This window comes from Atractosteus spatula, chromosome 15 (genome assembly GCF_055471065.1).
Source record: "Atractosteus spatula isolate fAtrSpa1 chromosome 15, fAtrSpa1.hap1, whole genome shotgun sequence".
NCBI lineage: Eukaryota > Metazoa > Chordata > Actinopteri > Semionotiformes > Lepisosteidae > Atractosteus > Atractosteus spatula.
This window is the reverse complement of record NC_142720.1, coordinates 9193227-9769942: the sequence shown is the minus strand read 5'-3', so window position 1 is coordinate 9769942 and position 576716 is coordinate 9193227. Positions and strand designations below refer to the sequence as shown.

Genomic DNA, 576716 nt, shown 5'->3' with positions numbered 1-576716 from the left:
AATGCCTGAGCAAAAGGAAACTGATATTTGAAATCTTTTTTTTTCTGCCAGTAGAACGAAAGGGAGGCCTTTACCCAACAGTCCTTTACAGTACAATCGTGCAAAACAGTCAGAAGGAGAATGTGACACATACGAAGCATTTTAAGAAGTGAAAAGCAGGAAATTATGACTTGCGGTCACAAATTTCCTGAAGCCTAGACAGCAGTGTGGGTGTTTTGAGACAGCAGACCAAAGGACCTCCAGACCCTGAAGCTCAGTGGTGTCTACACAGTAATTTGGGGCGAAAGGGGTTATTTGGGAGATTTTCTTCAGTAGGTGTTTTTGGTCTAAAACTTCACAGGTTGTAATTCCCTCACCAGAATTCAGCGCGAAACCTTCCTGTGAACAAACTTCCCAGTGAGATGTTTACGAGGAATGACAGCAGCCGAAAGCTTGGGAGAAATTAGTATCGTTTATTGGGATGTAGAGATTTGACGTATCCCGCTTGGCTGAGGGCCAACCTCCCGGCCGTTGGACGGGGAGGATAGGACCCCCATGAAACCAATTGGGTAGCTGCAAAGGTGGAGAGGGGGTGGAGGAGGGATGCAGAAAACAAACGAGGAAGAGGAGAGGGTGACGTTTGATATATATGGAGACCGGTTGCTTACGTCAGGATTAGTGAGAATTGCGGCAGCTATGTCAAATGAGCACGGCTGCCTTCATTCCTCCCGAACTTTCATTAAAAACTCCATTAATGCCTGGAGAAGTGTCTAGACCACTTGGCCCCCGAACCAGAGAATGCCTTGAGACTCTCCTCTAAACATCAAATTAATTAACACTGGAAATCAGTGAATTGCTTGAGCTGCTTCAGTGAATAAATGTAATTGTTCTGATTTACTTGTATTAATCCCTTTCTTGGGAACAAGTGTAGAACTCCCTATGCAAGTTACCATTCATACTGTATATCAGACCTGGCTCCGAGAAAAATGTTTTTTTGTAGTTTCTTCACCTGATTAGGATGGTGTCAATCTTCTAGATAATAATTAATAATAATTAATAATAAATAATAAAACGATTTATGATCTTATAAATATAAAGCGAGCAATCATGTCCACATAAGCATGAGGTTTATAGGAAGTGCATATTGCTTCACCATTCAGTATGCAATATCTCCTTCCATATTTCCCAGGCCTTAAAACCAAGGTCATGATGGATACACATTAGGCCACAACAAACTTGAGAATAATCTTTTTGTTTTGGATGCTGTGTTGATTTTTCAAACTCTCCAAAATAAATAAGAACAACCCATTTTGGCATACCTCTAAGAACCCTACTCTTTTTAACCATCATTGTGTACCATGTATCGCCTGATTGATACATGTCAAAATTGCAAAAGAAATGTACTTCATATGTAAATCTTGGGCTTTCCCTTTACCATCAACAAACTTTTCTGCCACGTTGTAAGTTTTCAGTGGTGAGAGAATGCTTTTCTTTTTCAACAGTTAAGCGGGTTCTTTATCGGCTTTTTCCGAAAGTGTTATGAGGTCCTTAAAATACCTAATGCAGGGGCCTCCAGTGACGTATTGTGACCTTAACCACAATAAATATGGGGAATTACAGTGTGTACTAAAGCTGTATGACTGTTCTGGAGTCAAAACGAAAATGCAGTTTCACTTCAAAACCACCAGACAGGAAGGACAAGAGCCAGCTTTGGAGGAGGAGAAAAAAGTTTCAAAAGTATTGCTCAGAACTGTTTGAAGTTCAGGGGATGCAAATAAAGATATTTTATCACTGTGGCCATGAAGCTCTCAGTACTTTCCCAGTTCTTACTGACTCATTCAGGATTATGGCTTATTTTTTCGTCTCTACACAAAGAGAGTGTACTACATGCCTCACCTTGTTTTCTCCATATAGAGGAGAGAGGTCCTAATTTGTTTGCCTAACTTGAACATCAGTTCACAAATGTAGTATGGCCACCAGCACTGAGGATTTTGGGTACATAATCTAATTAAATTTATTATAAATCTAAAGTGTAAAGCTCATCAGTTGCTTTTAGAATTATCTTAATTTCAATCTAAAGGCTGTTAAGGATTGTAGAGGTATTGCAATCTGTTTCTGTTTGTGAATTTACAATATGTGTGCATTGACAGATCCACAAAACTAAATGTGCTCAGGCTTCATGGATGTGATATATCCTATAGATGTTTCTGTGTAGAAGTAGTTTTTATTTATCCTTAAAATATTATAAAAGGTGCATCTTCAGAGAGTCAGAGGTTGCTGATGTCTTACGCAGAAAGTACGATTTTTCTTAATATGTACTGTTGTGGATCTTTTATCTTGCATCTGTGCCACTTCGCAGTTCTAAGTGGTTTCAATGTTTGTTTTTTCCTGTAAGTGCAATCACAAGTAAGGGGATTTCTTCTGAATAAGCATTCAAGTCCTCCAAGTGAGCCCAAAGGCAACCTGTATGAGAAGTGGAATGCTGGAGATTGCTCCTAGTAAATCATAAAATAGACTGCTAAAGATAAAACGGACAGCTGTTGTCCATTTGGGAGGTTCCTATAGGCTGACACGCCAAGACAAGTTTCATCAAGTTATCTGAACTGTCTCTTGCTTGTTCTCAGCTGCATACAGTATACTTCATTCCTTGATGTAGGGTATGGCCAGCTCCAAGAGCAATCCTCTTGGTCACAAACTCACACAAGGCATGTCATTTACCTTCTGAAGTTTTCTTTAGATTTAAGATGAGTAATTTACTAGGGCTCATTGCTCAAAAACATTGAGAGCCTGGTGGAGCTGGTTACTTTTCTGCACTGAACTTGAGTGGTCCAAAAATAAGTGAGCTGCCCCCTTAAACCCCTTGCTGACGTTATAAATGTCCTTTTGGGAATGATCGACCATGCAAATATGATCAATGGACACTTCAGCAACTCATGCATGTCGGTGCACAATACTGCAGTTTCAGTTAGGCCTTCCTGCATTTAAGCCTTGAGAAATTGCACAATAAAACCAGTACAGTGGCAGCCAAACCACAAACTACTTACAGTTAATGCCAAGGGATTGTTCAAAATTAACGTATGCTTCTGTATAAACAAAACAACTTGGCTGTGCAGAAACATGCAAATGGTCTGTGACCTGTGAAACATGAAAGAACTTTCTTTAAATTGAAAGAGATGCTTTGACTAACAGAAAACCGTGCTGAATAAGTCAGAAAAAAAAAGTTTTTGCTTCTTCGAAATGCGTGCTTGCATATGTGACAAGTACAACTTGCGACAACAAGCACTGACATGAAGTGGTTTACGATTTTGATTATGTACACTGACTGGGTACATGGAGTCTTCTTCTAGACATAGACTTGTATATGAACTTTTTGTCCCTGGATCTCTTTCTGCCTTGTGCTCCCTTCTATTATCATTTCAGATATGAGAGGTAATTTTACTGACAACTCGTTGCTCATTGCAATCTCTCAGATTCTCTCTGTATTGTCTTTACACTCGGCATTTGAGCATTTGTATACAGTACTGTACTACATCCTGACTCACTTCACCTTGCTCAACTCTGCCGATCTTTACTTCTCTTAAACAAACACATGCTCTTTATTGGCCAGGACTTTTGCCCAACACAGCGAGCAGGCCTTGTCTTCAGGAACTCTCTCAGCTGATCCTGTCGGGCCAGGGATGCCTCTCTGTAACAAACCCTTGCATCCCTGACACAGCAGCAGCTGGGTTTGCTGTTACTTTAAGCCCCTCTCAGTCTGAGACTGCCTGTCCCTCTGCTGTTTTGAAGACACGGGGAGAACCTGGAACTCTTATCTTGACTCCTCTCTCATTGTCGGTCCAGTGGAATCCCACTCACTCACCACTCAGACCAGTTATGCCTCATTCTGCAGCTTGTCTCATATAATAGTTGGCCATACTGGCTCAAGGCCACACCATGGTTTTCAACTTTTAGCCAAGATGGTGGCTTCCTTAAAAAAGCCAGCACTCACTGCATCACTATTGGATTTTTTTAAACATTATTGTTGATTTACAAGAAAAAGAGAAAGACGTCCTAAGGCAAGCCAAAGTACTGGTAAAGTACTGTTAACCAGCTGACGTATTACTTTTTTTTTCACATCTTCAGCCTCTCCAGACTGCCAAAGAATGATTGCAATATGTGCTGTCTGCCTGTTTCATTTCAAACTGCAAATTAAGGCACCATGGTGCAAAAGTTAAAATAATCAGCTTCACCCCTGTGTGAAAACTAAGTCAGAACGATATTGTAAGTAAAACTGGCAGGATAAATTGCTAAACCATCCGAGCCCTTGCTTCCTTGCTTACTTGTTCCCTTCACTGTCAGGGAACATTTTACGTGACACAACAAGCGGCGAAGTCACACTATCACATGTCAGACTGCCACAGAGGGCAGGAGCAGTCATCTTGTGATTTAATCATGGTGGGGAAGTTTGTCATCAACTAAAATTAGATTGGTAATACCCAGATGAAAACTGTAACTAGCAGCAAACTATGGAGTTTCAGCAGCAAACTACTTTCTTTTTATTCACCTCAGTGATACATCTTTTCCGGATAAAGATGCTGAGCAGCTTTTTTAGATTTCAAAGTGTTCATTACCAAATACTGTACACAGCCAGAGATTTAGGATTTTAAAAATGTGCCTAGATATGTAGCTTTGATTAGATTAGTGCTCCTCACTAAAGCTTTTAGCAGGATTCATTATTACCAGTAGGTATCATTCTGGAGGCCACTGTTTTAGGCAAACACCCCGATTTTGTTTCCATGGAAACAAAGTGTATAGGGCAATGGCAAAGACATTGCACTCTAAAATTCTTCTGGTTGTCATGGAGACTTCTGTAGCTTACATAAGTGTCAATTTTTACATTGTGTCTGCTGTATTGGAGCTTGTAATTACCGCATAGAGTTCCTTCTCTGCCAGAATTATAACAATGTCATATCAAGTGCCAAGCATAGTGACACTAATGTCTATCTTGACGCAGCCTAGCTAATCTGCTTTGCAATTAATTTCTGCGTGTACAAATAACAGTAGGCCTTTTTCCTTATCCAAGGTGACACTGCATCAATGTGCTTTTATTGTTTTAATCCATTCAGATCACATGCAATATACATGACTCCAAGCAAAAATATATATGCAGTTTTCAGATGAAAAACAATATGATTTACTGTCTCTTATTGTCTGTCTACATTAAGACCAGTAATTACACACGTGTGCTGTCTTTGCCTCTCAGGGATACTTGCATTTAAAGCAGGTCTCCAACAACAAAGTCCTCATGCATGAAACAAGATTATCATCTGATTGACAAAATGAAGTGTGCTCAAAAACATGTCTGAGTGGCTGGTTTCCTTTGAAAAGTTTTCTTTTAAAAACACCATCTATCCATTTCAATGGACTGATGTGTGCTGAAATGCTCACCTCCAGCTTCTATGACTGCTTTTGTTTTTAAAATAGAAACAGCCACTGGAGGATTTGTTGTTAAATTCTGGGAATAATGCACTTCTTTGCCTCTGATTCACTGTCTTAACATGAATGCTGCATTGAACTTATCACCCGCCACAAGCACATTCTGTTGTAATGGTTTAACCCCATTTTGTATGGTTTCGACTAATTTTTTTGTCATCACACATCTACTGCCTCCATCCACATATTCCATCCGAAACCCAGAAGGCAGGATCTGTGAGATGCAGTTTTTTCATGGGAAGTATCCAACCCAGAGCCCAATTAAAACGATGACTAAAGGTCCTGGATCGACCAATCGTAGCTTTTGGCTTACTTCAGCTAAAAATAAGAAGACATGCATCACCTCCTTGCTAAGAGATTAAACATTGCATTGCCTTACTCAGCAGAGCTGTGTTAATCCATCACGGTTTCACTAGTGTCCTCTACAGAGTAACAGACTCCCTTTGCTACATCCAGCCACACACATACACACACAGTCACACGCACAATTTGCAGCCAGCACCACGGTCTGTCAAGTATGTGCTATGCATTTGTCATGATGCGCCATTCTTGGGATTCCGTAACAACAGGGCGCTTTGTCATTTTCAGCCTGCCTTGTTAACAGCGTTGTCTTTTGTGAGCTCTGCAGAAAAGGCCAAAAAAACTAGGCCTCAGCATAACAGAAGCCATGTGCTATTATTCACTCACTGCAGCGTGTGGTGGTTTTTACTACAGCGTAAGGAACTGTTAAAAAAATTCTGTTATAAACCACAGCATGACAAAAGTTGTGCTAACAACATTGTCATATGATTGAACAGGAAGTGGCGGCTGGGCCTGGTGAGTGATGTGGCATATTTCCCCTCGAGCAGGCTTCAAATTTATATTAACATGCTATTTTTGCTTTGTTGTTTTTTTTTTAACCCTTGCACTGTGAAGTGTCACTCACAGACTCAGAGTTCGAAGGCAAAAAATAGCTACAGCTGTTTTTTCTTCAATAGCTATGCAGTTGTTTACCTCACCAAGCAAAAGCAGGTGTGAAAGGGATGATTTCGTCATTTTCTGGGCATGATAACACCCTTTACTAAAAAGTGTATTACCACCAAACTGAGTGCTGCACAGTATGTATTTCAGCACAACAGTGGTGGAGCTCATAGACGCCTGCTTCTTCTTGACAACTTCTTTTAATCAGGAGCTCAAATGGCAGGACGACAAAATAGCAAATTAAAAGCCGTCATCCCTAATTTTCTATCGTCTCTCTGACTGTAAAGCTGGCTTGAGCTGAACACTGAGTCCCCCTCAGTTTTATCTAAGGAATCTGGGAGTCAGAAGTGGAACCCAGGCCACTTTGTTCAGTGTTACTGTTACTGTATTCCATGATAGCATTAATCTTCACTGACAGGTGTGTGAGCACAATCTTGCAAAGGCGTTGGAATGGTAACTTAAAGGAACAGGTTTGCCAGGAAGATATAATTGCCAAGAAGATCATGCACAACTGAACAGATAAAAAACTCTAAAAGATCTTGTCCTGTGCTGGCCACTTATGCATCTACCAAATGCACAGACTATTAGCAAGTATTTGTTAATAAGGCGCCTTGTGCTGCAGGCTAGCTGGCATCTTTAGAGCAAGTTCAGTTTCCTCTGAGTGATGGAAACAACATGCCAGTTCTTTCAATCCACACCCTGCGTACACAGAACTGCCAGGACCCCACTCAGTTCAGTTAAACTGTCACTGTCTGCTTGTGTTTCCCATGATTAGATACACGTTGTACAGGTTCAGGAAGTTCTTTCATTTCCCCTCACACTTTCATTTCTATCTCTTTTTTTTTTTGCCTAAAGCACTGCCTTCAGAAAGTTGCTAAACTCTTTGTTATGTTTGGGAAAAATCCAACATGTTTTTTTTTTTTAAAGAATAAGTTGCAACACCCACATTTTCATTCTGCTTTCCGCAGGGGAGAGCTTTTCAACGAAGTACAGTCACAAAAGTAAATTTGCCAGCCTTGGTTTTCTTTTATAAATATATCCAAAGAATTGTGCATGATGTCCTCTGTCCAAACAGGAGTAGCACAGAGGGTGATAAGTGATTCTAAAACAGGATGTTTTGAAAAACAGATAAAAACATTATTAATTATCTACACAAATTTAATGATGTATTAAAAAATAATTCAATTTCTTCTGTAGTCTCTCAAACCAAGAATGCTATCTATATGATCTGCTATTGTTGTTGCCTCTCACTGTGTTATATTCCTCTGTTATGCAACGTGAAGAAGCCAGCACAATGATTCTGGCCTGATGGTATTTGCACAAAGGTGTCAACAAAATATTTCCCAGGCAATCCCCAAACTGCTATGACAACAGTGTTGATGTGCTTATCTACAGAAACGCCTGAGGGGTCACAGGGCATGTATCCTAAAAGGCACTGTGTGCTACAGAGACGAACTTTTGGCTTTAGGCCTAGGTGTACTCCTGTCTCTTCCCAGGGAAATGATGTCACCTTGTAATTGAATTTAAAACCAAATCCACCCCTTAGGACTGACATTTACTTAGAAAATAAACGGTTACATGTAAGTAAATTACGTTAGGGAAGAAATGGACTGCTTGTTAAGATTTTGATGCCAGCTTAACAACACTTTGCATTGCGTTCATTTTTTCTCCCCCAACATGATGTATGGGAGTGTTTCCATTAATATTATCAGCTATAGGATTTCTGTTTTAGCTGAAGCCTACTTTTAGCTTACATTGGGTTTTTTTTAATTGACTCATCATAATAAAGTAGTTCAGGTGGGTAGCTGAAGAAGGCTCCACGGCCGAAACGTTGTGTTCTCTTTCTTCTTTTTTTCAGCATGGAATAAACCTATTACTTGTTCCTCATCATAATAAAGACATGTTATTTAAAACATAAAAACTTCATTAAACACTGCATGGCCTACATACGATGTGTATATCCTATATAGATATGTGAACTTCTAGTGGAATCAACGCAGAAACATCCTGCAGCTGTGCTTGGTGCTGGGGGGAAGACCTACTCCTACTTCCCAGTTAGGGGCTTACTGGGAAGACATACTGTATTAAAAACAAGTCATGGCTGCAGAACAGAACAGAGATGTAGGAGGTAACAGTTTAAAAAAATATCAACAGGCCAGGCAGTGGATATTGAACACTGTGATTCATTTCCTAGACGCGTGTGAACTAGGCTAAATTGTCGACCATTGTTTTTTGACTTTCCAATGTTTTTGTTCTTCAGCTCGCATGTATGATGTCATGAAACTTTTCCACATGTCCAGCAGTTGCTACGACACCCCACCCTGGAGAGCAGACTTAAGGTCTCCGGTGGTGATTCTTTTATAAACCCTCGTACTCCGACAAGTACGTGTGTGGTGTTCGTTTTGTCTTCCAGTGTCAAACATCAGTAGTTCCCTCGCCATGCTGTTCTGAGACCTTTCATTGTGTCGGCACAGATTGGTTAACAATTTCTATTATTGAAGAGACAGGGATAAAAACTGGCACTGAAACACATTGGACCTCATTCACAAAAAGTTAGAAGTAGGTAAGAAACATGTCAACATCATCCAATAATGTGTTTAACTACTTATATAATGGTAAATCAGTTATAGAGGTTTGTGCTATGGAGGTCATTAGAGTATCTATAACGGAGCAACACACACCATATTTTAAGGTGCGCACCAACAGTTAGCAGAGCTCATATTGCGCTCCTGAAAACAAGGTCTTTTCCATGATGAGTGACATATTCTTGTGGTAAAAAGAAGTTTATTAGAAGGATCTCTGTTCATATCATCTGCATTCCAGAAGTGCTACATAAGCACATAATTTAAGGTATACCTTATGGTTAGCATGATTTAGTGATTACCATGTGCATATCATTTTCCTCATTAGTACTATCTTTCTTCACCATTTGCATATATTATCATGCATTTTGTAAGCTCAGCGGATGCTAATGAGCCCATCAACGTATTTTTCAAACTGAGTGTGTTAACGTGTCCTATGCTTTAAGACGTGTCTTATCCTGGTTGATGAAAATAGTGTTTGAAGAAATGCACACTTTATCCTTGGATAAGACGTGCCTTATCACATAAGAGCCTTTTAGTGAATGAGGCCCAGTTTTTTGCTGGTCTGTGTGATTATGTGGGGGTGTGTTAGTTTGTGGTATTGTGCAATGTGTCTGGCCATATTTAACAGGGCTGTGAACCAAGGAAATGAGAAATGAAAGTAATGAAAATAACATCAACCTGCCCTTCTTACACAGATGTTTTTTGATGTCCCAATCTTTTATGCAAAACCGAATGATGTAAATTGAGATCCAAAAGTCAACTTGATTTCAGAAGAAATCCCATTTCGTAGCTCATAAAAACAAAAAGAGAGATCGGGTTAGCAGTTTAAGGAGCCCATTGTGCTACTTATCCTGAAGCACGTACCATTTATGTCAGCTTGGCAGAATCAAACTTACTTTCACTGAACAGCAATGGCTCTTTCGAATCTACCCAGCATATAATTGCTTCAAGGTGGTACACCTGTTAAATAGCGACTTTTAAAATAAGTCTGAGAACACGGAAGTGCTCAGTCTCATCCTTTCGCAGCAAATTCACCTCTGCTGCTGCCAGCAATTAACTGCAAGACAAACGGGTAGCTATGGTGGAGAGCGTTGTGCAAGCAGGGGACAGCGATGGTGAAACTGCCAGCAAAAGAAAAATATAAAACCTGATAAGAAAGGAGTGAATAATTTACTTTGCTGAGATTTGTACTTGAGATCCTGTGTTGCCTCCAGCAACATAGTTCACTTACATGCGTATTCCGAGCCGTGACCGAGCAGAATTGCGGCCATGGCAGCACATTCTCAGGATTCTCTCTCGGTGATGGAATTTCTTGTGCGCTATTATTCTTGATAACAGGGACGTTGCCTCATGTGCAGGCTCACAGATCAGGCTCTGCCCAGACAGCATACCGACAAGAGGCAGCAGAATTCCAGTTCTGTTCGTTACACCCGAGTGAAGCTCAACTCAAATACCTCCTGAAGTTCTATTCCAGGTGCGCTGTAAAGGGAGTCTATGGAGATCTCCAGTGCAGTGTAGTATTCTCTCAGGTGGGCTGTGCTGGCAACGTGGTAGTCTTACAAACTGCAGTTGACATTAAAATGAGGTGGCTGTTTTTTTCAATTCCATGTATCATACTTAGCTGCAAAGGCAATGTCTGTTCAATTTGTTTAACTGAAGTCATTGCAATATTAGGAAGAGGCAAATTTATCTCGAACATGAGATGTTTGCGTTCTAGTTTTAATATGAAAAATCTGGTCTTTTCAGATCAGTTGGCTTTAACCCTGACCTCATTACTACATGTGATCCCATTAAGTTTCGTCTCTGCCACTGAGCCACAGGGAGCCACTTTCAGTTTAAAAGTAGTTCCCATTAACACCTTAAACATCTTAAAATAAAGTAGATGTTTCAGGTTTCACAATACCATTTTCAACTACCTTCCACGTACAGAAAAAGGATGAACACATACTGACATTTAAAGATCTTTTTTTAACCAAGTAATATTATTTTTAAGGTTCCATTTGGGTTTGTTCAATTTCCTTTCCTTTTTTTGTGTGTGTGGTTTTCCAACACACGCAAAGAAAAAAAAGTGTTGTGTTTTTTTTCCCGTGCGTTGTTTTTTTAAACTTTTGCAAGTGAGGCACTTGTATCGGGAGGATTCTTCCTACCGTGAATCACAGAGGTGCTTTGTGTTTGGTGCATAAAGAAGATGATTGACCGTCCATTTCTGGACACGTCTGCAGGGGAAGGTTAATGTGTTATGTCAGTGTTATGTTTAGCTTTGCACTTTATGGAAAACCTTTGGTCTGTGAGCTGACATCACTGGCTTCTTTTATCCACCCTCCTTTAAGTCTGCCCAGCCGCACTGTTTGAAAAACATGTTTACTCCATGGGTTTTCATGACAATTAAGCAGATGGCTGAATTTTCCACTGCAGCTCTTTCCTACTGTATAATGTTAGCGAGCAGACCTCTCTTAATGGATTCAGCACACTTTACTCCCTCGGAGGCATCACCCCCAGGTTGTTCCTGGGCGTCTCGGATCCATTTATTGCTGCGGTTTTGGCTCGAACGTTCCCACATCCCATTGCATACTACTGGAAAATCTAAATTGTTGTGAAGAGGGGGGGTTGGCTCACGTGGGTGAACCATGCCAGCAAGCAGGCTCAGGCAGTACATTCTGTGCCCTCGCCCTTAATAGTGTTTGCCTGCCTGTCAAGACTGCACGTTGATACCAACAAACAAATGTGCAGCAGCAGGACTGTCTGAGCAGCATCTGGCCGAGTTCGTCTGTCATGTGTGTTGAATGGCAACACCTTAGTAATTGATGCTTTGGATTCTCTGAGCTCTTGGACAGTAAGCTAATTGACCACTAGCCATTCCAGAAAAAAGAATCAGATACCAGCCTAATGCTAAGTATGTATTCTATTTGACAACTTTGGTTGTTACATTTGTCTTTAAAAAAAGCTATTTGACAACTTCATTTTAATATTTACTTATTATAAAATAACTTTCGATGTTGTTTAAGAAGGTGTCTTCTTCTGTATTACTGACATTCAATATTTCTTCCATGTAATGACAAATAAACACCTTGTATATTCATTTTGCTGTTGCTGAAAAACTAAAACATTAGTTGATTTGCTGCTGATGGGATTTTTTTTTCTACCATCTGGGTACCAGCACAGTTTGACAGCACCCAGGAAAAACAAAGATTTTCCATTCTTCTGAAAGGCAGCACTTCACTGTCAAAATTGTCAGCACAGTGCACATTCACCATGAAACACGCAGATAAATTGGACTCAAAAGTAAAATGTACAGTGATTAATCAGTCTTTGGTGTATCAGACATCCCTCAGTATAATAACACTTCTTGCTTTTATTTTTTTGTATTCAAAGAAAGATAAAGAAAAGTTTTAATACTTGACCACTGTCAGTGTATCTGAAGGCTGTGAGCTTCATTATAGTCAGGCAAAGGATAACATATCAAGTGTACCCTTACTTTTGCACCTACAATCAAGCAAACAGGCCAAGCACACTGTGTTTTTGCAGTCTTTTTTAATATTTTGTTTAGCACTCGCATATAATTTCAGAGGGAACTTGTCCTTGAACACAGAAACGGTAACAAAATGAATAATAGAATGCAAAAAACAGTTATCAATTAGTAGACTTTCATGGAAATCTGATTTAATTTTTTACCCCTGGATTCATCGGCTTTTGAAGTGTCCTTTTCTAGCATGCTTGGGGGGAAAAAAATCACCATTCCCATTGACACACCTTCCTTGCTCCCAAAACCAATTACGAAAGAAGCCAAGATTGACCCACACCTTTCCCTGCAAAACTCTGCGGAGTTTTTTTTTTAAATCAAAACTTTCACGCACTAAAGAAAAGAAAAGGGCATCGATCACCATGCCTCTTCCGTGAGCCGGTTCAAACCGCCCAGAGGAGTTCTGTCTCTGATAACACTTTTGTTTAATCTGCTTTGGCTCTGCAGTAGCTTTCCTGCCCAGCCCTCCTCAGTGATGATGAAACGGTAGAATACTATTCAAAGGTTAGACAGGCTTTCATCTTGCACCTCGAGAGCGTGTCAGAGCATCTCCCATTGCTTAGCACCACCCTAGGGTTTGTGTGCCAAGATTCTCAAGCAGACACTGATGTCATCTCCCTGCAAGGCCCCACCAAAGCACACTTCCTGCCATTGCAGACACTGTACTTTCTGACTGCTCACCAGAGATAGGCCAGCGTTCAACATGGAAACTGTACGAGACCCATTGAACGTCAGCAGATATCAACCGGAGATTTTTTTTGTGTGTTTTTAAGGATAAAGACTGTGCACTTGCTGGTGATTAGTTCATGTTTACGGGGTAACCATGAAAGAGAAGAGGATGATTGCACGTAGAATCACAAGAGCGACTCAGGACTCAGTTCATAGTGTCTCTTCCACTGTCCTACCTATTTGTGTTTCCTTCTCTGTCATGCAAATGTGGAGTTTGGAGAGAATCTGTTGATTCGTAAACTGTTCAAACTTCCCAACTCCACACTGACGAGAGATCATGGCTGCCTGGAGTGGTAATGTTTACACAGCGGACTTACGGCGATGAGCCCTAAGCCCATTACACACATGGTAGGGACAAACAGCGCACTGGGTTCGCACCACTGCATCAACTCCGCAAGGGCTGCAGTTTGTCACCTGTGGCCGGGTGTCCTTGCCTGCTGGCATGTACAGTCAACAGAACTGGCAGGAACAACCAAGCTATTTACAACAAGGTCACGGCCCAATTACCCGCAGCTTATCTGCGGCCGGTCAGGGCAAAGCCTGCCTGAGCACCTCAGTCGATTAAATACCGTCACATGGCACAGCTGTTCCCTGCACTTCCATCGAAAGAGGGGGAGGAGTGGGAGGGACCGGCCTTTGACACCCTTTCCCGGCACTTAGTAAAACAAAGTCCAGTTCTGTGACTGATAGCCTGGGCTAATCTGAACCCACTCCCCAGCCAACGCCTGGGACAGCTCCTCACATGACACCATTAAACATGTTACTTCACTCTTCACTGCCCCTCCTGTCGGTGTAATTTGTAACCTTCATAATGATAAGCAATGTGGAACTTCAGCAACTGGAGCCACTTAAGCCCTCGGTCAGCCTGATGCCAAAGTTCCATGGCGCGGCTCAAAATAGACGCAGGACACATGGACTTTATTATTGCAGAAGCTGTTGGGCAGTAGGGCTTTCAAGCATGGAAGCCTGTAGTGATTGTAGGATTTTTTCCTACAAGTGTGAACTGCGGTCCTATATTGAGTTGCCAAGCAATTTCAAACCATACAAGTGTACTGGGACAGATAGGCTATTTTATTCCTGACCAAAATTGTGGTGGGGAGACAATCAAGATGGCCTGTCCTGTGTTTCCGAAAACAATTTGGAAATTTTCACCCTGCGAACCATTATACCTGCTGAATTTGAACAATTAGACCAATTAACTTCAAATTAGTAAATTATTATTATTCAAAAGACCAAACAATTAACATATGAGGTCCTATTTTACCTCAAGCATGGATTGAATTGAAACTTGGAGTGTAGTTTTTCCCCATTAACACCAACGGTGTCTCTGTTTTCCTTTATCAACTACTTGGCTAAAACTTAAATAACCAGATAACATGGGAACAAACGTCATGGGACAATGCAACTAAAATTTAGTGAAATGCGACTTGAACCACAAACTACTCTTGTTCAAAAACTGTTCTGCCAGTTAACTGCAGACTCAACTAACATCCGTTTTATAGCCATTTAACTTTGCTTAACAGTAGTACAGTAGTTTTCATTAGAGACGTGAGACATTTCAGAGAAACCTAAAAGTCATCTAAAGGTTATTTTTGTAGCGGTATCAGTTTAGTGAAGACAAATATCTTGTCTATTCTTTCTTTCCTACTAACAGCCACTCCTTAACCATATTGGCACATTGCTTAACTATAGTATTTTATGATAATGGAAATTACTTGGAAGTCATCAAAACAGCTTGCAATTACAGTCCTTGTTGATGTTTTCATTTCCTGCTGTTTGTGTTTTGTTTTTGATTTACTTCAAAGCCGGTGTCTGGATGTTCAAAAATTCATTTGGCAGGGTGTTATCAGAAAGTATCTGAACTCTGTCAGGCAGCTTTATTTTCCTGGGAGGATGACCTGATTTCTATTTCTCACTTTGTATGAAAGCATCACAAGAGACCAAGCTGAATTTTGAATGAAACAGCATTGTAAAGAGGAGTTGAACAACACGTCTGTTTTAATCTTGAGATGTTTCACGGATGAAAAGGGAAGCTGAAACTAGGAGTTACAGTTGATTTTTAGGTTCCTTTGTCTTATAGTTTTCTAAGTTATATTTAGTCTTCCCTCCTGTTTTCCGTGCTCTTCTGAGCAATTGAACACACAAGGCACGCTGGGAGATCTACTTTTCTCTTTTTACAAGCAGCTAACTCCAATGCTCTTAAGTGGATCTTAGTTCCCCCAGATCCTCTTAGAGTTCCAGTTCAGGGCCAGAGATGTTTTTCTCCCTGAAAGGCATTTTTAGATAACAAAAACCCAGGGTGCATTGGAGCAGAGGTTAATATTTTGAGCAAAACTCATTCATTGTCTGTATGTGGGACGACAGATTAAAATCAGGATAAGACCTGAAGCTTTAAAGAGACAAGGAGAAGCTTGCAGGATAATTTATGTTCGTTGTGAATTTGCAGGTTAATCTCTAGGATAGAGGAGTTCTGGGTGGAACACCAGATAGCAGGGTTGAAGTCATGGAGATAGAACAAATCACAATTATTGAATGGTACAATTTCAGTGTACTCTTGTTACCTTCATCAAAATGTGGATGCTGTCCCTAATTACAGTGAGTTTGCACGTGAAGTTATTCTTTCTGTAGCACAATATGTAAAATGAAACAAAGGAAACACCAGTGTGTGTTCCGCACTGTAGGTAAATCAGAGACACCTGCAGTGAGCTGGTTTCTCTCACTGTAAAACGCAATTTACCCACTGCACCACACTACACCCAACCCCAGCAACTAAGGTGTGGTACGTAATTAGGAATGTATCATATCATACCATCACGTTTTCTTCCTTACATTTTCTCGCAGTCATGCATACAGACAAACGTATTCTCTTCTTGTGAAGAGCTGGTGTATTCTGCCAGCCATGAGATAAAAGAGAAGCCAGGTTAGAGAAGCCTCTTCTATTCTCGCCACCTTTTGTCACAAAACAATCTTTTCTTCCCCTTACTCCAGCTGCTGTTTTTGAAAGATTTCAGAAAGTAGGACACATGAAAAATAAGCAAAGGTGATATATAACTTATATACAGACACATCTTTAGGATCTGTATTACAACTGGAGTGCCGGATATTTCAGCAGTAACATTTAAAAAAAATAAAATCCTTAAACTGTGTACACACTGTATTGAGCTCTCAGTACATGAGCTTACAGTCGCTTAATATTAATGATATGCACATTGTAAGTTTACTCACAAAATTTTATTTTTGTTTAAAAAAATGGAAATTTGTCTGACACAAATTTATTTCATCAACATAATAGGTATACTGAATCGTTGATGGATGAAACTATTGTATTATTATTATTATTAGCAGTATCATTAAAGCAGTATTATTAAAATATTCTATTCATTATATTAGCCAGCATCCTGCAACTCACAACTGGAAATCCACTGAACCTAAGGCTAAGGGAAAAACTAAGGCTGAAAATCTCAATTATACAATTTCAAATGTAAAATACCCTCTTAAAGAGCTGTACAGTATATATTATATACTTTATGTGTGTAGGAATTAATGGAGAGGTCTTACAGTATGTCCTATTGAATTTAGTCTGTTCTTAGGCATTTAATTTGAAATGGGTTGTACATTGCGTAGAAAAGTGTACCTTTTGATCTAGGCAATAAAGAGTGGATGAAATAAAAAAGAAAACTACTATTTGAGTGCCAGGGCATTTTGTCACAAATGCGAGAAGCAGAAGATGCTTTCTGCTAGCTTAGTAAATACAAACCTCTTATCTACCCCAGCAGGAAGGCTGCACTCACAAGATTTAATGTCACCGATGTAGGCAAAGATATAAAGAAGCCTGCAAACTGAATTGACACAGCTTTGCACAGGCACCCAGGGAAAACCACGTGCTCCCACAGGCTTATAGCTCTACAATCAGCTATTGGTTACCGAATGCCAGATTCATGGTAAATGTAATCACTGTGAAAACTGGTTTAAGGGGAAATCTTAAAAAGGGCAATCTAGAGAGACATAGGCTTGTTTGTCACTTTCACTGTCTGCATTGCCAACATCTCAAAGATAACTAAGTAGCTTTGATGCCTTTTTACAGCACAGAGGGTATTTTGAAGACTTCAACAATGACCAGACTCCAGATAAATAGATATATAACACCCAGTTAACACAGCATTTACTACAGTACAAGCAGAAGAAGAATCCAGTGGTTTCATTGGAGAAGCCCTAGAACTGTATCCCACTATTTTTGCATTCCCTCACTCCCAGGGAGAATGGCCCACGAAGCTCGGTCAGTCACTCTCCAATCGCTGGATAAGTCCTATTGCAGTGACTTGTTTCTTTTTGGCTTATTTTGCACTTCAACAGTGGTCAACAGAGCCATGCAGCTGAGGCCTGACTTTTCTTACCTTTGCTTGATTCCAGACTTAACCTCTGAGAGGCTGAAAATCCAGAGAAGGTGGTAATCAACAACCAGATAAACTGTTCAGGTTCCTTCAGCACTTCATTTCAAATGCAGGCTCTACTCGTAGCTGATACATTTTAACCACTTGCTATAGAACAGAAACAAACTAACGGGCAATTTTAAGGCTCACATATGCAAAAATGACCATATTTTGAAAATCATAGCAGAAAATACATTTCTCAAATCATGAAATAGCCAAATAGTACTAAAACACTAAGGAACTTGCAACAATTTAATCAGGACTGACCTGGAGATACTACAGCCAGCAACAGTGCCCAAGGCTGTTTCTCTTTGAGTTAGAAGGGGAGATAGTCTTTCACACCTCTTGTTAGGTTCTGAAGTGGGAATTTGTTTTAAGGGTAAAGTCACTGGATCCTCAAAGAATTTTTCTTCTCTGCAACACAGGTTTCTTCCATTGTTGACATTTAATTAGAATGATTTCATATTCCCCAAGAGCATCGCAGAATGAACATCAAAATCTCTATTCACTGAAATGAGGTTCACTTCAGCAGCAGCCAGGCCTCGGGTACAGCCTGAGTTCTGGCTCCTGTTCCTCTTTCCAGTTAGATAACCGAAGCAGTGAACAGGTGAATTTCAAGCAGTAAACGGGTTAACATCTTTGTGGTTGTGCTATATGATGGGGTTATACTCCTGAAAACCACTCATTTGTGACTCTTGTGAGAAGCAAATATTAATGCCTCTCTTTTTCTTATTTTTATTTTTACTTTCTGTATGAATGTCACAAAAACATGCTTGTACCACCAGCAATGTCATAAAAGCCCAACATATGTATAAATGTAATTTCTGAGAGCAATTCCCTGCAGCTCAGTCAGGCTGTCACCCAGAACGCTAGGATAGAAGGATATTAAAGAGCTATAATAAAAAAAACACTGCAATTTTATTATTTTGTTTTAGTGTGTTGATATAAACATCGCTGTCTTTTTTCAGCAGTAGCCTCATCAAGTTCAGTTGACCATTTTATATCTATAGTTTATTTTACTCCTACTTGCATATAATAATCTGCATTTTTCTACATGAAATGTCATCTGCCAGGTGTTTGCTCAGTCTTAGATTTTGAATTTTATCTAAATCTTTTTTGAAGCTCTTACAATATTTGATAATACTCCTAGTTTGCTATTTGAGAACTTGCCTGATTTACTGGCTCTACCAGAATCTAGATAATTGAATTACAACAATGTTACTAATACTAACAATGTTCCTAATACAGATCCTTGTGGTACTCCACTAAGTGCATTCACCCCTTATCTGTACTCTCTTCTTCAATAACCAGATTTTAATCTCGAGACATGCATTACGTGAAATAGAAGGGTTTGATTTATAAGTGAAAGACCAACATTATTCCTAAAATGTCAGAAACTAAGTGAGCTGATGCTGACTTCATCCAGCGTGCTGAACTGAGAAGTATAAGATGCACATTTCTGCCTAGAATCTGGATTCCTAATATGCACACCCAGGGGACAGGTTAAGAGAAGGTAATCCCACAGTGACAAGACTGCCACCTGATCTGTCAACACTGCAAAACCTACACTATATCAGCTGTATGCAAGTTTGTTTCAAGAGCATAAATAATAATAAACTATTTTATATAGCACTTTGAAAAGCGGCTTCTCAAAGCACTTTACAGAAAATACAAATGAAAAGCTGTACAATTTTGTGAATATTATTTCAGACAAGTCAGATGATCTTCAGAGATGGTATGATTAGCACAGTATCACAATAGGCTTTTGACACCTTGAGGTGCTTTTCAGTTCAGTGGAACACTGCTCTCCCAAAGGTGCCCCTTTCTTTTGTGACCAATGACTGTGAGCATCTGTTTATATTAAACTGTGCTTGAAGCAGCAAATGCTAAGATATCAAAAGATTAAAATTTGCTTTCCTGCCAAATCCGAGAGTGCACAGCCTTTCAGAAGCACTGAACAAATCTAAATGATAAGCACTTAGACACAAATGGTGTGCTGTGGTTGGCAATACAGTCCATCAATATGTTTGCTTAGCTGCAGTGCCAAGTGAAGAGAACAGGGGCTGTCTCACTAATGCCCTGCAGAGGACAAGAGAAAACTTTGCTCAAAACAGCTTCAAAAAAGACAGCCACCAGGATGCTGAAGGTTACACAAATATTATATTTAATTTTCTTAATTTAATTTACATACTTTTTAAGCTTTTAGAAAATGTATTTAAATTAATATTTTTTTCCCAAAAAAATGTTGTACACAATCTGTTGGTTTGTCCCAAATGTCCACAACTTTAGCAACACATGTCCTGTGAGGTTTGGGGAAGTTATCTGATTTCACTGTCTTGTCAATGAAAACAAGTAGGTCTGCACATCAAGAAAAAGAAGGTGTCTTAGTTTGCAATATGATGAATTGTTGTCTAAATCATTGCTGAATTTGCTTAATTAGCAAACATCAAGATACTTTCTGTTATATTAAATATTTTAATGTCTTCTTTTATTGGTCTCAGAAAACAACCAAAATGATGCATGTCAGTACGGGCCAATACAATTTCATTTCAACATCCTGACTGAATGTGAGGTCTGGAAGGTTTTTTAGGGGTGACGTTTCTCTCCTATGCTTCTATGAAAGCAGGGATTTGCGATTTGTCCCAGATTGATCCCAGCGGTTCCCAGGGGAGAGCACATCATTCCATGTTTCCACAACAATCCAGGAGAACTGGCAACCGTAATGTCAACATGTATTCAATCTTTCACAGCTTGTGTGTTTTAATGTCTAACTTTCCTCAGTTCCCTCCCAATTCACACTCCTCTCCATGAGGTCATTCATGACTACGTATCAAACGGGAAGTAGGAATAAGATACACATTTTGCAGAAAAATAATCAGTTCCTCTTCTTTATCAGTCACAACACACAGTGTTCAGTCCATAAAGGTCAAATCCCACTTTCATTTGTAAAATTAAGTTTCTACTCTCTCCGATGCATTTTGAATGCCACATACAGCAGAACAGCTTGGTAAGAAAAAAGAAAATAAATAATAAAACATTGCAGCTATAATAACAGTGGGAATTTCTTCCAAATTAGGTCAAATATTGCTTTATACTTACTGCAATTTCAGTGAGTCATATGTTTAGACAATCTGTCTCTCTGGACTGAGAAACGGCTTCTCCAACTGAAGGCAACATCAACAAACACACACCCCTTATACTGCTGTGTGTACCAGTGAGCTGGCAAACATGAGGTAGCATTACTTATCAGGATTTCTGTTTGGAGAAGCAAACTTGAAAAGAAAATGAAAATGAGGAAAGTAAAGAAGGCTATATAGTTTTAAAGGGCAATGTTACAGTCTCCTTTTACAGTTAACGAAAAAATTACACTTTTAAGCCTGAAAGCGATGCCTCTGTTAATGATCCTAACAAAAATGATGCCCTTTTTTCAAAACACCTATGTCAATACAACCAAGCCAGCGCACAGCAGTCATTGGCAGATTGTATGCAGGTGCACTTTTCTCACAAGTACACGTCTGTCTCTGAAAAAAAAGACAGAGCGGGAGGCAGTTTTATCTTCCTTATGCAGAAAAGAAAAGGTCACAAAAGCTAGCTCCAAAAATGAACTCAGGGAGATGTTTGAGCACAAACAGCTTGGGTTGCCATAGAGCTCTCTGTTCTCTGCAGAGATGCCTGTCTATTTTAGGTAGGTCCCACTTCTCATTCCACTGCTTTCACTGTTTGTTTCTGGTCAGCCTTGAGGTGGTATCACTCTGAGCACTCGAGTTTCAGCTTCAGGCTTTATTCCTGGAAAAGCACTGGGCACCAGTGTCTCGGACTCCTGTGTCCCTGACAAGTCTCCTGCCAGAAGACAGCTCCTTCACTCTCTGTGTGCATTTGAGCTCGTTTGAAAATGCCTATTAGATTAAACGCCCTCGGATAAACTCGGATTTCAGAACAAGTCAAGATTTTTTTGGCCCTGGATGGCAAATTTATTTTTCAAGAGCCAGAAGAAAAAAAAAAATATTTTAATGAAACGGCTGATAAAATGCCCATCTTCCATTTTGTTTTTTAATTAAAGTGACTTTTGCTCTTTTTGTTGAGGTGGTTTGTTTTTACCTAAGGCAAGTTGTTTTATCAAGTTGTTGGTATCATGTATAAATCAAGAAGTCATCAATCAAGTGGCAGAGAATTTTTCCAAGCAACTTTAAAGGCTGCTGTCCAATACTTCAGTTACATTAAATTTTGAATACAAGACCACAGAAAGAGGCAAAGGAGAGGAGTCCAGTTGGCCCATTTATATTTCCTTGTAACAATAAACGTCTTGATCTAAGACCCTTCTCAGTCCTCTCTTTGAAAGAATCCTGGTAAATCATGTTAAAAAGTTTTTTAAAAAAAAGACCACAAAGCTAATAATTATCTAATCAGTCAAGTCACTGTCTTTATAAGGCATTTCCTTGCTTTAAAGACATAAGTGAATTCTTTCCCAAGCAGAAGAACTGTGTTAGCCAACTATTTTATGATACAAAATATTTTAGTTATCCATCTCTGATGTCAGTATCTGTGAGGAATCATCATGTGACTGAAACTTTCTGTACTATATGAGCAGAAACATGTCAATACATTACGTAAGACATTTTCTTCATTCCTTAGTCAGTGACCAATGGCAAAATAGTTGAACAGGTTTGAAAAAAGTGAGTATGAAGAGTTGAAAAGAGATTCCAACTTCTGTGGTCTTTTGTAAGACAGATAAGTGAAAAATGAAATGCTGCAGTTTCATTTTTTTTACATGTTTTTAGCTTGAGCTGTTCAAGAGTTCTGTCATCTTCTCTGACCAGAGATACGTTTCATTTCAACAGTGTGGAAAACTAGTGGAAGCTATTGAACATGCAGTTTGAACCTAAATCCCATTACCCTCAGCACAGCCTGCACGAAAAATGAGACTGGGACTGGGGTAAAGATATTGCACAATCTTGTGGTACACATGCTGTGCCCTTTTCAAGCTGGCCTTACTGTGCATGTTATTCAGTGGGGAGGCTCTAATATCTTGGCTAGTGAGTAGATCAACCATGTACACTTAGATGTTTATGAAAAGTGCACCAGTCAACAGCCATCAAGAAATTAATGTCTGACTCCACCAGCACTCCCTTTCATAAATGCAGATTAGAAAGGCTGTTTTCATACCATGGCCACTGTTTTTACAGAGATGGTTTGTTTATTGTCACCGACTTTAATTAAAGCTATGTGGGAGAGCAAACTAAAAAAAGGCATCTAGTTCTGGGCATATTAGGACGGCATTAATCAGGCAAATGATTAATTCCTCAAAATCATTTTCTCTCCTTTAGGAAATCAGAGCATTGAAAGGCCAATGTATTATTTAAAAAAAACATTGAAGACAGACGGAAATGAGAAAAGGTGTACCACAGAGAAACTAGTGGACAGTCAATATCAGAAGCCTTGAAAGGATTTTCTGTGCATCAAAGCAATACCTTTAAACCAAGCTATGTGTCTGTGATCAAACATCAGGGAAAACCAAATGTTACAGTACAGGTTTAATTTACAGCTCATTCCTTAGTACTTAAAACTTGTAAAATGAGTGATACCAAAGCTTTTTCAGAAGGTAAAGCCTGCATAACAGTCCTCACACTCTCACTGTTTAAACAGAGAAAGAGAGCACTTGAACAGCTCATGAAATAAACTGTAGAACAATGAAATCAAAAAGGTTTAGTGTTTGTACTTGTACCCACCTGGACACCCCACCCAAACATCTCCAACACATCTTTTCAGTGAAACCCTAAGAACTCTGCTGCCATCACAGACCACACACCTTGGTTTAGGGTCTTGCTTGCTAATAGAGCCACCCTTTTCTATTATGTGCAGGTGGATCTTGTTATTAACTTGTCAAGCATACACCTGTGCTTACTGTAGACTGGAGGGAGAATACCACACTTTAATGAAGCAACCTTTGTGCTTTTCCTCTGAACTCTGCCCGGCTGTAATTATTGGACAGCACTTCTGCTACACAGTAACTACACTTTTCCTGTGGATTTCATATGAAGTCAACACTAATTAAAACTGTGCTCCAAGCCAGACGCTGATCGATTGATTCATCTTCAGCCTTAAGTCGTAACCATGGGGGTGTGGCACAAGCTGATCTTTACTTCCTGTAAGTAATTGTACTAATTCATATTTATTCTGACAACAGCAGAGCTGTGACAAAAAAAAAAGCTTTTTTCAAAATGAAAACAGAATTCCGTTTTTACAAAAAAAAACGATTTAGCTTCAGCGACAGTTTGTTCAGAATCAAGCACAGGTGTCAACCCTTTCCCCCTCTCCCGCTGCAGCATCAAGTTGTTTTTCAGCTCCTCGCCGAGACTCACTGAACACCCCTGTGACACAGAGCTAGCACGTGGTCTAACCCGTCGGCTGACTTCTGCTCTCACACATGCTGACCCGTCGTTTCTTTCAGTCCCATTTAGAAGACACGGAATATTTCCAGGAACACTCGCCTGGTGACTTCTCGGGTTTCGTTCCAGCTTCTGCAGCTCCCCTGCTATTTTAAATGGGGAACCGCGTGAGAATGTGTCTCTCTGCTTTCTGTAGAGTAAACTCTGCATTCTGGCAGAGAGAAAGTTTGAAGGCAGTTAGGGAAGCTGTGAACAGCTGAGTTGGGAAGAGCATGCCTTAGATCTCTGAACTTGAAACACGCTGCCAAATAACTCCCCGAGCCATCTTTGCTTAGTCAACTGGCTGGCTGTGTTGCATTCCACTGTCCTTGCCTGTCTTCTGTATCAGAAGCACAGGAAGGTGTCTTTCACTTTGACTGCAAATGTCACCCCTCTGCACTATCCTTTCCCCTGACCCTTTTTCATCAAAACGATAACATAGTTCAGCAAAATCAGAGAGCATCCTATGACGAATCCAAGCTGCACTGACAAATAAATAAACTAACTTTTTTTTTAATTATCATTATTACTACTACTACTAACTACGATTTTCTTTTTTGCTGAAGATTCAGCCTGATGTCAGTGACCTGGCCAGGGGTTAAAACTGTCAGCCTGAAAGATGAGACTCCTCTGAACATCAAAGGGATGGGAATAGTGTTTCAGAGCCTGAAAGCCATTTTCTAACCTTCTGATATTAGGGAAGGGGGCAAATAAAAAGGCTTTATCCTTAGTCCAGTGTCAGCTTACGCAGAACCTTATACAGGGGTGGAGAGCTCTCCCCCAGGGCTCCCTCTGAAATCAGCTGATAACCAGCTCTTCACACATATCTCGGGTGCTCCTGCTTTAAAGCGGCCCGCGCATGATGTGTTTGAACATCGCACCCCTGCGTTTCCGGAGTCCATATGCATTTAAAGGACAGAATCCTGTAACTCACCTTCTTCCTTAACTGGCTGATAAATCAGCAGACAGTGACACAATCCAGGCTTCAGCCTGGGATAAAAGAGTTCAACCTGTACTCAGGCAAGCACCATTGATTGATGTTCTCAGGAGTTCTTCCCAACCACGTTCAAAATAGCTCATTTCAGACTGTTCTGTGTTTAATAAGGTGAGGGGAGAGACACCCGCTGCCCATGTCCTGTTCTTTCCTATAGTTCTATGCTAGGACATAGTCACGTACTCCATGTTCCCAAACCAGAGAGAGGGCTTGTTTAACGACTCATTACAATTCCCTAAGTTAATTCCTGTTTTAGTAACACAAATCTTCAACTTTTTTTTTCTTCTGCAGTGGAAGTTCTATTTTGCTTTCTTTTTTTTATGGGGGGGGGGGGGAATCATTGAGGTTTCTTTTACACTCACATCCAAATTCCTCTTTGCTCTTAAAATGAAAAGAAAGACAAATGCCAAAAGCCCTTTGCTCTTCTGTGACAAAATCACGTCGCGAACTTCACAATATACTAAGGATTCATGGATATGTTGAGGCAAAAAGGAAAGCAAACTTTTTTTTCTGCTTAGAAATAACCCCTGACTCCTAGTTTTCAGATGGAGCTGATGAAAGGCTGAGAGGAGATAAAATGCCACTATGCTGCAGAGATTATAGGAGGCAGGTTATCTAACGTGTCCGTGTCCCTTATCTAACTCTGCTGAGGGAGCTTCAGGTGTTTACTTTCTAGTGTAACAGAGATGATTATTGTCACAAGTTGTTTTCATTCTGGTTGGTGAGAACTAACAGGGAGGCACACTTGCAGAGTGGGAGAGTTTCCTCCACAGTTGAGAAATGCGAACAAGCGCCCCCACGCTTATTTTCATTTTAAATATCCGAGAATGTTATTCTTCGGTCACAGGGAGTTCAACCAAAATAATGTCGTCATCGCAACTTCGGTCAGTAGCAACAAAGTCTTTTTTGTCTGTGGAGAAAACAAAAGTTTTTTTTCCAGAAAATGGCATGCACTCTAATCACTGAAAAGAGGAAGAAGGCTTATAAAAAGCTCTTTGTTTCTCCATAAACAATCTTGCATTGTTGTGACTGCACAGGATAAGGATGGCTTTATAGTTAGAAATCAAAATACCCCTTAAGTGTGAAGATACCACTTGGAGTAGCATGGGTTTGACCTTTCTGAGCACTTTTTTCAAAATTTTGGGCAACATAAAACAGGCTTTAATTTCTCATTCAAACCACCTCATTGTGTGCCGGAACAATGCACAGGGAAGCCTGCTATCCTGAAAAGGTGAAATGAGAAGATATTCTGTGAGATTATTTCACCCCCATTGACATTACAGAGTTACATGTTATCATTTTTTGCCATTCTAAGCAATCACACTGGCTGATACTGTTTCTTGGGGAAAATTCTGAAATCTAGTTCAGCCTATCCAGCTGTTGAAAACTGTGCCATCCTAGTAATTGAATCCAGCTCTCTCCTTGGAGCTGATTTTGCCATGTGTGCTGTTCTACATGTGGTCTGACTGGCGTTAAGTGGCATGCAATATTAAATTAAACTCACTCTGCCTAGACATTACTAATTATCCCACCCTCTTGGTTCAGCTCATTCAATTTGCTTGCACGGCTCTTATTTGCACTCATAATTGAATGTTAAATGTAACCAGATCATCCAGGTCTGAATGTTAACAAAATCCTGAACATAAGGTTAGACTCTTCCTATTAGATTGTTGTTCTTAAACTGCTTTCGGGAAAACAAACGACAATGTAACTGAGACAATAAATACCCACGTTTGTCTCAGCTGAAGCTGTAAAAAAAGCACTTAGTACATAATGGTGGGAAAAAGAAGATTGGAATGATATGAACTTTAACAGATTGATTAATGGGACAATCCACATAAAAAATTAAGTTAGTATAATGTCAGAATTTCAAATAAAAACACAAACATATATACGGGCATATGTTAGTCCCAGATGATGAAATAGGCTGAAGTTTGTAAGGAAACTAGATTGTGTTCACCTTTTGTGGCAAATGCAGTTCTAATGGCTTTGGCAAAAACAGCAATGCGGCTGGTTTCACAATGAAACATTTCCTGTGCTTCAGGAACAAGGACAAGGGGTTAACAACATTCTGTGGCAGTAGGGAATGACCTAGTCACTGTGTGATTCTGCAAATTATAACCAGGATAGATGAGTTGAGTGGATGACTCAGTTCCCCTTATCAAAAGATTGAAAGAGCTCTACTGCTAGGAAACAGTTACATGTCATCGTCTCTATTTCTTGGACAGCTGGGATGCAGTTATCCATTGCAATGGGATAGAGGCCTTGCTGAAGCACACTCATATGGTGCTGTCAAAGATAACAACCATCTATTCTCACAATTACTGCTTATTCCCGGGAAGAGTCAAGGCAATGTGTATTTGGGAGGACCATCTTCCATAAACCCACACGAACATGAAGGAAACGTGCAAAACTACAGAAGGAGAGCCAGTACCCAACCTAACCCATGTGCCAATCCCAAACATCCTTAAAATATGGCATTATGTTATGTACTGTAAGATATTTTGTTAACTGTTACATTTACCGCTTGAAGACTCGAATATATTTCTAGTAATATTAATAAGAATAAAAAGCACACTACCAAAGATGTATTAGGATGAAATGCACCAGTTACAAAAGATTTGCTAAAAATACAACTGTCCAAGTGACACAAAGCACCAGTCCTAATGTGTACTTCTTAAACGCGTGTTCTTTATGAATAAGCATAACCCTATTTTCACAGCCCAAGCTACTGAAAAGCTATACGATAAAAGACACAGAGGAATCAGGCTGAAATGAAACCAGTGATCACAAAGGTGAAACTGCCTTTAAAAAAAACCATGCCCACCCATTTGGGTTCATTTGCAGTCTTAAAATAACTGGGCACATCAGCACTTTTATAGGCAGCTTGGAACAGGTTTAGACATGAGAACAGCTGTTACAACACTCAAAGAAAAGAACAGACGTACTTTTGGGAAAGCCTTCTTGTACATTATAGTTGGTACCTTTAATTTTCCATTTCCTTTGAAAAGAGCAATGCAACTGACAGGATAATGATAAATTAGTGTATAATTATATGCTTTAATTCCACAGGCAAACAAACACTTATACTGGTAGAACTCACATGGATTTATATAAAAAATAATGATTTAACCAAATAAGTCAGTTGAGAACAAACTCTCAGTTTCAATGAAGAGGCTTCACTCGACTGTAGCACAGAAGGCAAAAAAAAAAAGAGTGGTGCCCTCACTTCAAACCAAATATTATTCTTTTTTTTTCCCCCATAATTTGCACGTGAAGCCTTTGTCCATGATCGGTTTGAACCAGGGTTCTAAAGGAGATTGTCAGACTGGTGGAGAACAAGAGAACGGAAAAGTATTGACCCTTTCTTCCCGCGCTGGCTAAAAACTGCCAAAAATGAAAATCTGCCAAACCTTTTCCGCAATGAATGAAAACCTACAGCAGAGCCATGCACTGAAAAAAGGATCGTTTAATGGAATCTATAGATCAGTCAATAGGGTATGATTCCGACTTGTTCTAGATGAGAAATTCCCCAGAGCTTACTGGAAAAGCACGCAATGTGGTACAAGGCATTATATTTGGCAGCACAGAGTGGCACAAGGTAGCAAACAGTGCTGTCCTCTCTGCCAGCAGCCCACACGGCTTGTAATGTTACCATGATGACAAAGGGATGGGCAAACAGAACACTTCACTACAAAGAGAAACATGAGATGAGCAGGCAATGGCATGAGCTGCAAAATTCCAGTTCACCATCCTTCAGTATATTGAAGATAAACTGGACAGTGCCAAATTCAACATGTAGCTTCCAATAAAGAAACCAGTGAATTAAAGGCTTGTGTTACATGTAAATCCTGGCTTACAGGACAGCATTGTCTTTGCTCTCTGCATAGGGTAAATTAGGTCCCAAATCGGGTATAAAACAATCTCTTCTTTTCTTTGCACTTTTCATTTCCTACATCACAAATTTTATGAGGTTCTGAAGCTTATGGAGAGCTTGTTGTTCCATTTCCACTAGAGCAGCAGAGGTGAAGGAGTGTGCAGGATACAGTGGAACCAGTGGGCAACAGACATTTGTTCTTTGTGTGGTGCCATGGGGGCAGTTGACACTGCATTTGGCGTGGTCAGGCTCTCATTCTCCCCTGTCACACCCCTTTATAAGCTCTTTTGTGTTCCTTTTCTTTATCACACACTCACACAAGAGTGGTGATCACCCTGACCCCCTCATCAGGGTAATAGGATTGTAACGCAACGGGGGCTCAGGCGGGCACCCTTGCCACATCAGGTCGGCCCCACACTGTCCGGGGCTCGAACCCGGGACTTCCGCGTCTCTCTGCAGCGACCTAGCCCCGTGAGCTAAAGAGAGATCTCTCCACAGCCCAGTAGCTGTAGTCCTGCTATCACAGGGAAGGGCGGTGACGTCACCTGCTCTGGTACGCCGGCTCTTACACAGTACCTGTCGGCCGTAAGCGTTACAGGATACATGACTCCACATTCCCTTACTTCTGGGCCTTTTACTTTCAGAGTCTCAAGTTCATCCTGTTGTCCTCACTGCTAGGAACCTCCTGCTCCTACTCCATTAGGACACCATTCAATACACAATTGGTGCCTCGGACTCCCAGGTCCATCTTCAGCCCCAACGTCCTCTTCCCCAACACCACCAAGTTGGGCTGCACAAACACTACCTACATCACCGAGTCTCTTCCGCACTACACACCGTGCCGAGACCCAACACACTGTCCCTCTCTAACACATAATCACAACCTCTCTGGCATCTTACTCTCATGCCCCTAGGTTGTGAACTTACAGCTGCTAGCGCACATCACACTCTCAAACCCTAGCAGGATGCTGTCCCTTTAAATCTTTCGATGAACTCATAAACTCCGTTTCTTCTGTCAGTCTCCTGGCATACTGACTTTTTCCCCCACTTTTCCTCGCAGGCTATTCCTCTCACTATCCCCTCCGAGACTGTCGTTCTTCTCCACCCCCTCACGGGGTTACTATAGCGGCTAATCAAGTCTTTGCTCACTCATACTGTACATGGCGGCACGCCCTTCTAACATCGCCCCGACTAGTAGCGTCTTAACACCCGCTACTGTCATGCTTCAGCCCGGCTCCACGTTTGTTCTCTCACCACTGCAGCTACAGCGATGCCGAGATCCTGCTGCCTTTCCCCCTTTTAAACCACTTCTACACCTGCCGTTCATTCACTTATTCACGTCAGGTGTGGTTTACACGCGTCTCCCTTAATCCGGGGCTCTGCCCCCCACACCAGACACTCCCTGCATTGTACCACATTTGTTAGAGACTGATTGCCAAGCCAGTCATGATCTCCCAACTAAGGTATTTTTCGAGAGACAAAAATAAATGTTTTATTTTGACTTACTCTAGGGTGAATGCCACTTTAATTAGTGTTTCTCTGACTGGCTAAAACATTTTATGAGAAAAAAAACAGAAAACCAGGAACACAGATGGAATATTTCTTTAAGGTGCAGAATAACTCAGTGCAGAGCAGAGCTTGATTTGTTCTGAGGAAGCATTGAAAACATGCTGATGTTTTTATAAGTGAAGGAATGGGCTCCAGTTCAGTTCCTTGCTTTACAAAGCTCTCAAGGGAGGTAATTTTCAAATTCTTGATACAATAGCTTTGATACTTGACAGAATAACAAGCCGTAGACAACAAACAGCAATAGTTACTTTAGAAATCTACTGTCATGTTTGCTTCAGATAGGGGTTATTAAGACAATGCTATATAACAAAAAGTCTAAAACTTTCCTTCTTGTGCAGCGTGTTTAGATGCAATACAACGAATGCTGTTCTTTAAAAGCAAGTTTGACATTTTTCTTTAAATGCGCTTGCTTCGTTGTCATCGGCAAGCAAGAAATGAATGCTGCATTCATTAGCCATGGACTTTTTTCATCCATTTTCAAACAATATTGAAAAAACAATTGGGGATTCCCTGCTTAATGTAAATAATGCAAAAAAAACAGTGTGAAACACATTAATTTACATCTGTCTCAGGACAGACAGAAAGTGGAGGACTGATAATTGGTCATGTGAAATTGTGGCAGTGTGGAAACTGGAAATATTAACAACCTTCTCAAGGATCTTAATCTGATTAAAGACCATTTAAAACAGGAAACACTTCTTTACAGACAGCTACAAAGGCCACGTTTCTCATTGCTAAAGCCAATAGCATCACTACTTTCAAGATATGGCTGGATGAGCTGCTCAGATCACTTAGCTGCAAAGACGCAGGTGAGCTAGCTGGGCAGACTCACTTCCTATCATGTCCAGAGATTTTAAGGTTAGGGTACTCTTTGTCGACTTGCTGTTTGACCGTAATCTCCTTCTCTCACAGCTACCTCCGTCAACACCATCAAATGCCTCACAGTCTTTCACACAGTGGGAGTGAATCCTCTCTCGTCTCAGAGAGTGTGTCACTAAAACCTCGGCAAAGGAATGCGCCAGAAACTAGGTTTAAGCGACAAGAGTGAGACGCGTCTCTTTTCCACCAGCTGCTTTGTCCTCAAAGGTTACCCTCAGGGGAAGAGAACTGCCAGGGATGTTACGATTCTGTTTAGTCAATAAATTCTCTTCTTTATTTTTAGAGCCATGTGGAAATTTTATTCAGAGTCCATGATCTTTCCATACTGACATAATAAACAAATGTGTATGCACATCTTCGGGGGGTAGAGGGGATTAGATATTACATGAAGCTCTCTGTGTTACCTAGGTAACCATGACATTGACAGGTTTTTCAAAAACGGCATCTTGCCAATAGTTTGCTCTCTCTCTCCCTGTCTCTATCTCACTTGTTTGCTCTCTTTCTCTCGCTGTCAGCACACTGAGCAGTTGATGTAATGCTAATCTGCTTCCATGCTGATGCTTCATAAATAGATGGCTGCTATGAATTGCTGGGCCTTAGTAAGAATAATGTTCTTTCTGCATTCCTTGTTTATTATTAGTTTCTCTGGATAAGAAAAGCCTAGGTCAGGCTGTGTTCACATGGGCTGCAGAAATAGATTTACAAACTGGAGGAGCTGAGTTACAGGTGAAAAAATAGAAACGCCCAAGTCCTGTTTTACAGTCACATAAAACCTGCAAAGGATTCCTGCTGTCAATCAGTAACTCCTAGGGCATGAAATGTCAAATGTCAGGACCAAGATGGGTTCATTGCTGTGCCATAACTATTTATACTTGTCTTCAGCAAGACAGGAAAAATCTTGAAGTGAGGTAAAATTGATTTTAAAACTCTTGCTCCCGGTGAAAACTGTTCATTTGAGCAAGCGGAACCGTCATTAACACATTTTATTTTTTACAGGCTATATTCTTAATAAAATAGTTTGCCAGCCCAAGATTCTCAAGCCTCATTCTAGGCTGTTAGATTTTCTTAGGGGACCCTGTCTGATGGTTTTCATTCCAAATGAGCTCTAAATCGTCCCACCTTATTGATGCCTTTAAATGATCTTTTGATTCTCTTGTTCCTGCAATCAGCCCAGAGTTTCAAAAAACCTGGCCTGCTTCCTGCTTTACTGCTTCCTGCAGCCTCACAATACAGAACTTTAAGTAGCATCTCCTCAACTAGCATTTCCAGAATAATTTGCAATTGATATATGATCAACTGATGATGAACAGACGCAGGTAGGGATGACGCTGCATCGAACACTCCCACAATGAGCTCTTTTTTCCTTCTGCGGAGGTCCAGAATGTTTCAGATAACACACCCAAATGAGGGCAAATGCTCATCTCCGAATTCGATACACAGTGGATATCACTTACAGATCCAATTCAGGAGTTTAAGTTGCAATACTTTTAAAAAATTAAATAACCTGTGATTATGAAATCATGCAGAGCAAAATTTAGAAGACAGAATGGTCTCCCAGGACCATTACTGTGGTTCTGAATCAAGCTTTAGTTCATTTAGAAAGCTATGCAATGTTGCAGCCTCCATTCTTCTAATCATTGTCTAAAAAAGTTAATCATCTCTCCAAGAAAATCCATCTCGTTCCTTCCGCTATGCAATACTGTCTGTCTCCCCAGTATGTTTATCAGTATGAATCATACTCTTCATCTGTCTGCCTATCATGTATTGTGCTACCTGTCTAATTGCCTTCGCAAGTCTTTTCCATGTGCATAGGACTGCCTATTTAATTACCTGCCTGACAGTCAATCTCCTTTCACTGCCTGTCAGTCTGTGTGTCCGTGTGTCTGCAATTCATCTTCTGGGCACACACGTCTGACTTAATGCAGTGTTCATGGATTAAAGTGAATGGGAGTGCATCAGTGTAGATTGAGGTAACATCAATCCGAAAGGGATGTTCTTTCACATCCCACACGGAAGGGAGTGGCAGCTGAAAGCACATGTCAGTAATCAGCGGTAAAAGCTGATCTTGTAGTCTGATCCAGTGATGTAATGGCAATGAAAGACTGCAGAGAGGTGTGGTATCTTTATCGCTTTGGATGCATAAACCACATTTGCCCTGATTGCAGTCTTTCCCTGAAGGCAAGGAACTTATCACATCCCAGAAACTCTGGCAAAATACTGCAGTTCAATTTCGGTTCTCTTATTCAGCACTTATTTATATCCAGTGCACTAATGTAGATGAAAGACCCCTCCCAGACCAAACCACATTCAACCCTGGTGTGTCAGCTTTGTGGTGCCGTGCGCCATTCTCTGTGGAATTGTATGCCAAATATAAGTATTGCACTTTGGACACAGTTTCACTCTGATTTTCTTCTTTCCTCTGTTTTATAAATGTACTATTTAAATAAGCTTCCTTTTGATTCCACAACTGTCTCTTGCTCTTCCATTTGAAAGTGTTCCCCTTTTTTAATTGAATATCCCTTTGTTAAAGGTGCTACATACTTTTTGAGAGCCATACTGTTCTATAAGCTCTGCCTTTAGTGGCCTTTTAGTGATATTACAGCTTTTTACTGATACACAAAGTCTGTTCCTTATGCTTCGATGCATCACTGAAATTGCACACGTATGACTTGAGTGGCACTGAAAATTTCTGAATATGCCAGTCTGCACAGTACTGTACCCCCAGTGGAATCTTACAAGCTTTTAATCTGCTTCACTCTGGCAGAACGATGGAGGCACTGGGGGGTTCGGATACATATAGTTTTTCAGGAGTTTTCTTGCATTGTTATTTTCTTCCCATGATGCCCGCTGCCAAAGTTTGTATCAGTATCTGTCGGCTACACATCGAAAAGAATCTGCTGTTGACAGCTCTGCAATCCTTGTTATTCATGTCATGCCTAATGGTTTCAGTAGGCCGGGGAGAAGAATTTTCCAGAAGCAGCTGCGTGCTAGTGGAGCTGAAACAATGCCAGTCCCCATTTTTTTGCAGCCCTTCTGGCCCGACGCCCAGTAAACTCAAAAGCGCACTCACACAGAAATATCCCCTATCTGAACATATCCCACTGGCTCAACAGATGAGTTTCCACAGCGCTGCATGACATTGGATAGTTCCCCCCACAGCTACGCCCTCTGCCAAGAGAGAGAGAAAGACTCTCTGGCTACTTATATCATGACCGAATACCAGATGTGCACAAGTAGTGGGAAGGCAGTCCAAGTTATCAAGCAAAGCTATTATTAACATTTTTTTTTGCTTGAAGGAGGGAGAAGAAGAAACAGAGCAAACTATGAGTTTTGTTCTGCTCTTCCGACATTTTAACATCCCCCTGCCCAGATGATTGTGGAACACTGTGGATTTATTGGGAGGGAGCTCTTCCAGACACGGTAAAACATATGCACAAATGTAAAGCCAGACGATTGTTCTAGTGTGGTAGGGAGGTGGGGGTGAACAGAGTGCCCCATCACAAGGTGAAACACAGAATGGTACTCCACACAAAATCCTGGGTTGACCCTGAGCTACACATTTATCTTGGTCCACCTGAGATAATGGAGACACATCTACGTTGATGAATGTCCTGGAACCAGTCCAAACTAGGGAGCCTTAAGAAGAGGACACACAAAAGAGCTTTCAACGTAGCCCTGAGCCCTGTGTTCTTGGTATTGCTATTCTGTACAATATGTTTGTCAGCAGTTTATCGCTGATGTGCTGTAAGTGAAATGCACCATTTACATGAGTATTTTCACCCCCAGGAATAGAACAGCCTTTATCTTGAAGGTGTTGACTATCCAGATGGACTCCCCTGGAGGGATGTGATGTTTTTCGCTCGTGACTGCTGGCTGGGCCCATGCCATCACAAGGAACACAGTCAGAAATGTGCTCGAACATGTTGTATAATTTTTATTCCTGTTTCGGCTCACGCTTCGGAAAAAGGCACACTGGCTCGTGTTTGAAAACATTCCACCCCGCTCTCTCAAAAGGCGAAAAAAAAGGAGTCAGGGAAATTCAAAGAAGTGGTCTTTGAATTGCTTTTTCCAGCCTAGGGTCTATTTCTGAGATACATCCAGCACACACGTAGACACAACCCCAACCACTAGTAAACAGAACGTACCATAAAGACACTGGCAAGAGTAAGAAATGACTCATCACAAAGAAGAGAGCAAAAGACTTATATGGAGCAGTGCCCCGGCCCAAAATCCTTAGTCAATAAGCCAATTGTATGTCTTGGAAACAGCAATGCAGGTGTACCCTTCATGTCATTCTATCCAAAGCGACACTAATGTACCTGATCTTCAGAAACTTCACTGCGGTCTACACCCCAAGCCCTCTTCTGAAGGCTGTGCAGTACACAAACAGGAGACACAGTACTTCTGCCATCATGACAGTGCAGTCAAATGATACACTACTGCACTGTGCCATGGGCTGAAGGCTTTTGTTAAATGAAGAAATAATTTATTTAACTGCCCTAAAATACAGTATATGCACATTGGACGTACTGTAGACGTGCTTGTAAGCACCTCAGGAAATGTGTTTTTTATCCAGAAAATACATCGACTTATAATGGGAATGATGGTTCTCCTTTTTTATTTTGCTTCCGTGTTCAGACTATAGGAAAAACAAGACTCTCAAGTTTCATTTATGTTTCTGCGGAATTATGGAAAGACATCCGTTTGTTTCGGTTTATGCCGATTTAAACCCAGAGCAATAATGAAGAAACAAACGATTTCTTGAACTCTTAGACTTCCACAGTCAACTTTGCAATATCAGCTTTAGAGCCATTCACATTTTAAGCCACTGCCCCAAATGCTTCAGTCTCTTTTGTTCATACCCTGAGGTCACCATTTTTCTACTTTTTTAGTTATTATTCACTCAATAGTTGATAAATGGCAGCCTTGGGACCCCTTTCATAAACGGTGGGGCCCACGCGCCAGCTGCCAGACAGATTATATAAAGCAGTCATAGCTGTCACACTGGTATGCCCATCGAGGGGAGAAAATCATATTTCAATACCCACAGTGGCAGAGGCAGAGAGCTATAAACCTTTGATCCACTTGTTAGCATTCAGCAGAAGCACTATTCCCAGTCACCAGCTTATGTAACATCAAGAGCAGAGAGTGAGCAATGTGTACATACCTTTCTTTACTACCAAGGGAAGGTCCCAGCTGTTACATCCCTGAGCCAATTGCAGTGCTGTGCAGATAAATTGCTATGTTGCATGAAATGAGTCTCTTTTATGCCTAACAGATGAGGGTACGTGGAATAGTTTATACAGTAAGTAGGCATTTTATTGCAAAGCATCATCGCAGCATGGTTCCTGCTTAAAGCTTTCAAGTTGTCTACAAAGAAGAGTTACAGTGTCACAGAGTAAAAGAAATGTTGGACTCAGGCATGCCCAGTGACACTCTTCTGTTGCATGCTGGGCTGCTAATCCAAAACTACTCTTTATGACCCCAAAATAGGCTGACTAAATGAAACATGGTTTGAATGAACAGGAGTTCTAAAGCAAGATGGTTCTTTTGACTGATAACACAAACCCTTTCAAAGTTAGGATAAGTAAAATAATTGCTAAACCATTAAATTCTTTGTTTAATAAATACATTGAGTATTAGCCAGGGTACAATCCTATTTTTTTCTTACCAGTATTAAATTATAGTTGCTTCACCTCAGATATGAGGTCAAATGTTCCAGCTCTTCCCCTGATAAAGAGGTATTATGTCTATTTATTGTTTCCTTTCACACAAAAAAGGAATAACTGCAATACTGATAATACTGCAAAACTGATTTTTACTCCATTAAAATAAAATATTTCCCAAACATCTGACATTTAAAGCAATTAATTAAAGAATCAGGATACTTCCATTTATTCGGGATTGTTTTTTTTTTATTGTAACCAAATCAGCTTAAAAGTGTTGACTCCTGTTGTATCTCCAGATTCCTACCAATTTAATTTTACATTTCGATTTTTAGTCCTCGATGATGCTGCACAGGGCTGTGATTAGTACAATGTAAATAAGAACCAGTCTGTGTCAGAGCTCCAAACTCGGTTTGTGTAGCAGATGTATATTGGGGCTAACAGCCCGATCAGTGTGTGCAAGCGTCCAAAGACAAGGCTAGAGCTGAGCCAATGAAAATGTTCTGCCTTGCAGAAGTCCTTGTGCATAGCCTGTCAGCTGGGGCACTAACAATGAATTGCTGCCTCACAAAATACTTAACCCACCAACACGCTGATGTGAAGTGGCTCGGAAAATGCAGTGAATGCTTAAATCTTGGCCTTTGGATTTCAGCCATAATACTAGCCTAGCATTCACTGAAAAATCTAACTGCTCCTCTACCCTAATGCTTTTGTGGGGGAAACGTTTTATAAAGGCATATAATGTGATAACAATGAGCATCCTGAGGTCCAAATGCCAGGCAAAACTGTGTACATGCACTATGTTAGTAGAGCTGAATGTTAATACAAAATTACATATTCAATATGATCTGAAATAATGGCCAGTGGCTAGTGAAAGAAAATAGTGTCATTCTCAGGCAACATCTGAGAGGCTGTCTTTATATGGATATGCTTAGCTCATATTGGATTCGGCAAAGCTAGCATGCATCAGTGCTTATCTGGATAGAGTGTCAGAAATTGTCATCTAAAAGCCTGCCTTTCTCCAGCTGCTGCTATGATCATGCACTCCTCTGTTAATCTTATGATGCTTCCCTCCTGAGGCCACCCATGAACACGCAGCGTGTGAATTCCATTCTGGGGAACACAGAGTGCACCCTGTTCATCTGGGCTTGATGAACACCAAAGAAGTGTCAGTCAAATCATGTCCAGGAGGTACAGTACACTAAGTGTGCATTATCTCATGAAAGAATGGATCAGCATTTCTAAAGCTCTTGTTAGCCACTGTACTTAAAAGGATAAAAAAAATCAATTAATCTTTACAAGCTATACTTTCCTTAGGAACGCCGAGCAAAATCGAAGTGGACCTGTCCTGTTCATTCAAATTTTTCCTTGAAAGGTCACTCCTATTAGCGTCTCCCATCCATCTTGTACTCCAGCCCAATAAGTCTTTATTCCTGGATTCCGGAAACATGTATTAATAAGTAATGGAAAGGAGTGTTAGACCTGTGCATGGTCACAGAAACATTTTTTCGTGTGAATTGGGAAAGAGGTTGGCCAAGGAATGCCCAGTTAGGAAAGAGGAACGTGGCTACCTCTTTTCATTCCTGACTGGCTAAGCTATCGGGGAGGCTGTAGGACTGAGTGGTGACACAAGCTGCGATTAAACACTGAGTTCCCCTTTGTGTTTCTCTTAGCTGTAGCCAAGGAAACAACAGAAAAATCTGTTTTCAATTAAGACTGACCATTCATGCAGCTCCTGGTGGTTACTGCCAGCACATTTGTCTTGTATATGCCTCCCAGGTAAAAGCATGAAGAGGCATTGACTCGTATTTCAGAAGACAGTGCGAAATCAATAAAGTGGGCAGGGGCACTGGAGAAATATGGACAGGGACTTTGTCAAAAGAAGATGCACGAAATGTGCATAGGTAGCAATGGATAGATATATACATTAAGTGCTTCTTTTGGGTTATTGCACATGTGCATAGCATGTTTACCATGGGGATACAGGATCAAATCTTCTTGATCAAATTGCGCTATACAAACGCAGAGCAATTCCACAGTTACAATCACAACCATGGGATTCTCTTTGTTGTGCTGCTTCACACATACTTCAATAAGCCTCCAGCTTAATTAACCAATGCTTTGGGATTCTGGTCCTGTTAAAACACAACCATTATTATTTCTAAGCTTAAAAAAAACAGGATGTTTTCACTAGATTGTAATATAAAAATGCAAAAAGTATGCAGTTCTTAGCATTATAAATAGCATTTCAAAATAGCATTGTAAACTGATATCAAATCGAAACTGAAAGGATTTTCTTTGTCTTTACCAGTGTGGTATTTTGTTCTGGAAATAAAGGATGCGTATCCGTCACCTTACATGTAAACGTGATATAAGGGCATGTCAAGATGAGCAGCGATCCATTCTCAACAGATGTTAAAGAGCCTTTCAAAAGACTGAAGGCTGGTGCCCAACCAGCTCCAGGTTGGTCTTTAAAAACTTGAATATTTCACATTGCCTCTTTGTCTTTGCCCATGCCTCCTCCATTTATTTTAACAGCTTCAAAACACAGGAGACATCTTGAAAAACCCTTTTGTCTTTATTTCCCACAATCAACATCCTAGAGACTATCACTTCTACATGTGCTCTGAAAATAATGATATACTCATTAGGCTTTGATTAACCAAGCTTTAAGCATATGATGGTTTTTCCAATTATTCTGCGTATCCAGACATTTTAACTACAGGATCAGATAACTTAAACATCTAGTGGGGCTTGTTAAGCCTCCAGAATGAATGTTTCCTTTTAAATCCACAGTGGCTATGATCTGTGATTAAATCTAAAAAACTGGAGCTTTGGCTCTACTTCAATAAAAGGTTATGAACCACTTACCCAAATGCAGAGCACAGTCTGGTGTTGTCTTATTAAAGATATTACGATATTATTACCTGGGGGGAGGGATGCCAAATGGGATCATGAAATAGGTGGGTCTTAAGTAAGAACAGACACATAAATAGAGCCATAAGGTAAAAACAGCACTCTTTATTAATAGTGTAGGGAAAAGTCACAACAAAACCTGACTAAATCCAGTAATGTCTGACTTTAAACTTCTTTAATGTCCCTTTCTAACAACAACCCAGAAGCTAAACTGCTTACCAGCTTCAATATCAAGTGTCTCTCCCAGTTTCCATCAAACATTCTTTCAAAACAACCTCTTTAAGTAATTAATTCACCCCCTGATACTAATCGAAAATTCTCTGAGACTCCTCAAAAAACTTCAGTCAGTCGTTTCCCTGGTCACCCAATTGGAAACCTCTGCTTCTTGGTTTCCACTGTTTTTGAGGTGACTGAGGATGGCAGGTCATTCCCCATTGCCTCCTGGGTAATGTGATCCATCGTGTCCGACCTAACCACCCTCTTACATTATGTTTAATTAAGCTAGCATTTACCTTTCAGCACAAAGACACCAAATCTATTTTTAGGATAAGATATAAAGTTTCACTTGAGATTGAGAAAGCGACTGAGGATGCAGCTAAGTGTAAGTATAGCTGCCTAAATATCCTTCATGAAAACATTCTGCACTAGATACTAATACCCCATTGATGGAGCTGACAGGCTGAGGGCAGTGCACTTTGAAAATGAAGTCTATTCCAAGTCCCTATCAAAAATAACCATAAAGTATTTTTACATAAAGGATGTTCATGCCCTGGCCAAAACCCTGCTATAGCTGTAATTATATCTTGGTTGTTGTGGAGACGATAGCTTCCCATGAGCTGCCTATGTGTTTCCTGTTTGCCTCAGTCTTCTCCCTTCCCTTCTGTTTTCCTGAATTTGGTATGGAAATGCTGAAGGAGTCGCCTCATCGGTGCACTGTATCAGCTGATCCCAATTCTAAAGGACATAAATAATGCCTTTTTACACAAAGACATTCCTGCTTGGATATTTTGTTAAATGCTTTAGCTGTCTGCCTCGTTCTTTTTCCCTCCCTCTCCATCTCTCTCTCTTGCTCTCTCTCTCTCTCTCGCTCCTTGCTCTGGTTTTGTGCTTGGCAGAACTCCAAGATCCGAAAGAAAAACATTCCAGGCGCACAAACAGCCTCGTTTTGATGTTTGCAAAAGAGCCCTCATTTCCATTTCACAGGCTCAACTCCTGCGTACCGCGCAGAGGAGGGAAAAAAAAATCCCAACAGCAGATAAAAAAAGAAGAACCGCGAGATGAAAGAGAAATAATATCTCATTTGTTTTCTTATTATCCTGATTCCTGGCTAATCGAACAGCTGCCCTTGGTGTTTTGCAGTGATTTCATCCATCATGTGAGCGACGGTCCCCCTGCTATTCCTAAGGATCCAAGCACTCTTGACATCACTCACTAAATATAGAACTGCCTTTGCAGGAGGTGCATTAATCATGCATTAGGAGAAGAATAAGCCTTTTCAGTTACATTTTAATCAGGCTTTTAGTGCTTTGCTTGTCAGTTCAGAGAGATGAGGGGGAACTGGCATTAACCCTCTCAGCAGAAAGTGTTACCAGCTGACATTTAAACAAATATTTGTGCCTATCGCCCTTTTCTTTCCCTGATTGTTCTTCCAAGAGGATGTAATTAAGTTTGTTTGTTTTTTTTTTTAGGGGGGTGGGGCAGGGAGAGGGGTGTGTGGTGGTTTTGTTTAACCATTTGCAGTTGATCTTAGCACATGGTGTCATTTAATCTCACGACTTCCTCAGGAATATAAGCCACCGTGCTGTGTTTTGGGGCAAACTTCTCCCACTCGTTCCAACCCATAACAGTTCCCTTGATGTCGGCCTCCGGGTTTTCTGTGGGCATCCTCTTTTCCGTTTCCCTTGCGGGTTTCCGGAAAAGGCCTGGTGGGTTTGGAGAGGGGTTTTCGTACTGTCTGCCCTCCCCTCCCTTTCAATACCATCACTAACGTTATCTTTCGACAACGGCAAAACAAAACTCACCCCTGTTGAGGACATTATTTCAGCAGACAAAAAGCAAGCACTGAAACTCAGTCTTTCAGGCGCAGTTGTTAGAAGAGCTCTCTCATCCCCCACACTGCCGTAAACTCACAAGGTGAAACTCAAGTGTGTGTCTCACACTAGCCTTGCCCAGACCTTATTCTGCACAAAAGATCTAAGGGTGGATCAGTTGACATTTATGACTACAGTTTAACCACCGACCTCTTTATCCACCTCTGCACGTTAACTCTGGAAATTTTTGGAAAACATCTAAACTTTTTTTTCTGTTATATTTACATATGCACTTTTTTTAGAAACATAATGGCAGCCAAAGGACCTTCTGATTCATGAAATTACACAGCGATTCATTGGAGAGATGTATTTAATGTGATGGGTCAGTATAATATTTCTCCCAAGACAACCATAAAGGCAGATACAACACATTTATGTTAAATGATAGATATATCAACTGTTGAGGTTATATACATATACATATACATATACATACAGTTATAGTTATATCTAATCAGATGCAGTTTGCCAGTACAATTAATCACGGAAAAGACTGCACAGCTCTCATATATATAGTATATGAGATAATATATGAGATAATCGACAGAAATATCATGATGGAACGTCACCAGTGCTAGATACACATCTTCTATTTTAACAGAAATTCTTCAACACGCTTAGCAACTTCTTCTCAGTTTCCAATAAGAAAATGCTTCAATCCTTTAAACCACACATGGATTAAGGCATATTCAATATAAGCACAGGAAAACTAACTATTACCAGTGGAGAAAATGTGTAAACAAATCGAGTTATTCTTTAGTACTACAGGTATCGATTTATCTATTTTTTTATCGGTAGAGCTGTTTATTTTTTAGTAAAACTGATCTTGAGGGATCACGTGATTGAGTAAGTCAGGCTCAACTTGAACGATTTGTGGAAGATAGGGAAGGTTTAGGACAGGGAAGATAATCCTTGGACTTTTCAAATCAAATTACAAACACTCCATCTTGATAGCACTGTTCAAACAACTACACACAGATCAGGCTTGTCTGGCACATTGGAGGAAATTTTGTAAATCTCTTGAGATTCTGACCTTGTAAATGCTGCCTTATAGTTTACATTCATTTGAGAAATTCAAACACCAAGAAATCAACAACCGAGCTTACATGCTGTAAAGGTGCTTCATGTTTCATTTACTGCTCTGCTCAGAGCTGTTTCACTCTTGCAGTGAACCAGCCAAGCAGAAAGCTGGAGAGACATAACCATCACTGGAAGCACAGCTGAGATCTTCATCCCGGCGGATGAGTGTCTTCCTTAACGCATGGGAAAAAAAACAACCAGACATTAATCTCTCGTTTTATGATGGCGACTGCAGAGCTGTAAGTTTAGGATATAAAAGTGAATTCAGACTGGAAGGGCTAGTCAACTGGAGTCAAGATCTGTAAAAAAACGCAATAATCTTTGTGAGCCATTTCTCACATGTATTTACCGATGCCTTTCCTGAACACCTATCATTTTTCACATGACCCCAATTTTCATCGTCAGAGGACTTGCCTTGCATCTTTCAGTGACAACGCAGTACTTTTCTTTCTAAGTCAATTTAGCTTGGTCCATCTTCTATCTTACTTTCATTCTGGAGGTCAGGTAAACACTACATAAAATGACTGCCTTTCTTACCAGATCATCACCAAACAAATCTAATTGACATGTATATCCAGTCTAGTGCTTCTGGTATTCACTGGTAACCAGAGAACCAAAAACAAAACTTAAGCTTTCATGTTTACACCATTCCCCCTGTAAACTGGGCCATTTTTTTATAGACTGGTATACAGTCCTCTTTTTTGGGAATTTAGAATCACGTGATCACATTTGTGGAACAGTTTCAGAATAGTTAGTTGGCACAGTTAATGTTACCTCTTAAAGCAGTTCATATTTAACCAGACAGTGATTCTGTCAGCACCAGCCTGTTATCAACATCCCAGGGAGTTACAGGCTTAGTGCAATCTCAGACTCCAAAATGCAATAGGTGCATTTCCTCATTCAGGCTAAACAAAACACAGGGTTTGACTGGATTTGACTTTATTTAAAATTTTTAGCCAGGGATCTGGAGAAGGGATACACAGCAGAAGCAATGTGAGCAAACAGCAGAAACTCAACAGATTTTAACTGCAATTAAGAAAGCATGGTTGTGGAGAATTCAATTAAAGTCACACAGAAATTACATAAGACAATGATTCTGATCTTGAATAAAAGTCATATTTCTTACATACAACATTCTCTGGGGTGAACAGGCCAGTGGAAACAGAAGACCACAGATAACATGAACCTCTCTCTGTTTAACATCTTGCAAGGCCAGAAAACGCCTGGCCAGAGGACATGGACAACGCAGATATAATTTGAAACAGTTTTTAAGTTGATTTCTGTTAAATGACAACTGAATAGTCTGACGAGCACTGGGTTGTGTTTTGCAACACACTGCTGCAGTGGGGTTAAGGGCATTCAAGGCAAAGGGTCTGAATTGCCTTCAATAGGTTCAACAATAACTCAGTAAGTCCACAAGGAGAAGTCGACTAAAGAAATGGAAATGTGCAAGTCATTTGATTATGAAACAGTCCTCTATCCCCTTCTGAAGCATCTCCATGAAGAGCAGATCACCTCAGTCCTTCCATCCTTGAGCAACACATGCTGGGCAAATTAAGGGGCTGGGGTAGACAAAAAAGGTTTCCTTCTACAGAGCAAAAAAAACAGGAAACACATTCAACAAACAGAACCTTTCCGTTCCCTGAAATACAGCCCCTCTGTGACAAAAACCAATGTTAATGAATTCTATTTTTCCGCGTATTGTGTGGGTCATTCACAACACATGCAACCGGTTTTGTAATAGTTGATTAATTGCTGATGCCGATTCAGAAGATAAATATTTAAAACCTTTGCTGGGCTAAGAAATACAATAAACATCCTCATAATGTGTCTGAAAGAAGGCCTGGAAAAGCTTTTTACCTTAACATCCTGGGCATGTAACGCATACAGTAGGTACACATTTAATAAAATAAAACAAGTGATTTGTTTTGGAAATTACAATTCAGGCATGCTGGGCAACCATAAAATGTTTATTGCCGCCTGTGTGAGGCTACCTATTTCATGACTATAAAGATCATCTCAAATGTTTACAGTGGGTTAAGCTCTTATCTGGGTCATTACACAGGCGTGTGATCTGTCTCCCTTCCAATAATAAATGTGGGAAATCAATAGAGTTCTTGTCTGGATGGCAGCCCCTTTTAAGAAAATTGTGTAAACCTCACCAGATAAATACAGCAAACAGCCGAGCACATGATCCAAACAATCACTAAGAACCGTATTGTGTAAACTACTAAAGTGGTTTCATTCTAGATAACGGAATATCTTCCAGATCAAGCCTATGTCAGCCTTTGTAGTTCATCTTTACACCCCATCTCCATATAGCAATACAGATCACATTTTGACTGAGCAGTATATATAGGTTATAAAAGGCAAGCCCATCAATGTAAATTTAAGTTTACATTTAAGTGCCCTCTAAAAATTATATTATTTCCTAAGGCAATACCTGTTTTAATAATATATGTAGCAAGAATACACACATATATATACAGTATAAGACTACAAGAAATGCCTTCTTTTTATTACAAAGAAATAACACTGGAATACACTGTGAACAGAAATAAAGGAAGCTGTCGTGGAAAAAGAATTTTTACCAGAGAAACATGTTTCACCAACTTACATGTTAGCAGTGAGGTGCCAGCTGAAAACAAATATTGCCTTGCAATTAGTTAAGGACAGCCACCCCTTTGTACTACACCTGCACACCTTCCTAATGTCGTTATCCAAGTGAAACTTTTTCCAGAGGTTATCATGGCAGTAGACATTGCAGCTTCTGTTAATGGTTAGGCTCTTGAGGTCTTTCAATGATAACTGCTGCATTTGTTCATTTATGTAGAAAAACATGAGGTGATCATATACATGTCAATTCAGTACTTGGCAGGAGGCCTGTAAAGATTATATAGGAGCATTTAAAAACATTTTTACTGCTCACTGGTACAGTGTGCATTCACGTTTATTGAATTTTGTGAAAACTTTGACTTAATATTTATCAGTATTTATCTGCCACTGAGAAGTTTCCATCAGGTAACCAACCAGCTGATGACTAGTATGCTGAACGAGCTTCCACTACGTTATACAAAATTGATTTATTAAGCATGTACCGGGCGGCAAACTCTCTCTTGGCTAGTCGTTGAAGTAAGATATTTGTTCAGTAATACTTTTGAAACTCACAACTGGTGACCGGATGAGAAATTCCTGATTAAGAAGCATCATTTGTATCACCTTTTAAAAAGTTATGTTATCATCCACATGTTGGTGCAAGTCGTTTATTCCTGGAAACATTACTCGTAAGGTAGGACAACACACTGCACAGAAGGGTAGTCTGTCACAGGTTTTATTATAAGATTTCCTTTTTAATGCTTCTCGTGACATTAAGGTGTTTGGCATGAAATAGGTGAGGTCTAACAGGAGTAATAAAATACAATCACAGAAATGGCACTAGCTATGAAATACAGTGACTCACAAATTTAGGTGCAATAATTTGTAATGCAAAGATAAAGGCACAGAAAAAGAGAATTAAGTGCTTTAAGTACAATGTTAGGGAATTCTGCCCTATAAAACGTCAAAGTGAATTTCTCTGATGAGCTGGCCTATAGGTGTTCCTTGGACAAACACTGAGATTTGAGACTTTGCAATAAATGTTTCTGAATAGTTTATAACTGCCAGCTGACCTAATGTATATTTTTTTTTATTGACTACAGCTTTACCTACAGAAAAGTTCCTGTTGCATCAGCTTCATGACACAACTCAGATGTGACGATCTGTAGGTGTAGCGATTGCATGGAAACGTGCAGAGATAATGTTATTCTGTCAGCTCAGCAACTTAACCAGATTTCACACATCAGATAAATCCATTAAACCCCAATGAGAAAGAATTTCTACAGTGTGAAATAATTTTGAGAATCCGATAAGTGTTGCAAGGCTGACATAATTTAGATGCAAAACTGAATAACTTTTCTATGAACCATACATTAAACGTTGTTAGCGTTAAATCCTGTCTTAAACCTGAAAATTACTTAAAAGGCTTTTCTGATTACAGAAAGGTGACGTTTTTTTCACATTCTGTTGTTAAAGACACAAAGGCACACATCTTACAGTTCACCAAATAAAAATCACATATATTTTAATTTTAAATATATTTATTGACTATAAATGTATTAAAAACCCATAGATTTGTTTCTCTGTATATTTCATATTTGCTACTGCCAATGTAGTTATCTAGATTTTTGCTGCTTGAAAAAATACTACTTCTATTGCAGCTCAAGGAACACTTGACTATATTTCTAATACTACAGCTCATATTTAATCTGCCATTTTTTACTACTAAATCATTTTAAATTAAAAACTGCACAGCCAAATTCATTTCATCGGTAGAGCAAAGCTTGGTAAAATAATTTTGCTTTGATTTGAATAACCCATTACTCTGCATTTTTAAAGTATGACTGCCTTAACAAATCCTGTAGGTGCCTGGTCTTTGAGGCTGACATCGTACGAGCCTGCTGTTAAGACTTAGTTTTATACTAGTAACCACCCACTTTAATAAAACAAAGAAAAAAAGGCTTCCAGAGTTCAAAGATCTGCACTGGGTTGACAACAGAAGATGTTGTGAAATGAAAATCAAACATTGGCCATACCAACACATGCTGTTACACATTAACTAATGGGGTCATGGAGGTTTTTGTAAAAAAAACCTGGAGTAAACTCCTTGATGTTTAATTACAAAGTTTACATTTATAGCTCTGAAGGAAGCTGCATATACACCCCACAAGGAAGGGTAGGTTTCTCTAAAACAACCCTTTTATAGCAAATGTGTTTCTGCAGCAGCACAAAAAAGGTCAGGAAGGATGTGAACTATCTGCTTGAAAGCATGAATCAAAGATTGTTCTTCCTGAAATGGGATACTGGTTGAAAAATTGCAATGAGGCAATGAAAAGAAACCCTTTTGATAGTATATCATACCAAATCACTCCCAGGTACAATAAGGTTTTTTACATAAAACACGCTGAAAACAGAACAAATAAATGAATATTGTTTCATCGATACTTCAGGGATTATATAGAATAAAATTAAAAAATCAATAACAGCAACAAATGGAACAATTATATAATGTTATAGACTCACAAAGGTTTGTTTTTTGTCAAGATTTCTTTTCAACATATTATTAAAGTTCTGATCTTAGGGAAACCTCAAACATACTGTTAAGAATTTAACTAAAGGCAAAAATTAGACTGATGAATTTCAAAATGGCAAACGGCACGTTTCTAAAATCAACAAAGCAGCTCTGCATTATACCAGGCACTTCACCAAAGAAAGCACATTTTAATCTTATAAAATGTGAAATGTGGAGTAAAACAGCTATTATTGGCCATGGTTTGCCATTTCAAGTCATACACATGGACCATAAGCAAACCAGATTGAGAGCTTACAGCAAATAACAAGACTGAAAAAGTGCCCTGTCACTTGCTTAGAGTTCAGTTCGTGGGCACATTGCATGATATTTAAGCACTGAATGAAGCATTGTGCCCAGCTGGCACAACTACCATTTGTATGCATCTATCTTTAAAGTAGCCATGAAGGAACTGTCCATATCCAAGCCACATCAGCTCATCGGGCCAGAATTTATCCTGGTTTGTGGGACATTAAGCAGACTGAGAGCACATGACTCCCTTAACACAGTATTTACCCCCTGCTACGCTAGTCCCCACTTAAACAGCCAAGAGTACGGGGGCAGCTGGGGTAAAGCACCTCACTCAAGGTACAAGAGCAATGACTGCAATGACCCACAACCTAACAATTATGAGTCCAAAGGCTTACACTGCTCCTAAATTAAATCTACATGCATTCTATTCTTGAATCTTTCAGCTGCTTGGCTTTGACCTTGGTGCCTCGGTCAAAACTGACCTCAGCAGCAGGAAACTGTGATGTCTGGGAGATCGTGCCAGGTGTCGTAATGTGAATGTGGGCGCCAGGTCAAAATAGGAGTGAGGCCAATCCCCAGACCATGCGGATGCCCCAGGAAAGAGTAATTTATGAGACCTGGGTAGGAAAAAAACTGTACAAAACTAAAACATGGCTTTGCGGTAAGCACGGAGTCAAGGAAATGAGAAAATGCATAAATTATATCAGAAATATACATTGCTTCATTATTTCTAACTCTTACCTTCAGGTACAACTTGTCATGCATGCTACAGGACAGAGTCTGCTCTTGAAAAAAAGCACAGCTTAATCCCTTCTTTTCTCAACACCTTCCTGTTTCTACAGGATCTGAGGCCTAAAGCCTTGACTTGTTGCGACAAAGCAGAAAGGACATGTGGTCCCTGAGGTGCTTAATCTGACACACAATCAGCGAGGTAGGGAGTGCTGCAAGGAATCATTCATCCGCTGCTTGAAAGAAGAAAAGCTTTTCAAAGGTTTCACGTCATTATACTTTCAGCCAAGATTTTTAGGAAGATTACATACCTCCATCGCCCATGTAGCCCAAGAGTGAAAAGCAGGTGACCTACATTAATTCCATGAGGAAGGCTTCCATCACGGTCATGCAACACTTTATTTAATGGCAAAATAAACACTTGCTTCACATGCAAATATTTGTTCATAGGAACCCTTCTATGGTGAGAGGTGAAATGAATCTACAGTCCTGAGCATTACATGCAGTACAGTATTGCAGCTACACCACACTCTCCTATGCATCTCATTAGATACAGTTGCTTCCTTAATGTCTTTTTGGATCTGGTATTGACATAATTCACAGGTTAGGAATGTAAGTCCCTATGATACAGCAGGTTCTGGCAGTTGGGCAAGCAGAGAGTTTTAGCTCTCTGCCTAAACCAAAAGCATAAGGGAAAATATTCAGGCTATCAATTATCATCATGCCTCATTAATGTTGCTCCACAATATGTATTTATTTTTCATGAAACGATATAATTCCATCTCTTATCTTCCCCAAAACTTTGGAACATTCAGAATATGCAGAAGAAGCATCCCATCTTTGTCCAGGGTCTGATGCCTTTGTGGGTGCACATTGCCTGCATTTACACTTGCACAAGAATCCAAAAATAGAAATATACTATCATTTTTGTTTGCTTTCACCTCCACCACTGTTTCTGGCTTCCCGGCACTAATCGGTTCATAAAACCTTTGACATATGGATAAAGCCGTTGAGACTGATGGGCTCTGTACTTAGATTGACACGACATACCCAGATACCTTCTGTGTACTGTTCTGAAAGGTAACCAGGCAACGGAACCCTGTTATGGCACATCCAAAGTTCAAAGAGTGTGCGATCACTATATTTGGTTCAACATAACCCTTTCCAGATAAAGACTTCAAGTCAACAGAACACAAATTCCTTTCTTGGAGTTGGCTGTCGGTGATTAATGATGGCAGAAGCTAGCCTGTTTTCTGTCTAATTATAGTGAGCGCAGCTGGCGGATCCCTCCCTTCTCTCTGTTCTCCTTAGTGTTTTCCTCTGACTGGGGATGAGACGCCTTGGTATGCGGAGAGAAGCGTTTTTCCACTTGTTCCAAGCCTAGCTCATAAACCGAAGGAGAAGGGATCTCTCCGCAGGTTTCCGAGAACCCCTGGCGAATGTTTTCAAATCGTTGACTCTTAGCCCGCCTGCCCGCAACATTGTGTGTCAAGGCGAAGGCTTCGAGTTAGGTTACTTACCTTTTGAAGACACTCTGTATTTAGAATACGGCATCGTCCATCGAGTAAATAAGTTTCACATGCAGTGTGTAGAAGACTTGAGTGTTTTACGCACGCCATACACTGTGTAGGCGCTGTATTGAAGTCTCGCAGCGGCTGCTCAGAAACGCAGATTTCACGGCAGCCGAGCTTAAATCGTAGCACTGTCACTAAGGTGTCTTGCATTTTTCATTCTGGCAGAAACTGCCTTTAAAAGACGGGGGGGGGACTTCTAACGTTAGTGCAGGTTTAATCAACTGAATTCATGGTTTACAATGATATGTTCCTGTATATATAATATATATATTAAAAAACCGATTGGGAAATCCTCGTGATTTTTTTAAGGAAAAATTTTTTAAAGGAAAAATTAAACGGTTATCCTTCAAATTTGGTTGCAACTAACAGCCGCATAGTCATGCAACTTGGAACACGACTATACTTGCAAATTCCCCAAACTTGTTTTGCGGCGTCGCTTTCGTCTGTAATGCAAAGGGTTAACACGATATTATTGCCGTCTGTTTACAAAACACTTGGACGGATTTCGCACGCCCGCATTGTGTTGAATCCACATGGTGCTCCACATTCTTGTCATGATAGTGCTTGCAGTCCTTAAACTGAAGTCAACTTGCCTGAACTCCACTAAATGACTCCGGATCCCCCAGGAATTTACTGAATGATTTAGTATTTCACACCTTTTCATTCACATAAACACAATGCACACTACAGTCGTCAAGTGAGCAGAGTCGGGGAAGCAGAATTGCTAATAATATTATAGAATATAATAGAATTATTAATAATAATATGAGCAGAGCTGTAGTGTGATTGGACTAAAGCAGCACACAAAACGCCATTATTGCTGCGATGTCATTTTTCAATGAGAAATTAAATTAAGTGTGCGTTTAAAAGTCAGGTGGGCCCACTTATTACATCCAACCAGATCTCTGAAATCTGTATTTCGTGAACGAGAAGTCGTTTTTCAAACCCGTTTTCGCGTCTCCCCCGGTTTGTAAATCGGCGGTCTCGGAAATGTAATCGGGATAGCTACAAGGCGACGAGCTAAGACAGCTGGAAAAAGCCAGGAGCTTGTGATCCTTTGTGTCTGTGCCACGTAATTTGTGTTGACCTGTTAATCTCTGATGGCTGGTAGTTGTTTTTTTTTTCTCTCCTGCGGGTGCTGGGTCTCGGCAACAGACGAAAAGAAATGAGCTTGCTAAACCGGAATCTAAAACAGCACTTGCGCGCACAATCAGACGAGCCGGGCGCGGGTCGTCTGTCTGATCCAAGCTGGCTCCGAGAACTGTGGGTCGGCTGGAAACCCTCTGCTCTCTGGATATCCAGCATCCCTCCGTTTCCCTTGCCTTGAACCCAGCGTGTATGTTGATACAGTGCCTCGTCTCACAAGGAATGGCAACGTTGTTTCTTGCGTCATGAAAAGACGGTGAAGTGTGACGAGGCAAACTTGGAAAATACTTCTGTAACGTCAACAGCCGAGATTGCACGGCAACCTGTATCAAAGGGTTTTCACGCATCTAGGAAAGTTTCCCAGCCAAGGCACGCCGTGTGTCGAACTGTCACTTCGCAGACTACATCCGTGTTGAGAAAATATTCTAATTGTGAAAGAAATTCGCTAATACTCTAAACGTCATACAGTATATACCGGGCCTCATTAACAGTACTAATTTTTCATTAGGAGTTTTGTGAGCCCTTTGAGACGATGAAGGTCAGCACATTGGGATCATTTTCTGCAACTAAAATCATGTCTTTATGTTCATCTTCAGCAGACTTTTAAAGGTTTAAAGGAATCTGAGGTTAGGTCTTAAGATGATAGTTCATGGACTTCAGTGCTTTTAGGTCATTTACATCACACGTTTGGTGCATGTTGGCAAAAAAAAAGAGTTCAAGCACAGGGATTTAATGAGGTGTGGAAGTAATGCCTGAAAACAAATACACTGCAATCTTTTTACACTCCTTGAAATCGCCCAAGTTTCTGCATTTTAAAACAATCTTCTTCCTGGCAGGCTAAGGGTCTTCCATGAACTGAAGACCCCAGGTTGTTTTTTTTTTTAAATCGGGGTCAGAGACAACGTCACCTCATCTTTGTACAAGCTTCCATTTCCAAACATTCACGAACAGATGCCAAGCAGGATCTCTGGGTTGTTTATGAAGTGTTTAGGTAATGTGTTAGTCTATAAACTACATTGCTGGTGAAGGAAAACGCACATTTCCTGCAAGCAAAGAAATTATAAATTCGCTCGTCTCTGGCCCACGTCTTGCTCTTAAATCACAGAAGTCCAGTACATGCTGTGCTATAGAACACATTTTCCGTTTATATATATGGATTATTGGATAAATAGTTGCACATAAACGTGAATTTGGGCAGTTAAAACTATCATGGAACATTTACAACATAGCCACAACGCCTGCATATTAACATGCACGTAGGTATTTCTGAATGTCTGTACTGCCATTGCTAGCTTTCAGTACAATAGAAAGAAAGAGTCCCTCGGAAACAACGAGCGCTTGTTCTATTTCAGCTCGGCTTGTAAAGAGTTAATTGGGAGTTAACCAACCCTGAAGGGCTAGCGCATGTGAAGATGGGGAGAGAACAGGCCTCCATTCAACAGGGGAAGGCGTGTTCTCGCGCGGCTGGCTCGTGAACCAGGCAGGGCAGACGGGCGACTGTGACTCAGGAATTCCATCGGCGAGCACGTGATCGGCCTCGCGGATTTCTCAATGATCCGATATTTCACAAGGTTAAAACGTCGGTGGATAACCACCTTAAATTAATAAGGTCGAGGGGCAGCAAGAGAACGCGAGGGCCCGGGTGTTACTGTTGGTATTGACTTCATCAAGTTTTTTTTTAATCGCTAGGCACGGTTTCTGCAAACTAAGTACTTGGTGCAAAACGTGATATTAATTTTTTTTAAATTCTGGTTAATGGTACACATCTATAGTGTCAAGACTTTAAAATTGTATAAAAACGTTAATAAAAAGTATCAGTGCAAATATTTCTTTTCTTCAGGTTTCATGCAAGAAATGATTAAAGACCCCGACATAAATGCACTTGTCAATTCGAATAATTTTCAAGAAAACTTCAGTATCTGTACGGATTATCTCGTTCATTATTCCTGCTGTCACGTCGAATGCCGCAGTAGCGTGAGAAAAAAAGTGCACCCCCCCCGCAGGTTTTTTAAACGACACCATCTGTGCATGCTGAAATTTCAGCTCAAGCCTTGCAGCACATGGTTAATGTTACAGCAGAGTGAAAATACGGGTTTAAAGTCAAATCAGACTGATTAGCTCTATCTAGAAGCAGGAATTTCGTCCTTGTTCTTCCCAAATGTACCAAAAACAAGCAAGCACTTCCGCCATTGCTGCGCTAATTGTTTGAAACCTAACAGATCTCATTATCAGTGCGATCCCGTCAACACGCGACAGCTGCAGCACACTCATTTTCATCCCGAGAGCACGTGGCTCCTCTCACGTGGAAGGGTTGTCACGAGAGGAGATTTTCTGCAGCGTAACCTTTGCTCGCGCCGTTGCCATTGTGAGGTTTTCGGTGGGTTTTTCTCCTCCTGTGTTACAATGCAAACCCATTTCCAGATTTGTCAAGGGTGAGAGAAATTGGAATTACAGCTGACGCAACTTAGAACGGCACAAGCTGATCTGCAAGTCGACGTGGTTTTAATGAGGTGTTCGGCTGGTGGGGTGTTTTTTTTATTTTGAAATCGAATTGTGTAAAACGACAGGAAGACCTAAGCGGAGCTAAGCGTGCTCCAACCATAGGTGACTCTGCACAATCGAAACTGCAGCTTTGTTTGGCGGGATCCGGGCTTTTCTGCATCATCGTACCATACTGTACCTACCACTGACAAGCGAATGTGGGCGTAGACTGCTTAGCAAACCGACGATTAGCCCTGATAAGAGCATGTCAAAGGCCACTAACAGGTGGATACGAGTACGCATCTGAGCTGCCAACTTCACAGCATGAACTGATTGTGACGCTTGGACAATTATTATTCTTTTTTTTGCCTTTAGGATAAATTAACAGGCAAGGCGCGTGCACAGGCCACGATTCGTTTCGTAAGTCACGCAGTAAAAAGGCTTTCAAGCACTATTTACAAAACGCCACAATTCCGAGACCTATTTAGGAAGACGTACAGTAGGTCACTCACTGCCCCCCCACTACGACACAGATTTATTTCGCCGCCGCAGTTTTTGTTATTCAGTGCTGACAAATGGGGGAAATATTTTGTTATTGAGCCAAAACAAGCAGTCGCGGAAGTGTCGAGACGTGCAATGCTTTAGGAAGACGAGCAAGCCTACGGCTTCGATATCGGTTCTCTTTTCTCCGCTGAGTTACACTATCGCTGGTTTCGTGCTCCAGTTAATTGCGTCACTAGCTGCGTTGATCCATTATCTACAGGGTAGACCTCTCTAGGGCTTTGCTGATTACGAAGAATAAGCAATCACAGACACTAAGTTATTATTACAAGGTCAGAAATTGTATTTGGCAATTTTTTTAAACAAGTGCATACAAGTACAGCTAAAAGCATTTCAGTTGCGTCAAGTGCTTAGAGTAGCATTAGTCACATTCTACGTTTAACAGAAACTGCCACCAGACCGAAAAGGTAACATCGAGAGATTCGGCTTAAACATCAACAAAAAAAGGGGGGGGGGGAAATGTAGTCCATTATAATGAGTACATACCTTTATCTTCAAAAATATAGAAACACAATGTATTCAAAAATCAAAAATTATACAGCCATGTTTATGAAGTATACACTTTCCTCGCTCGCGTCCAATATGTACAAGTCCCATTAGTTTTGTTTGGATGGTATGCGTGTAATTTATATTTATATATTTTGTTGTTGTTGTTGTCGTCGTTGTGTTTTTTTAAAAAAAAAACGATAATAAAATCAAGGGTCCCTCTCCTTTTTTACTTTGACATCCCCTGCAAGAATGGTGGCTATTTCACCTTGCATAAACGCCCAGGGCACGTTGGAGCCCACCAGTGGACACTTCTCCCCGCTGGGGCAGTACACCTCCCCGGTGGCGCCCTGCTGCTTGATGCTCTCCCTGGAACACGGGAAGCAGAACTTGTGTGACGGCACGGACGGGCACTGCACGAAATGCGTGTCCTCTAACCGCTCGTGGCAGAGGGTGCAGCACAGCGGGATGCTGTTGGGCACGGAAGAGTCTGGAATGCTCTGCGGGTGCACCTGGTCCATGCCCGGCACGTGCGGCGTCCCCGCGCCCGGCGCCTCCCTCTGCCCCAGTCTCCTTTGGCTCATGGAGGACGGCGAGAGCGGGCTGTTGCTGTTCCGGCGGGTGGTCGAGTGCACCTGGTTGGCATCCTTGGGCGAGCTGTTGCCCCCAGCGTTGTCCGCCGCCAGGATGAGGGCGGCCATCGGCGACTGGCCGTTCTGCGCGGCCTCCGGCGGGGTGGTGCGGTTGGAATGGGGCGAGATGGTGGACGGCGCCGTGGCGAAGCTCGGGGGCACCGTGGGCATCTTCAGGACCTCCGCCGCGGCCGGCTGCCACTGACCCTCGCCGTTCATCTTCCCGGCGGTGCTCTCTCCCTCGGGCTCTGGAGACGCCTTTCTCTTCATGTTCCGGGGATGCTTGCCTCTGTCTGGTGGTGGTGGTGGTGGTGGGGGTTTTGGGGAAGTTTAAAAAACAACACGTAAATTTGGGCTAACGGCAGGCACATAAAATCATGCATGAAAGCCCTAAACAGGCACTGCTTTCGGTCCGCTCTTTGATCTGCACTGCAACCCCCAGGTTTTAAATTACAACACCAGATAACACATGGAAAAAATGAGGCAGGCAGGGAACCGTACTGCTGTGTACTGTAATCACCCCCTGTACAGTAGAGCCCTGAGCCCTCACACGAAAAGAATGATAATCAGCGGAAATACCCGTTAGCACGTCTGCTGCAGAGAGGCTGACTCAGTCGAGACGCGCTCTTCTGGTCTGAAAACACACGCTCAGCGAAAACAGGGGGTGAAAGAAAAACGGGGCTCTGTCAGGGGGACGCTTACCTGGCTTCGAAGCGGTGGCGTTGGCGTCGTAGCCCATCACCCTGCCCTGTGGCATCGCTGCGTGGTCCTTCTTGTACCGGCCGTCCATCGTGTGGAACGCCATTAAGTCCCTGACCGTCTTCCCTTTGGTAATCCACTCGTCCGGCCGGTTCTTGTGGCTCTCCCCCAGCTCGGACAGGCTGTCCGCCCTGTGCTTGTCCTTCAGCTCCCTGTCGTGCTCCGTGCTGGACACCGAGGCCGGCCGCTTGCCGCTCATCTCGTTCTGGCCGGCCGCTGTCAGCGCCGCCGGGATGCCCATCTGCGCCGACCTGCCGTTGACAGCGTGCACGGGCGGCAGGCTCCCGTTCACCAAAGGCACTATATTCGCGTGGACCGTGCTAGTCCTGCGGGGGTTGGGGCTTTGCCTGTTCAGCTCCGGGGGGTCGTCGGGTTTGGGGAATCCATTTGGGACAGGGATGCCGTTAGCCTGCCTGCCAGTCGGGTACTCTGGACCGAGTCGCGGCGGCCGGTCCGAGGCGAGGGGGTAGCGATCCAGGGACTGCGGCAGACGAGGTCCCGGGTCCGCCGCCGTGTGGTTGATGGGCTGGATCTCCTTCCCCGAGAGCTGAGGTTTCACCGGCCCCGGCGATCTCCCTTCCTGGAAGCCGTGAGCCCTCTTCAGCTGCCGGGCTGTCTCGATCACAAACTCAATCCGGTCTGCTCCCTCGTAGTTGACACATCCTCTGCAGACAGCCTCCGAAAAATCCCAGATCATAGCCCACGGCATGCGGGGCAAGTCACATAAATAACATGACTGCCGTCTGGAAGCAGCAATCGCCGCGGAGGACATAGCTTTTTGCAAAAAAGTATTCAACGGTCTTCCTCCAGATGCCTGCGTGCTCGTTGCTGTTAAAATCAGACACAGCCAGAAAGAGAAAAAAAAAACTTTTGTTGTTTCCTTTTTTTCCCCCTCCTGACTGCAGCAACAACAATTAAGTTACAAACAGAAGTTCATGGCAGTGTGTACTTTACTATAGCGCGGCTCTATCTATCTCCCACACTACTACTGCTCCGGCTCAATGTGGAGCGGTGACGTCATCGCGAACACTAAACTTGTGGTTCCAGCTCCAATTCTATTTACTTGATTCTTCGACAGCCCCCCTCCAGCGCATGCTCCGTCTAGCAGTCTCTGCCCCCTTTTTTTAAAATCAATTGAACCGATGCCAGAAATACTACAGTACCTCAGCCCGAGAGCGAAAAGCCGATGACTGTGAGAAGGCAGACTTCAACTGTTTGCTGTTTTGTCCTACCCCCACCCCCTCTCTCCCCACAACTCGTACTTTGCTTCCGTTTCTCCTTTCAATTTATTAAACAAAAAGAAAGCACCGTTTAGAGAGGACTGTGGCAATGGGAAGACCTTATTCATAGGAGGGGAAAAAAAAAACTTTCATGTGCTTTGCCTTTTTTTAAAAAAAAACGCGCTGGATAACCTGCGTGGGGGGACGTTGGTGGTGGTTTTTTTTTTCATTTGTTTTTTTTTTTAAATGAAAACACCATTCCTGCGTGGTGTGTACTTTAAAACCGCAGCAACAACAACAAAAAAAAACCGTCGCCGCATTTCGGATTGCGCCCGATTTCAGAAGACAAAAGCGATGTCAGCATGTTTTCGGTCTGTGGGGGAAACGTGGAAATTGTAAGGAGAGATGCCAGTCGTGAGCGGTGGAAATCACTGAATTGATGGCGGTAGTCTTATGTTACAGTTTTGTTTTTTTTTTTAATATTGCTGCGTTCGTGCATTTGAAAACTAGGTTGTGGGAGGTATTCATTGGGAAGGAGACGGTGGATCCCGGCTACAAAGTGTTAATGCCCTTTAAGCAACCAGACTCTGCCAGTTGCGTCACCAATGTTCTCCAGTTTCCCGGCTGTTCCACGCATGCTCAATAAGTACGTGACTCTATGCAATTGGCACTTCCCAGACCCATTTAGCAAATCCACATTCCAGCCAGAATACCAGCGCCGCGTCACACTCGACACCGCCCTCAGCTAACCGTGAAAACAACAGCTCGCTCGACTTGCAATTCTGCGGACTGAATTCTGCATTCATCTCCGTGCCCCCCCCCCTTTTTTTTAAAAAAGAAAGACAAATTCCTGAGTACGCAGAAGTAATGTCTAATTTTCGCCCCACATGTCACTGGCAGTATAATTCTTTAATATTATTAACACGGACATTGTTGAAGCGTAATTTGTGCTTAGTTTTGAAGCTCGGCACTAAATTAGAAATGCAACAGAAAGATGGGCTTTACAAACTTCACATTTGGGTATGCCGGTGGCAGGCACAGAGGAGAGTTTATTCCCGGATATATTTGTAACATACGTGTAGCGAATGTGTTACATTTTACTGTTCGGTGATATAAATAATAAGTATCTGATTGCATGCACCGTAACTAAAAGCAATAGAACTCATTGGTAATTTATGTAGACGAATAACACTACGCAAAAATAACCAAGTTATACTGCACAGTACTGTATTTATAGGTCGCAATTAGAACGTAAATTCTCTCCGCAAATAAATGTTATTCTCTGGGCTCATGTTGACCTTGTCATGTGGCCGTCACAGGCTTGTTACTGTTGGAAATGCTACAGTAGCTGCACACCCTATTCATTTTAAACACTGGGGTGAGTAGGCGTTTTTTTCAATCTATTGAAACTGCTTTCTTAAATTACACAAAGGAAATGAAGCCGAAACCAAACACTTAGCATTCAGGTTTTCAGCTGTCGAATGGCCCGGGGATTTCCAGTTCAAAAGATAGCAACAGGTCGTGTTGTTTTTAAACTACCACAGAGGTGCAGATGTACAGACGCAGCGCCTCAGAAAATCTCCCCCTTTTTAAAGTTATTTTTAAACTTTTATTTATTCCGATTACAGTAACAAACCGATGTTTAAAGTAGCAATCTTATACTTGCACCGGATTGCACGGGCGAATCGGAAACAATGTCATCCCTTGAAACGGAAGATGTTTAAATCGTTTTAAAACCAATACGTGCACCGTTTAAAAAAATGTTTTATTCTGCGTACTTTCATGTAGTGGTATCGTCTCCCGCTGAAAACAGTGATCTCTCAAAGGGAAAAAAAATCCAGAACTGGCTTTAACCGAAAGGAAAGGGTCGTAATTATGTGCAATGGACGCGAAAAATCATTTAAACTGCTTTTTTTTTTTTTACTGCATGAATGCAAGAGAGCAGATTGAACCGTCCAGCTACCCGCATATTTAACTTCACCAGGGCACGCGAAAATATAACCGGTAATTTTGTTTTGTTTTCATCGCCTTGAAGGAATTGGCCCGATTCCAAACTGGCCGTAGCTGCTGCTGCTGCTGCTGCTGCTGCTGCTCAGTTTTCACGGGTGAGGCAATGCGTCTGAAATCTGCAGACACAAAGCAGAATTTGTTTTTGCAAGGCCCTCGTGACGACGTTCGAAAGAGGAAGTAAGATGTTTAGTCACGTACCCGCGTCTTACCTCGCCCAACCCCGCTAGAACAACAAGCTGAACCACCTGGCGCCGAGCCAGAGACCGGGGCATGCGCAGTGCCACTGCCTGGCTCCCGGAATCAGACATGCACAAAAAAACACGATTATAGTATCGTGCTAGTGTGCTGCTTTCAATGGCATTTAAACATTCGGGCTGCTGAGTGCTGTTTCATTTTGCATGCTGGTGTTTTTCAAAGATGCTAGCTTGCAGACCTTGCTATGATTATTATTTTTGCGTAGTTGTGTTAACGTCCCAGAAAAAAAAAATACCTGAAGCATTACTAATTTTAATCTGCTATGGCGGAAGTTACTAAAAGGCGCTTCGTAAGACTATATTTAGTTTGTCATTAGAGGCGTGGTTCTAAAATTCGGTTCACAGTTGTGCAAGATTTAGATTAGGATTTCATAAATGAGGTACAAATGTGTTTCTCAATGGACGCTGAAACGTTGAGGGATTGCTGTAAATTAAAAGGCATTTCCAGACAAGGACAAACGGAGATGTGTTCTAAAACTTGATTGTATCTATAAAAATTCAACTGATCAGTCTGAACTGCCAGATGCCTCGTTTGTTCTGTGTTTTAAGGCGTTCCTCTAAAATAGTTTTTCATCCTTGTATTCATTTGAAAGAACACTGGTAACACATGCAATATAAAAAAGATTACAAGTAGTTTGAGCTGTAACAGGGAGTTGCAGGAAAACTACTTTAATTCTTTGCGAAAGTTTTTTAAAATGGTACAAAAATGCATGTAATAATGTATTTTCCTTTAGGATGGATATTTACGTTTTGAGTTAGTTAAAAGTATCTATGAAAAGCCCTGATGAGACTTAAGGAAATTCTTTCATGTCTTTGCTGTTTTAGTTGGACAACAATGTGAACTGAAGACATCAATTAACACTTTTTCGGGTTATCTAGTTATGGATTGCACTACTGGACTTCAGGATATTTATTTTAAGATTGCTTGCATGCATTTTCACTGTCTAGACACACATAAACCAAAGGTTTGTGTTGCACATTACACTTTATTGCGACACTACTACAAACAATAGGGGTCCAAACCGTAGAGAAGTTTGTAACTGGGACATAGTGCCAAGATTGCCATTGTAATATGTAATATGATTCTATGTTTTATTGGTTTTACTCAGGAGAATTGTTTACTCCCGAGTGTTTGGGTTAAAATAACCATTGTTGTGTCGGGTCAAATCTTTTTTTTTCCTCCTGAAAACGCGTTGGGAACCCAATGAATGAAGAAAGATGCATGGTTTTGTTAACCGGAGATGTGTGAAAAATGCCGTGTTATAAATGAGTGGTCTTTCATCTAATAATGTGCCTCATTTCTCAAGTCAGTAGTTTGGTGAGGTCCTAATGAATGTGTCTTTGAGGGTTTATTGCACCGCTTCTCTTAGCTGGGGGAACGGCAGTCTGACTGTAAGGATGAGGCTGACTGAACCCCCCTCTCTCTCAGCAGGAATGAGCCAGGGAGCCGCTGCAAGGGTGGGGATGTGGTGGCAGGAGGGGTGCGACAGAAATGCGCAAAGGGAAGTCCCGCCAGGCGAGATGTGTATATATATACGTAGCAGAGTGGAAGTGTGCATGATTAAGATCTAACCTTCCTCCCAAACCTCTGTTATGAGCTCCATAAGGAAAAATACTCAACAGATGTCTATTGTGTGCTGTTACAATCCGTGATTTATGTCTGAATAGGCTGTAGAAAAGAGAAAGGCACTTGTCCGATGTTATACATTGTTGCAGGCCAGCCCCCATCAGGGTGATTGTCAGATTTGTCGAAATAATGTCTGTAACATACCCTTTTTTTCAAGCTTCATACCACACTGCCATGTTTCCAGAAAGTTGTGGTGGACTATAAAATGTGCTTACAAGGCAACTTGAAATAGTAATTACAATGAGAACATCATGATTTATGTTGGTTATTTACAAAAGGCATACCGTTTCTGGTCATTACAAAAGGCCATGTTACAAAATAGGCCTGGCACGAAGACAAGTTTGATCAGACGCCTCAGTAAATAAGATAAATGTTTGTGCCTCTTGACTCAGCTTTTTCGTTTTCAGCTAAGAGATGAAAATATTTAATTTCAGTCAACACAACACATGATGACTTTAATCTGCCACATCTAGCCTGGATCCCTGCGGTGTTCTGCGGCTTGCAGTCTGATGTATTTTATGCCACCAGTTCTGTGTAATGACAAGTTCGGAACACAGAAAACATGTCGGGTAATTATAGAATATAAGAAACAAGACTGCGTCTTCCACGGTACATGCTATCATTGGCTATTTTTGCCAATTTATCTGATTTTTTTAAGTATAACTTTAGGATATTTGCTTCAAAATATTTTTAAAACTCTTAAGTCCATTTATGACTTAAATACAAGATAAAAAGACAATATGAGCACAGACTCACTTCTGACGGTCGGAGCATCAACACTTATGACTATTAAATACTTTTTGTATACTGTTTCATGTTTATTCAAGATGAAGGAACCCAAGTCACAGCTACTCACTACATGCTAGATGTACTAGATGTAATACTACTAGTAATAATATATACTAATTTACTAGATGTAAATTAATGAAGGTACCCAGTTACTGAATACTAATTATATACTTTCATATACTGAAGGAGCTCAAGCACTGAATAATCGATAAATACTAGATCGTACTCATTGAGTTATGAAGAAACCCAAAAACTGAATACTCATTATATGCTGGTGCATACTGAAGAAGCCCAAGGACTGATATTGGTGCCTATGTCACTGTGCACAAAAGAACGGCACACGTTGTCTTGACTTTTAAAAATGTTCACATTATTCACTTGAAAGCCATCAAGTGCAACATACTATAAACCAAAAGGCGTTCTTAGATCTTGCATTCCGGTTTGGACAGTGATCAAAACTGGCTGCCATATGGCAAAACAGTTCGGGTTAACAAAAACCATACCAGTATACTGTATATTTTTGGCAGCGACTGTTTAGCTGAAACTTTGACACGTGATATGAAAGATCATTGGGTTGTGGTGATTTAAATATGTTTAATTGTATCCTAGATACAGAAGAGCATGGTTTAAACATTCCAGCTCGCCTGGGGATGTTTAGCAACTTTGTCTCACCATTCCAAACCCTGTTGTTTTATGCTTCCTCTACACTGTGGCCCATCACTCCACGCCCACACATAACCAAGGCAGAGGACCTTTGCTTCAGATTCAACACAGTAAGAGCGAGACTAGTGAATTAGATGTCCATAGGTGATATTGTCTCACAATACATGATCAAAGCCTTTTACTGGTTAGCGATGCTCTGTCTGCTACCTCACCAGTATGTCTTTGAAACAGCTCTGAGTTTTCCAAACTGTATAACGTAATGCCATGACAAGACATTCAAGCAAATAAAATTAGAGGATAGTAAGGCTGTTAAAAGTACCTCTGTAAAAACAGTGTCAATTACACCAAGAAGATGGGGGCTTTTCCATTGTTATTTTTATTTTGTGGTGTATACACTGTGGAGAGGGTAACAGATGGTATATGTTATTTGTTCATTAAGGTGATTTGATATAAATACTCCCCAGTCAAGTGACCAAAAATATATGCAAATGGACTTTTTAACTTCAGTGCCTATATAAATTAAGCTGTGTTTATGTATTTTTAAATATGTAAAATCATTATTCAAGCCATTATCTAGGTCACAGATGTTTGCATGTTCTTATTTACATTTATAGTTTAACATGATGCTGAATGCCACATAGCATCCATTATTTTAGCCTTCATATGGTTTTCCTATTATAGTATTACATTATTTGAAAAATATGTTTTTTGCTGAATGAATTAATTGTTCATTCATTCGAAAAAAATGCCTGTAAGGATGGACATGGAATCTGACTACTGCGTATTTACAACATCAACATGAAGTATTGTAAAACACATACACCACAAAATATTGTCGTGTTTCAGAGATTTTAATTTTAACACTCTACAGCACCACATTGTGAGTTGAAATAATGTCAATGTATTTATTTGCAAGCACTCATAGTTTAGTCGTGAAAAGATACCCACATGCTTGTGGGTAAGACATGAAGTATAAGTTTGTGCCTTCCTACAATTCTTGAATTGTATCATCTTTAGTGTCAGTATTATACTTTCTGAATTTGAGGACATTCTTCTCTGTCTTGATATGCTGACAGGATCATACATTTCAGTGACTGATTTGGATCAATTTGATTTTGATGAAGTGAAGATGTCTGTTAAATTATAAAATAATTCTGTTGATCTTTACGGCTTTCGATATCTCTTTAGTGGTTGTGGTATAGTTAAAAAAATAGGTTTGATTTTCAAATAGAGAGCTGCATCAACATGTGTAGAAACAGGTAAAGGTTTATTCCAGGCTGAAAGCTAAAAAAAACAAATTTCCGCTGTGAAGTCTTCTTCTGCTTGCTCATGTCTGAAGAAGGCTCCACATCCGAAATGTTGAGTTTCGTTTCCTTTCCATTCAGAATGAAATAAACCTTTACCTGTTCCTTTGTATGTTTGATTTTGTTTTGTAGCATCTTGTGAAGGTTTACTGAAGTTTGATTCTTCACACAGTTTCCAAATATGTCTGGAATGTGTGAAACTGCAATGTTTTATTTGCCCGAAAATAAATGCATTGAAATACCAGGCAAAAGGTATAATTGCTTAACAAGGCAAACATTACAATTGTGTAACACTCATTTCTAAGTGGAATTGACTTTGTGCAAGGACACTAACCTTTCCCTTCTCTCCTACCAGATAGTCCTTGAGACTTAGAGCGTATAAGATGATTTCATTTCCAAAGCCTAGTTTTCTGTGGAAATATGTTGAGGAAAAGGTGACATCATCCATGGAAAGCCAGTCTAGAAGCCAAAATCTTGAAAGCTGTGGTGACAGATACACAGGAGCTGTTGCCTTACATGGTAGAACTACAGACCAGCTGACTTTCTTTCTAAACCTTTTAATTTTGAGCTGCAAACAAGGACTGAGCATTAGAAAGCCTTTCAGACAGGGTTTCATTACATGAGTCTAGGAGGTTTGAAACAAGCACATATTTAAAGGGGGACCGCAGTACCAATATTTCAGACCAGTTATTAAATCTCAGTAACAATATTAATTCATTGAGGGTATAGAAACATTTTGCAAATTTAAAACTAAGCACATAGTCTTGAACTTTGTGAAAGTACTGTAAGTCGCCATGTTATCACAGGCGAGAGCGAGTGTTTTTGGGCAAATTGCGATGTGAAGCAGCCCTTCCTGCTCAGTAGTCAATGTTTTGTATCACCTTGTGAAGGTTTACACATGACTAATGTAATGTGATGTACGAGCGAATAAGTACAGGTTGTGCAGCAGACATTTCACCTCAGCAATGTTCCAGCATGATCTGCATGCAGAGTTATCAAGTAGGTAGTTTTTGTCGGCAAAGACATCTCAAAATTGAAATTCCTATTGGACTAAAAGAGATGTATTCACAAGCCTGCTTTTTTATAATGTAATAAGGCCACTTCGTGTCACAGGATGTTTTTTGCCTTGTGCTGAATCGCAGAACATGGCGCAGCGCATACCTGGAAGTTTCGTCTGTTTTGTGATGTAAATTTGAGGTTTTAATAAGTTACTGTATACATCTTACTTTCGTTGTGGTTTGAAATGCACTCATCAGTGCCGATTCTTTCTAACCCCGAAATATAAAAATAGCGTTGCTAAGTAAATAACACCATGGACTGTATTATTAAGAACCGTAAACACCATTATTCGAAGACTCTTACTTGATCATTCAAACTGAACAAGTATTTATAATGAGCACGTGTGTGTTGTTATTGTTTTCAAATACCATACATCATGCGTATCTACATGTGCAAGGTTCTTTACAGTAAGGATACATTTTGGCATGGTCAGTAAAGGCATTATGGTACGACAGAAGACCTTGCAGCTAAGGCAGTTAAATTGCTCTTCTTGTTACCTTCCCAAGCTGTCTGCTAGGTAACCCCCCTACGTGCTTCAGACTCTTAAGTAAGCTGCTAATTGCAGTGGAAACATCTATCTCTTTCAGCAGCCTTGTTTTCAAAAGCAAGTCTGTTCCCAAGCCTGAGGAAGCCTATTCCTGTAGACGGCATCCTGCGGATTATCCAGAAAGGTTGCACAACCCACTTACTGGCAAAAGCGTGGCTATAGAGCCACATGTAGGAAAGAAGGTGAAACAGTATAGCTGATGACATATGGAACGCTTAAAGGATTGAGCTCAGGGCTTATACTCCAGGAATGGACCATCAATGCAAGCATGAACCTGTCTGGGTTCTCTCTAGTGCAGCGTGATCATCAGGGCACGTTACATGTACGTGGTGAATTACTTCTGCCAGCTTGTTTCATTGGTGTGTCTATGAATGATACCAACTCCTTGGTCCTGTAGATAGTAAAAAAAATCAATAATAAACCTTGCAAAATAAACAAGCAGAAATCCCAGCTCAAGTACCGTACAGCGATGCTGACTAAGAAATGAAGTCGACACAATCACTGGTGTCACACGGCCTATTGCGGGCTAAACCTGAGACAAAACAGGAAGGTTTCAGAGTGTTTTCCTGAGGTGCCGCCTTCCTCACCTGCTCCTATTGTTGGAGATTTAGCATTCCAGTGCCAAAGGGGAAATTTCTGTTTGCGCAACCCAGCACTGGACAGAGTTTTTTTCACAATCTCAATCATATTCTCAGTGCCACTCTGTGTTCTCTGTTTTCTCTGATCACGCAAAGCCTCTTTTGGGGGAATGAGAAAATAAAACATAATATACCTCCAGTATTCAAACAACCCTTTTTTACAGTAACCTGAAGAGCAATCCATTGTAGGAGAACTGGAGATATACTGTAGGTCCCTGTATTTTTTAGACCAATGTTTCAGAAAAGTAGGCAATTTCGGCTCCAACTTTCAAATCAGTATAATCATAAGATCACCTATGTGTCTCTTTGTAGAAATCTTCTGTAAGGAATATCCTCCTTTTTTATTCTCCCATGCCAAATCGTGACAAAAACATGCAGTGACTAAGGTTCTTTTATGTGTTGATGATTTAAGTGTCTTGATCGTAACAGTAAAACAAAGACACTTTTGATGGTGGAACAACATAGAACTCTAAACAAAACTCGAAACTTGCCCGTCATTTCTCTCATCCGAGTACGACATCAAAACATTTCTTGATGGATTCGCCGCCTGTGACATCTGTAACAGGGACTGTCAATTTGTTCAAAATATGCATGTTCAGAATAAACATGTCATTTAGTTTTGTGTCATTTTTAGGAGCTACACAGTATCAGTGGATTAACAATTCAGGAATGTAGGAACAGAAGGTTTTAAGTTTGCTTGAGGGTTTATTTATCATTTCTGAGCACACCTCTTTTCTGAACTGCCCCACTGTGTTAGCCAGTCCAAAAGCTTAATCATTTTGACACTGTGTTCCAAATCTTGGTGTCTGTGTCAATAAAGTGAGTTTACTTAGCTTAGTTATTTCAGGAAACTACTCTGATAAAACCAAGGTAGGCCTTGTAATGAGAAACTTTGGTCAAAGTCCTCAAATGATAACCGCAACTGCAGTTGGGTAACAAGCAGCTTATTCCTTAAAGTCAACTTTGTTCAATTTAACATACTGTATGACTATATTGTTAATTTCTAAAATATTTTTTTTTTTTCTGTTTTATGCAGAATACAATAAGAATTCTCAGACAGACGTTAGGAGACAAATACATAAACAGTTTGTAAACCATGAATCGAGAAAGTGTTTCAGATGGAAACTTCTTCCTATTCCTGTTATAAGTCTGAGCATGTGTGAAAAGATCGCTGCTTGTTTCTGTATCAGACAGAAAGCAATTCTTAAAATATTGAAAATATGGAACTGAAATACAGACACAGTGGTGTTTACTGTATTGTAACAAATTACTGCAGAAAAGATTTGTTGTATATTTCAGCCATGAGCATTTGTTGCATTTTATTGATTCTAAGTATAAACACCTCCTAAGTTTGGCTATGCATTCTGTACCAGCCTTGCATGAACTGTAACTCCTGAAGAACTGCAAAGGCTCACTAGCTTGGCTGGCCAACTCATTGAATGTGATTCATGTGAAGGTCACCTTGACCTGAAATGTAGAGTGAGGCAGCCCTAGCCACACAATTTAAAATGACTTTGCTAATAAAGCTGCTTTGTTAATTGATAACCTGTGGTATTAGTAGGAATTAATTGCCAAGTTTCAGTGGTAGCTAAGGGCACATTTCATGTGTAGACAACCCAAGTCCAAACTTACTCACAGTTCTGTAAAGTAATTTCATTGGCATTCTACTGCAACGTCATTTTTAATTTTTTTCATGAACTGTTAAGAGTCATTCTGCATGTTTGTTTTTTTTTCACCGTTGTCAGATGTGATGCTACCATAGCCAGGTCTGGACTCGTGTGGGTGTTTACAATGAGGCTTGGAGCCACCTCTGGGCTCTTCACCCAAGCTCTTTTCTTAGGAAGACCTTTTGACCCTTCGCCTCACTGTTGGAGTTTGTCCAAGGCTATATTACATTATAAGTTACCAGAGGCCATAAATTAAAGCGCTTAATAAAGCAGATTAAATAGTCTTTGTCATTATTTGTCCTTCCTCTTTACAGATGTTGATGTGTATAAATACAATAGTTTCCTTGCTTATGGGCGTTCATTGTTTTTTTTATATTGCTCTATCTAGTCAGAGATTCATTCCTCAGTTAGCCCGAACCAAGTTCTGAGTTCTAGTCCTGAGCACCACGCAGAAAAAAAGCACTGGCGTTCTGTCACAGTATGGCTATCTCTGGAATGCTGCAGTGCCACGGTCATGTTTTCCATCTGAACTCCACATCACCATCTTTCATGTCACCTTCAGACTCCTCTTTGCCTTTCACTCAGCTACGCCGGTGCCACAGTGGTGCTGACCAACTGTAACCACCAATCTGCCCTCAGCTTTAGAGTCCCTTCAAAGCCCAGTGACACTGCTCTGTCCCATTAGCGATAGCTCTGTTCCAGTCTCCTTCTAATATGTCTATGTGACTGATGGTGTATCCAAAGATGATGACTTATATTTGTTCCCATCTATAGAAATGGGCATTTTACTGATGCAATCTAAGAGAAAAATCTTGCTCATGGGGACAACTGCAGTGTCCTGTCTTTGGATTTGAACCTACAACCTTCCAGTGATATGGTTCAGAGCCCAAATCCACTACTCCACTTGTTAATTCCCGTCTTGTTAACTGTTATGGGAGTGCAGAGTAATTAGCTCATTAATTTGCATTAAGTAAACAGAAAATCTGATTGCATAACTTCTCATTCAGAAGAGTTTGAAACTATTTGAAACTATTAAACTATAACCCCCCCCCCCCTTCCAGATAACACCAATAGTAACTTTTTATCAAGTCTGTTTTTCACAGGAAAAAGTAACCATGGAGACTTCTTTCTTGCCCAGGATAGCCCAAGTGACAAGCCACATCCTGTTTACAGTGTTGCTATTTTCCTCTCTAGTTTTACAACTCACCAAGACTTCAGCACACAGGAAGGAAAGTTCTGTTTCTCATGGTTGCTTCTGTGGAGTGAAAAAAACCCTCCCTCCTTGTCCGAAGACACCACACCCCACCAGGCCTGACTAACTGGACTAAATGAGTGTGAATTCCCAGATTGGTACATCCTGATCTGCTATATTCCATATCAACTGCACAGCAGGTGCATCATTACCTAATTCAGCTGGTGCACTGCATTTACACTGAAGTACAATTACTTTACTTTCATGTCCCTGCTTTCATGTTATTTCAGGTTACTTTTTTAATATCATATGGCACAAATGAAAATGTTATATAGGAACATACACGACATTCAATAATTCCTATATAAAGAATAATGCAGAACTTTATAACCATTTCATTACACTGGTGCATACGACAAATAAACCGAACTGAACTGGTGCATATGGGTTGTTATTCATATCTTAGTAGATACAAATCCTATATGTTGTAATTGTGTTTTAAAAGAATTCCCAAATTTTGTGTTACAGTCTGTTTTCTGAACAAAAATGATCTTTTTTTTCAAATGAATTACCTTTAAAAAACCCGTTCCTGATTATTGATTGAATGGATATGGGCCAGACCCTTTCCACCTCTGCATTTCTGCTATTTTTGTCAGGCCACGAAGCACAACACAAGTGTGTTGGCTTGCAGAACAACTAATACATTTCTTCTTATGTTCATGGAGCAATTCTAGTATGAAAAAGATTGTAGCTCTTCTGGAACCTCTCCTAAAACAACGTCTTCCCGTACCTTCTAGACAATCTTCCTCCTGCCATTTCTGTCTGGACGGTGTGATTTTTAGACAGCCATACCAGGATCACTGCAGTCACATTGGCATGGCTGTATTTTCCCCTTCCAGTTCAGAAATTTAGAAAACATAGCCTTCTGCAAAATACCAGGACTTGTATCCAACAATTATGCTAAAAACTATGGTGACGTTATATGTTTTTAAGCTGACATTTCACATTCACAATGGTATAGAGAAAGGAAAGGGTTTTGAAATGAAGCAAGGCAGAGGACGAGAAATGTTTATTCAATCAACATTCAGGATCTAAACGAATGCAGATGCCTCTCCTCTAAATATATTAAATCCTAGTAATTCTCAGGAGCTGTGTCCAAAAAAGTTAAAAAAAAATATGTTCTCTGGTGGTTTTTGCATGAACAGCAGGGGACACATTTCTGTTTTCAGTGCTCAAAAAGGCCATAAACAGTAATTTGAAAAATATGGCACAAAACATGCCACTGGAGTGACCTTTGTGGTGAATGCTGGAATGGATGCTGGAAAATAACAACAACAACAAGAACAGCTAAAAAACATACATGTAGAAGTGCTGCAACAGTAAAATATTAACCAATGAGCTGCAAAATAATTCTGTCTGTGTACAAATCCAGACTTAAACCCTGAAATATAACCGTAGTGGCAATAACCGTAAAATGGAAGGCAGAATTAAATAAAATGGAGAATCTGAGAGCAAAAATGGTCGAAATGCTAGCATCTGGAGGCAGGAGAGGTGATGTCACTGGAGCAGAGCGGAGAGACAAGAGAAAAACAAGTCTCTCTATTTATTCTAATCCTCTTTCAGCCCCAGTGGAAGGCAAGGGCTGCTGGGAAACTGTAAAAGATGCCAAGCAAACCCTGCCGCCAACATTAGAAGCTCACATCTTTGTTCTCTGAAACCTGGTGTGCTGCCAAAAGGCCTCATTTCACTCTGCAGTATGATTACTGGATATAGGCCAACTCATGAGGGCTAATTCTCCCTCCCCTCTCTCTCCCTCTCTCTAGCTCACCCCAATCCCCCCCCCTGCACCACTGCCTTTTTTCCTGCCTTCAAAGGCTTTCTGCCAAACATGCAGCAGTTGCCATGGCAGCAGAAAGTGGAACATAAAAAAGAGAGTAATGAGTCACGCCTCGATCCAGATGTGCCACATGTGCAGCCATAAAAAGAAAGCAGTAGACAGATACAATTATCAAGGCAGCTCGTCAGAGAGGAAGAAAGGAAAACAACAACAAAAACAACATACACACAAACAAAGATATGAAACACACACACACCAAACAAAAAGTCGCTTTGTGCAAATAAAAAGAAAGCAGAAGAACAATGTGGAATTTACCTGTTGAGGAACGGCTGTGAAAAATTAAAATATGATAAAATCAAACCACAAAGCAGTTCTGCCCTGGTTTCTTTCTGAAAGAAATTTTGTTGATATAAACATAAAACTCCCCGTTAATGCATTCAGAAGAGGAATTGTGTGTTACTTTGTAGGATGCTTCACGTTAAGGAACATGCCTGGACAGGACAGTGAGCATTTTTTATTTCAAAAGTTGAAAACACTGTAGTGTGTTGCTCAGTGAAAAAAAGGAATCTTTTTCCTTCAGATATTTTTATATCAAAAGTAAATGTAATTTGCGTGTTGTTTTTATTTAGTTTAGCCAAAATGGAGTTTGAGTTCTAAGTGTAAAAATCATTCAAAACTGATCTCTACAGAATCAACACCTGTAGGAGGGACACACGTCAAACCAGGAAATTCAACCACAGTTTAATGACATTAATGTCCAGGAAGTTTGATTCAGACACCAATAAAAAACTCCAGAAGTAACCGAGGCCATGGAGCATCTATGTAAAACACTACACAATCAAGACTACAATGGTCGTCTGAGCCAGAGCTCATCGGTTTATTTGCCATTCAAAATGAAAATTCAGGAGGAGAGCAAACCCTAGACTTGCCCACTTCTGCTCATCCACTGATTCTAGTGCGCCCACACAGGTACTGGCATCTCGTATTCCTCCCTCCACCCCTCCATCGCCCTTTCTCATCTCCTGTACAGTTAGGATGTCAGTCCCTCAGACAGGCAGGGTAAGACAATAAATCAATGCATTTGAATTCCTTTTTCACTCTGTCTTAATTGGAGTTGGGCCTAACTAATGTATAAGTGATAAGTGGACTGAGAGAGCACAGCTGCCCTTTGGAAGGGACACAGGTTTATTACAGGGTTGCTTCTACCATTTGTGCATCTGGGTGGGCTTGAGCAGTTGTACCTCACACATGGGCACAGGAGCCATGTCTGCTGTGGGGACTGGAATATTCTAGTGAAGTCTGGAGTCCTAACCATGATTCTGCATACCAAAAAAGAGAGAGAGAAAAGTGGAATTAAACATTTCATTGCCAGCGACTACTGCTGCATGCTGTATTGTTGTGCATTTGATAAATAAACTTTGATTTGATTTTGATTTGAACATGTAACATCTGTCATTTAACAGAAATTTGTGAGGAGGTCAAATTCTGATGCCACACTCCTTGAATACTTCTCTAGTCTTCTTTAAAACATGGCTGAAAATCAAAAACCAGAATTTGCAAGCCTGTTGCTTTAGGTTGACAGGGGATGGTTTTGTAACTTCAAAATAAAAAACAAAAATGTTTTGTCTGAGACACCAACAGAGGCCAGCAAGCTTCTGGTTAATATTTTGTTTGTTCTGTTTCACACTGATTTTTGGTTTACTTTTGGATTTATGCTTGGGACCTACTGCGGGTATATGAATTACAATATAGCTAAGATTACAACTTTTTCAGAACATTTGGCAAGCAACCCTACAGTGTAAATATTCTAAAAAAATAGCACCAATGTCTATACATAAGTCCAGGAAGAAGTGGCAAATCTTTAAGCAGTTTCTATTAAATATTTGTATGAGCACACAGTTTCATTAATCCTCCAGAGAGATCCTATTTTTTTTGTCAAATGTTTTTCTAGATCTTGCGTTCGGCCTGCCATTTTCTTTTTCAAGAAATTGACAAAAGTGATTTTCCTGTGGTTGCCAACAAAAATAACACAGGATTATTACAAAGTTCATAGTGATGTAACCATATATTTGCCTCAGGTAAGAAATTGCACATAATGTTCCGCGTTACGTAACGTCCAGACAAACCAGTTCTGAATCCTCTTCACCTTCCAAATCAGAAGCGCCCGACAAAAGGTTAAAGACACTGTGAATCACAAATGTCTGACATTCCTACATAAGTACAGTAACTAGTCACTATGTGTCATGGAAACCGTGTCTTTTAATTTTTAAAAAAGGAAGTGGAGCAGAGAAAGAAAATATGTACTCATGGACCAGAACATGCCTCTTTTTGTACCTGGTGTAGTTTTTTTTTTCTCATAGAACACAAACCCAAGATTTCTCAGATGACACGTATATTGTGTCATGAAAGACAAACTGGAAAAGCCTACTCCCTTCCAGGACAAAGACGGGTCTGAGTGAGAAAAAAAAAGATGAAAAAGAAAGCAAATACAGGCCTCACTTCATTTCTGAACTAGTAAAGAGAGCAAACACCTGCAGCTCTGAGTAATTTATCTAAATAGTATTCAGTGAACTTTAATCCCCAGTTATCTTTGTGTCTTCCAGAAATTACACACACCCACAGCCCCCATCTGGGAATAGCAAAAAGGTGGTTTCCTAACAACAACGGTAACTATTGTTATTGTATATACAGTCAGTTGTAAGTCAGAGCAACTGGTTTTTCTTACACTGCTCAAGCAGTCTGTATTTCAGCGAATGTGCAACCACACAGGGGCACCTTTTTAGCACGTTTGTGTCTTTTGCAGAGACAGCATGATAGCCAGCAGCCATACCCAGAGAAAGAGAGCCATACAGCAACATGCACCCAACGTCTTCTTCTGAGATAGGAGATGTTTAAATTGCGGGAGATCGTGGAGACAACAGCATTTTCCCACCTCAAGAAATGAAGGGCTTTGGTTACTATAGTGATTTCCGAAAGCCAAAGTGCCAATTCATGTTTATGTGTGAACGAGTGGGGGGTTTCTAGCACATATTCTAGTAATTCCTTTGTAAAAGAAAATTAGGATTATTAAGAGTTATGTAGCAGAGCCATTTTGCAGCAAGTACTTGAAATTCTGCTTCCATAGATTCAAGTCAGGTCAATACAGCATAAAGCAGTTCAAATGACAAAGAAGCAGTGTATAGCCTATCCTGTTTGGAAAGGATCCCAGATCTTTCTTCTATCCACATGGTTGGAATGACCTATTTTTATTGTGTGTGCATGATTGCATTTTGACACTACTGTTTAATATTCCATGACACAATCCTCCTCTGTGATTGGAAGAACAGGGAAAAACATGGAGAGTGGTCACTCTAATCTAGAAACTCACCTCCACTGACTCAGTCTGCATTCTTCACATACCCCTCTCCCCAAGGAGGAAGCCTGGTCCTTTCTCTGTGCCTGAGCCCCAGGGCTGTGACAATTTCTGCGACAGAAATAAATTGAAATGCCAGTCCACTGAAATCACCACTTCCCAGATCATTTGCGGTTTCTTCACATCTGCAAGGCCTCAGGGGCACTGGGTTCACCCACGCCTGCCATGCCATGAAACGTTATTTCTTCCTCGGCCAACCCCAGAAATCCACCTCCAATTGTGGAGACTAATTTAGTGGCATGTGAGAAAGAAGCACTTGCTGTCAAGATGACGAAGCTCCCAAGACAAAGAAACAAAATTCTGTTGAAAAAGGCCGTGCCTGGTTTCGACAAATCAGTGTGGAAACTTAACCCATATGCACATTAAATAAAGCTACTCTGCTATATCTATTGCTATGAATCAAATCATCTAAAAAACATTTGGTTGGTATTTCAACCCCCCCCAACCAAATCTCATTTGTTTTTATATAGCACGGATGTTATTTCTGCAAGACTTCACATAAAGTGACCACAGAATCTTTACTGCACCCCACCATAGCGATCAAACTATTCATCTGAACTGGTACCAGATGTGAGACAGAGACCTTATTAAAATACATGAATGAGGAACCCTTTTATGAACACATTCCCATACGTCAGGAAAAAATCTTGCCTGGAAGTAGGCAGTGCTGCACAGCACACTTTCTTGAACTGATTTGCTGATGCACTTTATTACACATCTCCTTACTGAGAGAGAAAAGCATCTTAAAAGTGTCTCAAAATCAGGACAGAGTAACCGTTTTCAATATGGTGTGAGGAGAGGGTGTGACCTATTCTACATCTCAGGTTTCTGACATCTGAGCTTGCTCTAGAGTTGCCTTGACCAATCTCCAAACAGGTTCTGCATTTGCACTTGTGGCAGAGAGCTGTCTTGGGAAATACTGCCCATTTGTTTTGTCATAGCAGAGACTGGCTGGTGCATGGTGTTGGGAAACACTATGAATATGATTGTCCTCCCCAAAACAAAAAACAACTCATTTGACTTTTTATGTCTCTCGAAACGGCAGGATTTTTAAAGACGGCTAAATTCTTTCAAATCTCTGATGGCAAGCATCATATCTGACTTTGAAAATGCACCAGCTTTTTAAATCATGCACATGTCTTTTTCAATTATGATCTGAATCAACACAGATAAACAGCTGTTGATAAGCTGATGATAACAGGACATAAAACTATTATTCAAAAGATAAATTAGAGAACTGTCAGTTGCTGTTGCTGAGATAATTAAATCCCTGCCCATGAAAATGTGTATTGTAATCACATGTGTATTTTTTATATATAAAAATGTGTATTCACATTTTTTTTTAACTCAGGTAAATGTGATGAAACCATGCATACTGAGACTATGGCTTGTGTTTCAGCTTCGGAAGAACTTTAAGATCCCTCATGGGATAAGAGAACATAATCACTAATTTCTGTGGTCTTTTTTTATTATTCATTCATCAACTCAAACAGTGAGCAAAGCAAAGTTAAACACAATATACAGTATATCTTTTCTCTTCTCCAAAAACATTATCTTCAGTCTTGAAAAAAATAACAATTAAAAAAACAGGTAGTTTTTATTCTAATTTAAGATGTATTTCTGGTGATGGGTCATAATACCACAGGCCCTACATAAACTCGAAGATGAACTGTGGCTAATAGAATTCTTTGGTTTATCATAAAACTCCTACATATTGCAAGGCACTTTCAGTTCACTCAAAAGTATGCAGACGGAAAAATTATGAAGATACGTCAACAAGTCTGTGTGAAAGAAGAGTGTAGGAGTTTTCTTTACATTAACACTTTCACTATATCTTACGTTAGCAGGAAGTCCCTAACTGACAGATTGAATAATGCAGAACTGAAATGAAATTACTTCATTTAAAAGAGGGGAATTTTGACACAGTTCTGGGTAAGCTTGTTAGCTTAATCGTATTATTGTTGTATGTTCTTTTTTACTTGCAGCAGTATGCCATTTTGTGGCATTTTGCAATATGTACTGTTTCTAATGTTGAAAAAAAAAGAGTGTTTTTAAATAAGAGATTGTGTGATGAAATGAGGGGCAAATGAATGATGCCAAAAATGTTAGCCTCGTTGTCACCCAAAACCCACTACAGGACTTTTTGAGGTTTGAGAATTTTTACTTGAATTATGAATATCATTCTGGATTCTCCAAAAAGCCTGAACCACCTGAGAAGAAAAGAAGATTCTGAGTCTGCAGTAAAAACATGGAGCACTGCACACAAGTGGAAATTAAGAGGAAATGCAGGTTTCCTGGGATTCATCCTTCAAGAAATTACTTTTTGAGATCTTTGGATCATTAAGGTGTTATCAATCAGATGAGCTAGATTGTCTCTTGTTGTTGTTTGTAATGTACTTGCATTCAGTAAAAGCAAAACAATGTGTGCTAGGTTAACTTTATTGATGTCCAGGGTATCTGTGAAATAAATGTACTTAGCCTTTCCATCCAAGGTGTTTTTGCTGCCTATGCTACATATTTTTAAGCAGATGCAAAATAAACCTGTTAAATTGCATTTCTTAGTTTCAGTTTGCTACTTCAGTAATACCCAGCACTAAAAATGTTATTTTTAGGTTATTTAAGGATGTACTGTATATGCTTGTTACAGTGATAACTGATATTACAGATTAAGGTGCAAAGAATAATTGGAGACAGAGGCTAAAAAATATTAAAACAATTCAGGGCAGAGGAGGCAGGAACTCTTTGTAGCAGAAATGATGTCACTGCCTCTTCTCTGCTTTCAATTTGTGGAACTATGATAACTTGACCGTTGGGATTGTGGCTTCATTCACAACAGAGTCTATTGTGAAACAGAATTAGGACACAAGAAATAAAAACCCCAATCACTGGGCAAGTTCCGAAGGCCTGGCATTTTACGTAAGCTGTCTTTTGTCTACTCTCAGACAGTAGTGTTTATAGAACAGGAATTTCTGCAGAGCATATATAAACACATTGCCAGCAATTATACCATCATGGACCATGCTAAAAAATGCACATTGAGTTTTCTTTTCTTGTCATTTTTATATGAGCCAACATTTACCCCTACAAAGCCATTAGTGACAATTTATACAGTACAATGATGGCATTTTTGCCATTTTCTGCAGGCTTGCCATAAAAAAATATATCTAACCACAATATCTGAGGGCACCCCTCCCTCCATAGTGTGACTGTTCTTTTTAACCTTGTTGCATTTTGGGTAATATTGATGCCTTAAGTATCTTTCAAATTTTAAGTTTAAATGCTTTAACAAAGTCGTGAACGTCTTAAGAACTCTAACAAAACATTTTGAATCTTCAGTGCAGCAAAACAAAACATTTTGAATCATACCTTTCTGTGGAAGTAAAAAAAATGTTTTGGGGGTTTTATTTTATGAATGGCACATACATTGAATGGTAACAGAGATACGCCTGTGGGTGTGTACACGTGTGACCGAGAAACAACTCGGGATAAAACATTTTTTTTTTTAATTTTAAGAGGCAGCACAAACTGGCAAGTGCAGCTCTGTTTTCTTCTCTTCCCACATATATTTTCGAGCCAATACTATAACTTACAGGGAAGTAAAAACCATTGCCAAAAACGTTAAACCCCAGGAAGACAGATAAGCGCAAAGGGTAATGATATTCTGAGTCATAAGGGATTTTCATGCATTGTTTAGTTACCCACAGGTCACATGGTGCGCTCTCCATACAGTAGAAGGTGATAGAAAGAGATGAGTGTTAACAGTGGGGACTGGAGAGAGGAGTGCACTAACACCCAGTTTGTGACCTTGACAAAATGATAAGCTAGTGTAATGTGATTATATGTCATGCATTGTGCAAGCCACGAGTCATATCTATAATTACACTGGCAATGTCTGCCGTGTGTGAAAGTGTTTGCATATGCAAGTCTGTCAGGGGTGGAAGGGTGGTTCGGTCATATAAAGCCTTGAGGAACTCCTGACCCGTGCACAGTACGGCACAGCTCTTTGAATTTTACCGGTAACCTGTTCTTGGCAAAATTAGTGAAACAGACTGTGATCCAAAAAGTTGAACTTGCACGCTCTGTGTAGACAGAACAATAAGAGCCACATATCCTGGTCTCAGGATATGGTCATATGACAGGTTAAAGAATCTCTCTGGTCTAGAACAAAAGAGAATGAGAAGAGACTTGATTCACCTGTATAAGATTCTAAGAGATAAAGGTGGAGTCAACCCAGGGGACTTTTTCACACCTGCCTGTAAAATGACACTGTATCTCAATTGCAATCAGAAAGGAAGTTAATCTAGGACAGAATTTTCTTTCTTTACAGAAAGAGCTGTGGGTGTCTGGAACATGTTGCCCAGACTGGGGGACCTCCTCAAGAAATGGCTGATTTCATTTAATTGAATTTTGATTCACTTAATCTTAGTCAGAAAACTAAACCCTCCTCTTTTCGGCAGTCTTTCTTATGTGCTTCTGTCCTTGCTGCTGACATGGATGATGAAACTGAGATCACCATCCTGGTCTGATCACAAAGAGTTAAAAACAAATTTAACACTATTTAATGAGGAAATTGAAAGGAATGGGTGAAAACATTGGGTGTTGTCTCTGTTATCATGGCATTTAAGGCTCATTTAAGGCCATCTCATTCATGAATGGGTATACTGATGTGGTAGTTGCATTACAGTGACTGAAGGCCATAACTAAACTGCCCCTTTTCCCTCATTTGCATGCACTGAAAGTGATTCATAAACAATATATGAAGGTAAACGGTTTTTATTGGTTTGGAAACTACCTTATAGCCTCATGAATTGCTAAGAGTTAACAGTGTAGGCTTGTCAATAGGAAACATTCAGTGCTGTTTTCTTCTATTTCTGTGTGATTTTCTGACATGATAATTTTGCTAATCGCAATTAATTGAATGTAGAGCATCTGTTGTGTCAGCAACATACAGCTGTGAGATCTCGGAGCAATTTTAATTTCTGGCAGTAGCTACAGCTACAGTCAGTTAACCTGTCAGGAGAAAGGGGATTTTTCAGGTCTTTCATTTCACCAGCCCAAACCTTTAATCTAGAAAATGATTAAGTTAAATTAAGAGATGATATGTTAAAATACAATGAACTATTAAGATGTCATTTTGAAAATTGTTTACAAAATGGGTCACCATGTTATATAAAAGACACTGTTGCTCTGGAATCAGCGAAGACGAACCAGATAAACACCTGGGCACAAAAAGCCCTGAAAACCCAAAAGTCCGCAGTCATTTAATTTTGAACAGGAAAGACTTTGAGATTTGATTGAAGAACTCAAAATTCTTAGATAAACACTTAACAAAGTCCCTTCTGTGATCTTCTTCAGTATAACCGTTGAAACACAGACCAGAGGGCACAAGTGGGAACTATGATGATATATGTTTAACAGGACATATTGCTTTACCCAGAGGGTGGCAGGAGTATGGAACAAGCTAACCAACTGATATCTTGGATTTTTTCCAAGAAATGGGTCAATGAGTTCCTTGGATTGCTTAGTTATCAAAAACCAAATGTAACCTGTCTTATGTTCTTATGATCATGATGCAAGACAAGGTTTTTGGTTCTACAAACAAAACAGTTAAATCAGGAGCTGGGCAGAGAAAGTTAAACTTTGTGGAACTGCACATTTCCCATGCTTGCAAAATTGCCCTGTATTTCATTGCTACTGGAGCATTACGTAAATCTGGGATTACATTCTGGGATAAACCTTCTGTCAATGTTTATATAAGACTTTGCATTTTTGTTGCTTTCAGTGATAGCATTTGCCACTGCAGTCTATCCATCTGTCATTCATTTACCTACTACATTTGTCCTTTTTCCATTGTATTGATCAGCTAATTAACCATCTACCCATTTTCTAGCTGCTTCTTCCAATTCAGGGTCATGGGCAAGCAACAGGCGCAAGGCAGGAGGACACACTCTGGAGGGAAGAACAGTCCATCACAGGGCTCACACAGACGCGCACACACTCACACCAGGGCCTGTGTTGCCCTGAACCAAATGAACCAACCATGTCTGTCTTTAGACTGTGGGAGGAAACCAGATCACGCAGGGAGAACCCAGGTGGAACATACAAACTCCACACAGACAGCACCCCAGATCCAGAACTGAACCCAGGGCCCCAGCGCAGCAGGGCAGCAATGCCAACCACTGTGCCACCATGCCACCCCGCAATTCATCACATTTCCTGTGCTTGTAATTGAATACTGCCTTTGTTTACCTTTCACGGCCAGTCTTTTGTACTGTTTTTTTTTTTCAGAAGCACCTTGCTTATTGTTACTAGTCTAGCATCCACTTTGTCGCCTGCTTTACACTGTACTTTCCATCTGAGTTGCAGAGGGGGTCCCGGAGGTGTGTGGGTGAGCCACACCCGGACCCCTGTTTATCTCCACATGTGACTCTCATCTGCTGTTGACAGGCTTCCCGACACAGAACAGCCGTCTCTGAAACTCGGCTCGTCTCGCTTCACTTGTTCTAACTTTGCACTTTGAGTTTTTAAAAGCGTGTTGTTTATTCATTGCTTTTCTAGCAGTTCGTCAGCTCAAAGGGTGGTGGGAGTCTGGACCAAGCTACCAGGCCAAGGTGTTGAGGCCGCTATACTGGCTAGTTTGGAACATCAGGACGTCTGCCAACCTTATAGCTGAACTACATGGGCCGAATGCTGTCTGCTTCTTCATAACCTTTCAGTAAAAAGACACGAGTGTAAGAAAAGGCCCCTGTTTCTCTATTACGAAGGTAGCATGCACAGGATGGGCCTTTGCATTGGTGTAATGTGCTGCAAAGTACTTGGGATTGTTTTTTCTTACATTCTGATTTTACTGTACCCGTTTACTCCATAAACAAAATGTGGAGACAGACAGAGTGGCCAGTTGTGACCATCAGCATTAATCAAGCCATAGACTGTATCTTTTCCCTATTTTACAGACACAAACTCCTTTTCTTAGAATAATAAGTTGCTAAGTGGAGTAATTTACCTCCTTTGTTTATCTGTCATATTAATTTGAATTCCACCCATGTACCTGAGCAACTTGCTGTTTTACTTAAGTCCTGGTGTAATTCTTCCAGTAGAGGGTTAAGAAGTGCTTGCTGTAATAGGGACTTTTCTCATACTGTGTCAGTGGGGAAGCTGTAAAGCACTGTGTGGGACATGGTGGTTTTCTGAACAAGACATTAGAAAGAGAGAAGGACAGGGTTTCTTTAACTTGCAAACTGGGACTTCCATAAGATTTGAACTAGAATGAAGTGAAACCCAAATTAGCAATATGCAAATCGCAAAAAAAAAACCCAAATATGAAAAGAAAAAAAAATTCCTGAGGAACTATCATTGAGTGGAACTAGTAAACTTTAAAAGGAACTCTTGTTTTCACACTTACTACCACTATTGTTTCAGGACGATCTCTTACCACTGAGCTCAGACACCCTGCTGTCCACATGGTAGGAAGGAAGGTGGGAACAGATTAACAAACACTGTGCATTTCTGTCACCCAACAGTGGTCAGATCTAGCCTAACAAATGAGATATGGTAAAGGAACTGAACAAGTGAAAAAATCAACAGAACAAGCTGAAGACTGAAAGAACCAAACTTTTGTTTGTTTTGAACAGAGAAGACTATAAGGAAAACTGATACAAGTAAATCCACAAAGAAACTGACAAAGCCAAACCAGGCGACTTCTACAGAATGTGAATTCTGAAGAACATTTCGGTCTTCTTCTACAGTAAATTCAGTTAATCCAAAACCAGTGGATACAAGTGGAATCTAAGTGGAATGTATTTAAGTCCAAAAATATAAAACATTTCTTTATCTAAAAGATTGTGGAAGTACGGAACAAACTACTACCCAGCCATGTGGTTGAAGCTGATACCTTGGCTTCTCTCAGGGAACACCTGAATGAGATTCTGCAATATGGGCTAGAAATATTGAATGCCCTTCTCAAATTTGTAACTTGTTCTTATGTTCTAAAATGACAGGTTGTTTGATAATCTACTGGATTCATTTTAATCTGAAATAGTTTTAGCAAAGTGTGGTCTTCATCGGGATGTCTGCAGTTCAAAGAGTACACAAGTGCACTTCTATAAGACACACCTTTAAACAAGCTCTCAAATATTGCAACACCTCTATTTTATTTACTTTATTCATTTCAACTTCATGACAAAAAAGGCAGGGACTAATCTGGGATTTAATTTTTATCACATGTGAGAACCTTTTTTCGAAGGAACTTTTCTTGTAGAAGGCTGTCTTACAATTATCCTGGAGGTAAAAATACACTAAATCACAAAATGTCTTTCCGTGGAGTTGACTGTGTTAATTACTTTGTGAAGCACCGCTGTCATTGTCTTAAATATTAGGTCTTTTCTGTGAGTAAATGTTTATCAGGCTTTTGAATACTTTTTAAAGTAAATTATACAGTAACCTGAATAAAAACACCAAAAACAACGGAAAAAATCTTAAGATTTTGATTAGGAGGTTATTTTTTCTTCCTGTTGCCAGCAACCTGAGGTTAAGAGCTATTGCACCTGTTTCCAAGGAGGAAGGACATTGGTCCCTGGCACCTTTGTGTCTCGAGAAAATGTACAGTTTTAGACAGGAAAACAGAACCTACACACTTTGTCTTGGAAAAACACAGAAAACGACAAACTCATCCAAGGGCTGCAAAGTTCAAAGCCTTGGCTCTCATGAGAGCAAACATGCTGAGACACAGCAACAGGGACAAAGGTTGGATGGTTGGATAAACTTTCCCACTTCCTGTACCCGGTAACAGTTCCAAATGGAGGGTTAGATAGCCAGAAATTTTTGTGCTCCATCCAGAAACAATATTTATGGGCCTCAGCCCAGGGCAGCTGCCCCTGCATCACCATTACAATTGCTCAGTCACACGGTTGCCATGGCAGTCTCCTGCTTTCCTCCTGCCCAGGGTTAAACATTAAAACACGACACTGTTTTTTTTTTATTCCACTGGTTTCAAGATCTTACCAGGTTCTGGTTTATTTCTATGCCAAGATCCTCATTGCAGTGAGCTTCCATTTAACCTTTAAGCATCGTTAACTGTGGAGGAGACTTAGGGGGGGTTGGTTGGTCTGCACAGGGCTTGGGGCCTTCTGTTTACAGAGGATCACAAAGCTTACCACTCGCCCAGTGTCTGAGGGGTGGCGCAGTGTGACTCTGACACCAGAGGGCCCCCCCAGCTGAGGATGAGCTAAATCCCTCGCACATGGATCTTGCAGAGGCTAATTGTCAGGGCTGTTTTTTTTAGAAGTGGATTTTATTGGGTTTTATGCTGGCCGCAAGCTTAGTAATTCAGTGAACAATTCTTCACGTATAGCAACTCAACACCATCTATCATGCACTTTGTGTAGCATGATCAATCCATAACTCAATGTAAAGAGGTCATCATTATTTTTTGGATACCTATTACTCTAATGCTAAACTCAGATATAGCCCTTTGTTTTTCACATGGCAGTGCCAAGCCTTCCTTGAACAACCTCATCTTAATGCTGTCAGACTTCAATCGTAGAAAAGGTCAATAATTTTAACCAGCATGACACTAAATGTTGAAAAAAAGGTGATCTTTATTCAAGGGATTTGCAGTGCTGTATTAAATGTACCCTCCGTCAGATGGTCTAATTATGTTTCACCCTACCTTTAAAGATTTGCTCATAGCAACCCAAGTTAGCTACCTACCATGCAAATGTCACTGAATGGAATTCAATCTAATTACTGACTGGAATTATGTCTGAATCAAACAACATGGTGTTTATTCTTAATAGCTTTCTTTACATTCATGTTGAGACAGTTATTGCATTCTTTAAGTCATGGAATTGGGACCCTGACATTTTAAAGTCACGGAGTGGGCAGCACAAAGACACGATCTCTTTTAAAACATGTGTTTAAAGGAGAGATAGGTGAGAACAGTGCAGCGTATAAATGTCTGAATGCCTCATAACTTTTCAGCTCTCTTTTCCCTAATAACTGTACACAGCGCAGAATAACAGTTAACCATTTCTCCTTAAATCCCTCCTTTTCTGAAGCAGGTAACCTAAGGATTTGTTGTTGACAGAGCAGCAAGGAAATACTCCCTGACTGGAACTGTTTCGTTTCACTGAATAATAACAAATGAGCCATTAAAAACCTTAAACCCTAAAAAAGAAATCCCTTAAAAGCTTAGCCATGGCTTCATGTTTGGATGAAAGTCCCCTGGAAAAAAAGTATTTTTTCTTCTCTCAGGAACTGGGCCATCCACCCATCCCTGTGTATCCCTTCTTCCAGAATTCCACCCCAGAAACCAGCTTGCTTTTGAGTTTTCATGTTTATTCCCTCTTTGGCGTAATGAACTCAACTATGTCTTCTTGATTTTCTCCTAATACAGGAAATGAGGAACTATTCATGACAATCTGTCCATCCATTATCAGAAAGCTCCTTATTCCTGGAGCCTATTCTTGAAGCACAAAGGGCACAATGTGAGACTACACAACCTGAAGGGGGCACCAGTTTATGTTATTGCTGAGTACACACACAAGCACGTGTGTGTGCTCAGGGACACATGGGGAAAGAGGGACAATTTGAGGACCCCGATTATCTTAGCCAGCAGTCTCTGAACACAGGAGGAAACTAGGGTGCCCAGAGAAAAACCACATGCACACCAGAGAACAGCAGACTCCAGAGCTCTGAGGCAGCACTGTCTTGTCACCTTGTTGCCCTCTTAGTGAAAATCTCACTATTATCTCACTATTCTGTAAACATGGAGAATCCTGCAGTATCTTAATAAAACACAGGTGAACGACTTAGCCTCTACGAACTCATCCCACATCTGTGTGTTATTATTCTATTATTCAACCACAGAATGAACATTTCTCAGAAGCTTCAGGCAAGGTTTTAAGTATTGCTGGTTAAACAGTCCAAGAAAAAAAAACAAGGTGTTTTAGCACGGAAAACAAATTCAATTTAGCAGATAAAATCTAATTTGAAAACATAAGCAAGGCATCTGTTGTGTATACTGTTACCATCAGGTTTTGTTGTTTTTTTCCGTACAGCGGAATAGTTCTTAAAGGACGCTCAAGTGAAATTACCCGAAAAGTTGGCTAGATAATAGTCACAAGACAAACAGCTCAAGTCTGGTCAAACATTGCACTGAGATTTACAGCAGCTACATGTTAGGTCTGCAGCATAGGACTACATTAAGCCACAACTTCAAGTACATGAACCAGAGGACATAATTGGATACTACATGGAAGCGCATTTTAAAGCAAGAACACAAAGCGTTTCTTTAACCAAAGGGATATGGGAGTGTGGAACAAGCTGCCCAGGTGTTGTGTTGAATCCAATAATCAGGCTTCTTTCAATAAACAGCAGGATGAGGGCCTTCAACGAGTTAGCTACGAACTACTGTGCAAGCTACTGTAGATAGGCCAAATGGCTCTCATCACGTAAATCCTTTCTGTTGTTCCTATATTCAATACATATCTCATAAGTTAAATGACAAAAACAGAATCCGTTTTGTCATGGAAATTTTCTGTAGCTTTTGAGTAAACTTTTAAATCACTTGGCACCATGTGCTCCCAGTTTTGTAATGTCATATGAAGGCCACGTATTTAAAACAAATTTTTAATTTACTGCAGACCATTTGACAGAACTATAGCCTTCCTCAATGGTGTCGGTGATGTTGAAATCTAGCCTCCCTTCCCCCTAACAATACTAGGGCATTCTGAAGAATTTCCTCTCCCCAGTGTCTAAACTGCATCATTGGGTAGAACGTTCTGTTCTGCCTGGGGTGTTGTTTTGTTATTTTAATGTGCAAATGAGCACTTTATCCCACCCAAAGTTAAGTGTGAGGTTTTGAATGGAGGTTACCGTGTAAAATAACAAACCGAGCAACACTAGTGGAGGCAACCGGAATGCGCGAGAGCCCTTGTCGCACCACAGGGTGCTGTTTCTGCTTACTCAGCAGTCCGGCCTGGTTTATTTTAATAATTTTTAAATAGCTCTGCGCAGCAATAAATAGCCAAGTGCCGCGTCAGAGCCGCACCATCACAGCTGACTGGGCTGATATTCGTCTGACAGGAAAGCAGGAAGCTCTGTGTGTGAGCTGAAAGAGAGGCTGGAGGGAAGAAAGGAAATAGATTTTCCATTAGCTGCAGACGCGAAGTGCACAATGCTGATATCCTGGGGCTGAATTTCGTGACTTTTTTTAGGCAGACCTAAATGTCACCTCGGTGCCCTAATTTGTTAGCTTGTGCCAGTAGAGTCCTAGGCGCTACGTGAGACTAGGAGGACTGACCCAGATCTTTCATGCCTGGAGAGAAGAAGAGAGAGGGAAAACTAGGATGAATACACTCCCCTGGGATAGAAGCAGGTCATCTGGATTGTGGCAGTTTTTCCCATATTTTGCAAAATGTTCAGTGTTACCTGAACAATTTCTCTACAAGAGAAACTAAATACCAATTCAGGCCATAAAAAAACTGTTACACTTTATTATCTTTTTAGGGATTTCTTCCTGTATATTTACACAAATCTTTTAATTAAGAATTTTCCATTCAATGAAAATCACAACTGTGATCCTAAGGTGAAGGATTATGCTCTCAATGTTCATTAATAACATTTCCATTGCACTTTTCACACCATAACAAAGCTAATCAACAAGCGACTGGTTTCTGAAAAAGCCACAGAAATCTAATTGAATTTGATTTTAATGGAGTTTAAAATGAAAGTTTGGGAGTGATAACAGCAACTGGCCTCAACTGTCATAAACTGTAATTATTCCCGATTCCCGATTTCCTCAGCTTACAAAACTCTAAATCCTATATGGAAGACCCTTCTTTCCTTTGCATACATCTTTTGGATCTTTCCTAAACCCCATCTCCACCTCTGCAGCTGCGCCTTGGTCACTCTTCACTCTGCAGGGGGGGTCCCAGCCTGCTTGTGCTATCCCTCAGCCCAATTAAAAACTAAGACACTCAATAAACATTTTTTAAAACACTTAATTATTGGGTGTTGTTATCCCTAGTGAAATCTACGTGAACCCAACAGATCTCTTTGTTTGAAACACATAAGCTTCATTTTACATACCTGTCTGTGCCATGTTTTAGCACTATATAGTTCATTAAGTTCTGCCTAGAAGTGAAATATCAATTCTGGACTGATAATGTTTCATGTGAAGATACTTTTTTAGGAGAATTTAGAGAATTCTTTAAATAGATTAATTCCACTCATCTATTAATTAGATGACATATTGAATTGTGAAATTAAGGATTAATAAACAGTTGAAGAGATGATGGATTTTGTTCTTGTTTGTTAAAACTGTGTCTATTTGTGCCCTTTACTATAGGATACCCTGGACACTCTAATAATGCTCTTGCATGGATCGTGCCCCAGTGAAACGCCTCTTTCTGTTTCATTCGTAGAGGATTGCTTTGTTCTTAATTTCTCCCTTTCCTTTAGGGTGTTCATGTGCAACAATATAGATTCTAATTTCAAACTGTGGTGTCCTGGAATTGGATCTCTTGTGAGCACAGCAACTAGATCTTGTGAGAGAAGCTGACCTACAACTTCACAGTGGATCAAATAACTAACAAATGGAGTCTTAATGTGTGTGAAGCAGCATAGGGGGTTTTAATTTACAGATGGCCAAACGCTAAAACAATAATAACCAAGAAGCTTTTAAGACGCTGAGATACCAACTCTCGGGTACCGACAAATTGAAATCAAGGCATTGAGTGTGCATTTCAGACTGCTAAGCAAGTTCAAGGTCTTCTTGCTTGGAACGGTGTTTGTCTTACTGGGGATCATCTAGGCCGGGCAACGATGTAGAAAACCGAGATAAAAATCCCCTTTTGGTTTTAGCCCCTGAGAGGAAAACTGCAAACTCATGTCATTGGGGTGCAATAATAGGAAAGAGAAAAACTTCAAAATCCTTTAAAAAAACCTCAAGAGATTTAACACCCCTTGTACACCCTCGAATGACAAGCCGACCTGTTTAGAGCCTGATACCGAGGAGCTCAGCTGGGGTTTTCCAGCGTAGCATGTAGCCCTGCTCCCTGGAAACATTCAGAAACCCAACCTGTTAGTCGGTATGACATAAAACCAGCAGTCACCACCACAAGGCTCTGTTGTGAGGCAGAAAGAAAAGGTTTGACTGGGGTCACAGAGGTAATATAGAAGAGAATTAGGGACCTGCAGGACCAGCAGGTATCTGAAAATACCTTTTTTTGTCTCTAAATCCTCAACGCTTCACAGCTGCTCTAGTAATCAAGATTCTCACTGCCTGTTTACCCACATCAACAGCTGGGCAAGCTTTGCCTTCAGACTTCACAGTTCCGAGCAGACATGTCTGTGATGTTGTTACGAGGTGTAATATGTCACCCCAATGAAGGACACGTCAAGGTGCTTACTTCACACGTATACACAGCATCCAACGTCTGTGGCGTGACAGCAAGAAATCATTTCAACTAGAAATATTTAGCTTAAAATGCACAGAAACATTTTCTTAACCTGTTTTTTGTTACATACTGTAGGTAAAACTTATTGTACTGAAAACCTACAGTTTTTACTAAAACGTTTCACTACAGGGTTGTGTGAAGAAAAGAAGCAAAATTCCAGCCTTTTTTTATTCTCAGAGACGGTCGCTTTTTTGGGGGGGTTACTGGTTCTTTATTTTTGAGAGAGACGCACTGCTAATGTTGTTAATTATTCATTAGAATTAGCTTATTGGTAAACACACGAAATCCCTGCGGTAACTTTGCTCAAGCGTCCAAAAGTTACTGCAATGTCTCCCACGAGGAAAAAGCCCATGGAAAGCCCATGGTAATTCCTTTCTTCTTGAAAGGCCCATTTTAAATACTGCCTTGGGACTGCTTTTCTTTCTGTCTCTCCCAGCTTATTAGGCGCTACAAGGCCGCTAACGATTTGTACCATGGCAACCAGCGCGTTGCAATAAACGAAGAAATGCCATTGAGCTTCCTGCTGCTTCCTGGCAAAACAACAGCACACTTTGATAACTCAAGTACAGATGCTGACATCTTTTTTTTTTTTAAACAATCCCATCTCACCGTCCCCCCTTTTAAATAAAATGGTTTGGGTCTTCCTCTTTCAATTACAGGTGAACTGTGGAAAATTCCTCAAATTGATTTAAGATCAAAGGTGTTTAAAGATTAAATGTTAGTCTGTGTGTCTGCATGTTTCCATGGCTCTAAACTCTGTGCACTAGCACAATAACAGCCACTAGCTCCTCCGAAGTACTGTACTTTCAAGAGATATTTGTCTCATGGAACCTTATTGAGCAGTTGCTCTTCCAGTATGTGTAATTCAAAGCAATAAAGTGCTTCACAATACTGTATTTCACAGTCTTAAAAATCAACCAAAGCCTTTTCCGGGTATTGTATATTTCAAATTAAAGTACCAGTCTCAAGAGGGACAAAGCTTGCGTTTGTTCTTGGAAAATAATTTTTTCCCTCTTCAGAGGCTACAGCTGGGAAATCATCTGGGAGTGAAAGACTCAAGTCATCGGGGCTGAGACTGGAGATTTCACACCTTCCAGTGAGACAGTAGCTACTCTGCCCTAAAATTCAGGCTCCTGTGCTACTTTCATTCCTTCAGGCCCACCACTGCAGAGGAAAAGAAATGCTAAAAAGTGTTTTTACTGTGAAAGATTTCCACTGCAAAACACCGTCGGTGTCTTCTCCCATTTTTTTTAGGGTAGTCCTCTCTCACTTTTGTTCCTGTACAGCAGATCTCAATTCAATTCAATTCAGAATGCTTTATTCATCCCCAGGGGAGCAATTTAAGCAACAAGCACTGCAACATTCCACACGAACGAAAAAAAACAACATTGCTAAGAAAAAAAGTGTACACATAAATCAAAACAGCAAACAGACCATAAAAGTCACTGAAAGTAACAGTGTATAGTCTTTAAGAAGGTATTAAAGTAGAGGAGGCTCTGTCCAACAGACTACATATTGATAGGACTTCTTTACAGTCATTGTCTGTGAGCCTGGCGGCTGTGGAATAAATGTCCTTTTATTTGTCCTGCACTGTGGACAGCGTAGACGCCCTTCTGAAGGCAAGAGTTCAAAAGACTGACAAGGGATGTGAGATGGGTCTTCAGTGGTGGCACAGGCCTCCCTCAGGGTCTGATGGACATGAAGCTGTGCCAGGGGTCTTAAAGGCCAATGATTTTAGAGCTGACCTTAACATTTTAAAGGCATAAAATGTGTATAAAATGCTGAAAGAATTCTGTTTTGGACTCCAATGTAATGTCAGGACATAAACATAATATCAGAATCCAGTGAATTTCTTCTCTCTGTTCACCACAGGAGGCCGCTTAACGTGAAGGAACATGGCAGTGGTGAACAGAAATAAGAAACATCTTCACTTACGGGGCCTATTTTCACACACCTCTTCTTTGCTTTCCTGCGTTTCACTCTCCTCTCCTCTCATTTTCTTTGTCACTTTTCTTCTCACAGCTTTAATAACACTTCGCCACGAGAAATGGCATCGCTCTAAACTCGGTTTCTCCACTTAACACGTCATACAGAAGTTCATTCTGGCATCTATACGTCCATGTTCGTTATTTTACAAGAGGAAGAGTAAAATTTAACTGAACAACTTAAAATAAAGCTACTGTTAGTTAAAAGAACTAACCATATTAAGTTTTAATAAAAGCAGACTTGCATGAGAGCTTCTTTGTTAACACTTCATGCTTTGTAGATGTCTGCTCCAGTTAATCCAGCGGCTGACAGATGGGAATTGCACATGCTTAAGAAGTGGTTTAGATATACCCTACTTGACTGAGGGCATAAACTCTGCTGTATTGAGTCATCAAAAACTATTTCTGTGGTTTGGCATTCCCCATTTTTTATGAGAGTGGATTTCTGTGCACTTCCTTCGAAAAACCTGGGTAGGACTGAAATTCAAGCATGCTGGCTCCTGAAGCACGTACGTGACACACAAGAAAACTCCCTGGACTGGGTTTAAAGATTTCTCTTTTTCAGAAAAATAAAACAAAACATTGGCACAAGCTTCCCAATGATGAACAAACAGATTTCTCCTACACAATACCATTGTTGCAAAATGAGGAGTCATGAACATTTACTGGCTAGCTGTTGTTGCGGGGTTTGCAGACTCTAGACTAAAGTACAGTATTAAAGTAGTACTAGCAATATATTTGTGAGGGGCAGCATTTATTCCCTATTATTGAGCATAGTTATATATGGAAGTTCAGTGTACACATACAATATTGTCTGCAATGGTATCAATTACAACTGGAATCTGAGTGGAAAACAGATCTTTGTGGCTGGTGTCATGAGTTACTGGATTCTTGCCTGCAAAATATCTCTTTCTTTACAATAGGCATAGATAGAAGTTTTACGGTTGTTAAGAGGATACTTCCGATAGGAGGAAAGAAATAAGTCAAATCCAAAGTAATTCATTACTGTGTCTGTTTATTTGTGTTGTGAAGCCAATATAAAAGTGGGTGTTTTTCAGAATGTGAATTTTATCATGTTCAAGAGTGGAAAGGTCAGCACTAGAAGGAAACCCCCCTTCCTGCTCTGTTTCTGTATTGTTTCTCTGAGTAAAACCCGCAGGATTGTGGGTACTTCCAGCCGTGCCATGGGAGATCCAGTCACATGACAGCGCAGGCGGTCCCTGCCGAAGGCCAGGTGGCGAGAGAGAGGCCTGTCAGGACCTCAGTGGAATGGCGTGCAGTGACAACATGTCGGCTGGTGCAGCCCAGTGCCTTCCAGCTCTTTTCCATTCCGTCTGGTGAGCAACCAGATCCACTTACACTACAAAACACGCTCCGGCTCACACAGGAATGAGTCTCGGAATGAATTATTGCTCATGGAAATCCCCTTCTGCCCTGCCAGCCAGGCAGTTCAGAAGGGGGAAGGGGCTCTCATTTCCTCCTCAAGAGGTCATGCTGTATGTTTAAAACACGTACCAGGAAGGGAGGGGGACTAACTATAGCGCTTCCCTTTAATCTTTTCCATCTCCTCTTAACCCCTGCACTAAAAACAGCATTGCCTGCGGCAGCGTGAGCAACCGGTTGCAGATTGTCGTTTCAACTGTCTTTCTGCCAGCGCCGACAAGACAAAACCAACGTCTGATGGAGAGCATTTGCATGTCCATGAGACACAGTGCACACTGACTTTACTTCCCTGATCCATTTAGTTTCACTTTCCTTTTCACCTCTTCAAGCAATAACGTGTTTTTTTTTTGGGGGGGGGGCGGGGGAGGGTTACCAAAACAGGAATTGCAACTTGCAAAGCAAGACAGAGACTGAGCAGGAAATGCATCAAGCAACACAGTTGCATCTTTGCCTTTAATAAACTATATGACATCCTAATTATGACTGAAGAACAGTATTTTGTTGCAACGTCCCTAACCTTGGCCAACTTGCTTTGCTCAGTTGTCCAGCTTGAAAGGGGCGGCTCAAGAAACAGGGGGGCAGGGGCTTTCTGTAATCTAACGGGGTTTTCATGACAAGACACAGGAGAAGTGAGGCAAGCGAGGGGTGGGACAGAGTGTATGTTGTTTAAAAAAACACTGTGGTGAGTTTTCATCTCCATTGAGTCAAACAAAACTCGAACAAAACCTGAATTTCTGAACAGATACCTTTCAAATATTATCCATTCATGTTCCTAAATGTCTCTCTCTTTAATCTGCCAGATTTAAAGGTGAAGGCTACATACCTCTCTCCCTCACACACTCTGCTCCCGCTGGTGTGGACCACTGCAGCCAGTGTGCTGAATTGTACCACGAGCTAAGGGTGAATGACTGATCTCCGGCTGCTCGGTGTTGCCTAGCTTACAGGTTTTCAGCCACACGCTTCTTTTCTCCTGAGCTCTCCACAACAGCGCTTCTGATTGGCTGTCAGACCTGCTAACCCCTGTATTCCTCCGTGATACCTGGGGGTCTCTGATTCCAGCCTCCTCTTACCTCCACCGACCTAGAAGAACGAGGCCTTGAAAGATGGTGTCTTAACTGCGTAACTCTCAGACCCTGTCAGTAAGAGTGAGAGAGGGCTCTAACCTTGTTCATATCTTAAACAGAAGCACACCTACTTTTCTGTCTTCCTAAGAGCTTCCCACTGCCAGTCTTGAGAACATCTGTTGTCACATTTATTGTCATGTAACTGCCGCTTTTTGATCAGTGCTGAAGTCTCTTGCCTTTGCAAGATGTCTTGTTCGTTTTTTTTTCTCCAGCCTATTTACAGGTTTGTGAATTAAACTTCTATCAGTGATCATACTCTGAAGAGTTTGCTACAATGAGTCTTTTATCTGTGACTAGTTATCTTGTGTGACTTATCCTTTTAATTTATTAAGGAAATTATTTGGATTAAACCAAGGTATCAACTTATTGGTTGTTAAAGCATGGCACTAATAGTACAGTTGTTAACTCACAGTGTCCTTACTAAATTCCAATCTGGACTAATGTTCCCCCTTAATTCAACTGGGGAGGCATTATCTCACTCGTCCATCTGACCTGCTGGGTATTGGGGCTGTTATGTGTCACCCTACACACCACTGGTGGAAGAAAGGGGTGTGTGTAAAGTGCTTTGGGTTCCTTTTGGATGAAAAGCGCTATATAAATGCAAGGAATTGTGTTGTGCTGTCTCTAACACCTTTGTTGTCCTTTTTCAGTATCCTAATAGTTTCACTAATTTGTTGTTCTCTACATATAAACACTGTGGTTTGTTTTCTGTGCAGTTCTGCATAAGTGGCAGTACAAAATCTGTTAAATTTGAACTAAGTTTAATTTCTGAGAGAACAGAATTCGCAATCGCAGTATCGCAACCCGAGTGCTTTTTTCTAATTAATTATGTAATCCCTAGATGCTCTTCAACCTGTTTATTAATCGCATCTTTTATTTGCCACATCACGCCTGTGCCTTCTGATATGGAAATGCTCACTCTAAACTAATTGAGGTCTGTTTTCAAACCATTTCAGGACTAATTGTGCATTGTTTCAAGAACAGAGTGTCCAAAACAAGTTTAAAAAACAATTAAAAAAGATTAAGAGATTGCAACAACCATGGATTAAATAATTTCAAAATTTTGGCTAATTGGATAAACCCCTCAGTGGATTTTCAGATTTGTTCAATTTCTGTACTTGCCAGCTGAGGGTCAGGTATGAGATTTTGTTTCAAGTACTTAAACTAACTTGAACGGTAAACTGCAGATAGGAGATGCTCACTGACTTGTTGGAAAGGCATTCTGTCTATCGAATGCTCTTTATCACTTGACTGCAGACTTATCCCCTGTTGGCAAGCAACTTACCTCAAAGACTCTCAGATTCTGTACATTATTATGGGATGTTTTACCGCCACCATCCAGGAAGTGGTGTCTTGCAAGCGTTCGTTGGTTGCAATCTTGTGAGAGTTTAAACGATAACCCTGTCCTGTGCAGGCCCTGTGTGTGAAAGAAACATTCAGTTATGAATGTTTTCCTTTAAAACAAACCGCAAATTAACAATGTATTTCCATGCAAGATGGAGAGTAAAATATTGTTTAAGATACAGTAAAAGAGACGGTGGTTTCCCTCATACAGAAGTTGTTCATACATCTAGGTATAGGTCACAGCTGACATGCGTACAGTTAGGTGGAAATTTTGTTTTGTCTCATTTCCTACATGAAATTTAAATATACTGTTGCATGCAGTGTTAGGTTTAAAAAAAACAATATCTGCAAAAGAGAATGCATATTTTACCTTTTTTTTAAACAAAGAGCAAGCTTACCTCCTGTGGTAAACCTTATTAAAACTCTTCCAACTAATCCTTTCAGCTACTGTTTTGCATTAATCTATTTATTTAACCGGAGACAATTCATCCCCACAGTGTGCTTATAAGAGATTCCAGCTCTGGCTCCCCGGTTTGTGCCATTCTGTTTTTCTTACATCCCATCTGACATAAAGGAAAAACAAAACTTATGTAACCAGAAGCTTCCTCTATCCCAAAAAGCACTTTCACCCCATTTACAAATCTCACCAAATTATGTAAGAAACCTAGATCTTGGCTAGAAATTTGTCAAAAGCAGCTTTTCTAGCATTTACTTCAACAGGGGGTCTCCATGATACCATTCAGAAGTGCTGCCCGGTTGTGTGTCGTGCCTTACAAGCACAATATAATATTTTTTTTTTATTTTTATAATAATAATTTGCAGATGGAAACCACAATTTTAAAATCCGTCCCTGCCAGTACCATTCAAACGTCGGGGGCTGCACACTCACGGCTTGTGATTTTTATGTCCCACTTTTCTTCCCTGTAGGATCCGTCAGCGTTCAACTACCGAGCCAGTGAGCAGCCAGTGAAACTTGGCCAACTTTACAACTAAATCCAGCAGCCATCTTGAGACCAGACAGAACCCAGCAGTTTCGGTTTTACACATTTGCGTCTTGATCCCAATATTACTGTGGGTGTTTTGTTTTTTCAAGTCTTCTTGGCAGATGAAGCCAGACTCAGACAGAAGGATCTGATTAAGATACAGTGATGGATGAAACAGAACTTGTGGGCCGAGAAACGACAGACATAAAGGGCTGTGAATGTTTTCCAATCATATATTGAGCTGTTATCCAGATTTTTATAACATTCAATCACAAAAGAAAAGTATATGGGAACTATATGCCTCCCTTCTGTCTTTTGAGCTTGGCTGTCACTTTGCTCAGTGCATCCTATATGATTCTTGGCACAGCTGTTTTGTATCTCAGTAGACCAGTCTAGAAGGCTGATACTCCTAATTATAAAAGCATGTGAGGATGACGAGGGAGAAAATTCAATATTCTCATGTAAGCAAGCATTTTGAAGCCAGCACTCCCAAATAAATTCTATTGATGATGAACAGCTAAGCAGTTTCCAAATCAATCCTGTACCCAATATAAAGTTAATGATTACATCTCGGAATTCTTGGCTTGTACGCACCCTACAGCAATTCAAGGATTTTTTTTAAACTTTAGCAAAGTTGATCTGTAAGAATCCTGCTTCATCCAGTATCCAAGAGAGGATATCTAGGCATGTCTGGAACCCCCAAACTCAGCTAGCCTCAAACTCAATCAACTCAGTCATGATAGCCTCCTTGCAACATCTGATCGTAATGAAAGAATTTTGATTATTCATGGGGGTGAGAATCTCTGAGACGATCTGAGGTGACCTCTGGGAGGCAGCAGACTGCATCTGCATTTTGACTGCCTCAGAAAAGGAATGGCATCTCCAACATCATCCCAGTTTTTTAGACTTCCCCGGCACTCCGGGGGTATTTTTGGCTAGGGTTTAGATTTCAGTGCTGAAGAGTGTCTGAGCATTACAGTGTGTACTGTAATTACATCAGGCTTCCATCTGCTGCATTGTGGTATCACCAGTTGAAGAAAAATCCATTAGGCAGCATCAAAGGTTTTCAGAGCTCTCAGCTTGTGTCTGTATCTTTCTGAATTGTTATTGCCAATATGACTCTTCACTTTTAAAAGAAGAGGCACACCAATGTTGCAATGCTTTAGCCCTGTGGTGGCAACTTCTTCTCCGGAACAAAATACTTCGATGAGGTTAATGGCATAAAAGCTTGTAATGCAATAAAACACCACTTTCCGAAATTCTGAATTGTAACAAGTTCAACGTGTCACGATTTGGGTTGTCTGTGTGATATTAGCACAAATGCAAATTTCTATCTAGGAATCTGGGTTTTTCTTGTTTTCTGCTCCATTTAATTAGGGGAAGAAAGTTAAACCAAGAAACTACAGACTAGAGACTACAGTTAAGGAGATCAATAATTAGAGCTAAACTACTAGAAATTTCCAAGATAATACGTTTTTAAATAGACAGCCAAAGTTGTTAGAAAGGGAAAGTCTTGTATATTTGACTGACTAGAAGCCTTTGAAAAGGACAGCAGATAACACTAATTCACCCAACATAATATATTTAGCTTGATTAAGGTCTCTTATAAACAGTTATTTCTCATGAGCTAGAGATGGGGCATAATCTAAGCAATGGTGTACCGCAGGGATCCATCTTAGGCCCAATGCTTTAACTGATCTCACCTGAGATTCTGATCATACAAAAACAGTTCTGGTCAACACATAAAATGGAGACAATGGAATTTCAAAAACATTTGGCAAATAAAATGTAACATTGATAATTGCAAAATTATTCACATGGGAAGTAGGTCCATACACCGTACATATTACATGGCTGATTCTGCACTGCAGGAAGTTAGTATTAAAGGGATCTAGATATCTATACGTATTTGCCTATAGCCCCATCAAGACAACACAGGGAAGCCATACAAATTTGGCCACCTTACAACAAAAAATATATTACAGCCTCAGAAAGAACTTGAAAGGGACTACAGCTTATACCCACTAAGCCTTTAACCTACTAACCTGAACAGCCTGTTTTCATTTGCAATTATTATGTTTATAATGATAAAATATTGCATTTACATAGCACTTCACATATAGGATCCACGCCCGAAGTACAGCACCCACCTGGTGCAGGAGTGAGAAGTTCTTCTCCACTTGAATTAAGTGGAAACACATTCTCCAAGCCAGGATTCAAACTCTGACTCTTATGAACAGTGCCCTTTAATGAGCAAATTCATTGAAGGCCTTAATTTAACTTCTCGGTTGAATAAAAGGCACGTCCTACTGAACACTACAGTACCTCTAGTCATCACAGTGGGGCACTTGCTTTGGAAAATGTGACCCAGAAGGAAGATCGCCACCTGCTGGTCCACAAGTACCATTGACAGTACCAACCTGGTATTCCTTAGAGGTCTCCCATGCTGGTATCTCAGGACCCACCTGCTTAGCTTCTGAGATCTGACAAGATTAGGCTAAAAGGTAGTAAGGAGAAGATTGTGCTCATCTCAGAGGTTCAAAGTCATTGCCTTCATCCTCAAATGCACCTTTGGTTTGCTATCCTTATTTTGTTAACACCCCACTTTATGATGAGATTTGCTACTATTCTCTCGTCAGTAATGTTTTTAACAAATTTCTTACATGAGATGAACGTCGGCCCTGATAATTAGCTTTTTTAAAAAGTGTTCCAACACATTTAAGGAATATTACAAATGTGACAACGTTACCACACTCTTTTTCACGTTGGTAGATAAATACAGAACAGGGCCACCTCGCTATCCCCTAATTTGTACATCCCTTCTGCAGAAATTAAAGGATAGATGAGGACAAAAATATTGTTTTCCTTTCCCGCACTTCAACCGTGTAAATCTCAGCTGCATGTTACTCCTACCCTTGAAAAGGTCAGACAGCCCTTGGCAGATAACACCCCATAGCTCTCTAACGTTATTGATACTCCGGCTCCTACTGCTTAACTCTTTCCCCCTTTGAACTGCTGTTGCAAAACTATCCTTAGGGAACAGCTGTGTACGATTATCTAAACAAGAAAAGGCATTTGAAGCTTGAAAATAGATACTTCTGGCGGATCCCTTGTTGATTCTTCAGAAGTTTTCTTTGGGGAAGGATTGCTAGGTTACAGGAATTTATCTCTGTTAATCATGGCAACATTACAAAACTAGGCATGTGGAATTTTTCGTTTCTGTACAGGAGAAGGCACCCATTTCAGTAACACATCACTAACTGGCAATTATGTTGGTGGGGAGTGCAAGAATGAATATCTTGAGACGGCCTGACTGTGTGTTGAAATTAAGACACAAAAATAATGGATATTCTGTCCGTACCGTACGTATCATCTGTGGGAAAAACAGTGGACATGTATCTGTACTCTCAGACATACATTTTAGAATAATAACTGGGGAAATGCTGCATTTATCAGGGTATTTTTGTGTTTTCTTCTATATCTTGAAATCCCACGCTTTCGCTGTTTGGCACATTAGCCTAGCCTGCAGCAGAGTTGCACCTCCATAACCTTTCATAAAGCCTTGCAGTGGTTAAAGCTTCACTTACAGAGTTCGTTGTGTAAAACAACACCTCTCGGGTCTCCTGGAGCTATAGCTAAATCGGGGCAGTGAAAGAGTAAGCGCAATAAGAGAATACTAGTGGTGGGAAAACGTGAAGGGAAACAGACGAAACGGCAACCCAAAGGAGGAGGGAAGGGTCCAGGAGAGAACGAGCGGCCCTCCAGCGACGTCTTCACAAGAGACGCCTGCTTCTCGTAAACAAGGAGTCGATGGGGAGGTGGGCCGACAGCTCGGTGAGAAACCCTACCCAACGTGGCCTCGGCCTCCGCCGACGTCAGCAGGAAGGGATTCTGCCGAGGACCCCGCAGGCCCCACTCCCAGCAGGCCCTCCCGCCCAGGATCACAGGGCCGGGAGCGGAGGGAGAGCAGCTTGAAAACAAGAGCTCTCAGGGGTAGTAAAATCAGACATTTGGTATTGGTTCAAAAACACAGTGAATTACTGTGTAATTTGGTAGTAAACTATAAAATCAGTTTCATTTATTGGCAGCTCTCTAGCACTGACAACTTCGGGGAAGGAAAAAAGCCTATTGTCCGCCACTTCCACAAAGCAAACACAAAAGCTCCAAAGAGCTGATAGTCCTAAGTTTACCTAAATATAATATATAAGCATATATAAATAAATATAAGCATATAAGCACAAGCTGTTTCCATTTGTTTTGATTTACTTTTTGTCTTTGTACGCACTCTTATGATGTGAATATTGATTCCAAATCTACATACAGTATGTGACAACATTATAGACGTAGGCTTAATGCTCATAAAATGTTCTGGTTTCCTATGGCTTTATGAAATGATTACCTTTCAGGACCTAGATCTCACAAGACAGCGTGCTTTGCCTCACACAGAGAAATTAACGGGTATCAAAATTAGAATGTGGCATGATCATTTCTTAAAGTAACGTCATTATCTAGGACATGACAATACACTCTGGTTACAGTCTCTGAGCCAATCAAGGGCATTCAGAACATTTTGGAATACTGTTGCAGAAAACTAAAATCAGGACGCAGTGGTCTATTTAACTGCAAAGACATGTATTGAAATAAAAAGCCCCCCTCCACTCCTCATATATCACCAATTTCTTGTCTGATGTACAGCCTGGTCTGCCGGGCTTTTCTTACAAGTTGGCGGTCATAAGCTGTCAAGCAAAAAAAAAAACCGAACCAACATTTAATCTTCAAAAAATCTGCAGCTCCTCTGCCGTTACAAAAAAAAAACTGCTTGCGCAATCAATATTTCATAACGACGTCTCCAGCAGCTCGAGGAAACAGCATGGTGAGACAGGCGGGAGCAGGGACAGGGGGGGAAAAACGCTGACTGGAAGAAAGGAGGCGAGTTGCAGTCTGTGGCCCGGGTAGCCGTGCCTTGACGTGTAAACTCAGAGGGGAATCTGAGCTGAGGGAGTGGGAGGGGGTTCTATTCCTGCAGAAACAGAAAGGTCACAGTTTAAGCCAATAAATCAGGGGAGACTGGAGCCTATTCCAGGTCGCGCAGTCAGCTGACGCGCGCAGCTGTGTTGGGAACATCAATTCAAGCCCTCGTTCAGGCCCTCTTTTTTTAGAACAGGCTGATTTATGAAAGTAGGGCATCTGCTTAGTACTGCTGCATCAAGGCACATCACTGGAAACTCCACACAGCTCTGTTTACTCTGCACAGCCCAAACAGCTCTGCATTGCACAATCGCCTCCAGCAACCCGGTTATATAAAGCCGAGGCATGTAAGGTTTTTTTTTTCCTTTGGCACTAGTCTGGTTTGATTAACCACTTACAGGCAGCATGGCTGGCACCTAGCTTGAGGAACTGCAGAGAATAAAACAGAACTTCATTGTCTTCTCAGTTTCACTGCAGTGCAAAACAGTACCTTCGGTGCAGTCTGAGGATTTTTATAACAACCCCAGCCTTCCCTCTGCAGCGCTCTTTCATCCTGATTTGAAAGATCTATGATCATTAGCTTCATTTTTTTCTATAAATCATCTTTCTTCTGTAACCCTGTGATTCATGTAAGCTGTGAAGGCCGTTCTGTAGACAATACTGAAAACATATCTAGGATACAAGCAGAAAACATTTGAAAGACAAAAACTTTCACAGCATAGTACTGTTTGCAGAGGGTCTGAATTTTATACTATATTTTTTAATACAATTTTGAGATTACTGTAGCTTACTTAGCTTTTTTTTTGGCTTAGTCATAACTCCTTGGGGCAAAAGTAGAAAATGAGACCGTTGGAGTCGACACTTAACATACATAAATCAGAGAGTGTCAGGTATGAATTACAACAATATTTTTAAGAGACAAGATGTTTCATGCACGGAAAATCTGAGCTGGCATAATGTACAAGCATGTCCTGTAAGAATGTAATGCCTGTTAAAAAGGAGATTGTGAAAGAGGACATGGATTTCAACGTCAAGAACAAAACTATCCAAAGTGAAAGTAGTAACAGGCAAGCTAAGTACTTTTAAGATATTTTTACGAATCCTGCTTGCACAGCGCATATTTCTTATGATCTGTTGGTTTGGCTTCAGATCATATGAACAGAACCTCAGATTAGGTTAAAATTCTTCCAAGACAGCTTGTGAAACAGAGCAAACATTGGCTGTAACCACTTGCACAGAGGAACATGCCTTTACATGATGTATTTCTTCATTTGTACAGCACATAAGATCTCACAAAAACGAGACCCACAAAACATTGGTATATTTTGTCTACACATTGAAATACACTATAAATAAAAAGCTAGAACATTTCTTAGTGTAAAAAGAAGAGAAAAGCCTTTCTTATTTTATGCAAATCATACGGAAACATAAAAAATGGAGAGCTCTCACTGTTGCATTGGGGGTCTTTGGGGGTAAAACATCTGAGAACACAGCTGAAAGAGTATTCTTTCCTATATGAAAGAGCCCCACTGTTCCAGAGAACATTCAGTAAAACCCTTTGTTCTAAATGAAACCTCATCCTCTATCATTGCAAACATCCCCAGAGTGATCAGGTTCCTCACAGCCTCTTCCTATTTCCCAGGCAAACATGTGTCGCGATGCTCCAATCAGACACCCTGTGCAGTACCACACCTCTGCAGGTTCAAACAAACGAGGAGAGTGTGTACTGTATTTAACTCTTTCACTGCCTGAGCAACTGTTTCATGTCTGGTGAAATTCTCCAAGGAAACCTGATTTACCTCTGAGTCTTAAGGGAATCAAGAAAACACTTCATCTTGTTTATTGGGACTTGCAGGTTTTGAGCAGTAGATGGTTATGAAAACCTCTTTAGGAGACGATCTTTGTGTCAGAAGAGTGTTTCATCATAAGGATATCCTGCAGTTTTCTGGTGTCATGTTGTTTATGCAAAAAAAAAAAAGCGTGTTAGATTATGGACAGCCTGTAACTGAGAACGCAAGACATGAAGACAATGAAACTGGCAGTTTGCAAAGGATAAGGTCTTTCTTCTTTTGGGGGAAAGAAGATAATTCCAACCACAGAAGACTCTTTGTTGTTGCAGTGTGGTGCAGGTAGTGTGTTGTGAACTTTCCCGCACTCCTGGACAGCCACAGGGTCTTCTGGTTTTCACAAATTCTACGTTTCCAAATGTGCCCAAATTTTAAGTCATTGTACAGTTTAGAGTCCCTATCAAACAAGCGGATCTCCGGGACCCAGGGTTAAAGCATTTCACTGTAATACACAGCTCCAATCAATTCTGGAGAAAGACGATTTTAGAAAGTAATACATTACAATTTCAAGTTACTTTTGCAATGGGATTACTTTTAAAAGACTTAAAAGACTGGGAGTTTTTACAAAAGAATTACATATAGTAATCTGTAATTTGTAGTGTGTGCACAATTGCTGCATAAAATACTTTTCTACAATTTCTTATCAATTTAAAGAGTAATCCCTTACATTAGCAGAACTGCAGAGACCAGTAATGTAAAACTGTAATGCACTACATTTTAAAAGTAACTCTCCCCCAACACTTTACAATATTATTCAAACCACAGGGAAGACCTGTAGACTACCTCAGCTGCTCTAAACAGTGTGGCCAGATACGTACACTGCATAGAATGCTGGCGTGGTGTTAAAAGGTTAATAATTTGCATTCACACATCACTACTGTCATGTTCCTTTCAAGCAGAATGTTTTGCGGCAAACTAAAGAGGGACAAAATTTCAAAGCATTGTGGTTTTTCCGATGTAGCCCTGAATGCATATGAAAACAATGCATTTTCACAAATTAGTAACTCTTAGCAATATACAGTATATCAGTTTACAAAGTGCTACAATGGGTGGAAAACATGCTGATTTTTTTTTTTCTTTAAAGAACAGCCATCAACACTTGATTGCTCAAAAAGGTTAGTGCCTGGGGTATCTGCTTAGTGGATCACTATACTCAAAGAAACATAATATCTGACCTTTTCAAAAAGACTGAAAATCACTCAGACAGCAACACAAGTACATTGTAGCACACCAGACTTCTGTACTACTGCCACACTGAGGGTTCTGTTTATGTAGAGTCACTTAATGATATTGGAGCAAAGTGATGAGAACATGGGCTGTTCAAATTTAGTTATTTAACAAATCTCAGTGTTAGAAAAGTGAAGTCTTGTATATTATCTCCGTGAGGTTTGGACAAGTTCTCCCATTCTGTCTCCTTGTCCCAACAGACTTTAACAAATTCAATAGCTCTGAATTTGATTATTATGTCTTCAATACAAGCCAGTGCTTAGTAGAACAATGTAAAACTGAAATGTCACATTAAAATATTTTCAAAAATGTAAAATTATTTAATTTTTTGTGAGATGATTTTGGAAAACCCATATTATCCACAGGATTCACTTGTAATTTTGAAGGCTGAGAAAAAACAATTACACCCATTTCCTGCATTAGATATTACTGTACATCTGGACACATATGAAGACACTTCTTTCTAGAGAGCACAATGAAGAAAACTCTACAAATTCTCTGGAGAAAAAGTCACTTACAGCCCCCCCCCCCCGGCAGTTTCTCAAGAATGAGTCAGTAGATGTTCCAAGCAATGTTATGTAATACACTACAGAGGATACAACTTTAATTGTGCATGGAATTAACTGTTTCAGCTTAAGGATGTGAACAAATAAATTGAAAACATCTACAGGAAATGTTTTCAATTTAGGATTGTAAAAATGCAAATCTTAAATAAAAACAAAGCTTTTGCATAAGGATACAAATATTAAAAGGTCAAGGAATGAAAAGCATTCTGTACCCTTACAAAGTAGATTATTGCTTTTGAAGCCCAGTGTGGTACAAAACTCAGCGAGTTACGATAAAAGGGCTTAAACCTTCCTGGATTATATCAACCTGTGCCGGATTTGACTACAACTCCAGGATTAACCCCTCCTCTCGAGAAACATGCTGTGAGATCCAGTGTGCTCAATCAAAGACAAATTTTCTGCTTGCCAGTGACGTCAGAAGGAATGCGATTAAAAAGCCATCCTGTGGTATTCTCTGACAGGCTTGTTTTCAGAAGTTGTTAAGGGGTTTAACTAAAAGGAGTAAGGACCTCAAAGTTACACATTTTAAAACCATCAGTCAGTCAAGCCATCAACAATCAGATTGTACTAATCCAGATTTACAGATTGTAGATTATTTTGAGGTAAAGGTGAAATAAAATCATCTCGTGTCTACAGCCTCTTCATTCTGTGGAAGGTGGTAACAAGTTGGATGGAACCTATTCCAGCACACAGAGGGCACCAGTCAGCACTATGCAGGACACACACACACACGGGACAATTAATTTAACCAGCGTGTTCTCAGGCAATGGGAGGCACCCAGAGAAAACCCATATATGGGGATACAGGGAGAACATGCAAACTCCACAGTCTTGAATCAAACCCAGGACCCAAAAGCTAGGAATCACGCAAACTAACACGCCTCCAATCGAAAACGGCAAAACTAGATACATTTGTTCAGGTCTGGTTTCACTCATTAGTAAATCTTTAACCAAAATGTGAACACCAGAACTTCTGTATTCAACTTTGCTTTCACTTGAGGTTGTATATACACTGGCTGCAGTAACACTCTTAAGAAGAAGTAGCCCTACAATGAAGTTAAAGAGACGTTTGTTTTCTGTGCTTAGCTTTGAACAGGTCTTTAAAAGCTGCGATAGCTATGCATCATGTACAGTTGACTCAGGGGGCATTTATGATTGAGGAAGACGTTGATGAAACAAGGAACCTTTAGTATGCAATATCATGTTGTGAAACTTCTTCTTTTATAAACTGTTTCACAACAACATACAAAACTGATAACTGTCAGCTCTTGTGCTATCATTTTGGCTCAATGTCAGACCAGAAGGGTCTGCCTGTTAAAAAGTAAATGCATTTTTCTTACCTGAAGTAAAAAATGTTAACAGTTCGGTGTGTTTAATTCCAGATTTTAAATATCTGTCTGTAAAAAGTCTGGATTTCCGTCGATGCACTATGGGGCTAAAATTTCATCTTTCTGAAAACGTATTGGATTTTCAGTGTGATAGCAATGTTAAAATTTCTATGCATTCCGATTGCTGCTAGCAATGTGGTATTTTTTAAAACGAGATAATGACTTTCTAACGGTAAATGAAAATGTTTTACACGTCTTTGCTTGCTTTTGTAAAGGAAACAAATTATAATGATTTTTTTGAGAACGTGTTATTGCGTTTAGTTTGGTTCTGCGGGCGTCATCAGACTCCCTTATCTTCGAGCAGTTGCAAGCAAAGTCGGATTAAAAAAAAGAAAATTGCGTTTGTTTTTACAGGTTGTTCTCGCACCGCCCCCTCGCTTGCTTTTCTGCGGTAAATTTTCAATTGGCTGCGAGCGACGGCTGTTTTCCAGCCTTGCAGGTAATTTTCTTTTGAGTGCAGTGTCAGTTCTTGAACTTAGTTAAGATGACAGCAAGGTAACCCTCCCGCGTTTGGTGAAATGAGTCATTTCAGGAGGTCCGTGGGAGTTTGTCAGTGAAATTTAAACGTCTTTTGATTGCGGCACTCTGGCGTCCTGCTTGGTTGCGTCACCGCACACGCCTGGTGTTTCCCAGACATGAGCTGTTCGCGAGCTGCTGCCGCCATCTGACCTTCAGCTCTCGAACTTCCGGCTGCTGTAGTTTCATTGTGTCTCAGGAACAGCGTTGTTTCAAAGCCACCGACTCAGAGCTCTTCCTTACTGTGCCCTGAGCAAAACTGTGTTCACAACGCAACTGGGATGCTACTGGAGCCCACCATGAAAGACACCACGCTCTTTCATTCTGCAACCCAGCAGTCTTCAGAAATGGAAAGGAACCAAGGCATGCTTGACCATAAAGGCTATGTTGGACTATTTTGCTAGCAATAGTGCAAAGTCCACCTGTTCTCGAAAGCCCCAACAAACAATCAGAATTTAAAAGTGTCCTAAATTTAAATCCTCAACTGAAAAAATCCCAAACTATTGCATAACAAGCATGCTCTAAATGTTAGAATCACATACAGTATATGCAAAAATATTTTAAAGAACATACAGATGCTTGAATCTGTTGTGTATAAATTGTAAGATATCTTACTTCTTACAGAACAGTTAATTTCTTTAACAGTTGTTGCTTATGTAAGAATTGTTGTCATCTCTTGGGTTTGGGCTTGAATAGAACAATTGAGCAATTGAAGCCAAAACTCTTGTTTTCCTCACCGTATTCTTACATCTCTTATGCATCTGGATGCAAATACATTTTATATACATAAAGACCATTTTAGCCCTCCTACAATGGTAGTGCATTTTGGAAAAGATTCCAATTTCAAAGTGCATAAAATGATACTAGAATGATGCAAAAATACGTTTATCTCCACATGGCTAACTTTCTCCATAAAATACCATGTGATATGGTGGAAGCCAGCACTGAAAAATAAAGGCGAGATGTAGGGGTAATTGTAATAATGTTGGTTCTTCCTTTTGAAATGAGTGTCACAAACCATGCTTTTGTAAATGTACACCAGTAGCACATAGCTCATCAGTTATCGTTACTTTTGTCTGCAATCTGCTTGCTTTCAGACTGAGATATAGGCCAGGACGTCTGGTGATGCTGCTCTAGTTTTCATTTTTGTGTTGTGAAAGTGAAGAGCGATCAAAGAGATCCCCGTTTACCATCCCCAGCCTGCCTCAAAAGTGCTGCTGGACCCCAAGGGATCGCCTCTTTTCCGCTCTGATCGTCAGGCCATCTCTTTGCAGGCTCTCCCTTCCCCCTAGCCCTGCTGCACCTACGCATGTAACCCAGCCGTTACCTGGCAACCTGGTTCCAGCCAGGAACCACCTCGTCACCACGGCAACGGAACGCATACATGTGGAAGTGCTTCCACCCTGTTTGGAAACTCGGAGGAGCAGAGCCGTGTTGCCGTCTGAACTTTTGATCTCTAAACATTCAGAGCTTTGTCTTGGAGCTCTGAAGAAAATGACGAATCCAGACTCCCTGGGCATTGCAGATAACCCCATTGTTCATTTTAGAGTGAACATTTAATTGGTGCTTCTGCCCAGCTCACAGACACCATTGTGCATTATACAGATTTCTGACCTTTAAAAAAGGTTGTTTTTAGTCCAGTTTGCAACATGGCTTCTCTTGGCTACTTTTGTAAGTCACCTGCACACTGAACGTATTCTATAAACATGACAACAGGGGGCGCTTGACCACAATATTGTTGGTTTGTAGGTCACATAGTTCTTTGCAAAACAAATCAGAACATTGTTGAATGATGGGGAAATATAAGAACCCAATCTAATAATGATTTGGGCTTCTGATGTCTTTTTAGAAGAGGGGTCACTGAATCCTTGTAATAGGAGATATATTACCCTATATATTACGCTCCAAAGCTTTTTGATCCCTGCATCTGACTGTGTCTGACATGTTCTTCCTGTATCCCCAGTGAAGCAGAACTCTACAAGGACTGCCTTAGCAATGGGTGAGACTAGAGGATAAGTGTGACAATGTCAGGGAGATGTTAAAGTGATCAGCAGGACCATGTGTGAGTGTGCAGTTGGAAGTATATTTGCAGTACGAAGTGTCTGTCAGGTAGATAGTGGAGGCTGCAGAAATTTCAGAGAACCGGCCAAGGAACTGTACGATGGGTCTTGAAATGGAGACATTTTGCTTGATGACTTTTGGTTGGAAGTTGTTGACAGGTGGGATACAGTTTCTCTTAATTTTTATTTCAGCTTTGAGCGCAAGCTCTTGCAAGAAACGACGGCCTCTTTAAAAGTCGGGGTGCTGCTGAGCATGAGAATGTGACACACATCTCTTTGAAGCTTTTTAAAAAAGAGGATTTTATTCTGAAGCTTTCCCTGAAATTCCACACTTCAGTTCAAGTGCTTCTTACAAAATACACTTGTAATGCAAAAATATAGAGGTTCGTTCCCCTCAGGGTATTTCCTCACCGCCTCTTTAGTTGAGACCTCTTTTTCAATCTGTCTTTTGTTTTTCTTTAATTCAGGAAACTGTTGTTCTGCGTACCAAACTCCACAGCACCAGAAGGCTTGTTAGGCCTGTAAGGGTTGTCATGGCTACCCAATTTCCCTTCCTCTGTGGGATCAATGGATTCCATATCGGATGAAGTGCACTTGTACACTGCTTCCGGTCCACATCTTGAATTCTGCTTTGCAATGCAGACCACTTGGTTTGTTTTTCTCCTGAGAGGTTCCTCTCACAAAAAAAGTTTGTGTGTCTCCAAGAGACTTACAAAACTCAGGAACTAACTCATAAAATGAAATTTATGGAAGAGAAAAACACAACACGAAGCAGGCTTCCACACTCTGGCTCAGACAGCTCATTTGGCGCTAGAAGCTCTGTTACTCCTGGGATCTTAACCATTGTGGCACAAAATGAAGTGACGATGCAGAGCTGTAAACAGTGATATGAGATACATATATTTTCCAGGCAGCACATAAATCATTAGCTCTAAGACAGCAGTTCTTATCCCTTACTGCACCTGCAACCTGCACCAATTTGGTTCTCAAAATCTGTGCTCTCAGCCCTTATCAAAAATCGATGAAGTATGTCAGTTCTTTAAACCAAAGACATAGCGAAAGAGATAGAATGCTATATTTATTTTAATTTTGCAACAGAATTAAGAATACATGAAGAATTACACCCTTTTTTAAAGTTTTTAAGTCTCTCTCGTATTTTTAGGACATTATGTTTCTTGATTAGTTGTTGCACACAGAATTATCATCCTTTGCTGTGCTATTCTAAGAGCCTTTTCTTGAAAGTGAATCAGTTTATTGCCCTTTTTTGTTTTCTATTCTGGTGCTTGTGAGTTTCACTGATTGTCCTCATGTTTTGCCAGCTTGATTGGTCACCCTGTTCTTATTACAGACACTTACCCCAAGTGTGGCAGAGATGGATTGCCTGACATTCCATGTTTTTCTAGTGTTTCTAATGTCTGTGAGCAATTGAGAAAGCTTTTCCAATACCATGTTAAAAGCAATGAAAAACATACTAATAAAACATATAGATGACATTATATTACAAAGGAACAAGTAAATGGTTTATACCTTGCTGAAAAGAGAAGAAAGAAACCACAACGTTTCGGCCATGGAGCCTTCTTTAGCTGTCACACCTGAAGAAGGCTCCACGGCCGAAACGTTGTGTTTTCTTTCTTTTCTTTTCAGCATGGAATAAACCATTTACTCGTTCCTTTGCAGCCTACTCATGCTGATGCAGCTACCCACCTGAATTACATTAGAAAGCTCTATGAATGGAAACTGCCCATCAGGTTCTGTGTGAAAGCAAACAACCTCCTAGAAGAAACAAGGTCATTAGCATGAGTCCAAATCTGAGGCAGCGCAGTGGAGAGAGAGATCTGCGTGTCTGTGGGTTTTCAAGGCCTATTTAAAGAAGCAGCACCTGAAGAGCTGGGAGAAACTGTTAAATTATTCCGGCGAAGAGCTGAGACTGAAAATCTGCAAACACACTGGACCTCAAGGATCAGGAATGGACACCTCTGAGCATAACACATTATTAGATTATACAGATGCACTGCAATAGACCATCCATTGCTGAAGGGGACCCATATTTTGTTGATAAGCTAGGCAAATGTACAGTATGGCCTTGTGGCAGCAGGCCTTTCCCTTAGGCTAGGGAAGGAAGAGGAGGTATTTCTGGCTGTATATCAGCTCATTACAGCCTTACAAACAAGGGGACAGGCATATAGAAGGGTGGGGGAGGAGTGCATTATCACACCTGTTTAATAACTAAACTGCTGGTGTCTTTCACGACTATTCAACAATTTGTGTAATCCCTGGAGAACTTCCACATGTTCCCGCCCCATTCCAAATTCCATAGTAGGCAACTGTTCAAGCTCAGATATTTTCATGCTTTTATTCCTGTATGGAGAAAGGACCTTAGTATTTTATTTGAGACTGCACAATCCATCAGTTTCTGTTCCGAGTTATGTTTTTCAATCAAAGCAACACTTTTACACTTGATGAAATCCCACCACAAATGTTCATTGTTTATGTGGTAAGCAACATCAACAAGGGAAATGTATTTCATCTTCTACATTTTTCAGTAAGTCATGTTTTACTCAAAGAGGCTACACTAAAACTGAAATGTGCAAAAGGAAACTGGTCAGGTATATCAAAATACTGTCCACTGTATTTGCTTGAGTGGCATTTTAAAACTTTTTCTTTAGACCATTGTCTAAAAGAATGTTGCAGAAAATGTTCAGCAATTTGAATTGTTTTTAAATTAGTTTGTATTTTCAGTAATCACAAAATTCCATTTCTGAAAATTCGTTATTTCAGTATTTTTTTACCAGAAAGCAAAGCTTTCACCATCTTCCTGTTGTTTTGAGAAAGCATCTAAGTACGAATAAACTTGACAGAGACAAATGGACCAGAAAATAAAATGGAATTTTTTTCTTAGTAGTTGGACATGAATCAGCCTTATTTGGGTTTTCCTAAAACCTCTAATGTGGGTTTAGCCACGTGCATATAATAAGGAGACAAGGGTTTATTCATTTAGTCTATGATTTGAAAGTACGTTAAGAAGGAGATCAAACATCATATTCAAAGCAAGACTAAGTGAATTTATTTGTTAATTGGATGTATAACCATTAAATTCTGCTATACGTCAGGGAACCAGATTGATATCAATGTAAAACTGCACTATGAGGTAACTTTCTTTGATTCTTTCCTCCAATAATTAGTGCCATGTGTTTCCCCCCACCCAATCCAACCCATAATAATCAAAAGGAATAAAATCCATTGATACATTTACAACTTCAAAGCCTTGTGCAGTTGATAAAGACATCAAAGTCTTTTTATATGCTAATGCAGTTGCACTACCGTTTTTAAAATAAACACAAGGACTTGTCGTGTTTTCTTATTATGATTATTCATTTCCACACAACAGCTGAAGTGGATCCCAGATGAGTGTGGTGCAGAAAAGATCAAAGTCTCTACAAATTATTCAAAGAAGGGATTAGTCACAGCTCGACAATGAACGCCTTGCAACCCGATGGGATTTTGTAGTGGTAACAGAACAATAATTGTGCGGCGTAACGCCGACATCCTGCTCTGGTCTCCTGGTGAAGGGGTGCCACACGACTGGTCTGCGGGTTTGTGAGTTCAGGGTCCATTTCAAATACCCAGCATAGGTATTTCAACATCCTTTTCAAGGTCCAAGTCAATTATGACATATCGCATCGGAATTACTCTGCTGCAGTTAGGCCTAGTTTGCAAAATCTTATCCCGAGTTGGTGTTTGGATATTGAAGGCAAATTGGAGGCAGATTACTTCTGAAATGCATTCCCCATACGAATACTTTCTATCGTGGATTATCTAATGAATCGATCTCAGCAAATGATTTTATGGGTGCCTACACTGTCCTGAACTCAAATTCAGCCTTGTTCTCAATCAGTTCTCTCCTTGAAATACCTTCACTACCTTTGCTGAGACAAACTACGGTACAGGTCTTTTTTTTCAAACTGCAGCCCTCCTTTGCTGCTCTTTCTGTACCCCCATGATTTCTCAGTCAGTTCAGTTTGTGCCAGAGCTAGAAATGTGAGGATCAGTCTGAATTCCAAATGAGCATCTTTATTTTTTGAGCCCCTAGACAGCCTCCCAACTACAGTGCGCTATTCAGTACAGTCTTAAATAGCCGCTGAATATGACCTCAGACACCTCATGCATACAAATTTTTGGAGAACCTTTTTCATTTAGTTTTTTTTTTTAGGGCGGCCGAATATTCATGGCTGTCTTAGACTGGTACATGTCAAACTTTAAAGTGAGCAATGTCCCCAGTTTTTGTGAGACAGTCTCAAAAGATTTTCCGAGTCAAGAGCGCTGCTGCTGCTGTGAAGCAATGAGATCATCTGGGGGAGCTTAAAGAATGTGCAGGTCAAGATTAAGGGTTTGATTGCAGTGACGTACTTGAAATGCATGAAAGATCTCTTAGTGGCAGATTAATCCTAGCAATGGAAGGAGGAGGGAGCCGGTGAAGCAGGTGAGGTCAAAAACAGCTTAGGTGCAGAAGCATGATCGCTAGTCTGACTGGAAATGAAGGACTGGAAAAGAGTTCGTGAACAACACCGAGGTGATTTCTGATCCTGAGTACCAAAAGCTCACCCTGCGACTCTCGGCTCATTGCAGTTTGTTTCCTGCCATCCTGAATTTGTTTTTACCCCCGCACTATCAAACTATTAAACTCATTAAACCCAGCCTCTCTCACTCTCACCTCACCTCTCTCCTATGATCTGAACCTCACAGTGCCTTCTTTCTTACCAAAAACTCACACATTGAAATCTACCTCTACCTTACATGTCAAAAAGCTCACTCCCCATAATTTCTATCCTTTTATTTAATTCTGTTGATGCATGTTTTTGCACATCTGATGTTGTTTTTGCACATTACCTGTTATCTTTTTGTTATTTTGCACATTGCCTGTTGTTGTTTTGCACATTACCTGTTGTCTCTGTCTTTCTTTTATTATACAGTTGTATTGTTGTTTTTTTTGTACTATGTATCGTCTGAGAGCTAGCTAAATAGCATTTCGTTATATCATATACCTGTATATGAGTATAATGACAATAAACTTGAACTTGAAGAACTTGATATGGAATCTGAAAGTCCTTATAGAAACTATCATTTCAAACCAAAGGCTGATACAGTTGACTCTGAATGACTCAATAGTAGGAATACAAGTCCTATATATAAATTTGTTTTATGTGGCATCCTCATTGCAATGGTACAGTTAATGTGCATTCTGCTCTGTACATCTTGTACCATCTTGGCCTGAAACTGTTTAAATTCATAGCTCAGGGTCATAAAGTACCAACAATATGGTTGACGTCTGCAAATAATAGACACTAAATTGAACATATGGAGCATACAATTCTTATGGTGATGTATTTTTGTCAGTGTTTAGCTCAATTATGAGATTATAAACAATGTTAGATGGAAACTGCATGTCTTAAGGGAAAGTTGTTAGTGCAAATATGCCTCAGCTCTTTGAGTCAACCAGCTTCATGGAAGAGCAGGCAAGCAGATCAGCTTCAGCTGTGATTCTGAAAATCCCAGCACCAGGCAGGTAGGTTGAGACCTGGAGTCCAAACAAATTCACTGGAGAGATTGTTGACCCAAACTGTTCCGCGTATATAGATACAGTATCTGTGGATGACGGACAGTAGCATTGCAGCCTTCTAACCTTGTTGTGAGATCGCAGAACCTAAGCAAGGCTGGGCCTGGTCAGTACTGGGATGGGAGACTTCTATGTAAAACGAGAATGCTATTGTAAGCGGTGTCGATGGTACAGTAGGTGGTGCTCCTCCCTTCTGGAACAGAATTTCCCAACCAAAAAAGTGATAAGGTACATTATACTCCAGGCAGTTCCTTCCTTCAGATGAGATATTCAACCAAGGACCTCGTAGCTAGGCCATTTAATATATACAGTAGTCCTAAGCATAGTTTTTTTAAGAGTAGAGGTTGTTATGATTGGTGTCCTGGTTCAGTTCCACTCACTCTGGGCTTTAACACACACCTCCCTAATGTATTCCCTGAAATCTATTAATGTAGCAGCTTCCCATCCCTACATGTATCTGAACTGCGGTGTAGCAGCACTGCTGCTGCATGTCACCCTGGTCAATACTGCTTTGTGAAGAAACTTCCCTCCTGTATGAAAAGCAGGGATCTGTCTTTGGAAAGAAAAACACTATATTAAAGTTTAAAAAAGTAGGATAAAGATGTCATACTGTATAGAGTTTTTGTCTCTACCTCCTGGGAAGGTCTTTAAAGAACACAATGTCCAACAAGGGCCTCGTTTGTCCAAACATGTCTGATTTACTGCCGCCTCTCACTGTTTGTCAACTATGGCGTCAGCAGAGACACACACAGACACAGGAGGTGGCCAAATGACACCATCCCGGATTCAAACAGGCTTGAAATTCTCCAAAGACAGCACTGAAACTGCTGGGGTTTATCTAAGAAACCTTTCTTTCCAAGCCACAAAGCCTTCCAACCTTGGATACTTGCTTTTGTAAGAACACTAAGAACATAGGAAAGGTCCTAAACAAGAGGATCCATTCTTTTTTATGAGCAACCAGCACACTGTATTAGAAAACATATCCCATTGCCTTACACTTATCTGAATATTACAGTCCTGTCTGATTCACATATGACAAATTGAGCAAATTTGTATAGAGAATGTGTTCATGGCAAATTGGTAAAATCAGAGCAGTTTTGAATATATGGTTCCACTGCATAGTAGGATTTCCATTAGAAATATAAACATGCTGCTCTGCATCAATTTTGTATTTTTCAAAATCCCTATTTTACTCTCCCCAAAATACTTGGAACTAATTACTGGGGTTGGCTAAAGAATTTAAGGAGAAGGGCAAACTCCATGCAGACCAGGCATGCTGGTCCAGAACCAAACCCCATACCGTGTAGCCAATGCATGCTCTGTCTTGTGATTGTATGCTCTTTGTAGTATATGTGACTCATGAGCTATTGGATGCAGTCAGTGTGACTGCGAGACCAGCCCTCGCCTGCTCTGTCACAATAAAAACTCCCAAGTTGCTTTCAGCCTTCAGGCACGATGCCTCTTGTTCATGGGTCTAAGATGATCTTAAAATACACTGGGCTGCATTCAATTGTAGAAAGTCCAAGCAGAACTACATTTTATTTTATGTTTCCAATAGTTTGGTATGGAAACCTGGGGTTGAAAAGCACAACCCAACTGTCCAGGATTGTGAAAATGGCAGGAAAACGAATTGGGAAACCGCAGCCCAGCTCTGCGACTTACATCATAATACAGTTCCCAGAAGGGCAAGGAACATGACAGCTGATTCCACACTCCCACTCCACTCTCAATTCATAATGCTCTCATCAGAGAGATGATACAGGGAACCAAATTCAAATTAAAACATGTATAAGAAGTCTTCTGTCCCCTCTGCAATAAACCTGCTTATTGAATGAATGTAAATGTGGTTTCCTCCCACTTCCTATTTGTTTATCCATTTATTTATGTATCCCATACTGGTGTTGTGATTTCGTGTTCTTCATGTGACTTCGTGTGACTTTTCTGTTTGGCTTATCAGTTTTGTACTTTTATGGGAGAAGTCAAAGTCAAATTTCCACAGTAGTGGACAATGACGTATCTATCGATGTAATACAAATGAGGTTTCTTGGAAATGCACGGTATGAGCTGCACTCAAGCTTAGCCTGGCCCAGGACACCAAGCTTGATTGCCCTTTGCTTGTTCCAACAGGATGGCCGCAGTCCTGCTCACCTTACTTGGCATCAGACACAGAGGGTTATTTTTAACGCGAGCAGCTCTCCAGGCAGCTGCCGTCAGAGTTGTCTTTAGATGCTTCAGCAAGCAGCTAAATTCTCTCGGCCCCTGTGAACAAACAGTGCCAGCAAAGGGACAGCTGTGAGAGAGCTTAATTTAAACCGAAAGTCTCCCTGTGTCACTTGGAGTTTCGAAGGCATCATTCTGAAACTAAACAACACATGTGTGGGCATTGAGGGGTAAGCTGGGTTACACGAGTCTAATGCCAAACCCATATGTTTACCTTGAGTAATAAAACACTGTCTGGTACACGCACCTATGGCTGGAAATTGCAGTAAATTGCAGTAAACCCACTGAGTAGGATACCTCAGTAGGAGCTCAGAATAACTTACTCACGCATCCTTTATTATTTTAAGACTAAAGGTGTTTCATCTTTGAAAAAGATTGGCTGGTCCTACATTTTCAGCAGTAAGACTCGCCAGACAAACGTAAGAGTAAAGAGCCAATCTGTGCTGAGTCAGAGAGGAAAGGTACAGTTCCACAGAACTCTGGAAGAGACATTAGGTCACTAGTTCAGTGATTCACATGTTGACAATGCCAGTGATGCAAGTCTTGATTCAGAAAGAGCAGCAGCCCATGTTCTCCCTTCTAGCAGCTTGTCCGTATTTGGCTTGTTTGCTGGGCAGCAGGGATGCTCCTGAGACGTCTCCTCCGATTTTGGAAAGGAGACAATAGCACAGATTGGTCCCTGTGTCCCAAGACTGCTGGATTTCAGTCGCGAGCTGTAAAACTGGAGGATCCTCACTGGTTCTTGATTCTGTGAATTAAAAGTGTGGGTCTCTGTGCCCTCCTTGTGATTCCTTTCCTATTTTTCAAGCAAATGTAAAAGAAGAGTTGAGAAACACAGAGAATGAGAGCCGCAGGTTGCTTGTGAAGGAAGGACGCTATTGGCAGTAGATGTGTGGGTGACTGTTTTTCTGAGATCAGGACCCTAAGTCACTGAATCACCGATGAAAGAAAGGAACGATATATTATTCTGACTGCGCGCACTTTACCTGATGTGCACCCGCTAGGAACAGTAGGAGGTGCTACTGGGAAGCAGAGGGGAGGCTGGTGGATTACATTACTCAAAACGATGAGTTGTCGGCGATAGAGGCCTGCTTCTGGCCACATAAACAGGAAATGAGACACTGATAAATATTAAAGAGCTTCACCTTTCATTCTGCATTCCGCAGAGCCAGTGTTAGAGGAGGAAGAAAAAGAGAAATGTAACTGCAAATGTCTCAACATTTCCCACTTACCACAGCCCCAGGAATTCAGTGCAATATTTATCAGTCTTTTTTCAGCTAAAGTAAAAGCTTCAAAGTATGTAAAAATATATAAATCTACACGGAGGTCTCCCGTGCAAGCGGTACTTATACACCCACAGCCTTAAACGTAAGGAGATTAAAGCAATGGAACAGGAGGACTGGGATGAGGTGTGGCGAATATTACCCAAGTGGATTTATTAAAAGCCACCCAGAACTCAACCTTGCCGAAGAAATTAGGTTAGATATTCACTTCTCCTTGCAAAATCTGTGAAGTTTTACACAGACTTAAAAAGAGTGCATTCGACTTTTCAGAACTAATCGGACTGCTAACAATTTTTAAAAGCATTAAGAAACCCCTTTCAGACACAATCAAATTTAAGGCAGTTTCTAAAATGTTCTGTTTCATATGGTTTCCAAGATTCTAGGGTGTGTTAGTCTGTTTTTTATATTAATCAATCATCCGATTAATTAAGGGGATGATTAATTGAAAGAGATGTTAATTAATTTGCTTGGCGGCAGCCTTCATCCAGAGTGCTTTACATCCATGGCAAGAACTGCAGGAAAAAAAAAACACTCAAAACTCTGAAGCTATTTTGAGAAAAGAGTCAGAAACAAACATTGACAACAAAAAATTCTTGATAACTTGATTTCCCTCAGTGGAAAGATCATATGCAACCGTTTCATTACCGATAGTACAAAACTTAAACTGCCAATTAACAGATATTGCTTTCTGCTCATCACTGTGTTTCGATCCCCTCTCCTCTCTTCCTAATCATCTGAGGAATTTTCCTTTGCCTCTCTTACTCCACTGTCCATAGGGACACCTGTCCTTGATCTCTTTCTTTTCTCAGCTTGCTTTGGGGAGCAACATCTTTACGCCGAAACCATTTAATTTTCACTCACTGGTCATGGGTGGAGACTTTGCTTTCAATAAAACTGTATAGACAAATCTGCTGCTTTTGTTCCATGAGAACCGAAACATTTCTCTCTTCAACTGTACATTCTTGTCCCATTAAATGACGCTTCTGTGCTGCCAGTAAATAATCAGTTACAGTATTTCTACTTAGACACATGGAGGATCCTGCCAAAGGCATACTCACACATGACACACAGTTTCAAAAGCAAGAACATCACAGCTGGACCTCTTACAGTCGTAGTGCCATTCATTTGTTTGCAATCCTTCATTCACGATGGGAAGCAAGAGACTTTAAGTCAGTTTGCAACTTGTGCTAGTCACTAATAAAAAACTGGAATTCCAATGTTCAAGGTAACAAAAACACTTTGGTTACTGAATGTTATCATATCATATCTGAGTCCAATCCAAAAAAAACAATCTCCTAACTCTTTAATATTGAAGATGCTAGACTAGTCAATGTGGCAGGAAAAAAAACTCGATTTCCAGATAAGTTTAGTAAGAAGGAACATTCTCCTGAACGTGAAACTGAGAAGGGAAATGTTCAAATGTACCGAAAGAAAGGGTTAGATACTCATTAGTGTTTTTATTCCAATGCACGCATGTCCAGATCTCACACCTTGCACCTTGCTGACAATAAGAAGCTCCATGAGATAAAGGAGCCATGTTGTTCCACAACAAGATGAGCAGGTGTGAGGTTTTGACTGATTGGATAAAGTTAAGACACTGAAGTAGTTTCACAAAACAAGTTATCTGAGACAGCAGTGTATGTAAATTCTCCCATATTGGAGAGGAAAATGACCCACCACCCACCACAGCCTTTTCACACAGAAGCTGTTCTTACATTCCTAGGTTCATCATGAAAAAGGAAGCACAGCACATTTTGCACTGAAACAAACAAGCAAACAAAAGACATAAAATATCTGCCCTGCTTGCCAAGGAACAAAGAACAGTGCTGAGCTCCATTAGCTCGGCAGTGAGGCTGGAAGGCAGTCGACTGCTAATGCATTATTTACATTTTTTCACTCTGAGAATGAGGCCAAATGGAAACAAAAATAAATTTGAAAAAAAAAGAGCCTTTCCTTTCTTGCTTCAAGAACTAGAGGCCCTGCCCTCCTCATTCATTCTCTCTCTCCTTATGTGATAAAAATATATGACGACTGAGCCGTGACAATGGGAAACACAGTAATGCCTCGCCTTCCATTAATCCCTGCTGACATGTCTCCCGAGTCCAGGGATTTGCTACAAGTCACTGCAGGAAACCTACAGTATGCAAAACAACCCACCAGTCTCACGATTTCAAAGCCATTCACTTTGCCAGCCAACACAGGAAAAGCCGCTTTTCTTAAAAACAATCATCTGTTTCTCAACCCCGATCTTCTCTTTTCAATTAAACATATATTTGTTTTTGTAATTGACGGCTTCTGCTCGTATTTTCACACAGATTGCGGCCCAAAACAAGGAAAAACATAGCTCCTTATCTCGGCTGCTTCATGCGCGGCCTGACTTTGCATCCTGTCAAAAAAAAAAAGATCTTTTTTCATTCCTATAGAAAATGGCCTCTGCCCCGAATGCTTTTTGAAAGACATCTTTTTTTTTTTTCCATTGTCTTTGGGAAACACTTTCCAGCCACAACTTTTAATAATGCGCTTTTTGTTATTAAATAACAGCGCAGGCACCAATCGGTGGTCTTGTGGTTAATTGATGAAGGGACACACTGCGTCAGTGCACTCAGTAATCATTTAACATAATCGCTTAATGACTTTAAAAGGTCTGATCTGAAGTATTTTTAAGCATGGAACTGCAATGATATTTTCCTATTTTCTTTTCCTTCCGCCTGCAGAGCCTGTGGCTCTTGTGGAAGGCGTCCTGGAGCTGGAGTGAGCTTGCCTGTCGGAAGAGCACAGAGACAGACCTGGAGAGGAGGGAACAGCCCCCACCCCCTCTGCGGCTCAGACCACCTTTCGGGAAAGTAAACAAAGAGCCTGAGCAAACAGGCCCGTGGAGGGTGACTTTATGGGCGATGGGGGAGGAGGAGAAAAAACGTCACAGAGGGCTAAATTATAGAACAGAAGAGACTAAAAGACACCCGCGAGCTGCACTGCAAAGTGAAGGAAGCAGGCTTTGCAGACTGCTTTATACACACGTGACCAGTTTAGTATTTCTTATCCTCAGACCCTTTCAGCAAGAAAATGGGTCATCTGTGAAGGAGCTTGCACACCCAGCACGTAGATACTGATTTATTTTAAGAACCTCCTGGAGAATTTTCTAAGTGAATGGCAATGCACTGAAGAATGCCCATGTAACTGAATCTATCCCCGGCTATTTTCAATACGATTATTTTATTATTCTGGCTACTGGGTTGTGGTTTCATTTTTAGGGTTTTGATTTTGTAGCATTTTTACAGCTTATGAAGAGTTCAGTGGTCTCCTGGCTTCCTACAGGCACACTAAGCTCCTCTCCTGCTTTCTGAATGAGAACAGTTCCTGCCATTCAGCGCTGGCTGCCTGACCAGCGCTGGTCTACAATGGCTTTATACTATAAAGTCATTTCCAGGGGAGGAAGAAAACAAAAACAAGAAAGCATAATTTGGAGTTCCTGTTCATTGTCTTCTCTCTGATTGCTATACGTCTTCACAGCAGCTGGTAATACGATTGTTATTTTAAGTCCTAGATTAAACTCTATATTCTGTTGTCCTTTAAGAAATGTAGGAAATAATAAATGGTGTGCTGCTGGTTAGCAATGCAAGCTTTTCTAGCACTTCAGGAGTATAAACTTTCCCATATATTCAGTTTGTGTTTGAGAGGCACCTCAGCTGCAGGCCCATTGGAGATATCCATGAATTCGTTGTTAATGGCCTAGGAAGTTTTTAGCATCACTTGTTTTCATTTCTGTCCCTGCTCGAGCTGTGGCAGCTTTCGTACTTGGAGTTAATAGCATTCAGATTGAAATTCAAATAGCACAATGTTGCAGAATCATTCAAAATGCTGTTTTATGAATTCGCCCTTACCACGACGCTGCAGAGGTTACAGCACACGATGCCTGGGGAGATAAGGAGGTCTTGCTTAATAAGGAGGTGTTGTTTGTCAGAGTCCACGGCCTGAATTCCGAGGACTGGGCACTGCCCTCAGCTTGTTGTAGCAGTGCAAAGACACCAGCAAAAGGGAACACACTGACAATTTCAAGGCAATTCCGGTTTTCACTGAGCAATTACAGCAGCCCTCTGAGGTCTGAAAACACATTTTGTTTTTATGTTGCTCTTTTTTTAACTTCCTGTCCATTCAATGCTACTGTAAACAGTGCGACTTGAGGCTCATGTGTCCCTTGTTTTTTTCTGCTGTCTTGCATTCACGCCACTGCTGTTGTCTCATTCACCTCACAGTGGTGCAGCAGCTACCCCTACTGAAAACCAGCCTGCCACTGCACAAGAGCACACCCACTGTTGAACAGCTGCTCTGTCTCAGACATTTCTGAAAGCTCAGTCTTTTGCTTCTAGCTTCTATTGATTAAGACAGTGGCTTCAGTCATGACTAAGCCTCTTTCTTAAAGTTATGGATAAAACTGTGTCCACGTCTTGTCCATTTGAGGTACACTGTACCCTCCATAGTTCAAAGTTTTGAAGGCTGGCTTTTCTTTATTCTTTCCAGCCTTTGGCTTCAGCTTTACTTCTCTAGTTTAAAAACTCTACTCTTAGTTCTACTGCTAATTCATTCATTTTAATATGTGATTTAATACGTGGGTAGGGATTTTTTGTCGCAGCAAAAATGTTTCACGGTAGAGCAACTCTTCTTTGTTGCATTAGGGATAAATTAGCAGATACAATTAAAACCTCAGTTGTACCCTGAAGTCCCCTGTTAAAATCAGCAGTTGTGGAATAACTGTGTATCACTAGGCAGTTCGGTACTTGGTCACAGTTGCAGGAGTGGTTTTCATTTTTGAGACGAATCCCACTATTCCAGTTTGCTGTCATGTGTGGCAGAGGTGAAGAGCAGAGCTGCCGTTCTGTTTCCACCCTGAGGTGAATTGTCTGGCCTGGCCTCCTGCTGGCTTTGTTTGGAACTTTGGCTAAGTGTCCACAGTGCTACTGAAGGCAAAACCCATTTACTCAAATGCAGCCTTTCGGTTTATTGATGCACCGAGCAGTTAAGGAGGCCGAGGACTCTTACTAACCAAGACAGGAAGCCGCATCTATTTGACGGATTCCGATTCCCCTGCCTTTCAAAAAGCCGAACTGAATATGACACACAGCTGATGCAGCAGAGGCTGAAACAGTCGTTTAGAGAAGGAATGAAGGAAACTCACATTCCACAACATTAGAAAGTGCAAATGAAAGTCAGCAATTTGGCCTCAAACTCATTAGTTCTGTGTTCCTGTAGAGCCCACTAAACTGGTGGGGAAAAAACAGAACACCCAACAAAAAAAAAACATGTCAACACAGGACAAAACTCTGTATACACAGGTGCCCCAAGCTAGAATCGAACCTGGGAGCTTGCAGCTGTGAGGCAGTAGTACCATGATGAACATTTCTTGTTTATCTAAATGGGTTTATATAAGGCAGGTGAGGTCAGAGTTATAATATCTTATGGTTGGTACCCTTTCGTGATGCATTAGTTTGTCAGAGAGGCCCAGAAAAAAAGTCTGTCTTGCTTGTGATGATTTGATGATGATTCCATACAATTGCACAGGTCTCCTGTGTTTCTTCTGAAAAACGAAGCAAAATATAAAAGCTTTGGAATGCGAAAGTGAGTTCATGGAAATACACTGTCTGCCATTTTAGTTACATTTGACATTTCTGGGCTGCAATTCAATTTTCATCCTTTATTCCTATTGTAGAAAGTATTTTCCAGTTTCTGTCTCCTGGCAGGACTGCTTGCCTAGACCATTAAAACAGCTGCAGGTTGGGATAAAAATAATTAGACCTCTATTTGTCTTCCAAGGAATGGTTTCAATCTCGTTCTCGTGAACGTTTCACATGAAAAACAGTCAGCTTTACAGAAACTAATCTGTTAAATGGTGACTTATCATCTTGTTATGTGCAGATTTATGTGTTTGGGTTTTGTTCTGCTGAACATCTGTATGAAGATTTCCAGGACGGGTTTTCTAACCTTATGGAAATCTGATGGAGATTTTTCGTTCATTCTTTTAAACCTCAGGTATGCAGACTTAAAAAAATTAAACATTTCTACTTTAGAGAAATGTTCTTGCAGAAGTACTGTTGTAGACTGGACATTACAGTGAAAAGCCTGGAGAAGCATAGGCAGTCAATGATGAAGCAGAGATAATTATTGTGAGACACAGATAATGTGACAAACGTGTTGAGTCAGCAAATACCGGGAGTCTTAAATTGCAACATTAAGGTGTCAATTTAGAGAGTCACACTATGGTTTTTGCAGGATCCTCTTACAAACCACAAGTAAAGCACAATTTATGTTTAACAACGTGATGGAACTAGCGTGCATCATTATTGTGGTGGTTTTTCTTCCCATCAGAGAAAGTCACGCCTCAGGAGTGCAGGAGGTCTCTGCATTTCCAGGATCCTAAAAATCTCCTTGAAGACTCCTGTGGGTTTTCTCTCCCACATAGTGAACATATGACTGTTGGAGACACTGCTTGAATGAGCTCCACTTCACTGTCAACATGTACCTTGAACATCACATGGAATATTGCTGCATGAGCCCTTCATCATGCAAATCACATGGAAATTGCACGCACATTGTGGACCAGGCTGTGCTTGTAATTTACATGCAATCTGCATTGTGCAGAGTTACCACTGTTGGATTATCCCATGCACCCTGTTTTTGTCCTTGCACACCAAAGTGGAACCCAGCATTGCACTTGATTTACATGATTCCTAGACTTTTTCCAGCTGGTGCAGAAAACATGGAAATGCTGAATATCTGTGTCTTTATGAAAATGGTTCTGGTGGATTCTGCTGAACAAGCAGCAAACTCAGGCAGTAAATCTGCAAACTGTGACTGATTGTAAAAATCAATCCTGATCAATAAATCATTCGTTCTCCTTAATGTTTCTCCTCAGTTTCCAAATGTGCCGCTACAGTATATCTTGCTAATGAAATTTTGCAACGTGAAAAATGTCAATCAAATCTTATAGACGGCTCACAAGCTTACTGGTTTTAAATAGTTATATTTGCAACCTAAGATGCTGTACAGGATGGTGCGGCCTTTTGCTGCTTTTTTTGCTGTTAAGGATTTTAATTACACCTTCCTACCTACCATTTTACTCCAGCTCTGTCAGCTTTGTAAGGAAATCTCTGTTAGTTACTGTACAGAAGGGATGCATAAAACACCGAACCTGACTGTTCTGAAATCCCGCCAATTCACAAGATTTAGGGGTTGTCATCAAGATGGATTGTTAAATAAGATTCCAAACCAACATTTTGTCATTCGGGGATATGAACCAGTTTTTTTTTATATATATACGGCTGAATGTCTTGCCACCAACCAGTGGTCAATAGGAAGCCTTCTGGCCAGCCGCCTCTTACCCAGAGAAAATGAGATCAGTCTCTGGCTGCTTTAGTTTGTGGGAGAGAGCAGAATCTGAGAGACCTGCAGCTGAAAGGAAAAGCCAGGAGCACAGAAGGCTGTCATCAAGAAAACACGTTTCAATCTGGGCCAGCTGTGGAAATTCCAAGGCCTGCGCGGGCTGTGAGAAGAGGGGAGCCACTCGTTACGACAACTTCCAGGAAATATTGGTAAGGCTTTCTTCGGAGGAAAATGTTGAATCATCTTTTATTGCCCTCACTGAGCTCCAGAACTGCACTGGAGGCCAAGGAAAAATCTACTGAAAGCTGGCCCTCTTCCACTCCCAGCTGCATCTCAGCTGTGCCTCTGTGAGGCCCGGGGCCAGACGATCATCCCCACACAGTGCACACGTAGCACAGCTCTTCGCCCTGCTGAACTGGAGAGGCACGTCCTGCAGCTCTTCTTCTGTGCCTGAACCTGCCTCTGACAGAGCCCTCATCTGTACAATGGAATTAGTCATCAGTTTTCAAAATACACATTCCCAGAGGAGAACTCTGCTGTAGCAGGACAGATGGGCAGATAACCTAATTTTCCTTTTCAGCTTTGACAACTCTCTAGACAGGCAGACCATGCACATCTATTCTGGAGCACTGCTGTTCTAATAAAACCAAGCCGAACGGCTGCAGGCTACCAGGAGGATTGCAAACACAGCGTGATTGATAGAGTGTGCCGTTACCTTACTGCCTTTCTGCATGGGGAAAAGCATTTAGTTCTGTCGCCTGCAGCACACCTTGCACATCAGTTCTCGTGTGATCTAATTCAACAAATGACCCTTCTTGCAAATACCCAGTTACGGTGCTGTTCCTTCTAAGGGGAAATCATGCCTGAGCCAGAAGAGGAACACATCAAGCTGAAACTCAAATTGTGTCGATTAGATCCATTTCAGATGATTCATATCAAGCTAAAAAACAACAATAATCAAGAAGAGACTGAACCATTGCTGAAGCCGATTCCCTGTGATCTACAGAGTGATGTGGTCCTTGGATCAACAAACAACTAGTCAGGGTGGAAGGAAGGGCAGAATGTGCTCCTCTTCTTCCTAACCTCTCTTATTTTCCTTGTTTCCTGTTGAAGGCTGGAAACTTTGAGAACACCGTCTGTCCTCTGGTGCTGGCCTCTTGGCCAGCTTCAAGTCCAGGCTGCAGATCATGTACGGACATTGGGCCTTCTGTACACTATACAATGCACATAAACAGAGAATAAACAAAGAATCTTAGCAAACTCTCGATAGTTTAAACTGGCTTTTTTGCTAATGCCTTTTTTTCTGCTTGTGTTGTTGTTTCCTGTTTATGTGCAGGGTTTATGGATGTTTCGCACAAAAAGTACTTTATTAAATTAAAAATAATGCCTGAGCATTTCCAGGTCCTGTCTTTTGTGTTTTAAAGATTTCTGCATTCTGTAATTTACTGAGCAGATCTTTCCTGCCAGCCCGGTTAAGCTCTGCAACAGCCCAGGAAAGTCTGAGGTGTGCACTGCCACACCTCCTGCAAACAGGAGGCAACAGGCACACTTGGCAGTGTGGGTCTGTGTGTGAGGAACTGTCAGCAGTATTTTTTCCAGAAAAACTGAACCAGAGGCTGCTGGAGTTTTTATTTATCCTGTCAATGTCAATGAACTGGCCTCCGCAGAGCCCTGGTCAGACTCCACTACCACACCCCACCCATTCATCACTGTGCTGCCCCATATTGTGACATCACTGGCCCAGAATGCAATCCTGCATATTTCTTGCAAAGAAAAGAGAGGTAGACAAACTCCCACGTCCCTTGATTGTTAACATTTGTGGAGCTTATAGTTTCTGCCAAGAGTTCTTCTGAGAAGTGCATTGAAATTTACTGTACTGTATCGCACGGGCATTTTCGAACACGAGGAAAGTGCTTCCAGATGCAGGATGTATTTCATGCTTTCTGACTGAACGGATATTAGACACTGTTGAAATTATTTGTTGTACAATCTTTAAATTAAAACATTGTGCAGCTCTATCCATCCATTCTAATGGCTCCCTTGCAGGGGAGCCGAAGTCTATCCCAGCAAGCAATGGGTACAAGGCAGGGTACACCCTGGGCGGGATGCAAGTCCATCTCAGAGCATAGTGCAGTTCCATCATACAAAATATTTTACAGAATGCTGTATTATGCAAAGTGTTAATGTCATGTGACTCTTAGGCCATTTGTCATCTTAAAAGTGTCACACAGTACCCCCAAAGTTTTAGTATCCACAGTCTGAAGTCCTATCCCTGCCACTATTTGAAAATGTTTATAGAGGAGAGACTTCAGTCCTTCTCCTACGTAGCTGCTGACACCTGGTGGCCAACCTGAGAAACTGGTGTATACATTTTGCAGCGTTTTCCCCAAGGTAATAATTAATCACCTGAAATGATTTAATTGAATTAGCAGTACCTCAACAAATGCAATTAGGTTTGCAAATAATGCCAGCAGAAATGACATCCTGCATTAACATGCACATTAAATAGAATGACATACAAATTGACGTATGCAGATTCAACTCACGTACTATAGCTGAAAAAAGATGGTTTGGAAGACATGGAGTTATTCCCATTAAGTCTTAAGTTTCGCTCAGTGCAGAAACCTGCTCTGCTGTCTGACACTGCTCCTGTGTCTGAAGAAACTGTGGGGGCAATTAACCATTTTGTCACAGCACTTCAACGGAGGTATGCAAGTGGATTAATGCAATTGTGCCAGTTCTTCAGGTGCTGCAGATTTGAAGACAGCTGTAAGAACGGCTGGACTCAGGCCTCTCAGGACTGGAGTCGTGCGTCCCCGCACCAAGCCAATAACTGGATCAGTCAAGTTAATGATCCTCACTCCAGGTCGAGTCCTACTCCTGGATTTCCAGCTCTCTGTAAAGCAGCAGCACCTTGAGAGCTGGGAGATCCCGGTAAAGTAGTTCAATTAAGACACCAACAAGCTGCTTCAGTTTGTTAAAACTGACAGCCTTTTAACACACTGGTTCTACTTCAGGTTGTGGAGAGAAACCCTATCTTTTCATTCCCACTCTACGCCTGCTCTCAATGAGTTGATTGAACCAATTAACTGGTTTAATTATGATGAATCCAACCTGTTTCCAAGGGTTTAGTCATTGACGTTCCCTATAAAAGAGGCAGGGGTGCCGGTCTGAAGACACTTGATCCGAGTCACGACTAACCTCAGTCATTGAAACAAGGCTACACAACATGTGGCCGGAGCAATCCACTTCATTGCAGGAGCTCCTGAATTAATATGCCGGAGTGGTTAACCCTGATCCTGGAAAGCTGCAATCCACAAGGACATAGAGGTCACCCTGAAATCAATTTGAAAAGACTCACGAGAGATCTGATGAATTGAGTAAGCTAATCGGTTCAGTTAACACAGGGTGGCTAAATGTTATCCTTGGATCAATTAGCTAGTAATAATCTAACAGGCTGGATAGGGCAAAATGACGTCCTCTCATTTCAAACGTTTATCTTGTAGGGACGGCTCACTGTGGTCCTTGAGACCTACCACCCCTTCTCAAACGATGTCCGAATGACCTAACTGAAGAGCTCAATTGCTTCAGTGGTCATAAAATATGTCTAAAGCGTTCATTGATTGTCTCATGAAATGTGCTGGACTGTGAATTTCCAGAAGCTGGCCATTCCTGCTATACCAATACTGCTAGGGGTGGATATTGATGGAAAGTCTCCAGCTGAGCACATGGGAAGGTAAGGTTGTATTTACCTATCAAGGCTGTGCAAGACTGCGAAACAGAAAGCAGTTATGTAAGACTTTTCTGATCTTTAAAAGAAAAAAAAATCCACCAGTTGGATCTTTATCAGCACATGACTACAAATCCAATAAAATCTTCCTCACCACTGAGGTCTTAATGCCCCCATCAGAAAGAAAATGTCAGCAAAGTGTCAATTCTTGTGACCTCTAAACAAGGTGCATACATACAATACATTGAAAAGCATTAAAATGCAATGGATGATCAAATGCCATAGATGCATTTTTAATACTTCTCTGTGTATTTTATTGCCATTGAAGTACCTCAAAAAGGTAAGGCTGTGAATCGGAAGGCTCTCCTTGAAATTTAGCCCAAGTAGACTTCCCCCGGCTCCCCCAGGGGCAGCTGCGAATTTGAAATCCGGAGGGTGTAACAAAAATACTATGAACACAAGAAAAAACACCCTGTTCTCCCATGAAACGTCAAACTGGGAACAAAGCAGGCTGTGAACCTTGTTGAACCCTGGACCAGAGACATAGCAGCACCGCGTTCTCTCCTCCCACAGCGAGACAGACGTCCAGCGCTGCACCAGGTTACCCCCGGAGAGGACGGGCACCCAGCGGTGCTTGGAATAATTCATCACCCACACCGCCTCCATCCCTCACCAGCTGGACAGGATGGAAACTGGGGGGTGGAGACTGGGCAGGGGCTCCAGAAGACATCTCATCAATTGCTCATTTTTAAGAGATCACTTGCCAAGTGTGTGTGGCCATCGGGCATCACGGACAAATATGGCTTCATGTCATTACAGGAATAACACAGTTAGATCTGTATTAAAGACGGGTTATCTCTTTGCACAAATGAATAACTACATTCTGTACCCTTCTGGAGATGAATAAAGAGTAACAAGACAATTCCTTTGTAGTTTTTAATTCCCGTTTTGTTTTTAACCGAGCAAGAGGTCTGTATTTATGTTATTACACATGGTACGTGCAGACTTCACACTTCTACTGTGTGACGATGGGATGCTCACACTGTCGGAAAGCTAAGACAGTCCGAGATGGGGGACAAGCACTCGATCAGACTGGAAAGACAGCAGGGAACGTATCAAAATCACAGGTGTTAAGAAGGAATAATAAATTAAAAAAAATGGAAAATCGAATCGAGCTGGATGAGATACAAAACGAGGCTCCTTGCTGGGGATCGTTTTTTTTTTTGCTGGAACCAAGGCCGCACTGCCTCCCGCGATCCCGGGACGGCCAGGGAGGAGACTGGGGGGACTCTGAGCAAGTGGTCTGCCTCTGGACTGGCCGCCTGGCCCCCCTACTCGATGTCATCTTCAGCCAGGCTTTGTGCATTCACGATGCGCTGCGAGGACAGGGACAGCAGGTTAGCCACGGCCTCGAGGGAAATTCAGGCAAATCCACTCTCTGAACCGAATGCGTGAGCTGAACGTTTCATAACTGAACAAGCAGCAATTCCAGGAAAAGGGAGCAGAAGCAGTCCTGCGGGCTGCCATACACCTTGCCTTAAAGCACATAGAAAGAACCGGCAGGCCAAGGGGGGAACTGAAGCCTTGAATTCACCCACGACAAGCAGATAACAGGCACATTTTTCAGTTCACCTTTGCTTGCGAAAAAGCGGAAAATCTAAAATTGATTTATAATGTCTGGGATTTGAAATAGCAAAGGGTCACGGGAACAGGCCCTTGGCTTTGGATGAAACCCAGCTCTCTTGCTATCGCATCCTTTCTTGTCCCAGCAGGTAAGATCAGTGCTGCCAGGGGGTTTATAAGAATGCTTTCGAATGACTTTTGAATCCCATGTGAAAAACGGTAGAAATATCGCCCGCGTTAGGCAACTTCTATCAATGCCCGACGCTGACTGCCTGATTCATGCATTTATTACATCAAGGTTTGATTTCTGCAACTCTTTACTGTATGGATTCCTTAACACTCTTTCCAGTAAACTACAATATGTCCAAAACCATCACTGCTACACTTAAATCTCTACACTGGTTGCCTATAATGCTGTGTATTCAATATAAGATCTTGTTACTGATTTTCACGGCTTTAAATAATCTCTCTGCGTCATATATCTCTGAACCTCTCCATGTTTACACTCCCTCCCGCAGGCTCTGTTTAGTTGAGGCTGGTCCCTTTGCTCCCTGTACCCAGGGCTAAATCCCAGACTTTTGGTGACCATGCCTTTTCTGTCTCTGCTGCTTAATTATAGATTACCCCTTGTCTTTTGGATCTCTTCAAATTTAAACAAAAAAAAACTCACCTTTTTACTAGGGCCTATGTCTAATTGCCCTACATTATATCCTATTTATTCTCTTTAATTTTACTTTGTATTGTACATTTGTCTTTTTCTTTATCGCTGTGTACACTACAGTATCCTTCGGTTTAAACGGACGGTTTATAAATAATATTATTAATGCACAGGCATGTTTGCAGTAGGGAACTATCTTCTCCTGCAGCAAGGTGGGGAAGTATCTGCCGCCCGTGTGCTCTGTAGCGCCCTCACCTGGCTGATGGTTGGCAGCTTTGTGAGAAGCATCTGGAACACAGGTGGGGGCAGCGTCTGCTGAAGCACCTGTAGTAACTGCTGGGGCTGCCCGCAGACCGCGATGGCGTTCGTCAGGTGGTCCACGCCCTTCTCATAGTCTCCTGGCAACACAAGGCGAGCCGATCTCAGACACCGAGGGCAACATTTCTACCGGAACATTTCCAAAGAACTCATTTCCAAGTTCACAAGGCCTCTAGGCAAACTGTCTTTTGGAGGCAGCCAAAGTCAAATTATCAGCTACAGTTACAGCTGGTTTCACTTCATTGTCTAAGCACCAACAAATTTTAAAACAATACATTGAAACGTTTAGCAATTTATGGAAGAGTATAAAGAAAGGTCAGACTGATTTTCAGTGCTTCGTAATGGACCGCTACTGATCCTGCATCATTACCTAGACACCCGAATTAAATGAGCTCCTTTAGCTCCTTTATTTTAAATACAGTTTGCCTTTTTTGTGAGGAACGTGACAATTGCCACATCAGCCCCCTGAAACCTGAAGCATTGCTCCTGAATAAGAACATCAGGGGGTGTGCAGGGGGTTACACACATCACCCCTCAAAAAAACCCTCACCCGCACTTTAAAAACCATAAACAGATAATTGCAATTACTTTGAGAACATTGTAAATAAAAGTATTAATGCCCCACCTTGATAAAAAAAAACACAGGCTGTGGATCTGCAATGTAGTAGCTGGCATCAGTTCTTACACTCTGCAAGAAACCTGCTGGCTCTTATAACCGCAGAAAAGGCACTAATTGTGCCACATTTCAAAAAGAAGAAACTAGCAAATTCTGAAGCCTTTATGCTAACAAGTATCCTTATGGTACAAATTATGGAGGCGAAGCCCTTACCTTGTGCCAGCAGCTCCTCTCCCAGCTGGATCTCCTCAAGGAAAAACTTCTGAACCGCCTCAGCATCCTTCAGGTCTGGCAACTACAAGAGAACATCAAGTTAAAAACATTTAACTTAAACAGGCAAGGCCAAACAGTCATCGTCTCATCTCTTACGCATCAAACGCTTACAAAAGCTGGGATCTCTAATGGGATAACTCCTCTAGCCGGCATAATTGGAGAACAATTTTTTTTAACGATCTTCTTTGGCATGAAGTTGAATTTTACAGCTCCTTTGGGAAGGTCTTTCCAGTGCTCCATTGTGGAGAAAAAATGAGACCCTTTTGAAATCCGATCATGTCCTACTGATCTGTGAAAAGTTAGATGCTTTCTTTTAAAAAAAAAGCAAGGCAACACTAATGCTGTGCAGAGACTAGACAGCAGGCTTTCATCATGCCTTCTAAAATTGGCCAGCCAGCAGCTGCAACTCACAACTGGCAGCTCACTGAAGCTCAGCAGGTGTGAGCCTGGTCAGTACCTGGATGGGAGACCTCCTGGGAAAAACTAAGGTTGCTGCTGGAAGAGGTGTTAGTGGGGCCAGCAGGGGGCGCTCACCCTGTGGTCTGTGTGGGTCCTAATGCCCCAGTATAGTGACGGGGACACTATACTGTAAACAGGCGCCATCCTTCGGATGAGATGTAAAACCGACGTCCTGACTCTCTGTGGTTGTTAAAAATCCCTGGGCGTCTCTCGAAAAGAGTAGGGGTGTAACCCCGGCGTCCTGGCCAAATTTCCCATTGGCCCTTACCAATCATGCAATCATGGCCTCCTAATAATCCCCCTCTATGAATTGGCCTCCCCATTGATAGCTGGTGTGTGGTGAGCGTTCTGGCGCACTATGGCTGCCATCGCATCATCCAGGTGGGGCTGCACATTGGTGGTGGTGGAGGGGAGTCCCCATTACCTGTAAAGTGCTTTGAGTGGAGTGTCTAGAAAAGCGCTATATAAGTGTAATTATTATTATTATAAAATTACACTCTGCTTTGAAAATTAAAAATGTTTATTCTGACGCTTCTGTTCAAGTAAGGAGGAGTAAATGTCTTACCCTGGAAAGACCAGCCTTCTCTTTTGCAAGCTTTTGCTTTCTTCTTCCTGGGGGAAGAAATCAACAACTTGTATCACATCAGTCAATTAAATCATACCAACCCCAGCTAAAAAGCACAAACATGTAATCAGTTACACAGAGAGATTCTGCTGTCAGCATGGGGAAGAGCAGTGTTTCCACCTTGCAGTCTGACACCATCCGATGTCCAAAGCTTAGCAAGGGAGGAAAATCAGGTAGGTGCTCTAAGTGTTAACGGACCAGCAGTTGGTGTGCTCTGCTCTGGACTAGAGATTCCACTGGTCCAGTTTAATAACAGGAGACTGTGCTGTAGAGGGTCCCATCAATTGGATGAAACATTAAACTGATGTCCTGACTACTTGGTCATTAAGATTAATGCAAAGAGTGCAAGGGGAACATTTGTGTCTTGGCTGAATTCCTCTTTGGACACACACGATCTATTGCACCTATTTTACCCTCTTAATTCAACTTCTTACTTCCACGGTAAATGAAAGGGGCATCTTGTTATATGTAAAGTGCTCTGGGATCCTTTGAGACAAAAAGCACTAGAGAAATGTGAATTCTTATTAATCAGTAGGTAAAGAAAGGCCGCTTGCTTTTATCTTTCGACATTTTCCAGCTCTTGCTGCAAAACGTTTACAAAATGCAGAAAAATTAGAAGCACGTTAATTACGCCAACCGTGAGTCGACATGGTCATGTCCTGGATGTGAGAAAGCAAAGAGTCATGGGAACAGGCCCTCAGCTTTCGGTGAATCCAGGTGCTCTTGCTGTTGCATCCTTTCTTGTCCCAGCAGGTGAGGTCAGCACTGCCAGGGGGTTTATAAGAATGCGCAGGCATGGCTGCAGCAGGCTACCTCGTTCTTTTCAGATTTCTCCAAAAAACGATCCGTGGGTCAAAAATGTGCCGCATTCCAGTAGTATTCTTACCAGGGATAGAAAACAGCACTCTCACGAGCAGGATTCAAGCCACCGCAGGGCTTCAGTGCAGTTAATCTGCAACTGTTTCACTAATTCTAGACTGGAATGCAAACACAGGGGGAGGGTCTTGGATTTCAACAGCATCTGATGAAGTGAGGAAAGCACCCAAGGACACAGAGGGATTTCAAGGTCAGGCTGGCCCCTTAACCCAAGTCACTCTTATCCTGTAGGATCACAGCCAAACAAGCAAGCCCTGGGCAAACTGAAGCTCCTAGTACAGAGGACACAATCACCACCTCATCATGTTTCCCCCATTGCCTCTACTGAGTCAGTTTCTAGTTGAACACTGCAGAAGAAGGAGATGATGAACAATTTTCTTGGCAGTGCAGCTCATCTGACATTAGAAATCATTAACATTACAATACATTGTAAGTGGCAACAAACCAGACACTTTCTAAATGAATGGGTTACAAATATTAATGTATGCATATATAATCAGTTTCACTTCATGCCCACCAGATTCGCAAGAGAATTAAAACTTTACCAGCTCTTTGTGTGGAACTCACGAGCCCACTGCAACAGTCCACACACAAAGGCAAAAGAACTACAGAACAGCAACTTGATATAGCGAAACAAAGCAGCCTAAACGCAGGACAGGCTCACAAAGCAACTGTCAACGCTTTCAAAACCTGTTTTAGAGTCTGTAATGGGTTTGGGCAGTGAGCTCCACAGACGTGGCTCTGTACTCTTCCCTAAAACAGCCAGTCTATCCAACCCACTGAACAGAAAAGCCTCAAAGACCGCTCCAAACCGTAAGCCCTTGCAATTTTCAGACTGAAGTTAACTCGGAGTACTTCTAGTCAGACAAAAACAGCATAATTCGAGATACACTAAAGCCGTTTTAGCATCTGAGAGAAGACAGACCAGTAAATAAAGATACAGCAGTCCAATCTTAATAAAATACAATCATTTAAAATACCGTCATACCTTTGCAGAAAAGCGCACAATATCAATTGATCAAAAACGAAAAACTCCCAATTTACGTGCGTCTTAAATTGTACCTTTGCAATTTCCCTCACGGGATCAAAAAAGTATCTATCTTTCCTTCACTTCGGAGAGTGTGTGGATACAAACGAGTGCCACCCTTTGTACACTGTGGGTTATGAATGAATCCGTGAGCCAACTCTAGCCTTTTCATCCCGTGTTCTCTTATGGTCTTGACGTTGGATATATATATTTTTTTTAAACACTCGAGATGCAGAGTTTCAAACGGATAAATTCATATGTTTCCAGAAAAGGTTTCGATGAAAGTGCACGCAGTACGAGTCCCACGCGACTTTGTGGTCAATCCCCCCTACTTCCTAGTCCTCCGGCCCACAATCTATCCTGATGCCAAGAGAGCCAATTTACCGAGGCGTGGGTTGAGTAAATTCTACTCTCCAGCATCGGGATACGCGCCATCGATTTGTAAAAAGGCTTCCCTCTGTAGCCCAACAGGATATATAGCATATATGCAAAAACATTTAAACGGATCAACCTTCAGGAATTTTATCTACCCACCCCAGGACTCCCTCAGCCAGACTCACGTTCTCGCAATCTGTTCTTGAAGTTGGGGTCACTCCGCCTCTTCCTATCGAAGTAGATGCAGTAGCCGATGAAAAGGGCCCCGCAGACCCCGGCAGCGATCGCGCTCGTCTTACCGCCCATCATAACTCATGTACAGCGGCACGTCGCCTCTCGGTAATCGGGGAAGAAGACTAAGAAGTTAAGAGATTGATCACAGACAACACATGACCCCGCTCCACAGCGCTCCTTCCATGAGTGAAAAGGACCCAAACCTTCACGAGCTTCCTCCTTAGTGTGCTACTCGGGCTGTCTTCGCTGATTGCCTGAATGAAAATGCTCAAGTTTAGACTAAGGAAATGATAGCTACCGTGATAGCTATGACATTTAACTATTTTAAGCATTTTATTATTATTATTTTTTAAATCACATCCCTTTAATTTTTATCCGGACATCCTTTGCCTTTTTTAGCGATATAAGCACAGGCTTGCACAGAAGCGCTCAAGGTCCTCGCCGCGTAAGCAATTGTGTAAAACCATCAATGAGGCTGGAGGGTGGCGTGACGCTACCCTTAAGATCACGAATGCAGAAAAAAAATCGAAATTATAATTTGTGAGTTTTAATTTATAGTAGCTCCACTGACATGGTGCTGCATACTAGAAGGCTCATTGTGTTGAGTTGAATTTTGGAAGAGTAAAAAGGCCTGAATAATCAGATTTCTGATTAAAAACTGGAATATGCTCCTAAAATTAATCCTCAAAATGATATGTAGCTAGTCCATTCGGTGCCTTATACAAGAGAAGGGGATCCTCGGTTGCTCTTTGAACTACCAGCATGAATCGTAATAGTATTTAACAAACGCTGAAAGCGGAAAGTGAAAAATTACATCACACAACTTGATTAAAAAGAAATCTGCTTTATTTTCAGTTCAAGGTCTTAATACGAACACTAGTACAAAAGCATGTTGTGAGACCAACAGAGTTCTACAGGTGCAAAGGATGATCAGTAATGAACACCTTAGAGAACCGCATCAAATATCAATAAACTTCTGTCCCTTCTTGGGTTTGAATTTCTTTTTAAGTCCTTTGTTTTTCTTCCTTTCATTTCCCGGTTTGGCCATCTCTCCCGTGAAGGAAGGTCCCGGGAGGGCTTTGGTCGGTCTGCCCCTGAGAGGGGTGGAGTTGTCACCCCAGGGTGCTGGGGCCCGTTTGCCCCCGAATCCCGGTTTTGCACATCCTCTCCTTGGGGCTCCCACAGCTCCGCGGGGGCCCCTAGCGGGGGTGGCCGGTTGCTCTTTCTGCTTCCTGACCGAACGCTTCACTCTGATCCTTCTGCCCATCAGCTCCGAGTTGTCGAGCTTCAGTGCGAGCTGCACAGCATCCGCACTCTGTAGAAACCAAATTCCACGTAAAGGGTATATAGTGGTTTTTCACACGTGTCCTTCATTATACCGCACATGCGAATTTTAATCACAGCTGAAAATCTTACAGCTCGTTCACCCCCCCGGAAAAAAAAAAACCACTACTTCATGCACACAAGTCTATTTAACAGGTAGTGTAGAGCAGTGGCTTCTCTTGGCTTGACACCAAATGTTACGAGTTTTGGGTTGGTCTGAAAAAGGAAGAGCTGTGCACCCTAAGGCTTCCTTTCACCTTGTAAAGTCTCCAGGAAAGTGTCAAAACCCCACTGCAGAAAAAAAAGGTATGTTGGTCCCCTTTTGATTCTAACTGTTCTTAATAAGAGCTTATAATACATAATAATAGTTTATAATATCGCAGAGAAGTACTGTAAACTATTGTTAACGAACTCTTAACTTTCTCCCATTAACCACCCACTAGCATTTTCATTCTCCGCACTCTTAAGAGACAGCATTGCTCACTGATGCCTCCAATCCAGTTCTGCTTTTACTATAGTCCCCCGCATGTCCTCACCTCAAACAGCACATAGCCAAAGCCTTTGCCCATGGCAGTCTCTCTGTCCCGCACCAGGCGCACAGCCTCGATCGAGCCACACTCTTCAAACAGCTCCCTGAACGGCAGTTCATTTATATCTGCAAACGTCAACACAGATGAATTAGTTGGGTTTAACCACAAGGGGCCACTCCATACTGGAATATACCAGCAAGCACAGATCTTAAGGAGTTACCTTTCCTGCTTCCGTTAGAAACGTGATTCTTAAGGAACAGTATGCTACAGCAGAATTTGCACTTTTGGCCGGATCGATTTTGTCCTGGTACAGCGCAGTTCAGCCCACATGAATGTTGGGTTAAGAAGGAACTTAAAAAAAAATAACTGCACACTTACCATATGGTAGATTACCTACAAAAATAGACCTTTTGTTGTCGTACTGAAATGAGAAAAAAAGCACATTAAGGTTCTAAAAATCAGTATTATCAGCATAATACATTTTAAAAAAACACAAACCAAGCAACAAAAGGAAAACGTTGCGGCGTTTGAGCTGAATGTTGTGCTTCATGTTTGTAACCATCATCAATTTAAAAATGAATACAACAAGATTAGCTGCTTATTTGGAGCACCAGAAAAATGCTGAGGGTGATAAGACTGAAAGGCAGTCAGGCCACCGTTGGTGCACAGTAATAATGAGATACCTAAAGCCCTTCAGACCTTGCATGAAAAAGCTAGACAGTCTGATTCAAAATCACTGTCTGATTTTGCTATGCACCAAAGGCGTTTAACACTACATAGCTAAATAACAACACAGATGTCCCATCCTGTGTTCATTCAGCACTGATGCACTTCTTGAAAGATGAAAGAACGAAAAGCCTGTAGTGACAGCAGCACTTACTGAGGCACTCTTGGATGCCCGGTCCACTCGGATATAGTATCCTTTCTCAATCTCCATGCCGTTCCTGATGAAAATGCAAAAAAAGTGATGATGCAGAACCAAGGCCACTGCTTTCACAGTATGCAGTACCAGGACATTTGGCACCAGCCTGGATGCAGAGAGGTAACTAAGACATGCCCACTGCGTTTAGACCAGAGGTGCACAAAAACCATTCCTGTTAGGCTATATCATGATGATTTTACAGGTCTCTCTAATCCAACAACTAAAGGAAGGCTAGGAAAGATTAACTGCATCCAATTACATTTAAATGCACAATTATACTCTCAGTGTGGGAGAGCAATGCAAAGAGCACTGTAAGCTGACGAGGACTGGATTTTGGCCTCTTCTTTATTGGATGCAAGGCCAATGGTGAGGACATACAAATATGAGTCACTGTTCCAAAAAAAACTACAGTGCAGCTTACACGCACAAACATGAATAATATCAAATCACTGACACTAAATTCTAGATGTCGAGTAATGAATTACACAAAACCTGTAGCTAAAGACAACTGACCTACATCTCGGATACTGAAAAGAAAGCATTACCTCTGTAAAGCATTCACTGCCCCCTCTTCAGCTTTGAAGACAACGTAGGCGTTGATACTGTTACGTTTGGGGTGAACCTTGCGTCTGAAAACAGACAGACAAACCCTTCAGTGAGTGGCAGGCGGCCACAGGACAGACTTTACCTTATTCTGGTGTGCTTTTTAAAACCACTTGTTCTTTTATCCCCATCCTTGTGAAGGACTGAAACACTATTTGTGTATTTCGGGGTTAGAAAGAATCAGAATTGACGAGAACTGATTTCAAACCACAACAGAAGTAAATGTACACAGTAACTTGTAAGAACCTCCAATCTGCGTCACAGAATAGACTTTTCCACGTATGCGCAGCGCCATCTTCTGCAATTCAGAATGGGGCAACAAATCTTCCAGTGACGTGTCGTGGCCCTATTACATTGTAAAGAAGCAGGCTCGTGAACACGTTTCTTTTAATCCATTAGAAATATTGGTTTCAAGGCAGTTTTGCCGACAAATACTTATTAACTTTGCACGCAGATCACATTTCTGCGATGAAATGTCTGCTACACAATCTGTACTTATCGGCTCATAAATCGCATTACACGAGTCATTACAGTGACAGGAAAGGGCCGCATCACATCGCACCATCACAAGACCAGGGGTTTACGACAACACGGCGACAAAGTTCACGATTTAGTGCTTGATTTGAAATGTGTAAAATTCAGTGTCAATGAATTTATTTTGTTACCAAGATTTAATAACCGGTCTGTGAAATTTGGACTGCAGTTCTCCTTTAACTCTCCTGAGCTGTTCTTCCCCTGCTTGGAGCATAACTTTTTCTAGACCGGACGCTGTCTCTCTACTGTCTATAACAAACCTGATAACATAGTCTTTCAGCTTCCTGTACCTGAGAATTGTGAGTTTCACCACATGGGGTACTTGTTTTCTAAACATTCCAAAAATCATTATAGTGCCGTAAACAGCACAAACCTGCCTATAATGTCTACAACATATTTAAAGTATTACAACTATATTAAACATGCACATACTTCAGCTGTGCACATTCTGCACATGTCACTGCAAATTCAGGCTGGTAAATTCAAGGCACTTACTGTATGGCTGCTGCTTTCCTTGAAAGAGACTTATCTTCTCGTGCCTGTAAAATAATGAAAATGTAAAGAAGTGTTAACTCCACAAAAAAAACTAATAAAACATCCTTGACCGACACAGCTTCAGGAGTATTATGTAGAAATAAAAATTCCAAGACAGTTTTACAGTCCATGAACTTTAACCAAAACAGACGTGATCACGAAGATTGGAAACTGGGGTACCTACCACAGAACGAAACCGCACAGACTCAATGGACCCATACTCCTTAAACACAGCTTTCATCATCTGTGTGTCAAACAGAAATACATGACCGAGTCAGCCCCATGTCAGCTGGTACCTTCCACACACAAATCTCAGGTTAGTGGTACAAAACTGATCTCAAGGGGTCAAACTGTGTGCTTCAATGGAAAACAGTCCAGATTGTTTGTGGTAGCCATCATTCATAGAAGTCACTGCCCTGGAGGCACAATGGTGAAAGAAATGCATATTTCTTATTACTGCCAGGACCTGTTGAGACTCAGCTACCCTTGTACAGGGATTTATGGCCACTGTGGGGGAACTCTTGGGCCTTTTATCTACAATGCCACTCAAGAACCTAAGTGCTTTCCTGCTGCGGCTATGGAAGAGTCAGGCTCCTACCTTCTTGGTGACGGTCACAGGCAGGTTTCCTACAAACACCGTCCTCTTGTTCTTCATCCTCTCCTCTGCCTTGTTAACAACCTTACTCTTCCAGAGTCGCCCCTCTGCCTGCTCCGCCCCCCTGGATGCAGCGGAAGCTCGGAGTTTCTGTTTAGAGGGAGCAGGCGCTTTCTTTTGACCTTCTTCTTCGTCTGCGTTCTTCAAAGCACATTCCCTGAGGGAGGGAGAAATAAAAAACCGGCGTCACTTCCCTACCCGGGCAGCCTGGTGAGAGCCAAAAAAGCCAAGACCTCCGCTCACCTGTCTTCTGTTTTCTTCTCTGCAGCCGTTTTCACCCTTTCCAGCCTCTGCTTCTTCCTTGCAGGAGGGGAAACAGTTCGTTCTGTATTTGCATTGCTGCCTTGAGACGTCTGCTGTGTCCTCTTGAGGTCGGGCTGCACAAACACACAACTTTTACAACTCTCGCCACAGAAGTGACTGCTCAGAAACACAACCCGACACATCCAAGCTCCAACACCGGAGCTTTGAATCATCCCTTTTAAAACATGACCAGGGACTGCACACAGATTATTAAACCCTTGTTTAGGTGTAAACATTAAGTCTTTCAACTTTCAGAGTAATTAGCCTTTACTTGTAGAAAATCAAATTAGTTCCGTAGACTGGGAAGAGAAAGCTATATTGAATTTTGAACGACGGTCTCAGCACGGATCGATTTACCTTAGGCGCAGGCACGCAGACAAGACTCGCAGGACCCGCCTTGGTGTTGAACAGAGAAGCCAAAGTACTGGACTCTGCTATGGTATTACTGGGAAATAAACTTCCTGACACTTGTCCCACGACATAATTATCCAGCTGCTTAGATGACTCCGGCACCTCTGTCTCCTCACTTAAAAATGCAAAGACACTCAGTCACATCATCCATTTACCACAAATCCACCACCGATTTGTGAAATGTTAATGAGCTCAACACGGTTTCAACTGAAATTCAAAGACAATTAAAAAAGACGGCAAAACCCCTTTATAAAGATAATTCGGTTAGTTAGTCTGATACAAATTCTCAGACATTAAGCTTAATGCAAATACTTTAAATATTCCGCTTTATGTAAAACCTCACCTCCGTCTTCCACGTTTCTTCTTCATGCTTTGAAAAATAACCCTCCTCAAAGTAACAGTATGGTTCTCTTTCGGTACCGTATATTTTAACGTAAATCCGGACACTAAGAAATTAGGAACACGAGTCCCAAGAAACGCTTGAAGTTAATTATAAATTATCTGACAAATGTACAGTAAATGGAAAATAATACATTCCCAGATTTTGGTAAAATAGCACCGCTCGCAATCTTTTCAAAACACGCTTTCCTTCTGTCCGTTTTGTTTTTCTTCCCTGAAAGCAACCAAGACACTGGACAATTAGTTCCTAGGAGGGTAAAAAGTGATGGAAACCGATTTGAACGAGCACCTAAAGCGAATAGTTCCAAAAATATTGATTTCATTTAATTCCTAATAAAATAAAATGTAATTATTTTAACCTTAATTTTCAGTAGAAACAATACCGCTGAAGAGGAACCTTTAAGATGTGTTATATCGTTTAAACTATCTACAAATTAAAGTTTATATCTCTAGCCACGTTTATTTTGTGACGAATACGAGGCTATGCAGACAGGACAATTTCGTTACTGCGTTTCATCTTCATTTTTCGCTTTCCCTTTCTCTTGCAAACAAATTCGGTTCCAGTAGAGCACCGATTTTTTTAATGGCCTGGTGTAAACATCTCACCAGCACATGCCTGCTGCTAATTACAATCGAGAATTAGAATCAATGATAAAAAAAGTTTACAGACTACCGGTTAAGGGTGATGCTATGTATGATAAACGTGTCTCTGCTGGGTTTGAAAAGTTCTGGATTAGATGTTCCACATGGTTAGGGACGGATTGCATGTAAAAGCCTTTGATATTGCAATATCCCCTTTGCCCCTTACCTCTCGTCTTTAAGCAGCACACCCAGTGTCCTTAGTCTAATCCTCTGTCCTTGTGTGCAATTGTTAATAGAAGCCACTGATACTACAGGTCCTCTTCACCAAATACGTTATATAATAATAATAATAATAATAATAATAATAATAGCTTACACTTATATAGCGCTTCTCCAGACACTCCACTCAAAGCGCTTTACAGGTAATGGGGATCCCCTCCACCACCACCAATGTGCAGCCCCACCTAGATGATGCGACGGCAGCCATAGTGCGCCAGAACGCTCACTACATATCAGCTCTCAGTGATACATAATTACACACGACTGATCTTACCTGCAGTCAGGTAATGGGTGGTGCTGTACAGTCCCAGTCAGGGCACCCAAGGCCCATGAGAAAGGAGGCCAGAACCCCACACCAGTTAGCACCCCAGAGAGTGTGGTTACTGACGTACAGCCCTGAGCACTACCCTGTGAGCCTTCCAGCACAGCTGGAGAAACCCGACGGCTGCCCACGCTGCTCACACCAGTCAGGCTGCGACTACACTGAACGTGTATGTATATGTAACAGTAGTTTGCATAATAATTATTCAATATTATTCATTTTTTTAATTGAAGCGAGAATTATCTGGTAATTAGTGTTCACAAGATGTCTCTTACTAAAATGAGCATGTTGTTTGAACAGAAGTAGCTATGAGACAACATCCATGCCCTATATTGTGTTACTAAATACTGAAGGCACACAAAGAATGTCACAAACTATGGCATTTATTTCAAACAGAGGCTTCTTTTGCTTACATTTGTACAATAAATTACACAATGTCCATCCTCTGAAGAACCTAATAAATACTTTAGAGCTTTCATATAAGCTTTGTCCCCTTCTCTTTGTCCCAAAACAGTTTTTTTTAAAGATCCATAAAACTTTACAGTTCATGTACAAGTTGGAAAATACTTTCAAAACTGCCTTCAAACAAAACGCTTCTCAGAAGAGCACAAGGTACGGAAATCCCAAGACTTACCTAGAAAAAAAAAGTATGAAGAGAAAATAAAATAAATGAAACGCTCCCATACCTCAAAAAAACAAAACAAAAAAAAGACATGCTTTTCCCCTCTGAGGATGCACACAGAGCTACAATTAAAACAGTCTGTACAGAAAAAAAGTCATTGTATTAACAGTGCAAGATATTAAATAGCTCGACTTGAAACACACTTCTCAATATACAAATGTATTACAAAGGCATACAATTACATACAAGTGCCAAACAGAACAGACCTTCAGGATATCATACAACATTAAGTCTTTACAAAGGAGACAGACTGGAGAGCTTTTCAGAATTTATACATGTATCTTTTTGTTATGGTAATAAACTCAGGTTTGTAACCCTTTTGCCTTGTAGGGGTTTCTAGAGCATTGTAGGGCATTAATGGTGTGTCAAGGACAAGCAGAATAACACCAGAACTAGTTTTTAAAAAGTACTTGAATTCACTTGATAAGGGTCAGTTGAAGAGCTTTACTGAATATGGGCAAGAGAAAGGGTTCAATTTTGAAGTCACCTTGATCTGCAATAGAGTTCTAGTGCCAGCAGATGGCACTACAAGTTTGAACGGATGGAAATTGCACTTCTGCAGACAAACATTAGAACACCTTCAAACCTTTAAAGGTGAAATTCCTTTATTGTTTTGTACTCGCGCGTTAAACTAAAATTTGATTACATGTGGTCTTCCTTGCGTTTTACTTTCTGCAACTCAATTTTCTGAAACATTACACCTTTATTGAAAATGTTCAGCACAGTTCAGCATGACACCCTGCTGAAACCAGTTTAATATCTTTTCTATAAGTTACGTACAAGTCCGGCTTAGCCATACCGACAGGCCACTCAGCACAGAAAGCTGTACAGTCTTCCAGGTGTTATGGATTTTGCAGGTTTAACTTTCCTCATAATTACAGGGATATGGTGTAAATTTTCTTTAGAAATTGCATAGCTAAAAAATAGGCAAAGCAAGACTTCAAATGGAAAAAGCCCATGCGAGTACAAATTGAAAATTAAATAATGGATGAACAGTTCTGCTATTGCACTTCCATTTACTGCCATGTATAATTTCTCTTTTGAAGAAACTCCAAACTAACAGCCAGCTACTGGACCATTAAAATTGAAAGTATAAGATATTAAGAGCCTCCCTTGTAAAAGGAAAAAAAAACCTTAAGTGCTTGGGGATTCCTCATTTCAGCCTTCAACAATTTATGTATATAATTAGAATCCTCAATTGTTTTATTGTATTCCCACATAATCTGGAATGAGCGACCGAGTCTTGATATGTGGGCGCAAAGCGACCCCAGTAACCACGCAGCGAGGATGAAGAAATGCGGACAGGTGGCACAGTGGCCTGGAGTGTGAGAGGAGCCCATCGCTCTAGAATCTATGCTGTGACATACAGGAGGCTCTCTGTTCACTGAATGGGAGAAGCCTCAGGAGGTTACTAGTTCACTGGGAGCTGAGAGCACCCTGGTCAGCAGATGCCTGTCTTACCCCCCTGCTGAGACAACTGCAAGTCCCCACATGGGCAATCATCTAGAGACATTACTGAGGGTCAAATGTGCAATACCTGGATTACACAGAGTTCAAATTATTCCACATCCTCTTGCATCTCCCATTTTATGTAAACATTAAGCTGATTTAAAGAGCAACATTACTGATCATGGTACCTTCTCAAAGGTTCTCAAAGACAGGCCCAAGTGTAAGAAACGTCTGATGTTTCACTGAAAGTGCTCAAGTAAAGGCACGTTTTCCTTCAACTAATTAAATGTTGTCACATCATGCATCTAAGGCAGGGGTTTCTAACTCTGGTCCTGGAGAGCCCCAATCCAGCAGGTTTCATTGTTTTCCATTAAATCACCGGTTTCTAAAAATATTTCAAGAATTATGTGATCAAATAAGAAGGTGATGTTCACTAGTAACTCAAAGGTAGTGAAGATTTTGAGACCATAATCCTGACCACCCTCAGCTGTCAAGAACCAGAATATTAATTTCGTAACTTACATGTGTTCCCAAAATTTAGAAATAGAAGATCTGTTAAACCAAATTGGACACCCACAACCCTTGTCCTGGAGAGTCCCAAAAGATCAGGTTTTATAGGCCATAAGAAAATAGATTTCTAGAAAACGGGGGCAAATTCAACTGCGATTAACTGCGGGTGGTTTGTCAAGGCATTTAAGAGTTATCTGAAACAGTTAACTCAGTCTTAAGCACCAGGCCTTTTTGGAGCACATTAAGTGATCAATACCCTTGAGGGTGGAGCTACAAGACATCCTGAACTGTGGCTCTCCAGGACCGGGGCTGGAGACCTCTGACACAAGGGGAGTCTGCTTCTCTGCCACGCGACACACAGGGCTCTGGTCCTATATAAACTATCTATAAATATCTGCATCAAACAAACAGCAACTGAGCATGGTAACACATGTTGAAGCCATAGAAAGGAAGGGAAGGGTCTCAAAACAAACCACTTTAGTTTCATCACCCTAACTTATGACGAGGACCTAAAGTGAATTAGCTGAAACCTGGACTGAAATTTGGCATTTTATGCCTGATTTCGGTCAAATGCAGACTGGATGATAATCCCGTAATTTACAAAAAAAAAAACAACAGGGACAGTCTTTAAATCTACAGTGGGCACATTTGTTGCAAATCCTCAATTTAGGAGGCCACCAAACCTGAAGTCACTCCTTGAATTAAAGAGACTTTGGTGCAAAATCTTTGATTGGGGGGAAAAAAGAAAATCTGGTTCTTTCTGCTTTGCATGACCAATTGCAAGATGTGCCGTATTTCCTGTTGCTTGAACTCATACCATTTTTCCTTCATGCTGTATCCCCTTTGGAGTCTGACCGTCCTTACAGAAACCCTGCAAGACCCTGTGTAAATTGGAAACACAGACGTAGCGTCATTGTAGGCAGTAAAGGAAAGAGCCTCTTTTTCGCCACAGTGGAAGGCCATTCAGGTCATTATAACATGTATTTCTCACCCCAACCCCAACACACACACACACAAACAGACAAGTTGAAAACAATTATTGCTTGAAGGAAAAAAACTAAACAAAACAAGAAAACGAGTCTGTTGTATTTCTCCCCCCACCCCATTCGTAAAAGTGCACTTAAGTGCAGAGTTAGCTTGCCAAGAAAACAGTTGTCAATAGAAAATAGTGCTCTTCGTTTTTTGTTATTTGTTTTCTGCTGTTGCTGCTTGTGCCTCAGTCAGTATTTTTTTTTTCCCTCTTCCGGAAAAGCGGCCGGCCGCGGGGGAGCTGGAGCGGAGCAGCGTGCCGCGGGGCCTGGCGGCCGGCCGGCTGTCACCTGCACTCCACCGACACCCCGGAGCCCTGAGAGGAGCCGGGCACCGGCGGCTCGGCCAGAGTCAACATCACCGCCGCCGTCAGGGAGCTGGAGGACGGAGACGAGGACGAGGAGGAGGAGGAGGAGGAGGAGGCCGCCGCGGCACCTACAAAAAACACAAAGACAAATATCCATCAGCGCGACAAGCAATAGGGTTCAGAATTCACAGAGCGAGGCCCCTCTAAAACCTCACAGCACAAAAAAAACTAACATCCTCCTCATGCTAAACACTTTACACAGGAAAGGTTTTATGTTCGCCAGTGCTTTTGAAAAGCAGCCTCACAGCCCTCAGAGCAGTAGAAATCCCTTCATTTATATAATGATGCTTTTGAAAATTACAAGCAGAAAACAAGGGGGTTGGTTCTGCAAAACCTGCATCAGTGATGCCCTGATGTACACAGTGCTTTATTTTACAGCTGTGCTGTGCAGTAACCTGAGTTTATTTAAGCTGTCTAGAGGTAAGGACTGGGGTCGAAAGGACTGTGCTGGATAAATGCTGCAAGCCCTCCTCTTCACGAAGAGCCAAAAGAAAAAACTGAGACAACTTACTTTCCCTTTCCTTCTTCTTCAAACGTTTTCTTCTCCTGTCGATGGAGGCAACCTCCGACTTCAGAGAGAGGTAATGGTTCCGGATGTCCTGCAGCTTCTCCTGCAGGAACGCGATGCGCTCCAGGCTGCTCATCTTCTCCAGCTCCGCTGTGGGGAGGAAGAGCTGTTACTCCACACAGCCCGGGAGCACCTGCCATCTCCGCCTGCTGACCAAGGCAGGACCAGCACCGAATTTTAAGAAGCAGGAATGCTGTTTCACAATTGATAACATCGCTGGAAGCCTAGACCCCCTTTCATTAGCATTAATAATCTTTCATTTAAATATCTGAACCAAAGAAAACCCATAAACCACAGCTAAAGCAGAAGACTGCTGGACCCCATCATGCCAGAGTGAATCAGGTGGCATGCATGCCCCTTTTCCCAGTGGGTGTGCTTTTAAAATACAGTAATTGGAGTACTGCCCCCATGGTACACTCTTAAACAAAATTAAGCAAAAGAAAAAAAAAACAGGAACATCTTTTGGCCAGTCACTGGCCTTGAAGAATGAAAACTTTTTTTTTTGCAAGTCCTATGGATGCCAAACAGGTACGGGGTCCGTAGCCCTGTGGCGAGACGCAAACAAACACAACTGGTGATTTCAAAATCTGATGACTTTGTAAAAAAAAACTGGCGATTCTAATGAAAAAAGCCTCTAGCACACCACAGCTACGGGATGGACGCGCCATCTCCTCCGGATCTACACGGTTAAAGGCAGAGGAGGGCCATCCCTCTTGAAAACCGAAGCAGGTCAGCTCAATACACAATCACGCCCCGGTGCTCACATTCGGCATTCAACAGTACGGAAGTCACTTACACATCTGAAAACTCCATTTGTACACCCTGGGAGAGCGACTGGGATGCTCCTTGTGCTCCGGGTCGCTCTGCCTGTGGCACTTCCCCGGCGCTGGCATCCTGCTGGGACACTTGGCGGGGACAGCAGGCTTGAGACCAGAAGGGGCCTTGGCAGGCAGGGATTTGGCAGTGATCTCACTGGTGGACTGGTCCTCGCTGTCACTGCTGTGCGCCACACCTGGAGGCGGAGACAGGGAGGAGCGAGTGAGGAAGAGGTCAGTGTGCACCTTTACACTCCATCCCTTGCGTGTGCACAGCATAACTGTGGCTTGCCGAGATCTCCAACGGCAGACAGACGTGTAGTAGCAGCCCCATGTCTATTTATTGCCAAGTGCAATAAAACTTTCTTTTGAAATAAGCATGCACGCCCTGCATCTTGGTTAATTCACTAGAATCCTTAGTTAACCTTTGCAAGGATGAACAAGTGTTTAAAGATGTCAGAAGGGATTTCATTGCCAAGTGTCAAGGATCAAAAGTTCCTCTTCCATTTTACTTGAAAACCCTAGCAGCTAAATAAGATTGTGGAGTACTCTGTGTAATGCATTAGCAGTTTTTTTCAAAAAGACGTGTTGGGCTCGTCAAAAAAAGTTTTGGCAAGGCAGCACAAAGACACATTCATTAAATTTTGAACTACAAAGAAACAAGCATTAACAATATGCAAAGTAACATTTATTGGAGTATAAAGATTTAAGATTTAAACACTGTTTCCAAATCAGGATAATAAAGGAAGTATGCATTGGGAGCCAATAATCTGCTTGTAAAAGCATGTTCAGGAGCGATGTTCTTAATGAAATGGCTCATTTTAATGCAGATCTACTAATTACTTTGTAGAAGCGGCTTAAATTATGTGCTCTTAGCAAAGCTTGTATACTCTTAACAAGAATCAACCACTCCCCAGAGATCATGCACTGGGCACAGGGCACACAGTTTATTCTCTTGCGGGCAAGAGCTTTCTTTAATTACCTGCTTTTCGACTCTTTTTGTGATGAACGCCCGAATTCTTGTGGCTTCTTTTGTGTTTCTTTGTTGTGCCACCTGCTTGAGCCTCCTTGGGGCGTTTCTGACTTGTTGTTGCTGCACGACAACGTGAAGACAGTGAGGAGGCAGCAATAAAGGCCGAACAGAAAACATGCACCCGTTCCACGTTCTCTGTCGCCAGATTTTTGTATATAAACGTAAAGGAAACACTCATGGGAGTGCACGGCGATTCCTTAATGTCTTTGTATCGGAGCATACGTGTACATAAGCATTTCATTGCGCTTGTGCATATGATAAATAAACTCAACAGGTAATATTTGGAAAGTAATCGCTGCCCTCTCATCACATACACTAATGGGCACAATTCAGAACACTGCTGCTGAAATGTTACAGGTGATACATTCTCAAGCTTTATGGCTTACACACGGCAGAGAATCACTTGATTCAACGCACACAGTTTAATGTCATTTCCCCCAGCCCCGCTCTCTTTACCTTTTTCCCTGTGGTCGCTTTCCAGATGGCTGCTGCCGCTGTGGCTGGAGTTGCTGCTGCTGTTGGAAGAGAGGCAGCCGTCAAAGGCCGTGGGGGACCCCTGCTCCTCCGGGGGCAGCTCCTGCAGCTCCCCCCCCAAGCTCTCCACCTCCACGGTGCTGCTGTCTGTCTCGCTGCGGCCCCCCACACTCTCCTCCCGCACGGGGCCGCGCGGCGCCAGCGGGGAGCCGTGAGGGGCGAGGGCCGAGGCCAGGGGGGGAGGGGGCAGCGGGGAGGCCGCTGTCCGAGTCCAGCCGGGGGGCTCCACCGCGCTCACCCCCAGAGAGGGGGACTCGGGCGTCGTCGGGGGGGTGTTGAGGACAGAGTTGCTGCCGCTGCTGGGGAACTCCCGGGTCTTGCCGGCTCGCTCCTCCGCCTTCCCCTCGCAGGGCTCCGGCTCCTCGGTGGCCGGCTCCGGCCTGGGCTCCTCGGGGGGCGGAACAGGGGGAGGGGAGTTGGCCGCCTCCGTGTCGGAGTCCGAGAAAAGCTCCTTCAGCGTCTTCTTGGGCCACTGGGCCTGAATGCTCGACCAGACGTCTTTCTGGCCTTTGCTGGCCCGGCTGCTGGGAAGCCTTTCCTCCGAGCTGCCTGTCAGTTTGGGCCTTTTCTCCGGCACCTCCCAGAACGGCGCCGGCCGGCCACTCTTGCGCTTCTCGTCCAGCCCGTTGTAGTTCTTGGACGGCGTCCCTTTGGGTTTCGCGCGCTCTTCCTCGCGGTCCCGCTCCGCTGGGTGCGGCTCGTCGTCTTCGTCGTCAGAACTGCTGCTGCTGGACGAGGGGCTGCCCCCCTCGCCTGGGCCTCGGTCCTCCTGCCTCTTGGGGGAGCCAGTCTGGAGCCAATCCGCCGGTCTGCTGTTTCGCAGCTTGCCCTTCAGCTGGGGCTTGGGAGATCTCTCCATCAGACCCTCGGCTCTTCTTTTTGGGCCGTCCTCTCCCTCCGAGTCCAGCCCCCCACGGTATGTAGGGGTGTCATCCGCCACGCAGTCCTTGCTCCCCGGAAGGCGTCCCGGCTCCTCGTCTTTTTCCGCCGACGTCCTGCAACTGTCCCGGTGGGGCTCGGCCTCCCATCGCTCCACTCCCAGGGCGCTGTCCCGGGAGCTGCTCTTCCGGGGGTTCCCGTTTCCCAGCCTCTCCTCCTCCTCTTCCTCCTCCACGTCCTCGTCTTCGTCCTCGTCGTCCTCCTCCTCCTCGTCGTCGTCTTCTCGCTCGCTCTCCTCCGCTGAGCTTTCAGACGCTGGGGTAAGAAAAAAAAAAAGAGGGTGAGTGTCGAAAAACATCTCGATGGGAAAATCCACTGGTACAGGCTCACTCACAGAAAGTGTTTCCACAATGAGGTTTTCAACTGTGCTGGCACTAGCAGTCAAGCCAGCGGATGTCCAGTGCGTTTAAAAACAAAAACAGGAGGTTCTTCTTTATAGAAAGCATTGTAGGAGTGTGGAACAGGCTACCCAGCCACACTGTCGAAGATGATGTCATGGTTTCCTCCAAGAAGCAGCTGGATCATCCTCAGATCTATTAGCTGCTAACTACCAAATGGGCCCAAATGTTCTCTTCTTGTTTGTGAACCATTCTTAGGTTCGGAAAAACCTTTTTTACTGGCCTGGCATGCAACATTTGTGTTCTACACCACAAAATTGGAAATTAAACTGTTTTCCAATCCATATTAGAGAACTCTAAATATAATGAAGATTGAATGTTGCGTCATCACCTTGGAGCCCATTCAGAATAGATGTAATTTCGATGGGCTTGACTGGCGACTGGTCAGCCCCTTTGGCGTCGCTGCTCTCCAGCTTTGAGAAGCTGTCGGACGGCGTGCTGTTCACGGAGGACTTGGAGGATCGGCGGACGCGGCCGTATCTCACTGGAGACAGGTCTTCTCTGTCCGGCCTCTCGGTCTTGTCTTTCTCTCGTTCCATTTTGTTCTTTGAAATGACACACAAGGGGTGGGGGTGGAGGGGAAATGGCAACATATTTAGGGCAATCAGACCCCAACATTCAGCAAGATTGGGGAAACATGCAGTGTGACATAAGAAGCAACCAAAATAAGTGGATCGAGGTATTTTCTCCTAGTGGATGATCTATCGGATGCAAGTTCTAAAGTCAGCAAAAGCAAAACACTGAACGGAGCTGGATGTAAAGATCATCATCTGACAAACGGGTATCAAGTAAAACAGACGGCTTGGAAAGTGGACTTTCACTGATTTATCACACTATCTGGGAACACCCTCACAGCGCCCGAGTCTATCAGACAAGGCGTGTTGGTTTTTATATCAGAAACAATGGAGCTGCAACAATTCGACAGTGGCAGGAAAGTATATTTTAGCTTTATGGAAAGAAACCTTAATCAGTGCGCACCATTAAACAGTCAAAGCTCTTGTATACACATCCCTTGTATTGAATCCCTCCTTTCAGAAACGGTTTCTTTAGCTTCATTTTGGCGTAGGCCATGGTTAAATGATGGAAGGGTCTTCAACCCTGGTGCTTTCAAGCACCAATTTAAAGCAGCTTTGACCTCATCCGTAAGATAGCAAGGCAGCCCACCTACCTTTATTTTTTTACGGTGCTTTATTTTCGGCACGTTCTTATCCGCCGGCCGCACAATCTTGTCCGCCTTTATCCACTCGTCGTACCTGAGAGCAACCAAGAGCGCGAGACAAATAGACACGCGTTTACATCGGGCCAGCCGAGCTCTAAAACAGAACATGAAGCGCGAACACTCTCACACAGCCTGCATCTCGGCGCAACAGGTGCAACCTGTACAGCAAAATAAAAATTATTACAAAACAGCTTGGGAGGGAGGGGAGGACAAGTGCAACTAGAAGGGCCAAGAAATTGTCAGGAAAACTAGCAGGACAAAGATTTCTTTGGTAAAATGATCAAATAACATGAAAAACATTCAGCTAATGAGAAATCAGGACTGGGAACAGGTTTCGGTCCTGCTCTCAGGACTTCTTTACCCTAAGGGTTACGTGGGTCTGGAAATAAAATGCCCAATAATGTTGTTGAAAGAGATTGCTGTGGACCCTAGAGAATCAGCTGGACAAGATCCTTGGATCAATAAACTAACAATCTAATGAGCAAACTGAATGGCCTCTCATTTGTCACCTTTATTCTGCTGTGTTCGTAGTGTTGCCACTAGGTGGCAAGAGCAGCAGAAATACACTTTACAGCTTCACTGCTGAGACTAAAAGGAACTTTTCCCCAACACAAAGCAAGCATGGGATTGCCCAGGTCAAGGTAATCCAGACTCGGAGAAGGGCAGGCTTCTGCCTTACCTGACGTTCCAGCCACAGTAGTGCACCAGGTACAGCACCTCTCCCCCATCCAGGTCGGACTCCTTCACTGTGGCCTCGTACATCTTCTGATTGCGGCCTCGGCCATACCGCACCTGCACCTTCATCCCAGGAGGGTAGCACTCAAACTCCTCCCCTTCCCTCTCCTTACTGCTCTCGTCACTGAAAGAGAGTAGCATTCCCTCACCCTCCGACACACCAGCTACCAGCCTAGGTGAAACCAGAGCCCCCTGATACTGCTTCTCTGGGACAGTTTCGGTCATTAGGAATGTCACCTACACCTGTACTCCCCCCCTCTGCTCCAGCATTTGAGGTAAAATGCTGTTCTCCTCTTCATTAAAAAATTCTCCTGTTCAATGTTGTTCTACATTAAAAATCCTAAACAGTGGAAAAGGTCTTGCAGGAAAACACTCAGCCCACCCTAGCCGGTTTTCTCTCAGGACATTTCTATATGTTGAGGCTCTTGAAAGCTTCTACAAGTTCATGCAGTCAAACATGGGGTAAAAAAAAAAGCACCTCCACAGCCACATCACAGATCAGGCTTCTGGGGGTGGGAGGCAAGTTTCAGGCAGTAACCTGCTGCTCAGCGTTTAATTGCTGCTGTACAAATGAAGGACGTTAACAACTGCATCGAATAAAAGCGTCCATCCCCCCAGCACAGAAACACTGACCTGCTCTGGAGAGGGCGTTTAAAACAAAGCAAGCTCCTCTCGGGTTCAAAGGGCTGCAGTAAAGGTAACCGTTAAAGAACACAGCCCCGATTCATAGAAGGGACTAAAGACTAGAGCCATGACTCTTCGAAGCTGTGCAAGAGGTTTTCTTGATGCTCATACGACTGCCCACACAGACCTCCGGTTGACTGCGTCTGAATACACAGTGTGTAGGAGCCCGATGAAAAACACGCTCTGAAGTGCATCAGGAGCTGGCTGCGGCACATTCCAATCCTCCTTTTAATGAGAGGATACACTAACTGGATATCGCGGCCTAGCCGATTCCCACATGAAAACACTCAACACCAGAACTGCGCCACGCAGACACCCCCCCACCCCCGTCTCAGCCGAGATGCTGCAGCACTTGGCTGAGCTCCACAATGTCAAACACTTGCCACCTGCGTCCTTCGATAACAGAAGTCAAACTGGGACTGCAACGCCAGCGCACCGCGCTGGCACGAGGCTCTTTCGGGGATCAGCACGATTGAGGCCTCAATCCGCAGCGCACAGCACCGTGTGAATTCAGTTCACCTGCCGAGGCTGAAATGTCTACCGACTCCACCCGCACGACAGAGCTCACACGCTGGTCGCTTCAGCCCATGAAAACGGATCTGTCAATCCTAAATGGGGGCTAAAAGCGCTTAATTCACTGCTCCCCTTCACGAGAAAGCAGGGAGGCCCTGAGCAAAGCTGGACAGGGTCTGTGGGAAAGGCAGTGCTACCATGTTCAATAAGCAGATAGAAGGAAGCAACCCAGTCGCCTGTTTGACTACTTGGCACCACTGACTGAGCACACGAGTGCCTGTCAAATAGGAAGGATCTGCTGACACAACCTCAGACGAGTGGAATCCCCACATGATTTTCACTCTGAACTAGGTAAATCACTCCAACGCCGAAAGGTTTACCTTATAAATACCCAAGCAAATGTGCAAAGGTGAAATTCCGAAGCTGAAAAAGCAAATTACTGCAGCTGACTCAACAAGACAGCTTCTAGCCCAGCTAAAAGTAAAAGTTATATTGGGAAACTAGTGACTTATTTCTCAGTACAATCCCGCTATAACCACAGCATCCTACTGCATCATGGCAACAGATCAACACTTCAATGGGCTATACAATTCCAGAAAATGTTAATGCATTTAAATGAATACATAACGTAGACATAATAAATTGCATATGCAGACAACCCAGATTGTATGAATTTCTGGAGACTTGCAAAGTAATTAGACTGTCCAAAACAACTCTAAAAGCATTAAATTGTATGCAAAGATTTTTTTAAAATCACCGAGTGTACAAGTATCGCATTTGCAAACTACTTCACAGGACAGAGCTGATTCCCCTAGCTGAGGCCTCTGCGACTGACATCACAACCTACCCTGACTTGTCCTTATCTTCCAGCTCCTCATAGGGCTCATTTTTCACGTTGTCCGTCTGTGGGGGCTCAACTACCTCCCCCTCTTCATCCTCCTCCTCCTCCTCCCGTTTCTCTTCTTCTGCTGCTTCGGTCTTCAGGGCTCCAGTTTCTAGCTCTTTGCTGCCCAGCAGGCCCTGGTCTGACATCTTGTCCACCTGTGGATGGAAAGGGACACTGCTGTCACCTCACCTGCAGTCAGAAGGGGATCATCACAGCCACACCCAGCAAGTGCCTGAGTAGCTTCATCCTACAGGACTGTTTTATCTTGAATGCACAGATGTCCCTATACTCCAGTTTTGCGTTCTCGACACAGAACGGAGAGAACATGTCAACTGTAACTAAGGCAGCCTTTTAAGTCTGTAATAGAGGAGACTACGAAGACTTAATCCATCAAAACCCTCCACGGCATCAATAAAGTCTACCTAGCAAACCAAACATTGAAAATCATTCCACTTGTCGTCTGGCTCGCACGTGAGGAAGGCATGAGACCGAAGGAAGTTACCCTGCTCACAGCTGAGTGCGCGTCTCCATCGCGCCGCTCGCACTCTGCTCGAAGCTCTTCCTCCTCCTCCTGCTCCTCCTCCTCGTCCTCCAGCGGCTCGGCTTGGGTCCCCGCGCTGGGGGCCACGGGGTGTGCGACAGGGCTGCCTGCCTTGCCCCCGGGTTCGAGGCATGGCTTCTCCGCCTGTTTCTGGGGCAGGGCCATCTGGAACGCAATGCCAGTCGACTTGCAGTACTCCTCAAACCCATAAAGGTATCTGGAACCAAGAGACCAATTAAGTTTATTTGTTCTTTTCATATAAAGCTGTAGGTTACTGCAAACCGCAAGAACATCAGCCTCCGACCTCACGTCATAAAATCTGTTCACCTGTGCCGTGAACTATGATATGAGGAAATCAAATGTCCATTTAGCCTCTCTCTGAGCCTTTAAGGCTTAACATAGTCAAGTTTAGATTCAATGGTTAGTGGTCTTCAGTAGTATGTTTACAACTGGCTAATTAATTCAGACCATGGGTAATTAGTCTCCCATATTAAATCAATAACTTTATTTTTACCAAAAAAACAAAGGCACGCTTCTCAATAGTCACCAGCACTGGAGAAGCCCAACCTGAGCACTGCACTGCGAAGGATTTGGAAGGTGACGAGGTCTAGGGGCTGCGATTGGGCACTTGGAACAGCTGGCGCCTGTGCTGCAAGGCACCCAGCCGGCAGGCGCACAAAACGTGTGAGCAAGATCCAGGGGGAAAGGGAGCTCCTCACGCTGCTAATGACTACCCTCTCTCAGAGCACCAGGAGCTCCTGCACCACTGCGAGCCGCAAGCAGAGGACTGGTGGCTAAAGGAGTCAAACCAACATGGGGCTGAAGAGCGGCGACAATTTGCTTGTTGCCCCTCGTCTGTACATCTTGTGTTGTGGGCTTTTTGTCTGCTTTTCCAGCAATTATTTATGACAAGCACTACGACAAAACTCACCTGCATTACTGCACCTACATTACTACTCACACTGATGTGTTTCTTTTCTCTTCTTACACTGCTTGTCTGACTTGCTTTTCTAAAATTGTATGTTATTCAACTTGTTGTTGTTGCTGTTCTGTGTTTATGTTTTGGCGATTCCTTAATGTCTTTGTATCAGCGCATACATGCAAATAAGCATTTCATTGCTCCTGTGCTTATGACAAATGAACTGAACTGAACTCGACAGAGCCCTGGGGGCTAGGAAAAGCACAATGAACTGCAGCAGACACTATCTAAAAGGGAAGCCCCAGGTGGCACGTACTTCCTGTAGGCACATTTGACGTTATATCCAGCTGCAGAGTTGAGCACCGGGATACCCAGATCCTGGTAGACCTGCTTCCACACGGAGCCGCTGTCAATCTGCGCAGGAGAAACAAAGAACCGCTTTTAGACTCGCAGACCCGGAAGTCTTGACTGCTGTGCAAATCAGCCTGAACACTGCAGTACATCTACACCACACTGCCAAATATTCTATCATTCTTCCTTGGAAATAACAGGTTTCATGGGCATTACTGTGAGTATTTAGGGTCATGCTTTCTGAGATTGAACGAACAGTACTTCTGTATCTTCTTCACAGTTTTGGTCAAGCACAAAAACCAGAATAACTCACGTTATCAAACCCTCCCAGTCGGTGCACCAATCTGTAAAGTTTGAAGAGGTTGAGGTTTCTGTAGCCCAGAACTGGTCTCTTGTTAATTGGAGTACCTGCAGTAAAAAAAAAAAGATCCTAGTTGCCAGTTGTTCTTACCCATTTCTAACCACTTCACCTTAATATGTCTACATCAGCCTCACCCCCAACTTACTTTCTTCAGTAGAAACCTCTGACTGCTATTAAATTCCGTCCGGGAGCCACACGTTACTTTAAGTTCACGATTACCACAAAAAAAGGATAAAGTGGTGACCCGACCCTCAGTTTCCAAACCTGGCATGTTTCTCCTCAAAATCACTTCACTTGTTTAAAACTACAACCACACTATTCCCCCAAGGGCTGCAGGCTGCGTTGATGCATTTGTTTGCCACTGTCCCAATAGGAGTTTCACCTCTGTCCTCCATGAACTTGTACAGCTGCTGTAGGAAGCTGTCCCTCTCTTCAGGAAAGGGCTCCACTTCCTCCTAGAGGGAGAAAAAACTCATTCAGTGTTAAACGTCACTGGTTTTCCCATCAACAGTGTGGATTCTCACACGCAAAATTTTAAACCCAAAAGCAATAATAGTGAGTCACTACTCAGTCTTCCCCTCGTGAGCCACAAAGATGAAGCAGAGACTGTGCTGCATTACAGTGCATTTTATGTCTGCAGCATTGCAAAGCCCAAGCAAGGCGATCACTTTACAGTGATGAGCATGACATTTAAAAGCGAGTCATTTCCCAACACGTGGCCAAGTAAATGCGCTGGGAAGGGATGAGGTCATACTTGACATGAACAGGAGGGAACAGGGTTTGCTGCCTGCCTCGCTCCACGAGGTTAAGCCAGGGTGCCGCAGGTACTGCCAGCGACCTCTGAGAGACCCCATTACAACACAGCACGCAACAAATCTGAAGAAATCTGGCAACAGCCCCGACAGGAGAATATAACAAGAGGGCAGTCTTGAAAGTACCAGTCCCAATTCGCAGCTGTGGAACTGTTTAGGCCACAAAGATAAAAATACACAACCTAGCCCCTGTGGCTAAAAGGATTTTGAGTAGTGAAAATCATTAATTGCAGCAGCTTGCTAATTGGTTTACCTAATTAAAAAAAAAATAAAAAGCCTCTGCAGTCAGAGCAGGTGTGTGATATATCATTTTCCCTAGCGAAAGCAATATGGCCAGATCCTACATTACACACGGCAGCCATTAAAAAAGGGAAGGTAAATAACACTTTAGCACCAGATTTGATTATGCCAGAGAAAGGATTTTGCCCGCTCATTAGCTAATGTCTCAAGAGCGCTACAGTTCACAAATTACTCTCTGCTCATTTAGTCTAAATTAAACAATCTAGTTAATCGAAAGCAAACACCTTTTAAAGCAATTTTAATGTTAATGTGCAGCAAGGGAAACAAAAACATGTCCAACTTGATTTTCAACACCAAGAAATATATTATTCTCTCAAAAGGAGCTGGTCATCAAGTACGCAGTTTAAAAGTTAAAAAAGTGGTACTGCAATTATGGGGGAATTTTCCCCTTTTTCCCCCCAAGCAATTAGGCAATTCTATTTTACACACATTCACATGAGGAAAAAAAACCCTACAAGCTGTAGAGCCTTAGGAGATAAAAGCAGCAGAAAGGGGGGGACAAAGCATTTGCCTTTTCCACCAAGAGTCCAAACTACAGTCCCGGGAGAGATCCGCATGACAACTTGCCTCCTCTTCCTCGCTGCTCCCATCATCCTCTTGCTCCTCCTCCTCCTCCTCCTGCTCCTCACCACTCGAGCTCTCCTCCTTCAGCTCTGTCCTCCAGCTAGCCGGGACCACCCCGCGGCGCAGAAACTCGAGCGCCCCGTCCAGCGCTGAGAAACAGAGGCCACAGGGCTCTCGTGAGCGTCACAGAAGCACTGGAAGACCAGAAAGCTACGGCACCAGGAGCCGAGCAACCGCACGGACACAGGCTCTTGACACAGAGCAGCTGGGAATCTGGCCTGTCTCAGTGCTAGGACCAGCACTAGGATCACAATTATTTTTATCAATTATAAAATTACATGTAACATAACACAGTCCTTAGCTGATACAGACTGTCAGATCAAGTCTATTCAGACGTGTCGCGATAAAAGAAGAGTAACCAGAGCTGTGGTTTCAAATCCCAGCACCGGACACTGCTGCTGTACCCTCCAGCAAAGCGCTTTGCTTAAACAGCTCTAGTTAACATCCTGCTGTATGAACACATTTCCAGCACATCATTGTATCCGAGAACCTCAATTGATTTACCTGGCCGAACACAGAAAAAAACAGCAGAATATAGCCCACTGTTCTCACTTAAACATTCGGTTATGCATCGCATGTCCTACATAGCAGACAAGCAGAGACAAAATCTTGGTGGCTTGCAACTCTGTATCTTAGCCTCCAAACTGAAGGTGTTTTTTTTTTTAAACAGCAAAAAAAAGAAACTCCCTCAGGACAGCTCTGCGTTTCTTTAAAAGGATTCCAAGTGAAGTAAAACAATTCTGGCAGCAAGCTGTGATGAAACAAACCCACACCATGCAGCAACGCAGAGAAACAGGACAGTCAGAGATTATCAACGCTCCACAAACTTCCTTCTTTTAAAAAAGTTTCCTCGTCGCTGTATTGCCTGAGAGGGCAGGCGTGTCTTGTAGCTATAACAGAGCTTTAAATGGCCTGATAAAATACTTCTCCACTACACAAAAAGCGACAAATCTTACATTTTTATTCCTAATCGCCATTTCTTTTCTTCCAGTTCTACAGTTTTATTAGTCATTTTATTGTTCAAAATAAATTCACAATGCAAGAAAAGTCCAAAGCGACTGTGCTGCAAAACATTTACAAATTGGTCCAACTCCAGAGAAACCATGGGCCAAAACGGCTCCTCCTTTTCCCCAAACAAAACCTGCAAACATTTTCCATTACAGCTTTTGAAGAAGATGGGAGGCATGTGTTTCTACCATGTCATCATCTGTGGCTCCTTATGGTGGCGAAACGGTGCAGTTAGAACGAGAAATTAAAAGGGATACAATTGGGAAAATGCAGAGCTAACGGCTAAAGGGATTCCTGGAAACAACACAATGGCAATAAACATTCAGAATCTTAGCAGGGGGTCGTAAAAAAGGAAACAAAGTAACGGAAGGTTTTTTTCCCCACCGCCAATGGATCCCCCAGATCTCTTTAGGTGTGCATTTGGCGTCACTAAAACTGGGGAATTCTTAAAGAGAAGGCAAAAACACAGCTGGCTAAAAAGCAAAAATAAGTCACTCCTGGTCTATAAAATCTTTCCCCCTATATTCTATTTTTATCCCCCCCCCCCACCATCTTAACCTTTGAAGTAATAAATCTTTTTGAGATGAGGAAATATGCTTATTACAGTACAGAAGCCAATTAAAACACTGCAGATAATCTCTTATCCTCAATTCATCCCCCAAAGAGAGCAGGGAAGCCCTGGAGTTCGATAAGACACTCTTCCAGCTGAACTGGAAAGGTCAGAGCTGCCCCAGGAACAACGGTTCGCCTCCGTTCAGCGAGGCAGGAGTCGGAATTCCGATTTTTACTCAAAACAAACCCAGTCTTACCTGGCTTCATCCCTGCCTCTGGTTTTGGGGCTGATTCACAGCTCATTTCTCTGACGTCCTTCCGTAAAACAGCATGGCTGCAAGAGACACACAGAGCTGGCGATCAGCACTCGAACCCCACTGAAGACCTGCAGCACAGCTGCACAGCTTCCCTGTATGCGCAGTGAAGACCAGCTTGACTTGCACACGGGATACCGAGATTGCATTTCAACTGCCTCTGGGATTAAATCGTTAGGAGAGGTTTCAGAACTAAACGGGGTTTGAACACTCTTTTGTTCTTCCCAAGCTAAGAAAACAAACTGGGCTCGAACAGAACCCTACACCGCCTCAAGACAGCCTGCAAGTATTCTGTGCACGTCAAACTTCACTTCCCACATTCTTTAAAAGTTTGGCCCAGAATTGTTCTTTTTTTTTTTTGCTCGTTTCTCTGCAGCACAGATACAAAATCAGTTGGATTCATCTCGGGCTGTAAGTGATAGAGTGACAATTTCCACAGAGAAGATGTACAACAAATTAAGTAAGATACAGTAGCAGGATAAAGAGACCAGCTGACAAGCATCTTTATTTACTGTAATAAAAACTTCATCATCACCCGGGAACTTTGAGCAACAGTACTGTGCATTATGCACTAAATGCATAACATCATGCAGGTTTTCATTTTAAAAACCATTCCAAATATGTTCTAACCACACACATTAAGAATATCACGGAATATGTTATTCATATTGTAATGATGCGTCTTAGTCAGCTCTGACTAAAATAGAGAGCTCTGTCAATTTAACTAATCCGTGGGACACTTGCAATGGAACACCTCCAGCTCTGCTATTTTAGCATTTTAATCACACCATGGATTAATCAATCTGAGCAATTAACTGCCGAAAACGTAGACAACTCAAAGAAACTGGAACTTTACGGACGATACAGCCACAAGGTTTAATCTGGAATTAAAGCTAAACTCATTAAACCCTCCTTGTATCACCAAATTATTTTTAGAGCTGCAGAACAGATTAGCACAAATTTCAATCTGTGACAGCGGAGGGGGAGGAATCCTGCCTACAGGCCAGCGAGGAGCCATTCTGCCTCCAGAGGGGCAGCTCATTACAGAACACACGGACTGCGACGCCGCACTTCAGGGGAAGAACACCGCCAGGAGAACATCTCCACGGGGGTGGAGGGTTTATTTATTTCGCGACACCTGTGGGATTCCCCTCCCAGCCCCCCATTCAGAATGCGTGGGGAGGGAAACTGCACTTCCTGTGGCACCAGGAATTTTAATCCTCACAGCATCCCAGGTGGACCTGTACTGCCAATTAAGGGCCCTCCCCCACCCCCCCCGCATGGACAATTAAAGGCACTGCGGCTTCAATGTTCCACAAGGTCCCTTCTCTCGGCCATCCCCTCCCCAGCCGAGCGGAGGTACAAACGCAGGCCCAGCGTGGAGCTGGGCTTCAGATACACCTCTCTGTGTTCCAGGCTGCCGTCACGTTAACAAGAAAGTCACTGTGGCCCACCCCCCCCATTCAGCCAGTGGAGGAGACTGATGAACGGAGAATACGAGGTGGAAAAAAAAAAAAAAACCAAAGATCCGCTATTTAACCTGCCTCCTGTCATGGAGAAAGGGCCCGGGAAAATCAAGAGGTGGTGCTACGTTAATCGCAGGCATGAGAACATGCCAGGATACGTGGCTCAAGCTGTGGAAAGACCTCAATAAGCACTGCAAGCAGGAGCAGGGGTCCTGTGCCCTGTTGCGTAGGCTGGTGTTATTCGGTCTTGTTTGAGCTCCTCGGGTCAGGGTGCAACACGTAAGGCTTCTTTGAATACTCCCGTCTTCTCCGCTGTGACCCTGACCACAGTGGGGCGCGACAAAACAAGCCCTTGCTGTTCTTTTCAAGACGCCGCAGTAGGCAAAACGGCGGCGTGCATCACTGCTGTAACCTGACCTATGCCCAGGGACATGAATCTTTAGTATTCATCGCCTCACCAGCTGAACTGAGAAGCACAGCAACCTTTCTAAAACTCATTTCCGATGTTTTCCTGGCATAGCGGTTCAACCGCTTCTGGTTTTTTTTCCCCTCAACAGTCATCCCGTTTCTCACAGCCTTTCCCGATTCTGAAATTTCCCAGCTCTGCCCAATGTAAAACATTATGTAAAGCCCTGCCAGCGCACTTCTTGGGCACGTAAAAGAAACTCACAATTTGCCGTCCTTGAAGGACCGAACAAGAATGGTGTCCTTTTTCATCACAACCTCGTCACTGCAGTCTGGGGAGATGACCTTTTTCCAAAAAAACAAAACAGAAGAAAGAAAAACAAGATGTGATCAGTTAAAAAAAATACTTTTTTTGGAGGGTGAGAAGGAAAGCTATTCCAGAAAGCAAATGAATGAGCTAGTGAGTACCCATATCCCTCATAACACAGAAACAGCACATCAACAACACCGCAAAACAAACAGGAGAGCAAGACTGAGGCACTATATAGACATGGCTCCCTTTATTTGGTCAGATTAGCAAACATGGCATTAAAAAAGACACTGGAATCCATTTAAATCAACATGTGCTTTAAAAGTAATACCCACATCTGGGTCATCACACAGCACTTCAGAATAACAGGAATCCCTAAGGACTGCGTAATAGGTGCAAAATATCTTGAGAAGCTTGATTTTTTGAAAAAAGAAAAATCCATATGGGGATTTATCCTGGTAGTGCACATATATTAACTCCAAATCCATGTTACTGTCAGACAAAACAAAGCACTGGTGTAATCTTAGCTTCTATCTTTGACTTCATTACTGATCTCTGTTCCGCTTCTTCATTCTTCATCCTGCCCTACCAAGCACGGGTAGAACAAGCCCAAGTCCTTGAGGACGCAGCAACAGAAAGCTTACGGGCAGTATAAAGAGGGGAAAACGCCTTAACTGCTTTGCAACTTCCCAGACTTTAACTGGCAAGACGAGAAAATACAGGCTTGCCTGATTCTATACGGACCGCACCCCTCCCCAGCTCTGCAGAAGACCTGTGGTCAGAGCTCACTGCAGGCCCCATTTCTAACACAAACTCTACTGTAAAAAGACACAAATACTGCTCCAGCCAGATGACAAATGTAACAGATTAGGGCTCAGCAAAATGACCATAAAGACAGACCAGCGCTGGGTACCAGGAGGCCTTCTTCTTCTCCGCTGCGGCGCACTCCACACAAACCACTTTCCCCAGGAGCTCATCGCCGACGCGGCCGTCGCCCTCCTCCTCCTCGCTGGAAGATGAGGTCTCCTCCTCCTCCGGGCTGCAACACAAAGTCACTTGTATGGGGAAAAAAAGAAGTTGTGTGCCATGAACCATAATATCTAATTCCTGGGATAAGTATTAGTCCTCAGTGGCTACTCCTCTCTCCCGTGATGCTATGTTGCCTAAAAAAAAAAAAACATCCCCCTTGTTCTCCTACATTTACGTACCCTTGAAAACAGCTGACTGTGAATTCTCTTCTCCACACGTGAGAATAAAGGATGAGAGAGGCACAGGGACTCAGCACTGCAATTCCTAAGGCCTCTTATCTTTGTCTTCACCCATTGCAATCCATTAGACACAGCCCCGGCTCTCATTTTTCATTAAACGAGAGGATAATGCCGAATTGGAAACTCCTCTGGGCATGACCACACTGATTTCATTTTTATTTGATACAGAACACGACTTGCAGCCCTTTTCAATTAAAACGAGGCTGAGCTCTCTTGCACGCCGGCAGAGCACGCTCTGTTCAGCGCAGTATCGCGAAGCGACGAGCTGTGCCATTTCAGCTCCTCTCCCTATAGATCCATGCGTGTTTCACCCTGCTTTACACACACGTTAAGGCCACAAAAGAACAAAACAAAGCCTCCAACACTCTCTAAATGAACTTGCCTGAACAAAGCTACTGCAAACAATGATTAAACAATTTCCCACAAACTCCTTTACGGGTGATAAAAAGACTGCCGTGACGAAACAAGACAAATTTTCCTTTCCCATTCCCAGGGTTACGTACAAAAAGCATTCTAAGCAGGGTTCATTTTCACTACGGATTCAAAAAAACAAACATCTGGCTCCTTTTTTTGACATCTCAAGATACAATTTCAAAATCTGGGACAGAAACACTGCCAATATCAAATCCTCTGCAAGCAGTGACTTTAACGATCCATCTCCCGGCAGGAAAAAAGAAAAGGAAATATCCCTAAAATATTACACAGATGCAATAGACACTCCATCTACATGTCTTCGATCTGCATCAATTGAGCATGATTAAGTTTGAAATACCAACACAAAGCCGCTTTAATTTGCAACAGGTGCACTACAGTGACTGAATAAGATATATTTCTCCTGTTTCCTGCAGACTTATTAGTGAAAACCATCTTTTGCTTTTTTAAATAATTAAAATTACCCATTTTGTCACATAGAAAATTGTGTGCACCATCTCAAACCCCCTATACACAAAGGGGGGTGGGGGTGGGGGGGTGTGGTCTCCTCTGACCCACCCACTTCCAGGCCACGCCCCTTATGATGTCACTGACAACAGCGCCCTGCTCTGGCAAACACCTGGCAGTGTTTCACAGAGAGGCCTGGGTGGCTGCTACCCTATCCTCTGCACCTCTCAGCTGTGACACAGCGCTCCCAGCATGACGCAGACTCGAGCCGAGATCACAGAGCTCAACCTGTGCTTGGTCAAGACCCTTGACTGGTGAAGGCACCCAGGAGGCCTCCATTATATTGTTTTAATCAAAAAGTACAGCTGTTTACCGAGAGCCCCAAGGGCTGCCCGAGTGATATGCTGAGCAATAGCTGTTGATGTTAGAAGACAAACACGGATTTTAACATGAAGGTTGTGCGACACAGATTTATGCTTTCAGAGAGCAGCTAGTTTTTCACTCTACCGCTGAAAGTATGCGCCAAATAGTCATGACTAATCAACACTAAAAAAGCCTATATGGTAATGTCTGCTTCCTCCGAGACTCACGAAATCCAGCACTGAGTCTGTGTATTCAAGCCGTGAGGCCTTCACAGTTCACGACCCAAGAGATCTACACTCCCAATTCCTGGAGCACAGAATCCCGTTTTTTAACGCTGCATGAGCTCAGAATGGCCTAACTGAATAAAATATCAGTTTAATTGGCCTAATTACAACCAGTAACTAGCTTCCAGGCCTTACGCTGTAGATATTGCATTACCTATTAAGCCTGCAGGGCTGTATCCCTGCAGGGCTGACTAGAAATATCACTGCCATCTAGCCATTTAGACTCACTAGTTTTTCCCCAGCTTCGAACGCAAAAATGCTCTTATTTGAGCAATCATGTCAAGAGTGGACCACCAACAATGTGCTGGCCACTTCAAGTGGGATTGGGATCTCATTCATTCACTCGCTAAGGGAAAGCGGTAATGTTGGCCTCTGTGGTGTAAAAACTGGAGAGAGGCTTTCGGTGATGTCACCACTGTGCCTCACAGTGTTGCATCTCTGTGGTTCTTCTTGGGGCTGCTGGAGCTGCAGACACCAGGCTAGCTTGACTGCGGCTTATGATTTAACACAGCCTCCCAGGCTCATGCAGCGAGCCATGTGACCGGACTGAGCCTGCACCCTCATTTGGGCACTGTAGTAGATTTATCACTGTCAGCATCCTCGCAATTCACGGAAGCAATAAAAAAAGAAATACAAGTCAAAAGAGGTCATTCTGAAGCTTTACAATGCCCTTATTAGAGCTAATCAAAAATACCGCAAACACGGATCGGGAGTCCACATCACAATTTAAGACACAGAAGATTCATGCCATGAGTTACAAAGCTAACCAGACTTTCCAATTATTTTAATTTTCATTCAACGAGGCCATCGTTGGAAATCAATTATAAAATGGCACAACAAAACTTTTGTTTTTTTAAAAAAAGAAACATCAGAGTGTGACACAGACCATGTCGGGGAAGTTGAAATGCCAGAATCTTTCGAAACTAGGCTCCCCCTCTGTGAAAGGACTGCTTCAGTACAAAGGATGAAAGAATGACATTACTTTCCAAGAAAGTCTGCTCATGTTCTGAAAGGAGCTGGCATTCCACCCTCTAATGATCCATGAAGCTACAGTGAGACTCTCGGTGAAAAACCTGGAGCTCAGCAGGCAGTGGGAGAGGAGGTGGGTCAGCTAGTACTCACACATGGTTGGATCTTCTTCCCCGGTTGCTCTTCTTCCCGATGACTGGGGTTCCGAAGTGTTCAGGGTTGGTGAGGGGAAGCTGGTCCAGAGTCTGCAACACACACAACCGACAACCTGCGTCACTCCCGAGAGACTGCAGAACAGCTTCCATCTCAAGAGAACTTGTACTCCTTCCATCCAGGCATCTAATACTCCGAGCGGCCTCTCTGAAAGGCACTGCTGAGGTTTCGCGAGACTCTTCCAGGTCTGGGGCTTTGGTCAGAGTGAAGAGCAAGCTACAGAGCTTTCACCCACAGACAGCAGCCGAACACTACTGGATCACTGTTCAGAACACGGAACACTCCGATTTGTCAAAAGCAACACTCGCATTTTTAGACCAAGGCATCCAACGATAAACGAATTTACTTAAGAAAAAAACAGCTTTGCTATAGTGTACAAAGAAAAAGAAAAAGGTCCTGCTTGTAATCCTTCTACCACTTCCTTGACCTGCTTCTGCATTTGTAACAAGGCCTGGCCATGTTCAAAACTGCCCTTCCCATCCCACACAACTCCAATAACCGTGTTTAAGCACACGTGAGCTGTAAATGAAGAGACATGGCGCCAGCTGTCTCTGAACATCTCAAATTAATGGAAGACTGGGGTTGCTTGCCTGGATGGATGTGCATGGATGCTGATATTGGAACGAAGATGGGGACAGCTGAATTTGCAATTTAATCTTGCTCACAGTTTTCTTAGTCTTTATGGTTGCTACAACAGCTTTCTTAATATGAACTTCAAGTAAAATAAGAAAAGGTTTCAGAGTTAAGGCTTTATTTTCAGATTTTAACTTAAATATAAGTACTGTACACCAGCTGTTTCTGAAAGTTTCTTTGGGGGAGGGGAGGTTAACAAGGGTTGCTACCTCTGACATAAGAAACGGAAAAAGTGGCCCCTGGTCCTCTCTGCACGAATCTGGAGATAGTATTATTTTTTTCTGAAGACTATGAAACTCCACATAAGCTGCCAAGTAAACAATGGATTAGTCATACACAGCATCTGTACAGTAAACTGTGACCTCTTTCTTTGTATTCATATTCGACTTCACATTCCTTTTATAAGCAACAAAAAGTTATTGTACTGGATTCACTGCTAGACGCTTCCCCATGTACAGGCCAGAGCCTCAATAAGTTGGAATGTGGTTATTTTGGTCCACTGCGCTGCAGCCTGTGCCTGAGGGTGTCCCAACTTACTTCCATGCAAGCAGCTGTCTGAGACAACACACTTTACTTTCTAAAAATAACAGCAGTCCAACACAACAAGAGTTGAGTTTATTTACAGTTTGTAGCTGGATAGGATGTGAAGAATCGTCCTTTCACTCTTTTTCTAACTGCTTTATCCAAAACAGGGTCGCAGGGGAGCCTCTCCTGGCAAACACCAGGCTCGAGACAGGATACACCCTGAGCAGGAGGCTGGTCAATCCTGGCGCACACAGAGATGCCAACACGCACACGCTCACACCCAGCAACGAGTACGGCTCTGTACTGTGGGAGGACACCAGAGCACCCGAAGGGAACCCACACAAACGCATACAAACTCCACACAGACAGCAGCCCAGGAATTGAACCCGGAGCCCCAGCGCTGCGAGGCAGCAATGCTAAACTCCAGGCCGCCTGTGGACGTGAAGCTGAACAACACAATTTCCCATCTGTGGGATCTGTACAAACGCAAAAGGTACAATGAACTGAAGCTCTTGGCTCAGGCCGCGCACTGAAGCTGCACAGACACTGGAGGGAAGCTTCCTGATCAAAACAGAGCCAAGCAGAAGGCTGTGTCGCCTCTTCTCGAGCAGGCCTTGCGTTTCTAAAGAGCAGGCGGGGGAAGGCGAGCAGGAGGAAAGGCGGGGGTAAAAAAAAGAAGCGGGCAGCGGCTACTCACCTCGCTCTCTGCGAAGTGGCGCTCTCCTTTCAGGCAGAGCGAGGAGCGCCTAAGGGTCTTTTCATCACCGTCATCAAACACTGTGGGAAACACAGGCGCAGTCAGAGTCCTGCACTCCAGGCCCCTCATTTTTGTTTTTACACGCAATAAAAGACAAAGTTTTCTTGTATGTTATACCAAATCACTTAACCTTCAAAGTGGCTCAAAATCCCCCTTGAGGGTCACTTGCAATTTCTTCTCAACCTCACAAAACGGACAATTTATCCTGTTTACATATTTAAACTAAAGCAGAGTAGGAAGCTCATTTAACGAGCTAGTTGAGGTTTTCTTTTCTTACATGTTAAGCCATAAACCCACTGAAGCTTAATCTGTATTACTAGTGGGATGATAGCACTTACCAACAGTGTACCAGCTGGCATCTGTTAATTTGTTAATGATGGCTTCCTGGTATGTCCCATCTTGGGTTTTCACCTCCACAGTAGCCCCTACCTAAGGCACCATCATAACCAAAAATAAATTACATGACAAAAGAATTACACTGAAAGCTACTTGCATTAATATGTGGCTTCCGCACCAAAGAATATCACAGCCTGCTTCCTTATAAAAAAAAAGTGACTCTCAGTGGCCTGGCTAAATTTAACTGCTGTTATAAAATCTGGTCTCCATCAATTTCCCTCTCAATTTAATTGATCAAGAAATCGCTCACTTCACCTCTTCTGCTCATAGTGGGACATTAGGCTCAGAATGGCAGCTGGTGGGATATCACACTTCACGGTGCACAAAGCAGTTCCCATCCCATGAGTTAAGCACTTTAGGGATAAAAGCCGCTATATAAATGCAAACCATGAATAAATCATAATTTTAACAGAATCTGTGGACTCCATGGTCAGCCAGCCACTTTGATCGCCCCTATGTGAATATCAGAGGGAGGCATAATATGGAACCAAACCAGCCAGGCACTAACTAACTGGGTCAAAGCCCATGCTCCCTGATTTAGCAGCTATGACCCACACCTGGTCATGTCAGCCACAGCAGTGCTGTACGCGAACATTTCAATTGAACAGAGTCCAGTACCGAAAGAATAAGACAAAGCCAACAGGCAGGAACAGAACCAGAGCAGTCAAACATAAATGGAACAAGGTAAGCACAAATCAGCTCGATCTCTCTGCAGTTTTGTTTTTAATCAAAGGCCATGAGAGGAGAAAAAGGCCTCCTCACCTTTAAAGGCCCTCTGATGTGTTCGTCCTGCACTTCTGCCGTTGACGCCTCTTGTTTAAAGGTCACCTGGGAACACAGGAATTGGCGAATCAGTAACCAGAGTAAATATCCTCCAAAAGGCCAGAATTCATTGATTACCCACATCACAAGGCAGGGCCTTCAGAAGAGGCTGCTTGAAAAGAGAAGGGAGAAAAAGCTAAAATCGGAACAAATTAATTTGATTGCTCAAATTAAGTTCGTGGTTAGTGCTAAGACCTGTCTTCTCTGCACACTTTCTCTTGCCATCTGCTGCCCTGGAGGCTAGAGTACTTCACTTACTTTAACCACTATGCATTCAGAATAGAGAGGAAGAAATGAAGACCAATGACCTGCGTTCGTGATGAAAGGAAAAGCTGAAATTTGAATGCAGGTAATATGACTGCCCCTTTAATGTGGTAGATCATTGAAATGCAATTCCCATCATTACACTACATCTCACTGCTTTCATAATCTGCCTTCGTTCGACACACTTATGAGCTCTTCAAGTGAAGGACAATGTGCATGAATGATAACATCAATTCAATCCAGCACAGAGCTGCAAAGATAAGATATCAAGCACACCACTGACTGCAATATAGTGCATGTACTTGGAAAAGAATCAACAGGTTTAATAATAAAAGCGCTAGCAACCAACAATCTTAAGGAGTACGCAATCAATACATAAACACCTTCATTTTAAGATCAGAAAAAATAGGGAATAAATCAACACACCTAATAATGAGGACATGAGTGTTTTGGAAGCGAAAGTTGATAACATTAAGAGGAATTTCTACTTCCAGAACATTAACTGTCAACTTCTAAAGCACTCCAGTCCTGGACGTGGGGGGGGCTGGTGCGTTTACAGGTCCTCAGCCCAGCTGGGCTCTTCATCACCTCAACAGGATGAGCGTTGCCAGTTTAACAGCTCCTCCCAGCTCTCCAGGCACAGGTGCTTTACGGAGACCTGGAACACCTCTGGACTCGCGGACCCTCCAGGACCAGGAACAGGGACCCTTCTTTTAAAACTTTTACATCTTGCTAAGGAGGGACCTTTGCCATGACAAATTGGTCTCTCTTCTTATTTCCTCTCCAGCTGATGCTCTATTTCCAAAGTGGGAAAATGAAAGGCATCCAGAAATGGCTCCAATCTCTGAAATCAATACAGAAGTGAAACTGTGCTCTGAAACCTAAACGTTTGCTACCAACTCGCCAGGTTGTCAATTACACCAGACGTTAAGGTCAGCCGGGCGGGCAATGCAGCGTGGTACAAGTCAAGCAGCAGGAATGTGGATTAACGTCCCAGACATCTTGCTCTCCAACCGGCCCTCTAGAATAGAAAGGGCTGCACTGTGAGGCAGAGGAAGAAAGATACAATACTGCCTCCGCACAAAGCTTTTGTTATTGTTTTTTGAGAAAATCCCTAATAAAAGGTTTTAATTTGAGTTTCACCCTATAAGATGTGGGCAGGGCATGCTGTAGTGCTCTTCCGCATGAAAATCTCTCTCCTCCCATGAGGAGCATCAGACCTTGCTGCTGGAGATCACAGCGGCCGATCCACGTGGGGAAATCTCCCGCTGCTTGTCCCTTTTGTCACCGTGGTCAGTACACCAGGCACACTGCAGTGTGAGGGGAAGCGCATCATGTCGCTTTTGTGAGCTGGGAGAGGGAGAGCACATTCTCCAGCAAGCTGCGGGGTCACAGCTCTCGACTGATCTCTCCCTGACATTGTTGAAGAGAGCAGATTCTGAATGAAAAACACTAAATATATCAGTCGTCACAGTAAAGACCCTTTGAAGCGGAGTGTACTGATTCATCATTATGAACTAAATGAGATAATGCGCAAAGGAACCATTGAGGTTCTTTTTACTGCAGAGGCTACCTGCTGTGTTTTTCTATCTACTCAGCTAAACACACCCCTCTGTGTGGCAATTAGGATGATCTGCACAGAGGCACAACTACAATATTTACAAGGCTGGTAAAATATTTGTAGCATCTCGGGGAACAAAACACCATGAAAATTGATAAGAGCATTCAAGCAAACATTTACAGAGTTGCATTCCAACCTCAATACACATCCTAATACAGCCAACAGAATACTGAGCTCTTCTGGAAGCAGAGGATATTAAGCCTTATTGAAAACCAACCGCATGTCAGCTTCAAGCCACCTTACACAATCACTGAGGTTTCTAACAATCTCCTACAATGGGGAGGGGGAAAAACGTTCATTAGAAGCCGTGCAAAACACAAAGATAAACTCTGATAAAATACCTGTCTGTACTGCTATACTCCAGCAATAGGAGAAAATGTACCAATTAATGAGTCTATCAGATCTTACATTATGGGGAAAAAAATGTGAAATGGAAATGCGTCTGCAAAGCTGCAAATTCATTACAAGCTGTTAAGTGGATAAAGAACCTAAGGCTGTGAACCACACATTAGTAAAAGCATATCTAATGTCATTTTAGGATGGATAGAATGGTGTGCGAATTAAAGACTATCCTCTGATAAATACAACACACTCCCTTTAGCGGTAAGCTCATCTGCTGGGAATCCTCCTGAACACAAACCACAAGAAAGGACACCACTCGGGTCATCAGCACAGGGCTGCTGCTGCGCTGGCACGCCTACGTCTCGCTGATCCGTGGCAGGGCGCCGGGAACACAGGTGAACGGCCAGGGAGGGTGAGAAAGCAACACTACCTGACAGCAGACTAGCAGTTTACCTGTCTGGAGATGGAATGGAATGGGAAGACCTACATTTCTTCCATCAGATCCATTTTCAAAACCGCTTCTCCACATTTAGGGTCAAGCAACAGGCTCATCAGCATCCCGCCCTGGACGGGACGCCAGTCCACTGCACTGACACAAATGTGCCCCCAAATTTACATTTCCTGTTTCTGGCAATTCAAGTTTCTACCAAAACCTGTCCAGGTCCTTAAAACCGAACAAGTAACCACTCTTCTTGCAAAAAAGACCTGATGATGATGATGAAGTGCCTTTCCAAATCCTAGGATTCTGTACATAGTGATAGAGAAAGACTAACATGTACAGTACAAAGTAAAAGGTACTGGACAGAATGTATGTCAATCAGACACAGGCCGCAGTAAAAAGGTGAGTTGTGAGTTTACATTTTTGATGCTGACAGATCACTTAAAAGTAAAAAAAAAAACTCATGTGGTGTTAATCTCAAGATCTGCTGTTTCAACTACAGATCCCATTCCCCCCCTCCCAATGATGATTATTAGGTGTCATTAACAGTATGACTATCACTATATATATATCAGCATTTCTAACAAATGTGACTAGTGACTATCACTTACAAGGCAAAGCCTGCTTTTGATGACGAATTCACTCTTTACTCTGCGCCCTATCTTTGTGAAGAAGAAATAAACTCTGTCTGGGTACAAATCTGGGTAGGTGGAGAGAGGAACAAAGAAACGAAGCATTACAGAACGCAAGGAAGAAGGTCACACAACCCGAGACGTCAGCAACTGGTCATCACTGCACACTGCTGCCAGTCCCCCCTCAGGAAAGCTCACAAAGCACCAGGCAAGCTGCAAGAACACAAGGAAGGCTGCAAACCAGAGGCCAGTCAGCTCATCAAACCCGTCTGGCTGCTTGGAGGACCTCATCCAGTCATTTCTTGAAAACAAATCAGCGTAGAGCATAATAAAACCATTTATAACCGCGTTCATCAGGCTTTACCTAAACTGTACCATGATTTTACTGTGCCATTACCATGGCATATTGCCTTCTTACGAGCAAAAAAGTTAAAAGTCAATTAATCTAGGAGAAGACGTATCTTTTTGAAATGGAGTATAGAACTAAACATTAAACTCAAAGGTCAAACTGGAAAAGCTATAGCAAAGCTTTCTGGTTCTAACAGCACTAGTTGAGAATAAACAATGACTTAAAATCCAAAATGCACATAAGAGCTTGAGCTGTGATATATTAATTTCTGAGGAACTTCTGGACAGTCCATTAAATCCCACTACTTAATTACTATAATTTTACTATTTGCACCATATGTTTTTGGAGAAAGTCCACTGCACCATAACTACAGCAAAATTCATTTAAGAAAAATAATTAACTTTAGTGCATAAGCTCACCCTATAAACTAAAGTTATGCTCAAAATGTAAATTGCCTATCATTTCTTTAAAACCGTTTAGCAACTGCTTAAAAACTGCCGCGTTGCGCACTGGAAATTATTAATGCTCGCCAATCTAATTACAATGCACTCAGAATTAGTGCGAATCATTTGCAGAACTGACAAACCGAAACCACTTTAACATCATGTAATCCTTTAATTACTCTTAACAGTTTCAAGAAATTTCAATATTGATAGCACGGACCCAGTGCTGCGAGTCTTCAGCCTTACCGTTTTCACAAAAAATGGAGAGGGACATTTATCTATTCCCTTGGTTAATCCACAAGAGATGTTGGCAGGCCTCCTGCCTGTCACTTACGCTCCCCCTGGATGAAGGCGAACAACTGCACGGCAGGGAGAGTGTCCAGAGGGAACTGCAGCTCTGTTCTATACAGGGGTTTGTGGAAATACCGGCCATCAGAAAAGGGAAAATCCATCTTTCTACCTCCTTACCCAGCCACAGAAATCCCCAGGGAGAGCCAGGCAGCTCTAGATTAGACACAAGCACCCTAATGACAGCGCACCATGATTTCCCAGGCTGCTTTTAATGCTTTTTTTTTTTGTTTGAGCCAGATAAACCGAACTGAACAAGAACTCCCTGGTGCTCAGCTTTGGCACCATGACGGGGATAATCAAGAGGGCCCGCTTCCTTTCGCTGCGGGGTCACCCCGGGCGAGCGAACCGCACCCAGGCAGCGGACAAGTCGGTGCGCCAGCCTGCGTTCTCCCAGCATGCACCTGGCCTCACTCGAACCCTCGGCCTGGCTTACCTTCACCCTGACAAGCCGCTTGGCCGTTTTGATCTTGGCTTCGCAGAATGCCCCTCGGTACTTGGCGCTCACGTCCGTGCCAACCGTCAAGTAGGGAGGCTCCTCGAGGGTCTGCAGGGAATAATAAACATTTTATATAGCGCCTTTAAAAGTGGCTTCTCAAAGCGTTTTACAGAATGACAACAGCAATAACAACATTTAACAATAAAAAAAATACACAATAAACAATACAAAATACAAAAGATAAACACGATGAGAATATGTAGAGGAGACAGTAGATGGTGGTACTAAACACAGTAGGAGCAGAGGGGTAAAGAATGGAACCAGATAAGCAAGATTCTTCTAAAGAAGAAGGTTTTGAGTCTGGATTTAGAGAAAGTGAGTCTCTGATATCCTTGGGGAGGAGAAGGCGCCGTGAGCCCCCCAGGCCTGGCCCGGGGGCAAGCTCCTCACAGGCCACACACTGAAACACTCGCTCTTGATCAGTGCTCTGAGGCAGAGCCGGACCGGAAACAAATGCCGTGACCAGACCCGACAACGCTCTGCTCCGTAAGCAGGTTTTGGAACTGCGACGGAAACTGCAACCATCCCCAAATAACACACAGTTGTCTTTCGCCACCTTCCTTTTCTTTTTTTGTTTACTTTCCTTCTTCTACAGTCACGGAGCATTTCCTACCCTTTTTTGTAACATTTGTCTGGGAAGGCAAATTGTTTGCTTTTACAAAAAGCTCTTTTAACTGGCATCCCAAACGGCTGATTCTTCTCTTATAGAGAAAGACTCTGGACAGCCTGGCTATGAACTCCACATCACCCCCTCCCCTTCCTCATTTACCCTGTCCCCGGAGCCTCCTCCGAGCAACGTCTGTGTTGCATGCGCATCTTCGCGTTAAAAAAAAAAAAATCAAAACCCCGACCCAGCTACTTCAGGGCAGCTCGCAGCTCACTCGGCCAGATACAACTGAAAGACCAGAAGACCTGTCCTGACAGCCGCATCACAGCCTGCTGCGTTAACATTCTCCAGACACTGGAAGCAATGACTGATAATCAAGATGAATCTGGAGAGGACAGATAATGCTCTTTACAGTCAGCTCATAACATCTAAGTTGAAGTCTGATCTAGTTCGGGTAATGAAAAATATATTTCAGCATTACTTTGTAATAGCCCTGATGTGCACAAGGGACTCCTTCCGAGAAAAGCTCTAGACCCGAGTTTCCCCCAACCCCAGATCTTAGTGTCTGGGACCCAGCTGTCTCTTTAACTCAGCAGCTTAAGGCTGTGTAGAAGGTTGGATCTGAAACATTTCAGCGGTTTAACCTTTCTCCGAGGCGCTGTGCTGATTGTGACTTAAGGGCAGCCTGTCCTAGCTTGTTGATGGACAACGAGCATCAGAGAATCCCATGCATATGTTTACTGCTGCTGGGGCTAAGATCAGCATTCACATAAGGTCAGCAGTGCACATGGAATGAGTGAAGGTGACAGGATACATTATGATGTATGAGTCTTTAAGTAACACTACAATGTAGCAGCAAATACGATGCTCGCAATGCAAAACTAAATCCCACATTAAGGGCTGCAGTGAAATGAGATTTGCGGTTCTGGAAAACGTCGACAGGTAAAGGAGTCCCTTATGGACTTGAGCAATGAGCTTCACAGATTTGGGGACATGCAAGAGGAGGTTCTGTCTCCCACTGTGTGGAGCCTGGACATCTGCAGAGTCAAGAAGGCTTGAATATGCACTTCTGAAGTTAAGAGCTGGACTTCACTCATGCTGAAAGTCCTCAAGATATTCTGTTGCAAAACCATTCAGTGTTTTACCTGCGGTCATTGTAAATTTCCCAGGGAGCAAATGTAACTTACAGATCATCCAAGGCCCCACTATACAGCAATTCTGTTTTTGAGCTCCATCACATCTCCAAACATTTTTTTCCAAATAATTAACTTTACTGCTCAACCGTTTGAAAGTACTGAGTCAACTCTTAAGTCTGAAGTCAGAAAGATGTTCCTAAGTATGCAAAAGTATTTTCAGGTACAGCAGAATAAAACATCCACTACTCAAAAAGCTATGTTTACATTTTATCGTTTAGAAAATGTTGGTACCATAGGGACGGAAGAGAGGGAAAACAGTTTTCTTACAAACACAGGTTATTCAGAGCTTCTGTTGAGAACTTTCACTTCTAAAAGTCTGGATGCAGTGTCAGAATCTAAACCTATAAAGCATTTTATTGCTCTCACAACTGTGATTGGACTTCACACAGAAAACCTTCTTCAGAACACTGTCCTGTGCCAGATCGTATTTGACGGAGCTATATTTGGGCAAGGTGGTGAGAATGAACACCAGCACTTTCCGCCATGTTTTCTTGACAAGAGTTTAAAAAAAAATATCCTTGTGCAGCTGTGGTTAAACAGAAAAGAAGTGATGGCTGATCTGGGGTGGGGGGAATTCACAGACAACTCAAGATGAAGCATTAAAAGTTATTTTCAGCCAGGGTGGAAGGGCACAGATTTGAAAACCCAACCCTGAGCCAAACCTCAATGGACTCGTTTCGGTTCGATTCGCCCTCCTGTCCTGTAAGGGAGAGAAGTGCCTTCATTTTCAGCGCTGAACCCATCGCCTGGCAGGCATCCCGGCGAAGAAAATTCAGCTCCCCGAGATTTTTTGCAGCTTGCAGGTACAGTATTTGTTTCTTCCCCTCTTGCTGCTGTCCAGCGAACCTCAGTGAAACCCCTTAGTTCTAGGATCAGCGGGTCCGCACCTGCGTACGACCGGACTTCAGGAATGCGGCGAAACCCCCATACACTACAGCACAACTCTCCCCAAATCCTAAAAACCCCGTCCACATCCTCGCTTCTAGAGTCAAAACACTAATTGTGAAATTGGAGGTTCAGAAGGTCAGAGGTCCTGTCAGAGGAATGGGTCAAGACCCCTTTAAAAAGCTCAGATACTCTTAAATAAATTCCCTAAATAAAAGTGGGAAAAAAAAATATTTTAGAAAATAAAAAACAGGTACCCAGCACCACCAGGAAAGCTGTATTTCAGCAGAACCACACTGTGGAACTTAAGTTCTTTATTGCTTTTTCCTGCTCAATTCCAAAATAATCGTGCGGCTTCAGCCTGCGTTTTCTCCCACTCGGCAGAGGAATTTCAGATTTTCTGAATGCAAAAGCATCCCCACAGCTCGTGCGATCCCCGGCTCCACTGGATCGACTAGAAGACACCGCAGCCCGTCTCGGAGAGACCCGCAAGCAGATCCGGCGCGGGTCCTTTGCTGGACTGCCAGGGGTGTTCAGGAGCGGCTGACGCAGAGGCTCCGTGGCCCAGAGCTGAAGGGACAGCCCCCGCGCTAACCAGGAAATCGATGAGCTGGAGCTCCTCTGAATGACGTTTATGGCTTCTGAGCTCCCATTCTGAGCCCTGCAGCTCTGGAGCAAATCGTGAGGCAGCCCAGGCCTGTGCTGTCCGCGCTGAAGGCCTGCTCTTGGCACCTCTGTAACTATGGAAGCAGAGAGTTTTCCTCTCCGATACGGCTCAGGCAGCTGGCAGCTCTTTAAGAGAACGGCTCTGTGCTGAAGTGCTGGAACACTCTGGGACTCTGTACGCCAGAGCCCGGAGTTACCAGCTCCACGCACTTTGCTCTCCGGTTAGCCAAAAGTGAATTACAGCCCTTGTAACTCTGCCAGCGTCTTTCTAGCGGCAAGCCCTCGCTGACTAGACCAACGACGACTAGTCTAGGAACGTTGGACTGGATCCCCATTTATCAGCATTCCCACAATCCTACTCCAACTCCAGGCCTTTGCAAGGGATGCCACTATGTCTCTGCACAGCTCAGGACTCACTGTGAAAATCAATACTAGGTTGTGCTTTACTGAGGACTTTTGTTTTTTGCCCGAAGAACAAAGATTTCACTTGCAAAAAATATGCACACCTTTTGAATACCGAAAACAGATAAAAAAGCATGCAGAGGCTTAGTCTTGATCTTATCCTACCAATGCCCATTTCTCCCACAGATGTTCACTTGTAGGCAGAACCTTTACTGCTGGTTTATGGTTTTCCTTTAACGACAAAGGCCAAAGACTGACAAAACCTGGGTGATTTAAAACCTTTTGGCTGCAGCCACAGGTCATTAAGTCTCAGTGCAGTAATGAACTAAAGACACCCAGCGTTCAGTAAAAGGTCTTTAATTCTACCTCTACCCGAGGAAAAGTCAAAGCAGTAATATTATCTTCTAGATTGACAATATTAAATATCTGAAGCTATGCAAGGCAGGGCCTTTTCAGTACTGGGATAGGAAATCTCTAAGGAAAGCCAGGTAGCTTTTCTAAGTGTATTGGTGGCCCTGCAGGAGACACTCTGCCCTCAACACCAGTTTCTAAACCCAAAACCCCAGTGTGGTGGCTGGGGACATTGTGGTGTGGGAGGTGCTGTCCATCGGTTCAGCGGCTGAACTGAGGGCCTGAGTAGTCATGAAAGATCCCCTAGCCTTGTTATCGGGTGGGCGGCAGGGGTGTTAACCTCAGAGTCTTAGTTAAGTATCACTCTGGGCTTGTACAAGCAAGCCTGCCTTAAGGTTCGCCTCGCTTCTTGAGGTGAAGAAATTTCTCACTCCTCCACCTGATCGGATGTTCAGTGGGCCCACTGACGGAGAATGCCTGCCATACATCACCCAGATACTACACCTCGGTTTTTAGGAGAAGCAGATGCACACCTGAGAGAAGCACTTTGACATCAAAAGTGCTATAAAATGCAACAGCACCTTATCATTACCATTAAAAGAGAAAGAACATCCATCACAGAATACAAAACATTTGCTCCTTAATATTTGCAGGAAAGAAAAAAAAACACTTGGCCTTTTTCTTCACGGCATGCTCCATCACTAGAGCTTTCTGGAACAAAGACCTGTGAAGTTCTGCGACTGTGCTGTAAGCTCAAACCTGTGAGCAGGCCACTGCACATGCTGTTAAGTCACTGCAAACAGAAAGCTGCCCTGCAGCTACAAAACACATCAAGCTGAGCCAACGAGCCCACTAACATGACAGATCTTCATTGATCATTCCACAACACCAAAATCAGGAAACAAATGACAGACTGCAGAAACAGGCTTGTATCTTTTGAACGATAGGTCAGCCTTGCATAAGAAATGGCCACTGTGGTAGGATTGTACTTGTCTAGAGTACCGAGTGGTGCTCCTGTCAGAGGATGGAGTACCCTTTTCTAGTACTGCAACAGTTCATTAACACTCAGTATAAAGAGATGACGAAGTTAACCGAAAAATTAAGAAAAGGATGTACAGACGTGCATTGCTAACATCAAGCAAAATAAACTGTGCATCTCATCAGTACAAGATAGTACATTATTGTGCACTTAATATGATAACCACATGATAGCACAATTGTCAAGCAATACCTACATTATCAGTAGTTGACTTTCATTTATATGCAGTGGAATCGATTGCAGTGTGGTCTTGTTTAAAGATAAGCGTCCTCATGCACAGAGATTATGCTCAGGTTAGAAACTGTTAAAATGGTAACATTTCATTATGTGAGTAAACCCCAGTCAAAAGCAACACATCCTGAACACTAAACCCAAAGTTCCAGCTCAGCTATCGCTAGCTTCTAGGTGTTATCATTGGATAATGCAACAGACTTTTCATACATTTAATTGATCACTTTTATCTCCTCGTTACTTGAAAATGTACTTACGAAACATGCATTTGTTTTCCTTGATGGCAGCAATGCCCTTAGAAGATATGATCTACATTTGGAATTGACGTACACTACAGCTTCTGTTGTACTTTTGATGTTAATTTACCTTTCACGCTGACTAACCAAATACAATTAACTCAGCTCACTTTGCAATATTCAAATGAGTTTACAACTGCAGTAAATTATACTACGGGTTTTCATTTTCAAACATTTCAATAGCTTTAAATATGAGCTTTTATTAAGGCCTGAGCTTAAGAAAAAAAATTAAATGAAGCATTACATCTGTGTAATAACATAGGATGGATTCTCATGAAATACCTGATGAATATGTACTGGAGTATCTTCACACATCCAATATTTAACCTTCTGATTATTTCTTAACAATTAAGTGTCCTTCTGAGTTAGTACAGATTCATGACCTTATGTGATTTCTTGAAATTCTCTAAAGTGACTCACAAATCTTGTCCTAGGTGAAGCCCTATCACTGATTTTACTCTAGCTGAAATCTCAAATCCTGTACCAACTTGTGCCTTTATACAACTGCTTGTTTAGACTCTTGTTTTAGAAAAGAACCATATTTCAAGAACAATTCTGTTTTCAACAGTTTCAGCATGCACAACCCTTAACCTGCCAACCCTTGTGACTGAACAGCTCTTACTAATTGATCAATTAATAATAAACTGTTAATAACCCTGTTTCAAACTCTCCCACAGTAAGATTGAGGTGATGTTTCAGAAAACACACAATGAGTTCTGAAACCCAGAAACTGGATACCAAATTCCACCCAATATATATACACAAGCTGCTACAGAGTCAATTTAAAAACACACCCACACAGAAAGTTGAAATCATTTATACGTGGACTGCAAAGAAAACAACTTCTACCTTTGTGAAGGACGTTTCCATTTTCAGTCTCATTACTGTGTGTTTTATAGCAGTGAATTGACAAATGTTAAACTCGTTAAATCTTTTAAGAGCTTTAACATGTTTCTTCCAAACAATCTGGAATCTACAATATAATCTATGCGCGCTACACAAGAGCAAACGTCTTGTCTAATTAAGGATTCAGATATAATTCTAACAAGCTTAGGAGAGATTACTAAAACTAAAACAAATGGCAATAACAAACACCCAAGTAAGAAACATTCTAAACAAAGTGTAAGTGTATTTGACTTTTAACCATGTATGAAACAGAAACTTCCCTATTTCCCAGTCCATTTGCACACTGCTGTTCAAACCCACTATAAAAACCACACCGGACAGATTTTGTCACTGCTTTAAATCAATGCCTACAGTACAAAGCGGCATGGAACTTGAATTTTCCATCTTGAAGTATCATAATAAAAAACACCAAAAAATCATCTCAATAAAAATATCTGAAATTTCTTGCTCGGAAAAGTGAAATCCTGGGAAAAACAGGTGCACTCCAACTTGCTTGTTCTGAAAATCCAGAAGCGCCGGTTTGGAAACGAACAACTGCTGGGTCTCGGTCCCAAACCTCTCATTTGTCAGCGCTGAAGCACCCCACTGTGACAGATCAATTGAACTGTGTTATTTACGCTGTGGTTAGAATGTCCACAGGGACAGGAAGTACTGACCTGAAACTCAGGTCAAACATGCCCAGGGCATGAGTGCATGATGAACTATGTTAACAGATCCTGACTTCATGGCAGGAAACTATAAGCGGTTTTTACACTTTTTGGCGTTCAGGCAAGATCCTGAAGTGTGAAAAAGTCACTTCGTACTCTACCGGGTGCAGCCCTGCGTGGCTGAAGAGGTCAGCTTAAAACTGAAAGCCAACTGGCAGGTTGATGGAAAAAACCCTGTTGCTGCTGAACTGCTTTCTCTCAGTTCTCGTTTCTTGAGCCCTCCTACACGGTCCTCAAATTAAAAGAGCTTCAACTCGAGGCTCCCAGGAAGGAAAACGTTTCGGCGGCGTTGCAGTGCAGCTGAGCTGATAATGGGAGCGAGCCCGACTGCAGGACACACTTCTATTCCTGCGCTCGCTCAGACACGGAGAAGGGGTGGAGGCTGTGACTTACAGACCCGATCGGGATGCTGTTGCCTGTTGCTCCGAGCGGACCGATACTCTGTCGTACCGTATTGCTCCGAGCAGACTGCTACTCTGCTGTGACGCAGCTCACCGCTCCTCTAGAGTGTACACCAGACAGAATGAGAAAAGTCTGAGCCTAGGAGCAATCTGCCGATCTAAGAGGGAAGCACATCACAGATCACCGGCAGATGCTGTCTTATTATTATCCTGCTGCAAAAGATTACATCAGTAGAAAGACATCAATAAACCTATGTCGTAAAACATTTCAATAATCATTTTTTATAGTCCACAGTACACTTAAATTAGTAGCATTGTAATTAACACAAATGAGATACCCCTATTATCCAAATGTAGTGCTGGTATCTTAAGTAGAAATTATCCCCAAAAAATGTCCTAAATGACCCACCTGTACCAGAGTTTCACATTTCCTCTAGGTATATAAAAGTAAGAACACCAGCTCTAAAACCAAAGGGCTCTTTTATAACCCCACTACACAAACACACCAAACATAGAAATCCGGTATTTCTACCGCATAAAAATAAAACCTCAGTCTCAGAGCAAGCTTTCAAAGAGCTTCTGAACTGAGACAGAATTGTTCTACCTGAAAGCTGAACAGAAATTGCCAACAAGCTGAGGAGAATGTGGAGTCTAAGGGAAGATAAACACTTAAAACTTTTTCAAAGGTTTTCCACTCAAGGCCATGATTTCTTAAAAGACCCTAGACTTCTAAGCTCCACGAAACTGTCCTATGTAATAAATACCTTTTGCAATGCAGTTGGGGGGAAAAAAAGTACTTAAACGCACACTCAAAGCTGGAGCGCAAGGAGATACTGTTTGTGTTACGAGTGGAACCCACTGTGTTCTTCTGTGTGATCTCATTTGAGGTCAATTGGAAAACCACGGAGACCATAGTTAAAGGAGTGTCAAAGGGCACAGGTCAGACACAGCAGGGCTACACTGGGAACAGAGCGACACAGATCCGAACACAAGGGCGTCTGGGGGAAACACTAATTAACAGGCTCTAGAGGCAGAGGTTTTTCCCCAGTCACATGAGATCAGCACACCCCTGCCCATCTCAAAAGGACTGCATCGCCTTTGGTTCTTCTTTCAGACCGCTTTACGAGAATAAAACAGTCATCTTGCACGTTCAATTAGAAGATTTTCCCGGTTAACGGGCAAACTCTTTATGGTTCCAAAAAGCAGGCTGTTGAATCGGGAATCCGACACTGTGGTTTAAGCTGAGCACCAGAGTTCCTCTCCAGAAACTCGCTAACAGGTAAAGGAAAAATAGTAAAACCCAAAAGAAAAACTTATCAGAAATTCCCCATACTCATCAGCTGACTGTTTTATCTAACGCCAGGCTAGGATGAGAAACTGAACAGCTCTTTGAAAGGCCTGAAGCCAAGGTTACAGGTCCCAATCTTTATCGGGACGTGAACTCCAACTTTGACATTTCAGCAGCAGTTACTGTGCCAACACTACAGTCATCATTTTTCTGCCAATTTTTTTTTCCCTGCAACGCACAACGATGCACTCAAGTTGGTCCCGAGAGAATCAGACCCCAAGATCTAAGTGAAATAACTTGTGCATTTGACTTCACTTCCAGATCTGTGAGCAGCTGTGATCCCACGATTTTTAAATTAACCTGTGACCGGCTTGTGTAGCATATCTATTAGCATTCAGCTGCTAGCTCCCTTTCATTAAGGCCAGACCGTATCCTCCCCAGATATTTTACTCATTCCTTCACTACAAAAACGGGTTCCAACAGCATGCTTATAATACATATTCCATTACTTTCTGCTAAGGTATTTAAAATTGATCAAACCTGCTCACAGACATTTACACAGTATTGATCATTCATCTACCTCTAGTAGACGTGCACAATGTTTCTAAGGCAGTCTACCAGATGATCGGACACAAATGGTTTTGCACAACAGAGCAAGCAAAGCTTGACCACAACACTACTGCCTGCCTTCTGCTTCTTCCACCATGTCACACAAGGGCTGTGATCTTTTCAATCATACAAACTCTTCCAGCTCTCAACAAAGAACACTCCAGCTGTTTGTCAAACCGCGGAGATACAGGAACAGTGTGAACCCCTGCATATTACAGTACTTTTAAGGTCCAAGAGTGAAGAGCACGGGTAGATATTTACATCTATTTAGATCTACGTAGGCAGCGGTTTCAAAAGGTGCATGGACATCAAAAGCTGGTTGGTAACTATTTCTGACGGTGCAATGCAATGAAACAATATTCCCTTTTAATAGGCAACCCGCACTGTAACTGCAACAAGGGACCTTGCACCCACCATAGGTAGTCAGAGTGGTCTGGTACCCTCAATAAAATAAGAGCCTTTAAAACATTCTCAATGAGCCGCACAGCACAGACATCTCAGTCAAAAGGCCGACCAGACTGCTGGAACTTTTTTGGAGGGGTTTCCAGTTCAGAATTGAAGCATCAGGCTCCACTCACAGGTGGGGGGGGGGGGGGTGGGGGGGTTGAGTCTTATCATCAGCTGAGCTCTGTAGGCATCTAGTCACAGTCGGTCACCCTCCGCAGTTGCTCCAACGAAGAGGAAGCTCGTTTTGAACCAGCGGCTGGCAGTAACAGGGAAAGCCAGCTGCCATCCACTCCATTGACAAGTGTGATTAATGAAAAACGCTTAAATCGCTATCTACAAGGCAACTCAGGAAATTTCAGGGGATCTAAACCACAAACCATCCCTGAGCAACATGCAAAAACATTAATTCAATCCCAAGGACTGCACTGTCAGCGCGCCGGCTGACGGTACTGCTGGCACTTGTCTGTTCTTACAGTGTAGCAGACAGGTTTAGGAGATCAGAACACTTGACGTTACTCTTTCAGCGAAGTTATTACTGCAATCTACTTGAGATCTGAGGTATACAAAATGCAAAGCAAGATGACAGCTCAGATGCAGATTTATGTTCCACTATGGCAGCATGTCTTTGCATCTAGTCCTTATTTTAAGGGAAAACCAAAGAAAGTTTTAATATTCAGGGTTACTGACTGGCTGACAGACTGGGGACTGTGCTCATACAGCACTCACTGAAATACTACTGCACTGGGGTTTATAAGAGTCTTTCCATGTTGCAACTTTAGGTTGTGATTTTTACAGTTAAACGTTTTCTTGCACTTTTGGGATTTTCTGCATTTATGTTTTTGATACAATGTTTTTCCACAGAATTTTGTGAAGGATGTTCCTCTTGAAAAGCACTATATAAAATAAAACTTAGGGGATGTTGAGAAAAGCTGAGTCAGGACTTGAAAATTTGTTGTTGTAAACGCTTATATCTTTTTCAAGCATCCAACTATCGTACTCTCCCCGTAATGGTCACTAAAAAAAACAAACCATCTAGATTAGCCAGGAGTGTGTTTTATACTCAAGCAATATAAACCCGTTACTATGCTTTAGCATGTTTTACTTAACCCTTGAGCGGATAAGGAAATGCACCTGCAGGAGCTGCAGCACACTGAATAATTGGTGGCAGCTTCTGAGAACATAACATCTGGAGCTGGGCACTTAAAGCAAGACCTTCCCATCCCTAATTTCAGGAATTCCCATAACTTTTAGCTTCCTAGAAACTGGAGGGACAGATTGCTCAGCGCTCAGAGATGTTTTCACTTTTCAGTCCCAAGTGCCTACAGCTGGTCTAGATGTTGGTCCTCACGGGCAAAGGCTTTAAATAAAAAGGCTGCCATCACGCAGCTGGTCATCCAGCCAGCCACTGTCTTGTTTTCAAAAAGGGAGCCTCCGAGCTGGGCGAAGAACCGGGAGGCTTCTGTATCTGGGAACCACAGAGGCTTCTCCAGGCAGCTGCGGAGGACTCTGACCTCGGGCCAGGCAGGCCTCGGGCTGAACTAATGAGGTCTGTGCATGCACAATGTCCAGACAGCAGGGCGGAGGGGAACTAATACACAAGGCCACATCACTGAGCTCCGCGCTGTGCTGGGGTACATGGTGCAGCAACGCACACCGGACAGCCCCCTAACTATAACGAAAACTGGTCCAGACACATCGGGGGACACCGACCCCTGCCCTTTTAACACATCTGGAGTCAAAAGTGACAGGCTTTACTTCACAGGCGGCAGAGTTTCAGTGCTTTGGAATGGGATTTAGCCCAGAGGAATGGTTTGAATGGATGCAACAAAACAAACAAACCCCCGAAAATGCAGACGGGCACACAAGGGAAAGAAAATTGTTGCCAAACCCCCCCCCCCACACACACACACCCAGCCCAGCTAAACAGAAATGAGAAATACTGCCAGAATTATTGAGTTCCTGAAGACTGGAGACACTGAAACGGTTTAGAAACATGGGCCTCTGATACAAACAAGCTCGGAGAAGGACATGGAAATCACTGCTGGCTGAGCTCAACTGTGAGAGCTGTGTGAAACAGCACAGGTTTTCACACCCTGCAGTTTGCTGAGGCCTCCTGTCTGTGTCCTCTGTAAAGGTCCTGGTGAGATAACAAGAGTAGCGACTCCAGCCTGTGGCAGAAGGGAGTCTGTGACAAATTAATCTGTCTTATTATACAGTTCAAACTAATGCACATTTGCTGCAAACCAATGCTTTCATAGTGCGCTGCGCTATTGGTAAATACATTACTGACAGCTTGTGTTACCTATTAACACTTCTTCCAATATACAGAAAACATGGCCTACTGAGTCTTTTTTCTTATAATATAGTGAAGTATGAAAGTAACCATAAAAGACCTAAAAAATGTATAGCTGTATAAGAAACAGAACTTTGAACAATCTTCACATTTGCATGTGAAGGGCATGAAAGTGTGAAAGTACAACATCTCAAATGAAAGCCCAATGCCACACTCAGTTTTATATTAGGCCTTAGTTCCTGGCTTGGATCATATGAGTGGATACAACCGGGCCCAAGATAATAGTAAAAAAGTACCACTACCTGCTGGCTTCAGATTAATTGCACCCCAGATTTCACTAGCAATTTACCAATTGGCTATTTTTGAATGAATTTCAGCTCCTCCACAAGTTAGGTTTCTTGCGAGGGTGGCTAGAATTTTCCACTTTTGCATTGAAGCCTTTTCAGAGGGACAGGATCACGCACTGTCAAAATGCCCGTGCGCTCAGCAGACTGCACTGCCGGCTCCATCACTGCACAGCTCCCATCCCTTCACAGAGAGGCCCAGTCTTCAAAAGGAACTGCTGGGGTACTGGCTACAATTACCATGACTTCCACAGCTGTCCTCCTGCCCAACACTTAAAGCTTCACTAAATATTCACGTTCTGAATCGTCAACCATGTGCAGGCCTGACCTTGCACCAGAAACTAAATCGGACTCCCCACGATCTCTGCTGGCCAGGCTAGGCTGTAGAACCTCCAAGAAAAAGCAGCGCAATGAGACCTAATCCAATAATGCCATGCAGAACAGAAAGGAAAGATCAGGAGGTTTGCTGGCAGTAATTCAATCACCAAAGTCCCCCCGAATTAAACAATCACAACATTTCCTGTGTAGCTCTGTGCAGCAAAAAGCCTTTATTGGAGACTCCAGATATCCTCCGTCTTTCATGCATGACCTACGTGCCTAATGGGAATATGAGGGAATAAACATTCCAGAATTAGCAGTCCACTTCCACGAGAAGATGAGTACAAGCGCATTTCTGGCTAGCACACAACGGCATTGCCCCTGTCCTTCTATTCCATTTCACAGCACAGGTTCAGATCATGCTTCAAAGGAGCGGGGTTCATCACATTCATTTTTTTGCTCGGCACTGCCCCTCAGCTCAAATCCAATTATCTGCCCATCGGTCATCAGAAAGCCACTGACTGCTTGGTAACCCTGTGCCTATCTCAGAAGCTCAAAGCAAGAGGCAGGAGCACAATCCCAGCCTCTCACTAGGCATGCACACAACCAGCAACAGCTGCAGCAACACCAGCGAGCCACGAAACCAGAACACCCAGACCAAACCCAAACAAAGGAGCAAAAATGCATTCTAACCATAGTTCTCAGTGCAAACCCAGTTAATGTCACATGCTGTCCACTCCCCTTTCCTCCCCCCCCCCCCACTACTGCCATCCTATAATTCTTTATTTTATTAACAGATGAGGGATTCCAAATCGCCTCTGAGGCAGCAGCTAGCCAGTTTTATTTAAACAAAAAACGATGGTAGCGTCTTCTTGGATGCCAGTCCCCTGTCAGTCCAACAGCCAATAGGATCATTTCCACAGGTAATTATCCAGCAGCATGTTACCATAGTAACACAGAAGCCAATCATGCATGTTGTAATTACACTTGGTCACATTCCCTTGCCTGCACTAGGAAAGCCGGAGTAGTAACTTTTTCAATAAAGTATATCAGTGGCAAAAACAACACGCAGCTACACATGGCACCATTAACTTTATGCTAGCCAGGCGCTGACCTTTTAAAAACCACTTACTGAGCAAACGACCACTGGAGCAACATCAAGAGAAACCAGCATCACGCAATTCTACCGCTCGACAAAACGTAATTCTACACCAGCGATCTTCTGAAGGTGGGCAACAGTGTGGACACTGGTTAGGGCTCCAGGCTTGTAACTAGAAGGTTCAAATCCCAGATGAGACACTGCTGTAGTCACAAGCAAGGTACTTCACTGTAGATGCCCCAGTACAATAACCAGCTGTAGAAATGGATGCCAACACAACTCATACGGATAAGTCAGCACAATAAATAAATCACCAATGCTCTTCTGAAAGTAGTGATGTAGCAGCTATTCAACACTTTGCGTAAAGTAGTGCTATATTATCGTTATGTGTAATATTGTGCGACAGCAAAAGGTAATAGCATCGCACAGTAGAGAATGATAGTCCCAAACATAATGGACTACAATATTCAATTTTGAATTGCATGTTTTAAGGAGAATGTTATTAAACTGTGGCTCAAACATACCGTAACACGCCACTTATCAGTAGTGGATGGAAAAAATCTTCAGATTTTTCTTAAAAGTTAGTACAGGAGTCTGCAGTGCTTCAATTAAATTACATGGCAAATCACAGAGTTTAGGCATTGCTCTATTAGGGCAATAGGGGTAGAAAGAAGAGAGAGGAGGGGTAAACTTGCAGTTTTGTAGGCCAGATTTAGGATCTACTGTTTTCTGTACCCATTGCAACAAAGGCTTCCCATACTGTTATTGTAACAGTGGAAAATTACACAAAACTGCAGATCAGAAGTTTGAATAGTGAAAACGCAAACATAAAAAGCACAGAAATGCTAGAAAAAATGAAATACAAATCACATTATATAACTAAATATTAAAAGTTTAAATCTCTCTTAGTCATGTTGTGGAACAAACCTGATCATTTTTATTTTTAATGATCAATAACCTAGGGCAGAAAAGGAATAAATTACAATTCAACAGAGCGAAAAATGAGTCACCCTGCTGTTCCTAAGTACACAATCTGCAGGTACTCTGGGATCATTAGAAAAAAATATTGCCTACATAATCTCCACTGAAATAAGGCCGTGCATCCCTTTACCAGTTTAGTAACCACCAACATAACCATCCATCAGTTACAAAGTGAATTCAAACACTTTCACATTAACCTGTCAACACGTATTTACTTTTTAAAAAAAAGTCTGGAAATAACTTGCAGTTTTGAGCATTTTAAATTAAAAAAAAAGTCTTTAGTGTATATACATATAAACCAAGAGTGATTACTTCTCATATTAAGAAGCATTAAACAGGGTGCAGATTGGAACCTGAATGTAACACACACTGGTGCACCAGACTGTTATTTCCAATGTGGTTTAACAGTTGCAAGTAAGAAACCCTGTAGTCTGCAAACTCACAAACACTATAAACGCTCACTTTGATATTTCAGCAGGGTACAGACCCCTGTATAAAGTACATTTATGGTCCCAGATGGGAGGAACAGAGGACGTATAAGCTGCAGGTCAGGCCATGACACAGGAGCGCAGCACCTAAACCTCACAGCCCTTGACTGAGAAGCCCTCTAAACCCAGACTAGAGGTTCCTGTTACAGCCGCCTTCAGTTCCCCTCCTTCAACTCTTACCTTCATTTTCACGCAAGACTCCTCTGCTCCTCCTGGGGAACCAGGGTGTCAAGCCTGAAACTGCAAGAAAATATTTTTTTAGATGGGGAAACGAGTGCAGGCATTCCAACAGCACTACTTCTGCTGAGTTTTACTTAAGCTGAGTGTTGTTTAACTTTCTTGTTGTTGTTGTGGCTGTTGTGCATTTAAGTAGGTCTTTCCTTAATGTCTTTGTATAGGAGCAAACATGCAAATAGGCATTTCATTGCACTTGTGCATATGATAAAAGCTGGACTCTGAATGGCCTGATTTTCATGTGGCCGGGCCTAACATAAGAAGAGGAAGACAAAAAGTGTATGCAACGAGTTTTGTTGTAAACATGCAGTTCAGATGTATCACAGTGAGTTTAAAATCACAATTCAGTGGTGCAAGGTATCTGTCTCAACACGTTAACGTGTAATAATGTGTGCATCACAGAGCAAAGAAAGGAGAAATTATAATAGATCAAACAATCCAAAAAGGAGGACAAATATACTTTAGATAGTCAAAATATGCTCGTCATTAATGGGAGGCCTTCCAAGCAAAAGAAGAACAGTAAGACCGATCAAGAGTATGAATTCACCATTTAAAGGGATGCAACCGTACAGATAAATAATGATTAGACAACCTTCTTGTTCATAATAAAGCCGAGCTTCTCTCTAAATGAAAACGAATTCCTCCCTTGTTCTTTTCAAGGCATTCTTGGAGTACAGTCTGAAGGTCAATAAAAAAAAATCTATTTTGGTTTACAAGGGTGTTCCAGTTTTTATTTCCAGTCCCATACTAGCAAACTTTTAACAAGTAATTTATTTTTTCCTTAACGTTCACAACGACTTAGGATCTGTATCCAATATTCAAAACATAAGTTAGGTGCACGATAATAAATCAGTAAAAACAAGCACAGATCACATTTTGTAAAGAAGCATTTCTTTCTACTGTCTAGATCTATTTTTCTGCAGAAAAGAGATTTTTAACGTTGCTTCCTGTAACTTAAAGCCCATCGCGAAGGAAGACCTCAATCTTAGTTTGTGACAGTAAAATGTCAATACGTTAACGTTTCTCTCCACGCCGCTATCCTACCAACCACAGCAGCTGTACGAGAATGGAAGTTCACGTGTGCCAAAATAAGAAATGTTCATTTAAACTAGCACTATTGAATCTCCTAAAAGTACAGAGAACGAGGGATATTTGTACAGAAAAATAGGTCGTGACGTTGGACGCTCAATTTCAACGCGATCATTATTTTTTTCCACTCCTGTCCGCGAAACAATTTAAAGCGATTTCGAAACCAAACGGGGCTCCCACTGTCCCTGAAATAAAAATGAATGAGCAAGACAAACAAAAAGAATACGGCATCTTTTTTTTTACTTTCGGTTTTCGGCGTCATTTCCAAATGGCTCGGTTACATGCGCGATCGAGGAGGGCAAGGAGAGAGAGAAAAGGAGGGATAAAATGAAAAAGAAGAACTATTTTGACACAGGTTGAGGACGGGGAGTAATGTCTGCTGTGTGTGTGTGTATCAGTGCAGGCAGCTAAGTGGATGACGCCATTTCTGTATCACAGCAGAAACACATTTCGCCAACAACACGACACTAGTACGATAGAAAAAGACGCACACACAAAAAAATCCGTCATAACAACGCCAAGTCAAAAACAGCGAGAAATAAAATTAATCCATATCGCCCCCTTCTCTTATTTCTCCCCCGTTAGTCGAGGTGTACTGTCTTTTTGTCTCAGCCAACTGACAGTTTCTCAACGGAATAACAACCTCACTCACGCAACCTGCGGATGATGATGGTGACGATAATAATAACAACAAAATAACACTACAGCTGTAGCAGCTCGATAAAAGCAAGCAAGCGTGTGTGTGTGTGTGTGTGGGGGGGGATTTTTTAAGTCGATTTTTTTTTTTTCAGGAATCCCCGTTGGCACTCTCTCCGAGCAGCACAGCGTGATACACATCATCAGATCGGAGGGCTGGCGAGGTTAGCAAAGGGACCGGAGGAGGGAGGGGACAGACGGGCTGGTTTCTTTTGTAGGGTCTCCGTGAAATCTGAAATCGTTAACTTTGATTTGCCAACCCAATTGGCTACCAAAACGCACCGAAGTACACACACAGAGCGACGGACAAAAACCCATCGAGCGATTTCCGCGTTCAAACGCAGACGAGGCGAGAGAGAGAGAGAAAGAGAGAGAGAGGGCTCCTCTGTCCGAGGCTGTTTCGGTTGCACATTTTCGCTGACTCCCCAAACTACAACCCAGACGCCTCTCCCACAGCGTGAAACGGCAAACGAGGATTTTTTTTTAAAAAAGAAACAACAACAACAACAACAACAAAACCCACTATGAACAAGGCTAAACTAAACAAAGTGACACGGGCTCAAAAACCTAAACCGACCTCCCCCCTCCTCCTCCTCCCTCACCACCACCGCCGCCGCCGCCGTCTTCACCGACTTCGAGAGACGGAGGAGCAGCCGGGGACCGACTGCGGACGAGCAGCAACCATTAAATCTGACGAACCAGGCACTACAATGTCACCCCGCTTAATGTAATCCAGTCGTTACTGCTGGCGAAAGAGTGTGTGTGTTTCTGGGGGAGAGCGCTCACGGCTGGACTGTGCTCGAAAATCAGCTGTCGAAAACAACGCTGAGCCTAGTCTCATTTCTACCCCCCCCCCGCAAACCTCCCAACCGCTCCGCTAGTTGCTTTATTGCAACGATTTAAAAATATGTTCTACTCCTGGTCGTTTCTTTTTCTCTCTCTCGCCTCCCCCCCACCCACGTCAGTCCGGGCTTTAATAAGATTTTGTTTCTGTTCTGGCGAGCACGGCTGCGGGTTGTAGTATAAAAGAGGGGTGCAGGAGGGGAAAAAAAATAATTAAACGTGACCGATGGGGTGGAAGACTGGAGCAGCAGCAGCAACAACAACAGCAGCAGCAGCAGCAGCAGCAGGAGCAGGAGCAAAGCGGGGGAAAAAAGCACAAAAAAAGATCGGGAATACAGGCAGGCGACCTACGCGACCGTAAAGCCAACTAATGGAGATATCCAGAGTCAGAGGAGACTCGATCGCTGGGCGACAGCAAGTCGTTTCTGGAGGAAAGGAAGTCGGTTTCGGGGCAATTTCATCGCTGTCTGCAGAATCCGAGGAGCTCACTTATGTAAGACGGCTTTTTTTCCCCTCTCTTCCCCCCCCCCCCAAATCAGATCCGATACCTCGCGTCAAGAAACTCCTTTCTGCATGATCGGGGTTTTTTTTTTGGGGTGGTGGTGGAGATAAATTCCTCCATAGCCGAGTGTAACTCGCACACCTTCAAGCCAGCTAAGGCTGACAGGCGAAAGAATAAGACGAGCGAATGCAAATAATTAATAGAGATTTGTTTCTGGACTGGCTAAACAGCAGGGATCGGGGTCGACAGCGCTCACTACGGACAACGCTGGTCTTTTCCACTCCACCCCCCTCCTCACCTCCAGCTTTCGGCTTTCCTAGTCTAAGATTTCCCTAGTCTGTCCCCCCGGCGTCAGGAAAGAAAATCAGCAAGTGCTCAAATGATCTGCATCTTTTTTTAGGGGAAAAAAAAAGAATGGGTAGCAAACAAACTTCACGCGATCTGTTTATTCCTTACCGAGGAAGTCCAGTTTTCGATTTTTTTTATCCTCTCTTCTTGCTGGTGCAGTAATTTAATCCTCCATGAGCTCATCGAAAAGCAAGAGCAAACGGACTTGATGGTTATTTTTGAAGTCTTTTTTTTTTCCCCCCCCACCAGCCCCGGGATGCGTATCCGACACAATCGCTCCTTCTGTAGGACTCTTTCTCTCTGTGTGCTCCTCTCCTTCTGAAACAGACTGACGGACCCCCCTAAGAAACGCCCTCAATGACTGTCAAGCTTTATGATTGGCTATCTGCTGCTTGTGTCCGCCCCCTGCCAACTACCATTGGTCGGTCTTGCCAAGAAAATGACGTGATTTTCTAACGGTACTATGGTAACAAAGAGTTGGGAGGGCTTGGGATATGTAGTTCTCAAAAGAGTAATCTGCAGTACACAACACTAGTGTTTCAGATGACGATCATCGGGCGCTCCGAACAACAACTCCCAGAAAGCTTTGCAACGTGCAGAAAATATCCGTTACCCCCCCCCCCCCCCGGCCATTATGCGCTTGCTCGGTGGAGAAGCGATGGCGTATATAGCTTGCTGTGAATGCGGATGAGCAAGGAGTAGGCTTGGCTCTTAAATTACGAGGTAGGGTAAGGTGTTTTAGGTCGTTTTGTAAGTCAAGTGCGGTAACAAAGGAGGGCCTCAACGATCTTTCCCCTCTTAAGTGGGGTTTTCGACGCGTAAGAAATATTTGGATGCCGTGATAAATTAATAAAAGGGAAGGTTGCGAGCGGACGTGGGGGAGGAAAAAAAAAAGTGACCCGGATTGCAAATTGCTGACCAACCAGGTAGGTGGAGCTTTGTCGATGTGCTCTTGACAACAACAGCAAAAAAAATACTGCCTGTTGTGAGAGTTGGTGAGGCCGCCTGCGCCTTGGGCGGAAAAAAAACGAACGTTAAGGTGCTCTTTTTTTCTACTTGATTCATCATAAAGCCCGTGGGGCTTCGTTACTGCACATAAATCCAGCCTTTCAGGCACTGTCTGGTTTTCACTTTTACAGCAGTTGCATGCTCTGTAGAGGATAATCCTCTCTCTTCTTACATCTGGGCAGTGATGTAAGGGAATTACTCTGCAGTACTGATGTAGTTGCACTCGTGTCATCTGTCAAAGCGAGTCACATGATGACACCTTGCGTGTGTTAGTCACGAAATGTAAAGCTGACGTCTGTTCGCGTTTTTATGGCACAGGGGGAATCATTCCCTAGAAGTAGTCCCCCCCCCAGATCTGAAAATGGAATTGTGAAGGATCTGTAGGTCTTTTTTTAGTGAGGATAAATCCTGTTACTGAGTGATCATCCTACGTATTTCAAGAAACGTTGCTCTGTGAGTTGTAGTTGGATCTGGCTATTTTAATAACCAGATTTTTAAGCGGACGGGTACAATAATTCGGGTGGATGACAATGGACGTATCAGTAGGCGATTTACGAGGAATGCGGGTATAAACTCTTCCCATTCTAGAGTTGTGTATAGCTGTATTAATCTCCCAGGTGGGGTATTGTGTACTTGCTTTTAGAAAAACTGCAAACGCAAAACATGGAACATACTTTTATTACCTGCGCTTAATAAAAAAAAGACTTGTATTACTTTGGTTTGAGCGGTGTCGTACAGTATACTGTATAAAGTAGTTGAACCGATACTGAAAAGGTTTAGGTAAGTTGTCACCTTTGATATTAAATACTCTTATTTTTTCCAAAGAACACTTGTGGTATACATTTAGCAGCATCCAATCCGGCTTACACAGCCTTGAAAAGAGATCATCAAACCTTAATTATTTAATGTTGCATTAACACTTTAACTGGAACTTCAGATAGATGTGTAGGCCAACGGTATTCTGCTCTTGTCCTGCAGGGCCAGTGTGTCTGTAGGTTTTCTCTCTAAAGCAGTAATAGTCGAGGAGCTGGGAGAGGTGATAACTGGAATAGTTTAAGACAACGGCAATTGACAGAGGGCAATAAGAACTAAAGTGGCATGAAAACCTGAAGACTCACACTGGCACTCATGACTGGACCGCTGGCTTGGGCTATTTTTGCTCTCTGTGCATTTTGCTGTGTACAACTCTATTTAAGTTTTGTGTAAATGATGCACATGCAGGTAATATTATAGGATTACAATTTTTTTCATCGAAGTGCTGTTGGGTAGACATGCTGATTGCAGCTTTGTCAAATCGGTGTTTAATTTTTTACTGTCTTATCTAAATGCTTTGTAAGTCTGGGCAAGTCTTAAAGCCTAGCACACCTTTTACGAACCTAATTCGTCCCTTGTTCTGTAATGAAATACTACATCAATGGAAAGTTTGTTCCACCATGTTTGAGGCGCTTGGAGGATTTGTAATTATATAATATACAAGCTTCTCGAACCTTTAAATTGGGTAGAAGAAGGAAACTTGCCAGAGAATCGGGTTGTTAAACTTGCTGTTTACGTTTCTGACAGAAATCTTTGCCCTACTGCGTTTACTGTGAAAGCAAGGCACAGCGGGGTTTCGGATGTTGAATACCCTGAAAAAGAAATTGCAGAAGGTCTAATTGGTTAAAATTCCCAGTTATACGAAACTGTGTTGGGGGGGAAAAAGTTCCCTTAATACAGTTATACCACGATCCCACTAAAACCGGGTCAGCAGGGCTGTGTCGTTTGTAACTATAATGAGCCTCTGAAGCACTTATTTAAGGATGTGGCTTCAAATGTCCTTTCCCACTTCTGGGGTGGGCAAAGATTCAGGGTACTCGTGTGTCTCATTAACTTGTTCCTCTCCTCCATCTCGGTCTCGTGTTGCATCCCTTGACTGTTTTCTGCAGTTACCTGCAGAATTCTAGAACCATCGCTCTGACCTACATCCGTGCTATCCAGCTCTCTGAGGGGTGCTGTGGAAGAATGGCGCGCCACCACATTGAGCTCTCTCGCGCTGGAACTCCGCGGCGAGCTCCTGGCTGTGGAAGTTGAGCTTCGGTGGTCTGGGTTTGAGCAATCTCTTTGCTCCGTGTGGCCGATGCAATGCCGACTGCTGCTGCCCGTATAGATCGGCGTCTTTGCGAGTGACCCTTTTTGGGTTTCAAAGTCAGGTAGGGGTGGGAAAACGTCAGACAGGCTAGAGAGAAACCGTTTACCCAAGAGATGGAAGTGTTCTTTTCTTTTGCAGAGTTATCCATCTAGTGAATACTCTTTGTGAAAGAAACCAGCATGCTGAGTGAGTGCACCTGATTTCCTTAGAGCTGTAGGAGATTCACAGAGGGTTTTAAATTTGTGAATACTGGATAATGCAGTCTTTTGCGCGCTTGGGAGCGGTCATACAGTCTGAACTCCCAGTATTTGTTTTTCTCATGTTACAAAAGTAGTGTTCGTACTCTGAATACAATTATACGATTTTGCGACTTTGATTCTGTAGCTGAAACTGCTCCAGCAGAACTGCTAATTAAACGGTTGCCGATGTGCAGAGTGCACGCAGGCATTTTTGAAATGCTAATTTGCAGAAGTGGGTTTTGTTGCAGCTTCGTCACAGGTGATCGCTGAACAAAGAGCGATGTTTTTTTTTCCCTGCCAGATCGCTCGGTTTTGAAACGAGCAGACGCACTGTGCTGGAAGTGGAATGGTTTGATCTAAGCTGTCATGTTACAGATCACGATTCCCCCCGAGAGGCAGAAATAGAGAAAATGGGCACGAGTGCGTTGTTGTTCTGTGCAGCCGCGACACAAATCATGCGCTGACCTCGCGTGCTACAATAACACTGCATGTGTTAGCTAAGCTGTTGTGCACGGTGGCAGCAGTAACTGAAGCAGCTGTCACTGATACAGGTAACAAGACTAGCGCTGCCTTTCATTTCCTGATCTGAGTCTGCTGTTGCGCTGATTCGACTTTGCCTTCCTGTTTGTCATACATTTTATTTCTTTTTGTGTTTCGAAAGAAAGGCTACAGTATTGGTGTTTAAAAAGGTCAGGTAGGAGTCTGTGCCTTTATCTGGCTTCTTGGTGTCTTAATTAACATTCTTTTGATTTGGGGGAGAGTGGTATTTAAACACGGTGGCGCAGTGGTTAGCATTGTTGCCCTGCAGTGCTGGGGCCCTGGGTTCAATTCTGTGGTGCTGTCTGTGTGGAGTTTGTATGTTCTCCCCATGTTCGTGTAGGTCCTCTGGATACCTCCCACAGTCCAAAAAGTCCAGATTAACTTAACTTGTAGGTTAATCGGCTTCTGGGAGAATTGCCCATGGTGAGCATGTGTGTTTCTGCGTCTGACCTGCAATGGACTGAAGTCCCACCCAGGGTGTATCCTGTCTTTCGCCTGTTGCTTGACAGGATAGTCTCGGGCTCTCCAGTGGCCCTGAATTAGATGAAGCCTTTAGAAAAGGGATGAATCTGTTTAAAAAAAACTGCTTTTTTAATATGAAATACACATGCTATTAAAAAAACAGCTACTAATTGCTTAGTGTTAATACCTACCATTAACACCGTTAACTGCCTGCTGTTCAGTTTTATGACTACAAATCAAACTTGCAGTTGCTGCAGGCCTCTCTCTGAGAGTTCAGATTTGATAACAGATAAGTGGTAACAGGAAAAGCCTCTAAATGTGAAACATTAGTTCAGTTCTATCTGCGTCCTATGCTTTTGGATTGCAGTCATTAAAAGGCTTCATCATCTATTGTATTTTTTAGGGAAGTTATATGTTGGTATTTAGGCCTTTAAATATTCTGTTGTGGCTTCACATACAAATAGAGGAGTCGCTGGATAGGAGTCGCAGGATCTCTGTCCTTCGATGGTGTTTTACAAGCCAATAGTTTGGTCCTGGGAGGGAATTAAGTTTTTGTTTGTAGTTTCTGATCAAGGAGTAAACCAAAATCAAGATTTACTCGTGACTGCTCTGCTCCCAGTGCAGTCTGGCAGTATTGCTGCCTACGGTAAAAGGGTCCAGTGACATACTTGGCTGTACTGCAGCATCTTGTGGTTCACTTACTTGCTCTAGATGTAATTGAGTGTAACCTTACTTGGTTTTTTTTTTAGATGTGACTTTTCCTTCTGGATTGGGGACAGACCGGAGAACGTTAAAATGACCGGTGGCTTAAACCGTTTTGGGTGTCGCGGTGTTAGTTAAAAGCAGTCTGAAACATGGAAAAATTCAGTCTTCATTTTAAGAGCGTACGTAGGCTGCGTGTAGGTGAATGTGCCGAGTAAATTGCGGAGGCAGGAGCAGATCATTTGCGGGAGCTCCTTGTTTCTGCTCTTGAAAGGGTAGCTGTTGGTACACTACTCGGCTTTGAAGCGTCTTGCTTCTGTCACTTCACGGCATGCTGCCACTCCTTCACATGTATTTATGTCGGCGCTGTCTTTCCGCCGCAGGTGGAGGGCCACCGCATCAGTCATCCTGAGCGATGGCTTTCACTCCTGCCAGCCTGGGCGGTTGATCTGTGGCGCTGCAGCTCGGTGTTTCGGTGAGGTGGCTGCAAACCAGGCAGCAGCCCGAGCGTGGTCTCAGGCCGCATAGCGCCACGTTGCCACGTGATCGAGCTGGACCAGCGCGAGGCAGATTTTCACCTGCTTAATGCCATCTGCCACAGACGTGCGGGGCGTCCTTTCAGCCATATCACCCTGCAACTCCCAGCTGGCAGCCCACTGAAGCTCAGCAGGTGTGAGCCTGGTCAGTACCTGGATGGGAGACCTCCTGGGAGAGCTAAGGTTGCTGCTGGAAGAGGTGTTAGTGGGGCCAGCAGGGGGCGCTCACCCTGTGGTCCATGTGGGTCCTAATGCTCCAGTATAGTGACGGGGACACTATACTGTAAACAGGCGATGTTCTTCAGATGAGACGTAAAACCGAGGTCCTGACTCTCTGTGGTCCTTCTCGAGGCGTTTCTCGAAAAGAGTAATGGTGTAACCTTTGCTTCCTGGCCACATTTCCCCCTGGCCTTTACCAGTCATGGCCTCCTAATAATCCCCATCTATGAACTGGCTTTATCATTCTGTTCTCCTCCCTACCGAAAGCTAATTTGTGGTGAGTGTACTGGCACACTATGGCTGCTGTCGCATCATCCAGGTGGGGCTGCACATTGGTGGTGGTGGTGGTGGTGGTGGTGGTGGTGGTGAAGGGGAGACCCCATTACCTGTAAAGTGCTTTGAGTAGAGTGTCCGGAAAAGCACTGCATAAGTGTAAGGAATTATTATTACATTGCTAATTGTACAAATTCATGTGTTGATAAAATTAAAGTAACATTTCCAGTAGTGGCCCTTGCATCTATGCAAAGGGACACTAGCCAATTAGGAAAGGGGATGAAACTGATCTTGCATTGCATAACGTATACTTGCAGGATGTGATATTATCTTTTTCACAGCAAGAGTTGCGTATTTGCTACAAAAAAGAATGAGGAAAAAGTCTTCGCTGAACACGATGATCTTGACCATGAGAAAAACACGCGTGCTCTGCTTGTAATAAACAAGAGGGGTGTAGATTGAAATTCAGCCGTCCGTATTACGGTTTGCACATCTTCCCATGGCCTTGGGTTGAATTGCGAAACGTTAAATAAAGCTGCCCGCACGGAATGCTTATCTAAAGAACATCTTGTCTGCATTTTTGCTCGCATTCAGGGTTCCTGCTGCCTGGATCATTTGCAAAGGCAGCCGAGGCTCTCTCTCTTGTTAGCACTGCAGAAGGGCACGGCAAGAGCCCAGGAGCACTTCAGGGGTGCATAAAGCAGGAGAAGAGTTTCGTGGAGTTGCAGCACGACGACCTACATCTACGGAGTCCATCCGTCACTGTTGACACCATCCTACTGAGCAGCGTGATCAGATCGGCTGAAGGACCGGTGGGAGCAGTCTCTTTCCTGTTGCACTTGCTCGCTCGGTGTGGCCTGCAACTTCTCTGGATTCGCCAAAGTGTTTAGGTGCGTCGCTGAAAGTTAATCAGTTATTCAGCTCCTGGAAACAAATGGATTTATGCGTTTAACGCTGAACACTGCTGTCTTTATAGGCGTCTTCAGACCATCCTGGAAGAAGTTACAAGCTTTGAGGAAAAAAAATTCTACCAATTAAATTTATTTTGAGCTCTGAAGAAGGCCAACCCAGAAACTGTTCAGGGCTGGAGTGGGCAGCTTTAATGACACTGTGGTGACTGCGTTCGTTAACAATCCAGCAGTTTCTAGGCCCTGCGTTTAGAAAGATAATTCACTCTAACTGGGGGCAAAAAGCCTTAAAGGGACAGATTTCTTAAAAGTAAACGTAAAACCTTTAATATGAAGTGTTCCATTTCCCATGTTACTCATGCAGTTTAATGTGTACAATTCAGGAGCAAAGAAGCAGGCAGGAGAGATTGGTGAGGAGTCCTAGGGTTGCGTATGCATTACAAAATGAATGAGGAAAAAGTTTTTCCTGAACACGATGATCTTTACCATGAGAAAAACATGCATGCTGTGCTTGTAATAAACGAGAGAGGTGTACAGTAGATTGAAATTCAGTTTGCCACCTATTTCATAAACTTCCCTCAGGAAGATGCTACCAGTCTATTAAAACCAGCACTCCCTGCTGTCTGGACAGCTTCTTTCCTAGTGCTGTCTTTTTTGCTTAACCAGAATTCCTAGTTATATATGCACTGTCTTGGCAATGCCGGTTTGTTTGATATGTTGGAATGTTTCGCAGCAGCACATACTGTACACCAGAGTAAGTTCCTTGTAGGTGAAATGTGCTTGGCAAATAAAGGTTATTCTGATCATACTCATTTACTGTACATGAGAAATGTTGTGGATATCCTCGTGAAGCAGCAAGTTCAAATGTTTAGACAAGTTGCATTCTGCACAACTAGTTAGACATAAATTCAGAAGATGGTTGTTCAAAACCTCAAATTACAATGTTCACCTCATGTTAATTGAGTCTACTGAAATTATAGAACAGCCCAATTAAGTTTGTCCAAACTGCTGTCGGAGCAGTGCCTGCTGTCTGATTGTGGCAGGTAGCTGTGGTCGACTGTGCTGTTAGCCTCTGTTGTGTGAAACGGTTTGATAAACTACATGGTCAGAAGCCAGAATGCAGGAAAAAGAACAGAACCACGCACTAAGAGCCTTCAGAACAGCAAACGCAGTTTGGCGAGGTTACAGGAAGGAACAAAGAAATGAGAAAAGAGGTTCTATACAGGGCCTGTGTTCTTGTGATTGAGTGCAGAGGACCAGAGAGCACGTCGTAGTTATTTCATCAACTTCTGGAGTGCTTTTTTTTTTTATCATGCTTGGCTTTCATGGAAACATTTGATCACGTCAAGTGAGTTTTATCCTGTAGCCAGGGAAATAAATCTGCCATTCTCTGTGCAGCACTTCATATGTATTTAGACTGACGGGTTTGACCTTTTCTTAATGTATCAAATACTACATAACCTGAATGTTAATGATGAATCTGAAGAAGCTTAAGGCACGAGTTCTTGAGACATGGCAGGAATTTCCCACACGAGGTAATGTTTTTTCTTCTTTTCAATGTGTACCCTTGAACAGTTCCGGAAGTCTTGATTGTAGCTGACCAACATAAGTACTAACCCCAACCATCTAGAAAATATGTATTATATATTTGCATAAAGTAGCCTTTAACAATTCAGTTGATCAAATACAAGTCAAATTTCTTGCTATTTTTTTGTATCCTTAATTCTGGTTCTGTTACAAATATATTTTAACTTTTAAAAAGTACAAGGCTTCATTACAGGAATTTTTCAATCCAAGTCCACTATTTTTACCCTCCAGGTTATAAAATATCTACTGTATTCTTGAAACTCTTAGTATCCCGGTCCTATTTAACATTGAAGTAGATCTCTATGAAATTACTGTTACCTCAGCTCAACCCTAAAGAGTGATTTACAATGGTATTTTCCTGTGTCTGTGAATATTATTTTGCCGGGTTTGTAAAAACCTCTAAAGTTTGCAGGTTCCACGCTAGCGTTGCATAATCATGCACTAAAGCAGAAAAATTCTATTAACATTACAACCTGATCCTGTCGTGCTAATTTTAGGCTTTATGTTGCCTCGGAAAACTATTTTTTTGTAACGGGGGAAAAAACCCCATGCTGAAATAACAGTAATCCCAGCTCTGTTTACGTCTACCTGTGTGGAGCAGGTCTTCAGTCTCATCTGGCATCCGACAGCTTGGCTCCGGCTAGGTAAATGAGTATTATATTTAAATAGAGGGATGCACTGCTGCCTGGGGAACATGACTGGCTCTAAACCAAGCTGCTCTCTGTTTGTAGATCTTGGCTGGCACCCACAGGAAGTACCATTTCAATATTCACCGGCACTCCAACAGGCCAGGAAGGGAAAAAATCCGTTGGGATTGAATCGCAACACTTTTTTTTTCAGTGTTTGAAAAGAACACTGTAATACTAGTGGTTTTTTTTTTTTTCAGAGGAGCTGCCAGCGTTTCTAATACAAAACCTACCTTGTCCTAAACAAACATTTTTGGGCCCTGAGCACTGTACATACACATTGACTGGGCACTGTTTTTTTTTTCCCTCTCTCCTATGCAGTTGCAGTCTGGTGTAAAATTAAATTGCTAATGTCTGTGTGCTCTAGCAGTAAAAGTTCCAGTGAATGATCATGGGGCAGTTATCCCTGATGGCTTGTTATTGATCTGTCTTGCTGAGTTCCCCTGTCTGCCTTCTTTCTGAAACATGTCATTAAATATTTGTGGAATATGGATTCGGAGTTTTTTTTCCCCCAATTTCATGTATTTTTGAAAAATAGCTGTGACTACGATAGCCTGAGGCACACAGATATTATTTGAGGGCATCCTGGTGACTTGGGTCAGGCGTGATTTCTGCAGCAAGGCCTGAGTGCCATTTTTGAGCTGGAGGAAATCCATGAGCTCCTCTCACTCGCAAGATCACAAGAAATCTGACTGTGCGGCTTTGGTTATTGCTGGCTCTCTGTGATGTAGCAAGGCATGCATGAGGTGTTTTGAGGTTTCCATGAAATATATTTGTTTCTCCATATATATATTTATTTTTTTAGAATAACAGCAGCGCAAGGCTTTGAGCCATGAATTCTTGTAAAATCCTCAAGTGAGTTATGCGATCTGGAATGCAGACTTGTTTTTCAGAAATGTTTAGGCTGTCTTCCTCTTTTTTTTTGTCTTTGACACTGTAGACCAATTTTTAAAAAACAAGCAAAACTCTAAAGGCAGCGGTAAATGGCATCGCATAACTCTGCAGATAACAGGTCAGTCTGATCGGTTCATGTCGCTAGCTGACGGAGCAGGGTGGCCCCAGGGTTGGCTGGGATCTTCCAGAATAAGGCTGGGACTATTCCAGAGGTTTCTCCTCTGGCAAACGGCGAGCCCTGCGACCGGCTGGCCGCCTGTCCTGTCTGGCGCTGTGGGCAGGCTGGAGACGAGGCTGAAGGGACCTGCAGCTGCCCTTGCAGATCTTGCTCTGGAGCTGTGCTCCTCACTCCTGTTCCTGGAGGGTTTCCTAATCTGTACAGACTGTTACCTAACCATCAGCTGCTGAAAATATGGCATTATCTATGAAATCTGCTAGGTCAGTAAGAAAGCTTTACAAGAGGAATTGTATTTCCTCCTAGGTGTTTTTTTGATGCCATCTGAACTTGACCTAGCTGGACCCTTATCTGTATTACGGTATAGTTCATGCCCCACATCTCCACTAAAGGCCTTTAAAGACTCTCCAGAAGAGGCTTTGAAAAGCGGTGACCTAATTATTGCATTGTCTGCAGCGCGCAGTGAAGTCCCTGCTGGCCCTTGTGTGTGGGTGCACTGGGCAGGCTGGAGTCGGAGCGCTCCAGTTATGGACGCGCGCCTGACATAGAGGAGAGCGGAGTCCAGTGTGTGCTGATGGCCTTCGCAAGCAGTGACCACTCCCCTGGTCACCCGAGTCTCCGCGAGCACACTGCACTTCCTCTGCAGGCCAGCTGGAGTTTCCTGACACAGGCCCACCTTCTGGCTCGCTCTCAGTGGTCATGTGGTATTGTCCTGCAGTTCAGGTGCCATCAAGGACCTCAAACTTAAAAAAAAAAAAGCTTTTCCGTCACTGTGGAGCGGACACGGGACCCAGGAGGCTTAACGAAAATAATTTGCAATTGGGGAAAATGGGCTCATTCATCAGTTTTGGTATCGTTTTGTCTCGGATAGATTGGTGATAAAGCAACATTAACTTGTCTTTCATCTTTATTTTAACTCTTCTCTATGGCTGTATTGGGGGGACTATACAGTATATAAATCTCTAATATTTAATAGTAAATATTTAATCGTTGTGGAATCTTATTACAGTGCCCATCCCTCTTCTGCAGTTTGAGGTCATTAATGCATGGTACCAGAACAGTGTACATGAACACAGACCCTGTATGCCACCTAAAGCAATATATGCACCTTTGAGCAATATAATGTGACCACACTGTCAGAAGAAGCAAGAGGGATATTAATCACTGACGCTTATTGATGTTTAAAGAACCAGTTCTTTATGCGTTTGTTTTTCTTTTCTGGCAGGTTCATTGATTGTGAAAATTCCAAGCAATGGATGGGGACAAGGCAGCTGCTTCAGAAAGGATTTTGCTGGAGCCGTACAGATACTTACTGCAGCTGCCAGGTAACTGGATTTGATATCCCGAGTTATGTAGAACAATGACTGGCTTCAGGATGATCTTTCCAGACTCCTCTGGCCCAGATACCGGGAGTCATGTTGTGCTCATAGCCTGAGCTAAAGGATTGAGAGCACTCTGTGGTGTGACTGAAGTTCATCTAGATTGCTTATTTTCAAACAGATTGGCCAGCTGAGTTGAGCTCTTGCTCTCAGTTAACGTGTCTTTTCAGTTACCTTAGAGGTCAGAGGAGCTGGGGAGACAAATAACTGCAATATCCTGACTTTTGTAGAAAAATGTTACCAGTCAAAATCTTTCCTTTCCCCCATATTGAAAGGCAGTGCTGTCTCCAGCTGCAATTAGATGGGGAAAAAAATCTATACTTGCTATCCTATTTTTTTTGCACCTGGAGTGAGTGGTTTGCCAAAACTGAGAGCTTCATTACAGGTTACAGAAACTTGAGCCTTTTCTTACAGTGGAGCTTAACGAAACCTTTGACTCTGTGTAACCTGGACATCTTTTTCTCTGGGTGGAATTGGTCTTGTGTTCTGTTGCCGTAATAGATAAATCGGGCTGTATGTCGTCAAGGAATATGTGCTAAATGACTAGAAAGTTTATTGTTGCTAGTAAAATCCCTTTTTTATTTAGAATGACTTTTTTTTTTGTCTTTTTTCAAAGCAAAATGGTGAAATTGAAAAGTGAAAAAATGTTTTTCCTTCCAAAAAGTCATTACTTGGCGACTGGGGTGTTAAATTGCAGTTGTGTAGTATAGGATCTAGATTCCATCCTAAATAAATTCCACATAAACAACATAAACGGAGAGATGCAGAAGATCCTGTTCCTATCAGATGAATTAAATCCATTTTAAATGACTGCATTTCTAGGTTTTTATGACAGCACTTAGCAGTTAGTGTGCATACAAATAGGTGCTTGCTATGATAATTAATGGGCTCATTTGCAAAAATAAAATCTGTTTGGAGAAAAATTAATTTGCTGCGCATCTGCACATATTTACATGTACATCAGCTAACTTATCAGTGGGTAGGAAGACTACTTTGAAAGACCCTTTGACTTTTGAGAGTGTACCAAGTCTGTTATACTCGGGGGAAAATAGCACTACATATGTTTTGGCCATTGATAAATTTTAAAATATTTACTCATTTTAATACTGCATTGCAAAATGCTGGCATAGCTTTCGATTTTTACTTCCAAAAGAAAATGTTAATCCGAGGGCTGCTTTAAGTGCCTTTGTGTAGCAGGACGTCAGTCTCCTGTGTTCAGCACTGTAAACTGTACAGCAGCTAATAGTACCGGATGCTGAACATCTGTAATAACATCAAGTTCCTCACAGTGGCAGAGGTGGCTGACTCTTCAATGAAGGGCAAGGAAGTAAAATGGTGGCTGGCAGCACTGGTAAGATTTACCAAGTAACTGGCAGACACAGCAGTGGTGGACTCGGTCGCTAGTGACCTTCAGACCATTCCTGCCACACTGCTGATTATTTTCACTCTGTCAGGGGTTAGACACTGCACCCAAGTCACAGTACACCTCCTCTCGAACCCTAGGCCAGCTGGCATTGCACAGAACCGTGAAACAGTTCTCGAGGGGCGTAACTGTTAACTCCTGACAGGCGTAGCCACACTCACAGGTAAGGTTGGCGTCTTTAGGGGACCTCTCTTCATTCCTCGGCGATGACCGCTTCGGTCCGAGGTGACGGGTGCAGGGTCAGCTCAAGAAAGCCAGCAACCTTGGTGCCAGGCTGTAGCCCACACTTGTCTTAAGACAAAGCAGGCTGCCAGGGTGTGCCAACTGTAGGTGTCTTGCCCCGTGAAGACCTTGATGTCCCCAGTTTCAGGTGCCTGTCTGGCTGTCGCAATTCTTGCAGATTTCTGATTTTCCATGAGCTAGGCAGGGAGCACTTTTTTATTCATGTAGAATACACTGCAAGCCAAGCATCCAAAGCACTGCTATGCATCTGAAACATGGCTGTACTGCCAATGGCAAAGATACAGTGCAACAATATGGTTCATCGCAGTACCACGATAATCTAAGGCCCTTCAGGGTGAGGGCTTTCAAATCACTTTGAGGATGTGCAGCATATTCATAATTTTTCAGCAAGACATGATCTTAAATGCTTTCTGTAAGTAAAATTAATTAAGTGGTCTTGTAAGTACTTGCCATATTTTACAGCCCAAAGTCATGTAGTCTGGAGGTGAATTATAGCTTTATCTTGGTACAGATGTTTACTTTATTGTTATGTTGCCAGTAATAAACAAGGATCTGGATCAACAAGAAATTGCAACTAGATGGATGTGATTTCACTGATAGAATTCAGTCCTTTTTTTACTGTAAGCCTTTAAAAATAAGTGCTTTAAATAACTCGAGATGTAAGGGAAATAATTAAAAGACCAGCAAGCTAATGCAAACCACATCCACTACAACCCTCCCCCCAATACTGAAATCTGGTTGTGTCTTGGGGACGCTCGCTTGCTTTTCATAAAACCCTGGCTGCTAAATTATGTATGTGTTTTGTGTAAACCTCATGCATGGATTTCAAATACCTGAAAATCCAACCAAATCTGTTTGCCTATCAGTTTATTTGTACGTGTCTGGTTTGAAAATGGAAAAAGGTTTATTGTTCAGATCTCTGCAAGCCGCATTATTCACAGTGACCCAGTGTCTGCACTCCGGATAGTGAACAGGCAGTTTTCTCGCTGCTGAGATCTGTCAGGTGAAGCTAAAATTAGCATAGAAAAATAGATTGAATTATGCACATCTGTTTTGTTTTGGTAATTACATGCATTAGACTCGTCTGCTTTATTACTGCTTTACTTTGTTTAATGTGAATTTTATTTGTTGTGCATGATTTAAGTTCACAGGCATTCACAATTAAATAAGCATGATTTAAAGCATATCATTCCATGGTTCCAAATAAAGGTTGTTTGGTGTGTATGGTGAAAGAGCCAAAGTGGGAAAAATGATGACGTGAATAATATTAACTGAAATCACTCTGGAGCTGTTAAATGTAAGGAGATGGGGTGACTTGTAGTTACGTTAACTGTAGTTCAGCAGATCCAGCTTAGTCAGTCAGTCTTGTTCACTGATGTCTTCCATCAAGTACATAAGGAGGCCAATCTAAAGTAAATATCAGTTCAAAGTTCTGTTCAGTGAAGCAAGTGTCTCTCTGTCAATAGGTTGTCTTCCTTCTACTGATCCTAACAAGCCAGTCTGAGTTGCTGAGATGTAATATGTGGTTTACACTGTCATCCCTCTCCACTGCTCCTTGCTTCAGCCTAGCTGGAGCTCAGAGAGCTAATCTCCCCTGAATTATGGAGATGTGATGCATATATTGAGCAGCTCTTGTGCAAAAGTCCTCCTTACTTTTTTGGGGGGCCTTATTTGCATTAAGCTGAAGCCTTGGAGTTGCATGCCTTTAAGGCTGCCCTCTTTGTCTGAAAGTGGCATTCTCTAGGCTCCCTGTCTTAAATAAAACCCTGCCAATAGATTTTGTAGATGGAGCTGGGCATGTCCTGTGACACTACTGTGAGATCTCCAGTTCTCAGCATGTAACCCCTCCAAGACGTGGCACCTGAACCTCTAACTAGAGAGGAGTGGCACAAGATGTTCTCTCCCTCTCCGATTGTACTTGAGAAGCCCTGTGCTCCTCTGCCAGGCAGAAATGGGCTTCCCTTAAGGTTCACTGTCAACCGTGAAATGTGATGTTCTTCACAGATTTAAAAAAAAATCATTTTCCATGACTTCATTTACCTCTTAAATGTCATTAAAATGTGCCCTTACAGTAAGTTTTTTGCGTAGACTTTGTACAAAAGAGCTGCCAATAAATACATCAGAGTGCACTTAAGCATGGACTGAAAATTTGTCACGCAATACAAGGGACAGGGAGGTAATGTTAAGATGCATGCTCATGTGCCAGAGGGTAGAGACTCCTGCTCTTATTCGTTCTCGTGTGCTGTTATGCTGAAACTGTGTCTGGCTGAGTGACAATTCCATTGCTTTTGGAAAATGTAGCTTTAGCTGTGTTCTGAATGTTTCATTTTGACTTTATTTCCACACGTTGGAGCCTGATCCACCCATCCATCTTCTAACCTCTTCTTCCAGTTCAGCATTGCGGGAGAGCCAGAGCCGACTTGGGCAAGCAATGGGTGCACAGAGGGGTACACGCTGGACAGGGTGCCAGTCCATCACGGGGCAAACAAACACAGACATGCACACACTCACAGCAGGGCCAGTTTTTCCAGAATCCAGTCAACCCACCGGTGTGTTTTTGGACTGTGGGAGGAAACTGGAGCACCCAGAAGAAACCCACACGAACACAGGGAGAACATGCAAACTCCATGCCGATAGTACCCGGAGTCTGGAATTGAACCCAGAGCAATGTTAACCACTGCACCAGAGTGCTGCCCTTGAAATCTGATGCACAGGCTAACTTTTTCTGTCAAATTACAAAAGCAATGAATTCACAACCTAGGACATTAACCTTGGTTGTGCTGTACTCGGTCCCAATATAGAGTCCGTGTACCATACTGACCCTCTTAACTATTGCTGTTATGTACAACTGGAGTACTTATTTCTCAGCCCTGCCCGGCATGTGTTTTTCTGAAGAGTTGTTTTGTGACTACAAACAGTTGTGCTCACTGCACGTGCTGTAGTACTGTTCAATCAATAGACTATTTAAAGGTGTTATTTATAGATTTTTTTGTGCTCACTAGCTGTAAAAGGAATCTGTTCCTAAGCCCCAGTCATCTGTGTGTGTAGGCAGAGCAGCTCAGCGTGCAAGCTATGTGAGAGAATTACCCGTAGAAAGAAATTAATTGGGGATGAACCAAAGGAAAACTTCCCACCCTAATCGAAGTTTAGCGCTGTATAATGTCACTACGTATAGAGTGGAGTTGCTTTGAGATTAGCAGCAGGTGACCTGTTGACGTGCAGGTCATTTTTTCATATTTTATTATCGAACAGCTATAGTTAATTATAATAACTGCAGAATCTTTGCTAATATTTTATAATAACATGTTTTAAATCATGAGGGAATGGAGGGGCAGTATACAGTGTGGTAGAATAATAGGCCTACATAGGCTCTTCTCTTCATGCATTTCTGCACTGACCTTGAATTCTGTAAAATTCATGACTGTGAACGGATGGTTCCAAGGAGTAGAACCAACTGGACTGTTCCTGTGAAAAGATGAACAACGCTGCTGAGCTTTGAAAGCTCTTTTCCCATTTTTGGCGCCACCCACATTCTTTATAAAGCTAATCTATTGTGTTACTCTGCACAGTTAGCAGTGCAGTTGGTATCAATGAGAAGGACTGTTCTGTCTGTAATTCTACCCTCTGCCTGAAGCATCGTATGCTGGGCTGTTATCCAGCTCTGCAGTCCTTTGGGTTTTTATTCTTCTATTTTTTTTTTCTCTTTATTGCTATAAGTTGCATCAACCTTGAACTGAGCTTATTTGGTCAATTGCTCTAAAATCAGCTTCAATAATGTTTTAGACAATAAGAGCTTTGTGCCACCCCTCCTCCCCTTTGCTCATGAATTTCACTGCACCCCCTGAGCTCAGAAGCAGCAACAGTTTCATTGCCATAGCTTCTAAATGTTTTGTGGAAAATCTCTTCCCTAAAGTTCAACTAAAAAAAGCTGTTGCAGTGCGTTAGAAAAACAAGCCTGGCTTGATAACATTGGCACTAGTCTTTGCCCAACTTCTCTGGGTTTCCACCTATACAAATTGGTTATGTCTGTCTCATATGGGCAGATCTGGGATATTTCCCAGGGAGTCCGAAGAGTACAGCTGCTTATTAGAAACACACCCGCATTTTTAGCTCTCAGTACGTTCTCTTGTGTGGTTTAGTGAAGATGCGATTAAATCAGTGGTTGGCGACACTTGGGTTTGTGACGCATCCCATAATCTCTCTAGTATCTTCAGAATTGTGTGGAATTGACTTTTGTTTTTAAGAAGAGCAGGTAACGTGTTCAGTCCAATACCCGAGTCTGGTTCGAATAAGAAAATGATGTGTCTAGTCCCTAAAAGAAGAACTTTTGCGTGTTTGCAAGTGAAAGAGCAAAGCAGCTGGTGAGTGCACTTCAAGACATGATGCCAGTAGCGCTCCTTTGTGTTAAAGAGGAATCATGTGGATTCTGTTCATTTCATCCAGCTCAGAAATAAAGCACTGTCATTTGCCACAGCTTTCCCTGTACAGAGGAATGTTTTCTGGATAAAAGCACCCCTCTAGGCTACATCTTATTATTTTGCATTTTTTAGCTTGTATTTATTCTTTTTTTTTATTAAATTTAACAGGGAAGCAAGTTAGGACCAAGCTATCGCAAGCCTTTAACCACTGGCTCAATGTCCCGGACGATAAGCTGCAGGTAGGAACAGCTTTCTGGTCTTTCTGTGGTAGTGAAGGAAACACTTTGCCATGTGTACAAGGAAGTGTGTTTTTACAGGTATAGTTCCTCACTGTGTAAAGCACTATGAAAATGTGATATAGTGCTTCCTCACAGAGCAGCTAGCTGGTAACAAAACATACTGACAGAAGATCCTACTCCGCAGGTTTTGCGGTAAGGTTGCATATCATGTGAAATGTAGTTAGATTTATGTCTGAGCAAAGTTTTTTTTCCTCATGGTCATTGACTGGTTTCCTATTTCAGTACTGGCTTTACTAATGTATACCCACAACTGGCTCGATGCCGTTTTTTGAAGTCGTTCAGAATTGCCGTATTATATCATTGAGATTCTAGGCAGAGAGAAATCAGTTGTATAATGTTTTTTTCTTTATTTCTGAAGCCCTGCAGCTCGATGCAATACGCCTTTCTGTGTGGGGAAAAATAGCGGGAGGGTTGGCCGAACTGGCGGCCTGTGCCTTCTCCAGCCAGCTGCGAGGAAGAGCAGGGCAGGGGGGCTGGTCTTTTCAGTGGTTCATGCCAAGTTCAGAGAGGTCGCAAGCTCCCGTGGAGAGTTATGAGAACTGAGTTGTGAATTTTCAACACTGTGTTGTAAATTGGAAACTTCAGGAAAACGCATCAGTGGCTAGAACTGAAGATCTCTGCCTTTCATTTTAAGGTTTTAGCTATGGCTATGCAATGTTATACCAATGTTCCACAAGCCAGAATACCAAAGAGGTGTTAAAAGTAAGTGTTCAAAACCTTTTTTACCATGATCAGTCCTTCTTTATGAGCTGCAATGGTGCTTTTTGTATTAATTGTGCTAGAATAAACCCCTTGATCCACACAGGCCTTGCATGGACTGAGATCAATATGCCAAATGTTAAATTGCATTTATCCTTTATTTGGTTGTATTTAATCTTCATCCTGAAACTCCAGCAGTGAAACAGTTTCTGAGTTTTCCATTGCTTCATTGGTAATTCTGCACCTGTCCCTTCCATCGGATAATTAAATTCCAGGTTAAAAGCTTTTTGGCCTGTTCAAGTAAAAGGAAAAGAAAAAAGATATTGTGCTGGGCAGTGCAGGCACATTAGTCATTTCTCAGAGGAAGAGTCTGACACCACTAATTCTATCGCCTTCTGTCTATGTGAGCCAAAACTCTTCTGGACCCACTCTGACAGGATTAGATCATACTTGCTTTATACAGTGCTTCAATCCAGCGTTTGTAGTTCAAGCTTTGCAATGGTATTTAAAAGGAGTTTAAGTGAACCCAACTTTAGATTAGTTATTAAAGCCCTGCACTCGAGTTGAAGACAGGGCAGCTGAATTCGATATACATTTAACCTCATTTCAACTAATGCTACTATGACCGAACAAATGGCAGATTAGACAATGTTTCTGCCAGCAGTTTAGCAACTTTCTCTTTCTCGCAGCCTGGAGAAAGATCAATGCAAATTGATTTTGGCACATAAATATCACTTCATGGGCCATTTGTAGATTTGTTTTTCATTGTTTCTAAATGGAGTTGCCACACTAATGGAGCAGTGTAGGGTTTCTGGGGTGGGGGGGTAAGTTTTTAGGGAGAATCTCCTAAAATCTTTGATATGGTGCAATGTCTGAAATGGCCATTATCTAGAATTCCAACAAAATCAGACACATTGGGATAGTTATGCACCTTTGCCATGACATTTGTCAGAAATCGACAAACTAGAGAAGCATTTCTGGAGACTGACACTTATGATCTTGAATGTCTAGTTGTACACTTAAGGACTTTTTCTAAGTTTGGCAAGATCGTCATTTTGAAGACTTAATATTCTAAGATCTATCAGGAACACAATTATCCATGCTGTGCAAGTCAGTTGTATTGTGTCCGGAGCTCTTGTTAGTAAATTACATGCTAACTTAGAGGCTGTCAAACCACATTAAGTGACTCTTTTGTTCTATAAATATTTATTAAAATTCAACAGAGAAGACAGTGCAAATACTTTTATTTTCCTCATTTTATGCGAGTCGATGAAGCTTAACCTCATCATTGAATATGCTATTCTTTCCATCTCTTGATGGTTATTACAGTGAATATCTGTTTTACCCACTATGTAAATGCCCTAGCCATATAATCCATGAAGCTTAATGTGTACTGGGGCTTCTTTTGCTTTATTAATATACGCATCAGCAATGCATAGAAATGATGGATCTTTTCTGTTTTCGTCCTGATTTATGAGCAATTGTTTGCGTTAAACTACCATATTATTTAATAATCAAAGGCCACTGCTTCTGGAATAATGTCGCGAGTCATACAGTTTTCGGCAGCTCAAAAGGCAAGCATCCAGCAGATCAGAGCACTATGCAACTGTCTTTCCCATTAATGCTGGTCACGTGTGAATAGGGAAACCGCCAGCTGAGTAAAATTCCTCCACAGACTTTTCTCAGTACTGTACTTCTTCCACTCTGGCTCCTAGGGCCTGTTTCTTGAGGTGTAAATGAACGACAAGTGCTCAGGAGGATTAATGAGCCATGCCGAGCTTCATTTCATGCAGAAACAATGTAGTGGAAGCCAGCTTGCACCTGCTGCACCAAACTGAGACTATACCTCGGGTCATCAGTTATTAAGAAGCAATTCAATGGAACTTGGCTTCCCCCGCCTCCTCCTGCTAATGTCCTTAGCCCTTATTTATTTTTTCTGGCTCGTTTACCTTGTAGCATTCACGCAGCGTTCCACTGCCAGCAGCCAGAGGCCTGAAAATTGTAGTGGAGGAGTCTGGTATGTATTCTCTAGCCCTCGCCATCTTTTGTTTAAGGCCTTTTAACATTCTTAAGGATCTGTGCTTCCCTTCAAGTAGTGCTGTGAGCTTGCCTTGGCACAAGGTATTGAATTCCTGGGTCTTTCAGGAAGCACTTTCATGCAAACCGGGGTAGTTCAGCATTTCAGATCGCGTTGAAGTCAACCCATTGTTTTCCAATTCTGTGGAATGACCCCAACTCAGAAAATGCAATCTGACCTGTGAAGGAGCACAATGTTTTTGTCACGACCGCTGTCACCAGGAGGGTTTGTGTGCTGATTAAGTTGTCAGAGTGATTCATTTTTCTTAGACAGGCAATCTTGTTCCACCTCGATTTGTATGTAAACCATTTGCAATTTCTGTTTTGTAAAAAAAAATTTAAGCCTCAGAAGGCTCCCCTTCTTACTCATATATGCCAGAAGACTTTACACACAAGCAAGCAGCCAGTTATTTGAAGTATGCATAACTCGGAAGTTTTTTTTTTCTGCTGATGGCCATTCCACCACTGACTTCAAATGCTCGGTCAGTTTTTCTAACATCCTCTGCACGAAATGTGATATTGATTTTTGCCAACCAAACTGTTTTTCATTATTGTTGATGTGACAACTAATATCCTGGACACCATCAGCAATACATTCCTGAAGTGCCCAAGCTAAGTAACGTTTTCATCTTCTGCAAGCCTGTTGGTGCCCGATATGATAAGAGACTCCTTTTGAGTTTGGTGTCACTAGGATATAGATGTTTCCAATCTTCGAATCTGGATTAATGTAGGATCTGTAATTTGGGTGAAAAACATTTAAGCAGATGGCACTGTAGCAATTTTGGGAAAGCTTACTATGCATGGTTATCATGTCCCGTTGCCCTAAAATGTTTCACTTGAATGGCCTTTTCATCTTTTTATTCTACACAATAAAGTGTGGAACATGTCTATGTCTATAAAGTGTTGGCTTCAGTTTGTAATTGTATTTTGTCATTTCTACCAGATTTTAGTGTAGTGTCTGGATTTAATTTTTATTTTCTGAGCTATTGTTTCAGTATTCAGTTGAACATTTCATTACCAATGATCCCTCCCCACCAGGTCAGGAAGAGCTTGATTGGAGTCCTAGGGAATTTTTAAATGCTGTGCAACAATCCAGTGTTGTCAAGATCCTCTTGCATGAGAGGTCCTGAACTGCAAGACCAAATGTTTTCTGCAACACCACATGTGAAGGATTGTAGGTTATCTCAGACCCCAACAGAACTCTTTAGGCATGGCTGCTGTCTTCATCAGTGTTTCCCCTCACGCTGTACAGTTACATTATACAACACAGTACAGCTTGACAGAGCTGCCCTGCCTGACCTGCCTAATAGACATGTCAAAACCTTGCCAAGCGTTTAACAGTGGAGTGTCTGCATATTCTGTCACTCGCTTTCAGCGTGGGAGAGCTACTGGAGAAAAATACACACACTTATACTCATATCTGCAGGGGCCTTCTCTGTACACAGATTATAGATTGTAGATTGTTATGAACATTAATAATCTATAACAATCTAGTAATTCTCCTCTCAAGAAAAAAGCCTAAAAGTTGCTTTTTTGTGAGCTAGTATGGTCTGTACATTTCTTTTCAGCTTTGTGTTGAAAAGGACCATTCTGCCATCTTCTAGAATATTATTAGGGTCAATTGAATATGCGAGTGTAGAATAACAAAGATGTGGGAGTCATATTGTAGCTCAGTGTGTTGCACACTGTAGTACAATGTGTTGTTTGTTATGTAAAAGAGGAAATAACGATAGGCTGTGCTTGCAGTTCTTTCTGCTGTGATTCTCACATGCTTTGCACTGATGATAGATGTCAAGGGTTATTGGTATCACCTGATAGGGATTTCTGATTCGTGCATCATTTTCTGGAGCTAATTAGTTTGGGAGTACATCTACTAATGGCAGCCAGACAACTCTAACTAGAAGTGGTGTTAATGTTTTTATAACGGGTCATAAAATGTTAGACTTCTACCAATAAAGCTTTTTAATAGGGATTAGGAGCAGATGATGGTAGAACTCACTGAAATGTCATCTTATTCAGATCCATATAGGACATATCTTTAATCTGCTGCAAAGTGGCTTTTTACCAGGAGATTGCTGCATTTCCTTGCCAGTTTGACATATCGGCGCCACTACAATCCTTGACTGGCAAGTAGATCAGCACGTCTTAATTTAGAATCATAGAAGTAGTTTCAAGCACATGGTTTCTGTGTTGCTTCTTGATGAGGATCATATCATTGTCTGAATTTCCGTCAGACAGCACTGCTACACGATTATAACAATGCTGTGACTCATTGCAACCTTATACATTTGTGAGTAACTCTTGAGTGTCACAAGAAACCTTGTCCCAAAGGTATGTTAGGAAAATGGAAAAATCAATCATTTTTTGGTAGGAGGTGCATTCATAGTTGAATACAAATACTATTGAACATGACAAAATTATGCCAAATAACATTTATCATTAGTAGAATTGATTAAGGAAACAGTCACGGGCTAATAGTGTGTGTGGCCACCAGGAGCAATGTAAGCTGCACATCTGGGATCATACTTTGCACAAGGTTACAGGTTCTGGAATTGGACCCATAACCTGACCATGGTGACATCACCCAGCATGCTCTATACAAATACAGCATCGCTGAGGAGGACCTGGCTCTGCCATGTATGAGTCCGCTTGAAGAGTCACTCCACCATAATGCTCGCACACAGGTATTCTCTTGATCAGTGGGGTTCCTTATGCGTTTTTCTTGCTTGGTTTTTCAAAAGGCTTCAAGGAGTTAAATCGCCTCCTCAGGTAATCGGCCTGATCAGCTCCATCACGAAGTGATTAAGCACTTGTACAATAGTCACTCAAAAACACAAAAGTCTGTCAAGAATGAAAAGTTAATCAAAATAATGCCAAAAACATTTAATCAATGTCGAAAAAGCATATGCACTTTTTAAAATAAAACCTACACGAATAAACAGATTGGACAGCCACCGTGTTGCGTTAAAAGAAACAATGTCAAAACATTCTGCAACTGAGAAAATCGCATCCTCTTTGAGGGCCTTCAAGTAGGAAAATGGGTTTAATGAAGGCGCAGCGGCAGGATGTCATGGAAGTGTGGAATGTTGTGTACAACTATAGAGACAGGTTCCATTCCTCTGGATAAATCAGAAGCTCTCTCCTCGCACAGGAGTCAAGTCATCACACGGTAAACTCTCACTGAACCTGTCATGTGAACCGTGCTGTCATCATTAACAAGCAAAGCATCCTGACGGCAGCTGTGGAGTCGGCTGCCTTGAAATACAACTGGTAGAATGAGTGTCATCCCAGGTGCAAATAGCATTTAATTCATCTGCCTGTCGAGGATTTTATTTGTCCCTGCAGCGAAGCCTGGTTGTTAAGAGTTGTGCGCCTTCCTTCTGACTCATACAAAGCAGGGGCGCAGGGCCTGACGCGTGTGGGTGCACGGCACGCCATTGCACGAGGCCGGAGTCACGATGGAGAGTCGCGCAGGCCGCGGCTGAGGGGAGGGGAGGGGAATGGGATGGAAGCTGACAGGCAGCAGAGGAATCCCCTCGCTGGCACCACGTTCACAGTCCACTGCTTCCTCTTAAAGGCATCAGCATACTGCGACTCTCTCACTTGTGCACTCCTGCCGCGAGTTTGGCAGGACGTGTCGCATTTGATTACGTAATGAGCTTAAGGTGAAAAAAAAAACCAGCTCATGTTTGAGTATTATTCGCTGTAATGCTAATGATTTAATAACAAGCTGGGAAATTCAATCACTAGAAAGTTGTACTTGGAAATCTATATTGCAGCATCAGAGGATTTGAGGCAGCTACTGAAAAGATGTAAAGATCGGTTTGACAGGGTGACATTCAGGAATTTCTGAAGAGAAAAGAAAACATATTGAGCAATAAACTCACCCGTCATCAGCAATAAATTAACCAATAAAGTCATCAGCAGAAAAATGGCACTTTTTTTGTACTGACCATTTTATATTTTATTCAAGAGCCAGGTCATGTATGAAGGTTAATCAGTAACACAAAGTTGTCAACAGGAGGCCTACTGTGCAAATTGCAGACTAGAAGCATATGTGCCCGTTGGAAGCAATATAAGCTGCTCCTTGTGGGGTTCTGTCCAGTTCCTTTCGTAGAGCTTACACACCGATTTCTGAATCCTGGATACCACATCATCTAGCAGCCTTATCACCCTGCGACTCCCAGCTGGCAGCCCACTGCAGCTCAGCAGGTGTGAGCCTGGTCAGTACCTGGATGGGAGACCTCCTGGGGAAAAACGAAGGCTGCTACTGGAAGAGGTGTTAGTGGGGCCAGTAGGGGATGCTCAGCCTGTGGTCTGCGTGGGTCCTAATGCTCCAGTATAGTGATGGGGCCACTATACTGTAAAAAGGTGCCGTTCTTCGGATGAGACGTAAAACCGAGGACCTGACTGTCTGTGGTCATTAAAAATCCCAGGATGTTTCTCAAAAAGAGTAGGGGTGTAACCCCGGTGTCCTGGCCAAATTTCCCCCTGGCCTTTACCAATTGTGGCCTCCTAATAATCCCCATCTATGAACTGGCTTCATCACTCTGCTCTTATCCCCACTAATAGCTGGTGTGTGGTGACATTCTGGTGCACTATGGCTGCTGTCGCATCATCCAGGTGGATGCTGCACATTGGTGGTGATGGAGGGGAGACCCCATTACCTGTAAAGCGCAATGTACCTGTAAGCAATTATTAATTATTATTATTATTATCCAGGTTCATCCCACCACTGCTCAGTGAGGCTCAGGTATCGTGACCAGGGCATCCACAGCCTCAGTATCACATTCTCACATCCTGCTGGGCTGTTGTGTCATGGTGAGCCCAAGGAAGGACAGCAGGAGGTCTTGACCGACAAGGCGCTGTGCAGTTGGGCTGTTGTACGTCTCCACACTTCTTCCTCTGTGTGGACTAAACACAGCCGTGGACCTCCCTGTCAGTTGGTCAACAGTCAGGCTGTCGTTCTGCATTTTTGTGCCAACATAATGATTGCACAGTGGCATTGTTCTTTTTTTCTTGATTCTTGCCAGGCTTGACATTCACCAGGTTAATTCAACAGCTCTCTCCCTGAGGAAGGAATTAAGTGCTGTTGCAACAACCAAGATCCCTTCTATGCATTATGGTCAAACATGAATGCCCAATTAAAATCATGCCAGAAACATTTAGCTAATATCCAAAATCTGTACATTTTCTAAAAACTTGCACGAACAGTAATGGGATTCCCAGGGTATACTTAACTTGTATATATCAAATCATGATTGACAAGGATTTCAGAATTCAGGTTGTGGCTTATTGTGTGAATCTATACATATTGTTCATGGACAGGTAGCAACATATTGGACACCTTCAGAACACATGAAGTCCTGAAGTTCTGATGAAAACAAACCAGGGGACACAAGTGGGAGTTGTATGGAATTGCAGGAATCGGAAACAAGCTATCAAGCCATGATGTTGTAGCCAGTACCCAGGCTTCCTTCAAGAAACATTGGATGAGTTTGTCAGATCGTATAACCCATTACCATCAAACAGGCCAGATGACAGAAAGGCCATCTCGTTTGTAACCTTAGTTTTGTACATTTCGAGGTATGAGCACAGCGGAGAAAGAAAGGGTTAAAAATGATTTCCAATATATATCCATCTAGTCTTCCTTTTTCCTGCTCTTCTGTCTGTGTGTTTCTTCAGGATCTGCCTTAGCTTTGGGGTGGCACAGTGGTTATTGTGGTGTACGAAGGAGAGTGCCTGTCTGGATTGACGTTATCTCTCCGCACAGACGGGCTCCTGCTCTTTGCGAAGGGCAGATTAAGAGCAGGGAAACCCCTGTCCGTGCCATGATGTCGGTTGCATGCTCGAGTGATGTCAGGTTTTGTACTCTCCCTCACAGTGAATGAATTATTTCACAAAGCATTTTCTCCAGCACCTGCAGCCTGGTCTATGGTAGCTTCTTGGAGTCTGGATTTAAAAACACTTGCGGCCCAGTCTAGTGTAAGATCACAAATGGCTTCTGGTCAAGTACACTGCAGCATTCAAGCATAGAAATTCCTTTTAGAAAAATGTGTTTTTACTTATGAAAGCAGGTGTGGTGAAAACCAAAAGTGCAGCAGTAACAACCCATTTGCACTGTTTGTCCTAATGGGAAAAGAGCCAGAGGTGAAAACTGATTTCGGAAGCCATCCAAACATCCATGCTGTGGAGAAAGGTTTTATGGCTGTTTCTAAGAGCTCAAAAGACTTCTGATAGGTCGTAAAAGAACAGTATTATTGTAAAAGTATAATTTTTATTTTCCCCCTGATGTTTTTGATTGAGATACACAGATTCCCCCTCATGACAAAATAAATGGAAGTAATTTGTTTTTCAGTGTTTTACACAGTCTGTTCTAGTAACCACTTTATCAATGGTAGTCTAACAGCAAACATTCAGCACATGTTGCAATTTCTACCTTTGCTTTGGGGGACAGAAGTAAAGATGTGTTGTTGTTTTCCTTAGTATCAGTGTGAATGGAGTACTGAGCTGATTAATGTTCTTGACTGACGGGGCATAAATGGTCTGAGCAGCTTCAGGGCATCATGAGTGTAGTGTCAGTGTGTTTGATCAAGGACGGGTTTTTTTCCCTAGATAACCCAGTGCACTACCCTGGCCCTCTGCCTGGAGTTGTGTGCCTCTCTCCGTGTTGCAATGAAGGTTATTCTGCAGCTTTCTGTGAGGTGAGAATCTTTGGACAAACAAGTTTGATTTCAGTGTCAGGACTGAGAAAAGAGCATTTATTCTGTAACACTTGATTTAGATATTTCAGCTTATCGAATGCAATTGTAGAAATGTAGATCTTGTTTTTCCACGTGGGCATATGAGTGCATTGTTCCAGCATTCCTGCCTGTGTTGTTAAAGTATGAACTATTTGGAAAAAATGTATTTTGAAATTCCACAATGCTACTATGCATCTGGCCCATCCAGGTGACTGTCCCATTCACACCCCATTGCAGATTTTTCTTCCTGTGTTACCTGTCACAAAACTGGAGGCACCGTCAGGTGATCCAGTCCAATCTGAGGCATGATTGTGCCTCACATAGAATGAACAGGCACAGGGTGCTTATCTGACTTTGCAAGCAGCAGGGTCAGCGTTTGCATGGAGCCTGTGGTAGTGTCTCGGTTTATCCTGCACACCTGTGATCCCTTCAGCATGGGCCCGAGTCTGGCTGGCTGTGCTGCTGCATGCGCAGCGGTGCTGTGCTCACTGCTGCCCCCTGGGCGGCATCATTACTTCTGCTGAGCTCCTCTTCCCTGGTCTGGTCTTCCCCGCATACAGTATGTGTCATCACAAGCACCAGATGAACCCTTCTCCTGCAGCCAGCGCAGGCAAGCTGTGCGTTTCTGGAAAGAGGCGCCAGTGGAGCATGGCTGTGCTTGAAATGTGATCACGTGGGCTTGCGTTCTCTTTAGTGATGCACTGATTAGGGACATGGGGTTTCTATTCAACAGCAGATTGAGTTTATAATAATACTGGCGTAGTAATCTTATCTGGCATCAGTTACCCATAAGTGCTTCAATATTTGTTAAATGTACTCCTCATTCCGCAGCAACCAAGAAATTGTCAACTAGCAATGACAAATGTCGTTTTCTATCCCTGAATTGCGTACATTTAATGAGAAACATGTTAGCTTACTGTATTTAGGAGTAAAAAACAGGTGTAAGCACAGTTTTGGCTTTATTATGCTGTTATTAAAGGAAATGCCTAAGGCTGTGACGGTAACAAAATACAGTAAACTGTAACCCGCAATAAATGTAATCTTGTTCTAGTTTTTTTACTGCTTCCGAAGGATATTATGGAAAGAAATGGTGCCCTCTGGTGGATTTGCAGTTATTTATTAACGAAAGAACCATGTTATCCAGTGGTTCCCAGGTGAGATTCTGGGGAACCACTGAGACATCTGATTTTTTTTTCCAGTCAGGTTTAACTTTTCTAAATAAAATGTATTTGAACTTTTAAAAAGGTCAAGTAACATTTCTAATTAATATCAACCCTGTTCAAATTTTAGAACTGCCTGTGTTCAGGAGTTTTGCCTGAAATGTAACGAGAACATAAGCTCATTGTGGAAGTGTTCACTGTTCAGTCCTACCTGTCTGTTACCCATAACATCGTCAAACGGGAGATATTCCATATGCTGATGCTGCTGGAACCAGTACCCTTGAAGTCGGGGGTATTTCCAAAACTCAAGATATGTGACGGAAACATTCACCTAAACAAGCTTGTCTTTCGTTGCTGAGAGCTCAGCTAGAATGAAAACTAGCAGAGGAAGGAAAAAAATTGAATTTTCATTGCCTGCAGTTTTCTTTGTACAATTATGGTGTTTTCTGATAAAATGGTTTGACCTACCCAACAGGAACAGAATAGACTAGTGGCTGAGCCCTTAGATAAACAGGTTGTGGGTTTGAGTCCATGTTGAGCACACTGCTGTTGTACCTTGAGAAAGGTACTCTACCCCAATAGCTCCAGTCTGGCAGCTGTATAGGCAGTGACCAGCTGGAGAGGGGTATTGTCGCTCATTCTGTTTAATCCTGCCCTAGCCAGGGTGAGCTGTGGCCCAGTGAGCCACTGTGGGCTGTATTCTACCCATTGTTCAGTCCTGTAAAATACTTAACTCTTAAGTATTGCTTCAAAAACCATAAGACCTACTACATCTAGCAAAGTGACTTAAAATATACTTCCCCTTGTGTGCCCAGGTGATCATCGAGGTGACGGAGATGCTGCACAATGCCAGCCTGCTCATCGATGACATCGAGGACAACTCCAAGCTGCGGCGCGGCTTCCCTGTGGCCCACAGCATCTACGGCATCCCATCCGTTATCAACTCCGCCAACTACGTCTACTTCCTGGGGCTGGAGAAGGTGCTGACGCTGGAGCACCCGGAGGCCGTGCAGGTCTTCACCCGCCAGCTGCTGGAGCTGCACCGCGGCCAGGGCCTGGAGATCTACTGGAGGGACACCTACACCTGCCCCACGGAGCAGGAATACCAGCAGATGGTGCTGCAGAAGACCGGCGGGCTCTTCGGTTTGGCCGTGGGGCTGATGCAGCTCTTTTCCAGCTACCAGCGCGACCTCAAGCCCCTGCTGAACACCATGGGCCTGTTCTTCCAGATCCTCGATGACTACGCCAACCTGAGGTCCAAGGTGTACAGCGAGAACAAGAGCTTCTGTGAGGACCTGACCGAGGGCAAGTTCTCCTTCCCCATCATCCACGCCATCTGGTCGCACCCCGAGAGCACGCAGGTGCAGAACATCCTGCGGCAGCGCACCGAGAACGTGGACATCAAGCGCTACTGTGTGGACTACATGGAGAAGGTGGGCTCCTTTGCCTACACGCGGCAGACGCTCCAGAACCTGGAGGCCGAGGCATACCGGCTCATCCAGGACTTGGGGGGCAACCTGGAGCTGACGGCCCTAGTGGAACAGCTGAGCAAGACCTACAAGGAGACCTGAGAAGTGCTGCCTGGCCTCCCTCACCTGACCTGACAGTGCTCTGCCCTTGCCTGACCTCCCAAGCACTTCCCCCAGGGCTGTGCACGAAGGACCTGCTTGGGCAAAGGACATCAAGAAGGAAACGGCAGCGTTGACTCACTTGACTTTTAGCAGGAATGATGTCCGAGACTCACACAGAGCAGCCTTATGCGTTTTTTTTTAATGTATTGTAAAATAAAATATTTTCTTCCAACTGTGATGTCACCTGGCTACGGCATGCTTTTTCAGTGACATTTCAGTATTGGCATGATGTTACAGGGACCTCAAGCAATCATTAGAGGCAGTGGGCCATCCCCGTGTTGTGTATGGGAAAAGGATTAGAAATTTCACTACTGTAGATTCTAATTTTAAAGCAGCTCCTGACGTTTGTGGCAGCAGCATCATACGGCTTAAATTTTTAATTTTAAACTGCCATTGGATTATACAGTATATCTTATTGATGTGACCTCCTGGTTTCCTGTAAATATATACTACAAGTGTTCTTCACACCTGTTACAGAATTTAAGATGTGAAGTTCATTTATAGATGGTGCTGTGCTGAAAGCAATATTGGGTAGCTCTCAATCTTTGGTTGCCCGACTCTGGGGCATCTGTGAGGTAAAGGCTTCTGCTGATCACGTCGGTTTGAAATGATCAGTACTAGCGAGAATAAAATGTCTGCCATAGCTGATCAGCATCTGTTTGTTTTTTTAGGAAAGCGTGCAGGAGTGTGGAGTATGGGACCAGATTTCCTGAAAGATTAGCACAAAAAGTTGAAGCGAATACTAACGAACAACAGAAGACACAGCTCCCTCTTTCGTTCGCAAAGGCATCAGAAAAGCTGATAGGCTGTCAAGGCTTTCTGCTGTCGGCCTGTCTTCACATAACAGTCAGGAAGGCAGACAGCCAAGAAAAAAAATCCTTTTCCCTGTGTCTTAACTGAAGACATATGCTGTAGTTTCTAGCCGAGTAGAAAGCTGTCAGCGAAAAGGGTAATGAGTGTATTTGGGGCAGAATTGTTCCAGATCCTGTCAAATCTATATTTTATACAAAACTCTAGAGTACGGTGAAGCATGCATTTTGTATTCCACACTCCTCATTCCACATTGCTCCTAAATAGAGGTTTTAAGAAAACCATGTGGTAATCTATTAAGTAACAATATTGCGTTGCACTGCCCAGCATTGAATTTAATTTATGGAAGAGTGACTGCTTCCAAAGGTTGATCCTTAAATGATGAGATTTCCCAGACTCCACTGGGCTTTCCTTGAATAAAACCATTTGAGGGTCTTGTCTGGTGTATGGAATATGTGCTGGACTCTGCCATAGGCTTGCCTTTTTTGTAAAGGACTCTGCTGTCCAGTGGTTTCTGGTGGGGCAGTCCGTTGAGAGTCCCAGACCAGCACAGCTGCGGTCTTTAAAGCTGACCTCCAGCATGCTGCAGGGCATTAAGGGAAGCACTGTCTTCTCTGGCACTTGTGATTCAGAAAGCGCTCCGTCACACAGCACTCATCTCCAGGCTATTATAAAACCCTGAGAGCCAATATTAAATGGCGCTTGTGCTGTCTGATTATGTAATCATCCTCCATAGCTTCTGAGCTGCCTGAAAGGGCTTTCCATGGACTCGTATGCCTTGCAGCTGCTGTTTTTTACGATGTTGGTGTATTGTACAGGATGGGCAGTGGAGCCGCGGGCTGATGGAAATTGTTTTAACAGTGCAAGCGAACAGCAAGATGGTGGACATCCAGCTAGTTTCTTTTGTGTTTTCCCAATCTTTGAATTCAGCAGGGAGGCAGTGATAAACAGGAACTTGAGTTTATTTTCAGTTCAAATGAGAATTGCCCGTGCTTTTTTTTTTTAGTTTATTTATATTTCATAGCGCACTGAGGATAGCGCTGGGAAGAAGAGGCCAATGTCAAGTGAAAAGGGTGATGACGTTTGTGAGTGGAGGGTGTGTCTGACGGGTCTATTAACTTGTTTATATTCATTTCAAACTTGGAAAAAGACATGCTTCTGGAATGTTTTTGACTTCTGAGGAAACAAAAACTAAAAAAAAAAATAAAGTGGTGGAAAAATGGTATTTGGTATTTTTTCCCATGGTGCAAATTGAATTTCTAGCATTTACACCTGTTTGTTTTTTCATGAGTTACCTTTAATCCCTGTGTGGACTGTTATGTAAAGCTGTCTCATTCCAGATGTCACTTCATTGCCATCTCTTGTGCTTTCAGGTAAGCAGGTTCAGATGCTGGGCGGAAGATACTGAATTTGCTCATAAATGTTGGGGGCAAATGCATGGTTCTTGGTGTGCGGAGCTTTCTAGGGGTCCATGTGATTTTTAATAAGGACTAGCATAGCAGGTGATAGGTCATCCTTATCAGAAATGTAGACTCTTCTTATCTGACAGTGTGATTAAGCCATACGAAATTAGGAGCTGATAAAGGCTGTGGCATATTCTTTATCTCTTTAACTGGATTAGGATGATACCTCAAGGGTAGGCAAGTTTCTTACTGGCCTCATTTAAAGCCTTAATTAATCTATTCTGGTAATATGTTAAATTAATTGTACTTGCACATCCGTTACAACATGTTGATAGACCGCTAGCTTGTTTTCACACTGCAGCTCCAGACTGGAAACCAGATCCCCCCCCCCCCCTGCAATAGGAGTTAGGCAGACATCTGGGAATCCCACATGATCTAACCAGTACAGAGGGATCCTGTCCAGTTTTCCACCTCAGACGATAAACATCGGCCACGGCTGACAAGTAACAGGCTGGATTGGAGCTTATGATCTCTCCGTGGTGGTTTGGTTTGGTTTGGAGGTCTGCACGAACTCCAGTAGACAATATTACTGTCCATTGACTGATGGTCAGTCACTGCTCAACATGCTGCAAGATTAATGCTTTTTTAATGGTAGCTCTCAGGTTCTGTGCAAGTCTCCTGAAAGCCTGCACCAATCCTATAATTTCAGTGATGTAATGTTTCACTTTTTTCTATAGTCAATTAAACAATTAGCTTAATTATTTTCTTAGACTTTATATGGAATTTTTCTCAAGGTCATTAATAGTTATCTGTAAAATGCCCTGCAGCTTGATTATAAGTATTATAATCATGCAGTCAGTCAATTAACTATATAAAATATACATAACAGAGTTGGGGTGGGGAAAAAAAACAGGAATTGAGGTGGAGACACTTAAGAAATTATCATAGGCCCTAGTAAATAGACGTCTGAGTCTGAGGCGTCATTAAGTACACATGGGTTTGTGATACTTCGAGTCAATTAAATCACCAGTAGATGTTTTATAGACTGTTCTACCAATCAATGCAAATTACATCACATTTTCATATTTTTATTGTGCTTAAATATTGTATTCCAAATTTTCCTTTGTGGGTCTCCATACATTAGGAAAGTCCTCTAGTTGTTGTCGTCGCAGGAGCAGTAGAAGAAAATCCTTAAATGTCACCTTGCTGTGACTGAAGTCACCTAATTGAGATGTACAGTACCGGCTCAGAAGCACTCAGCTCTTATCATCGCTGATTTCCCTCATCAGAACAGCATTACAGAATTACTTTTCCAGACAGCGCGCTAATCCTACAGGAGTCCTGTAATCATGCAGTCGTTTCACTTGTGGCACTTCTAACGTACTTCGTAAAAAATCCCAAGGGATGCAGTATCACAGTGTCGTGTCTATGCTACAGGTTTACAGAAAGGGGTATGTTAATTTATTTGGCATCGACAATAGCTTTTCAGTGTTAAAAATTAAAATGCATTAATTACATGTAGAAATGACGCATTACGTCACGAAACGACAAGCACGAGAATAATAATGGGTTTGTTATCTGTGGCTTTCTCCGCCACTGGTCATCTTTGCCTCCTTTTCACTATTTTATAGGGTCAGACTACGCCAGTCACTAAGCTCTGCTGTTCCTTCTAACACCGGTAAAATTCCCTGTTTCATCCACCATCGCCACACGCCTGGACTGCAAAGTAATTCTTCTGCTTTCGTTCAAATGTCCATACTGCTACACGTATTGATATTATATAGCAAACAAACTGGTTAAGGAATTAAAGTAAGAGTAAAAACTGCGGATTCTGCTATAGGAGAATTTCAGCTTTTATTTACACTGAACAGTTCAAGCTTAGCCAAAGCAAAAGTTGACAGTAATGGAAAAATAAATAAATGCATGTTCATAATTTAATATTTACTTAGAAGGTTTATTTAATTACCTTCTGACGACCTCTGAGTAAGGCCGGATTCAAATTCTAAAATTTAAATGCTTTTAAGTGTAATAGCTTTCCTCTAAAATGTCGGTATCAATTTTTGAACACTAACAAGTCTTTGTTACGTAATCATAGCTACATGGATGTGTTACAACAGAACACAAGCACTTATTTTGTAGTCTAATTCTGAACACTTTTTTCCCCCCAAGATAATTTAACATGACTGTCTAAACACACTAGCGCAGGTCTTCGTTTTTTTGGTAATAATTACATGCATTAGACGTGCCTTGCAACAACTTTTAAATTATTCAACAAATTTCAATATATTTTTGGTTCGTTCTTTTATAAACCTTTGTTTACCTTTGAGCGCCACCTATTGGGTTAATAGTTTAGCAACTCACGATCGCCATGATACATCAGGAGGGCGTCAATATTTGGCAAAATGAATAAAAAAATTAATACAGAAGTAGAAGACTGCTACTTTATATTTGATCTACACGTATTCCATTACATCAATAAAGCAATACCACGTTCACATTGTAAATTATTTCTGTTTCCTCAACTTTGACAGCAGGAATCACTTATAAGATTGTTTTTTTTTCTTTATTTTCGGAAGAAAGCAGTCAGAACAGAAAAACAAGATTTAGTCTAAGTCGGCTACTACGGGTTGTTATTCTTAGGAAGTGAACCTCGAGTGAAATGGGTCATTATAAATCAATGATTTTCATTTCATGTCTTTGACACGTTTGAGGGCTGAGAAAACACAAATTTCATGAAAAAATGTAAAACTCATGCATGCATCCTAGTTATCGTGTAATATCGTGGTGCACACTATTATTGGTAATATTAGCCTTCGACTTTCATGATTTGGCTGCACTGTAGCGCGGGGGAACGTATTTCATGATACACCGTCGCAAACTAATGACATCACGCACTCCCCTTTCCTAAACCCTATAGACTGTCATACATTGCGTAGTTTTTTTTGGACGACTGGAGTCTGTTTGCCTTGTTATTATTTTTTGAATGAACCAATGGACAACCATTCCGAATAAAGGTAAAGATTTCTTTCTTTTTTGTTGAATGTAGTGACCTAACCTTGGTCAAATTACGTAGCTTCTTTCAGTCGCTGTGTGCCCAGTATCTCAGACGCAACTGAGCAATTCATTCTTATCGAATCATTAATATGTCGATTTCTCCTTTTTTGTTGCCCTTATTGATTAACCAGTGGTTAATGCCCTGCTATGTAGCTCTCGTTATTTCTGCCTTTGCGTTTATGGATTCCTGACCTACAGATGAAGAATCCCTAGCGAATATCTAGATCACCATGTATCAAAAACGAAAATCGTGCTGTTTCATTGCTCGGAGGATTTTCCATTATTTCTGACCTAACAGCTACATGAACGTTGCTCAGACGCTATGTCGACTGGTAACAGCATTGATAACAAAAACGCTTGTGTTAAAGCAGTTATGAATACGGTGCATGGTTCTGTTATTGGGTTTGTGATGATGGATGAACCGTTTACATAGCAACTGCTCGACGACGCTCTTATGTTATTGTAGATGGTACTGTACGTTGATCGTTGGTACGTTAAGGGGGTGGTGGTGTTGTCATTTATCGTGTGTTATTGCCTTCGGTCAGTTAGGCATCCGTCTCTGACCACTGTTAATTTGCCCTTCTCGTTCCCCAGCGAGCTAATGACCGTCACTGATGCCCAGCTGTCGGCCATGAGCGAAGCTGGTCCAGGCGACGCTGTGGGCAGGCGAGTGTCCTGCGATGGAGAACGGGGGACAGTGCATTATGTTGGCAAAGTCCCTCCCACTGCTGGTGAGCTCGGCGCAGGTCCCAGTGCAAATCTGCGGACTCGAGATAATGACAAAGACGGGTTTGTTTTGTTGCCTCTGACGCGCCTGCCCTCGCTGTGACGCATGGATGGAATTCCTTAAAGCCCGATATTACTTGATTTATGGGGGGGGGTTACCCTCGATTATAATAGCTGTCAGGAGAAGTAAAGCCTAGGTTCTATTTGATGATAATGTCAAAGCAAGATTTGTAGACTTTTGTTTGCTTGTTTTGGGACATCTGTGTACATGTATTTCAGCTCTTAAAAAGTCTGATGGGATTTGTAAATGATATCAAACAAATTTACGAGTTTCAGAACTACCCTCACTCAGGTGTGTTGAATGAAATGTAACTGATTGTACCTCTACTGAAGGAAAAATCCTGATTGTGTTATAGTGTTATTCCCATGTGTATCAGTTCATCAACAATTTATCAGCTAGTAAGACCTTTTTAGGCATAAATACAAGTTGAAGAAGGAGAAATGCCCAGATGTGAGGTTTTGTGTACTAGAATTAGATGTATTTCAAGAATGCGTACTGTTGGCCAACCAAACACAGAAAGCAGTCATACATTCAGCAGGTCTTCATAATTGAAGCCTTGTATCACACCTGCCCCATGCACAAAAGACTCGCAAAATCAGTATGTTGACATGGGAAGCACGGACACAGAATGATGCTTTTGATTATTGTAGTTTAGTCAGACCTCCTGTAGAGTTCGCACAAAGGTTAAATGACGTAATATAATGTTTCGTTTTGGCCTTGTACGGTGACATTTTAGACCGGAGTGTTGCTTCGGAGACCCTACCGCATCCTGTTGACCTGCTGTGCTCTCTACCTCCATTTGATGTGTGTTCTTTCCTGGGCAAACACAGGCATCTGGCTGGGTGTGGAATGGGACAACCCGGAGCGTGGCAAACATGACGGGACCCATGAAGGAGTTCAGTACTTCAAATGCAGGTGTAGTAACCCCTTGAAGCCTTTAGTTTGCCAGTGGTTCTCATGAGGTCTGGGCCTCCCCCAAGGTTTCCTCAAGGAGGTCATCGGGAAAACCTGACCAGCTGACACCATTTTTTGTGATCTCGCCTGTTTTGGAGTCACCAGTTGTGTTTTTGGCTCATCTCGGCTCACAGCCAGGAACCCCGTGACCGCACACGGGGGAGGGAGCAGTAGTGTAGGCAGGCTCCTTTGATATCAACTTTGCATTCACATATTCAGCATTTTGTATTTTACATTCTGATTTAGGTTTATTTTTGCTGTTGTAATTTATTTAGTGTGAGAGGAGTTTTATATGATCTGTGACCCAGGGGAAAGTGCGGTGTGGATGGTTGAGGAGAGAACGGAGGCTCGTGCTGTTCTTCTTCTTCTTCTACTTCTAATCTCTTTTTTGTTTTGGTTCCCAATAAAGTTTAATCATCGGACAGTGAAAGTTGTGTTTTCTTTCATATGAATACCTAAAGCCCTAAACCGAACCCAGGATTTTACAGCTTTATACTTCAGTTTACTTTTCTTTTCCTTAGAGGGAGGATCCACACTGGATGCAAATGATTCTGGGGGAAAAATGAGATCCCAGGCAAAAGAGCCAGGAATCTCTGACCTCAATCTTAACACAAATAGCTTTAAAATCCCAGAATGCCTTGTGTTTCCCTGCAGCCATCCAACTGGTGGTTCCTTCATCCGCCCCAGGAAGGCCAGCTTCGGAGTGGAGTTCCTGACAGCACTGAGGCAGCGCTACGAGATGGAGATGGAGCAGGACAGTGCAGAGGAGCTGAAGATCGCCAACAAGCCAGTCGAGCTGGTCGGCTTCGAGACCGTCTGCCAGAAACTGAGGTAACAGGCAGGCTGGCTTGTATCTGAGCCTGCAAATACTGTCGCAAGAAATATCCCAAGACTACACTGTGAAAACAAGGTTCTGCCACCTGGCTATGATGTGTCATCTTCACAAAGATATATTCAGGTTTTCTCCTCTCTGTAGTTGTTTAACATCTCCTTCCTTGGTTTTTTGTTTCCCACAGCCAACTAAACTCGCTCGAAGCCGTTTCACTGCAAGGAAGTGAAGTGGCCGGCGCTGGCCCAGATAATGAAATTCAACAGAACACTCCCAGTATCCATTTTATTTAATCCATTGACTTATTATCCATTGTCTGAGTAGTTTTTTCCTGGTATTCTAATTAATCCATTGCTCCTATTAAATACTTTTCATTGTACTGCAAATGGTGATGATATACTAGATGTAAAAGGGATAAAACTAGTATTTTGGGGGGTTAGTTAAAAAAGTTTTTCGGCATTTAAAAAGTTTGGTTGTTTAACAATGGGCAGCCCAGTAGTCTGGACCACTTGGTAAGCACTTAAAATTCATGTGAATCACCTTCAAGGTATACACAGTTTGTGACACACACGATCTGGTGTGAGCCACAAAGTTTTGTTTTTTAGAACCAGCAAATGTTTTGCTTCAGCGCAGTCTGATCTCATCTTAACAGTCGCACAGATATCCTGTCTTTAGACTTGTCGGAAAGCTTGCTCGCTTCATGGGACGATGTGGCCAGCATTACTCGGCAGCTTATAAAGCTGAGAGAGCTTCAGCTGAGGTAGTCATTCTCGTTGGCCTTCCTTGCCGCTTTGTTGGTGATAAAAACAAGCTTATTTTAGTTATGCTTTAAGCATGTTCTGAAAGAGACCACGTTAGCTCCCTCAGTAAATTTAACTTCCTGTATTTGACTCTCATCAAGAGCTAGAGAATATAAAAAAGGTTAAAACAAGGGAAGGCCATTCGTCCCATCCAGCTCACTTGGTTGTTAATAGTTAAATGATCCAAGGGTTTCATCCAGCTGCTTCTTGAAAGAAATCAGGGTATCGTCTTCAACAACATGGCTGGGTAGCTTGTTCCACACAGCCGCAACCCTGAAGCTTATAGGATGAATCTGTCAGACATGTGGCACGTGACTCCATTACCAAAACATTGAAAGGCTCTGTGTTTGCTGAAATGTGTTATTATGTTAGAGAAGACGTGGTCAGGATCGCATCCCATCACAGAATCACAAGAACAATTCCTGCATGTGAATTAGTTCCTGCGCATCTCTTTATAGTAGCAGGGAATCCTTTTCAGTAGCACTCGTAATGTACTGTGCCATATTTGCTTGGAAATGAAGTGTTGCAGCTGCAGTAAAGCAATGGATAAGGATAAAAAATGGTGGTAGAAGAATTTGGTGGCTGATGTTTTCTTCTCAATTTTCACTTTTAGCTACAACAGACTGCGTATGCCAGCCAACCCAGCATGTCTCTCTCACTGTTTTGCCAGCCTGAAGGTTCTAGTTCTTAATAACACTGGGATCACCTGGTCAGAGGTAGGGCTTTACTTTTTCTAGTTCTAAGAGCATGAATGAGAATAACTCATCCTGGACAACCCTGATTATTCATTTTCACACTCATGTCATAGGATTTAAGTGAAATGGAAGTTCTTTTAGTAAAATAAAAAAAAACATTTGTTGTAAATATCCTGTTTTTATCATCTCTGGTGGAACAAGAAACCACTAAAGGAAGCTGTAGCTGTGACTTATTTGCCATCTACTGTATGTGTCCCTCTTTTAGGTTCTGGTGTGCGCCCCCATGTGGCCAGTGCTGGAAAAGCTCTGTCTCTCCAGCAATGCCATTACTGTACTGCAGAAGTAAGTTTGTTTTCGGCATTTCACAATTATGGCTCTGATTGCTGAACACATCGCAACATATTCTTTAATTTTTTCTAATTAAGTTATGTGCTTCCTTCAACAGGCCAGTTGATGTTTTGCAGTCTCTGACCTTGTTAGATCTGTCGAAAAACCCCTTAGCAGGTGGAGGACAACTCCAAAATATTGCACATCTGCCAAAGTAAGATAAAAAGTCTTGAACTTCTTTTTACTGGGATAGACCTTTAATCTTTATAAAGGTTCTACCAGAGCTGTTAGTATTTACACTTCTTGTGCTAACAACTTAATTGTGAGTAATTGTGTGCAAGCTTGCATGACAGTTACAAAGTCTGACTTGTATACTTTTGGTGGGAAGCCTGTGAAAAGCTTCTCTTCTCTTCTTCTGTACTACTGCAGTGTTGCCACAAGGAGGTCAAATTAAACTGCAAGTGATTGATGATTGATTGTTGCAATAAATGTTTCACACTCTGTTTTTGTTTCTTAGATTGGAAAAACTCATCCTGTCTAACACTGGACTGTCATCCATACGGTTCAACGATGTGGGTCCTGGTATGTTTAGGATTTGTTTTTTACAGCTTCATTTTAAAAATCTGTGAAAAAATATCTATTTTAACTGATGCACAGAAAATGAATTCTCTAATATAGTATAATAACGTTCAACCCATGTGATTTTCAGCACCTCTGTGTTTAAAGAAGTTGCATTCTTAGTGCAGAACTATGGTGTATGATCTTTGTGAAGTCTCCTCTTAACCTTAGTCTGGGCAGGTTTACAATAATCATTATGTTTCAATAGCCTTTCTAAGTTTTCTACAATTTTCTTCAAGGTTGCAAAACGTCAATGTTTCCTTCACTGAAGTGCCTCGTGGTTGAAAACAACAACATTTCAGAGGTAACTTTCTTCTGTGCCTTAAATAAGATGAGATTGTATGGCAGCGCTCTGTGGGTAATCACACATTCCACACAGCGGCTTTCTCCCAGATGTCTTGGCCCACATGCTGGGCGCGGTGAGGTTCTCCAGCTGAGGCCGGCCTCTTTGTTCTGCTCCTCAGTGGTCGTTTGTGAACGAGCTGGAGAAGCTGCCGAACCTGCAGCAGCTCTCCTGCTTCAACAACCCCCTGATGACAGCAGGGAAAAGCCCAGAGACTGTGAGACAGCTCATCATCGCGAAGATCGGCGGGCTGCAGCTGCTCAACAAGTCGAAGGTAGAGTGCAGCGGGAGCTGTCTCCTCGAGCGAGCAGTCGGGCTGTGAGCGAGGAGCGGGTCAGATTGACTGGTAGTGGTGGTGTAAAAGGAGGAGGGAGTGTGTGAATTTGTAAAAATGCTAAACCTAGACAGTCTAATATTTATACTGAGCTTCACACCTCAAGCCTCATTATTTTAGAATTACGGCCCCTTTACCAAACACTGCCCCCCCCGACTGACACACAGGTTCCGTTCTGCAAGTCTTCACCTAACCGAATGTTTACACAAGTTAGAGGCGACCCTTTCACGGCACTTGTGTGAATTGTAGGGAATAAAATAGAAATATTTTTATATCCTGTAATTAAACTCCAAATATAGCAAGCACCTAAAGTAAATAATAAATGAAACCTTGGAGAAAGGGAGTCGAAAGATGCCAAACATTCCGCACGATTGTGAGGGCAGAATGGCGCCCTCTTGTGGATGCCGGTGGTGTTACACTCTGCGCTCTTGATCCTCGGAAGGAACTTGCCGCACTCTTGGTCTTTACTTCAACTTTCTGTAACTCGAAAATGGTATTATGGGAGTTTTTTTTAATTTATGCAAATGAAATCCTGTGGGACCCAGAGAGGGGATTTGTTTTCTGTAACAATTCTGTGCCACCACAGCTATGAATATCAGGCGTCTGTGTGTCCATTAGCCTGGCTTCCTCCCTGGTGCATGAGGGTTTGCCCTGTGTCTCCAGCCACACTCGTGTTGTATGGATGCCAGAAAGGCGCTTCTCAGGGTGGCAGGGCTCTGCAGGGTGGTGTTTCAGAGGCCAGCCGCCCTGCTAGGCCTCGCTGTGTGTCTGCCTTTGCGGCGCAGATCCAGCCTGTGGAGCGGAGGGGGGCCGAGCTGGATTACCGGAAGATGTTTGGGAGGATGTGGCTGGAGTCCGGCGGGGACCGCGACCCGGAGCGCGACCGCCCCAGCCAGGCCTTCGTCGCCGAGCACCCGCGCTTCCAGACCCTCATCCAGAGTAGGTGCCGCAACCACACACCCACCGCACCAACCAAGACAGAGCTCCTGAGGCGACTCGGGCCTTAAATGAAAGATTTCGGCAGCAGCGAAGTTGATTCCAGCTCTCGTTGAGGTTTACCTATTGCAAACCATTAACATTCCTCTTTCAAACTGAGTTCACCCCCTTTGGCATGTTTTGGCAGCAGGTTTTTCCAGGAGGCTGCTCCTTAACCAAGCAGGTTCAGCCGAAACGTAATGTATTATAATAATATATTAATATAATACTCAGTAAACATTCACAAAGCATCTGGACAGCATTCCTGGATGTTGTTATTCCTAGTTAAATGCACTGACTGGAAATCTCCAAACCGTTCCTGCTGTTGAAGATGAAAGTCCTCTCTGCTGTATCGGATGTGCAGCACAGTGTGAATGATGGGCTTTGGAAGGCGGTTTACAGAAATAACATCGGAGATCTTTTTCCATTTCAGAATACGGCGCACCGGAAGAGGGTGAACTGAAACAACAGCAACCATTTGCACTGAAGAATCAGTTGCTCAGTAAGTCGCCCTCTGTTGTTTTCATCAGTCTTGGTCCTGGCAAACTGCTGCCAATGAGCCCTTTTGTGTTTAAAGAAAGTTAACGGGCTCCTGCCAGCAAGATGATGCAGTACTTCTTTAAAAAGTCATGTCTGCTGCTGATTTCATTCACGCAAAAGTTCTTTGTGATAAGGAATGAATGTTTTATGATGTAGTATCTCAAAGATGCTCTAAATAACCACCTCCACCCTTCAATATTCTATGCACTGAATTACAATAGGATTTAACCTACTTTATGCCTTTAAATGACAAATCTCAAATCAAATTCCTTTTGTTTTGTCTTTTCAAAGCTATAACTTTTGTTTGCCCAGATGTGACGGAAAAGAAACCCATTGAAAAGAAGCTTCCAGGTAAACAGTCCTCTTGGCAATGATGTGCACAAGATCTCTCAGCGCCAGGATTATTCTTCACACCCACTCAATCACTCTCAGAGAGAGAGACTCTCAGCTGCTGCACATCCAGGACACCGAGATGGTCTTGTCCATGGATGAACCACAAAGTGTTTGGATAGAATCACCTATAACAGATTCACCATGTAAAGCAACTAATCAAACAGAGACCCCTGAGAACCACAGCCCAGCCGCCTTTCCAGAGAACTCGGGCTCCTCAAGGTCTGAGGTCTATAAAAACATTTGCAAAATGGCGGTTAAGCCTGGCGTGGGGAACTCTTTGTCGTGCCATCCCTGTTCGGTGTGTACACAGGTGGTCCTCGTTAGTTTTGTATTTGAATTGCAGGATCTAACCTAATGAAAAGCGTGCTGATTCACCTCTCCATGCTGCTTGCAGACTCCATGAACATCCAGAAGGTGAAGGGGCTGCTGTTCCGGCTGCTCAAGGTGCCCGGTGCTGAGCTGAGGCTCTCGTACACCAGCTCAAAGGTACGGGCCGGGCCGCCTCGGGTCTTCTCCTGTTGCAAGCACCCTGGCAGTTCAAGAGCTCTTGTTTATTTGTTGAATTGCGACTGAAGGCTAGGTGTTAGGGGTGACTCATATGATCTCCTCATATTGAATAGTAAACAAAGTGTTTAACACCACATACAAAACATAACATTTTAAAATATAGTTTCTATTTCAGGCATTATCTAAACCAACTGTCAAGGACATGAGAAGATAAGGGATGCTGGGGTTTTAAAGGGGAACTGCAGTCCAATCTCTCAGTCTCGGTGGCAAGTTGGCATTCTAGAAAAAAAAAATCAAATTTCCAATTAAGCACAAAATTGTGAACTTTGTGAAAGTACTGTAAGTCGCCATTTTGTCGCAAACTCGCATTCGAGTTCCCACGAATTGCGACGTGAAGCAGCCCTTCCTGTTCACTAGTCACTGTGATGACTGAGGTACTGTGATGTACAAGCGAATACGTCCAGGTTGTGCAGCAGACATTTCACTGCAGAAATGTTCCAATGTGATCTGCATATAGAGTTAAAGTATTTTTCAGTAAAACTCTCTCGAAATCCAGAGCACTATTTCTATTGGACCAAGAGAGGTATTCACAAGCCTGTTTATGATCTCATAGGGCTGCTTCACTAGATATTTTGTTGCCTCATTCTGAATCACAGAACATTGCATTGTGCATACCTGAAAATTTAATCTATTTTGTGATGTAAAGTGGAGGTTTAATGTGTGTACATTTTACTTTTATGAGGTTTAAAATGCATTCATCAATGCTGATTCTTTCTAACCCCCCAAACTATTAAAATCAGACTGCAGTTCTCCTTTAAGCAGAGTAGTTTCACAGTGTTCTGTGAATGATCAGACGGGTATGCAGTTACACTCAGTACTGAAATTTCATGCTCCTGGAAGAGTTGAAGAGTTGAAATGCTCTATTTCTCCTCCTGCTGTTGTGGCTTGTTCAGAATGGCTCACCTTTTGCTCTTTTCTTCAGATGGAGGGCAAAGAAATCGAAATCGATAATGACCTGAAGCCTCTGCAGTTCTACTCTATTGAAGATGGAGACAGAGTACTTGTACGCTGGTCTTGATGGCAAATAGTTCAGTGACACGGACACTACAGCCCCCAGATAGGAAATCCTGCTTATGTGGTCTAAGCAAAATGCCTTTAGTGCTGCCATTGGGTAAGAGGCACTTGTGTAGTAGACCGTCTGCTGTGACTTACCCCTTTCTGCTTTTAAGCGTGGTTTTATGTTTAGCAATTATGACTACCAATTGCTATTAAAAATTGCTCTATAACTGTCCAGTGTAAAAGGAAGACCTGCTTCTTACAATGTTCCATAGATGTAGCAGCTGTTAAAGCTCATGAGTGCAATGATTTATTTAAAGACTGTACTTGTGCTCACTTCATGAACCATGACGAGTAAATATCCAAATCTACTGCATTGCGCAGTTAAAACCTTGAATTGCTAAGAAAATAAAACCATGCTCACACATTTCAAACAATTAGTAAAATTCTGGTCTTCTGATTAAAAGAGTGAATGTTTCAAGTCCCTACTGTATCATCATCATCATCATCACTGCACCATATGAATATTTTGATCTAGAACTCAGTGGCTGTGGTAGCCTTTGGACTTAGTGAAAAGCACTTCACTGATATAACCGATTTCTAACCAAGCAAGTGGTTTGGCTTTCATTTAGGCTAAATGTAAAAAATACAAATTCAAGGTGAATTCATTGTAAGTGCTTTCCTACACATTTTGTGCATGCATACAGCAGAAGTCTTTTACAGGCTAGGAAATGCAGTTCAAGCTCAGGAGTAGGCAACATTCGCGAGAAGAAACCTATAAATCAATTTTCCACTGATGTAAGAACCTTTCGTTTGTTTAATATATTAAAAACGTACAAATAAAAAAATTAAAATGAAGTTTCTACTGACGCCTCTACAAAAGACTCCTCTAACACCGATTTGACAGGAAGATGTTCATCATCTACTGCCTTCCTCTATACCAGCCGCTTAATTTTGTGTATGTAAACTGTTTCAAACTTAATCTGATACATTATTCATCAACACGATGGAATTAAGTTGGTCACACACCCATTCACACAGTGGAGTAAGCAGCTTTTCCTGAAGAATTGGCAATTAAACAATCTAAAAGCTTGTGTACAGTTTCAAAAATATATTTATTAGCATTAATATAAACTACTGCATACATTCTCAGGTATTTGCCTTTTAATATAAAGTGTCTTTACATTTGTTTTTCAAAACCATGGGAACAGTTTGACCATATTATTGCTGAATGAGAGAAGAAAGGTGGGGAAGAAAACAAGAATTCACTTTAAAGTTCCTTTTCACTTGACAAAGCATTTAAATAAAGCTACAAAGCCGCTTCGGAGTGTATTTGAATTGGGCTTGATTGCCTTCCTGGGATGCCTTTGGTAAAGTTAAACGGAAAAGTGTTTGACGTACAGTTGTAGAATATGAAACCAGCTTCAGTTACCAGGCATGTTTTCTGGTGCCACAGTACCAAAATATTTCACTTCCCCTTCAAGGTGCATCATTTCAATGTCTTTGTGGCTGACAGTAGCTGTTGTCTCTCAGGTCATTTTGAATGGCAGTCATTTATTCTTAATAGTCATTCTGCCCTTATATAAAGCACAGTACACAGATCAGATTAAACCAGCTTATGTATGGTTTTTTTTCCTGTGCTGTCCATTTAAAATAACAGAGCAGGGAAACAGGCCCTGACTCGCAGATTTATCACGTGCTTCAATCAGAAACCCAACATCAGTATAACAGCACAACTCAGGTGTGTGTGAGAGACAGGATGGACTGCTGATGAACTAGACTACTTACCGACATCATGGGGCACACCCAGCAAGGCCCAGAAAGGCAGGCAGGGGGTTAAAATCATAGGGGCTTGCCTGTATTTTCTCCTCATCCCAGGGAATAGCACAAGCATTTACTACCAAAGGAATTCCAGAAAATAAAAATGAATTCCATAACCTTTTCAGCTGCTTGCTACTAGTTCGGTGACAATCCAATTTCAGATTCTTAAATGTGGCTTAAGTCATTCAGACCTGGCACAATTAAGTCCAGTGCCCCATGAAGAGGCGTAAAAAAAAACAGTCCTACTGGTAGACACGGTGAAGTCACTCTCGGAAAATGAACCAGGGCTCCTCAGCCGAAGGTCTCAAAGGAGAGCAAGATACCTCTGGACTGCGCCCGGACACACAGCCGTGTCGGCAGGTTCCCAGACTCACTGATGGTCTCCGGGACAGCCACAAGGATCCCCACAGGTGCTCCTTCGGCGCCACAGCAAGAGCAGCTCCGCGGGAGAGTGCTGAGGAGAGGACAGCATGTCCGCGTGGCAGTCCTTCTCGCACAGCCAGCCCGGGTCCTGACCCCGGAGAGACGAGAGAGGGGGGGGTGAGGCATGCAGGGAGGTTTCGCCGCACGTGAATTGCCCCTGACGGGGGGGGGGGCAAACCTCGTTACCCCTGAAACAGCGAAGGGACATCGGCTGGAAGCAGCAGCCTTTTCAAGCTGCACAATACTGGACTAACCTGAAATTTTCGAGGCCCGATCGCTGCCATCCATATACCCATGCTGACATCTTCACCCTACAATGAACGACACCCGTTGGAAAGGAAAAAAAAAACTTTCGGGTGTTCATTTCAAACATTATCAATACAAAAAATAATTCCTTAATATCCTCCTAAATGTAAAAAATGGTTAAAATAAAATCAATTCCAGTAGGATAAAAGGGTTTAAAACAGTTATACAATAGCACTTAAAGGACATCTTTAAGTGATCTGGGGACAGGCCTGACAAGAGGGGGGGCCGTGGGTCTTGTTATTTTTTTATTATGAACAATGTTAGTGGGTGTACAATTCCTGACCTTTTGGAAGGCTTTCCCTTCACAAGTCAGGGCCCGACCTTGATCAATGTTGACTCATCTAATAGTTCGCAGCAATAACTGTAATTTGAGCTGATAACCGGTTGCCATACAGGAAGCCTTTAGGTGTCTCAGGAGATTGTTGCATGATTTACTTATTTATTATGGAATAAACACGATTTACATCACGCGAGGCAAGTGACCTCATTTCCATGAGAGTGTTTTCAGTTTTTGCGCGTCAGCACAACAATTTAAACAAGAGGTACGTGCAAGCAATGTGATCCAAAACATTTTCGTCACTGAAGTCACTATATCTAGCCCTGGAGAGATTAGTTGCTGTGGAAGCACGCCTCGCCAGAAGGTGAGATTTTGACAGCGTCATAGACGTTCTCGCAAATCGTAAAGCACGCAAAGTGTACTGCAGTGCTGTGCTTTTAGTTTAACGATTGTTTGCGTAGTAATTTAAACGTGGTACTGGCACGATTTATACGCACAATGCAAACATGTTCACGTAGTTTCCAAATTACATTACAGGTTTTTTCTTTTTTCAATGGCATATACTATAGTGAGTGTTATTCACCATAATATTCTGGCTTTCTTACTATCGTAGACCTACTTTATTCAGTTTGATGGCGTTTATGGTGAGGTTTACATTGTGTGCTGTCATGGCATTCAGAATAACACAATTAACATTTACTTCGTTTAGACGTTTATTACTCCGGTACATTTAAAACCAATTTTCAAACAATGCAGGGGCCCAGAAAGGCCGTCTGCCCTGGGACTCTTGCTGGCTCTCAGCACCCCTGACGGGGGACAGGGAGGTTTTAGTACCTGGTAGGCCTTCAGCCGTTCAGCATCGTCTGCGAGCCACTGGATGAGATCCTTCGAGGCGACGTAGCCAGAGCCACAGGCGAACGCAGGGTAGGCTGGGCTGGCATACTCCAGCTCCTGCCACTTCCCAGTGCGGTCCACTGCCCAGCTCTGTCTGAAACTGCACAGGATACCGACGCTGAGAGCACTCTCACCCTGAACACTCACCACCCCCCGCCCCCCCCCAGTCAGAACAGGCACACTCCCCCCAACACCAAGAAAACACACTCACTCCCCCCTCCCCCGACACAGAGAGAGCACACACACACACACACACACACACACACACACTCCCCCCAACACCACGGTACGACACTCCGTACTGGGCTGTCTTAGAAAATGTGCTGGAATTATGCAGAAGAGCCAAATTCAATCATTCACATGACGCATGCGTTATCTGTAAGGTAAATGGAGAGAGCATCCATGCTGTACTGCTGTACAACTGCTTGTACTCACTTCCCCCACCAAAAATTCCTCCTCCTCAGCCCTTTGTGGTCTATCTTCATTAACACCGCGTCTACGTCGATGTAACAGTCATCATCCGTCTTCAGAAGCAGATCAAAGTCTGCATTCCTCACAGCCCTGGTGGAAGGAAAATCGGTATCGAGTTAAAATCCTGTTCCCCCTCCCTTTTAAATTGCTTTGGCTATTTAATGAGATTGGAAAAATAAATCTAGCAACCAGCACCACATCCTTGGTGACTTGACTGCCGTGACCTTCCAACCACACGCACTATAATATTCCGTTAGGAAAGGGCTAAAATAATGAAGAACATTCTCCCTTAGAGAACCGTCCCCGTATTTAATCAAGAAGTTAATCTTCTACCTGGAGAGTGCAGCAGGCATTTCAATACATGCCTGCCCGCCAGGACTCATGGAGCCCTACCATTTGTAGAACTGCAGCAGTTTAGAAGGCACATTTCTGTACGTGTCCACCACATCGACGAAGACCATGTCTCCATGCTGGTGGCTCTCCCTCTGCAGAGCAGCGTCCTCCTCTAGCAAGGCTTCAGCGTGACTCTTCACCCGCCCGGGCCGTCCCCTCAGCGTCTCCGCCAGGCCCTCCGTGTCTGGAGCACAAGAAGAAGAAAGAGGTTCGTGACAACAGGAGACGTTTGGCTACTTGGATGCCAGCAGATTGTCGGTCTGGTCTCATCCAGGAGCTTCTTGAAAGACGTCAGGATATCCGCTTCAACAGCACGGCTGGGCAGCCTATCACAGACTCCCACCACCCTCTGTGTAAAAAACACCTTGTGTTCTCATCAGCTTTAATTTAATTTGGCCCATCTAGCCCATTTGAGCGTTAGTAGTTAACTGATCCATGGATTTCTTCCAATGCCTTTGCAGATTTTCGATTTTTGAATCAGCTTCCATCTTACTCTGGTCAAAACTAAAAAACAGTTCCTTTACCCTTTCCAAACAGGACATTCCTTAAGACCTGAGAAGATATCTGATCACTCGTCCTACAGGGCAGCAATACCTTTTTTGTAATATGGTAACTAAATCCATATACAATACTGTAAATGAGGTTGTACTACAGTACTGAATAATTTTGCAAAAAACAGGATAGCCTTCTGCAAACCCAAAACCATAAACTGGATGAAGCAGTTAGAAAATGCATGGATGTACAGACATCCCTTGATTTAAAACGGATTTTAACTATTTCCCAAATCATTTATTTGATTATGAGAACAATGGTCAGACGGAATTAATTCTTTGATTTAAATGCCATGCTTAACTATAAATATGGAAATGCTCTCTCAACAGACATCTAAGTATTTTTCCTAGGATGGCCTCTTCTTGCAGTCTCTCATTTTAAATTAATCACATGCGTGTTAGCGTGCTGAAGAAACATCATTATTATATGGTTATTTTAAGTTATTTTATACTTAAAGTTTCTTCACACATGATTTCAAATTAACATTCTCATCTGAATTCAGTCACATACATACACGTCGATGGTCAGGCGAGATTTGGTTTGAAGATGAGGATTATTTGTTTCAATCAATTGCTGCATTGATCCGCTGAGTCCAGCGTACTTTTGTTCTATGTCTGAGATGGCACATTTGAAAAGTGATTGATTAAACTAAAGAAACGTGAACACACTCAGGCATGAAAACAAAGACTTTCAGAGTTCATCACTTGGTCACGAAACTGAAACCGAATTGTTTTAATATGGGCCCTACATATCAAGTAAAACTCAACAATATTCTCAACATCATGTGAAATCGGAGACAACTGGCTTTTTTTGTTTCTTACTTTACAGGGAACATTCAAGGTTATGAGAGAAAACAAAAGCAAACTGCTTGGTCAGGGTTTCACCTCCAAGCTCTTGAAATATGTTCAGCTATATTAACAAGCTCCACGAACACAATGCCTTTACAATTTTCAAGAATCAACCAGTTCAATCGGCACCACCCTGGAAGTTTCGTGGAGAAGTGGACTCACCGTACACGGTGAACGTGAACCCTCCAGCCAGGCCAGGGACCCCCTGAGTGCTCCGATGTGGTAAGATGCCATCCTCCAGCTGAAACACACAACGCCCATCATTTCCATCGCTCCGCAGAGCTTGGTCACCCATCCGGCCATTTTATCCTGTACAGGGTTGCGGGGGAGCCGGAGTCTATCCTGGCAAGCAAGGAGCACAAGGCAGGGTACACACGGACACAAGTACACACACCCACACCACCCGGAGGAAACCCCAGTGAACACGGGGAGAACAGACAACACAGACAGCACCCCAGTTCCTGGGCCCCAGGCCCCAGGCGCAGCGAGGCAGCAATGCTGTCGCCCCAGGAGCTTTTCAGTGCGCAAAAAAAACACTGAACAAAAAGTAAAAATGTTAAATCCTTCATTTTCAAAATATTTATAAAGGTCACTTAACCTGGTTAAAAAAGGCAAAGTCCAGACTGTTCCCTTCTGTTAAGCAGAAGAGAGTACGTGACCCCCACAATGCTGGACCCCACTTATACAGCTGGGCGAACTGGACCAGCTGGGGTACAGTACGGCTCTCAAGATACAGCGGCAGCGTCTGTAGTGGGGATTCGAACCGACAACCCTCCAGTTACGAGTCCAAATGCATATCCACTATGCCATGCCAACCACTGCGCTATTTAATTGGTGACTTAATTATATATCTGTTTAACTTTCTGAAAAAAAAACTTTTCAATTTATCCTGTACAAACTGAACTCAAGAACTAATTTCTCATGGCTTTAGAGAAAGCTGTGAGAATGACGTAATATTCTGTTCAGAACATTCCAACATCCAAATAACACACCAGTGCAAACCATTAAAACAAACAAAAAAAAACAGGTCGCTACTGCGGTATGAAGAATGGTCAAGACCACGTACTGGAGAAACTCTCACCACCCCACCCCCGCTGTTAAACTGCACTGCAGAGACGTTGGCTGTGATGAGGCTCTCCGAGTCCACAGTCTCCCAGACCAGCGTGCCTTCGAACCCCTGAGGACAAGACCAGCAAAAAGTCACGATCACACCAGGACAGCCTTCTGACAAAGTTCACACTCCTGAACTGGATCAGTCCACACATAGATCACAACACCCGCACTTGATCTGGTGTGTGCCAAACAGAAAACAGATCTTTGCCATATTGAACTGACCACTGCCTACCAAAACAGTTCACCTAAAGCTTTATTCTCCTTCAGTCAGGTACAGTATTGGCAAAGGACTTTAAATTAGTTTCCATTTCTGATGGGTTTCCCGGCCTCAGGATCACACCGCCACCTACAGTACGACCGGAAGCTGCGGACTCACCTTTGGCAGGATGAACTGCTCCACTGGTTTGTACCAGACCCCGTTCACACTGACCCCAAAGCTGATTGGGCTGAACCGGGCTGTAACGATCGCTTCCTGAGAAAGAGAAACAAAGCAGGCCTGCCACTGGAGCCACAGCAGGAGACAAGGCGAGGGTTTTGAGCATCGACCACCCAGGTTATATTTTCCTTGCACTGTGTTTGAAAGGCGATGGCCGAGGCGGGAAGGAACATGAATGAAGTGCCTTTTGCGCTCTGGATAATTAGAGAACTGCCTTCACACAATTTGAGTCTGGGGAAGGCGAAAGGGGTGAATTGCTTCTACGTGTTGAATGACTTCAGGCATGTTCGGAGACGCCAGAAACGGACTCCATGGCCACAGAATTATCCCGCGCCTGCTGAACGGGACACATCCGCGTCTCGGTCCAGCAGCTGGGACCTGCAGCAGGAAGGGGCAGGGAGAAGATCCAGAGAGACGCACGGCTTGCCCTACCGCCTGAGCTCTCACCTCCTGCTCCAGCTGGAAGAGCCTGACGGTGACGTTCCTCCTGAACCCCTGATCGGGCCCGTCGGGGAACACCCCCAGCCGCGTGATCACAATGGGGTGCAGGACTTTGAAGTCCAGGCTGACAACCGAGGCCTCCGAGGCAGAGAGGACAGTGGCATCCGGCATGGACAGGATTTCAGTTTCCTGCCCGGTCACTGGGATTAAAAGCGACAGACATGAGGCAATGACTGACCAGCGCATCCCTTTTTTAACTCGGTGTCCGCCAATTAACTCTCGCATACCTGCCACAGCAACACAGTCAGTTCACTGTAGGTTATTACACAGCTAAGCAATTGGTACATTTAGTCATGAGTACTACAGCCCAGTTATAACTCATGGCCACGATTCACTATATGACCCAAGAGTGTCCTTAACAGCATCAGCGCATCACATCTACAGACACCTTTTTCAGGATAATCGCTTATAAAAATATTTTTTTTAAAACCACAAGCACCATGATATCAATGAGAACGGCGTCTCAGCATATTTTGTTCAAGAAAGAAAAAAAATCAAAAGCACTGTGTACAGACGCCAAGAGCTTAATGAAAAGCACAAGGCTGTTAAAGAAGCAATATATTTTTTTACATACATTTTGAGTACGAGCTCCTTCTCTGTGCCTCTAGACTAAAGCCAGTCTAATACAGTGGAGTTAGTGAGCCAGATGTTTTTCAGTTGCTAGGGGCAGCCGAGAGTGAAGTGCTTTCCAGAGCAATGCTGAATTTCTATAAATTTCCTTGCTAATTAAATGATTAATTCTGCAGTCTTGTCGGTGCAAAACAAAGAACTCGGCCTCACTGAAAAATTGCTATTGAAAACTGTCAAACTCAACACACAGCCTGATCCTGACCCTGACTTCAAAATGACTCAAAGACAGGGCTCAGGTTTATTCGTTCAATCACATAAAACACTGCAATCTTCCAGTGCAAGGCCGCTCTTTGCATTTTATTCTGCCCTAGTGTGCTTAAAAAGACAATTTAAACTTAAAAAACTTCACACGGATGTACATGCAAAAGATTCAAACTGACTGTCAGCTACTAAAGGCAGCGCAGGGGGGCCACAAGGACAAATGAATATGTTCTGGGAAAATTAATTTTTATTAACCACTGGGACACAGCTGAAGAATATCTAGCTGAGCTGTGGTGATTTAAGTGCAATTTAACTGGGGGATTCTGCCTTACAACGCAGAATGAAGAACAATGCGTTTGCCCCAGGCGCTTACAGGCAACAACACGAGATACACAGCACTGCTCTGAAGCTCACAAAGTTAGCGCACCCCTTCCTTCCCACCACACACGAATATTGACAGGTCTGTGCCTGCTCTCATGTCTCACGACTCGTGTTTAACCTAGGGAGACCTTGCTCTGCACCAATATTAAAGCATCCAACCTGCGTGAGAGCCAAGCAAGAAAGCAGACCCCTGCTTTGATCTCGGAGGGTTAAATATTTAGTTCTAGTTCTGCAACTTGTATAGTTTTTCATGCAAGTCCCAGAGTGCAGTTCATTTTGAACATACAGTATGGAGAGAAGTCAAAAGACAATCGGACCACACCTGCACCTGTGAGCGTATGAACTCTCAGCGCTGTTCTATAAAGTTACGGGTGCAATGCCCATCTCCCTGCAAGCATGGCGAATCACGGCCAGTTCCCTCAATCCCAGAAGACTGGCCTTGCTCAGCTGGATTGTGCACGACTGGAGACTCGTTCACAGTTCGCCCTGCCCTAGGCCCTCACGACTGCCAGCGGAGAGTCCCGAGCTGGAAGGGGAGCACTCACCTGGCTCAGTAAGGTTGAGCAGGGTGCAGGAGTACGGGTCCTCTCTGTCCTCTTCCGGCACAGCGCAGCCATGAGTCCCAATGATGAACTTCACCGCCACCCTGCAGACCAGCACAGCAGAGACGCACGCTCATGCAGGGCCACGCCCCAGCCAGCAACAACCCCACCCTTCCTTTCCATCTTTAGACAACGCCAAACCGTCGACGCTCGCGGGGGGATAAACTGATGCCAGCAGGGAAAAACTCGCAGGCAAGACGCTCCAAACGGTGCTGCGTTAATGACCCACTGAGAGGGGGGCCCTTGGAGCAGTGGTGTGTAAGGAGCCAAATAAGTCGGTGCTCTGTCACACCACATCACAAACAGCCCCACATGCGTTACTAGGGCAACAGAAGCTGCTGGGAAAACTCCTGCAAGGGGCCCTTTCCAATGACTGGCTCGAGAATCGACGGGCCTGGGAATCGATGTCTGCTGTAAGCGTGCCCATCGTCGAGCGCATGCAATTCTCTGGGCTGTGCTGCCAAGTCAAACAGCCCGTTTAAACTTGGCAGCTCTCTGGCAATAACTCACGTTGTAAAGGCATTGTTTCACTGAGGAGGGCTGAGAGAGCCATACCTCTGTCCTGCTGTCCCGAATGCCTGGCCTACACCGACACAAGCACAGACACTGGGAAGAAGTGATATTGACTGGGGGATGTTAAACCGTCAGAAAGGTATATTCTCACAGGTACAGAAAGATAGGGCCGGAGTGCAGGGCTAAGATAATGTGCCAGCTGGACGTTAACGGATGTCGCTAGAACGTTAATTACAAATGACTGAGTAAAATTAATTTCCAATAGGAAATTCAACGTCCCGTTTCATATCGAAGCGCAGGAAAGGTCTTTGGCAAACTCACTGGGGACAGCACCACAGAAGTGCCCCCGCTGCCGGCCACAGGAGAAAGTCCCACCTGACAAGGATCGACCATTGCCCTCATTTGCAATCTGCAGAAAATGACATTAAAACTCAATACGCACCGGTGTCGGAAATGAGGGTGCTGTCGGAGGTACCCAAGCCAAGTATTTCTTATCGCCTCCCTGAGACCATGATGATGTCTTGCGGACAGCACTCCGACAAGAAGCTCGCAAGAAGTACACTCCTGACCTATGTGTAAGACACCAAGAAGCTCAGTTTCGACATTAAGTGCAAAATACCGTTTTTATTTATTTCAGCAGTTATGCATTTGCCACCAAAGTACGGACACCAGTTCCTTTCAAATAATGCTTCATTAAAAACGCCCTTTAAACCTTACAACTGTTCAATACCTGGCGTCATGTTTGGATGTGTTATTTGGCGTTTTTACACCAAAAAGAACAGTCAACAGAAAACGGGCATGAATGTATGACCTTTATCTTAAAACAGCTCAATGCAATCCATATACAGACAAAAGGAAGAGGTGTATGATGCCTTTTAAGATTTTTCATATTCCTGACGAAGGCAAATGTTGCAACAGAACTGCTGAATTAAAACTACTACGCTAAAGATATGCATTCCCGAGATGTAAATATAGTTAATAGTAAAATATTTCGTATACGTTTTTTTCACTCTTGTACAAGTAACTCAAAAAACAAATCGCAGCGCCAGTGCAATTTATAAACTAGTGAACTCGACAGGAATTTTTATTTTTAGGGACATCTACAGCTGTCGCTTCATCTCCCAGATTTCTGAATACTAAAGAGAACTGTAGTAGAAGCGACCGTCACAAGGAGTAAAAAGTCATCTTTAAACTTCTCACTTGCTTTTAATCGCACGATGTGCTATTCCTGCAATAGATACATAGTAATTTGTGCATTTCAAATCGATGTGGACAGCCCACGTTCTATTTATGTCGACTGGACAAGGGAAATATCATGTTTGCCTCTCTTGCAAAATTTAGATCTGAAAACGTCAGCAACTAGCGTTACAGAATAACAAAAAGTAACAGTATCAAACCGCAGCCTAACTTCAGCAAGACGTTTGTGCGTTTGCTAGAATACAGCAAATGCAAAAAATCGAAGACCTCAAGGTCGAACACAAGACTAAACTAAAACGGCTTGAGATCAATTATCGTAGTAAAAAAGCACAGAGCCAAAAAAAAAACCATAAGAGAGAACCAAGCAAGAAAAGCAAAGCGATATCACTTTCTGTTACGTGCTTTATCAAAAGTTCAAGTTCAGAACTGATCGCAACACCACATACCTGAATGCAGGAGATCCAAAAAGGAGGCGGTTCTGCTTATTACCAACCAAAGATGCACCGCTACCGCGACAACACACGGACACAAGAGCAACGCTAGGCTTCGCATGGACAGCCTCGTTGGTATAAATCCCGGCGTTTAATTTTGTATGAATAAGCAAGTTCCGCGGGACCACCTCGACCCACACAACTCAGTTCCTCAACATAATACACGCCGAAACCCCCATGTCTCCCGGTGCGTTGCTCTGTGGAAGAGGAACGTACAGCCAATAGGAAGAGGGCTTGCAAACGCTCTGCCTTCTGGGACTTGTAGTCCCTCTCCAATGACTCGAGCAACGATCGCGCAAGACTTGAGAGGTACTTTCAACTCAACACCTGCTCCCAGGACCCTTAGCTAGAGCTAAGCTTTTGAATTACCCCCAAAACAAAAAGAAAACAAAAGAATCGACGTCAAAATGAAATAACCTAGTAAATGTTTATTATTTTGAAATTAATAGTTAAATACTTTCTTTGGTTAATAATAATAATAATTTAACATTTTTAAAAGTTAAATAAACAGTTAAAGCAGAAACCACACCAATTAAATAAAAACCTTTCTAAAGAAGAAGGTTTTGAGTCTAGATTGAAGTTCAATCAGAGAAGGTTACTCTGATTTCCTTCTGGAATTCAGAATCAGGGTGTAGCAAGAGTCACCCATAAGTGAATGTACTGTAAGTGACCCAGGGAGACAAACAGGAGACCAGAATCAGATGATTGAAGACTGGCAGGTGGGGAGTAGGAAGATAATTTCAGATAGGTACCCATCTAGAGCCTTGAAGGTAGAGGAGTGTATTGCCGTTTGTACATGCGAGTTGGAATACTTCACTTCCACATTCTTCACAGGCGGCAGGAGCATTTTGAAGTTGTCACGTAATCTGACAGGAAGCCAGTGCAAGGGCTCCAGGACAGGAGTAATGAGATCACTTGCATTAGACCTGGTCAGGATTCTGGCTGCTGAATTCTGGACATACTGAGGTGAGTTCAGTGTGGCTCTAGACACCCCAGTGAGCAGGGCTTTACAGTAATCAATTCTGGAAAAGACAAATGTAGTCACCAACTTTTCTGTTACAGTTAGAGACAATGTAGGACAGTCTGGCATCATTTCTGAAATGGAAGAATATTTTTACAATATTTTGCATGTGGGTCAAATGTCAAGCTCCAATCAAATATCACCCCCCGTTCTTCAATTTAGACTGAAACTCAAAGTCAGTACTATCCACAGGTAAGGTTACTGCACTGGTTTTACAGAGTTGAGAGTTGCTAGGAGGTGCAGAGAAGCACGACTTCAGTCTTGTCACAGCTCAAATGAAGGACATTTTTAGCCATCCAGGATGTTATGTCAGAGATGCAATTAGTGCAGAAACTGCTACTTCAGTGTCAGGTTGAGTGTGGACGTAGATTTGAGTATCATCAGCATAGACATGATAATTCATCATTATAACTCATGAGAATTGAATTTTTGCAGCATACTCAAATATGCAATTACACAGTTGGTTTTATTAACAGCATTATTTAACTACATTTAGCCAGACTATGAGTAAGGTAACTATACCTTAAATATAGTGACTTATACTGTATTTAAGGTATAGACTTAGACTTATATATGGAGCAAGCAGCCTAAAGACCTTAACAAATATCCTATATGTCTGTTAATGTGATCACTTGGGTTGGAGCAAAAAATGTCTCTTGCATGCCAATACAGGAGACAGTTTCTAAATTTTGTTTGATTATCCTAGATGCTGAAGATCACTTTGATAATCCCAAAAGTGCCAGTCCAGTTCCAGTCGGCAAGGCATAGCTCCTGGGACTCATAATTGTTTTAATATCCATCATCTGTTGAAGACCAGAGAAAGATGGTAATACTGGCCAATTAAGCAAATTATGAGTTTAAGTACTTTACAGAGGCAAGGATGAAAACCATAAGCATTTCAATGCTCAAGGACAAGACCTTGGGTAGCTATGAATTGATCTCAGCCTTAAACTGCATTAACAATTTTAATGCAGCTGAAACACTGATCATCATCTGTGATGACTTCCTGATTGTTTTCATTGGAACATGCAATTTTAGGGTGTGCTAAATGCCACTAACGTGAACACAGTATCATGCAATCAAAGCAGATTTCAAAGGATGCCCCACAAACTTTTCAATGCATTTTTTTCTTGAATGAATAAGAATATATACATTAGGGCATAGGAAAGGTTACAAAAGAGAGGTCATGTGGCCTATCTAGCCATTTGGTAGTTATTAATTGATCCAAAGATCTCATGCAGCTGTGTCTTGATAGAATCTTGGGTACCAGCTTCAACATAGTGGGACAGCTTGTTCCATACTCCCACATCTCTTTGGGTAAAGACATGCCTACTATTTGTGGTTTTAAATATACTGAAGCAGTGTTTAAGAAAATGCATTTCCTAGTTTGTGAACTGTCCCAGCATCTGGTTTTTAACGCACTGTTATATACACAAACACATATAAACAATTACAGCTAACGGGCCACGAAATTCAGACAAAGAATTCACAAATGATACATTTATTGAAGATTTTTGTTTATATTTTTTCTTTTTTTTTTACAAAAGAAAAGCTCTGTACAGAGTTACCATGTTACATACATAAACTCCGCAGACAAACTCTGGAAGTTAATAAAAACAAACTACAAAAAACGAGTTTTCTTTAGAATAATCTTACCACATATCATAAAGACATCTTGTGTACAATTCATATTTCTATTCTCTTAATTATAAAAAAAATACATCAAGGTTTATGCTGTGTCTTTTGTTTAGCGTGTGGAGCAAAATTATAATTTAATACAAGTCTTGTTTAAAATTCAGTGCTTGGTAGAGACTGGGTTTGCTGATGTTTATCACTTAACTAATGGAAGAAAAAAACTAGACTTCAGCAAGGCAGGGTGTGAGAAAGATTTTGGTGGATAGGAATTATCATACTGAGGTTTAATACTGTAGGATTCAGTCTGACCAGATACATGGTTGGATGACAGTCAAGAGGAAAAACAAATTTTAAACAATTGCATTTTTATTGCATTGGATTGATTTTAAGTGTTAAATATACAAAATGTTCCTAAAAAGACATTGTGATTGTTTAATGGCTTCGAGTGAGGCATTGTTTACACAGGTAGTAATAAAAGGCAAAACTTGTATAGGTATACGCATGAAATTTGAATGGAAACTTCAAACTAAAACATTTTGGCCTAAAAACAATCAGTGCTGGGAATCAACTGGCATTTGTTTGTATAACCAAAAGAAAACATCACTACCCCGAATCAGCCTGAATCTCGACTCCATGCCCGGAGGAGAAACATTCAGCCACAAAGGAATGAGGGAATACGAACCTAACACACAAAAGAGATAACTAGAGAACATCCCCCAGGTTTAAAATACATAAATATTTAATCAAAACACCTAGAAAAATATTTTTTATAATATTTCAAGGCTTTTTTTTTTGCATCTCCAAGGTACAAAAACTACAGTAGCTGTTCCTATGTGAATGCCTTCGGACACATGTACACAGATACAAAGTGAACACGGTGAGAGCTGCACCACCTTGCAGCCAGGAAGAGCTCCAATGGCACAGCCTTGTGCCTCAGACCCTGGAGAGCCAGTCTGGGCCACTACATTCAAAGCCAAAGCATGACTAGACTCAAAGGTCCACGATGATGAACAGAAGGAAAGCCTGCATTACATTTTTCACCTAATTTAAAGTCAGGATTCAAAGGTAAAATTTGACCACCAACAGCACCAAGGACTCTACAGAAATGTGTATACGCTGGGGAGCAAAGTCTGAGATTCATATTTTGTGTTATGTTCAAAGGGACTTCAGTAGAAATTGGAGTTTTGTTAATATGAATAATGAAAGAACCGTTGGAGAAACATTAAACAATCTCAGACTTCTACTGGCCTCTCCCAAATTAATCTTTGTGAAAAAAGGGTCCCCAGAGCTGTTGGCAGAGCGCAAGTGTACTGAAAGAGTTCAAATGAAAACACAGATGCTCCAGACGAGCCAAGGATCTGCACAGCAAGTCTGATTGACAGATTTCGCAACAAAACACCTAGCGACATATTGTTTTTCCTGTAGCCAGTCTTCTCATTTTTTTAAGAATAACTACTGCATTCAACTCTGTCAGCATACTGTAAATCACGAGAGCATCAGCCCCTGGCCCTCCAACACTATCTCACAGTACCTTTAACACACACACACAATGGCCCTGCTCAGCAGCACTGGGCAGAATCTCCCCACTGCACTTTGATTTCAGTAAATTACCCTCCTGCAGCAGCATACAAGACCAGGAGCAGGAGCAGGAGCAACGGGAATTCCTGGGGGCACAATCTAGCAAGAGAAAAACTTGCAGTTGAGGAGCTTTCACTGACATGGTTTCAAGGCCTCCGCTGGTATGCAGCGTCTATGAAATGGAGTGCTGATGAAGAAACTTTTCAATTATTTTTATCTGCGGACTTATGACAAACAACTGAAGGGTCTGCTTTTGCAAACAAAGCACTAAAAGTCTGCGTCAAGCTCCTGAACTTGCATGATCTATAACGAGGCCATAGATTTCAACCACATTAAAAACATCAGGCATGTGTTATTTAAAACTGTTTCTAAAAAAGGGGAGGAATTCACGGTCTAAGAAAATAATAATTTTCCTCTCAAGTTTTATAACCTCATCAGCAGAAGGTTGAGATTTAAATAAGAAAATCAGGTAGGGCACAGGAGGATCACTCTGACAAGAATCCCCACACTGTACAGTACGTGCATGTTTACAGAGCAGTACTGTGCAAGGTCATAAAAACAGTAATACTCCTGAATTCTGTACAGGCCAGATAAGGAAATGTGATTTCTGAACAATTCAAAGTGGCAAAAAAAAGTGAGACATATTAGCAAACGTGAAGGGGGTTACACCAGGACAGTGGGGGAGGAGCCTGGCTATGGCTGCACATCAGGCCCCTGGAGCCGAACTGCGTGTCCGTATCACCGTGGAGCTCACACAGCAATCAGGGCCAGCAGGCACTCCTGCAGAGCACGGGGAGTAACAGACAAAATCCTGGAGTATTCTACGGCTTGCAGGCTGCCAGAAGTAAAACAACTGCCACAGGATCAGTGGTTAGAGCAGCTGAAAGACTGATCTGAGGCTGGGCCTGTGCGCTGTGATGTCGCCAGGTTGCGCAAGTACTGTTCTGCTGCCAGCAGCGGTTTTTGAGGCCATCTCTCGGTCAGTCATGTCCCCCACATCTCACGGGGCTGAGCGGCAGTGCTTCCTGAGTTATCAAGGTACAGAGTGCATCTATGTGTTCGTATACTAATAACCACTTAGTCATGGAGTTCCCATATCATCATTGTGGACCGTATCCACTCCAAAAATGTTTTCTGAAGACACTGAAATACTAAAGTTTGATTATAGCAATGCAATTTAGCATATGCATTTAATTTCATGTACAAAGTCATCATTTAAAGTATTTTTCCTAGCCAAATTTAAATTAAAAAACATAAGTGTACATCTTACTGCTATGTTTTTGGCGAGTGTAGACAATGTTGGATATGTATGATTGATTCAAGTTCAAAAACCTGATAAGTGAAAATGTTTCTCATGGTCTTATACCCGTTTTCGTTATTAAACTAAAAGGGGGGGGGGGGAACAGTCTTGTTCAAAGGGGAGAACGTGATGCTCTCAGGTGCGGCTCCAGTTTAAACTGGGGAAGAGATGAGAAGGGCTGCTCGGCCTGTGGAAACGCTGCTCAGCTCATTTGGCCAAGCCTGCACAGAAAGGCTGTCCCTCTGACCTCTCCCACCAGCTCACAGGCACAGATGTGGGAGCACAGGTGCTCTCCCAGCACGCTGGAGGGGTGGGGCGGCGGGGCCTGTGACTGGCTGACCTTGTCCTCTCCTCCTCTCTGTTTTACAGATTAATGTTGGGGCGGGGGGTTGCTGTTCAGGGAAACGCCACCTACTGAGGACTTGTCATGGAGAAGACATTTTCCAGCAAACGTCAGTAGTTTCATCTTACAAAGAGTGCAAAGGCAAGTCTGTGAAACTGATTTTGTAAACAGGCAGAGCATGGTAGCAGCTGTCCAGTAAAAGAAAAAGCACAACAAGGGAATACCCAGTCGAGGATGCATACAGTGTAAAACAATACCTTGGTTAAACATACAAATGCAGTGTTAACAGCCATACCTCCCTTCCTCCTCGCACCACATGTTGACATTGTCTGTCATTACAGAGTGCGCTGCCACACAATTGCCACTGAGGGGTGTCTTTCATGACAGTACAAAGACCTTTGAGGGACTGGAGCCCTTCACTGAGACAGCACTAATTTGGCACTTGATTCTCTCAGTTCCAATGTACCACAGGGCCTTTATCTCCGGTCTCCCCAAGAATATTCCTTGGCTCCTCACTTTCCTTAAAACAAACGAAAAGAATACAACAAAAACAGCCACATGCCATTGCACAAACAGGCGAAAAATAGTTTCTCTTTCAAAATAAAAAAGAATTATGTACAATTTCGGACCTCCTTGGTTCCCTTGCCTTGCCCTGTCCCCCTCCCATCTCTCAAACAAACACAACACACACAAACGAATGTCTCTTTGGCTGAAGTGAGAAGCCGCAGCACCTGCAGTGTGCACATGTTGCAGTAACAGTTCACTAAAAAGAGCACACACACACAAAAAGACATTCTCAGTTATACAAGAACATGATCCAAGGACATTGCAGCAACGCCTCGTTTCTTCCTATGTTCTTATAGTTTGAACAAATGCTGTAAAAAGGCATCACAATAAATAGTTGCGGCAGTCTCTATAAAATAAGGTCTGGGCTTCCTGGCCTCGATGCCTGTGTGTCCGTGAGTCTGCACATCAGTCAGTCACTTTTGGTATTGTGAGGGGCATCCAGGTTGACCACCTGCAGCTCGGTCAGGTTGCTGCTGCTGCTGGGCTGCTGGCCAAGCACCATCTACAACACAGCAGAGAGGCAGATCTGAGGCAGCGGTCAAACACGGATCAGACATCACAGTGATTACAACACTCTTCTCTTGTCCTGTCCACCCGCAATATAAAGTTCCACCTGTCAGAACCGTGGGCAGTACACTGCACGCTACTCAGTTTCTTGTAAACAAGCAGAATGCAGTTCAAATAGTGATTAAAGCCAGGAAAAATAATTTTCAAGATTATTTGTAAAAATATCGTGTCGTATTATGTGAATCAGGCATTTTCCTCTTCATTCCCAAATCCATGTCAGGCTAAGGTACAATTAGGCAAAAACATGTTCTTGAGAGTAAAGAGTAGAGGATGCAGGTGCATTTATGAGATTTTACTTTGTTACTTTGTTACTTTGTTTAAAACATGTAAAAGAGACTATATAACTATATAACAAAGAAAAATAGAGAAATCACTGATGAGGTGTCTCAGTGATGTTGTGTGGACGACAAGAAACGAACATTAGTTTGTGAAATATATACGTCTTTCCGTACTGGGTGTAGCTGCACAGCGGAGACTGGGATCTGCACTGTTCCTGGAGGTCCTGTGAGGAAAACCTGAGGGACTCCGCCTAAAAACACAACACACCTTGTTAGTTTCTCCTTTTGCTTCTTACACTCGATAACTATGGTCCTTCTGCTACAGATGGCCTTCCCCTCGCTTGACTCTGGCTCCTCCCCTCTGACCACACCCCCTCTATAGCCCCTCCCACCCAGCTCACATTGACCAGGCTCCAGCCCTCCATCAGCTCACCTTGCTCCTGGCTCTGCGTGTGGGAGACCTGCATGGCGGAGGGTGCCTGTGAGAAGGCGTTGAGCACCGCCAGGCTGCCGTCTGCCAGCGTGGGCGTGGAGGCGTACATGACCGCATGGGGGCTGGGGTACATCATGTGACCTGCCATGGAGGTGGGTACAGAGGAGGTGACGATGGTGGCGGGAAGGCTGACTGAGGGCAGACAGAAAAGACGGTGCAGTGCACACACATTAACTTTTCAGATCCACAACTCCCCTGAGGTTCACCTCCTCACACTTTTGGCAGATGCCTCTGCACTGCCAGGAGAATTCAAAACAATTCAATTCAAATCCAGTACTATTTCATCCAAGGACCATTACATTAGAATTGTAAAATGTGCTAGTAATGCCTCATTTAGAAGACTGTACAATTTTATTTGCCACATTATAAGCAGTACAGAGAAGAGCAACCAAATACATTCCCAGAGTTCAAGAAGTGTCCTACACTGCACTCACATGCTGAAGGAATTGAATGCACCCGTAAGGGTACTTGTTACAAGTATTCAGAGCCCTTGTACTGGCAACTTAGGGTGGGTGAAGCTGATACACTGGTTTCTTTAAAGAAAAGCTGGACGAGATCCTTTAATTAATTTGGTAGTTAGTAGCTAAAAGTTTTAGATGGCCTCCTCTCATTTGTAATTGTTCTTATGCACAATGCCTATCAGGATTTTAATTTTTTTTTTTACCAGACATGTCCACAGTACCCTTCATTATTATTATTCTAAACTGAACGTGATTCTTACAACCTATCCACAGATGAGACACTTCATTCACTCTTGCAAATCACTGAAAATATTCCGGCTTGATATTAAAAGCAACACACACTAGGTGGCACTATAAGATAAGGGAAAACCACTGTTTATGCTGGAAGATGAGCTGTTTTGCTTCATAGGAAACAAGCAATGGTTTTGTAAAAGCTCTGATAAAGGGAATTCTATGCCAGAAAATGAATTATACTCCATCCATCTGAAATATTTTGATCCATTCATAATTAATCAAAGCTGAAGCCTCCAGAAAAGCATTCTCACAGCACTTACTATTGCATCAAGCAGTGTCTTACAAGGACCCAGGGAAATCAAGCTTTTAGCAACATTCAAAACAAACAGGAGATTTCTTAACAGAATTATGGAACCAACTTCCAAGTGAGCAGCTGAAGTTGACTCTAGGATCCTTTAAGAAACACATGGAATTCTTATATCATTCAACTACTATAATAACAACCAAACGATCTAAACTGTATTTTGGAACTGTAAAAAGACAGGAAAGGAAAAGGATTCTTTTCTTAATGCATATCCAGGGTAAAACAATTCATCCTACAGAGTGGAGCTGATTAACATTTTTCATGACGTTTTGTTTGCAATGGTGGTCCCGGAGGAGAAGGTGATGGTGCGTCTGCTTCCATTCTGCAGGTGTGCGCTATGTTCTGAGTAGTGGGTGTATGTGCTCTGCCTTCAGGTACAGGTACAGATAGGGAGACATGAAATTGTGAGTGTGGTGCTGTGTAAGCGTCATCGCGGGCACTAAAGTCTGGCAGTCCAGACACGCACCATGTGCACGGCCACACCGTTCCCTGTGTGCTTGTGTCTGTGAACGGTGTTACACAATCATTGCTCACACGGGTGGCTGCGGTGAACCAAAGCATCTTGTTTGTATTGGGGCACAGAAAAGGAAGTTACTCTGGAATGAAACACAACCATTTGGGTGGAGATCAGTGAGGATGACAGCGTTGCAGACAATTTGCAGGTGCGAGCATGAATCTCTTCAGCTGCGGCTGTCCTGGGCTGTGGCAAGTGAGTGTGTGTACATGTGGGAGCTAGCGATCTGTGCCTGGTTACCTGCAGAGCTGGTGGAGGCCTGGGAGATCTCCGGTCCGCTTTCACTGGTGCTGGCCGGGCTCTGCTGTGTGGAGGGGTGCACCTGGATTGCCTGTATCTGCTGAGACACCGGTCCTCCTGGCAGGTACAGAAAACGTAAAATGTAGGTTCACAACAGTGCTACTAAGACAAAGCTCTGCTGAACCATTGATAAAATTAACTTTTTCACAGTGTTTTTCACACAAGGCATTCCCTGCTCTTCACTTTTAGCAGGTATTGTCTTGCCACCCCAACAGCTGTGATCTTGTCTGTGCTGTGAGGTCCACAGAGGCCCGAGGACTAAGAATGCATTAAAGGAGCTGAGCATATCACCCATTCAAGCAGAGATCCCTGTCTGTTGTTCATCTTAAGGTATTACCCAAGTAATGTACATTATGAATGTAACAGAATATAAAATGACAAGTATTTGTGTCACAGCACTAGTCCTTCCTTAAACACCAGCTGTTCCTGGTATTCAGGTATGTACAGAAGGTACTGTCAAGTACCCAGACAGGTGAAGGCCAAACTGCACATAAGGGCTCTGAGCACTTGCTGTAAGTGTCTGTCATTCACTCCCAAAAGCTAAGGCCCTTCTTGAAGTTCTGATAGCCTGCCCGCTCGTCAATCAAATAAAACGAAACCACAAATCAGGGCCCGACGTCTGTACCTGCACATCCAGGCTGGACACTGACCTGTGAGAGAGACCGTGGCGGGGAAGCGGAAGACGGCCTGCTGCCCTTGCTGTGCCTGCGAAGCCGTGGCTGTGATCGCCTGACCCTGCTGACCCTGGATGGCCAGAGAGTGGGACTGCATCTGCGCAATGGGAATCGTGGGGGTGCCGGGTGGAAGTGTAGTGCCTGTGGGAAACACACACATGTATTACATGCTGCTGCTGTTGGCTCGGGCTGTCTTCTCCCTATTCCTCAAGTATCAGCATATACAGTACTAGTTTAATCCTGCAGCAGCATTCAGAAGATACTGGACCTCAGACTAAGCCCTCTTGCTTTTTTTATACCTGGTATATGAACACAACAACATCCACCCGTCTACCAGCTTTCACGAAAACACCAGACTGGTGGTCTTCATTATACACCCCCACAGACCAAAGAACCCCAGTAGCAGCTCTGATATAACCCTTACACCCTCCATCACGTACATCTATATAAATCATTTGTACTGAAGCTCCTCTGTTGCTGCCACCACTGTCCCATTAATCAGTTAGTCCAGCCAATAAAAAAAACTTCAAATCGTAAATCTGTTTTTGCTGTTAGTTGCTGCGCAAAACATTTGAATCAGGTTCTTTCCAAAAGTTAAGATGATTAAAAGTTGAACTCATACTGTTTCACATTAATGTAAGGGAATTTGGAGAGCTCTAATACCATGCGGTCTTCCACTGGCAAGTTACTCTTGTGGCCCTCCTTCACAATATTTAGTGGAGAACACTAAAATAGACCTTTGACAAATAGTAATTAGCCTAATGCATCTGTAATGTAACGGTCAGCCATACAGCTATTTGAGGTCACATGTTCAAGGTCAGAGCTCATGAATGACAGAGTGGGGCTACCCACTACCCATCCTGTCTCGCCGGATTTATGAATAAGAAGACAGGCCACACACACACAATGTCTTTTTATTTTTCAGCACCAAGAAGCACCTGTCTGTCACATGAGAATGCACCAGCTCATGGAAAGAGACGCTGTGCTCGGCCCTGTTACACAATGGAAAAACTGTCACACAGAAGCAGGAATCACAGACACCTGTCCACTCCATTCTCACTGCGCAGGCAAGTCACTGTTCAAGGGTGCCTGGTCACAGCAGGCTCATGCATAGTGCAGAAAACAGCTAAATACAGTTTCTACCCACTAGAAGAGTGGAGTTCGCAAGAGCAGAGCAAAGGCAAAATACTTCAGGCACCGGGAGCAGTTAAAATAAATCCCTACAGCTTGATGGTACTCTACCAACTGGAGTAAAGGGAACCAGATTATTCACAGACCTTTAACGAAACTTCAAAAAGATTTCAACATAACTCAAGACTGAACAAAGACTTGGCAAGTGACATTAAATATAATAAGTGCTACATGCAAAAGGCACAATCAAACTGAAGACATAAAATGGGAAACAAAGTGCTTCAGAAAGCAGTATGTGAAGACGACCTAGGGGCTTTGTTCCAGTTTTTAATCACAAACTAACTGCCTCTCCATTTTGATGTATGTTTTCAGCTCTTAAAGTTCAATTGGATTTGTAACTGATAGTTTTAACTGTGGAGTCTCTCATACATGGTCATTCCTACTCTGACCGCTGTTATTACTCTGTTCATCTTAAATTGTGTCATCTTTCAGGACAGGGACAAACCCGAAGAGAGGTTGCATCAAATCTGTAACTTAAGTTACTGGAACAATACACTTAAAGTAGCATATTTTTGAAACCTCGACTGAGAGAAGAAACAATTAAACAACAGGCTACACAAGCAAACAGATCCAATTAATACCGTTCATTAGTAAAAGTGATTAGTACACTCAGTTAAAACACAAATTAACAGACAAGGGGGTCTCCCAGGACCAGGGTTGTGAACTTCTGTTCTAGAGCAACCTGATAAACTGTTGGGCTTATGAATGTCCTACACTAATATGCTAAGACAGTGCCTTGTAGTCACCTCTGTACACGACAAAAGATTCATAGTCAACCCAATGAACTTCACTAATCAACAGTGAAACACAAACCAGAGGACACAAGTGGAGACTATGTAGAAGTGAATTTAAAACAGAGAGGGACAAACGAGTCATGGGCACCTGGGATGAGCTTACGCTTCTACACCGTTGAAGCAGACAGCATGGTATTTTTAAGAAATATGCCGATGAGATCCTTGGATCGCTTAGGTAATAGCTGTCACTTGCTTTTCATCACCTGTAGAATTCTTTTCAAGCAAATTTAGGAAGTAATCCACGCATTACTCATATAACAGCTCAATAACATGTATTAAAGGAGCAAGAACACTACCATTTAAAAAAAAAATCTTTCAATGCAACTACTGGAACAACATCCAATCTGACCTTTAAGTGTTTCTTTGCTGCTTGTCTAAATTTTCTGTTTATTTTTTAATTGTACAATAACAACACATAGAACAGATGACGTATTTGACAACTGCAATAATACCAAGTGAAAAATATTAACCAGACTGGACACAGGAACTTGAGTTGTTGTGGTTCAGTCTGTTCTGAGAGTGAAAGAATGTGAGGTTTTTGGCGTGATTTGTCCAAGAAACTTAAAAGAGGAATGAATTCCACACTGATTCCATTGGGGTTGTGATGTCATCATCTGGAATTCTTCCCATGGGTCTCTGAGAGACAGTAGGCAGAACAGAGAGGCCAGACAGACCCACTGCAGCAGTGGGTACACTGCAAACACAGCACAGCACCACATCACAGATCCGATGTTTCCAAACATCTCACAATGTGGCTTTTTTCAAATTAAACATTAGAGCTTACACAGACACTTTTGTTGTTGTTGTTGGAATACCTAAAGCCAAAAGGTGTCCATGAAAGATTTTAAAGCACTGTAACACAAGTTACTGCTTAGGCAAGTCTTAATAAAAAGGGTAAGCCACATTTCAAAAAATGGATACCATTTTTATCTGACTAAAATGAAGAGCCTTGCAAAAAACAATCCGGAGCCTGAAAATGAGAGTTTGTTCTCCTGCCTAAAACACGCCATCTCAGAAATCATAATCAAGCAGTACGTGTTGAAAACATGAGTTTTTCCATAAGAATTCTAATGTTGCTTGAACAAAGTACCATGTCAGGATTAGTATTCATTACCCGAGCTGTAAATCCCTGCAATACAGCTAAATGATAATTTCACCACAAGACCTGCGAGTCTTCATTGAATATTCATTAATAATTACGGGCTTAGCTCTTTTAGTGCCGACTGTGGGGACTCTGCATTGCTTCCTTTTCTACAGCAGCAACAGATGTAAGACCACTTGCATCTACTTTTATGGACAATACTGCTGCAAACCTTTGAAAACCACCCCCAAAAAACAAACTTGAGAAGGGGGGAAGCTCAAAAATAGGGAGGACTGAGCTGAAAAACGTCCACAGGTTTCCCCCCCCCCCCCAAAGGGGTTACGGGCATATGGAACAAGCTACCCAGTTATCTTCTAGATCGAACGCAAAATGTGGAAGTCCATCAGGGTTACCAAGAAACCGCCCACAACAGTGCCCTGTTGCCCGGTCCGGCAGCTCCGCCTGCCTACCTGACATGAAGAAGCCCCCAGGCAGCTGCATGACGCTCCCCGAGGAGCCTGTGGTCTTGAGGACTGTGCCGTTGGCGCTGGTGATGCTGTTGGTGTTGCCGCTGGCCGAGACGGGCGCCAAGTAGTTGGTGATGGGGAAGGAGGGGCCGCTGCTGACCTGCATGGTGGTGGAGGTGGTTGGGGCCGTGGGGTTGGAAGAGGTGGTGCCAGGCAGGCTGGCCACTGTGAAGGCGGGCTTCAGTGTGTCCTGCAGAGGGCGACAGAGAGGACACTGTGACGTCCCAGGCAACAGAACAACATGCCAGACCAGATTCAATCAAATAACTGAACTGAAGAAAGGGAGGCAGGGTTGTTCCTGAGAGGGACTGTGTATAAATGCATGATTGGGCTGGATTAAGCTGGGAGCCTCCATTCTCATCATGATAATGGCTAAGAGTGGCAACACAAGAGAAACCCCAAGAATAAAAGATGGAAGCCCCCCCCCCCCCCGGCTCCCTCACGCTATATGGTTATGAGCCGTAGCTTAAGATAAGATCACTTTATTGGCCATATACAATTTCCTGTATTAGGAATTTGTCTTTTTCACATAGCCCAACTTGCTCTCCATGAGACACACAGACAGGGGAGACGTTTGGGGTCAGAGTGCAGGGTCAGCCATTCATACAGCGCCCCTGGAGCAGTTGGGGTTAAGGGCCTTGCTCAGGGGCCCAACGGAGTAGGATTCCTCTGCCGGCTGCAGGATACGACTGGCAACCATCCAGCCACAGGCGCAGATCCTTAGCTACAGTGCCACCACACTGGTTAGTTAGCTTAGTGGTCCAAGAAGGTCATTTAAATAGAGCCGAAAAGATCTGCACTTTGTTAAACGATGAAATAAAATGGCAGGTGACAATCACAGACCATGAAAGTAACAAAAGTGCTGTGAAACTCTCAGTTCAGGGGGTAGTGCAGCACTTATAAACCTGGACTGCTCTGTCAACAACTCCCAGCAGGTGTGACTCCTTCAGTACAGCACAGGGCTTGGGAGCAGTCTACACAACTGTTGTAGCAATGGGGAATGAGACACCTCAGGATTATGAGGTTCTGTGGAATCCATTACTGCAGCAGAACAGGTGCTTCTGGAGATAAAAGGTTATTCTATTTACAGTCCCTCGTCAACTCAGCTACAGGAGGAACCTACAAAGAGCTGACCAAAGGAGGGGGTGATGGGAAGATATGTGTCAGGAGTTAGACCGACTACCTCTTAAACTGCCCCTCGCCACAAATCCAGGACAAAGCAATAAGCAAGTCTTTATTTTGTTAGATGAACTACACAAGAAACATTCTAGTTATTGAAAACTCCCAGTAGAGATAGTACTAGAGTAGCCAGGGAAGGCATTTCTTGGAAAAAACAAACATTTCTTAGCTCTATGAGTAAATGCACAAAGTACAGTTAAAACTAAACTAATTAGTCTGGGTCACGTCACTGGCTCACTGCAACTGGGATTCTCCAGCTGAGCAGAACTTGCCCAGGGCAGGGTGGACACAGTCACCCGGGGCTGAACCGGCTGTTGCTGTCCTGTTGCAGGGATCTACACGTGTGTGACGACTAGGGGTTACACAGATCAGAGAGGAGCACATTAATTCCTAGTCCAGACGTTTAGCCATTATTCCACCACATGGCACAGACGATCAACAAGATCTACCGATATGGTAGCACAGGACTGCCTTGGCTAGACCGAACTCTCAAAGAAAAGGACGAACAGCACTCTTCAGTCACAGTAACAAATGGAGAAAAAAAGCTTTTTGTATAAGGATTCTTTCTAAAGCTAGCACGATTCACTCTGTATTGTAATAGATGTCTCCTACATCTTTGAAAAAACATTACCAGTGGCTGGAATCACAGGTCTTGACCGTTCTTAGGTCTAGACCAGCTTACCCCCAAATTATATTGACCAAGATTCAAAAGTGAATCGCTTTTTCTCTAGATTGGTACTGCCTATGTGCCTGCAGTCTGGAAAACAACCTTGAAGGGAATTAAAAAAAAAAGTTCAGTCGAGGCACCCTGTTTTATGGAAGGTTTCTATGACAACAGCTTTCGGAGCTAGCTTTTGAAGGGAAGATATATTTGGATGACGCTAATGCAGGTCACTGTATTAAAACAATTCTTTTTAGCCTTTACTTGTGTCTTCACAAGGTTGAGAAGAACACGGGGAGACATTTTTTTTAGAACGAGGTTTCTCCAGGATTGGACTATTTGGAGAACGACCAGATGATGGCAGCCTAATGTAAGAGGTGAAAGACTCCTCCAGCCCATCTCCACCGAGGCACAGCAAGCCGATTCACACTCCCATCTTCTTAAAAAACAATAATAAATGAGTCCTTGCGCGACAGTCAGGCCTGAGTCACGGCTCCTGCGGTGCGTGGCTGTGGGGTGGGCGAGAGCGAGTGGGTGTTGAGGGACATGCGGAGGAGGGAGGGGGCCTGCAGATCCCAGCCCCTCGGCAGCAGCGGGCCCTCGCTCGGAGGAGGCAGGCTGGCCCCCCACGCCAGCTCAGGAAACGGGGAGGGGAGGCTCTACAAATCAAGCCATCCTCTGCCCTGCCGGGTACATCATGTAAAAAACAGGGAATACGCAACCATACGGGTCAAAATCACACCCTCCCACGTTTTGTTTTTTTAATACAGCAATGTAACAATAAAACAAAGACACTTTTAATGCCTGCACCGCAAAAACAGGTATTTTAATGGATAGGAATATCAAAAAGTCAAATGTATAGATCGATGCTTATTCCTCCCAACTTCAACTCCAACATGTAAATGCTTTTGGGTCGATTTGGATGGGCTGGTGGTATTCCTCCCTGGCCTTCTTCACTACAGGCTCCTGTGCTGCCGTAGTCTGATCTTCGGCAGTACTGGGCAATGGGATTGGCCAATGACAGGTTTTCCTGCTCAGAGAAATCACTTGGCAAGTATTTTTCAAACATTTGTCATCACATGCGATAATCCTACAGCCACTATCACTTGCGATCAATTATGACTGGATTCTTCTCGCCGATTTAGGTCTCGCTACCGTGCAAATGTTTCCATTTCCTGGTAAAACAAACTCAGGTCTAGCCCACAAACTACAGCCATGACGAAAATAAGGTATGATGAGCTTGTCACCACAGTCCTCCTGTCACTCCTTTACTCGTTTTCATAATGAGCTTTGATCAATTCAAAGTTATAATCCCTGAAAACAAAAGGATTTAATCAAAAGAACTCATAAGTCTTGTCTATGTCCATTTTGGGAAACTTTCTGCTCACTTCTGTTGTTTCCTCAATATCTTTAGGTTTGCATGGTGGTTGTACAGGTTTCAGGTCTTAATGCTTTCTAAAGATTCAAGAGGGCTATGACATTAGGCTAGAAGTTTTAAAATTCCTCTTGAACAATTTATAGGCTCAATTATTGGCTCTATGTTGTATCTGGTTTGGTTTGTTATGGCTGTATATCTTAATAAATTATATTTCTGCACCGAAAATGGGTTTCTGGAACCTTGATATGCCCTTTCACACATTCTTACATTTCGATAGCACATTCTGTAGTATTACACATTGAATGTTTATATTATTTTATACTTAAGAATCATTATGTACCTATTTAGGATTCTTAATTCATCAATTGATAGCAGAGATCATTTTTTAACTATTACTTGTAAAAGGGAAATGATGCATATTTCTGTCAGGTAGTCTAAGATTTGTTTAGAAAAATACATAAACAACTCTTAATATTGCTGTACTGTGGGTTTAAATTTAGGAGCCTGTTTTGTTATAGTGAGCACCCTAAATATCCCACATGCAGGACTGCCCTAAAAATGCTTCACATATAAAAAGCAGTCCATACAATAATTACAGCAAATAAGGTAAATCAAAAACAGGTTTATGACAGTTTTCTGCAATGCCATGTTAAAATGCACTCCTTCTGCATTCTGGTTTTATATGTGACTAATTCAGTGGGTGAAAGGTACTAAAAGTTTAGGGGGGGACAATTAAAGAAGGCTGCTTGGCTTCCAAGTTCTAAGAACACACACTAAGTTTTACTGATAAGCTCCCCCCTTCACTTTCCAAAATCTCAAACAGGAAGCAGGAGATAATTTGTAAGGGGCCTAAACTCAGCCATTTGCTCAGGTTCAAAAAGTCACATCTGCACAACAGCAAAGCAGTGTTTCAAATAAAAAAAAACAAGAAAAACAATTTTCAAATAATTTTACAGCTTGAAAAACTACTATACCAGACTTGCCGACCTACATGAAGCAATGTCATCCACAAACAGCAGACGCTGGCTGTGAAGGGAGGCTGCCTCTGTGCTGAACACCGCACTAGTCATTTCAGACTGCGGTGACTCACCACTGCCACCAGGGACGCCTTCGATAAGCTGGCGGGGCAGCACAAGGGTGCTGTATGGGGGGACTAGTGCTGCCGATCACACGCAAGCACAGTTGTGGCTGCAGCTGCTGTTGCACACACTGCTCTCAAAACCTTAAATCCGCCAGCTGCGGCCTCATGCAAAATCAGAGCTTCCTCTGCCCGCCGCCAAGGTGGGGCGCAGACATCTTCGTAAAAACCAGCGAGTGGGCTTGGGACATTGCAAAAGAGAAAAGAGGAATCGCAACAAAGCTCAACTCTGCTGCCAGATTCACAATCCCTGGCCTAGGAAAAGCTGCCTGACCTCTCTGTGACTATGTACCACCCATGGTGAACGAAGGGACGTACCGTGCGGATCGCGATAGCCTTTCGGATCCACTCGCTGTACCAATCAAGCACTCCAAAGCTCAACTCGGAGTGCTTATATTTCTCACACACATTTATCATTTCCACAAATATTTATAATTTCCTTGCTGTTTGGAAAGAAAAGCTTTTGCCTTGAACTAATAACTGTAAACTCACCCTCCAACGTAGTCTTTTATAAATATTTGCCAACTGTGTTAATGCACAATCGGGACATAAAGAAAAAAAAATGAAAGAGTTGAGCCGTCATACACTATAGAAGGAAAAAAAAACATCAAAGAGCAATACTGAGAAAGCATCGGAGCTTGTACATCAGTGAAGAAGCACAATTTAAGTGTGCCTAAAAGCCCCTTGAAAGCACGAGTCTGCTCAATGGCAAAGAAAACATGTGTTGTGGATGTGGCACAGTGACAGCATGAACAAGTGCTGAGAACAGCTGAGGACAGGGACAGCTGAGAGGAAACCTGAGCGCTCAGGAGGGCTGTTAACTCCCTCCGCACCAGGGGGTCTCAACAAGGGAAGGTCACCTCCCCCTTCACAACTTAAACAAAGGGCCTATTCCCAGGCCCCCCATCACCACCACCCGGGAACTGCCGTACAGGCAGGCAAGGCCATCTTTTCAGCCCCACAGAACGAGCACACAGAGGCGGATATTCAATCATTCTTCACCTCTGGGTACAAACCAGAGCACAGTGCCCTCCAACGCAAGCATGCAGCTTACCTTTAACATTAAAAATTTAACCCGAAACCCAACCCAATCCAAGAAATTAGTACACCTGAAACTGGTCAAGGGGCAGGGAATATTATTCCATTCTATCATCCTCCATCTGAGATGCCCATGCTGTAAGACTGCAGGGGAGCGAGATGTCCCAGTCTGAGATCACAGCTCCTCTCCCCGCCCTGCAGACATGAGCAGTGCAGCTGGACACTGGACAGCAGGGGCCCAAGATGCTCCTCGCAGCTCCCGGCTCCCCCAGTGATAAGGCAGGTCACTTCATGTGCACTCCGAGCCAGGCTCGCTGTCCGCGCTAACAGGGAGGTGCCGGCTGACACACTAAAGGGCACCTTGATAAACATTCTCCACGGCTAAGTGTATTTTAAAAAGCACCACAATATTATGAAACAGTAACTGCTGGGACAGATCAGATGAATAAACACTGGAGCGTTGATGCCAGACGCATTGTTGCCTGTTTAACCTCAGCCTAGACCAGTGCTACAGGGAAGCCCTTGCAGTGACAAGACAGGTCTTAGCACTTGTGACGCTCAGTTCCCCTTTTTAACTGCAGTGTTGAAATGGCTCTTGCTATTGTTTTTCATTAAGCACCCGGCGGCTTGATCCAATCAAGCCAAGTCAGAAGCTAAGCAGGGCTGGGCCTGAGGAGTACTGGAATTGGGAGATCTCCAAGGAAAACCAAGTTGCCGCTACAGATGGTATTGGCGGACCAACTAGGTGTCGCTCCTTTCTCTAGGCCAACATTGCCTGAACCCAATATCCCACTATGGCCATTTTGACATGAGAAACATCTTGTCCACTTCGTCATTAAAGATACCACAGCACTTATCACAAAACAGTGTGCTGAACAACCAGACCTTTCTGAAGTTCCTTAATTTCTAGTGATTTCTCACTTCTGCTGTGCCGTGGGGCTGCGGGACACAGAATGTCTGCCATGCATCCTGTAGGACAGGACGCACTTTAGTGGTGGACAATGTCTGTCCCCTCCTATACTGTATGCAAAGCACTCTGAGCCTTTTGGGATGAAAATTGTTATATACATACAATGAATTATTATATTTTTCCAAAGATAAGCTCCCTTGTCCTCCAGTACATTGCCCTTTGCCTATTCAAACAAAAAAGCAAAGGCACTTGACGATAAAGGACTACGGTTATTTTTTCTTAGAAGGGGGATGGACACTGAAGAGTTTGCTTATCTCCACCCCATCTCCCTAAGAAAACAAATTGCGGTCCCAGACTCCGCTGAGGCTTTAAAGGAAAAGCAACAGGACTCCTCGCACTTTGTTCCCCGCGTGCCGTGTTCTGGTCAAGACGCATCTGCATCATCGTGATGCTCGACCCCGTCTCACAGCCCCTTCTCTTTCAGCCGCAACTCGCCCAGTAAACACCAGTCAGACCTGCCTGCAGACGTCTAAAAAGAAAACCTGTTCAAATCCAGCTTGACATGGATCCTAGTTATTTAAAAGCCATACAATCTACTATACCATTTAAACTAGTAAAAGTGTCTATGTGCCCTGCAACGGACTGGCATCTCTTCCAGTGTGTACCCCACCTTGCGCCTGTAGTTTGCCAAGACAGGCTCCGACTCCCCTGCGACCCCGAATTAGAGCAAGCAGTAGTGAAATGCGGGGACAAATGGATTGTATTTTTTCAGCCATAATTACCCCAAATTAGTTAAAAGAATGGCATTGGAGTTGCTAATGCTTGCCCCCTCGACTGTCTAACCCCTGAAAACCAATAAACAATTACGAGAAACAAAAACTAAAAAAAAGGGACAAAAAGCTTTCATCCCCGTTCAAACACATGCAATTAAAATAGTGACAGAAATCCAAACCTCTCCCCTGCCTTCATTCATTCAGGCTAATAATAATTCACACCACACTGCATTTAGTTCTGTATTTAATTTAAATACAAAAGCCTTTATGTAGAATACTCAGGCTTTAAATCCACAGAACTTTAAAACCTTCTAGAACGACAGGATCACAGCACAGGAAAAGGAAGTTTTGCAGGTTAAAGGTTAAGAAATGGAGCCTCACACACCGCCTCCCCTTCTATAGGTAGGGACAATCAAGCAGTCTGCCCTCCCCTGTCCCAGTCTTAATCTCCCATTTGCCGGCTCCCATCTCGGGATCTGTCAGTTTGCCAGCCATATGGAATTCACAGCTCCATTTGGGAGTGCTAAAAAAGGCAAGGCAGCCCAATTTGGAGAGGGGCAGCCAATGGCGAGTGCCCTAGCCTGTGGCTCTCGGTGAAGGGGGCAGCCGCTCTCACAATCCCCTGCCAGGCCTGGCACTGCGGCTCCTCTCTGCTCTCTCCTCCCTGTCACTGCCTCTCAGCCCAGTCACTTACACCAAACACCCAATTTAGGAGCAGCCTTGTGATAAGGCTGCATATCTGAGCAAATTAACTTTCCATTATCTCAGTGGCACTCACTTTTCACCCCTCTCACCCTCCCCCAATATTTAAAGAGACAGAATTGTTTTAACATGACTGTATTTCTAAATGGCTTCTTGCATCTCAGTGCATCACATGTTCTTTACTGGTACCATATTTATTAAAAAAGCATCTTGCATAAAAAAAAAAAAAAGAGTCACCATCCACTATCCCAGAGATTCATTGCGCTATTGGATGAATGAAAACACTTACATTCATTAAGGTGATATTCTTTATATTCAGCTGAGAACCACAATTTACAGACATGCAACAATTTAAGCTATGTATGATTAGCACGTGACAAACCGTAAGATTAGGAGTGTTATAAAGCAAATATATTGTTGACTGCCTAAAAACCAAACAACTTGAAATTAGAAATGGATGCCAAGCATCATCTTACAGATCAAGGTAAAAATCAATGCCTGGACATTAAGAGACACTGCTGAAATAAGAAACAAGTGTCGAAATCAAAGTGTGGAGTGAAAACATTACTTCTGCACTCCTGGCAATACAGTAATCCAACTTAATGCACAAAGCGAAATCAAGATAAGTAATTTATTATGTTATCTAGCGTTCTAAATAAATGACCAAATAAGTTAAGAGGCCTATTTTTGCCTCAGTCCGTCAGCACTGGGACAATAATTGAGAGCCATTATGAATATGTAAACCCTGTGATCTCGAATTCAGGTTCGGTCATAAACTAAAGTTCAGCCAAGCAGAGCACAGCATACTGTGCTAAAATGTGCACAAAACCTGTAAGTCTCTGTGTGAGCAGAAAGCACATGTGAAGAAATCTACATGGCCACATAAAAATAAAAAAACAAGATAAATGCAGATTCATATTTTACTGCTGATGGCATTTACTTTATTTATGAACTGATGACTTCCATTAGAGAAATGCCTCTTCCACCAAGCTTGTTCCACTCCACAGCAGATCCGCAAGGACTTTTTCGTCAGTTGGTGTGACTCCCATCTAACAACATTAACCAATACAGTCTTTATAGTGCCTTAACATAAGACTTCCCAACACCTTTACACAAACAAACACTTTCAGAACTTAATCATGTAATCAGTCTGTTGAATATAGACACTGGGTGAAAGTGCTGCATCTAGCGGAGGAGAAAACTTTCTGTGGATTAGTTGTTTAAGGAAGCAGCAAATAGCCACATGTAAATATTCCTCAATCAACAACAGCAGCTGTGTTAACCAGTCCAAACCCAAGCAGAACATTCATGCAGCCAGTTTCATCATCTCTCGGTCTGCGTTACGTGCATTAGGTATATTTTTGTAAACTTGCGTTTTTTTGCCTTTCTCCTGCTCCACTGCGCATTGAAATCTAATCCAAGCTTGCATTTGCTTATTGATTTAATTCACTACACAATTAGTGAAGGCTGACTGAAAAATAGTGGGCCAAAAATAAGTAGAGCTTCGTTTTGAAAGTTGTCCTAGTGACCTCTATGCAAAATTGCACTGTAAAGCTTTTTTGAAAAAATGCATCAGAAGTAACATTTATAATCATTAAGATATTGACACTGTTATAGGACCAGTGCTTCTATATGCTGAGACCATTACAGAGCAGGAAATGTATGATCAAGGCAAGCCATTAACCACCATCTCATCTGGTTCCAAGTAAATAATTGCTACCAGAACTACATCCAGGCATTTTTGGGAATTTTTACAATTAACAATGAAGTGACTTTCAAGGACAGTTTTGTCCACCATCTCCGATGTAACTGTTCTTATATTTAACATCTGAATTTCCTTGCCTTCCTTCTCTACAGCTTGAATAAGCAGGTGAGGTAGCCTTAGCAGTTTCTAAGTCTATAAGCTTCCAAGGTTGTGCCCTGATAAAATAGTCTGCAGCTTAGGGACTGGTTCAAACTGTGTGCTCCCTGGATTTCTTCACAAACCGTCAACGGGAAACATGAGACTTTCCCTTTATAACAGACTGTTTGCTTGTCAAGAGATGAACAACTACAACAATAAAAAAAGCCATCTGCGTTCCTCTGCAGACCCTTCTGCCGACAGGTTTTAGAGAAGTGTTTTATTTCTGCACTCCTGAGTGCTGCGAGACTTTCCAAGCACCCCTAGCAGTGATGGTGCAGTGATAGCACAGGAAGCCAGTGAGCAGGGAGACTGGAGTCCGTCGGGGACCTGGGGCCGAGATCCGATTTGCTCCACAATGGAGTATCCGTCTCCTTTTGGGGAATCAAAAAGGGGAACAAGCCTAAAATATGCACAAGGCACTGGGGTTCTTTCAACAATCATTAATCATTAACGTGCTGGTACAGAAACAGTTAAAATGTAAACACACAGCATCCTGAATACAGAGGCAATTTGCAACATAACCAAACCAACTAGAAAAGACTAGGGGGAGGGGTTACAAGTTCCTAGAGCAAATACACACTCTGGCTGACATCGTTGTGCTGACAGGATGCTCCTGTCCACTACTCCTTACACATGGAGGCCGGTCACTTTCCGTTAGTCCACACTGCAGGAGCACGTGGGAAGATGGAAGGAACTCAGGTTCCGTCAGAAATCTGCTCCAGTGGGAACTGAATTTACCTGGGGATTTACTGGGGTTACAATCCATGGGATTTTTAACAACCACAGAGAGTCAGGACCTCGGTTTGACATCTCATCCAAAGGACGGCGCCCGTTTACAGTATAGTGTCCCCATCACTATACTGGGGCATTAGGACCCACATGGACCACAGGGTGAGCACCCGCTGCTGGCCCCACTAACAGCTCTTCCAGCGGCAACTGTTTTTCCCAGGAGGTCTCTCATCCAGGTACTGACCAGGCTCACACCTGCTGAGCTGCAGTGGGCTGCCAGTTGTGAGTTGCAGGGTGATATGGCTGCTAGCAAATTACATTACACAATCAATGTAAAATGGTTCTTATATGGCTACAGAAAGACTTTCACTGCACCCTCCGGTTCTGACATGGGGAATCAAAGCACCAAGAAATCAAGCCTTAAGGGGTGCAGAAGCAGACACCGCCAGTGCAGAGAGACTTCTACATCTTAGGCTGTAAGGTGTGTTGAAGGTTCAACGCTGGAAGAAATGTTGATCAATCAGCTTGCCAAACAAGCTTTCAGTGCAGAAAATGAGATGTCTCGAGTTACATGATCGTCAGTGCACCTAACTAACATAGAACAGTGTGGCTTTAATACGGTGCTCACATTCTATCACTTTAGATGGCTATACCTTATCACAACCATCCCATACAGTGTAACTTCAAGTGTCTTACAGTAAAAGATTACTGAACCTAAATGTTAGTTTTCTATAAAGGAAAAAGGCACAGAAGTTTCAAAGAAAAGAAAAAACACTGACTGCACAGCAGACTCAATAAAAAAAAAAAAACCTGCCAGCTCTACACATGGGGATCAAAATGATTAATTAGTGGTGCAGACAACAGCTCTAGCAGAACCTCCTATTGGAAGACACTGGCTCTGACCACCCCAGCCCTACAGTTTTTCTAACTTTTACACAGCACATTGCCTGTCCCAGTGACACCTCTTTGACCAGATCGATCAATTTCTGCCTGCTTTCAGAAGACATTTATGGGAGACTAAACTTTTAACCCTCCTCCCCAGCCCCCATCTCCGACAGCACAAGCGACTGTGAAACAGAGCTTTGCAACCCAGCCCTTAGCAGCCAAACTGAAAAAGATTACATCCAGGGAAATGTTTCGGCCAAATGTTTCCATTCCATTTGCCCTCCTCAGTATCAGCCCTTCCATCCCCAACCCCCCCTACACATAAGCACACAACCCCCCCCAATCTAACTAAATAAGAAAAAAAAATCACAGGACTCCAAAGACAGAGACAGCTGCAGCTTATAAGGAATGCGAGAGGCCTCTGCCAAGAGAGCAGGCAGGGAAACCATACCATATATGGCCATGGAGGCAGAATCAAATTTTTATCAATGAGAGGAGCATTGCTGTGTGTGTATGTATGGCCATGCCCTGGGCTGGACAGTAAGTGCAATCAAAAACATACCACTCCGAGAGAGATGGAAAAGGCCTGCGAACAGATGTTGAACTTTTTTTTAAAATATTATTTATAAATCAAATAAACAGCAAAGGAAACAAAAGCCACCAGCACCTGGCTTCTACAGGAGCGAACTTCCAGGCCTGGTGAACCACACAGGATCATACAATCTCCGCTATTAACAGCTCTACTGGAAACTGAATTAACCCTTTCAGGGTTGACTAGCACTCCAAATGGGCTCAGTCAATTAGAAATGGAACTACACTTGAAAAGCTACAGTAACTCAAACTGTGTGAGCTTAAACTTCCAGAAGATAAAGGTTTTAGCAAATCATCTAGAAAGAGAACAAACCAATGTTATCATGCTAATGGAGAGGAGGATTAACTACCATTTTTTTCTTATAATAATTACATAACCAAGGTAAAATTATCTTTTTAAAGTTATTATATGGTAGATCATGCAAATGGGTTGCAGAAAGACAAGTAACTGTACCCTCTTACTCTGACATTGGGGTATTAGGCTGATCCAAACTGAAGAGGTTCAAACACAAATTCCACTGCATCAAAACTTTAGTCTGGCAATTACTTATAAAATATGTCTTTAGGGTTGATTATGTACAGGCATGCAGTAGTTCTTTCAATTCAATGACAACTATAAACTAACGTATGGATCTAAAGACTCCATCTGGTCTTCCGTTTATTCAGAGTGCACCAAACTTCAAAAACCCCGAGCCTCCAACAGTCTCCACAACCCAGTTCAGTTATGGATAGCAAGTGGAACGCAACAGAATAACCCTGCTTTGCTTCTGCGTAATCCTTTGCAGATTTTTTACAACTTAAATCAGCCAATAAATTAGGCCCAATTGTAATCACATACTATTCCTGGAGCACGTCCAGTTTACCCATCAGTTTCCATCTTTGTACTATTCTCTAAATTGCAGGATCTTCATAGCCATCAACTCATTACAGACTAAATGGTTGGCACAGAGGGAATCATGAATACCAATAACGGTGCTCTATTAAAAAGTCAAAAACTAACACTTTTATTGACTTAACACCCTTTGTGGCACTGAAAGAGGACAGCGTTATCTTTCAGGCTCTTGCGAGTGCAGCTCCTCTCACAAACCGAGAGGCCAGCAGGCACACAGGGTCTAAGCGAGAACTGAATGATAATGGGGAGGAGGGATAATTTCCCACCAAGATGTGTCCAAATAAGGAAGTATATTGCAATATCAAACAATGAAGACTGAGGTGGGTGGTGGAGGGTCTTGAACCTGTTTAATAATACATGTAATCTCACATGAAGAATTATCATTTTGGAGAAGAACAATATCGATGACGTACGCCGTCATGTATATTTAATGTGTGCATATTAGGGCTGTCACAGTCACTCTCCGTCTCTGGTGACGGCCCCGAGTTCCTGAATATTTTATTAGACAAGGCCCTTTTTGCATAAAAGTTCATGGAGATAAAAATCAGTCTCCATCAATCTGGTTAGCAGCTACTACCAGCTCGGCTTCGCGTGTACCCAGGCAGGGCAACGCCACTCTTAAGAAAGAGGTTCTCAAAAGTCCCAATGCATCCTTGCAGAAATTAGCTTTTTTGTGGCTAGATAGCCAGTAAAAAACTGAGGTCTAACTTAAGATTTGCTACTTAAACTTAAAGCTCTCCCCTACAACACCACCACCAAAAGCATAGAGTTTTAGCCTGTTCAAGTGACATGCACACATACTGATCTAATAATATTGTTTTGGGGTAACTGAAGAAGTTCTTCTCTTCGTATCTGTATTTACTGCGTGAAGGCCAGCACAGCAGTCCAGCGGTCAGCACTGCTGCCTCGCCGTGCCAGGGCTCGGAGTTCCCCACGAGTTCACACGGGTTTCCTCCCACAGTCCCAAGACATACTGGTAGGTTAACTAGCTTCTAAGAAAACTGGCCCTACTGTGTGTGCGCGAGAGCCCCATGATGGACTAGGATCCCATCCAGCTGTGTGACCCCCATAGGCTCCAGCTCCCCCGTAAGCCTGGATTGGATAAAGTGGAAAACGAAGGGATGGATTTACTATATTAAGCTTTAAAAGACTGCAAAACTGCACAAATTCCTTTATGACGCGGCATCAACGGCACACTTTTTTCTAGCTGACTTCGGGCAGCGATATTCACTCCTGCTCCCGGAGGGCCGCAGTCCACAAAGTCCTGCAGTGAGAACGAAGCTCCAGGAGAAAAGACCTGGAAACAGAGGTAATACAGACCAGTTAAGTGAACGATCCATTCACTTCTGGTTTTCGCTCTGCCCTGGACCTGCCAGTCCGCGGATGTCTGGAGAGTGGGGTCCCATGACGGCACCTGAGGAGAGGAGGCAGGGCAGATCGGGGCGCAGAGGGAACCTACCTTCGTCTCTCCACAGCTGTCGGACTCGGACACCTGGTACGTGAGGTCCGTCTCCTCGAAGCCCGTGGCGCTCATTCGCTGGTCGGTGGTGGGGTCCGAGCGAGGGGGCGAGTCGGGGGAGTTCAGGCAGGTCTGGATCAGGGCCTTCCCCGTCTCGCTGGTGATCATGGGCTGCAGCTTCCGCGTGGCGAAGGTGTAGACGTGGCCCGTCTCGCTCGCCACCAGCAGCAGGACCTGAGTGCCCGTCAGCGTCGACAGCTCGTACGCCTGCCGGGAGGAAGAGGCGCGCACGTTAGCCCAGGAGGGGCACGCGGAGAGCGCCGGCCACACTTCACACCAGCAGGGCCGCCGTCTGGAGCCAGGCTGCTGAAAAACTACCCCAACTCCTTTCTGTTGCATGTACATGTTATGGTATCAAAAACAGCTCAGCTGCCAGGATGAATCCCAGTGTGCCCCCGGTCAACATGAACAAGATTTAACAACTTTGAAATCCACAATTCTGGGGAGTTTGAGGGTCTCTGGGAACAAGCCATCGATGTCAGGTTGTCAATTTAGTCACAAACTCAGTCTGACCGAACCATCTGCTCTTAGAATCTGGACATACGTTGTTTGGGAAAGCATTCTGAAGACGCCAGTAACAGTAATAGTATGATTTGTGAGCATATTCTTCCCACTTAAATTTAGCATAGCCCATTTTATTTCCCCCCCCCTGTCCAAACACAGAGAGAGTTCCTAGACAATCCCATTTGCCCTGTTCAGCTCAGGAAAAAACTTCAGAGGACCGCTACTGACACGATCTAAAGGAATCCACAATCAAGAGAATGGAGAGCCTAGTGTTTCATAAAAGGTATTCATATGAACAAAGTACACAAGAAAATTACAATAAAAAAAAGTGACTAAATATTGAGTGCATCACTGATAAAACCAAGTCTCGACCCTTAGTTTCATTACAGATTGCACATCTGACTAGGACCGCTTCAAACACTTTTATAACGATGTCCAACATTATGATGAAAAGCAAGCACAGGATTCAACTGACAAAAATCTTAAGGAAATTCAGCTAAGCTCTCCTCACTAGAAAAGGGCTTACTCATAGCTTGAAGCAGCATCAAAAAGACAGATTAGCATTGTTGCCAACCTTAAGAGATTAGCGGGATACATCAAGCAAATAAGAATCAGATATAATGAATCAAGCCCTACTACACAAATATATTATATTGGGCACACATTTACTCCTTATATCTCTACCAACCTAAATGGCAATACACCCGGAGGTCATCACCCACTAGCACACAGGCCTTCTACAGCGGGGTACTGAGCACCTGTAAAGGTGTATACAGATCAGGTGTAGAAACGTTAACCTTGTGTAGATAATGCATGTCTCAGGACATTGCTTAAGCAGAAAGACCCGATAGACTGTGTGACAGAACATGCGGCTTTACCCATGAGGAATGAAAATGGATATTTAATGTTGCTCATGCCGACGGAGTCTTCCCAGGCCACACAGCCAGGCCCCTCCGTCCAGGAGCAGCGAGTGAAACATGAGAACATTAGCGCAGACAGGAGGGTTCTCTCCGTCATTACTGCAGCCTGAGGGGAAACTCATTTTCATGGAAAAATGGGAATTCCCAGAGAGTGTTTGCACTGGATTGCTTGCTCCAGTGATTCCAGTTTCCTCGCTCCTTCCTAGCTCCACGGGCCTCCATCCGAGTCGCCTTTACCAAGCTTACAGCAGGTACAGTGGTTTCAACAGAACGCATCGCATGCTCTTGTGCGCAGGATACCATTATTCCTAAAGTTCTTCACTATTTAACCAAGTGATTCCAACTCAATATTTTAGAAAGACTAAATCAAAATGAAAACCTAAACTGGTTAGAAAGCAACATTCTCCCAGTCACAGAAAAAGCTACAGGACAGGTATCAAAACCTTAGATCTGGCCAACAGAGACAAGATTGCACTTGGCACAACACCCCACCTCTTTCTCTTCTGTAGTCTGTAAAGCTACAGATGAAGACGGACAATGCAAACACTTTAACGGATTTGAAAAGACATCACTTAGAGCAGCTCTGACCCCTTGCATCTTCATGGTCTTGAGCTCTTAGTCTGCAGGCAGGCAGGCAAGCAAGTAGATCAGGCCGCAAGATGCCTGTGAGGAGACGCCTCAATCTGTCAAAGCTTCCTGCTGCTGTTCAGTCACATGGGGCAACGCTGCAGAAAATGTCCAAGGAACACGTTACTTATTGCACACTTTTGTACTAAATCTTCATGCATAACCTCAAAGATAGATCAAATGCAAAGGTTTATCTCTAACGTCACCAGCACCAGGCAGATCAAACCGAAAGCCTATCAACCCTCGTGCAATATGTAACACTCAAGGAAAACTCCAGTGTGAACCTACACTTGTGGATGCTGAGAGAACATGGAATGTAAGCGGTCACTTGTGTTGGAGCATAGAAATGTGCACATATCCATCTACCGTACATGAACACTGGAATAAGGAAAAAAAACTTGGGTCCTGCCAAAACACTCAGAATTCTCTCGTGCTGATGTAATGTGATGAAACAATTTGCCATCTCCTGCTCTCGAGGTTCCCGTTTGTTGTTTTAAGAGGTCCAGAAAGAAAACGCCTGTTCTTCTGGCAACAGTGGGCCATTTGACTGCCACCCTCGATACTGCCCTTGCCTACTGAGTATTACAAAAGCAAACATCAGTGGGGGTTATGACTTCTTGCCTGTTGTTGGCTTTTAATAAAGCACATTGTTTGCTTTAGACTTGGAGAGAGAACATAACTCAAGAAAGCTTATCTTACTCAGCTGGGTTTCTAGTAGCCGATTCAACCAAGAGCCTTCTGCTGGTTTCTGAAGAGCAGGAGTGGGGAAAAAAGCCCATTCTAATTTATCCACAATGTGCAAGCCATCTTATTTCTGCCACGCCTGTCCCCTGGACAGAGAATGGGCCTACACAGCTCTGCAAATGTGCAAGCATGCAGCCTCCAGGTGCTGATCAACTATTTGTAAGCAGAGGTGCGACACAGACCTGTTATTTCACAATTACCACATTGTTACCAAAGGAGTACAACGCTTCACCTACACTCCAGCCACAGATTGTGGAAGTACTTTTATAAATAAAATCACAAAATGGGTGGGAGAGGATGCAGAAATAAAGTGCCTGAAAATAAAGAACCAAACCATTCAGTGACAGGACAAGGGGCAGCAAGCTGCAGGATAGATCTGTTAATTCAGGCGAGACAAGAGACACAATGAACCAGGGCTATGGGTCAACCACATCCACCCCAGGTGTCAGCCTGCCCCTCCTGCCACACTAGACTTACAGTACCTCACGGACAACCATCACAATTGTCTCTGGGAAACGAAAGCAACCAGTTTAGGCAAAGCCCAACTAGAGAGCAATGACGCAGTGAAAATAGCCCACTTTTACACAGACGGATGTCTTCCGTCTTCATTTATAGCAATGGGCAGCACTGTCAGAAGATTTCCAGTCGCCACTCAACCACCTTAAAATGGGCTGGGAATGCCAACAGCGCAGGACTGAATGCATCAAAGAAGATGTCGACACCATGCTAAGCTGCTAAATCAGTCTTTTGAAGGCCACCAAGGCAAATCAAAGAAAGTGCAAGTAAGCTAGCTGCATAAAAGCCATAAAGATGTGAAGGACACTGCAGCTCTTAACAATGGCTGAATTGCTTTTTACAAAGTAGTTTCTAACAGTTTCTTAAGAGCAGAAACAAAAGAGCCAAAGGCTTGACTGCTGTTCGGCAGAGACGGCCAGGCTGAGACATGGCTTCCCAGTAAACAAAGACCGCCCGGCAGGGAGGGAAGGAGCCAGGCGGCAGGGCACACAGAGGCACAGCTGGCAGGGACCCTGGCACTGCCAACAGTGAGCGCTGCCTGGCGAGCTGCACCAGAGAGCCAGGCCTCCACTGCAAGCCCTCAAACCCCTCCTGTTCACTGCCTGGACGCCAGAGAGAACAGCAGGACTGGAGGGGCAGGAGAGACCCAGAGCCCAGCTATAACCATCAGCACACGGTAAGGGCCAGTGTACGAAAAGAAGTCCAAGTGGTTTTCAGATTTTTTTTCTCCTACAGAAATGCATCTAAGTGTCTAATATGTATTTCTATGTATCCAAGTATGCACAGTAAGCAGCCGGGTTAGAAATGCGTCTGTACCTTGCCGTTACCCTGTTCATTAACAGCTGGTTCTCATTCACAGCAGAGTGGAACAGCCCTGCGAGAACACGACCCCTCAGACATGCTCTTCGCTGCACGCCACACAGCTGAGCGCTGCCGCCAGCGCCGCGACAGGCCGGACCGACAGAGGGCTGTGCTGGAACAGAACGCTCAAGCAGCCAGCGTCTGCGAGCCCTGCCAGACTGGCATGCTCCGAGAACATCCCTGGAGTAAAGCAGACTTATTGGGCTGGATCGCCTCCACACTGCAAGGCTAGGAGCCATTTCTCTTAGAGCACAGGAAACAGAGAGGCTCGCACCCCCCTTCCTACACCCCGCAAGGTGTGGAACTGCAAGAAAAAGGAGCAAATTAATAAAAATTAGCTATTCCCAAAAATAACATTTCTTAATGCTCATGTCTTAGTTACAAAAGATTAGAAAGGACTACATTATTGTACTTCAACGCAAATATTGAAGTGGCTTTGTGGAGATCCCCAGCTCAGACAGCATGAAGAAAACAAAGGTTGGTTTAATCTTTTATCCACAGAAAAAAAAACTAAATAAATCCCAAGTACTAGACTACTGGTGCTGGCGACTGGGTCTCTGACAAACTCCAGACCCACAGTATTCTAGTACAGGCTATACTTTCAAACTAATTTGTGCCGATGACTGCACATTTAATATGGCAAAACTGAAAGTCAAGGGCACCGACACGGACGTACTAATAGTTAGAAACTACAGTCAGTAACGCAGTGCTAATTTTCATTGACGAAACTGTGACACAAGCAACCCGTTTACATTTTAGTCAACGGTGATGAATGCTCACGAAAATAATCCACAGTGATGATGACAAAGACTCAATGGCTTTGAAGGTTTGACTAAATTGAGACATTATCTGTCTGACTAAAACTCATATGGAAATCATTTTCATCACCTGAGGCCCACCGTAGACGCATCTTTGCTCTTCATCCAACAATCACACGCTAATAAAATTACGTCCGCTGCAGGGAGCACCACAAAAATTACTTCCCGATAAACCAACGAGAGCCTCGAATATAGCCCAGGTACAGGAGGCTGATTAGTCACCAAGCTGGCCCACAGTACCCATTCCATCATAGCTAGAAACCTCATCACGCTCATCGCAGCACACCTGCACAACCAAGAACAAATTACTGCTCAACAGCCTACCAAGCTTCACGACAAGCAATAGAAACAGGTACTGGAAATCTAAAGACAATTTTTTCGCATTTAGAGCCAAAATTTATGTGAAGGCATGTGAACAACTTCCACACAGCAGCACACAGGGGCATTATTTGTACAGACTCCGTCACTGAGTCTGAATCACAGACCTCCTAAAGCCTCTGCTGCTCTTTACCGAAACAGAGGCTGATCCGTCTGAATCCCCCATCGAGGAAAAACTCTCTGCCCAGATATCAGCAGGAAGGGACAAAGAAAATACAGTTACGCAAAATAAGAAACATTTATAAAATCTTGTCATGGCATCCAAAGATGGACTGCGTGCCATTAATGCCGTTGTGTTTTCATGAACTCGTGCTCAATGCATTAAAACCTTCTGTAAGGCGTGTTCAGCAGCCGACGGCCTTACAGCCTGCAGATGGCAAAGATATAAAGGATCTTGGAGGCAAGCCAAGGTGAGAGCAAACTTTACAACAATCTCGGGGGGGGGGGGGGGGGGGAGGAGATGAACAGAATTCATTCGTGATCGAGAGAGGAAGAGCATGCAGTACGTTCCCCCTGGCGACTGACTGTCAGACAGCAGGTCAGCACAGGAGGTGGCAGCAGCAGCAGCAGCAGCAAACCCCAGGTCTCGTGTGTCCATTTCTCAGTGACGCACTCCTTTCAGGGTTTTATCTTGTCCCAAAACAGTAACAGGTTTCCCAGCCAAATTTCCCCATTGGCCTTTACCAATCATGGCCTCCTTATAATCGCTATCTCTGAACTGGCTTCATCACTCTTTTCTCCTCCCTACTGAGAGCTGGTGTGTGGGGAGTGTACTGGTGCACACTGCCTGCTGTCGCATCATCCAGCTGGGGGCTGCACAGTGGTGGTGGTGGAGAGGAGTCCCCATTAGCTGTAAAGCGCTTTGAGTGAAGGTCCAGGAAAGCACTTACTTATACAAGTATAAGGAATCATTAACATGATCAAACTGTGAACTCAAAAATGTGTGGGGAACAAAAAGACTTCTGCAGGCTGGGGGGGTCTTACTTTGCTTTCTGATGCAGGAAACAGTCCTGAAAACTGATGAGCATATTCCATCCTGAAGTAGAGACTAAGTACATCAAGAGAAACCCATCACCTCACCCCTTCCCCTCAACACGCCAGCCAAAGGGCTTCGGACTCTCCTGTCAGGGCCCTCTAAAGCTGAAACTGGGTTTGATTTTAGATGGCTGACTGTTTTCTTGCAGTATGACTCATGGACGTAAAATGCTGAAATTTCAGTGCTACCAGAACGTATCAGGGAAATACCAAGAAGCAGGCCTATGACAAAATGATCAAATGTATGGAGTAAAAATACAGTATTGTATTACAAGCTGTCATATAAATACAAGTATACCATAATTTAAAGAAAATTTAAATTGGGAAGAAAATGGCTCCCCCGATTATTTTTCACCATTCAGATACAAACATCCAGCTATGAAAGGACCAAAACCCAAAGCTCACTGACCTTTTTCAGTCCTAGCGTTTACAAAAAAAAAAGTAATTACACAAGCACTGCCTGCTGGGTCTCACAAAGGGGCACACAAACGCCTTGTGGCTTCTAAGGCCAAGAAATCTGTAAGGAAATCGTGTGCGTCTCTGCTGAGGCAGGACCCCTAAAGGATTTCACAGGACTCAAAACGGCCCAGGAGAAAGAGTGGTGCGGCCCTGACCGCGGGGTCAGGCTGCGGCGAGCGAGGCACTGGCGCTGCGGGCGAGGAAAAGCAATCAGCCCGCTGCACTGACTCGGTGCCGATCACTTGCCTTCCTTCGCGTCTGAGGCTGCCTTGACAACTCCCGACAGGTAACAAGTCGAACACCTACACACTCCGATGATTCATGTCGCAGTGTTGTGCGAATAAAGCGCCTTAGCCACACACTGGGTTTCACCATCGCAGCTACACAAGGCCCGTTCTGCAGCTCTCAGCTCTCAGAGCTGTGCACACGGCCGGTTCTGACAATTACTAATAAAACTCTGTTACCATGAATTTAAATTGCGACGGCTGCAATTAGGGCTAATACGCCTACGCAATAAAGACCAAAAAAAAAAAAGTATTTCCTCTGCAACAGAGGAGCTTTCAACCCGTAGCCTGGATATGGCAACACACATTTATCTAAAAGGACTGTACAACTGGGGGGAAAAAATTAAACAATTAAACAGCCGGAATCAATATACATCATAAAATCAATGGGGAAGTCAATTTAAAGAAGGTTTATATATTTTTTTTAATGTTTTAAAACAGTCACAGACTTCCCGATTCCAAAGTGAGGAGGATTAGGCTGCCCAGGTAAGTAACTGTCACCTACAGTTTGCTGTTCACAAGTCTTACTGAGACAAGAGACCAGCATCCCAGGACTGAAGAGTGAGTACGGGTAGTGTAACAGGTCAGATATATCCAGGAGGAGCAGAAGAGTGCAAGGCTGGACTTTGGTTTTAAATTCAACAGGATGCCAGCCTAGGGCTTTCACGACAGGGGATGCCTTCACCAGAACAAGACTCAATCAGACCTCTAGCTGGAGTTCGGAAATGTGTTCTTCGTCAACGCAGCAAACAGGAAACTGTAATAGTCAACACTTGACAAAACAAGGCCATGGCTACCTTCACAGCTGATGCACACAGCCGAGCAGCCTCAGCGCTGCCCCACCGTCTTGTTGTCAAAGACTGTCGTGTCCATCAGCTATGTAACTCGGAAGCACAGAGACGGTCAATTCCACATGGAGCTTCGGCATAACAGTGGAGTTTTACACCAGGACTGCAAAAAGACTTGGCCAACTGGAAGACCATACATACAACACTGTGTTTTCTAAGAGACAAGAGAGCCATGGAGAAATCAACACTAAAGCCCAAAACAAAAGAAATGGAAAGGAACCCCAGTCTGAAGCCAAAAAAGGTTTATAACTGTTCAGCTCTATGAAGCAGTCTACACCCTGTTTGTAGAGACTTGAAAGCTTAACACAAGACAGTTATTTGATTACTGCTCTATAACACATGAGACTTTTCATCAGGACACACAGGCTTGACATAGGCCTGCAATTACTGAAGTCACCAGCAACTTGGAGCTCTGGTGTGAATCCAGGGATTTAAATTTCTGAGGTCTTAACTCCACAGATCAGTGACTCTGCTCCCTCACCAACAGGCAGGTGGAACAAGGAACTGGAAAAGAAGTAGGAAGTTTGGGATGGGGGTCTCACAGAAGCATTTTCGGAAACAGTACAGTAAGGATATGCTGAGTAACCTGGGCAAAGCTAACCAGATGAATACCACCACGTTCTACCGCAGAGAAGAGAAAAGGCTGGAAGACAACAACATCCGATTTGATTAAACATTATTGCACAGACGTTGAGAATCCAGTAGTGCAGATGAGTGGCACCAGCCAAACCTGCAGATTCAGAACAGAAACCCCGGGCTGTCGCATCTGTGCTCAAGAAGACGTGGAGTAAAGCTCAAGAAAAATGACCGAGTAGCCACCCGACTTCATCACTACTAGACTACTGCTTCAGAACTTAGGAGGATAACACAGTGCAGCTTAAACAACAACACAGTATCTGTAGACATAAAAGTGGGGGTAGAGTTTGCTGAAGTGCAGGCGTCTCACACAGGAGAAAACTGCAACACTGGTGGAAGCTGGCAGACCCTGTGGAAGATGTAGTGTATAGTATAGTGCACTTTACCCACTATAACATAAAACATAAGAGGCATTATGAATTATGAAATGCCTTCAGCTTTCTGCATAAAATTGAGAAAGCTTTAAAACAACCACTCTTGCCATATGGGAATGCACCCAAGAAAGAAAAACTACACAATCGTCCTGTCAAAAAGTATTTTACATGGAGTCGCTCAGGAGAAAGCATTATTCCTTCAACATATATTTCACATTTTATTTTCCAAAAGGCATAACATCAGATAAATAGTAGCAAAACTAAAATACTTTTCCACATCCTTGTGTATAGAACGTTCCATACACAAAGCCATGCAAAGTTCACTCTCCTAGGCCAGAGCCCAACCCTGGGCCATTAGGTTAGCCTCACCCTGAGCCATGTAAGAAAAGAAAAATCTGACACTCCTGGAGCCCTCATCCCACAAACGGACCTATGTATTACACTAGTAATAGTACAATCAAGACTTTTACTCGTTCATACAGTATATCAAGTGACTACGAGCTCTAAATACTGAAAAATAGTTATCTTAGGACCACTTTAAAAAAAGAAAAGCTTGTACGCACTAGTCCCAAGAAAATTCACACAAGACTTCAAGACCGAGTGTGGGGAAACAGCTCCTGCCTAGTGTAGAAGTACACAAAGCAGAGAAGTGATCAAAATCAAATAACTAGCACCGCTGTTCGACAGCTCCGGGGGCTGGGGAGCCTTCCACGTGGAGCTCAACAGCTGGCACAAAGACCCTGTGCCCACGTGACCCAGGACGCCTTAGATAAAAGACGGAGATCTCTAGACCCTCAAACACTTGCTTCCAAAACTCTAAACCAGATTAAAACACCTAAGGACTCAGCACACCCTACAAACTGATTTTCTGGTAGAGTCCCAAGACTCAGTACCTAGAGAGAGAGAAGCCACTAGGCCTTAGACTACTAGAGGTTAATCGACTGCCTCTAGGAGTACCTTTTTTCTCTTCTCAGTGCCCAGTGGTCTGCTATACCTGCACATACTTCTGTTAAAAGCTCAGTGGCAAATGGTTGTGAAGGAATTAAGATTGATTGACATGAATCAATCGGTGCAATAGACAGGCATCCATTCCAAGATGTATAGTTCCACCTGACACTCCGTAAAATCTGGCTTAGCTCCACTGAGGATAAAGCTCTGAAAGGAGATGGATGGGACAAAAAAAAAAGAAAAGAATGTCCATCCAGTAGACGACTGGAGTTTATCACAGCTGAGCGACAGCAGTCCCGGTCTAACCTGCCAGCGCTGCTCCCCAGCGAGACAGCATCTCCAGCCCACCATCCTCGTTCTCAGACTTCATTTCACTACTGAAACAGCCCAGTTTCCAGCTGTGGTCTGTGCACATTTAAACGCCAGCACCTCTCACCCAACCCCCCCCCCCTTAACCTCGCGCTGTAACCTTTCAAGTGCTCAGCATGGCAAACAGTCCCAACCGATACAATGCTTCCGTATCAGCGTAATGCATTTGTGAATCTAGAGAGAACACACAAAAATAAACTCAGCTGCAGTAAAGAAGATCCTGAAAGATTCAGCTGAAATGATTTAGGCAGCGCTGACACTAGCGCTCAGTTGAGATCAAGGCCCACACGTGCCGAGAGGGCTGCACTGCTCGTTTATGATGGACCACGCTGGGCAGAACCCACTGCTGCTGGCTGGTCTGGAGGCTTACGTACTTCCAACCTGTCGCGTTACTCTTAACCAGAAACGCTTTTTAAACAGAACCCTAATCCGTGAGAAAGAGGGCAGAACCGTCTCGTGGCAGTAAGGCCAACCTCCCCTGCCCGCCCGACTGTGAGGCGATCCGTCTGGGTCCCCCGTCAAGACCGGCAGCCGGGTGCAACCAAATGCAAGAAAAGAAAAGGAGTAAGGTCTGCTTTGAGTTTCGCCAAGGCAAGGGCAGAGCCGAAGGAGGAGGAACGCATCTGCAGCTCGGCTGAGCCAGAGAGAAAGCGAAAGAGCCCCGTCGATCCAGCACTGTCACTGCAGAGCCAGGAGTCTTCGCGCTGAAACCCGCGTCAATGGAAACTTGAATCTATATAAAGCACCAGGAGCCTCTGGATTGAACATCATTTCAACAGAAAGTTGAATCTAAACAAAGCACTAAATGTTTTCCTAATTATAACCGAGGCAGTGCGTCTGTCTACACTCCAGTCAGAGAGCACCCTGTGCGCACGGTTCGCAGGAGCAGGCGCTTTTGGAAAGTTATTAATCGATGCACCGCACCACATGAAAGTGCAGCAGATTCTTGATATGGAGGACAGATTTTCAAACGAGCACACAGATGCAGGTAGCGCAATTCGTACTGGAAATACGTGACTTCTAACGACAGGATACAAGATATCATCTCGGCACACTTTCTTGCTCGGCGATTTGCATCAATATATTTTTTTTTTAAACGCGGTTTTGATCTGCGTAAAACCTACATGCCCCGGTGCTTTCAGCACGGTGCAAGACCACCATCACCCCCACAACTGAAGGGGCGAAGCTCCGGTCCCCCGACCGGAAAATAAAGTCTTGCTTGGCGTTAAAAATATAGCGCATCGCAGCCAGGTATTATGTATACCAAGTATGTAAGCCTTCTTGTGACGCCACCACACCAATTTGCAACCACCAGAATGATGTCAAAGCAGGTGGCAATAGTGACATTGAATTAATCAACATATAATTAAATATCAGCAAAGTGTCTCTTGGGAATCAGCGCGTAGTGCCTCCTGGTCCGAGATTGAAATGCTCTTCCCTGCAGGACTCGGGTGGAAACTATGTGGAAGTGCAGCAGAATCAGAGGGCCGGAGGGACTCCCGTCTCGGACAAAGGCCGGGCTGTGGGAGTGCTGCTGGGCCCTCAGATCAGTCGGCTGCCGGAGCCGGAGGAGCTGCGTGGGGACGGGACAGGGGCCACGCCGGGCTCTCACACTGGCCCTCAGGCTAGATGTACTTCAAACTGCTGCAGGGACCAGCCGTCAGCTGAGGGGACGTGGGTCGAAGAAACACCACACAGGAAAGCGACTATTAACAGATAATTACACCGCATTTCAGAAAAGAGCTCCGTTGCAGGCTATGGAGCTGGGATCATTGGGGTTAGTGGGAACGGGTCCAGAGCACAGAGAACAAGGACTGAGACTGCAGCCCATGCCACCTGTCTGCTACCGTCTATGACGGAAACACACTTCCCCGATGCTCTAGCTTCGCCAGCCTCTGGCCTGTGAGCAGGTAACTCTTGGGGTCGCGCCCACACCCGACCAGCGGCTCGGCACTACCGACACCGGCACCGACACAGGCCGCAGGGAGGGGAGGATGGGTACAGGGCTTGCCAGTTGCTCTTTTCTATTTAAAGCGCCTGCCTCTTGTTCTGAGCCCACCGTGTCCGCTGTAGTTTCCACCTACGACGGAGAGGGGGGGGGGGGGGTCCGCACGTGCGCGGCGGCTCCCTCTCGGTCACTCGTAAACACCGCCGGGAGCCTCGCGGCGACTCCAGCGCGAGCCCGTGTCAGTTTCGCTTCCCCCCCCCTCCCGGTCTCGCGCGCTGCGGCAGCTCTCCTCCTCGTCTCTCCCCCCCCCCCACCCTCGCTCTCCGTCGGTACCCCCTCAGGGAGACGGGCTCGCCCCTGAACCCCCTGGAGGAGACGCCCCCCGAGAAACACCTCGGGAGTGTGCGGTGTGGAGGCAGGCAGAGCGGCTCTCCCGGCGGCGGGCCGTGTTGTGTAATCCGCGCTCTGATTTCTCACTGGGCAGAGGCGGAGAGAAAAGACAACCGTCCACCCCGCCCCCGGCACACCGATAAAAATAATTCAGTTGGAGACACTCTCCGATTCTGGGGATATTTTCTGCTGTTGCCGATAGGCCCACAACTACCCCCCCCCCCCCTTCCCCTTGCTCCATGTTTCTGTGTGTGTGTGCGCGAACGAGCGTGGTCTCTCTTGAAAGCGAAAAACAAAAACATAACAGATATCTTAGCAGGGTAACGTCTGTAGATCTCCAGAGGGCCGGGAAGCGGTAGAGTCGGAAAGTAAAAAAAAAAACCAAGTGAAGTACACTTTTCGCAGCTCAGACACAACACAAGAAGCTCCGAGGCTACAGACGGGCTGAGACGCGGACTGACGAAGTTTCTCACGACCAACACATGACGCCGGACGGAGCCCGGGCGCTCTGACAGAACTGGTCTTGGGAGCAGACGACGACGACGACGACACGGTGTGCCGTTTCCTACGGTGTGCTCGCTGGGCAGCTCATCCTTTCCCAGGTTTTACGAAATTGTTCACCGGACCAAACCCCTCACTCCGCCCTCCCAGCTGCTGCGGCATTCCGGGTCCGTCTCTCGACTCGCCCCGCTCTCGGACAGCTCACAGCTGCGGGGTCGCCCGCCGCTGCATCGCCGCTAAAAGCAACTTAAACGCCAACTGTTAACTTCTCCAGCCCCGGGGGGGGGGGACAGAGGACGGGACTCGTCTAAAAAAAAAAAACTTCCCCCGACACCTCCACCGGCCGCGAACTTGGCACGACTCTCTCGCTACTCACCTTCTTCATGATGCCCGTCTTCCGCTTGCTGAAAGTTGTGTACCGCCTCAGCTTGTTGTCGATAAACTCCATTTTGATCTTGACTCGCCCCCTGGTCTTCTTCCCCGGCTTCGCCCCGGCCACCCCGGCGGACACCCCGCTGTATGCCCCCGGCGGCACGCCGGCCTCCTGCCCGGCGCCGGCGGCTTCCATCTCCGCCCGCTCCCGCTTCACCCCTCTCCGGCCGTCCCCGGCTGGACCCAGGGGGTCGTCGTCATCCCCGGAGTCCGAGTCGGCGTCCGAGCCGCTGTACACCTGAGGCGTGCTGTCCCGCTCGGGCTCGTACCTCCCCGCCCCGTGCATCCCGACGGCGGGCGTCACTCCCCCGATGCCCCCGACTCCAGACCCCTGCAGCCCGGCCAGCCCTGCCCCGTTGCCCGGCCGGGACCCTCCTCGGGAGCCTCCCCCTGCCCCGTTGCCCCCCAGCATCCCTGCCCCGTCCCCCGACCGTCCAACCCCGCCGCCGTTGCCGCTGACCCCGGCCGCCACTCCGATTAACCCCGTCCTGCCCAGACCCGGGCGCAGCGCGCTCCCGGCCGCCCCCGAGCTGTGACCCGTGTTGCCCCGGCCCGCAGACGACCCGTTTCCAGCTGGTGCCGACCCAGCCTGGCTCGGTAACATTATACTCTGCTGCCCCCGGGGGTGCCTTTAAAGAAAGCCAGCCGCTCGCTGGGGCCCGTGCGTGCTCGTCTTGTTACAGCAAAGCACATACACCGGCCAGCGAGGTGGTCAACGGGGGAAGGGAGGGAGAGGAGAGGAAAAAAAAAAAGAAAACAGCGGTCCAGAAAGTCAGAAAGGCTCCGACGTCCCCTTATAACGGGAGAAGTTAAGTTTCAGAAGTGATGCTGCCCCCCATAAGACCCCTCACCCCCGGCTCAGTCAAGCTCAACCTCCTCTATTTCCAAAACTCGCTGCACTTTCTCCAAAAGGAAAACGCGGATCACGCCCTACGCATCACTCCGCCATGACATGTAGTCCCCACATTAAAACACTCCCGGGGAGCCCGCCAGCGCGCCCGGGATGGCAGCCGACGCTCCTACCCGTCCTCCGGATCACCTCACTCGCTTTCAGACGGCGCCGGCGCCGAGGGGGAACCGGCTAAATTCGCTTATTTCAACTCGCTCCCCGTGGACGGATACCGTAAGTAGCGATCTACTTTCCTCCATATAAAGAGATACAACGTTTCCTTTTATGGTGGCGGCTCTCCTTATTTGGTGAGTCACAGCGCCGCGCCGCGATTGGCCGCAGCCGCCCGAACCTGCGCCGCCATTGGACGCCAGGCGCCCGTTCATTAGAATAAATACCAAGATGGTTGCGCTCATCCCCCTGACGTCAGCGACGAGAGGAAGGCTGGTGGTCGAGTTTAAAGAGACAGGCACGGAGTTAAAGTCCCGAGTTAGCTGCTGTACAGTTAGGGGCTTTCGCTACCTTCACATATCACAGTGCCAACGGCTTGAGTTTCTTTCTTTTCTACTGCAAGGGCCTTATGAAACAAGGTTTTATTAACTGTCATTTATTCACTGCTGTATTTAATTTGATCACTACTGTACTGTACAAATAGACCATAATCCCTTACCGATATACACATGGATAAGTGCTTCACGTAAGATCTTCTACAAACTAAGCCGTTGTGCTGGTATAGCTTGCCCCGTCATAATTATTGGTCTCCTTTTGTCACTTTACTGGAGGTCTTGGTCACTTTAGGTCACCTGGAAATGGATCGCTGGTTACTTGGTCCAACATTGGTTCAGCAATGACCTATTCATCTTGCTCTGTGTCTGACCCTGTCCACTCAAGTGTCTTCACCCCGATCCTGATATCATGACTCCTGTTTGTGCTCTAACACATCCATTTCTTATTCCATCTCTTCTTCTTATTTCCAGGCACAGGGTTTTCCAACACATGCTAGATTTCTGTAGTACATTCAATGTTTTTTTTTTCGAATACATCGTGCATTCAGAGAGTATCAACAAACAGATCAGTGTAAGACCTCTAGGATACCTCTTAGAAAAATCTTTGAATATCTAGGAATATTTTAGAAAATGACAGAGCAAAACTGTGCGTTTGGGATTTTATGTAATTACGGACGTGATATATACCAGCTATAAGAGTAATGCACTTCAAGAGTCTTTTCATCAAAACCTTAAATAAAGTTTATCATCCAGAAAGAACACATAACTTTGATATATTAACATTAATGCAAGTTGAAAGTTTTCACAGATTCCAAAAAATAATCTACCTCAAAATGAACAGCAGTAGTATCCGGCAGAGATACACAGACTCAACACACAGATGAACTTTTCCTGATGGCACAGATAAATAAGGAGGGATTGCTTTGTGAAAATCTTTTCAAAGTGCTCCTCGTGCAATTAAAAGACTCTGAAGGGAAGTCAGAAGAAATAAGTGATCACGTCCTGCGTCTGCAATTAAATGCGCAACTAGTAAATTTGCAACTTGCTGGACTGAATGGGTGTTCAGGAGAAGTATAAGTAATCATTTTTAAATAAGTATCATTTAACAGGTCGGATTTACTGCTCCTAACAAAGTAGTGAATGACAGTATTGGAGATGGGTGATGCTCATACTTCCATGTCCGACTGCGTGTTTAAATATTCGATCGTTACGAAGTTTTATCGCAGGTACGTGACGGAGAACGAAACACGCCCCTCGTTAGCTCTCAACACCCTCGTGATGAAACTGTAGCTGTTAAGCACTATGTGACCGAACTGTTTAGGGGCTTTGAGCACTGGGTTTAAAACTGAACGGGACTAAAAAACCACTGCTCTGTGCATTTGCCGATGTTCCTAATTAGCGAGGGCCAGTGGGTGCAGACACCTTAGAACAAACCTGTCAGGCACTCCACAGTCTTCTCACTTCACTGTATCACCAACTCTTGCCAGGGTGGCTTGGTTGCTATGGAAACTGTTTAACTGGATGCTGCATTAAATTAGATTAGGCCTTGCTCAAATATGCAAGCCGAGATAACGGGAAGGCAGTCTTGCCCATTTAACCAGCCCCGAAGAGGCATGATCGACAGGGCTCGTCGTTCTTGGCAATTTTGAGGGAGCTGGGCTTGTGGGTTTTAACTGCCGTGGCAGTGTCGGCGTGTGTGTATGATAGCGGGCAGGTCCTTTCCTGGGCTTGCTGTACCTGTAATTGAAGTAACTGTGTCTCCTTGTCTGTCCAGTGTGAAAGAAATGAAACTTTTAAGCCCGTTAGTGTTTTGACACTCGGGTACGAGTTTCAAGTTTTTTTTTCTTAACTTCCCTTTTAAAAATGAATCATCTGTTTAATGTTGTAAAAACAAACAAACGAACAAACACGATGCTGGACGGGTCTGGTAGTATAGTTCTGTTCAAGAGGAAGCAGTACCCGGCCCGAGTCAGGAGACCTGCAGGACTCCCAGCTCCGGAGAAGAGTAGCATTTCGGTTTCCTATACGGCACCCTGCACAATTCTGGTCACCGTTCCTCCTTCCTCCATCGTCTGCAGTGCGGTTTGTGCTTCTCCTGGGGGGGGAGGACAGCCATGCGCTGTGTAAGATAGAAGGGAGAGTCTGGCTCTCCGAGAGGCCAGAGAGAGGGGTGTGTGGAGACATAACATCTGGATACCTCCTCAGCCGGTGCAAGTCCCCCACGCCCCCCGCACACAGAGACCCCAAAACCGCTTGTGTCACCTGTCTGGCACAACACACAGGCCTGCTGCTTGGGATACCTCCAGTGAACGTCTTCATCCAGATCTTCTTCTGTCAGCTGGGACACCAGGCACCTGCGGGGCGCAGCTGGAGGGGTCTGGGCCCGGAGTTTTCTGTCTCACGCTCTGACAGGAGCGTGGAGGCTGCCGGGCCCTGCGAGACACCACCACTGACGCCATGAGCCCGGGGAAGGAGAGGACTCTGGGTAAAGACAGAGCAGGAGCAGGGACAGTGAAGAACCCTTGAAATCAGAACACGACAGGACAGAGTGGGATAAAAATAAGCCCGATTTGCATGTCAAGGAGAAGCATTTCACAAAAGCTTTAGCATGATCAAGGGTTACTGTAGGTGAGTCATCCATGACTAGTTTTTCTATAAACTCAGGTTTGGAACAGATTGGCGTCTGGGTGAGGGTACATTGTTTCTGTGGTAATGATCCTTTGTAGATCAGTGGATTGGAAGTTTTGGCTCGGCTGCCGCCGCAAGATGATAAAGCACAGGGGAACCATCTGCGCAGTGCAGGACGCGCTGAAAAAAAATAGGTTCACTAAACGGTCAGGCCTGCCACACAGCCCAGAGTTCTAGTGTCTCACAGAGGTCTAAAACTGTGAGGTTACTGTGATTTGAGCTGCTTTTCGCCTTTCAGGAAGCGCTGGTTCCTGATCGTAATTTATTGTCGTGCAGAACCCTGCTCTTTAAAATCTGTGGACTGCATGATACGATCAGCCAAGAATGCGCTGAGTGGTTTTCAGCGTTAACATCAATAGCTGGGTATTTCTGCAGCTGATAGGGAAGTGTGTTTGGTGTTGAGCAGTTTTCTTCAGCTGAAAGGATTGTGGTTTCGGTGATGTCGGACTACTTCGAAGCTTGCTTTGCCTGGAAAACCTTTACTCTTCAGCAACATGGTTTCAGGGAGCTTTAAATATCTGTCTCCCCTCCAGCTACAAGATTCTGCTGCTCCTCTACGGTTGGCCTGTAAACTCGTCTTCTTGTCTTGCACACCCGTTCACCTACCCAATCCGGTTAAAATCCAAGGAAAGGAAATGATGCTAGAGGTCAAGTTATAGAGGAAGAAAAACCATCCATTCATTTTCAAAACATTAAAAGGCTCAAGATGCTTCATATAATCCATCTGTTTGCTAACCAACATTGCTTCATCCAACACAGAGTCACAAGGCAGCCTGGACCTACGCTGGCAAGGAGTGGGCACAAGGCTGGACAAACTCTGGACAGGATGCCAGTCCATTACAGGGCACACAGGACACAAACACACACTCACTCACACCAGGGCCAGTTTCCCCAGATGCCAATGAACCTTTTGGTACGTTTTGGACTATGGGAGGAAACCGGAGCACCTGGAGGAAACCCACAAACTGAGGGAGAGCATATACCACTTCATATAAGCGCGTGCTTCGTACCGTATAAATCACAGGCCACCTAGTATCTGATGCCTTTTGGCATTTAAAAATGTGCACTTCATGCGTGAACATAACAAGAATTATAAGCCAATTTTAGGACAAAGAATAGCAGAGCCGATTAGTGCAGCATGTAGAAAGAAATATTTTGTCTGTTCCCAGTAAAAGTGCTGTGATGATTATGATGAAGGGCTCAGTGCCAGAGGAACGGGAGAAGTCCTGAGAAGGACGAGCGAGGTGTTCCCCAGTCGCTTGGGTGCTGTGAAAAGGGAGGGAGGCCGGTGGCGAGCACTCAGCTGTCTAAGGTGCCGCCCAGGACGGAGCACAGCTGCCGGCTCCTCTGTGCGGCTCAGAGCGGGCTGGAGGTGCAGGTGAGCCGGGAAGCACATGGCAGTGAGGGTCTCCCTCACAGACCCCCTCTTCTGCTCGCTCTCACTCTTACAGACAGACACAGCGACCTCCTTACCTCACTTACACACACCCAGTGGGCAAGACCTCTCTCCATTGTCAACGTGGACAAACAACAGGCCTTTAAAAAAACGAGTACAAAGAAACTCTTTACAGGATTTAGCCTTTACTTGCCCCCCACCACCACCCACTCCTTCCCCCTCAGACAGCGTTAATCCAGGAGAAACCGCTCAAGCTAACATCCTCTGCAGCTCTGAACACAACAGTCCAGGTGTGAGCGTCAGTAATAATGCTGGGGTCCCAAGACAAAATATCATCTCTCTGCAATCAGAGGGCTCCTGTCAGCTTAGCGTTTAATTGGCATTGTTATAAAGCCACAGTCCGGTTGTGCTCGCCTCAGAGTTGGATATGTATATTACATTTCTGACACCTCCATATTAGTCTTAGGGTGGATGTAGGCATGTGTGTAGGCCGTTACCATGGAAATCGCTGAGGAACAGGGGACCCATTATTTCATTAAACACATGTATCGCTGTGGCACTTCAACAAGAGGAAAGGGCAGCAACATGCGAAGACACAGTACTGATACAAATACAGTGTCCCTGCACAGGAAATGAGCAAATAAAGTCAAATTATGCAACAAATGATTAAGATTGCACTAAATTGAAAGGGGCCGTCTGTGGAGTCCCGTGTCCAGCACTGGTTGGGGAGGCAGGTGGCAGTGGACAAGCCCAGCTAACCTGACCGTCCTGAGCCCCCCGCGAGAGCCAGATCAAAAATGCCCCCCCAGAAAGGTGCCACAATCGAACCCGACATCCTGGCGTCAGTGCTAGGCACACAGTTTGAAAAGTATCAAGTACAACTACCTTTTCTGGTAGGATTTTAAAGCACATCAATCAATCACCTGGATCACAGTAACATCACAACTAACACTAAAGGTGCCCAGGAAAGCTAGCGTAAGGGTCCAGGATCTGTGCCTGTGGCTGGAAAGTTGCTGGTTCAAATCCCACAGCTGGCAGAGGATTCCTATTCTGTTGGGTCCCTGAGCAAGGCCCTTAACCCCCAACTGCTCCAATGGTGCTGTACAATGGCTGACCCTGTGCTCTGACCCCAAGCTTCTCTCTCTCTGTCTGTGTCTCATGGAGAGCAAGCTGGGGTATGTGAAAAGATAAATTCCTAATGCAAGAAATTGTACAGGGCTAATAAAGTGATGTTATGTTACTAGAACCCCCATTTGGTTTTGATTACCTCAACGAGGCCCTTCCTGCTGCTGTTTAATAGGCTCTCCAGCCTCTCCTGAGGGGTGTCTGACCACTCCTCCAGCAGCTCCCAGCACACGTCCCGCCAGACGAGAGCCCCACACAAAGACCAGCAGGCACCAGGACAGCCTCGCTTACTCAATTAAACCATTAACCTCATTATTATCTAAATGAGGCACATAAAGGATCTATCTCAAGGCCTTTAACAGTTGATTAAACAAGACTTTCCTTCATTACAGGTACAGTTACTGACAAATCCCCTCTGAGCCCGGGATAGATGTGTTAGTTAGGCAGCTAATTAAATTATTAGACCAGCTGTGTAACCGAGCAGGTGGGTGGAACAAGCACCAGGAGAAACTAGAGCCTCCTAATTGAGTTTGAGACCCCCTGTACTAGAAACTGTGCTAACCAATTAAGGACACTGATTTTTAGTTTCTCCTAATTTGTTTGAGTGTTGTGTGGGAAAACTTGAGCTTCCTGACTGACAGCACCACTTCTGGGCTACGATATACTGGTAATACACCGGCCTACTGGTCCCCTTGCCCCTTGGCTCTCAACAAAACACCAGTCCCAGGGGACGTTACAACCCCAGACAAAACAGATCCCTTTCTTTTCTTCAGAGAAGGGAGAGCATGTGATCTCCATGGGTTTCAGGTGTCCGTGCCCGAGATCCATCTCCACTATTCGGTCCACGTTTGACTTGGGAGTCGGACAGTTATCTGGAAAATCCGCGTCTTTTCCTCGCGTGGCCCTGGAGCTCTGGCGCCGGCACCAGGCTCGTGAACTCATGGTCGAGTGGCGCTGTCCTGAAGACACCGGTTTGCTTTTTGAAGTTGGTCCTGGGTGGGAGTGAGCCTCCCAAGCCACTTGCCTGGCTGCACCTGTAGGTCGCACCGTCTCACATCCTTTTCCTGGAGGGGTAGCTACCATCCCATTAGCCTTCGATGCGCACCTGTCGATACTGGGGTTTCGAATCCATCTTCCTACATCTGGCTACAGAGCTGCTGAGGCTGGTCTTTCTGCTTATATTTTCAGCCAGCTCTCCTTCTAGAGAAGAATGTGCTTCTTAATTCGGAGCTGTATTGATTCGAGTTCACCCACCTTTTCCGGTTCCTCCTTGCATTTACACGGCAACTTTTATCTCCAACGATCTCACAGCGCTTTGCATACAGGAGCCTGAAGCGAGGCAGAGCAGCCCCGCTAGACGGCAGGTTGCCTGGAGAAAGGAGAAATCGCTTCAGCAGGTCGGGGCGAAGCTTTAGACAGCGCAGACTGCCCATGCCCAGAGTGAAATGTAGTAGGGTCACCTGGGTTGATACCCCTTCTCTTACAAAAAGGGCGATGCAACTGTTACATGGCCAAGTTTTCAGGACCTCCTACAGCATGGTGTTCCTGGTTACAATAACAGGGCACTGGTCTGCAAATGCCTGTCAAGAGGGAAGAGCGCCACCTACGGGTCTAACACCACTTACAGGTGCAACCTAACTTTCATGGGAGATCCCCTGTGCCAGCAGAGACCAGGCTCAGTGGAGTTTCAAGGGAGAAAACTTCCTGAGGCCTTGTGTAACTACTAGATGACCACAAGCAGGATTAAATTTGTACTGTTTATTTTTAAACTCTACAGACTGAATACATTTGACTATGATGCATTTAAGGAAGTTGTCATTCTAAATTATATCAAGTAATACATTATTTTATTTCAGAAATGTCAAACATTAGTTAGAATCTTTGATAGATGAACTTTTAGTCACACTTTATTAAGGGCAGGAACACTTTTGAAAGATATTCTAAAAAGCCAGTTGCATTTTCATCTTATTGATATTGTGGAGGTGTTTGGTGAATACTCAAAAACCCAGGACTGACTAATATATACCGAGTGTGTGTGTCTCTAGTGCACTAAAGGTGAATTTTCCCTTTCATTTTTGAAAGCACAGTACAATGGAACCTTATCAAGGGCGGTAAGTGTTCTGTATTGATAAATATGGGGTGGACAGACCGTAAAACTAACAGCTCAGCTCCCCCTTCCCTCCTGCTTAGTGATATGTGGTCTAATAGAATTGACAATATTGACCAATTCCAATAATTCATGTGCAAATGGTTAGCACTGGGGGGAACAGACTTCCACAGGAAGAGGAAGGAGGCAGGCAGGATGAGCATGAGAACAGGTAATGTCCTCTTCTAATCTTCTCTGTAGAGACTATGGAAAAAGTGTACAGGGTATTCAGGTCTCTTGCAGGCTGACAATAGCTCTTTCTGGTCCAAGACACGGCGATAAACAGATGCCGTAGTGCGACCTCTTAAAAGTTAACCCTCTGGTTACACAAAAAACAGAATATTCAGATGTTTCTCCTCCTTTCTAACTTTTAGCAAGTTCTTCTGCACAACATGGAATAGCAGAACATAATTGGCAGGAGTTGTGGCCTTCACTTACCAGATTTCATTCACTGAGACAAATAAGGGCCGGTTTCCACAATGTACACATGGATATGCCTTCTTCCCCAGTTTGTAAATAGAAGTGAACACATTCAGCCATCCAGCAACAGAAGAGGGAATTTGCAAAACTAAAAACATGAAAATTAAAATCATTTGGAGTTGGTAGCTGAAATCCTTATTCAACACGTCTCCATGCTCAAACACAAATCCAGGAGGTGTGTAATGGAGTGTAACCTTTAGTTCAGAAAGCCCTGGTGAACCAGTCTTTCAAGCCTACCCTTGATGGAACTGCGACCAGATTCCACAGGCAGCAGCAGTGCGCTGGTAACACGGCCCTTGAAACCACAAAAAAACTGGTTAGGATGGAAGCCCCCTTTTCTGCATATACCTCTCTTTGCCATTTGTTTAACAAAGGGCTGGTTCTCAAAGATCCATAATGTGAATTGGCTGGAAGGTTTAGTGTTTTTTGCCAATGCCTGGCATAAATGCTTACTGAGATCTGTCTGCAGGAACAGGATAGATTTCCTGTTCAACTTCACAACTTCAGATGAAGCTGTAACTAGTTTTGTAATTAATGTACCCTCTTGTACTTAGCTAAGCCTATGTGAAACATTAATGACAAAATGATCCAAGTTGTTTAACTTGAACTGGGATTGTTTTGTGGCACTTACGATCTTCCCTTTAATAATGGACGTCATAAACAGATTGGGCTGGTGGTGGAGAGCCATCTAGTGGTTGAAAAAAATACCTGTCATACCACACATTTCCACCTTTACAGGGAGAGGCAAAAACCCTACCATTCAGCCATAATACACAATGCAACAGTTAAAAAAGTGATTCTTTATTGAGAGCAGCAAGTATAAATCATGGCTACTGGAATCATTTGCACAAGCAGATTAAAGGAGAACTAGGTGTAAGGGCCCAGCATTGAGATAAAATAACTGCTACGTATGTCAATATTTTGCACATTATAACAGAAAACCAAACAAAAACCTTAACATATAAAAAAATCCAAAACGTTACAAAAGGAGACCTTTGCATTTTATAAGATACTGAAAAATCTGCCAAAAATCCTTCATATATCAGGCACTTTTTAAGTCTTATGTAATGACATGTATGAGCTACAGACACATCATCCTCCCTCCACTGTCTTTTAAAAACTGGATAATTTCTTAAGATATAGTTTGTACACTGATATGTATTATTAAAATGCCTAATACATACACAACCGTATAAAAAAAAATTAAAAAGTACCGCTGTGGGAAAAAAAGATAAAAAAAGAACCTTCGGAATAAATAAACAGGTTCCCGCATATCCTTCTAGAATACAAAAGCGAAACACTTTAGTGTGGTTAGCGCACGGTTTCTACACTATGTACAGGATGTGTGTCTGTACAGGCGGGCTGGTCTTCTGGCGAAGACGAGACGAGAGAACGAGGCGGCAAGCTGCACAGGCCCGTGGTGCGGATAAATGGTGAATACAGAGCAGTGTCCGCAAATGAAATGACACTGGAGGAGGCGGGGGGAGGCTGGGGTAGGTTCGCATATAACATCCCCTTTTGAAGGAAGGATCCCTATTAGAACACTGCAGGATTATCAACACAAAATACCCCCACCCTACACACACATCTCTGCCCCCAGCCCTTGCCAGTTCTCCATATTCATCTCTGGTCTGGTTTCCCTTTCCGTCTTCACTGGGAGAAGAAGAGGACCAGACTCCTGTAACAGACAGCAGCCCCATCGCGAGCGTCCTCATCCTTGCTCTCCTGCACTCGGCTCTCGTCGTGTCGTAAACTACAGAAGTCAGTCCAGACAAGTCTACTCCTGGGTGACGGTACAGCTCCACGGTCTCTCCAGTGTGGGCCCTGCTCCTTGGCCTGCTTGCGGTGCGAAGCGGAGGTGTGGGGAGCCCGTGGTTTGCAGAGGTAGCTCTCGGAGGCGTGTGCATCGAGGGGCAGGAGTCTCTTGTGCTGTGGGAATGGACCCCCGATGCACACGGATTTAAAAAGGCCTTTCAGGCACAGGGCTCAACAGAGTCGCTGAGATTAAGGCAAGCGTCCCCCTCCTCTCTTAACTCAATCTAAATAACAAGTCTTTTTTTTTGACAAATCTGAAATATCGCGCAGGACTCTGAAGCCCCTGGGCTCTTCAGCCAGGAGTCTGTGTCTTGCGCGCGCTGCGGGGGACAGGGCGGGCCGCTCTCAGACCTTGCTGTCTGCGGGGAGCTCAGCCAGCGCGTTGGAGATCTCGCTGAAGGAGGGGCGGTCCTTGAGGCTGGGGGCCCAGCAGCGCACCATCAACTTGTAGGCTTTGGAGGGGCATCCTTCCGGCGCCGGCAGCTTCATCTTCCCACTCTGCAGACCTGCGAGCGACAGCGAGAAGCATGAGGAGAGGGAACACAAACACCTCCAGTATCAACCAGCCACCACATTCGAAATATAAATCCATCCATCTACTTTCTGACTTCTTTTCACCCATCTATTATCTTTATCCCTTTATGGGTCGTGGGGGAGCTGGAGACTATCCCAGTAAGAAACAGGCGCAAGACAGGGTACACCCTGGACGGGACGCCAGTCCATCACTGGACAAATGCACATGCACACACTCACACCAGGACCAATTATCCCAGAACCCAATTAACCTAATAGCATGTCTTTGGACTGGTAGGCATCCAGAGCACACGGAAACCCATGTGAACACAGGGAAGAACACAAAAACTCCACGCAGATAGAGCCACAGGAACTGAACCCAGGGCCCCAGTGCTGTGAGGCAGCAATGTTAACCTCTGCACCACCACACCACCCAAAATTTAAAGCCCTCAGTCTTAGTTTATATGTCTGATGCCAGTTTGTGATCTAGCAGCATCAGCTGTCTTATAGCCGAGGCCTGGGGGAAAGGGAATGGGCTCACACTCACCTGCCAGCACCTCATCATCACTGAGCTTGCTATAAGGCAGCTCTCCATGCGTGAAAACCTCCCACATCAGCACCCCAAAAGACCACACGTCCGACTTGGTGGAGAAATCGTCTTCAAACACGGACTCTGCTGGCAGCCAGCGCAGCGGGATCCAGGCCTGGCGGAAGTGGTAGTACTCACTGCAGGAGAGAGAGATGTGAGGAAAGACCGCACCACCTGCTGACCACACACTGCACACATGCAAGTGCCATTAGCTCACATGGCCGCTAGGTGGCAGCAGGTACTAAATTACACAGCTAGAATGCAACAAATCTGTAGTTGAAAGCTACAATAAATCTTAAATCAGTGTTAGACTGGCTAATAGACTGTTGCTATAGATTTAAATCTTTTCACTAATTCTAAATCACTACACAAACCAAATCATTAAAAAGTCACAATATTAACTGGGAATTACAGATAAGATTTAATCCCACATATGTCCCGTTTAGGCCTCCAAACATTTCAAGAAACTAAAACAAGTTAATCAAAAACAGCTACATGTGAAGCAGATGGAAGTAGTGCTCAGTCCTAAACCTACAGGGTACAAGACTGGGAAAGACCTCTTACAGCCCCAGCCCCTCCCACTCAGCTGTCTCTATAGCAACTCAGACACCTCCCATACAACCCCAGCCCCTCCCACCCAGCTGTCTCCATGGCGAGGGGGACGGCTGCTGGACCTACCTGTTGTAGACATCCTTGCTGAGGCTGAGCGCTGACACTTTGACCTGCCGCTGGGCACTGATGAGGCAGTTGCGGGCTGCCAGGTCTTTGTGGACGAACCGGTGGTTAGACAGGTGCTCCATCCCCAGCGCCACCTGAGCGCAGATTGACACCTTGCAGAACAGGAACGAATGAGAACATCAGCTGTCTTGTGTGTATAGTGTGTGCAAAAGCAGAACCAGATGCCGGATGGTTCTGTCAACTCAGCATAAAGACATTGCATTGTAACAAAATATAAAAAAGGTTTAATATCACATTGAAGTTGTGTCCACGTTTTGCTACCAATCTAAAGCATTTAAGATAAACCCAAGAACAGGCATGAAATGCAGTGGGTTAATGGATGAGGCTGTTTGGAAAACAAGTTCAACTCCTCCTGATTAATTCGCTACAAAAAAAAATAACTTGTTTCTTCCAAAGAAGTATAAACGACAGTCTTATTTGAAGGATTAAAGGTGGTTTAACAAGTCTCATGAAAACCCTGTGAAACAAATCTCCCTGCTGTTGGTGAACTCAGCGTCTCAGATGCCCAGCAGACAGCAGACTGACTGTACTCACTTTCTGCTTAGTGCTGATCGGCTGTGGTTTGATTTTCTCATCTTTACTCTTGGAAATCTTCAGAAACTGTTTCAGATCCCCCTGAAACAACAATCCATGGTTATACAGGGCTGTTCAGACATTTGTACTGCAGAGTCTCCCACACACCACTGTAAAAATACAATCAACTTAATTCCAAGCTCTATGATCTGGTTCATTAATAGATTAATAAACTAAAAGAAAACAAAGCAAGGCTGTAAGTTAAACAGTGCCGGGAGATTAATTTTTCTCTTCAGATGTGGCTGTGAATCACATTAACCTGGCTCAAAGAGAACAAGCACCTTTCAGATTAAAAGAAAAAAAAACTGGCTGTTTGCTTACATGCAGAAGGACAGGTTATGAGATGTACAGTAAGGAAATGAAAAAGAAAACCCCTCCACAGCCTTCTGAAGGTCCAAGTGGAGCACAAGTATTTATTAAACTACTATATCTTATAGTAATACATTCTATACTGTATATTTTACAGAATACGATAATTAAATAGTATAGATACATATTAGTATGTTCACGTACGTAGCTATGTCAGGTTGTGTGGGCTGCAAGGGAACAGGTAAAGGCTCATTCCATGCTGAAAGATAAAGAAAAGAAACGACGTTTCGGCCGTGGAGCCTTCTGAAGTCTGAAGAAGGCGGCTCCACAGCCGAAACGTCGTTTCTTTTCTTTACCTTTCAGCACGGAATGAGCCTTTACCTATTTGTTAGCATGTACCTCTGAAGCGTGTGAGAATCCATGGAAGGTGTTCAGTAAGGCACTGGGAAAGAGGCCCAGGCGGAGCAGGAGAGCGGAATTACCAGGTCCACGTATTCCAGGATCATGTAGTGCGGCTCGGCCTCCCGACACAGCCCCAGCAGGCGCACCACGTTGGCGTGGCTCAGCTTGCCGAACATCTCGAACTCGCGGCGGAAGTCCAGCTGCAGCTGCTCGTCGCGGGTCTGCAGGCTCTTCACCAGGACCACGGTCTCGGCCTCTTCCTCCTCCAGCCCCTTCGCCTTGGCCAGGAACACCTCCCCGAACTCGCCCTTTCCTGACACGCGAACAACACCACAACGCCAGTCAACGCCAGTCAACGCCAGTCAACGCCAGTCAACGCCAGTCAACGCCAGTCAACGCCAGTCAACGCTGCCATCTCGGAGAGACAGAAGTCCAAAGCCAACCTCTGCCAAACCAAAACTCCCGCTTGCATGTCTGCCAGGAAGAGCACCGGGCTGTCTAGACTGGGCTCCTACATGTAGCTTATTGCAGCTGCGTGTTGGAAGCACTCGTCCTACTTGGAACCACATTTCCATGGCTTGTGAAGGACTCTGCTGCCTTCCGCATTGGTTTCTTTTATATTTAAAGGTTCAAGGTAGAGCAGCAGGGTCACAAGTGCTCTGGGGAATGTATCGGCAGCGCCAGGAGCGTGGTGCTCGCGTGCGGGCGCGTTACCCAGGGTGGTGATGGGCTGCAGGCTGCCGCGGGGGAAGTGCATCTTGTCGCTGGAGCTGTGCCTCTTGCTGGCCGAGGAGGTGGTGCCCACGTTCGTCAGCGCAACCTCCTCCTGGATCTCTGCGGTCGTCTGTCCGTTCTGTTGCACAGCGCCACCTACAGCAAGGAACATCACAGCACACGGCACGCTGAATGTGCATTTCAGCCTTCTGATGTAAATAGCTCATCAACTTCCTTTTTAAACAATTCCAGAAAAAAACAGCATGGGGAGAGTACACTAAAGACACAGCACTTTCAGGACAACAACTTCCTGCTGTAATGGGAAGAGATGCAGAGTGAAACAAATATATAAGCAACTACCTGTGGATTCAGCTGGGTACTTAGACACAAGAATATCAGGGTTTATGGGGTTGTTAATTACCAATTAATATCAAGAATATTAATAGAGATGCTATAACCAGAAAAAAAACATTGGGTCACAGTATTCTCAATCTCTACAGCAACAAAGATCACCTTTTGGTAGATCTTTGATTGTTCACACACTTCCCATTCGAAATACATAGCATTTAGGGCTAAACTTCGATCTTACGAAATTAGTACAGTTAATGCAGAAACAAATACCTACTATATGTGGATAATTTGCATGTAAAAAAGCATCTGTAAGATGGTATACTCTCCAGTGGCATGTCAGTACAAGGCCCTACACAGCCATGTACGTGGTCAGCCCTACAGTGGTTACATTTGTTAGACCTCTTTTCCAGGACAGTGGAGGACTGAGCTGAGTGTTGAAGAAACTAACAACAGATCGGGGTTGAAACGTTTAAAAACACACAATTATGCCTCTTTGCTTCTTGCAATACCACAGAAAGCCCTCCCACTAATGAGGTACAGTAGCACTCCTTTTTTAAGTCAGGGGTCAAGAAATGGGAGTTTGTGTGGTTTTGTAATGCTGGATGTACAATGCCAACAATCCAATCTAATAGCTGTATGTAACTAGAAGCAACTACTTCACCAGTTTAAAATTTAGCCTTCATCTAGCGCTAAATTCTTTTTTTAGATTTTAACCTAGAAATAAAAATGAGAATTCAAGGATGCTGTAGGCTGTAAAGTTTAATACTAGTTTTTTTAACCCTGACAGTTTGTTTTTACTTTGAAAAAACAATGCATTTCAATCAAGAGCTTTAGACAATCCATATGTTCTAGTTTCAAGTTAAACGCAATGTAAAAAAGAAAACCACTGCTGCAGGTTCTTGCATGTCTGAGTTTCTGTTATGATATATAGGCTTTGCTACTTGAAGCAGGCACTGGCACCTGCCAACAGTGGCCTTCTTATTACTGAAGGTTACAGGGCCGCTCTGTTTAAAAGGAAAACCAGTGGAGAAAAAAATAAAACTTGATTTGCTCGCATCTTAAAAAGTACATCACATGCCTCAAATAAGTGTTGCTGCTTAAAAAAATATTTCTAAAAATGATTATGAAGCTTAATTATCAGCAAATTTCCTCACATACAGAAACCCACTAATGCCTCTTATTATTAAATGAAGTGTCACAGCCTTCCCCATGCTTGCGCTAATATCAGGTTCATCTAAGTGCTTTGCGTTTGTTGCATATTGCCAGACTGCAATTGATGTTATTACAGATTCATGAAAGTAAAGCAGTCTGTTTATTTTACTGCAGTGCTCTTGTCTTTGCCTGGAACAGTCTGATCCCATGTCAAGCCATCCTACACAATGCAGACTCTGCATCTTGTATCTTTTGAAAATGCAGTTGAATTTACTCTCCCCCCCCCACTCTGCCCACCATACCTAGCCCTATTGTACCAGAGAAAGACTTAGATTCAGTCGTCTAACATGCTTCACACTGCTTATATGGAGCACTCAAGCCAAACTGCATTACTATATGTGGGAACCTGGACCTACAGACCTTACCATGTTATGCGCAATTCCATTCTATACATGGGTATAATGGGGCAGGTACTGTAATTCTGAACCCAACCAAGTATGTGACTGCCTAGACATTAAGCTAACTCACAACGTCTTTACAGGTGTATTCAATTTTACTAACAGTATTAGTACATAATGCAAACTTTTAGCATTACTTCTGCCTTTTGCATACCTTTGGAAAGACTGGTACAAGCGATGGCCTTTTCCAGAGCCAGCGCCTCTACCGCAGGGATGCCAAAGTTAATTCTCTATGGCTGCTCAAGTACAGTATGTGCAGAATACTACACAGCCTCATCATCCCCGACGCTTATTTTACCCTTCACTTCTTTTCAGCTTCTTAGTTGACCATACTAATAATCTAGCAATGCTAGACAAACAGGTGCAGCTTTTACTGGTCGTTTCGCAAATAGTAGCTACAGTATTCCTCTGTCCCTGTGTTAATATTAATAGAATCCTGCTCTGGTCTTCCCTTGGATCTTCCGGGACATGAAACATTTTCAGCACCTTCTGGGAGTTATTCCCGGCTTGGGGACGAGCATTGCAGCTTCGCTCCGGGACCGGGGTGAGCGGCGCCCCGCTCGGACTCTCACCGTTCAGACACTCCATCTCGGGCTCCTCTCCCTCGGCGCTCTTCTGCAGCCTCTTGGCGTTGCGACGCTTCTTACAATAGAACATCAGGCCCAGGACGATGATGATGTAGGCCACTGCCGCCCCCACGGACAGCCCGATGGTCTGGATCATCTTGTAGGGGGCCTTCTCATCCTCCTCCCCCACCTTCGTCATGGGCTTTTCTGCAAAAGATTGAATTTCTTCAGAGCCTAATCATTGCCTCACTTTCGTCTTTACTCTGTCATTCAGAGAAAAAAAGCTACACTTTATCCTTGCTGGTCAGCCTATCAAACACAAACTATCGCACAACTCATGGCCCACATTTAAGTGACAATATTAGCATCACGGTTATAGCAGAGATACAATGTGGACAGCTGTACCATCTCTTAAGTGAATATTATCAAATGAACACCTGTGGACAAAGCCCCTAATTATAACCGTTGAACATATCCTTTTCCTACTTTTCTATAAAGTGACACATCACAAGCATTCTTTTACAGATGGACACAAGCAATAGTAAACCTTGTTTATAACCTAATTTGGATGAAAGGCAACTCACAAAGAAGTCAATTAAATCTTATAGAAAGTGTTTATTGCATTAAACTATCTACTGCATTAAATCAATCAAGATTAAGTTACTGCACAGACGTCAAATAAATGGTCACCTTAAAGTTATGGACTAAAGTGACCCTTTTTATTTATAACTTTCATAATTGAATATAAGCCATTTACAGCAGCTTGATTCAATTACTCTCTCCATCCTTGTGACTTATTTTCAGAGCTGAGGCTGTTTCTTGTCCAGATATAATAGGTACATGCTGGCCCTTGGCCTTAGATGCCTGCTGAATAAAGACACTTTAGTATTCTGTTAGATCCTGTACAACCTTTGCAAACCAATGTCTCTGCACTCCAACTGGCAGCAATTACATAATCCCCATAACCGAATAGCACATCAGCCAGAATACCCTTTCTTCTATCTGTGTACTTAGTTTATCCTTCCTATAAAAGGAAAATAAGCAGGAATGTGGATGAATTCAGACTAGCAGCATCCCCAGGTTTATAGACTGATGTCAGATCACAGAAACTAAACAAGCCTGGACATGGTCAGCAGATCTCCAAGAAAAAATGTTTTTTTTGATGGACCAGTAGGGGGCACTCCTTCCTCTGAATCCGTTTCCAAGACCACTGGCCCAGAATAGTGACCAGGAGGAGGTGCTGTCCTTCGGATGAGACATTGAATTCAATGTCCTGTCTACATGGTCTTTAAAGAACTTGCAACACTGATGTTACAGATTAAAAGCATGTAAACAGATACTTACAGGAGCTACACAACATTTCTATTTAATCAAACATAAAAAATATGGGACAATTCATTGCTTATGGTTTTTTATTAAATTTTGGGCTGGTGGATAAAATTGTCAAGCAACATTAACTGGGTAAATATAATCTATGACAGAAAGCTCATTCACTGTAATGATCTGCATCCTCTTACCTACAACGTAGAGCTGAGCTCCGCTTGATCTGATGTTACAGCTGTTTCCAGCTATGCAAGTGTATTTCCCTGTGTCCTCTGTGGTCACATCCCTGATGATCAAGGAGCCATTTGGCATCTTCTGAAATCTGGGAGACAAAGAAGAAAGGGGCCAAAAATTACTAACTAGCAAAGAACACACAGGACGCTACTGGTTCCGTTTTAAAGCTTTTACAGGCATTCCTTGACCTATTGCGAAGGCAAACCTTTCATAAGAAGTCTGCATCTACATGGACGATTTAGTCTCTAGCTGCACACTGGCCAATGTGAAATTTAGAATGTATTTGTTTACAGGGTTGTGAAAGTCACTGATGCAGCTAGAGTATCCACATATATGGACCTTAAGAAATCTTTTACAAAAACGTACATTGTAGAGGAAGCCTTAAATATGTACGACATCCATTAACCCAGATCTCAGGGTACAACACTGCTTCCAAATTAAATATTTCTAGTTGATGGCCATGAAGTTATGTTAATCAAGAGAAATATGATTCTGAACCAACTATGCCAAACACACAAAAACTAAATTTCTTAGGAACCTCGGGAAGACCACATGCCAAATCATTTAACCCCAGATCCTATTAGCCTTGATGGCTAACCTTTTCCCCCTTTACAAGACAAAATTCTACTGCCTGCAGCACTCTGAGGGGATTGCGTGACCAAAGGCATTTCACTGAAACAAAATAAACAAGGAGAAAGCTCACTCTCTAACAGTAATTAAAGAAATAATAGGAAAATAGCCAGCCACCATTAACCAGGCATCCAAGTGAGTAGATTTACAAGGCTGAACAAATAAGCATTTAACTCTAAAGATGAAAAAAAAACAAGCTGTATACAAAATTTATATTAGAAAACAAAGACAATTAAAGTTATTCTGATTACATTTCTATGGCAAATGCCAGAGAAAGCTTAACTCAGTATAATTTTTCATTTCTCTGCCAAAGACCATATAGGGCTCTAGTATACAACAGCAGGTCACACAAAAAAGGTCTGAATGAACAAGAGAACAGATGAGCCTGTCAAGATTGCAACATAGCCAGCAGCCATATCACCCTGCAACTCAACTGGCAGCCACTGAAGCTCAGCAGGTGTGAGCCTGGTCAGTACCTGGATGGCCAACCTCCTGGGAAATCTAAGGTTGCTGCTGGAAGAGTTAGTAAGAGGAGCCAGTAGGGGGCGCTCACCCTGCGGTCTGTGTGGGTCCTAATGCCCCAGTATAGTGATGGGGACACTATACTGTAAAAAGGCACCCTCCTTTAAATGAGAGGTAAAAACGAGGTCCTGACTCTGTGGCCATTTCTCAAGACATGTAGGGGTGTTACCCAGGCATCCTGGCCAAATTTACTATTGGCCTTTACGAATCATGGCCTCCTAATAATCCCCATCTAAGAACTGGCTTCATTACGATGTTCTCTTCCCCACTGAGAGCTGGTGTGTGGCGAGCATACTGGCACACTATGGCTGCCATCACATCATCCAGGTGGGGGCTACACACTGGTGGTGGAGGGGAGTCCCCATTACCCGTGTAAAGCGCTTTGAGTGGAGTGTCCAGAAAGTGTAAGTAATTATTATTAAGACTACAGCTTTAGACTATGGTGTAATGACATCCATACAATAAATCAAGACACAGGCAAAAACAATGGAAATTATACACAATATAGTAAATGAAATGGAGGGTGTTTTTTCTGGTGTGAATCAAACCTGCTTTTGCTGGAGTCCAGGATCTTGTCCTTGATCATCCACTGTATGTAGGGCTCAGGGTCTCCAGTGGCCTGGCAGTGCAGTATGGCGGTGTGACCCTGGTACACTGTGGTATTCTCAGGCTCCAGCTTGAAGAGTATGAACACTGAGGCAAAGGCCAGGCAGAGTAAAAGAAGAAATCGACTAGGTCAGGTGGGTGTTTTGTGGGGAAGGTGTCTCTTTCAACACACACACATAAAAGTTACTAATTACAAGTATTAAAAATACAACGATAGGAGTATTTGCTTGCCCAGTCAGCAGTGTGGAAACTAACGAATGAGCTTCTAATTCTGAAGGAAAGCATACCTAAAACAGCTGGTGCCCAACTATGAATGCAAACACTGCGTACAAGACCAAGCAACAGGTTGGTCTTGCCTTCCAAATTAATATTCACTACATTCTAAATATGCAGAAGTTTGTAGCTCTCTGATTCACTGGGCTGTACTTGCATGGCTTTTTGCTTGCAGAAGATCGGCCCCACCTGCATGGGAGGACTACCTTACCTGCCACATTGAGATGCACCACAGCACGGATCTCCCCCTGCAGGCTGTTGGAGGCAATGCAGGTGTAGTTGCCAGCGTCACTGCGAGATACTTTGAGGAAGTGGAGCGTCCCGCTCCTCTGCTTCGCACTGGAGGGGATGCTGCTGCCATCTGAAGGATGAACAAACAGGTCTGCATCACCACCACCACACTGGAGCACAAGAGCACCCCCTGTCAAAGCTGGGCCAAAACGGGAGTCTTACGAAAGGCTTCAAGCAGTCATTATTGAAGCCGACTGACTGCTTTGTGATTTGAGTGAAGCAGTATGGACTCCTAAATGCAAGGTTGGATTTTTAAAATTTGAGTAGCTTAGTCCGCACATGTGGTGTGCGGAGATCTACCGCAGTTATTGCTTTAACCTAATTTGAACGGAGTGAACTGGAGGAGCTCGATCTGCCCCACGGCCTCCTCGCGCTTGCAAACTTCACTCTTGCTCGGGAGCCCTTGGCCTGCATGAAGGTGAGAGGTGGTGTGGAGTGCTCTTTTGAGCCCCTGCAGAATCACCGACCTGCTTTAATCCACTGGATGGTGGGGGGCTCTCGGCCCTTGGCTGAGCACTGCACACTGATCTCTTTATCCAGCTCCATGCACTGCACTGGCTGGGGAGGAGGGGTGAACTTCAGTTTTTCTGAAACAGAGCCATGATGGTATGAGAAGAGAGGAGAGAAGGGCAGCCATTAAGTACAGAGCACAAAATGTACAAATGCAAAAAATAGTACAAGCTATCCATCTTGGAGAGTGGCAAGAGAGACCTTACAACCTAAATTGATCACTTGTGGAATCTGAAGGGGATTTTAAGATCACAATTCACATCTTGGATTGTTCATTTATGCACATTCAATGCAGGCTGGCTGATAATTAAAACTACTCTTTGGTACCTTAATATAACACAGGGAAAATAAAGGGGATACCCCTCCACACCAGTTAACATGTCTGGTTGCAACCACACATCTTCATCGTTCAAAACCATCAAAAAAGATTTGATAAACCAACATGGAGGTAGAAATTAGACAATCTTTCCAAGGTTTATTAATGTTGTTAACAAACCTTAGCGCTGTTCATTAATGTTGTTCAGTAACAACCTCTAGAGGTTCGGGCCACGAATTAAGATGAACGCTGATTTCAAAGGGGGTTGCAACAGCATTCCTTCTGAAGTCTCACTTTGACTGGAAATCTAGGTTAAATGGAGAGCCTTACCCAGGACGTGCACGCGAGCCTGACCCAGGATAATCCCAGCCTCGGTTTCGGCCTGACACCGATAAACTGTCCCATCATACACCTCCACATTATTAATGCGCAGGGACCCGTTTGGAAACAGCGTAAAACGGCCATCCTAGAATAAAAACATTTTAGATAAGGAGCTGGCAAAAATATTCTTTGGATTTGAATAAAGGCTTTTATGCACTTAATCCTAAAAATATTCCATGCTGTTCCATCCAATAAACTGATTTTGTAACAAGCGAATTCTTAAGATCATTCACAAAACGGTTGACATTTTTCTTCAACTTGAGCTGTGAATGAACAGAACTAGAACAGGAACTAATTCAGACTGCAGACTGTCAAGTTCTTTCTGCTGACTGTCACTTGCCCACGGCTATAGAGAGCACCATTACTCAAGCAAGGCAGGAAAATATTTGCGCCGTCCTTTCCAGCTTTAGTGCAGCAAGAAAGGCTTTTCAGCAGCTGGGCTCATCGGTATAGTTTGTCTTCAGGATGCACAGATTTGGCCCGCTGCAGGGAAAGCTTTGTGTGTGCATGAGTGAGCACACTTTCCCCCAGTCCCTCACCTCAAAGCGGATCTCATTGTTGTTCCGGAACCAGGTGACCTGGGGCTCAGGTGTGGCCCTAGTGTGGCAGTGCAGGAACCCAGGCTTCCCTTCCTCCAGGTTGCTGTCCACGGGCTTTGTCACCCACTCCGGGGCAGCTGGAAGTGCACACAAAACTGGACTTTACAAAAACACACTCCATCCCCATGTCTCCGTCTTTAAAAAGTACAGTGCCACCCTCTTATACACAGGAGCTGAGGTCCATAAGTGTTTGTTTCACATGATAATAAGTGATGACATTTTTGTTCCTGAAATGACAAACCATATTATGACATTACATGTACAAGTAAGTGCTTTATAAGTACTGCATGTGCTTGTATCAAATTAAATTCCTTTAAAAGACACAAAAAAATCAAGAAACAGTCGCATTTAAAAAAAAATCTATCAACAATTCTGAATATTCAAGATCTGCAAATTTTTGAAAGACCTCTCCTCCTGTGTTTGCAATATTGTGCTAGACTGATCACCTATTGATATTACAGAAACCAAAACTATAAAATTCTTTCAGAACATGTCCAATTCCAAATCAGTTTTGCTTAACGTAAAGGTCTGTCTTTATTGTAGACTCCACAACATACATCTTTTGAAAAACCTTCTGAAGTCCCACCTTTCCTCAGTCAGCGCCCGACACCTAAGCTTCAATATAAGGGAGGCTTTCAGCATCTGTTTCCCAACCTGTTGATCTAAAGACTTCGGGTCAAAGTGCACTATTGTTTAATGGAAGTCACAACCATACCATGCTGTAACCCGTTCTGCACTACAGAAGGTCAGCTTCTAACAAGGCAATACTTTGATAATACTTAGTGCTAACAAATCATCTTTTTTTGCTAGTGTCATTACAGGCATAGGAGGCAGGCAGAGTCAGTCCAACACTGAAAATCTTAATTCACAGCAGTTTAAGCAACCAGCACCATCTGCATCCAATTTCCTCACAGAGTCAACATAATGGCTCATTCCACATGTGCAGCTGCCAACACAAAACGCTGGTTTCCTTAATCTGGTGAAGAAAGGTTACAGCCGTTTTCCGGGTGTTGTGCTGCCGGCGAAGAGCGGCGCTGCTCACTTGCGACGGTGACCATGAGCTCCTGCATCCGCCGCCCCGCCTTGTTCTCTGCCACGCAGGTGTAGGCGCCCGCGTCCCCCTCCTCAGTGGGGCTGAAGACGAGGTCGACGCCGTCCTGGGAGAGCCGCCCGCTGGCGGGGACGCGTTGCCCTTCCCTCTCCCACCACACCTCCGGCTCGGGGTGCCCTCGGGGCGGGCGGCAGGGCACACGCTGCATCGTGTCCGCCGTGAACACCTTCGACATCGCCGGAAGCATGTCCTCCAGTTCTGGGATACAATCGGAAAACGTTGATTTCGCCCTCACAGAATTCACCGTTATGCAATAAGCAGCCTTCATCACGACAGAAGTGACCTGTCCAGCTCGGTCGCTCACACAAGCCTGCTAATGGCCCACCATCTCTGCACAAGCCTGAAAATGGTCCCGAAAACATGGCAAACGTCTAATGATGCAGCAGCCCAACAAACACTATCAGCATTATTCAAACAGTCCTGCCAAACAATTCGGAAGAGGAAGAGACTAAATTGCCAATTTAGAAAATAGCAGTTCCCTTTTGACAAGCTGGAAGTCATTTGTATGTTCAGGGAGTCTGGTGGAAGCCATTAAACACTCAGTCTGCACACACTCACTGCTGCACACCAAGCAGGTCAGGAATATTAGTCGGTTATGTAAAACATTTTAAATGGTATTTTAAGTACATAAACTATAGAATTGGCTTACCCGTTATAAATTCCGAGTAGCCATGACACAATCTGGTTTAAGACTGTAATGGATTAGCGTCAGATTAAGTGAATTAATGCACTTAGGTAGGGCCTTGGCTCATTAGGTTAATGCGCCACATGCGCGGCCCGAGGGTACCTGCTTAAAAAGGTCCAGCACTAAAGGCCTCACAATGGCAGCCACCGTGCCACTGTGAGGGCACAACCGGCTGCAGCTCACAGGCCGGGCCGAGAGAGCGGGAGAGAGGAGCCAGAGGCCCCGTCCCACTGAGAGAATCAATGGGGCTGTTAAAGAAAGCAGCAGGGCAGAGCTTTTGAAGCAGGAAAAGCAAGACTAGGACAACTGTTAGACCCAGAAAAGGCAGGCAGGGTATGATTTCTTTGTTTTGGCAGCAAAGGTAGAAGTAAATATTACAGTTAATAAATGCATAACCAGGAAAAATGTATAAAAGAAACACAAGTACTCTTCTACAAATGATTGAAAAAGGAAAAAAAAAGACTTTGGAAGTTTATGGTACACTCTATTAGCAGGGTCTTAAAATTCATTTTTTTTTTGGAAACGTTCAGACATTGACCAAGCTCTCTAGACGCGAGTCCTCTGGAATCAGCACATGTAGGTCTCCTTGCACTTGGTGAAAGATTCCCCCTGACCTCAGAAGCATTCAGGAATTATCTTTGTGGCAGGAAAGCGTGCGAAACGAGAGGAAATCCCGGGCCGCTCTCTGCTCGAATGCAGTGCGAAGGCGCCTGAGGTCGTACCCGCCAGCCTGAGCGATGCCTGCTGCGTGACGCGGTTCCCTCGCACGCCTTGCGCCACACACTTGTACAGCCCTGTGTTGCGGGGCTTCACCTGTGTGATCAGGAGGGTACCGTTGGGGAACACGACCACCCTGGAGAGAGAGCACAAACACATTAGCAAGAGCAGAACAGTACGCACAGGTCTGCACTGTAGACGCATTGTATATCCAGTCCCTTACCCACTACTAGCAAAAGGAGCTCCAGAGCAGAGGGAAGGGACACTACATTGCAAGCCTTTGTAGTCACCACTCATTCCTAATAAAGTGATCTGATTGGGATTGCTCCCAGTTGCAGTAATACACGTGGTGGGCTGTACTTAAGAGTTTTTCAGTTCTGACTGGCTGGAGGCAAAATCAACAGTCAGAAAACTTTGTCAAGAAACTCACAAAGGACAAAGGAAATAATTGAAATCATGTATCATAGGCAATGCCTTGATTCCTTCTACACATGACTATTGTTGTGGTTTTAAAGCTCATATTAAGGGAAATTGCCTAAAGCTATAACGATTAACCACCCCAAACCTCCAAGAAAATATGTAAATTCCCTTTATCCATACACTAATGTAACACTAACAGGTTGAAAAACAATGAGCTTTAATATTTGGATTATCTTAAATTATAGTACTGTTTTGGGTAAACACCCCCCTACCAGTACAGGTATATGAAGGTAATGAAAATGGATAAAAGCATTAAAAACTAAGGCATGCTACAGATTTACCATCTTCTAAATAGAGAAAGATCATGGCAATTTAAATCTAAACTGTATGTGGCCTGTGTTTATGTCATTTTAAGCAGACACTTGCATTGTGGAATATTTATCAAGCAGTGAAATTCATTATTTCTATATAGTGTAACTACTGGGCCTAAGATACACTTCATATGGTGAAAGGCATGGTGCTAACTCCTTAGTTAACTGACAGTTTCTAAAACCCTGCAATGCCTGCACAATTAAAGATGCCCATTATTATCTGAAGTCTAACATTCAGGAAATGCACAGCTCTCTTCATTGAAGGCTAGGGTTTACACTGTGATGTGATGTCCCCATCCTCATGAACGCCCCTGTCCAGTGTGAAAACCCTGTCTTAAGACGGATACTGCAGGTCACATCTGCCAGACCCCAGGTCAGCATGAGAAATATCGATGTTTGCCTTGGAAATGGATTACAAGCGCTGTTAGCAATTCTAAAAACAGCAGACTTCCGTACAACAGGGACCCTCTGCTTTTGGAGACAGACTCTGAGATGTCTATTTGAAGACGGGGCCTGAGGGCAGTTTCACAAGCTGAACAGTCAAACTGCCCCATTGAGGAGAAATGTAACTATGATAAATGAGCCGGTGCATTTTTTTTGTAAACTCTCTTATCCAGTTCTTTTTAAATGTATTTCCTTCTGGTCTTTAAAGAATGTCTTAGCAAATCTGCTTTTTAAGCCAGGCAAAGCACAGAAACCTTTATTAGTGAAGATTTAGTGCATTTTAATTTGAAACCAAAAAGTAAAGCTTAATACAAGGAGTATTCTGTTTCTCTACAGATTCTGCTTAAAACTCAAAACTCCTTTCAGACTCTCCTACCCTTGTCCTAATGCTTAATTATTCAATTCAGTAAAAAAAAAGCTATCCATGACTGAAACTCATCCTGTTTTTCTCTTTATAATCTCTGCACGTCAGACATGTGCATACTTAAATGCATCCTATTACTCTACAAAGAAAACAAGTGCTGCTCTTAAGGGGAAAGAAATACTAATAACTGCTATTGTAATCCAACCCAAGACTGACAAATTAAAAGTGAAATCTGTCAGTTCGAGGCTCAGATCTTCCTGCTAATGGAGGCCATTGAAAAGTTTACCTACAGTGCTGCAATTCCACCTCTTCTTGAGCTTACTGTATATAGTGTGGCATGCAGCGTGCTATATCCATACAAAAAAAAACAAATCTGATCCCAACCCCAAGGATTCTGTACAAGCTTCATTAGACAAGATCAGCATGATGAAGCAATAGAGATGGGAACTACTCTAATTCAACCCTAAACCAATTCAATAAAATGTTCATCTCCTGAACTGCCTAGACAGTACATGCAGTCATGAATGGTACCAAGTGATGCTTCCCACTTTTCGCTGAATGAGAAAATTCCAGAGCAATTACTGTACCGACATACTGGTGCATTCATATATCATATTAATAATAACATTACATAAGTTATTAAACTGGGCTGGAACAAAGTCAAGTTTTCTCAGCTCTAGGTACTCCCTTCATCCCAACTCAGATTTCACGAGACATTCCTCTCTGTCAAACACCGATGTAAGATTCAAAACCTTTTAACGTTGAAATACACTTCAGCTGTAATGTGAAGTGCTGAACAAAGACAGCTTTAGTCTGCTCCAGAAAAGCAACACTGGCTTGACCGAATTGCTCCCACCTCATCTGAACACTGATGTTTTCTGTCCAATTTAAAAATGGCACATCCTGCTACCTATGGCAATCCTAGCAAGCAACCCTCCCCCTCTGGCTGCTAGCACGCACTCTGTGGTTCACATCCTGCTGCGAGGCCTGTTCACAGAAATGTGCGAGAAGCTCCAGCCTGGGAGACAGACCGCGCTGCTCAGGCTGCCGACGCCACAGGCCGGGCCGACAACTTTACAAGGGGGCAAAATGCCACTTGAATCACCATGGGGGCACATTCTAGCGTGGCAGTGATTGGAAGCAGGCCACACAAGAACAACCCAGTCACCTCCGGCTCTGTTCTGCCCAGGTCAAAGCCATTCTGTTTCCGCCATGTTACTTCCTCTCCGGCGCTCCAGGACTGACCAGATGGACACGCTTCGCAGACCCCATGGCTCTGTAACGCTCCAGTGACTGCAGGAGGCCCCATCTCTGGGACATTCCTCATGGCCTGCACATTTCATTCCAGAGGAGCTCCAAAACAGCATCCACTTCACTTTTTTTATAACCAAGGAAACCGCATTCCTATGTGATAGGTCCTGCAGCACACCTCTTTAGCACACAATCAGTCAAAAATTGAGATAATGTCAACTCAGCGTGGAGTTATTGGCAGGTGGAGCCATCGGTCAGCTGTGTTTTGCCTGAAATGTTAGGCTTTTGCTTTTTGCTTCTGGAATGAAGACAGACTATTTTACACTGGAATGCTGCTTGTTTTGATATGGTGTCAAACTCTCTTAGTGGACAGAATTCCAAAAGCACAACAGACACCAAAAGTTGCAGACACCTCAGAAGGAATAAAAAAACGTTCCAACAAAAATACAGAGGCATCACAGAATCTCTGCAATTATATGGCTCCATACATGAAAATCATGTGCAACAAATGTGAGCCTCCCTAGTAATCTCCCATTGGTCTGACAAAACCTCACTCGCCTCAGAAGACCGCGGACCTCACCACATTAAATGATGTTAGAGAATGGATTGCATGTGCATGTTCTCTGAAATAGGAAGCCTGCTGTGCAAGCACTGCCTGTCAGAGAGCTAAGTCTGCAAGAGCAGTAATGCAAAGGGGTGTTCTGCCTGCCTGCAGGTCTGCACAGATTCTGATAATTCTGGATGATAAAGAGGGGTTAAAAATTGGTGGCTGTTGCAAACCAATGGGAATGAAGCAGATTTTTGCTGTTGTGCTAGTAGATTCAATTTTATCCCCAAGGGCACATTTCTGACAACCCCGCGCACTTATCCTTGTGTGGGTTTCTCACCCCAATAAGCAAATATAAACCAACACCCTGAGACTTCCACTGGAAAATTACGCCATCTTGCGGTACCCCACTTAACGTGGGACAGTTGGGCCGGGCCTGCCGAGACGAGGGGGAGCCGAAGTACCGTGATTTGTTGACGAGGAGCTCGTTCTCGTGGAGCCACTCCTGTAGCGGGGGCGGCTCGGCGGTGAACTGGCAGTGAAACACGGCCTCCTCGTTCTTGTTCACCACCTGGTCCTCTGGGCTGACCACTGGCTGCGGGAAGCTCTTATCTGAGGGAGGAAACGCAGAGCGGTTTACTCTTCTCGGGTCTCAGCGAGTTCATTCAAGTGAAAAAACAAATTAAGCTGAGGCAAAAAACCGGAACTTCATTTCCAGAGCACCTGGATTAAATTACGGCTAATATTTTTTTAAAATTCCAATTATAAAAAATAACTGATCTTTTCCTTGTATTACAACTCTTTAAAATATACAGATTGTTTCAGATAACGAATGCAAAATGGGGGGACACTGGAATAATCTGTTCCTGGAGACACAATTAGGAAGGAGACAGACTTCCGTCAAAGGTAGAAATGCCTTATTCTCCACTTGTGCTTATAGGACCATGCTGCGCTGTTACAGGACTTGCTCACATACCAGCTTTTATTAAATGCTGCTAACAGCAGACAAAACTGGGTTTCAGGTGGTTCAACAGCAGCATTTCAACGGCTCCTGGCCTCTGTGTGAATGAATGAGGTCAGGAAGCACATTCCTAATGAAAGCCCGTAAGGCTTATCACAAAATATCAGCGAGAAACTGACTTCTCAAAGTCTACATCAACTGGTAAATGGAAATAAAAAACAGCAGTGACAGCAACAGATCAACTTAATCTGCTACCTGGATGTAACACGACAACTAGTTTAACAATTGCACAAGTAGATTTAAAAATCAATGTGAAAACACATTTAACAGTCTTTCAGTAGGCAGTAAAGCTTCTTTGGAACAAAATCACCCTCCTTTATAGAAGGAACACAGCAGATTTATGTGACCCTTCACCTTAAACTGTTGAGGTTAACACAAACAGAGAAAAGTGAGGCATCACAGGTGTGATCGTGAGCTTGCAAGATGCTCTGCGTGTCATTAATGCAGTTCTTCAAGTGCTGAGAATGGTCTCTATACATTTAACCTCAGGCAGCTACACTTTCAGGCCACCCACAGACATGCCAGAGTAGGAGAGCAGTGCAAAGCGGAGGCCAGGGTGAACCCGAGATCTCTACCGGAGACAATCTGCAGGTAAGCCTTTGCGACATCTAGGCAGATTGCACGACATACAGATTAAAACCAGAAGAGGATTTAGAAAAAACCTAAGTCGATTAGGTCTCATGTTTCACAGATTGGGAACCATGTCATAAGATAACAAGGTCCTGTTTTTAAGTGTCTGAAAAATGAGAAAACAACACAACGAAAGTCAGTTTATCCCTTACTTCTTTCCAGCAATAATCCACTCATTAGTCACCTGAATTGTTTTAACTAATGAGAGCCTGGAAAACAGAATATCTCCCTGGAGTGTGAGAAAACACAAGGCTGAGACACACTGAGCTACAGAACGTCCTGGGCAGGTTTAAGATGCGCGCTGAAGAGACAGCTAATCAAGCACCAAGCCTGAACTGCCTGTTTGTGTTTTAGGCTGGAATGTTTTCTCACACATACATAAGTAAAAGCCTTTTCCTCTGTAAACCGAGCCAAATATCCACACCACTTTCAACTGAAGGTAACTTAATATGCTAACAGCACTTTAATACTCAGTGGGAAAAAGAGGTAATTGGAGCTTAATATCCACACCAGGCCTCCTCACACTGGCAGTTCTGAATGGTGTGTAACAACCTGGGAAAAGGAAGAGAATGCTTCAACAATAAAAAGAGGTGGTAATTAGATTATGGTCCCTCCCTTCATGAGAATAATATTCCCGGATTTTGGGCTGCACATATTTAGCTTTGAACAAAATGATTAGATGGCAAACAAAACAGCCACAAAGAAACAGTAGCAAAATAAGAAAAAAAATTAAGTTGCCCTACAACTCAAGTTAAATATGGATAAATGGCCTTGTGAATTTTGACAGTTTTCTCAAACAAAGCCCTATGATAGTAGGTGCACCACAGACTCCCTTGGGAACTGAAAGGCATGGCTGTGTTTCAGGACAACTCTTTTGTTTCTAAAAGCAGAAAAGAAAATGCTGCGAGACAGGGATTATGCCTTTGCAAATGCTTAAAGAAAACCTTTAGTACAGCTGTAAGGTTATCAGGTGTTCAAACTCAAAGGGGGACTTATATACATTGCTTTTCACCTGGAGTATACTTGAAAGTCAATCAACCTGTACAAAAACAAACAGTCACTCCCCCATTTATTTGCAGGCCTTTAAGCAGAGAACCTGGTTGAAAAAATGAAAGAAGTGTCTGGAGAAGCCCAAGTGAGCCGACAGACAACAAAGCCATATCTGAGATGGGATCAAAGCGCCTTACAAGTGTGCAACACAGGTAACGCTTATCAACATCCAGTCAGAAAGGTGCATCCTTTGTGAAGAAGTATCTGCTTTGCAGAACAGCACGTGGATATAATCGAAAAAAGTTAACCGAGGGGGCGTAACAGAACCGAGCTTCACTGTGGCCCTTCCAAAAGCTGGTCCTCTTCTAGCTTCCCTAAGCTGGGTCATGTTGTCAAATGCACGACGCCGGGCAGCCACACACCTATAATGTTGAGAGTGAAGTTTTCACTGCTGCAGACCTGGCCGGCCGCGTTCTTGGCGCAGCAGTAGTAGACCCCGTTGTCGTCGGGGGTGGCACTCTTGATGGTCAGCGTGCGCTCCTTGTTATTGACCTGGTGGCTTTTCTCCGTCAGTTTTGTGCCATCTTTGAACCACTGGCACGCAGGGCTGAAGAAAGAGCAAAAAAAAAAAAGTCAGTCAGCTTGACAATTTTACAGCGTTGTATACAGGAGTCACTCTACTTAGCCGGTGCGCTGACTGGGAGTCGGACTCACCGCGGGTGCCCGTCGATGTGGCAGGAGAGCGTCACTGGGGCGGAGCTCTGGATCTCCGCCTCGGAGGCGGGCTCCTTCAGGGTCACGCCCCCACTCTCTAACCCTGCGGAGAGAGCGGAACGCCAAGGATCACAACACAATACGAGACGAAACCCAAGCGCGTTTTCTCAAATGTGGGCAAAGGCAGGAAAAAGCACACTCTCATGGCCACTGAAGAAGAAAAACTGGAGAGGAAGAAGTGCACCTGAATGGTGAAGGTGTTTAGTTTTCATGCATTTTGCTTTGAAGCTGGTTTTGGAAACCAGAAGACAATTCAGAGTGAATTTACTTTTGAAATCTCAAGCCAAGCATTTTTACCAGGTAGACCAGAAGAAAAGCTATGTAGGACACATCCGCCTATGCAGGACGCGTCTTCCTGAATTCTCCACGAAGAACGGTCATCTCAGAATGTATGTAAAAAAATCCCAGCATTTAAATCACTCCAAACTTCAGCAGGAGGACCCCTTGCTTACTACGTCACGAAGGTAAGAGAAGAACCGACACTTCTGACAACTAGAATCAAAAGTCTCATCTGTCGGACATCGAGATTAACGACAGGCAAAATAAAAAATAAATTACGATACAAAAGAAAACACGAGTTGTTCCATTTGCCGCCCCAACCCCATCTGTGAAGGACAATTCTTACACAAAACCGTATACGTTGGTGTAGAAGTCTTAGTATCACAGGGCGTTGAAAAAATCTGCAACATTGATACAGAAACATACTTTAAACTTTATGCATCAAGCAGTGTTTCTAAGTCATTTTAAAATAAGTTTTGGGCAAAATTCTTGGGCAAAAAGGCAGCCTATCCTATTGGTGTATGAAGCCAATAGCTGTCTGAGAATTCGACTGACCAATGGCAGAAAATTCTGAAGGCATTTGAATGCTAGAAATTGTGTAAAAAAACTCTAAAATAGACTCAATCTCTGATGCTGTGGAAATATTAAAACAGTTTGGTGCTCTAAGCCTGTACTATGCTTGCTGGCGAGATTGCCTTGCGTGTGGGAGGGGGATGTATTTCTTCACACAGGCCTGTTTATATCATTTATGTATGAGGAGAAATCGTGACTGGCAGCAGATTCATGGTCAACTCTCCAAGTCTCCATCGGGGACCAGAGAAAGATGGAATTTTGAATCTGCTCATCATCACAGAGCACAAGAAACCTCATGTCTGCAAATAGAATCCCACATCTCACATTCCCTTTTTCAACAGACCTGCAGTCACTCTCCCATTACGCACATGGGCCCCAGGTGAATTAGCAGCGTTTATCAGAGATCAGTAAATTATGTATTTTCTGAGCCTTCACAGCACGCGTGCAGTGGGGCTGTGCAACTGTGAAGTGTGACCTTTCTATCTAATCTACGGGCAATGTTAAGAACCACTCTTCAGAAACAGATGAAAGGTAGGGGTTGATATTTGTTTTTGTGCCTTCATTCCTGGCCAAAGTCCTAGGGAAATCAGTCACATACCAGCAACCACACATCTCCCCTCCGTTGCCACTATTCCTGTTTGTTAAAGCTTGTAGTAAGAAAGCCGAAGTCCACACCAGAGCCACAGCTGCTCTGGACCAGATGAGGCCTGTAGCAAAACTGATAAAACAGATCAGGAGCCGTAACTGTGGGACTGCAATGTGAAACTGCAAGACGGGTGCTCATTTTAAACACTCTGCAGCAACACCAAGCACGTGCATGCCATTCTTAAGGTGAAAAGGGCGTTTTGTGTATCCATATACATCTCTAGAGTGTACGGAGAGAAGTCATAGAAGAGTGGGCTGGACTGCAGCTGGGAAACACACAGAGAAGTTAAGATCACACAATCATTAGCCAAGTGCCCTGAGAAGCAGACTCCCACTGATTTTAACTGATCAGCCCCTGGCCTATGACCGGCGGCTATAATTAGCAGAAGAATATAGGAAAGCTTTAGGAGGAATCTGACATGAGGGAATAGAGGGCCTGTGGAACATCCCGTGCACAGCATGGAAAAACTTCAAACCTCCTCTGTAATGATGATGGATGTGCGGCGCGTGCTGCTCCTCCCCACCTGGGATTTGATTGCCATCTCTCAGGCAGACGCCCAGCCCCGGGAGGGCCACGCAGAGCCACGAAGCTCACTACACCAAAATCTCTGCCGCTATCACAGAGGAATTCAGTGCTACTAGGTGTCCTAGGGGCACTATCTCCATGACAGGCTCATGCATACCTAATGATCTCTTTAACAAATGCTTATCTCTAGACTCTAGACGGTAAAACTCAATCCATGCCAAACATCTGATACAAAGGAATACTGTACAGGTCCTACGACGGTAAGAATTTTCATTTTAAATGGCAGAATAATTATCCAGTCAATCAATTATAAAATTATCAAATCTTTCGCAAATCATACTGGAAAGAAATAACTAGACCCAATGATGACAATAACATCATTTTATCATAAGAAATCAATCATGAGAACAGTTTTAAACAACAGGAGGCCAGATGGCCCATCTAGCCTGTTAGGAGCTCGTTGGTCCAGGGACCTCATCAGGCTGGTGCCTGAAGGAAGCCAAGGCAGTGACTGCAACAACATGACTGGGTAGCCTGTTACACACCACCACAACTTTTGGTAAAGAAGAGCCTCCTGTTCTCGGTTTTAAGTGAAGTGTTAATACATGATTATTAAGGATAAAACAGTTTTTGGTGTCATATCTATTTGACAAAATGTACTGCACTACAAACATTGCCTGCAACCGCTTATCCTGGGATACATCAACAAGGTGGCCTCTAGTTAAACCAGCCCAGGGCCACCTTCACAGACTGGGAGTGTTCAAAGTGGGGGGAAAAAAGGCAACCTATGCCATGAAAAGGGCCCGAGAGTTAAGACTGACCAATGCCAAAGGTGTGAACGCAGGGAGGGGAAACAACCACGTGAGCAAGAGAAATGAGCTGCCACATCAGAGCTCCCACTTCCACTAAGGCAGACTTCTCGGCCCACATCCCAGAGAAACCCAGAAGCCGAAGCAGCAGTATGAAAACAGCATGACGCTCTTTCACAACGCAGGCTGATTCCCTCTGAGGCTTATTATGGAAAGCAGGTGGTCCAATGCAGTCCGAACAGTCCAGTACTGCTGCACCAGTCAACCCTCTGCCTGGTGCAGCTGGTGATCACCACTACACTACCAGGAAAGCTGCTGCTTGGCCTCCATCACATTGCAGCTGCCTGGCAGTCTCCGATCACCTGTCACCAGAAGCAGCATGATAGCAGGATTAATAAGCAGCTGCTCAATTACAAACAGGTTTCTTCAGCTGCTACAGCAATCCCGACTCTTCAGCTGGGAAACTTCCAAACCCCCCCCAAAAAAAAGCATGCAACTAAAATAACTAATGGCTTTTATTTGTATTATCAGAGGCTTATCTGTCACAAATTCAGATTAGCAATGGGCAAAATAAACTAGGAAAAGAAATGTGCATAAACAATTGCCTCACACTGTACTACAAACTGAAAATTGCACAAAAGATTTTTTTGGGATCAACGGGATTAAGTCAGTTGCTATTGTGTTGTTAATTTATATTCCCATTCCTTCGTTGGATGCATACTTGCATTTTAATGTGGGACTCCCCTTCACTGTCAGTTAAGATGAAGAAGTGAAAGACAGACTCATACTAGCAAGTGAGAGACCATGTGTATGTACACCATGCGACCAGCTGGCATCCTGCCCAGGGTGCAGTCTTGCTTTGCCCCTGTGCTTGCCAGGCTCCTAGTCCCCTGCAACCCTGTACTGGATAAAGCAGTTGGAAAAGGAGCGGGTGGAGGAACACTGAAGTGGCTGAGGAGGCAAGCCACCACTCCGAGTCAGGACAGGTCTTTCAGGACCCTTGAAGGGTCTTCTGGGAGGCTCTCAAAACCATCTTCCACTAAGAACTCTTTTCCATATAAACTGCTGGACTGAGGAGGCACACACAAGGTGTGAGAAATCATTTATAGTCTATTTCTGTTCTACTCTTTTGCTTATTAAAATGCTCAATTGAGCAACAACTTTCGTTTTATGCAGATGACAGAGCTATCAGCAGGAAGGACCTTAAAGTTTCTGTATGTAATAACTACAGCAAATATATAGAGAAATATAAAGATTTATACTCTCAAAATCATTTTTCTTTCAGTGATGAAGGGATTTGGATACAGAGGATAAACGTTCCATCAATTCTCAGCATCTGATTCATTCTTTGAAACTGTTTTCATGGGAATGGAGTAGAACCAGACTGGCAGTGTTCCTCCTGTTGTTCCGGAGTTGATCATATCAGGGTGAGCAACCTAAGAAAAGCTGCTCTGCTCTGACACACCTTTTCAGAGATCCCAGTCTAAAATGAACATACTGCAAGCCATGGGATTCACACACAAATGTTGTGTTTGAGAGATTCAGAATTGGACCAAAAGCTCCTCAAGACCATCACTAACATACAGTAAGAGATGGGACTCTTGCTGTACTGGAATGCATGGCAGCAGACACCCCCAGATTTCTTCCCTTACTATTTTAGCCTTGGAAAATATACTCCAAGTAACTTTTTCTAACAAATTAGAAGACATTTCCACCAAGAACCACTATTTTTATCTTATAACTATGGCAATAATGCGATTGCTTGGCATTTAATCAAACGACTTCACGCTAAAGTGAATTTCGGATCTGCAGCAGCACCGACGCCACTAGTCTGCAACTCAAATCCATTCTGTCAAGAAGGCAAGTAAACGGTCTTGAGGTTAGACCTCTGAGATTAACGGAGAGAGCACTTCACTGAGACAGCACGCAAAGCTAGGGGGACGACTGAAAGCTTTAAGGGGAAATCTTTTTAAAAATGCACTCAAAAACCTTCTTAAACAGAACACATCAGTTAACTACATTCACTTAGTTCCATAACCAGCCCCTTTCGAACCAAGCCTGCTTCTTTCTTTTACGACTGCCAGACACGGCTGTAACCGCGAGACTCGGCTTACTTGCACAAGAGGCGTGCTGTGTGTGAGGAGACTCTTACCCACACCTGCGGACTCCTTGCCCCTTTTAACTTGGACGTTTCACATGAACGTCGTTTAGCCCAGCTCAAACAGGAAAGCGCATAATAAGCTGTGAACGATTCAAGACAAAAACAGCTTACAGTAATATACTGAATTTTCAGTTCAGAAAATTATGGCGCTGGGGAAGGGATACAGAATATTGTTGCAACTACAATACTGCAACACTGAGCACTGTTAATCTAACGGGAAGCCATCACTGAAATCCTCTGGGACAGTAGCACAAGCCTAAAAGCTCCGAGATGCAGTGCACCTACTAGCATGCTACCGCTTTGGGAGCACTTTTTGACGGCATTGGCTCAACGCAGGAGCGCTGCCATGGGTGTCTGGGACTGCAGCACTTCACTGACACTTCATTGTGTGAATTTCTCCCGTCCGAGCGGTCAAAGCCCCAGCCCTCATTAACACAAACAAACCGCTCTTTCATGGCATGGGCCACTCCTGCACACGGCTCAACAGGGCCCTCTGTTAGCTACCTCATTATCAGAGGAATACAGGCTCGGACTCGTATACTAGCATGTCGTTTTGGCAAACTACATGAAAGAGGGGTTTTTATATGCTGAATAACTATTTTTCTTTGTCAAAGTGATGAAGGGACTTGGGTACAGAGAGACAAGAGCCCCAGCAATTCTGAACGTCTGACCCACTGGCAACAGTCTGCGAACGAGCAAAGATCTGCAACTAAAAGACAGGCATACCAACTCTCCCCGTGGTTTTCACTTTTTAGTTTTATAAATCCTAAATTACAGTATATTAAAATATGACTCCTTTGAGGTCAGCAGAAGGACACCATAATTAGAAAAGGGAACTACAGCTTGCATTCCCTGTGCTGCACTGAAAGCTGTTCATACTTGATAAATACATAAGCAGTTGGATGGCCAGTTTGGACAGTGTTCAAAGAGACTAATTTTACTTTAATGATATATTTATGAAAGCAAGTAATCTCACTCCCCTGACTGAGCCTAAGCAACAAATGTGATCATTCAGAAGAGTGATCTGTGTACTACACATGTAAGCCAGCTTTATGGGCTCTGTTACAGGTACTGTTCATGAATGGGTGGTAGTGGATTTCTGTGGGACAAAACAAATGCTTTTATTTTTGCTTCTAAATCACAGACTTCCAGGTTATTTCTTAGCAGACTATTAAAAAAAGAATAGTTTGGGAGGAATCTTAAAAAAGAACATTTTGGCAGGTCCACACATCTGCTTTCAGCTACTGGTATCCTTAAGTTGTATTCCAATGACTTGATTTGAAAAAAATGATAAAGCTGCCTAAAAAACAAACGTGGTGGTGGTGGGGGGGGGGGGATACCAGAGTGCTCCTTACATGAGCCATACAATGTGCTGAAGAAATGGGCTATTCTTCAGGTGGCATCATCTGAATCAAACCATACGGCAGCATGTACCCTGGACATTCAGTTTTTACCAGTGTTTTTCCCTAATAAAATCACACAAAGAAGCACAGCACAGTTCTTTCAGCACACTATGTACATGCCTCAGTCAACAGGGAGCCCAATTTGAATTCTGTTCAGTGGGACTTTGCATGAAGGAAATTGCTCCACAGAAATGGCCTGCAGGGCTTCTGCTGCGGACAGGAAGTCACGCAACGCACCCTCATTCACTCTGTGCGTCACGCCCCCAGGCAGGGCGAGGGAAGAGACTCACACTTGATGTTGAAAGAGGCATTGGTGGAGCGGGCCTCCTCGCCGCCCACCGTGCTGACGGCCACACACTGGAAGTTGCCGGCGTCCAGGCGGCGATCCACGGCTGTGAACTTGAGGTTGCTGCCCTCCTGGAAGCGGCGGTCCGAGTCCGTGACCGGCTCCCCGTTGTGCAGCCAGGTGTAGCGCACCCCAGCGGGGCTGCTGACCTCGCAGCGCAGCATGGCGCTGCGCCCGTGCAGCGCGTCCTGGGATTTGGGCTCCTTGGTGAAGTAGAAGGATGCCTCGGCGCACAGAACTGTTGGAGACAGGGGACAGAGACAGAGAGGCTGGTTATCTCAGTGAAAAGCTAAAACCCAAAATAATAATCAACCACACAAATGAAAGGAGAGTTTAGTCAAAACAGATGCAGCCCAACAGTAAACTGTGCTCGCTTGTCAACACGCATGAACCCCTCAGATTTGATTTATATTTCTCTGTGCTGCTTCGATATATTCACCTAATTTGCACTCCAGAAGAGGCTCATTGGAATGACTGGCTAGTTTCTACATCACCTTTCTCGTACAGGCGAACCAATTCTGACTCCTTAAAATCACTTTGGATTCATTCTTGTGAAGACTAAGATGTTTCCCAGCTTCACGGGGTCTAAGAGGGCATTCACTGTATTGAGACAGACTTATTTATACCTTAATTACTGCTTGTTATGTTGTAGCTAGGTTTAAGAACGCAAATGTCTAGGGCATTAATAGGCTCTGTATATTCGTTACTTAATCGTGTGTTACTGTGAATGGACACCACTGCCAAGACCTAGCTAAACACAAAAATCACAGATGCTGAGCAGCAACCTCATGCCAAAGATAAACCGGTCCTTCATTGCCGTCAGACATCACTGCAGGCATCTCCAACAGTGCTATGACTCTTCGTTAAAGATGGAGCCTAGACAACCACTGGCCTGGGCTTGTTCTGACCTCCGGACAGCACATCAAACCTTCCCCCATGGGGAATGCTTAGACTCGGAGGGGGGGGGGGGGACATTTAAACACCCCAGGAGGCCAGCAGGAAGGTGGGTGGGCACCTATGCTATGTCCTTTGTTCCTCCAAACTCAAGCTTGCAGCCAACCAGACATCTTTCAAGAGCTCTGAATGAATCAATGTTTTCAAAAAAACAAACTCTTGGGGGACAGCTCTAACTCCCCCTTGACGGCCCTTCTCCCCTTTCAGATTGTTTCTTGTGCTGCACAGCTGGGTTTAAGACACCTCAAGCAAGCTGTTGATGGCAGCTGGCGTCGTGCCTCCTGTACTTCGATTCTGAAGATAAATCAGTGGGTTTAAGTTGCTCTGTGTTGACTGACAGACGAGCATGTGTTATTTCATAAAGAGCAAATTTCACGCTGTTGAGAATAAAGTTTAAAGAAGCAGCTCAACATGAAAAAAGGCACTTTATACTTTACACTTTATATTTCTTTTCATCAGGCAGCTGAGTTTGCAAGTCAAACATGTATGCAATTAGGAAAATATACTGTATACACGATCAGTGTACGACTTAAGATCTTTCCTCTTCTTGTCAACACACTTGGGAAACCAGCGTGAATAAATGAATACTAACAGAGCTGTCTGGCAGGTTACTGTAGGGCTCATAAAAAGAAAAAGACCAGTCAACATAAAGCTCAGACAGCTCATTCCTATTCTTTTTTAAAAGAATGCCTTCAGCACAGTATCTCAACACAGCAGCCACACAGATAAGATAGTTCAATACAGCTACTGATCACTTCTGTCAACAAAACACTATTCCCACACAGACTAATGTACACCTTGAAGCCTTTTTGTTTTTGGAAAAAAGGTAGAGAGAAGACCTGCTCAGCAGTGTTCTATTGATTGTGTGGTGATGAACAAATGAAAGAAAATCAACCAAGATTACAAGCAGAAAAACAACACATGCCAACTGCGCAAGAGCTGTTCATACACGGAGGGAAGAAGCCTCAAGTTTGTGGAAAACCATTTTAGAATATCCCTTCAACCAAACACTTATGGCCACACTGCTTTACAAAGCAAAGTCTATATACTAGCCATGGCGCTTTGCGGGCTGGATGCAGTGCTTTAGAGAAAGTCTCTCGGAGAAGGAGAGGTCAAGACTGTACAAGGGTGTGGGTCTACTCCCTGACCCTGCCTGTCAGTGTGCTTCTGCAGATGCAAAGCTGAAGGGCGGCACAGCCCCTTTTCTTCACTTGTGAGCTGCCGTTCTCTCCACCTCTCACCCCACGCTACTTCTACAAATTCTGGGACGGCTCTCCCTCCTACACGATGAATAGGCCATGCACTCCGCCGGAGAATGAAACAAGGGCCGTGTTTTGTGCCCCTCGCCTAGGAGAGAAAAGTACAACAAACTCCAATGGAAGCAGGAAAGTAGCACAAGAAACTGCGCCTGAGCAGGACATTGATAGACCGGCCTATGTGCTTTGAAAGACTAAACAGTGGAACTGAGAGAGACAAAATGTATCTTGTTCCTAACAACAAGGAACGAATGATGTTAAAATTCATAGTTAGCATAGCCAGTTTCCATCTAGTCAATTTTGACTTAAATCTTTGTCCAAACAAACACGCACAGTGATTTCTAATGTACTGTCCAATGAAAAACAGCTTAAACAAAATAAAATATAAAGCAATACAGAGGTCATCATTGAGCTCTGAGCCACAGCTGAGTCAGAGTCAAAGAGTCATTAATGTCTACGCACTCTTCTGCCACATTTACCTAAATGTTCATTTAGGCCCACATAGACACCATGATGGAAACTTCCTGTGATGCACATCAATGGCATCTTAAACAATTAGAAAGAATGGGATACACAGCATAGAAGCTATTACTCTAATTAGCAAAACTCTGATAAGATCTACTCTGTGGCTCCTCACAATAACCTGTACTGAAAATGTTCAAGCAATAAATAAAACATCAGATACTTAAAAAACAGAATTATATGCATTTGAACATTCTCATTGTCTGTTCCTGAGTTAAAATAAAACGTGAATGTCCACAAGGATAAAAGAAGCTGCATTGTGAAATTAACTGCTGGTACTTCTTATTGGAAAATAATGTGCAATGGCATATTCACACAGCAGCCCTGTGTAGTAAAGCCTTAGGTTAATTAAGCTATTGAAAGCACATCAAAAGGTTGGAAAGAGACAGAGAATACATGATAAACTAGTCTGTTAAAAGGAGGGTAATAAGATGAAACTAGAGGGGAGATAGGTGGCTCCCCAAGACGTACTGAACACAGGGGCCTGCTCAGTGCTGAGGAGCCAAGGGTTAAACCAGGCACCACTGCACACATTAAGGACCTGTTTCAGGAAAGGTAATACTTTACTTGCTGAAGATCGTCCCCACACACACACCCCCCTCAGCAGGCTTTAACCTTCAGAATTTCTTTCTTCCATGTCTTTAGAACCTGTCAACACTGCATGAAGCTAAGTAATAATTACCCTTCAAAACCCTGAGGAGCACAAATATCCCAATCAGCTGTGTCCATCTGTGTGAGAATGACAACAAAAAATGCCTGCTGCTTTTTTATCCATTAATAAAACTACTTGGCGACTGCGAGGAATGCAAATAAACATTCTCTGGCCTTTGTTTTCCATACACGTGCAAGTAAACCCAGATCTTCTAAAAACAGTGCTAAATCCTGAAATACCCATCAATTTCTTAATGGGAATGTCATGTCAGGAGCGTGAGCTGTCCACGGTGATCCAGGCAGAAACCGGAGAATCCTCATTTGTCTCCTATCTCGACAGGTCCAGGAGACCAACATCCCTGCAAGTGGTTCAGACAGCTACCCTCTCCTGAAGGAGCAAGCTAATGGAGGAACAGCAGCCTGGGGACACAACCTCATAATAGAAAACTGCTCTCCGTTAAGAAAACAGAAATTGAAATTCTTTATAGAGGAGGTATCTGTTTATTTCAATTTCTATCATAATTTTGAGATATGACAAACTATGTTCTCTAACTTACTGCCCCCTTTGCATCAAGGACCATCATAATGGAAATAAGATTAAAGCCAAGAGGCATACTAAATATTCGTTTCAGCAAAGTGATGTCAATACAGGGTTCAACAGGTCAGATGACCTTGAGCTCCTCTGGCACAATGGCATGCTGGATCCTGTTGCCTTACTGGAGCACAACTGTGCCTGATTTCACTCAAAGGCACACTGCTTTTGCAAAAACAAGAAAAAAGACAAAGTGCAGGCATTTCTGAAAAACAAACGTAGCCAGAAAAAAATCTCTCTAACATGCTATGCAGCTTGCTGACACAGATATCTTAAAGGTCCTGAACGTCAAAGATTAAATTGCAGCTGATAGCCGTAGATGCCTATCCTCCTGTGCCTGTCTTTGACTTCAGGGGAGGTTTTCAAGCGCTTCAGCTAATGTGCCTGAGCAAACATTTCCCATATTTTCTGCCGTCAGCAAAACCGGCATATAAAATGATTTTTTCTGCTGTCGACATCCAGTGAGAGCAATGAAGTGGGATTCCATCCTGACAGGGGAGAGTGCCCAGAAGAGTAGCCATGCAAAGAAATTATGCAATATTGGCTCTCTCACTTTTGGCTTCTTCCTGCCCTGACATTGCATGCATCTTAAAAAGCTGAAGTCCGACATTTATATTTGCTTTCTAAGTGCAATGGATGTGACGGTGAGGTAACACAATACACTGACATGCAGAGTTTAATACAGAATGCTACAATGTTATACATTAGGACAGCTTTAGAAAGAGTTACAATCAAACAAACGGGGGAAAAACTGAAGACATTATCACTTTATGATATTTATCACCGAGATGGGTCTCCAATCAACAACAGAGAGGTTTAAAAAATACAATGTACAATGGTAATATAAATCATTTCAATTAATTTCATGAATGCAGTAGATTCCGATTCGAATAGGGATTTGCATTAATAACAATGGCTGATAACTAAATGTGCACTAACTAACCTGAATTTTAGGTATTTGATTTTCTATTACTGATCAGGAATTCCTCCTGCTGGTTTCAGCTCACTTGTTGTGAATAGACCCGACATACCTGCTCAGTCGGGCAGAACCCTTTCTGGAGAAATGCAAGTAGATAGAAGAATATAACTCGGTAAATAGATCCTGAGAATCTTATACATGGAAAAGACCAATAAATGCATTTAAGTGTGAGCTATTTGATCTTTCCAGAAAAAGAAAAATGTCTCTTTTTAGTTGCACACAGACTTCTTGGCACACTGTACACAGAATACTTTGATACAGAGCCATTTCTTGTGCTCGCTGTAGATCTGTCTGCTGTGGTGGCGGCTAGGATGTCTAGAGATTGTCTGAACGAAATGACAGTTTTTAATTAGGTAATCACTTTAAGAGAGCCGCTTTGTGCGTGACCCAAAATCTCTCCAAACGCTTTGTTCTAGGACATGTGCAGACTCTGCTTAAAGCAAGAGATGTTATCGTAAACTTTCACCTATTTATTCAGAGCATAGAAAAGCAAATATGAAAAGACATGGTACATAACAGAAAAAAGGCAAGCAGGAAATTCTCTTAAGCTAGACTATGCGTAATATCAAACCCTGATTTTGCCAAAAAAATCAGAAGAAATTCATTGAGGGAAGCTTTAAAATACAGAACTAGCTTCATGCAGTTGAAGGGTCTGTATTGCTTAGCGCAATCTATCAAAACAAGATCCTGACAATGTCTTTTCAGACACTGAGAAATCGGGGGTGTAGCAAACTAAACAGCACTGCGACAGTTACCGCACACGCACAGTGCAACAAGGCTGGGGGCTTGGAGCTGCTCAGATCTTTCTCAAATTAAACTTGACTGGCAGAGTCCCTGTCAAGCACCAGGGAGCTTCTTGAACAATTCCCAGAGCTACGCAATCGGATCACAGGAGCCGAAGGAACCTGTAGAAACAGGGATGGAGTTATCTCGGCGAGACATCATTCTTTTCTAAAAATGTCACGCTTCTGAATCTGACCTGAAATTTAACTGTCATCTTTGTTATCTAAGTCAACAAACAAGGTTTTTTTTTTACTCTCATAATGGAAAAGAGTTGCCCCCCCCCCCAAAAAACAAGTGCAGAAAGCTCAAGGGGAAGCATACATGCAGGGAAGTTTCAAACAGTTCAAAGCCTTCAACAGTTTACCATTAAAAATGAAGCTTTTTCTTCTTGTTTTATTAATGAGCTCTCAATGAAACAGATTGCTGCTTTCACACATCAAAAAACGTGGCGAGTGCTGCTAATCTGTGTAGCAGGATGGCTCCAAACATCAAGAGATCAAACAGCAACTTAAGCCTTGAAATCTCTGTGCGCAGCTTTCAAGATGCTAAAAGGGTAACTACTACTGTGTACTGAGAGCTGCACGCTCCCAAGTACGTGGAAAGCTGTCATTTATCAATGCTGCATCAGAGCAGTCCAAGGCTCCTCCAGGGGAAACTTATTACAGGGAAGCCCAATTAATGCATGTGATAAGAAAGTGTCTGCAATAAACTGATCTGGACCATACAGCACAACTTACTCCAGTTTTCATCCGCACACTTCATATCAGCTCTAGAAACATTCTTAATTTCTCGAAAAAAGGAGTCCAACCAGCCAGCCTCAGACTCCTGCCTGGTACAACATTCACATGCATTTCACCCCGTTTTCTGGGTAATTAAATTTCGGAGACTTGTGCTAAATTCTCCCAGGCACATCTGGGGCAGACAATCAATACCAATTTTGTGGATCAGCCACGGCCAACAAAAGCCTCGTTGCTAGAAGTAGAGGTTTTTGAGAATTACAAAGAATTTGTGAACTGATAAGATAACGTAGTGATAGGGCTAAAGTTATTACAATTTTTGAAATCCCACAAACAGTTAATCCGGGCATCAGTGAAAACAGAGTGAAGTGCAGTAACAGGTGGTTTTTCAGAAGGACAAAGACTGCAGCTGAAATTATATCTTGCATACCGGCTCATTAACACCCCTAAGATGTCCACACGGGCCTGTGCTTTCATTTGCTCAGCCTCCCAGCAAAGCTGTTACAACAGCTGGTTTTTAATCTAGGCAGTAAATATGTAATTGTACAGCATTCTTGAAGCTAATTGCAAATTCCTAACAAACACGCCATTCGCACACCTTTACAGGTCAGATGTGAACTCACTGCAACTTGCAACTGCAGATCCAGTGCGTGACTAGAGAGCCTCCTTGCCTGTCCTTGCCTGTGTCCTTGCCTGTTGTGGGATCAAGACTAACTTTCACAAGAATAAAGACCAACACCCATCCCCTCCCCTCTTCAGATTCAAGCATGAAAAAACTGGAATGTAGAAAAGAAGCTTGAAATTCTGCTGCAATTTTAATTTACTTATACACCCCTCCCCCATGTTTTATTTTCAACATGTACAAGTATGTGTGTGCATTGACTACTGAAAGGACAGCCTGAAACAGTAAAGCAGAATATCTCTAATTGCTGAATGGGTTTCTGTATGCAAGAAAATACCAGCTAAATTTCATATTTTTAATATCACTGCATTTAATGCATGCAACTGATTGTATGTATCAATGTATCTGTCACCTGACTTGATTCAAGTCAGAAGACCAGCACTGGGTGTCTTAGGTTTACTTTTTCTCTTTTGCTGTTGAAAAATGGTCCTTGAAGAAATACTGATTTTTCATTACTTAATACACTATTATAATGCACAATAATGTATTCAATGCTGTAATGTATTCAATAATGTATTCAAGAATATATTGTATACATACATATGTTAGCATACCTATCCCAATACTTCTAACCCCTGTGCAAATCAAAGGAACATATCCAGCACAGTGATTCCTGACACTGTGAAACAGAACTACTCAACTACTAAACGCTACTCTGAGCATTAACGCTTCCAGTCTAAAAGGCTTGACATTAGCATTTGGCTACAGTTTCAAAACCCCATCAGAGCGCTTCCTTTTTCAAGCTGCCTGGGTAGGTAGATGGAAATGAATGAATAAATCAAATGCAGACAGAGATTGCCCCACCACCACCTCCCCCATGCAGAAGGAAGGACTTTCAGAAAAGTGCAAGCTGTTTGTTGTCCATCTCTGGAGAATCAGCAATTTCTAGTGTAACCTGGAATGTATTTACCTTAAGATGCACATGATACACTCACTGCTTTCTAAAAAAGAATCCCTCTACATTATTACATTGAATTTGGAACAAGAACCAACTAGAAACAGTCTGAGAAATCCCCTTTTGACAAAAGTCAACTTTCAGCCCAAGGAAAACCAATTCCAGCAGCAAAATGCAAATGAAGAATAAAGGTTAATTTTAGATAATGAAATTGATGCACTCTATAGATTCTCAATATTGTAAAAATGCACCACTTTAAAAAAAGAGAACAAACCCCCAGGGGTTCAAACAGCCACTAACCTCAAGCCTAATCAATGGAAAAGAAAGTTCATCAAGTTCCAAAGGCAGCACATGGCTTCTGGGGAAACGTTCTCCCCGCAGGAAGGTTTGTCTTTCACTTCCTGTCTAGACCCTCAAACTGATAAAACAGATCTTCCACTTTTCCCAAGCTGCTCACAGCCATCAGAGCTCTGGGAATTGTCTGTGCAGTTTAACAGTAAAACTGAGAAGATAAATCACTTCCAAAATTCTACTCAGCTCTCCCCCTCCCCAAAAAAATCTTATCATGCAAAGAGTCTTTATACAACTGATGTCTTCTTATCAGTACTATTGGATTAAACTTCAATTATTAATGTTAAAAGCAGCGTTTGTGAACTAAAGCTGTGATATTCTTGTCTAGACTTCAAAGCACTGCAGTGTGCTTTCTCCCTGCTGTATAGATATTTTGGCTAACAAGGAAAGCAAAATCAGTGACTGCTTGTCATTCCAAAAAGGGTTTTCTGCCAGCTTGCGTTTCATGCATCCTCACCTCTTCGTTCCCAATCGCCAATATGTGTTGCACCCAAGGTGATACGTGAAATAATGTCTTAAATTAAACTTGAGCTTGACATTTTTTGTATTGTTTCAGTTAAATCTTCCTTCCTCTTAAACTTAAAAAGGCAGTAGGTGAAAACAGAGATAGGCCAGTTGGACAATTCCATTACATTTGCTAACACAGTGGCACTAAGAAACACCATACTCTCATCTGAGTGCAGAATACACATATGGATCATGCAAAGTTTCCCTGCCACTGTGCCATTACTGACAGCATGTGTCAGAGGTCACTGATGCAATAGAACATGCCCTGACAGCTCAAGCGAACAACTGACTGAGAACACATTTCATGTAAGTTGAACACACACTTTCAGTTGAACACACAGGTTTCAGTTCCGAGCATTCCATTATCTTCTGAATGTTTCTACACATGGGATTTGTGAAATTTGAACAGGACAGTAGCTGGATTTTACAAGCCATAAAAATATAAATCCTGACAGTCATTTCTATACAAACATCTTAAGACTCTCTCGTTACCCAAAAGCTTTATTAAATAAAGCTAAATGGCTTTGTGTGTTTAGAATAATGTCACAGGTTCGACGACTATATTTCATGCCATTCTATGGATGACCGCGACCTGTCATCGCAGAGCTGGTTTGCCAGTAATAATCACCGCGGCCTGTATCCCTCACCATCGAGGACAATAATAAAATTATTCATTGTTCCTTGCGCCATTGTTCCTCACCCTTCTCCCAGGGGAGCCTGCACTTGAAACCAAACTCACGGTTCTGATGCCATGGCAACCATGTCTTTATCCATCAGCACTCCAGCTCGCCAGGATTCATCCACACTCTTTTTCAAGGGAGTCCTTAAGGAGAGTTATTCGTTCTAATGCCGCACTTAATAGCAATAACAATAACAAAAAAAGGCACCTTGCATGGCATTTCTTAAAAACTTGGGGATCATTTTAAACACCTCTTTTTATCCTTCAACTCGAAGGAGCAACGGAGAGGACCAAGGAAAAAATAATAAAAAACATTATAGATACTATTTGAGGATAAAAACCCTTTTATCTCAAACTCATTTTTCTTTTAAGATCCAAACAACTACAGAGGCTCACACCTTTGGAAATGGTAGGCTCCCGAATCTTTGTTACTAATAACTTAGAGGGTACAAGGGTTGTGGGTGTCAGGGGTGAGGTCTGTACCCTGACTTCTACCATGAAATGTCTGGACAAGATCCTGAAAGCAATAAACTTCACAACAAAATGTGCTGGATTGGCTGAAGACCTCTTGTGTTTGTAATCTTTTATGTTCCTAGGAGGGGGTGAAAGCAATTAACTTTAATCCAGGTAGAGCAGTAAAAGCTTAACGGCCAACAGCCTCACAGCAGAAATTGGAGACAGGCACTACTGCTCAAGCCTCAGCCCTAGCCGGCGTGTTTCTGGGATACAAAAATGTGGGAGACTCAGCATTTCATCTTATGGCTTGATCATGTTTATCTTCCTGTATTTTTTTGCGTAAAACTCAATGGCTGGGATTCGCCAGGCGGTGGTGCACAGCTGGAGAGGACTGAGAGGAGGTGGTGAGGTCGCTGCTCACCGAAACAGCGCCTCCCGTGATGATTCCAGTCGGCACCAACACCCGTCTCTCAGGCCAGCGTCTCAGGAGGTGAAGGACTCAGCTGCTCTGCTCATCCTCCTCCTCCCCGCATAAGGACAGGAGTCGCTGCCCGGAGCCGCGACGCAAACAAAAAACTGGTTCATGGGCTGGACATAAAATTAACCAGGATGTTTAAAAAAAACAGCTATGGACAGCTGTGCCTGCAGACAGGGATTTATCCTTCCTGTATTGAGCTCCTTTGTAAAACACCACTCAGATCAAGGGCTACTTTAGGGTAAGAGACAAGCAGAAATTTAAACTTGAGTCCTTTGCAGTGGCCTGTCACGGTTTGTAAAACCACTCCATCTCCAAGATTGATGATTAGGGTGTTGTGGGATTCTCTCCCTCGCTCCCGGGGAGTCACATTACATTGCCCGAGGTCTGGGATCACCAGTACTCCTCCTCCACACAGCAATACTTAATGTACAGAGTATCTGCGGTAAGCAGCCGAAGCCTAGTGGTGCCGTAGCACAGCGCCTTTCTGAAGGAAGCCGTACATGGCTGATGTGTGGGCTCTCATTTGCGTGCTGTTAATTAACGCGCACACATGCTGCCTTACTCGCCGGTCGCAACCTCATTTGGCAACACGTGTGCTGCCAGGCTTGAGAGCTGTAACGCCCCCCCTCAGTAATCAAGTCATCAGGACCCCAATCACAGCTCAATGCTAAGCTGCAGACAAAGGGCATGCTGTGGGGCATGTCGAGATATTAAATTCTGCAGAATAACTTTGCAATCATACATCTTATAGTGAACACGGAGACCAAGCAGTTGGTTTATTCAAGTTCCAACACCTGAGAACCGCAACCCACCGTAATGAGGTATTGTTACAAGAATAGAAGCTGGCTAAAATTGTTATTTTACACTGCACGTCTGCTATAATTAAGGCATGTGCGTCGTCACCACACTGATTCTATAAATAAAAAGAAAAACATCCACTTTGGGGAAGAGATGGCCATAATTTTTTCATGTAATAGCTAGATTGAACACTTCATTATCTAGAGGTAAGTCAACATCAAAGGCTAAATTTTAGAGGAATACTCAATCTCAGTCTGACACACCCTACATATGTTTCAAAGAGTAATCCTTAATTGGCCACCCAGTGAATTCCGATGCATTTCAATTCTGAAATGCCATTTATGATCTGTTCCGTCACTTTGCCAAGTTTAAGTGTTAACTTGAATAATCAGTTGTATTCTATTAAAAATCAAGGCCCATGCGTTCTGTGAGCGATCTAGGCCATTGTTTTGTCAGTGTAAATGTGCCAGTACTTCAGATTCTCAGCTTCCACTCTTCAGTTGGAATGCAATCCAGTTTTCAAGGTGATCTGAAGATTAATAACTTGAACAAGGATCTTCTGCAAGAATAACTCTCCTCTACGCATGTAGACTATGCAAACGTACCTTATCAAACAGATGAAGACCGACATCGAGAAAGAAGCCGTGCTTTAAAAACAGCATGAGATGACACGCAGAAAGCCTTGAAGGAAGTCTAATGAAAGAATCTTTCATTATTCTGCCGAGCAGCTAACAGAGTTCCCGAGTGTGTCTGCCATTGGGAAGCCTTAGGTCTCAAACTGACTTGGCAACCCAAGGACATCAGTGCCTGTGAAGCTAACGCTGTCAGTGTGAAAGACAAAAAAAGACCACAGTATGCTTTTTAAAAATACTTTGACAGAAGTGGTAGGAAAGTGATCAATAGGCTTCCTCAGTCAAACAGAGAATAACTCTGGAAGAGTGATCCATTACCAACATGTTTCCGTAATTCCAAAAGGAATATTAGCATTTCCACCATAGAAGCAGCACTATTAAGGAGAATGATAAGTCTAACACTTATCCTAGTTTACCCCTTCTTTCGCCAATCAGCTCGCTGATTCTCCTCTCACATAACAATGTATGATTTTACAAAGTGTTGTTTTTGGTCACCCAGAGGGAGACCAAAGGAAGATACTGAAATTATTGTTTGGCTGCGACTCGCGCTGAAAGATGCTGTTGGCACAGTTGTTTGAAGGACTATCGCTGCCATAGAACAAAGGGGTGAATACCGCAGGGCTTCTCAGTTCAACCCGCTGCCACAGTGAGGCTCTATGCAAGTCAACACAAGCCTGCCTTACTCCACTTTGTTAAGCGGCAGTGTTAAAAACACAAGCATTCAAGGAATAAATATGCATGCAATTAAAACCAGGGGGGAAAAAAGGTTCAAATTCAGCATGTTTTTTTTCCCCCGTGCATTTTCAGGCGCCTGTCCAATTAGTGAAAAATCATAAAGCCACGTAGAGAACCGAACAGGGAAAACCTCCCTTCCACCTCTATTCAAAATACTACAATCTTGTTATATACTCAGCCAAAACACCCACAAACTGGAAAGCAAGATATGGAATACAGTACATAGTATGTTTATACGATAAAGGTTTAAAAATGATAACAGGAACTGCGTGCATACCTTAAATACCGTGATTAAGCATACCTGAAATGATAAAGCACTCTTAAGCCAAATACTATTCAATATCCTACTCTAGGTTTACACAAAGCATGGTGCTTTTAGCAGTTCATAGCTGACTTACAAAATAAAATAAAGCAATTCTTTCTGTAAACACTGTCGCAACTTAATATGTACAATTTGCGTCAGTTTTAACACAAGTTAACTGATGGCACAGAAATAATAATTAATAATTGCTTACACTTATATAGCGCTTTTCCGGACACTCCACTGGAAGCGCTTTACAGGTAATGGGGATCCCCTCCACCACCACCCGTGTGCAGCCCCACCTGTGAATGCAACGGCAGCCATAGTGCGCCAGAACGCTCACCACACATCAGCTATCGGTGGGGAGGAGAGCAGAGTAATGAAGCCAATTCACAGATGGGGATTATTAGGAGGCCATGACTGATAAGAGCCAATGGGAAATTTGGCCAGGATACCGGGGTTAAACCCCTACTCTTTTGGAGAAACGCCCTGGGATTTTTAATGACCACAGAGAGTCAGGACCTCGGTTTTACATCTCATCTGAAGGATGGTGCCCGTTTACAGTATAGTGTCCCCGTCACTATACTGGGGCATTAGGACCCACATAGACCGCAGGCCTCACTAACACCGCTTCCAGCAGAAACCTTACTTTTTCCCAGCAGGCCTCCTATCGAGGTACTGATCAGGCCCACACCTGCTGAGCTTCAGTGGGCTGCCAGCTGTGAGCTGCAGGGTGATATGGCTGCTGGCTGAAATCTTTCCTCACATGACACGCAAGGGACTTGCCATGCTAAACAAATACCGAAGAGGAAAAAACACATCAGTCTTGAGCTCAAACAAGATCAGAGGGTTGTGGGTTCAGATCCTGGGAGAGTACACTGCTGTTGTACCTCTAAGCAAGGTACTTCTCTCAAAATATGCCAGTAAATTCCCTGGCTATTCTCCAGGCCACCAGTGAGAATGAGGATTTGTTCTCAATTGGCATGTTTGGTTTAAAAAGTTAGTAACCTCACTGAAGAATACAAAAAGCACAAAAGCAAAATGCACAGCTGTGTATAATGACATGTCCTACCATCAGCTCGTCAGCAAACAAACATATCTAAACTCCTAAACGCTCTTTTCTATCTATAACTCCAGACTAATTTTTAATCCACATTTTGCTCCCCCTTACCAAGACAGGAAGACTCAGAACATCCCAGAGCATTACACTGAAAAAAACTAAAAAATAAATCCTCAACCACATCCTCCACAGCCTAACTTCTTTTTACGTTTAAAAGTCTTATGTGCTTTTCTTTGAAGAGCTGCAGCTGAAGTCTGGGACTGCATGAACTCAATGAAAGTGTCTTTTGGGGGAGGAGAAAAGTTCTTCCTCTACTCCTAAGACCATCAGAAGATGACATTTACTCAAACTATATGAGCTCCAATAAGATCACTAAGATATGGGTTACACAACTGTTTGCGTGTTTAAGATAACTTCACAAGGTAGTGTGCAGGAGAATAAAGACCAGGGCATGGTTTAACCCTTGATCACTTTTTTGCAAATCAAAACAATCTCAAGGATGTTAATCTACTGCAGGAGAAGTAATTTAAGGCCCATTATGTAAGTGATCCAGTGCTTGTGTAGTGGGACATCTGTTAGACACATTAATGGGAAATACTGTATCTGGATGAGACAGGAACGTATCCTGGGGGGAGGGAGAGAGAAAAGGTTTCCTGCCCTGAATATGTTTAAGCAACTGAAATACGCGATTCATCTGCAAAGAATGGACTGCAGCTTTGATGTCTTTTGTCCATGTAAAGTCTGTAGTCCCCCTTTTCAAAATGCAAAGCCATCAGACTAGCCTGCTCAATGGAGAGCCCAGTAAATGGGGTCGGTTGTGTGGTGGGGAGGAGGGTGCTCATTAGAAGACGTATTTAAAGTTTTGCTTTTTTCTTTCATCCTACAACAGGGACAACTGCATCTGCAGGGCTGAATTCCTCTACCCTAGTCCCTGTGAACAGCAGGAGACCATATCGCTTACCTCTAATACGTCTCAAACAATTAATACACACTGCAAAGCCCCTAAACCCAGCCCACACACAAACACACACCTACTGCCACCCCCCCCTCTATCTGTACATCACTATGGTAACAATCCCTGCAAGATAGCACCCCCACACACACACACACACACACACTGCTGCAACAGAGAGCTCAGTGTTAAGAGCCTAGTTGCCCCTTGGCCCCAGGAATCTCTGGGACAGCGAGAATTAATGGTGCGAGCACTGGGCCAGATTAGATTTCCCCGACTGGAGTACAGCACCTCTATATTGAAGGCCTTTGAGGTCAGCCTCTCAAGACGGTTTTCCCAAGTTAACTCAGCTTTTACACGCTTAAAAAAATAAAACATACAAGCCATTTCAGTGAGACCTAAAACCAAACTAAAAGCACTAATGCATTTGTAGCTCCTGGCACAGGACACACTTGTCCTCTTATGCCTGAAGCACAGTGCGGCCCTGTCACGCCACGCTGAAGAACTGGCCACATTTACAAAACAAAATAAACTGCAAGCCACTTTCCTGTCAAGATCTGAACTATTCCAAGAGACAGTTGAGTGAATCTGACAATGACCATGTTTGGTTTTCATTACTGAGGACACACTGACAATTTATCTTGGTTCAAAGCATGTTCCACTATATGACAATTCTGTGCACAACGTTACAGTCACTTCACAACCTTCTGTGAGGTGAAAGCTTGCGGTCAGTGTATTCTGGTCTGGAGATGTGTGGGCAGGAACAAACCAAAATCTTAAAGTAATGTGGATAACTTATTTTCAAGACATTATGTTTTGAATGCAGATGTTTCTACACACTTAAATCGCAACAAGGAGAAGTATAAAATGAGCTGAGGCCCTGGCTGTGATTGTGGCACAGGTTGACTTGTAGCCGTGACATGTCCTCCTGCAGGGTCAATCACGTGGAATAAAAGATGGGGTTCTTGTTAAGTCAAGGAAGCACAGCAGAACCAAGAATCGTGTGTGGTGTGCACTCATTATTCACCAAATGGCTCCAGCACATGGAAAAAGCCCCTTCTCGGCCAAGAATGATTCATACAGCACCAAAGCACTTCCATTAGTTTCTCTGGGAATAAAATCCAGTGCTGCGACTGGATTAAAAACCGGGCAGATAGAAGGGGGCTGGAGACTGCCGTTTCTCAAAAACTGCAATTATATATTTGAACTCCTGATCACCACATCCGAGGCCCAACAACCATCCGAGCATCTTCAAAAACGAAGAAAAGAAATCTTAGAAAAATTGCCAAAACAGATGAATTCATTATAAATCCAATTACATAACTTCTTACAGTGTAGAAATTAGTTGGCTTCCTGTTGAAGCAAAATTTTAATTGGTTTCCATTAACTTTTAATTAAGTTGCTTAGCGTTGCTTAGCTATATAATGAAAGCTCTGTCATTTTCACTGCACAGTAGGTGGCCTATTTACACTTCAGAGAGGACAAACAGCAGGTAAAGTGTCCTTAATGAGACCACTGTGAAGCTCTGTAATTAGTGCACGGATGTGCTTTTGTCCCTTGAAATTTCTTCTGCAACAGGACAAAAATGTCAGATTGAAATCCAGACAAGACCAAAATTCTCAAACTGTATAACCTTTACAGTATTTCTGACAGTCATTTTTCCTAAGAGACAGCCAGCTTCCAATTTAAAATAATTGTCCTTAGTGTTTCATTTCAGATGGCATACCTAATAAACCACAATGAAGAAAACGTCTTTCTAGGGCATCAGAAAGGATCATTAATTAATGGTTAGCCTAAAACCTGCATGTCTGGAGATTCCTGTATAGTTTAATCATGTATGAATGTAAGGTTTTGAACTGTCATCAGGTCAGATTATTTCAAACATATATTCACTTGGAAATTAAACACGTTGTCTTGATTTATATTGCAGTGTCCATATAATAAAGTTTTTCCTGCTAATAAAAAGGAACATTCCACAGACAAGAAAAAAACTGCCAGTACACAACAACTAACAAAATACTGTACAGCTACTACACAAATTGTCTTGAATGAAACGGAAGAGGATGCTTTTAATCTAATAACCTTACCCATCCAAGAGAATTCTCCTTCATGAATATTTGATGGACTTTCTCTTTGTTATCTTGACGACACTTATGATTCAATCAATATTACATGACAAAAAGCAAAACAATATAAATACAGTAAATGCTAAATGTAGCATCAGCAGGGAAGAACAAAGCCAAAAATCACTTAAAAGAAAAATAATTGTAAAGGCCAAAAGCTCTCTAAAATCTATGAAACCAAGTAAATTGCGAATGAAATCATTTTCAAGGCTTTCAGGCTTATGTGTTAATGTAGCTGTGTGAAAAACATCACAAAAAGCACTTTGTATCTGTAGCGTCAAGTCTCTCTGGCTGCTCCAGATAGGCATCAGCTGATCTGCAAGTAGAGACTACCAAGTATGTTAAGACTTGGTCCAGCCAGGAAAAAAATGCCAAACATCAAGAGTCCTCCTTTTTGAGCACTGAAGCAAGAAAACTTAAAAGCGTCGCACAACTGCAAAAGGTTAATTTTACAAGTGGAATGAATTCATCTGCTCAATTGCACAGCTGAGCTGTCCGAAATGAAATGCTTAAAACTAGACTATTGGATATCTGCTATGGTACTGCGGATTAAATGTCATTTGAACAGGAATTTGGCAATTACAAGCACAGCCCAAGGTGTTTTTCACACCTGTGTAGGGATCTGCTGCACAATGAAGCGTCAAGGTGCTGAAAGGCTGACTATTGTGTGAGTGTTGGCGCCAACTCTCGCACAATGAAAAGGAGGGTTGAGAAACACTGTGGAAGTGAAGCCACTGGAGTCTTCTAGGCTGATCGATATGACTTGATATACTGGGAAGGCACTGGGGAGCTAAAATAGCTGTGCACAGACTTATTTTCTTATCAAATTAACAACCAGCTGAATCCAACTAATGTTGGAAAGAAATTCACTTTTCAAGACAAAAGAAAAGTTGTGAGGTTGTCTTTTAAAGAAGTCTTCAATGACGCTAAAGGAACATGAAAAAATGCCTCATTGGTATAGAATGCAATGCTTTTTTTAAGAGGAAAAAAGCTGCCATTGAATACAAGTAATACAGTAATCTCTCATTATACAAGTTAGTGTTCCCCGAAAACTGCTCTTAAGGTGAAAACTCAATGATAATTAAATACCCATTACTTCTGGTGTTTTAATCTCCAATTCATACCAGAACTTAGCACTCAAAATGTACCCTCAGACATCCAAACTTTACTTTAATACAGGAGAGTACATTAGTATGAAAACCTCTTGCAAAGTGGTAGGAAGGAAGACCAATCTTCTGAAGTGGCAAAACTGCTGTGCAGTCCTTGATGTGCCTGTTAGTGTGTCAGACTGTCTCTCTCTGAAGATCAGCCAACTCTATAATGAGTTTTGATGGCCTATCTTGTTACTCAAGGAGGAAAGAAACAGGAAAGAGAGGCTTGTTTTCTTACTGCTTTAAAAAGAAAGGGAACAGAAGATTAACAGCCTCTTCTTCTCAATAACTTCCTCCCCACAAGGAGCTCTCTGTGCAAATGCACCAATAATTCCATATTTTAAGCTTTAATACAATGTGGTGCAATGTAAGTTAAATTTGTCACGTCAGCGAAACAAAAATAAACTCAATAATATAGCACAACCATTCAAGAATAGATTAAAATGAACCCAAACCCACAGAGCCCTTTCCCTCATGATGCTCCACACATCATTGTGAATTTGGAGAAGGATCAGAGTGCTAATGAAAGCCAATTCACATTAAAAGTGTGTCCAAGGGGGCAGCCCCCAATGACTTGAACTTGGAATCAAATAATGTCATATTTCAAAAGCCTCATACACCAAACTTATAATGTGAAAAACAGCATTCTGTGCTGCACTTCAGATACATTATTATTATGTATATCCCTTGGTTACTCTTGGTGCTTCCACTACACTGACTTAAAATAACTTTTCAATGTAGCACAAATATAATCCAGATAAAAGGATGATTACAATCTGCTTCCACCAAAAAATAATCCAGTTGCTCCGAAATTAAATGGCTTCCGAGCTTTTTTTTGTTGACAGGGTGTCTATTCAAATAACTTATAACTACGCTCTGAATAAGCTCAAGGGACGTACAGTATTGTTAACCAGCCAGGCTTGACAGACACAAAGGACGTTAAAACTATAAAACTCAATGGCCAGCAGACAGTTTCGCAGAAGGGTTATTTAAACTAACCCTTCCCGTGGCCCAGAAAAACTGTTCAGAGCTGGCACACGTGTTCCCACTCAAAATGGAGGGATCTCCAGAAAGTGGCCTCGGACATTAATTGCCAAAGCTCATTAAAGAGGGCTCTTAAAAAGGACGAGAGGTCAGCTACTGTCAGTAGAAGCTCTGCAAGAAGAGCACCACTCCGGCTGGGCATTTCCTGACTGCCAATTACCTGGAACAACACCCCGGCCCTGGAACACCCTATACAGCTGCTCCACCCCCGTCAATGTTATGCTTTTTCAAGATCCTGTTTATTTTCCCAAAAACACTGCTTTTCACACCTCATCGAGGCAAGCATTACAGGTGGCAGACATTGGCAAGACCTAGATGGGATCAAAGGCACCTACAAAGAGACAGCCAGCCAGGTGCTACTGGTTTAAAACCCGGCTCATGTCACCAATGGCTGGGATTTCCCCAGCGGCAGCACCTGGTACTACAGGGGATAGGGCTGGAGCTCTCCGTTTGTGGAAAATCAGTATAAGCACGGCAGCCTAATGGTGGCATTAATGGGATTCGCCCAACCAGAACCTCCTGTAACCTGCATTGCAAATCAGAAAGGTCTCTCTGCACTTCCTCATTCTCTCCTGAAGGAAATGTTGGCTGTTGCTGGCGATTGTAAATTGGGTAGGCACAATGCACTGGCATTTTTTAAAAGAAAAAAGACCCTCTGGACTACTAAAAAATATGCATAAATATACAGAGAACGAGCATCTCCGAGGACACACTTGAGCTTCTCCAAACAAAGCACGCAACCTAGTAAACTGACCGGCCTCCTCTGAAAACAAGTACCATTTTGTGTATAAGGAAACTTAATAGTATGTTTATTTTCAGAATGAAGAGTAAGGCCAGCCTTTTCTCTCTTGGCTGCTGTGAAACAGTGCACTCGGCCTCGCTAGACCGCTGATTCCACAGAGAACCCGGCTGCATCGCTGGCAGCTTAGCCTTCCAGCTCCGCAGGAAACCAAGAGCAGACGAGCTGATGCAACTGAACCGAACTGCCAAGAGGGATCGGAGAGACCGGCCTGTGTCCAGGTGGGGACTGGAACGGAGGGGCGTTTCGCCTTCTGCCTCGGAAAAAGTCATGCAGCCAGCCAGCTCTTGTGGCAAAGAGATCTTTTGCTACTGTTTAAAGAGGCTTAAGGAAGCACTGCCCCAAAGAACACCAATGCACCTACAGCCTTGCTTAGAAATGGAATGAAAAACTCAGAATAAAATGAGCACCTCATCAGGAGTCAAAGGGTACTGTCATAACCATACATAATTATACTGTCAAGCATTTATGCCTCCCACAAGCTAAATAAAAAGGTCTTCTATGACAATAGTATAACATGCTTCTCCCTGATAAATACAATCAATACAAATAACCAATCACCACATCCCTCCCAAGTACCACTGCCATCAGTCAGGCCACATGACTTCCAATGTCATCCGTGACCTACATGTGCACGAGGCAGCAGCCACCCAACCACACCCTCCAACCCCAGTCCTGAAATCCAAGGGACGATCCTGCTTAATTTGCCTACCTCACAGGCTCTACTGGTATATAACACATTTACAGGCTGCAGAGAATTAGCCTATACACCTGCCCTAAAAGAAATGCTACACAGAAAAGCAGGTGGACACAGAATACCCCTTTCACATCAGCACTCAATCACACAACAGCTCCACCAGCTGAACTGATTCTCATCCATTTTGAGGCAATAATTCATAAACTGAACAATAGCATGTAGTCCAATAAAGCACATTTACCGTAATAAAGAAAACGTGATACTGCAGAAAAGTGAGTCTAACAACCTGGCAGTGGTAAATGAGCATACTATCAGATTTCTCACCCTAAATCACAAAAACCAAGAAACACCTGCGAACAGTTTCGAATTTCACTGCACTACTTCAGAGTGTAGTTTGGAAATAAAGACTAAAATTACAACTAGCATCTTGGATAAGGGATGCACAAAAAAGGAAGTAGAAATTTGTTATCATTAAGGCTTCATAAACTGAAGTCCACATCTTGATTACCTGAATTTGCATTTTTCAAAGACGACCAAGAAACCAAAGAAGCAACCTTTTATCTTTAATTTAGCTAACCCAAGGTCACACAAGCCTGTCCTGATTTCTCTCTTAGCGGCTCTTCACAGAGGTGAACGCTGAACACCTACTTTCCTATATCCCCGAGCTCAGCAAAATTAATCATGTGCCCTCTATTAAGAGTTCTGGCTTGCTTTTTCAAAGAAGCACATGAGGAGAAAACAAAATCTAAAATTAAGTTACAAATCAATCTTCCTAACTAGTGTACATCACCAGACCCCCACCGCACAATGCGCTTTACAAAACCCTGATGTTTTTAAAAATAAATTCCTGGCTTGATGTTTTGACTGCACAGAAATGAAGTTTGTTATGATTAGTCCAAAAACGAAAATTGAAAATATAATAAACTGATTTTTTTTTCATGTCAGCTCTGCAGCCTGAGGCATGTTGTAAAAAGTGTGGAACAAAGATGCTTAGCTACAGGACACATCCCTGAAACCACAGCTAGTACTGCAGATGTTTCTTAAAGTGCTTTAGCAAGCAACAAGCTCATATCTGCCCTCCTGATCTTGAGGGGAACAAAGGTGTAAAGAAAGCACAGTTAAGGTGACGCCAATAAGCAGGTACACAGCCGTTAAGAGCTTCAAGAACGTCAGCTTCCATTCTTCCAAAACTCTTGTCCAATTCATCAAAACAGATTAAAACACCAAGTGAAAATGACTCAAAAGAGGACTTGTCATTAGTGTACTCTGGTGGAAGGATAGTTAAAATTCCTCCTAATGAGCTGCAATGCAAGACTCTGGTATTTAAACAAGCTTGCCCTGCATGTCAAAACAGACAAGTGTCAAGATCTATGCGTCATGGTTACTTTGAACTGGTCACAGTTACTACAGGCCACAATGATGAAGTACCTGCCCTGCAGGTAGAAAGACTGAAAAAAGCTAAAGAAACTGTGTGCTATTGTAAATGATGGGAGGGGTGTTGGTTGCTATTACATTCCCCACTCCAATACATGACCTCTCCTCTGACACTGCGTGCCTGGTCATGGAGAATCTCTTCCCAGATCAGAGGCTACTGCTGCGATGATAATACCTTAAGGGCAACAGAGCAATAGCTTTAGTTTTCTTAATCTTTGTGTCAGCAGTCCTAAAGGCCAAAATCCATCCCAAATCAAAAGCTTTAAATCAAGGGACTAAAATTATAAGTATATTCTCCATCAAAGCCAAGCAAGGTTTGAAGATCCTTCAAAAAAAACCATGAAGTCTTAAGAACAGAATGGTGATTAACTTAAATTCTTTTTTCACAAAGCCAGGCATTCATCTTACTTCCCTTTCAGGACAGCAAATTCTAGGCGTTACCCTACCTGACGAGTTAAGTATCAAATGGAATCTAAATCCCAACTAATGATCCCAACCCAAAACGTTTACTATATGAGCTGTGTGCACTTGCTCCTCTTCATGGGTGCAGGAGCGTTTATACATCAAAAAGATAGATGGCGTTCCACTTTCCCCAAGGAAATCTAAGGCTTTGTTTTTCTCTCTTTTAGTAAGAGGAAGAAATACTAAAAGATGCGTCAGGCACCCTGACACTAGCAGAATATTTAACAGTTTTAACACTTTCAGGGGTAGTTACGCTTACAAGCCAGGGCCAGTTAAAGGGAGCAGGGGTGGCAGAGATAGATTCATAGCCGCGAGTCAGCTTTGGCACAATTCAAATGAAAAGCAGAGCTTTGCTGTTGTTAACGCCGGATTTCCACAGTAACACACCAGTGTAATAGCATTAATGTAGGTGCCTGTGGCTTCACATTAGGATTTCAAGATGAAAAATTCAGTGCAACAGCGTTCCTTTATTTACCACTAATAAGCCCCCCTCCTTGCCTTCTGCTTTACGCTCAATTCACTCTCCCCTCCCGCTGTAAAGAAGGTACAGATAGACTGGTTATCATCATTTTTCCCCCCAGATAGGAGAAAAAAAGTAATACCCCCCTCCTCTATTTCCTGTCCATCCTATAAGTGTCCTAGAAGCATGCTGTATCCTAAAGACTCAAGAAGATCAGTAAACCTAACTCAAAGAACTGCACAGTGCCAAAATCAGGCAAATATTGTCATTTGTGTTGCAAGCGGTTCAATTAGATAGCTGTGTCAGCATGCGTAAGGCTGCAAAGGAACAAGAAAAGGTTAATTCCATGCTGAAAAGGAAAAAAAAACAATAAGATATAAATTTGCAGAGTGATTAGTCTTCGCAGCAACAATTCTCTGCCTAATACTATACCCCTAAAGCTCTGTGCAGGCTCTGCTCCCTCATGCATACTCTTGCACTGCTCAAGCATAAAGACGTACAGAGAGATTTTGTGGATCATTGCTAAATAACTTCCATACTATCCCAGTCCAAAATGAACTGTAACAGACAAAAGCTGGAGCTCCTGTAAACAATTTCACTCCTCAGCTCCAAGTCTCACAATGTACTGTAAATAAGAAAACCATAAAAACCATAAAGACGTGTACTACACTCCTGAACCTCAAAAACAGAATAACAGACAATTTGTACGTCGATATAGAAAGCAAAAATAAACCAGAATGGATGTTTGTGGTGATTCTTTCCCCGAGTGCGGTCATCTGCCATCTACGGTGTTGCAAAGTAACTAGAAGACACAACAGTACTGATACAGAGGAGATTTATTAAAACTCATTTAAAATGACATAATTGAAATGTCATTATTATAAAAGGATTACTTCTGCTCCACTGCCTTGGTAAGTAGCTTGATTGCATTACGCAGAATGAGAAATCCCAAAAGGCCAGGAGATTACTCCTCAATTTCGTTGCAAGAGAGTCAGACTGATTTGGGCGGGTGGAAAAAAAAAAGCGTCAATTATCATGGATCTGCCCTGCCACTGCTAATCTGCCTCGTTGAGTTCCTGAATCCCTTCCAGAATTCCAACACAGACGTTCCGGAGTTTGAATTACAAAGGTGCCATTCATGGCTCTGAAATGCAGGGCTCCACTGAACCATGGCTTCAAAACAGTGTCTGTACTGTGCTGTGCAGGCCATGCTGGATCGGGAGAAATTCGAACTACCTTCAAAACCTGCTGCTACATGTGCAAGAGCAGACAGCACAGGCTCTTCAAAATCAGTTTCTTGCTTTTGGCTTTCGTGCCCTCGTCTAAAGGATGGGACCTTATACTCAGGATATGGTGCCAATCAGACTTTCTGAAATACAAATCCAAAATATATAGAGCTATATTCAAAATGGGCCAATGCACATAATTTCAGCTGCAGTATTAAAACAGACTTGATATTGTGAAAACCAAATTCCAACAAGCTGCTAGCTTTAGTTAAGAAAACTTAAAGACTTTTCACAATCTTTTCTACCCGATTGTGAATTTGTTTTTTGGCACACATAAATGCCACTGGAAAAATTATTTAAAAAATAACTATGTGCGCCTGAAATGCCTTTTGAAAAAAAAAGCTGGCTTTGATTATATGGACAAATGAGCTCTCTAGGTGCTCACAAGAGCCACAGTCCAAGGCAGGATGCAAACCAGACCACACTGCCCTTCTGGACAGTAAAGGAGAGGAGTGGTCAGATCAACTGCACAGTTACATATGGCATCTGCAAAAGGTCAGTGGCAAACAGAGGCACGGGACAATGAACGGTCACGAGGCTCCAGGGTGTAACATGCAACTTCTGACTTCCATTGCATATCGACAAAGAAGCTCAGCTTCCTTAGCCTCATACACCGAGCTGCGTAATGCCAGTGTCACGGATTCGAGTTAAATTCGGTAGCTGACTATGTCCAGAATTCTCCGAAGAGGCAGCCTATAATTGGTTTAGCGCCACTGAGAACAAGGTTAGGATTTGGTTTGCCACATCATTAAATACTTTCATTAGATTAATTATAGCTTAATTATGAGCTTAAGCAATAATTAACAAAAAAGGCCCCAAAAAAGGTAAGTTTAATTGTTTTATAACCCTCTACCAGGTGAAAGAAATACACAGTAGATCGTTCACAATAGGAAAACAAGATGGGCAATGCAATCTGCAGGGGGCAAGCGTTAAAGCATTTAATTCCTTCCAAGCGATCAACAGGAGGAATGCATTAAAACGTTTAATTCCTTCCATAAAGATTTAAGCAACAAGCAAGCTTTTACTCGGTTTTGCTCCTTTATGATTCTTTTAATTAAAAGAAAATGGTGAGGGGGGATAAAGAAATAGTGATCTCAGTGGCTGGCCACAAAAATCCCTTTCAGCCAAAAGGTCTGGCCAGTTCACTCTGTACCTCCTAAGTAATGGAAGCCTTGGCACCGAGACTCCTCAGGAGGGCTATAGGGGAGCAAGGAGGGGCTTTGGAGGGGGAGTTGTGCCAAAGAAAGTGATGGTTCATTCACATCTTGAAGTAATTTGCATCGGTCAGTTCCTCTTTCACAGCGTGTCGGTGGGGACTCTTACTCCCCCAGCTTGCCCCACCTCATCACACTCTCTCTCTATCCCACTCCGCTTACACATCAGACGCACGTCGTGCAACCTCTTGCACTACAGCAGAAGAGCACAGGCAGGCGCTTGCAAGGTACATTTGCCAATTAAGTTAGAGCTATTCCCCTTACCCCAGACCCACTTCATCATGTCACTAAAACACCCCGTTAACGTGCAGCCAGGTCTCTCAAACCTGAGGACAATGTGGCTTCACCTCCAGCACCGTCCACCAACTGCAGCTCCTCGGGCCTCTGGGAAACGGCACCTTAATGTCTGGATACGGTTACTGATGAGTGTACAGTTCTCAGCTGTCTGACAATTCACCATTCAAAACAGCTTTCTAAAAAGCTTACCAAACACTGCTTGAAGCACTTTTTTCCTTAGCGCCATATATCGAAGTTATTTCCCCCCCTCCCCGACGTACTCCATGTAATAAGCAGATAAGTGTGAAACTACAGAAAATGCACTACAGGGGGCCCTTTTTTGAGGTCTGCATTTGTGGTGACAATATGAATCAGGACACTTGTTTCAAGCCTTCAGCAGCATGCAATGATCTTTGATGACACAAATCCAGATTCCCACGCTGCCGATGAGAATACAAATCAAGTCATTAGTTGGGGCAACAACTGCCTGCTGGAATTTCACACACCTTGACATCTTCAGCTCAAGAGCCTCAGGAAATGCTGGCTGGCTGCAACAGGCTTGTCCCTGACATGCTGTTTAAGTCTCCTATTCAAAAGAGCACAGACCACCTGTCAGATGGGCATAGCCAGTAAATTCCGCCTTCCTGAAGTTACAAGGAAATCACCCTGGGAGTATGGGGCAGGCCAGTCTGCCCTGAAGGTCCTGCTGTGAAGAAGTCTTGGTTACTCCTTTTATTTGTCTGTTAAAAAGATGAAGCCCAATGGCGTTCAAAAGAAAAATAAGTTGAAAAGAGGAAAATAAACATACAAGGCTGAAACAAACTTGGGCCTTAAAATGACATCTGGCATTAAACCACCAAGAACCTTGTTCTTCTTTAAACACATTTTCCTTCTTGCTTCAGCACTTCTCCAGGTCCGTGTGCTGTCTGTGCACCAGCATAGCTCAATTTGTTCCTTCACAGTTCTTGGAAAGGTGACAGCAAGGTGGGGCGCTGGCAGACGCCCCGGGATCTGTGTCTGCTGCGAACAAGGAGGCGGGCGTTGGGCACTTTGTTAACTCTGTCACCGGTCTGGTTAGAGACCGGAGACGTGCAGTGCCAATTATCCTGTCTGCCGCGTTTCTTTGCACTGGGAAAAGAGAATCAGCTCTCCCGTGCTTGGACAACAACTCAGCGAGTGCTGTTCTGCTTCACAGTACACAAGTAACCGACAGCCCAGGATAATCATCTTATTCTGTGACAGCTGTCTCTTGAAACGTCAGGCATAACAAATACACTGCAGTTATTATGTGAGAGTAAGGACACAAGAATAAGACTTACTCCATAATGGACTGTTAATTGCACTGATAACAAAGGAAACTTCTTCCTCACAATTATTTCTTAAAGGATGAAAGGCCAGAGGTGATGGTTCTGCCTTTTCGGCTTCGATTAGTCCTTGCTGCTCAGCCCCGACAGCCATTTTTAAAACGGACCAGGTGTCCATCTTCAACAAACTTACCCAGTCTCGCTACTAAACCAATCATGAATAACTTGCAGCATTTCTAAAATGAAAAAGTACCACTACTGGCTGTGTAAGACCTTTACCATCACAAAGTATTCTAAATGGTGCATACATTGAATTTAAAACCAGATTTTCATATACCTTCTGCGGTCACAGCCACCACACCGAGTACTCACAGTACACCCTGACTAATCCTGATCAACAAGCCTTCCTTCAATGCAGTTATGAAACAACAAAACACGCCGCTGCTCCAGTGACATTACAGGAATTTCCTCCGTTTCCACTGGCAGACTGCCAGCACTGGGAGGAGGAAACCGCTGACGTGCGGCGCAGGTGTGAAATCTCAAGGCCTACAAAGCGGAGAAGTGCTGCTTCGACAAAGGAGCCGTCTGCGCAACTGTCAAACTCAATCACCTCCAGAGCTAATTGCTTCGTTACAAACACCTCCAGAGTGTCAGTTTCCCTGTTTTTTTCTTGCTCGCAGAATCCCGAGGCCACCACAGATCCCATGGAAAACTCAGCCATTAAAGCAGCCATAATTATCAGCCACGCTTGAGCCAGTCAAATTAACTGTACGAGACAGACGGGGAAAAACGAGGAACGGTGTCAGATTCCCAGGAATGAACACAAATGGCTCTGTGGACAAAGCCTGCAGCCTAGTACTCATGACAAAAAACAATCATGGGCATAAGTGTTGATACTTACGGCTCTGGACGCAATGCATTCTGGATAATAACATGAAAAGTAAGAATTTACCAAAAAAGTTCAATACACCTCACATGGAGCCTTTTGATTTGAAGTTGCACTGCTATCAAGCAACAAAAATGGTGGACTTTCAAATAATTCAGATTTATACTTGCTGATGAAGAAATCAGAGATGCACAGAGGGAGTACGAGAAAAGTGCTGCCAGCCATACCACCTGTTCCACCCGGGCCCAGAAAACGACAAAGCTTTACTCTTGCAGATTTGTGCCTATATCTAAAAAAAAAAACTTTGTGTTGTTGAGATTGTACTTCCAAGAAGGAGGAGAAGGAGGCTGTTCAACCTCTGTCTAAACCAGACAAAAAAAAAAAGTCTGGAGTCCCAATGAAAAGGGGTACCACAACACTTAATCTTTTATTTTCTATAGCATGTTTCACGACCGTTTGCCCCAGAGAGCTTTGCACAATTATATAGAAGGTGACAATGTAGTTCAGCAGAATCAACCCCGTGGTCGTGCAGATACAGGCCTGGTGGACCAGCTCACGACTCGGGTGTTTGTTGTCCTGGAAGACCAGAGTGGGAATGCAACAAAGTGAAGTTTTTTTAATATCCTTCCACAGTCTTGATTTTCCCTGATTTTTTTCCCCTTTGTAAATTCACAAACGAGCTTGACCAAAAACATCCCCTTTTAGCACCAGAGGCGTGTCTCGCCAACGTCAAAGGTTATTCGTGGCCTAGGATATACAAGATTCATGGGTACGATGCACTGGGACAATGGAGCTGAAAACCAAAAATAAGAGCCCTTATTTCTAGGATTAACAGCCTATAATTACCTCTAATTGCTTTACCTTCATACACTCTTCTTGTGCAGGTCAGGCACTACTGAAATAAATGGTTCTGTCAGCTTTTAGGAAACGTTTTACTGCAGGGGGGAGCGAGACAACTAGTATTCAATGTATTCTGTATTTTTACAGAAAAGGAGTTTGTTCTACAGATTAAACTCTCAGACTCGACCACAAAACACCTATTATCAGCTCATTTGTATGTACATCACAGACCCCTTTGTATTGAAAGCAGATGATATGTTGTGATGTGCACCCCCGACTTAATGAATGAAAACCATTGGCTTCTTAAGGTACCATTTATGCGTTACTACAGCCCCGCAGAAATGTTTCTGCAAAGATCTATCCGCATTGAAATGGAAGGCAGGTACAACAGCAAGAAAAGGGGCAAATAGGAAGGAAAAACAAATTGAGGGGAAACAATTGGTCCTTTACTTTCTCCACTGAACTCAATCCCCTGCAGTGAGTACTCTTAGCCAGTTTGCACTGTTCCAGATTTTGCATCACTTACATCTGCAGTATTTTAAAAGGATGACTTAAAAACCACAGTAGTTATAAATGTTTAGCCTATATTCATCGTTCTGAGACACGGCTCACTCTTTAGTACGTGTCCTGAATGATCTGACATGTCTGAAGATGGAAACTGCCCAGTGATGGGTGACCAACTTAGCAACCACATTACCACCACACCGCCCAGTCAGCTCTCTAACACAGATTGTTATGTCTGTGTCAAACACTGATGCGTCTTAAGATCGGCATCCTTAGAAGATTTTCCAGGCTGGTTTAGATCAACTATAAAGCGCATCCAGCGGAACACTTAAAAACTAGCTCTGGTCAACTTACTGCCAAGGTCTGACATGAGAGGAACGCTAATACAGCAGGGCAGTAAAAACATTTTCGAGTTTTGAAATGAAGCATGACCCTTCTTTAAATTCTGGAATACTGCGGCTTGGAAGTGGATACATATAGAACAGATTCGTCTTTCAATTTCGAGAGGAAGAACTTAACCTCTATTGGATGCAGTTTACAGTTTACAAGTTTGTTACAGGACTTTAGGACAGACTGTTCTAGCCTGTGGTGCTTAACTCACTCTTTCATACACTGCAGGAGTAAATGATCATGATCACTCATGAGATGAGAGATTCTGAAGTCTGCATCAATTAGTATAAGAAAGGGCTGCAAACAGAACACGAGATCTTTAATGAAGAACCCTCTCTCGATTGTCCATGGCTGCTCTTAATTTGTTTTAAGAACTCAGATTAAACATTAGACTCGTATATCTAGAAGGCAGAATTTTACAGCACCACTTGCTCTTAACAACAAGGGTGAATAAATGTTTTGTAATTGTTTGGCATGAAAAGTGACTGGGAGGTTTAGATGTTTTGTGGAGCAGGGGTGAGAGGTCTAGAACCAGATTGCTCCACTACATGCTCTGCTGTACAACTGAAATTGTTTTATTTAACCAGATAAGTCACGTGAGTCAGTTATGAGCTCTATTGTTTTAAATTACATCATATACAAAGAGCTTCATGGTAAAAGTCTGCAGTTATGAAGCTTACTAGATGAACTACCAACACCAGCCCCCATATTTTCCTATAAGCTTTTTTTCTAGCAGTATAACACTGGTTTTAAATGTAACACTAGTTTGATAATGCATCAATTATTGGTTAAAACACAAGGTTTGACTTGTGGCACCTTTGAAAGCATCACATCAGATCTGAAAGTCTGAAATCCTGTACATTCCTCTGCATGTAAGCTTAGCTATTCATTGCAGTTATATCTTCCAGCTTGATCTTACACAAGACATAACTGCTTTAAAGGAAACTGCAAATGTACTACTAACAAGGGACCCGGGATCTCAAGCACTTCTTTAAACTAGCTTTTCAGCACAGAGGCACATGAGAACAGACTGGCAGTATGACCCAGTGGACATGGCGAGCAATGTTTTGACCCACTGGGAGGACTGGCTGTCTGTGCAGCTGCTAAAATGGCCTCAGTACTGAACGCCTGAATGAAACGGCACAGGTGTTTGTTTCCAGGCGCCTTTTTCCACTATTGAAAACGGCCGCCGAGGGCGCAGCCTGAACAGCTCCTCCATTAAACAAGCGGACAGCCTGACAGAGGCCAGCAGTGATCAGACACCGAGGAGCTGTAAACTCAGCACCCCCAGGGGCAACACAGTGACTCATCCATGGCCATCACAGGGACGGGCGAGCAAATCCACTCTGATTAGGTCTCAATGCAGCACTAAGGTAGAGGAGACCAGGGCAAGGACCTGCAGAGAGCCCCCTGGAAGGCAGGGTACGCCAGCAGTCGCAATGACAGTGGATTACATTCACCAGCAGCATGAGAAAAGCAGACATAGCCAGCATGGATTTTATGTCACTTTTACATATGTATGTGATCTTGCTGCGTGTCCATCCCACTGGAGGATTATCTGCATCTTCCAACACTTCACACAGCTTCTGATATAAAGGTATAAGTAATGTCTGCAGAACCCCTCCCCCCTCCCCACACACAAAATCTTCAACAAGCACAGCCACACCTCTTCACTGAAACAATCAAGCCTTCAACCAGGGTTTCAGCAGATACAAAGGAAAAGAAGGCATTTCTAATTCTTAAACTATTAAGGACAACTTCCAGGTTTCAAAACGCCAAACACAAAAAGTGTCTTGACATTTATTCCTAGCCCCTCCTCCCCTTTTCCATTTCTCAGCACAAAAACCTGACCCTCAGCAAGAGGAGATATAACCCATGGAGGCATGTCATTTCACTACTGTTAAATTTTGTAAACCCTTTCATTTACGCATCTTTTGCACAAAAGAAAGCACAAGGCCTTCACATGTGGTCTTACTGAGCAGACCAAAATGCAGCTTTGCCAAATAATAAGACTTTTGGGTTGGCAGTCACTTTGCATTCTACCTGTCTAACCCATGGGGCTGCTCACACAAGCCATCACGCCATCTTCTTTACCACAAACATGAAGCCTGCAATTTCATCAAGGTCTGATAACACTGCACTCAAGCTCTTGCTTGTGCGTTATCATCAGATCTGGGAGTATGATCATCATATTGTGTTCATATCCCCATCCCCAGTGCACTGTAAAGATTAGGACAACCTTTACCACCATCACTTCCTTCTCACTTTTGTATAAACAGCTGAGACAGACAATAGGTGTGAAGAAATCATGTCCACAGGTGTCAAGTGCTGAAATCACCACAATGACTGTCCTTACTGCCGGTCCCACAATGCACATAACAATAGAACAGTCTAACAATTAAAAATGCATTCCAGAGTAAAGGAAAAAAGTAAACCTCTGAGCAAGGACAGGGGAGTCAACATCTGTATTGCTGTTTTCATTGCCACTGAAAAAGAGGCAGAAAATAATTATTCCATTTCCTCTAATGTCGAGACTTGCGTTTAATGTTTTAAAAAGGCTCATTTCCAAAAGGTCAGCGATCACTTTCAAGACTCCATTAGTTTAGCTCCCAGATTTTAAATAAGCAGGATTTAAAAAATAATTGCAGACAGAAGAGCCATGCATAGCACGTTCAGGCTTATAGCCTGCAGAAGCCTGTAATCAGGCCTTTAATCAAGTAGGGGTCACCAAGTTCCACTAAAGGCTGAAGCCCAGACCTGACCAGCCAGGACCTTGGTTATGATCACAGTGAGCTCGACAACAAACCTGATTAACAACTCTTAGCCCTGCCCTCAGTCTTTAAACAGACTCCCGACCTCAAGGGTTGAGTTTTCTTTTCAGACGTGCAGAAGGCCAAAATCTCTGTCGAGTACTCATTGCTACCTGTGTTTCACAGACGTTGGTAAATGTTCTTATAAAAAATACTTTCCAGAAGCACTGTCTCGTCTATCGGCACCGTGCCGCAGGCTGGGGTACTGTCTGCCACCACCGCTCATCCAGGGGTCGCTGCAGAAGGTGTTTGTTTTCAGGCACCTGAGGCCAGGGGAGGCACACTTTCTGAGCCTTAATGCACATGAATAATGCAGCAGAAATAAGATAGAGGAGGAAACCCATTTAGATTTCACTGAGTAACAGGATGTTATTTCTCATTTTATGCCCGTTTTTCCAACTCAATTGAAATGTTACACTTGTATAGGCCGACACGAATACCAGCACTGAACAAACAGTAAAATCTAACAGATTAACGTTAAACCTGGTTTGAACTGGTACAGCACGGAGGTTTCTCATTACACTAAGTCATACGAATAGAATATCAAAATAAAATATCAGCTACGTTATCTCCAATTATAAAGAATTTTGTCTAAAAAATGATACCTTGGTTTGCAGAGGTAATTTTTAAAAAGCTTAGTTCTGTTGTCTAATTTACCAGAGCACCATCTTAAAAACTACCTCGCTACCCTCACAGCTACACACAGCACTGTTTCCGTGTACCTATTGCATTAATACAACACGTGGAGATCAAATGACAGGAGAGCTAGCGATTTAGGAATACTTGGTCGTTTAAGAAATCTTGTGGTTCCAAATAGTTTAGAGTGCCTACAAGCTCACATTCACATTCCTGGTGTTAAAATCCTGATGGAACACAGTCAGGAAATGTCTGTTTATATTTTTTCTAGACTACTAGTATATTTCATCAACGCATTCTGAGAGAGAGCACTGAACAAGAAAAGTGTTAAGAAAGCTTTAAAAAAACAGAACCCACACTCTCAACCCCTTTTTAATTTTACTGTCAACATTTCAGTACAAAAAAGCCTTTGTCAGTACAGATGTGATCTTTGTGTCAAGTCCGTGTCACCTAACAATAATTAGCAAGAAACAGATGAGCTCATTAGAATATTTTTCAAGTAATGAGTAAATCAATTAAAATGTTTTAAAAGTTAAAAATTCACACAAATTAATGTTCAGCATAAAGAATACAGTAACTAACCGTTAACAATCGCTATTTAATTACTTTCTTGCAAAAAGGTTAGAATATGGGTGTGCAGTATTCTTGTTAGAAAAAAAATAAAAGACTGCTGCTGGAAATGACCAAGTCTGTTTTTGAGTTACAAAAATGGCACATTGAAGCATACTCATCATAAAATTAGTTTTCAATTCCCTTCATGTATTTATAATTACTTTAAGAATCACAGAATAGCACAAGCCAACTACTTTATGAATTGCTACAATGATTACTTGTACCCATATTGCTTAAAGCAGTATAGGAGAGAAAAATCTCTCTCAGACTACAGGGTGTTTGTACATAGAGGAAACTCCCCGAAGGTCTACAGCAATGGCAAAGGATAAAGAACATAGCCCAAGGATTTGGAAAAAAAATGTAACAATCTACCATTTCATTCATTACCAATCGATCCAAATTACATATAGCAAGGCAGCACTTTCCGCTGTGTTTTCAACACCGTGTAAACTGATTTCATTGCAATGCTCAGAGATTTTGAAAAGACTAATTCCCAAACAGCGTATGAAAGCCTATATTTTTGCAGTCACTAAAATGTCCAGGTGACTCCTTGTGTTAATGGAATACCAGAACTTAAAAGAGGACAGAAATCTGGTCTTTTAGTAAATTGCCTACTTCCCAGGAAAACAAATAGTGCAGTTCTGAAGTCATTTTTTCCATTTCATTCTAACTAAACAATTTATCGGGGATTAAAAAATGAAAAAAAAAACAGCACAGCACTTGCATTCCACTACAATTATCTCCAACTTTGAAGGCCATCATAAAATCATTTTAATGTTTTCCTAGTATTTAACCAGATATCATCTTGTAAAAAACAGAGACTGAAATAGAGCAGATAAGCTGTTTCATTAAGGGGAAAGGGCAGGTTAAGGCTCTGGCTAGAAAGCAGCTATTTCCTTTGTCACCATTGACTCCTGAGAGTCATACAGCCCCAGAGCTACTTCTCCATCACAGAGGCAACAGCATTCAAGCACAGAGACTGGATCCAAGATACCCACTGGTTTAAACCCACACGCCCCACAAAGCCTGGAAAAACTAAAACGCCAAAAGCAGACAACTTGCTTTGCCTTAACTTGCTTCTTTGCTCCTTGAGCTTAACGCTTTAACTAATGGAAGAAAACCCAGAAAGGCTCCAGTGACTAATGAAGGCTGCAAGTCTGTCCAAAAGTCCAGCACCAGGACAAACTGTCCCGTATAAAGATGCCCCCTGCAGTAAGGGACAGATAGGCACGAGAACCGGGCCAGACAAGCGCAGACACTTCCCAACTGTAGCTGTTCTATGGCGACAGAGAATGCAAGGAGTGGCAGGAAAAAGGTTTTTGGAGGAAGGCAGTCAGCTAAGCCCAAGGCACAGGTAAAATAAGCTTCACTGCTAAAGCTGATTGCGCGGTCTTCCACAGAGAAGACCAAATTCCTTTGTGTATTAGATAATATGCAGACATGACAAAACTCAAAATTTTAAGTTCTCTGTCATGCTTTGCAGACAGTTTAAAACAAGAGTCTCCTGAAGGCCTGAACCAGGAAGAGATTATTAAATAAACGGTTGTATCAAAGTGTCAAAACTGCTGTTAGAGCAATACCTGAAGGCAATCAGAACGGCCTTTTTCAAAGGATACTTAGCAATGTTTTTATACCTATGAAACATATACCACATTTTCTAAGTAGTACCCCAGAGTCAGAAAAAAAAACTTAAGGCAAACACACTAGAGACAGAACAAGGATCTTTTTGTAGCAACTGCATAAAAAGATCTATATTCTAAACCTCCACCAAAAATATTTGGAAAGAGTTATTTAAGAGTGAGAATGGGAGTATAAGCATTTAAAGTTAAGGAAAAGAAAATGAAACTGCCAGTCACAGTCCGTGCTGTTTTTGACAATGTTTCAGAGTACCTTGACTCTGCAAAGCTTCATTGTGTTTTTAATGCAGTGGACAAAAAAGGCCTTGCAATATTACTTTTTTAGAAGTATGCTATACAATCACTTTGAATTGGGTCATCTTGAACCAAATTAACACCTGTGTCGCACTCCCCATTTCCTCAATTAAAACCCCTTTGATTTACAAAACACAATTTAATCAAAACTTTCCAAACTACCTCTATGTGCCAAAATCAACAATAACAAAGATCTGAATCAGAACACATACGGCAGTAAGAACAAGAGTTTTTAACCTGGCCTTTGAAGACAGAAGTTTTTCATGTCAAGTGTTACTTTCCACTAATTGACTTGTGAAGGCACTGAGACCTCCCCTGAGAGGGAGCCTGGTATTTGGTGCAGACAGATGAGAAGGTGGCAACATTTCTGCACTGTGAGACCTTTCCTTTTTCGCTCTTTGGAGAAAAGCAGTATCACTAGAACTTTGTGCCTCTCACAAAGCCCCTTAAGATTAAACTTTACAGGGGGGAAAAAGCAGCACAGTTTACCCCTATAACACTAATGGATATTTTATTTGCAAAGAAAAAGGAACATGTTGGCACGTAAACCATCAATCTGCCTGAACATCTGTTTTGCAGAAGGAATGGGTGTTTCAGGCCATGGACTGAGAAGACATACTGAAGGTATACTGACACAGAGGAGAAGATCAAGGCAAGGTAACAAGCAAAGTAAGAGAGAAAATGTATATTTTCTTTGGCAGAAGCTCTTTCTAGCTCCTTGGCTGCTGTGAAAAAGTGCAGCACAGGCCTCATTCCAGCATTTTTCGAGGTGAAATAAACATCTGAAAGGCCTACCCTTGGTTGAGCTGATCCTAACATGAATGTTTCATGAGGTGTGGAGGCAGCCAGTTGTCCAGAATCAATATGACTTCTGTCATATAGCCGCCATAAATAACTGCAGGTCCTTCTCCCATTCCCTTATTGAACAGCTGGGGTAAAGTGCTAACGCTGCCGCGTTGATAATGCGCAATAATGCCTTCGCCTACTACAGATTTCTCTCTGCGAGAAAACTGCGACAAGACACTGACAGTGACACTGAGCCCGAACTCCCCAGGCACAAAAACCAAGAAAAACCAACAACTTGAGCATAACGGTGAAAGTGCATGCCTTCAGCAAAGTTTTATTGGACTTAACCTCGAACATTTCCCTGGAATGAAGCCAAACTAAACAGCTTATCTCTGTTCTTATCCATACCTGGCACTATAATAACTTTTAATACATTTTTTGAAATTCATCAGCTGAGATGACAATTTTGCTGACATACATATTACAACAAATCACTGCTATTGAACTCATGTATGCCATTCATACATTGTTTTCTAAGCTCTAAAGCAATGAGGTTTAGGTTCTGGGTATCTAGCTAGGTTGGAGAAAAAGCACAGTGATCCAGTTGCTATTTAGGAGTTCTTGAAAATGAGAAGGTAAGTCATACAATACCACCAACAAAAATATTCTGGGCAAGTCTTATTCAAGAAAATATCCTCTAACAATTTATCATGGTCAATTTGCACAACATTTCTGCAGTTTTTCCAAATACTGTACACTTCAAGCTTTTATATCATGATTTCCATCAGCTTTACTAAACTTCCCCTGCTTTTACAATGGTTTACAAGTGGAAACTTTCACAAGGGTAGCCTCTCCCACAATCTAAATAAAACAATCTCTGGATTCATACTTATCCTAAACATGAGTTTCAGCTTTAATCAGAAGTGGTGCTGACAGCAAGTACTGCAATTCCAAATGCTCATGCCAGAGCATGACCATGACCTCTCGGCCATGGGGTTGTTCATCATCTTCAAACACTACACGTAGTACAAAACGTCAATTAGTGGAAATAGCACCGCCCTAACCACGGCACTGTAAGAGCACAGGGTCTAAGAGATGCCCAAGTCGCCCATGTCAGCTCTCCTGCACCGAACACTGCCTGGCCAGGTCAATAACGTCCATCAGGACAACATCCAACAACTCCAATCGCCAGTACCACAAGCACACCACATTGGAAAAATGGACCATACACACACCTGGAAAGCACAACATCTCAAAGAACACTGGGAGGCCTTAAAACAGACACGAGACTTGTGACAAACCTACTGGCCTTCTTGCCCATCACCTTCAAGACTGGGCGCATTGCTTTCCAAGATCTGTCAAAAACCACCAAGAGATGCCGAGGATTGCTTTCCGAGACCACCATCCAGTCAGGAGGAGTGCTCTGCCACCTGCTCAAACCTGAGGTTTGGAGTAGGAAGTCAAACAGGTGGAAGAACAAAGCAAGACAAATCTATGCACTGCTGATATAAGAAATGTGGATCTACTTCTGTGAGGCGGACACTCTGTAAAGACCAAGTTTAAGTGCCTTTCTGCAACCAGCATCTCAGGAGAGTGGTACTGCTCTTATTTACAGCCAGTAAATCCTTCAAGGAGTGTTGGGAGGAACACTACAAAAGCTTTGAGAATCCAAACTGGATATAACCATCGTCAACTCCCAACCTCCTCATACAAACCAAGAAACAATTGCCAGTACCACAAAAAAAAACAAAAGAAGAACAATAAAGCATCAGACTCTGATGCTTTGACAGATGAAGTCCTCAAAGTGGAGCTGAGCAAAGCTGCCTAAGCACCCTACTGACATGAATCTGCCTACCTTTCTACCCAACAACATACAACAGGCCCCTTGGACGAATTCTGAAGGAACAGCAAAACTTTCCATAGGTACTGTTAAGTATTTCAAGCTTACTCGAAATTTGCTCTTTTGGCTAATTAGGCCATCTGAAAGGACAGTTCAGTTAAAACTGGGAAACAAATTATATAAGAAAGCCATTTTCAAATTCAATTTGAAAACCTTTTCATATTCTACAAACTAAAACCCTATTCTTCTTGTTAGCACAGTGTCTGCTCCAGCATGTGCATCGCTAAAACAAGCTTAAGAATATGAACCAAATTAGAAGCACATGGACTTTAATTTAATTGTAATCTCATTCTGAAATCCCTAACAAGAACCACTTGTTCTCTGCTCCAGAAAGTCGATGAGACCCTCTGAAGCTCATAGCACTGCTCAGTGGATTTTCAGTGGATGGGTCTCTTTTAGAACAGGGGAGAGTTCCCACAAAAAAGTAAAGATGACTCTTTACAGTCAGAGGAGAGTTAAACTATAATCTGTAAGGGTAGCGGAGATTTCCATAACCCTAGCCTGGCTCTATGTGAAGTTGTTTAATCTTAAGGTCAATTGCATGCAACTGCATAAATTCATTTTTTGCATTTACTGTCCGGGAGACATTGCTATTTAAAATGCCAACATAGCCTAATACTCCACAACAAACCAAATTAAGTACTGTACAGTAAGTAAGAAGTCCTACATCCTATTTTTAAAAATCATTTTGACAGGAAGACTTAAACCCCTATTTATTCATCTTTGAATTTAATACAGTAGTACAAACATTGTAATCTACCAAATTTCATGTTATAATATAGAACAGCAGCTAAATGACAAGACCTATACAAACTCAAAGTTTGAAGTAATCAGAGGTCTTTTAGTATACTCTAAAAACTGCTTACCACTGAATTCTTCAGTTTGCACATAATGTGTTTAAGTATTGTGAATTAGAGTTGGATTATCAGTAGTCTCTATTACTGGATCATTGTAATTTGTACTTTTCTTCATGGAATGTTTAAAGAAATGAGGACATGAACCAAAGAAGCTATTCTTCGTTGGAAGAAGAAAAGGGGAGGTCTGTTTCCAATCTAACTAAAAAAAAAAATAATCCCAGAATGAACCATAACAGGAAGGCTTACAAACCATCATCCACTGACAGAATCCTACTACTAGCGTATAAAACAAAGGAACAGTCTTCCTCTTTAAGAAGCATATTACCATTCTACCCACATTGTCCAATACCTTTCATAATGAAGTCCGTGTCTACAGTATACAATAGATACGGAATGTTGCGCTCCGATATACTCTTCAAGTTTTCCTTGGATTACCACCAAATAAAACTGTTTTCCTGTGGAACTAAAGAGAAGCCACTGTTCCTCCCATGTGCCGCTGCCTGGGAGGGCAGTTTTGGACAACAGCCTGCATGATTCTGAGCACATGCTGCACGCAGGAGGGGGGGACTGACCAGAGCTTTGTGAAAGGGACCTTCTGTAGCAGAAGGCAGCTGTTAGCGGGATCCACAGTGGATGTATAAGATCAGGAGAGGAATGCAGTACACAGCTCTGGGCTTGATGGAGGTAACATGCAGCAGCTCAGGGAGGGGACCAAGGTGAGAGTGGGGAGTGTGTGTAGTTGTTCACTTCAACCACATGTTCACATAACCTGAATCTCTGATGCAGAGTAAGAGTCTTCATTCTAAACACCTTTTACTGAAAGATCCATACAGCTCTTGTCTGTCACTCTGCACCACTGGTAGTGGAACACTTATTTCTCCATAGATGCTTGATGGTACCATTTCTTTCCCCCGTCAGCATTCGAGACCTTTAGTGTCAGAGCCCCCTTGATCAAAGAGCCACCGGTCCATGTTATAAAGGAAATGACCTGTACTTCTTTCATGTATCGGATCAAAGTGGGATCACCAGATGTCTGCACATGGTTATGAACTGGGTTTCAGTCAATCATCTGTGTGGAGAGTGGGAGCTCATACTACAAAATAACCAGCTCAAGGTCAAAACCAAATAGCAAGATATTTGATTCTTTAAAACCCATAAAGGACCAATAAGAAAATAACTACATTTCTAAAGAGATGAAGGACAAGATCAAGGTTAAAATGTTTAACAAAACCACAACATGATTCTGAGAAAAACACTAGACTATAAATAAAAGACACCTGAGCTGCAGTAATCCTGAGTGCAGAATTCAATCACTCCTGTGGGAAATTTGTGAACAGAACTAATGGAAAAAATAAAATCTAAAACCACCAGGATGGCTGACCTTGCACCATGCCCAAAACCAAGGAAAAGATCTGGTTATCAGCCAAACTTCCTCTTGCATTCTATTGGCAACCGACATGACTGAATCACCTTTTGTTTTCTCTCCTAATCCTCCCAGACAAGCCATTTAACACCCTAGTAATCCAACTTCAGTACTATAGCATGTAACATCTTGATTACAGGCCATCTATTACAGGTCTCACTTGTCAGGAGCCACCGAAATATGGAAATATGACCAGCTCTTTAGGTTAAAGTGAGCGTCTCAAACAGCATGGGTTATTTTCCTCTCCCTAAAACTCCTTCTCCCCCCATAACAAAAAGTTCATAAAACATTTCAGATATAGATCCAGCTAGATTACCTGACAGACCACAGGAATGCTAACTGCAACCTTCAAAAAGTCAGACTATGAAAGTAAACTTACTGGCCTAAGCCTGATTTTGCTATTGTTTAAGGTGTCCTTTGCTACCCATGCCCATTTTTAATACCTGTGGGCAACATATACAAAAAAGGACAAAATGGTAACATTTTATTTGGACTTTGCTACATAATGGCTTCATAATCCTTTCATAACTGCTACACAGGATGTTATAATCACATGCATAATGCTTCATTGTCATTTGTCATTGGATTATGAAGCCCTTTTGCAGCAATATTCAAATAATGGGTTACCAACAAAATTAAATACCAAAAAGTTTATTACTCTACTTTAGGCCTGCACTGCCCACAATATAGCAATGCATTAAATAAAAGTATTTGTGAGCCAATCCCATAAACGGTGTCTGCAGAGGTGCACTCCACCAAAGCCACGATATGTCAGGAAAGCGTGTGTTTGCTCTTTCACAGACACCAGGTGGTCATCATCTTTCAGCAATATGTGGAGCAGCGGGATACAATGACGGTCTTGTAGCCGTCTCCTGGAGCTTTGGAAGTCTGACCTTCCAGGAACTCGACAGTATCTCATGAGTTTCCTGTGTGGTTGTGGTTTTCTGGTGCCCTGGCTCTGGATTGTGTACAACAGTTGATATCCGCTCCTTTGATTCCTCTCTTGAATGAGTGCAATTCAGGCAGCCCCCCAGGGCTTGCAGAACACCACACATTACATCAGCTTCTTTGATGGAGTTTAATTCGCGGCTTTATGTGGCCATGACACTGCCAGAGAACCGCAATGGACGATGACGCTGGACAGCTGCTCAGTTTCCCCCCAAAAAAAGGGCTTCACTTTATAAACTCAGCTTTAGGGCTGAACCACAACCACACACTTTTCTTCCACGTCCCTCTGCACTCGCCGGGCAGCAGCCAGCTGTTATCAGTCATGCACTGGGGTCATGCTGAGGATGTGGAAAACCTCTGCACAACACTCACCAAAGGGAAACGAACCACGATCCACAGCCACATGTTTGTGCTACGAGGCCTGAGAAGGACTAGATGAGCACCCAGAGACTAAGCACCAATCCAGGGCCGCGAAGACAACAAAAAAAATGTGTTTTTTCCTCCTGGGTGTTCATGGTCTAAATCTGTCAGATCTGTATTAAACGCAGACCCGGCTGAAGAGACAAGAGATAGCTCTGCCACATGTCAGGCTGGTCCAGCAAGCACAGGGTAAGCGGGTGATCCTTTAAGTCTCAAAGATGAGGTGCACTTAGTGCCAAGCAGAATCCCCATACCTATTCGGGTAAGGGAAACCCCCAGGGAAGCACAGTGTGGACAAAAGGGGCGCACATCTCACTCACCTGCGCTGCAAAGAATCTGGCAACTGGTGCCAAAACCAAAGTTTCTGTGAGGCGTTGTTCCTTGTCACTCAAGGAATAAAGTCAAATCATTCAAATAAACCTGAACTGTAACATCGAGGGAAAAAAATTAAAAATCAATACCCAGCGCTTTTAATACAAGATACAACTAACTCACTACAGCTAGTGAGAAGATCAGGAGAATGCGGTGGTTTTAGTTTCCCAGCAGCAAACGTGTTTAACATATCTCCCACACGCCTCCGAGTGCTCCCTTTCAATGCAGAGTATGGTGCTTGTCAGTATACTCATTTAATGATATTTGAAACTGTGTTATTCTGGGGAATTAAAGCAATTACTGTGACATAATGCAGTCACTTAAGAGGAGTGACAGAAGATCTAACCTAAAGAGATAAATAAAAGCTTTCCCGTTTAAAAAATCATTTAGATTTTTGCAGGGTGCGTGTGCAGTTCTATATTTTGTCAAAACGATAAATGATACTGCCCAATAGTTTGTGAAACAAAGAGCAGTCACGTTGACTTCATGTGATCTTAATTTCGGGGCATACAACAGACTCCACACAAGTCCGAAAACAGCGCCTGCATTGCAAAACTCTTATTTCTTTCATTAATTTAAATCTAGAAAACCACCAGTTTTTCCTCCCGGGGCAATTATTTCCAGTTTTTTTTAGAAGTAGTCACTTAAATGGAAAACAAATGACTTATTAAAAAAAAATGTTCCAAACCACAATCTTCTTCCACAGCTGTGTCTATTTAGATAAAACATCTATCAGCCCATCTCTTCTCTATCTGCCCTGATCTTTCAATGGTCTGTTCTCACTTTTATAGTACCAAATGGACTTGGATTGGTATGCAGAAATTGTTTAGCAAAATACGTTGCAGCTTTCCCCAGCTGCTGCACTGGTAAGTAGACAATTAAAAGTCATCTTCCTGTATATCACCAAAGAGTTCAACCACTTCTCATCCGCATGGAGACTCTAGACACTGCTCCTAACAACACATGCTTGTTACCTATTAATAGCTCTACACTAATCAAATCTTTTTTCAATTGAAGCCAAAGCCACATTTTACAAGAATAGTTTCATCAGCTGTGGTTTGGTTTATACATTATTCAGTGGTCACAATTTACAGACAGTGGAGAAAATTTAACTGCTTCATTTCAACTTTAGGTGGCAGGACTTTTTCATCTAAGCAATTCATGCATCATGCAGTTTAGTTAAGCACAAAGTTCCCTCTGTCTCTGTACTGAAAAAAGAAAAAAAAAGTTAGGTTATTTTGCAATACATGCAACTGTTGCCAAAGGGACAGTTTAAAAAGGTTAATAGGAAAGAATGTGGCATCTGATGTACTTGCGGAAAGTGCAGAAAGACTATTGTACAGTTTGAATACCCTTTTTGGTCTTTATATATTATAACCAGCCTTGATCAGATGTTTTTTCCAACAGCTTAACCTTTTTACCATTAGCAACAAAATACACATTAGGAAAGTGAACTAGGCAAATTAAAAATAAAAAGTACTAATCTCTTTCTGGGGTCACTGAAGATCCAAACAAGTTAAGTATCACATAAATATCACATAAATCACATAAATTGTTTGGAGGGAAGCAATATTCATCTCCAAACAACTGTCAGTTCAGGCAGCTTTGACCCAAACAGATCTCTGCCCCCAAGAAGAGTGGGGGCAAAATTACAGAATCAAAGATTTTAAGAAAGCAGGGCCTCGTGAAGATCAAAGCTCACCTGACTGGTTTTAAATCCGATGTGCCAAGCAGGGTGTAAGGAGGCCCAGGTATAAGGTTTCAGTCTGTCTTTGTAGAAAAAAATAGTCTAGAAACATTACGCTCCACAATACAATTCTCTTATGAACTCATTCTAAAAACATGAGGAGCCAAAAAAAGAACCAGCTAGATACCACGTCTCAAAGTCTTAGCAGAGGGGGGAAACAATTATTCCTGGGAGGGAATTTGCATTGCAGTATAGAGCACAAACAAAAACAGTCAACAAGGACATCACAGTCTGCATGAATGTAACAAGGAGAAGGACAGAATGTGTGATCACCATAGGAGACGTTTGCACCAGAACCACAAAAAGGACTTGCCAAGGTTGAGTAGCGAATAAACACCACTTCCCCCTAAATGAGCCTCTTATTTTGTCATTTTAACATCTGAACTGTTTGCAAGCGCTCCCACTAATTTATGCGGCTTAATCTGAATGGCAACTCAAAACTGCCCTTACTGCCCTGGGTGTCTACTAGAAGGTAGAAAGGATGGAGACAAGTGACCTGGGCCGTGTTCGCACACTGATTTTGGGATGCAGACTACTGTCCACTGAAAGCGGACAATACAGTAAACTGGATATCCCCTATCCCCTAGATGCCTGTCTGAAGAGTAGGATAATGTATTTAGATTGCTCAATATAACATTTTAATAATAAATAATAATAAACCATTTTATATATAGTGCCTTTAAAGGTGGCTTCTCAAAGCGTTTTACAGAATGACAACAGGAACAACAACAATTAAAAACAAACAAAAAATACACAAGATAAACACAATGAGAATACGCAGAGGAGACAGCAGATGGTGGTACTAAACACAGTAGGAGCAGAGGGGTAAAGAATGGAACCAGTTAAATAAAGGCTCTTCTAAAGAAGGTTTTGAGTCTGGATTTGAAGAGAAGGTGAGTCTGTGATATCCTTGGGGAGAGAATTCCAGAACTTAGGGGCACAACAGGAGAAGGCCCTATCACACATAGGGTGTAGATGGGCTCGGTTGAACAGTTAAGAGACCAAAATTAGAGGGGCGAAGGTTGCGAGATGGGGAGTAGGGCGATAAGAGATCAATAGATATTCTTCCTGTATAAAATCAAGACATTTCAATATATAACATTTTCCAGGTTTCAACACCAGCCACCAAGTTCTGAAACACCAGACCAGCACAGACAGAAACTCGCCTTTAACAAGGCTTTACTCCAAGGCATTGCAGGAATACAGTTTAAATGCTGGGAGTGTTAAGGTGTCTCAAGTAGGGCACGAAATAAAGAAAATGCATCAGGAGACAAGGCTGAACCATTTCTAAAGCAAATGCAGACAGAGTATCACATTCTCATCTAGCACCCTCTCCTCTAAAAGGACTGTCACCGAGGATGGAATCCAGAACACGCCCCAGTAACAAATCACACTGCCCGAGCTCCAGCCGGCTCTTGGAAAGGAGTGAGGGGCCTCCCAGAGAATTTCTGGGAGTCTAAACATCTTGTACGGGAGAAGAAAAAAATTCCGTTGTAAACAAGAAACTGTCCATGTAATCCCTTGTTTGGTCTTTTTGTTAGATAAACTGTTCATCTGTTAAAATGTTGTAATAACTCATTGACAAACTGAAAAAAATTAGGCGGGCTGGAGTATACCAGCTTAACAAACCTGACACTATTTACTACAATGCTTCATCTGACCTACGGTCTCCAGTTGGGGGTGTTTTCTAGACCAGTCCAGCCCAGAAGTTGCCTAGCACTTGATCCAGGATAGCTGAATAATGTCTCCTGACTTGACCGAACACACACACACACCTGGGGCAGACCAGAAGCTGTCCTGTATTAACTGGAGATGGCGCCATTATAACCACCTGCGCCCCGAGGTCACTTTTCCTCTATGTATTCAAAGCACCAGCCAAGCAACCCTTATCAGAGATCAGATTTGCAAAGCCTTGTTTTAAAAACAGGCTGGCACTTTCCTAGTTACTATCACCTTCCAGTATACACAGGAGGGAGTGGATCTGCCTCTCTGGGAACTGGCTATAACACTAGCCATGTCAAGCAAATCGTGAACTGTCAAGGTAGCCTGCTCAAGTCGTATTCCTGTTTGCGCACGTGCCGAAAGCAGAAACAAGCCACATAACTTTAGAGTCTCTTTTCCCTTTTATGACACATCAAAGGGCCTTTTCCTGAACAGCTCGCACACAATGCCATGTTTTTTTTCCCCAAGAAGAATAGCCCAGGTGACTGCAGCTTTCAACAGCACATTTATCAGACAGGCGGTAACCAGGAGCGGAACTGCCGCTGCCCAGCTCTTAATCAGTGCTACTCAACATCTTCCTACCTGCAGCTGCTGGGAAGTGCCCATTGTTTCACATTTACACTAACAAGTCAAGATGGCAACTTTCCTGCTCGCCTGAGGGATCCATCCTTTCCACTAAAGTAATGAGAATTGATTTAGAACAGGAACAGTGTTTAATACCATACATCGGCAGCTAACCTTTTAAGACCATAGTGCACATAGGGCACGCTGCAGATTGAAACAGGGTCATCTGACTTTCCCATGCTGTTGTCAATATGTTTACAACAGGAGCAGTGTAAGTATTAGTACCACTATCATTCAGCTTCCATGCCTTGCTTTTGAAACAGAACACCCTTAAAACTTTAATCCTCCTGTCCAGGAAGACAAAAGGCCTCACTCCCAGAGCCAACAACTGGTTTAATTACAGTTATGACCAAACTGGTGGATCCAGCTGGAATTCTGCTAGGTTGTTTGTAATGAAGTATACTTTGAACACGAGATTAGCGTCACTGTAAAACTTAAACACTTCTCTTAGGAGATTGAAAATTTGGTAAAATCAGGGTTATAGGTCAGGATGCATGTCAGAAAAATATTTCCTAATGCATAATAGCCTGAAACCGTAACGTCTTCCACACTTTTAACTCCCTATAGATCTTGTTTTCAATAGACTGCTCCAAGGGGACATCAGCAGGGCAGTCTGAAGGTACAGGTGAGGGGCAGAAGGACACAAGGAGCAGCAGAGCAGAAGAACAGAAGGAAGTGTATTGAAAAACAGGAAACACACTGGGAGCTATTTCCTCTACACAGTCTGCCGTCAAATGAAATTCAATAATCCTGTAAATGATATGGACACGTATAGATCACTAGTTAAATACTGACTAAAAAGCTAACTACTGAGATAGAGGAGCCAAAGCACGCAAAGGAGCATTTAATCAAGCCACTCTCTTTAAGCATTTTCACAGAATTCCTAAATGCCTGTTTAATAAAGAAAGGAAAGCCTTCAGCTTCCACTGAGGCTGCATCCAAGAGTGACAGATGGCCCAGACATCTCCAAAACTATCCAGATTGCTTGCATTTAAAACCTTTCTGGACATATCTGTACCAATATTTGGTGGATAGCTGTCCACCTTCCAACGGTAAAAAAAAAAAGGCAATCCAATTACAACAAAGACGTTCGTTACCCTGTAGAAAACTGGTCTGTGTGTGTATTTCAGCACATTCAAGCAATTCAAAAGAAAGATACATTAAAATAGAGCTCCTTCCATCACAGGAAATAAGTACCAATCCTCCAATCTGAGTGCACAAGAGCAGCAATTAGTCTTAAAAGCAGTGCAAAAATAATAAAACTCTGCAATATCCTTGGCATTACTTGAAGTCTGTTAACATTAAATTTATGACATAACAGAGACTGGATAACACTGATTATCAGATCAATTAGACCACACTCTGAGCCAAATAAACTGCTCACTTTAAAACATCCCTTTTTAAAAAGTCTTTTACAAAACATTACATGTTTTCAAAGGATCAGAAAAAAAACAGACTAAAGCTGACAATCTTTTGAATAGTCCAAGAAAAAAATTCTTGGAAAGTCTCCAGTGTTCCTCTGTGAAGTTTCAGATATTAGTGTTCGACAGACTTTGATGAACTACAGAAGGAGTCAGTCAATGTGATGCACTATCTTTCAAATCTAAAGACTCAAATACATTTAGTGAAACCTCAATCACCTCCTAGCAGCTTCCTTTGGTATTCATCCAATTTTGATGGATTTATTAGATCTTTTGATTCTGTTTCATAAACTATTTAACACAAGTCAGAATTGTAACTATCATGTATGGTAGCTATGAAGAAAGAAATGCAACCTTCAATTGTTGACAACAAAAAAAACCTACAATTTTTTCCCCATTTGTCTGAAAGCTCTTTTGCTGACCCATCATGGTGAAGCTCTCATACATTCTCAGCCAAAACAGAATCACAGCCAAAAACAACTGTCCTGGAATGTTGTCATAAACACCGAAACTAAAACACAGGAGATTTACAATGTTTAAAATCTGGTTAATATCCAACACATAAGAAGATCCAAACTCTAACAACTCCCTCCAAAGTACAAGGACAGCACTCAAAAGAGTAAAACACCACCCACCAGATGAAGTAAAAAAAGTATACATATGGATACCCAAACACATAGAGGAAACGTTTTGTTTTTGTAAATGAACACTTGAAGTACCTACAATGAGAAGTCTGGTGCCCTTCCACAGCACAGAGAACAGTCAACACCAGCCAACCAACCCAGCTTCATTTATCGTTCTTGACATCCTTCTGGTTTCTGCATTACGACTGGCCTTGATGTCTACTTGTGACCAAAGGGAATCTCTAAAAAATAATGATGCTCAGTGACTGAAATAAACGTAGCAGACAACGTATTAAAGATATGATGCCAAGAGTGATGCAGACATCAAGATGTGAAGTTTCTGGTGGTTAAAGAACTCCACTTACAGTGATTAATGGCAACCTTGATCAAGTCCTGGGATCTCACATCCAGATTGGAAATTCCAGTTCAGAGGGAAGAACACCACCTACTGGTTCACCAACACCACTTACAATATCAACATGGGTTTTCCTTAGACGTTCCCCATCCCAGTACTGCCAGGTACAGCTGAGATCTGGTGAAAAGGTGGTGATGCTGCTGTCGATTCCTGCAGCCTTGCCCTGCCTATGCCATCACAGGAAGATCGCTTCATCCTCGAGCTTGCTTAAAAGCTCCGTTCCCGAAACTACACAAACGAGCTTCGTCTCTGAGGGACCAGCAATGCCTGGAGCAGAAAAGAAGGCGGCCAGCCAGCTGAAGTACACCTGTTCAAAGACATGCTGCACAGTTGAGATCTGCAGCAAAAGAAAAGGCGGACTTCCCATGCAGAATTCTCCAAAATAAACACTGACAGACACTCTCGCCTCAGAGTGAGCCGATGCCAGCAACAGACAACTGCCCATTCAGCCTCTGAGAGCCAGCGTGCTTCTTGTTCAGACTTCACATTTGAAGGTGAAATAATACACAGAGAACAAATGCAAAACATCACAGGCAACACAGATCATTTCCATATTCATTCAACAAAATGACTTAAGACATTGTGCCGTATCTTATCAGACCTTTTGTTTTACTTATTATTTTCCCGGCCTGCCTGCTCCATTGCCTTTTGCTATGATGTCTAGCCAAACGTGAGCCCTGGGGCGTGTTTTGTTGTGCCCTGACCTGAAGTGAGTCTTCCAGCCTTGGCAGCGTTAGAAGGAGGAAAAGTATTTATCCAAAGGGAATTAGACTGCACTCAGCAAGCTTACATCTATGACTGTGAAATTATAATCCCCCTTTGTTACATGCACACACATTTATAATGCAAGAGATCATTTGTTGCCTTTCAAACAGGTCTGCCACGCAGATATGTTTTTAATTTGCACCTTGTCACACTTTATTTAGCTTTCTGAACAACTGTCCAAAGTAGCTGCATTCTGCCAAGGATTTGAAAATTACAATGAATTTTTAATCCCAGGGAAGATCCCAAATACTTACAACATCAATTAAAGGCAATACAGGCTTTCAATCAATGTTTTTTCTAACAAATAACCCAGTCCACAATACTACCAACAGAGCTTTAGTGGTGGGAAATGGCACAGTAAAACCAGAGTCTGAAAACAAACAGTGGTTCAAAAGGTTTATTATTTCAACTGATAAACGACCCAAAAATAAAGCAGACAATAATAAGAACACTGCCACTGCAAACTAATTACAAAATAAAACCAATCCAACCAAAAATCATTAAAGCAAAAGCTAAATATTATTTGTGGTAGGTTAATTCTACAAAAACAACAGGATTACAGCATAAATCCAACTCTCATGTTACATTATCTCTAGCAACACACCCTACTAGTGAATTACAGAGAGCAAGCTACAGATGACCTGCTCTCTGGTCTACAGCACCCCACAGTATCAGTTCCACAGGTTTTGTAGAAGATAGTGCCAATTGCTTCCAAAAAAAACAAACTTAAATGATAAAGCTGAAGTTCACAGTCACTCCCTGACACACCAGCCATATAGCTACAGGTTACTAGCCATATGCAGTAGCTACATAATACTTCACCTGCTAGGCAGCTAATTATATGTTTCAAGAACCCTACCAATGAGTCAGTTCTTCTCAGGATTACACTGATAACCAGACCCTAAACGTCAAAAACAGTAGACCTACTGCAAGTTCCCTTGGTCAGCTTCTTAACTCACAGCCTACAAACAGATCTTGGAGGTGATCATATATACTCCAAATCATACAAAATCTTAAGTTCCTCACCATACTGAAAAACATAAGGGAGGCCGAGACAACTAATGCAGTCTCAATCGTGACAGTGGTAGATTAATCTCGTTCATGCCCTATTCTTGTGATTTATCCTCTTGAGAAAACTCAAGTGTGCCAACTCACTGTTGAGAGAAGCTGCCCTGCTTGCAATAAAGAACCTGGCCTACAGCTGCAACATATGCTGAGCAAGTGTGGTTATCATTAAAAAAAGTTGCTTGCTAGAAGGCAGCAACATGGGGAGAAAATTCACAAAAAAGAACAAAGCAAGGTAATTAGAGACCATATGAAACAACATTTGGTCAGGTGGCCACCAGCCAGCTTCTTAATTAAGATATTTTTTGATTTAACACGAAGAGGAAAAAGATTACTGGCCATGGCTCAGCACAAATTCCAGGGAATGAAGTCATTGTGAAACAACAAAGCAGCAGATATTTGTTTATTGATTGGAGTTATCAGCCGGCAGGAGAGAAGAATGCACTGCACTGCACTCTGGGTCTTTGCAACAGGATGGGTTTTGATCAGGCTAAGCAGGGGGCCAGAGTGTTTCTGCCAAAATCAGCTCTGTGCATCTTGTTTTTAAAGATGCCTCTGAGGAATTTATCCGACAAGTTGCATTACGCAAAAGAGTACTGCGCCTGTCAGGGAAGAGCAATTCACACTTGAATTTCCAGGACAATGATTTTTTTTTTTACTCTTGTGCCTAGGTAGATGGAAAAGAGGGCACCAGAGATTAACACCTGATTAATAGGAAGGGCAATGCCAATGCCCATCTTCATTTTGCAGCTCTTGAATGCATGCAAAAGAATACAGGCTGGGACTGGGCACGAAACAGGGTGCAGCACAAGCTCCGAGAACCGTCACTGCCACACCGCTAAACACAATAACATCTGCTTTCCATCAGCTTGTTATTATACTCAGAAAAATCCTAATTCCTTGAATTTATGTAGAGATTCTTATCCCAAAGAATCTCAAAACGCTTTATGTACTTCATCCATGACTAAAGAGCACACATGGTGACACATGGCAGCCATTAAGCATCAGCTGCTCAGGTAGAGAAGCAACACATCCCCTCTCATAATGAATCAAGCTGGAACTGAAGGGAGACTAGGCTGAAAAAGTAAAGATTGTAATTTAGCCAGGACACCAGAGTTAACACCTCCCGTTCTGGAAATTGCCATGTGACCATAAGTTAAAAGCCAAGTTTAAGTTTTACTTAAAAGCTTCAGTTTAATGCGTCATCTGAGGGGGCAATGTCAGCTCCTATAGCACAGCACACCTGACTCACCTACAGAGGCACTAGATCGGAAATTCTGGTCCAGAGGCTACCAGGTGCCATATTCATGACAAGATCAACCAATAGATACAGACATTACATTTTTAAGAGCGTGACAACCTATGCTTCAATGCCAGCACTGTTTGTGGTCAGTGCGTTCATATGAGCTGCAAACATTCCCACACAAAGGTGAATGTCCCCCATGTGCACTCGTTCTGGCCACGTTACGGCCCTTTTACTACTTACAGGGACTGTGTGAATCAATCCAGCAAGAGAAGAGTCAGAGCCTTCAGTGTGTGCGTGTATGTGACTGCGTGAGGGGGTTGAGGGCCCGTCCTATGATAAACGCATACAGCTTGTGAATGGAGATGACAGCTGGAGTTTATGCCTGGTCAAGGAGACCCCTCCTGCAGGCCTGGAATTCAGGCTGAGCTCTTCCAGACTCCTGCTCGAAAGCTTTTAAGTGGAAATCCAGCGCAGCTCTCCAAGGAGCCCGTCTGCTGCTGTGTGCGGTCAGGAAGCACATGAGCTCATCGAGGACACCGTGCAGCAGTGGAACTAGGGTGGAAAAATTAACCTCGCTTTTCTCCCTTGCTCTCAAAGACTTAGGAAAAAAAATCTGTTACTAAGAGAGGAACCAGAACCTTTGGAAGATCAAGCACAACTGCCAAACTCAGCCTGCATATTTTTTCAATGAGACCAAAACAGACGGCACAGGCATATCAGCAACTATTTTAACTTGGGAACTTCAAAGCCCTGTAGAAAACTGCAAGCCAAGCTTGGTCAGGACAAAAGACTTTTAAATCTACCATTTTGCGACCTATCAAGCTGGGTGTTTCACACTTGGTAATCAAGTCTGTAACGTGAGCCTTTTAACAAAGTAAGGCCACCGTATCAAAATGTTATTGAGAAAGCCGAAAAAGAGGAACAAAGTTTCGGCACACATGCAAATGCCATGCGTTTTAAACACGTTAAAGCAACCTATCCTCTGTATTCAACCTCCCACCAGCAGACTCATCAGACCTGACCTCCAGTCAGGGGTCCTGCCCTTCTTCACAAAGGAGCAGTAAAACACCTGGTGCTGGCAGGAAATGGGAGGCAGAACCCGAGGCCGGTAATCCTCAGCCAGTCATCTGCAGCACTGCGATTCATACAAAAGGGGGAACAGTATCTCCAGGAAAATTAAAAACGTAAGTCATCCTCCTTGAAATGTTGAACTTATTTCAGCTGCCTTCACATGCTATCACTACTCGTGGCTCGGCTATCAGCTGCAGGATGGGCTCGCAGGTCCGGTTCACACCGTCTCGGCAGAATGAGGTCCTCGGGATTCAGCTCTCCCCAAGGGCCGACACAAACCTGCCAGCCTCAACTCCTGCCACCATCCAGGCGCCTTGGCGCTTCCTGCTGGCGATGGCCACATCACTCCACCCGATCAACAGGCAAGCCCTGCTGCGGACACATCGGCAGCCAGCCTCACAGCTCAAAGACAAATCGCAGACCATCGGAGATTTAAATCATGGGGGGGGGGGGTAGTATTTTTCTAAAAATAAGAGACATGTCAGAAGTCAGCAGGGTCGAGACAGCAGCAGTCTTTCTGCGATCGTGAAACTGAGGTGTCTTTTGGACAAGGACGCCGGGTGGCTTGGCTTGTTCTACATTCACTGCAGGGGTGGTTTAGAATGAGCCACAGCACACCAGAGCTCAGCGCCTTCATAGAAATCACCCACATGAGGAACGGACTGGAAGGAAGACAATGCCATTTATGTTCAAGCACTCAATAACTGCTAGAAAAACAGAATCCCAGCAGCAACAAAAACACCTTTAAAGCCTGAAATATAAGATGAGACTGAGAATATGAACACTCACTTAAACCAAGTCCTGCGTGACACCATATGTTTCTAAATGCCAATCTTTTCTCAACAGCTTTACAGACTCCATTATCCCTCCAATCAACATACCCAAATTAGTAGCAGATAGTAAAGCAGGAAATAAAAAAAACAGATTCCCTTTTGAATTAGACTGTGTATGTGTGGAAGGCAACAAAATAATAATTTAATGTCTTTACAGAACTATGTTCAAAACCGCATTGAAGTTCTGAGCCTTCAAACAGAAGGCTTTGAATTTCAGAATGCTATCTGGGGGGATATTAAAATAGATCCTTCCTTAATTATCGCACTCCCTCACCTCTCCCATTTTCTGAATACCAGATTCTCTCCATTTGTACTGGTCCGGTGTCCAATCATCAAGCTACATAAAATTGAATTGAATGAATGAAATTCAGCCACACACCTGAAAGCAATTTCTAAGCAAATTTTTAAACAGCAGGTCTAGATTGCTACACTTCTCCTGAAGATGGATTTCAGCAGTGATGCAAGTCACCATAGACAGGGCAGACAGACCTGTAAGCTTACAGACAAGTACAGTATTGTGTGGGAAAATGCCGTTCTTTGGACAAGCAAAAGAATACGCAGCTCCAGAACCTGCAGGGGATGCTCTGAATTATTTATTGAAAGCTGTAACCACGACCACCGGCTGTGTTATTAGAAGGCCATGAATTCTGAGCATTTATAAATGTGGTTTGAATAAAACTGTAATTGTAAGTCTTACTTGTTTGCTTTCAGACATACCCTGCTTTCATGATATAAATACATAACTTAAACATTATTAATGACCATTCATAAAACTTGTTGCAATGCTTGCTGTGTACTTAAAACAAATTTATACCTTAAATACCAAACAAGCACGCAGTCATTTTATTTAAAAAAGACAGCAAAATTCTCCTCAACAAGATAATATATTAAAAGCTTATGTGCTGTTTGTTAGTCATGTATTACTTTTTCTAGAGAAGGAAAGTTATTTCATGGATTCACAATACGTTGAGGTTTAAAATTCACTGTACCGTCCAGATGTGAAAACATATAGATATTACAAAGTACAACATAACTTATCAATTATATTATATGGCCAACTGACATATCACATTGCACAGAAAGCCAGAGAACCATACGAAGTTTAAACAAGCAAAGTACTGTTATTAACTCATCCGCAACTGTGCTAGTAAATATTTAAACTCTCAGCTTGTGGACAGTGAGATACAAACCTGAAATAAAAAGATTGGTTTGGACCCGATAGTGATTTATAACACCCAGATCAACTAAATTTACATCAATGTATACGTCTGCCTTCTGAAATAGAAATAGTAACCTGGCTGCTATACACGGATGTCTATTTCATTTACCTTCCAACAAAAGGAAAATGTTTACATACGAAGAGAGGTCAAGCCAAACACAGCTCTGAATCGCCCCCAGTACAGACAAGAGGTCCAACATCATTGCCTCTGGCAGACAGTTCACAGCTGTAGTCCTGTCTCCCTTCAGAAAGCACTGCCTTTGGAGGCAGTGTCACAGATCATCCTAAATGGAGAAGGAACGCCGCACGCTTACAGCGGTGCCTTGTGGTACCCAACCATCACAGCCATTAGAAAGGAGTCCTAAAACAAAGTTATATGGGCCCTCCATCTCTATTCAAAGCCCGAAATAACCTTTTTTTGTTTTTTCCTCCCAGGAGCTCTCATTACCATGACAAAGGAGGAAGGTATTTCGCCAGGATGCTGAAGTGTGTAGATCGGGGGGGGATATGTGAAGTCTCAGGCCTCAGCTCTTTTATCTTTTCCCCTCATTTGCAAATGAGTTGCAATTTCCTATCCTGCCCCCAGCAGCCATCCTCTCTCTTGTGCTTGAGAACTCCCAACATCCCCCAAGTTCACGCAGAGCGGAGGAGCTCCACAACTCCCTCCAGACCGGGAGGGGAGGCGGAAATAGGGGAAAGCTTGAGGTGTGGATGTGTCAGAGCCCCCCACCCCACCCCTGTCGCTCCAGCCTTTTGTTTTAATTTGTTCAACTGATCATGCTACTCTGGGTCTTTGTATGGACGGATCCGAATCCGAAAGGCCAAGACGTCGTGGGCGACGCCACACCATTGCAAATTCAGTTGATTCGGAGGGCGAGTACAGAAGGAGCCCGTACAAATCTGGAACCACATCCAAAGCACCGGCATTTTAAACCTCCCTAGACGCTGTGCTCGGCCTCAACTGCTGAAGCCCTGCTCCACCCCAGAGCTGGCTGTGATCCTCTGTAGGAGAGCTGTCTCAGCCCACAGATTTAGGGATCATTTTCACATGTCCTGCATAGACTGTACCCATATGCCACAAAAGCTTGTGAAGGATAAATCAGCTTGCTAATTAAAACAAAGCTCCCACCAGCACATTTCAGCCCAGGGGGTCTTCACGGGTGCCCACGGTCAAGGGAAGCTTTGATGTGCTCTCCTCCCGTCATAAAACACGAGAGGTCTCCGAGAAAAAAAAAAGTAACTTGTGCGCACTGTATCGCCTTAATGGGCGAATTCATCATTTTATAAAGTTACAAAAGCAATAAATAAAACGGGTTTCTCTGCCTCCCTCTCTCTCCCCGGTCCCGTCACATCACTAACCCCTGACCTCAGCTTTGAAGTTGATCATCTCGTGTTCGCTCGCTATACGCTAGGCAGGTACACAGTAAAACTTCTCAGGAAAATAATAACCGCGCGTGGGGAAAAGCACGATTCATATTAAAAGAGCTACCGCGTTGACTGAACTTTTTAAAAAAGTGCCGTTTTAATGCATAATAAGAAACGCTGCGGCAAGCAAATCATCCAGATTCGTCATATGCTCGATTTCAATGGGATCGCCCTTATATGAGCTATTTACCCTGCAAGCCTGCAAAGGCACTTATGTATTTTTTCCCCGTGCGTACACTTATGCCATTACCTAACTTTTCTGCCTTTTCACCATTTACTTTTCATGTTCTAACCAAGTTCTCGCCACCGCGTATCTGTGGGCTTTTCCAAGGTGAGTCGAGACTGGAAGAAACAATACCCTCACACAGCCCAAATGTTTCTTTTTTTGAAAGAAAAGTAACCTTCGCAAGCTTTCCGCGCCGGACTCCTGTTGTCCGACCTGCATTTGGCTGTGTAAACATGTGTGCGGGCATAGAAACCTGCTTTTGTTGACTTATTTTTAGCTGAAAGTCTCTCTTTATTCGCTTAAACCGAAAACGAGCGAAGAATAGGTCTTTTGTTGAAGACCCCGGGCGTAGGACGCTGCGCACTTCGGGACGGCTCGCCGACTTGCGGAAAGTTTTCTCTCCACGTTGAAACACACACTCCGGGCTTGAAAAGCGCACCGAGAAAAAGTCACCGTCCGCTTGCTTTCTTCCGCCGTTATGAAACACAACTGAAATCCCCCCAGAGAAGGTATCTCGGACGTCCTATAAAACGGCGACTCTCAGTTGCGGAGACTAGCGTTTCGGACTTTACCTCCAGTTTTTTTTTTCGTTGTTGTTACAGCTCGAAGTAACTTCCCCACCACCACCACCACCAAAAAAAAAAAGACAACCATGATGTGGATGTTAGAGAAGAAAACCGCATGCACAGGTTAGTCAGGTAAGTCTTAAATTAAAGCAGAGCCTCATACCTTTGGCGCAGAGTATGCCGATGGCGAGCGCCGCAGCCGCAGCCGCTCCGGCCGGGAGCCGTACCCGGGGCAGGCGGGGGCGAGGGGCCGAGGGGCGGCAGCTCTCCGCCGCCGGTACCTCCATGGTCGCACTTGGGGGCGCAGCCGCCGGCGATGAAACGCGTGCGAGACACCGGGGATACCAGAATGAACGGATCTTTGTGTTTGTTTAATACTACCACCAAAAAAAAAAAGAGAGAGAATGACGGCACGGAAAAGCCGGTGGAAGTGGACGAGCGAGGAAAAAAAACACCCCGCGAGTGCCCCGAGCCGAGTCCTTTAAAAAGCGCTCATGAAACTACCCCCTTTCTGTCGGGGGGCAGGAGCAGGAGACTCGCCCGTTTCCCCTAGCAGTCCGGATCAGAGGTCACGCAGGTTCAGTGGGCGAGAGGGGCAGCCTCTTCCATTCCCGAGCAAGGGTCTCCCGTGTACTTTTGTTTTTAAAACGTTCTGAATGGTAACGATATTACAGCTCCAAAGTGCGGTCCGGCTCCTTCCTCCTCCTGCTCTGCGTGAGACCCGTTTCCCGAGAAACCCAGCCTGCCGACTAGTTCAGTCCCACAACCCACCGCACGAGTTTCACACACCGAGCGCTCGCGCTCTCGCTCTCTCTCTCTCTCGCTCGCTCCCCCCGTCCCTTCCTCGCGCACCCGCTCCCGTGCCGCAGCCGCTTCCGGTCTCCGGGACTGGCCAACCCGATGGCAAGGAGCTCAGACGGGAGTGGGAGGAGAGGGGATCGGTGCTGCGGCCTCCTGGCGGTGAAGGTAAGAGGAATCGGTTTTTTTTTTAAGAAGAAGAAGAAAAGGAGAAAGGAAGGGTGCGCGCGCGCACTGGGCAGTCCACCGCTGCGCTTTGCTGGTCTCACAGCGCCGCTCTGTCCTTTGGTTGCAACTCTTGTCAACTGACTTTTCTTCCCCCCCCCCCAAAACGAAAAGCTCAGGATCAAAAGTCCGAAATCGCCCGGAGTCGTGTCAGGTCGTCTGAGCGCAAGACCCTTGCACACTGCACAAGGCAGAAACAGCGTGTAAATGGTGTTTTAATACCCCTGCTCCGCCTTTGCCGAGTTAACCGAAATAAGGCAAACGAGTCTGATCTTATCCAGCATCAGCTGCAGCTGCTAAAAACCCGAAATGGGCTCAACTGCTCGTCTCTTGTTGGAGGCGAAGAAGTGTTCAGAGTTTGAGATGTACTGGACTTACTATTGGGAAAACTGTGAATCAATGTGCAAATCTCCAGTAGGAATATCTAAAATGTGAAACTGATAGAGTGGACATTTCTGCATGTCTTTAACAGAGAAATACGTTTCCCATGCTGCTGAGACAAATACACTCTTTCACTCTGGTGAAAAAAATAAACCGAAGCTCTAACTGTAAGACAATGGACAAGTTTAAATGACAAGCATTCAGTTTCAACTCGGTAAAATCAGAGGTCTCACACACTTGAAAGACGAATTTCCATTTGAACCTGAACGTAAATGACTAAATAATTAGATTCATATTAAAAGGCAAAAGAGGGTTTTTTGTCAGAATGAACATTTAATTTTTTTCTTTTGCAATCCGAACCATAACTTAGACAAGCAATAATTATCTAGAAAAATGTTTACACAGCCCTCCCGTGCTCCTACTAATGTTGCGTTTTGCTAACGAGAAAATAACAGCTCTTGAAGCGAACTTCGCCAAGTAATTACTGCCCGAGGAAAAGAGGAGCATTTAAAAACATAGCATATATCACAGAGCAGAATTCCCGAATAGCATCTAGTTCTACTGCCAGTATGAACCAGAATTATATACAGTAGAGGCCAAAGGAGTGTATTACATAGTGATTCAGGTTTTCTAAAACACTTTCATGTTGCTTCTGGGTTTTAGGATACCATGATGTCAGTACAGCAATATCGGGAGAAGATCCTATTTGCGCGCAATAATTATAGACCAAGTACTGTACAGTACGTGCCTGTCCTCAAATGACTTGAGACTGTCCTGTATGACGTGTCTGTTACAGGCATTTACAGTTACAGGCTCGGCGCTTCTCTGAACAGAGAAGCGAATGGAACGAGTATGTGCACCAATAACATTGCCGGTCCATTTATTAGGAGTTTTGCTAGGAGTTATGACCAATTTTGTGGACGTACTGCATTTTTGTCTAAAATTGTTCATGTGTTGTGAAAAGCCTCCTACCTCAATACTTTTGGTAACCATTACTTTAGGTAATCGAAGTAAAAATTTTTAAAAAAACGGAATGTCGGGATGTTCAGGAACTCACCTGCATTCAAATGTTCATTTTGCTCCTTGCCAAACCGAAAGGAAAAAGCAACTTTTCATGCCGACTTCACCGAGTCACCTTAAAAAGGTTTTTACTAATTCAGCTGAGAGAATAAGCAATGGTTATTCAGTCTCCCGAGACACCCATCCAGTAGGGAAAACTAATGCACGGGATCCTAAAAAAACCTTCTGCATCTTCCGAGTTTAATTAAAATCCGTTATTAAATTCAGGACTTACAGAGTCATATGATCAGAATGGTTGTGAAGGGTTTTTTTTTATCTGTACGGGTTCTGCAGAGTTAATCTCCTCCGATTGCCACTTAAGTATGTTCTCAATTGTGTCTGGGCTCTGGAATTAGGTTTAAAGCTAAAAAGAGCTAAGTGCTGTAGATATCTTGCACGTTTGTCACAACACAACTGCAAACGACTGCAGTAGATTAAGCACCTATTGCCAAAACGACAGCTCATGAACTGCTGTCATGCGCAAGATGGCCACCAGGTGGCGTTCTTGACTCACTGCAGCATAGTGAACCTTTGGTTCTCGGTCACAAATGAAGGAAAGGTTACAAGTTTATTTTTCAGTTTTATAATTAAAACATGGAGCATTTCATATCACTAACTCTTATTTTACTCACTAACCCAGTGCCTTCTATATTAATAAACAAGAAGAGTCATTGTGTCTGAACCAATGTCACTTCAAAATAAAAATTAAGTTAACTCTTCTGCAGATAGATCTGTGCATTGGGGGATTATCCGAGTAATTTAAGAATATTACTACAGCAAATGCAATTACGGCTTTTCAATTATAAAATGAACTCTACATAGCTAGTTGCAAGATTCATGTTTTTTGTTAATACACAGTCTCAGATATTAGAAATGACCTCCTCATTCAATTTTATTGCAATTTCCTGATTCTAATATCTTGTGAAATGAACAGTCATAAATTAATGAAATTGCCAAACTGTGAACCCACTTTGAGAAGGGATTACCAAAATCAATTTACTGATCTGGGATATTATATATATTGTAACGCAAGGGGGGCTCAGGCGGGCGCCCTTGCCGCATTAGTTCGGCCCCGCACCGTCGGGGGCTCGAACCCGGGACTCCTGCGTCACTCAGCAGGGACCCAGCCCGGTGAGCTAAAGAGAGATCTCCCCACAGCCCAGGGGCTGTGGTCCTGCTATTACTGGGAAGGGCGGTGACGTCACCTGCTCTGGTAAGCCGGCTCTTACACAGTACCTGTCGGCCGTAAGCGTTACAATATATTAATTGACCGACCTCTTTGGGAATTAATGATTAATAAACAATAGACTGAAATAACACTTTATTGCAACAAATATAGGACACCTCACGATAAACTCTGTACAAATCCCTGTAATGTAACAATACAGTATGCACTAATACAAAAAAAGCAAAGTTTCACAAAATGTGTGGCTTAACTAATGCTCACTTTGTCACAACTGCATGCAATAAAACCAGATGAGGAATCTCACTTATTGGAACATTGTCTTCTTGTACAATTGCAACAGTAAGAAAAAGGTTGCAGAAGATTTTGAACAGGTTACAAGGAAAGGAAAAGCATTTAGAAATGTATTGCAACTCACTAAAAAGTAATTGGACCAAATGTTTCCATGTTTTGCTGAAGCAGGCAAAGGTGGATAGGATACATTATACAAAATCTACAAATTGAAAAAGGTAAAGTAACTTATAAAACTGTCAACATTAAAAACAACAAAAATATCTCAAATCAATGGGTACTCTAAAGATAAAGTATGACCCAAGGTAAACACGATTGTCTCTCCATTCAAGTCATCTACAGTACATTTAATCGGCTCTACATCAACTGATCCCCTCTGAGACTTCTTTTCTTTATAATACATTTTCCCCCCACAAGAATAATCATTTTGGTTTCAAAGTGATGTTTCCTAGTCAAATTCACAATCCCTTTCATTCACGCAGAATGTTACACAAAATGTTTATGTTGCTGAATGTTTTTGTTGCTGAAATCATGTTTTTGTTTTGCGAACTGCTGGAAATAAGCAGTTTTAAAACAGGTGCTACTGGACAACCTTTCAAGACTGCAATACAGAATCAAGTGTCATTGCTTTCGTCCTATAGTGGTGTGCTGAAATGCTTCTACAGATACACTTTTATGACAAAATGTTTCACAACAGAAAAACCATTTCAAAATAGTAACTTTTTTAAAAATTAATTCATTTAAAACAACCACTTCATTGTGCAGTACTGTAGTGCTTTCAGTTTTAAAAAAACACCATTATCAAAAAGTATTTCTTTGAAAGTCCCAGTAGTGAACAGTTGTCTGAAAGTATGTTTTAGATTAATCAATTCCATTTACAGAAACAAAAACAAGGCTCCAATCAATCACACTTATTTGACAAAAATTATTTGTAATTAGCAACGTTTTACAAAACTTTCTCCTCATTAACAAATATGGATTCCAGTAAGTGATTAGAATTTGTAATGTCTAGTGCCGTTTTATACTGTACAGTATATGTAATTTATTCAGCACAAACCTCAACATTCAATGCAGATACACTGGGGCTCACCGACACTGAATATTTACTCATTATCAATGCCTTGAGGGAGGAATGATTTATAAATCTTGTTTTTACAGTCCATGTTATTGCTGTATTACTCCAGGCTGAGACTGGTTTAATAAGATATACGATTAATGATAATCATGTGTCATTTATCCATTGATACATGACTCAAAATAATCTGGAGAACAAGAACTATCCTTTCTGTTAATCATTCAAAAACTAATTTGAATGTAAAACTGCTTCTAAGACAAAACAAACTTTGTTAAAAGTTTTTTTGAAGATTTTCAGCAAGCAGCAAGGCACGGTGTATGCTATAAAGCCAAACAAGAAGAAGTGATTTATATGCATGCCAACATCCTTAACCAAAAGCAAAGAGGAAGAGGAAAAAAGTACTTCAATCTGGCAATGCGATTTATGTCTCCTGTGACAAACAGCTACAAGCCTTTCCACTTGCAGTGCAAAACACTGGTACCACTTCAGGACCCGAGTGAAATGCTGGTTCAGATCAACCAGGAGGCTGAATCCTCTGTCCTGTCACCTGCTTCTACAGGTGTGCAGAATGCCTGCTGAACAGGTCTAACTGCTCACCTGCCTTTGTGTGGTGCTACATTTGAATTAGGCCACCGATGTCACTCAGCCCCTCATATATCACTACCTTTGCAGCTCCTTGTATTCCCCAGAGTCAGCCCCTCTTTAAGCGCAGGCCGTTACAGAGACTGAACAGGATATAACTGAGAGGACAGAAGGCATTACACATACCTTCCCATTATCTCTTCACTCTCAGGGCATGCAGAACCTCCGGACTTCCAGGATTGTAAGGAAAACGGAGCCACAGAGGGAGAAAGAAATCAGGGCCACTCTTGAGGTTTCTGACTGGCTGTGCAGGCAGGTAATCCAGATTCAGGTGAACAAAATTTCGCATGGCGTAATCAGATTTTGCACCCATCACCCCTTTCAAACTCACAGTTACACTCCGACTTCCCATCCCGGAACAGCGACTGCCTTGATTCCTGAATACCCGTTTTTTCTGTTGGATTGTTTTGTCGTACAGTGCCTTGAGACAATGTCCCGGGAAAGGCGCTATATAAAATGAAGGTTGCTCAGTCCTGTGGAGGGGCGGGGGATTCTGGTGAAATCCTGGACACGCTAACCTTTGGCTCTAGGGGTCGCGGCGGATGAACCAGATCTCGTTCCTGCGGCAGGGCACTCCTGGGTTCTCATACACTGCCACCATGTACATGTCTCTGTGGAAGTCGTCTGTGGACCCCAGCAGCTCCCACAGCAGGCTGATCTGCCTTGTGATGGTCTCCTCTGTGGTCGTCCCGAGGAACACCCTGGAAGGTCAAAGATAAGCCGATCCCAGTTCAGGCATGTTCTCCTATTCGCATGCACCTGAGGATTCAGCTGTACAGTTAGGCTACTGAAGTCAGTGGCTTGCTGCTGGTATTCCTTTCACCATAAGCTACAGTATATCCCACCTGAAAGCACATTAAATGTTTTGCTGAAAGGCCAGGTTGGGATCCTACAATAACCTACCTCTTTCAATGACATGAAAAATTCAAGGTGCATTTTACCCCCCCCCCAATTAAAAATCTTCCAATTAAATAACCCCTCCCCCCCACCAGTGCATGTAAATTTTAAAATCACTCCAATCAGTCCAGTCCCGTTTGCCTTCCCCTAATAAAGGAGCTCGTATGTCATTCACGACTTTGTCATGTTAGAGGAGCCAGGTGAGGGAGTCTCGGCTGAATAAGAGAGTAACAGCACAGGTGGAGATGGTGAGGGGTCACATACTGTAGGGTCATTCCAACTGCAACACCCACAGTCCCGCTTACTGTAAGAAACTACAGCAGCCCGGTCTCCTCCAGGGGAGAAAGGGTTTCCGAATTTCAAGAAATGACAGATAACTTCATCAAAGTTTTCATCGAGCTTATTTCCACACCTTCTTTTACAACAATTGTGTTGTTGGGTGTTGCGCATCTGTTTTTTTAAGGTTTTTTTTATTTGTATCCTGTATAAAAAGGTCATAAATCACAGAATATTGAAAAGACGAACTACATACATGTTTAAAGAGGGGTATTGCAGCACAGTGCTCTACAGTACACATTACCTTATCTTGTTTGATGACAAAATATTGTTTGAAAAAACTGTACAACACACTTTCACCACCAACATTTTCATTTTCAACATTTCAAAATGTTGAAAGCTGGACTCTGAGTTGTCAAATAATGATTTACTGTATTTTTATAGCATGTTGGTGTCTGCTGGGAACTATACTGAGCATCAAAAGAAACATTTCTAAATTATGCATATATGTTTTAGAAAAATAAAGCTTTCAGATTTTGGATATTCATTAAATAGTTTTAAGCCTGGTTTTTCTGAGTTGATTAGTCATGACTAATCATAGCACTCCAGCGACTTTGTGGCACGTGCACTAAAACACCTCCTTAATGAGAACTGATAGGACAGAGGTGATGAGGTAATTTAACCTGTCTGATGTCAAGCCTGGTGAAAAATTAAGAAAGATAATTGTGTCGAGGACTGAGCTAAGTCAGCAAACAGTTACTGGTGTGTTCAGAAACCAGTAATTTCAAACCAAATACCGTGGGTCCATATCCCATCCCCCATTGCAAATTTATAGGATGTGCCAAGACCACACACAGCATCTAGGACAAGTTCCACAAGAAGAATTGGAAAGAACTCCACGAGACAGTGTCTGCAAGCTGGTCACAGCAAGCCTCACTGCTCTACGGCTGTTCAACAGTGCCACACGTGCTACAGGCCCGTGGGGCTTTACTGCAAACCCCCTGATGATAAGCCCTGTTGATGACAAATGTTGAGCAGTATAATAAATTTACCTACAGTATCAGTTCAGTAAAATGTCAGTGCACCTTCTATCAGGTTGATTTTCCTGCTGGCAAATTTGTTAAATTCTTACACAAACGTGCATTTGTAATAAGCTTCTTTTGATACTCAATATATATTTGATTTTTTATAACAATAATTATATAACACCAGAAATCAGATGCCCAAATTCAGGAAACAAGGCACGCCTTAACCTGCTGTGATCCCTGACTAATGAATAAAGGTTTGGCACCGACACCAGTGCACTGCAGGTGCTATTGTGCTTATAAACCAGAGGAAAACATTCCCCACCTGGTGATGACTCTGAGAGGCCCTCTCTGGATGATGACAATTTCGGGGTCTGTCGGATCCGGTGGGTTGTCCTGGAACTCAGCGGGTAGGTAATAAGCTGTCAGGATCTCTCTAACAAAGCCTGTCCCATCCTCCAAGATCTGGATCTCATTCACAACCGGCACGGTCATCCCTAAGTAACGGCCTGGAAGATGAAAGGAACAGAGAGTGGGGTTGTTTCTCCCACTTTAAAGACACCCTGGCTGACTCATCCCACCCTGACCTATGCTCAGCCATGTGTGTGTTGCTGCCTGGGGAATCTCAGTCACAGTCTGCTAGTGACATGACCCAGGCAGGCTTGAGCCCATGACCACAGAGCTCACCCTGCACTTGGGCAAGCGTCTTTACTGGCTGAGTCTTTTAGGAGGCATAAAGTCTCTTAAAGGCCAAATTTTAATTATAAAAACCTACAAGCAGTTAAAGATCCTGGATGTATAGTCGGGCAAAAGCCTCCTTAAAGTCTGCAGCTCTGCAAGCAGGAGAGTAAAGTGCTGACTTACCTGCAGAGTTTTCCTTGCAGATGTAGCGCATCAGTTTCATGAAGGCCATAGAAATGCTCTGCTCGTACAAGTCCTCCCCCTTGGTGACACAGGCCCATTTCCCAGCTGGATACACTCTCTCCTCGTACACAGTCTCATCCAGCTGCAACAGTGGAGCCACAAGCTCTCTCAACACCCTGCTCTGCATCACCCCACCTGCCACTGCCTTACGACACAGTTTACGTGCCAAGATTTCTTCTAAATCCTTGATTGTATCCCCGGCCTTTTATAAATTGCTCTAAGAAAGGTATGGTAATCTGAAATATATGCGTTAAAGAAATATCCTTCTCGATTCCTAAGCCGAGCATCAGAAATCAGGTACCTTTTCATGCCGAGATACTGTGACATATGGCACCTGCTCTCGGACTTGGCTCTGTCTCGTCATCAGCTGAATCGGACCAGACATTTCTGTTTTAAAAAAGAACATCTCATAATAGATGCAGTTCACAGCGCTACCTAAAATAACGAAATGGGAAATGCTGAGCTTGAAGAGGCTATGTCTGAAAAAAGTGTCTATGTTGATGCATCATTTATGACTTGTAGACAACATGGCAAGCAATAAAAAAGGCAAACACAATGTTAGGATATATACTGATGGAAAAAAGAAACATAACACCACCTCCTCCACACTCTGGCCCTCCCAGCTGCGTGGAACAGGCTAAAGAGTGACTCATCCGTGAAGAGGACCTGATGCCACTGCTGACGAGTCCATCGCAGCCTCTGTCTGGCCCAAGCCAGTCGGGTGTGACGTCTAGGAGGTGTGAGCAGAGGGCCTCTGACAGGTCGCCTTGCTCTAAGACTAGCAGCATGGAGCCTCAATGTCCTGTCACTGATGCGGGCATTGTGTCTGCCGGCAGTTTCAGCAGCAGTATGGGTAGCAGATCTGAAACGATCTCTCAGATGGATCGGTCTGATGTGTCGGTCCTGCTCTGGTGTGGTCATCCACGGGTGACCAGATCTTGGATGGTCATCTGTCCTGCTGGTCTGCTGAAACCTTCTCTGCAGTCGGGACACAGTGGAGCGGCTGACTCCATAGTGCCTGGCAACACTGGCACGTGACATGCCTGCCTGCAGCATGCCAATGGCCCTCTCCCTCGCTTCTGGTGACATTGGAGGCATTATGGAATGCACAGAAAACTGACCAAGTCTGGCCTTTTTCTTGCAGTGACCTAGGTTTTGAATTAATGCCTTTTTAAAGGTGACCTGATCAAGCATTGTTTCACCTGGACCTCACTGGGTAAAAGTGCACCTAACGAGCTTTCGTATTCTATAGTATTCTTATTCCAGAAAATGTTGCGTTTCTTTTTTCCATCAGTATATATATATAAAAGCTGAAAATTTAAATCAAAATTGAAGGATGCACTAGTCATGTTGAGATGAATATGAAGCCGATACCCTATCCTTTTTTAAAAATGGCTGGAAAAGATCCTTGGTTAATTTAGCGGGCTATATAGGCCAAATTAGCTACCTCTCATTTGTAACTGTTCTTTTCTATATCTAGTACAATTCCTCAGTACCATTTAAAGTAAAGAGCTGATCAACACATGATTTCACATGGCAGTTACTCCATCTGAAGCAGAAAATGAAAACAGAAGACATTTTTCTTTTAAAGGAACACTACAAAGCCCACTAGAGGATTAAGGATTATTATTGAGTCAGGATTAAGATGACTCAATAATGCAGCCATGGGAGGAAGGGCACCTCCTTTCCAGTTGTCATCAAGCAAGCTGCATTAGTGTAAAATGACTACCCGTGATTCTATGTTACACAGATGTCACTACTAATGCACGCATGCTTTATTTTGTGGCATTACAGCAGCCTTCGGCAATTTTAATCACAGGCAAGAAGGGTAGCTGTACTTAGCATATACCCAGGAACCTGCAGTGCTCTTCTCCTTTACATTTCTGTCCAGCAACTGTTGTACTTTGCACTGTCATAGCAGTGACCCTGCCTGCTACCTTGGGGGACGGACACTTGGTGTGTGCTGGCTACAGCCTGCCAATGGGCCAACAGCCTCTCCTCCTCCTCCTCGTCCATTGGCTCAGAGTTGTCCTCCGTGACGTCATTGTCCAGCTGCTCGTCCTCCAGCTCCGCCAGGTCCTCAAACGTGATCCGAGCCATGAGCTGAGGAGGCACAAGCAATCTGCAGCCCAGCGAAACCAGACACAGTTTGAGTTCAGACTTACTGAGCCCTGACAGGTGCAACTCAAACAAGTGTAGCATTATAAAAATACATCCAGCCTGAAGAACATGACATATAAAATAAAATCCTTTCTGGGAAAAAAAAAAATCATCTATCTGCAAGGGCAGAAATTTCATGGCAGGGCTTAATTTATTCAGACAGGGATCTCCTCCCCCTGACCACAACATTTAAACAGCGGTTTGCTAAATCCCTTGGAGTAGGAGTTGTGGTTTTTTTCTTAATTGGTGTGTGAGGGTCACTGCACTGCTGTCAGGTTAATCCCTTCAAAACCCCCCCATGTCTCCAGGGAACCATCTGGGCCATGAGCAGGCAGCTGTGGATCGGGAAATGATCAGTTCTTGACAAGGCATGTGTGCAAACCGACTCCCACCCCAGCATATAGATCTTGGGGCAGCAAAGAGTTAAAAGTCCCCAAGGCTACAACACAAGGACTTCAGATACAAGGATGCACAAGCAGAGGGCTCCGTTACCATGCCAACAGTCCAGACAGCCACACAGAGCTCAAGGAAGCGCTCTGGGAGAGGAAGTGGCTGAGGGCATGCTGATACCCTGGCGATCCAAGATCGACAGCAGGGCTTAGTCACTAACAGGTCATTCTGCTCCAGCAGGTGCGTGCCTAACTTTCTCTGATTTTGTAGAAAACAACAATATACCGTGTACATGCTTGTGAAACCCACACACCTGTGACAACATTCTGGCAGACTTACAGGTACAGACAAGAAAAACCTGTTGGTTTTTAAATAATCACATATTTCTTCCTTTAGCTGTATTTGGAAGGTTTGGCGCTACATCTAAGCATATTATTTTTATTGATATGCTCCCTGAAAAACATCTCAAAACGTCATGTTTGTAAGCATTAAAACCTATCCCCAGCAGCTAAACTGAAACAATAAATGCATTTAGTCTTTCTTTAATCAGTAAGAAACCTTCGGGCTCTGGACTCCTGACTGGGGCTGCAGGTTCATCTCTCGGGTGTGGGCGCAGTACCCCTGAGAGCTCGACTTCTTCCCGTTTCCAACATCGAATTGGGTACAAAAACTTGTGTGAAAAAACAGGTTAATTCTAACTTCTGTAAACCTGCATGAAAGTGTCAGTCGAATCAATGACGTGTAGTCTACAATAATCATATTCCTTACTTTTTATGTATGATTCATTTTACAATAACTATGATCTCTTACATTATATGCATTACCTACAGGGTACAAAATTCAGATACTAATGCTTATAATCAAATTGACGGACAATAGGATTTTTGGTTCTACACATTAGGACACGCTTGGTTGTAGAGAATAAGTCGACCAATTACAGGTTGCAGGCAGTTGCTATCACACACAAGAAAAAGACTGCTACTTGCAACAATTTCTAACAACTGCCAAGTCGCACTGCGGGCACTGAGACAGCAACACGCCCGACTCAAGGAAACTGATGGTCACCTGGTTTTGCTGTAGTTGCGGTCCCTTGCCTGAGGCGGCGCTACACACGCTGAATCCTCATCCCGCTCTGAACATACGATAGATTTTAATATCGCTGTGCAACAGAAGTCACCCTTGAAGATTCTATACAACATTATTACAGCCACGCAGTAATATTGGTACAATTCTGTTATTATTCTCTACTTTCAGGACTGAACAGGAGTCCTCGCTAAGGGACATTACCATCTCAAGAGCGTGGAACCAAATGCGATTCTTACACATCCCTTTATTTCTACTGCCTAGGCACCTGAAAACAATTTTTTTAAAATTTCAATTTACCTGAAGGGAACGATTTACGAGTGGAGAAATGATTTCCGATCCGCTCGCTTGGAGCATTCTTCGAAAATCGAATAAACTTAGTTCACCCTGGCATGAAATGTAATCTCCTTTATATATATATAAAAAAAATCAAGATACACTTGATATATGAATTGTATTATTCTTCCAATCTCTCATGCGGTTTTTTTTAAACTGCCGTTTATGCATGGCTATTGTTCTGCCTTTCCAAAATGCCGCATTCGGATGAAGGGCAGCAGCTTAGAAAAAGTAGGTCAACTTGCACAGCCTGGGCGCACGAACCCACGCATCAACAGTAACTTCATTATGCAGATAACACTGCGCTCTGCAACCCTGCACTTGTTCTGCACATTAACGTCTGTACAATAAGACAGAACCGCCAGATGCAGCAGCTCGCAGCCCTTAAAAAAAAACCATTCCCCACGTAACGTGAACTTCCCAGCAACACAACCTTGCAAGTGTTTTGCACAGCTAAGCGCCAGAGAGCAGCTTACAACAAGCTGCAATGTTTATCTGCCGCCTGCACGGAAAAGCCTTCAATTCCGCGTCAGGCTTCGGACTTCAAGATACAAAATACAAAAAAAAAACAGGCTCACCTGTTCACTTACGACGTACCGAAGTCTTAGTTGGCGAGTATCGAGCAGGACCGACAGCCCGCTGCTCGGCGAAAACACCACCACACTACCGCAGGAAACGGCGGCTCGTCACGTGACTGGCAGCCCACAAATAGGCCACGCCAGGTGAAATCCGCGCCGCATTAATGGGATTACAGAGGCACCCCCATCCAGCACACACAGACCCCGGTTCTTCTCATACTAGTTACCATAGAAACGCCAGGAAAGAAGCAGAGGATAATGGAAAAGAGGCTCCGTCACTTGTTGGAGTGCCGTGTTGCACGTTTTGAAACACTAACAGCGTAATAACTATTATTAATAACAACAGCTGGAGTAGAGCTGCAGTACTGTATGGTAGTGCAAAACACCTTTTTCAATAGAAGGTATAACCTTCCATTTTTACTTCATTGGCCTGACTTGCCATGCATTAGGCTATTGTCGTATATTTGTAACGCCCACCCCCCCCCACGAGAAAATTAAACTGTATTCTTGAAGTTGTCCTTTAATGAAAAGCCAGTGTTTCATTGGAATATATCTGACAGCCAACGTAACTGCCAACGTAAACTGTGGGATGAAACAGCTGTTATAAATTATACGTCCGGAAAATCCATCCATCAATTACAGACACTTATTCCTGGTTAGAGAAGCAGCCACCTGGAGCCTTCCCTGAAAGCACAGGGACACAAGGCTGGGCGACAGCCTTTACAGAACCCCACTCAGCTGCAGGACACACATAAGCACACAGGGGCAATTCCAAGAGACCAAATGAACCCAGTCGACACGCCTCGGGAATAGGGAGATAACTGCAGCACCCAGAGATCCCCTCACACAGACAAGGGGGAGAATCTGCCAGCTTCACACAGCAACCTGGAATTGAACCCAGAACCCAAGAGCTGTGAGCCTGCAGCTCTTACCACCACACCTATTACATTTATAGGGTCCACATTAGAGCATAGCTGAATCCCATCCTCACCAGCACCCATGGGAGACTCTTCCCTCACCATTACCATCACAAGTGAGATGAACACCCTTCGAGAAAAGGGTTCACGTCTCGTGTCACCTTGCACAGTCCCAACAACGGGACCATCTTTGTGAATCGTCAAATGTCATATCATATGTGCAGATGTACCTCTAGAGCACCACTGTCTGTCTGCTTACAGTTCAGAGAGCTTACAACCGTAAGTTATTGATCAATCTTCCGTGGTCACCATAAACCGCTTGACAACTGAGAGAGCTCAAGCCTCAAAGAAGCTCATTAGTACTTATCATGAAAAATAAATAAACAAAACCACAGGATCTTTTTTTAAACTTGAGTCTTTATTAAAGGAAGTAAATAAATGTGGTAGACAAAAGTAAAAGAAGCTGTTTGAACCAGTAGAATAAGATACAATATATAAAGGCACAGTAGAAGTTAATTCAGTCCCAACACCAGCCCCTCAGTTAGGTTATGTTCCAAAACTTGCTTTGCTTCCATTTTTCTTTCTAACTTAGAATGCCATATGCCATTATTTGCTTTTACCTTTAGGAACAACTGCACAGTTCCTATTACGATTCTGCTCAATTGATGTAGGAAGAATATGTTGTAATATTGACATTTCTACATTTGTTGCTTTCTTCACCACCATCACAACACTGAAAGTTTTAAAATGATTTAAAAAAAAACAAATTTAAAAAATGTTTTCTTAAATCTGAAAGCAAAAATCACTTCCCCCAAGCCCAGGTGCTAATCTGCACATGGCTCAGCATTTGTTCTGGTCACAGGCTCGTTAGAGAACTGCTCTCTAGGAAGGCAGAGCAGAGGTGAAAGGTGAAACGTGAAAGGTGAAAGGTGAAAGCTGTGGTTAGGAGGCTGGCACTTCACAGTGAGCAAGCAGACAAATAGGAAGACAGGTCTGAAGAAAAGCACTGTGAGTCAAAAATGTGCTTATGATGGCTTCTGTAGTGTTCCTCACCACTCCTGAAAAATAAAAAAAGAATTACATTCGAATTAAATTTCCAATTTGAATTAAAATATTATGAATAAATACATATCTTTATTGGTTTATCGGAACAGAACATGAATAAGCTTTGCTGTCCTTAGTATGAACCCGAATTTTAAGACAGTAGAGTATACAGGAAAGGAACAGCACACACACCAAGCTCAGTGAAAAACCAAGTTTAAAGTTAAACAATTACTGCATCAAAGGGCAATCTTAAAAAAGGTTGTAAACAGGCTGCTTTACCACCTTGTAATTCAGATGTTAGAAGCTAGGCACGGTTGGGCCTGGTCAGTACTTGGAGAGATTTCTATGGAAATTAGTTCTGTTGGTGGACCAGTAAGTGGCACTCTTCCTATGGACAAGAACGTCCAAACCAACTCTCCAGTATGGTGACTGGGGACTGTGTGCTGTAGGAGGTGAAGTGCTTTCAATGAGACATCAAGCTGACATCTTGACATTCAAAATCCAGCTGCACTTTTCATCATAATAGAAGTGTTAATCCTGGGGTCCTGGATAAATTATTCCCCCCTTAATTCTAACAGTAAAGCCATTTCTTCCAGCGTGGGGCTGCACTTCAATGGTGGATAAAGTAGACCCCCCCCCCATGTGAAACATGTTGGGATACTACATAAATGCAATGAATTAATCATTTCTCAACAGGTTTAGTACATGTATCATAGCTACTCAGATTTCTAAGTAAAATATGAGCTCAATCTTAATTAAGAGAAGTTAAAAAATAATTAATTGAAATGGTAGCTTGTCAAACTCATTAATAAATGTTTTTCATTTAAGGATATCATCTTTAAATGCCAACTTTGGTTTGGAGTTGTTTTTTGACCATGTCCATGAAGCACAGCTTTAGAAAATTCTCAAAAATTAGATTGAAAAGGGTGTCATTATCACGCAAGCAGAGGGAAGATAGTCATTCCAGTTAGTGAAATCGATCTTAAACATCTGCATCCTGCGCCAGTTGTTCGACTCACTCATCCCCCTTGAGCTTCTACACGGTGTAACATCTAGCTGAAAATACTCACTCGTCAGCCACGAACAACTTCTTCACACACTGGATGTCGTCAGTGATATCATCATCAATCAATTCTTGTGAGGAAAAAAGAAGAAATGATTATTATTACTATGACTTATGTTTTCTGAGCAGTTCTATGTGAATACACCAGTAGCCTCCAAAATAAAAATGACATTGACACAGTGTGCAAACAACAACTCAACTCAAACGTCCTTTCAGTCTTCCCACAGTCCTTTTCCAAACTAACTACGGCAAGTCGCCATGGACATACATAGCAGCTGACCACATTGGGGGCTTAAGGCCTGTGAACCGCTGGTAGTGGGTGCAGAGCCCCTAAGCTCTCCTCCACTTGACACCTGAAAAGAGGGGCGAGCAACTTACTGCTGCAGTTCATCTTGCACAAGTTCATCCCGTCTTCGCAGACGACCTTGTTGAGGAGCTGGAAGAGTCCCAGGCGGAGCAGCGCTTTGGCCGGGACAGGCTTCTTCTCCTCGGCGCTGTGGGAATGGGAGTTCTCTCGCTTGAGGCTCCTGCCTCTGCGGTGAGGAGGAGGTGGAGGAGGAGGAGGAGGAGCCTGAGGCCTCACTGGGGTGATAGCGCTGCTGTTCAGCTGGGTAGTTTCATTCAGGTGGCAAATCACTGTGGAGAAAAGGAGGTAGGCGAATCGGTCATTTTTAGATTGATCAGTAAATCGGTAAGAGCACAGATTTAAAAATGTCATAAGTTAGCAGTGGCAATTATATGCAAGAGCTGGACAGGCTATAAATTCTCAATATCACACCAGCAGTTGCATCAGTTTCGGTCAGGAAAGCCTAAAACTGTATTATTTGGTTTTACAAAGCCTGCATTCTTCCAGTTCAACATCTTCTGATCTCCCCAGTGCTGAGTCCTTACCGCTGTTTAAGAAGCGCCTATTTGTTCAGAGTCAAACTAAGTGTATTTTTCCAAACTAGTGTTTAAACAGGGCAGCTGGGAACCTCGGAGCTAGTGAATTGCCTATTGTTGGTCGTGGCTCTTAGAAAGACGAAAGAAAGAAAGCCACTGTCGTCCTGCACACAGCCCAGCTCAGAGACGCGAGAGCTGACTCACAGGTCGCCTCTAACAACAAAGAATAGAGGGTTGCAAAACACAGTGGAGAGTAGTGGGTTAAACTACAACAAGAAAAAGAATCTGTAATAATATATAAAGCAGACATCTTCTACAGATTCACTGTCTGACAAGAAAGTTAGTTATATACATATCTTTAAGCGTTCAACTGCTGGACACCTAGAAAAACAGGTCAATAGGAGCCAGGTGAATAATAATAACAAGTCAAATAAATGATTATTCAGTTCTCCCGCAGATCATGACTCTGTGGTTCTTGAGAGCCAAGACTGCGGTGTCTATTTATCACGAACTTCTCATCAATTTCAAATGATTTTTTTCTACATAAAATAACCTTCCATCTTTCACTTCTCCACAGGTGTTTTTCATAAAAGCTAGGAAGATTTGTCAGTGTGACAAAAAAAACCCAAATAAGACATAACTATAGAAAAACAGAGAACAACCCAAACCCCTCCCACCTTCCCCAGGTGAGCAGAAACAGTGTCCAAGGCTATATTCACAGATTGGCAGAGACACGCGATCCTGACCTTTGGCGAGCAGCGCCACAGCCTCGGTGTGGTTGAGCTGAGTCTGGTTGGACTGCAGCTCGGGCAGCAGGATGGAGGCCAGCTCGCACTTCTGGAAGACTTTGGCCTCGGCCGTGCCCAGATGAAGGGCCACCAGGGCCAGGAGCGCTGCAGCGACCAGTGAGAGCTTGTTCATGGCTGATTTCAGAGATCTCGGTCTCTCTGTGCTTCTCCAGAGCACAGGCAGCTCCTTAATATACAGGTGTCGCCACCTCCTTCAGTCACACAGCCCCGTCACACGAGGAAACCCTAGATGGGTGGTGACGAAACAATTGAATGTTCCAGTCGGTTCTGGAATTATAATAGCTATTGTCTGTTGCTTTTTTTAAACATTTTGAAAGGGCTGAGATAACAAGCATCAGTCACCTCTCACCTGGTTCAGGTATTGTGAACCAGTGACAAACATGCCTCAGCAGTTTGAGACAGGTGTATATGCTTACAAAGCCATCCTCCTGCATCCTGCCCTGCATCCTACTCTCCAAAGAGAACGTTTTTTTTCCCACTGGCGTCACCTGTTGAAACTAGATTCCACCCACTTTCCTCTTTCACATGCCTCAAGTGCACTTCAACACAAAGAACACAGACAACATCAGACTGATAAAAAAAAGAGTTCTCCAATTGCCTGTGTTCTCACAATGTTCATTATTGCAAAAGAAACAAAACCACCTACTGTGTTTCAGGGGCTTTTGGAGTTACGACAGAACCCTGTCTTAAAGTTCTTTACTCAAATTTATTTTATGTTATCTGTTTTCTGATGGGTGCTGTTTTAGATAGATACTGTTGTAACAGAAAGAATAAGGTTCTGGATCCCGAGATGAAGTTAAACAGATGAGTTTATTGCATGCAAGGAACAATAAAGCCGAAGCCTTGTTTCCCGCAAGAAACAACAAAACCGAAGTATTGTTCCATGTGCCGGTACAAACTTTTAGGTTATATAGTCCTTCCTTGCTGCTTCGGACGTCATTCGGTGTTATGGTAAAGAGGGGGGTCATGGTATTTGGCCAGTTAAGAGACCCTGGCCAAATGGTCAGTTTAAGATTACGCCCCCAGGGGGTTCCTAGCTCGCATCTGGAATCCTTATCAGTTAACCCCCTTTCCTGCTATAAACCCCTGTTGCTTAGAAGTCTAATTTCTAGGCAGAACTGACTTAAGTTAACCCTTTTTACATCTTGTGTCTTACTTCAATACTTTATTGATCCCGTGAGGGAAATTACAGTGCAACAGCAGCTTAACACAGACAACACAGCAACAGTGCAACAAATGATACAATAATAACAAAACAATACATACTGTACAATACAATCAGTACAGTGAGAAGTACACTAAGAAGAGTTACTCACAGTCTAGAACACACAAAGAACAAACCAGAACAGAACAGTACACAAAAAAGTCATATTGCACAATATAAATATAAATGTATTGCACTGAGCAGCAGTGATGAGGCATTACACAGTGTATTTAGGACAGACCTGTGTATGTCAGAAAAACCAAACATTTTTCAGTTTGAATACTTTAGTTTTCTCTCTAGACATACTGTAAAATGTGCTGTACAAATGTAACTTTGCAATTACGAAGTTATTCAGGTGGGGAGCTGCGACAGCATGCATAATCTGCAAAGGAACAGGTAATAGGTTTATTCCATGCTGGAAAGAGAAGAGAGAAAACACAACATGTCATCTGTGAAGCCTTCTTCAGGTGTGAGAAGAAGGCTTCACTCCTGAACGTTGTGTTTTCTCTCTTCTCTTCTCAGCATGGAATAAACCTATTACTTGTTCCTTCATAAATTATTATATGAATAAGTTATTTCACCTTTATATAAGAAGGATAAAAGTAAAAACAAGTGTACAGTAAATGCTATATATATAATGTAAAGGAAGGAGAAAAAAAAATTCAAGAAGAAAAACCTTTAAGTACCCCATGAATGGGATATCAGACATCAGAATGTAGGTTTACCTGCTTCAACTCACAGTCCGTTATCCTGAGGAAAGGCACACTCTTCACTTTGTCCCCGGCATTAACAGCCCAGCCATTCATGTGTTGATCACATAAGTGAAAGCAGCATTTCATAGGGTTCTCATGTACTGTGCTTTTACGCTTAAAGGGAATCGGCTTTTGGTTTTCCAAATGTTGTAGAGTTTAAGACAGACTACGACAGCACAATTACATGTAAATAGCACTTTAAGTGGAGTGTCCAGAAAAGAGCTATATAAGTGTAAGAAATTATTTTATTGTTATTATTATTATTATTACAACATTGAGAACAGCAGAGTTCTCACTTGGTGCCTGACCGTGATTTGTTGCATCAAAGGGCAATCTTAAAAATCGTTGTTAATGAAACAAACATTGATAGTTGTCGACGTGATGGCGACCAGGGCTCCTGCCTGGAGCCTCAGTGGAGACCCCACAGGATTCTCAAGATATGTCGCCCAAACTAACTGTATGGATAGCAGATGCCAACGTACCCTGTGAATGATTCGCACATTCCCCCAGCACTCGAAACAGCCGACTAATCTCTTTAATCTTTCCATTTACAAATTGCTACATCTCATGCTCTCCCACAAAAAAAAAACGAATTAGGCACCCATTGTTGCCCCTGGCCTCCTGGTGACAATGTGCTCATCTTTTCTTTAGCTTCCCCCTCTCTCCTCTGACTCCTCAAGGAGCCTCCACAGCCTCGTGTCATGAAACGTTGGGAATTTCGTCTTCTTTACAGTGTGGTATCGAACTCTTCTTTGCAGGTTTACATCAAGCACAGTTAAAAGGCCTGGTTAGGCACTGGCTGGTGTACAATTTGTTGCAAACAATATTACCTTCACTAGCAAAGGTGGTTAGACATGAAGACATGGAGATGTGTGGAGACACACAAAACAGTTCCACATCAATGAAGTCTTACACCTTTAGACCTCAAAAATGTGATTCTCTCTCCCCACAAACCAGGCGTCTCCACCATGGTCATAATGACCATGCCACAGCTCATATCAAAACATAGGAACTCCACCTTATCTTATGGTAGTTCAAGACTTATGTTAAGGTGAATGGTAGTACTCAAGAGCTCAAATCCATGAATGTTTTAGAGTCCTGTTCTTTGTTCGCTTTGCCAAAACCACACTGCAGCACTGAGACTTCACACTCCACCCAAACAGAGGCAGAAATCACCCAGCATAATAATGTGAACAGGGTGACCATCCATAGAAAGGTCTAAATGTTATTGAAAAGGTGAGGACATAGTATATGCTTCCCACCTTTTCTCTCTTGTTGCCGTTATTGATGGGTACTCACTTTTGCACACACAAAAAATATAATATACAATCTCAGGATGCTTTTGACCAGTGTCTAAAAAACCAACCCTTATCCTCAAGAACCCCGCTCCAGTTAGTCTTAGAGGTGACCTGTGACTACAGATCAACAACACTTGAGTGTTATTGATGATTTAATCAAGTTAACTGTTTAATGAAGATAACCCTGCTACTCGAGGTCTGAAGGATAATTAGAACTGGTCCCAAATGATATCTAAACTACTTCTTTAGTAATTGGTTATAGCAGTAAGCAATAAAACAACGAGAGTCCTCAGGCAAGGATCAGCCTGGTGATAAGACAGCTTCAATGATTAGCAGCCACCAGTGGGCACGTCTTCTTCATTTTGAGGACAATGGAATATCAAAAGACAATGAGATGGAGACCGGAGGTTTATAATTTATTTAGGTGAAAATAAAACACAAATGGCACAGGAAAATCTTTCATTATCGTGGCGAAAACAAAAGCACATTATAAAAGAGCTTAAATCATATAAAATCTACTTTTACAATGGAAGCATACAACTTTGGACCTGAGGATCAACAAACTGAAATTTGGAAAACATCACAGAATTATTCTACAACATAATAAATGCAAAATAGCATGCCATGTGAAAAAAAAAATCGTTTCCTTTTAATCTTTTTGTTTTTCCCAGTTAACAACCATGAACATACCTGTTGATCACAGCCGTGAAAATGAACACAACCCATGTTGTAACCATGCTCATTGCTGCGAGACACATTTAACATGCTCATTGAAAGACAATTTCTAATTGCTGTTCAAGCCCAAAATGTCCGTACCGCTCTCGGAAGAAATAAAAGAACAATAAAAATTAAGATTTGATTTTGCTTTGCTGTATCAACAACATTAAATGACAGAGCATTTTGAAATTTTATCATGACGTTTTTCAACAATTACACATAACCCACTTCTGGGTGTGAAGTAATAATGGCAATAAACCATTTGTACATTTTATAGATTGTTCAGTTTCATGCACTGTGCAAGCAGTCTCTGTTTCTTAGATAAGAAATATGCTGGAATTATCCAATTAATTATTAAATATATACATGTTGTTTGGATTAAGAGTTATAAATTCACATCACAAATCCTGCTAGAAACACACCCATGAAGATTACCTTTGTACAACAGTAATGTTTGCTTGTTCAATAGAATAAATGACACAAAGTTAAAGTTACATTTAAATGGAACACCAATAAACAAAAATGTGGGTCCTGCAGTGGGCACTCACAACATTTGCAAAATCAGGGATGATCTAACTGGCAATCATATTTCTAAAAAGTTTAACATATTGGCACACTTTACTAACATCACTTCACAAGCATAATTTGGCTGTGCATGACTTTATTCAAGCCTTCAGCGGTCTTGAGGATTAGTTGAGCCTACCAGCTGTGTTACAAAGTGGTACTTTTTTTTTCCTGAATCTTGTGCATGTTCGGACATGGAAGTTTGAGGTCTAGCAGGATCGGGAACAGCCCAGCTTGAACTAGACAGATGTACTTATCATTATGTACGCATCTGGGCATCCAGCATTCTGTAACTGGTGCCCACAACCTCTCTACTAATGGTATATAAACCCTGGAAAAGGGCATTTCCTCGAAGCAGAAGCAGTTCTGAATATACATCTGCACTGAATGTTTCAAAACACAAAAGCCCTCTTTGTTCCTTTGTGTCTCTATACCATTTTAGTTTTAAAGGTTAGTATCAGGCCACTCCACGATGAACTACGTAGTAGGTTTGTCTTTGATTTCCGAAGGAAGACAGACTTCCCCGTTCCACAGTGTCACATTCACTGTCTAACAAACCACAGCAGCTGGACAGACAAGGAAGAGGACAGGGACACACTGTATGGTGCCACAAAGCCAAAAGCTAAATCCATCAATCAACAACGCAGAGGCGGAAAAGTTTTTTTTTAAAACAGAGACTTCTATAGTACGTGGCTCTCTTGTGCAGTGTAGATGGTACCGTCCAAGCCGCACGCAAACAAGAAATGTGAAAAATCTAAAATTGATTACCAAGACCCTGCCAAAGAACAGAATTTCCCTGCCCTTGCTGATACAGGCCACTCAGGAGAAATTATTTGTAATGCTGTACGATTCTGCATATCCATGCTGGAAACTGAAAAACAAAGATCTGATCCGCTTAGTGATATCAATCTCCCTACATGGCATGTGTTCATATTCAGAATATACATTTTTAGAACAAGCTACCCAGCCATGTTTCTGATCACATACCCTGACTTCCTTCCAAGAAACAGCAGGATGAGATCAATTAGCTACTAGCAATCAAATAAATAGCATCCAGTCATTTGTAATATTTTAAAGTTATTAATATGAGAGGGGATAGTGTGGGCTAAACATCTGGCTTTACTACATTTCTAAACCACATATACAAATGGTTTAGGAGCTTAATGTTTCCATGAGTTTCCAGTTTCCTTGTTAGTGTATTTTACAACATACATCATACAACAATGTATGATGCCAAAAAATATATAATCAAACGAAATTTTATTTACAGGTTACACAAAATGATGGCCCGTAAAATCAAATTTCAATGACAAATGTGTTTCTTTTGTCAGGTGATGTTACTGCCGTCACAGCTATAGAATGCAGCAGAAATGTCAGCCTCATCAGGAAAGTATTTATTACAGGGAACAGTCACACCGTGCGATTCCTGAAGATGTGAACCATGTGAAAATGTTGTGTCATATTTCATCCTGTGATGCAATGCATCTTCCAATTCTCGGCTAAAATCAAGTGTCCCCTAAGATCCAAACGTGATCCAAACTGGATATCTATGTGGACAACAGCCACCAAGTGATAGTATTTCACTTTGAAACTACTTCACAAGGCAAATGTGTTTGCATGTTCATTTCTCACATGGAATTCTATACTGGCATGAGGAACAGCCTGATTTTTCCTAATTAAAACAAAATGCCTTAAAAACCATTCTCTTCCATAAACAAGATATATAAAAATCAACACTTGATCAGCCTCCTATGTGCCGCTGAGCTGAGAATATCATTACTATGCTCAATATCCTTTTCTGGGTCATTGACACTGGTTGGATCTGAAAAAAGCTTAGACACAGGCATGGGCGATTTTCCACTGAAAACAAAATCTTTCCTATGTGCCTGGAGCCTTGTCTATTGAACAGACCTTGTACAGGCTATTTAAAGACCACCATTGTTAAACCTAAGACGCTTATTCCTGCAGGAATATGGCTCTGCAACATTGCACTCTTGTTCTTTGTGAGCTGACGCCCGTAAAACATCAAAGGAAAATTTCAGTACCTGAGAATACAAGCTTTAGAAACTAAACAAGTTTCAGATCACCTGGCACAGTTTGGCATAAACATTTTTAAAAACATGTTGTACTCATCTGACAGATATGTGTACATACATTTGTCAAAATACCTTTAAAACATGCTGTGTCCACGTCTTGCACTTTCTTTCAATTAGATGAATCAAATGTGCATTGTTTTTAAAATTAGGCACAGGATAAAAAAAAAAATAATAATGCTTTCACATCTAAGTTCCATAAACCTAGTATTGTAACTAACAGGACTACTTTCCAACAAAGTTCAGATGCACCCAAATAAAATCAGACTATTCAAGGTAAAATAAGGAAAAATTCCCACCAAAATAAGTTTGAACAGGTACAAAATTGCTCAGAAGGCTATTAAAGCATCATGACAATAGTACTAAACTATGTGGGTAAAAACTAAATAAAGAGCTGTACAAGAAGAACCCAAAGGCAGAATGAACAGGAATGCAAAGTTCAAGACCGTGAATAATCCAGTTATTAACCACAAAATACTTTCCAAAGTATTAGATTAGGTCTTACTCTACAAATGTAAATTAACAGGTTGTGCTGGATTCTTCAGTGACATTACTAACTACTTTGTTTTCTTCATGTGCATTGCTGTCCCTAGAGCATCTCTTAACCCCTCAAATCTGTTGACCTCTCTGCATGCACTACCAGTAAGCCAAGACCCTTTGTGTCCTGTTCCAGTCATTTCTGCAATGCTGAATCCAGAGAGCTTTTCTTTTTGTCTCCTCTCTTTATTAGTTTTTATGTATTGTTGATACTGAAAATACATTTTGTGTCAAGAAACGTCCAGCTGTTGTACCAGAAAGCCTCATCTGCATGCATTTGCCAGAGATCATTTACAGTGTTTGATAAGAATAAATAAGCACTAGAGGAAACAGTTCACAACTGAGGAGGAAGAGGACGATTAATGGGGTCCAGGAGTGAAGGTGGGAGCTCCCCTCTCCTTCCGAACCAGACTGATGGGAAACAAAAGCGCACCCAAAAAAATTCACAAAGCTGTGGCACCTGCGCGCACCATATCAGACTAAAGCAAAAAGCTCGTGGGTATCGACCGAGTGGGGCGCGTCGGGGTGACTGCAGGGTCTCAGCTGGAGCCGAACAGGGGGTCCCGGTGGGAGAGGTCCACTGTGCTGGAGCTCAGACCCCGGCTCTCCCCCAGTCGCCCACCGCCAGGGCCCTATGACAAAAGGGAGAGACGAGGTGAAGCCACAAACTGGATATTAAGGTTCACTGAAAGCGCCAGCGCCACAATGATGGAGGGTGAGGTGCTCTGTGACGTACAGGAGGTATCCGATTACTACACTGAATGGGACTTACGACAGCTCTTGCCTCCAGAGCAAAATCCTCTCAGGCTTTGCCTGTTCCTTCATTGTCTGCGCTCAGACAGCTCGGAATGAAGTTCTACATCTTCATACGCATCCCCTGAAAGCTTTTCGCTTCTAAGCTTTCCTGCTTGGAAAAGTAAACTAAGAACTAAATTAAATGCATCTACGCTGAAACAATGTGGCTAAGCTGTGCATGTCTTCAGCCTTATAAAGAGCCCGCCCTTACAGAATAATCAGTAATAATCGGACGTAGCTGGAAGATTATTTTTTTCTGCTCGCAGGAAGAACTGAGAAGACACAGAAGTGACTTCCACAAGAACCACTGAACACTAGTGGAAAAGCCCACTCCCTATTGGTTTGTTACAATGTTTAGCTTCTGCACTATTAGCTGAGGAACAACAACTGTCTTTGTGCTAGACATCTCTAATTTCTCTCACATGACTAAAACTAACAGTGGCACAGAATGCTGAACACTGCCGTCCAGACATGTCAGAGTGGGCTTGGGAGGCTCCGGAAAGGGGTAGAGACAGTATCCACAGGAAGGAAGAAACCAACAAAAACTCTTTCTGCAGCCGGTTCTCACCTGGAAGGAGTCGTCACTCGTCTTATTCAAGTAGTTTAGCGAGGAAGCACGCTTCATACTGGTGAACAATTGAAATGAGACAAAAAAAAAAAGACAGATTATCAGAGAGCTGCAGTTTCTTTTCAAAACAGATCACTAGTGTAGCTTGATGGAGCCTGGATATTGTATTATGTATGTTGCACCAGTGGGTGTAGTTCATGCTCTGTTTTATTAATAGTGTTTTAAAGAGGCATATTTTCCAGAAGGTCAATAATACTAAAATCATATTCTTTTAGGGGGGTAATGATGAAACCTTTTTCAATTTCTAAAATAAATCACTGGAATTGATTCAGAAACAAGAGAGAATCCCTCCTTTGTGGTAAAAGTTTCACTGTCTTGAGAAATCAGCAGCCCATTATTTGCTGTTTTGTATTGTGCTATGCACTTTGTGTGGTGCTGTCTATTGTGCCGTAAACGTCCCAGGAGAATGACATGAATAAGACTCCCGATGTGCGTGTACACATGGCAGATGAACTCCTTTCTCTCTCTCTCTCTGCTGACGGCCTGAGTCAGATAGGTTGTAGGCCGCTGTCTGTGACACCTGGCCAAAACTGCCAACAGTAGCAGCGCTTTCTGGCTTCCAGATCCCTGTCTGAAGATGGAGGTGGTGCTGGTAACCTATGCAGCCCTGTGAGATATGTGAAAAGCAGCAGGCTCTCCCAGAAAGCATGGAAACTGGCTGCTGCGTGGAGGACCGGCGAGAATTTCCCCAGCAGCGGCTGCCGGAGGCGGGGAGGGCGTCTCTGGGCGGTCTTACTTTGTGTTGCGCGGCTCGGGGGGCACATTCCCCTGCAGCTTCTTCACCAGCATCTCACTGCTACGTCGCAGCACGTCTCTCAGCTTCCCCAGCGAGCCGCTGCGCCGCAGGCCGCCGCTGCCATCCTGCACGGACACACAACCCCGCCGTTACCAAGCCCGCAGAGCGCTGGAGCAGCTGGACACACACACAGCAGCCAGGCACGACCACGGGGTCATATCTGGCGTAATGTGAAACAAAGACAAGTTCTGTCTGGTTCTCCAGAGATCACAGCCTGTCCAAATGATCTGAACCTGGATGTCACCCCTCCTGCAGCATTATAGCCCTACACCAGTTTTGCTCTGAAACACGGCCCTCCCAAGCAGCAGAAAAATGGTGCCTTTTAATTTGTTTTTATCATTAAAATGTTGATGTTGTTGTCCTTCTTGACCCTTCTTACCACTTATCCACTCATCCCTAAGTATAAAACCAGAAAACAGACCTAATCAACTGCACATCTGACTGTGAGTGTACATTCGCTGGGATCAGCTCTTGTCATAATCCACCTCACTCACTTCTCATAGCAATGACCAAAGGGAGGCTAAAACGATTTGTCTTATCTGAATGTGCATTACCTAAGCCTGCCTAAATAGGCTCAGCTTTTTTACATTCCAATGTGCTTTCAATTTCCTGAGCCTTCCTGCTGAAAACTACTGCTGCACAGATGCCAGGAGGAGTTGATCAAACAAATCAGTCTTGTGACCAGAGTATTTTTCAGTGTTGCAGTGAAACAATGACATTAATGATGTTGATTATCATTGCTGTATTTTACCACAAAGAGGACTGTTACACTGTGACATGAGTCCAACACAGCTTATGGTGAACTGTTTAATAGCACAGCTGATTTTTCCCTTTAAAAGGAAAGTATTGTATGCAAGTTAAATAAATTTTAAAAAGATATATTTTGTAGGAAATATCTTAAGAGCAGACGACTTATTTTAATGGCCATCTCTAGTTTTTAACCTTTCCTAGGTCTCTGAAAGAGGTACCCGCTGTAGGATGAGATATTAAACTGAGGTCCTGATCAGCTTGTTATGAAAGATCCAATGGCAAAAGACTTCAAAAGACAGCACAGCACCAAATATTCATATTAAAATAAAGAAGAGAGAAATGTCACTGGAATCTCATGCTGGATAAAAGAAGCAATGAAAAGTCACTTGCTGCTCAGGTATAAGTAGAACCTGTACATGTATGTTTTACAAACTCTTCTCTAATCAGCCAATGGACAGGCGTTAAAGGTGTTTTTTAAAAGCAATTGTGACCTTCCCAAGACTAGGATCTGTCTTTTCTTTGCTCTCTACAATACCCTTGTGGACAAATGCATTGCTTAACAGTGAAGGAGAAAATGGAACAATGTTCCCAAGCCCTGTACAAGACGCAGTTCACCACAGAGGCAGTCGGCGTAGGTGTACAGAAACCTTGGTGATTTTCTACAGACTCGTCTTGAAGACGCAGAGGCAGAACAAAAAACCTTTGTACAGACAGTCCTTCAGAATTGAACACTGCAAAGATCATGTCGGCGCAACTTTTCCACTTGCCCTTCAGGTTTCTCTTCGGCTCCTCCCTCTCCAAACCTCTCATCTCGGGTCAGAGCAGCACAGTGGACTAGTGGTCAGCACTACTGCTGCCCAGCTCCAGACTCTGCTGAGGTTGGATTCCACATTGGTTACTATTACTACTGGGCTGGATTTCAGTCAAAACAGCTTACTGTACGTTCGCAATCATCTGTGCAGCTGGGAATTTTACTGGAGCGATTCAGGTGTAGTGCCTTGTTCAGGGACACAACAGCAGGGCCTCACCTGGGATTTGAGCCCCCAGCCTTCCAGTTATAAGTGCAGAACCTTGACTGCTGCTCCTCACTGGAGCCCTCCTTCAGTGGAGATGGCCTGTTTTCCACAGCGCTCCATGTGGGTTTTCCAGGCACTATGGTTTCTTTCCACTTCCCAAAGCCATGCAGGTCAAGCGTCATTCACGCCTCCAAATGATCCCTTATCCTCTGGGGGTGGGGGCAGGGGCAGGGGTGAGTTTTTTTATGGGGGTGTCATGTTTCTGAGGGGGGAGTATTCCCAGTTCAATCAGATCAATACATGACACAGGAGAGGTAGCCAGCTTTTAGTCTGCAAGCATCACATTTTCTACAGGCTTGGTTGAACTAATTAAGGAGACAAGAAGGCAGCTGTTTTCCAGGTCTTTATTGCAATGTCCTCCAACTCCTCACTGGAGGGCTGTCTAACCCACTAATGGCTGCCTCTGGTTTGTAACGTTTCTGATGTCCCTGGAAGTGGATCAGATATTAAACTGAGGTCCTGATCAGCTGGTTATTAAAGATGCCATGGCAAAAGATTTCAAAAGAAAGCACAGCACAGCACCAAATATTGAGTCATAAAACAGACAGAATTATGCAATCATCTGTGATTACCTTTCGCTAATCTGACCACTTCCCTTGAAATAAATCCTCATTTTTTTGGACAATGAAAAGTGGATTGTACTTCAGCCTCAATCAAGCCTCACACAATTTGCCTAATACTTGGTATCATTGTCCTATTTCAGGCTCAGCGTGTCATATAGACGCAATTAAATTAAGAAACATTTTCATCTGAATAACCTGATTGTAGAATCTGAAAAAGCATTATGACACTTTCACAGTTTTTGAGTTGCAGAACTGTTCACAAGGATCTGTTGTGCCTAGATGGACTTATGTAAATATATATTTCACATAGTAATAACTACAAGCACAGCAATTTATTTTTTTCTTCAAGCGGTATTATATGCTTTTACTTCAAATTGTTACACTAACTTACATGTTATTTTGCACTAAAAAACATTCACTTAGTTAAAAGGCATTTAAACACACAATGCGCATTCTTAGAAAATCATGTGGCTCTCAAAAGACATGACGAAGCCAACGTCACAGCAAAGTGCTGTTTTTAACATCCGAGCATTAAAGGACTGAACCTGGCAATGGTGAGCTTTTTGAGCCAGGAGCTGCATCAGCAGGCGTAGGCTGCAAAGGAACAGGTGAAGGTTTATTCCACATTGAAAGGAAAACAAAAGAGACACAAATGTTTCGGCTGTGGAGCCTTCTACAGATGTAGCATCACTTTCAGCAATGGAATACACCTTTACCTGTTCCAGAGGTGAGCTTTGTCATAACTAAGGATAGGAAGTTCACAGCAGCCACCAGTCAGCTCTGTGAGCACCGGAGCACAAGACCCAGGCTGCAGGGGAGCAGGTCTGTGAGAAGTTTGCTCACTGTTAAAACGCACAAAAGAAAAGAATCCTAAACTTTTTAATGCCAATCTACGCCTTACCTTAGGATGTTTACACCTCAAAGGGTTACTGTATTCTACCTTGCCGAACTCTGAAGGAAGGGGGCACGTAACAGCTGACTTACACCTGCAGATTTGTGGTGAGTTTCCATCACTTTGTTGTTTTTTAAAAGGAAGTGTGAGGTGCCAAGACTGTGACTAGACTTCTTTAAAGGTGAAGATTTGACTTTTTTTTAGAAAAATTACCAAAATGAGCACGTGTCATTAATTTTCTTTATTAAAACACAATCATGTGAACATTCAAATCTTCAACCGTATCAGTATACTGTAAATCGACCCTGTCTGAAATAACGAGATGTTTCTTAAACACTTCTGCAGTTCCCAGATGCGGCCACTGGAGGCACTCTCAGACAACGTTTTTCTGTCATTATGTGCAAAAGTGACTACAAACGAGTGTCCCTCTTTATCGATCAATGTATCTCTCAGACCTTTTCTCAATTTAGAAGTTGCATATCATGCAGTTTTGGATTTTACATGGATTGCACATGTACACCGAGTATATGTACATACTGTATACGCAGTAATGTGACATGTAAGCGCAATATGCAATAGCATACAATTTCTTTAATCCACTGAAATTGAAAATCCAAGACAAAATTCCAAATAGTTTGTCTAGTGTTATCAATCACATTAGTACAACACAGGCATAGCATTTAAAATAGAAGGGGAAAAAACGTTAAAATATTGTGACCTTTTAAGACGTTTGGATGTCTTTGTAGGAAATCGCGAGGTTCCTGATAACCCCTTTATTGAAAGGCTGAAGTGTGATTTTTATTGGGAAATCTTCTCTTAATGAGCCCGTGTCTGCTGCCAATTTTACAGATTGGATGACGAAGCATTTTTAAGAAAAATACTGCAATGCATTTCAGCAGAGGGCGTCGGAGTGCGGGATGACTGTTTTGTGGGTCTCATTTTTTTTAAACAAACATTTGAATGGCTTTCTTTGTTCTTTAGTTTCGGTCTTCGAATTTCCAAAATGGTCCGTCAAGATATTCGTTACAAAATAAAAACCCGTTTCCCTTCTGTACTAAATAAACAGGTAACAGCTGACACAAGAGGAAGTGCCAATTTGTAAACTGATATTTGCATTAATGTAAAGTCCTCTTAAAATATACAGTCGTTGTAAATAACACGTGGAGTTTAAAATCGTTACAGGGAGGAGTGTGTGCGTCTCTGTGCAAATTCAAGATTTGAGGCTAGAAAGTCTGTACTTATTTTGTTTTAAGTCCCATTTGCAGCCACAGACAGAGCTATGACAACAGTTAATATAGCAAACGCTGTAGAAAAGAATACTTGTGATGTGCTTTGCATGGACTGAATATTCAGATTTATTTTCTCCCAGTTCAGAATGTTTACAAGGACATAGCAAAAGAAGCAAGGACAACCAATTCATGAATTTACTTTAATTGGAATTAGTTAATAACATCAACTGCAAATCACCAGATACAGTTTCGAAGAGAAAGAGCATTTTGATGTTTACAAGAATACTATAATAGTGACAGTATTTCATCTCGCAAACAACAGAGAAAGAGAGAGGGCAGTCACTAAAGAGCATTATCAATGGGTGAGACCATTAAAAACACTTCTAGCTCCAAAGCTCATGAGCACTCAAAAACACACCCTAGTAGTCTAACAAATCAATATTCTTTTTCATTTGATCCTTTTTCACAACAAAATACTGCCAAGCCTTTCCGCCACATTTAAAGGTGTGGTTCAGAGCAATGACATGGCAACTGAACAGACACGAAATAAAATCACTCAAGTTAAATCAGAACAGTGCCTCAGCATCCTGGAGAGAGCTTGTGGCCTCCCTGTGACAAATCCGTGGAGATATGCTCTAGAGATATGTTTCAAATAATAAAATTATTTCTGCAACAATCAAACCTACTTTAATCTTGATCTTGACCCTGCAAAGTCTGAACAATACCAGCCCTGCTCTGAAATCCACACAATTTACAGCTGGCATATTCTGGAAGCAGGGAGAAATCTCTCCCATACTTGGAAAAGATGTCCAAGACCATCATGCAGTTAGACTTCAGACAAAACTTGCCTTCTGATTACTGTCGAGTTAGCATGCAAAGATAAAAAGACAACACAATTTACTGTTGACAGGCTGTCTGAGATTAATCCTGTGATGTTTTTCACTTTTGAGCAATAAGTAGCTATAAATTGTCCTAGTCAAAAAGTCCTACTGGATCTTTTAATCTTTCCAGTATAATATTGAAAAGAATTCTAAAATCCTAGAGGGTTCTGTTACTTTTTAGTGGATATTCTGATCCTGAAATCAATTAGAATTAATTAATGGAAATCAGCAGATTTCCTACTGGAGAGCAATATTGGAGAAAATCCAGCAGGAAACTCAGTGTGAAATGTGTCAAAAGCTTTAACTTCTGTTAAATTTCTTACTCTCACGTTGTATGCAACATCCAATAGGATTATTTGACTAGGGTTTGGAATGCAGAAAAGACATTTTTGCGACTATTAAATCATCCCCCCTAACAAAGAAGAGCCAAGGGCACAAACCAATAATATGAAATTTAAACACTCAGATTGAAAATAAAAAGTTGGGATCGGTCTGAAATGCTGCTTTCGGCTCGCAGCACCAAAGCAAAGGCACTAAAAAGAAAAGGCGTTTCTTGAATGTTACAGAGACGGCAGTTATCATGGTGCCTGTTTGAGGTGTTGAAGTCACTGCTCTGAACCATCAGACATCTACTTTAACAACTCACCATCTCTTTAGTTAGAATTCATTCTCACCTCCACAGAAAACACAGGCCGACTACAGTCACGGTGAGACTACACAACAGGGGAATGTGAGGAGCACAGACCAGCGAGATGTGCAATAGAGAGCACTAAAATGTCCACTGCACGCGAGAACAGAGCTGGTACAGGGGTAGCTCACTGAGCAATCTGGAGCGAAACTGGATCAGCCGTCTGGTTCGGACCCGGAAAGGCCGCAAGTTCACGCAAGTTCATTCTGAACATCAGCGCCCGAGTATAAAAAAAATGAAAACTTCACAAAAGGAAAGCGATCTCAACAAGAATGTCATCCCCGTCAGGAGAACATCTTCTACAAAGAGTCAAAAGATGCAGCACTAATGTGACTAATATGTGGCCAACAGAGTGTTATTTATTCAAAAGCAATAAGGTCAAACAGCTCAATAAATCATTTCCATTCCGCTACGCAGAACTGCATCAGTCAGAATAGCTGGAACTCAGCTGCACAAAATTTGTTGTCTCTTGTAAAAGCGTGCTAGTTATTGTGCATCAAGAAAAAGAAAGAGCAGTGAAAAGAAATGGCGTGACCATTATTCAGAAGTGTATACAGATATTAAGTCCATAAATATAACACGCTAATGACTAATATTCAAAGAATACTACATTCAGATCATTTAACATGAAAAACAATGACCCAGAATAATAAATACACATTACTATATTAGATGTAAAGTGCCCAGAGACGACAGATATGAAGTGAGAACTGTAAATGTTCTGCTCCGTTGAACACTCAATGTTTGCCAGCCCATCAACAAACAGTGTCAGTGTCCGAGATATCTGGAACGTGATATTTCTATTCTAATTTGAAAGCTTTTAATCACCTGTCATATAAAACACTTACACAGACTAAGGTTCTGAGAGACATTTTTCCTTTCTCCTGATTCATAGGCATCTATATTTAAAACAGGAAGAATGTCTGGCAACATATCCCCCCCCCCCCCCCACAGGTCCGGGCAAGAAGCCAACGGAAACGTGGTTGTGTCTCCCTCTGCTGGCCGAGAGTGAAGTGGACTACATTTTGGAAATCCACAAACCCTTCATGAAAGAATTCGAGAAGGTTCAGTAAGAATGTCTAAATGTTTAGTTCCACGATATAAGCTGACACCCTTTCTAGTCAGGCTCCTTACCTTTTTACACAGATGCAAGGTAGTTAGACTGACAAAAAGTGCGAGTTTTGCTTAGTACAGTGGTCTGCGGAGCTTGACCGACCTTTCTTTTTTATTTAAGGTTTGCAGGGCATCTGTTATTGGAATGGTGTATGGCAGAAGAGCTGAAGGATTAAAGCTATAAAACCTCAAGGAACGTATTCTTGATAAGTCTTGATCTTGGCGACCAATGAACACCCTCAATGAGCTCCTTGTACAAGCCAAGCCTGTCAGCGAATTCTGTTTTTTACTGCGGTTTTTTTATAATAGAAAGAAAACAGGTTTTGTCTTTATTGAGAAAAAAAAACTGTTTCCGGCCCTGTAGGAGGTCACACTAACACTGCCTGAAATATCAAGAGATCTTTTTATTCTGGAGTTTTGTTAAATTCCTTATAATGGAAAAAAAAGACAAATAACAATGATGAACATAAAAAGATACTAGAAAAATGATATTGTACATAATACATAAAAATGAGGAATAACAAATGGATACAAAAAACAATGTACTGCCCAAACTGCTCCATCCACAGTATGTCTTCCCTCATTAAAGACCAACATATCTGAAGAACGAGTGCACTTGGGAGCTCAAACAAATTGTGTGCAACCTTCCGGACTGTGACAAGCAGCCATAACCCAGGCAGGTCAGTGGCCCTTCCTTGCCATTACACTTGTGCTGTGGGAATTTTAAATTCCCACCCTCTATTTTTTACAAGGAACGAAAGAAAACATGGTAAATGAGAATGAATACATAATGTGATATTAAAGGAAAACATTGGAAGTTATAGGCACCTAGGTTGTTCATTCCTGCTCACTGAAGTATTTTTAATAAAAATAACTGCAGCAAAAATCACAATGATTCTTAAATAAAGTCAGTAAATTAAAAAATACAAACATTGAATTATATTATCTTTCCAGGTTTCGATTGCTACTGGCAAACGGCGTTTTAAGAAAGGAAACACGTTCTTGTTTGCATAACTGCTACCTTCAAAGGTGATCGAATGTATAATTTCGGTTGTAGAAGCTGTACGAAGCTATAATGTTCAAGACAGAAGTAGACTAAATAGGGGAAGACACTAGAGAAGACCGATGAGTTTGTAGATTATAGCAACACAGAACCAAGACACTTAAATATTACCTCTCAAAATCCTACAGAGCCTTTCATTGCATTTCCAACCACATGTTTCCTGCTTCAAGAACGTGTGTCAGCCTTTTCCAGCTTTGCTCTTACTGGCGTCAAAGCTTTTGATAAATACAACACAGCCCCCTGACAGGCAGGGGAACAGAAGGGGGGGGGGGAGATTGGGGAAGACAGCGAGAGATAAAAAGAGAAGTGTATCCCACTGTGCTCCGTTAAAAGTTTGGAGAAGCAGCGAAGAGCTGTCTTGCAGAGGACGCCGGGAATGGTAGAGGAAGGTTCGTTTGGGAGGAGAAAGCCAGAAGGAACAACAAAGACATCCTTTTGATTTGCTATTTGATTGGCTGGGGGAGAGGGGTGGAGAGAAATCTCGATGGCTTAGGCCTAGTGCAGAGAGAAAGAGACAAGACCACACATGAGATTAGAGCACTGGATGAGGAATCAGCAGGGACAATTTCTCAGAGGTGACATATGAACAACACTCAATACCTGGACATCATCTGCCCAGGTCTGAGATTTGGATACTTCAAGCCAAGTTCATGCTCTATGATTGCTGTGGGACAGCAGTACCTTTGCTACGTGGTAAGACAGACACCCACCGCTATCGGTGTCACCCAGGTGAAGCAGGGAATGACCGGAGGCCTATAGATATGTGTCTTGTTTTGAAGATGGGAACAAATCCTGAGAAATATTGTTCTGTATTGAACATAACGTAGTCACTGACGCAGTCTGGTTCACCTCATTTCTGCCTTCTAAAAAAATGATTTTGCCAGTATTGCAGTTTGAGAAATTTGCTCTTGGATGCCCGTTTCCCTGCATGACTGTGAAGCTCAAGACTGTAGGATTTCAGTTAATTTTTTAATATGATTCTTGCTTTTTTGTTTTTAGAACATTGGGAAAGGAGTCACCAGAGCGTTGACACTTCTTCAGAACGCTCAGCAGGGGCCGAGCTCGCTCAGTGACACATTAAGGTAGTTTACTGGGTTTAGTCACGACAGCATCACGAGAGCTTTTAAACGAGAGAGCCCTGAGCTTTGCTTTTTACAGTCACAAGATACAAACTATCTACATCTATTACAGCAATTATATGTTGATAGCAACAAATGCTTTGTGAACAAGGACATTGGCTTCACACTTGCTGCAAGTGAGCCAGGCTGATCAACATAGTTGTTTATGGCTGGCCATTTTAGTGTCTTTCAATTCCAAGCTGTAAATTTAACTATACATTTTAATTATAAGATACTACCTATAAAAGCTGTAATTTAACATATAGCCTAGATGCAATTTTAATCTTTTTAAAAGGTCCTGCAGTATTTTCCTTGTCCCTCTCCCTTCCTTCCTCTTTTTCTCTGGTTATTCAAGCATTTGCAAAAACTGAGACAAGGACCCAAACTTTTCTGTTTCCTAATCTCTTATGGGAGTATAGAAGTAGGGCCCTAAAAACACTAACAACTGTCCCCACTGCACACAGGTGAGCAGCAAATAACAGTTAAGGTTCATGTTAGGCATGCCTGGGAAGACATGTCTATCTTACCATGTAGCAGACTGCATTGCAAGGACCGAAAAAACTTGGGAACAATGCCTCACAAGAAATCATCTAATTGTACAAAAGCATTCATTTAATTAAACAGAAGTTAATACTTTTGCAAAAGATCTTTTCTTTGCTGCATTGGAAATAATACCTAATAAGATGTGAAGAACAAAAGATGATAAAACGTGTATTATTATTTTTATAGGGATCCACAGCGCATGGATGGACACATGTTAATCAATAATCAAGTGAACCAATAAAAGAGTAATAAGGTAGTAATAAAGAACCACTCTCTGCCCTTGTTTGTCTCCAGATCTAGTCTCACTCAATCCTTAGCCTTGAGAGCCAGCAGTCTGCCTAACCAGAGTGGTCTCTCGTTCGCACTTAAATTAATTTGACAAACGGGCAAGGCTTTAACTGATAGAGGGAGAAAAAGACTGGTATGTACCTCTTCAATGGATGTAATGTGCTGGGTGAACTTTAAATTCATGTTCATTGGTGATTAGAGCATAACGATGAGTCAGAAAGCAGTGACACAGCACTGGAATCAGCACATCCAGCAGAATTAGATATTCTGCACTGCAGGTGAAGTATCAATGTCCTTATCAGCACATTGATATCATTCTTAGATCTGCAGGGGCACCATTAACATGCTTTGTGATAAAACAGCAAACTAGTAACACTTCTTTTATTGTAATTATAGGCCCTTGTTTTTGAGTTTCCCGAGACTGAGATGAGTGCTCACATCTTCATGGCGGATATGAACGCGCCTTTCAGCGCAGGAAAGAGTGTGGGAACACAGAAGACAGGACTGGACCAGTGCCTGTGTGCTGCACTGCAGCTCCAGTGTTCCCACAGCCTGTCTGTGTTCTGGCTGCGGGCGGGACAGGGGCAGGACAGACCGAGCTCTGTCAGTCCGTGCAGCTATCGCATCGGGCTTAGTGTCCCACCAGTGCTGGAATTCTTCACTTATATCCAATTCTTAAAGTCCCCCTGAATCAGATGACGTAAAAATATAATTACAGTAGCGGGAATAAAGATAGAAGACTGTTAAAGAAAACTCACAGAAGCTCTCTTCATATGTAGTGCAGTGTAAAACTCAACTGACATTTAAAATCTGGACTTCCATGGAAGGTTTTAAAAAAAAACAACCTGTAAGTTTGTAAGCCTTTATTATGAAGTCTTCTTGGCTGTGAAGAATTGCATCTTTGTAAAATCCCATGCACCACATTTGGTTCCCAGTGCAGCAAAGAAAACGCAGAAGAAACACATGGACACATTGTTTGTGAGCCCCCGTCTTCCCAAGCCTCCCCACCCCAGCGCTTCCAGTCCTGTCTGAGGGAGTACAATCCACATGAAGACAAGGAATTGGATTGGCTGATTGGTTGTCATGGCAACAAAAAACTCACCAGAGAGGTTAGTTGTACAGGCATGGAAAACGCAAGAAATATGAGCGTGGTAAAAGGATTATAAATGCATGCAGAGCTGATAAGATAACGTAAAAAGGGGGAGACACATAGAATCCATGCATTTTAAGCACACAAAAGGCAAATGCGTCTGCTTTCCCTAAATTCAAGACTGATGATCATGGAATATTGTTCTAACCTTCCTATTGGTTGCAGCTGGGTAGCTTCTAGGTCAGAAAGCCAATCAAAGCTCTTGAAATGTCATGCAGAATTATTCCAAAGCTGCAGTGGATATCAATCTCTAATAAAACCTCACTGAATCTCCAGAGGGAGGGGCTAAAAGGAGAGACTTCCATAGAAACGCATATCATCATCCTACTACAGCTCAGCCTTTGCCAGTAAAAAAACAAGCTTCACAACAGCATTGCGAAAATGGGTCCGGAAATGCCACCTTTGCAGCAAAAAAAGTATTTGATAGGTCTTGAATTCTGCCATTAAAGTGACTGGACTTCAGAAATATTCAGCTTAAAAGAAACAATGAGGTTTAAGACAATGGAAATCTAAAAGCATCGCAGTACAGCGCAATGTATAGAACACGAGCCAGTGGAGTTAAATGTGAGAATTCTCCCACTGGTGATGGAGCTAAAATCCACCATGCATATAGTGCAACACCATCAGTATGGTGAAAACAACATCTTCAGACTACTGCAAATCCCGTTTCTGACAATCATACATGACGCTTCACCAGGAATGAGCAGCACAGAAGGTTTACACAGGTTTGGAACGTTGAGGTTACCTGTGCCCAACTTAGAGGCTCATGGCAACTTTAACAGCACAAAAGGGGTTGGGCACCCAACTCAACACCACTGACCAGCTCTAGTATCAGTGTCCCAACATGCAAAACAAATTCTTTTACTGCAGAGACAGAGCTCTTAGTTTCACTTCCATAAGTAGAACAGCCTCAGTGCACGATTTGTAACATTGGGGTTCTCTCCATGAAGAGAGAGTGCCAAAAGACAACGCAATACAGAGAAAGTGATATCAATGATATCTTTGCATCATGTGTAAAGCATTCGTGGAGACAGATTCCATCTTTAATAGTGCCTCTGTACCTATCGCTAGGCAAGATCACTATCTGCTAAGTAAAGCAGTCTTGAAGAAAATCATACCTCCACTGCTAAGAAATTCCAGAGTCCATTTTTGTTTCTCAAGTAGCTTTTTTCATGCTCTCCCTGCACAGCACACCCCACTACAACTAAATCTGATCTGGCCACCCTAATCTAGATTGAAAATAGCATCAATAAACACCCAGTGGAATTTTAGAAATTCCCCATTTTTTTCCAAAGGCAGATAATTTTAGATCAAGTATGTGATTTGTTAATTACTTAGTTACTGAAAGAATGGTTTGCTCTACACTTGCAGCATTAGTAAAATGAGTAATTTATAACCTGCACAAACCTTACACCCTCATAATGACTTGAAGAATCATGGGATGTTAGCTATAGCTGTGTTTCTTGGGGATGAATCAGCAATTCAGAGCCCGATCAGCAGCAGTCTTCAGGATGTACATGACCAGTTAACTGCTGCTCACATTGTGTAACATGCTTTTGACACCCAAAAATGCTCTGATTAACATGGTGAAAACAACCCAGTGAAGACACCAGAATGTAAATATCTGAGTACTTAAACCACCATAAAAATAAACATTTTTCACAAACAGACAGCTGCAAATTTTCTTAATATATGAAATAATAGATGAAGCCTAGTACCGACAAAGAGAAAAGAATTTTAAAATACTGCACAAGGCAGCAGGTGACTTTCAGGTGCATTGCTTTCAGACAGGCTTACAAAACAACAGGCTTGCAAAGTAAATTAAACAGCAACAAACGTGAAGGTTAATGGTGATGTAAGGCATAAATAAAAAATGTCAGGCCTGAACCGTGCAAGCATTACGACCATGAAAATAAAAACCAGCAAGACAGCACATGCTCCATGGAGTTGGGGGAGGATTATCTGAGTGGTCCATCTTGGAAACAAATCAAAGATTCCTTCTGCAGAGTCTTGTGTTGGTGCTCCCATGTGAAGCCAAATCATTATCATTTCTCCTTCTGGGATTCCTTAAGTGCCCCTGCTACAGCATTATTTCCATGCCAGACGTTTTAAACATGGACTTTCCAGCAGAGGGGATTCATTTTATAAAAGCTCTAAACCTGTTTTACAAATACACATACTTTACAATTGCTTTAAAGATTTTGCTTGAGCACAAAATCAAAGGACAATGCTGACACAGCATTGCCAAAGAGGAGTATGGAAATACAGTTATAAGTGGAAAAATAAGAGGCCAGAATAGACATGTTGACAAAAAGTTTTAAAAATGGTTGTGTCCTCATTCGTCATGACGGTAGTCATGAAAAAGAACAGTTAATTACATTTAATTACTTAAGATTAAATACTTGGGGCGGTGACGTGGCTTCGTATCCCGTGGCTGGCAGAGGAATCCTACTCCGTTGGGCCCCTGAGCAAGGCCCTTAACCCCAACTGCTCCAGGGGCGCCGTATAAATGGCCGACCCTGTGCTCTGACCCCCAGCTTCTCTCCCTGTCTGTGTGTCTCAAGGAGAGCAAGAATGGAGAATGGAGAATATAACAAATTGTATATGGCAAATCTTAAACGTTTTGACTGTGTTGCTCACTTTTATTTTGAGACTTCTGTTCAGTATCCGTAAGGACATCTGATGGGAAATTCATGTTGCATATTAAAAACTAAAAAAAAACCATGTATGACAGAAAACATCATACGTGCTACCCATAATTGTAAAGGCAACCTGTGAAGTTTATTTTCCAAGATGGACAACTGACACAATCCGATCACACGTTTCTGGACTATTACATTACAACAAGCAAACATGAAACAAAAAAAAAAACAAGGAAATAAAATGAAAACATTAGCCAGCAGCTACACAAATAATAAATAACAAAAAACAATGTAAATGTATGCCAGGACATACAATCAGCACTGAATTTTACAAAAACAATCTTTACTGCTGAATTTTAAATGGTCAGCATTGATTATACGCAAAGGGCAGTGTACAGGTATTGCTAAAGTAAAAGATGCTTTTTCTCATGTACATTACAGTTTTATAATGTGCCTGAATGATAAAGGAGACCTATATACACCTGGCAAAATATACTATACTGAGCAACAAAAGAAATGTATTACTTATAAATGCAATAGGTTATTATGACTTGGAGGATCTGAACCTTTTGATAGCAGTTGCACTGGCATTTTATTGAACAGACATGACACGGGTAAGCTCATCACCCTCATTAACAACTGTCTGCAATAGGGCTGATTAACAGGGGATCAGCGAAAGTCACAGGCCAGCATAATAGAGTGTGTGGCCACTACTGGAAGCCATAACATCTGGACACCTGTGTCGCCTCCTTTCAGCCAATCTTGTGGATTCTATCAGATTACTCTTGTACAGCCTGGACAAGCATGCATCTGTCTACTGATCTCCAAGCCCTGGAATCCACACACTGTCCCACAGATATTCCCTGGGGCTCTTGTCTGGGGAGCAGGGCATCCGTGACATCACTGCCACATTCCCAGCTCACAGGACAGCTGGTGGCACACCAGCAGCAGGGGGGAGGGCGCTGTCATGTCGGGCCTAGCCCCCAAACCTCACTAAAGAGGACTTGGCTACGCTGCAGGCAAGCCCACATGTAGTGACTTAGTCCAGCCTCCAACGTACTGACGGCACAAAGGTGCTTCCACAGGTTAAATCAGCTCCTTGGGAAAGGAGATTGAAAGCAATTGTAAATATGGCTCATCGCTGGATTCTTCTGCTTTTCACAAGCAGAAGGGAGCTCAGTGATCGTCTACGGAGATTCAAGCCTGATACTGCCTATTAAATTCCTCTAGGGGTGAGGGATACCAGTACACTGCCCCCCGCATACACAGCTACACTGACCGCCAAAGCCTGCTGGCCATTTTCAGATTTTTATCAAAGTGGAACTGTACTCACCCCATTCCAGTCCACGCCCATACTCACTTCCTCGCCTCCCTCCGAGCTGTTCTCGTACTTGACAGCACTCCCAAAGCTGTCCCGGCTCCTCCGGCGCCCTGGGGTGTCCTCATCCTTCAGGATCTCTACCACCCGTGTCTGGTTGATGGGGTCAATGCCCTGGCACACACACACAGACACACGGCACCCCAGCTCAGTGTCTCGCAGTGGTGTCAAGGAAACGCAGGGATGGGAGAAATCCCAGCGCAGCTCAGTGCAGCTTTGAAACACGTTTATTAATAAAGGACTTCCAGAGGGATATCCTAATTCTCTAAGAGATCAGCTCAAGCACAGGCAACTTCAATGTGATTTATACTTAGACACAGCATGAACAGCCTCCTGTCTAATAACTATAAAATCAGTGTTAGGGACAAGGACACGTTTAGACAGACTACCTATTTAAACACCAGTGCAGAAAGAATGTTTCTGACCCCAGAAATACCATCACTGCACGTCCTGGGGTCACACATTTCCCACAGCCTAAAAAAAGACCCCCCACCCCAAAGCCAGACTCCCATGACAGGTGTATTGTCTGCTTTCCTAACATAAAGGAACTAGATCGAACCGAGTCCTACAGTTACTAAAACAACCGTACTCGCCCAACCCCTCACCCCTTTGCGGCTTGTGACAAATATACCCCACCCACATGTCTGAAATACTCAGGTGCTTGACAGATTGCTGCAAGTGAATCCAAGGACTGCAAAACATTCCGACCTCTTCTTTACTATCGTTATCAGTCATGCATGAGTTGTATAACTGGTGTTGACTATTTTACTACAGTTGCAGCAATTCCAATCGTCTGCAAGAGCACGGAGGGGAAAGCCCCACACTGGATGACATGGGAAAGTCCTATTTCTCCCTTCCTCCATGTTTGTCAAGGTGTAGCTAAACAGTGGCTGCGAGTAAGGAACTTACTGTGGTGCTCTGGATCCATGGAAAGCCAGGAAAAGAGAAAAGCAACATGTGTGACTTTGCTCAGCGCAAACACCACCTACACTGTACACTTGCATCTCTGTTTTAAGGCCTCAGTGAAAGATAGTGTACTTAAATGATAACCACACTGTCACCTTTCAGAAAACCCTTTTGTCAATGTGAAATCACGATTAATGCAAAAAAGAACAAAACTAGGAATATTTGGTCTTAATGTTAATACACTAACATGTGATTTGCTTCTTATGAGGGCTAGGCGTTTTGAACTTCTTTTGCCAAAGCAAAAGAGCAGGAGGAGAACTATTTCCTTAAGAACTTGTGAAGTGAAAACATCCTGTTAAAAAAATAACACTTCTGTGTTTGAAATACAAAACATTAACATTTTGTAAGATTACGGTGGAAATGCTACATAAGGTCCAAACAAAACACTGTCCCGAGAAGATCAAAGGCACAAGTATAACAAAGACAGGCCCATTAAAAAAACCTTATCTTAAAATCTAAATTTTGCTGGTTCTAAATTAACCTGCGGTACAAAGTAACGATCAACGTGTAAGATGTCTACTGTTGTTGCTTTTTGAAGTTTTACAAAGGAAGTTGACGCTGCCATGTGAATTCTGATAAACGGCACAGAGGGTTCAGAGTGTATGGTGGTGTGCAAAAGCTGAGGCACCCCTAGTTAAATGGTCTTTTTCTGCTCGAATTTGCAGAAAGGTGTTCGTACCACGCAGAGGTTGTGTAACTTGGTTTCACTCGGAGACACAGTTCCAGGCAACGGTAAGCCCTGAGTGCGCAGGCTGTGAATGAGGCAGCACGGGGACGCAGGAGCTCAGCTCACCTGTTTGCGGGACCGCATGGCGCACTCCTCCAGCGTCTCTGCGGCCTCCAGCTTGCCCTGCCGGCGATACAGAGCTCCCAGATTCCTCAGGGTCGTGTTCACAGTGGGGCTGCGGGCGAAAAGCACAGTCACGTCAGCCTCCGTGGCACAGCCGCCGGCAGGACACTGGAGCTGTGACACCCCCCGCAGAAATCAAGCAAAGTAACTACCAACACCGCAGAGAACACTACATTAGAGTAAAAAAAGTACATTTTAGCTTAATAAGAGGAATATTAAATAAAAACGTGGTACTTAAGTTCAAAATGCTTTGCAAGGAGATGTCGCACTCCCGTCTATGCATATTACCAATTTACAAAGTACTTATTCTCACACTTCGAGTTTGTAAGTGCATTGAAATTAGGAGGAAAATGGAATGCAAACTATTCTCTTGCAGTAGAGAGATTTCAGGAAAGGTTTGAATTTTTGCAACTTCTGTAATGCGGAGATTTCAGGTGCATATTAAAATGCTTCAGGCACAAACTGGCATTCAATATTACACAGTTATTCAGTTTGTAGTGTTGTATTTAATTTGCCAACACATTTGTGAATTGCTTTGAAGAGCCAGCTGTAATTGCCTGTGGGTACTGTGAACAGTTGTGGAGAGTCACTTCAACAGAAAACTTTTTGAAGAGCTCTGATCTTTCTGGAGGCCAGGTTACAGTCTACAGGTCCATGCTTACTGGGTAATGTCGTCACACGTGTGCAATCTCACACGTGTGCAATCTGCCCATTAGATTCAAACAATAAATTAAACCATCTGCTTTGCCTCTCACATTCCTTCCCCTCATCCTCTTCATCATAATGAACCTGTTACACAACCTGTAATTTCAGGCATCAAAGCTCAATTCCATCAACTCTTTGTGGTGTTTTGTCTTTCTTTTTAGTTATTCGGCCCATCAGTCCATAGCAAAGAGCTATCACTTAAAACTCCAAGTAATATATAATGCAGAATTGGATAACCTGTAAAGTAATACCAGCTCTCAGTATGAGTTTAACACAAAGAAAAACAAAAAAGGCCCCTCTTTGCATTATCTGGCAGCAGGTGCAAATCTTGAGACCAAAAGAAAACCCAGATCTGCATTTCTTTTTGCATCCTTTCCTTACCTGTTCACTTTGCAGGCTTTGTACCAGCCGCCATACTCTGCATAGGGGGCGCTGTCTCTGTGTCTGCCCTGGGGGAAACAAAACAGGGCCTCTGTCAGACACACTTCCACCTGGTAGGTATGAAGAAGGAAACACTCCACCCTTTAGGTGAACGCCAAAGCCCAACTCTACAAGCCCTGTCTCTCGCCATCTTTACAGTAACCACACCCTCCCAAGACCGGAAAAGTGTTTGCTCTGATATAACTTGGCAAAAAAAAGAACCCGCACTCTGTAATATGCAAACTCACATTTTATTGAGGGCAAACTACAGAGTCAGACCTTCATCTAGTGCGGAAGTGTTTATTTTGCTTTACTGTGTAGCTCAAATCCACACTTTGTAAGTAAATGTAACCCAGGTTGTTAAAGTGGACATATCTGACCCAAAAACAAGCACAGCACAGCACTCACCTTGCTCATCTCCTCCCGCTCCTCTGCGTGCATCCAGATGGGCTTGTTTTGAGCTGCAATGAAACAGACAGAACTAGCGTACAGGAAACCGATCACTTGACCTTTGACCTGGAAATAAACAGCCTGCACTTGCTAAGAGGCATTCAAAAATCAAACATGAGGGGTTAATGGACTTTAGGGTCTGAGGGAGAACCCACTTGCCTAAAAACAACTATGTACTGTATATGCCAAGTTTTACAAACCTTAGTTTTGAAATTAAATATTGAGGAATTGACATGATCAAGGCGGTGATGACCACTTATCCTTGGTAATCTTACTGTGACTGACATTGCAGAACCTATCTTCTTGAATAAAGGTTCTTTTTTTATTTTGTGTTATGTGGATGTCTTCATGCCAACCAGGTAATGTACTTTACTCTTTCCCTATTATTAACAATGCTAGAAAAAATAAAAAAGTGTGAAGAATTAAAATTTTACATCCAGGTGTGGCATGTTTCCAAGAGCTGGTTTCCTGCCTTAAGTCATGCTGCTGAACAGATTTTTCTCTTCAGTTTCTTAGTTCTTTGAAAATCTTCATAGTTTTACATGTACTGGTATTTTAAACGTTGACATCTAAAGAAATGATATCAGGTGGGTAGCTGCATCAGCATGTGTAGGCTGCAAAGGAACAAGTAATAGGTTTATTCCATGCTGAAAAGAGAAGAAAGAAAACACAACGTTTCGGCTGTGGAGGCTTCTTCAGGTGTGAAGATTCTTTTCTTTGCCAAGTTACATCACACCCGAAGAAGGCTCCACAACCAAAACATTGTTTTCTTTCTTCTCTTTTCAGCATGGAATAAACCTTTTACTTGTTCCTTTAAAGAAATTACATATCTTGTAATGCCTGGTGTTTGTGGCTAACACCTTAAATAAAGTTCAGGATAGTATTTTAAAATGTTTATTAAAAAATTGCTGAAATAACCAAACACAGGAATAACAACAAAAAAAGACTCTGCTGTAGACAAAGTTTTCCCCCCATTGAACAGACAGGTCTCGAGTCATTTTTCTGTGAGTGGTGCACTGATTTCTACCAAAACCTAACTACCTTTGGAGTAAGCTTTCTGACTGGTATACTGCAGAGAGGAGTTCACCATTCACCAGTGTTTTTCCAACACTGCTATTGAAACGAATCTTTTCCTTGCCATCTGTCTTTTTCATTTAAGAATAAAAGATCCTATAAACTGCAGCAAACTATGCATAAATCACACGTTGTTTGGCATTACACTCCACTGCATGTCATCTGTCGAGCCAAAATCAAAACAGTATTTTATAGTCACACTTGTTTGTAATGTTGGATTGCACATGAAACACACAATGAAGCATGATTTTTTCAGTCCATCACCTGAGTGAGTGTGGTTTTAATAGGTGCTTTTACACAATAAAGAAATGAAAAGCGAATACTAGTTCATTCACACTGATCTATCAGTGGTTGTAATAAAAGCTTTGACAACAAACCCTATATTATTTATACTGAACCTGAACCATAAAAGAAAAACTCATTACAGCTGTGCTATAGCCACACAAGGAAACTTACATAAACATACATAAAAATAATTATAAAGCTAATGAAATACAAAAAATTCAAACAGAATTCCCCGTTTAATAATCAGTACAGTGTGTACTGTGTGTCTGATTGTATTTTTAAGCAATAAAGAAAAATGGTTTCCTTTTTCTACATTGAAAATAGATGACACTAAAGAAATGTTACACCACAAAACAGTGATCATGAAATAAATCATGAAAACAGACAAAAAGGGCTTCAATTAGCAATTAAACTCTACTTCATTATGCATAAAGTGTGTGCACATGACACAATCTGATGATGGGTGTGAGGGATTACAGACAAAAGTGCAAAAGATGTGAAAGTACCTATACAGAGCCCAGCCCACATACGAGTGCTCATTTAAAAATGATTCTGCGTAACGGTTTTATGAGAGAAACTGCATTTTATCATAATATTGAAGTAGCCCTCAAAGGACTCCTATCATGGTATTTATGAAGCTTGCATTTCTTCATGCACTTAACAACATTAAAGAGATCAAACAGTTGTGCAATATCCTTATTTTTAATGGAAATATTCTAATTTTTCCTCTCCATCTCCGGTGGCAAAGACAATTTCAGTCCATTTCCAAAGCTGCTGCATTGCAATTTAATGGACCCCTAGAGAATCTATTTATCTATGCTACAACCCCAGATTTCAGATGATTGTTTTCCCTTATTTCTATAGGCCTCCTCATTTTCAACACTTTACCACAGGCAGTAAGAGGTTGTGAGGCGATAAAAATAAAAAGATTAAGCTTTGCAACGAGATTTAAAAAAAAAGGTTTAGAAGAAGTTGTAAAAAAGAAAGAACCATTCCAATTCAGAGGGAAGAGAAAACAACTTTTATTGCTCTGCCCTTGCTCTTCTTTAATTCTCCTGGTTTAGCAACTTCGCTGGGTAATTCTTTAACCTCTTCAGTGAGTGGCCAGCATGCAATGTTGTCTTGTGTCACCTTAGCAACGCTTCACTGTTTTAAACTGGTGTGAGTTCCTCTGCTGTGCTGCAAAGCCAATTGCTGGTTCAAGACAAGAATTCATCTTATTCGTTGATGTGAAAAAGTTCTAAAAATATGAAAGTAACATCTAAGCACAACTTCGACACCTAAACTGAACTCCCACCTTTCCCAGTAACAGTAACTGCTCAGTAACAGTGCATACGGTGAGCTTCTGCTTTATTATGTAGACAGGAAATCTAGACATTCAAAACAGGCTCTTCCTTTTCTGCAGCACTGGAAACTAGATCACATTGACAGGCTTTCCATACAGAAAAGCTTGATATGTTTCTAACCAGTGCTTTGGAGTATAACATTCAGGTAGAAATCTCAGAAAGGCATCTTTATTAGAACTTTCTGCCAATTGATTATCTACAGAAGAGGACCGTCCAATTCTGGTGTATAAGCAGGTGTTCTAGACATTGTGCAGATATGCAGACACACCTACTCTCCAGGACCAGGACTGGTTAAGGTGAGCAGGAGCCAACCAGACAGGCAGAGGGCACAGGGTGAAACTACACCCTTGACAGGTCCCAGGCCATCTCAGGTGCACACATTCATTCATACACACTCAAGGGTCAGATCAGATCTGCCCGTTAACCTGGACTGCAAGGTACAACAGGCCAGAATTAAGCATAGGTCCTGAACCACTGTCCTGCCCGAGAATTGAACCTTTTTGTTTTAAAATTACTGCACAAGCACAATAAGAAAATGTTCACAAAACTGTACGTTTGTACTCACCATCCACTGAGCCAAACTCTTTCTCATGAGCGCGGGTGAGAATCTCCTTGTACAGAATCTCTGCTTCCTTATACTTCCCTTGTTTCAGGTAACAGGAAGCCTAGCAAACGAAAAAGCAATCAATCCTGTAATTTTGTACAGAAGTTAAATCACGTTCCATAGCAGAAAAGAGGCTGGATATGAAATTCAAATTTGGCACAATGGCACTAGGTGTTTTTCTCATAAAATAGAGTGATAGGGTGGAACAAGTTCTTTTTCAACACTCCAATGGATGAGAGATTGTTTTGGGTAAAAAAAACAGACATTCACAAATTTAGTTTAATTTAGAAGAAGTGGATGGTAAGCCAAGACAAGATGTTTTTTTTGTCAGAACCACATTTCCCAGAAGGCTGTGGGAAATGACGAGCTGTCCTGAGTCACCTGTAACCAGAGGAAGCCAACCGATCAGGTGACAGTTAAATGCCAGGACGTAGAGGCTTCCATGGAGGGAAGAAAACATTTGTCCTTCTAATGGACGGATCGCAGGATCCGTGGAGCTCGGGACTGTGCAACTTTTGAATTTTGTGTTTTTTGGAAGTAAGAAAAGGATGCTGTATTTGAGCATGTGAAACACAGTAGCTGCCTGGCTATTTCTGCTTGGGATACATGGAGAAGTGTAATGTAGGTAAAGCACAAAGAGGAACTTAGGGTTTTGTGCCACAACAGGTTAACACTGGACAACCTTCACCGGGGTGTCATACAAGTTGCTATCGATTTCTTTTTTAGCAAAGCTTCTACTGGTATATAAAACAAACACACAAATGATATCCGTCAGATACGTGCCCCTCAACAAAGCATGTGTAAGTAAATCCAGTCTTTCATAAAATTCCTGTGATACTGCAGGACAAAGATCCCAGCTATTCTTGCACAGATTCCAGCTTGAATCTGCAGTGATATGCAGAGTGTAGGACAGGACCACATCCACAACAGTCTACAGCAACGTCCAGCACTGCACACATCAGCCCATCACCAGATCTGACAGCGGCTGCACAGAGGTGCTATGACTTGTGCAGCTCAGCGAGAGGATTTATTGCGTAGTAGTTTAAATAATGATGCAAAGTGGAGAAGAGGTGTTGATTACACGGCTGTTTATTCCAGTCGCAAGAAATGTGGAAGAGATCCTGTGCTGCACCAAGAAAGACCTCGGCACCACCCGACATCAACGCGACTGCGCGCACATGCACGCTCACACGCACAGGCTCCCCGGGCTCACCAGGTTGTTCTTCGTCTTGGCAACATTGGGATCGTCGGGACCCAGCCTGCGCTCGTAGATCTCCAGGGCGCGGCAGTAGTAGTACTCCACCTCCTCGTACTTCCCCTGGTTCTGACACAGCAGCGCCAGGTTATTCAGCTGCTTGGCCACGTCAGGGTGATCCTTCCCAAGGACCTGAGGAGACCACACACAGCTTTCTAGTATCACGTCAGAGGGGAGGCACCCCCCCAGCTCTGTATTCCCCTCTCCCCCCGAACACCGAACTACTAAAAGGGAAGAAACGTTTGTTTGGGTATCTAGACAAATATACGCTTGGCGTCATGTTCAGCTACCTGGCATTTCCTGACAGTGTAGTTACAGTTCTTTATTCTAAATGATTTCTGAGACCTGCAAAAGAAAAGTTTTAAGTGACTTGTGTTGCTTTGTCTGTCACTTCACAAAGATGTGTATTTTGCCATCACCTTAAACTGGCCACTTCCAATCAATTCACTTTTCTACATAAAATCTTGACCTGATGTCATAGTGTCACCTTAACATATGTTCAGAATCATCTGGTTTATATTTGTTTTTTCTGTTCTTAGAAAGTTCCATAAGGATCGGCAATTTTAAGGGCATCATTTTACTGCAGCTTTCCGCTCTGGGTTAATACATGTTAAGAGTTGTGTCTAGAATGCAAATGAGAAAATCCAAGGACTGCGTTTTCCGAAAAAGTACCACACAGAAAACTGCATTACTGCACTATTTGGTAGGTGTGGCTCTCTGACTTTTTAAGAGTAGCTGTGGGCAAGACGATGTTTTCCCCAGGACGGAGATGGAGACACACCTTTTCTCTGATCTCAAGTGCCCTCTTGCACAGCGGCTCAGCCTCCTTGTACTTTCCCCTCTTCCCGTAGAGCACAGCCAGGTTGTTAAGTGTTGCAGCAACCTAAAATAAAAATCACATGGGCACATAAATATACATGCCAAGCAGCTGGCTTAATTAGACCGATTCAGTCTCAGAGGTTTCCAGAGCTGCGAGGTCATGAACCTGCTGTGCAGAGACTCTGCTTTGCAGTTCATTAATTGCCTCCGACAATATCCCCCGGATGTCTAAATGGCTCCCTCCTTCACATTTAGCACACACTTGCAATGCTGTTTCTATCACAGATTGTATTTTCAGCAGACATTCCACCTCCCCCAAAACAAGGTTACGTTTTTAAACATGCAAAGCACAAAGACAGAAGTTTTACTTAAATACGATCTGCACTAGTGCAGAGAGTGTGCACACTTGAGAACATAATGAATTCTCTGAATGACTTCTGTGCTTCATGTGTAAAATGTGTTTAGTTCTGTTAGGTCTAGAGAATGAATACAGGAGGTATCAATCCATGATCAAACAGCCTTGACTCCAAAAGAAGCCCTAGGGTGTTCTAGTGAAAAGAGTGCAAAGTAAATTCCAATTTACATATCCACGTTTTGAAACTGCCCTGAGATAAACAAAAACCCCATGGCATTTTGTCCAGTTCTTAACTATCACCAATGCACAATGCTACTGAACTGTCAAGATGAACTCATTCTCCTCTGCGGCCTTTTTCTCGACAGTACTTACTGCAGGATGATCTTTTCCAAGCGTCTTCTCACGGATGGACAAAGCGTCATTGAGCAGATGTGCAGCCTCCTTGTACTTGTTCTGATCCCTAAAAAGGAAGAAATTAAAGCTTGCGGTTTAGAAGCGTGCTTTTACACGCACGACAGAACGGCAGGGGCATTGTGTTGGGTCACGTGAAAGCTAGGAGAGGGAAAAGGGACAGTGGAAGGTGAGCAGAGTACAGGGTGGCCCCACCTGTAAACCAGAGCCAGGATATTGAGCATGGTGGCCACATCTGGGTGGTCGTGGCCAGAGGTTTTCTCCAGGTCCTCCAGTGCTTGCTTGCAAAGCGGCACAGCAACCTCGTAGCGGCCCTGGGAGGCGTACTGGATGACCAGGTTGTGCAGGGTGCGCAGACGGGCGGGGATCTCGTAGCCTCCCTGCTGGGCCGCCGCCACTGCTGCACTGTTGTGCTGGTGCTGCACTGTGGAGGGGGAGGAGAGGGATGGCAGCCAGTCAGCCCAAAAGATGGCGACAGTAGAGCCATGCGGCCATGTCTGGCCACACCTCCTACCTCCTAACCTGGAGGCCCGCATGCGTCTGACACTGAACTGCGACAGAAATTGAATTTTTCTCCCTTACTTCCTTGGCCAGACTCCTCTTCATCATTGGGAAAGAGGTCATCCAGAGTGTCCTTGGGAGGCTCCCCATCTTTCTCCTCCTGGGAAAAGATTCGAGGTATAAGAGATGCAACCAAGATTGTCCACTCCCGGCCTTTTTTCATAACTTGGGCCAGGAAAACTGAAGCTCATTTCAACACAAAAGGAGATGACAGTCCTTGTTCATTGAGGTCTATCGATACCTTTGTTATTCTTAAGGCCCCGCATCCGAAGGCAGAGGAGAAATAATGTGTGACAGGGAGGTGAAGTCATGCAGAGATGAACAACCTTACCCACTGGGATCTCAGGAGATTATGGAGAGCTGTACACTTACCTTTTAAGGCTGTGGCTTTTAGGATTTTTTTTTAGAATTCCTGCAGCTTAACTAAAAGATTTTTTGCAGTGGAGTTAAGAAAGGAAATTAAATGAAAAATCAGACTCTTGCTGAACAAGCAGTCTTAAAATGAAAATTTTTTTTCCAGGTGGATTTACATTAGCTCTGCTGGAAAGCTGAGGCACTAACAAGGAACTGCCGAGATCAGCCTAAATGATTTTGCTTAACACTAAATGTTCATTGAGACCATCAGACATCACTGTGGATATTACATGAAGGACTGCTGGTTTCCTTGCCAGTAAGCACATAGTAGCATCCTCATTTAAAGAAGCAAATTGGAGAAGAAAAGTATTTGTCTTTTTTCCAGAGACAAATGGAGTAGATTATAATCTACAGCAGGGATGACCCATTCTAATTCTTGAGGGGCTCTGAGGTGAGATCTAATTATTGATCTAATTATTTGGCAAATAAGTCAGAATGGCCAGATTGATCTTCAATCAGTTGTAAATTGAAAAATACCGTGCTAAACCTGCATAGTAAGCAAAGTATGGAGTTTTTAATATCAGACAAACTGGAAGTTATAAGCCTGCCTAGGAAAACCATCACCTTTCCCGGAGAGTTTCCTTAAAACCAGACATGTTTGGTTCCACCCGAATAAAAAAAACCCCAGAACAAATACAAAGGTCTGATTTCTTTCATCTCTTTAGCGCACCCAAGAGGACCCCCTTGTCGCAGAGCGCTGGGAAACGAAAGCAGGAGGGCTCACCGAAGGGGAGACATCCTCGTCGTACTTCTTCAGCTGGTTCATGAACTCCAGGTGCTTCTTCTCCTCCTCCAGCTGGGCCACGCTCTGCTCGCTCTTCTGCAGCTTCTGCTGGGTGTTGGCCAGCTCATCCCGCAACCACTGGTTCTCCTGGCACAGCCGGCGCACCTGGGCGCGCAGCTTCTGCTTCTCCGACTCCACCGCGTTCAGGTGGTTGGAGAGGGCCATCATCACCTGCAGACGGGAGCGGACACAGCCGGGGGTCAGCAACCGAGACTGGACGGGGGCAGCAGGCCCGTGAAGCTGGAAGACTCACTCAGCCCTCCTCCACAGGAGCAAACACTGTGCTTTACTTTAATGGCTCACAAACACCTAAATCAAGAAAGGCGTGGGTTTTTTTCCTGCATAAGAAGGTTTTCCACTTTGCATTTTTATCCTGTTTTATGAAAAAGGTCATAATAATGAGCTTTTAGAAATGCATTTTTCACATATTTAACAGAAGTAGAAGCTCCTTGATGTTGAATCATAATATTCCTACTCATTGTATGCAAAATAGTCCAATACCAAATCCAGGACAGAAAGCAAGAATATAAATGAAGAACGCAAGCATGAATGAGAGACACACTCATGTCTCGAAGCATGAAACAACCGCAGAGCTGTTCTGAAGAACACACACAGCCACACAGTTTCCCCTTGTCAGCACAGAATGGTCTTCTGACCCGAGGAGCTGTGTCTCATTGTACCTGTGCCTCTCCCAGCCCCAGCTCAATCATCTCCACAGACTTGCGCAGGAGGTTGGACTTTTCGTGGACCAGGTTGGCTTCCTCATCCTTCTTGAGGCACTTGATGGTCTCCAGCAGGCTGTGCAGGATGGAGTTGTGTTCATTCTTCAGGGCCTCCAGCCCCTGGATCACCAGCTTGGTGTTAGAGATGATCTCCTCCTGCGTCAGTTTTTCAAGCTTTTCTTCTCTGGGGTAAACCATTGTGGACATCTTCTGCTATTGACAACCTGTGTGGGGTGGACAAAAATACAGAAAGGACTGTTAGAAAAAACACAAGTGTGACAAACACTATTTTTTAGAACATTGAGCACTGTTGTTCAGCTCTTTAAAATCACCCTGGATTGGAACTATTCAACTTCCAAGATACTATTGCATATTCCATGTGTTCCAGCACTTTGTAAATACAGTAGGTTTAGTGTTATGTATGATTTTAAGCAATAGCATCACATGCATGTATTATTTAATGCATCTACTACTTTATATACAGTGCCCTCGGTGAGTATTGGGACAATGAAGTCAAAGTTGCTATTTCTGCTGTATACTCAAGCAATTTGGATTTGAGGAGAAAAGATGAATATGAGGCAAAAGTACAGAATGTCACATTTTTTTATGGGTAATTTCTGTGCTTATATATTTTGCCATTTTAGAAAAATAGCACTTTTTGTGTTCAACCCCCATAAGTATAAGGATAAGTGGCTACGTATTGGTCAGGTGTTTCCTGTTGCATTGATTGGGCACAGAAAAAAGAGCCGTGAGCGTGTAGTGTTGGATTTAGCCTTTACTCTTGCCTTTAGTGACTGATTTTGGAGTCGGTAGGCCTAAACCAACATGAAGACTAGAAATCTGTTTGTGAAAGAAAAACATGCCATTTGCATGCTGAAATAAAATAATTCAATCAGGTCTATAGCACAGAAACTGGGCATAGCAAAATCAACAGTTTGGAGTAGCGTGGAAAAAAAAAGCACTGGTGTACTTGGCAATCAGCAACAAGCAGGTCGGCCAAGGAAAACAACTGCGGTCAATGACAGAACAATTACCAGAGCTATGAAAAAAACCCTCTAAAACAACTGTCGCTGAAATCACCAACGAAATACGCAATGCAGGGCTGAAGGTATCCCAATCTACTGTTCGCGGAGCACTTTGACAGCAGATGAACACCGCACGATGAAAACCTCTCATCAGCACCAAAAATAGAAATTACAAGTCGCTATAAAGTGCAGAGCTCGGCAGCAAAGTGTCATAGACGGATGAGACAAAGCCAAACCTCTCTCAAAGTGACAGGAAGATGAAAGTTGGAGCTAATGGAAAAGAGCTAACTGCAGACGATCCAAAACACACCACTTCATCTGGGAAACATGGTGGAGGTAGTGTCATGGCTTGGCTCACTCATCTTTATTGATGACGTAACTAATGATTGTAGCAGCAAAATGGCTTCAGAGGTGCACAGAAAGATCTCGTCTGCCTGTGTTCAAGAAAATGTCTCCAGACTCACTGGATGGCGCTTCCTCAAGCAGCAGATCAATGGCCCAAAACATAACCACGGAGTTCATTAGGGGGAAAACAGTGGGAAATGATAGACTGGCCGAGTCACTTGCTGAAAAGGAGACCGAAGCCAGAAACCCACCAGCTGAAAATGGCAGCAGCAAAGGCTTGGCGAAGCATCTCAAAAGAATAAACCAAGAGTTTGGTGATATCAACAGGTCACAGGCTTCATGCTCATATTGCCTGCAAAGGCTTTGCAGCCAAATATGTTTTAAACTACTTCAATTGACTTTATGTTAATAAGTTAATAAGATCTAGTTCCTTACCCTTGTTATCACGCTTCCTAGTCCCTCACCAAAACCCACCTGCTTCCAAAAGAATTATCCTAAATGTTACACCCCTTTACCCCTAGACACTTGGGGTCTTAACATATGGGATAGAACACAAAGTGTTATTATCCTAAAATGATAAGGATATATGCGCAGGAATACCCAGAAAAAATGATAACATTCCATACTTTTGCCTCATATTCACCATTTTACCTCAAATCCAAATACATAACAGGTCCAGGATACTTTGCAAATTTGAAGACGACAGGTGTATAATTGATAAATGAACAAGATAAGCTGTTGAAAGACAAAGTCAACAAAGTGTATTCTGGGATAGCCTTCTAACTGGGAAAGTAAAGAAAAAAAAGATGAGACTACTCTATGAACCCAGACACCTAAAGTGCACAGGATCCTTTATGGCTGTTTCATGACAGATCAAAGCAGTTCATTCTGTAAAGCTGAAAAAGAAATAGTGCTTTCCTCATGACACTATAGTGCAGTATTTCAGAGACTGCTCAGTCGATTCATACTTACTGTATATAAATTAATTATAAGGTAGAAAAAGACAAAAGGCATTTTTTCCTCAAGGCTAACAAGATCTGTCTTGTGCACTGCCCCCCTTATTATTGTAGAAGTAGTGTATCATGAAATTGTGTATTGTTGATATGACAGGCATTTTACAGACTTTTTCTGTATCTGTTTTTGTAACAACCCCTACATTTCTCATCTCAGATTTAACAAAGGAAGTCCATATAAGTTATTACTTACACTCTCCTTAGATGTAGAGAGGAAAACCAGAATTATACTGTACGAATGAGGTAACCTCAGTCACGGGTATGGGTACACCAGAGTGCACACAAGGAAACCCAGCGTAAAAGGTCTTACAGTATAGCAGTGCCTTGAAATGGGTCAGAATGCACATAAATGTCATCCCTAAAATAAACGCTACAGGGCAGTGAATGATTATTTCATTGTTCCCGTAGTCTCAGTAAGTATTGCATTTAAGGAACTATCCAAAAATTCACTGTGTCCATAATTTGTGGCGAGAGACGCATAAACAAGATTACTATGTGCCAGGTAACACAGAGCCCGTCTTTTAAACCACTCAGCCATCATCAATAAGTAAATGGAGGAGAATAAATACCAACTGGCATATATCAGTTGTCAACTTTAGATATAAAACACGATTCATATCAATTACCTATAGGAAGACTATTTACAAACGCACTATATGGTTTAACGAATGCAATCTCCAAATAACTGATCTGTTTCTAAGCCTTAAACAAGGTAAATCATCCCAGTCTTATGAAGTCAAAAACAGCTAGCGTCGTGAAAAACGACACTCAGCATTAAGGTGCATAGCCGACTTCCACAGAACTGCTTTTCTAGTTATAATACATGACTAAATAAGAGAACTTTGATTTGCAGCACAGCTTGGAAGGGTGCTGGGATTCAACATGATGGGGAAAAAAAAACAAGCCCCTGCTCTGGTGTTTATTTTGAAACATTATGAAACAGAAAATTACATATTCAACACTGGTATTTATTCTCCATTTCAGGAACAGCTATTTTAGAACTCCCACCGTGGAGCACAGAAGCAGGGTCTGACTGTCACTGCGAAATGTGAACAGATGCAGCTTGTTAAAATGAGCCACTTCCCCTTTCTTGTATTCCTGGGAGACTGTACATATCCAGGAAAGGAATGTAACTCAGCAGGATTTCCTATGCTGTGAATATGTGCAGGTTAGATTGGTACAGGAAAGCATCTAAAAACATCAAAAAAAGTTGGCTATTTTATCCAGAGGTGTAGGAGACAGAATTATCGCAATTATGTCACATACAATGCGTCACACAATACATGCAGCCTTTGGACCTTAAACATTAAATCCGTTATTCATTCTTTTGTTTGTCAGCCTTATCCTATCTTTTCCTGGTCCTTGCTAGAGCCGTCACCTGGGAAAGGACAGGAGTACAATACAGTAGCACTGCTTGAAAAGGACAACTAAGAAAACTAGCTTTGGACTTTAAGAAATTTGAGTATATTGTAACCAAGTGTACCAGGTGGACCAAATGGTCTTTCTCATCTGTAACCTTCCCTCCTTTCTTGTGTCATCTGAGACCCCAGCTGCAAAAACACAGCAAGCATAGCCTTTATGTATACAGACTTATAAGAAAGAAGAAAGTTTGTGTTTTTTTATAACTTATGAAATTTCAACCTAATTTAATAAGGAAAAAAAAATCATACAGGGGCACCAATTCTTCAAACCCATCACTAGTTACTCAGTAATAGTGGATAGTATGACCATGTGACAGAACAATAGAGTGCTCCTATAAAAATGTTTTTAAAGAGGTTTTTCCTCATTCTCAGTGCAGTGAATTACTGCTAATGGGGGCGCTGCAGGCTACAACATGCAAGCTCCATCCTGGTGAGCCTTCAGTCTGAAAAGCAAGTATCTTCTGAAACGTGTGCTGTTCTTTGATCAATCTGGAGAAGGTCTCTTTAGACTGGGGCAGCAGTGTGGAGTAGCAATAAAGGCTCATGGGAGACTGTGGATTAAATCCCAGGCAGTGCTGTACCCCTGAGCAAGTTTTCCCACTCAGAATACTACAGTACAGCCCTGCAGTATAAATTAATAAATTAAGAAACTCAAGTTCCTCAAGACACAAGCTCTTCCCCAGGCAACAGCCCCCATTCAACAACTAATGGCTCGAGACATGAAAAGAGCTCTTTGCACTGAATATCCTAAAAGATTATGAAACACAGGACTTTAATTGCATGAAGGGGTGAAATGTCAAATAAAAAAAAAACAACTGCTTGACAACAATGTTGCCGAGATTATAATGGCAATTCCCCCTGTAAAACAACCAGTCTTAATGCACAAATTAGTAAGGGGGTTACACTGATATTTAGAAAAGTAATCTTTAGTAATTTACAGATTTTTTCCTCAATAATGCACAAACAAACCTATGGGTCAAGCATTCAATAGGAGAAACAACACGTTTTGTTGGTGTCAGTGGGACTACATGCTAGACTTCTCTGAGACAATATTCAATATGTCTAATTAATATTAATTAAATTAATATTCTGCATGTTGGCACACCTTTAGAAATGGCCGCATTACACTGCATAGAAAAGAAACCTAAACATGAAAATGTAAAAGACAGTATGAAAACAACAAAAGAAACCAAACTTGTTTGGAGGGGAACCACCCACTGCTGTGCTGTTACCACACAGACGCAAAAAAGAGGAGGAGAATCAATCTGGTAACACTTCTCTGGAATAGCAGCTTGATTTATTCAAATCTGCTTGCTCATTAAAAATACTTTAAGAGTATAAATTGAAACTATTTTTAAATTTGTGTCTGTGGTATTTTCTGCAGACTACCCATTTGTATGTACTTTCACGGGAGGATGAGTGAATTTAAAAACAATTTCGAGCATCAGGCTCCTTTAACAAGACACACACTTCCTCAAGACGGCCTGCAGAGTCTCTTTAATTGCTGCACTACACAGGAGACACCACAGGAAGAAAGGGCTTAAACCTTGCCTTCAATTAAAAAGACTATAAAACGATAGCTGAAGATAAAAAGAGACCAGTTCTAACAGACCTATATCAATGGCACAAAGAATAAACCACTGCTAATCTAAAAGTTTTCTGCCATTTTATGGCATGGCAGATCTAGAGATCACGTCACTTTTTATTTTTGATATGACTTACCTGTATTTATTGTGTGGGGAGTTAAACAAATGGCAAATTATAATGACAGCAAAGTTTCAAAATGGTAGAAGGAAAACAGTTTATAGCAAATACCATCCCACATGCGTCAGCAAAGCCTTCATCTTTCAGACTGCAGTTTGCTTAAAAATATACCTGTTAAAAAAAAAAACTTCTCAAAATCCTGCTTAGCGATCCTTTAGAAATCCGTAACAGCAGAATTACAGACCTGGAACTCCCGCTCTATTTTTCGGACTTAAGTCCAATGTTTCCCAGCGTAATCTCCAAAAACAGACCTAATAAAAGGGCCAATCATTCTCTGAAAACAATCAGTTTTGTCGATAAAATGGAAAAAAATGTGCACCAAGAAGATAAGTTAATAATGTTGTCAATTTAAGTTCAATGCTTCAGTGTGGCCAATGAGGTGACAACTTCCCCCTTCTAATGTCATTCCTTTCAACAGAGATTTCATACCTGAATGTTTTGCAGAAAAAAACGTGCATCTTAATGCAGATATTGGCATATCTGTAAGTGTTTAATTTTTATGCGAGACTTTCAGCTTTATGTTGTTTCTAAAAAGCTCCTTCACTGAGGCATTTAATATTAAAGGCCTACATTTATAGGCTTAAATTCTGCACAAATCTGTTTAGATTTGAGTATTGGTCTTTCTTGAGTGATATCTCATGCTTAGAGAAAAAGGGACTGCTGCCAGCAAGCTGGACCTTAATTATTTATAAGAGCCTAAAACAGCTTCCAGCATTTCCACGTTGATATTCGCAGGTCCACAAGGACAGGCAGGGGAAATTTACAGATTACGGACCTTGCAAACAAAAGCTTCAACCTGAAGGGTTTTGCAAATGTATAATAATTATGGCAGGATGACGACACTCTCCTCTATTCAATAATACATGTGTTTACATTAAAAATACATTAAAATACAGGACTATGTCACGCTGATCATTTTGAGTAACATGGTAATTATCCAGCATTTAACCCAAAGTGGAAAGCTTTTTGTCCATGAACTGTAAAATTACTATCACTTTACGATGCCCTCCGTTACGCACTTCATCTCCAATATTTTGGTTTTCCCCTGCCTGACAGCATTGTGTGGAAAGAAACCTAAATTACCAAAAACCCAGCGGTCAATGTGACCTCAAATTTCAGAAGAGTGGGCGGAGGGAGGGGAGAGCTTGAAAGAAAATGGCCGTGCAGATCAATCACAGCCCATGCGATCCTTTCCTCTCTCTGCCTTTTTCCTGATGCTTGACTGAAGGAAGAGGAGCACACAGGTGACCTAGCAGCGTTGACTGAAAATGTTCTGAGAGAGCTGGAGTGATGTTGCATCGACCAGGCCAAAATGACCAACTCGCAAAAACTCTCGAGTAAAGACATCAATTGATGTCTTCTTTTCCAGCCTTCGCTATTCGAAACATTACCAGACTCATGGCACTTTGAAGCACATTACTACCACAATAATGTGCTTTTGTCAGAAGTAGTATACAAGCTAGAGAAAATGGGGAAAAAAGAAGGATTTTTAAATCGGATAACACATTTTATAGATTGTGAAGAGCTGCATCTCACCGATAAACCACTAAGCTAAAAAAAGTCACATAGTTCATTTTTCTTAGATCTTATGTAAGGTTTTTCCATACAGGAGAAAGGTAGAGGGGGAGATACACATCCTCAGTGCTACAAGCCTATACTTCTAGGTATCGTTTTTCTGGAAATCCTTGTGCTAAAGTAGAGATCATCCAAACATTTGATAAAAAATACGTTTCATAGCAGTGAAATAGACACGTGAAGGCTTATCAAAATCCACATGCTCTGAAATTCCTGAGAAGGCAACTATACAGCGACCACAGCAAAGGTATCCTGAGTTCGTAGTGTCTTAGTGCACACCTCTGACATGCTTGTGTTTCTTTTGCAGTCTTATTGGTAATCTATTAAAATGGTGAACAAACGTGAACAGATAGCATGTGGGCTATCAAGAAGAATGATGAAACATTAAGGCCTCTTGCATAAATAAATCAATGAAAACCAAATTACAGAAAGATTACTTCTCTAATGTACTGTACCTAATTAACAAAAGATAAAAATGCTATTATTCCCATTCTGCAATAAAATATTTTTTGCAGAACATGAATAATCTATCAATCAGTAATAGAGTGGAATAAAACTTGAAATTAAAAGATAGTCTGATTCAAGTTCCAAGAAAATTGTTACGGTAAAACACCTAAGGAATTACACTTGCATGACTAAAAACATTCCTCCCAAAAGCAAATGGAATATTATTCACTGAAGCCTAAATGACTAGGTCAAAATAAGATTTTTTTTTAAATCAGCTTTGCAAAATGAATGTACTTTTTACATTCTTATATGTAATCCAATGGCAGCAAAGTACAAGAGCTGACAATAAAAAAGGAAAATGTAAAACTAACAAAATTTGGGATTTTTGGGGACATTACCTGGATCTTAGAACTTTAGACTAAATATAATAAGACTATTAACCTATTATTAGTGGAAAAATACATATGTGGATGAACCATTTTTGTTTCTCATGAGGATACCAACACCTGGTGTACAGCTAGCTCCACTCTTAAAGGCCTGACGAGGAGAGTAAGTCACACGCCCTGGATGTTAAATGACAAAACCCATCACACTAAATAGAGACAATACTTTGAACAAATGTAGGAGCTTGCTGAGAAGACATTGCCTTCTGTCACAAATACACATCTTCCCCCAAACTGCAGCTTTCGGGATTTTTCCCCTCTTTTCAGCCCTTTAAGAATTTATCTGTGCAATAAGAAGTTCTCTTCGGCCTCTGTGCACACTGCAGCTGTGAAACATGAGCTCTTGGACAGATCAGCGAGCATCAAGTACCAAATCGATACTCCCTGCAGAGGTTTTAAAACGTGTGATGAATAAGCCTCGGATAAAACTTTTTTTTCACACAACTGGTCGAAAGTCATGCCGAACAGCTCTTAACTCAAAACAAAGGCAGAGATCCGGGGGAAACAGCGAGCTATTCCAGGTTTCAGGACAGGTACTGACAGTCTGACTCTAGGACTGGAAACGCTCACACAGTGGCAACACATTCGCCTGCCTTATTGCTGCCCTGGTCTCCTGAGGACATCATATATCAAGGGCTCCATGAGACACATACAGAATGTGCATTTCTCCAGCTGGGTTCTGAATTGGTATCCCTGCAGCAACCAGCACTGTCTCACTTCCAGACCGCAGCAGAATGGAGAGAGGCGGGGGTGGATGGTGATGGTGACAATGGGAGAGGCCACAGCATTCCCACCTGGCAGTGTCAGTGGAGCTGGAACCCCACTTGTCTGCTTACTATCACAAAGCCACGGTCCTTGATCCTGAAGCTTGTTCCGTGCAAGTCCTAAAAACGGGCCTCACGCAACGGAACACAAGGCAAGGCACACGGCATCACCTGGATGGAGGAATTAAGAGAATAACATCTGACGCCGAGCTCTAGCAGGAACTTGGTGCCGTCGGATCTGTGCCTGCTCTCACTCTGGGGCCATTAGGATGCATCTCGCGTGTCAGGATCCTCAGCAGCGAGCAGCCTTGACTTCAGCCGGCCCTCTCGCCTCTGCAATCCCCGGGGGACGCGGCAAAGAGTGACATCATAGCCCCCGGAGACCACGCTGAGCGCTCGGATGCTGTTCCACCTGCCTCCTGGAGCCCCTCGGCTCTCTCCTCCTCGGACCGCCCCCAGCGCAGCACCACGCTCCGATCTGAGGAAGATGTGGCTTCCCGACCCCCTCCCTGTTCTCGTCTCTTCACACGCATCGATCCGGTTTCAAAACACGGCTTTTTTTCCCTAGACCCTTTTTTAAATATTTCAAATACAAATCTTCAGCAATTCCTATCCAGTATCAGAATCTTTATGGCTGTAGTTCCAGTATTTCCATTTTCCCTCTCCATTTATATAATTCACGGAATACAAAGGTACTAGCATTTGTTTTGCCATTTATTGCTGAAATATACACGGGAAATGCTGTCTGTAGATGAATATCAATTCAGAAATAAATCAAAGCGCTGCATTTCACTAAATGACCACGTATATTTACTAAAATGCTATAGTTTTTTACCGCAACTACATAACGGCAAAGAAAAGAGACCTTTTCTCATCAACACTGCACTTACCCCTCCTTTATTGATCTATGCAGAATACAATACTTAAGCACTTTAGATAAAAAAAACAACCTCCACTGCATTATCTCAGAAAGACAGCCTTCACTGGGAAACTTCTTCCATTACTGAAAAAGACACAGTATCTGGACAAGTCCAACAAATAACAGAAAATAACACCTAAAAATCAGTCTTTTATGTCAAGTGTCCTGGGATCCTTGTGCATGAAAATCGGTCAGTGCACAAGTGAAATTCTATTATTGAATGTTTTCCTTTTAAATGTCCGCAGAATAACGACCAACCCGATGTGCAGAAAGAATGGGCCATTAAAATAAATGTAGCAAGACTAAATGTGCTATATATTACCCTTAATAAACCGCAAACCAAAGCTTGGATTTTGAACACCGCACTAAACCGAAATGAACGGCTCCGCACCCTCACTGTAGTACACCAAAGAGATACCGCATACACTGTATACACAACAATGAATCTCCAGGAGCTTAAAAAAACGTCTGCAGAACAAGCCGTCCGGGAAAACACCGATTCAAGGATTCAGATGGAAGCCAGGGCTAATCCAAAAACAAGCAAAGGCCCAAGAAAATTCATTTTACCTGAGGTCAGAAGCAGACCCTCATGACCAGGGCCCCGAAGAAGCGTGCTTCCTTTTAAAGGGATGATGAAACAATGACACCAGCAGGACCGGTAGATCGGGTTACCCGGGCAACTGCATCCGAAACGCGAACCCGAAGATAATTCAGGATATTGAACCCCTCCCTTCCCTTTCCCATTAGAGGACCTGCGATTCTCTGACCTCCACTCCCAGCTGTTTCCGAGAGGCAGGGCCACAGAGAGGGAGGGCTGCTGCTCCTCTCAGACAGCCTCGCAGCACAAAGAGACCGGAGAGGGGAGCTTGTACTCCACAGGGCGGGCCACACAAACGCACAAATATTGACTCGTCATCGCGAAAAACATCAATGCAAGAGAGACGAGACCAGTATTTTCCATGACGGCTTCCTTTGTCTCATTATTTTTTAAACGCTGTACTAAACCAAATAACCTAACACCCAATAAAAGCCCTACCCTTTACCTGCAGTACCTATGCACTCAAGGCAGCGGAAGGCTTGTTTTCATCACAAATTATATCTCATCTGTAGCCTGAAGCTGCTTCAGAAAAACAGAAAACAAAAGTCACAGAGGGCAGCTTGTTTAAATGCGAGGATTTGATTAAGCCGCATTTCTAAGACAAATCACAAATTGACCTTCAGCTCCTGCTTCCTCTGCGGTAGATCAGTAAGGATAAATGAAGAACAAAACGCTGGCTGGAAACAGAAGCCGGTTCTGGTAAGATTTCCCTCTGCGTAGTCCACGGTTTCAACGCAGATGGGAAAAGACAGCTATTCTTAGCTTAATCCCAAACAATTCCATCAACCATTTTAAAATTCAGTAGAACAAATTAAAATTTCATTTTTTTTTTCATACATGATCAAAATGCCTTCATGTCTGTGAAGTAAGGAGCAAGGAGCCAGCCGCAGACGTGACATTATTAGTTAATGCGCTGTCTATCGAGAATATATCAACTAATTACCAGGTTTTGGTAGAATAAAACTTCAAACATTGTTTTTCTAACAGTTTTCAAATACAATTTTATGTGAAAATCTGGGCTCTGCAACTCAAAGTCCAATAGAGGGGATTCAATTTATTTTTAAATACTCAAAAGCAGAAGGACAATTTAGCTGAATAATGTCAATCTAATAATTAAAAACAGCTTCCGTTGAAAATTCAGGAAAATGTGAAACATGAAGTTTAAATTTGGGTTAGACTGATAATAAAATGAACAAATCAAGACCCTAATTTTAATTCAGACTATAAAATTTCCTTAACTATCAAGTGAGCATTTTGTTTGTATTGATTTAACTGCCATTTTTGTTTGTCAGAGTCTGCTGCAGGTAACCCGAAGATAAACGTATAGAATAAAGCAGTGAAGAAGCTGATGTCAGGTTACAGTACACAATGGTTGTGTGCTAATATGAAACAGCTACTAAAAAAAAAATGATTTATTAGTTTTTGTGGACAGTGCAAGAGTTTTTAATCCATGAAAACCTAAAAGTCGAAGTCTGACTGATAGTCATTTAGCTACAAAAATGTCCACATCTGCAGACACAATTAATTTCCAATAATCCAATAAACTGGGCAAAAATGAGTGTTCAGCTTTTATCAGAGCAGATCTCCGATATCGAGATCACGTGGCATATTTACAGTCCTGCTTGTGCTGCAGAATCCAAGAACACAGCAGGACCCACCTCCCACATGAGGACAAACTGTGAGCTAAAAATCAAAAATTGGATCGGGCAGCTCCGTTGAACTCAAAAGCAAATCAGAAGCGAATCAAAACCTGAAATGAGCGAGGGGAAAAAAAACAAATAGATCTGTCTCCTGGTAATCTTAAATCAAAAATTCCCAGGACAAATACAGATCATAACCCGCTGTGATCATGCACAAAAGCCTAATAATGCAGGGAGATTTTCTAGTTTGTGTCTCTGCACAGGCGGCTTTGAGACCATCTACGCTTGGCAGGGATGCTGGTGCCGACTGGCATGTCCGTATTGCACCTGGCAGAGCCTCATCTGGTATGCTTAAGCTCACAGCAGATGCCCTTCAGGCCAAAATGCAGACCAAGTGTGCCACACTGGGTCTGGGTAGAACATCTGCCCATTGTCCAAGTGTTCAGAGACATGCCTAGATAAAAAAGCAAGCTAAACTGGATTTCCATTTTTTCTACCTCCCCCCTTCTTGGCTTCTGAAAAGCTGACGTACGCTCTCCGCAGAAGATGAATAATCTCTCCCAAAGGCCCTGGGCTCCTGTATTTTGCAAACCATATGTAAATGCTTATTAGAGAAATGATAAATGCTGGCTCATGTGCAGCACAGAAGAGTATATAAAAAGAAATAAGAAAACGTATCCTGAAATTAAAGGTTATTAACTGCCCGCTGAAGGCTATAACTAGAGCTGGCTCAGACACTCACATCAGTTTGGGGTGTGGTGCTTTGAGTTCAGTCATGACCTCAAAAACAGAGAGAGACTTGTAACGCATGCTGTGATTTACAATAGAACTGCACGAATCGTTTCAGAGCCAGCAAAGAAAACTAAAGCTAAGCACTGCTGGAAAATTCAACAGAACTTTTCTCATGCCCCTTTACTTTCTATTGGATACTTTTAGGACTTTCTTTTTTTTCCCCCCCATCAATGATAAAATAAGTTCTAACATAATGATAACCATTACCACAATTAAAACTGGAGTAAAGAGTACAGTTCTCTTTCATTTAATTATTTTTCCTTAAGGCTTTATTTCTAAAGAGTTTAATATCTTGGCACCTACATTTGTGTGATATCAGAAGCAGAGCATAAAAGGACAACTCTGTGGTAATGCTTGCATTTTTTCCATGATGATTCATAAAAAAAGATGGAAGAAAAATAGACAGGAGTCCATCCTATGTCATGTAAGTTTTACATGACATCATATTTCACATCTTTGTATCATATCCCCTACAGCAGACATCTTTTCTTGCATTCATTCAGGCATCACAGCAACTACCCCCCCACATACTTCCATCCACAGTTCTGCGAACACTTTCAGGGCTCACATGTGCACACAAACCACCCAGACCAGCACATTTGCCGTTTCGGACAGAGGGCACAGAATACCAGGCAGCTGGGAGGTTGTGGCTGAGTGGGTAATGACCAAAAAAAAAGGTCAATCAATCAACCACTGCTGACAAGATCAGACAATCATTATGCACGCAAGCAGCTGTCTTCCCACTTAAACAGAGGACGTGTTCGGATCGAGGCCAGCACTGATCACTGTGCTGAGTTATTTTCATTCAGTTGCTCTTATTTAAAAAAACACAAAAAACTCAGCTTCCTAACTGTTTTCCAAACAGCACAAGAGTCATTTGTAAGGGAAAAAGTTGCAGCTATCTAAACTTCCTGAAAGAAACGTGAGAAGGTGAGTGGCTAGTCACCCAGACAAAAGAATGACAAGTTCTAACATGACCACACTTTTGCATGTGAGCAAAATACTAAAAAGGTGTGTGACTCCAGTACTAGGTTAAGGTGACAACAAAAGCCTTTCTAAAAGGCTTTTCTACTTGTCTGAACCTTGATTTTTGTCTTCGTATTGAGCTCAGCCATATAAAGAAGTCATTCCATTATATCTGACCAATTGGATGCAAACCTAAGACAGATAATTCTTTTGTAAGGAGCCTCTCTCTTCATTTTTCTTGGGAATTTTTAGTGTTCAGCTAGATATAGAAATAGAAAAAGATATTTTCTACAGACATTGCCAAGCAACCGCAAAAAAAACCCAATGGAATTATAACATTTGAAAGACAGAACCTGTTTTTGCTTGAAAGGGTTTTCTAAGCATTGTTGAATTTTATTGATCAATCACTGGATTACAATCAGAGAAAAATAATTAATAATTACAAAAGCCTTTACTATAATAAGTCCCTTCAACCAGTCAGCACAAGTGAAAAGTGTTCCTGAAAGAAAAAGAGCAATAATCCTTATTAACTGGTCTAATTACACACCAGAAGATTTTTTTCTTTACATAATGTGCAAGAAGATGAGCTTAGATTATTGATATGATAGCATCTGCAAATGTGTTTAATACTGAGAAATGAATATAACAACAGGCAAGAAGCCTGATGATTACAGAAAGAGCTGCTTCTGCATTGCTTGGTACAAATCATCAGTCCAACGCACAGTTTGTGCTATATTTCAAGGGTTTTATTTTATTTTTAACTGCAATGTGGGTAATTGCATTCAGATATTTAAAGCCATTAAGTCCTGGATTACTCCAGTAATAAGAAATGACCAAAACATTTGGGGCCAGCTGGAAGAATGCCTGCACAAGTAAGAATTCTGTTGGCACTAACAGGCACAGTAAAGACTGCAGAACATGAGGACAGGACAAATCTGAAATCACCCTCAAGGTAACATGTCTCCTCCCTAAAAACTATGTTGCTACACGCAACGCGTTCTTTCTTAATTGTTCTTGTAGAGTGCATATTCTTAAACATGTCTGACATTGATGGACAGTTTATCAACTATTTAATAGCAACAAGGGTAAATGCAAAAATAATAACCAGAGCAAGCCCTACCTGGAATGTGATTTTAATTAATCATGGAATATCATGCATTTTGTTGAAATGACTGTTCTGATTGTCATATACTCTGTCCTTCGATCTCCTGTGCTTTATATCCCTGCCGACTTCCGCTCTCTCCCTCGCACTCGAAGAAGGCTCAGTTGAAACACTGTTACTTCCTTGTACTTTTCAGCGTAGAAGCCTTGACTTCTTCCTTTGCAGCCAATGAACGCATTGACGCAGATCCCCACCTGAACCTTTGGCAGGATTTAAGACCTTGGCAATAAATACCAGCAAAGCTGCTGGAAAATGCATGACTTTACCAAAACCCTTTTCACAAGGCAGCTGCCAACTCTTATATCCAAGAGAGGAAACTAGCAAGACAGACCAGAATTGGACAACGTCACTGCTGGAAATGTATCCTGCACATTTACCATAAGTTCAGAATCTGTCATCTGTAAACTTTCAAAATGCATCTGTATTAAGTGCTTCTAGAGGTCCTGTGCATACAGAATATCAACTCCTAAAGGACAAGTCTCAGGGAAATGCAAAACGTTTGTCTACAACATGCACTTCACACATCACAGAAATTAAATCGGATAAGGCGAAATGTTAAGTGTCAAATTCCCAAGTATTAAAAAAGCACAACAACAGTTTCAAGGAAAAAAAGACTTGGATTATTGGATTATATACAGCCATCTTGGCTGGCTGGATTGGTGCTATTTTTATGTAATTGCTTGTCTGATATTATTGCCTTCTAATAATTCGGGGTCTACTGGAATCATTTTAATCTTACATTTAAACATAACTGTGTGACTGTCATTTTCTAGACAGTATAGTGTGCTTCTTCCAGAGTTCCCTTTTTAATTGCTTCTAGTCTCCACATGATAAGGCATGAAATAGCTTTGCAATAAAACAGTAGGAATGTTAACATCCATAAACGAAACCGGATAATCACATCTGACAGAAAGGTCTAAAAGGAAAAATTGCATGTTCTGTTTTGTCATAATCATTTATTATAACCCACAACACTGCAGTATGGAAAATGTTTGCATATGCTTTTCAAATGAAGACAAACAAAAACTCCAACTAAATAAGAAGAGGAAACACAACTCAAGGGCATGGCATAGGGAATTTCTCTACAAGCTTTATAATGGCATTGTTTTGCGATTTCTGCAACGACAGAAAAAAGGTTTTTAATGCCATTAAAAATACAGGCTGTCTTAAAAAATGCATTGCCTATAGCTGAGAAAAGCAATGCTGACTTTACCATCACAACACAAGTTTTCTTGCCTTGACATTGCAAGATTCTGTGGTAGCTCTTAAACCCAATGGGCTTGAGACACGGAGGGCGGATTGTGAATAGCTGACAATGTGTTCTGGATACTGCATCAAGAGGTCTGCCCTTGTGCTTCACTGAACTCACATGTTGCTCTATGGCCTTGGCAAGCACAGGCAAAGTGGAAAAGAATGTTCTCATCTATCTCAGGCCAAAGTGTTGTGCCACCCCCCCACCACCACCACCACAAGCTATGCCCAGCTCTCTCAAATAAAGACAACCACTAACAACTGGGCAAACTGGGCTAGCCAGGAAGACGACGATGATGGCTCTGGACCTAGATAAAAATTGGGGACTGGTTGTGAGAAACCGGATGATTCCTAGGTGAGGATACTGTGGATTTGTGATGAAAATATTATGTGACAGGTGTTGACAAACTACATTAGCTCTCAGTTACCACACCGTGACAGACAGACACCCAGAATCCTCGTCCGTTTATATGCATTTATACACTGCACTTATGAATCTATATAGTTATTTTTATCATGTTTTTTTATTTTTGGTTTCAACTGAAGAACATTATAACAGCATTTGATTGCCTATAACTACCAAACATGCGTCAAGTTCCACACGTTTGCATGTGTGTATACCAATGAAGAACATATTCTTAGAGTCCAGACATTTTGCAGTTTCCATGCAGTGTAGTAGCTTACAGAATAGTCAGATGTGTCAAGTTTGCGTGAAGAAAGGCTCTCAGAGTTTTCTCTAGGGTTAGTCTATTTTTTTTAGAAATGCAAAGTGATGAATGAAGAAATAACATGTTATGATGAGTGATAGCTGTTTACAAAATACCAGGAATAGCATCAAACTCTGGCAGGAAAAAAACAACAAAAATTACCTTTCTTTTTATATACACACTATCTGTTGGCTATACAGTTTGTTGAACACTGAAAACGCATATGAAAAAAGAAGAACACTTTGTGCTTTTCAAACTGCAGCAGGCAGACTCATTAGCAATGATTCACAGTCCAAAAGTCCAGCCACCCACAGATCAAGGGCAATGCCAAGACACTACAACACCATAGGTGGCTAAAAACCACAGGCACAACTTCATATTGAACGTTTTAAAAAAAACCCGCTAAAGATATTTATTTAATACATAAAGTTTAAATTTCAAGTTGAGACTTATTTCCTAATAATGTCATTATTATTATAATGACAGTAGTATAGCAATAATCTAAAAGAGGAAATACCCAATTGCAAAAATATGCCAAACAAGAAGACATGAGTTTTTTTTGTTAAGGTTTTAATTTTGGTACGTTTTGAAGATATGTAAGCGGAAACCTATGTATATCACGAAGTCTGACAAGGATAATAGTGCTATCTTTCCTTATTTATATTACAGAATAAAATAATCTTCATTTCACACAAACAAAGAAAGAAATAGGCAACGAATAAAATGTGTGCATAAAAATCACCCCAGAAGGCCCTAAATAAAACTTGTATTGTTAGTTCTCTCATTTATAACCAGAAATACACTTAAGCACATGGAGAAATTCTAGTATACCAAGCGTTCTGGTTTGCTAGTTTATAAGACTAATAAAATTAGCCAGTTCTGAAGTCAGAAACCTCAGCAGGTACAGTATATTAATATTTAAGCAGCAGTGCAGAAAAATGAAAACCACGCAAATAAGTCATCGAATAAATGGAGCACACTGGTCTCTTCCATGTTGAATAGTACCTGCACTGCTAATGTATCCAATGAAAATCATTTTAATTATCAAGAAAGCGCTTGCACAGCTGTATCACGTACTTTAGCAAATCTTATATTAAGTTACTAAAATCTGAAACCAGTTTATCCATAGTAACTTCACGAAAGTCAGGTGATATGATACTGCAATGTATTTTACAATTCAAATCCCCGTCTTTGTACGGAATTATTATTACTGCAGTAAATATTGTGATATTGCCTTAAGCATAAAGGTACAATAGTGTTCTTTGTTTTCAGCTGTTTGAACAAGATAACAAAACGTCTACTATATTAGTTACATAGAAAACCGAAACCTTTTAGAACAATAAACCCTGTGCCTTTTAAAATTTTATACATTGATAATACATGACTGCAAACAGTAATACAATTGTCAAAAAAAAGCAAAAAGATTTATTAGCATTCTGTCAAAGATACCATGACGTAAATGCCGTCTTTAGGGGAAAAATGATGGACTCCAATATGAAAAACAACATAATGCCCACATTGACAGGTGGGGTGAGTCCACATTTAATAAAAGAACCTTAACCAAAACAGAAAACCGACCTCCCAACTCTACCGCATATTGTTAATCGTACCTCCGTATTTTTTGCTGAAACACCCTGCAGGCGCTGAGGTTACCGTTTCCAAAGCTCAGAGATACATCAACACGAAATATCGCATCACGGTCTGGTCACTCCCTCACAAAATCAGCAACGTACCGCACAGCTCCAGTTCCTAGGTAGTCCCACCGCCAGACAAAAAACTGGGAGTCGCTGTCCTAATCTCTCGATGCGGGAGGCTCTATCTCATTCTTCGGGATGTTAACACACCAGCCACGCAAGCACGGGTTGAAAGCCTTATTAGAGAAGCGCGTTTGCCAAATTATATTTATGCGCGACGTGCGCTATCAAATCGTTTGTTTCGCTGGAACCTTTCTTTCCAGCTTCTCCAATGCCCCAGTCCCTTTAAATCCAAGATGTCTGCCTGTGCTCCTGCGCGTATCCACCCGGCAGCTTTATGAATGACGTTTGATTTTTCCGTGTGAACCGGGCGGAGCCGTCTGCTGTAACATTGTGGCAACAACATCCCATTGTCAGTCGGAACAGACACGTTGGGAAAGTGGTGCAGGACCGATCTAGCTGTTAAACTGAATGGATATTTTTTAAAAATAAGATGCCAGCGCAGTAGATCGTTAATGCAAAGATGAAAAAAGCTGTTTGTTGTTACATTAACCTAGTAGGTGTGTGTTGTCATGTGATTCAATGTCAGACATGTCCTGACCCTGAATATTATTATGAGGAGAAATTGCAGACAATAATACTCGCTAGGTCATACCCTGATCTCAGAAATAATTGTTTCTAACCAGGTGCTTATGAACTGCAGAACAACGGTGATTTGTATTCTAAACTCTTAGCATATATATTTTATCCTCTGCAAAAATTACTGTAATGATGGAAGGGGTATAACAAAATGTATTTATTCGTGGCAGTTATATCTATACTGTCTATTGTTCACTGAATGCTATAAAATCAACGAGTAACAGCGTCAGACCATCTTCCTACCTGAATCTCTAAACAGGGCGACTCGCTAATCGACATAGACTAGGAAAAATGACGCCATCGAGGAAGGGTAACGTCATCACTGGGCGACAAAGCGTGTGTTCTGCTAAAATAATATTCTGACCTATCTTCGTCTTGACCTATTGACTGATATTAGACGGAGGTAAGAGAAAACACAATTTGGTCCATTTTTAAATATGTGATGTAATGTAAAGAAATGACGTCCTGTTTTATTACAGCTCCCTGAACTGTAAAATTCGTATGTATTGGAGTATACATTTATATGACTGAAGCGGAAATTTTAAGTGTCAACTTGATGCTGAATAGTACAGATATTTTCTCCAAAATTATTTTAGTGCAAGTTACAAAAACAAATGGAATATCTTTTTTGTTCTTGGACAAGAAAGTATATTTCGCAGAATGATATGATAGGACGTAACAACGCGGGATAGATTATGTAGGCAGCACTTGATACGGGATACGTATTAAGAACAGCGGAATCCCAAACTGTCGCCCTACTACACACAAAATACCGAATAGTATAAGGATAACATCTAGAACCTAGTTCTTTTGGAAGAATCTTTCTGTTTTCTTCTCAATGAGGATTTCAATTAGGATACAAGATAATTATTCTGTTAGTTCCCATTTTAATCCTTTTAAATGGGAAGCAGGAAAAAAAGGTGGAGACCTTTGGAGGCTACTGGACAGTGGCCGAGGATGAGTGGGTTTGAAAAACTCTTACAATAAAGCAAACCTATAAAACATGGAACCGATTTTGGATTAAAGGAATGTATGCACATTTGCATTTCTCATTTAATAACGTTGGCACGCCAATACAACAGTAACTGCTTATCTTATCAGGCAAAATTGGCCAAGGTACTGCAGTAAAGCACTAATAGTGCGTCCTGCTTTCGAATTAGGACTTTGCGGTATTCTGTATTTTTTGCTGTCTTCTGGAACAGCTAGGGTTGTAAGTGCACTCGCTGACCGTTTTGTCTGGGCTTATCGAAGGGGCTGCCAGCGAGGCGCAGAATGGCGGTGTCGGCCCTCTCTCGGGCACTGCGCTCCCTTGCTCTCTCACCCCTCGGCAGCATGGCTGCTGACAGCAGCAGACCCATCTCGCTGTCCTCGCAGGTGAGTTCTACAGTAAGTACTCGCACTCAGTAGTGAGCAACTAGCAGGATTGTAGGAACGCAGTGGTCCTGATGAAACGCCTTCAGCATGCTCTGTGCATAGTCTTGATAAACTTTGGGGCGGATAGTTGATTTTTCATTGACAGTGGTTATAGATCAGGATTCAATAGGGGGTCAGGGAAGTTAAAAGAGGGACACTTGTCTCACCAAACCCAGCTGAGCCTGTCTGACTGGTCTGGGTAGAATGCCCACGGACTGTCCCGGTTGACCTGTCTACTCTGTGGTTTAACAGCAATGAACCAAGACACCGTCCAGAAAAGGTAATAGTCAGATTGGTTAAAAAATCTTGTTAAAAAATCTCAGTTGAATCAGTTCGCCCTGCCTTCTGCTCAGCCTGCCTGGTAAAATCTAGGATTAGGGTTCTGTATTTGTAACTGGAAGGTTGTGGGGTCAGTCCCAGGTGAAACATTGTTGTTGTATTCATGATCAAGGTATTTCACAATAATTTCTCACATACATTGTTTTGGAGTAAACTGTCAGCCAAAGAGATTAGTGAGTGATGGCACTTCTTTTTTTTCCTTGTGCGAACTGCGTTCCCAGGTGGTGAAACAGGCTGCAGGGTGGAGTCTGTGCTCCAGCCCAGCCTGCTCAAGACCACTGCTGGCTCTGCCTAGACCGCCCGTCCAGACCCTCACTGCGTTCTCATGCCGAGGCCTCCAGACCTCTGCTGCCCTGGCCCAGAACAGGACCCTCTGGAAACAGAGAACCAAGTATACCGTCCGCCCCATTGGCATGAAGAAAACTGGAGGCAGGGACCACACAGGTGTGTGAAGACACACGCGCGGATGGTCCGACAATGTGATCATTGCAGAGTTCCAGTGTACCTGCTGGGGTCTGAGCCTAAATTCAATATTCCTTTTCTGACGAGAATATTGGGAGATCAGAAAGGTTTGGCTGACTAAAAGGGAATTGGCAAGGCAGGAAAAAGAAAACGTGTAGCAGCTGAAGAATGGCAGCCCATTCCTCCCCTCTACACCTTCCTCTTTCATAATTTGTTTGGAGAATATCGTTTAGGATTAGAGCTTCACAAGGGGCATAGGAGATTTGCTCATTGTCATAGGAGATGAGCTCCCTTAACTAAATGGTGAAGGCAGTTTCTCATGAATACCCTTAAAGAAATGAGGAAAGGTGCTGTAAAAATGAGATTTGTTGTAATACGATACCCAAATGCTTCTCTGCTCAGGGAAAATCCGGAGGCATGGGATTGGAGGTGGTCACAAGCAGCGCTATCGCATTGTGGATTTCCAGCGTCTGCGCTTCGAACCTGGGAAAGAAGGTCAGACCTTTGAGGAAAAGGTGATCGAAGTTCGATACGACCCCTGCAGGTGAGATTGGGGGACAGAAGTGATCTCCTCTAATGTTTCCATTTCTGGGGAGGGTGTTCCCTTTAAAATGTAATGGACAGGTTCAGTATGGGATAGGAAGCTCAGGATTATTGGTTTTGTAAGGGAAAAGACATGTTTTTAAAGCTGAAGGAAAAAAGTGTCTACAGTGTTTAACATCTTTTTTGGTTTGTTGGTGAAACAGGTTATGATAATGACTGGGGGACCATCAGTTCTATGTGTTGTGCATTTTTCCATTTGCAGGTCTGCAGACATTGCTATGGTGGCAGGGGGCAGTCGAAAACGCTGGATTATTGCCACTGAGAACATGCAGACAGGTGACGTCATCAAAACCTCTGGCGTCATTGGCAGGATGGCAGGTGAGATACTTTTGCCACTTGAAGGCGTTTCCAATACCCAAGCCAACTTTATGTAGAAGTGGATTTCTGCTAGATCATATTTTACCAGAAGACTTATGAGTGGGGAGCTGCGTGAGCATGCTTCGGCTGCAAAAGAACAAGTCAAGTTTAATTCCGCGATGAAAAGTAGAAGAGGCAACAGTGTTTAGGCTAGAGAGTCTTCTACATACTCAACAGCGGGAATGTTATGTTTTTTTTACTTTTCAGTGTGGAATTAGCCTTTACTTGCTCCCTATTTTACTTGGCACCAGTTAATGCCACTTTAAGAAGGTATTGGATAATTTAGCTGCCACCTGGTGTTCAATTTTGGTAATTGCAGCATTTGTCCTGTATAAACAAATGCCCATAAACCTTTTACAATTCAGTTCACTATTACTTTCTTTGCATATGTGTGAATTAGAAGTCTCTTTAGTACGTTCTGATTCCCAGCTTTGTGTAATGTCCAGAACCAATTAATAATCCTGTAGCCCATGATCAATAGTGACAACAGCTTATTCTTAAAAACATTATTTATTGATTTACACTTTTACCTCTAAGAATGCACAATATATTACTTTTTATTCATACATTTATGAAGCGGTATATGTAGCGTAACTGGTGTCCTCTCCCACTACTGTTTCTTTAACCTTCCTTGGGTCTTGCTGTATAGCCAGGGCTTGTCAAGCATTAATATCCCTGTTTTGATTTCTTAGTCTCAGCCAATGAGGGTGACTCATATGCTCTCGGTGCCCTTCCTGTGGGGACACTGGTCAACAACCTGGAGATCTACCCTGGCAAAGGAGCACAGTACATCCGCGCTGCAGGTAAAGAGCACAGCCCAGTCCAGACGTTGGAAAGAATTTGCGTCCATGACTTTTTAGGCTAGTCCTTTACAGACGAGAGATGTCAATACCAGTCTAAATGTTGTTAAAGCCCAGACTGTGGCTCTTGCAGGGACATGTGGAGTTCTGCTGAGAAAGGTGAATGGAACTGCAATTGTACAGCTACCTTCTAAACGGCAAATCCAGGTAGGTACACATTTTTAATTGTCATACGTGGTGGAGAAGAGGATCACTCAAATTGTAGATCTGCTAAACCACTCCATTGCTGAATTGTGGACCAAACAGCTTGCACTCATGTAATTACTACTTAGAAGGATCGATTTATTAATTAAGGTGCTTGTTGCTAATGTGTTATAATAGAGCAGCTTGGTAGAGCTTTGTGTTGAGTAGCCCTGCTGCAGAGAACAAGATTTAAGTATAAATGTCACCCTGCAGTGTCTTGACACACACAACCTCTTAACCTCAGTCATTGGTTGTGTTGTCAAGAAATTCCAAAGATCAAGAAGCCAAAGATCGGGATGTACCTGCATGACTTCAGCAAATTGTCACAAGAATAATGTCTGCAGCCTTGGCAGCAAATGACATCTGCTGTCTTCAGTCATCACTAGACAGCTGGCATTCTGAATATGCAGTTCATGGATTGCTTTTACTGTCTTTATATACAGTATGTAAGATATTGCTACATGGTAAAAGAAAATGGAAGAGGCCAATAAAGTAATGCATTTGCATGTTATCTATTGTTTTAGATTTGGCTCAATTACCCATTATGAGCTTTTCACACGTAGTTTGCATGGACAGAGTTCTCATGGTGACAATGGCAAATGTGGCGAATTTGTTTCAAGTTAGTTTCTGTAAGCGAAACTGTAAAACCTGCACCTGAATGACAGCTGGGCCGCAGGTGCATTCATGTCCATCGTGCCCAGTCTCAGTACACCGGAGTACCACACCGGCGTTTGAAGTGAGCCTGATTGCGTGGATAATCGCCACACTGGTGTTAAATGAAAAATTGCTCTATAAACCTGCAACATGTTTTTCCTAAGTACAGTCGACTCGCAGCTTATGCAGGGGTTAGTTTTGAGTAGCATGTAAAGCCAAATTTTACTCTATAACCCTTATAAAAATTCCCTACTAGACTCAGGATAATTCAAGACATTTAAGTATAAAAACAGTAAAACTGTAATTATATCTGTAATAATAGAAACTGTGCTTTGCACTTGTATACCGACTGCTCCTAGTGTTTTTCATCTAAGCTTTCTCTTTACCCCTACTGTATATGGTGTGCGCCCTAGTTTGTTTGGTGTAGCAGTATTACAGACAGATTTCTCCAATTTGATTGCTTTGCCTGGACGTGAGGGGAGAAGGCCTCATAAGGGGGCCTTCTAAGAAAGGGAAAGGATCAAAGATGGCGTGTACACACGTTTCCATTTCGCCGGCCAGTCAGCTCCTCTTCCTGGTGTGCTCCGTCCTCCCGCAGGTCCTGGAGACGTGCATGGCCACCGTGGGGCGCGTGTCCAACATCAATCACAACAAGCGCATCATCGGCAAGGCCGGGCGCAACCGCTGGCTGGGCATCCGGCCCTCCAGCGGCCTGTGGAAGAGGAAGGGGGGCTGGGCGGGGCGCAAGATCAAGCCCCTGCCCCCCATGAAGAGCTACGTCAACCTGCCCCCTGTGGCCGCGGTCTCCTAGCCACCCCCCCACCCTGCAAGACCGGAGAAGACACGTGCGCGTGCCACTGCACTCTCTGTTGAGCCCGGGCTGCAAGAGTGAGCACATCCTTCTAGCACTTCCGTGTCTACTTTCGTAACTTTCTGAGTGAAGCTGTACTTATTAAACTTGATGCTCACACGTGGGGGACAACACTGTTTTACATTTCTCTCTTTGTTTGTAAAGCAATGTTGGGACATAATGTAATATACAGTAAGAGGGCACAGTAAGACAGTGGAACTGCCTTCTAATTTCCCCAGCACAGCTGTATTTCACATTATTTTATAAATGAAAGTCACGTTTTCCCCATCTGCTTGAATTCTAGGGTAACAAATGGTCTTTCACACTTCAAACATGCAACATGACCTGTTAATGGTATTATTTAAAACTGGCACATTCGTCCAATGTGTTATAGCAGCTTTGACCCTTAACATTTCACTCTACATAAGCGAGTTGCAGTAGTTTGAAGTTTGAATAGTTGAATGTGGTTGGCAGTTTCCAGTGATTCTAACTGTGACCCTGTGAAATGCTTTGGGAGACTTCTATTGTAAGTGAGCAGTTTATATATTTTTAAGTAAGTGTTTTTCCATACAACTGCTCTTTGTCAGCTTTTATACTTTCTGCATGCAAAATAAAAGTTTAGTTTAGGTCTGCTATAGCAAAGGAAGTCAATACTTATGCAATCAACATATCTTATTGATTTCTCTTTGGAAGTTCATGTGGACTTAACTTTTTTTCCCTCACCCAAAAATGTGTTCAGTTTGAGGATTCAAGCTGCTAGTAAAATATTCACTTCAAATAAAAGTGCAGACATTTGATGTGTTCAATTCAACAAAATAGGAAATTGGAAGGGGTTGAATACCTTTGTGACCTGCTGTATCTACCTCCTTATGTAGAAAATAAATGTTAAAGCAAATGCTTTTTATCCTCTTTCTAGAAGAGGTGAAAGAGCAAGTCAGAGAAAGTAAAATTAAGAGCAACTTATAAGGAAGGTTAAAAATATTTTAATAAACACAGCTGCTTGTGGAAGCATGGAAAAAACCAAAACAATATAAAATTACAATACATATTTACATCTATTTTTAAAACATGCAAAGATTAAACCATGTTTTATTTAGTGGTAAATTTAAAAATACTGTCATAATTTAAAACAAAGTTTGTGCAAAGATGCCCGCTATCTAGATTAAGAGCAGACAAGCCCAAAGTTAAATAGAATAAACTACAATAATCCAGCTTCATTAAAATTGCCCTTTATAATCAAAAGGGTTGTCTCCTCCAATTCTTCAGAGTTAGTGCTTTAAAGCCAAAGAATTAAATTGTCAACAGTGAATGTGACAGAGTAAGATAGACTGTTCTGTGAGAGGAACAGAGAACGCCAGAACAATTCCAAAACTTGTTTTAAACTCAGATGTCCGAAAACCAAATACCTGTGAACGGAAAGATGACACAAACTGAAGTAAAATTAACAATCCATTGTAAAGAATCCCAGCATCACAAAAAACTGCCACCTTTCTTCAGAGCTATCAGGTCTCTCATTTTCAATCAAACAAAATTGCACAGTAGTCCTCTAAAAAGGAACTTGGGTTATAAGATGAATAAGGCGTATCTGACGTGAACTGGTTAACTTGTAAACTTGGCTGCACACATTTTTGATGCATTAAAAAAGCAATAGTTTGAGCTTTGCTGTAGCCAACTAAGAAGTAAGGTTGTTTGACTTTTGTGTAGAATTCTAAAAGCTTTGAGATTTGTGACAGACTTATTTTAGAACATTAACACATAAAATATGTAAGAAACCAAACAATACTTGGAGTGATTCAAAGAGTGTGTAAAAAAAAGGTCAGAGTGCTCCAAAAGTGTTTTGAAAAAAAACATCCCATATTTCATCACTAAAGTGTTAATTTTGTGATGGATATCCTACAAGGGTAGAGTAGAAAAAGGCTTCACAACCCTAAGCTATAAAACAGCACCACAAAAATACACAAACCTTCTAATACTGCTGTTATCCCTCAACGAAGTCAGTGACAGTGATAAGCCACCTAAAACAAAAAAATAAGCTTGAATTCTTAAGGTTTTACCACCTCAGGAACAGACTAAGCTTTTATTTTTTAGCTTTGGAAAAAAGCTTAACCATGTGCTTTTTTGTTCAGTGTTAACGAGAAGGTCTTCACGTGACAGTTTTGTTACTAAGAGTGTAAAAGAGTCGAACCTGCATCCAAAAGGGATACTGTGCATGCGTAATGACCAAGTTTTGCAAAAGCGACAAACTGTTACGATTTAAATGAGAAAATTAGTGCTCACAGTCAAGTATAGTCTCCCTTTTAATCTGAGAAAGATGAATTTCAATAAGAAAACGTCACACAAGCAGGAACTGCAACAGTGCCATCATATATAACACACTGACCATACGGCCAGGCTGTTGTGCTAAACCTTTGTCTTTCATTAAAGCAGGTGCATTCTTTTAAAATTTGAAAATACACCTGACACCATCAGATCTTTGCATCTGGAAAAATCAGAAATGATTAAAGTAATTGCTTTCATGCCCCACTCCACCCTACCTAACCAAAACTGCTTAATTACAAAAAACAATTCTGCCTACGAACATCCTACTTTTTCGTTAATATTTGAAATCTACGTTCTGAGGTGAAAAACGCAGAGCTTTGCAGAGTGCAGTCACTGCCAGTCCTCATACTGAGCCCCCGTGACGGTCACTGATAAACCACACAGGAGTGTACTGTTTGACACTCTGACACTTCTCTCTCTTCTGGGGCTTTTTCATCCCTGGATTCACAGCCTGCTAGAACATGAAAGCAGCTTTGTCTAAGACAACACCTCAGCTCAATACCACCAAAGCAACCTGGGTGAAGCTGGGAACTCATTTGTTTCACACAAACACTTCTACTCGTCTCTGTAGTAATGCAAAAACGGATATTTAAAGGGAAATTCTTAAAATGCAAAGTGTACAGATACAAATCCACCGATTCACCGTACTCAACACACTGTGCAAGGCAACATTCAATTGCCCCTGGAACCCTTCCTATTAACAATAAAAAACGAGAGCAGCTCACGTAACGGTTTTAAGATGTTAAACACTGAATCACATGGTTTCCATGGTTTCTGCACTGACATGGATAAACTGCACTGCAAGATTCATTATGGAGCCACAGAGGGCACTGAGAAGAGACCCCCCTGAGTCTCAGTTCACAGAGAAGAAAAGAAAAGCACGCCTCAGTTTCCAGTGCTGGTATTACAAAAAGCCTCTTCTAAAGGAATGTTCAGACTTGTTTTTTTATATCCTAATTTGTGATAGTTTTACAAATCTGTTGGTTTGCCAAATGATTTGCAGTTTTCTCTCTCCAGTGTGGGTTGGGAATGGTAGCATCTCCTTTTACACTCTAGCACTTAGAGCCAGTATTACTGAAGATGAACGAAACACCTGCTTACAGACATGAACTATGCCATCTTTCAATTAAAATGCATTTTTCCCATAAAGGTATGAGATCAGCAACTGCATCTAGTCTTAATCCAATCTGAAAGAGCCTCTGCTACTTCAGAACTCACGGTTTAGTATCTTCAACGAGCAGACGCTAAAGATCAATCATTTCAAAACCTAGTTCCTGAATCCGGTCTTTGGCCTGTGTTTGCTACCACTTACAACGTGGTAACAGATACATTCAATGCATTTATCAAGAATCAGCCTTAGCCCCTTCTTCCATACATATTTCATACATCAGTGTGACAGAAACCAGTTTAGGGATTAGTCATTGATCAGGCAGCTGTGAAACACAATTTATGTGTTACATCTAATATAGTAAACCAGATTCATTCAGCATGCAGAAACGGTCATATGATGCAGTCTGCACAATGCACAAAGGCCACACAGATATGGAGTCTGTCTTGTTTCTTACAGGAAAAAAACAACGTATGGCACCTTGCTCCAGGGTCATTGTAGCTGAGCCAGTTTAAAAAAAAAATGGAAGGGTTTGCTTGCTCCTGTGTACTGGGTCTGAGGTTTCCCAATACAGGTCTGTAAGATGTTTATATGCCCCTCTCCCAGTGCACATAAATGTCATTTATTATCCCATGGTACACAACAATAATAAAGTGCACATGTAGCTGACTGGAGTGGTTTGCCATGGGTGTAGTGTAAGAAATGCAATCCTAATTAACCCATGAACCTGTGGGACAGACTTCACAAAGTGCTGAGAGGTTTACCGCAATGCAGCCTCACATTCTATTGATCGAGTACAGGTGTACTGTCCTATTTTGTGTAACAAGGGATTACTTTACTCCCACTCCAAAAAATAATGGCCATCACAGTATTCATTCAAACCTCACAAACTGGATGCAAAGAAAACCATCAAAGGAGAGCAGAAAGATCGGGGAGATGCCTTGCCTCTCTGAAACGACCAGCAGTCTCTCTGCTCCGAGTCTGGGTTCTGCCAGCCCGTGTGGTTAAAAACAAGCAATAGTGCTCCCAGGAAATGAGCTACACACACCTACAAACATGTCTGAGTTAGCAAACAGCTAAATTGATTATTACATTTGGTGTTTAGCTGCAGGCCAAAAACAACGAAAGAAAATGCACTGAAATCTAAAGGAGATGGTGAAAACCCATAGACTGTACAATGTTGATTTTCGTCTCCGAGGCCGGTGATGGCCACCAGCTGTGCCACTGTCAATTCAGCTCCTTCCTGAGGATGACAGGCTTTGCCTACAGCATGGCTGGCAACATTGTAAAACCGCTTTCATAGCCAAACACTGACTGCCCACTACACTACAACCCACAGCAGAATCTAACCCAATCCCCTTTTTAAAAGCTTCCCCAGGTTCTCTCCGTTAGAATCTGGGGGGTCCATTTTTAATCTTCAGGCATCAAAGTCTCTGTATATTATCGTGGCAGATGTTTGTATTTTTTGCTTCCAAATCCACAGTGTGCTTTAAAAAATAAAAGAAGAGTTTGCTCGCTAAAAGTTCTCTTAGTAAAAATGGCAGTAAGTCTTTAAAAAAAGAAGAACAATTTCAGAAGTGGACTCCTTAGCTAGTTTCACAGCAGCACTTTGTTTTTTGCACCAAAAGAAAATCACACATCCCCCGCCCCCCTAAAAACACACCGCACCTTAGGCTGCTTTAGTAACAATAATCCACGTTTTCACAGAAACAATACAAAATGAAAAAAAGTGCAAACTAAGCTGCCGTAGTTGCTTTTTTTTCCCAGAAATACTTTCCAGATTGGCAGCCATTCTGAAATAAAAAGTGTTAGTGTTAGCGTTGTTCGGTGTAAAAAATAAAAAAAAAAAACATAAAAAATTAAATATTGAGAACAACCTCTTGAGAATCTAAATTTCCACAGGAAAACATATTTTTTTCATCTCCTTCTCTCTAAAAGACAACGGTGTTAAAAAGTTTTTTTTTTCCTCGTCACGGCAACAGACGTCACATGGGCTTCATGTATCCAAATATTCCGACTGGGAAGTGCTTGACGTGAGTGGGCCATTGAGCAGCCAGCTGGAAAAACTTGACATCGTTCCATTCCACTCCATCGATGGAGACTGTGGAGAGAAGGGAAACACGCGCATGACTGTTTACACCAACCCTCCAGGGGTGAGCAGTCCAGGGTTCATAAAACTCTTCAAGGTACCAATATCTGGCACCTTGCTTGAGGGTCATTGTACCTGGGCCTGTGGCGGAAAAAAAATAAAGGGGTTTGCTTGAATGAGCCAATCCTGTGTACTGGTATTGAGGTTTCCCAAAACAGGTCTGCAAAATATTGATATGCTCATCTCCCAAAGCACAGAAAGAACATTTTTATCCCATCATAGCCTGCGTCTCTTAGCAGGCTAGGAGCTCTGGATAACAAAAGAGAGGTGGGGTGGGGACCTTGAATAGTTTTCTCTCTAGGAAGCATTTTTCCCTGCTACTGACTAGAATAAACAACCCCTTTTCCCACTCATCTTGAACTTGAACTCTGTCCATAGACATAAGAGATTCACAAGCACGCCTGAACTGTCAAGACTCTAATGCCAGTGCTATACATATCATTTCTGAAACATGCCTGTGAAAATTACAGATCTGTGGGATTAACTCTGCTGTTCGCAGAGTCTTTTGGTTTCTGTTCTTAATGGTGACTAATTATTATTGAGTATTATAGTCTATTTTAGGTCTTTTGACAAAGATTTGAATTTAGAAATAACACCTGCAGGACCACGCACAACTACTGGACTCAACACAATGAACATGCATGTCTTTGGACTGATAATTACTGTAGTTAATGGAAAACAAACTTTTTCTAATACCAGTTAACTGAGTTTATTTCTTAGCCAATCACTTGAAATTGACTTGCTTTTTTTATCTAAATAAAATAGTTTAATGAAGCTATTAAGCTTCAAGTTGATGGAGAACGGGCATAAATCAACCTTCTATTGACCATGTGGTACCCTGAATGTTAGCACCATAAATTTAAAGTCCAAGTAACACAGTCATGGAAAGCTGAAAATGGGTACACATCTCACAGGCAATGAAGATTACAAATACATTTACAATTCTGTAAATACTGTTGATTGCCTGTAATAGTTCTTTCAACCACAAGATGGGCCCATTGCGCTTCCAAGGAAATATCTGTCTTGGGGTTTGAGAAAAAGTCAAGTCTCTGCACATGGTTACCTCGGAGCATGGTGTGCTGGTGTTTGGCAGTGCAGATTAACCTGCTGATCCCATCAATCACCTGGCTTTTTGAGTCCAGTTCTTTCTCCTTGGGCTTCTTACTGAGGAAAATCACTGTTCACAGGAGAAATGACAAGATCAGAATGATATCTCATAACACCTACGAATCCCCAGATGGGTTTTTGTGAGGTGGGGTGAAAGATTGCAATGAAGAAATCAATACATATTCCCAGCGCCAGGAGAGACAGTCGATGATCACAAAGTACAGTTAAGCACTGTGCTCCATCTCGACACTCGCTTCAAAAATCGAAACCCAGCACTCTGACGTTCGCACAAATTGCCCCAATTCCAGGGCAGCTGCTGCTAAAAGTCACTAACGCGACTGGACAGACAGAGGTGGTGACTGCGCTTCTGTACGCAAGGGGGTTTTCAAATAACAATCAGGGGCTCTGTCCAGAACCACAGGAAAGCGAGTCTTGAAAGACACTTTCAAATAAAAACGTGCTCCGGGCTTGTGCTGGACAGGACGTCTGGCATTTCAAAGCTCCTTAAATCAAGTATCAGGCAGTAGGAAACAGATTTTAAATCATTCTAAGTAAAATTGTTTAATTTTTTAAAATCAATTACTGCATGAAAATGTTCACAGGCCTGATGGTTTTAAATCACCAGCAGAAAATGGTTTGTTAAAACGTGGTTTTTTTTTTTGTGGGAATCGAGATACCGTCAAAACGTCACGAACAGGGTGCGCGCCTGTTTCGGCTCCCGAGCCAGTCATGGTGGTACGGCTCCCTCCCTGTCATTACAGCAGCAGTGCTCCGTGCGCGCGCTGGGACCCCGGCTCACCTTTCTTGTTCTTCTCCTTGGTGACCACGGTCATGGACATGGTGGGCGGGGGGGTGAGCTCCCCGCCGCCGGGGAGGCGGCTGACCTGCAGGGAGCGGAAGTTGCTCTTCAGGGTGTTCTTGATGCCTACGTCCCTCTTCTCCCCATCCTTCTTCTTCTCGGGACCCTGCCACGTCCAGTAGTCCACCTGCAGGCCCATCACCTCGCCCCCTGAGGCCGGAGAGCTGCGCACCAGAGCAGACACGGGGCACAGAGCAAGGCATTGTGGGACAGGCAGGGCAACCCCTCCTTAAGATGTCACGTGTACTGAGGAGCTTTGTGTTAATACTCTCAGCTTTAAAGTGATCTTATCATCTATGAATATACAGTACCTATTACTTTAATATCACTAGAAGATATTAAATATTTCCTATACATCAGAAACAAGCGTAATTTTAGCTCTTTTGCAGCAGATGTTTTTAAACACCAGAATCACCACAAACAGAAATAAGCTGGTAAAATGCAGGTACTCAAACGCACAATGATGGAGAGAACAGACAGTTATTCATTGCTTGATCCGGATTGGTACGCATGTAGCCAAAGAGCAGGAAACAACAACAACTCTACAACTGACACCCTTCATTTTCATTTACTCAAGAAACAGCATAAGCTTAAAATCCTTTACAAGGCAGGTGGATCAGCAAAAAAAAAAAAAAGGAATACAACCCAAACCCTTCTCTTTTTTCAGGAAGCAGTCTGCCCGGGTGCACATGCACATCTGTGCTCATGTACCCAGCTACTGGGGGTGCCAGCGGGCTACTGCGGGGGGCAGAGACGTACCCAGCTCCGGAGAGGGCGCTGGAGACAGACGGGGAGGGGGGAGGGGTGCCGGCGATCTCCTTCCCGTACGAGCTGCTCGTGGGGGCGGGCGGCGACGCCAGCGTGCTCCCGCTGCTGGCCGTGGCGTCGTCGGAGTCCACTGGGGGAGGAGGGGAAGAGGAACTGATCAATATGGACCCCGTCGGCTCTACTGATCACGCAACAAGCTGCGCAGGGGGTCTAATCCTCGAGCCGCGCAAAGCACGGTTTTCTGTGGGAGGACGAAAGCACCTCGATGTGGAAAAGCACACGCCAGATCACTGAGAGATCTGCTTCCAGGAGGCCTGAGTGTTGAGGGTGTTTGACAAACAGTTATCATCTGAACCAAACAGAAATCCCATTTGCACCTTAAGGAAGTACAAAACCTTTCTGGAGTCCTCCCTTACCTTTTTTTCTTTTTGGATAGTCTCCTGCATTTCAAAATTATGGCTTAATCAGGACCATGTCCACTGAGCAGCTTAAAATACCCTTTCCTGCACAAGGACAGAGCTGCTTAAACACGCTTAACAACGAGTCTCAAAACGGAAACAGCAGGAGAATATTGCTGATCTACCCTTTAAGATGTCACAATCTCTCTCTGGGTCAAAATAAGTTTCATAAAGGCTTCTCCATTTAAAAAATACAACAGATGTGACTTTCCTAATGTTAAACAGCATCTCTGTGAAATTCAATTCCACAAATGCATTCCTCCACATAAATGCCGGTGACTGTGAAACACTTATACTTGGAGAGAAAAAAAAAACATTCTCCCTGTTTCAATTTAAAAAGAAAGATCAGAATCGCCAAAGTCATAGGCAGTTCCCATAAGAACCCGCTGCGTTATGAAAGCCATTTTAAAACAGCACTGGTGCACGGCAATTTTAAGAGGCTCCCATTCAGTTCATTGTGGGAGGTTTTACTGCAGGCGTAGTGATTTACAATTCACATTGATCGGGAACTCTGCACACTGCTCAGCTTTGTTCACAGCCAAACGTATTTATTAACTCAGAATAAATGCTGCTTCACAATGCTGTAGTAACAGCATGACCTGATGCAATTCTTTCAAGCTATAAAACATATCATTTGAGACAGCACGGTGGATTTTAGATTGATTTATAAACCATGCTTTATCACACTGCACGTTATCTGGATGATAACAATGAATTCATTCAGAAGTAACATTTCAGGTACAGTACCTTATGACAGGACTATCAAATTCTTGGACAGCCTTGTCTCTTCAGGTTTGTTTCAACCTTTGACCAACTCAAAGAAATTAACCCAAATGCTGTATATTCTTACACACATATAGGATTTTTCCTTAGATGAACATTCACCTCACTGAAATGTAGATTCCTCTATGAAAACACACCAGACCCTGCTTAGAACTGTTACAATTGTGCATTTTTCTTACTTTATTTTATCAAGTCAAGTGACACTCAATTCCCATTGACTGTACAATGAGTACCTGTAATTATTTAACCAATTATTTAACAAAGCAATATGGAAAGGTGGAAAAAAACAGGTCTTCTAGGAATAGTGGAGTAAGACTTGCCTTCTGAAAATTAGAACTGTACTTGATCTCTAACAAAATGACCAAAGAATTGGTCAGCAAAGTGTGTCTGTTATGGTACAGGAGGAAGACGACAGACATACCTGATGCAGAAAGATTGTGCTCCACAATCCCCACTTTGACAACCTGAGGAAAATACAAAAAAACAAACAGTAAAGCTCAGGAAGGCAAAACCAGTAGGATTTTTAACAAGTCTCCCTGATTCAGCACAAAATTTCAATTTCTTGTGGTTTACAAGAACACATGACCTTCTGATCTTTTCTAGAAATTTATACAGACCCTTCTGTGGTTATGCCCAGCTAGTTATGTTGAATTGGTGTATTTAACCAGCAGGTGCTGTATTTAGCTGCACCAATCCAGCAACATCCCAAACAGACCAGCTGGATTTATAATCTTAAGATCCACACTTTTCTCCTCTAGTGATCTCTCAGGGTGACACAAAGCCAAATAACTGACTGTAAACTCTAGATGCCAGATTTCAGGTTTACTTTTGGACAAGAATTGCATGCAATATAAGCACAGAGAAATTTAGCAGCCTTACCCCGATAAAAGGGATGAATTTCTGACAAGAATCCTCATCAGGGCTGGGAACAGAAAAAAACAAACATTTTCTAGAAATCATTTATGAGATCAAACCCTTTTTTAAAAAAAAACAAACTTCAAGCCTGACATTGAGAAGTCAACATGACTTCTTGAACAGAAGCCGCTGTTACACAGACACCCAGTGGTCCCATAAACACAATGTTTTAAAGCAAAAACATCCGTACCGGTCATCTCCGCAGACAGAATGTACAACGGTGAAATGAGCTTGTACATTCAGGTAACACAATGAGATGACTTACTGGGACCAGTCCTTACAACCAGTGAGGCAATGAGTTGTAAGAGAATGAAAATGGGAGGAACACCTAAGGCAATCTGACCACATTTCCATTTTCATTTGATACGAATTGCCATGCTGTTTCTCATTAGTGTGGAAGACCCGCCTGTGCTGATATGGTAGAAGACCACAGTAGCACACTGCACTGGCCTTAGGCCAGACTCCTGGCAGCTCTGACTGCGCACTCTACTAAACTGCACACGAGGTGGCCAATCACAACGCTGAAATATCTGGGCCCATCAGAACAAGGGCTCAGTGGGCAAGCTTCACACACGTGTACAGCAGTCAAGCCTTTTAAATTTCAGATATTCGGGTTTTTGCTGTGCTGCTTTTTCCCTCCAGTGTCTCAGTGTGTTTTTTCTGGTGCCGAGACCAAAGTCCACGGACAGCATTTGCACCCGAAAGCAGCCATTGAGTCCACATTTGGACCAAACGGCTTGGTGATGACAAGGTCTGCTGATTAAGGCTAAAATCATTGCCCTGCTCGTTTGTATAGAAAAAGGCTAACCACCTTTTTTTCCCCACAGCACACAATAAAGACGGGCTGTGTACAGTCTTTAACCCATCTGACGTTCAGCCCGTCTGCCCCTCCTGTGTATAAGGCCAGCAGTCTTCAAAAGCTGCATCACAATCTTAAGAGTGTGGATAACAGACTTGGGAAGGGAGCTGAAGGCAAACTGTCCCAAAATCAAGGATGGAAAATCACCAAATTTTCGAAAGGAGTCAGTGGGTTTTCCTACTTTTTTCAATGTGATTTAAAACATGCAGTTCTGGCTCCTATTGATGTGCTGCACTGCTCTGAGGAGACCGAGGCTGTGAATGTGCTGAGCACCAATATCTTCATTCCCAATACTCTGAGGGATAAGACGGCTTCAATTCACTTGCCTGACGCTAACGAGACAGCTTTACAACCTGAGCTGATTAAACAAGCTTAGATTCTACAAACACAACCTCTGTTGTTCTCAAAATGATTACAGTCTCAACAGTCACTCATTTAAAGCCATCCTGTCCATAAAACATTAATAGATACTTAACATCTTGTCTAGTTTGATGTTTGATATCTCTGTATTTGCTAGTGATAATATACTGAGCACCAAAAGAACTTACAACTGCAGTAAATTCACAAAATTATCAGGAATATTATTTTTGGGTGCACTGACATTTTATTGAACAGACATGGTATACATATATTCACTGTATTTATTCACATTAATCATCAACAGGCTAGAACAACAGTGGGTCTGATGTAAGAAGGACCCGCTAGTAGAGTATATGCAGCTGGTACAAGCTGGACTCGTCATCCTGTAGGATTCTGTCCCATTTCTCTCATTGACCCCAGACCTGTCCACTGGTCTATAAGCCCCCGATGCCTAGATGTTGTTTCATCTCTCCTATGTTCAATGGGGGCTCAAGCCTGGTGAACAGGGCACCCAGGGTGTCACTGTCGCATTCCCATCTTGCATCAAGTCACTCTTACTTAAGGAGGTGCACTATCTTGCTGAAATATTGTCACGTGAGGATGAGCCCACATGAAGGAGGTCTACAAGATCTCATCAATTCAGCGCCGTGCAGTCTGTATGCCATCAATCACTGCACATGGAATTCTGTAATGAGCAGACACTGAGACCCAGACCACGAATTGAGCCGCCATGCTCAACAATCACATACTCGCTGATGTCCACCAGGGTGGTCTACACGAAAGCTGCAACCATTGCTCTAGAGGACCTGGCTCGAATGCTGGAGCTCCGACGTACCAATGGCACCAAAGTGTTGCTCTAATGATACATCCGGTATATTGTGGGCTTTATGTTTTTCCATCTTAATTTTCACCAGGCTTGACATTCAACAAGCTAAATCACAAGTCATCACCAGTGCTCTTTCAACTCTTTCAATAATGGAACAATCCAAGTCGCTGAAGTGTTTACTAAATATCCAAAAATCATATACGTTATTTGTAGTAAAACAATTACATGTACATGCATGTAGTGATATACTGTACTTCTTATGATGCTCAGTATACTGTATATTTAACCTAATCAACATATGGAAAAACCAGAAGACTATTTCAATTCTAAACTTTCTTTAAATCAAATATTGGCAGTTTGATATTACCCAGCATTAACCCCACATTTTTGAAGAGCGTACTTATTATGCCTCACATTTAAATTATATTATAATAAAATATCTACCATTGTCGGGTCAGTTAAGTATCGGTCAACACTTAATAACGTTTGGACTTCTGAGAAAAAAAAATGAATAGAGAATGAATTATCTTACGAGCTGCTTTGATAAAGGAAAAGAGTAAAAATGAAGGGATCCCGATTTCTACCACAAATTTTGAATAGTTACGTAGCTGACCTTCAATCGGAACTAAGGATCAAACTGATTGGGACAGAGGGGCAGAAACGTGGGTTTTCATCGGTGACCTCAGGCACTATATCAAGGCAAAACATGGCACACTCACACGGCTGGAACAACACCCCCAAAACAAATCCACACAGGAGTCAAACCAAAGCGCACGAGAGGGTGGGGTCACACCGCAGAGCGAGTGTCAAAAAAAAAAGAGAACGCTGTGGAGAAGAAGTGGTGGTGGCGAGGGGGGGGGTTCAAACGAAAATCACAATGAGATACCTGATATAAAAATCAAAATACAAACTTCTTTTCCTTGAATGCAAACAACAACAAAAAAAGGGAAAAAAAATCAAGCTGTAAAGTTGTTGTATTGTCAGCTTAAAAAATAACTTAGGATTTACAAAAAAAAGTTCTTGAATTCTTGAATGGAGTAAATTAGATAAAAAGTATACATTTTCATTGGGGAAAAAAAAAGATACCATTGTCTCTTCATAAAAATCCACCTGATGCTACTGGAAAAATGTTTAAAGCTGGCCTTCCATAACATATTAAGTGGTTAAGGTATGACGTTAATGGTGATTAAGTTAACTACTCAGCAACGTTAGAAAGCTTTCCTCATTAATCACGTTTTTATTTTTGTAACCTTCTTGACACATGTAACAAACCCTTGCAAATCAGACTCAGTTCCATAGGCTTGCGGGGTAAAAAAGAGCTACAGAAAACAAAATAAAACTCATCTTTATCCCAAATCATGTGATATTTTTTAACTGCTGCTTAATTTACCATGAGAAAAACACACATATATACACATTGTGGACTTGATAAACTTGATAAAGAGTTAGAGTTATACATCTACAGCGAGACACGAGTCAACAACAACAACAAGGCAGTTGGGCTGCAGTACAGATGACACAGAAGAAATTAGAAGACGTAAGATATAAAACGCAGCTACGAATTTGTCCCCCTCCAAGGGTTTTTGAGTGGGAGGCTGGCGAGGGCAAAGCAATCGAGCTCAGAGTCATCCTCCACGACGCAGCAGGCTCTCGCTGTGAACATGCGCAATCACCATGGCGACCACCTTACCTCTTCTGCTTGTAGGTGAGCATGGCTTCCGAGATGGGGAACTGATGGGACACGTTAGCCCCAGCTAAGTACTGGCTGATGCGTCCTGCCACATCGATGCTTTCTAGAGAGTAATAACACGGGTTTCAGTCCAGCAACACAACACCGTGCATCACTCCCTGCACATCTCCCCCGTGTGGCCTGCCATCTCGCGGACAAGACGGGGGCCAGAGTTAAAAGAAGACAAGAAGGCACAAATCTGTTTCAAAACGCCAAGAGACCATCCTCTGCTTGCAGACGGGGGGGGTGGTAGCTGACAATCACAGCACAGATGGTTTCCATAAAGCAGAATGGGTCAGCATAATAATAATAATAATAATAATAATAATAATAATAATAGCTCCTTACACTAATATAGCACTTTTCTGGACACTCCACTCAAAGCGCTATACATGTAATGGGGATAGCACCCTCCACCACCACCAATGTGCATCACCCTTCAGGCACCGAGAAATTAGATATAAATAGATACTTTGTAGAGTTTGGCGCTGGGCCCAAGCCCGCAAGCACACGAATCATGCTTAGAATCATGAGCTAAACGGATCCATTCATCGCGGTCTTGCGTGCCCTCCTGCAGAGCCGGGCATTATCCCGTGGCTTTGTTACAGCTGGCACACGCAAACGTGACAGGGGCTGCACTGTAGGGGGGGCTGCACTGATCAAAGAAACACTGGACACAACCACTAACAGCTGCTGTACTACCTACATCGTGTGGTGCGTTAACCGGGAGACCCACCTTTCTCCGTGTCTTTCCCCTCACCTGAGGCTGGGGGCTCCGTCCTGCTGGAGAAGACCTCCCGCCATGCCGTGTCCATGAAGATGCTGTTGAATTTGCTGTCAAGCGACGCCACGTATTTCGCTAAGGGGTGCGAGCCTGAGGGGTAGAACAAAAACTGTGTGAGTAGAACATTTTTTTTTAAAAAGGCCCAACGGTAAAGTAGCACATCATAACAAATAATTGAGAGCTCTGGAGCATATTCTTTGCAGAGAAGGATTTAATAAATTAATCGCTAAAGACTTCTTCAGGTCCTCTTTGGTTCTCTGATTTTAATGTGGCAGTACCTATTAAAATTTCACTTCTTTTTGGCATTTACTAAAATAACCTAAAAACCGCCAATGGACGTTTTTTTTGGGCGGAGCGGTGGCTCTCTGGCTAAGGATCTGCGCCTGTGGCTGGAAGGTTGCCGGTTCAAATCCCGCAGCCGGCAGAGGAATCCTACTCTGTTGGGCTCCTGAGCAAGGCCCTTAACCCCAACCGTTCCAGGGGCGCCGTACAATGGCAGACCCTGCGCTCTGACCCCAGGCTCTCTCCCTATCTGTGGGTCTGTGTGTCTGTGTCTCATGGAGAGCAAGCTGGGGTATGCGAAAAGATCATTCCTAATGCAAGAAATTGTAAAGGGTTAATAAAGTGATGTTATTATTATTATATTTTTGCAGATTTAAAAACTCTGTGCACGTTTCACAAGCAGTCGTGAACAACAGGCTGGCCACACGAGAGCAAAGCTGGCGTGAAACCGTCCCAGGGTCAAAAAGTTATCTTTGGACGACGTTAAACGGAACTCGCAAGAAATAGCCAGCCTCACCAGCCTCACCGATGGGGATCACGAGAAACCGGATGTAGTTCAGCCAGTCGGGAGTCTTGTTGGCCAGCTGTTCCACGAAGAACCTCAAGATGGTGCTGAGGTAACTCTGGTCTCCAGCCACGGCCACCTTGATTGTCGGGGGCATCTGGGAGTTACAGTTGCAGCTGCAAGCACAGGAGGCCGTGACAGCTGTGTCCGTCTGCCACAGCGGGCAGCACAAGGGCGGCTGTCTTTCTGTGGTCGGGGTGCTCCGATTCAGACGATTGCAGATACAGTTACAAGCCATGACAGAGCAACCAGTCTCACACTGAGATGCCAGGCTTGACACACATATGCACTAACACAGGCAGTCGAGCCTTCTTAAGAACAGTATTGGCACATCACTGGCCTTAAAATCAATCAAACAGTACAGAAAAATGGATAAGAAAACCCTATTTCTTATGTAAGGATCATTCAGCACCTTGATTTAAAATGCTAATAAAATATTGGATACTTATACTCTACAAATATATACATTGTAGTATTTATATACTGTATATACAATATATATGTCCAAGTCATAAAAAATAAACTCTTTCCAAAGTATACAAATTGTGAGCAACAGCCAAATTTAGGCAACAGAATAAAAATCTGTTTACCACTTACTGGAATGAAAACACTAGCGTTGCAAACTGGGAACTGGCAGCTTCAATGGTTTATTTTAAATCAAGGTCGACCCTTACCGTTTCATTCTAAGCAGCTATGGAGACGCGTTAACATCGGGTCTGGTGTACTCACAATCGCTGGATCCTGGTGACTATGGTGTTAAACGCAGCCTGCACGTCGGCAGCAGAGCACGTGGACACAATGGGCTGATTCTGCTCGTGAAGAATCTCGGACAGATACTGCAAGGGAGAGGCCGAAGAAAACTGAAGTAAGAGGGCTTGTCAAGAGAGGCAGCTGTTTCCTGCAGCCAGGGCCTGACGCGTGTGTGTGAGCCTGCGGGGTGACATAGCAGGTCCAGAAGACTCCTGTTCACAGAAGAACAGCAGCGGACACTGAAAACATCACGCAGTTCAGGCTGGAAGCAAGCCTTCTCGTCGTACGAAAGATCAAAGTGAAGCTTTTACTCATATCAAATTGGTATATGTTAAAGCAACGATCACTTCAAATGCTCAATTTCAAACTCCAAATGAAAACGTACAGTAAACAGTATTTACAACACTTATCTTTTAAACCATTTCAAACTGTATTTGACTACCAATACTGATCTTTCAGCATTTTCCCCACAGTGGTGAACCACATTTCACTGTGCAGAAGACTTGATGCATTCATGTGCCCATAGCTATTGAAAAGGCAACTGTAATAATGTGGACATGAGAAGCCTTAACATTGTAGCAGCAAGACCTTAGCCAGAGGCCTACAATTAATTATGCCAGGAAGATTATAATAATCATCACAACCAATTGGCATCTATAATGATGTAACTTAAAAGCTGTTGCACTTTACTCCACGATTGCTCTCCAAGGTCCTGGCAGCTTGACAACAAAGTAACCAGGTGATAGTGACCATCATTGTCTATGCCGATATGTGAAATGTGAAATGTGAAATGTGAAATGTGAAATGTATACGTGATATGTGATACGTGAAATGTATACGTGAAATGTGATACGTGAAATGTATACGTGAAATGTGATACGTGAAATGTGATACGTGAAATGTATACGTGAAATGTGATACGTGATATGTAATACGTGATATGTAATACGTGATACGTGATATGTAATACGTGATACGTGAAATGTATACGTGATACGCGATACGTGATACGTGATGCGTGATATGCGATACGCGATACGCGATACGCGATACGCGATACGCGATACGCGATACAGCTTCACTGAAAGGAACTGCTGGGTTGAGAAAGAGAGACCCTATGTGAAACAGAATTTGCCCACAACATCCTCAGTTAGTAGTTTTGTGTCACTCCCAGCTGAAGTTTTCCCTGATCTCTGAAGTAGTACAGCGGGATATTTGCTCAGTGACCTGAATATCAACACAAATTCAGAGTGGCATCTAAAAAGTACGGGTGAGAGGACTTTCCCATGTTTCTCACCAACCAAGTCTCAACCTACAGCCAGGTTTGCAAATCCTGCGATTATTCTCTCCTAGACTATTTGACTTAAGCAAACCGAAATCTTCCCTCTCCCTGTGTGAATGTGATATTTACTCGTACCCTTTAAGTTTAAGAACGTTAATATTAGTTTTGAGACTAATTTCACGGGGTTAAGTAACACGCACTGAGCATTATAGTTACCATATTTAACCCTGTGTTAGATTGCTACTGTAATATGAATCCTTGGCCAGCCATTTGTATGCTATCTGATCTATTTACTGTATATTTGGATGCATTGCCACATTTTATCATTATGTTAATAAGATTGTGCCTATTATTCTTTGAACCTATGCATGCACATCTTTCTGTTCAGTCGACTCCTAGGACCCATGCAAGTACTCAGAATGTCCTGATCCACTTTCTCATTGTCTGTGCAAAGTCACACCATCATCGATCAGTTAGATTTACGGGACGCCTCTCCAGGGTGAGAATGCTCTTGTTAACAGCAGGGCAGCATTAGTATGGTGTGCGCTGTGTCAGAGAGCCCCCCCCCGTTTGTGCCCGTCTAGAGCCCAGCCTTGTGGCGTAATGGGTGCCCGCTGTCACTCTGAGCTCTGCTGCTCGGTGCAGACTGTCGCCAACCCCGCCCAGTCAGGGGTACTGACCCACCTGGCCCTGCCAGTCCGTGGTGTTGATGAGGATGATGCTCTCCGGCAGCTGCTCGTCGGAGATCAGGATCTGGTTCAGCTGGTCATAGACCGACTTCCGCGGGACCTGCGCAAACAGGGAGAAGGCGGGAAGAGCCGGGAACGGGCTGGGTTGGCACACGGGGGGGGGGGCTCCCCACGCCGCGGCTCGGGGCAGCCGGAGCCGGTTGTGCCAACGCCTTGGGGAACTGGACCATCAGAACAGTGCTGCTCATTTCATCATCATTGCGAGGTCAAGCAAAGCAAGAACGGACCTGATTCTACGGGCTGACTTCACACGTTCACTTCAAAGCAAAGCATGGATGTGGTTTAATGGCCTTACTGAGCAAACTCAACAACCTGCACGCTGTAACTGTGCTGCAGTGCCGAATGCTGATAACATCTGCACACCCACAGTACTTGCTGTGTGTCCCACCTTGGAGTACCTTCGTGCATTCAGCTTGTATGTCCTTACTACCTGACATTTCTTTATTTTTTTATATGAAAATAGTGGAAATTTCCCATTTGTGCTGTCATTTGCTGAGAGCTCTTTCACCAGGCCTTTTCTGAATTAAATCACAACAGCAATACTCAAGCAATACTCAATACAGCAACTACCAAGTCCTTCTTATCATTCTGTGCGCGTTTTGCTTTGTTGTAAGCCCATACTTGAGAAGAAATAGAGATCTGAGCTGTGATTCATACAGACATCACAGTCCGCAGGGAGAAGGTCAGCACACAGAGCAGTAATGTCTACCTCGGTGCGTGTAGAAAGGCACAGTGATTTAAATTTCCTATCACACAACACAAATAGGCAAAAAATTTAGGACAAAAAATAAAATGATATGCTCTTACATTAAACCGAACAAAAATTCAATGTCGATTAAAAATGAGGCTTATTGTAAAAAAAGTTTCGTTTTTAATTTAGATTCGATTCGTATGCGATAATCTGATTTTCATTTTAGTGACCAGACAAACGTCATGTTAAGGACGGAGGTTTAACAGCAAATCTCTTAGAGGACCATCACACTGCTTTGCTTACACTACAAAAAAAACACATCAATTCGCTCCACCAACAACAAAGAACACTGACCACAGGATGTGATTGAGCAGTGCGATGAGTTCTCATGCAGTCTCTCTACACCTTCTTTCCCCCAAACATAGGATGTAAGTGAAAACCCAAATTCCTTAACCTGCTAAGCGAGCCTCTGAAAGCCGCCTTGCCTCGTCTTTACAGAGCCCTACCTGTGCAGTGAGCCGCGAGTCCGGAGAGCTCTCGCTGTCCATGCTGCTCGTCCGGTCACTCTGCGCCTTGGAGTTCTGCCGGTCTTTCATCGAAGTGCTCCGGGGACGTCTGTGGGGCTTGCTCTCCACTTTGCTGCAAGGTTTGAAAGTAAAAAAAAAAAGAGGACAAAAAATCCCCATTTTTAGTCCGTTTTGCAGAGTACTGCCTTCAACAAAGTCATAGCCCTGTCTTCCACGAAACGCAGTAACTAGTACCTCAAAATAAATATACAACTCCGTTGTCACTGCAGGCAGTCGGTAATGGTTTTCACCTGGTTTAACACATCACTTAGTAAGTTTTTGCACGCCCTTTAGTGTAGTGGAGTGGAAGCCTGTCTCAGGCATTAAAACCCAAAGGCAATGAATATTTAGCAGCCGGAAAAGCACAGATAAAAAGGTCAAGAAGGTGAGTCAAATAAAGAACTGACCGTTTTTATACGAGTTTACGTAATACCAAAGAAGCAAAGACGAACAGAGGAAAAATGTTACCTGGGTGACATGTGATTCTGCGACTCCGTTTTGGTGAGCTTTCCGATGGAACAGGCCAGTTTATCCGTGTTGGTGTCCCATGAATTTCCGGCATCTCCGACTGTCAAATCCTCCTCCTCAGCTCCCTGTGGGAACAGAGGAAAGGCCAGACTGAACTGCTGTAAAAAACGAGATCCAAAGATATCAAAGCTAAGGAAAAAAAAACAGACCTTTAAGACAGACTATGATGGCTATGAAATTTAACACACACCCTTGTACAAGGAGTGTATATTTCCTGTTAATATGCGATTCAGATTTGCTTAGAAGTGTTTAGTATGTCCAGTAAGTGACCTATAGTTACAGAATATCAGTTCAAAATCACAAGCTTCAATATGATATACAATATCACAGAGTACCATAATATACTTTTTTTTTAAAGTGGCAGTTTGCTATCTTGTATTGAGATAAAAGATGTATTGATTTCCCAAAGGCTGCTTCACAAAACAAATAGGGAAGATTTCACTGATTTAACAAAAAACAGCATTTGTAAAGTGTTCCGAATGAAAACTGTGCTCATACTCATTTGGGCAATTAATATTGTTTTTTACTTATTCATGCAACAAAAAGTGGAGTTTTACTTTCTCTCAAAAAGCCCCTCAGCTGAGAATGTTTGATATAAACTCAGGACTCGAGAGAGCAAACTGCAGTGAGCTGAGATTGTGAAACCCAGATCTGAGGTAGAGCAGGCCTTGCCTGCAGGGTCTTGGGTAACAGACAACAGGAAACTCACCCCAGGTGTGGCCTCCACTATGACATCATCCTGGTACCTGGAGCCAGGCACTTTGCTCTTTTCTGAGGGAAGGAATTCCCCACCCTACCAGAGAAGAAAGGAAATGTCAAAGACAGTCAGGAAGAGAAAGGCTATTTTGAGAGGAGCATCTAAATAAAAAAACAACACACAGCACACATTCCTGTCATATCCAAGTCAGTGACAGATAGAGAGCTTTTTCAATAAATGAAAAGCCTACATTAAAGTAATTGGTTATAGACTGTTTCCATTGGCTAAGGTGTATTTTCACAAAAATGAAGAATGTTAAAGAGAGCATTCTTTCACAAACTTTAATAGCACAAGATTTTCTAAGCAAATACCCCATTATTCTCCCCACTGAACTTGGCTACAGTTACAAATCTGGTCATAGACAAGCTGAAAAGTCTGCGAGAACATTGTGATTTTGTCTTTTCGCATACCGTGAATGACTCTTTCAGATGTAATACTGGGACAATCCTGCCATACGGCTATTCCCAATTCAAATAGCCAGACATCTTACATGCACATGTAAATATAAGCAAAGTAAAATGCGTGCCTTGTGCTTCCCAAAGCTCTATAAATATGCAGTGCTGGATAGTAAACATTTCTGGGAGTGCACGAGCTTATCTGATGACCGTCAGCTTGTGATGTCAGTTCTAAAAATACTAAAAATATAGTTTTGCAGCATCAGAGCTCACCAGCAAACGTGAGAGCTCTGTGCTTTCGGACATCAATATTGTTGATGCACAAAAAAGCCTCATACCAAACGTAAACCTTTTAAAGTAAATTAAACGCTTATACCACCTCCGACACCTGCTGACTGCTTTCTCGATCTGATGGGCTGCTCCATTTCACACGAGCCTTTGAGTAATCAGTGGTTCCTTTTGCTTGTGCGCACTTGCATGAGTTGCAAAACCAAAGCTGCCATGAAACACTTAAGCTAAGTCACAGTGAGAAAGATGCATTTTTGAGAACGACGGCTCATATTTTCTGAAATTTGCAAGTACCGATACAGCTCATTGCGGCATTGTTCATTTTAAGATGCAAAGGATATTTTAGGTTGCTAAGTGCGCACATGCTCTGGATATTTAGACTAAAATAAGCACATTAACACAACAAATTAAAAGTGTGGCAGTTTATTATGGCATTTCAGAAACAGCAAAAATACAGACCTCGAACACTAGTGGGTCTATTCAGAGCACAACAAACCCATGGTGGCCAAACAACTGATTTGGAGATCCCTGTGGAAGGCTCAGTGGATCAAATGACTTTACCTGAAAAAGACCTTTTTGTGTCCGATGGATAATGGTTTATACCTTTGCCCTTGTTCTTTTTTCACTCATTTACAACAGACTGAAGACCCACATTAAGTCTGTACTTTGTTGTGAGGTACTGTCATAATCGCTGTGCATGATCACTCTTGACATTAAAGATAAAAAAACAAATCTATATTGTACATTTATATTTTTGACACTAAGCTTATTTGTTGCTCCAAATGTTTTTGTTTGCTCCAAATATTTAACGTTTTTACGGTTCCTCAATCCTCAAGTGTTCAGTATTTGTAATACATGCAGTTCCAACTGTCATCAATTCTTGTTTCACAACTCTTCCCATTTTGTTAACCTGCCTTATTTCATAAAAAGTCCAAAAGCATTCTGAAGACGTGACTGTAAATAACATGAAAACTGCTACACTAGGATTTTGATTTACAAAATAAACCGCTAGAGTAAAAATCCTAGTTGTAAGCGACTGTCAGGTATTGCACATTTCTTTTGACTTTTTTTCTTGTGTACTGCAATGCAGACCTTTATCTTGAAACAAGGCGTGAAAGAAAAAGCGTGTAGGGAATTAGGATTGAAAATGCCTGGTTGAATCTGCAACGCAAGGAAACTGAACTGTGCCAGGGATAAGAAAAGAAGAAGGTCAAATTCAATATGCTGAGGGAGTCCATTCCACCAAACCAGGGTGCTTAACCAGCTCTGCCTGTGGGCTGCACACACACCCTTGTCACAGACGGAGCAAACATCAGCGCTGACAGCGAGAGAGCGCTGGCCCCATGGCGTGGCCTGGCTGGAATGATTAGAACTAATCTCAATCAGAGAAGTTGGATACGAGGACGTGCCCTGTGCAATTTACAATTTACTATGGATGCCTGGGAGATGTCTATCTGGTGTCGTTTTGTGCTGTGATCGCTTCAGGGCTTCTGTCCCCTGTGGGGCTGGGGTTTACATAAAGGAAAATAAAAGAACTGCTAAAAAAGAAAAAAAACAGGAAATGTCCACTTTTGAATGCTTTTTTATGGTTTATGGGTAAAAAAAGGGGGAAATCATCTTGTCAGGAGAGGGTCAAACAGTGAGAACAAAACGGAGCCCATGATTTCAGAGAGGCCTGTTCTGAGCCTGGGGGTCCCAATCCTGGCCCAGGACACCCACACACCTACTGGTTTTCCCATCTCTGCCGAGATTAATTACTTAACTGAAGCCTTTATTAAACTAATAAGCAGCTTGATAGGAACATTAGAAAAAAAAAACCTTGCAACTCAAAGGACTACAATTTGGGTCACGCATGAAATGTAAAAGTTGAAAGGCGACCTCAAACACGTTTAAGAGCGGAAAACAATCAGATCCTTCAACTTCATCGCATGAAGTCAATGAAGGGTTCAGGTGTTTAACTGACAACAGAACCCAGCAGGTATGTGGGTCAGCAGGATCAAGACAGGGCACTCCTGGTCCTGAGACGCTCAACAGAACCCAGCACAGGCTGAAGGAGGGAAAACTCACAGGACTGGTGTGGTCTCTCGGCTGGCTTTTCTGGCTGTGGAGACTCCCAATCTCTGTCTGGGAACTGGAGTGTGACATCCCTTCGAAAAATGGCCTAAAAAAATAAACTTAATTTTAATCTTTACCTGAGGATTTCCATTATCTGTATGATGTACACAATTCAGTATATTACAGCAGCTATGATTACTATTGGGAATATTTTACTTTCCTAGAAATATCTTGATTACTTTATTCATTTCACATCTTTGCCGCTGGGGGTCAAAGGTTCAATATTCTAACAGTTTTTATTAGTGGGTCTTGAGCAATTGGAAGGAGGAGAGACGTGATTAAGGGACTATAGGTTTGTTTTTTCTTTTCACACATTTAAATGTTCAGTATTGTACGGATTTGGACACCAATCAAAACTGTGAGCAAACAGAGCCAAAACTCTTTTGGGAATTTTCCTTGAACAGAACAGTGTGACACAGTAAGGATTGAGATCAATCTCGCATTTCTGTGAACAGGGGTTGTCAACCCTGAACTTTGAGCGCCCTGAACCAGCTCCTCAAATTCCCAAATGTATAATGATCAGAAAAAGGAGTCAAAATGGTGCAGTATTAAAAATGATTTGTTCACATGTGTATAAGACTGCAGCCTTCGACTACAGAATGGAATGGAAAACAATGGAATGTCTTGCATTCCAGGCCAGCAAGGAAATGGCGTACTTGAGTTTCGGTTTGGGAGTACTGAGAACGCTCTCGTTGTCCTCCATTTCTGGCCCGCTGTCGCTAGGGTTGTACACTTCCAGGCTGTCATACAGCAAGTCCAAATCCTCCTCCACCTCCTGGGTCTGGTCCACCGGATCAGAATCCAGGACCTACCAACACGAACAGGCATGCAAAATGCAATTAATCTACTGAGTGGGAACTGAAAGAGGTTCATCAGAATCCAGCCCATTTCACACCTAATCCAAGAGCAGCAGTCCTTAAGCAGCAGTCTTTTAAACTTTTCAAAGTTACCCCCCCCCCGAAAAAACATTTCAGCCACTACTGCATGTTTGAGATGATACGGTAGTGTAATCCAATGTCACATTGCACCACTTTCTCCCGCTGGTTCTCAGAGCAATCACAGAAAAGGATCCTTTAATATTAAAGGGAAAAAATGGTTCATTGAAATTCCTGTGAAGGTTTCCATCCTGACTCACTTTGCTTTATACAATTTCCTTAGCTTTTTAACCGAGGAGTGCTGGAGTTCACTAAAGCCAGAAAAGCTATTTTCTCTCTGTGCTGAAAGTAAAGTCCTGAGCTACACATGAGCTACCCATTAAAATACACCCATTGCAATCCATGGAGGATTGATTTAGGCTCCGTCTTGCCATTAATTAACACATATGCTGCACAGCTGTTGGTCTGACGATATGCATCTCAGTTCCTTTAATGAAACATTTTCCAATAATCAGTCTATTTTTCAAGCTCTGAAATAGCCCTGCCCTCAAACTCTGTGCTGCTGGATCATAAATCTGAAAGCAACACTGTCTGGAGATTAATCACAAAAAACAAATATGCTTAATGTGTTTAGATTTAATATTTTCCTTTAAAGAACAGAAATGAGGAATGCAGCATCAAGGTTTTACTGAAACTCATCTCAAGAAAAGAATATAATTGAGCCCAGATCTTTAACATAAAAATATGGTTTTGCTTCATTGTTATTTTTTCCCAGAGAAAACCTACAATGCAGCAACCTGAACCTAAAATTTAAAGTCAGTAAAACAGCTCCTTTATATAAGTCTAAGTTACTGCACTGCCTCAAAAGAACACAAAAACAACGACGATTAGTAGAGCTGGGACCCAGCAGTGATTCTGTCCTCTTTAATTCAACCGAGCTTTGCTCATCACATAATTACAGCCAACACTGCAGATACAAAAGAGCTCTGTATTTGAGAAGCTGCTCGTGAGAAATTTATGATGATAAATCGAAAGACTTATTTGAATCAGGAGGCTACTGATGCACTTCATCTAAAAACTCACTTGGGGATATAAATTGGGAACGTTTACTGTACAGGTAGAATAATTATTTGATTAATGCTTAAGGCTTAAACATGGCAAAAAAAGGTAACTTTTCAGAATCTGAACTGATGGACGTCAATAAACAGGAATTCACGATGCAGGCCCTTAATGAAGGCATGGTAAACGAGTTCATTTATGGTTTGAAAAGCCCAAGGGTGTCCCCATGCTGCTCTGGCTGCAGTAAACACTGCAAGACAAATGAACGCAAAAAGGGTGTGCTTCAAGAACGGCAAAGTGTCTTTAGCTACATTATTTTTAGGGACTTCAAAATATATTTAGTTCTGAGCCAAGGGTTCTGGCTATAGAAATAATAGCTCACATATTCGGTTGAGAATGCCCTGTGACGAGGTACAGGAGTCTGATCTATTTTGTCCTGTATCTTTGCTGACGCTTGACAGGATGAAAATTGTATGTTTGCAAATGGGAGTATGAAAATGGGTATATCAAGATTGCTATCTTTTAATATACCTGCCAAGGACAGGGGCTGTGACACAGATTATCCCCTGAATTTCTCCCATCTCCCCAGCTGACATTTATACCTGATAAATGTTATTTCACCTGTGAATGTCAAGGCAGGAGGAAATTCCAGGAGGGCTGGTGGTGGAGGATTGAAACATTACATTGCTTGCCAAGAAAAAAGGATTTCTGCGCAGTGTTAAATGTGGCCTTTTCCATCCATCCATCTTCTAAGTGCTTTAATTGACACAGGGTCATAGGGGAGCAGGTACCCGTCCCAGCAAGACAGGATACCCTGGACAGGAAGCCAGTCTATTGAGGGGCACAGAGATCCACTCACAGCAGGTCCAGTTTTCCCAAAACACAATTAACCTAGCAGAATGTTTTTGGACTGTGAGAGGAAACTGGATCACCAGGAGGAAACCAGTGCAAACTTGGGGAGAAAAACATGCAAACTCCATACAGACAGCACCCCAGGAATTGAACCCAGCGCTATGAAGCAGAAAGCGCCATGCCACTCCATTATCCTCTTTGTTTTCAACCCTGTACTTCAGAACCCCAGGTGTGCTAACTGCAGCACGGCCACGGCCTTTCTCATGAGTTAAAAGTGAGGGGCTGTCCCAGTAAAGGCAGGGGAAGAGAATGTCGCCGCTCTTCAGATGATTACGTACATTTCACCTTCTGCTGCAGGAAAAGCACAAAACCTGCAGTCCTTCCCATTTTTCCAGGACTTGACTTGCTTGGCTTTCATCCCCGCCAGACCTTCAACTAAAGTCACGCTGATTAAATCAACTGATCAGAAAGCCTGGAATGTTTTTCGGACTTTGGGCTGCTCTCGCGGACACTGAAGCCGTATGCTCCAAAGGAGAGGGACTTCCCCGAAACCCTGGTGACCAGCCCCGGCCTACGCGAGCAGGCCCCGGCCGGGGTGGCGTGAGGGTACAAGGGTGAGAACCGAGCACTGGGTAACCGCTCCAGAAGAGCCCTGTACTGTTTTCAGACGGTTACGAACAGCCCTGAGGAGCCCAGGAGCATCCCTGGCCAAGTTCCTCCAGCCTCTGTCTCGCCCTGACAGACCTCAGATAACCCGTTTTTATTTCTATCCTTTCCTTCTGGCCAGTAGGGTAATGCAATTACAACGCAAAGCTCTGTTACCAATGGAGCCAGCGAAGGCCTTGAAAGGCTCGATGGGAGAGAGCCAATGGACTTACTGTAATTAGATTAGCTAGCGCAGGGAGAACAGACGTTTTGTTTGTTTTTTTGACAGCTGCATTTACACGTGCTTACAGTACAACAACATGGATGGAACCGTTGTGCCTGGAAGCATTTTCTCCTTCACTCGCAACATACATTCAATCAAGTTCAAGGGTGATATGTCAAGAGTGAATTACTACCGATTTTATTTCATAGTCCCTGTGGGCCTTTAATAAATGCTGCTTCTTACAGCTGAGTGAGCTTGTGCCACTCGTATGCCCTTGCGAAACATGTGTGAAGGGGTTTCGAAAGTGTAATAAAAACGTTTACCTGGAAAGACCTGCTGCAGGATTGAACGGTCTCCTGCCTCACCTGGTATGATTTTATCCTGAGACCTTACCATCTGTAACCGGCTGAATCCTGACTCCAACTTTATAGAATTCACTCACCTCATCGGTCACTTTAAACCTCTTCAGCAAGGCCACAAACTTCTGTTTAAAATTGGGTTGCTGTCGAGAAAAAAAGAGAAGATGCTATATTGCTGATTTTTTTGCATTAGGTGGTCTTTGATTTTTAAAAGATCATGACACTGCTGGGCTTCTGTAAAGAAGCACATCAGCTTTTGTAACAATAAACATATAGATCTCTATTTTTTCAATGCTCTAAGGATTGCATCATACTCACTTTCTGCCACTTCAGAACACAGAAACAGAATAAAAACAATTATGCACTGTAATTCATACTCTTCGCTTCAAAACACAAGGATAAACACTTTCCAAATAATGAAAGACTTAAATGGTTCTTTGTTTATTTTGTTCAAGCATGCGTGATACTAAAAAGCAGAAGAACAAGTCATTTGTCAGCTGTAGTTAAAAAACAAGATAACACCTCCAGTTAAAATACATTTACTGTCTGCACAGAGCACTTAAGAGTGTCTTAACTTATCTAAATATGACTGTGTCCTAAATTAAGTTATTTTACACCAACAAACACCCACATTCACCCTGAATGCATTATGTGTACAGCATCCATGCAGAACTTAATTGAATTTCTAAGCTTGGAATTCTGTAAAATATTAATGTTCTTGTTATCAGTTAGTCATCAGGCACAGGTGTTATTAATAGCAGTGAAAGACAATTTAAGGCAAACCTAGAACTCTAAAATAACAAGATCTGCTTGATCAGGCTGCCCCTAATCGTGACTGTGAAGAGTGACAGACAGATTTATTTTTGGCTTTTGTGCATTAGAGATAAAAGAGCCTTTTCAAAGAAGGGTGTCTCGTTCATTCCTCCTTTGTATGTCGCCCAAGATAAAGGCGCCTGCAAAGCAACTGAGAGTAGTGACCAGAAACAAAGTGCACAGCACTTTTTTTTCCAGATCCTAGATTGTCGCCAAAGCTCCTAGAGGGAAAGCATTAATTTGGAGTGTCACCCTTTCCTCTGTCTGCATAGATCCCTTAACTGAGCAAATGACCCTCACCCTTGTCATGGAAGTAGTTCTGGTCATTTTCCTCCTGGACTTCTTGGGCTTTCTGACTTCGTCGTCTTCATCATACAGGTCCTGAAAACATAAATCCACAGGCTACTGTACAGTACATTATGCGCAAAAGACAAACTAAAAGCTTAGTCCAACACGAGGAATCTGTGTTCTCAAAGCCATCTACCCTTAATTTGAATGACAGTGGAGTTATGGACTTATTAAAGTATGTATCTACATCCAATCAAAAGACAACCCTGGTCTGTTAATGATTCCAAACAGAGGCTTTCAGACAAATACGCATCATGATTATCAGTGTAATCTGAACAATATTCTGTATTTGATCACAGCATTGAAATTGAATGCAATAAACAAAAATCTGTGCACTATACATTTTTTAGGCAATTTGTCTGGTGATGTAATTAGTTGAGTACTACAGTGATCTGTATTTGCACTGTGCTTCTTAATTAATGTCAATTATTTAGATTCAGCTACAATTAGTAGACTAGTCATGCTTGCAGGGGATACAAATATAGGCAGATTTGCAAACACTGTAGAAACTGCAAAGGAAATACAGAAGACCAGGCAGGTGACATTTAATGTAGGCAAGTGAAGAGTGTTACTGGTGGAAAATAAACCAGATCTGTGTGTGTTTCTGCTGACATCATTTACATCTCTGAGACAATGTGAGGAGTGATCATAAAGTAAATAATATTAGGATACACTTCTGAAAGTGCAGAATTCAAATCAGGGGATGTGAAGTTTGAAATGAACACCTCATTAGTAGTAGCCTCAGATCTCCTTTAGAATGGTATCCAAATTTTGGTCACCACTTTACAAAAATAGATTGCTGCTCCTGAATTAGTCAAGAAAAGTATTTTCCCCACACTTTCAATACAAAAGAACTAAATTATTTGGAGTCTAGAACAGAAAAGGCTTCATTGTCAAAGCTCTGCCTTCATTTAAGAAATGGCTAAGTGACAGCTTTGGACCGATCTGCTACTAAAAACCAAACAGCCTCCCCTTGTTTGTAATTTTCATGTTACTAAACTCAAAAAGTGTTTAAAACCACAAATTTGAAGTGATTTCAATTGGTGACGTTGTGCTATCGACCATGTCATTAACAACACAGAACAAAAAACTTTGAACTACAGAACAGACAAGCTTGACAGAGATGAAGCTGTAATCTATACAAAATGGCCATATTAGTGGCAATACTGCACTGGCCTGTCAGCCACACTCTGTCAACATCTGTGCACAACTTACAAATGACCAACCACAGGACTGAGGAACACCCAGCTCTGTCTCTTGTCATGGGTAAGATTAACACCGAGAAGCTGAGTGGCCAGTGTAGTACATCTTCAGACAACTAAAGTAAATCTCAATCTGACCTTTTATTTCTGCTGTAGGTCTTGGGAAAGACAGTAGCGAGATGTGTGTAACAATACTGTAGGCGGTGGCTTAAGCTATTTTTTTAGATAATGGTTCTTGGCTTTACTGGAGCATAAATTCTGCCAAACCACACTGACATTGGAAATACTCACAATACTGCTTATTTTTTCTAAATAAGACTATGACAGCCATAGGAAAACTAACATGAAAAACTGTCTGCAGAATGAAGTCAGTGTTTATCTAAAATGTACCAGTATCCTCAATTTCATCCTTCCGTGTATTCATTTCAAGGATTTCGAGATTACAAAAGAGCTTTGCCGATTTTAACATCTTTCTTTTTTTATAAAAAGGCACCTGACACGTTGTTGTTTAACTGCATTCATTTTTGAAGGGATCTGGTGGTTTCAGTCGCTTTTTGTTTTTTAAATGGGTGGTTTAAAATTAGAAAAGACAACACCACCTGTGTGTTTAAAGAGAGCCCGCTATTCACAGCAGCGACAGAGAGCCAGTTCCAGAAGTGATGTCACCCCCTTCTGAAACCAGAATTCTGCTGTGTTAGAGGACCCGGTCTGTCTAGGGAGAGGCACTGTGCATGCTGGGATTGAACCCCGCAAGAGGCAGAGAGAGCTGCTTCCTTCACACGCGTCCCACTACTGACCTGGCCGTGCACTGCGTCATCACTGGCCTCCTGCTCTGAGGAAAAGCTGTCATCTTCCTCCTCTGAGTAGTTATCGATGTCTGGAGACCGGTCTGCCAGAGACAACATGAAAATGAATGGACATCGCTACCTCTTCCTTCAATATTCAGAGGACTTTTTTCAAGAGAAAGCTGACTCCAGAAAACAGAAAAAAAAATACCTGAGAATAAGGAACAGGGGTCTGGCTAGGTACTGTTATTAATACTTTCCATACTGTATGGAAATTACTAGGCTAAAATGTTACATTTTTTATTACGATCTGACTGATGTTTGTAATGTTCTCCTTCAAAAGCGCCATATAAAACAGAGGTAGCCTGATGACTTGACACAAACTGTGCAGGCTGCATTTCTGCAAAAACTGACCTGGTCTGTGTAGGTGTATGGAAAGGGAGAATATTCTTCAACAGGCTGACATGCAGAGATCACAATGACAACCCCCACCTCATCACCCCACAGCTTATAGAAGCTGGTCAAGCGTGCCTTATTAATGGCTGATCACACTAAGCCAACAAGTGTGTAAAAAAGGATATTGTATATACTGTGTGTCTACATGTAATCAAACATTTTTATCACTATACACTGTTACTGGCCTTAATACTATTCACTTTAAGGGAATATAGATTACATCTAAATTCAATATTTGGAGAAAGTATGACTATAAAGTGCACACAGGGAGATATAGTGTAGCTGATGTTTTCATTTTGTTAGATTTCATTCTAGGCAGCAGCTGTTTCCATTTCCTTTTTCTTAATCAGTTCACTTCAGTGAAGCCGATTACATTCGACGGGAGAGAAAGGAAAACAGCCGCAGCAGAGAATAAATAAGCTCAGACATTAAAGTTCCTCGTTAAGTGTGATAAATATCTCAATTTTCCCAACTGACAAAATATAATATTCAAAGGTAAAGGCTCATCTGTTGTATTTCAGTGAATGCGCCACAATAATCACCTTATTGCGTTTTACTTCACTAGGAAATGGACTTTAGAATTATACCACTATTAAAATCCCCAGTGGACAATTCTGGCTCTTGAAGTCTTAACCCATGTGCTCCAGCACTATTTCGCCTTAGCGTTTCATAACCACTGCTGAATTTCACAGCGATTTCTCTCGCATCCCGGCATTTACTCCCATTTTCAGTGGGACCAGTTCTAAGGGGCCTGAAAGGTTTATAGAACATACTTCTACACTGTAAACGCTGAAGACACCACATCACTGCACAAGGGCAGGAAACAGGCAATCTGCGATTCTACTCTGGGATCTGCAAAACAGAACATGTGGCAGCACTCCCAGAACAGGGACTGCACTGAAAACAGATGCAGACGGCCTCCACCGTCAACGCGTACCTTGTTACAAGCAAGCAAATAGTGATTCTTACTCACAAAGACATGAACTGCCAGATACTGCTCTGATGAGAGGGGGGGAGGCCTGCTGGGTATGTGCTGATCAATAATAAGACTCTGCCTCCGGACAGCCAGCAGTTATCTGCCGGCCCCTCTGAGATACTACACAGCGCTATGGCCTGAGAAGCATCGAACGTGAGGCCGGTTCATTTCTTGCACACATCTTCTCCTGCCCCCCTCCCCTCCGCCGCTCACAGACGCACAGCACCACGAGCAACCCCAAACAAAAGAGCAAGAATAAAAAAAAGTTCTAGAAGAAAAGTCACTAGCGCTGCTTCATTTAGTGAAGAATAACACGCATCACAGGATGGGGGACGATAAAAGTCTCACTGCTGAAAGACTGCAGACAGGGTGGCCCATTCTCACCTTTCGTTAGTTATACTTCTTTCACACTACAATTTCTTTATTTATCGATTCCTACCGAGGGTTTTTTTTTTTGCCCAGACAGACAATGTACAGAGCCAACACCCAGGTTCATTTCCAATCCTCCAAACTGACAGACCGTACCGGCTGAAAGGGTGGTGGGGGAGTCTGACCTGAGGCTTTTGTCTTGGGCCCTGCCTGAACGCTGCCGTCCTCGTGGTCGATGGGCTGGCTGGAGAGGGAGTACACGCTGATCTCTGCGGCTCGCACCGCCGCGTCCTTCACGTTGCTGTGGAGGCCGAGAATCTGGCCTCCGTCGGTGGGATGTTGCATTACCTGGGACACACAGAAGCGCCGCGCGCGGGTCAGCCCCCGAACCAGTTTCTCGCCTCCACCCGCTGCCCCACCGCGCTTAACCCCTCCTCCGACCCAAGAGGAGCTCTTGAGAAGGTTTCCCAAGAGCGCCTGGATTCTGCTCGCTGGAACTACTCTTCAGGGTCAAAACCTCTTTTTTGTATCTAGCGGGACTCTTGAAATCAAAGGCATGTTTGAAAAAATAAATTGAACACAACAAGAAAAGACCTTCCCTGGAAAGGGATCCAAACTGATCCAAATCAAAAACTTAAAAAAAAACCAAAAAAGGTTCAAAAACAAATGCTTCACATTGATAGATTTAAATTGCTTTTTTGCAGAGGCATACTGTAGCTGTACTTAAACTCCTGATAAGGGGGGGGTTCATTTAACTTTCGGACTGCGTTTTCTGTCTCGGCTGCAGGCTGGATTCCACGAAGGAACTTATCAGTTACCAACTGGAAGGAAGAGTGGGCTGCAACCAAGCTGACTTCATTTGGTTTTTACTTCAGGGGCAAAATAAAACAAAAAAATTTTGCATAAAATTAACCTCTTGGTTTAAACTGTCATTGCTGATCCTGAAATGAATTTTATTTCATTTATTTGATGATTCCAAGTTGACCATAATTTTAGAATCAAGATAAATGACTTACTTACTGTACCAGTCAACACTATACTTTATTATGGTATGGTAAATCTGTTCAATACCAAATGTGAAATGATGAATATTAATTGAGATACTAAACTATTTAAATAGATCCATGCTTTCTCCAATTTTAGTTTCAAATTGATAGGCACTGCAGACAAAATCTCTTGCAACTCATCCAGGTTTTTCACCCTTGTTTGTATTACAGTTAAAAGCGCAGATCGCAGTCGGGACACAATCCCAGTACCTAGAGATTTAACAAGTCAACGCCACTATCTCTCAAGATACAGATTACCTGCATTTAGAGAAACAGATCAGGAGTCATCCAGTATCAACCAACTAACGGTCCATGTTCCACTTACAGATCCACATAGACAGTCAAACAAGACTGACTGAATTCTAATTTTCTCTTGCTAAAAACTCTTAAAAACATTGTTTCACCATTAATTTTGCTCTACATATTTCAACAATGAAACATGCCCATCATCAATGGCAACTGGGTTGCCAAGAGAACTCTACTGAAAGTTCTTTATACCTTTTCCTGATCCATACAACAGAATAAAAGGACTCCCACCTCCTCCAGATCAATCTTCACCTCCACTCCAGAGGAGCAAAGTGATAAACTTCTCACAAAAAAGTCTTCTACATTGGTGTTACTTAAGAGAAAAAAAACATCTAAAAAGCCATACTGGAGGTAACCACTTAATCCATGATGATCAAAAGACAAAACGGTTCTCCTCTGATGAACATTTCAAGAAAAGAAGGCAAGGGGTGGGGAAAAAAATGAGCAACTAAAAGCCTCCCCTTAAACAGGAAGGCTGTAATAATTTCTTACATTCAATTAAGGACAATGAGGGCACTTACAGAGCTGCAGGTGGACCACCCGTTATGGAAAAGGACTGCATTGATCAAGAATATCAAGAATGGAAAAAAAAACACTATAAAAAAACTGAACAGTGCACCAAAAAAAAGCACTCATGCAAACCGCCCACACGAAGTGACAGCGCGGCGAAGGCAGTGTGAAGCATCAATGCGCTGACTGTACCAGACGCATGCGTCACAGACAGGGGTCTGCACCCAGCCGGGATGAGCACACAAATGGGAGCTAGGCAGGCAGATATGAAATCCTGTCCCCATGGCCCACGATCTCACTTATTCATTTCGCAAACGTGATTCGTTTAAGGGACAAAAAGCAGTTTTCCACCTCAGACAAAAAAAAAAGCCACATGCTTACCATGGGGCAATAAATTAAAACCAAGTAGTAAGAACTTCCAATGTTGCTTAAGGTATAACCCGGGGTGGCAGTACAGCACACTTCTATCAGTCCTTTTTGCAAGAGTGACTTCCCACATTCCACCATGCCTTCTGCAGATACAAGCAATCATGCAACACCATCCGGGATTTTTTTTTTCGCCCCCATTCTGCAGAGGTCCAGTAAGCAATCGCACGTCCCATTCGAGCTGATTTACAAGCCTGCCCCGGATGGAAAAGTGAAACCCGTCAGCCTGTGATTAAAGCAGGGAACCTAGACCGGGGCTGGGAATGACAGCTGCAGTTCAGTCATTCCTCTCCTGAGCGCCATGTTTTTTTAAGCTAAGGATCGCCCAAGTGGCTATGCTTGCTTACTGCTACCAGCTTTGTCTTCTGGGCCCTGCTCCAGTCCAGTTCCGAATCACAGGCTTCACTCTTCCATCCGGGGCAAGCTTGTAAACAGCTCAAATGGGACGTGTAATCGCTGAGCTCCAGAACTGCCCTCTTTCACAACTGAAATGTAACTAACTGGACTCTCTGCAGAATGGGGGAAAAAACTTTGCGGGAGGGTTTGATAAATACGGTGTTATTCTTGCCTGTCTGTTCCCCGTAAAGTGATTACAGATTCAGATCTGTTTAGTCAGAAAAAAAAGAGTCAACAGGTTGAAGAGAGGCTGTTTGAGGTTGTGCATGAAGATTTTGGGGAAAAAATACTTTTGAAGTGGGATATTTATGAAACTCAGGACTGAGTAGAAAGACAAGTAAACCACAAGTCAAGCAAGCACATCAATTAAAGGCATCGATTAGCTGGAAGAAACAGCAGCAGAGATGGGGGTCTTCCAGGACAGAGCTCATGAACCACAGCGGTAGAGTGTGGTCTGGACAGAGGAAAGAGAAAAGAGCTGGACATGCAGACATGCATATCATGACATCTCAATAAGCACATGTGTCGACAAGCAGAATAAAAGGCAAGCAAAATGTTATGACATACACTTAAAAGTTTTAAGGAAGGAATGTAACTTATATTCCTTGTCTAGTCAGGTGTACAGGCAGGTGAATGCCCAGCAGGTAATACACCTACCTGTACACCTAACTAGACAAGCAATATAAAAGGCAAGCAAATTGTTACGACACACACTTAAAAGCATAGAACTTATATCAAGGGGCATTTAAACTGTGTAATTATCTCGTAAAGCCTCACTGAGAATATTTAGTATAATATACCTTGTTACATAGAAGATACTGCTGCTCTGGAATCAGTCCCGAGAAGAGAAACCACAAAAATTCAGGGCTTTAGACAATGTCCAACACTAAAAAGATTCTGTTCCTTCAGCCTGCCCGTCTTAGGTCTTAGGGGACCTGATAAAAGTATTCGAAACCCTCCAAGGCAGTGACAATGTCACTGTCCTGGATTCCGAAAACCAGGAAATGAACACAAGTACCAGGAGGTGCTTTTTGTGCACAGGTTTACAGGAGAATGGAACAGGCAAGCCAGCTGTGTTTTTGAAACCAATACCCTGGCTTCTTTCAAGAAACAGCTGAATGAAATCTTTGGCTCGGTAACCTACTGTACCAGCTACCAAGCTGGCTAGACAGGCCGAAGGGTCTCCTCTTGTTTGTAACCTTTCGGGTGCTCTATTCTGAATAGGTCCCACACTTTCAATTAAAGGCACTCCTGTAGCTTAGGAAACAAGGCTCAATACGCAGGTGACTTGGCCCCTCCTTACCTCTGCCATGTTAATGACTCCCACAGCCAGTGTCTTGTAGCCCAGGATTGTGCGGTTTTTATACCTCTTCCTCCTCTGCAGCATTATCTGCAGCCGGTTTGCATCCCTCTTGAGAAAGTGTGGATACTACCGGAAAAAAAAAAGAGCCCATCTGACAGCTTAATTACCGCTACTGAAGGAGTGTGGCAATTGCTCTTATACCTTTCAATCCTTCTACGTTTGCATCAAGGAATGAACTGAACATCATCACTGCCTTACTGCAGTCCAGCTGTCCTGCCAGTCTCAAACTGCTATATGTCTGCGTTGTCTTGTAACATTGAAAACATCTTTTCCTCGAAAACAGGAGAAATGAAATAAACTCTACCTGTAACGAAAAGGTGAGCTCCAGATCTGTCTCCATCAGCCCACTGGGTGGAAGGGCATACTCGTTTGATCTGAGGATGCGTTTTGAGCCCTGCAACACATCAAAAGGCAGCAGCTGGAATGAGGAAAGCATTCGGTGAAAATGACAAACCCACAGCCAGAAGAACGGCACATCTCAAGGGGCAAATCTTTATCGGTCCTTATCCATTAATCCCTGAAGTAGCTCAATCTTCATAAAGACAAACTAACAAAAGGTGAAAGGGATCTATACATCAGCAATGTTGAACAGACCCTCTCCAACTACACCCTGGCTCAAGCTGATGTTTGTGGACGTGCTGAAGTGGCGTTGAATTGGGTTGACTGCCGTTAACCAAACTTAGGAGAAGTTGCCATGATCTTCTGAAAATTACCTCAAATCAGAATTTGTTATTTTTGCCTCTTGTGTTTTATTGACAGATTAAAAGCACTAGGTGGTCAGTAATCGAGACACTGAAAGTGGAATTGAGCACAGTGGTATGGTGAGAGCGCGATTCTGTAAAATAACAAGTGGACTTCTGATGCCAGCACGTTCAGAGCTTAGAATAGCTGAATTTCTTGGCAGCCCATAGATGTTGTTTAAATCTGGGAACCACTTTCACGATCACAAACTCCACATTTAGAAGGACTTAGAGTGGAATTGTTAATATTGTGTTAAACCAATGCTCCTAAGGGTGCCTGCCATGAAGAGCACCACATAAGACAGAAGAATAACTTGTGTACATCATATCATCTTCTTCCACGTCTGTCAAGCTCAGAAATATTCGCAGAAAACACAATTCAGGGTGGATTTTACAAGGCAGTTTTGATCACAAAGGTTTTCAAGTTCACAGAGGTCCATACTGGCTGAGGGCACTTACGCCATTCCTCTGAGGATATATCGAGAAATCAGTCCATTTCCCTAAATGCAGAGCTTTGCAAACTCCCACAAAACAGCTTTCAAATACAAGGCCCCATTACTCAAAGTAATTCATTACAATGTCACTCCTGCCTAAACAAAATCAACAACAAAAAAACAGCTGACTTACTGCAGCTCATTTCCCTGTTCACAAAGTCCATTCTTCTCTTTCACAGAACCACTTATGCATGTGCGGGCTCATCTGTTCAACCGCGCGGACTCATTACAAAAGCAAATCGGCCCCTGCAGAAAAGCGAGCCTCTGGCCGAGACGAGCGCCGGGCAGCGAAATGAGAAACCGACGTCAGGGAAGGGGGAGCGACTGTTCAGGACAGCAAGGAAGGCGCACGGCAGAAATCCGGGAAATCCGGCACTTGCTCTCCAGGAGAGCCGCTTACGTATGTACTGAGCCGCACAAGTCCCGGGCGTTGCTTTAGTGTTGGCGGCGTTTATACCCCACCTGATAACCCCAGACGGTGCCATTGCGCAGTCTGTGTCCAGGTTTTGGTTCTGTTTTGTAAAGTTGATTACCCATGCTTTCATTGCCTTTCGACACATTTCTTAGGAACTGTGGTTTAGGGGTGTGCGGTGGTGGCAGTGGATCTAGGGTCCAGGTGATCTAGGGGATTTACAACTTGGAAATTTTGCTCAGTTCCCCTCATTTGAGCTAAGAGGCATTAGACTACCTGGGGACTGAAACAAACTCGGATGGATAGGATCCAGAGAGAAGAGATGGGGACTTGGGCTGCCTCTTGATTCTAACTTTCCTGTGATTGAACAGCCCCATGCCAAACCAGGTCTCTGGGGTTTAACCGCATCTGGTTAAATGGTTACTAGAGGCCACGCTACTACATTTGTGTTTTGTTTTCTATTTCGAGGGCAATGATATCAGAAGGGCTTGGTTTTCTTCTCCCTTTTTGATCGTGTGATCTACCCAGACAGCAGGAATGATTCTGCAATGTACAGTGCGTTCCTTAGACCTGACCCCTCTGTCGAGATGCAACATAAATTCATACAGGTTAACATGGTATCATTTTCAGTTGATAACGGATTGTAAACGACAGACTTGCACAGTAACAGTAGGGAATGAATAAGACGCTTTCATTCTTATCAACCAGCAATCAAAACATCCCCTCACCCCCCAAAGTCAGGTGCAGTATTCCGTGGGAAAACAGCCAAAATTCCGATTTTTATTGGGGAGCTTTACAAATATAGTTACCTTGACTGAATGTCACAGCAGCAATCGAAATTCTGATTATCTGATTTGTTCCGTCTGCTTTCCTTTCCTTGACTGACACGTCACGATGATTAAGTAACACAGACGGAATCATTCAGTACACCTGTTAAGTCTCTTTTATAAACCAGGTGATAGCCTGATCTTTGAGAAATACCAATGGAGATACAATTGCAGCAAAACTGGTGTAATTATTTTTTTTGTACTCTTGCCAGCCTCTATCTACAATAAACAAAGAGGACACTCCTACACACTCTCCCTGTCTAGACAAGCTCTACGGGCCAGCACAAGATCTGTCATAATGTGTACGACATTACACACCAGGGAGTTGTGATAACTATTGCAAAACATTTTTTAGCCTTTGTCCATTTAGTTCGCTACAGCACACACACACCGTTTCAAATACTACCAACAGACAGACATTTTAATTTTATATAGTGCATGGATTTCCAGTTTCATTGCACACCAAATTGCAATAACACATTTGACAACTAGTCAGCTGAGTGGATAATTAAAAAGAGTGTTTAGATTTATAGTTGACATACAGTATTAAGAAACAGGCATAGTTTACCATGCAAGAATAACATTAAATGTCTATAAAACATGAGGGTACCAATTGATTAGAAACTAATCCTGACTGCTTAAAAGCTGAGGCATGTAAATACTTCATTTAAAAAATGAAGCTTTGGAATCTTCTCCACTTAAAACTGCCAAGCACAAAGCTGAGACTATAAAAGACATCAGAAATGCTCAAGTGTACAAACTGGATTGTATGATTTTTACAACACAGGGTTTAAACGATATCAGATCCATTACTAAGTAAAACATATGAAAGTTCCACTGATCACTTATTACACATTTCAATCACAATACAATGGTAAAGTTACATTCCTTTGTGAGCAGTACCTTCCTAAATGAATTACATTATTCCCTTTATCTCTGTACCAAACATCCCTATCCATGATCTGTTATTGAATGTTGAAATCCCTCATTTCTCATTTCAATTAAATTTGAGACAAATGTGTAACTCTGCAGGCATCTGATTGTTTTCCTTTTCAATAACTGCATCTTAGACATCTAATCCACTGAGGACCCAGCAGGAAATGTATTTTCATTGCAGCCAAAATAATTTAAAAGACAAAAAAAACTTTTAATTACACAGAGTTATTAATGTATCAGAGTAAATGGTCATGGAGTTCTAACACTAGAAAATTCTTTGTTCTTTCGTTATGATCATTTTGACCAAATTGGTTCCATTAACAAGAAGCAGCAACCTTGTGATAGAACAACGGTGAGTAACATACGGTTCTTGCAGATTTGTTCGTCATTTTAAATGAACTTTCCTTCATCAAGTGATCAGCTTCAGAGGGAAAAGAGCATCTGAGAATCCCTGTTGATCAGATTCAAACCAGCATATGTTTGAAAAATTCTTAGGTTGAAAAGCACCCCTCAAATAACAGCAGAATAAAAACCAAGGCTTGGCAGTTCTACGCGAACCCATATATAAGACAAGGAACAATGCGATTTTTTGTTTGACCAGCGGAGCGGTAATACCACTTTCTAATGTCGTGACAACTGCTGCCAAGGCTGGTGTAGGTGCACATTCCCTTGAGGCCAGAGCTTGTCAAGACTTGTGTCTCATCAGAAAACGAGGCTTGTGCTATTCCTGGAAGAGACCTGGTGGTGTTTCTACCTAACCCAATTACCAAAGGAGAGTAACCAAGCCTCTCCTCGCCCAACCCTTCCCTGACACCAGCCTCACTTGACCCCTCAGCCATCTGGCACCATCGGACCGGAGCTGACCGGGTAGGGGAGGAGGACAGTTCAACTGCATTCTAACAGGACCCTGCAATTCTGCAATGCTACAAATCCCTTGGCTTTTACTTGATCCTGTTTCTGCGTGTGGATGAGGATTATCAGAATACTTAGTACCTGGAGAAGACAAAAGCTATTGTAATCCTTTTTCCACATGATCTTGCTGTAATTATGTGTACAGCTGTGTCTTTTTCTTAAACTCTGCAGCAGCAGGGATGATTTTTTTTCGTATTCCCACCCCAATAAGCAACTGTGTTGCTCATGTCTCGGCTCGCACCCCCTGACCGCACACGGGGGAGTGAAAGAGGAAAGAGGAAGTTCAGGCAGACACCTGCGCCACGCCCAGCTTTGAGTCACCTGTCTTTTAACACTGTCACTGATGACACAGCCCTGCGCGACGGATTCAGCGCCAAGTACAGAGAATGCCTGCAGTTCTGCAGGTGCCTGGGAGGCCACAGGGGTCCCGGAGAAATAAGAGAGCTTGGCCTAACTACCCCACACTCCCCCTGAGCTTCATTCAGGCCGATTGTGTGCGGTCTTCTGGAAAACCCCAGTCACAGTCAGCCAGTGACATGACCCTGGCTCGGACCTGTGACCAGAGATCAAACACTGCACTTGTGTGAGCCACTCATGAGGCTGTTTACTTGAATTTCTTCCAAACTGACAGACTTGTGAACTGAAAAACCATTTGAAACCAATTTTATTTTTAACAAAAGCTGGCACAATTATGCTTTTTTTTTTGCTAATGGATATTATTTTGGCAGAGCGACACCCTTTGAACAGCAAGCAGGCAGAGAAACGAAAAAAAAATACTGATATCTCCATTGGGCAGGTGGCTTTTATTAACTCTGTTTACATTTTTTAAGCATACAGATTAAAGACCATATGACTTAAAGCGGGAGCCAAGTCATTTTAAAAAATAAAGTCTCTTTTCCTGCAGTCAAAGCAGGTAGCATTCTTCCTCTGGGTAGTAAAGTAGGTATGATTCTCCCTTAGGGCTATAATCTGCACACTGTCGCATGAACCTTCCATCTGCTATCACAAAGCCACCTTTTCTGGTCAGGGTTATGGCAAGCTGGAGTGCACCACAGAAACACAGCGTGAAATTTGGGATAGATGGCATAAATGTTCTCCCCTGGTGATCCAGGAGATCATCACAGAGTCATGGAGAATACCGAATGAAGCCCAGCCACTGGGTGGACTGGAGCTCTTAGACAAAAACCACAAGGATGAGTGGACAACATGCAAACATTACACACAACTGTAACAATATATAGCAATACAACTCAAATATATTGTACTAATAGATGTTAATATAGTGTGGTCCCAGTTTGCTTTACAACGCTATAACAACAGGACAGGAAATGTAAAAGAAAGTTAAGCGAGCACATGTAAATAAATGATTAGCAGAGATAAGCTGGTTATTAAAAGCTCGTTTCTTTATTGAATAATTAATGAACATTACAACGGCCAGATGTCTGAGGTAGGAGTCGAACAGTGGATATTGGAGCAGGGAGGAAGCAGCCCCAAAATAGGCAGCTGTGATTTTGTTCAAACACTCTAGTTTCAACCTGTCGGAAAATCCACTCCCAGTGATCTGACTGAACTGTAACCTACTGTCTGAATGCAAATATCATGGAGCAAAGCAGGTCAGAAAAAAAATGCAGCTAATCAATAAACGGTACAGTGTGATTAGACCTTCATACAGATGCACTTTCAGAGATCATCTATTCACTTATGGAAAGAGACAGATCTATGCTCACCACAAAAGGCGAGCCATACATTTCAATTAGAATAAACATCCCAAAGGGTTTTATTACATACACATTTGTTTGGAAAATTCCAGCCATCTTCTTTACGGATAAAATGCATGTTTGACGTTTGACGCAAAGAGCTTAAAACCACAACATGATGAAACGTCTTAATCTGAAGGTATGAAGTTGTAATCTGTTAAATTGGGGGGGGGGGGGGTACAGGAAAGATCTGAGAATATTACGTCTAACTTCAAGAAGATTCACAAAACAGACAACAGAACCAAAACTTATGTTTGGTTATAATTTATAAGACTGTAATAAAGTAAATCAGAAAATAAAATCCTTTTGGTATTGCTCAGTAAACTGAAATTTTTACAGTATAATTTGTATTAAATAACCATTCCACAGAAACCGTCCTTCCCCCAAAAAATGTTTTTGGTTTCAAAATAATTATATTTCTACAAGCAAACAAATATTAGTAACCTATAAGTAAAAAACAATTATAAAGACAAAACTTCAAAGTAATGAATGTGGTATTTTGTAATTGTTATTTGATGTCAAAAGATCACCAATTTGTTTACATAGTCAGCTGGTTTATAAATGTCTACAAACTGTCTTTTTCTTTGCGGTAGTAAAATATCCTGCTAAAATAGAGATTGACACAAAAATCTTCAAGTGCTGGTATACACAAACCATACAAATAAGTGGTTTACATTCCACTAAGAAAACTGGAATACATCCACATTCCTTTTTTGCATTTTAAGTAATATATCATGAATTGTTGGAGCACCCAAAATCTCGCGAGAACAAAACACAGCAAGCAGCTGCATTGAAGACCTTTAAAAGTCTCTTGTATGATTTAAGAAAAACACAGCAAAAATACAGGTCTTCCAGTGTGGTATAGGACACTACCCTGCCTCACCTGTATTGTTTCTGTGGGCCTGAAACATGACCTGATGTTCAGGGTGCTGGTTAACAGTAAAGGTCTGAACAGCAGGAGTGTCAGAGAGAGAAGGAGCTCAGCAGTCACAGTTTTGACTAAGCAGGTCACACATGCTGTGAACTTGCAGGCAGGCACTCAATGGATTTCTGGGAAATCACATCATCCTGAAATGAATTGGCTTTGAAGCAATGGCTGAGATCGCTTGTTCTCATTTGTCTGTAACTTCTACTGTCTTTCCATCAATTTGCATCACTCGGATGCTTTTAGAACAAAAACATTTCAACCTTACATTCATTTTAAGACCTCCAAAGAAATGAATCTTTATTATCCAACCATCTTTTAGCCACTTCTTCCAATACAGGGTTATGGTGGAGCTGGAGCCTATCCTGGCAAGCAACGGGTGCAAGGCAGGATACACCCTGGATGGGACACCAGTCCATCACAGGGCACACACACATACACAAACAAAAATACGTACACACGCACACCAGGGCCAATTTTCTAAGAAGCCAATTAAACTACCTGTATGTCCTTGGACTGTGGGAGGAAACCTGAGCACCCTGAGGAAACCCACACAAACCAGGGGAGAACATACAAACTCCAACTGCAGAGGGGACCCCAGGAATTGAACCCAACAAAACAACTGAGCCCCTGTGTTGCCACATGAACCTCTACCTTGGTTTTCAATCCTGCACTTCAGAACTGGTTGATGGAATCCATGATGTGCACTAGTAATTCACAGCAGGGAACAGAAGAATAACGGTCACACGTCGGTACACAATGCAAAAATGTGAAAGCACATTTATCGCGGATGAGAATTCGTATCTTACCTTCATCCGCAAAGTCAAAGAAAAAAAAATATTGGAAAAATGATGAACCAATTAAGAAACAGGATGCATACTTGCATTCCTTCAGGATCGGCTTGCCAGTTCAATGATAAAATATGCACAGGCATACGTCTTTACACAGGAAACTGTGGGCGTGTGGATTACCCCGTCCTGCCGATTCTTTGGGAACACCGCTACAGGAGATGTGGGGGTAAAGAAGATGCTACTATTTAAGCACAAAAGGGCTCAGTGGCTTAAACTGTAACCTGTGTCGCAAGTTAGCAACACGTGGGAATGTCACCCAAGAGTATTGTCTCAACCATACAATAGTTTTCTGCCAATCTCCTTCCAGCACTGGGTGAGCTCTTCCATGAGAATCAGCATGACTGACAGGCTGGATTAGGTGATGCTTAAGCAATGCGGCACTCTAGTATTAGTCACAGAGATTGTCATTTGGAAGTGAATCCCTGCTTTGCTTGCTGCGAGGATTCAAAGTTCAAGATGTGGCCGAGAGCCTGCTTACTGGAGTACAAACACGCAGCCAATACCTGCAAGCGGGGCTGTGCTGCTCCAGCCTCTGGCCCTTTGCAAACGTCTTCTCCCCAGCTGCCGTCTTTAGCAGCAAGACCTGCTGGCAATTGGATTTAATGCCCCAGTTCCACGCAGCCCAACCGCTGGGTTCCTTCGGCTGCTTTGCAGAAACGGAAATATTTCACGCTTCAGAGACAACACGGCTTGGAGATTAAAGCCTCCCACCGCTGTATGTTCTCCCGAGAAAAGAAAATCCTGAATGGATTTCAAAGAAATAAGAAATACCTACTTAGTATCACTTAAAATATAAAGCTTTTACGATTAAAGCAAATCCATTGTCAACGGTTAAGGAAGACATACAAACACATGCCCATCTGGTGTTTTCACAATTAAAAAGCTTTTTGCTGTTCATAAATGAAGTTCTTACACTACATATAGAATACAGCTTTTAATTTCCTTACAGACTAATTTTCCAACTTTCATATACAGAACTGTTTCCAAGACCCAACCCAAAGTTTGATACAAACATTTGATAGGATAAATGTGGACATATGTTGGTTTTGGCTGGTATTTTCTCCTTTGCAGACATTATGAAAGTTCAAATGTCACGCGTCACTTTCCAGACCAGCATACTCCACCACTCTCGTTCTTCTGGTGCTGTGCAGGAGCTGTACCTGCAAAGCAGAGTCCTGAGAAACTGGCGATTCCAAATATGAATGTATACTGTATTTGAAATACCAATGAGCTTTCAGTATGCATTTTCAAGCTAACATTCTGTACATTCTGAAACTTATTCACCAACTAAAATGTAGGACCACAAATGGCAACGATTTGAGCAAATAAAGAAGTACTTGTTCGGGAACCCTTCCTTCTCCAAGTTGATATGGATCACCTCTTTACTCCCCTTGCTCACAGCGTGGAGGCTGAAATAAAGGAACTGCCATTGTAAACCACCTCATAGTGAAGAGCTGTTGGCAATTGCAGATATAAGATAACCTCCCTGGAAGAGAGCAGCACCCAGGTTCATTATCAATCAGCACAAACAAGAAGATATCAGCACCAAACGCTTGCCCTTCAACCTTGTGTCCCACTGCAGCGTTCGCTGAATAATCAAGTGCACTGCATGGCGAGCAAGGGCATACCAGACAAGCTAGGAACCACGATCTGAATAAGGAGCAGCTTATTACTTTTGAAAGAGACCCTCAAGACTGCCATCATGGGGACCTTAAACAGGACTCTGCTAGGGAAAAATAAATGAGGACTGCACACACACACACACACACACCGAACAGTTTGCAGAGGACTACTTTGAAGCAATGGGAGCAGACATCTCTCCCCACACACAAAAAATTTGTTGTTTTTTTTTAAAGTGTAAGGAGCTACTTCAGACCCATTTGGGATTATTTTGGTATTTCACTGATCCACTATTGTTAAAGGTTGTCGGGGTCATTAGCACTCACTTTCCTTCCATTATGACCCAGGGGATTACACCGAGCTGGATTTTGAATGCTCGGCTCACGTAAATCATGACAGACTACATCGTTCTGAACAGCCCCGCCCCTTGGAGAGCGACGGCGCAATTGTTTTTCTGAGAAACCTTGCAACGAGAGAATAGGCAGTGAGGGGGAAAACAGCAAGTCTGTCGACACCAGAGGCTTGAAACTGCAAATTAAAAACACGCACAATATTCAAATAAGAAAGAAGGGAGGTATTGGCCATCACGTCTTGCTAGTGCCTGTGAAGCACTGCAGTAAGTTCTACAGTAGCTGTTTATATTGCGTCACCTAGCAATTACTACTCTATGGTAATGTGGAAAATCAATTTATAGCAGTCACTGTACAATGACTCCTTTTTTTATACTTTAAAAAAAACTTATTTTTTAAAGAAAAGACAAACAACCCTTTCAATCTGGCAGCCTGTTTTGTTAGTGTGGATCATTTCTGGCTTTCTAGGATTTTTCTGGAAAAAAACAACTCTTCAAGCCGATAATAGAGATGTTCATGTTAGATGCACTCACTATCTGAGTCCAACTGCACAAAAATGGGTGGAGAGAGCTATTGAGATCGGAACAAATTATTTCTACAATCTGGGGTTCATTATGAATGTTTGCAGTTCAGGTCCAGGTTTCTGAGAGCAAAAATGACAAACTTTGATCATCATTACTGTATGTAAGTTACAGGTAAGTGCTAAAAATTTCAGACAATTAGAAGTGTTCATTTTACACTACGGCTTTGGCTGAATGCAACTTCTGTGACAAAAGGGACAGGTGCTGAGAAAAGGTGGATAAACTTTTCCCTTGAATAGCAAAACATTACCGACATGGTATACTGTACTTGGACAGTACCACTCCATCTTACAGTAGCAAGAATGGGGTGAGAATCAAAGTCCCACCTTTTGGGATTTCCAAAGTGACTGATTAAAAAACAACAGAAAACAGGACCTGCCACCTGTGCACTTTTTGTGCACTTGCTGGGGAAGCTGTTCATGAAGCTGTTTTTTGGGGATGTGCGGCTACAGTTGGCTGCAGAGGGCTATCATGCAGTGAAGCATCAAAGGCCTGGAGAGATGAGAAAAACCTCAAAAGCGGGAGATACCTTTCTCCTCCTGGAAAGGGAAAACGTTCTGGAGAGGAACCGAAGCTACAAGGGTGATGCAAACGAGAAAACACCTGGGCAAAAGCACAATGGGGAAAACTCACACTACAGAAAATGAGAAATGTTACACAGTGTAAATAGGGAAGGTGGGGGGCGGACAGTAATTTTTTTAATGTACACATGGCCGGTGTCTTAATGGCAATGACTTTGGCAACCATCTACTCAGACTGAAAGTAGCCATTTATGGTCAATGGTCAATTTTCTTTTTATTGGGCATTTTAGACATTCATAAACTATAGAAATGTGTACACACATATGCTGAACAGTAAGTTCTTGAAGTGAAGTGTGTATTTCATTCTTTTCAAAAGTTAAACACATATATACAGTAACAGGACAAAAAGGAAGCACTTCACTGAAAGCACAGTAAACTGGAAATAGTTCAGGTGGGGAGCTGCGTCAGCAGGCGTAGGCTGCAAAGGAACAAGTCATAGGTTTATTCCAGGCTGAAAAGAGAAGAAAGGAAACACGTTTTGGCTGTGGAGCCTTCTTCGGGTGTAAGGGGGTAAGCCTTATACCCGAAGAAGGCTCCACAGCCGAAACGTTGTGTTTTCTTTCTTCTCTTTTCAGCACGGAATAAACCTCTTACTTGTCAACTGGAAATGTCACATTTTGTGCATATACAGTATGATCAGTTAACCAAACCTGCAATGCATGCTAGAAAATTACAATTCACTGTCTAGTTCCTCTGATCACGAGGTGTGTTCCTAGAAATGAGGCAAACAAAGTGACCCTTTGAGGAAATCATTTACCCAGGACTGCCTCCAGTCAGCCTGTGTCACATGCAAAGCTTCAGAAAGCCTATGGAAGACTCATACCATCTACCCCTGCTCTCACCCCAACACTGCTTCAAGACCAATCAAACAAGAAAAAAAGATCACAGTCACAGTGTTTCAGTGCTGCATTCTGTTACTTCATCACCTGTAACAGAAGCTGAAAACCAGCCCAAATCCATTTAGCCACGTCTGCATTTTTTTAACATTAAACATAACTCATGCCTAACAAAAGAACTCCGGTGAAAAGACTGAAGTTAATTAACCTTGTTACGCAGTATGATTTCAGAGAAGTCATTTTGCTAAACAGTAAAAAAAAAAAATGAAAATGGAAGAGATGGTCACGGCGATGGCGAGGAGAACTCCAGTAGGTACAGCACGGTACGACTCCAGCACAGAGGCTCTGTAGGCAGAGCTGGCTAATGCTGAGCACCGAGCAGCATCGCTCACTGAGCGACCAGCTCCTACAATAACCGCGGCTCACCGCGGGGAGGCCAGTCGAGCTCGGGCAGGAGCAGCACGGACATTGAGGCTGCTCAGGCTACAGCTTGACCTACCCAGGTTCCTCCGAATCCGAACGTGCACGGTCAGATTTGCTGAAAACGCAAATCGGGCGATTAATTCAAAACAGAACCTCAGAATCGAGCGAGTAACACAGGATTCCCTTTTTGAGGCTTTCTATTTTATTTAGTCCCCAGAACGACCCACAGATTGAGCCGTTAATCAACGCATAATGTAATATACAGTACCTGGTCTCACATCCTAAGTTACAGTACATTAGGCAGCAGAGTTACCACCTTGTAGCTGTATGTCATTAGATCTGGGAGGCTCAGCCAGCACTGGAATAGGAGAGAGCCAGGGGAAGCCAGATGGCTGCTGTAAGGCGAGTTGGGGGACCAGTGGAACGTGCTCTTCCCCAAAATGAGCTTCTCAATATTTGGTAACTAAAGATCCAATGGCACCATTTACAAGAGCAGGGATATTAACCCTGGTGGTCACTGCTAAATTCCACTCCACAGTAAGGTACAGTACCAGAGGCAAGAGTGGGGCTATACAATGGTGAACCAATTTCTCACTTCTCCACCTGATCTGCTGTGAAGTGGGGCTGCTTGTGTATAATGGCTGCAGCACATCACCCAGGTGAAGCTACACTTTAGTGGCAGATTAAATGCCACATAAATTACCGTCTCTCTCTGGCTCCTAAATGGAAATGCACCCTTTAAAATAATGCCGATTTAGAAATTAAGATTTGCAAATCTTTTCACCCAGAGCCTTCAACGATGTAAACATTTTCGGGTGCAGATAAAAATGAGCTGTACGGTATGAGAAAATATCAGTCTGACGTGTGCGCCTAGAGCCTAGAACCACCTGCCTTTCCCACTGTGCAACCCACCCATTTCTCACCTGAATTTTAACAGCGATTACCACCGAGCTGAGGTCTTTATCCAGTTCTTTAAGGACGATCAGCTTCTTCAGGGTGAGACTGCATAACCTGCAAAGAGAGAACAAGGCGAAATTCTAGTGCCTTTCACCACGTGTGCAGAGATCCATCAGTGACAAGCACAGGAACGCTGTTCAGCAAACTCCCACCATTCAGCTGGAAAACTTGCATCAGTCTGCGGAATAATTATTTGCGAGAAGGAAAAATATTTTAAGGCAGAGGAAAAAACTGTGCACTGGCCGTCACAGAACAGTAAACAATTGAAACCAATACCTCCTTCTCTTCTACCCATGTGAACTTCACTTCACACTGCACCCTCGAATGGATTCGAACAGATTCTCTCTCTTCACCCAGCAACACTGCAGCTCTATTATTAGTGGCATTTTCACGGTGAATCTGTGTGCTCCAGATGGGGGACTTATAAACAAAGGATATGACATTTTCTCCGAGCAAGGAGTTCAAGTTTATTGTGTGCAGTGAGCATAGCAAAAGCTTAACTGCGCAAGAAAACGGTAAACAGAAAAGTGCTGGACTGGCACCTTGCTCCTTCTCTCTGCCCCTTCATGACCTCTTCCTGTTTCTCGCCGGGGGAGGGGTGAGGAAGGGGTGGGGGTGTCTAGTCAATTTCCAGTGATCAGTCATGAGTCCAACAAAGCAAGGGATGTGCATGACAAAGTAGCCCAGGCTGAGAAAGCACTAACTCCCCCCCCAGACCTAGACAGCACAGAGACCCTTGCTTTTCATTACACGATTTTGACTGATGGTAGCTTAGGACTGTCCGATAGAAATTAAGTTCAGAGGTTCTCCGATCTCAGAGTTCAGTTTTCATTCCTGCTTTAATAACTCAATGAGGTGTCACCATGAATCAAACTGTTTAACTTGTATCCACACGGACATGGCTTGCATGTACAGTATATTTGCGTGCAGGAAAACACCTCCCTATTGGTTCCAAAAAGTATTTCTTAAAACAAAGTTAGCAACCTCGAAGAAATGTGTAACCCACTTACAAGATAATGATTATAGCAAATTTTACTCAACATTTTCTGCAGTTAAGCACTCCTGCTATGACAAAATGACTACTATGGCTACGGCGCTGTAGCTCGAAGTGTAGCGCGCTGGTCTGTGGTCACTGGGGATCAGGGTTCAAATCCCCTGACTAATCTGCGGTTGGTGATGGTCTGGGTTCAAGTCCACAAAGTACAGAAACTTTGGGGCGGTGCGGTAGCTCTGTGGCTAAGGATCTGCGCCTGTGGCTGGAAGGTTGCCGGTCTATATCCTGCGGCCGGCAGAGGAATCCTACTCCGTTGGGCCCCTCAGCAAGGCCCTTAACCCCCAGCTGCTCCAGGGGTGCCATATAGATAGCTGACCCTGCGCTCTGACCCCCAGCTTCCCTCCCTGTCTGTGTGCCTGGAGAGCAAGTTGGGGTATGTGAAAAGACAAATTCCTAATACATTAAATTGAATATGGCCAATAAACTGATCTTATCTTAAAAAGAACAGCAGTCATACTACTGTACCTCCACTGAGGTCAGCCCACCTCCCCGTTCATTTTCTCCCCAGTGCAAAACACACCTAGAGAAGGAAGAGCTGAAAATGCTTTCAAAAGCAAGGCAATTGCAAGCCTCTGAAAGTCTAAATATGAAAATCAAGAGCTGTATCTCGAGTTGATCAGGTTGCAGTTACACAGATGTGCGACTGTCAAAGGCAAATTAACTTTAGCGTGAAAAAAATGCTGGTAATTTCTTCACAGCTTTTGGTTCTGCGTGCATCCATCAAACCTTCTCAAAATAATCTCAGGAACAAAGCCGCTGTCACACTCGACACCCATCCAAGATGACTATGACTCAATCCTCCACCAGATTTCAATTTCATCAATTCGGGAGAAAAACATCAAATCCGAAGGACAGTAAACAATGAATGGTGCACTAAGCCAAGCCAGACAGCTAACAGGCACCATAAATAGAAAATCTATTGCACAAAAGAGATATTTAAAAAATAACAGCTGAACATTGGTTTAAAAATCGAAACCTTTCAGTGTGAGGGCACGAAAATAGCATTTCACATGTCAGTGCTCATTTTACCTAACCAGGGGACAACTCAACCCAGCAGGGGACAGAAACATTTGCATGCAATTTGCTATTAATCCCACACATCTTGTGACAACAGCTCCTCGGCTTCTTGCTTTGTTGAAATGAAAATTTTAGATGGCAATCCACCTGTTCTTATTTCAGAACAAGTCTCGTTTGAACTTTTCCACTGACCACCGAATCCAAGAAGCATCGTCACGCGTTGCCCTACGTCTCCTACAGCGGCTCCTCTTTGCGCCTCCTGGCGCAGAGCTATTCATTCGCAGCACCTGGTCTGTGAGCACAGCAGGCCTGGGAATCTAAAGAGCTGTGATGTGTGGATTGAACAGGGCAGCATCTCCAAGCATGAGCCCTTGAAGGAAAATAAAAAGGGAGGCACAAAGATCTAGATGGGCTTGAGACCCACAGGTGCATCAGGGCACCTCCTACTTTTGATTTTATTTTCTGGGGCATCTTAAAACCGGGCTTGAGACTTTTGTTTTTGTGGACTCCAGGCACAGTGCATCTGGAGTATTTCTCTCGCAAACAAACTCTCTCACAAATGTTTCCACTTACGTCAACGGACACTTGCTTGTTAGCTAATTTTTGGTGACCTAGTTACAATTCCCTTGGCTGCTTTAACAAAAAAAAAAAAACAACAAACCTCTAAGTTGGGTTTATTTTCTTAAGCAACCTGGAATGTGGCGCTACTGTGCGCCTTTAACAAAATCAGACCTGGACCGACACTTACATTTGGCTGCAGGTTGTCAATGAAATGCCAGCACCAATCAATTCAATTGTTTGAACTACGGATCTAATATAGAACAGTGGTGAGCAGCGTTGTTTTTACCAGCTCAATTACACTGTGCCATGTCCAGTTTTGCTGACAGCAACAGTACAAACTCTTCACTAAATTGGACTGTACTACTGTAGATAACTCCTTCCGGTCACTTCTGAAACCCAAGCTTGAGGAGTCCCCTCTCAACAGGTTAATCATTCAGAAAAAGTCACATTGAAGTCATTTGTTTTGCACCTCGCATTGGCTGAAAATCACAAAAAAACTAGGTCGCAAGTAGCTTATTGGTCCGACTACACAAACCAGGCAGTTTCTGGAGGATACCGGAGAATCTGATTCAGTAACATGGCTGGGCAGTCAGTTCCAGACCCCCACAACCCTTTGTGTAAAGAACTACTTCCTGACTGGAGTCATAAAATGCACACTCCCTCTAAGTTTCTACTTGTGTCCTTGGATTCCTGTTTCACTCTTTACCCCAAGGCAGCCGTCCGGCTTAACTTTTTTTAAATATTTGTGTGAAGTGCCCTTGTAATGTCCTCTGTTCTATGAGTAAAGAAACTCACTTCCGTTAACCTCTCTGTGCAGCACCTTCCTTTCAGTCCTTTTCTACACATTTGGTGAACAAAACTGTACACAGTGTTCCGGAACTGTGGAGAACAGCCCTTTCTCCCTGGGAATTCTTCGTGTCAGTTCTTCACAAAGAACTGTTCTAGATATTCTAGAATGCTTGTCAATCCAAGCTATTCATATCTTACAGGAACTCTAGAACTCTATCAGTGCTTAACCTCATTAGTTAGGTGCCATCATCCTGCCTGTCAGACTTGTTTCACCCCACTGTCTCACCGATGATCCAACACCCCTGACTACTGTCCTTACATTAGTAGGCAAAGGCAGACTGAAGACAGAGCTTCACTTCAGGTCTCCTGTTTCCTTATCACAAATACTAGAAAGGTCATCACCACCATGCAGGGGAGATAGCTGGAGGTCTAAATAAATGGTTTGTTCCATTTGGAGATCAATAACTCACCTCAACACAGGCTGGATATGCAACTGTCATTCAAGCTACATCGTGCATCAAATTATTAATCTCTCAATTTAAGATGAAAATGCTAAATCTGGTTTGCATAGCCCAACAGCCCCATACCCAGAATAAAACACTTGAAGTGTTTTTCTGTGCTTCCTCTTCTAAGTGAGCACATTCCCACTGCTTGACATTATCTGCACAGAGTCCAAGGCTATTCTGTCAGGCGTGTACTACAGATTTCTGCCCTACAGGGCTGCGTAACTGTTCCCTTTTTGTGTTAATAAAAAAAGTGGAAGATCAATTGATTTTAAATAGCAGCGATGCAACAAGGTAAAAAGATGTGAGGATCTACACCTGTGGCTGGAAGGTTGCCAGTTCAAATCCCGCGGCTGGCAGAGGAATCCTACTCCGTTGGGCCCCTGAGCAAGGCCCTTAACCCCAACTGCTCCAGGGGTGCCGGATAAAGTGCTGACCCTGCGCTCTGACCCCAAGCTTATCTGAGTGCCTGTCTGTCTCATGGAGAGCAAGCTGGGGTACGCGAAAAGACAAATTCCTAATGCAAAAAAAATGTTTATGGCTAATAAAATGATCTTATCTTATTCAGAGTCTGAGTACTGAGTTTAAAATCCCCAGTGCTTGAGCTTGTTTCTGTTGCTTCTAACGTAAACCAGGTTCTCAGTTGGCGACCTCTTTTTGTACCTCTGGTGCTGACTGGAGAAGAGTGGCCAGTCCGTCCAATCTGACAGTAACACTCCTGGTGCTGTAAGGCTGCCAAGCTGGGTCAGCACAGCCCTGGTTTTGCTCCTGTGCTCCTTCTGAAGCAACGGCATTTCACAGCAAGCCAGCACGTACTTTCATACTGAAAGGTTCTCTAAAAAAAAAAAACAGGAACCCTAATCTGGTTTGTCCATCTGGGGAGGATTTAGTTATAAAGATTTTGCATTCAGGCCAGAAAAAAACCCTGCAAATGCACTGTATAATCACAAAAACACTGAAGACATTTTACATCTATGTCCAGTATTTTAAGAAGAAAAAAAAAATCTCACGAGGGAATATACATAGGTGAGCCATCTGTTTCCCAGTTGATAAGAAGTGGAAAATAAAAATCCTTTTCAGTCAGTTTATATACAACTTTCATAAAACACTGATCTCAGTAGCTTGTATGGATCCAAACAACTGTACTGCCTACTCCATAAATATTTTTACTTCAAAACCATTCAACTTTAGTCTTTTCTTCAAGCTGTTTAATATTCTGCTACTTGCAAGTTGGTTCACACTATGAAAATTAGGACATTCCTTTCTTTGATAAGATCCAATATGCATCAAGATCCATTAATGCATAAAATTATTGGTGTCTCAATCCCTGGCTTTGATTTGAATTGGGAAACGCGTGCTTTTGATACACTCATTAATAGATATGCTTCAAAACTGCAAAATTACCAAGTAAATTTTACTGGAAATTGGGGAAAAAAGTATTTTATTATTTATTTCTAAAGACCTTCAGGTGAAATTTTATTAGAGATGCTGAACAGACATTTCAGGTTTACAAAGGAGCACAGTCAAACCTGCCTGCAAATCGTGTGAGACTGCTATCTGTCCTCACAAACACCTAAAAACCCTTATGCCAGCCCTTAATGGCCAAGAACCAGCCTTTTACTTGGCCTGCATAACATTTTTCCATCTTTCCCAAACAATTCATCACACTTTACGAGAAACCATTTCAAAAAGTTATTGTGCCCTCAGATGTTTGCAAAAAAAAAAACACACTGGAAAACCAAAATCTAACTTTGAGAGCCTCATCGTTTAATCCACTCTAAGCTTTTATACTTCAACACAGATGTGGACAGCGTGGTTTCAGCAATACCATTCATTCCAGGTTCACCATTCATTCCATTTACAGTCTTTTACATGAGCCATGTACATTTTAAGGCTAGAGCATCTTATTCTGCAGGACTTTCTCCGGCATGCTGTCATTTTTTCATGGTAGGGAGGGTAGAATATTTTAATACTTTTCAATTGCTTGCAAAGGATGGAACCTGAAGGTCTCCTTGTGCTCGAACAGAAGGAATTCTGACTGTCTGTTAGTAAACTGCCTTCTTCTTTTGCCTTTACGAATACCCTTAAGCTGCAGAGAACATACCCTTCTTACGAAAATGGAGAATAAGCAGGAACTGACCGAGCGGATTAGTCAATAATAAAATAAGTGATCATAACCCCCAACTTGTAAATGATATCTCATTTACGAAATACAGAATATACCTGAGCTGCTCGAATAGTCAGGGACATGTGAATTCTTTGTTCTCTGGCGTAGCTTTGGTGAAAGGAGTAATTATCCAAGAACACTTTGTTAAACAAATATTTTTTAATGACAACAAGACAAACACTACACTACATGCAACATACAAGTTACTCCACGTAAGCATAAACATAGTTACTCTTTGTATACAGTATGTACAGAAAAGGCAATTCAGAGGCCTACATCTAAATCACCCAGAGAACCTCAGGTTGCTAACAAGTATTGGACTCTTGGAAAAATGCCTGCGGTGGCCAAAGTAAGAGATATCCTCCACATCTGCTGAAGGTTAGGCAGTAGGTAGACAAGATCCTGCACTTTTTCCTCACTACAATTCACAAAAAGGTGTAATAAAAACTGCCACAAAATACACCAACGGCCTCACCAACAAAATGCTTCTTCTTGTTCCTTGACTGCCTGGGTGATTTCATGCTACAGGTCAGGTAGGCCTGTACTCAAGAATACAAGTCTTTTCACAGCTGGAAAGATGATGCAGCTGCAATGATAATGTAATTGTCTGCAGACACTATGTTTTGGGGAATGATTCTCCCCCAGAAATAAAACATACTAGTGATAAAAGCTGCAGCTGCTTTTGAATACTGTAATGGCGCCAGGTTATCCCTAAGGCACCAATCCATCCAATTAATTTCAATAGCAAAATGTTGCCGGAAATAAAAAATTCTTACAGCACTTCCACACAGCAATGCTCATTTTAAATAGAAGAGGAGAGTTTAGAAAATAGTGTAAGGCTAAGAGCTTCGGAGGATTCAGGAGACCAATAATTCACACGAAACAATGTTAGAGCATAGAAACTAGCCTGTCCGTGGAGAACGCCTCTGACGCAAAGGAATGCAATTCTAGAACACGCGTGCAGTGCTGATACGAGTTCGCTGTAATAATCAGACAAGGATCAATAGCCGACTCTACCTGCAGTTCAAATGCAGAGGATGAAAGCAGGAAAGTGACTGATGTGAAGAATATTCTGTGAAGAATACACCCCTCTGGAGGGGAAACCCTCTAGGATTACGTTGTTTTTTTTAGGCTGATTAAAAAACACTTTTCCCTGAGAGACAACTGTAGGCTGCCCCAGCAGCCAGCAACCCTATACAACTGGAAAAAAGGCAACTGAATTACAGACTGTGCAATAAACAATTGACAAATATTCTGTAAAGATGCAAAATCACATATGAATAGGTATAGATACAGTGTTAGTGTCCTATAGGACATAAAAGTACCTAATGGCTTATCCTTACTTATCCGAGTTATCCTTACTTGAGGCTTATAATGAGTTATCCTAACTCGTAGCTAATTAGACAGCAGTTGTGTCATTTAGTACAGAACGCTTGTTCTTGAGATTAAATTGGTACACACACTAGGAAAGTGCTTAGTCAGCAAATATAATGTCCTACATTTAAGTAACATAAGACTGAAACAGCACAGAAGAAATAAATGATGGAAGTGCTCTCCACAGCACTGTGGCCCAGTGAAGCAAGCTGAGCGACCCCCGCAGATGTTAACATGGGGATGCACGTTGCCGCCTTGTGGCCTCCGTCATCACTGTGGGCCGAGGCCCGCTGGACGGGAGCTTGCGTCTACTCGTTCTCCTGCTGTCTGCTGCATTGCTCCTACCCTGCTCAAGACCCGAAGACGTTCAAGTGTCAGACGTCCCCTCTAAAGTCACCAGCCGGACTGCGGTGCCCAAGGGGGACTCACTAGCATTGCCAAGAGTCTTGGCACACAGTTGCCCATCACACCCTTCTAAGGCCAGCTATTCTTTGCAGAATACCCACACCTAATTCCACCTCTTTTCCCGGCAATAATAAATTCAGTGGCACCCAAGGGGAAACGTGCACCCCACCCAACATGATATAAAATGTAGGATCCTGGTTAAAAAAAGCCTCCGCTCCTCATTCAACATCTCAGAATCAATGTGATACCTAAGCTGTACAATCACCTGTAAAAAATTCATGCATACTTTCCTATAAGTGCCAGAACAACATTATTCCCTCCTGGAGAATTACTGTAGATCACAATGACCCACCACGATTATGAAGATCACACAGGTTGATTTATATGTACCATAATAAAATCTTTTTCCAGGTGCTGGCTTAAATGGCTACTGCCTTCTGTTTGTGCAGGAATCACTTGGGGATAATGGAGATTCAGATTAAACAAGACGTATGGAATAGATATTATGTACTACACGGCTGCTTCCAGGAATTTGGAGATTAGGCGGATCTTGCGAGAATATTGGAGTCCCAGATGTCTGAGCTTCACAGAAGCATGTATTTCATGTATCACAACACCAGGTCAGGGCTTCAGACTTCAGTGTTTCTACCTGCTTTACAAACAGGAGATGATTGTGAAAGGCAAGTCGCCTACACAGCAAAACACTCATCTGGCCAGTGTGCTCACCCTCATGCTGCCCAGATGCTATTTCTGAACAGGCAGCTTGGTTCAGTGGCTCCCGATTGGAAATGTCTACATTCAGGGACGTGGTGACGAAACTAGACACACATCTTGAATATGAAGGAGGTGCAGAGACTGGGGCAAGCAAAGCAAAACAAGCATTTTTGTTTTAAAAAAAAAAGGAGAGGGCTGGCAGCTCAAACTCAGAGCTTCGAATCTCGGATTGAGCACAAAATGCAGAACTAATCCCCAGAACATCACCAGACTGCTAACTACCTTGTCAAAGGCACACAAGCCTGACCGGATGCCTCAGCATATGTATACATTTAATACATCAACAGCTTTGGGCACCATGTCTGTATGTCAGATAAGCACTAGAAAATGCCCATATCATTTATAATTCAGGTCATGTGAAATGCATTTGAGAAACAGAACACAGCATTTATGATTAAACCTGTTTGATACTAATGTTTATTTCTCCAAATCCTTTTATATTAGAACAAGGGGTAGTCAACCCTGGTTATAGTAAAGCATGTTTTTGCAGGACTCTTCCTCCAATTCATTACCGATTAAGGAATTGATCCTTAACCAATGCAAGTGCTAAAAGTCACTTTAATAATCAAAACTTATATGGACCAAAGACTTGCAACTGAATAGAGCTGCCTACACCTATTTTAAAGCACCAAGAGGTAAAAGCAGTGGGACTGCACAATAGTTACTGTAATTATAAGGCTCATATTTATAATTATACCTCTAGACAATATGTGGACAACTGTAGCCTTACTAACTAAACCAGTGCCACTACTTAGATCAAATGCAATTATCGTTTGCTTGAATTTATACAAACTGCATGGGAAAAGTACAACCTGTGACTGACTACAAAGTGACAACTTGTACATGAAGAGCGTACCAACTTGCATACTGATGAGCTCATTATTCACAATGATACATACTACACACCATGACCTTCCAGACTTCGGCACCTGCTGTTGTATGTTAACTTTTAATCACCCCCACAAGCTGCGGTCTGGCAGGATGGAAGCAGACAATGGCTGCAGTGTGCTTGTGACTTTTTATATTAAATAAGATTTGATTCATTAGGCTGCCGGAATATGAAAAAAGATCAACAAAATGTGCCATTGTGGCTTTCCATATTACAAAATGATATTTATTGTGTTATTTCAGTTCAAAGAAATATGGTTCTTAAATGTTCATTTGTTATTAATACACTACGAGGTATACAGAGCATCATAACTGGATGCAAAGGAATATCTTATCTTTAGTTGCAACAAAAAGCATTTCAAACAAATGCATGAAAGAATCAAACTTAAGATAACTTGAACTACAATACAGCAAAACTACATAATGCTCACAATACTTTGGATGGTGCTCGTGGTAACAGGAAAGTCGTTCCAAGGTTGGCTGTGTTTGATTTTGTAAAGTGAGAAATCTAATCCTTCAGTGATTCTGGCACCTACAGCTCTGACAGGTGGTGTTTATTATTTTTTCTTAAAATAAAGAGTGTTCTTCGACATTTCAGCCAATCTTCCACGTCAAGGCTACAGGGCAAGGCCAACAGCTGATAGAGAGAACTAGACAAGGGGAACACAGCTCTGTAGCTTCACAACTCTGCAGAGTGTTGTCGAATGTGCCTCTGTCCTGCCATTTTTATATATCTGATGACTAACTCCCAGGAAGGCAGTGGGCTTCCAGTTTAATCCCACTCTATCCGTATTAGATCAACGGATAAGGGGGGCTTATCCGAGAAACACAAGGGCTGGATCAACCAGTCTAAAGAAGGACAACACCATAGAGTCCGAATTGAGAGAATCAGGTTTAATTTATACATCGCCAATATACTGAGAGTGTGAGAATCATAAAACGTATTTCAGTTCCTTAAGGTCTACCCTACTGACTCAACCTAAAAAATACAGGATGTCAGAATGTCATTTTCTGGGCCAACAGGTGCTGTACTGTTGAAGGCAGAACAAGGACACAGCATGGCCCAAGTTCTCAAGCCTTTGACATTTCAGCAGGGGAAGATGATCCAAGAAACAGGTGCCGTTGCAACAGATTTTTTGCACACTAGCTGGCAGGAAATACCTCTTGGAGATGCATTTCTGACAATAACACATTCGCTCTTATCCTGCCACCCACCCCAGGCTGCGCTGGCTATGACCCGAATGACAATATGGGAGCCGCAATTCGGACGCAGTGGCCCTCCTGTCACAGCAACTTCATCATCGCATTTTTCCCACCAGTAAAATACACATGCAGTCTGCTCACGTCAGAAACCGTAAACTGTCACACAAAATGACATTGATGTTTCTTCCTGTCACATACAATACATATCCGTACCTCTCCAAAACGGACTAATTCACACACTAAGATTTCACATGATGGGGACTTTCTCAATCAAACCTTGCTGTATCCTTTTATTACAGATTACTTTAACACTTCACCCACAGAATCATCCACCAGCATCCTCTACTCTTGTTAAGGAGGCACATGAAGTTATACAGCAGGGGTTCCTAACCCTGGTCAAGGGGGAACCCCAATACAGTTAGTCTTATAAGCCACATGTTTTTAAAGATGAGCAGCACCAATCAGCTAGTGATGAATCAAGCAAGCAATCTGTTTAACTAAGAGAATTCGGCTCCCTGAAGTCTGAAGAGTACTTCAATTACACAGAGATCTTTCGGAACTAAATATAACAAATCTCCTGTTCATATGATCACAATGGAATTGTTCCCTATATTCAGAAAGTAATGGTAACCTACAATCCCTGCTAGTTGGAGGCTCTCCTGGACCAGGATTGGAGACCCTTAAAATAAAAGACACAGCTCAAAACACACCTGAAGAAGGTTTCACAGCCAAACCATTACTTTCAGCATGGAACAGAACTTAACCTGTTCCTGTGTAGCTTAAAACTACAGCTAATAAAAAAATAATGTATTAATGAGAAGCGGCAGAGTGGTAAGAAATTCTGCCTCACAGCACTGGGGCCCTGGGTTAATTTATTAGGACCTGGGGTGCTGTCTTGGTGGAGTTTGTATGTTCTCCCCACATTTGTGTGGGTTTCCTCTGGGTGCTCCGGTTTCCCCCCCCCCCGCCACGGATACATGGATAACTTCATTGGCTTCTGGGAAAACTGCGAGTGCGTGAGTGTTCCTGTCTGTGTATCTGCCCTGTGATTAACCAGGCAGGGTGTCTCCTGCCTGGAGCCCAGTACTTCCTGGGATAGGCTCCGGGCCACTGTGACCCTAAACTGGATAGGCAGTTACTGAAAGTGAAAGTGTGAATTGAAAAAAAAAAACATTAAATACTGGGCAGAATGATTTCCTTATAAGCAAACAGCTGGTGTCTGTTCTCACTTTAGCCAATTCACAAGTCGGCACCAACAGGATTCAGCGCACGTCTTTTAATCTTTCATGTCAGTAATGACTAGCGGTTTCGTTGAACTAGGGGGCATCTCTTAACCCAAGGAGGAATTCTTCCTCGATCTGAATTTAAAATACTATAAATTATTTCAAAGACAACAACACAATTCTCACTGCCAAACGCTACTAAAGAAAAAATTGCTAGAAAAAGAAAAAAACTGCAATGCAAAGGATGTGAGGTCAAGCTTGTTTTCTCAAGACATTTCACGACAGAAAATGAAATGACAGAAAACATCACAGGGCTCTGCAAGCAGGTTAATTGGATTATCTGAAGCCTTGCTTTCACCTTCTTAGCTCCACACTTGTAAAGAAACCAGATCCCAAGATGCACTGAGGCGCCCACCTCAGTGTTCCCATACAGTGAGCGAGACGATATGAAGAAAGGCAGAGGAAAAGGCTGGTTTGGAGATGGAGGCCCTCAAGTTCCACCATGCCATGCAAATCTGGGGTGTCACGCAAAGGGCCCGCAACACTGAGGTAACTACAAACAAAAGATTCCCACCTGGAAGAGGAGGCACCCAGCATGCAGCTCTTTGCAGTCATTTATTCATTATTCAGGCCGTAAAACCAAAGGATGCTTCAAGAGCATCCTCGAGAAACTGACGAGTAAAACAAGTACCTGCAGGGAGCCTTCATGACTAAAGCTTTAAAGGAGCAGGTATAAAAGATGGGTATCCATCTCTGAAGCCAAACCTATTAATCTCACATGCCCCCACTGGGACAAAGAACAGCCACTTGGAAGCGAAGCCATATTTTGAGAGCCTCATGAAAGAGACTAACATTTATGGCAAAACAGAGCACCAAAAAATTGCTTTGGGTGTTTTTCAGCAATCTGTTTAACTAAGCGAATTCGGGTCCAGTATCAAGCCCAGCATCAAGAAACTGTGGTTGAAGTTTTACAAATTGCTTTTCAAAAGGGACAAAATAAGAACTTGAGTCACTTAGTGATTGCTACAACCTTTGGTCAACAACTTGCTAACTTCCAAATAATTTGTACAAAAAAGACAAAACGGTTTGTGCACCCACCATGTGCTATTATAATATGTAAAATATAGCAAAACAAAGAACGAAGTTACTTTAACCTGGCATAATAAAGTCTCATTCCTATTTTGCATGGGATACCTTGCCTACCCTTTTGAAAATCAGGCTGTTACGATCTACTGTTCAGAAGCACAAATGTGACGCACATTAAAGGCTGCAAGGAAAAACAAAATGTTTTATTTCTACAGGAAAAGTACAGAAAACTAGCCAAGTGGGAGAGAAGATTGAATTACCCACTGTGGCTATAACATTTGTTCTTTAGTTTTTACGTCACAGGACGCAGAATTCCTGATTTAGGATATTTTTATTGCACCCACAACAACCACCCCCTTACCCCTGAAGCACCAAATCGAGGCTGTAAATGCAAAATGTGAGCTATTTTCATCCCAAACCTTAAATATGTACCGTATACTTTTTTTTTCTTCCTCCAGCCTCGCCACAAAGAGCTACAGCAGCACTTTGCTCTTGTGTAATAGCACTGCCTGTTCTAAGCTCTTACTACGTACATTACCAACTCTGAATAAAGAGGAGAGTTGTTTAAAAGCTGGTCTTTTTGAATATTTCATATAAGTGGCAAAACCCTCCAGGGACAAATCTATTCATGTTTGTCAAGTTTTTTTTTTACATGAGGTAAAGCTCAAAGCCATAAAGTAAATGAAAAAAAACAATGGGTGGGAATGTGATACTGTGGAGATGGATACACACAGAAAGACAGGAAAGGGGACTAATAAACAACAAACTGGAGGAAAAAAACCTTCTGTAATGCTTGTATGCTGCCTGGTCACTGTAGAAACAATGTCTTTTTAAAAAATGTAGTTAAAATTAAAAATTCATAAGTCGATACTGATTGAGATCAGTAACACTCATGTTGTGGGGGTGGGGGGGGGGGGGGGGATTGACAAGCACATTTTTCAAGCCAAAACAAAATGTTTTTTTTCTTCTTATGGGGCATAAGATTAATCTGGCAGCCCCTTCTTTGTGCAGAATGCTGCCAGATGGCTGAATATTTACTGGATTTCATTCTGTGAATGAAATCCTGGTCTGGTTCTATAAAAAAACCAACAAGGAACCAATTTATTTACATTGAGCTCATACCAGATCAGTGTTCATCAGATTCAAGGTCCAAGTTCCCCCTCAGAGCTTGTAAATGCCCCAGTCACAGCGAAAGGTTGCAGGTTCCACTCTTTGCTTATCTGACCGAAGGTGTGAACTATAAAACGCACAGGTTATACAGACGCCTGTCTACGGCCAGAGACAGTCTATTAAGTCAAATTTAAATGCATGGTGTTCTGGGGTGCTGCCATTTATAGGACTACGAGATAATACAGAAAATGGTAAGAAAAACAACAGAATGAAAAATGTACAAGGCACAACGCAACAACTAGGAGTGGATATCAAGTGCAACTCAATTCAGAAGTGAAAAAAAATCTTCACTCGTTTGCCTTTGTGCCAGACTAGAACCAGGGACAGCACTGCATGCTTCTGAACACCAACACAACAAGAGGAAAAGTTCAGTGCCACACCGGCTCGAGGAGATCAGGGCAGCAGTGCTGGCAGAGGGCACACAAACCAGATGGCCAAGCGGTTTTATGAATGTTTAGTCACTGGGAGCATTCAAGAAGAGTCCAGATGGGGTCTTAGGACTCTTAAGCTGCTAATAAACAGACTGACCAAATCGTTTTTAAAACAGTCAGGAAAACCAAATATAATAATGCATTTTCTTATTATTGTGGAAGCAAAATCCCACTGGGCACCAACTCTTAAAAACACTCACAATGATACAATAAACAAAATTGTCTCAGGCTGGGGCAGACTACAGTTGCTTTGAGGTAGGAAAATACAGCTCCTGGGGATCTGCAGGTCTTAAATGCAGTGTACAGGCAATGAAGTGAAAGGCAATGATACTGCAGGTGCACATAATATTTCAGAGCTATCTGAATTTATCTATCTGTAGAAGGAAAGACCATCTTCCATCGTGAAGGATGGATCCCACAGATCTGTGCTGCTCTCCCCTGTTTCTGCATCCCATAGATCTGTGCTGCTCTCCACTGTGGTTATAGCGCACACAACGCCTATAAAGCATTAATGAAAACCAGAGGAAGAAACAAGTTGACCACAAACAGCAGAAACAAAATTCTATAAGTCCCGCACTCCTCGTGTGTTGGTGATGAGTCAGGTGACAATGACGTGGGATTCAGGGGAGTAAGTTGTAGTGTTCGCCTGGCCTGTTTGTACTGTCTCCTCATCACACATGCCTTCCTGTTCTGACTTCTTCCCCCCCCCCCCCCATGTACAGTATGTTTTCCCCCATTAGCATCAGCCCATTACTGACAATTTCAGGTCTGATTCTGTAGAAATGGTCTCATTCTATGATCTTAAATACCAGCTTGCCTCAGCAATGAAACGGTCCCTTCACTAGAGCAGCTACTGGCTCCCAGCAACAGTCGCTGTCAGAAATATTTCTCTCACTCGAGTTTTCAGATTAGTGTACTGTTAAATCTTTGACATTGTAAGGGGGGAAAACATACCCCAGCACTCATCACCTTAAAAAGTCTTCTCAGTTTGAGCACAACCCTTGTCAACATAGTGGGAATCTGTAGGAGGTGAGGATTTACTGAAATTTGTCCTCGCAGTAGAAGTGTGATATTACAGAGTGTTGTTTCATCAAGGCATTAAAAGCCGATAGGGTAAAACATACCCTACAGCAAGTTTTCAGAACCCAAAAAACCTCATCTTTTCGCCTGAGCGCTGCACATTATTTAGGAAAACAAGATCTAAATGCATCAGAAAGGCACAACAGATTTTAGTTTTAGAACTGGTCTCCATCTTGCAAGAGTACTGTCCACTTACAGATGTGTAACCTGGTGGGCTCTACCAAGTCCCTTTCAAATGGCAAAGACATGCAATGAAGACGATTATGTGACTTCGAAAGCTCTTCCTGATCACTTTCCCCCCATCAGAAACACTGCCGAGATGATCCAACATTTCCCTTCCGCTTTAATAATTCCCTCCCTTTAAAGTCCCGCTAAAAAATCCCCCTTGAAGGCAATCAAACTCGGTTTCGATTTAAAATGTTAAATCCGCACACGCTGGCAGCAGTGCGGCAGTTTAGCGTTATACTGGAAGCTGAAACAGAGGAGATGTGAGCTTGGCATTTCATCTCTCCTCTCTTCTACATGCCCGTATCTCAGAAAGAAAACATGTGAATTTCATTATTTTATTTGCTTTGGCAACACTGATTGTACCCATCGGTCATGCTAATAAAGCACCTTGAATTGAATTGAATTGAATTGAAAACACAGGGCCTGGGATGTCTCAAAGCAAGGCACCACAGAGAATGCTGCAGCTATAACAGGTGTACGAATTCTCTATTTATAGACCAATGTAGTTCCCTTGGTGTCCCTTGACATCACCTGCAGCAAAGCCAGCAGGGATAGTATTGCATGTTGAAAGGCGCGTGGGCACACCGCAGTGTAAATGTACAATGATTTTCAGGAACAGTTTACAGACGTATTGTATTACTGCGCCCATTGTACTAGTAACAAGTCCTTTTGTGTAGCAGAGATCATTAATTTATGATGTTGGCTTCCCCCTGCTTGTGGCAGCCAGATAAGAGGAGGAGGTTTGTTTGCAGCTGGTCTCAATGAGCTCTCCTGTGTCAACAGGGGAGCAGAGATCCACAGGGAGCAGAGCCGACTCCCACACTTCCAGTGTCTGCAGAGGGGTGGTCAGGTCCCGCGCACTATGCAAAGACATACGACTGTACACTGGGAGAGGAAAAAAATAAAATCCTTTGAATGCCAAAGGTTTTGATTTTGAAAAATAAATACATTACCCATCTTAAAAACATCAAAATGGGCTTTTTCAAAATGCAAGAACATTACATACTGTAGGGTTGACTGGATACTGTTTTAAAGACCAATATCCTGCGGCAGGGGTTTAAAAAGAAGGACTCGTCGGTAACAGTTTAATTCTAATTACCGGCAGGCTCTCGCATTACCGCAAGGCTACACAATCCCACTGACAATCGGTACATTTCTCTTAACGCGAGCCGTCATCATTTATTCATCCCCTAACACTGCCCCGCTTCGCCCAACAGACTCAGTATTTGTGTACGTTCACAAATTGCCAATTACTCTTCGCCCATGCAATCGAACAACTGCAGAGAGCTCCAAAGATTCGGGTGAGACAGTCCCCCCCCTCGGGCTCTGCACTTCCAAAACCACGTTTGGTTTCTCAAGTCTATGTGTAATTTGTATTTTTCATCATGAAACAACATGGCAAACGGATCCGACTGGAACAGTGTTATTATAATTGTCATTGTTTTGCTTGTCGCTGTTATTCAAAGGGACCAAACCCATTTTAAGCAGCGGGGGGATTTCACTGAAGCAACTGGGGTGCGCTTTCCTCAGCTGTGTCACAGCAGCACGCCACCTGGGATTTGAACATGCAACCTTCCACGTAACAGTCCTGAAACACTAAGCGCTGTTCCACACTGCCACCTGATCAAGATCTAATCACTGTGAAGGGACCGGCCTCCCCAAACAAGACAAAGACATAATAAGTGGAGCGTGGTCAGTGCACTGTGTTAATTTGGGACAATCCAACTACGTACTATGCAGCAGTCCAACAAGTGAATTTGAGCTCCCAGTACCGCACAGAGTCCCAGAAGCTTGAGCAGAGTCAATTACACCATCTGATTTCCTGTCTTACAAATAAAACATAAATAAATCAAGTACTCAGGTGCTCGGTTCATTAGAAGCTGCTTGCAATGCATTAAAAGCACTTTTCTAAATTAATAACCAGAAAACGTCAATGAGCCATGCTGTGCACATGTGGAACTACCTAGCGCTGATGAATAATGCCATCATCCCCAAACAGCACAGTCTTCTCACTGTGATACAGAAGGATGCCCAGCACAAGCTCAGAAACAGTACATTTCACTACAAAGATCAAAGTCATCCCTGACATTCTGAAAGCATTTACTGATCAGATGGAGGGCTAAAATGTATTTTAAAAAATAATCGGTGCAAAGGTTCAAAGAACACATGGTTTTTAATGGATGGTGAGTGATTTGTCGCCTAAGGTTTTAATCACATTTGAGCAAGAAGTCTGCAGGAAATAATAATAATAATGTGAATACTCAACTGTTCTTCATCATTACTAGTCGCTGGCAGAGCTGGCATAAGATCAAATGTTGCCTAATTGAGTATGTAGAGGACCCCCATGGGGTTTGACTGAATATATTCCCACACCAGCCTCCCCCCTCGTCAAACCTCACTTCAAGGACTTCGGGCAAGGAATCAGAGCTAGAGCGGAAAAATATATCAACGAATATTCATAAATAAATGGGAAGAATTAACCGTAATTAATAAAATACGATATAAACGGGCAAGATCTCATTTTTAAATAGCAGTGGGGGTAATTAGCGTGGGGTAGGGAGAATACAACCAAAACGCCTGGGGTTAATGATAAAAATCATTTCTCAAAAAAAAAAAGTTTCTGAACGCGGACCGAACCAGGGGGTAGAGTTCACTGACCTGAGCCACAGCGGTCAGACTGTTTCAGGCTTGGACGTGACAGGGGCCAAGGGGCAACTTGCCCTGGGGGAAGAAAGATACTGAATTGGTTTTGCCTTCTCTGTCCCATAGAGCCTTAGGAACTGGTGGTGACAATGTGGGCGACGATACCCTGAGAGATCTATGCTGTACAGGTGTGCTCTCGCATGGCCTGGATAAACACAGTCCAAAACCCAAATCAGGCCGGACGTGAAAAAGCGCTTGCATGACGTATCCTCATTAATAGCTTCTATGCCATTGATCCCAACTCCCAGAGCCGAGAAACCTCTGCCAGACTGGCTGGAAAGTGACCTTAAAATCCTTCGTGTATCAAGGCAATGTGACAGTTTAGGGTTACTTAACAAACCGATTCAGTCAATCCATGAAGAACTCGTGGGAAAGCAAACCAGAAAATCTTTTCTCCAGAGCCAAAGGTGCAGACTGCTGCCCCGTGAAGTAAATTTCGCATTTGATTTAAAATAAGTGTGGTTAATGTTAAGAAGCCTGAGTAATCATCATTGTAACCGTCTCTCTTACATTGTATTTCAATTGATGACATACTGTACAAGCACATATATATACACACACGCAAATACTTTAAAACAGAAAACCATAATTGTGCTTTATGCTTTTTCAGTTTACAGATCTTTGCTCAGGTGCTACGAGAAACAACAGCAGAAGGGAAGACCGAAAATGTCTTCATTCCATCCACACATTTTCCAAGAGCATAATTTAAAATGGGCAATTCACACCCCCCTAATTTCAAGCAAGTGGCAAAATTGATCAAAACTTAAAAAAAAAAAGTCTGATCAAGACTGTAGGTGAATTTAACCTGATCAGTCACAACAGGCTGGCTGTCAATGAGAGGATTAACCCAAGGGGACAGGTGAAGCCTTAAAACACAGATCTCTACAAATGCACTATGTACAGTAAATACACTGCCCTGTGCACTCGTACCTCTCACTGTCCGCCTTCCCCAGGCCATAAGACGACACAGCTGAGACCGGATGCACTCAGCAGGTGCTGTAGCCACTCTCGGGACCGCAGGGTGATCTTTACACTGTGGCACAAGCTTTTCAGAATCTTACTCTCCGGGCTACTCAAACGAGCAGAACACAGCAAGCCTGGCACACCTCTAAAGAAAATATTTCAGTCTATTTTTGCTTCAGGAGGAAACCAGGGGGCATGGTGAAGTGTTTTTACATCACGTACGTGGCAGCACAGTACAATGACCTGACAAGGGTTCAGGCTTTGCACCAATCACAACAGCAGAATGTCTTTGCCACAATGGGTGGAAACAAATCCCATCAATGACAGAAAAAAGAAATAATGGCACGTCAAAGCCCACATTTACCAAGTCTGTCATAACACGTGCTTTCTTCCCAGCCCCTTTTTACAAAATCTCTAATGCCTCTCCTTGAAGCACACACAAACCTTAAGCCTCATTTGTGTTTCGGATTATGAGTGAAAATCCTCCCTTACGGTCAGTACAAGCAGAGCAAACTACCAGCACATTACATGTTATGTTACTGTTTTACGTAACAATAATATAGATGCTTGAAGCTGTAAAATTGAATAATTCTTGTAATTTTAATTTCTTTAATTTAATATGCGATTTAATTTATTTGATAAAATTTACTCAATTTTTTAAAAGAATTACAAGAAGTTACTAAATTTTTACAAGAATTACAAATGGCCTGACAAAGTTTTACAAAAGTCTGCTAGAATATATATCAGAATTTCACGGTTTGCTACAAGCGAGTGCTTTGCCCACGCTCCTTTGTAACAGAAGCCGAGTGACAGGTTCGTTTTGAGGTTATAACCCATTGATGGTCCACCAGAACAATAAACACTCTGGGAATCGATGGGTTCAGACAGCATAGATGGCTTTAATAGGATCACAGAAGGAAGCCGTCAATGTTCAATGGTTCATTAACAGTCAGTCCATCTTAAAATAACCTCAGAGCTGGAAAATAGCAAATTCTACAAGAGAACATCCATCCATTATCAGAAAGCAGCTTATTCCTTTATTCCTGATAAGGAAGGCAGCAAACTGCAGCCCATCCCTAAACCATGAGGTGCAAAGCAGATCCATGAGAATATGCTGTATCTGGCACTATCCCAAAGGAAATAAAATAAACATTGAATGAGAAGGTTAAGAAATAAACAGATTTAAAATGCTTTTATTCTGCCTCAGCTCAACCAGAGCTTCTCACTTCATGGGGGTGATTTTGTTATTTGTGTAGATTTTTTTTGCTGTTAGCAGAGTATGAAACAAAGCTAGACATTTAAGCTCAAGCTCATTCCGAGCTGCACTCTGTTTTTTGTGTGTGGTGAGGGGCAGTCCCGCTGTAAACACACCTAATTTTGGAGTGCTTCTGAGGGTCTAGATGTATTTGCAAGCGTTAGACAACCTGTGAATGGTCCCACACAGATAGCCAGGCAGGTCGTCTGGATGGTTCATGCAGAATAAGTGCTCTGGTGTTTCTGAGTGTAGCTGGGGACCCTGAAACAGAAACATTTTCCAGTTTTCAATTCCTCACTGATATTTATGTGCTCGGCCCTTCTTAAGAATACGAGACACTACTTTCTAATGGTTTGGGTGTGCAGATAACTTTTGCTATTGACGACATGGGTTTTGGTTGATTTGACAGAGAATGACCTTTACCCTTGTTCTGGAAATGAAAAAATTCTCAAAAGCCAAGATGGAGGCATTGATGTATGATCTACCAGGAGACCTAAGGCCCTCCTTTCAGAGTGACCAACAGAAGAAACAACAATCCGATGGAAAGGGGGGGGGATTGTGTCATAACCTTTGGCGCCTTTGTCAAGTGCAATATCTCTTTCATTAAGCACAAAATAGAAAAAATGACCTTTATGGAGCAAGTCATTCACGTAGCACTCCAGAGAACAGATTGTTTCTGCTAGGACTGCTCTGGTAGATTGCATATATGGGTGTTGCTTGCAAGGAATTCTTAACCTATGACCCCTGTTCTACATCCCACAGACGCCATCCTGTCTGTTTCTCCAAGTGGCTCCAAACAGTAGCAGATCCTCTGTATTCCACATAATGATTTAAATATGGCCGCGGCACCTTTTTAACCATTTTAACCAATTCATCAGGCCTCGGGCACCGCTACGATAACATCCTATGCCTCCGTCAGGGAAAAGTCAGATTGGAGAACCAGAAAGAAAAACCAAACAAAGCTCTTTAGCATTCATATTCCACCCAGTAAAAGACACTCGCTTGTCAAACAAAAAGCTTTCCTGTCTTTCAGCAACGAAGGCTTATCGTTATCTTCACGCGCTTTATCAATGACCACACTGCACAGTACAGTACCAGGCCAGGCAAAGTCTGTGTACCAGGGGCTGAGTCATGATTTTCTTTTGTCCCAAAAAAAAAAATTGAGTTCTCCACGTTCCCCGCCCTTGTCAAATGTTTACAACCTACTGTACTGAGTCAGTTCTGCTGTAGCCAGATCCGACAATGAGCGCAGCCTGGAGCACAAAACACAAGCGCCTCTATTCAGCGTATGAGCCCTGCACATCAAGGAGCAGGAAGCCTCTTGGCAGGTCTGGGAGCACTCTACGGTCTTCGTCCAAGGAATGTCAAACGTTTCCCAAGGAAATAATTCCAGCTCCAGGAAACCCTCCAAGAGGAAGCGAGCGGAGAAATCCTCCTGCCGAGAAACGGGGGGGGGGGGGGGGGGGGGGGAGAGATATGGCGGATGCCTCCCATATCCAGAGAATTGGTATTGCATGGGATTGTCCCCGAGGCATGGGCTGACACTGTGGCCCCACACCCCCAGCTCCCTTGGTAAGAAAAAAAACTACATTCCAAAAATCACGCTGCACTTGGAAGGGGAGCGGGGGGGGGGGGGGGAGGGGGTAGTTTTAGTACTCCCTCCAATTACAAATAACATTGCATATACTTCCTGCCCTCAAAGGGAAAAAGAAAACCACCTACTACAGATGCAGTAAAAGAAAAATCCTCTTGTGCAGAAAACCACACTAAGGTAAAGGCAACCGTGCAAAGTCAAACCACAGGACTGCTCACAGGGGATAAATCAATGGTGTACTGCACCGCCAAACAAATCTACTAAGACCGTGCCTTAAGTGCCTGAAAGTATGTCATGGCTATTTACTGTCCAATTAGAAATTACAGATCATCGCTACACCCAGAAGGGGAATGCTTAGAGAACCATGCAGGACATAAAAAAATCAAGAATTTCTGTATGTCATTATACTGCCGCAGCATATTTAACAACAGTGGTAGACAAGACAATGCTGATAGCACCTACACAGCAAGGTGAAACCTTAAAGAGTTCTGTACACAGGGAATCGACATGTCCTGTGGGATTTTCAGGATGGCAGAGGACAGGTTAACCCACAAAGACAAGTGATGCACACAGGTACAAAAACAAAAACAAGATCTTATTATGCAACCAGCAAAAACGATCAGCCCTTTGTTAAGAGTACACACACCGCCATCGGTTTCTGCATTTGTCCTGTAACACATGAACATGCGGTCAGGTGAGGGACTCACGAGGGTCGGGTTTTATGCCTATTTGGGGGAAGAAAAATTCTCAAAAAGAAAATCCCAATGACTGCGAATTGTTAATACAAAGAGAAACCTGAGCTGTCCAGAGGAAAAAAATTAAAGCATGCTAAATTAGACGAGACTTTCAATGAAATCATAACACTCTGAAAAGAAACTAGAAACAAATTGCAAAAGTCTACATCAACAGCTGACAGAAATGACTGCTGTGCCATGTGGATAAATCTGCAGAGAGGATTAGTACAGACATGCTTATTACGCAGCATCAGATTGTGTGCTCATCTTCTTTGGGAGTTATGAAATCAGATTACTCAGGCCAGCAGGCTGAGTGGAAAAACATCCAGGGGACTACTTTGAAATCATCCTGTAAAATCAAGTACCTATTTGGAGTTTTAATTATTATTTAATTACTATTTTTAAGCACGTGCTGGAATGGTTTCAGGTCCTATGCATAAGCAGTTACTTTGCGTCAAACTGAACAGGGAAAAGGGGACTGGGAATTAAATCGGCACACAGACAGGCATGAATTAACATCTGGAAAGGAGTAAAGTATTTACGGGACATTAAACCATTATCCAAAGGAGAGGGTTTTGCTCTGTGCTTTATCATAGAGTAAACTACTAGCTGGATCACTTCTTGAAACAAAAAAAAAATGTAGGACAATGAGAGAAATGATCACAGATTACTCCATGTTCTAAATATAACAACACAAGTTGCTTGTCCTCCCCATCTGGGGCTTCCGGTTAAAACCAACAGGAAAAAAAATACCCTAGATTTTTTTTTTCCTGTTGGGGAATAAAAAAGAATCCGAGAAGCAAATTGAAATTCAAACGCATTAGCCCCGGGAGTGAAGGAAGCTTTCTTCTATAAAAGAGAGACGTACAACAGAGACCCGAGCATTCTTCGCACCGCTGAGATGGTGGAGGCACTTTAAATAAAAACACCCTCGACATCTTTATTTTACATTCAGACAACATTACACTATTAATAATTACAGCTTTTCTAGGATGAATTAGGAAAGAACAACAACAACAACAATATAAAAAAGGATAAAGTCAAATGGCGTTTCTGTTTTGTTTCTTGGACTAGATTTTGTTTCCATTGGCTAATTTCCTTCAACTAGATCACGGTTTCCTGCTCGCACTCTTCTGGACCACAGACATTGAACAGTTTTCAACATTACAAGACCTAGTGTTGGGATTTCAAAAGCAAAAAAGAAAAGCGAAATGCTTCATTACTTCCTGCCCTCCAAAACCCAGGCAGCTGGGGAGTGAAGAGGACTGTCCCATACAAACGGGCCCCTTGCCATTCATTTGCTCCCAGGTACTAAAACTAAATGCAGGGTCTTTAACCAAATGGGAAGCAAAAAATGGAGGCAGATGAAAACCACTAGTGAGCAAACTGAGGACCTAAGAAAGGTTATAAATGATAGGAGGCTGTTCAATACCATTTGGTAGCGAGTTGCTTTTTGCTTAAAGATCTCATCTGGCTCATTTCCATTGACAGAGCAGCAATATCACCCACACTGCAAGGTAGCTTGTCCCACACTCCTGCAACACTTTGTGTAAAGAATTGACACAAATTTAAAAGCACCTCCACATAGCTTCCACTCGTGTCCTCGAGCTTGCCTCTCACTGGTCATCCTGATCTCTATTTTCCCCAAGTCGCGCCATCCAGGCCAGCTGCACTTCATAAAGTACAACAATGCTGCAACCAGTCCACAACGTGCAGTGCGAGTCTGCGAAAGCATCGCGATCACTAGTGACCGACTGCCCCTTAAATCACCAGGGCTGAGTCACTCGTTACAAAGCGCAGCATGAGCGTAATAAGGTTTTGGAAAATTTCCAGGGCATTTAGAATCCTACTGCCAACCCCAACTGAACCTGCAGCAGAAGGACCACGTTCATTGAGGCGCACACACACAAATGCACAGAAGACCCCTCAGTCCTGCCATCCCCCAGTTCAGACACCACTGCCTGCTAACCTCCTGAAAGCTGATATAAGATTAGAGATAAGTATAAGATACTTTATTAATTTGTCTTTTCCCATAACCTAGCTTGCTCTCCATGAGACACACAGACGGGGAGAGAGAAACTTGGGGTAAGAGCGCGGGGTCAGCCATTTAATGTAATAATAATAATAATAATAATAATAATAATAATGTTTCTTTATTAGCCCTATACAATTTCTTGCATTAGGAATTTGTCTTTTCGCATACCCCAGCTTTTTCTCCATGGAGACACAGACACACAGACAGGGAGAGAAGCTTGGGGTCAGAGCGCAGGGTCTGCCATTGTACGGCGCCCCTGGAGCAGTTGGGGTTAAGGGCCTTGCTCAGGGGCCCAACGGAGTAGGATTCCTCTACTGGCCGCGGGATTTGAACCGGCAACCTTCCAGTCACAGGCGCAGATCCTTAGCCACAGAGCCACCGCTCCGCCTTATAAGGCAACTAACATTATACTTTCCAAATTGCAGACATGTTGCTCACAGATGCAAAAAGCATCCTTTAGCTATACACAGAGAGCACAGTCTGCAGTCATACAACGCTACACACACACATACAAGCATCAGGAGAAAATCAGAGCTTGCATGAAAGCACCACTAACAAAAATACTACAGGAGTCTGAAGAGACTTGCTTTGAGTTAGCAGCATTGCCCGTGAACCGCAGCAGTTCACACGTTCCAGAGGCCAACTGCATTTTTTCCCCTCCCAGTGTCAAACTAAAACATGGTTACCACTGTTATGCCTGCAGTATTTCACCTCCGTGGCCCCAGTGTTAACTGCTCGGTTCGGCTGTAACTTTGTACTTCATCACGAGAAATGCCAATCGGCAAAGATGACTGCTGCGACAAAAACTGCCGAATCAGCTCTCAAGGGGAGGGAAAACAGGCCAGGAAAATCCTTAGCGGGAGAAAATGCAGACCACTTTTCACACACCGTTCAATCACTTTCAACTCTTTCAAGTTTAATGAAAAGTTAAACACTTCTACCTTTTTAAACACCACATTTATGCCTGTACTGTGTGGAGCCAAACAAGCAGAAGTAATGTTCTAAAAGGGTCTGCAATGCTACCCTCCAGACAACACCCATCACCGATGTGCTGCACCAGCGAAGCAGAGTTAAGTGGACAACGTCTCCTTTCAGAAGTCATTTGCCCAATAGCTAGGCTGCTCAAGGGAGCTGGAATCAGAGTTGCTGTACAGCAAATATGATTTTAAACTGCGGGTGTTTGGAGCACTAATTACAATAGTCTGGCAGCAGCTATCTAAAACAACCAGACTGCAATGAAGCTGCCAATACAGTGCCTTTTAAAAAAAAAATCAAACAAGAGACAAGCACAGAGCTTCAGTTTTTCCACAGGATTCCCCCCCTGTCTGCTTTTGAAGTATGGTGGAGCCGTATGGTACAGTGCGCGTCAGTGTCTTCTCAGGGATTCCACAAAGCATAAATTTCATTCTGGCTTGCGTTAAAAGATGAAATCAGGGCACTTCTCAAATGCCCATTGGAGGAAAGACCCCAGTCAGCTCAAGAGCTTACCCTAGACTGGGCAAGGGAACGCACACAATACAAACCATGAACTTCCAACATTCAGATAATAACTTGGAAGATAATGGATTAATGCTAATCCATCACTGATCTCGATGAAGGAGAATATTAATGGAACCAGCCCACAGAGTTCAGAATACTTAATAATATAGTTCTAGTTTCCTTTCTTAAAAAAATTGTTATTCCAGCGCAGGGTGTTACTGCAATTATTTAACTGCACTCGTGCACATTTCTTTTTCTGGTTGTTTAGCAGCACTGTAGTTGAGGTACAGTAGTAGAAAGGGGAAAACACACCAAACATTGTTATTGATGCAGAGGAACAAAGCCCCGATGACGCACCATGAACGACTGGCAGAGAAGGAAGACTGCTCTAGATGGTGATCTTGCTCTGCACAGACAAAGCCGAGGATTTCAGAACCCCTGCAGTTCTGAATTCCTCAGCTGCTGGCAGTGGAATGAAAACTAGACGCCTCTGGTCCCAGGAGGTCTGGCCTACTCTGACAGGCAGCATCAGAAGGCTCTTGTGGTGCAGGGCCCAGGCCTTCTTCTGGACAACCGAAAGGATCTACAAAAGAGGTCAGGAGTAAAGTTCTCTGGAGGCCAAGCTCCCATCGAAATACTGCAGAAACACGGGCAAACACACCTACAGCTGCAAAATAAAAAGAGGCAAGCGTTTCTGCAAGCTGGGGTTAATTTACTACAGAGTCAGTGCTTTTTTTTGCCGAAAAGGAATTTTAAGCAGTTTATCCTGCTGGTCTCTTTGACTCTTCAGCGACATTTACAATACATTAGTCAGCTATTTATTCCAGAAACAAAAGCAGCCTTTAACTATAAACACTGGTCTGGACGAGGCAGTAGAATGCAGTTTATATTGTAGAGGCCGCTGAACCAAAAACAAGCAGTGTATTAGTACCTTCAGAAAAGCAGTTGGTTTTTATGGATTAGTAACTGCTTCTCCTTCAAAAAGCAATGATTTTAGTTGGATAAAAGTGAAACAGAAAGAGATCCATACAAATAAACACTATACTACCGTCATGAATCTATATTGATATACCCAGATTATTAATATTTTCATGCATGTCATATCACAAACATTTTAGCATCATCCAAAAACCCACTATAATGTCTTAATTTCTGCCCATTTATGACATTTTGCAGCAAGAAGTGCAACACTGAAGAAAATGGCTGACAAAGTTATGTTAATTGAAGCACGTCTAAAAAAATGAATTACCTGGAGTGAGGACGAAGACAGATAAGTAGACTGATAAAATTCACAGTACTGGCTGTAATCAAAATGGAAATATAATAAATAAATCTTCCTTTTGATGACTAGAATACTAGGTAGCAATACAATTTATTTCCCTATATGACACTTTCAGAAAGGGGCTCTTTCTTTTTACTTCTGTCTGCACAATGAAATACAAATACTCGGAAAGCAGCACTTGGGGAATGAAAAAAAAGCGCCTGCAAACGAACATGTTAGATCCAGAGCTTCAAGCCCTGCGCTTTGCGGTTTGTTTATATTGTGCCAAATAAGCAAATCCAGAGCAGGCACAGCAGAGGAATGCAAACAATGTCTCCAAAAAAAAAAAGCAGGGCTGCTCAAAAGGAAGAGGACACATTTCAGCAGTCCTCTCCTGTCAGAACGGTCTCCCCAAAACCAGAATCTTACAGCCCGAATGTGAACCGCAACCCCCAGGACTATCACAGTGACGCAGCTCTACTCCCATCAATACAAAGGTGTGTTTTCAAGCCGTGTTTACACTGCCTAGCTGTCAGAGAGCTTTCAACGGGGGCTGCACAGCTGAGCACGCCGTTACAGCCCACTGCACAGCCCCTGCGAGCTTACAGGCAGAAACAATAAAGGACTTTCTGCAAGAGAATGCAACCGATCTACCCTTCTCTACTGAAACTAGCCCCTTCAGACCCTCGTCAACATTTCTGTCTCCATTAGGACTTCAGGCACCCCTCTTGATGGGTATTCCATGCAAAGTCTCTTCTCTTTTAACAGTGAAGTCAAAAACTCCCAGAAAATAATTCAGGATTTGGCACACACAAAGAACTTCACTGGATGTTTATGGCTGGGAATACTTTGTACTGAAATTTAATTGGCCTTCTGATGTGCCGTTGCTGAAGTTGGAACCTCACACAAAGGCACTATAGAAAGAGCTCGGGGATAATGAATCTGCGGCCATGTGATTCGGGCACCCCATTCTCTGCATTCCCGCCCAACTTACACACAGCAAGCCAGTTCCAGGACAACTCAGGCAGGCAAAGCCCAATGGGGATCCAGGCATTCATGCATTTCTGTAGGGAAGTGTTTCAGAAAGAGCAGCTCCCTCTGAAGAATCTCTGCCAGTGCTGGGAGCATGGTCTCACACGGAAGAAAAATGTGCACATGTGCTCAGGGCATCGCTGGGACAGCTGTGGGAAGGAACTGAACCCAAAAACTTGCCAGTTACAGGAGGGAGCCAGTATAGCTGATCCCATGCTGTAGCAAATCCAGATGATTTTGGAGATAGCTAATCAAATTATATCAGTGGAATGCATTTCCTTGTCGATTTTATTAATGAGGTTCAGTTGCAAAGCTTCAGTTCCACTCTATCAGTTGATCTGCATTATTGCTTCAGCCAGGAGGTGAACATGTGGTTCCGATTTGTGCTTCACTTCCGCAAGTCCCTGGTTAAAGTGCTCCTGCAGAAAACACCTCAGTACCCCTGGCCTTCATTCAGGAACAAGATTCTGACCAGCCCCTAAGGATTCTCTTTCTCCAACTGGAATTTATGGGGATCTACGTTCAAAAACGTGTCAGTAGAAGCCTGTTCACAGCACTTCATTAAAGAACAAAAAAAAAATGAATGCACACCAAACCCAACAAAAGGAGGAAAAGGTTCATGTGAGGAATAGATTCATGAAAAAGCTACCACACAACAGGCTGACCTGCTCCCCCAATTTTCCCCACAAATTCCTACAGAACGGAGAGGTTTTCCCCAATTCGGACAATAAGTAAGACGCCCACTCCTGGAACAGAATCCATATCTCCCGGTTGTCTTCGCTGGACATTCCTAGAGTAATACAGGGAAAAAGAAACACATTCAGCCAGAACCTTCAGTCATAAAATACAGTACATGATCCTGAATTCAATGGGCTAAAAGGCAAGACGACAGAAAGCCTGGCAACTTCCTCCCTCCCCTGCAGGGCAAAGTTCAAAACCTTGTCTTTGGTTTGCCAACCAAGAGTAACATATAGCACCACTTTTGTATGCTTCTTCCCTTTGTTTTTTAATTTTCAATCAAAGTTCACATGCCATCCATCATTAAAGAGCAATACGATTAAGAGAACAACAGGAAAAACCCCACCATGAAAGGAAACGGTGTACGATGTCATAAAGAAACCGTTACAACGAGATCTCCAGTCATCAATTGCCCTCTAGCTCTCTTGTAACAGCCGTCCTGCCTCCTCTTCAAATCCAGCCATCCTCCCCATCCAGCATACCACTCCTCCTCCCTCCCTGTATATTTTTAAATAAGACCAACAGGCTGGGAGAAAGTTTGCTGCACTAACCAGCAAGGAGACAGGACCTAATCCCAGGCCTCGGAAGAAAAAGGCCAGGGTATCCCTGCAATGGTGTTCACATTGTCGACAGGAAAGGGGACTCCAGCTCTATGAGCTACCACAGGGAGCAGAAAGCAGCCAGCAGACTGTCAATTCTGTGCAGCATCTCCATCGGTCCCACCCACTCCAGAGACTGCGGTGAAACTGATGTCCTGGAAATTGTCCATCCGATCCTGGGGACTTGATGAACCAATCCACAGCTGTCTACAAAAAGCAGTTCAACCCAAGCCAAAATCTGAAGTTCTTGCATCTGCCCCATTTATTCTAAAGCAGTCCCATGATATGGGAGAGAACAATTGAATCTTTCATTGTGTATCATTTTGGGGGTACTTCATCGTGCTGCTGTTTAAAGAAACATAAAAGGCTCAGGAAGATGCTCACTGTAAACACACCTCTGAAATTCTGGAGACGCCTTCAAGACTGTATGATAACGGGACCCTGGCAAAGCAAAAGTTAAGACAAGCTTGAGGGCAGACATACTCTAGGTTAAAATACAGTTTACAAATATTGTTCAAACAGTTCTAAGATTTATTCCAGCCTACACATCAAGGGGAAGACCTGCCAATAATGTAACCACAAATAAACACCCATTCAACTCAAGCTAAACGTATTGATTCACACTCCTGACTACCGCATCAAAACTATCACTTTCAAAGGCTGACCACATCTCACACAGGTGAGTTTGAGCAAGGGCTGATTGGCAAGAGTCTGATTGTGATTTTGAAAGCGACAGGTCTCACCTTGATGAAGAGTGGAGAACAATTTAAAACTATTTCTGCACTGTTTGTAAGATGCACCTGAAAGCACCACTGCTCGAGGGCACACATTCTGTGTGCAGGCATGGAGGTGGTTAGGAAAGTAAGAATCAGGTGATCATATCCTGCAGGGGCGGCCATAATCCAGCAGGTTTTATATTTCACTCTTAGTTTCTAAACACATTTTGACCATATTAAATTGGTTGGAAATCACAGGAAATTATTTAGTTAAATTAAATTGATCGATTAGACCAATCAAAACCCTCACGTCCCCGGTCTTTACAAACTGGTGATTTAAGGTTGACTTGAAAGAACTGCCGGACTGTGCCTCCCTAGGAACAGGACTGACCACTTCCAGAGGACAGCATATACCCCAGGCACAAGACAGGAGTTGTTAATCCACTAGAAGGATGTTAGACTGGCACCGACTGGTGTGATTTATGCAGAAGTCCCATGGCTCAGATCTGTGAAGGTGCTCAAATCAGAGAGCAGGCTCAGCTCTATGTACTAGATGTCTCCAATTTGGTATGTTTCATTACCCCTCTGCATTTCCCCTGGAGCAGCCAAGAGCTGTGCCACATGCGCTTTCCCCCGAAACGTGCTGATCATGATCATGGTCCAGCAGACCATGGGGTGACTCCACCAGTTGGCACCAACGCTCCCGCCAGGCGCAGTGGGGCTGACTGAACTTCCCGAGTCTTGTGGTTCTGCAGGAGGAGGACCACGTGTGCCAGTCCTCATTCTCCCTGTGCAGGACAGGAATTGTTGCCAGAATGCCAAAGTCTCAGCTGGCACTTCCAGACTGAGTAAGTGTGCTCCACCTTTGTGCCGTGTTGCCCTGCCATAGCAAATCTTAGGAAGAGGTAAAGGTTTATTCCATGCTGAAAGGAGGACTAAGAAAAGGCTCCCCGAAACTTTGTGTCTCTTTTCCTTTCTGCATGGAATAAACCTTTACCTGTTCCTTCGCAGCCTACATAGCTCCTACTTGAACTTCTATGGCAAATCTTTGCTGATCAAAGTCATGTGCACAACCTGGGTAAATTAAGCAATTAATGATGAATTAATTGCAAAACATGCTGGAAGATTCAGAGTTCTATAAAATGCCAAGATTGACTGCCCCCTGGTACTGAGGAACAGCCACACTGATGAATCAGCAATCCATGGGAAGAATCAAAGAAACTGATCTATCCACCTGGCGAGAAAAGAAGGCATTTAAGGTTCTATTTTTTTGCTCCTAATCCAAAGTTAAAAATGGAGTCATAGATTAGTTTTCATTGGACTGTGCAGCTGGAATAACAGAACTCCTGAAACAGAAGACTTGAACCATCCCCAGTCCGTACTTTTTTCATGTCTTCCTGAGAACTGATTCTGAATAATTGTTTTATACAGCTCTGCAATACACATGCTCTTTACTTGGGTGTAAGTTCTTGGCAGTTCCATTTTCTTTTCCGTCCTCTGACGGGTTCAAACGAAGTGGTTTTCACTCCGATCTTAACTCAAATAAACATCCACAATATAAATTCAAGAGGACACAAAGTAGTTAGCTACAGCGTTCACACCCACAACGTCCTTGAGCAGGACTGAAATGCATGAGGTAAACCACACAGTAAAGTATATCTAAATAGCATAAGATCAAGCAAAAGAAAACATCTGTTCAAGCTGGTACAGCTGTGCAATTGCACTAAATAACTTGCACAAAGGAATCTGGCTGCAGTTCCTTCTGTAAGAACAACATCTAATATCATGGCAACCTAGTGCAAAGGTGACTCAGCAGCAGCAAGACGAGTCAGCAAAATCCGACATGACTAAACATTGACAGTAACCTGAAGAAATGCGTCAATGAGGAAACCCATCGGTGTACCAAAGGAAGAGGAAGACAAAACATTTTCCACGAAAATTGCCCCCAACACAATAGCACACAGTGCTGCAAAACATGTTAGGGAAAAGAGTGTTGGATTCCTAAAGATAATGAGCTCTTTAAACCTACGGTGCTTGAACAAATAGAAAAGAATTGTTGGAACAGATAGGCTGCTTTCCCTCTCTCTGATTTCTCTTAACACCTTATAAAAAATTATATCTATTAGTTTGCGAAACAAGCTTTAACTGTAAATATCCTCAAAAGAAAATGCAAGATGCCTTAAAACACTCAGCATATTAATATTCCTTGGACTTGCTCCAAATCCAAACAGCCAGATGTTGCACAATTGCAAACCCTTCGTGTTTTTCCCCAAAGGTCATAAGATTTTGGCTGGAAATGGCATTCAGACGTTTTGCTTAAAAAGACCATCAAGGCGTTTTGGAAACCACGTTTCGTAGCTCAAATCCCAAGGAGTCATTCTGAGAAAACTGGAAAGGCCATGTACTGATCCGCACCCCACCCACCCTTCTCCAGAGGTCAAATGCAGCAACTTTCAGCGCAGAACTGTCCTCCGAACCCGCATGACAGAGAAATCGCCACTTGCAATATTACAGGCTCCTGCGCTTTGTAAAGAAGGTTTTACATGAATGCATTAAACATACCCACTTCAAAACAAGGAAAAAGAATTAAGCTGGCTGCAGGGAGCTTTCTGCCAGAATACAATTTTCTCTTCCGCTTTACATAAAAAAAGATTCAGGAGGTCTTCCTATTTAATGGATTCTGGACCCAGGAACAAGCTTTAGCTGCAGTGAGAAACGTTAGCTGTTTTACAAGACATACAGGGGTGCCTGTTAGAGCTGGCCATCCTAATTAATTCATAAATTTCTTCTGACATGCCATGAAATTCTTCTCCTCCGAAATGACCAAAATCATTTTCTAAAAACAGCAGATCTTCTAACCAACTGGAAAGCTGGGGCTTAAAGAAATGAAAGAACACACATCTGAATTTTGAACACATCCTCATTTACTGCTCGTCAGTCATTGAGGTAAATGGCTGTTAAATACCTACAATGAATAAAATCCACACTTGAATTAACAATCTCATTTATGGAATTACTTATTGCACATTACATTCAATAATACAGCAGCGTGTCAAGGATAAAAGTTTTATCCAGAGCATTAAAAAATGACATCTTACAGAGCATGCATTTTGATCTGCTTTCATAAGGTTATTAAAAAGGAATCTGAATCCTGGCTCCCTGGTCTTCAGCCTTAATCACCCAGGACTTCCATGACAAAAAAGCCTCCTCCTAACAGATTCCTATTATCAGAGCGTCTGTTTTCAAAACTTATTTTGCACTAGTTTTGCAAATTTCAGGGTACAACATATTACTTTAAACCAGTCAATCAGAGGTTGCTTTGAAATTTGAAGAACCACAGAAATAATCAAAGTGTTTGAAGAACATTCGCCACTTAATTTGGACAGAAGCTAATTCTTACAAATTGCCATTACACTGCTATAGCCCCTGTATAACTGCTGGAAGCAGACATGATATCGCATAGCTTAAAATTCACAATTGCAAACCCTTCGTGTTTTTCCAAAAGGTCATTAAATTTTGGCTGGAAATGGCATTCAGATGTCTTTCCAATCAAATGTGCGATTTGATTGGAAAGCTTAGATAACTTTTTCTTGTCATTTCCCTATGCAATATCATATCTTTACCCGCCTGGCCACTTATGATCGATTTTGTCAGCCTCACAAATCCACACAGGAATGGCTGCCTGTTAGCATTGGAAATGTATCGGAGAGAGCCAATCACAGGCAGGATACTTGAGTCGGAGTGTGGAGCCAACTGTCACGTGAAGGAGTAGCCAGTTCTTCCACAGAACATATAAGATGGGTAGTTTTCAAAGCCATTGGCGCCAGAGGGAAAACAAAAACTGCTCCCCGTTTTCTGAAAACAACTGCAAAACTTCAGGTGTGAAAAACTCAGCTAAAAAGCAGAAGAAATATGAAACTCATTAGAAATCAGTAGGAGCTGGAAGATTCTGAACCAGTTTCACAAGAGAGCAAAGCTGTTCGAGATCCATACCATCATGGCGAAGAATCAATCTCAATTACCAGACAGCACAGATTTCTCTCCAAACTATGGGAAAGATGGCAGAGAGAACTGGGGCCACAGATATACTGTAGGAACCATCAAAGCCCCGAGTGATATTTAGCCTTCACACAGGCAGTACTTTTGACTCAGTCGCTAATGAGAACATTTATCGGCATGAGGTCTCGCTCATAAAGCAAGGAGCAATCTATAATTTCTCAAGCATCTCACCGAGAGAAGTACTTCTGTTTGTATTTTAATGGCATAGGGAAAAAAACCCAACTGTGCTCAGACCCATTCCAATTAAACTCTGATCAAATGTAATGAATAATTGATACTGTGTAACATTCCTAATTGATTTGAACTTGAAATAAATTATTTAATAAAGATTTATGGCCACCTATTTTAAACACTGGCCCTCATATTAAACAAGAAATGAGGAGCTCTCCAGACGTCAGTGCACTAGAAGCCTCTGAACTTTATACCCATCCTTTGCAATAGCCTCTTCAATCTGAATACATTTACTCATCATCTATTCCTTCTTCACCAAGTTCGAGTCATAAACAGGTGTAAAGCTATTACCCGAGCAGCTCTTACCAACACACATAAGGAAAACGTACAGCACAAATCAGCTCTTTTATCACTAGCTAGCAGTTCATCTGAGCATTCAGGTATCCTGCAGAAGACCATTTACATTAAAAAAAAAACATACAACTTGCATTGCATGGCATTATTACTCAGAAACGGCCCTCATTACTGCCAAAACAATACATTCATCAACTCATTCTCATGCCTCTGGATGCACTCTACAAACATACATTAGACAGCAACACAAAGCAAAACTGAACCACTAATGTGAAACAATGAGCTTGCAGTCAGTAGGAGCTCTCAAGATGCTGACACTTTATCTGAAGAGAGACGTTACAATTCTGTCAGACATCAAAATACGTGATTTACTGTCGCTACACTCAGAAGAAGTACACTTGTGCAATGGGGAGCTGTCAGAGACTGACCTGTAATATCGCCACCAAACAGATTGGGGTCATGAATGAATCCTACAACAAAGTTCAGAAAATCTCTCCCACACACACAAACTGTCCTAAAGCTTTGGGGCTGTGAACGCATTCAGCTAAAGACTCAAACGTTTATTTGACCTTTTGAGAAATAAAACCAAATAAATTGCATCACAGGGCAAAAACGCATGAAGATGTAAAAATATTAGCATGCTGACTATCGGTGATCATTTCTACAGTTACCATTTATTTTCTAGGGTTAAGTCTAGGCTGTACAAAGCATTCTTTGAAATCTACAAACCTTTAGCACTCAAACGCATTAAAAAAGTAACTAGTATGCACTGAAAAATATCTAAACCATTCCATGCAGACCATGAAAACTGCTAATTGCACTAAGGCACTACGTTTCTAAACACTATATAGAAACTAAATGAAAACAGCAAATTGCATTTATTATCAACCATTTAATACAAATACATACTGTATGTTGGGAAGATCGCAAGGAAAATAGTTTTTTCCGTCTTAAAATCACCTCGATATGATTAAAAAAACAGTCCAGCACGTTCAAGACGCCTATAGTTTTCTACAGCTCAGGTCTCAATTTAAGAGATCAGGCTAACCAATTTTAAATAAAAGTCTGTTCGAACTCTTTATAAGTGCAACATCAAAAGATTCTTCACAGCTCATGATTTTATAGACGCCTGAGAGACAAAAGTAATCTACATCGTGGGATGAAACATTTTATGACTTTTATCCTGACATTATCGCGTTGAACTATTTCAGTACGGGCATTCACAATTTCACAACACGTTCCAGCTATTCAAGCGATTTTATTACAGATAGAGGAGCACCAGTGAATTGAAATTCCTAACGTTGTCTCAAAACAAAAACAAAAAACTGCAAACAAATATTTTGACAGCAAATTAGTCACAAAGTGATACTGGAATAACCCGGTCACTTCACACATCCTTAATGGTTATAACCAGCGGTATGACCGAAATCTCTCATGCGCCTGCTTCGATCATATCTCCTAAATGAACCAAGTAATCTGGCATTTTATAGTTACTTAGGTTCAACAGAAGCCTGGCTCTATTAGCTACAAACAAGCCATTGCAAATGAACACCTAAAAATTGAGCGTTAATACCCTGGCAAGATACAAATCAGCTTTATTATAGTCACAAAAATAACATTAAGTTTTATAACAATATAATTGGTCTGACAATTTAACAAGATTTATTCCACACTCGAATAAAAAAAAAAAACAACATCTATTGAGTTTTCAGCAAAATGCAACAAAAAAAAAACAGGGTTAAGGCAGCCCTAGATGTAGCGTATATGTACTTACACCTAACCCCGCAGTTACACACTCATTCACAATTTCAGCTTTCAATATACGGTCCAGTACCTAAAGCTTAAAGTTGTACCTGAGCGATCGCTGATGCTCTCATAAAAATCATCCCCTTTATTCACTGCGACTTTTTTAAAAAAAGATTAAGGACCAGCAAAACTGAGTGGTTCTTCAATGCCAGAGCCCGTGGAGCTTGTAACATTTACCGGGTCAGTAACTCAAAGCATCTCGGTGTGTATCTGCCAACGCTACAAGCCCAGGGAGAGGAGGGTGTGAATGCTACTTGCAGACCAGTCACTCCTGTCGTGCCGTGACATGCAGTTTACAAAGGTCTTTAAAAAAGAGAGCGACGGACAGTTTCTAAAACCGACATCCCAACGACTGCGTTACTAAAAAAAAAAAGGCCCAGATACAAAAAAAAATGTGCGATGCATGCTTGATCACTTACACTCACTCTGTTACGCAGCTACTGTAGAGAGAACAAACACGGGGATGACAGGGGTATTATGGATGTCACAGAAAGCGGGGTGTTCAGCTACACAAATCGGTTGCCGTTTTTCCCCAACTGCACATGCACATTTACCCCCCCCCCCCAGCAAAACCAGCCCGAATTGCACGTCTTGATCTTCACCCAGCCCTAGACCCAAGCATGAGACAAATAATTAAAAAATCAAATCAAATCAAATCTCTCCGGGCTGTTGTGTGTACCTCGGAACGCAGCTCGGGGAAGAGCGGTCTATCTCCCAGGTTGCAAAGAGGTTCATAGGAACGGGCATCGGGCCGGAGCTCCCCGAGCCCAAGCCCCCGGCTGCTACCGCCGCCGCCGCTGCCGCAGCCGCCCCGGGTCCGGCCGGGGTGGCCGCCGCCGCTGGCCCGCCGCCGCCGCCACTGCCTGGGTTCAGGAAGGCGGCCCGAACCCCTCCTCTCTCCACAGCCGCCGCCATCATCGCCTCTCCCGGGTAGCAGCTGAAGCCGTCTGTCTGGCGCTGGTGCTCGCTCGCTCGCCGCTCCCAGCGACTCTACCCGCTCCTTCAATGAAACAACACATCCAGGACCGGAGAGCTCAGGCTTTCAAGAGGCACTCATGGGCGGGGCCACGGAGCGACCGGAGACGGGAGGGAAGGCAGTTTTGCTGAAGTACGCCAGGGGGAGCGATTGTCCAGCAACAAGAAACAAAACGCGGTTGCAAATGAGAAGACTTCCCATCCGTCTATAGCCCGCTTGGTAATCAGCGACTTGACCTCATCCAGCTGTTTCTTCAGAGAAGCCAAGAGCATCGGCTGGTTAGCTTGTTCTGTAATCCAACAACCATTTGCATCATAAAAAAATGGAATGCCTTTTCTCCAAATTTTCCCAGTTAATTAAAGCTTCCCAACAAGAGGAGACCACTTGGCGGATCTCACGCCATTTGGTGCTACGTACTGTAGCTTAAAATCCGAGAATCTCATACCTCCACTTCTTGAAAGATGCGACTTCTTCGTCTTCGAGAACACAGCTGGGAAGTTTGTTGCAGAAAATCTCAACCTTTTGTGTAAAAAAGGACCTCCTGATTTTAGTTTGCAATCCAGTCCCACGTAATGTAGTTTCCACTTGTGCTCTATGGTTATTTTTCACTGTTTATTCTGAAAAATACGATTGGTTGACTTTATAACTGCCTTGAAGATTTTGGATACTCGTATCAGGTCCCCTCGTAATCTTCTCTGTTAAAGATTAAAACGTTCCCCTCCAGCTACTGTATGGTGACCATATTCATTCACATCAAAAACACCGGATTTAGCAAGCAGCCCATTAATAGGAAATTGACTTAACTCCTGAAAAGTGCTCTTTAGTTTAGTCTGATTAAAATTACCTAATTACAAAAAACACTCCTAATGACGTTATTATCTAGGTTTTGTGTAAGGCTTTTCACAGGCTTCAGTGTGGTTTGTGATCTGTACCAACAGTAGGTGACTTTCTGTCTTACTGCAAATTACTGAAATCGTCTGTGTTGGGGAAAGTTAAGTGTTGAGCATTTCCTGTTCAAATAAGGTGCTAGACATTCCTGCTGAGCACTCTGCAAGCCTTTTGTTGGGAAAAGTTTGATAAATTGAACAGGAAACCGCATAAACGCTGTTAGCAAATAGGATGATGACACACTGAGTAGTAACGTAAAGCCAAAGGATTTTTGTACATTGCTGAGAGAACGACTGACTCAGCAGGACCAGGCCTGTCAAACACTTAGTCAAACTCACATATCATTCGTCACTATAACAGATCAAAGGAGCTTAAACGTTTACAGTCTCTCAATCAAAGAATGGAGAGTGTACCCAAATATCACATTTTGCAGTTTTATATATGGCTGTAATTTTAATCTCAAAATAACTGAAATAAAAAACAGCACCAACGTTCTAAATGATCAGATCTGAAGAGTAAGCAAAAACCTAATAAGGGAAAATAAAGCTCAAAGTCGACTATTTCACTTCTGAGTCAAAGGGGACATTTTTAACTGATTTCATATCACAAGCCCTTTTGACTGTGATGTTTGGAAACGAAAAGCCGTTAATTTTTAAATCAGTTTTATTAATGCATTATTTTAAGATTGAGCTCATTCAATTTCATTCAGACCAATTCAAACCTTTAAACCAGTAGAGCACTGGAGCCCAGATTTCTGTACTAAACTGCAAGCGTCGGTTCCTATATTTATGTACCAGGAGACGCATGACTACAGTGTACAAGGTAGTTAGGTGAGTACACAAGATCCACCTGTCCTCACTGGATCCAGATATTCTCATTTAAATTGTGTGTGACGGACCTTTTGAGGCATAAGGATTCTTATAATCCTGTTTTTTGTTTCTCTATGCTCTTGTAGCTCCTTCCCTCTCTGCTCTGTTTTAATGGAATTTATTATGGGTAATAAAGTTCCCATTTGCCGGTTGGTTTTCCGCAGAACAGTCTTTTGAGGAAGTCTGTATAATCAGCAAAGGGACAGGTCCTCACTTGCCTCCACTCTCGTCATGCAAGAAAAAATGCAAACACTTTTCTTTGTCAGATACACTCCTCTTTTCATGACGTTTTCTGGTTAATAAACCAACAACTTTCCTATAAACCACAACATTTAATGTAACAGCTAGTGATTGTACATGTGTCTATTTCTCATGGCCTGCCAATGGATTGTCTTTGTCTCTGGAACTGTTCATCTTAAGCCCATATGGTTCGTATCTTACTTGACTGGTTATCTTAGGCAATCTTACAATCTGTATTACATGTGCTCTCCCATTAATCCCCTTGTGAAATATCCTGCAAGTACAAGTCCGATGCAGGAAAGTAAATCACAGCCAGGTACCTGACAGGTGAAGTACGGTAACTGTTTCGTGATTGCTCGCTTGTCTTTTCTGGTGGAACATGTGCTAACGTTTTTCAGTTGCACCCCTGTCCCCACAGCACATCCCATCTGTCCCACAGAGCCATGTCAGTGTAGTCAGGACAGTCTCAGGTCATACGATAGCTGCTGTACAAGACATCACACACTTGTTCACACTAGTGTTCAAGGAAGCTTGCTTTTAGCTTTTTTCATAGAAAAATAGTGTAGTAAATAGTTATTTTACTCACTGTATATGGAGCCTTTTCTTTCCCATTACCCTTTGCTCTCCTGTAACCACGACTGATAAGAAACACAGCAGAGGAAAGGAATCAAAGCAAGATAATGTTTTCTGGCAATAACACCTTACCAATGGGGAATCATGGGCTTTCTTTTAAACTAAGCCTTATCGTCTCTATGGCTACTTCCAAAGGTGAAAAGAGAGGAGAGCTGTTATCAGATGAAAAGAAAAGGGCTCAGGTCAGTGCAGAAGGCTGCTCTGAGTTTCCTCTTGCTGTCCAATAAGTAGTGAAATAAGTGATGAGTGACTGAAATGTAACAAACAGGACAGTAGACTGAAATGAGTTTTCTGACAGACTATATCATTTTTATTTCTTTTCATAAATTGCTTTTATTGCTTTCAAGTGTCACCTTGCTAAGATTGCTGGGGTTCAGTTTAGATGTATCTAGGGCAAATAAATTTCCGAAGCTCCTTTCACATTTTCAACAGCCCGTTTTTCACTTTTATGTCTTACTTGCCGAGTAAGACTGGTTTTCTTTCGGATATATTCTAATAAAGTTCAAGTCACACAAGGTGTATAAATTAATGGTTAAAAAAAGCAAAATGAATACGTTTTTGCAGTTAAAATAAATGTTAACTTGTGATGTAAAATTTACACTCACATTTCTAGCTAGCTGTGTATCCATTTCATTTACATTCAAGCATTTAAAAAAGCATTACAAGGATTCAGCACGTTTTCAGTAATAGTAACCGATGGAATAGGCACCCTGCCTGTCTATTAATAATAATATCCTGAGCCTATAATAATAATGAGAAAAAAAGAATGAGAATGTTCATTTAGTGCTTTTCATGCCGAAAGATCCCAGAGGATATTACACTCTACATAAAACAATATGCTGATGTACAATACTGTATTGCACGTTTTGCTAGATGCATTATGCACTTTTATTGTATTCAAACAAGGCTTATATGGATCTAATGAAGCAGTGAAATCCAACCTACTCCCCAATTTGAACTTTCTGCCAAACTGTGCTGCATTCCTAATGTAGTCCCAGGTTTCGGTGCTGTCAGCCAGTCCATTATGGCTCTTCACTGATGCCAACATAAAAAGATGATTAAATGCTATTTTGGTGGGTTTTCCATTACTTAACTGCCCTTTGAGAGTGCATTTATGACAATTGGCTATTCGAAACATTTAAAGGCTCGACAATAGAAGCTACTATGGATTTTTAAATAACTGGTTAGTAGGTACGGCATTCTAACTCTTGTGTGCCACATCACACACAGCTCGGTGGTGAGGGAGGGGGGGTGGCTGTAAGAAAGATATGACTTCCTGTAAAAACTGTCCACGAAGCTGGCGGTTTAAGACCTGTCATCTGTGTCTCAGTATTTACTGCTGCTAAAGCCACTGTAGCCAGCATCAAATAAAGTATAAATAATTACTCATGAAATGTTAATAGTGTTATATTTCGGATAAAGCCTGACTACGCTACCAATAGTCTGTAACAGGTACCAAAACTCTAATGTTACGGTGATTTGTAAGAATGATCTGATTAGGTCTGATCCCGTCCAATGATTAAATTGCCTGGCACCCTGTGTTTTGAGATTCGACCCCTGGGGGATGTTAGGCTCCCGTCTCTCTCACGTAGGGAAGATTGGTTAGCGGTTAGTGTGAGAGAATGAAAGGGCGCCATCTGTCGGTGGCTCAGTGTATATGCGAGAGAGAGAGAGTGTGTGTGGTGGGTGTTTGCGGGTAGTGTAGACTGAGTGCACTGAGTGTAGCTTGAGCTTCTAAGCAGCAGTATGTCTTCAGAATGTGACAGACTTGTCAGCTCCGGGAATTCTCAGAGATGCTGCTGTGATTTTATCCTCACGCAGGCAAAGGGTTTTAAAAGTGGTAGTGGGATGTGCGGTATTTATCACCCATGTTCTTCAGACTGGAGACTGCCGCTCTGCCCAACACTGCCTTTAATAACGCAACGCAGGCGTGTCAGACAGTGGTCTCGACTTTGCTGGGGGGAGGATCCTGTTTCACGGAAACCTCTAGCAATAGTTTACCATATTAACCAAATTCGGCACACAAATAAAAATACAAGATCCCTCAGTTTAATTAACTTTTACAAGGACCCAGGGGACTTTAAATTCTCAATAGCTCCCTCTTGTGGTACAAAATGGCGCTGAAACGGTGATGAACAGAATCGATGGTCATAAAATGATGGGCCAGAACCGGGACTGATCCCAATAGTTTACAGCTCTGTTCAAGATGCTGAGGCTACAGAACTCTACACGGACTAACTTTCTTTCTTTAAAATATGCGAAAAGCAGTGCTGTGTATCAGGCTGTGAGAGAAAGTGTTTATTTTAAAGTCCAAAACGAACCATGTACTGTAATATGAAATTTAAGAAAATAATACATTTCAGACACTTCAAAAGGAGCCCTAGTATTTCACTCTCCATATCTGTTGGACTGCAGCAACTGCAACAAATTCAATTATGTTTCTTCCAAAGAAGAAGCTGAGCTAGACAATATATTTTAGATCTTCAGTTATATCACGTATTCCAACAATATTTTTTTAAACTTTTGAATCGTTGACACATGATTAGAAAAACGACACTAAATCTGTGTGAGGAATAGCCACTATAGAGCAGGAGAGAGGAGGCTGTAATGACAATAGGACCACCACTAGGTGGCGCGTACAGTCACTGCTAGCAGAAAAAAATTGCAGTGGTGCGATTGCTGATGGTTTGAAATGTGAGTACGCGCACGCCTGGGTTTGTATATACAGTAATGTGTGTGAGCAGTTCATACTTCCCAAACAGCATGGTTGTCTCGTAATGTAGCCAGAGCTCAGAGAAGGCTAGATTTTCTTTGGTTTTCTGTATAGTCTTCTGTGTCAATATTTCAGTTTTAATATAGCCGTTCTGATAAGCCTGTTTCCTACCTGAGTGAGTGGTGGGGTGGTTTACGGTTTGAAAGTTCCTAACCGTGTTTCTGCAGAACTCCTCTCTCCCAAACTCAGACTAGTTTCCCTTTTCCCTCTTATCTTGATAATACTCATTTTATAATAATAATAATAATTGCTTACACTTATATAGCGCTTTTCTGGACACTCCACTCAAAGCGCTTTACAGGTAATGGGGATCCCCTCCACCACCACCAATGTGCAGCCCCACCTGGATGATGCGACGGCAGCCATAGTGCGCCAGAACACTCACCACACCCCAGCTATTAGTGGGGAGGAGAGCAGAGAGTAATGAAGCCAATTTATAGTTGGGGATTATTAGGAGGCCATGATTGGTAAGGGCCAATGGGAAATTTGGCCAGGACGCCGGGGTTACACCCCTACTCTTTTCGAGAAACGCCCCTGGGATTTTTAATGACCACAGAGAGTCAGGACCTCCGTTTTACATCTCATCCGAGGACGGCACCTGTTTACAGTATAGTGTCCCCGTCACTATACTGGGGCATTAGGACCCACATGGACCGCAGGGTGAGCGCCCCCTGCTGGCCCCACTAACAGCTCTTCCAGCGGCAACTGTTTTTCCCAGGAGGTCTCCCATCCAGGTACTGGCCAGGCTCACACCTGCTTAGCTTCAGTGGGTTGCCAGTTGTGAGTTGCAGGGTGATATACTGTAGCTGCTAATTTTATCTTTCTGCCTTACAAGGCATTAAAAAAAACAAGGTTGAAATTAAATCTTATTATTCCCCCCCTGTAAACTGTCTGTAAACAGAGTGGTTATTACATAATTTCTGAGCCCAGGCTTAATTTGAGGGTCGTTCCCCTGGCTGTATCCTGTCAAACAGCCTAACATTACTCAGCAAAGTTGCTTCAAAATATATTTTTTACGTTATTTATACATTTCAAGTCAGACAGAAACTTTAAAACAACGTTTATAATAAATCACTTGCATTCACAGTTATTGGCCATTGTCCAGCCTAATAAATATTAATAGAGTAGCAGGATCAGACTGCATTTTTTTCTTGTTTTCTGTCATTAAAATAAAACATGTAATTCAAGTGCCAAAGTGATGGATCAAAAACAGGTCTACCACCTATGTATATTCCCCCTGGCTTCTTCTTACCCCTTCGTTGCCTTGGCAACAGCGTGTGACCCGGTGACCTGCCTGGCTTCCTCGATGGGTCACCTGACCCCTCAGAACTGCCCACTGAAAGAGGAGCCTTCCATTGCCAAAGCAACAGCCAGAGTGCTCTGTCACTGGAAAAAGCTGTTGAGTTGCATTATGAAGTGTAGTTAGTAGAGCTCATCAGAAGTGTGTTTAATGAAGACAGGTCTCGGGATTTATACCGCCACAATCCAAAATTGACAGTTGTAGTACAGTACAAATGGGTTGGAGAAGAAAATGCTCCTGCCTGACATCTTAATGACACTAGCTGCTCACTGTGTCATTAATTTTTCTTTTCAGCTGTGTTTGCTTAGTAAATTGATCAAGGGACAAGCGCTGGTTTATTATGCTAAGCACTAAATTAGACGAGCGATGTCATCATCAAAGCACAACACGCATGCTAATATCTGTCGGCAGAGTGAAGTGTTTGTTTGCAATGCGTCTGATGAAGAGCAGCGCCCGCAAAGCTGTGCTCTCACCCGCCCACTCTGGGCTGTTAATAAGGCGCAGGCCTGAGAGCAGCCCTGGTGTTTACTGAGCAAACGCTGCAGGTGTGCATCAGGGAACGGGTCCAGGGAAATTTAAACCCCTCTACAGCCATGTGCAAATCTGCCTGAAAATAGATCATTTGCAATAGACGGGCAAACCCCTCCAGCTTAGTGCCTGATCGAAGTGTTCAACATCCTCAAAGGCCCTGACAAAGCCACCCCAATGGACTTCTTCAGGATCAACAGTGAGACGCTATCCAGGAAACAGCACAAAGGGGGACTTTGTTATGCAGTGGGTTGTAGGAGTATGAAACAAGCTGCCCAGCTACGTTGTTGAAGCTGGTGGCCTGGTTTCCTTCGAGAAACAGCTGGATGAGATCCTGAGATCAATTAACTACTAAGTACGAAGGAAGCCGAACGGCCTCCTCTCCTTTATATCTTTCTTATGTTTGTATGCTGGGTAGGAAGAGCAGCTGGAACTTCTTACACAATACCTTCCAAAACTAGGGACGCACAAAGTGCCGTGGAGGTTTCTGGACAGAATCACAATGAGGTTACTGTATGTCCTTTTGGGATTTAAACAATGTTAGACTGTCCTGGAGAAATATCATGTTATATAATGTACAGTATATATAAAGCTTACAGTTTGCATTCAGTATATGGTTATGTATAAGATTATCTAGGGAATTATTGCACCCATTGTGCATAAAATGCATGTTGTTGATATCCACTGATTACACAGATTATGTGTCAGTTTTCATTCTCAGATACATGTAAAACATGGAATAGACCAGTCGTTCCTAGCCCTGGAGCCGTTGTTTTCATTCCTGCTGAGCCCCAGACTTTCAGTGCTGACTGATGGTCAGATCTCAGTGTCAAAAATATTTGACAGAAAGTTTACTGTTTCCAAAAACTTGAGCACACAGAACTCCATGCTGGGACATTTCTCCTACACTTGCTTGCTGTTATTTATGCCTAAACAGCGCTTACTAGCTGATCTGTGCTTGATGGCCAGACACAGGTGGGAAAGTCACTGTAACACACACACCCACAGGGAATCCAGCTGGTTACATTGCAGGCAGCACATCTGAATGAGGGCAGTTCTGACTCTTGGAAATTGGTCCAGGGTTGATACCAATCACAAATCCCATTTGATTCCTTTAGAGCTTCAAGCAGATTTCTAAAATGACCCACACAGGAAACTGAAATCAATTAGCCTGTGATCGAGAGCTCTTTTGGAGCAAAAACAAGAAGAGACAGTGTTCCTACAGGACTAGGGCTGAGAACCACTGGATTACAGTAATAATGTAATAAAGCTGTCACAATGCAGATACTTAAATTGCAATGGACCAGGCACAAAGCAAGAACACTTTGCCAAAGAGAGTCCCAAGCATTAAAAAACAACCAAGAAGTAGGAAGGCATGATGAATTAGTGTCACCCATGACAGTAGCTCTGTGTTGTGCCTGCTGGGGCAGGCCCTTGGTCACCATGACTTTCTAAGGATGAAGTACACGTAGTTACTGAAAATGGATGGATAAGTGGAAAGGTTTCATATTCAATCTCATCCAGGATTATCATGACAAAGACAAATAAAATAGGAAGCTACTATAAGGTAATCAGTGCTGTGGTATTCACTCGGCACAGAGCTAGAACTTCAGCACATAACACGTCTACACTGCACTGTGCTTTGGGATTTTAATAATAATAAATAAATAATAATAATAAACTTTATTTTATATAGCGCCTTTAAAGGTGGTTTCTCAAAGTGCTTTACAGAATGAGAACAACAATAAATAAAAAGAATACACAAGATAAAACACAATTACAATACAGAGAGGAGACTGTGGATGGTGGTACTAGGAAAAGCAGAGGGGTGAAGAATGGAACCAGTTAAGTAAAGGGTCTTCTAAAGAAGAAGGTTTTGAGTCTGGATTTGAAGGAGTTTAGAGAAGGTGACTTTCTGATATCCTTGGGCAGAGAGTTCCAGAGCTTAGAGGCATAACAGGAGAAGGCCCTGTCACCCATACAATGTAGACGGGCTTGGGGGACAGTAAAGAGACCAGAATTAGAAGAGCAAAGGTTGCGAGGTGGGGAGTAGGGCGATAATAGTTCAGACAGGTATTGAGGTGCCAAGCCATGCAGAGCCTTATAGGTGAGCAAGAGGATTTTAAAGTCCACACGGAATTTGACAGGAAGCCAGTGCAAGAACTCCAGGACAGGAGTAATGTGATCACTTGCACTAGACCTGGTCAGGATCTTGGCTGCTGAATTTTGGACATACTGCAGTTTGATCAAAGTAGATTTAGATACTTCAGCAAGTAGAGCATTACAGTAGTCAATTCGAGAGAACACAAATGTGTTGATCAGCTTTTCAGCCACAGTTAGTGATAGCATAGGGCGTAGTCTAGCAATTTTGATAGGAGATTTCCTCTATGGGTGTCTGAATAACAACCTATACAGCGAACAAGTGTTAATCAGTGGAGGGTAATTACAGCAGGTCTTGATTGTTCATGAGGAATGCCATACTCATTGCAGTTGTATTACTGGAGCTCTCCGTGAAATTATCGCTGATATACAGTAGTACAATTCATCTTCAGGATTTATCGCCCTCTGGTGGCACAATAACAATACTATGTTGCTGAGTTCTGTTCAGACAGATTAAAATCCTACTGTCATCCAAACCATATGGCAGTACAACTTTTGTAACAGAAATCCTCCAATAACCTTAAAAACACTAAAAATACTTCAGATTAAACTGATTAAGTTAGATGTACCATTGATGGAAAAATAGAATGCTTTTTCACAAAACGTTTTCTCGCTCAATATAGAATATCTTTTGAGCCAAAAAATTTAAGGCCAAAATTGAACACAATTTTTAAAAGTTTATTACAGCATTTCACAATTTCCAACATTAAATAGGCTTATTTATATTCAATTCTCTTAGCTGTATATACCAAGAATTTACTGCTTCTACACTATCATCCCGCAGATACTGTAAAAATGAGATTTCAAAATAAACACATTAGTTTTATAAGTGGGCTCTTCCAGCTTGGTGTTTACTATTTTATATTAATAGCTTTACAACTTGGATCCAATGTTTTGCACTTGTCCACATTAAATATCATCTGCCAGGTGTTTTTACCCTCTTGAATTTTGTCTAATTCTTTTTGCACTTAATTTGCAGCTTCCAGTGTGTTTTCTGCTTTTGCAGTGTTTAGAGAGAAGGACGAGTATGTGATAGTTTTTCAGTGACTTAATCCATTGTTCCGTTCCTTTCTTTAGCCTCCTCTGTATCTTTGTATACATGAAGTCAACAGTTATGCCCAGTTTTACACTGGTATTCTGTAACAACAGAACTTTAAATTGAAGACTATCACATTGCAAAGGCAGCTGCAGTTACAGATTATCATTGTTATTACAATATACGACTGTGCTATATTCAGACAAAGAAAAGGAGTTTTGCTTTTGACTGCTTGCTCACATTGTAAAAATTGGATTCATTTAGGGAATAACATCTGTGATAATTGGTTTCCTTGTTTGCATTGTGTCTGCGCTATTTTTCCAGCTGCAACAAAACAACAAAAGAAGCTAATTGTTTGAAGAAGGCATTGTTTTTTAAACGAGTATTCATATTGTTTATTCCAATTAATAACCCAGGTGCATGATATTTCTGAGCTCTTCTTTGAAAAGAAAAACAACCACGAATGACAGTGAACTGAAATGTGGGTGTACGTATTGCCAAAGCTTTAGACACTCTTGGTAGTATTTCCCTGACTAAATTAAGCTTTCATGTATTCTGAAGATATCGATGAATTGGGCTTCCTGGCTACAGATCTGTGGGAGGTCTCGGCTATTTTGTTGTGACTCGCTATGACTTGTAGCGCTGCTAGAGCTCTTAGGAGGGCTCAATAAGTCTACATTCTAACATAAGCAACAAGACTACTCGGTAGCAGTCAAGTTCAGTCTGCTCCAGCTTTGAAAAAGAGAGTTGAACATCTCTCCTTTGCTAAAGCCAGGAGCTCATAAACAAGTCTATTTCTTATTACTTGCATTTCTTGATTTGAGCAAAGCAAAGTGTTTGCAGTAGTGTGCAAAAGCATCAGAACACTTTAAGATATTATTTATGGAGTTTCTTGCACATGCCGATGTGCATGACAATACAGACTATTTCATTTTCTAAAGTTCATGCTACAGTACGCGAAACTGCTCATTGCACAGGCCCTCCTTTTTGTCCTGTACTCCAGCAAAAGGCTAGTTGAACATCCCTCCTTTGCTAAAGTTTCATCAAGTATTTGCAAATACTTCTAACAAAGAATCCTGCCACCTTCTTATGAGACGGTCTGTCTGCTAGGTTTTTAAAAGAACTGTCTTGATCACATAGTGTGATAAATTATCCAACTAATGTCTCATTATGACAATTTACTGCAAGCAGATCAAGGCCCAGCCTGACTGATGAATGGCAGCGCCAACTTGGCTCAGTAATTCATCATGCAAGGGTGAAAGTTGTAAATATCTGATTAGGTTTTAATAATTCACCTCCCCAAGACTCTAATGTGTTATTTCTTAATCACGTATGACAGACGTAAACACAATCCATCTTTAAGTTGGCAAATCCAGTGAAAAAACGGGCCACAACTCTTGTCAAGTTTTCTTTGACTTTTAAGATTTAACAATTTACAGTAAAACATAAGAAAAAAAATCCTTCTTTTTAATTTAATAATCTATCTTAAAATAACTATTTTCAATAGGTTACAATGTCAAATTCGGATTTATGTTGTACTGAACCATTTGTTTTCATGTTAAATTATTTTAGGTGTACAGTATGTGCTGCTATAAAGTTACGTGCACTGCGATTAGATACAAAACTAGATTTGGTACAAGGCCTTAAAGCTGTCTAACAAGGATGTGCGGTACTTGAAGATAAGGTCCTTAAGGAATAGAAAAAGACAAGGGCTCAGCTGACAACAGAGCTGGCAGAATGCTGAGGTGTCGTTGTTCATCCATCAACAGGACGAAGGTCACTATTGAAACTGGGCCAATTTGAACAGCGTGCAGTAAGACAACTGCAAGAAAGGAAAGGTGGAACAAGACTAAAATGATAAAATTTACACAAGAACACAGAAATTGGAATATGAAACAATGGTCATATGGCTTTGGATTGACAGGTCAAGGTTTCAGATAGCTTTAATGGAATTGAAGATAAATAGAGCCTGATTTACATCCAGCAAGGTGAAAGGTCAATTTAAGTTTGGGGGTGTGTATCCTCAAGTGGTGTTAGAAAATTGTTAGTACATTGACTGCAGCAAGGTCCTAAGAAATCTGAGTCCACCATGCTGTCCTCAGTTGTGTAAGTCCAAACTTCATCTTAATGTAAAATAATAATCTAAAAATTATCTAAAAATTTGCAAAAGAGAGGATGCAAGAGTCCCTTGGCACATGGAGGCCAGCTCAGAGCACAGATTTCAATATCATTGAAGCCATCTGGGTCTGTCTGGACAAAGAAGAAATATAAAAGAGACTTAAATGATCTGTGAAGAAGCAAGCAACATCACACCACAGGAGTTTATAACAGTATTATTTGCAATTCCCTCTTAAAGGAAGAGGCAAATAATACTTGCTTTATGTTCGGACATAAGAAATTGTTCTTGTTCATTAAGGCGTTTATACAGTTTCATTTTCCTTCTGCAGTGGAACAGAAGATTGCAAAACGTCTTGCTCAGGACATATCTTGCCCCTCAAAAGAAAGAGAGCCCGACAAATATGGTGAATTTCCGAAAACATCAGCCACCTAATTTTGTGATTCAGATATTGTACACAACCTGACACTTTTCACATGACAAAGTAACAAGTCACTTGGACTTCTGGTAACCAAGGAAAGTGGTCAGACAAGCATGAGGTCACAGAGGTCTTGGATGACTTGTCAAGTGTGCTGATGGCATGGGAAAAGTGCAGACACAGTTTATTCTTCAGAGCATGAGTGGGGACCACGCTGTTTGAGAGGATGCATAAGTAGCTGTAAATTCATACAGTACATCATGAAGTGATGAGTGTAATCAAGCTTGCTTCAGGGCTACTTTGTGCTGGAATGTCCCAACGAACTGTTGCAAACCATTTTAAATGTTACAGAAATAGTTACTATACTGCTGAGGTGTAATACCAATCATATTGTCAGCTTTAGGTAAGCTTGGATCTTTTCAATGTGTACATTTTGTGTGCAGAAAATAGAATAAGAAAACACTTTTCTGGCTAACTTTTACGCCTGGTAATTACTGTACCTTACTGTAGCTGGGGTAGAGCTTTTCTATTGAAAGTGATACTGTTAATTAAAATGAATTTTATTTTGTGTTGTGCGGATTAACTGCATAATTAAAACAGAAATTAGCAGGTCTTAACACTATGTTATTATGAGAAGAATATATTTCGTTCTTTTGTAAGATCTGGGGAATTGGGACACAGTAAAATGAAAGCTTAAAACAGTGTGGCATCTGCTCTTTAATTACAGCAAAAGAGCAAGGCACAGTCTTAAAGCAGCTGCAGAATTCTCACCACACTCCAGCCAAATCCCAACCTGCCAGTCAAGGGGGGGAGGTGACTCTTCATATCATTCCCACCCCAAGTTCCAAGGTTAACTAAATAGTCCCCTGTGAACAGGTGAGATCAGTCCCACAGTCCATCTGATTGGTCTGTGGCCACTCCAGTATTTTAAATCAAGATTTGGGTGATCCAGCGGGTTAAACTAAACACACTGGCACCACACCTTTAGATTAAAAGACTGGTGTTTCATTATGGTTTTCTTTGCAGCAGAAATAAACTGAGCATCAAAAGAAACAGCACTTGTAAGTGCAGCAAATTCACAAAAGTGATCACCAAGCAAATGGCAATCATTTGTGTTACAGGTGATCTGACATTTTGAGCTGGCATGATGTAGGTTATTTCAGTATGATGATTAATACAGGTACATGTCATCAACAGCTGTGAGAGACACTGGCTAGTACTGTGTGCAGCCACTACTGAAAGCAGCACAAGCTGGACAACTGCTTTCAACCAGGTTACTGATGATATCTTATGCGATTCTGTCCCATTACTCTTGTACAGCCTGGGCAAGCATGAGTCTGTTCACTAGTCTCTGAGCCCTAGTTACCAGAGTCTGTTTCAACCCATTCTACAAATGTTTAAAATGGTTTAGAACTGGATCATAGGCCTTCTGCAGCATACCTGTGACTTTTTAACATTCCCATCTTGCAAGAAAGCCATTGTTATAAGAGCATGTTTGTCCTGCTGGGACATCAGCTCTTTCACTAATGAGTACATTTCGTGCTCATGCAAAGTCACCCAGTAGGTTGAATGAATGATCAATTAACCAAAATGATGCCAAAAACATATTCCATTCAGCCAAGACCCCAGAAATCTTTTTAGTTTATTTTCAAGTGTACAAGCTGCTAGGTCCACCTTCATTTGTTGATTCAGTTCTTCTACAGTACATCTTATACTGTAGCTCAACAGACCAATTGGCCAATTCATCCACAGTTTGTGTTTTGGGGCAGAACACAGAAGTGATCCCTAATGCTCATAATACATCATCGTGATATAAAAATCTTCCTCTTTTCTATACTGAGAGAGGCTTATTGTAAAATGTTGGCCTGAATATTTCAGAACCTGTTACAAAAGAATCAAAAACCAGCACTGAAGTATAGTAGCTGCCTGTGTTCCTTGTTATGTTTATTTAAACACTACTGTACTACTGTTTACAAAAGTCTAGATTGCTTTGTTCTTTTTCTCTGCTTTGTCTTACGGGTAGATCTTCACAGATGCTGAAAATAAAAAGCCCAGCACATTTGCATGCATGTGAGTACTGAACTAAAACAAATTTATGAATGCATGTCGAATGTGTCCTTTAGGGTATAAACCTGGACACTTGTTATTTACAGTGGATTTTCAGCATCCATTACAGATGGAATAGGAGCAGAATAATCTGGAATATTGTGACATGGCTTTTCTAGTATAGTCAACATGGAGTATAAGCAGATACAATACCGGTGGTCATTTCTGTTTTCTCCTGTGCTTAGAGCTCTTCTATATTCTTATAATAAAATTGATGAGAAAATCTCTTGAAATTATTGTTTGTGGATTGTTTGAGCCTCATACAGAGGAATCTTAAACCAAACACTCTGCCTTTATGGTTTCTTTTATGGGTGCACATTATATAAATGCTGTAAATAAAATTATGTGCATGTCCACCACTAAGAGTTAGTTCCTTAAGGACACTTTTAATGTGTTCATACTGTATATATTCATTTAATTTAGTGTCATAAAATTGAAAAAGGCTTTTTTGGACTTTGTTTTTTCTATTCAAAAGACCTCTGAAATGAAGGTAGTAAATTGTCAAGAACATTGATAAATGTTCTGTCAATTAATAAATCAATAATTACTATAGCGCCCATTGTAACAGTATGCCACAAGGTGCCAATAAAGAATTACATGCGTTAATTATAGTTATAGTACATATTTTAGTTAGATAAAAAATTTAATTGAGAAAATAAATATTTCAGATCTCAAATGGTGTGTTTTTAGGGAATGTTGTGTACTGTACTAAGTACACCACTTATGTTATTATTGCAATTTTTACTTTTGTTCCACAAATCTTTAACTTATTTGTAGCTAAAAATAAATGTACTGATACTGTTTAAAAAAGGCTGACATGTTGGTTTGTAAAAGAAGTGTGGCAAATGTCCTCCATTTCCAAGAAACAGTGGGCTACGCAGAAATGCATGAACTGTACACACAGAACAGCACTTCATAACATGGCCACTTGGTGGAGATGTTAACTAGCTGTTGTGTAATGTGAGTTTCAGATGGAGAAGCTCTCGCTTTATAGTGGAATAAAAATTAATACTTTGTCTGCTGGATGAAGTTCCTGAGATAACGTGCCGCATTTAACCGGCGTTAAAAACAATCATCTGTAATGATAACACAATGCATATAGTGTATGTTATTAATCCAATAACACAATGCATCTGTAATGATCCAATAAATGTCTGTGAAAACTTCCATGCTTTCCTTATCACTGAGCCTACATAAAAACACAACAAAGATAACAAACCGCAGAAGGCCTTTCAACCCTTTCAACCTGTGGATAGTCGATACCTAATCCAAGGATCTCACTCAGCTTCAACATCATGTTTCTACAACACCATGGCTGGGCAGCTTGTTTCAGATTCCTGCAACCATTTATGTAAGGAGGGCCTCCTGTGTTCAGAGTTCAATGCACTTTAAAACCCCACCTTTTCCCTCTCTTGTCCTCTGATTTGCATTTCAGCAACTTTGTCAGAGGATCCCGATAATCAGCTTTTGATAATAGAAATCATAATTATGGCTTCATTTAAAAAAGTGTGATTTCCCATTGTCAATTTTTATTGGTTTCAGGACTTGTTTTTGACTGTTCTCATCTAATGTGCTCCTACTGTATTGAAATTTTTATTTCTGATTGGTTACTTTTTGTATCTTATGATCCATTTCACTTCTTCCTTGGTTGATTGATGGTCCATTTTTTTTGCTAGATGGTCATGTTATTGTTATATTGTTATGTTATGCCTTTACTGTGCAAAATAAAATACAAAATGTTTAGCATGGGGTCTCGAGATTTTCAGGCAATGGATTTGCCTGGTTGGGATTATAAAATTTACAGTAGGTGTAGGTTTTGTCACTTTGACACCTTCTGTTGAGCAGGAAGAGGAACAGGAAAGTGAAGACAAAGTAAGAGTCAAAGTCAAACAAAGCCTTGAAAAATCCGGCAGTGAACATCTGGGCTACAGAAAACAGATATGAGATTTCAGCTGAATGCCATCAGGAGATAGAAGACAAAGTGGTGCTAAGTCAATAGAGAAAAGTCTTAAAAGCCAGCAGAAGCTACACTTGACACATGGTGCAAACCCAATTTATAGGAATTTGCGTCATCTGTCCAATTAGGAAGACACATGGCATATCAAGTTTTGTGATCAAGGGGGTGATGCTGAAATTAAAGATCTTAGTGGAACATGAACATGATAGAACTAGAGCAGAGAAATTCTTTGCCAGAGGGGTACTTGAGTTGATAATGGCATCATGAGTGCTCATCTCTTCCTTTCTGAAGTTAACCTCCTTGACTCATGAAGTTTTTTAACTTGGCAAGATTACAGCTACTGCTCAATATCTGCGAAAAGAAAATGACATTGGATTGGTGCAATTCAAGTAGGTCAGACTCTGTTAAATTTTATATCTCTCATATGGCTCAATACCCCTCGTTTGACAATACTATTTAATTGCACCTGTGATTTTTTTTCCCTTCCAGACATAAAATAATAATAGCATATACATATATTGATGCAGAAA

The 576716-nt window shown here is 42.6% G+C and overlaps 14 protein-coding genes and 1 non-coding gene across 45 annotated transcripts; 3 read left to right on the top strand and 12 right to left on the bottom strand.

The window, feature by feature from the left end:
• Window positions 1–55337: 55337 nt before the first annotated feature.
• Window positions 55338–58167, bottom strand: LOC148819986 (interferon regulatory factor 2-binding protein 2-A-like). The gene is made up of 2 exons (XM_088934047.1): window positions 56899–58167; window positions 55338–56489 (listed from the first exon to the last, which is right to left on the bottom strand). The coding sequence occupies exons 1-2, from the start codon at window positions 57725–57727 to the stop codon at window positions 55774–55776; spliced, it is 1545 nt and encodes a 514-aa protein (XP_088790173.1). The 5' UTR covers window positions 57728–58167; the 3' UTR covers window positions 55338–55773.
• Window positions 58168–130226: 72059 nt separating this feature from the next.
• Window positions 130227–136594, bottom strand: LOC148819984 (mitochondrial import receptor subunit TOM20 homolog). Its single transcript, XM_088934046.1, has 5 exons — window positions 136340–136594; window positions 133817–133863; window positions 132733–132814; window positions 131841–131983; window positions 130227–130680 (listed from the first exon to the last, which is right to left on the bottom strand). The coding sequence occupies exons 1-5, from the start codon at window positions 136461–136463 to the stop codon at window positions 130636–130638; spliced, it is 441 nt and encodes a 146-aa protein (XP_088790172.1). The 5' UTR covers window positions 136464–136594; the 3' UTR covers window positions 130227–130635.
• On the bottom strand, window positions 130976–131114 carry LOC148819985 (small nucleolar RNA SNORA14). The gene has a single exon (XR_016094294.1). It is a non-coding gene; the product is annotated as a small nucleolar RNA SNORA14 (small nucleolar RNA).
• Window positions 136595–137216: 622 nt separating the features above from the next.
• rbm34 (RNA binding motif protein 34) lies at window positions 137217–142819 on the bottom strand. The gene is made up of 11 exons (XM_088934186.1): window positions 142547–142819; window positions 142150–142318; window positions 141733–141866; window positions 141433–141646; window positions 141019–141078; window positions 140796–140839; window positions 139709–139792; window positions 139122–139185; window positions 138620–138662; window positions 138248–138366; window positions 137217–137703 (listed from the first exon to the last, which is right to left on the bottom strand). The coding sequence occupies exons 1-11, from the start codon at window positions 142570–142572 to the stop codon at window positions 137347–137349; spliced, it is 1314 nt and encodes a 437-aa protein (XP_088790312.1). The 5' UTR covers window positions 142573–142819; the 3' UTR covers window positions 137217–137346.
• Window positions 142820–144150: 1331 nt separating this feature from the next.
• On the bottom strand, window positions 144151–195728 carry arid4b (AT-rich interaction domain 4B). 3 transcript variants are annotated; one of them, XM_088934142.1, is made up of 24 exons: window positions 195530–195728; window positions 191890–191949; window positions 176093–176203; window positions 171159–171224; window positions 170339–170429; window positions 169941–170020; window positions 168026–168117; window positions 165010–165148; window positions 164065–164144; window positions 161872–161948; window positions 159998–160143; window positions 158701–158773; window positions 158271–158365; window positions 157923–158020; window positions 156649–156904; window positions 156108–156301; window positions 154008–154187; window positions 153278–153362; window positions 152441–152654; window positions 150695–151966; window positions 150188–150298; window positions 149187–149402; window positions 148334–148480; window positions 144151–147890 (listed from the first exon to the last, which is right to left on the bottom strand). In XM_088934142.1, exons 2-24 carry the CDS (start codon window positions 191893–191895, stop codon window positions 147742–147744), a joined length of 3978 nt encoding a protein of 1325 aa, XP_088790268.1. In that variant the 5' UTR covers window positions 191896–191949; window positions 195530–195728; the 3' UTR covers window positions 144151–147741. The 3 variants fall into 3 exon arrangements, with proteins under 3 accessions (XP_088790268.1, XP_088790269.1, XP_088790271.1); XM_088934143.1 differs by having other exon boundaries at window positions 156658–156904; XM_088934145.1 differs by lacking the exon at window positions 154008–154187.
• Window positions 195729–196055: 327 nt separating this feature from the next.
• On the top strand, window positions 196056–227878 carry ggps1 (geranylgeranyl diphosphate synthase 1). 9 transcript variants are annotated; one of them, XM_088934137.1, is made up of 5 exons: window positions 196074–196144; window positions 202120–202415; window positions 202502–207100; window positions 213407–213477; window positions 225031–227878. In XM_088934137.1, the coding sequence occupies exons 3-5, from the start codon at window positions 207028–207030 to the stop codon at window positions 225784–225786; spliced, it is 900 nt and encodes a 299-aa protein (XP_088790263.1). In that variant the 5' UTR covers window positions 196074–196144; window positions 202120–202415; window positions 202502–207027; the 3' UTR covers window positions 225787–227878. The 9 variants fall into 9 exon arrangements, with proteins under 9 accessions (XP_088790258.1, XP_088790264.1, XP_088790262.1 ...); XM_088934135.1 differs by having other exon boundaries at window positions 196075–196347; window positions 207001–207100; XM_088934134.1 differs by having other exon boundaries at window positions 196075–196347.
• A 3056-nt stretch (window positions 227879–230934) lies between these two features.
• Window positions 230935–241137, top strand: tbce (tubulin folding cofactor E). Of its 3 annotated transcripts, none has more exons than XM_088933930.1 (17): window positions 230935–231073; window positions 231708–231844; window positions 232731–232815; window positions 233542–233685; window positions 233871–233959; window positions 234344–234443; window positions 235097–235199; window positions 235444–235520; window positions 235624–235719; window positions 236023–236087; window positions 236363–236427; window positions 236588–236740; window positions 237586–237739; window positions 238209–238277; window positions 238607–238666; window positions 239103–239194; window positions 240198–241137. In XM_088933930.1, the coding sequence occupies exons 2-17, from the start codon at window positions 231715–231717 to the stop codon at window positions 240291–240293; spliced, it is 1578 nt and encodes a 525-aa protein (XP_088790056.1). In that variant the 5' UTR covers window positions 230935–231073; window positions 231708–231714; the 3' UTR covers window positions 240294–241137. The 3 variants fall into 3 exon arrangements, with proteins under 3 accessions (XP_088790056.1, XP_088790055.1, XP_088790054.1); XM_088933929.1 differs by having other exon boundaries at window positions 233509–233685; window positions 238628–238666; XM_088933928.1 differs by having other exon boundaries at window positions 233509–233685.
• Window positions 241138–241369: 232 nt separating this feature from the next.
• b3galnt2 (beta-1,3-N-acetylgalactosaminyltransferase 2) lies at window positions 241370–252513 on the bottom strand. The gene is made up of 12 exons (XM_088933931.1): window positions 252277–252513; window positions 251076–251202; window positions 250064–250164; window positions 248253–248446; window positions 247746–247841; window positions 247323–247433; window positions 246419–246497; window positions 244857–245040; window positions 244428–244553; window positions 243933–244092; window positions 242770–242826; window positions 241370–242603 (listed from the first exon to the last, which is right to left on the bottom strand). The coding sequence occupies exons 1-12, from the start codon at window positions 252380–252382 to the stop codon at window positions 242463–242465; spliced, it is 1482 nt and encodes a 493-aa protein (XP_088790057.1). The 5' UTR covers window positions 252383–252513; the 3' UTR covers window positions 241370–242462.
• Window positions 252514–254842: 2329 nt separating this feature from the next.
• LOC148819978 (serum response factor-like) lies at window positions 254843–295040 on the bottom strand. 3 transcript variants are annotated; one of them, XM_088934131.1, is made up of 9 exons: window positions 294078–294858; window positions 280482–280748; window positions 280034–280114; window positions 266187–266433; window positions 262627–262791; window positions 261917–262033; window positions 260044–260235; window positions 259785–259861; window positions 254849–259267 (listed from the first exon to the last, which is right to left on the bottom strand). In XM_088934131.1, exons 1-9 carry the CDS (start codon window positions 294735–294737, stop codon window positions 259175–259177), a joined length of 1899 nt encoding a protein of 632 aa, XP_088790257.1. In that variant the 5' UTR covers window positions 294738–294858; the 3' UTR covers window positions 254849–259174. The 3 variants fall into 3 exon arrangements, with proteins under 3 accessions (XP_088790255.1, XP_088790256.1, XP_088790257.1); XM_088934129.1 differs by lacking the exon at window positions 280034–280114 and having other exon boundaries at window positions 254843–259267; window positions 294078–295040; XM_088934130.1 differs by lacking the exon at window positions 280034–280114 and having other exon boundaries at window positions 254843–259267; window positions 260044–260184; window positions 294078–295040.
• Window positions 295041–304143: 9103 nt separating this feature from the next.
• Window positions 304144–391637, bottom strand: ptk7b (protein tyrosine kinase 7b). Its single transcript, XM_088934128.1, has 20 exons — window positions 390992–391637; window positions 333240–333533; window positions 326494–326596; window positions 326202–326386; window positions 323603–323750; window positions 319747–319877; window positions 318271–318537; window positions 317169–317305; window positions 316579–316714; window positions 315890–316009; window positions 315343–315492; window positions 314801–314945; window positions 313061–313188; window positions 311550–311750; window positions 309017–309172; window positions 308383–308615; window positions 307553–307633; window positions 306959–307110; window positions 306239–306417; window positions 304144–305684 (listed from the first exon to the last, which is right to left on the bottom strand). The coding sequence occupies exons 1-20, from the start codon at window positions 391113–391115 to the stop codon at window positions 305524–305526; spliced, it is 3231 nt and encodes a 1076-aa protein (XP_088790254.1). The 5' UTR covers window positions 391116–391637; the 3' UTR covers window positions 304144–305523.
• Window positions 391638–394597: 2960 nt separating this feature from the next.
• On the bottom strand, window positions 394598–404270 carry soul4 (heme-binding protein soul4). 3 transcript variants are annotated; one of them, XM_088934127.1, is made up of 6 exons: window positions 404152–404270; window positions 401542–401707; window positions 399906–399991; window positions 399545–399686; window positions 399006–399189; window positions 394598–397183 (listed from the first exon to the last, which is right to left on the bottom strand). In XM_088934127.1, the coding sequence occupies exons 2-6, from the start codon at window positions 401702–401704 to the stop codon at window positions 397009–397011; spliced, it is 750 nt and encodes a 249-aa protein (XP_088790253.1). In that variant the 5' UTR covers window positions 401705–401707; window positions 404152–404270; the 3' UTR covers window positions 394598–397008. The 3 variants fall into 3 exon arrangements, with proteins under 3 accessions (XP_088790253.1, XP_088790252.1, XP_088790251.1); XM_088934126.1 differs by having other exon boundaries at window positions 401542–401726; window positions 404152–404269; XM_088934125.1 differs by lacking the exon at window positions 404152–404270 and having other exon boundaries at window positions 401542–402061.
• A 1197-nt stretch (window positions 404271–405467) lies between these two features.
• Window positions 405468–409082, bottom strand: LOC148819975 (uncharacterized). The gene is made up of 4 exons (XM_088934124.1): window positions 408804–409082; window positions 407554–407811; window positions 407183–407246; window positions 405468–406126 (listed from the first exon to the last, which is right to left on the bottom strand). Exons 1-4 carry the CDS (start codon window positions 408976–408978, stop codon window positions 406027–406029), a joined length of 597 nt encoding a protein of 198 aa, XP_088790250.1. The 5' UTR covers window positions 408979–409082; the 3' UTR covers window positions 405468–406026.
• A 3441-nt stretch (window positions 409083–412523) lies between these two features.
• klc1b (kinesin light chain 1b) lies at window positions 412524–464488 on the bottom strand. 7 transcript variants are annotated; one of them, XM_088933664.1, is made up of 16 exons: window positions 464211–464488; window positions 445604–445869; window positions 444864–445094; window positions 443747–443825; window positions 443360–443588; window positions 443126–443213; window positions 442361–442462; window positions 441538–441711; window positions 440286–440385; window positions 436974–437026; window positions 436527–436594; window positions 435384–435492; window positions 433580–433738; window positions 418191–418315; window positions 417395–417452; window positions 412524–416663 (listed from the first exon to the last, which is right to left on the bottom strand). In XM_088933664.1, exons 2-16 carry the CDS (start codon window positions 445850–445852, stop codon window positions 416571–416573), a joined length of 1917 nt encoding a protein of 638 aa, XP_088789790.1. In that variant the 5' UTR covers window positions 445853–445869; window positions 464211–464488; the 3' UTR covers window positions 412524–416570. The 7 variants fall into 7 exon arrangements, with proteins under 7 accessions (XP_088789790.1, XP_088789791.1, XP_088789792.1 ...); XM_088933665.1 differs by having other exon boundaries at window positions 464088–464476; XM_088933666.1 differs by lacking the exon at window positions 464211–464488 and adding an exon at window positions 455929–456164.
• Window positions 464489–464579: 91 nt separating this feature from the next.
• Window positions 464580–471314, top strand: mrpl2 (mitochondrial ribosomal protein L2). Of its 2 annotated transcripts, none has more exons than XM_088933833.1 (8): window positions 464580–465213; window positions 466062–466184; window positions 466784–467006; window positions 467427–467568; window positions 467830–467945; window positions 468677–468787; window positions 468918–468991; window positions 470280–471314. In XM_088933833.1, the coding sequence occupies exons 2-8, from the start codon at window positions 466083–466085 to the stop codon at window positions 470490–470492; spliced, it is 981 nt and encodes a 326-aa protein (XP_088789959.1). In that variant the 5' UTR covers window positions 464580–465213; window positions 466062–466082; the 3' UTR covers window positions 470493–471314. The 2 variants fall into 2 exon arrangements, with proteins under 2 accessions (XP_088789959.1, XP_088789958.1); XM_088933832.1 differs by having other exon boundaries at window positions 465109–465213; window positions 466062–466196.
• A 180-nt stretch (window positions 471315–471494) lies between these two features.
• On the bottom strand, window positions 471495–559173 carry LOC148819972 (phosphofurin acidic cluster sorting protein 2-like). Of its 8 annotated transcripts, none has more exons than XM_088933823.1 (24): window positions 558866–559173; window positions 520701–520788; window positions 507837–507926; window positions 507473–507598; window positions 503671–503833; window positions 501697–501788; window positions 499650–499730; window positions 498620–498679; window positions 495180–495331; window positions 494476–494569; window positions 491678–491761; window positions 490909–491066; window positions 490381–490513; window positions 489119–489223; window positions 487132–487238; window positions 486355–486518; window positions 485508–485645; window positions 484733–484835; window positions 480962–481004; window positions 480504–480546; window positions 478833–478971; window positions 478014–478237; window positions 477171–477284; window positions 471495–476059 (listed from the first exon to the last, which is right to left on the bottom strand). In XM_088933823.1, exons 1-24 carry the CDS (start codon window positions 559102–559104, stop codon window positions 475944–475946), a joined length of 2856 nt encoding a protein of 951 aa, XP_088789949.1. In that variant the 5' UTR covers window positions 559105–559173; the 3' UTR covers window positions 471495–475943. The 8 variants fall into 8 exon arrangements, with proteins under 8 accessions (XP_088789949.1, XP_088789951.1, XP_088789950.1 ...); XM_088933825.1 differs by having other exon boundaries at window positions 485532–485645; XM_088933824.1 differs by having other exon boundaries at window positions 486364–486518.
• Between the last annotated feature and the right edge of the window lie 17543 nt (window positions 559174–576716).

What these genes read in the sequence shown, in the direction of transcription:
- LOC148819978 (XM_088934131.1), bottom strand. Translation starts at nt 294,737, where the DNA reads ATGTTACCGAGCCAGGCTGGGTCGGCACCAGCTGGAAACGGGTCGTCT. An exon ending in ACAGCTGTGGAGAGACGAAG is followed by an intron (nt 280,115 to 280,481) that starts GTAGGTTCCCTC and finishes TATCCAATCCAG; the next exon opens with GCTTACGGGGGAGCTGGAGC. An exon ending in GGGGCTCTCGCGCACACACA is followed by an intron (nt 266,434 to 280,033) that starts GTAGGGCCAGTT and finishes CGCCCTCTGCAG; the next exon opens with GACACACTGAAGCCCGCCTT.
- ptk7b (XM_088934128.1), bottom strand. Translation starts at nt 391,115, where the DNA reads ATGGAGGTACCGGCGGCGGAGAGCTGCCGCCCCTCGGCCCCTCGCCCC. An exon ending in CTCCTCGTCAACAAATCACG is followed by an intron (nt 319,878 to 323,602) that starts GTACTTCGGCTC and finishes CTCTCTCTCCAG; the next exon opens with GGTGGTCGTGTTCCCCAACG. An exon ending in TGATGATGAGGTGCTGGCAG is followed by an intron (nt 305,685 to 306,238) that starts GTGAGTGTGAGC and finishes TGTCGCTCGCAG; the next exon opens with GTCTGCAGAGTGGGAAGATG.
- tbce (XM_088933928.1), top strand. Translation starts at nt 231,715, where the DNA reads ATGACCGTCACTGATGCCCAGCTGTCGGCCATGAGCGAAGCTGGTCCA. An exon ending in ACCGTCTGCCAGAAACTGAG is followed by an intron (nt 233,686 to 233,870) that starts GTAACAGGCAGG and finishes TGTTTCCCACAG; the next exon opens with CCAACTAAACTCGCTCGAAG. An exon ending in CTTCCAGACCCTCATCCAGA is followed by an intron (nt 237,740 to 238,208) that starts GTAGGTGCCGCA and finishes TTTCCATTTCAG; the next exon opens with AATACGGCGCACCGGAAGAG.
- arid4b (XM_088934142.1), bottom strand. An exon ending in GTCAAATGTGCCTACAGGAA is followed by an intron (nt 156,905 to 157,922) that starts GTACGTGCCACC and finishes TCTTGGTTCCAG; the next exon opens with ATACCTTTATGGGTTTGAGG. An exon ending in GAAGATAAGGACAAGTCAGG is followed by an intron (nt 154,188 to 156,107) that starts GTAGGTTGTGAT and finishes ACTCTCTTTCAG; the next exon opens with TGACGAGAGCAGTAAGGAGA.
- LOC148819984 (XM_088934046.1), bottom strand. Translation starts at nt 136,463, where the DNA reads ATGATGGGCGGTAAGACGAGCGCGATCGCTGCCGGGGTCTGCGGGGCC. An exon ending in AGAGGAGCTGCTGGCACAAG is followed by an intron (nt 131,984 to 132,732) that starts GTAAGGGCTTCG and finishes TTGTGTTGCCAG; the next exon opens with GAGACTATGAGAAGGGCGTG. An exon ending in AGCTGCCAACCATCAGCCAG is followed by an intron (nt 130,681 to 131,840) that starts GTGAGGGCGCTA and finishes CTGTCCTCGCAG; the next exon opens with CGCATCGTGAATGCACAAAG.
- mrpl2 (XM_088933832.1), top strand. Translation starts at nt 466,083, where the DNA reads ATGGCGGTGTCGGCCCTCTCTCGGGCACTGCGCTCCCTTGCTCTCTCA. An exon ending in TGGAGGCAGGGACCACACAG is followed by an intron (nt 467,007 to 467,426) that starts GTGTGTGAAGAC and finishes TTCTCTGCTCAG; the next exon opens with GGAAAATCCGGAGGCATGGG. An exon ending in ACAGTACATCCGCGCTGCAG is followed by an intron (nt 468,788 to 468,917) that starts GTAAAGAGCACA and finishes TGGCTCTTGCAG; the next exon opens with GGACATGTGGAGTTCTGCTG.
- LOC148819975 (XM_088934124.1), bottom strand. Translation starts at nt 408,978, where the DNA reads ATGAACAAGCTCTCACTGGTCGCTGCAGCGCTCCTGGCCCTGGTGGCC. An exon ending in GTGCAAGATGAACTGCAGCA is followed by an intron (nt 407,247 to 407,553) that starts GTAAGTTGCTCG and finishes TTTCCTCACAAG; the next exon opens with AATTGATTGATGATGATATC. An exon ending in AAGTTGTTCGTGGCTGACGA is followed by an intron (nt 406,127 to 407,182) that starts GTGAGTATTTTC and finishes TTTATTTTTCAG; the next exon opens with GAGTGGTGAGGAACACTACA.
- b3galnt2 (XM_088933931.1), bottom strand. Translation starts at nt 252,382, where the DNA reads ATGCGAAGCCTAGCGTTGCTCTTGTGTCCGTGTGTTGTCGCGGTAGCG. An exon ending in TCTTCCAGCTGGAGCAGGAG is followed by an intron (nt 247,842 to 248,252) that starts GTGAGAGCTCAG and finishes TCTCTTTCTCAG; the next exon opens with GAAGCGATCGTTACAGCCCG. An exon ending in TCGGGCCTCGAAAATTTCAG is followed by an intron (nt 242,604 to 242,769) that starts GTTAGTCCAGTA and finishes CTCCGGGGTCAG; the next exon opens with GACCCGGGCTGGCTGTGCGA.
- rbm34 (XM_088934186.1), bottom strand. Translation starts at nt 142,572, where the DNA reads ATGAAGAAGAAACGTGGAAGACGGAG. An exon ending in AAGAAACGTGGAAGACGGAG is followed by an intron (nt 142,319 to 142,546) that starts GTGAGGTTTTAC and finishes TGCATTTTTAAG; the next exon opens with TGAGGAGACAGAGGTGCCGG. An exon ending in TTGGCTATGTGCTGTTTGAG is followed by an intron (nt 137,704 to 138,247) that starts GTGAGGACATGC and finishes TGGTTTCTACAG; the next exon opens with AGTGCGGATGCTGTGCAGCT.
- LOC148819972 (XM_088933823.1), bottom strand. Translation starts at nt 559,104, where the DNA reads ATGATGGCGGCGGCTGTGGAGAGAGGAGGGGTTCGGGCCGCCTTCCTG. An exon ending in ATGACGCAGTGCACGGCCAG is followed by an intron (nt 499,731 to 501,696) that starts GTCAGTAGTGGG and finishes TTATGTTTTCAG; the next exon opens with GACCTGTATGATGAAGACGA. An exon ending in GATCCCCATCGGTGAGGCTG is followed by an intron (nt 485,646 to 486,354) that starts GTGAGGCTGGCT and finishes TCTACCCCTCAG; the next exon opens with GCTCGCACCCCTTAGCGAAA.
- LOC148819986 (XM_088934047.1), bottom strand. Translation starts at nt 57,727, where the DNA reads ATGTCCTCCGCGGCGATTGCTGCTTCCAGACGGCAGTCATGTTATTTA. An exon ending in CGCCACCGCTTCGAAGCCAG is followed by an intron (nt 56,490 to 56,898) that starts GTAAGCGTCCCC and finishes CACCACCACCAG; the next exon opens with ACAGAGGCAAGCATCCCCGG.
- klc1b (XM_088933664.1), bottom strand. Translation starts at nt 445,852, where the DNA reads ATGTCCACAATGGTTTACCCCAGAGAAGAAAAGCTTGAAAAACTGACG. An exon ending in AGCGGGAGGAGATGAGCAAG is followed by an intron (nt 436,595 to 436,973) that starts GTGAGTGCTGTG and finishes TGTTTCCCCCAG; the next exon opens with GGCAGACACAGAGACAGCGC. An exon ending in AAAGCCTGCAAAGTGAACAG is followed by an intron (nt 435,493 to 436,526) that starts GTAAGGAAAGGA and finishes TTTCGCCCGCAG; the next exon opens with CCCCACTGTGAACACGACCC.
- soul4 (XM_088934125.1), bottom strand. Translation starts at nt 401,953, where the DNA reads ATGTTGTGGTCAGGGGGAGGAGATCCCTGTCTGAATAAATTAAGCCCT. An exon ending in CCAAGTGTCCGTCCCCCAAG is followed by an intron (nt 399,992 to 401,541) that starts GTAGCAGGCAGG and finishes TTTTTAAAACAG; the next exon opens with AAATGTCTGGTCCGATTCAG. An exon ending in CAGTATCTCGGCATGAAAAG is followed by an intron (nt 399,687 to 399,905) that starts GTACCTGATTTC and finishes CCACTGTTGCAG; the next exon opens with CTGGATGAGACTGTGTACGA.
- ggps1 (XM_088934132.1), top strand. Translation starts at nt 207,028, where the DNA reads ATGGATGGGGACAAGGCAGCTGCTTCAGAAAGGATTTTGCTGGAGCCG. An exon ending in ATACTTACTGCAGCTGCCAG is followed by an intron (nt 207,101 to 213,406) that starts GTAACTGGATTT and finishes TAAATTTAACAG; the next exon opens with GGAAGCAAGTTAGGACCAAG. An exon ending in TCCCGGACGATAAGCTGCAG is followed by an intron (nt 213,478 to 225,030) that starts GTAGGAACAGCT and finishes TTGTGTGCCCAG; the next exon opens with GTGATCATCGAGGTGACGGA.